Source organism: Microtus oregoni, unplaced genomic scaffold, assembly GCF_018167655.1.
Source record: "Microtus oregoni isolate MIOR12 unplaced genomic scaffold, Mior012 000015F_ref0000493, whole genome shotgun sequence".
NCBI classification, from domain to species: Eukaryota; Metazoa; Chordata; class Mammalia; order Rodentia; family Cricetidae; genus Microtus; species Microtus oregoni.
Genome location: NW_024543074.1, coordinates 14,077,513 through 14,567,275, shown reverse-complemented (window position 1 = coordinate 14,567,275; position 489,763 = coordinate 14,077,513). Strand labels below are relative to the sequence as shown.

General features: G+C 41.1%; 5 protein-coding genes across 13 annotated transcripts; 1 reads left to right on the top strand and 4 right to left on the bottom strand.

The window, feature by feature from the left end:
• Positions 1 to 13,143: 13,143 nt before the first annotated feature.
• On the bottom strand, positions 13,144 to 62,490 carry Tada2a (transcriptional adaptor 2A). Of its 4 annotated transcripts, none has more exons than XM_041664332.1 (16): positions 62,393 to 62,490; positions 60,226 to 60,336; positions 54,885 to 54,991; positions 53,183 to 53,242; positions 43,918 to 44,009; positions 40,352 to 40,509; positions 37,733 to 37,821; positions 36,153 to 36,225; positions 27,161 to 27,224; positions 26,205 to 26,248; positions 24,751 to 24,861; positions 22,806 to 22,877; positions 20,890 to 21,022; positions 19,532 to 19,575; positions 16,257 to 16,330; positions 13,144 to 13,978 (listed from the first exon to the last, which is right to left on the bottom strand). In XM_041664332.1, the coding sequence occupies exons 2-16, from the start codon at positions 60,248 to 60,250 to the stop codon at positions 13,793 to 13,795; spliced, it is 1,332 nt and encodes a 443-aa protein (XP_041520266.1). In that variant the 5' UTR covers positions 60,251 to 60,336; positions 62,393 to 62,490; the 3' UTR covers positions 13,144 to 13,792. The 4 variants fall into 4 exon arrangements, with proteins under 4 accessions (XP_041520266.1, XP_041520267.1, XP_041520268.1 ...); XM_041664333.1 differs by having other exon boundaries at positions 62,410 to 62,472; XM_041664334.1 differs by lacking the exon at positions 62,393 to 62,490 and adding an exon at positions 62,106 to 62,334.
• A 72-nt stretch (positions 62,491 to 62,562) lies between these two features.
• Positions 62,563 to 336,049, top strand: Acaca (acetyl-CoA carboxylase alpha). 4 transcript variants are annotated; one of them, XM_041664328.1, is made up of 56 exons: positions 62,563 to 62,990; positions 129,130 to 129,176; positions 133,034 to 133,286; positions 147,337 to 147,469; positions 148,252 to 148,390; positions 152,820 to 152,929; positions 154,537 to 154,618; positions 155,414 to 155,512; positions 156,784 to 156,890; positions 159,435 to 159,545; positions 167,071 to 167,280; positions 171,124 to 171,294; positions 173,341 to 173,502; positions 173,812 to 173,975; positions 177,689 to 177,839; positions 178,908 to 179,011; positions 182,749 to 182,830; positions 183,223 to 183,368; positions 185,051 to 185,201; positions 186,476 to 186,610; positions 187,410 to 187,556; positions 188,351 to 188,539; positions 189,229 to 189,329; positions 190,020 to 190,108; positions 196,834 to 196,958; positions 202,522 to 202,635; positions 203,805 to 203,918; positions 204,830 to 204,919; positions 206,292 to 206,410; positions 216,327 to 216,350; positions 218,937 to 219,080; positions 219,850 to 219,946; positions 220,834 to 220,941; positions 226,439 to 226,495; positions 226,868 to 226,912; positions 238,039 to 238,080; positions 239,591 to 239,806; positions 240,883 to 241,038; positions 244,363 to 244,566; positions 249,254 to 249,409; positions 250,999 to 251,145; positions 267,411 to 267,680; positions 271,702 to 271,799; positions 275,453 to 275,573; positions 276,213 to 276,323; positions 293,553 to 293,696; positions 294,217 to 294,337; positions 299,277 to 299,373; positions 302,130 to 302,226; positions 303,337 to 303,472; positions 311,764 to 311,941; positions 314,048 to 314,160; positions 324,061 to 324,215; positions 325,002 to 325,172; positions 331,839 to 331,975; positions 333,983 to 336,049. In XM_041664328.1, the coding sequence occupies exons 1-56, from the start codon at positions 62,950 to 62,952 to the stop codon at positions 334,104 to 334,106; spliced, it is 7,155 nt and encodes a 2,384-aa protein (XP_041520262.1). In that variant the 5' UTR covers positions 62,563 to 62,949; the 3' UTR covers positions 334,107 to 336,049. The 4 variants fall into 4 exon arrangements, with proteins under 4 accessions (XP_041520262.1, XP_041520263.1, XP_041520265.1 ...); XM_041664331.1 differs by lacking the exon at positions 62,563 to 62,990 and adding an exon at positions 116,027 to 116,258; XM_041664329.1 differs by lacking the exon at positions 216,327 to 216,350.
• On the bottom strand, positions 84,160 to 103,604 carry CUNH17orf78 (chromosome unknown C17orf78 homolog). Of its 2 annotated transcripts, none has more exons than XM_041664337.1 (7): positions 103,444 to 103,604; positions 101,648 to 101,734; positions 100,522 to 100,770; positions 91,035 to 91,190; positions 89,533 to 89,657; positions 88,826 to 88,989; positions 84,160 to 86,498 (listed from the first exon to the last, which is right to left on the bottom strand). In XM_041664337.1, the coding sequence occupies exons 1-7, from the start codon at positions 103,499 to 103,501 to the stop codon at positions 86,441 to 86,443; spliced, it is 897 nt and encodes a 298-aa protein (XP_041520271.1). In that variant the 5' UTR covers positions 103,502 to 103,604; the 3' UTR covers positions 84,160 to 86,440. The 2 variants fall into 2 exon arrangements, with proteins under 2 accessions (XP_041520271.1, XP_041520272.1); XM_041664338.1 differs by having other exon boundaries at positions 88,873 to 88,989.
• Positions 336,050 to 357,106: 21,057 nt separating the features above from the next.
• Positions 357,107 to 462,688, bottom strand: Aatf (apoptosis antagonizing transcription factor). The gene is made up of 12 exons (XM_041664873.1): positions 462,451 to 462,688; positions 461,217 to 461,402; positions 457,090 to 457,512; positions 456,535 to 456,672; positions 416,384 to 416,498; positions 414,641 to 414,845; positions 413,655 to 413,819; positions 409,631 to 409,714; positions 392,911 to 392,978; positions 389,486 to 389,566; positions 383,832 to 383,903; positions 357,107 to 357,538 (listed from the first exon to the last, which is right to left on the bottom strand). Exons 1-12 carry the CDS (start codon positions 462,539 to 462,541, stop codon positions 357,475 to 357,477), a joined length of 1,692 nt encoding a protein of 563 aa, XP_041520807.1. The 5' UTR covers positions 462,542 to 462,688; the 3' UTR covers positions 357,107 to 357,474.
• Positions 462,689 to 467,422: 4,734 nt separating this feature from the next.
• On the bottom strand, positions 467,423 to 474,811 carry Lhx1 (LIM homeobox 1). Of its 2 annotated transcripts, XM_041665258.1 has the most exons (6): positions 474,332 to 474,811; positions 473,350 to 474,029; positions 471,455 to 471,681; positions 471,090 to 471,367; positions 469,662 to 469,827; positions 467,423 to 469,327 (listed from the first exon to the last, which is right to left on the bottom strand). In XM_041665258.1, the coding sequence occupies exons 2-6, from the start codon at positions 473,517 to 473,519 to the stop codon at positions 468,948 to 468,950; spliced, it is 1,221 nt and encodes a 406-aa protein (XP_041521192.1). In that variant the 5' UTR covers positions 473,520 to 474,029; positions 474,332 to 474,811; the 3' UTR covers positions 467,423 to 468,947. The 2 variants fall into 2 exon arrangements, with proteins under 2 accessions (XP_041521192.1, XP_041521191.1); XM_041665257.1 differs by having other exon boundaries at positions 473,350 to 474,811.
• Between the last annotated feature and the right edge of the window lie 14,952 nt (positions 474,812 to 489,763).

Here is a 489,763-nt window from a genome sequence, read left to right as displayed (position 1 = left end):
CCCCAACTAACTCTTCTGGGTGAATTTTGACGGTCAGGTGCCGGCAGTTTCCAGTAACCGGGAAACTCCAAAGTAGGTAAAGCCTCCCAAACCGCTGACACCACACTGACACACTGACAGTGCCCAACCATGCTCCTATGTACTACCAGGGCTGATACGTGGATCCCTTGAGGTTTATTTGCTCTTATTCTGGAGGGTCTTTTCTCTCTCTCTTAGGTCTTCCCACCTGTAATGAGTAGATGCAAACTGATATTTTGTTTGTTTGTTTGAGGCAGGGTTTCTCCGTTGCTTAGGAGCCTGTTCTGGAACTAGCTCTTCTAGACCAGGCTGACCTTGAACTCACAGAGGTCGGTCTGCCTGTGCCACGGAAGTACTGGGATTAAAGTCGTGTGCCACCACCGCCGGGGGGCAAATTGACTTTCTTTAGAACCACCCTGCTCCCCTCTCGCCAGCAAAACTTGAGGCAGAGTGGGTGGGACAGGGGAGGTAGGAAAGACTTCCTCCAGCCTCCTGCAGTGAGTCAGACTCCAGAAGTCCTGACTTGGTGCCGGTCTGTGCTTACCAGAGCCTTGTCCTCACTGTAACAAATAGTTGGCTGAAGTCAAACTAGTAGTTATGGATTTGTGGGGGGAGGGGACAGAGGTGGAGCACCTGCACGTGGGAGTTTCAGCTTCTGACGTCACTTAAGCAAAAGCTTGGACTTTTTGTTTTGGTTTGGTTTTTTTTAATTTCTCTTTTTTAATGAGATACCAATCAGCAATGGCCAACTGGATTCAGAGTCATTTTGTGGGTGCTGGAATATGTGTAAGTTTTGTCTGCTTCCCAGCAAAAATGTAACACCAAAGGCATTTTAGTGATAATCCAGGGAGAGCTAGAACAGCCTAGACTGAAGAGATTTGATGCCATAAAAAGCATCAGCGCTATAAAATTAGGCAAAATTAAATTTTTAATGTAAGAACTAAAGTAGAGTAAGATTAGGCTAAAGCACTGAGTTCAAACTATGCCTGGAAAGACATCTTTGTGGCACTATATTCCAGCAATCCGCCAGTGACTTGTTTTTTTACGTGTCGGTGTAAAAATAGTCTCTAATAGAAGTGATTGCATGCTGATTTCCTTTCTGCAACTCTACAGTACTGGGTCTCAACCTTCCTCAATCTGCGGGCCCCTTAGTACAGTTCCTCATGCTGTGGTGACCCCAACCATAACATTATTTTCATTGCTACTTCATAGCTGTGATTTTGCTACTGTTATGAATTGTAGGCCCATATTTCTGTATGGCACAATGGCCATAAGCCCAGTCTGAGGCGGTCACGAACTCTGCAGATAAACTGTCTCTGTTTAACAATAGCCAGGATGTGCTGCTCCTAGTTTCTTTTGTTGAAAATGTAGATTACCTGAGAAGAGGTGTTGGCTAAAGCTGATGACTTAAGAGTTAGGTTGATGCTCCTTTCCTTTGTAATTTGGAGGATGTCTTATAGAGATGCTAATTCATGGCCTGACAGTTAGGTGTGTGACTTGAGCCCATGCACCTGGTTGCCTAGGAGACAGCCAAATGTGTTTTCCTGCTCATTTTATGTGATGATATATAAGGTGCTTGGATAATAAAAGAGAGATCTTCGAGAGAGATCTTTCCCTTCCATGATGACTGTGTAAGCTGCGTCTGATTATTCCTCATGACTCCGTTCCAGTCCAGTTAGGGAACCTGTGTTGGATCCACACGGCCCCCAACAATGAATCATAATGTAAATATCTGATATGCAGGATATCTGAAATGAGACCACTGTGAAAGGTCGTTTTGAAAGACCCCCAGTGCTGGGGAGGCTCTCACTCAAGTCTCGGGATAACATGACCCCCCTCCCCCCAGTAACTCACGAGAGACCGTCCTTGCTGCAATCACATGAGGCTTTAATTGATGAGAGGAGACAGGAACCAGTGCACTGGGACCGACCGAGACTCACAACCCACGCAGGGGAAGAGTTCGACCCCCTGAGTGACCTGGAGATTTTTAAGGGAAGAAACCATAGCCCAGTGCAGGGAGTGTATCACAGAAAATTCCAAAAATACCAGTGAAGATTACAAGGGGGCAACTCCCTGCCTCTCAGGACCACTCCCAAGGCTCCCTGTTTCTCAAGATTATTCTCAGGATTACAATCTAACTTTATCTTCAGCTAGTTCCTGAAACAGTCACTAAACTGGCTAATGCTAGATTCCTGATTCTTCTCTTCCTGGCTAGATTTTTGGCTATTTTCTTCCTGCTGGGGAGGTCTGGATTTACCCAGGTCTTTCAGTTTAACACCCCTGTCCCCCAAGGACCAGGAGCCACAGGTCGCTGCTCCCTGTTCTTCAGTCAATTCATGATTCAGCACCAACACATTCCTCTTTAAATTCCAGTCATTTTTGTTTATTGGGTTTGTTTTTGCTTTCATTATTATTTGCATGTGTGCGTAAGCTCTAGGTGGTGACGAGGAGCAGGGCATTTTTTGTGAGCTATGGGATATAAGCCTTCCAGGAAAAGTCATGTCCTAACCCAAGAGGAGGGAGGCAAGCACCTATGTTCTTTTGTTTTGGTTGTTGTTTTTCTTTTGTTTTTGTTTTAGGAGACAGGGTTTCTCTGCGTAACAGCCCTAGCTGCCTTGAAACTCAGAAACTCACTCTGTAGACCAGGCTGGCCTTGAACTCACAGGGATCCATCCGCCTCTGCCTCCTGAGTGCTGGGATTAAAGGCATGCGCCACCATGGCCTGGCACACCTGTGAACAGAGATCCTGCTTTGTGTAGTGTGTGATGTCGCCTAGAGTTAAGTAGAAAGAATCATTGTAATAATTTCTCTGTAGAGCATAGGAACATAAAAAAACATAAAAAATTTATTTATAGTACTAATGATTGCCCTTGTGCGAGGGAGGCAAGCACTGTAGCAACTGAACTGTATCTCCCAGCCTGGTAACTTCACATTTATTTATTTGATCTCTATGGGTGTTTTGCTTACATGTTTGTTTGTGCACCACATGGGTGCCTGGTGCCTGCAGAGGACCTAGACAAGGGCAGTCGATTACCGAGAACTCGAGTTACAGGTGTTTGTGAGACATGGGTGCTGGATGTTGAACCCAGGTTCTCTTGAGAAACAGTGCTCTTTGCTGCTTTCTCTCCAGCCCCAAAAGAACAGGTCCACCTGCCTCTGCCTTCCCAATGCTAGGATTTATGGCCTGTGCCACAAAGCCTGGGTCACTTCAATTGAAATAGTTCCATGTAGCAAATGGACTGGCACTCTCTAGACTATAAATATGTGTTTATTGATGTCAGTTACTACAAGAGTCCAGGTTGTGGGGACCCAGCCAAGGTTTGGGTCCCCCTGGCCACAACCACTTCAGTAGTACTTTGGAGCAGCCCATTGTCTTACTAGTGAGATCCGGCTAGATGGAGCAGAGACTGAAGACTTCTACTCTGATTCCATCCTGATGTCTTTCTTCCCCCAAAACAGTCTTAGTTGCTTGTGTAAAAGTAAAATGTTGCAGCTCCCTGAGCAGCTGCAGTGGCAGCAGGCCAGGAGACCACGCAGCAGGTCTCCGAGTTGGGGCAGACAGCGGCCCCAGAGCAGCAGCAGGGACAGTGTAATTCCCACGAGCAGCAGGAGAGAGCCAGAGATGTGGAGAGGCATGCCAGGCAGGGTGGGGTTGGATATTTATTTACTGGGTTAGGGAAGGGAAGGGGGGGGAGAAGAGGAAAGGGGGGGAGGGGAAGAAGCTGCAGTAAGGTAAAACTAACCTGTCTCAGGAAGATCTAAACACAGCTCATGTTCCCTATTAGTGGGTGAACAATCCAACTCTTGGTGAGTTCTGTTTCACGATAGGAAGAGCTGACATCTAAGGACCAAAAAGCAATGTCACTATGAACGCTTAGCCACCACAAAAGGAAGGAACTCAGGCTGGAAGCTGAAGATCAGCCTGCTTCAGCAGACGGGGGAGAGGAGGAGTGGGCATGGCTTGGCTCAGCAATTAAGAATCTGTTCTTCCAGAAGATCCCAATTTGGTCCTAGCATCTACATTGGATGGCTTACAACTGCCTGAAATTCCAGCTGCATGGGATCCTGAACGGTTCAGGCACCCAAACACCCACGTGCTCGAGGACACACACACTAATTTTTTTTTTTAATTAAAAAGGAATGCTTGCACCTTCTATTTACGTCCCTGCCTCTGGTTGACAAATTGGCACAGCTTTGATGTCATCTGTGAGACAGGAACAGCAGTACTCAGAACTCTCAGTCTACAAAGTCTGACTTGGGGGTGCCATTAGGTCTTGTGCTGTGAATACAGATTATATGGCACTAATTACTATAAAGATGCGAATCCCCCAAGTTTCACAAGTACAGTGATGACCAGGCACATGGGAAAGTAGTCCAATGAGTGTAGAAAAAGAATTACCAGAGCTACAGTCTCAAGACACATGTCACATAGACAGAAGTTTGCCTAAGGCTTGTTACACTATAAGATGTAAGACAGCAACTGTATACCTTTCATAGAGATTAAACAGGTTTTATTATATATAAAAATGCTTTGAGGGGGTGGAGAGATGGCTCAGCGGTTAAGAGCATTGCCTGCTCTTCCAAAGGTCCTGAGTTCAATTCCCAGCAACCACATGGTGGCTGGCAACCATCTGTAATGAGACCTGCAGGAAGAATACTGTATACATAATAAACAAATAAATATTTTTAACAATGCTTTGAAAAATCCATTTTTTCAAAGGTAAAGGAACATTACCTAAGATAAAAAGGGAAATAGGAAAAAATACTACTGTCATTAGCTAATGATACAATGATTAGCATATGAATGTCTTTACTTTCTCCTCCTCCTCTTTTCTGTTTTTTTTTTTTGTTGTTGTTGTTGCTGTTGTTGTTGTTTTGTTTTTGTTTTTCTTGAGACAGGTCTCACTATGTAGCCCTGGCTTGTTGTAAGAAGGTGGACCATTCAGCTAGCCACTTGGAATTCCTACAACACTCACTGTCCTGGAACTCACAGAGGTTCTTCTGCCTCTGCCTCCCAAGGGCTGGATTTAAATGCATGCCTCACTGCACCCAGCAAACTAATGTCTCTATGAATCTGGGACTTGAACCCAGGATCCTCAGCTCCCCAGGTCATTAGGCCACTGGCTCACCAAGCCTTTCCCTACTTGAGATTTTCTGTTGTCTTAGTTACAATCTTTCCAAAACCACAGAGAAACCCTGTCTTGAAAAAAAAAAAAAAGAAAGAAAAGAAAAAAAAACATAAATTTAAAAAATAAACTTAGTTACAATCTTGCCATACAGCACTCTCTACCTTTCAAGCTTCTTGAGGGACATTACAACATACCTAGAATAACGAGGTAATTTAACATCTGTCCCTACTCTCTGGCCTTAATTCTATGCTAGGGCTAAGGTGATAATGCAGGATTCCAAAATAAACAGCATCCTTGAAAAAATTCACATTTGCTTTAGTATCTCTGTATTTCAGGTGTGCCCTGTGTGACCCCGAGTGATTTTAACCTGCTCTGAATTATGCCATACAGCTGGGCGGTGTGGCGCACGCCTTTAATCCCGGCCAAAGGCATGCAGATCTACACAGAGAAACCCTGTATCAAAAAAAAAAAGAATTATACCACATAAGTGTACCTATCCTTGTTCTTGCTTGGCTACAGCTAAAGTATCAAAGGTTCCAAGGGAAGGGAAGTCACTTGTGGTTTTGCATATTTTTTCCCACTTAATCTTTGATAAACCCAGCCACACTTCAGACTCAGAGAGTGGAGAATCTGGGCTAAGGTTATAGTATTAGTAAACAGTGAACAAGGGAACTGGAGATGGATGGTAACAAGGGCTAGCTATCCAGATCAGATCAAACTGGCAGCAAACACGCTCAGGTTTATTGGTGCAGCTCTCTGGAAAGGTTCACCAGTCCCAAGGCTCTGGGCCAGAGAAGTCGGCGTGTTTCCCAAGATGGACAGTTCTTATAGTCTTGGGAAAGAGGACAGACATGTCCTGGTTCAAGTGCTAGTGGGTGTTCGGGAGCAGGGCTGGGTCCACCCAGAACTCAGTTTTGGTGCCATTCGGGTAAGGAGGGCTTTACAAACTGGGCAGGGCTGTACCAAGAGTCTTTTCTGTCCTAAGTGGTCCCAGCCTAAACTAACACCTAGAACTTGAGAGTAGATGAAGAAGAATCGAGTTCAAGGCCAGCTTCAGCACAAGTCTGAGGGCCCAAAGAATGCACCTCTAAAAGAAACAAAAGCAAGCAAAGATTATTGCTCAGTTGATTCTAATACACAGATAAAGAAGAAAACATCTACCAACAGTCAGTAGTGTACAGTACTCCCTGTCCTCCTGTTATTTGCCGTATAAACTCTTCATTTAAACACCAGTGTTAGGGCTGGAGAGGTAGATTAGCAGCTAAGAGCACGTTTTCCTTGCAGAGGACTCCGACTCAGTTCCCAGCACCAGAATAGTGGCTCACAATCATCCATAACTCCATTCCAGATCTGACATCCTCTCCTAACTCCACACAGTGCACACATATATATGCAGGCAAACAAACATACACACAAAATAATATAAGATGAATCTAAAATTTTTAATAATTTTTTAAGGGGGATTGAAAAACTCAGATGACTGCCTCAAAGAACCTACAGTGGTAATATAAGAATACCAGAAATTGGGAGGGCGGTGATGTCTCACACCTTTAATCACAACACTTGGGAGGCAGAAGACAGGTGAATTTATGTGAGTTCGAAGTCAGCTTGGTCTACAGAGCTAGTGTCAGGACAAGCTCCAAATCTACACAGAGAAACCCTGTCTTGAAAAACAAAAACAAACAGAAAAGATTACCAGAAAAGATGAGAGACAGATTTCCTTTTTTGGGGGGTGGTAGTGGCGATGAAGGTGTTATTATGCAGTCCTGGCTGTCCTGGAACTTGTCATGTAGACCAGGCTGCCCTTTTGCCTGCCTCTGCCTCTCTAGTGCTGGGGAGTAAAGGTGTGCACACCCCACCCCACCAGAGACACCCTTTTAAAGACACCTAAGATAATTAATGGCTCTCTACACGATTTCCTAAAACAGCAGACGAGGAAAGACCTGGATTTGCTCAAGAGAAGCAGATGCGCACGTCAGCTCTGGAGACTCCCCTTTGGTTATGAAATACGATCTGTATCATCTTAAACTGCTGAATATGTAAATGAAGGACGTGAGTGGTAGGGTAGCAGAGGTTTGGGGATGATTCCACGGCACCTACTGTGCTGCTCATCTGCTCTTTCCTAAACACTAGCACATTTGTTCCAGGAAGACTCCAGTGCTTCTCAGACAGGCCCTAGGTGCACACTTCCTCGTAAACAGATCCTCGGTGCAAAGCCCGGAGGCCTCGTCTGACAACACACTGGATGCTAATTAGGGGTATCACCTTTCATCACAGGGCCTCTGTACTTCCGGCCTCTTCAGCCACCCCATCTTGTTACAGGCGCTGGAAAGCCAATGCTTCACCCCCACCGGTTTCCATGGAGATGCAACAGTTTACTTTTTTCTTCCCAAGTCTAAGCCATAGTTATTTTTAACCAGAAAACTCTGAGCCAGGTCACAGCTGGGATCTGGATGATGCAATGACGTCTATAGCTACCCTTCTCTCCCACAAACGCCTTCTTTTCTGCAGTTGTTGGGGGCGGAGGCGCTCCTGGGAGACTTTGAAAAGCTGTTTTTGCTTTGGTTCATGAAGTTAAAACCCATACCTTGACTTAAGAGCTGGCAGGCATCCTCAATCTGAAGCTCTGCATGACCAGATCCCGGCAAAGATGTTCTTGTTGGGGGTGGGAAGCAGATGAAGCTGACATTGCTTAACTATCTGTGGCTGAATGGTAGATGAATGACCACTGGGCCTGGCAGCTTGCCTTGGTGAAGATGAGGCTTGTAATGGGGACAAAAGTAGAAAGAGGTGGAGAAGCTAGTGCTTGCCTCCCCAGCACAAGCCTCAGGATAGCTTGCTGCTACCCTATCTTACTGTCAAAGTTCCTTCATTCCCTGGAGCTGGGCTTATCAAGGACTTTCTGAATGTTTCAATCCCTTTTGATAGGTTATTTTGTTTTGTTTTCAGGGTTGGTGCAAACTATTTACCTGGAAACTACTTATTTCACTCTTAGAACTCTCTAAGATTATTACAAAAGACTACAACAGAAACGGAGTTCTGAGCAGGCCTGTCAGTTTGCACACAGGTGAGACTCATTGTACACATTAACTTCTACCGCCCACAACGCATCCTTGCTTTATCTTTTTTAATAAATCTTTTATATTTATTTATTTATTATATATACAGTGTTCTGTCTGTGTGTATGTCTGCAGGCCAGAAATGGGCACCAGACCTTATTACAGACGGTTGTGAGCCACCATGTGGTTGCCGGGAATTGAACTCAGGACCTTTGGAAGAGCAGGCAATGCTCTTAACCACTGAGCCATCTCTCCAGCCCTGCTTTATCTCTTAAAATACTTTCTGATGTTGTTGTTTTAAAGGAATTTCCTAAATGAAGACTGGTAATAGGAAGCAAATCAATAGTTTTCTGTTGTTCAGTGAGAAAACTGATTACTCAGAAATGGGGGAGAATGCACTCAACATAATCCTCCAAGGAGAAACGTTAGACGGGTCATGAGCTGGAACTTGGCTGTCGGCCTGCTGAAGATGGTAGATGGCATTTCAGTGAGGAAAGGGTTGGTTTAAATGTGTGTACATGTTCATGTGTGCACAAGAGCACGCAGAGACCAGTGTCTTCACAGTCTCTCATTGAAGCTGAAGATCACCCATTTGGCTAAATCCATTGGCCAGCAAGTCCTTGTGCCCCCACATCCTCTGCCTTCCCAGCACCAAGATTACAGGCTCATGTGACTACTGATTTATGTGGATGCTGGAGATCCAAACTCAGATCCTCATCCATGCAAGCACTTTACCAAATCAGTCATCTCCCCAATCTTCATGTGTCGGTTTTTTCTTTTCCTTTTTTTTTTTGGGGGGGGGGGGGAGATGGAGTTTTATGTAGCTCAGGCTGGCCTTTAACTGCATGTAAAGCTCAAGATTGACCTTGAAATCACATGTATGCACCACCACTCCAGTTATGCTGGGACCTGAATTCCGCAGATTCACGCAGCCTAGGCAAACAGTCCACCAAGCTGTCTCCAACCCCTACTGCATCTTCTCACACTTCCTAAGATGCTGATTTTGTTCCCTGTTAACTACGGACTAAGGCAAATCAGTAAGTCAAGACCTTTTACCATGGAAGGTCCTGACTAACACAATCAGAAAAGTTTTGCCTGATAAAGGATGCAAGATTAATTCAACCTAACAATGAGTCTGATGCCAAAGAAATCTACCACCTGTACTCTGAAGTAGAAAATCAAGTGCATTAGACTCAATTATTTGGCCCTAAAGGACACAGGACACACGTAGGCTGGCAAACCAGTTTTTAAATACAAGCCCAGTTTAGTGAACTTCAAGGCTTCATCATTGTTTTTTGTTTGTTTGTTTGTTTTGTATCGGGTTTTAAAGCTTTTAGGAATCACTGTATTCTTAGATGTATTTCACTCCTATTCTGAATAGGAAGAGGGGCCTAGAAACATAATACTTGTGTAACAAGAAACTCATCGTGAGGAAGTAATTTTAATGTTTTAATGTCAGATGCAAAGCATTCATCTTTCCTGCAAATATCTATGTCATTGAGTGGAATGCTTAGTCCATAAAAATCAATGGGCAGTTAGTACACTTCCACCGCAGAACATCTAACACTGGAAGCCCAGACAACAAAGAGCTTCCTTGCCATTAGACAGGGAAACTGGCTATGAAAACCAAGTTAGCTTTACAGTTGTACAATCCTGCCCCTGCCTCCTGAGTGCTGGATTACAGCTATCACTGCACTTTTCTCTCTCATCTCCAGCCGCCCTCTCTCTTTCAAGACAGGGTGTTTCTGTGTAGCCCTGGCTAGTCTGGAATTTGCTCTGTAGACCAGGCTGGCCTTGAATCCAGAGATCTGCCTGCCTCTGCCTCCAGAGTGCTGGGATTAAAGGCATGCGCCATCACTGCCTGGCATCTTCACTCTTGTATCTCATTCCCCAACTAATTTCTACGTTCGAATGACTATCAAGGCTGTTCTGATTCTACTTTAGCTAAGATCCTGTTCAATTTCCTTAACATTTCAAAGAGCTGGTGTTCCACTAAAGAACAAAACAAAACAAAACGACAAAAAAAAAAAAAAAAAAACAACCTTTTAGCTAGGTCACAGACATGACAGTGTACTGCTAAACCAAAAATAGTTCTTTTGAAGTGATCTGATAGAGGCTGTCTACCTGTAGCTAAGTACAACAGACAGGAAAACAACATGTACAGATTAGCAATTCGAACATAAAAAGCCATGTCCATCACAAATTGTACAACTGGCTTTCGTTTATTTTGTGTACATAGATGTATCTCGAAGGTATTCCCAAAGGCGTCCTTTAAAACATGCGCAGGTGCAGTGGATCACAACTGTGATCCCAGTCAGTATTTGGGAGGCAGAAGCAGGGGGATTGAAACTTGGGAGAGTAAACTCTTTCTGAACTGATGAGGGATGGGAGAAACCTCTATCAGTGTAGCTGGCTTTCAGCAAACCCTATGTGGATGCAGAGAAGCATGCTGTTAATGAAAAGTCTCTTGCTGGTACTAGGTAGCCTTGTCTAGGTGTTAAGAATATAGATGGTGCCAAGCAGTGGTGGTGCAGGCCTTTAATCCCAGCACTTGGGAGGGAGAGACAGGCAGATTTCAGTGAGTTCAAGGCCAGCCTGGTCTACAAAGTGAGTTCCAGGACAGCCAGGGCTGTTACACAGAGAAACCCCGTCTCAACCAAAAAGAAAGAAAGAAAGAAAAAGAATATAGATGAAAATAAAGACAGCTGTATCAAATTCAGCAAGTGCTTTTCTAAAATGAAAAGGATAATGTAGTGACTCTTCTCAAAGGACTCCCTGGCTGGAATGTAACACTTGCCAGGCAAGAGCATGGCCTGTTCAACTTCCAGTTCTTTGAAGGGGGAAACAGTCACTGGGCATGGGCATGGAGGCACACACCTATAATCCCAGCGCCTGAGAGACTGAGGCAAAAGGATTACAAATTTGAGGCTAGCCTGCGCTACACAGTAAAGACCACATCTCCAAAGGAAAAACAGCAAATACTTCAGCTGGGCGTAGTGGTGCACACCTTTAATCCCAACACTCAACAGACACACAGATCTCTGTGAGTTCAAGGCCAGCCTGGTCACACAGAGTTAGTTCCAGGACAGCCAAAGATATACAGAAAAACTATGTCTGAAAAAAACAAAACCAACCAAACCAACCAACCGACCAAATCCCCCAAATACCTCCCAAAGCAATCAAGCAAACAATTCCTTACTCAAAATATGGCTAGACCTTTGAGAAATTTCAGAACACAAGGCTTGAAATTCGACAGTTGCACTCATTAAAGCAACAGTAACCCTACTTCATAAAGTCTAGTCTGCGAGGATAGTTTTCTCTTCCCATTGCTATTTCCCACCATGTCTACTAATCCCCAAGCACTTATCAGCATGTAGTTGCTTCCCAGGTTTCAGTCTGTCCTACCATCCTCCAGTTCGGGACGGCCACAGCTGCCCCTTGTGTCCTAGCCAGATCTCTTGGCCGTTTTCCTTACTCCCACTGCCACCTACACACCATCCTCCATCCCTCCCTATGTCTACAGCAGTTTCCCACTTCCATCTGTCACTTCCCCACCTCCTTTTGATTTTCATCTCTGCCTCAAAAGCCCTCTTCTCCTAGGAGGCTTTCCTTAATCAAGATTAAAATCCTTCACACAACAGACACAACAGCACTGAAATCTAACGTATGCAGAAATTGCAGACCAATGGTTAACTTTCACGGTGGAATGGAATCTGTGTATAACCAACCAGTGTTGGTGGTGGTGACAAAAATGCATTTTCTAAGAATGCCTACTAAAGAAAGGAAACCATGTCCACAAGTTACCCTTTCTTTTTAATGAAAAATTTTTTCAAATATCTTGTTCATTATTTCTCCTCCTCCAACTACCCCATATCATGCCAACCTCTATACTCACCCAATTTCATGTTCTCTTCTTCCTTTCAAAAAAAAAAGGGGGGGGCTGGTGAGATGGCTCAGTGGTTAAGAGCACTGACTGCTCCTCCAGAGGACCTGGGTTCAATTCCCAGCACCCACATGGCAGCTCGCAGCTGTCTGTAACTCCAGTTCAAGAGAATCTGACATCGTTATACCAATGTGCATGAAATAAAGTTGTTGGTTAAAAAAAAAAAAAGAAAGAAAGAAAAGAAAAGCAAAACAGTAAGACAAAAAGTTGTCCTTTTTAAAGAAAGGAAGTTGTTGGACTACTCTCAGATCTAGTGTTCTTCTCTGTCCAGCAGAAAGTTTAGCCAGTAAAAAGTGCTGGCTGCATCAGCCTGACGACCTGAGTTTGATCCTTAAAGCTCACGGTGGGAGGAAAGAACTGACACAGAAGAGTGGTTGTCTGACCCCACATGCACACGTGTGACACAGCCATGCCGCCTGTCCTGCCCATTATCAATTTTTAAAAACATACTGTTCTCTCATTCTCTAGATACCCATTAGCAAGCTGCAAACACATTTGCATTAGTTACAAGTCTGAGCACGCACTTCCAGCAAAACACTGGATCCTTACTGGTGTCTGAATGTTAAAGGAGAGAGAGACCTGTGCAGACTCTAAAGTTATGCCCCCCTGCAGACATGAGATAACCACGACTGAGTTTGGCTTCTTATTTTGCTGAAGGCTTGAGGACCACGTTTCAGATGTGGTGGAACTACTCATCCTCACAGCTACTGAGTCTCATATGAAGTGGCTTTACTTGTGTTTGAAAAGCAGCTTTTATTGCAGGCTAGCTGTTTGCCACTGAAAGATTAGGGTTCAGGTCTCAACTGAAGCAAAGCTGGGTGAGTTGCATCATCTCTATCCTCATGGGCCTAGTATTTTGGAAACCCAGGGTAACAAGGTGAGACCAGGACACAGGACACACGTGTAAGCAGAGAGAGTGCAGCATGTTGAGGCGGGCATCCAACAACCCAAGTGTGCTTTTAGTTACCAGAATATCTGACACACCCACAAATTAAATAGCAAAACATTTTAATCCATTAATTCTAAAAATAACAGAGACATTTTATATCCGGTGCCACCTCCTCAAGAGTCTACTGCAGATCAGACAGCCAGACTGCAAAGTACAAAGCCAGACATTAAAGTTAAAAATGCAGCCTGAGACAGACCATCATGGGGGAGATTTTCCACCTCTTCAGCTCATAAACTAAGATGTCAGCTTAAAAAAAAAAAATCCTTGAAAGAAAAGGCTTTCCTGTGCTTTAAAAACCCTCCTCTTCATTTAAAATCTGTCTGCAAGATGGGAAGCCAGAGTCAGAGAACTCCACTCTCAAGTGCAAGGATCCGCACTGGACCCCTGGGAGGAAATGCTGTGGCTTGGTTCTACTTTCACCAAAGCCAGGATGTGAGGTACTATAGTGCTAGGAATGCATGCCCACTCTTGTTTAAGAATAACTCGGCAAGCACACACTCTGCATCACTACCCCACAACAGGAGCACTCTACAGCAGGGCAGAGAAGAAAGAAATCGACGCACTTGGAGTCCCTGTGTCTTCCTTCTTTTCACAGTAAGAATCCAACTCAAACACAAGTCTCCAGAATGTGTACACTGTCCTGTGACCCGCCACGTTCCAAACTTCTGGTTTGCATTGTCAAGCAGAGAGAGACTCAGGCTTTAGTGATGTATCCTTCTCGGATGAGGAAGTCATAGATTTTCCGGGTTTTGTTCACGTCTATCTTGATGAGCGCTCGTGCCTGTGCCAGTCTCAAGCCTCCTTGCTTGTTACACTCATTCAACAGAGCAGACTTATACTCTAAATAGGCTCCAGGTACCAGCCTCACCACCTGACAGAGCTGTAAGACACGACAAATTTAATAAACGTTAACATCTGTCATTCTCACAATTTAATCCAGAAGGTATGGCAACCCCAAAAGAAGGAAAATGGGGTGGGGCTGGAGAGATGGTTGGGCAGATAAAGGCATTTGCCACCAAGACTTGACAATTTAAGTTTGATCCCTGGGACCAACATGGTGAAAAGAGAAAACCAACTTCTTTCTTTCTTTATTTTTTTGGTTTTGTTTTTTCGAGACAGGGTTTCTCTGTAGCTTTGGAGCCTCTCCACGAACTAGCTCTTGTAGACCAGATTGACCTCGAACTCACAAAGATCCACCTGCGACTGCCTCCCAAGCTGGGATTAAAGGCTTGCGCCACCACCTCCCGGCAAGAAAAGCAACTTCTTCAAATTGTCTCCTGACCTCCACAACATACTGTGGCACACAGATGCCCCTCCCTTCACTCCACGCACCCAAAATAAAATGTATTTGAAAAAAAGTGACATCAACCTCCAACTATTTATGGGAGCTGTTGAGTGGCTGGGCCACATTCCACTTCCTCTCTTCTCTGGAGACAGACATTCAGGAAGAAAAAGGCAGATGTGACATCAGCCAGGAGAGCCTTCAGCAAGTGAAGGCTGGCTCAAGGATCTAGTTCAGATAGAGAACAAATACATGTCCCTGAGGAGGGTTAAATGCCTGGAGTTGTCACTCAGCATCATATTGATATAGTCAGGGAAATAACCCAGAGTACAGCGGGGCATTGAGGGGTGGTGGGATCTCAGGGGCCTGGATTCCTAAGTGGAAATCACACTGTTGCCACTGGCAGAAGAGAGCAGTCTGGTTTTTACATCTCCTACCACCTGCCATTGTCAGCACCGAGTAGTCTGAGTCCAGCATATGGGTAAGCAGTGAAAAGATGTATGGAATTCCAGATCAACACACAACACTGAGAAACTGGTCTGTAACTTTCTTCAACACACACTTCTTTCTACCCCAAAAGAAATGGCTATTTCTTTCTGATGAATAAAAGGCTAATACAGGTCCCCGCACTGTGACTTCTTAAGTGCCTGACGTGAGCGGATGCTATGAACCAACAGATGGGGGACAGACACTGGGAACTGCAAAGGAATAAGAAGAGCTCCTCTTTTGTGATTTTGGTTTGATTTTTTTTGGTACAGGGTCTCTGGTGGCCTCTGAACGCACTAGATAGCTGAGAGCTGTGGATGTGCCTAACCCCCGATCCTCTGCCTCCACCTCCCAAGTGTTGGGAATACAGGAGAGTACCACCCAAGCAGACTTTCATTCACTGTATGTCCTAGGCCGACCTCACAGTCTCCCCCATCTCAGACTTTCAAGTGCTAAAATTAGAGATCTATAACCATACCTAACTAGATGTGCAGATTTAAATGCTAGAAACAGACAAAAGCAACACAGAGACAGGTCAGTGATTACAATGGCAAAGAAGGTCATGGTACTTTTTAAAATTAATGTGTTGTAGGAGTGTGTGTGTGTGTGTGTGTGTGTGTGTGTGTACGTGCGTGCATACATCTGGGAAGCAGAGGCAAGCAAATCTCTGTTGAGTCTGAGGCAAGCAGCACTACACAGGGATTTAGTTCCAGGCCAGACAGTGTTAGAGAGTGAGACGTCGCCTCAAAAGTAAAAATAATATGCAACTACACAACACTGGATTATTTTCCTTATGCTTATCAACATTCCATGGAAACAATTATAAAAACATTCTAAGTGATGGTTACGTTGCTGGAATAAGTGCAGAACTGCTCAAAACAACCATTCTAATAGAAAAGTCCTATTTTCTTTCTTTTTTTTTTTTTGGTTTTTCGAGACAGGGTTTCTCTGTGGTTTTGGAGCCTGTCCTGGAACTAGCTCTTGTAGACCAGGCTGGTCTCGAACTCACAGAGATCCGCCTGCCTCTGCCTCCCGAGTGCTGAGATTAAAGGCGTGCGCCACCACCGCCCAGCCGAAAAGTCCTATTTTCATGTAAAAGCTACTTTAGGCCTGCAAAAAGTTTCACTTACATAAAGCATCAAGTGGAGCATCTGCCACATAAATGCTCAATAAGTGACAGCTGCTGCTGCTATTTAACTGACACTGGTGTATGCACTTCCCTCAAAAAGGGGAAAGGTAGCTTCGAGACGAAAGAAGTTAGCTCGTTAGCTCCACGACTTCTCAGACAAGTACAGTAAAATAGGTTTGATGTTGTCATGGATTTTAATGATAACTCAATGAATTAATCAGCCCCTCTTTCCTTTCCTCGGGTTCCCCTCCCATTTCTTACCTCCTTTTCTTTTTCATTGAGTTTCTCTGTACCAGGGAGGCCGGTGAGGTTCAAGGGTGGTGCACATCGTCTTCCTATAGACACAAATGCAAAAGAATAAATACTTCACAGAGGTACAACTGTTCAAGTATAAAACAGAAAGCCTAACCCACTCCCTTAGGCTGGTTTAGCTAGCTCCTTGACACTGGTGGTCTGATTGAGAACAGCCTCCACAGGCTGATATTTAGATGATTTAAATGCTTGGTCCCCAATTGGTGGGACTATTTGGGAAGGATTAGGTGGTGTGGCCTTGACAGAGGTGTGGGGGCATTCCCAGAGTGTGCTCTGCTTCCCGACCACAGATTAGGACGACAGCCCTCAGCTGTTCCTGCTGCCATCCCTTTCACACCTTTGCTCTGGATCACAGACTCTAACTCTTTGCAACCATAAACCCAATTAAATGCTTTCACTTAGAAGTTGCCTTGGACAAGGTGTTTTACCAGAGCAATAGAAAAGTAACTAATACAGTCACCCAACATTCCATTTGAAAATAAAAATAACAATCCGTGTGCTCTTTATTCTGTTGATTTACAAATATGGTCATGCACACCTTAATATCAACGATCACTCAGCACAGTGGAGGAACCTGTCTGATAGGAGACTCTAAACTCTGGAGCCCAGATGCTCATACAGTGTAGAAAGTTATATTCTGTGTGTCTGGACAGTTGACGAATAGAAACAGGAATCCTGCAAGAGAGATTCACCACTCTCCAGCAGGACAAGGCAAACATGGTAATTAACCAAGTACTATGTACCTTCAGATCAAAGGTGGAGTCAGGCCAACAAAGCTCTGTTTGTTTACTCTGCTTTGAAAAGAAGTGATGTTTAACTGAAAGATCCACACTAGAATAACAAGCTGAATATCATATTTGCTGTATGGCAAAGCAAGGACCAATGTTAACTTCGTATCTGAGAAGAAACCCATACACAGGAGGCAGTACCAGACTTGCCAGGCCAGCCTATAAAAATGAATGCACAAGAGCTTCTTCCTTTAATGGATGATGATGATCAGTGTGTGTGCTGCACAGGCCACAGATGAGAAGGTCGGACAACAACTGTGTGGTCTCAGTGCCCTCCTTCCGGCCTAGCTTTGCTAGGGTTCCAGAGATTTCCAGCCTTACCACCTTTACCTGCTGGGCCATCTCGCTTGCCCCTAGTTTTATTCTGAACAGATGCTTGGGATGAGTGCTCGGTTGGGGATGGATGGAGTGGGTTAAGTTTTATGGGGACTGCCACTGGAATGGGACAGAAGGAAGAAAGGGCTGCTCAAGTTGTTCTGGGAAACCTGATTCTTGAGGACATCAAAAGGGCTAAAAAATGAAGGCTTAGAAATGGAGATAAGAGGCTGGAAACATAGTTCACTTGTTGAGAGCACTGACTGTTCTTCCAGAGAGCCTGAGTTCAATTTCCAGCACCCACACAGTGGCTCACAACCTCTATAATAGGATCAGTGCCTCTGCTAGCAGGCAGAGCACTCATACATAAACTGTAAAAAATAAAATAAACAAAAACTAAGAAAAAAGAAATGGAGATAAATTCATGTGCTATCTCATAAGTCTCCCAAGGCTAGGCTACAACCTGGAATGCTGAGCTCCCAATCTTTCACTGCCTGAAGAGCAAGTCAGACATAGAGGCTCAGGAGCCAGGAATCTCAACAACACAAAGAGAAAGAAGGAAGGCTATGAGGAAACAGTGAGCTGCACAATTGTTTTAAATAGCCAGTAACAAGTTTTTTAATTTCTGTGCTTAGCAAGGGGGAGGTTTGAAATAATAAGCATGCAAAGGCCGGGCGGTGCTAGCGCACGCCTTTAAATCCAACACTTGGGAAGCAGAGGCAGGTGAATCTTAGTGAGTTCGAGGCCGGCCTGGTCTACAAAGGGAGTTCCAGGACAGCCAGGGCTGTTACACAGAGAAACCCTGTCTTCAAAAACAAAAACAAAACAAAACAAGCTTACAAAATTAAATCTGGAGTCCATTGTTTTGGTGACTCCTTAAAAGGCTCTCTTTCCTTTCAAGTATCAAATAATGACTTGAGGGGCTGGAAACACACTTAGAGGTTAAGAACACTTGCTGCTCTTGCAAAAAAAAAAAAAAAAAAAAAAAAAAAATTCCAAGTTCAGCTTCCAGCACTTAATTAGGCAGCTCACAACTGTCTGCAACTCCAATTCCAGAAGATCCAATGCCCTCTTCAGGCATCTGCATTCATGTGATACACACATATAACTCAGGCACATAGACATAAATCTTTAAACAAAAAAATAATTACTTAAAACAAAGGAAAACAATTATCCACCAAATGCCCATATCTGAGCACTATTAGATCTGGAGTATATGGAGACTTTTGTTCAAGACGAGGTTTCACTATCTAGTCCAGATTAGACCCAACCTTCCCATCCTCCTGACTCAGCCTCCCTAGTACTAGGATTACAGGTGTATGCCATCAGAGGTAGCATACTGAGAGAATTTCAAGGTTTGTTGTTACAACTGCACCATGTTATACCACTGTGCTTCTTCTGGTTGTGGTCTGGATGTTCAGATTAGGAGAAATTCTGTCATATGAGGCGGGGATGAATGGCGATCAGGACAATTGACAAAAACACCACAACTGTGGCTCAGTAACTTCATTATGTTATCTCCCCAAATACTAAGTCAAAAGCAACAGTCACCAAGAATCATCACACTGCATTGGCTTATTTGTCTTGCTCTGACAGTTAATTTCAAAATGGGACAGACTCAAAATAGGTAAAGCTCAGAAGCATAGATTCCTTAAGCCTCTAGTCACAAGAAATCCTTGAGTTTCTGGCAAGTGCCTTGCTGCTCATGTCACATCCATAGCTCTTCATGTAGCACTTCTAAAGCACACTGCAACACTGCCACAGGTCCCAACTGTAAACACCAGTAAAAGAGCATCCTTCTGAGTCCTGCTCGCGAAAAGGGCCATCCCTATCTGACCACGAAGTCTGAAAGCACGCTGGTGTGCACGAGCCATTCCAACAGTTGATTACCATCACTCTACCAAAGAACCATGCTCTACAGGGGAGTAGCTTTGTCACACAACCCTTGAGATGTAAATGCCAGTCCACACTTGCTCTGGGCTGGGGAATAGCTAAGTGCTAGAAGATGCACATGTCCAGTATGTGAGAGGCCCTGGCTTCAATCTCCAGTGCTGGAAAAGAATAGAATAGAAAAGACACACAATCCACAAAACCCCTGGTGATAGCCTGAGAAATCATTACCTGAGTTTGAAGCCATCAGAACAGAAGGACTCAGCCCAGAATCACTAAAACAAAGAAAAGAAATTTAAATTTAGGTCTTATCAAAGGCAATTTCTAAAACCCCTCAAAGGACTGGGAGCATTTATCAGGAAGATCATCCAAGAATAGCTGTGGTGAGATTGCATGACACTTCAGAGTTATCTCACTGTACAGGAAAGAGAAAAACTTCCCTCACCTTTGCTAAGGGCTCTTAGCAGAGGACAGCACCAAAGCAATTTGCAGGAAAGGAAATTTTAACAAAAACCACACCATCTAGGTGGGTACAGACATGGGTGACAGTGGAGTTGAGACAGGGTTTCACTGTGTCTCCTCCACTGGCCTGGACCTCAGCAGGACTCCCTTCCCCTACCCCTCCAGAGCACTGCAATTACAGGTGTGTGCCACCACAACCCGTTTCAGAGACACTTTTTTTAAAAAAAAAAAAAAAAAAAAAGAACAAAATAGGAACAGAGAATTACATAAGACTAGTTACGTTTCTTTTTGGGGGGAATAAGGTAGGGGGTTTTAAGACAGGGTTTCTCTGTATAGCCTTGGCTTTCCTAGAACTCACTTTATAGACCAGGCTGGCCTTGAACTCACAAGTGCCAAGACTGCCCACTCTAGTTTGTTTCTTTCTTTTAAATTTATTTATTTATTTATTTATTTATTTATTTTGTATGCGGTGATCTCTCTGCAAGTATGCCTGCAGGCCAGAAGAAGGCTCAAGATCTCATTACAGATGGTTGTGAGCAACCATGTGGTTGCTGGGAATTGAACTCAGGACCTCTGGGAGGACAGGCAGTGCCATCTCTCCAGCCCCTGACTAGTTTCTTTTTTTTTTTTTTCTTTTTTGAGGCAGGGTTTCTTGGTGGCTTTGGAGCCTGTCCTGGAACTAGCTCTTGTAGACCAGACTGGCCTCGAACTCACAGAGATCCTCCTGCCTCTGCCTCTCAAGTGCTGGGATTAAAGGTGTGCACCACCACCGCCTGGCCCCCCACTAGTTTCTTATGTCTGCCAATTCTATACTGTTTCTAGATGGACTTGTAAAAATCCTTACTATAGCCAGGCGGTGGTGGCGCACGTCTTTAATCCCAGCACTCGAGAGGCAGAGGCAGGGGGATCTCTATGAGTTTGAGGCCACCTTGGCCTACAAGAGCTAGTTCCAGGACAGGCTCCAAAGCTACAGAGAAACCCTCTCTCAAAAAACTAAAACCAAATCCCCCCTCCCCCGATTCCTTACTACTCTAACACCCAGAATACCCACCAAAGTGTCTAAAAATACATGTAAAGCCCGAGAATGCCAGAAGGGGTGCTTCCTTCAGCCTGCCCCAACTACATACATGTCAGCCTGCCGGCGGAGCCACTGCTGACATGCGCTGCTGTCCTGGATGTACTGGAGAACTTCTGAGAGCATGGTACGTTTAAGGCGCTCCTCCTCTCTAGTCTTCTTCAGGTGATCGTATGTCCTGGCACCTGGAGGGGCAGAAGACACCTGACTTCAAGGAAAATACAGCAGAGTCAAAGGGTCTTCTAACTGAGCTTAACCAACATTGCCACTTCAGGTTTCCTTTGCAAAACTGCTCTCATAACTTTTCCCAGGAGTCAATGTATGTCTGAGTCTGAAATATGTCATACTTGGTTCTACTTTTTCCATTTGTGAGTGGATCTGACTCAGGGCTCTGAACATCTTAAGATAGTACTATACCACTAAAGTATACAATCGGCTACTTGAAGACATATATATGGACATATATTCTTCCATCAAACCCAATTCCAATTTTTGTACTACAACTTTCCTCTCTATCACATATGCACAGAAAGCAGAACTAGGCAACCAGACTGAATTATCAGAGTCCACATATGTTTCTTATGCAACAGAAGGGTTATCTATTGTCTTCTATACATCAATAAAGTTATACAGATTTCAGACTACCATACCAGTGGCTCTAACCAATTCTTTTGTTGTTATTTTTCTTTTCTTTTCTTGGTTTGTCCTTCCTTCCTTCCTTCCTTCCTTCCTTCCTTCTTTCCTTCCTTCCTTTTTGGTTTTTCGAGACAGGGTTTCTCTGTGGTTTTGGAGCCTGTCCTGGAACTAGCCCTTGTAGACCAGGCTGGTCTCGAACTCACAGAGATCCGCCTGCCTCTGCCTCCCAAGTGCTGGGATTAAAGAAGTGTGCCATCACCGCCTGGCTTTCTCACCAATTTTCAAGAGATTTAAAGAGCTAGTAAATAGAGGAGTCAGAACCTAACCATAAGCAATCCAGTCTCTTGTATGCTTGTTTGCTAGGTCTGAACACAGGGTCCTGCACATGTGTGGTAAGCATTCTAAACGCTGATAGACACCCCCAGGTCTATGCTGCCTAGTCACAGCCTTTCCTTACAACCTGGCTCTTCTATTAACTAGCTCTTTAATCTCTTTTTTCTTTCTTCCCCCTGAGACATAGTTTCTCTATGTAGCTTTGTAGACCAGGCTATCCTTGAACTCACAGATAACCACCTGCCTCTGCCTCTCGTGTGCTGATTAAAGGCATGAGCTGCCACTGACTGGCTCTTTAATCTCTTTAAGGCTTGATCAATTCATTAAATAGAAGTGATGATATCTCTTAAGCGTGTCATGTTATCCAATGATTTGAAAGTAAAACATATTCCATAGACCTGGTACATGTTAAATGACAGATATTTACCACTATTAAAAACGTGTACCAGCACCTTAAGTAAACTGGATGTAAGCACTTTGGCCTCAGTAAGTCTGGTAAATAAAAAATGATTATATGCATAAATAAAATTTAAAAGACTGAGGTTAAAATCTGGAACGTAAGGACCACACACCACTCTACCTCACTCTCAGGTATGTGTGTGTCTGTAGACAGCCTCACGCTGTAGTCCAGGCTGGCCTAGAATATGCTAAACAGACATGGCTGGCCCCAAACTCAAGTTATCTTCCTGCCTCTGCCTCTCCAGTGCTGGAACTAAAAATGTGAGTTACCATGCCAGGCTAAGATTTTTTTTAAAGAACCACAGTAGACTCCTAATTTTAAAGCACTGTTTCTTTTTGCTGTGTGCCATAACTTTTATTCTGTCCTGATAAGCTAATGATATTTATAGGAACTGAACAGATGAAACTTTACTAGGAAGTCTGTAAACTCAACTGAAAAGTTATTTTTTTTTTTTTTCAGTTTTCAAGACCTCAGAGATTCACTTTGTACCTGCAAGTCACTGGCACTTCCGACAGTGCAGACATCGGGAGCATACTTACTACAAAAATTGGTAATGCCCGCTGTCCTATATTCTTGGAGTCTCTTGATTTCCCTCCGGAGTTCAAATTCCACTGTTTCCCCAGGAGAACAAAGGACAAAAATTGTTAAAACAAATCAATGTCAGAGAGCGGCTGGGTGTGTTTCAGCAGTTCTGCCATATGTAAAAGGTGGGGTCACTTCATCTCAGGATACATTTTACTTTGAACATCTCATCAGAAATACCTCCCACGCCTTTAATCCCAGCACTCCTAAGTGGTGGGAGGCAGAGGCAGGAGGATCTCTGTTAGTCTGAGGCCAGCCTGGTCTACAGAGTGAGTCCCAGGACAGCCAAGACTACACAGAGAAACCATATCTTGAAAAACCAAAATAAATAAATAAATAAGCTAATTAAAAAAAATACAGTTAAAATGCAGCATTCCTGTTCTGCGCTAGCACTTCTACTCAGCCATTCACGCTCTCTGATGCGGTTTGTCTGTGGAGGAGACCCTGCTGCATGGTTAGGACAAAGCTTTGCTCAAGCCCCGGTTTCTTTTTAGCTTTTTCCTATAGGGACTAAAGAGCGCTGCATTTTCTATGAGCCACAAATTGCTGCTGAGCACACAGCTCAGACCGCACTGTTGGGTATTCTGTGACAGAGCAGTCCAAGCTGGGTGCTGAAGGAAAGCCATGCACAGGGTGACACATAAGCCAGGAATGATATAAAGTAGGACAGGAAGCAAAGGATAAGTCACTAGATACCAACCACACAAAGAATGACAACCAAACAAGGTGTTTCCTGAGGACAACCAACCTGGCTCAGGTAAATGCCTATGATTCTTCCTAAGAAATATGTGCACCATGAGAGCAATGGTAAAGTACTTTTCAGAAAATCACAATACAACAAAAAACTTTCCAGAACTAAACTCTCTCATGAGGAGAGTATAGAAATAAAACCCCAGTGCAGGCTGCCTCAAAGTCTTAGGCCTTCCTGCTTAACAACTTCAATTTTTTATAGTGGAAAATCCAATTAGAATTGGGATGAATGCTCTTGGGAATACCAGAGAAAGGCCAGAGGAAGATGGAAATATTGTTTCCATGAGCCAACAACCCTGTTCCCATGACTGAAACTAATTTTAATATTAAAATATTTATAAGCGATACTATGATGTTTGGAATTGGCTTCAAAATAACCAGCTTATGAACAAGAGGGTAGGGGAGTTCCTAGTTCCCTTCAGATGAAGCTGGATGGGTACTATATCGAAATCACCGAAGTTGGCTACACAGACACAGGAATTCACTGTGTTGTTCCCTCTGTAAGAAGCAAAAACTGCTACATATGGTAGCACATATCTGTAAACCAGTTCTTGGAAGACAAAGGCAGAAGGACTTGCAAGTCAGTCTGAGCCTAGGTTGGATTACTCTGAAAGTTCCAGGCCAGCCCAGGCTACATACACAGCAAGACCCTGTATTAAAACAAAGATAAAAACAAATAAAAGACACCAAAAATAAAACTAATAAAAACAGAACACAATAACAATAAAAAAAAATCCCCTAAAACAATAAAAAAAAAAAAAAGCACTGCATTAACTTGTAAGTTACTAAGTTTTCTCCCTCTTCGGCATGTAGGGTTGTGCATATGTGTGGTATATACATAAACTCAGAAATCAGGGGGACATGGGTGTCCTATTCCATCATTTCCCACCTTATTCCTTTGAGATAGTTTCTTACTGAGTCTAGAGCTAGGTGCTGGCCAGCAAACCACAGCAACACCCGTTTCTACCTCCTACTAGACTATTGCGGACAAATACAGCTTTTCATGTAAGTGTTGAGATCTAGATTTAGGTCTTCATGTTTATGCAGCAAGCACTCTTACCCACTGAGCTATTCCCCTGCCCCTCACTAAGCTTCTAATCTCCTTACACACACACACACACACACACACACACACTTCCAAAAAACACCTACATGCATGGCTTTCAATGAACTTGTCATGTTCCACTGGTCCCACAATCCTTGCAAATCGCCTCATTGTTTCATAAAGGTCTTGGACCTCCTTGGGATACCGCCGCTCCATTACTAGAAGAAGTGAAACATAACGTCACAGAGAATGTAAGCACTCCTGAGTTTCTGGTATTATTTTTTAAAACAAGCAGTAAAATGCAAGGACATTTTCCTACCCTCACATGACTAACATGCCCATTACAACATGCAAACAACAGCTGACAATGCAAATCACTAATCGTAATTACAGCATCACAGCACCTCACAAAGGGATGCTGTTATCATGGAGATCATCTCTACTACTAAGTACTATTGATGTCCTTGCTCATGTCTTTTAATCTGCACGAGACAAGGCAGAGGACCAGGCATTGTTGTCACAAGAGAGAAGGGAATTACAGGCAGAATCTATGTTATCAGAGAGAACTCTGGCTAAATTTCTGCTGGATTAATGGAGGAAAACAAGGAAAGCAAAGACATAAGAAACCTTCCAGCTAGTACGGACGCATGAGCCTAAATAATCCCAGAACTTGAGGTAGGCAGAAGACCTTCAGAAGTCTGAGGCCAGCCTTTCTCTAGAATAGAGACTTCCAAGCCAGCCAGAGCAAATAGCAAAATGTTGTCTCAAAAAAGAAAAGAAAAAAAAAAAAAAACTAAAAAAAAACAAAGGTCAATCAACTATGTGCATGTCATCCCGTGCAACAAGCTGATTTATTTAAGGCACTCTTCCAACTGTGAGACACCTCCAACCCCTCTGATCTTTCTACAAAAAAAAAAAAAAAAAGAAAAAAAATGTTTTAAACATGCACGAGTGCTCTGCCTGCATGTATGCATGTGCATCACATGTGTGCCCACTGAAGTAAAAAGAGGTCATCAAATCCCCTGGAACTGGAATAATAAATAGATGGTTGTGAGCCACCACGTGGGTGCTGGGACCCAAATCCTGGCCCTCGGAAAGAGCAGCAAGTGCTCTTAACTGCTGAGCCATCTCAGCAGCCCTACAAAAATGTTTTCATAACCTGAGACCAAGGTTATGTTTAACACATAATTTTGAAACATGACTGTCTAGAAAATGATCCATTAATATTCATGCTGTAATTACTATAACAATTAATTCTTAGGCAACGCTGTTGACTATAAATGAATAGTTTTTTACTGTCACCATGAATCAGAGCTGCCTCGAATGCCTTTGGTTTCATTTTGCTTTGGTTTCTGTACAAGGGATCAACATCACCCCAAACATGCTACACACCCCTCTGCTACTGAAGCTACCCACAAGTCCTGTGTCAGAATTTTCAAATTTTCCTAGGTAATGCTAGCTAGCATGCAATGTAGATTATGAGCACTCCCATAACAACCTGAAAGTACTCAACAGTGTGAGAAAAATTTAGATCAGAAAAAAAAAAACAGTGCATACTCACATCGGAACTTTCTAAGATTGACTAATCCATGATCTCTTATAATCCTAGAATGAAAAACCACAATAATGTATGTATTAAGAGTAAGCTTCAAATTTTGCGTGTTTTATATGTTATAGTTATTACACATCCTAACTATTAAGAGGTGAAACATTAGGGTCCAGAAAGTCAAGTGTCCACATGCTTCTGAATTAGCCTCTAAATGGAGAATGGCACACTGTCCTTCTCGGGGTATAGAGGACACTCACAGATGATTCAGTAACCAGTGACAAATGTTGAAAAATAAGTGCTTGTCAAGATGATTGAGAAGGAAATCTGTCCATATCATGAGACTAATCTACACAATTTATTGAAATGATAATTAACAAGAGTCATTTAAGGGAAACTACTAGCCTTGAAAGGACACACTGATCGCACATTAAGCATTTACAACCATACGTTTACATACTTTGAAGCCACTTGAAATAAATATAGATTAAACATGCTTAAATGGGAGAGAATTATAAAACATAACATTTAACAGCAACTCTTAACAACCGAATTCTGCAAGATCACATGGTAAGCTACAAGTGGAGCTTTTTTTTCTTCTAATTTTTTATTCATTTTACACACCAACCACAGTTTTCCTTCCCTCCTTTCCCCCACCAATCCACTCTTCAGAGAGGGTAAACCCTCCCATAGGGAGTCAACAAAGCCTGGCATATCAAGTTAAGTGGAGTGTTTTTGTTTGTTTGTTTTTTGAGACAGGGTTTCTCTGTGGAACAGTCCTGGCTGTCCTGGAACTCACTCTGTAGACCAGACTGACCTTTAATTTACAGAAATCTGCCCATCCTCTGCCTCCTGAATGCTGGGATTAAAGGCGTACGCCATCACTCCCGGCTATGTGGAGTGTTCTTATAGATAATATGTAACCAACAGCCCAAAGGTCAGAGAAAACAGGATGGCTTTTCTATACTTACTTTTTTCGTCTCTGCCTCTCTTTTAACCTGGAATGATAGATATCCACCACAGCCATCTTCAGAGCTATAAATACAAATACACATATATAAACATAAAAGTAAAAGTCAAGACAAAAGAAAAAAAACCAACCCTGCCAAACAATTATGTTCAAGGGCTGGCTCCCGAGAGCTGGGAAAGTATGTACCACCATGCCTGGCTTACCCAAATCTTAACTATTCCATAAAAAGTATCCTAGCACATAAAATTTCTCTATCAGTAAATAATAATTGTTATCATTATTCTGGTAGCACTGGCAACCAAACCAGACTAGACAAGTTCTATATCACTGAGTTAGACCTCCAGTTCAAAAATGAGTGTTGCTGTAACTGCACAGGATGCAGCTCAAGAGACAATGACAGGACAGCATTGATGGACAGTGTTGGCATGTTCCTAGAGTAACATCTTCAGGTGGGCAGCAGCATCTGTTTACAGCGCTTAGTTCTGCATTCTGTGATGAAAAGATATGTTAAGCAGCTTAACCACAGTAAAAGCCACGCTTTGCTTGCCTGCGCATGCCCCAACCCTTTCTAGTTTTAGTCTCAGGATAAATAAGAAAAGGACAAGCTGGAATCAGTACGACAGTCCTGCTCTTTCTTTCCCATCTTCAAAGTTCCTAAGGTTTCTGTTCTTGTCTCTTTTCACTCCTCACCTCACTCCTACAAGCTCTTTGGCTCCCAGGGTCCCACGTTCCATCAGACTACACTATCTAAAACTCTCACAATTATTTCAAGCAGCACATCCTGTTGGATATCCCTATTTACACAGCTTCCATTGCAAACTTACATATTCTGCTTCTTTCCCATCTTAAAACTCTTAACCACAGTTAACGGCATTATAGTAATCTAGTTGTTTAAGACAGAAACCAACTTGGAACCTCTTTCCCCTCTTCCTACATAGCCAGATAGAGTCTTATCTAAATGTAATATTTCCCAAATGCATCTCTTTCTGTCTAATCCCATCACACAACCCAGGCATCTTGTTGTCCTGATGCCTCCTTATGGAAGAACTTTATCATACTTACTGACTATGGTCCCTGCCTTCTTCAACTCCCTCCCTCCAAATGGAACTAAGAGCATTATTTTACAACAAAATTTAATGGTACAGTTCATCTGCGTCTAATTCTTCAGCTACACCCCCTACTGACAGAGGCTCAAGCTCTACACAGTATGCACGGCCTTCCAATGTCTTGTTTCCGATCCTTCCCTCAAAGGCTCCTCTATACCGTACTCAGAAAACCAGCTCCAGACTCCACAGCTGCTAAGAACAGATCTTAATGCAGGTGGCCTGGGTCCAGAGCTAAGAAAAATAATGAAGCCATGCCTTTAATTCTCTGCATTTGGGAGGCAGAGGCAGGTGGATCTCTGAATTTGAGGCCAGCCTGGTCTACAGAGTGAGTTTCGGAACAGCAAGAGAAACCCTGTCTCAGAAAAACAATGATCCTTCCACGTATTGACTATCTGTTAGTGGCTTTACTTTTTCTGCTGCTCCTATCCTAAATCTGACTTATTAATAAAAAATTTAAAGTTTTTTTTTAACCCACAGGCAGTTTATAATTAGAAGACCTCTAGGGTTACAAAATAAAGACTCATTATTAGCAATGCTAGAAGAAACTACAAGACATAACAGCACTATACTACTTAATAACCACCCTTCTGTTGAGTCTGAAAGCACTTTTAATTTAATGACTTTAGTACGTTCTGGAACTATCTTAAGAACTTGTTACCACCTCCTTAAGCTTCGTGTACTGTAATGTGTGTTCGGGTTTTTTCATTACTGAATATATTCATGGAAGAAAGAACTCCCAGCATTGCAAAGCAACCTGACGCACGACTTTTGAAAAACCAAAGTGCATAATCCAAGTGTCAGGAAATATAATCTTTAAATGAACTGGTGTGGGAGAATGGTCTGTATTCTGTCAATTATATTTTAAATAAACGCTGATTGGCCAGTAGCCAGGCAGGAAGTATAAGAGGGACAACCAGACAGGAAGTTGAGGCGGGTCAAGGAGAACAAGAGAATTCTGGGAAGAGGAAAGCTTGGTCCAGAGTCATTGTGACCCATCCACAGAAGAAGCATGATGTGACTGCCCCGCTGGATAAGGTATTGAGCCATATGGCTAACACGGATAAGAATAATGGGCTAATATAAGTTATAAGAGTTAATAAAAAGCCTGAGCTAATGGGCCAATCAGTTTATAACTAATGTAAAACTCTGTGGAATTTCTTTGGGACTTAATGACTCTGGGAACCATGCAGGACAGAAAACTCAGTCAACAATAAACCAGCTTTTCTAGCAATGAATTTGACTGTGTAAGGGAATATACACTTATCTTACAAAAGTAAGCTTCATTTCAAATTAAGAGCCCAGAGCCCCTGGAATGCTGGTAATTCAAAAGCACCACAATCTCATCTTTACCCCATACAGAGGTCCAAGTTCAAGATTAGCCTAGGACTGCAATGAGTCATGTTCTATTAGTTTTAAACCACCCCCCACCCCCACCCCCCCCAAATCTTATTAGGCACAGTAACTCAGACTTCATCTGGCTGAACCTCATACTCAAGGCCCAGCCACCTTTCCCAGCAGTAGTCCCTGAAGGTTCCTCCACAGAGACAGCTTGAAGCCCACATTTCTACTCAAACCATACTATATGGTAGGGGGAAAAAAAGACTAAAAAGAATCTATTTCTTTTATTGTATGAAGGTAAACAAAAAAGTCTCAAGCAATATACAATCCTGGTAGGCTAGGGGCAAGATAATAAATTTTAGCTGGGAACGGTAGAACATACATACAATCCTAATACTTGGAAGAAGTGTTAGCGTTCCAGTCCAACCTCTATTATATGAAAACCTGTCTTAAAATATATGTTTGTATATGTATATGTGTGTGTGTGTGTGTGTGTGTGTGTGTGTATGGAGATGGGTTTTCAAACACTTTAGGTAACAAACTTGTGGGTTTTTTTTTTTTTCCCTCCTTTCTTTCTGGAGACATTCTCACTATGAAACCCTGGCTGGCCTAAAACTAACTAGGAAGGACCTTGTTGCCCTCGAATTCACAGAGATCTGCCCGTTTCTGCCTCCCCAGTGCTGGGAACATTACAAACTTTTTAAAAAAAATATTTATTTATTTATTTATTATGTATACAATATTCTGTCTGTGTGTATACGTCCGCAGGCCAGAAGAGGGCACCAAACCCCTTTACAGACGGTTGTGAGCCACCATGTGGTTGCTGGGAATTGAACTCAGGACCTTTGGAAGAGCAGGCAATGCTCTTAACCTCTGAGCCATCTCTCCAGCCCCAACATTATAAACTTTTAAGAATAAAATCGTTCTTGATTTGGGGCTTGTTCCATGTAACTGTCCTGCTACTACAGACAATCCACACCCTGCCTCTATTTTAACAGGTGGTGGGCAGGCTGTGGAAGGGATACGAAAAAGGAAGAAAGCAGGTGTCTCTGACATGTATATAATGAAGTTGCTTATGAGAATAGAAGGACTGAGAAGTAACAATTCCAAACGGAAGCGAACAAAAGTAGTAATAGTAGAAACACTTCAAGAACTCACATTTAGGTTCTTTAAATCCTTCACTTCACTTATTTATCCATTTAGATAAATTCTACAGAAAAGAAGTATCTTGGAGATTTATGCAAATTAGGGATACTTTTGATAAGAACATTTCTGTAATTTTGTAAAACACTAACTTTACCATGTTGTTTCCCAAGCCTTGTGTAGGAATGACTAAATTAAAATGAGAAAGTCTTAAGACTGTACTACAAAAATAATCTATAAATAAATACTGTTAACCACTGGCTCTACTGCTTGATCATTTTAGTGCCCCTGGCTCCAGGCAACAAGGGAAGAAAAGAAATCGCAGCAATGGGAGGAGAACTGGAATTCTTTAAGAGAAAAATTAGTATTTGAAACTACCCCCTTTCCTTACAAAGCACACTCAGCCGCAAAGATTGCAAGATCTTTTTTGTTGTTGTTGTTTTTGTTTTTCGAGACAGGGTTTCTCTGTGGCTTTGGAGCCTGTCCTGGAACTAGCTCTGTAGACCAGGCTGGTCTCAAACTCACAGAGACCCGCCTGCCTCTGCCTCCCGAGTGCTGGAATTAAAGGTGTGCGCCACCACAGCCCGGCAGATCGCAAGATCTTAACAACCTGGGAGGCACTGAGCAGGATGGAAATGAGAAGGCAGGCACAGCGAGAATGAGATTCATTAGTTCACAGTCCACTCTGAGCAGTTCAGAGCTCCAGGCACAAGTTGCCACACAAACTAGCCAGAGGCCACTAAAGAGAACCACGCAGAACCTACCCACTGACATGAGGTCCTGAAATTTCAGCTCTGGGGGAAGAATAGCTGCCCTGTGATTACACTGGGGACTGATAGTTTCCAAATGGCTGGCCTTAAAATATTTCAAGAAGTGGGCAGAAGACAGAGGCAGCTCCTTCCCACTGCAATGTATTTCTAACATTGTTCAAAATAGCTAACAACATGTTTCTGTTTTCTTGACAGAAGGCACTTACTGCTTGCTTGGCAAGAAAATCAACTGAGAGGAATGAACTGCAGAGGCCAACCAAAACCCTCACTGCAGGACACAAACACAGACTTGTACCTCAGGTAACCAAAACCCTCACTGCATGGGCACAAACATAGACCTGTACCTCAGGTAACCAAAATCCTCACTGCACAGGCACAAACACAGACCTGTAACTCAAGTAATCCTCAGAAGTAAAGCTTTATAAATTGCACCTGTAATCCCAGAATTTGGGAGGTTGAGGCAGGAGGATTAGGTTCAAGGTCATTCTCCAAGCGAGTCTGAGGCCAACTTGAGCTACTTGAGACTCTGCCACAAAAAAAAAAAGGGTGGGGGGGACTGAAGAGATGGCTCAGAGATCAAGAGCGTTTGTAGAGGATTGTAGCTCAGTTCCTAGCACCCATGTCTGGTAGCTCAAAATGGCTTGTAACTAAACCAGGTGTGGTGTCACTTGCCTTTAATTCCAGCACCTGTGAGTCAAGACCAGCGTGGTCTACAAAGCAAGTTCCAGGACTGCTTCCAGGATATACAAATAAGAGAGACTTGCAATTCAAGCTCCAGGGGGATCTGACATGCCTAGCATCTGTAGGTACCTGCACCCACACGCATATAAGCATGCACACATACAAACAGACATAACATGAAAGAGTAAAAATAAAGTGTTTTTGTGATAGGGTCTCTATGCAGTCCTGGATGCTCTGGAACTCACTACACACACCAGGTTGACCTCAAACTCAGAGATCTTCCTGTCTCTGCATCCTGAGTGCTGGAATTAAAGGAGTGTGTCACCCTACCATGCATCAAATAAAGAGGTGGCTAAGCAGTGTTGCCTTTAATCCCAGAACCTGAATTTCAGGACAGTCAACACTACACAGTGAAACCCTGTCTCAAAAACAAATAAACAAAAAACCCAAATCAAAAACAAAACAAAATGAATGGCTAGGAAGAAGACTCCAAGGGGAAGAATGACTGTTATGAAAGAGTAAGGACGTGAGACAAAATTTACAGAGCTCACGTAAAAGCTGGGCATGGCCGCATGTGTCTGTAAGAGCATACGGATGGGTCCTGGGAGCCTGCTGACTAGCCTAGCGAAAATGTGGAGTTTCAGGTTCCAAAAAGTCAGGTGGAGAGTGACTGAAGAAGACACCTGACATCTTCCTCTGGCCTCCTCATGAACATACATGGGTATATGCACCACACACATACTCTCCCGCCCCCACACCAGTAAGTGCTGTTCCTTCAAAAAATAATACAATTCTAGGGGCTCTCCGATGGCTCAGTGGTTAAGAGCACTGCCTGTTCTTCCAAAGGTCCTGAGTTCAATTCCCAGCAACCACATGGGGGCTCACAACCATCTGTAATGAGGTCTGGCGCCCTCTTCTGGCCTGCAGGCATACAAGCAGACAGAATACTGTATAAATAATAAATAAATATTTAAAAAAAATATTAAAAAAAAAATAATACAATTCTATCAATGGAAGACTATTGACCTAATAGTTAACGTCAGTTAGTAGGAAGTCAGATGCAAATTACTTAACTTTGCATATTTATTTGAATGTAAAAAGAGAACATTATCTATTCCTACCTCTCAGTGTGGAACAGCTACACAAGACTCCAAAGTGAGCCACAGAAAAGAAACAGCAACAAAAATATTAAAGATGTAAAGACTGAATATGGTAGTCGTGACTCTTGCCTATAATCCTAGCTCTTGGAAAGTCAACACAGGAGGATGGCCATAAGCTTAGGCTACAGTATAAAACCCTAACACAAAAACAAATAAAAAATAGGGCTAGAGAGATGGCCCAGAGGTTAGGAGCACTGGCTGCTCTTCCAGAGGTCCTAAGTTCAATTCCCAGCAACCACACAGTGGTTCTAATGAGATGTGGTACCCTTTTCTGGCCTGCAGCATACATGCAGACAGAACACTGTATATATAATAAATAAATCTTAGAAAGAAAGGAAGGAAGGAAGGAAGAAAGGAAAGAAAGAAAGAAAAAGAGAAAGAAATAAAGAAAGGAAGGAAAGAAGGAAGGAAGGAAGGAAGGGAGGGAGGGAGGGAGGAAGGGAGGGAGGGAGGAAGGAAGCAGACAGATACAACAGGATCCCAAGACAGCCTGGTCAACAGAGCAAGTTATAAGCTAGTCAATGGCGAGTTAGACCCTGTCTGGAACAACAAGCCAGAGGGAGAGAAGACAAATTGTATTAAAGTGTAACCCTGAGAAGCATTGCAAACACTGACTCAGCACATAGTGCCTCCAACTTGCCTGGGCTATGGAATAAAAACAAGAAAGTTGACCTATCCATAAGGTTTTAGATGCTGGGACACTTAGGGGAAGGGTTATCTACATATTTAGAGATTTTCACAGATGAATGGAGGTAAGCATCTGCCTGGAAATCAATGTCACAAGACCAGAGTGTTGAGTTAATGACTCTTCTGTGCTTCTTTCTGAATCAGTAATAGCTTAGTTCAACAAAGTAAGAGACAGCACCACTTACAAGATTGCAGAACTTCCTTATTTTCTTCAGAAATTTGATTCACAGGACAGGCCTTTCCTGAGCCCATGCTGGGAACTTTCTGGCATACTTGGAATGCAATTAACTATCCCTCTTATTGTATCCCATGCCTCAGTAATGGACCACAAAGCCAACTTGATTGGACAAATTCCATGAATCAATGTGAATCTTAAGGTGACACAAAGAAAGAGCTTATTGGCATAAGACCACATTCCTTCCAGCAGTTATGAGTGAGGGAGCCTAAAAGGAATGTTGCTAATGCCCAGTCACATTGAGAGTACAATGGAATGGCATAACACCACCAATCCGCATTGCACACCATCATTCATCGTAAACATGTCCACCCTGACTCCCTGACTAATCAGTGTCACTAACTCTTTACCGATATGGAACACAGAACAGCAGGCAGAACTTCAAGGGCTTGCCTAAGATTCCACAATGACTCAGAAGCAAGCCCAAGCTTGAATCAATGTCCTGATTCTCACCAATCTGTGCTGTTGTAATCTGCTGGCCTGTCACCTGGGTACACTGTCCCTTTAAGAGACAAGCTGCACCCACTCCCAACCTTGGCTCCTCTTTAGCCAAGGAAAATAGGATCTCCCACCTCCTCTCCAGTTCTCTCTCTCTCCTCCCCACTTCCCCACTTTCTCCCCTTTCCCTCCATAACCCACTAAATAAACTCTATACCCAAACTGTCTTGGCATGGTATGGCTTATCTATCTGTCTCCAGCCAAGGACTCAAGTGACCCTAGTGGAACCAGTCCCCACCCCACCTCTTTATAAATGATAACATGTGCCCCCCTACCCCGCTATGTGCTAGGTATGCTTAAAAGCTCCTTCTTGTTCCTTCATGAGCTCCTGGAACCCCTCACTTGGTGCTCTAGGAGATGGCTGGGAATAACACGTACCAGCCGTAATCTTGCTGCCAGAGAAGATACTGTAAGAGTTCAGAGTCATAAAGGAGGCACCTTTATGGTGCTGCCAGGAAGGCACCTCTGTGGATCTCCAGGGCTTCTGAAATAGTCTCTTTTAAAAAGCACCTATTTGTATATTGTTGGAAGGCCTTGCTGTTCAGAAATCACAGCCTATCATGGCCTGGTAACTTTTTCTAAAGCTTGAAGACATGGGAACTCTCTCCCCATCAGACTTTCTGCTCTCTACCTGCTCGTATCTGGAAAGTGTCCCTAGGAATGGAGGACTAACCTTATCTGAAAGCTGTCTCTAAGCCTGGATGCCTGATTTATCTTTAACACGACCCTTGGCATGTTGTTCCCTGCTAGAAGCTTCCCCACTACACATATGGTAACTAAGACTTGTGCAAGGAGCTTTCTACAAGACCCTGCTGTCACGTATGAAGAATTATGATACGACTGTGCCACATAATGCAAATTATGGTTTGTTCCCAGGGTCCCCAATCCTATATATTTCCTATATTCTGGAATAAAGTTGAGCTGATTCACCGAAGTCATCCTCCAGAGGGCTTTCTCGGTCAGACCTACAGTCGTCGGAACCCAGTTCCCCAATTCTGCTCTCTCTACCTTCATGAATCAATGCACCAACAATCTCAAGGAAGAGGATCAACCACAGTGTATCATACAGTTCACAGCACTCAATCTCCAGTTTGGGGAAAAGGTTATGCACGCCAGTCATTGCAATACTCAGGAGTTCAAGAGGGTAAGTTCAGCAACTTAGCCACAAGATTTTGTTTTGTTTTTTGTAGTGTCTGAATCTAATCCAGGGTCTAGGGTACAGTCTACCACTGAGCCATGTCACCAGCCCAACCACTAAGCTCTGAATTCTCTAAGGGCAGAGGACATGCCTTATTAGTCCTTATACCCCAGCATTCAGCACAACAGTGTCATCAGTACTTGTACTGAATAAGCATCTGAAAAAAATAAACATTACCGTGTAAGATGTCTGAGTCGTCTTCAACAAAATCAATGTCTCTTAAGTCCCATTCTGCATAATTGTCAAATTCCTGTTAAAGGGGAAAAAACCATCCAAACCCATCAGTTTTTTTGTTTTGTTTTTTCGAGATAGGGTTTCCCTGTATAACAGTTCTAGCTGTCCTGGAACTAGCTCTTGTAGACCAGGCTGGCCTTGAACTCACAGGAATTCACCCGCACCTGCCTCCGGAGTGCTGGGATTAAAGGCGTGCACCTCTACAGCCTGGCATAAACCAAGTAATATCTTTACAATAGCCATGCTGCAGAGGCAAAGAGAAAAGTCTTGAGCCAGTATTTGCTAAGCACTAAATTGGATAAAAGACAAAGACGCTGCTCTAAGGGAAAAACTACAGGAAAAATCTAAGAGACTTTCAGACAGTAATCAAAATAAAGAGCTAGGATAGCACAATATTAGGAACAAAGCCAAGTCTATTATTTAAAAATGTTTAATAGTCTGTTCATTCCAAAGAGAATCATTGATTTAGGCTTCCAAGTTTTCTGGTAATAAAGTTGCCTGCATTAATTCATTTTCTTTTTAATCACCTTTTGAGGAAACTGTTTAGTCCTAATATCGCTTATACACTACAATAAGATCAGTTCGGGGAAGAAGGTGACTATGGGGTAGCTCTGCACTACCTACCACCTGTCATAAACAAAAGGCCCAACTGGGTATGACAAGCTGGGCTTTAATTTAACACCCCATCTCCAAGGGTACTGCAGATGATATCAGATAGCAAATTATTTTTTTTTTCTTTCTGGTTTTGTTTGAGACAAAGTTGCTTATATATAGCCCTGGCTATCCTGGAACTCACTCCGTAGACCAGGCTGGTCTTGAATTCAGAGATCTGCCTGCATCTGCCTCCTGAGTGCTGGGATTAAAGGTATGCGCCACTACCACCTGACTGCAAATTAAATTCTTATGACTACTTCCACATTTGTTTTAATTCTATGGCTAAATGAGGAAAATAGTTTTAATGAAATTGTTTTAATGGACACGTGTATACATACAATGCAGGACTCAGCAACCACTACTCAGTCCACTGCCTACTTGAAAAATAAACTTTTATTGGAACACAGACATACCCGTTTGTTTATATATTATCTACTTTCCTTTTCTTTCTTTTCTTTTCTTAGACAGGCTCTCACTACACAACCCAGGCTTATCTAAAACTCAAATGCTTCTATGCTATTTTTGGACAATTACAGCAAAGTTTGGTTGCAACAAAAAATTAGTTATTTAAAAATCTTAAAATGTAACCTGGCCCTGATACAGCAAAACCTTGAAAACCCCTCTGTGCTGTGAAATGACAACTGCAGAAATTTCACACCTACAAGGTTAGTGGGAGCAATACTATGCATCCTGGAAGGCCGGTTCCCCCTTAAAATTGCCACTGTTCCACAGGTGCTCACAAGGAAAGGAAGGAGCAAAATGTTGACTCCCCAGGCTTTGAAAAGTATCCCTCTAGTAAGAGATAATAACTTCATCAGAAACAAAAGTAAGTTTTTCCTTATTGTATGCTAAAAACAAGTTTTTGTTACCTCAATGAAATCTGCCCGAGCTGGCATGTATCCTGCCATGTCCCGAGACAGCAAAGAGTCAAAGGCGGGCCGGGGAGGGTCATCTGCAGCTGGAAGAAACAACAGGATTTTCTTAATAGATAAAACACTGACACAGGGCTGGAGAGATGGCTCAGAGGTTAAGAGCATTGCCTGCTCTTCCAAAGGTCCTGAGTTCAATTCCCAGCAACCACATGGTGGCTCAGAACCATCTGTAATGGGGTCTGGTGCCCTCTTCTGGCCTGCAGACATACACACAGACAGAATATTGTATACATAATAAATCAATAAATATTAAAAAAAAAAAAAACAAAACACTGACACAAAAACATCAAACGAATGTCTTTATGTATAGTCTGGATTTAAAAAAAAAAAAAACTGTTGCCCAATATTTGTTTATACTGTGAAGATGTGTCTTTGTCAAGGTGCCTTCTGAATGGTTTAATCAAGAGCTGAATAACCGAGCTGGAAAGATGGCTCAGCGGTTAAGAGCACTGCCTGCTCTTCCAAAGGTCCCAAGTTAAATTCCCAGCAACCACATGGTGGCTCACAACCATCTGTAATGAGGTCTGGTGCCCTCTTCTGTGAAGAAAGGCAGAGTCCCCAGCCAGATAGATACTGGGAAGAAACAAGAGGTGCAAAATGGAAGAGCGGTAACGCCACGTGGCAGAACATAGATTAATATAAAGTTATAAGAGCTAGTTGAGACAAGCCTAAGCTAAAGGCCAAGCTTTCATAATTAATAACAAGTTTCTGTGTCATTATTTGTGAGCTGGGGACCAGTGAAAAAGCTTGCTACACCAACAAGCCCCCACCCTACACTCACAAAAAACAAACAACAAAAGCAAAACAGTTTCTCAGGGTATGATGGCATATGCCTGCAATCCTAGTACCTGAGAGGCAGAAGCAAAAGATCAGATGAAGGTTACATTCAGCTACACAATGAGTTCAAGGTCAAAATATATGAAAGTAGGTATCACTATGTAGCTGAGAGTGGCCTCAAACTCTTATAATTCATTTGCCTCAGCCTGCTGAGTATGGGGTTACAGGTGTGTGGTACCACATCCCACTCTGAAACAGATTTCTTTGAGAAAAAGGATCTAAGAGAATAAATTAAAAAGTTTTATAAAGAGCAAAAAGGTAATCATTAAAAAAAAACTAATTTTTTCTGCTTTTTTTTTTTTTTTTTGAGATAGGGTCTTCTCTCTATGTAACCCAGACTGTTATGGAACTCTTTATGTGGACCAGGCTGGCTTTGAACTCAGATCCACCTGCCTCTGCCTCAAATGCTGGTGGTGGTGTTCTTATTTTGTGTAGAGACAGAGATTTCAAACTCATTATATATTCTACACTACTCCCAAACTCACAATCTTCTGCCTCTGTCAGCTTCCCAAGTGGCAATTGTGGGGGATATAGTCACATGCCACCATGCCTGTCAAACTCCAGGCTGATTTCCTGATGAAAGAAATTAAGTCTGAAGGAATCCTCCCAAAACATCCTCTGATTTGCATGCACTTGTACAGGCAGGCATGTGCAATGGCATGCATGTGGAGTCAGAGGACAAGCTGCAGAAGTCAGTTCTCTCCTACTATATGGGTCCCAAGGATTGAATTTAGGCCATACTTGGTAGCAGATGCCTTTGCCTGTTGAGCCATCCTATAGCCTTGCCCTCTGGTTTTTGCTTTCCCAAAATGAAAGGAAATGAAAGAAACATTTTCCTTCAGTGTTGTTAGAGAACTCCAGTATCCTGTCAGTGTCTGCTCCTTTGATCCTTAGGACCACTATCAACTACAGATCTTACCCAACTGAGAAGCAAAACTCCTGGATTTCTATGTTAATCAAACTGAGAACTAACGTCAGCCTCCAACAGTTCTATGACTTCACACAAATTTTTCAACCTTTTAAAAATCTCAGGGTTTTTTTGTGTGTAACGCAAAAGCATCTGTTCTACTTATTTCGCTGGGCTGCTGTTAGGAACAGACAGGCCTAATGGACGTGAGGAAAGTGCTAACATCCGAAGAGCCATTCAAACAGCAGGTATGGGCAACCTCTGAGGCTGTAAGCTACAGAGCTGTTTCCAAGCAGTGAGGAGAGGGAGGCCAGTGGGGAAGCATCCATACATCACTGTTATTCATCAGGCTCTGGTTATACTGTATCAAAAGACCCACTGATGCCCTCCGGCATATAAGATGTAAGACTGCCTTCACTGGCATAACCAAGTGAATAAAAAGAACTACTTACTTCTTGGACTTAACACTAAGGCAATACTGGATCCTGATAAGCAACTCCTACCTGATTATAAACGCTGCAACAAATGACAGCATAGATAGACTGGCCCCTTTTTGGACATACCACTTTACAGAAGCAATCATTAATGTTAATTGGTATATTCCAAGTGATCCAGAGTGGAAAGCTACAACTCTGACCTCTGGGATGTGTTGCCTCCTTGCCATATCTCGGCCCTGACTCAACATACCAAAACTCCTCTTACCTTCCAGAAGTTCTTTATCTGTCCAAATCACCACATCACTGTTTATCTGCTATGGAAACAGAGCCCAAAGACGGGCTAAGGACCTTTTACCCAAATAGGCGGGCACTTACAGTGAAACGGAATGGCTGTGTCAGCAGTTCTGGCTGCCTCAGCTTGCTTCAGGTTCAGCAGGGTGGATGCAAACAGAGGGTTATTGATGAAATGCTTCATGTAGTGCTTCTCACATTCCTCCTTGGTTTTGGTGCACATCTGATTAGCTACATCCTGCCTAGAAAATTGTGGAAGAAGAATGAAGAGAGTAGTTTTCTTACTAGTATAGAACATTTGTTAGTTCCATATTTGCAGACAAATCAATATAAAATCAATAATCTGATACCTCCAAGTAGATACCAGCAAAACAGTGAGACAGATACACCACTGATATGTGTGCCACTGATGGTCCAAATCCTGTTACTCCAAGAAAGAGAAACAATAAAGGGACCTTTCCTTTCCACTGGAAGGAAGATGACTATTTTCCAACCCAGAAATTTCCAGGCTGGGTATGTAGCTCAGTTGGTCACTAGCTTTCACTAGAATGCACAAAGTCCATACACGGTAGTACATGCCTGTAACCCCAATATGAAGGAAGCAGTGATAGAAGGGACAGGAAGTCAAGGTCATCTTTGGCTACATACTGTGTTCAAAGGCTAGTCAGAGACAGATACCTGAAACCTTGTTCCAAATGTCATCATCACATCACCATCATCTATAAATTTCCCTGAGGTAGGCCAGGGAAAGAACTGTTATCAATTAGAAGTCACCTTGGAGTCAGGCACGGACGGAGGCAATGCCTATAATATCAACACTGGGAAGGTAGAGGCAGGCACTTTGTGAGCTTCAAGTCTAGACCAGCCAGGGCTGTGAAGTGAGAGAATACTTCAAAATAAAAAGAGGCCAACTATGGTAGCTTATGCCTTTAATCTTAGAGCTTGGGAGATAGAGGCTGAAGGATCTCTGTGAATTCAAGGCCACCCTGATCTATATACTGGGTTCCAGGTCAGCCAGAATCACACAAAGAGAACCTTGTCTGGGGAAAAAAAAAAAAAAAAAAAAAACCCAAAACTACAAAACAGCTCCTGTCTCCAAAAGGTGGAAGGAGAGAAACAATTCTTGCCAGTTGTCATTTGACCTTCACAAGTATGTCCCCATACACCATAATAAAAGTGACCTAAAAAGTGTTTACAAGGGGCTGGAAAACTGGCTCAGCAGTTAAAGTATTTACTTCAGTGGTTAACAAGTGCCTGTAACTCCACTCCCTTTTCTGGCCTCCTCAGCATGTGAACATTAGTGACAAACATTCACATAGACACACATAGGCACGCACATACAAATATTTTAAATAAATAAATAAATAGCCCTTAAAAAACTTAAAAGATCATCAATAATAATAGAAATCATCTTGGAACATGCAAAATGTTTAAAACACAAGATGGCACAGGCCTTAAATCCAAGAACTTGAAGAGACAGGTGGATTTCTATAAGTTAGAGGCTAGCTTGGTTTATATAGAATTCCAGGCCTGCCAAGGCTACCTGGTGAGACCCTGTCTAAAAAAGTACCTAGTTTTACTTTTATATGTTTTATAGCATCAAATAGACATTTCTTCACTAGAATTCCTATGGATATGCAAGGCATTGAGCTACAAACACCTAGACATAATTTAAGATCACTTTAGTATTGGCCTTGTATTGCTACTCCCATTTCATGGAATAAAAAATATATGATATCCAAACAAATAATATACTTGCTAAAGAAGACAAATCCAAAATTTATACTGAGACCCTGACTCCTACCTCAGATGATGCAGCGGTAGAGGTGAAATCTTAGCCTCCCCCTCAAGCTCACTCTTAGAGAACCCCTTCCCCTAGGGCATCACTACGCTGCATGTGCTTCAGTCAACTGTAGACAGTCTGATTCCCTTACTAGGTATAGAGCCTCAAGGAGGGCAGGAACCTAAACTCGTGTACTCTTACCACCAAGCACAGTCCCTTACCCACACTGGATACAGAAGCAACTAGATGCTTGTGGGTGGTGATGGGGACTGAACTCAAGCACATCATATGTGCTGAGCAAAAGCTCTAACACTGAGCTATCTCCTCCATACAGTAACAGACCTATTCCTAGTCTTTGCTAAGAGGGAACGAAGATGAGGAGGACTGGCCCACTTTTGACGAAAAGTAATGCCTTAGGCAGAGATGACTAGTAAGCTGCTCACAAGCGATCCATTTTTCCCATCTTTGGGATTCTCCACAACACACAGTACTCATGATGCACAGGTGCTAAATGAACAAATGGAAACAAAATGTGAGCTGAGCTCTGGTCTCCCTCTTGACATAGGGAAGGCGGCACACCTGATAGCAATCAGGGAAGATCCAGAAGAAGGTTCCTTCACTATTAAATTATGAAAAATGAGAAAGAGTTTAACTCCCTAAACTTCAGATGCTTCATGAACAAAATATGTTTAATAATATATCTGCTACCTAGTTCACAAAACAAAATCATCAGCATAGTTTTCCTAAAATGTAAACTCTGGGAGCTGGTTCAGTGGTCAAAGCGCTCTCGTGCAGGCACAAAGTCCTGAGTTCCCATCCTCTGCACCCAGGTAAAAAGCTGGGCATGTGGCCTGCATCTGTAACTCCAGCACTTCGGAGGCAGAGAAAGGCAGATCCTAGGAGCTTATTAGCTAGCTCAAATCAGCTGAAACCACAACCTCCAGATTACGGGAGAGACTGTCTCAAAGAATAAAATGGAAAGCAAAAGAGAGCAAGACATTTGATAACAATCTCCAGCCACCACACACACACACACACACACACACACACACACACACACACACACACGGGGGGGGGGGGCAGCGCACAGATGGGCATGGGGACACGACGACAAGCAAACTCCCACTCCCAACACCCCCATTTACATACATATTTTAAAAATTGCATGGTGTGCCGGGCGGTGGTGGCACACGCCTTTAATCCCAGCACTCGGGAGGGAGGCAGAGGCAGGCGGATCCCTGTGAGTTTGAGGCTAGCCTGGTCTAGAAGAGCTAATTCCAGGACAGGAACCAAAAAGCTACGGAGAAACCCTGTTTTGAAAATTAAAAAAAAAAAAAAAAATTGCATGGTGTGCCCAGAAACCTATAAAACCAGAAGTGAGAAATAATTAGTAACCTAGGGGCTGGAGAGATGGCTCAGTGGTTAAGAGCATTGCCTGCTCTTCCAAAGGTCCTGAGTTCAATTCACAGCAACCACATGGTGGCTCACAACCATCTGTAATGAGGTCTGGTGCCTTCTTCTGGCCTGCAGGCATACACACAGACAGAACATTGTATACATAATGAAGAAATATTAAAAAAAAATTAGTAACCTATACTTCTCCACAACTCTGGAAGAACAATCTTAGAGTTGCTGTATCCAAAGCAACCTCTGAGAACTGCTCAGTCATGAACCACTAAGCACCCTGCATTCCAAAGGTATTTCAGGCCCAGAAGATGTGTACATAGACGAGAAACTACCTTTGACACCCTGGCCATCAGGAAAGCATCACAGCTTTTCTCTTTCTGAGGCTCTCTGCTTTTATGTTTCAAGAGTGGCTTCTGTTTTGAGCCCATGAAGACAGGACCACTCAATATTAAATTCTTACCAATTTCCAAAGCCACAGTCCATTACAGCTTCTAAAAGGGCCATTTCTTCTTGAGCAGTCCAGCTGGGATCAAGAACAGGAAAGTCTGAGGTCTAAGGAGAAAAAAGATTTGGTAAAGAACAGGGCTAGGAATGACATGCAGGACCCCTGGTTGTGTTCATGTGGCAGTGTACACTTGTAATCCCAATGAGAGGCAACCAAGGACTTCAGGTTCAGTGAGAGACACTGTCTCAAAAAATAAGGTGGAGGGCTGGAGAGATGGCTCAGAGGTTAGGAGCGCTGACTACTCTTCCAGAGGTCCTGAGTTCAATTCCCAGCAACCACATGGTGGCTCACAGCCATCTATAATGAGATCTGGTGCCCTCTTCTGGCATGCAAGCATACATGGAAGAAATGTTGTATACATGATAAATAAATAAATCTTTAAAAAAAAAAAAAAGAAGGTGGAAAATCTTGCAGGAAGACACCTGATGTCAAGGTCTGGCCTCCATACACAGGTGTACACACATCCCACATACAAATACCATCATTATCAGCTTCGTCATTATTTTCCCTAGGTTATGTTATTATTTTCTACATCTTCCATTCTTACCTCTATTACATAACAATATTTTCCAGTAAAACACAACAATATTTAATTTTTTAAAAAAAATATTTATTTATTATGTATACAATATTCTGTTTGTTTGTATGCTTGCAGGCCAGAAGAGAGCACCAGACCCCATTACAGATGGTTGTGAGCCACCATGTGGTTGCTGGGAATTGAACTCAGAACCTTTGGAAGAGCAGGCAATGCTCTTAACCACTGAGCCATCTCTCCAGCCCCAATATTTAATTTTTTAAAAGAATAAATTTTTTTTGGATGTGTCACATAGTGATTATGGTAATATTTATTGGTTCAGCAGTCAGAAGTGCATACTGCTCTCTCAGAGGACCAGAGTTTGATTACTAGCACCTATGTCAAGTGGCTAAGAACCATCTGTAATTCCAGCTCTACGAGATCTAATGCCTCTGGCTTCCACAGGCACCTGAACTCATGTGTATGCGTATGTGCAGGCACAGGTGTGTGCACACACACACTTAAAAATACATCTTAAATGCCAGGCGGTGGTGGCACACGCCTTTAATCCCAGCACTCGGGAGGCAGAGGCAGGCGGATCTCTGGGAGTTCGAAGTCAGCCTGGTCTACAAGAGCTAGTTCCAGGACAGGCACCAAAGCTACAGAGAAACCCTGTCTTGAAAAACAAAACAAAACAAAACAAAACAGAAACCATCTTAAAAATAATTAAAAAGGAAATCAATCTAAAAAGAAAAGAATCAGGCATGGTGGTATATACTTTAATCCTAGCACTTGAGAGGCAGAGGCAGGTGTGGATCTCTTTAAGTTCTAGGCCAGTCTGATCTATATACTGAGTTCCAGGATATCCAGGGCTATAATATAGACTCTGTCTCAAAAAAACAAAACAAGGGAAAAAAAAGAACCCACATAGAGCCAGGTGGTGGTACTACACACCTTTAACCCAGCACTCAGGAGGAAGAGGCAGGCTCTGTAAGTTGGAGGCCAGCCTGGTCTACAGAGTGAGTTCTAAGACAGCCAAGGCTAAACCCTGTCTTGAAAAACAAAAACAAACAAAACAAAACAAGATTTTGTACTGCCTTTACAGAGAACCTGAGTTCAATTCTGATAATCCATATTGAGCTCACAAACACTGTAATTCCAAATCTAGGGACTCTGACATCTCTAGCCTCTGTGGAAGACATGTACATCTCCCCACATATACAAAATTTAAGATAAAAAAATAAATAAATAAAAGGTGGTATATTGCATGCATATTATCTTAGCACTTGGAGACAGATGCAAGAGGATCATTGTGAGCTTGAGGTCAGTCTGGATTACATAGTGAGACTGTGTCAATGGTAACAAACAAAACACTATGCTATACACATCAAAACATACGATGACAATGCCAAATGTTAGCAAGTATATAAAATAATCATAACAATCAAGGGCTGGAGAGATGGCTCAGAGGTTAAAAGCACTGACTGCTCTTCCAGAGGTACTGAGTTCAATTCCCAGCAACCACATGGTGGCTCACAACCATCTGTAATGAGATCTGGCGCCCTCTTCTGGTGTGCTGGCATACATGCAGGCAGAACACTATACATAATAAATAAATCTTTAAAAAAATAATAATAATAATCACAACAATCAGACACTGACAGGTATAAACACAAACAAACATTTGGGAAGACATTCTGGTCATTTCTTTGAAAGTTAAACAGTACATTATACTCATTCTACCCAAGGAAACATGAAAATATATGAACACAGAAAGCCTTACCCAAGAATGCTCACAACAGCTGTATTTATAACAGCTCCCTATCTAGGCAAGGTGCAAGGGGTCCATCAAAAGGAAATGGGTAAATAGTCTATGCAGTAATCAAAGAACCTGCAAAGTTACTGGAAGAATATGCTGAGGACCAACTGCTCTGGGCCTCATCTGAATTCTGAGCCACAGCAACTGCGGGAGGTAGGTAATAAAGCAATCTCTACTTCAACCCACAACTTAGCTATGTATGACACAGAGCTAAACATTATTTGCTTTCATGGATGTCTGAAATTTTCTATGATGAAAGTAAAAAAGAAAATAACACAAGTCTTTCCAATCCCACAGGCATTTACAGCTTGTTATAGCTTTTTGTTGGTGACAAAAAAAAAAAATCTGTCCTCTTAGTAAAATCACAGAGATAACAGGCAACCCATTTTGAACTAAGCCTACCAAATGAGCTGAGAATGAAATTTCAGGGTCCATGCATATATTAAACCCATACCAAACACATTCAACCCGACAAGCACCATAAAGATATGCAAATATGAAGTCACACAGTGGTTGGCAGGTGTGGTGGCTTGAAAGAAAATGCCTCCCCAGAGGAGTGGCACTATTAGGAAGTATGTCCTTGTTGGGGGAAGTATGTCACTGTGGGGGTCGGCTTTGAGGTCTCTTTTGCTCAACTTTCCCTCAGTGCAACAGTCAGTCAACTTCCTGTTGTTTTCTGGTCAAGATGTAGCCAGTACCACGTCTGCCTACATAACACCATGCTCCCTGTCATGATGATAATGGACTGAACCTCTGAAACTATAAGTTACCACCCCAATTAAATGTTTTCTTTATCAGAGTTACTGTGGGCATGGTGTCTCTTCATAGCAATAAAAACCTAAACTAAGACAACAGGTCTGTTGTTTCTAAAACTTTCAGAATACTGATTACTCTTAACAATTTATAATGAAAACTTTATACACTATAGAAGAACAAAAAGCTTTATGAAATAACACTGAACTTCAAGAAGAGAAAAAAAAGACCCTCCCTTTCTTCTTGAAGTTCAATGTTATTCAATTCTTGACCCAAACTTGGGTCAGAATCTCTAACTGTAGATTTGGAAATCACAGTTCTAAGAAACTCCAGGTAATAAAGTCTAAGAATTACTGTCATAAAGGGTGTGGTAGAGGAGCTGCCTTCTCCTGCTCCAGGTCTTAAGAATTACAAGACAAAAATAACTACAGAATTCAGAAATCTCTATTAATGCACCACCCACCACAGCATGAGTAACTCCCCAAAATACAGCACTGTGAGATGAGAAAGTACTGAAACCATTTCAAGTTATCAGATGCTTCGTGCTGCAAAGAATCAAGATTTTAGAGGCCTGGGGTGTAGAAAGCCAAAAGCTGGTCATCACTGCTATAGAAGGAAAGATTTGTTGGAATAGGTGAGGTTCGCTAATAAAAGGTAGAGAGTATAGTAGCCCCTAGAAGCTCCCTTGAGTTCAGATCCCTGAAAGGTGTTTGCATGGGTGGGGAACATGTGAGAAAGGATGATGTAATAAGAATTAAGTGGACCTGGCTGAAGTGAGACAGTGTTTTTAACATTATGTGGACGGAAGGCAGGGTGCTCAGAATAGCTACAGAGAGCTCACAGTCAGCTTTCCAACAGTGGCTGGGCATGACTACCAACTACCCAAGCTACATAATTATCTCGTAAGGATTATTTTACCACTTCAAATGAATAAATTTGGATACTGGGGATGTACTTCCGTAGCAGCATGTGATCCAAACCCTTGCACCATAAAAATAATTAAAACAAATAACAAAATCTGAGTCTAGACATTCTTAGGAGCATTTGGAAAAAGTGAATCCATTTTTTGAAGATATAGTAACTCTGGTGAAATGAACCCCAAACCAAAGCTGCTCTCCAAACCCTACTCTCCAAACCTTCATTCAACAGGCAAAAGGGGAAACGTTTTGGTTATTGTTCAAATTAGTGAATTGAGTATGAGACTTAAAATGTGGTAATCACTGGGAGGTGGGGGCAGGAATATCTAGGATTCAAGGGCATCCTTGGCTACATAGCAAACTTGAGGACAGACAGCCTGAGATACATGAGACTGTCTTAAAAAACTCAAAAACAAAAACAAAAAACAAAAAACCTTCAAATTAAAAAAGAGACTGCACGCTGGAGAAATAACTCAGTGACTAAAGAGCTCTTCTAGAAGACCTGAGTTTGGTTACCAGAACCCATGTTAAGGGCCCAACAAGCCGGGCAGTGGTGGCGCACGCCTTTAATCCCAGCACTCGGGAGGCAGAGGCAGGCGGATCTCTGTGAGTTCAAGACCAGCCTGGTCTACAAGAGCTAGTTCCAGGACAGGCTCCAAAGCCACAGAGAAACCCTGTCTTGAAAAACCAAAAAAAGGCTGGAGAGATGGCTCAGTGGTTAAGAGCATTGCCTGCTCTTCTAAAGGTCCTGAGTTCAGTTCCCAGCAACCACATGGTGACTTACAACCATCTGTAATGAGATCTGGTGCCCTCTTCTGACCTGCTGACATACACACAGACAGAATATTGTATCTATAATGAATAAATAAATATTAAAAAAAAAAGAAAAAAGGGCCCACAACTGTCTGTACATCCAGCTCTGAATGATCAAATGCTTCTGGCCTCTGCTGATACCTGAACTCACATGCACACACCCACATGCAAGTACATACATCTATACATAACTGAAAACAAAAGCTAAGCAGTGGTGGCGCACACCTTTAATTCCAGCTTCGGGGAGGCAGAGACAGACAGATTTCTGTGAGTTTGAGGCCAGCCTGGTCTACAGAGAGTGTTCCAGGGTAGCCAAGGAGAAACCCTGTCTCAAAACAACAACAAAAATAATAATATTTTTAAAAGGAGAGACTGGAAACTGTAAGGAAAGGCAGATAGTTATTCTCCCAAAATTCATTTTAGTCTAGAACATGACTCCCAGTATTATAGGTGCAGGAACACTAACAGGAACCAACAAATGATCAAATTCATGTTAAGTCACTCTTTCTGAATGATTTTGTTTTATTTTGTTTTTGAAACAAGGTTTTATGTATCCCTGGGTAGCCTCCAACTGATCACGTAGAAAATGAGAAAGACCTTTGCTGGCTTCATTTCCCAAGTATTCCCAGGTACTTACTGTGTGTCACTATGCCTGGTTTTATGTGGTATTGGGAGCAGAATGCAGGGCTCTGCATATGGTAGGTAAGCCTCTACCAGCTGAGTTGCATCCCTACCTTCCTTTTTAGCTTTGTTCTTTTTTGGGTGTGTGTGTGTACAGGGTCTCACTATATAGCCTTATCTGTGTTAGAGCTCAATATGTAGATAAGATTGCCTCAAACTCACAGAGATCTACCTGCCTCGATTTCCTGAGTGCTGGGATTGAAGGCATGTATCACCATGCCCAATTTCTTTCTGATCTTTTATGAAACACACATAAAGTGCTGTGAATTACATAATTGGCAGAATTCTAAACACATTCCAGATTTCTCCCAGGTTTCTGTCTACTATTCCATCAAGCACTAGTACTGCAGGTAAAATTAAAATTAAATACTCTGCAGAATTAGAATTAAAATTACTAACAACTAGCAAAGTTGGGAAACGGCCTGATTTATCTAGGTGGGTCCAACGAAATCATACAAATCTTTAAAAGTACTAGAGGGGAGCTAGAGAGATGGTTCCATAGATAAGCGCACTGGATTTCTTCCAGAGGACCTGGGGTCAAATCCCAGAATCTATGGTGTCTCACAACAGTCCAGGGGATTTGACACCCTCTTCCGGGAGCACCTGGTACCATGTGGTGCAAAAACATACATGCAGCCGGGCGGTGGTGGCGCACGGCCTTTAATCCCAGCACTCGGGAGGCAGAGGCAGGCGGATCTCTGTGAGTCGAGGCCAGCCTGGTCTAGAAGAGCTAGTTCCAGGACAGGCACCAAAAAAGCTATGGAGAAACCCTGTCTTGAAAAAAAAAAAACAACAACAACAACAACAAAAAACATACATGTAGCCAAAACATACATAATAAAAATAAAAACCTAAAAATCAAAAAATAGATTCTCTTTTAAGTATTAGAGGAAGGCAGAAGAATGAAAGAAAATGCTTAAGCAGGATAAAGCAGGTCAGAGGTTCAAGTACTTCATCAACTTCATGGTTTCCCAGTATCACTCATTGGCTTTGGATATGGCAAAAGGAGGCCAAAGGCCAGAGAAGCCTCTAGAAGCAAAGAACAAACTCTAGCCAACAACCAGCCAGGAAACAGAGGCACCAATCCTTCAATCTCAAGGCAGTCAATTCTGCCAACAAACTGAATGAACTCAGAAACAGATTCTCCCCCAGGGTATCAAGATAAAAGCTCAGGCTGGCCAAACACCTCCATTACAGCCTCTCAAGACCTGCCTCAAACCAGCAAGCCCACTTCTGACCTACTAAATTCTGCAATAATAAATCAGTGTTTTCTTAAGACACTTAAGTTTTCATAATTTATAACAGCAACTGTAGAAAACTAACACAGTGCCAAAAGATTAATCTACAATGTTGAATTATTACTGTAAGAAAACTGTACCAGGGGCTAAGTGTTGAAAAACTTGCTTTAGATACTCTGAAAACAGACAAACCTTCCCCCTGAAACACAAGGGATCAAATTCAAAGCATGGTGCACACTAGGGGAGGCCTTTACCACGAAGCTAGAACTGCAGTCTCCAGACAAAACTATTTTAACAAGATACATAGACCTGTCAAGAGACCTGATTATTTACATTGGCATATTAAACTCCTGGCCCAAGTGGGAAGAGTGGCACACTTTTTATTTAAAGGTGGCTACTCAAAATCAGAGTCAAATCTTACCTAGCCTATCAGCCAGTTTGTCTCTTCTAATTTTTTTTTATTGTATGTTGTTTAGTACTTTATTTTTTTTTTATTTTTTTTTTTATTTTTTTTTTTCGAGACAGGGTTTCTCCATAGCTTTTGGTTCCTGTCCTGGAACTAGCTCTTGTAGACCAGGCTGGCCTCGAACTCACAGAGATCCACCTACCTCTGCCTCCCGAGTGCTGGGATTAAAGGCGTGCGCCACCACCGCCCGGCAGTACTTTATTTTTTTAAATATGTATTTTATTTTTAATTATGGTATGTGTGTGTGTGTCTGTGCATATATGAGTGAGGTATGTTGTGGGATATATGTATACTATTTGAAAATGTGTGGCTCTGATTGGTGTAATAAGCAATTGGTGTAATGGCCAATAGCTAGGCAGGTGGTATAGGTAGGACTTCTGGGCAGAGAGAGAGAACTCTGGAAAGAAGGAGTGGAGTTGCCAGCCAGGTGGAGAGGAAGCAGGAGATGCATGATGAAAGAAAGGTAAAAAGCCACAAGGCAAAATACTGTTTAATATAAATGGATTAATTTAAGTTATAAGAGCTAATGGGAAGAGCCTAAGCTAAGGCCTAGCTTTCATAATTAATAAGTCTCCATGTCATTATTTGGGATTGGTGGCAGAAAAGTCCATCTACAGAGATATGTATGGATTCCAGAAGAGGGCACCAGTTATAGGGAGTTATGCATTGTCCAATATCAGTGCCAAGAACTGAATTCCAGTCCTCTGCAAGAACGGTTGGCACTCTAAGATGATAGGCCATCCTTCCAGCCCTATTATCTGTGTTTTGAAACACGGTGTGGTTGAATGGAAATAGACCCCATAAGCCTCAGATATCTGAATACTTGGTCCCCATCTGGTGACTGTTTGGAAAGAATTAGGAGGTGTGGCCTTTGTTGGGAGAGGTGTGTCACTGGGGACAGGATAAGGTTTCAAAAGTCTCCTGTCACCCCCATCTCTGTTCCCAGTTTGAGGATAAGGATCTGAGGTCTCAGCTGCTACTTGTGTGCCATGCCGGCCTGCCTGCCTACAGCTATGCCCCCTACCATGATGGATGGACTCCTATCCCTCTGGACTGTAAGTCCCAAATAAACCCTTCCTTGTGTAAGTTGATTTGGTCATAGCATTTCATCACAGCAATAGAAAAGTAAAGTTACTTCCCAACAGCTACCACATGGGGATAAAGTATTCAAATGACTGAAACTTGGGGCCATTCTCACAAAAAAACCACCACACAGGGTCTCACACTACATCCCTGACTAGCCTAAACTCATGGCAACCCTGTCTGATTACAGGCACAAGCCACCACACTGCAGTCAGTCATTTTTACATTCTATGTTGTTGTCTTTTTTTTTTTTTTTTTGGTTTTTTGAGTCAGGGTTTCTCTATGTAACAGTCCTGGCTGTCCTGGAACTCACTCCGTGGACCAGGTAGCCCAGGCTGGCTTTGATCTCAGAGACCTGCCTGTCTCTGCCTTCTGAGTGCTGGCTGGGATTAAAGACGTGGGCCACCCCGCCTAGCTTAGTTAGGTTTTCTATTGTTGTGAAGAGACATAATGACGACAGCGACTCTTATAAAGGAAACATTTAATTGGGGGGTAGCTCACTTACAGTTTCAGAGGTTCCGTCCATTATCATCATGATGAGGAGCATAGCGTGCAGGCAGAAATGGTTCCAGAGCTGAGAATGCTACATCTTGCAGGTAACAAGAAGTCAACTGAGACACTCAGCATTTTCCTGAGCACAGGAAACCTCAAAGCCCACTCCCACAGTGACAAGACCGTATTCACTCCAACAAATCTCCTAATGATGCCGTTCCCTATGAGATTATACTAAATATATTCAAACTACAACATATGTATATACTTGTTAAGCTATTTTTATATTTAAATATCTTTATGTTACAAAGAACTAAAAAACCTATTAGATAATTATCAAATTCAGAAGAGAAAAAGGACAGAGATACGTGGAGCTAAAGAAAATGAGTTCTCAATCTCAATACTTGAAAAGTGAATAAAAGTTTCCAGTAATGTCATCATTACCATGATTTCGTAAGTATGATCACTCTGATGTTTCTTGTGCTCAAATCCTCGAGTGAAACACTGTGAAGAAAAAAAGTTAAATTACCAAAAGCCACATAAAAAATACTTCCTTAGGGCTAGGGATGAGGCTCAGGGGGTACAAGGCTTGTTACAAATATACAAAACACTGGATTCAACCCCAGCATTTGGGAGGTGGAACTGGGACGATCAAGAGTTCAAAGTCATCCTCACTCAGCTACATAGTCAATTCAAGGCAAGCTAGGCTACATGAGACCACATCTTTAACAAAATAAAAGCCAGGCTTGGTGGTGCACATCTTTAATCTCAGCACTCGGCAGGCAGAGGCAGCGGAATCTCTGCAAGTTCGAGGCAAGATTGGTCTACATAGTATGAGAAGGGTCAAGGCTATGTAGAGTGACCCTGTCTCAAAACACTAAAAATAATAAATAAAACTTAAAAAAAAAAAAGAAAAAAGATGGCTTGAAAGTGCTCTACTTTTTCTTTGTTTTATTTGAGGCAGTGTCTCATGTAGTTCACGTTATTCTTAATCTCCCTATGTAGTCTAGGCCAGCCTCAAACTCCTTATCTTCCTGCCTCTCCACTTCCAAAGTTCTAAAATTATAGGCATTCACTGCCACTACCAGCCTAAGGTAATCTAGTCATACAAGCTATAGTTTTGGGGGGTCTTCTCTTGTTTTTGGTATACCAAAAAGAATTTTGCGATGTAGCCCAGGCTGACTTCATCTTCCTTCCTGCTATTCATCCTCCCCAGATGGCACCCTATGTCCAGTGTATAATCTTATAACCCAAGGTAGATCACAACTTTTATCAGCCACTTTTTACATTTTAACCCGTCTAAAACTGGAATGCTGTGTGTGCACATGTGTTTGTAGGTACACTTGCCTATGCATGACCTTGTGGAGGCCATCACTCGGAGTCTTCCTCTACTGCACTCCCCTTTATTTTCTGAGAGAAAGTCTTTCACTGAACTTAGAGCTTGTCATTTCAGCTCGTCTGGCTGGTTAACAGACCCTCAGGTTCCCCCTATCTCCACTCCCTCCCCAGTATGGGGTTACAGAAAATGCTATCATGCCCAGGTTGCTGGGGATTCAAACTCAGGTCCTCAGGCTTGTGCAGCAAATACTTTATCCGCTGAGCCGCCTCTGCCATCCCTGGAATACTTCCTATAAATAAGTATCTCTCATATTCCCAACAAGCAAATCATCTAGGCTTTCTTTAGTTGAGTTTCACTTGTAAAATTGAGATATTTTATTTATTCACTTACAGCACTGTAGTGATGATTTAGGGGGTGATTCAAGTGAAGTACTCAAAATAGTACCTGGTACACTTATAATCAGTCTTACTCCTAATATAATCGACAAAACAGCTTGTTCCCTTGTCATCTATACAAAGACCACTCTAAGAAGCTAACAAACAGTGAGATCAAAAGGAACAACCTGTTAGTTCTGATTCCTGTAATCTAAATAACTTTACTTGGGGAAAGTGGTAAGCATTAAGTTGAGACGCTCTATGGAACAGCTGACTGTCTCATCCATCTGCTGTTTCCGAGCTTCCTGGTAAAGTATCACAGGGAAGACACTTGCAGGAGGAGAGCTCATGCAGTGTGGTCCTAAGCCACCTCAAGTTACTGCATCCATAAAACAGACCAGGAAAGACACCTTCTCCTCAGGGAGTTAGTTACCTGCAAACACAGGAAGAAAGGAGGAGGTCCACATTCAGCACACTTAATGTAAGGTTCCATGAGGTAGGAGGAGCAGCCTCTGCAAGGGGGCTTATCAGATGGATCATCTAGAACACAGAAAACAACGGAAGTTCAAAACTCTTCGTGAACACCACTAAGTGCAAAAGGCGAAGCTCTGCAAATGGCTGGAGACAGTGACTGCCTTGACAAACACGTGCAGGTGGGACAAGCTTATTCCACACCTAATAAACAAGAGCCACTCCCCTTTCTATTACATGGCAACATGTTCCTTCCTCCAGTGGACCTACAGCTTCAAATAAGGAGGCAGAGAGGGTGCCTAAAGAGAAGCTTGACTTTTGTAAAACTTTTAAAGTTTTATAAAGCCTCCTTTACCACAAGGAAAAGAAAAATGGGCATGTTCCCTACACAGAATGCATATACAAAGCAAACCAGACAAAATGCTAACAATTGCTCCATCTAGGCAGAAGTGCACAACCAGTCACTTTCTTTCAACTTCTCCACAAATCGGAATTTTTTTTTTAAGTTGGGAGAATTCCAATTTGGGGTTTAAGCTGTGTGTCTAGGCTGAGACTGCTACCCAGGAAAACACGAAACATTGCAGAACTCTCTTGTTCTGGTAAAAACAGCGCGTCTCTGGATTATGAAGGCAAAGGTACACTATAAACCCTCCAAAGCTCTAAAACTGCAGGTATGTATGTTCCAGGTTGCCCCAAATCCTGTCTCTCTGAAGTCAGGGCAACAGACTCTTCCCTGTGATTACCCACGGGAATGTGGAACAAAGGCCTTGAAAGGGAGATGGAGGGACTTATTTTGTTTAGTCTGAGGCAGGAGCTCATATTATGTTGTATTTTTCTCTCTAAAGCAAAAAAAATACCCTTCAAGGCACCATTCCTTCCTCTGAAGACACAGAAGAAAAGGACAGGATAAAGAAATCTACTCCACCGCCAGGCAGTGGTGGCACACCTTTAATCTCAGCACTTGGGAGGCAAAGGCAGGCAGATCATGAGCTCAAAAGGAAAAAGACGCCAGAACCTTACCGTAGGTAAACCACAACCTCATGGTGATTCACAGATTAATAGAAATGAGTTAATTTAAGATGTAAGAGTCAACTAAAAATATGCATAAGCTAATAGGCCAAGCAGTGTTTTAATTAATATAGTTTCTGTGTGATTATTTCGGGTCTGGGCATGGGAAACAAATGAGCAGTCTCCGCCTACAAAAATGAGTTCTATGACAGCCAGGACTAAGAGAAACCCTGTTCAAAAAACCAAAGAGCAAACAAAAAAAGTATTCCCAAACACTTTCTCCTTTTCTTCTGTTTTTGAAACAAGGTCTCATGTAGCCCAAGCTGGTCTCCAACTATGATGACCTTCAACTCCTGATCTTCCTGCTTCTGCCTTCAAAGTTGAGGGATACAGGCATTTGTCATCCACCACTTCTGGTGAAAAAACAAAATACAGTGCTAGATGTCATTTAAAAAAATATGTGTATTTGTATGTGTGATATGTGCATATGAGTGCAGGTGCCCATGGAGGTCCCAGAGTTGGAGTTACAGGCAGTTGTGGGTCACCTGAAGTGCTTGCTGGAAACTAAACCCCAGGCCCCTGCAAGAGCAGAACACCTTAAGTGACAAGCCATCTCTCCAGCCTAGATGCCTGTCTTTACCAAATCACCATCTCCCGAACTCTGGCTTTCTATTTACTTATTTATTTGAGACAGGGTTTCACTGTTTAACAGCCCTCACTGTCCTGGAACTAGCACTGTAGACCAGGCTGGCCTTGAACTCAGAGACAGGCTCTATGTGGTCAAGGTTGGCCCTGAATTCCTAGGCCCAAGTCATTCCCCTAGATCATCTCTAACTTTTTTGTTTTATATTTTATTATTTATGTATGTGTCTGTGTGTGTGCATGCATGTGCAACAGCATATGGAGGTCAGAAGAAACTTTTGGGGGGACAGGTCTCTTCTTCCACCATGTGCTAACCAGGGACTGAACTCAGGTCCTCAGGTTTGAGCCATCTTGCTGATCCTTTCCTATCCTTTTTAACAGTTCACTGCATCAATTGATTAACCTAACGGTTCACCACCCCCTAGGAAAGACATTTTGAAAATCCAAAAAAAGGTCTTTGCTGCTACAATGACTAGGATGTGCTAATAGCATTTTGCAGATAGGACAGGGATTCTAGATGCTCTGAAGTACTCAAGATACTTGTTCAAACAAAAACAAAACATGTGAACAAAAAGCCCACCGACTTAAGTCTTTAGCAAATTTCCATTATCTCATTAAAAATTCAACTGGAGGGCTGGAGAGATGGCTCAGAGGTTAAGAGTATTGCCTGCTCTTCCAAAGGGCCTGAGTTCAATTCCCAGCAACCATATGGTGGCTCACAACCATCTGTAATGGGGTCTGGTGCCCTCTTCTGGCCTGCAGGCATATACACAGACAGAATATTGTATACATAATAAATAAATATTAAAAAAAAATTTCAACTGGAGCCGGGCAGTAGTGGCACATACCTTTAATCCCAGCACTTGGGAGGCAGAAGGCAGGTGAAACTCCCTGAATTCAAAGCCAGCCTCCTCTACAAAGTGAGTTGCAGGGCAGTCAGGGCTACATAGAGAAACTCTTTGTCTTGAAAAGCAAACACAAAACAAATCAACTACACAGAAAACTAAACATCCCAATTACATGACCTAGAACCCATTTCTACATCACATGTAAAAAATATTTGTCTTTGGTAGTGTCAGGAGATCTGACACAGGATCTTGTACATGTGTCAAGCAGGTGTGCAACATTACCACTGAGCTATAGCCCTAGCCCCAACTAAAACATTTTTGACAGCTAGGTGTCGGCACATGCCTTTAAGCCTAGAATTCAGGAGACAAGCAGACAGATCTTTATGAAATCCACACCAGCTAGAGAGCTACTGAGACCCTGTCTCAAGAAAGAATTTTGACAGTTTAAATATATCTGAATACTCTAGTATAACAAGTATACACAATTCAAGAGGAGGCTGTACTGTTTGCCCAGGGATTACGAAAACTTGTAGCATTTCTTAATCACTAACAGCCTGAATTATCCTGCATTTCTCACAGTAAGATGCAGTCTAAGCAGCGGACTGCGTAAGTCATCATGTCTCTTACTGCCTTTATTTCGTGCTCCTATCCTTCCTCGTCCTTTTTTTGAGACGAGGTTTTACTTTGTAACTCAGGCTCTTCCCTGAACTGGAGACAATTCTGCCTCAGCATCTAAGTGCTGGGATTATAAACATGTGCCTGTAATCAAGTTTTTAAAACATATTGACATACTTGTTATTTTACTAAAAATAATATTTCATTACGGGTTACTCTTTTTACTATGGAAATGTTTTTATTTTTGAATAAAATAAAATACGCATTCCATTTTCAATCAATAAAAGACTTGAAAAATACAAAAAGAAATAATTGGGTCTAAAAGGTTGAGAACTAATCTGACCAGTTTCTAAATAGTGGCCATGTATGTATTTCTGACATTTACAGTTTTTTCTTCATCAGCATCTTTGATATGTGTAACATTTCACATTTATCCCTCTCCATGCATTTTCCTGAAACTAAAATTACTGAGTGCACAGAAGACAGATCCAGGATTTTGAAGGTTTATTTATCTTGATTACATTTATCCACCTTGTATGTATGTGTGGGGGCAAGAATGAATTATATAACATGTTACATAATTCACAACCACCTGTAATTCTACCTGCAGGGGCTCTGATACCTCGGCCAGGTCTCCACGGGTACCTGCCCTCATGTGTATATACCAATACACACATAATTAAAAACAAGAAAAATAAATAAAAAAAAACTCTAAGGAAATAGTTTTAAGAATCTGAAATATGACTCAGTGTTTAAGAGTGTTTATTGGTCTTGCAGAAGCCTGAGGGTCTGTACTCAGTCAGTATCCACACATCTGTTACTCCAGTTCCAGGTGATCCCAAACCTTTTCCTGGCCTTCATGGGCTCCTATAAACACGTAGTGCACATAAACTCACAGATGTGAACACACATACACAAAAATAAATCTTTATAAAACAAAAAGTATAAGCAAGTTGAAAAAGCAAGTAAACTGGAAGTATTCACAAACTTTTAAGAGGAAAAGTCTGAAATTATTTTTTTTAAATCTTTATTTTTATTCTATATGTATGAATGTTTTAGTGCATGAATGTGTACACATCATGTATACGCAGAGCTTGTGGAGGCCAGAAGGTCAGATTCCCTGGGGCTGGAGTTACAAACAGTTGTGAACCCTCACGTGGTTGCTGGTGGTCAAGCTCAGGTCCTCCAGAAGACCATTGAGCCAGCTCTCCAGCACCTCAAACTTTTTTTGTGGGGGGAGGGAGCAGCTTTTTGAGACAGGTTTTCTCTGTGTATAGCCCTTGCTATACACACCCTAACAATTGTGTTTTAAAATTGTGTTGTGATGACACACACCTTTAATCCTAGCACTCTCAGAGGCATAGGCAGGAGGATCTCTGTGAGTTCCAGGACAGCCAGCACTGTTACAGAGAAACTCAGTCTTGAAAAACCAAAAAAACAAACAAAACACAGTAGGCGGGAGTAGGTTTAGTTTACATTTGCAGTGTTGCTAAACTGAAAATATAGAACTTGATGTGTCCAAAGATTCTATTTTTCTTTTCTTTTTCGAGACAGGGTTTCTCTGTAGCTTTGGAGCCTGTCCTGGAACTCGATCTGTAGACCAGGCTGTCCTGGAACTCACGGAGATCTGCCTGCCTCTGTTTTTCTAAATAAATGTAGGGAAAATGCAGAATGCCATTTAGAAAATGACAAACAAAATCTTTTCTTACTGGAACACTAATGAACATCTACTTTGTGACTGTACTTGTGTGTATGTGTCTGTGCATGTACAAGTGTGTATCACCTAATATTGTGATTTCTATTTCTTCAAAATCCAATGATGGTACATGTCTGAAATCTTAGCACTTGGGAAAATAAGTACTCCAAGGTCTTCCTTAGCTACAAAGCCAGTTCCAGATCAGTCTAAGCTACATGAGAAGAACCTGGGCTCAAAAATAAAAATGTTCAATTACACATCAATCACATGGTGGCTGGTCCACTCAGCTTGGTTTTATTCTAAGACTTGGAGTGATAAATACATTTGTGACATGTTCAGTAGGCAACCAATAGGTAATGGTTGATTTTATTTTAACATTACATTCATAATTCCTTCAGGCATTAGCATTCAACTTCAAAGGCGCTGCTTCCACGATCGACTTCTACTTTAGTTTGCTATTGGTCTTCACTTGAGACTTGTCCCACTGTACTTACTGCTAAAGGAACCCAAACGGTCCATTCTCTAAATGACAGTGACTGCTGTTGGCTCTTCCTTGATATGGAGCTTCTTCAAGATTTCAGAAGTAGCCCAAAATGGACGATTGCCTATGGACAAAGAGAAGAGCCACATGGATCAGAAAACCATTCAAAGGTCTACTACAAGCAGCACCTTCAACCCTGTCACAGCAGGGGACCTGCTCTTCCTCTATGCATCTATCCTCTGTAAAAGGGGTGTGATGCAACAGGTTCAACCTCAGAATTGTGAGCATTAAATGTACCCTCAACTATCCATACCGTATAGCCTGGCACATGGGTGCTACATATCTCTGCTTTGGTTTTTGCTTTTGAAGCAAGCGTCTGTCTCACTATGGTAGTCCAGACTGGCATCCAACTGGAGATCCTAAAGCCTTGGCTCCCCACGTCAGGGATCACAGGTGTGCTCCGCCATAACCAGCAAATGCTAAGAATTTCTAATAAACATTTGGCTTTTTCTGCCACGTATCCATTCTCTTTGGCCGGATTTACTTTGGTAAACTGACATGGCAATGGTGGGGTAGCCAATCACGACGCTCAGACCTCCATGTTCACAGACTTGAAAGTACGTCCTTAAAAAAAAAATCTACAACTTGGGGGCGGGAGAGATGGCTCAGCGGTTAAGAGCATTGCCTGCTCTTCCAAAGGTCCTGAGTTCCATTCCCAGCAACCACGTGGTGGCTCACAACCATCTGTAATGAGGTCTGGTGCCCTCCTCTGGCTTGCAGGCACACATACATAATCAATCAATATCAATCAATCAATCTACAATTTGCTGGTACAGTGGTAGACATCTTTAATCCCAAAACCCAGGAGGGAGAAGAAAATAGGTCTCTATGAGTTCAACTTTAAGACCAGCCTGGTCCACACTGAGTTCTATGACAGCGAGGGCAACACAGTGAGACCCTGCCTCAAAAATTAAATTTTAATCTGAGTTTTATTACTGGAGACCAAGAAATCCTACCTAAACCAGGCGGTGGGGTTGCAGGCCTTTAATCCCAGCACTTGGGAGGCAGAGGCAGGCAGATCTCTTGAGTTCGAGCCCAGCCTGATCTACAAAGAGAGTTCTAGGGCAGCCAGGGCTGTTATGCAGAGAACCCCTGTTTCCAGAAATAAATAAATCTATCCTGTCTAGACCAAGTTGGCCTCAAACTCATAGATCCGCTTGCCTCTGCCTCCCGAGTACTGGGGCTTTTACTGGGATTAAAATGAATTTATTTTATTTTATTTTTTTGTTTTTTTTTCGAGACAGGGTTTCTCTGTGGTTTTGGAGCCTGTCCTGGAACTAGCTCTGTAGACCAGGCTGGTCTCGAACTCCCAGAGATCCGCCTGCCTCTGCCTCCCGAGTGCTGGGATTAAAGGCGTGCGCCACCACCGCCCGGCTTGGGATTAAAATGAATTTAACAAAGGAATAGTATATACCCAGGAATAAAAGAAATAAGTTAACATCCATATGCTAGGAACTGAATGGTACATCAGTGTATGTGGAATTATCTCTTGGAATCCTAACACTCTCCTGGAACAGGCTGTTTTGTCCAAGGAAAGGAAGTGCTAAAGACTGGGGTATTCACACATGTTTTTACAAGTTGGTGAACAGGAAGGCTACCACCATACAATAGAAGCTTCCACCGTAAAGAAAGCTAGAATACGCTCTGACAAACACTTCACGTCAAAAAGCACAGCGCTGCAGAAAGCAAAAATCTTTCTTCCCATCCTTTCTTAAAAGCCCGCACAGTGACAACATCGTGAGAAGCAGGCTACATTCAAATGATTACTAGGAAGGAACTGAGAAGCAAATCCCGGAGTTGCAGGCTTAGCAGCTGTACAGCCCTCATCCTGACTGCTGTGTGGCCTTGGGCGAGTCACTGTCCCCGAGCTCGCAAACGCAGCCGAAGACTGGCTCGCGGAGACCCACGTGGAGACTCGGCGGGTCAGGTGGGCCGGGGCCGCGCTCCACCTCCCAGCCGGGAACACTGAGGTGCCGCGCCGTCAGTCGCCCTGGAGCTGGGGGAGGGGCTGGGGACCGGTCCGGCCGCACCCGCCACCCGCGCCGGCGTGGCCCCGCCGCGACAGCCCACACCTCGTGACCCCGCGTGCCCTCGTCCCCGCCACCCAGCCCGCTCCTCACCTCGCCAGGTCTCGCACCTCCGCGCCGAAGAGCCTCGCGTCGCGCGTGAGGGCTAGGCTCCCTTACGTGCGCGCCCCCGGTCTGCGTGCACGGCCCCGAATCACGTGCGCGGCTCCGGACCATGCAGTCGCGAGCACGTCTGCCCCGCCTCCACTCCGGCCGCGGGCGGGTCCCGGGAGGTGCTGTCCCGAGAGGGGGAGAGTAGTACCCAGCTGCTACCCCGCCGGCACAGGAGTCTGACCTGCTGTCACTTTTCCAGTGACGCGGGCATCCCGGTGCCGTGCTCTAAGGCAGCCCAGGCTGGTTCAGTCTGGATTTTCTCATAACATTCCCACTCCAGTCCTGTCGCAAGCAAGGAAACTGAGGCTGCCCGAGGTACTGGGCCGGAGGACGGCGAGCCTGGACCGCACCATGGCACTCATGGATTGTTCAGACTGAATACCTTGCGGGGTGAAGAGGGTCCTTTTCATTCTGATGCTTCTGGGACGTCGCCATTGCCTTCTCTGGAAAGAGCCATCCCCTCTCTGGGCTTCAGATGCCCACATGGAAGTGCAGTGATGATGTGGTGGTCCACTCTGATGTCAATCTTGAGGGCTAGGTATGTCCCAACATCTCTTATTACTACTAGTAGAGACTGTTGTGAGAGCTTACATTTATGGAGTCCTTTCTTACTGCATGCCAGGCATTGTACAAAGCGGATTACATTTACGGGATCGCCTAAAACAACTTTCTGAGGGAGGCACTATTCCTGTTCCCATGTTCCACCTGAGGAAATATAGGCACTGGAATAAATATAACTTAGGATCACATTGCTGCCAAGTGCTGGGGAACGGATTCCAACCCTGGTTGATCTGAACTATTGTGCTGTATATCTACTTAAAAATCTGCCTCATAGATTTACCCAGCTTCTGTTGGAATTCATTTATACACTGTCTGTGTGGTGTCTTTATTCTTTTTTTGGTACACAAGTAATGTAAGTCCATCGTTAAAACAAACAAACGGAAATCTCAGCTGGGTGTAGTTAGTGGCATACATCTGAGATCACAACTTGACTTGGGAGACTGCAGGACAATTGCCATGAGTTTGACGTCATTCTGTGCTGCAAACTGAGAGATCTATCTAAAATAATAATAATAATAATAGAAAAATCACCCCACCATGTTGAACAGTTAATGTTTTGTGTATATTCCCATCCACACACTTTCCTCTTATTTATTGTATCAATGATATGGAGTACTTTACATTTACTGAATCCTCAAATCTATACATTCGTTTGGCAAATGCACAATGAGCAGTCACTGTTCTAGGTGCTGAGAATTTGGTAGTGAGCAAAACATAGTCTCCTGCTTATAAGGCTTGTGTATTATATATATACACATGTATATTAAAAGATAAGTATACTATATATAATAAATATTAAAAGATGCCTCATAATATGGTTTTATGGGAAGTGAATGGGGATCAAGGGAAGACAGTGATCCAGAGATTTTCTTTTAGTCAGGATAGGGAAGAAAGGCCTCTTAGCAGACACAGCACACAAGTGGAAATCCGATTATTTAGTGAGAAACGGAAGGTAAGTGGATTTCCAGAAAGAGCTGTAGATGAGGAACAAGTACAGTGGCCATGGCACATGGCTTTGATTGCCACGGAAAGGAAGTAGAGAGGCTAGAATGAACTGAACAGAGCTGATTAAAGAGATATGATGGAAAACACCGCCAGGACCCAGGTCGTGTATCATTTGGTGAACTTTGGTTAGATTTTGGGTTTCACTGGGATGTGATAGATTCCCATAAAGAATTGAGATCAGTGTTCTTAAGAAAAGCATAGTAGCTCATGCCTATAATCCCAGCACACAGGAGGCCAACCTTGGCAACGTATAAAATTCCAGTCCAATCTGGTGTATAAGACCCTAACTCAAAAAAAAAGAATAAATTAAAATGCCCAAGGGGGATGAAAATTAAATTATAAATTAAAATATATTCAAGAGGATACAACAAAGTATGATAACATGTATATGTGAAAATGACATAATGAAACCCGTTATGGATAGGCTAACTTAAAAATTAATGCAACAAGAATTAAAATGTTCAGGGATTGGTGGGATTGCTTAGTCCATGAAGTGTTTGAATTTGATCCTCAGTACCCATATAAATGCCTAGGTGAGCTGTTGCATGGCTGTAGCCCCAGCCCCGGGAAAGGAAGGAGACAGGAGGATCCTCTAGGGTTTCTTGATCAGATGACTAAATCAATGAACTTCAGGTTCATTGAGTGATACTCCCAACAAAGAGAATGAAAGGGCTGGGAAGATGGCTCAGTCAATGAAGTCCCTGCTGCACATGTGGACCTGAGTTCAGATTGTCAGCACTAGTATTCCACTCACTAGTAATCCCAGCACTGGGGAGAGTTGAGAGAGGCACATTCCTGGAGCTCATTGGCAGGCCAGCCTAGCCAAACTGATGAGTTTCAGGACAGACCCTGCCTCAAAAAGTAAGGTGGAGAGCAACTGAAGAACACCCAACCTCAAGATCTGGCCTTCATATGTAGAGGCACATATCACACACAAACGCACATGCATGCACACTATTCCAAAGTATAAAAAAATAAAATTTCCAATGAAAGGAAGGGTAACACTGTTAGAAGCAGTGCTTTCCTTGATTTCTTCCTTAAGCAGTGTGGTGCTAGTGGCATTGCTAGACCATCAGAAGAAAAGTGGGGGAGCCTAACTGGAGGAAGACCCACTTGGAGGAGAAACCGAGTTTTGTTTTAGATCTATGTTTTGCATGCTAACTGGAAAATGACAGTAGAAGTTTACTGCTCAGTCGAGAGCTCAGGACTCAAATTGTGTAACGAGGAGAATTGTTTCTTTGTCTGTGTTCTGCTCAGCTTGAGAACAGACTGTCTTTTGTCTTTGGCACCTCAGCAGCCAGAAAGGTAGGGCCAGCAGATACGGGTGAAATAAATAAAGCCAAAGGTATGGCCAGATCCAGTGGCACAGGCCTTGAATCCAGGCGCTCAGGATCAGTGAGAGGAGGGTTCGTTGAGGCCAGCTTGGTCCTATACCACAGCTTCCAGCCAACCAAGGGTTACATAGGAGTTCCTGTCTCAAAAAACAGAAACAAAAAAGGCAAAGGGCACAGATAAAGCTACTCAGATAAAATGCGTGAGATTTAAGAAGACCTGACACTGGAGAGGTGACTCAATGGTTAAGAAGACTGGCTGCTTTTTACAGAGGACCTATGTTCAATTCCCAGGGCCTACATGGTAGCTCACGACCACCTGTAACTCCAGTCTTGACAGATCCAATGCCTTTGGCCTCCATGGGCACCAGGCATGCAAGTGATACAAATACATGCAGGCAAAACACACAAAAAAATAAATCTAAAAATGTTTTTTAAAAATAAAATATGTACTCTCTACATTTACTGGACTTTGAAACAGCTGAATATGACTTACAAGTAGAGAGACCATAATTCCTGAATTGGTCAGGCTGCTCCTGGTTTATTCCTGTTGTTACCTAATTATTAATATTGCCTTGATTTCTAAGATGTATCTTGCTTTGTACAGTAAATCTATACATCATTCTTTATAGAAGGCCCTTCCAAATCTATCTTGTTTTCACTCTTTTTTTTGTGTGTGTGTGTTGGGGGTGTTATGTTTTGGTGCCAGGGATCGAAACCGAGGCAAGCACTCTGCCACTGAGCTAGGCGTAACCTGTGACTAGCTCCTTTGTTCGTCCTCTTGTCGTCAGTTCCCCAGCGCCATGGAAAGGCCTCCTGTTCTCATACGTGCTCTTACCTCCTGGCTCCCTTTGCCAAGGGAGGGCTTTACTTCAGCTTGGCTGTCACTTCCCCAGAACCCCTCTTCTGACCCTTCAAAACTCTGAGTTCCCAGCATGCCTTGAACTTAACTTCAGGTCAAAGCTGTGCCTTGTGTCCCTCTCACCATCGCTGTAGAGACATCTGGAAATACAATGGACACACAATAATTTTACACATTTGCTGGCCACTGTTTTTATTTTATTTTTTATTTTTTTTGGTTTTTTTCGAGACAGGGTTTCTCTGTAGTTTTGGAGCCTGTCCTGGAACTAGCTCTGTAGACCAGGCTGGCCTTGAACTCACAGAGATCCGTCTGTCTCTGCCTCCCAAGTGCTGGGATTAAAGGCGTGCGCCACCACTGCCCGGCTGGCCACTGTTTTTAAACCTTGACCTTCAGGACAGGCCTAGCACATACTCTAAGGCCTTCATTCTTGACTAAGTAAAGAGTCGACTTTTGAACTAGAAGTCTAACAAAGAAAATTGTTTCCTGATGCCAGGCTCTGGAATGTGACTGCATTGGTTGAGAACAATATCCTCAGTTCCTCCTCATCTGTGGAGCTCTGTGGTTAGAGTCAAAAGTGCATGTTGTGGCCTCCTTCCTGTGAAAATAATACCCTGTCATGTGTCTGCTTAATTTTCCTTTTTTTCTAGTGAGACAGACAGTCTTGTTATGTGGCCTGGAACTGACTGTGTAGTTTAAGCTAGCCTCGATTTGGTGATCTTTCTGAACTTGCAGCCACATGTCACCCTATCTGTCTCTCTTACTTACTTACTTTTTTTTTTAAATTTATTTATTATGCATACAATATTCTGTCTGTGTGTATGTTTGCAGGCCACAAGAGGGCACCAGACCTCATTACAGATGGTTGTGAGCCACCATGTGTTTGCCAGGGATTGAATTCAGGACCTTTGGAAGAGCAGGCAATGCTCTTAACTGCTGAGCCATCTCTCCAGCCCTCTTACTTACTTTCTATATCCTAATGTTGAATGACTCTGTAAACTTGCTCTCCTCTGACTTTCCATCTGTTCCACCTGACTGTGATGGCTGTTGGTAATGGGCATGCAAGTATGTTTTTATTTTTTATTTATTTTTTTTTTTTTTTGGTTTCTCAAGACAGGGTTTTTCCGTAGCTTTGGTGCCTGTCCTGGACCTACCTCTTGTAGACTAGGCTGGTCTCGAACTCCCAGAGATCCACCTGCCTCTGCCTCCCGAGGCAAGTATGTTTTTAAAAAAACAAGACTTGGGGCTGGGGATATGGCTCAGTGGTTAACAGTACTAACTGCTCTGTCAAAGGACCCAGATTCAATTCCCAGCACTGACATAGCAGCTCACAACTGTCTGTAACTCCAGTTCCAAGGAATCCCTCAAACAGACGTACATGCAGGCAAAACACCAATGCACATAAAATAAATAAGTTTTTTTAAAAGCAAATCCCAAAGTCCACCTGTGCCTTCTTCCCTTCTATTCTGTGGGAAGCACCCCATCAGTAGAGATAAGCAGGGGATTTAGGTCTGCATTAACCACTGTTCTACTCACTGGGATGGTGATTAGAGATGTCTACATTAGAGTGTTTTTGTTTGTTTGTTTGTTTGTTTGTCTTTCGAGACAGGGTTTCTCTGTGGTTTTGGAGCCTGTCCTGGAACTAGCTCTTGTAGACCAGGCTGGTCTCGAACCTACAGAGATCCACCTGCCTCTGCCTCCCAAATACTGGGATTAAAGGCGTGCGCCACCACCGCCCGGCTAAATATTTATTTATTTATTTAGTTATTTATTTATTTATTTATTATGTATACAATATTCTGTCTGTGTGTATGCCTGCAGGCCAGGAGAGGGCACCAGACCCCATTACAGATGGTTGTGAGCCACCATGTGGTTGCTGGGAATTGAACTCAGGACCTTTGGAAGAGCAAGCAATGCTCTTAACCTCTGAGCCATCTCTCCAGCCCTAGAGCGTTTTTCACAGAAGTCCTGGCCTCAGGATCCCCTGACCTCTTAGACTCAGAACATTGTCTTCCTCCCTCTCCCTGTCCTTGTGGTCTCCTCTCTGGGGCTACCTTCATGCAAAGGGTTAGAGAACTGGAACAGGTATCTACGCTATCATCCAGAGATGGTCCATCCCATCCTCAAATCCTGTGCCTGATGCATTGCTTTTAATGGGGTGCCTCTCTTTTTGGGGGGAGCTGGGTTTGAGACAGGGTTTCTCTGTGTAACAGCTCTGGGTGTCCTGGAACATGCTTTGTAGACCACAACTGCCCAGTGGGATGCCTCTCTTAACTGACCAAATGCTGCTCTGTTTGGACCCTAAGTCAATAACTAATGTAAATTGAAGAAGAGTTAGGAAATGAACCCTTTTCCTCACAGAAGGTTCTTAGACATTTTTTTTGCTTGTTTGTTTGTTTGGTTTTGGTTTTCGAGATGAGGTTTCTCTGTAGCTTTGGTGCCTGTCCTGGAACTAACTCTGTAGACCAGGCTGCCCTTGAACTCACAGAGATCTGCCTGCCCCTGCCTCCTGAGTGCTGGGATTAAAGGCGTGGACCACAACACGTGGTATTCCTAGGCGTCTTATAGTCTGTGTCCACCCCTCCTGCCCAGCCTGCAGAGAAGGGTTGAAGCACCCGTGTATATCCATTGTCTCTGCTTTGTAGGGAAGGTGAGTCCCAAGGTGAAAAGATAAAGAAAGGAAAAGAAAGTGCCCTTAAAGGTTCTTGCCATATCCCACTTTACAGTAAAGGAAAACAAGGTTTACTTGTTCCCAAGTCATTCCTGTCACACAGCCCGAAGTAAAACTGGATTTGTAATCAGACATGGTGTCATGGACCTGAATTTTCAACACTTGGACACAGAAGTAGGAAGATTGTGAGTTGAGGGTATCCTGGGCTACATGAGACCCCTATCTCAAGCAACAACAATAATAACAATAAAAAAAATCACTAAAATTTTAGGGACAGGACTGTAGCTCAGTTGGCAGAGTGTTTATCTATTATGAACAAACTCCTGGGTTCTGTCCCCAGCATTACCTAAAACTGGACGTAATAGCACACACACCTGCCATCCCAGCATTGGAGGATCAGGCGTTTGAGGTGATCCTCAGCTACATAGCAAGTTTGAGGCCAACCTGGGCTACATGAAACCTTATCTATAAATAAGAGAATAAAATGTAAAACAATATACCACAAATAAAAGGATATTTTGGAGTGCTATTCACAAGAAATAAAGCAAAAGAAACTAGTTTTGTTAAGATGTATGTAGTCACAGCCTCGGGTATTAAGATTTCATGGCATGGTGATTACAGAATGCTCTGGCCTATCCAAGCTGGCGTTACCCTTAACTTTTGCCTCTTTCCCCTGACTGACTTCTTTCTCTTCCTCACAAAGTACAGGATAGTTGCCTCATGACTCAAACAGGTTTTGCCTAGAATCTAAAAAGTTGGGTCAAGTGGGGATGTTCTAGATCCTGGCATTCAGAAAAATTAAACATGCCTGTTTAGCAGCTTGCCTGCATAGCTTTCATCCTGATACACAGGGCCTCCACCTGTTGACTGTCAGACAGGCCCTAAAATGTTTGTCATCTGACGGCAAACAGTCTTTGCTCCTGCGCCCAGTGAATGAATGCACAGTGAGTGTTTGAAGTATCTATAAGGGTGTTGGCCCAGCTTAATGTATTTCTGAGAGAATGGACTTTGATAGGAGTCCTGAATTTGAATCCTGTCTCTCTACCCTTACCTCTACTAAGAACTGGGCCGAGTCCAGAAGAGCTGATGGGATCGCTCCAGGGTAAAGCACTTGGCATGCAAGTCTCAATCTGAATTTGATCTCCAAACCCCATGCTAGAAAAAGAGAATCTGCCCCTAAAAGTTGTCTTCTGATCTCTACTATGGCACATATATGCCCACATACACAACAACAATAAAAAGAAGTCAGGCTGCCAAGATGGTTCAGCAGACAAAAGTGCTTGCGGCTTTAGAACTCACAGGGTGGAAGAAGAACTGGTCCCTGCAGGCTGTCCTGACCTCCACATGCGTTGTCTGGCCTGTGGACACATACACCTACTACACATGCCCACATGTAACTGGAGGTTTCTCTCCTGCCCGCCAGTTCCCGAATTACCACTCTGAGGCTTAATATTAATTCCAAACTGTTTGGCTGATGGCTCAGGCTTCTTACTGACTAGCTTTACATATTTAAGTTAACCCATTTCTAATAATCTATATAGTGTCACGTGCCCCATGGCTTACCAGTAATGTTCTGGCACCTTACTCCTCCAGCAACTGCTGGTGCCTCCCTCCAGCAACTTCTTTCTCCCTGTATTTAGTTTGGCTTTCCTGCCTAGCTATATTCTGCCCTGCCATAGGCCAAAACAGCTTCTCTATTAACCAGTGGTAATAAAACATATTCACAGTATACAGACAGACATCCCACATCACACACATATACACAATAATAAATAAATGTGAAATTTAAAATAAGTTAAAAATAATTCTAGCCAAGTTAAAGCTGGGCATGGTGGCTGGCAGTGACAATCCCAGCCCATAGAAGCTGACGAGCAGGAGGCATGCTTCTAGTTCTAAGTGTGCCTAGGCAATAGAGTGAGAACCTGTCTCAAAACAACAACTAAAAGAATTTCACTAAGTCATTACCTTTCTCTGACCTTTTTCTTATGTATAAAGTGAAAATAATACCCAATTCAACAGTCTTAAGGTGGGAACGTAGCTCAGTCAGTAGAGTATTTACCTAGTGTATACAAAGCTTTTAATTCTATCCCAGCATCGCATGGGACCAGGAGACTGCGGCTGGAGAGATAACTCAGTGGTTAAGAACACTGCCTACTCTTCCAGAATCCTTCGAGTTGGTTCATAGCATCTACCTGGCTGCACAAAACCCCTGTCCCATTCCAGGGGGATCCTATGCCCTCTTCTGGTCTCTATGGGCACTGCTTTCACACGTAGTCCATAAGTGCATATGCTCACACACATAGACACTCATACACATAATTTAAAATATTAAAAAATAAACTTTTTCTACAAGTGGTGGTGGTATATGCCTTTAATCCCAGCATTCGGGAGGCAGAGTCAGATGGATCTCTGTGAGTCAAGGCCAGCCTGTTCTATAGAATGTGTTCCAGAACAGCCAGACATACACACAGAGAAACTCTGTCTAGACAAACAGAAGTTGTTCAAGGTTCTGTTATTTAGTCTTGGGCACTATGTCATTTCTATTATTTGATTCAGTGACTCCTATTTCCTGAAACCTATAGTGTTCTAGAACAAGGGGCAGGTAAACAGTTTCTTTGTCACACTTTACACGAAGTGGAGCGAAGTGGAGTGTTGGGTATGTCAAGGTCATGGGCAAATGTATGAGAACAGTAGGCTCAAGTGGAGATGAGCTGGAGTCTGTCCCATCTCATGGCTGTGATAGTGAACAGACTTGTGTATTGGGAGTGATTAGCTGAAGACTGTTCTTTGGGGGCAGTGTGCACTTTCCTACTGCAACCAAATGGAAGGAACCCAGAAAAGGTTAATCCGATGCATATTTAATGATATGTGTAATTGTTAAAGTGCTACATGATAATTAGGCCTTAAATGTTAAGTGGATTATATAAATGACTCTAATTGAGTGTTTTTGCACAGACAACACATATTTTCAGTGTGTCTCTGCTCATTGTATTAATTTTCTAGAATCTATAATCACAGCAAGAACATTTTTCTCTGCAACTCTCTACTATTTAATCAAGTCCTCACAAACGCACTTTTCAAAATGACAGAGCAAAGCACCAACATAGCTGTGTTTAAGACTCTCTGTTTGTGCTTTTCATTTCAGTCCTAGGAAACCCCTTCAAGGAGGGGGTGTTACTCCCGTGTCAGTGACGCGGAGGCTGACCACCCATGGAGAACGTAGACCAGCAGCATAGGGAGAGGCAAGCTTCTTGGCAGTTGCTGACCATTGCTTTCTCAGTAAGCAGAGGTGGTAAAAATTAGTTTAGGACGTAGAATGGCTCTGAGAATCCAGAGCATATTTAGAGCATATCCAAAGAGAAATTTTTGGCAGAAGTTGGGGGGAGGGGAGTTCCTTTGTGTAGTTCTGGCTGTCCCAGCACGTGGGAGAGAGAGGTAGGCACATTTGTGAGCCTCAACTCTAGCTAACCTGGTCTATATAATGAGTTGCAGGAATCCAGGGCTACATAAGAGATCCTGTCTCAAACTGACCCCCACCAAAGGAAGAAGCAATTATTAGCCTAGCATGGTGGCACACACATTTAATCCTAGCACTTGGGAGGTAGAGGCAGGTAAATCTCTGTGAGGTTGAGGCCAGCCTTATCTATAAAGTAAGTTCCAGGGCAGCCAGGGATATACACAGAAAAACCTTGTCTCAAAGTGTGTGTGTGGTGGTGGGGGGGAGGGTGGTACACACCATTAATTCCAACAAAACAGTAATAACAATAACAAACATGAATAATAGGAAAACCTGGTGAGGTTTAGGTCATTATTTTAGACCTTCTCACATGGTCCAGGCTGCACTTGAACTTCCAAGAGCTGGACACCAAATGTCTGCCGCCTCCCCTGACTGATTTCTATTGGAGGTAACTGTTGAGCCCGTGTGTGATCAGTCACTGAGTAGTTTTCTGCTGCAAAGCCACGCTGTAGTTTGCACTTTGAAAAGCTCACTGTGTTTGTGACGTCGAGGACTTCGTGAAAGATGACAGAAGGTCGTGGGCAACAGATGAGAGGCTGCTTCAGTTTTCCTCATTACCTCAGAGGAAGGCAGAGCCCTCGTTCTTAAGTAGTAGCATCAAGTGCTAATAATTAATTGCAGAGATAAAAGGTTAAAGTTAACCCAGCAGGAAGAAGGGAGGCGCTGGAGTGAAAGGATTTCACTGAAGCATAGATAAAAATCAGATTCCTTCTTCTGTAGATGGGAGAGTTCTGCTGGGGATGAAAGTGATAGCCAGCAAGGAGAGGGTCCAGCAGACTCCTCTCCTGTGCCATTTGCCCAGGTTCATCCTCAGTATACTCAGACAAAACGGTTGAGCAAAGGTGCTTTATGGCGTGCCCTGGTGTGCTTGGTGTTTTTGTTGTTTTGAGACAGGATCTCATTGTGTGTTCCCTGGTGGCCTGGAACTTTGGGTCCAAGTGATCATCATGTCTTTGTCTACTAAGTAGCTTGAATTATAAAGACTTGTGCCCCTTTGCTTTGAAAATGAACTTTATCCCTGAGGTGTAGATATTGCTGGATTTTGCGTATTTTTCATTTTCTTTTTCCTTTTTTCACCCCTGAGACAGGATTTCTCTGTGTAACCTTCAGTGTCTTGAACCTCATTCTGTAGACCAGGATAGCCTAGAACTCACAGAGATCAGCTTGTCTCTGTTTTCTGAGTGCTAACAGCTCCTAGAAATTGACAATTGGGTTTGTTTTTTTCTTTACTCTCATTTTAATATAAAGAACGAATAGGGCCAAACAGATTGCTCAGTGGGTTATTCTTATAGTCGGGCCTGATAATCTGAATTTGATTTCCTAAGACCCACATGGTATAAGGAGACCACTGAGTTCTCTGACGTGTTCTCTGACCTCAATGCATGCCATGGCACACACAGGTATTTGAACACATGGTTAAATAAATAAATAAATGATTTTTTAAAAAAAATTCTATAGAGATTTTTTTTTAAATATTTATTTATTTATTATGTATACAACATTCCTTCCATGTATGCCTGCAGGCCAGAAGAGGGCACCAGACCCCATTACAGATGGTTGTGAGCCACCAGGTGGTTGCTGGGAATTGAACTCAGGACCTCTGGAAGAGCAGTCAGTGCTCTTAACCTCTGAGCCATCTCTCCAGCCCCTATAAATGATTTTTTTTAATTTATTTATTTATTAAGGATTTCTGCCTCGTCCCCACAACCGCTTCCCATTTCCCTCCCCCTCCCCCGATCAAGTCCCCCCCCTCATCTGCTCGAAGAGCAATCAGGGTTCCCTGACCTGTGGGAAGCCCAAGGACTGCCCACCTCTATCCAGGTCTCGTAAGGTGAGCATTCAAACTGCCTAGGCTCCCACAAAGCCAGTACGTGCTATAAATGATTTTTTTTAAAAAGAATTTAACAGGTTCAAATGTGGTGGTGCACAACTGCAATTCTAGCACTTAGGAAGTAAAACTAGAATAGGATTTTAAGGCCAGACTTAGCTACATAGTGGATTTGAGGTTGTCCTGGGCTACATGGAACCCTTTCTCAAAAAAGAAAAAAATGCAAAAGTAAAACAACACAACAACAACAGCAACAACAAAAACAAAACCCATCAACACATAAAAATTACCCAAGCAAAGCAAAAGAGAATAGGGTTAGAATACGCTGACAGCCCAACCACCTGCTTATCATACATTAGAGGAGAGTCCTTCAGAATCCTTCCACTGATGAGTGGCCGCTGAAAACATAGCTCGGAGAAATGGAGACCAGAACTGAGGCTACAGAGCCTGGGAGTGTCGGGAGGAGGAAGGACGGAAACAGGGTGGTGTGGAGGATGGAGACCTTGTTGGGAAGAAGTTCTAGTTTTCTGTAGCACTTGTGACTGAGACGAAGAGTTTAGTAAACATTTCAAAATAGCTAGAAGAGGGTTTTGAAGGTTCCCAATATGAGGCATAAAGTAATAAAAATAATTACCCCATTTGATCATTATACATTGTATTTATGTGTTGAAATATTACATTAAAGCCCATAAATATGTGCAGTTACTGTATGTCCATTAAGTATAAAAGCACACGAAGTAGTGGCCTTTAATCCCAGCACTTGGGAGGCAGAGGCAGATGGATCTCTGAGTTCCAGGCCAGCCTGACCGACATAGAGAGTTCCAGGACAGCCAGAACAAAACAGAGAGACTCTTTCTCAAAGTAAGTAAATAAGTAAATAAATAAATAAAGCACACAACTTTAATCTCAGCATTTTGGAGACAGAGGCAAGTGGATCTCTGTGAGGCCAGCCAAGGATATATAGTAAGACCTTGTCTCAAAAATAAATGTTTTAAAAAGTTGGGAGAGCTGGAAGTTTTCCTAAAAATATGTTTAGTTTTATAGAACTTTTTAGGCTAAGCTTTAAGAGGATTTAAAATCCAGCCACGAAATGAAAAATGAAGAAAAATGCTTAAGCGCAATGGGATTCCTAGAACCTCAAATCCTGATTGTTTATTTATTAAAATATATGTGTATAGGGCTGGAGAGATGGCTCAGTGGTTAAGAGCATTGCTTGCTCTTCCAAAGATCATGAGTTCAATTCCCAGCAACCACATGGTGGCTCACAACCATCTGCTGCCCTCTTCTGGTCTGCAGACATACACACAGACAGAATATTGTATACTGTATACATAATAAATAAATAAATATTAAAAAAATATATGTGTATATATATATAAAGGACAACATTTTTTCTTTTGAAACAGAGTCTCACATAGCCCAGACTGGTCTCCAACTCCTAGGTACTGAGGATGACCTTGAACTTCTACTCAGGTATGGTATAGGATGTCCTTTTATGTGTTGCTTGTATTGGTTAATGAATAAAGAAACTGCCTTGACCAGATAGGGCAGAACTTAGGTAGGCAGAGAAGACAGAACTGAATTCTGGGAGGAAGAAAGCAGAGTCAAGCTGCTTTTTTGTCCCAGCCCCCAAGAACCGAAATAATCACACAGAAACTATATTAATTAAAACACTACTTGGCTCATTAGCTCTAATTTCTTATTGGCTAACTCTTACATCTTAGTTTAACCCATTTCTATTAATCTGTGTATTGCCACGTGGCAGTGGCTTACTGGCTAAGCTTTGGCAGCATGTCTTACTCTGGTGGCAGATCCATGGCATCTCTCTGACTCTGCTCTCTTCCTCACAGAATTCAGTTTCGTCTTCTCTGCCTACCTAAGTTCTGTCCTATCAGGCAAAGGCAGTTTCTTTATTCATTAACCAATACAAGCAACACCTAGAAAGAAGGACCTCCTACACCGTTTTCCCTTTTCTGTTTAAACAAAAAGGAAGGCTTTAACATAGTAAAATTTTAGCAAGAATTACAGTTACAATATTTATATCTACTTTATCTTTTATCATAACAAAGGAAAACTATAACTATAAATTCTTCAACTCCATCAAAGACTCCAGAAGGATATAATATTAGCTAAGTAAACAGGAAGCGCATTATAAACAACTTCCAAAACTCTAGAATTGACAGAGACATCTTGCTGCCTGGACAGTCACCCAAAGTTCTTCTGTACCATTGGGATATCCATCTTCAGCCTACAAGCCCATAGTATCCAGCAGACTTTTCCATGAAGCAGAAATTTCAAAGACAGTTCAGTCACTTTCTTCTGTATCCTGCAGAATGTCTTGCAGACTCTTTCATGAAGCAGGAACCCCGAAGGATCGTCTCACATTTAGGCAAGTTCAGCAGTCAATGCTCTATGGGTCCTGCATGTCCAGTTTATGCAACAATTCAGGCAAGAGCAGTTTCTTGCCCAAATGGCTATCAAACTCCATAAGGAGCCTCTTTGATGCCCATCTTCCTCTCAAAGCAATTGGTGCTGCCAGGAGCAGAGTGTCTCATTGTCATGAAAAGTCCTAAGTTATTAAAACATTAAATGCCATATTCTGTAGTCTTTGAAAGATACGAAGAATGCCTATCCATCTGAAATATATCTATGCACATCTAGAAAATCTAACATGACTATAAACTTGACTATTATAGATGATTATCTATTAACCTATATTTCTTAATTATATATTACATCCTTAAAAATGAACTACACAATCACAATACCTTAATCAAGATCAGAAATACATATGCATATAACAAAATTGACCTTAAATTTGTATCAGTAAACCAAGATCCATACCAATGCAAATTTTTCATATCTATATCACAGGAAGTGAGGCAGGATGATGAGGAATTCTAGACCATCCTTGTCTGTAGCTATTTGGAGACTAGCATGGGCTAAATGTGACCTTGTCTTAAACAGACAAAAACAAAAATAAAATGCATATAAGACGATAACACAGTAACTGGAGAGTGGCTAGGAGTGCTTACTGCTTTTACAGAGGATCTGGGTTCTGTTCCAGCACCCACTTGATGGCTCACAACCATCTTTAACTCCAGTTACAGGGGATCTGATGCCCTCTTCTGGCCTCCAGGGGCTCCTGCATATACATAGTACATGCAAACTCATGCAGGCAAACACATATGCACATAAGTTAAAAATTTAACCTTGCTGGGCGGTGCTGGCACATGCCTTTAATCCCAGCACTTGGGAGGCACAGACAGGCAGATCTCTGTGAGTTCAAGGCCAGCCTGGTCTACAAGAGCTAGTTCCAGAACAGGCTCTAAAGCTACAGAGAAACCCTGTCTCGAAAAAACAAAACAAAAAAAATTAACCTTTTAAAAATCAAATTTTTTTATTTTGTGGAGGGGTGGGGAGCATGTCATGTGCGTGTGGAGTTCAGAAGACAACTGACAACAGATATTGCAAGTTTCTACCATGTAAGTCCCAGAGAAGGATGGAGCTCAGGTTCTTGGGCTTGGTGGCAGGCACCTTTAAATCCTGAGCCATCTCACAGGCAAAGTAATAAATAAATATATCTTAAAAAAAAAAGAAGAAGGAGGGAGAGGAGGTCTGGGCATGGTAACACATACTTTTTAATTCTAGAACTCAGGAAGTAGACGCAGGCAGATCTCTGAGTTAAGGCCAGCCTGTCAACATAGTCAGGCTCTGGTTTTTTCAAGTCAGGGCCTCACTATGGAGCCCTAGATGTCCTGGAACTCACTTTGTAGACCAAGTTGGCCTCATACTCAGAGATCTACCTGCCTCTGCTTCCCAAATCCTGGGATTAAAGATGTGCACTACAGCCGCCCGGCCTGGGCAAAGTTGAATCTATAAATCTCAAAACTTACGAATCTTTCTTTTTTTAAAAAATATTTATTTATTTATTATGTATACAATATTCTGTCTGTGTGTATGTCTGCAGGCCAGAAGAGGGCACCAAACCTCATTACAGATGGTTGTGAGCCACTATGTGGTTGCTGGGAATTGAACTCAGGACCTTTGGAAGAGCAGGCAATGCTCTTAACCTCTGAGCCATCTCTCCAGCCCCTTATGAATTTTTCTTGACACAGTCATAGACACAAGCACGCTTGAGCATAGTCAGCCGATGAGAAACTAATATTCCTGTACACCTGGCTCAAAGCCTTCCATTTCAACTTCTTCTCAGCAGGGTGTTCGATTCTTCTAGAGGTTAATAAGGACCCTCTGTCCTGCACTGCTTATCCTTCATTTCCAGCACATTGCGGGGAGGGAGGGTGGCTTGAGTAAGATCCCGGAAAAGTTTTCAGGGCACCATCTAATCCTGCAGAGCCCATGGCTGCAAACTTCTGAATATACCTCCCCCATTTTATTAAATCTTCTAGAAAATGAGACTTAAAGCAGAACATTCTCAGGCGGTTAGGATTGTTTACCCCTGGGCAGTAATATGGACCTCGCCTTTATCGTGACTTAAACTTTGTTGCCTTTGACTCATGAATGCCCTGTGCTTTTCAGGATGCAGTTATTAGTTCTCGCCACTAGGTGGCACAAATTCACAGGCGTCCAGTGAAAGTCCCTGAACTACAGCCCAGAGAGCAAAATAGGGTTTCTGTTTGCTGAGTGGCACCGAAGAAAGGAACGCTGGGGGGAGAACAGGTTTATTCTGCCTGAAATTCCTAAAATTCCGGTCAGATTATTGGATAAGGAAAAGAGAAAGAAATAAAAATGTGTTGGAAATCAAGCTCCATGCCAGCCTGAGCTACAGCTACACAGTGGGACTCTGTTACACATGAACAAACATACTGTCTTAAACACACACACACATACACACACACACACACACACACACACACACACACACACACACGGGGGGGGGGGGCTGAGGGGTGGGGAAGAGAGCCTAGAAAGACAGTTTAGCAGTTAAGAATGCTTGCTGCTTTTCCAGAGGACCTGAATTAAGATTCCGACACCACCTTTTGACTTTTCGAGGTGTGCATGCACACGCACACCTAAATAAAAAGTGATGCAAATAAATCTTTTAAAAAAATACATATTGGGGCTGGAGAGATGGCTCAGTGGTTAAGAGCATTGCCTGCTCTTCCAAAGGTCCTGAGTTCAATTCCCGGCAACCACATGGTGGCTCACAACCATCTGAAACGAAGTCTGCTGCCCTCTTCTGGCCTGCAAATACACACAGACAGAATATTGTATACATAATAAATAAATAAATAAATAAATATTTAAAAAAAATACATATTGAGCCGGGTGGTGGTGGTGCACACCTTTAATCCCAGTACTTGGGGGGCAGAGGCAGGCAGATCTCTGTGAGTTCGAGGTCAGCCTGGTCTACAAGAGCGAGTTCCAGAACAGGCTCCAAAGCTGCAGAGAAACCCTGTCTCTGCTTGTGATTGGTGGGAGAGCAGGCACTGAGGTCATAAGAGCAGGAGAGCTGTCCCTGTCCCTCACTAGCTGCAGTACTCAGGAGAGTGGCTCCTGCACCTCACCTGGGCAACCCAGTGGAGCTACTGGCCCTGATGGTGTAGGTGTGGGTGAACCGATCCTGAAGGCGTGAACACAGGGCCTCTGGCTGGTCCTGCCCCGTGCTCAGTGCTGCAAAGGGTGAACTAGTCAGGGCAATGCTGGAGAGCTCACCCTGGTGCTGAGGACTGGAGCAAGCTGGCAGGCTGACCAACTCTGCAGCTACCCAGGTTCAGAACCATGGCTAGGAGTTGGCCCATCCCATCTGTGATCTACTGGAGCATATGAAGGAGCTGGTTCTGCAGATCCAGAGCTGCAAGATCTCCATGACACAGGACAACAGGATATCCAAGAGGAATCCCAGTGAAGGCCCAGTGTATTAGTGTAGTAGAAACCAGAGGCCTCAAAACAGGCCAATGACTGATTGTTTGTTTGTTTGTTTATTGAGACAGAGTTTCATCTGTATCTTTAGAGCCTGTCCTGGAATTAACTCTTGTAGACCAGCCTGGCCTCAAACTCACAGAGATCCGCCTGCATCTGCCTCCCGAGTGCTGGGATTAAAGGCGTGCGCCACCACCGCCACCTGGTCCAGACTAATGACTCTTTGAAATGAACACTTGCAAGTAAAGGTGTATGGGAAAAAAAGGGTTTACTGCGTGACTTACTATGTCACACTACAGCTTCCAGCCTCCATGAGATTTTTCCTTTTTCTTTTTTCTCTTAAATTTTATTTTATTCTTTGTTTGGAGGGAGACTGCAAGGGCAGATACAAAGATATGGGGAAGGAGCTGGAGTTCAATTCCCAGCAACCTCATGGTGGATGACCATCTGTAGTGAGATCTAGTGTCCTCTACTGGCCTACAGGCATATATGCAGGTAGACTATTATATACATAATAAATCTTTTTAAAAATTAGTAACAACAAATAATATGAACTGAGAGATGAATTTGCTGGATGTGGTCGCACATGCATGTAATCTCAGAAGCTAGGAGACAAAGATAAATGGATCTATATGAACTTGAGGCCAGCCTGGTCTACATAATGATAGCAAGTTCCAGGCCACCTATAGCTACACAGTGAGACCCTGTCTCAGAGTCTAAAAGTCGTAGTAGTAATATAATAAACAAAGAGATGAATTCAAGCCCCACTAACAATTACAGTATGGGCCCTCTTTGATCTATCTTGTCTAAAAAAAACCAGTAGCAGCTTGGGCTAGAGAGGGCTCAGCTGTTAAGGGGATACTCCTGTTGTAGAAAACTTGAGTTTGGTTCCCAGCATCCATGTCAGGCAAGTTACAACCTTCTGGAGCCCAGCTTCAGGAGCCCCGGATACCCCTGTCATCTGTGACACTATACCCACATAGGCTCACACATAATTAAAGTAAATAATTCTTACATAGAAAAGAAATAGCAACTTTTAGAAGGTTACCTGATTCTCTTGTACAAAGGAGTCATGCAGCCAGGCTTGGTGCCACAGGTTTATAATCTCAGCTACTCAGGTGCAACAGGCAGGAAGATCACAAGTTCAAAGTCAGTTTGGATAAGTTAGTCTGTGTCTCAAAAAGTAAAAACGAAAAAGGGCTGGAGATGTAGAACACCTCTGTGGACCATACAAGGCCCTGGGGACCATCTTCGTCATTGGGAAGAAACAAAAACACAAGCTGAGACTTGCCTCCCTCAACCATCCGTTCAGTGATGGGCCATCAACACACAATTTGTGTGTTTACTACAGATATGATGCTTTACTAATATAAAGCAATATAAACATACACAGTGGTGAATCTCAACACTCAGGAGGCAGAGGCAGGCAGATCTCTGGGAGTTTGAGGCTAGCCTGGTCAAAAGTTCCAAGACAGCCAGGGCTACACACAGAGAAACCCTGTCTCGAAAAACTATTTTTAAAAATACACAAATTCATACAGGGTTAACAGACTTCAAGGACAAGAACCAGGAAGTACACTTGATAGAAGAAATAGCAAGTCCTCAAGACAACATGAGGGCTATTGTGTGAACTCAGGAATGAAATTCTGAGAGTGGGAGGGGAGGGAGAGCGTAGTCTCTTAACCTGGCTAGGCAAATTGCGTCCATTTGGAAAGGGTTTGTGGCTCCTTGTCATAAGTAACTCTTCTTGGAAAATAGCTGAATCTAAACGCTGGGGAAACACTTCAGGTCAGAATCCCTTGGGTAGTGTTTAAAGAGTGTCCAGAATCAGAAGTGGGGGTAGAGAGTGGTTAGGGCTGCTGCTGCTCCTATGCCCACCTTCGCATAGCTTCAGGGTGCAGGAAAGGAAGAATGTTAATGCTTGCTTAGCACTTCCAGATATCCAGAGTCCCGTGTCAGCTTCATTTTTCTTTTCTATGTAGAACAGGCTATTCTTGAGCTCATTATGTAGCCCAGGTTGGCTTCAGTTGCCCGAGTAGGGGGATCACAAACGTGTGCCACCACAGTTTGGTCAGTTTTGATTTGGTCACAGTTGTAGAGATGCTCAGCAGCAAAGAGCACTTGTTGCTCTTGAGAGTTCAGTTCCTGGCAACCCCATGTCAACTCACCACTCCAGGTACCAGACATACATGTGGTGCATATACATACCTGAAGACAAAACACATGTGAACACTAAATAAATCTAAAAATGGAAACATGGCAAATGCAATTTATATATATGCATAGTTTAAGTGTTAATATTTTTTAGATTTTTTTAAAATTTATGTCTATATGGGGGGGTCTGTGTGAGTAAATGCCACGTGTATGTGCCTGTGGAAGCCAGAAGAGGGCATTAAGGCCCTTGGAACTAGAGTTCCAAATGGTTATGAGCTGCCTGGTGTGGGTCCTAGGACCCACACTCAGTTCAGTGGAAGAGTAGCAATCTTCCCTAACCCTTTATACTTTTATATTTATATTATTTAACAAAATAATCTATTTTTAGGGGGAAAAACCTTTCTAGTAGCCATTCTTATTTTCTGTTGTTTTGCTCAGCATACAGAATAAATGGGTTTCATTATGAGAGTTTCATATGTAAGTATCATACTTGAATCTTGTACTTTTACCCCACTGGCCTCTTTCTTCTTCAAATTAGTCCCCACTTCTGCTTTCAGTTATTTACATTCTATTACTCTCTCTTAAAGTTGTTTTTTTTTTTTTTTTATTTTGAGACAGGGTCTCAGTCTGTAGCCAAGGTTTACAGAGAACTCACTATGTAGTCCACACTGACCTGGAGGAAATCACAGCAGTCTTCCTGCCTTAGCTGTCTGAGTGTTAGGATTATAGGATTGACCCACTGTGCCTGGCTTCAGAGTAACCCTTTTAACACCCCACACATACAGCTGTTTACTCAGTCATTAAGCAATAGCCTCAAAAGTTCAAAGTGGAATTTTTTTGTGAACTTGTCTTGTTTGCACCAAGCAACTATCTGCCCTCATCTCTGTACCTATCCAAAAGTACTGGAAAGCTGAGCAGGTGGTTCAGGATGTAATCTCAGCCCTTGGGAAGCTGAGGCAAGAAGATCGTGACAGTCTATCTCACATTAAGATCAGACCAGCCTGGGCTACAGTGAGGAGGGGGGAGTGCTGTATTGGAATATTAGCAGGTAGGGTGGTGTACACTTACAGTCCTAGTCCTGGGAGCTAGAGAGAGAAAAATCAGAAGTTCAAGATCATCCTTAGCTACATTGTGAACTCAGAGCTAGCGGTGCTATATGAGACCTTGTCTAGCAAAACAAAAGGGTCATCATACAGATCCTTCAGAAAGAAAGCATTCTAGCTGCCTTTAAAACTGAAAATAAAGCCGGGCGGTGGTGGCGCATGCCTTTAATCCCAACACTCAGGAAGCAGAGGCAGGCAGATCTCTATGAGTTCGAGGCCAGCCTGATCTACAAGAGCTAGTTCCAGGACAGGCACCAAAGCTACAGAAAAACCCTGTCTTGAAAAAAACAAAAACAAAAACAAAAAAACCAAAAACACAAAACACTGAAAATAAACACAAGGAAATTAATGGGCAATTGGAAATACAACAGTAATGTATTAGTGGGGGAAAGAGGGCGTTATGTTGAAAGTAGCATGGAGAGTATTATGCTATGTAATATATGTCTCTTATATGCACATACACTTATTATGCCTATAAAAGAAGTATCAGTGTTATTGGTTACCTGTGGGAGAGTAAATATAACTTTTAATCTTATATTACTTTACATTTTATATTGTTTGATATAAATTTTGTTTTTGTTTTTTTTTTTTTTTGGTTTTTTCAAGACAGGGTTTCTCTGTAGCTTTGGAGCCTGTCCTGGAACTAGCTCTTGTAGACCAGGCTGGTCTCGAACTCACAGAGATCCACCTGCCTCTGCCTCCCGAGTGCTGGGATTAAAGGCGTGCACCACCACCGCCCGGCTTTGATATAAATTTTGATAATGAAAATGCACTTTAGTAGTCAGAAAAACAGAATATATTTTAATGAGAAAGAGTTTGCAACAGAGACTTGGCACTTGGCAGAAGACTCATTGGCAGTTGCACTGAAGTGTTTTCTAAGAGTGTCACCCAGAGTGATGACCCGAGCATTTGTGTCTGACTCTGGAGCAATCTTCAGACTGAAGTCCACATCCCAAAGTCCACACACGAGTGCCCCCCTTTTCTCTGCTCTCATCTCTCATCTCCTAGTTTCCAAAATCCTCCCTCCACTGCGGAAGGAATTCGAAGCTGTTGACTGATGAGGGAGTGAGGAAATCCTTAGAAGATTCTTTTGACAGGGAAAACATAATTTTGATTGTGTCAGTTTCTGTGAAGAAAATCAGTACAGATGTTACCCAATTTCACCCTTGCCGAAGAGCAGAACTGATGAGCACCGGCTTAGCCATGGTTTTCATCTTCTAGGAAATCTCATGATACTTTCGGGTTGTGGGACATTCTGTTGTGGATGAGGGCAGGGGTGAGATGGATGCTGGCATTAATCCTAAGAACAAATAGAATCTTTTTAATAACTTTCCCTACCAGACCTGGGGAAAAAACCAGTTTTTTGTTTGTTTGTTTGCTCAAATATATGGCTAAGAAAAGTAGCAGGTGTCTGGATAAACTCGAGGCAATGTTTTGTCACTAATAGGGTGCAAATGGTCCACTCACACATCCAACACCACACGTAGTCTTTTGTCCCTGTCTGCTGTGTGCTGAAAGTGTGTTCTGTGGAATCTGAGAGGTTCTCCAGCTCTTCCGGGAAACTTTGAATCACCATTGTTTTGTGTCTGTCCCTTCCTCCTGGCTCAGCTTGTTCCCTGCTTAGTTAGTACACTTTCAAGAATTCTGTTGGGAACAGTACTTGACGTGAAAGGAACGGTTTATTCTAGAGAACTAAGAAAACAGAGTCACTTGCCAGGCGTGGTGACACATACTGTAATTTCAGTGCATGAAAAGTGGGAGACAGGAGGATCATGAGCTGAAGGTTATCCTGGGATATGTACGTAGTTCAACACTAGCCTGGGCTACATGTAATATATATGTATATGTGGAATAGTGTGTACATGGAGGAGGGGAACATCAGCAGTTGGAACGGTTTCACACTCTTGGGAAAGAAGCAGAACAACACAGAACAGCACCATTCACTGCATCAGCTGCTCCAGTTCCCAGTTCTGGTTTCTCACTGAAATCTTGTCTAAGCAGGTCAGATTCTACTCAGAGCTGTGTCCCTGTGAGTGGGATCATTTTGTTTCAGGTCCTTAATTAAAACCACATACAGCTTATTGGTAAAATAGTGCCTAACAGGAAGTAGAGGCAGGAAAGTTGGGAGTTCAAGGTGATCCTCAGCTACACAGCAAGTTGGAGGCCAGCCTGGGCTACACACATAAAATCCAGTCTCAAAAAAATTAAAAATTAAATAAGACATAGCCAGGCCTGGTGGTTCACACTTGTATTGCCAGTTCCTCTGGGAGGCTGAAGTAAGATAGTTGAAAGTTCTTGGTCTACTAAGAGAGTTCCCGTTCTGGGTAACTGGTGAGAACCTACCTTTCAAAATAAAAGTTACCTTTACAAAAGGGCTTAGTTACATCCCAGTGGCATAGCACTTGCAATGTGAGGAGGTTGGTCCAAAATCACAGTATCAGGAAAGAAAAGGCTTAATATCAGACCTCCTTTAGGAATCCTGAATTTTCCAATCTCATTTCAATGCTATATTCTGCTGTCCTGAAACCCTTCAGGAATGACTTATTAGAAGGGCTTATGGGACGCTTAATGCTGGGTTCTCTTTATCAGGTATACTGACAGAGGCTAAGTCATTAAATCATAAGCCTGGGAGAGCAGATGCCCCGTGTAAGCTCGCTGACAGCCAGTGAGCATGAAGAAAGCTGGGAGGGCAGCAGAGGAGCTGGAACGTGGATGCTGTCGGCTCCGGCTCTTTGGAGACTGTGTCTCGGCTTTCATTGAAGACAAGGTCATTCACAACACTCGGAGGCAGGGACTTTGCCTTCATTTGCTGCGATGGACAGATAACCCATTTTATGGATGTACAAAGTGAATCACAGAGGCTTATGTCTGTGTCAGGCGCAGGGCATGAGGGTAGCTCTGTCGACCCAGGGTCTTCCTTCACTGTCCTGGCATATATTTGATTATAAAGTCCCCGTGAAGATACGAGTGTGAGGGCTTCAGCCTGTAATGATTTGCAGTAAGGAGACGGTGGTGCAGAAGACAGCACTGGCGTTCAGAGTGAGGCAAAGCCGAGCTCAGAAGTATGTCTGGTGGGTTATAGTGACGCCTGTAGTTTTCTTTGGGACTGAAGAGTTAGGAGCATCTTGTCCAACCTAGAGATGGAAAGGACACACGAAAGGTAAGTAAGTGTGCAGATGAACCGAATCAGCAAGGGATCGCTGAGGAGAAAACCCATTTCAGTCCAGTACACCTGGGTTTCCCTCTTTACCTGCCTGATGGTTGTTCTGAGAAAACATGACCACTTGCTCATGAATCAAGAACCTATAAGCCACTAGCAGAGGGCCCATCGCCCATGTCTTGACCAGGTTTTCTGGAATGGAAACAGCCCCGAGTGTGCGGCTACACTGGATCCCATAGCACAGGAATTCCACTTCCTTCCTTGAATCAAACCCAAAGGATCTCATTATGTTTAAAGAGGATTTGGAAAGAGATTTTAGGATCTGAATATTTATTTTTGAAACAAGGTCTCTTGTATATCAAGCTGCCTCACTACATAGTGGAGAACGCCTTGAACTCTTGCTCGTCTTACCTCCATCACCCAAGTGCAAGGAATATAGGTGTGTGCACCACACCTGTGGGGAGTGGATGAGTCCTGAGTGAATGTGTATTGCTAACATGGGCACAGCCATGCCAACGACCCCAATGCCTCAGACCCATAGGAGTGGGACGCCTTCCCCAGTGAGGGTCAGAGAAATGACAAAGCCTTCTTCTGGTCCAAGTGCCAGTGTTTACAAATAATTGTCCAGTGTGTGCAAAAACTAGAAACCACAGCTTCTCCTCCTGGATGACTGCAGCCTGGGACTGCTCCCCCCGAGACCTCCTACTGAGATGAGCTAGACCTGCCTCCTTGTTCAGCTGTAGACCATGAGCCCCCTTCTTTACTTGGCTGTGTACTATAAGCCTGCGTCCTCATTCAGCTCTATAAAATAAATGAGCTGAAGTTCTGGGCAGCAGTCGGTGCTGGCCATCAGAATGAGCGTAGCCCAGCTGATCCCCGTCTTTCTGTATATGTGTCCCTGTGTCTGTCCTTCTCTCATTCCCTCATCACCCAGTTAGGCCAGTTCTTGAAGCCATGCAGAGTGTGGCATACACCTGGTTTAAATATTTTAAATAATCCAGTTCCACCCTTACTGTGTTTGAGTTTATGAACTATCAGATTTTGTATGCATTTTCTAAATGCCCAACTATTATGAACGTTATACAGTTTTGTTTATAGGTATTCTGCCTACATGTATGTATGTGTGCCATGTGTGTGTCTGATGCCTAAAGAGATCAGAAGAAGGTGTTGGAACCCTTGGAACTGGAGTTACAGTTGTGGGCAACCATGTGGGTGCTAAGAATCAAATCCAGGTCCTTTGGAAGAGCAACAAGTACTCTTAACCACTGAGCATCTCTTTGGCACCTGCACAACTTTTAGATGTGTAGGTGGCTGCTTGCTTGTGGTACACCATATGTGTACCCACGGAGGCCAGAAGAGGGCATTGTAACCCATGGAATTGGAGTTAAAATGTAGTTGTGAGCCACCCTGTTTTGGTGCTAAGAACTGGTCTTAACTTCTGAGCCACCTCTCCAACCCCGTTAGGGAGCTTATTAAAAATTTAAGAATAAGATGAGCATGGGAGTAGAATAAGCTTCTTGGAAAGCTGAGATAGGAGGATGACTTGACGTAAAAAAATTAAGATTAGTCTAGGCAACATAGTGAGAACACATCTGAATAACAGTAATGATAATAAAGACCCCTGGTCCCAACTCTAGACATTACACATTTTGACTCAGTTTATCTAGGTCCCAGACATATATATTTCTCTCTAATCAACTTCTTTCCCCACCCCCACATGTCTCTGTCTCTCTTAGTATTATTATTTTCTTTATTTTGTTTTTGTTTAGATGGTATCTCCTGTAGCCCAGGGTGGCCTCAGACTTCCTTATATAGCTGAAGCTGAGGCTGGCTTTCAATTGTTGATTCTTTCTCTGCCTGATCATGCTAGTATTATAGATGCATTCTGCCAAACTCAGCCAAATAACAATGTGTTTTTGCTTTGTTTGTTTGTTTGTTTGTTTGGCTATCCTGGAACTCACTCTGTAGACCTGGGTGGCCTGAACTCACAGAAGTCCACCTGCCTCTGCCTCCTCAGTGTCGGGATTAAAGGAGTGCACCACCACATCTGCATCTGTCCGGTTTTGTTTTGGTTTTTGTTTTCTGAGACAGGGTTTCTCTGTGTAGCTCTGGAGCCTGTCTTAGCACTTGCTCTGTAGACCAGGCTGGCCTCGAACTCACAGAGCTCTACCTGCCTCTGCCTCCTGAGTGCTGGGATTAAAGGCAGGTGCCCCACTTCCTGGCCTGGCCAGTTTTTTGACACAGAATAATTCATCACATTTGCTTTATAACTGAAGCATTTGACTACATCTCATCACTTACATTGTTTTGTCTAGACGCATGGCACAAACTATACAGAGAATACTTCCCTTCTCAGGCAGCGAGTCCCACTGGGACTCAGTTGTCCCAGGTTGCTGGTCTTCCTTTCTTTCCCTTCTCCATAGCCATTGCCATTGGCACAGCCTTCTGGCTCTGAGGCATGGACTCTGAAGAGAGAACGGCTGGTTATCATTTCAGTGGCTGATACACACTGGATTATCTTCCAACCTTCCTGTCAAGTCATTTAAAAGAAACAATGCTCTGTTTTCTTACACTCCCCCTTCCCCCCTTCTTTCTGTCATGTAACCTGGCTGGCCTCAATTTTGCAAGGCTAGCCTGGAATTCCCGGTCTGCTCCCTACCTTCCAAGTACTAGGATTCTAGAAAAAAATGCTCCTCTCTAAGGAAGACACTAACTAGAACCACACTTCCTAGAGAGTGGGGGAAAGGAGCTCACGTTAAGAGAGCACCTTTGATGTACTAGGTGCCTCTCAAACAGGATCCTGGTTAGCTGCCACAGCCACAAGCAAGGCGACATCAGGAGTCCTGTTTCACAGAGAAGGCAGCTGTAGAATGGAGAAGTCAAGCAACTTCCCACAAGCCACTCAGCTGGTGCTTGCTTTCCTTACGCTATGCTGCCTTTCCAACAGAAAGCAGCGTCTATTGGTGGAGCCAGGGACTCAGTTCCTCTGTGGACATCAGCAGACTCACTGGGCATGGGACTTTGAAGATGACAAACACTATAATGATGACTCCCCCAAGCAGCAGAGCAGCAGCAATCAGAGCTTTGATGACAATACTCCATTTCTGCCTCTTCTTTAAGGACACATCTGTGTCTGAAAGGAAAGAGGGATGGAGAGAAAGAGAATATGAGCAAGGCTCAGCAGGACTGCGAGTCCTCCTCAGACTAATCAGGCACTCCTGACTCAGAGGCAGAGACTGGATTTTCACCTGGGGCTCAGAATCAGGTGCGGCGGCAGCATGGGCCCCTCACTAGCTTCTTTTATGAATGAGCCACCTTCCCTAGAATCTGGGATTCTCCAGAGTCATGCATGCTGATTCTTGTACTGTTCTTGGGAAGAAAAACCTGGGGTGCACAAGGAGCGCTTCACCCATTGTTCCCAGTCAGTCCTCTTGAAGTTCCCAGTCTTAAAAACAAAAATCATATCTCCTCCCATCTCTGTCACTGAAAAAAGAAAAAGCAATACAAATATACAGACAGCATCTTCATTTCAGGCCTGGTGGCACGTACCTTTCATCCTGGCACTCAAGAGGCAGAAGCAGGCAGGTCTCTAAGCCCAAGGCCAGCCTCATTTATTTAATGAGCTCCAGACTAGTCAGGGCTACATTGAGACCCGTCTCAAAAAGAAACAAAAACAAACAAAAATTACCGCTCCAGTCTTGGTTCCCGGAGGGTACAGGAAGAACAACGGTGAATTGTCACTGCTTGTGAATCATAAGCCAAGTCCAGGCCAGAAGGCTCTCATCTATTATGTTATTACTGATCTCATTATACTTTTCCACTGGGATGAACCTGGGATGCAACCCAAACTTGAATCTTAGAGAATTTGAGTCTTGGCCAATTTAGGAAGGGCTCTTTTTAAAAACCAGTGAAGATGAAGACATGTTGATTGGTGTCATCTCTGTTAGTAATTGCTTACTATTAAATATACATCTATCCATGCAAGTGGCTGGTATGTACCAGTTGAATTTAGTCTGTTTCCAAATCTGAGGTCATATTCATGAAATAAGGAATTAACATTTTCAATAAAAGATTTATTATATATAGTCGTGTGTGTATATATATATATGTGTGTGTGCACGCATGCGCACACACGTGCGTGGTGTCTGTGTGACTTTATGTGCACTGGTGCATGCATGTATCCTCAGGGACCAGAGCACATCAGATCCTTTGGAACTAGAATTACAGGTGGTTGTGTGAGATACCTGAAGTTGGAGCTTAACATCAGGTGAAGATGGCTCTTAACCACCGAGCCATCTCTCCACCCTCAAGGAAAGGATTATCGACTGTGTTGAACTACAAGTGTTTCTGGGAACTTCCTTATGGAGAACCTTTTTTTTTCTCTTATTAAAACATGGAATAATTTTTTAATATAAAGTAGCTTCAAGTCCTAGGGGACCTAGAGTAATATTGGGGCTAAAATGTCTCTTCCTCTTCCTTCTCTTGCTTTGCCGCTCTGCTTCATTTGTACCTTGTGATAAAGGGCTGGGGAAACCCCCAGTGCTTGTAGTTTTCTCTTCTTTACTTCTAGGAGTTGTGGAGGTGGTAGTATTGGGCACCGTCTCTGATGAAGCAGATCTACTCTTTGCTGGGTAGACCTTGCAGTGAGAGATCCCTGGTAAGAAAGCTATAAAACAAAAAAGAAGCAACAGATGGACAACTGTATCACAGCAAGCATCATCCTACTTTGGTTTTCTGTGACAAAACCCTAGGTCTCCTCACTTCATACTGCATTTCTGACTGTGGCCCCGTTGACCTGTATGTTCATAGGTTTTAGGTGTAGGCACAGAATGATGCCAAGAATAAACGAGGCCAGAGATGCCAAGAAGAGATATGGATTAAATCTCCAGGAATCCTTTGACTATAATCAGAGGGAAGGAGTGAGCCATATCTGGCTTGCCTACCATTCTTGAGGTTATAATAGTAAGAATAAAGATAGAGGATGTGACCTTACTGAGCATTTCCTTCACTAATAGAGGTGGTTCCAAAGTCCAGGGAAGAACTTGAGATGCATTTGCCCACTGCAGGCCTGTGTAGTGGAGCCCCATCAACTACTCTGAGAAGGCAGTGGTACAAGTAAGAGGAACTAGGAGATGGAAAGGCACCCAGCTTCATGGTCTCCTCAGTTTCATCATTTAATATTTAAAAACCAGTGTCTATTATGTGCCAGGCACTGCTTCAAATCTTCTATCAGTTGGATTCATAATAACAGGAAAACAAACAAAAAGGTCTGGGGTCAGGGCAGAGGAAGCAGAGACAACAATGACTTTATATATTTTATGACTGGGTGTAGTGTCACCTGCCTATAGTCCCAGCACTCAGGAGACCAAGGCAGGAAGATAACCTTGAGTTCAAGGCCCACTTAGGCTACATAGTGAGTACCAAGCCAGCCACAGCTGAGTAGAAGGACCCTACCTCAAAAAACAAAACTAAACAAAAACATTATTCTATATTAGAGTAAGTACTACTTAAAAACTAAAACTAGAGATGGGCATAGTGGCACATGCCTTTGATCCCAGCACTCAGGAGGCCAAGGTCAGCCTGGTCTACATAGTGACCAGGACAGCCAGGGCCACAAGGAGAGATTCTCTCTCAAAAGCACTAATCAATCAATCAAGAACAAGAAGCCACTTATGGTAGCTCATCCTGTAATCCCAGCACTGGTAAGGCTGAGTTGGAGGATTACCAAGAGTTCAAAGCCATCCTGGGTTAACTAATGAGTTTCTAGCTAGTCGGAGATACATAGTGTAAGACTATGTCTTACAAGCCAAAATCAGGCATGAGAGAGATGGCTTGGTAGTTAAGAGCACTTGCTGATTTTTTAGGACCTGGGTTTGGTTCCTAGCATCACATCAGGCTGCTCATAAGTGCCTATAACTTCAGTTCCAGGAAATGCAGTGCCCTCTTCTAGCTGCTGTTGGCATCCATGTACCTGCGATACACATACATACATGCAGGCAGACATACCCATAAATAAAAAAAATAAATCTTTAAAAACCAAAACCATGTGAAAACAAAATAAAAACCAAAACCAGTTAGCTAGCCAGTGGTGGTGCATGCCTTTAATCCAGCAAAGTTGGGTGGATCTCTGAGTTCGAGGCCAGCCTGCTCTATAGAGCAAGTTCCAGGACAGCCAGGGCTACACAGAGAAACCCTGTCTTAAAGAACAATCAGTCAGGGCTGGAGAGATGGCTCAGTGGTTAAGAGCATTGCCTGCTCTTCCAAAGGTCCTGAGTTCAATTCCCAGCAATCACATGGTGGCTCACAACCATCTTTAAAGAGGTCTGGTGCCCTCTTCTGGCCTGCAGACATGCACACAGACAGAATATTGTATACACAATAAATAAATATTAAAAAAAAGAACAATCAGTCAATTAAACAAACAAATAAAGAGCAAAAAAAAAACTTGCAAGACAAAGTAGTCGGAGGAATAGTCATAAGTAAGAGTTGGGCAACCTGCAGTATAGGCCAAGCCTCTCTGAGGTTAGAATTGAGCCAAGACTTGAGGGAAATAACCTAGGTGGAGGGGACAATGGGAATAAAGTCCCCAAGGCAGAGCGTGTCTGAAGGTTACAGTTATAGGGAAGCAGTAGGCAGCCAGTAGCCAGCATGGAGGAGCAAGGGAAGGAATGAGGATTGAGAGGATGCAGAAATCCAGGCTCTGTGTGCCAAGTTCAGGGCTTTGGAAATAAGGATCTGTTGCAAGGTTTTGATCAAGAATGACCTTTTTGTGGGGAGGGTGTTATTACTTTTTTTTTTTTTTGTTTGTTTGTTTGAGACAGGGTCTAACTCTGCAGCCTAGCCAGGCCTCCAACTCACAGTAGTCCTGCTTCAGATTCATAAGTGCTAGGATTACAGGTGCAAGCCACCATGCCCAGCTAAGATTCATTTTAATTGACCATTCACTGGACTGCTGTGTTAGAAAGGGACCGTTATGGGATAAGGGTAGAGGAAGCATCACCTGGTGGTGGCAACAGATTTTGGAGACAGCAGGTGAGGGGTGACAGGATTCAGCCAGGGATAAAAATGAGGAGGAACAGATGAATTCCGGCTGTAGTCTGCACCCAACTCCACCTGCTTATAGAATGGACCTAATCCAATTCAGACAGTGGTGACTCTTCCTCTCCACACCCTCACCCCTTGTACTTAAAAGACAGGGTGTGCCTATGTAGCCCATATTAGCCTAGCATCAAATGCACTATGGCCAGACTGCGCTCAAACATGAAGTGAGGTTATAAGTGTGCCACCAAAACTAGTCTTTTACTCCATTTGAAACTGTATTATTTCCTGGGGAGTGGTGCATGCCAAGGTGTCCATGTGGAGGTCAGAGGATAACTTTGTGAAGGTGGTTCTCTATGTTTATTTGGGTGCTAGGGTTCAAACTCAAGTATTCAGGTTTGGATCATTGGGCAGCAAGCACCTTCCCCTTTGGAACCATCTTGTGAGCCTTTATTCCATTTTGCATGGTTTCTTATCATAACTTTTCTTTAGCTTTTCTAAATTGCTCTTTTTTGTTTTAATTTTTTGAGACAGGGTTTCTCTGTCCAGGCAGTCCTGGAATGCACCCTGTGAACCAGGCTGGCCTTGACTCACAGAGATACCTCTGCCTCTGCCTTCTGAGCACTGAGACTATAAGTGTGCACCACCACCATCTGCCTCTAAATTACTGTCACACGTCTTTATATCCTTTAAAATTATCATTTGTTGTTGTTAATCGGCAGAGATGTTGAACAACTTGACAAGTAAAACATCAGAGTGACAGTTTTAACAGTTGTGTAGAGGGAGCAATCGGACTCGGGCAGCTTTCAATACCAGTCATCATGCAACAAATGACAGGCTAAATAGTGGTCCCTGATCGGAGTTGAACTGGAGACAGTGTTGGCCACCGTGCCCGGCTCCAGTCACTTCTCTTAAGTGGTAACATACATGTTTGAAGATAAGCAGAACTCACTTTGGACAAGTTACATAATTCTGAGTTTTGGTTTCCCTGTTTGCAATATTGTTGTAATAAAACATACTCACTGTATCTATTTCTCAGAGGTGTTGTAAACATCAGAAACAAATAACAAGAAAGCAGGTATGAAAACACTTTGCAAGCTGAGTGAACTGGGATTGAAAAATAAGGGAAAGCCTAGAGACTGTCTCTCTAAGCAGAAGAACTCCGTCTGGTAGCCAGAGGGATAATGACATAGAGACATATGTCCCGTATTCCCATGAGAATGTGACTTCAGAGCCTACTGGGTAGGCTTCATCTGTCAGTGTACTTTCAGTCCTCTGAATTAATGTCCACGTTGGCAGCCCATCTCTTTCAGGTCCTATCTCTGAAGTATCTGAACATCAAGGTAGAACAGGTTTGAAATATATTTTATTTCCTCCAGGTGGTGGTGGCACACCCCTTTAATCCCAGCACTGGGAAGAAGCAGAGGCAGGCGATTTCTGACTGAGATCAAAGTCATACAGAGTGAGTTCTAAGACAGCCTGGGCTATATAGAGAACAATCCTGTCTCAGAAAAAAAAACAAACCCACTTTATTCCATTGATGATGGGATTGCAAAATTAGTTTTTCTTTGGCTGAAGGTATTTGAACTGAATGCCCCAATTTAAGGTGACCATGATGGCACATGCCTCTAGCCCCAGGACCTGGAAGGCAAGAGGCAGGAAAGTCAATGCAAGTTGAGATCGGCCTGATTTATTTGAAAGTTTCATGCCACTTAGGGTTACAGAATGAGACACTGCCTCAAAAACAATCCACAAGAACATCCCAGCTTGCTGGGCATGGTGATACTCACCTTTAATCCCAGTGTTCTAGAGCAGAGTCATGAGTTCAAGGCCAGTCAAGCCTATGTACAGAATTCTAGGCAAGCAAGGACTGCATAGTAAGACTTCGGTGTTTTTTTTTTTTTTTTTTTTTTTTTTGCATAGAAAGACCCCAATTTAAGGAGTTTGTTTTTAAAAATCCAACTTTATGAAATTTTTAAATACAATAATAATCCATAGTTTTAAAAGATTCTTTGTTGGGCTGGAGAGATGGCTCAGTGGCTAAGAGCACTGGCTGCTTTTCCAGAAGACCTGAGTTCAGTTCCGAGCAACCACATAGTGGCTCACAACCATCTGTAATGAGATCTGGTGCCCTCCTCTGGCATGCAGTCATACATGGAGGCAGAATGTTGTATACATAATAAATAAATCTTTTAAAAAAAGATTCTTTGTTTAAAACATAATTTTAAAATAAAGCACATTGAATATATTTAATCCATTTTCATATAAATTTAATATAACTTTTTGTTTGGCTGGATTTTGAGATAGGATCTAGTTATGTAGCCCAAGTTAAACTTGAACTAGCTATGTATTGTTACTATTTTTTCTGAGACTGTGTTTCACTATGTAGCTAGTCTGCCTTCAAACTTCCTGTCCTCCTGCCTTTGCTTCCCAAGTGCTGGGACTGCAGACATATACCACCACGTCTGGATAAATACATTATATTTAAATAGAGGTGTCATTTTCTGGTCAATCTCTTGTGAGTTTGAGGGCAGCCTAGTCTACATAAGGAACTCAAGGATAACCAAGGCTATGTAGTGAGACCCTGTCTGAAACAAACAAAAATAATAAATAGAGGTGTCTCTTAGAGATTATTCTGTAATAATACTCACAGGCTGAAGGGCCATTTGGGAGTCTTTACATTTGTTGTTAGGCTTGCACGCTAATGTTTAATCCTCTGTACCTCTGAAAACTAGATCATCTTGTCAGCCCTCCCAGTTGTAACTGTAGAAACTGAGCACTGGGAAAATGCCTAACTTGCCAAAGGCAATTGTTAACATCATAATAAATACTAGTTCGATTTATAACATTTATAACTTCCATAACCCACAGTTTCATATGAAGTAACCAGATCTTAGATGTCAGTTCACACTGGTCAAATTATAAAGATCCTAATCCGTCTACTAAAATGACATTTGAAAAATGCTCACACAGCCCATGGGTGGTGGTGTACGCCTTTAATCGCAGCATTCTGGGAGGCAGAGGCAGGAGGATCTCTGAGTTTGAGGCTAGTCTGGTCTACAGAGTGAGTTCCAGGACAGCCAGGAACAGGGAAACTGCCTCAAAAAAACAAAAGAAGAAAGAAAGAAAAAAAAGTCACACAAGAAGAAAATATTTGCCAGATGTGGTTGGACAGACCTTGGTCCTAGCATTTGAAGGCAGAGAATCTTTGTGAGTTTGAGGCCAGCTTGGTATACAAAGTGAGTTCCAGGCCAGCCAAGGTGAGATTGTTTCAAAAAGCAAAGTAGAAAATATTTATCAACTGGATGAAACAGCTGTGTGTGGTGGTGCACACTTGTGATCTCAGCACTCAGGAAGCGGAGGCAGGAGAGTCAGTAGTTCAGGCTTATTGTCAAATACGTAGTGAGGGGTACCTGAGAACCAGTCTTGAAAAGATAAAAATAAGACAAAAATCAGATAGGGTATTTTTATCTTTCTCGTGTCCTGTTAAAAACAGATAGGTCTCTATGAAACCTGATGGGTAACTGGAAAGCTTCTAAAAATAAAATCTGAGCAGTAGGAACAGGAACTGTATTGTAACTGATTGCCCCAGTTCCCTGTATGTTGCTGTGAGAAAAGAAACTTGGGCATGCGCTCTACCAACTGAGCTACACCTCAGCCACTGTCTTGTGTTTCCCTTCTCCATTTTATGTTTGGTCCATGTCTTGTTAAGACCAACTGTGCTGTGGAAAGTTCTTGTCCTTACAATTCCACATTCTTACTTGACTTAGAGGAGCTTTCCATTAATGCCACTTGATTATATTTTAGACACCTCCCTCTGCAGACTGACGTCAGCCTGTGTGCAAGTCTCTTGGGACCATCTAAGTCGGACTGTTTTCCTAGATTTTATTTCTAACCTATTTGAGGTCTGTTGCATCTTTGTGATTTAATGTGGTTTAAATTCAGAACAGGCATCTTCGGACTTTGAAAGAAAGTTCCTTTCAAAAGTCCATTCATAATGTGGCTGTGTGGATTTGTCATGGTGGCTTTGTAAACACATGTGGCGAATGGTGATTAGGACCCAAACTAACCAAATATCCGTTAGGTCTCTTTACACGACTCAAATCCTATAGGGTGCTGCCTCAGAGTCGGGATTTCAGAACCTTTGCTTTGAGCAAGCATCCGTGAGAAGGAGGAAGACTCCTTTTCTCACAGCAACATACAGGGAACTGGGGCAATCAGTTTGAGCTCTTGGAAAGAGCTCAAAGCCTGGAGTCACCCCAAGGCAAACATTTTCAATAGGGCAGGTTGATCTTTGGTAACTTTCGTTTCCCTTAACCCCCCAGGTTTCCTGGTTCAGAATTTCTGACAGCTAATGTCCTTAATTACCTCAGGTCCCACAGTGTATAGCATGGTACCACTCAGAGAACTGCAGACTGGAAGATGACTTAAAGCCAGTACTGCGGTCAGGTCAACAGGGTGTCACACAGTAAGAGGAAAAGGCCCAATAAATTGATACTGAGTGATTCTTGGGTTTTAAGAGCCCTCCCAGTGGTAGAGTTTAATTAACTACTTAATCCTTTTCTTTCTTTCTTTTCTTTCTTTCTTTCTTTCTTTCTTTCTTTCAACAGGACTTCATATAGCCTAAGCTGTCTTCAAAATCAGTATGTTGTATATTGGGACTTCATATAGCTCAAACTGTCTTAAAAATCAGTATGTTGTATGTTGGGATTATAGGTGTACCCCACTAGTCCTAGCCTTTAGTGGTAGAATTTTTCTTAATTATAATAAAGTGACTGAAACATTCAAATCAAGTAAGAATAACTAATTTACCATTCTTGGGCTTTATCCCAAGAAAATGTCCTCCCCTTATTTTTCAATCTTTACTGTACGTTTTAAAAGTTTCTTTGTGAGTTCAAGACCAGTCTGGTCTACAGATTGAGTTCCGGGACAGCCAGGGATACACACAGAAACCCTGTCTTGAAAAACAAACAAGCCAAGAAGCCAAGTTTATTTCTACATCATTTTGCTTGTGATCCCTCTACTTCCCAGTGTCTCTAAGCACCAAGTGTTATTTTCCAACACTATAGCAGCAGAGCCTAAAACGACGGCCTCGTGCGAAGTGAGAGCTGTGCACTAATCTATTGTTCAGGAACTACTCGGCAGAGGAATGTGTGAAAGAAGGAAAAGATGGCAGAAGTTGAAATCAAGAACTGCTGCTGTTGGGGAATAAGCAGCTTCACACAGGGCAGATAGCAATGGAAACTGGAACCGTCTCTGTGGGGCCTAAATGAACACCAGTTATCAGCTGTCGATGTGGCAGATCTGCTTCTTGGAGTTCTTTTCCTTGATAAATAGTAGATACACAAGAGAACTGTATAATGTCATTGTTTGTATTAGTAAAAAACATGGAAATAACCAAAATTGTCACCAATGGAGAACTAGGGAAATAGATTGCAACTTAGTAGAATACCATGAAGAAGAATGAGGTAAGGCTAGTGACATAATATGCTAAGAAACAGACATGTGCTTAGCATGTTCAAAGCCTTGGATTCAATATTCTACAACCCAACCACCCATAGTCAAATTTATTTATGACTATGGACATAGGATAAACCCGTGCACGTGGAAAACCAGGGTGCAGAGCAGGGTGGATGGTGTGGTACTGCCCCATGCTTTCCACATTTGCAAATGATCTGGGCATGGGGTCTCATGCCTGTATTTCTAGCACTTGGGAGGTAGAGGGAGGAGTTTCAGGAGTTCAAGGCTAGCCTGAGGTACACAGCAAGCTGGAGGCCATCCTGGGCAATATGAGACCTTGTCTGAAGGGGGGGATGTATGCACACCTATTCATGCATGGAAGGAAATACAGTAGGTAATAGTGGTTCCTTCTATCCTCGGGGACAGAGAACTGGAGGATGGAGAGACAAGAGTAGGAGGGAGGATTACTTTTCACTATAATAACTATGTGCTGTTTGTAGATTTCACTGTGCACTAAAAAAAAAAAACCAAAATTCACAAAATATTGGTGTTTTAAAAGACCTTTGTTTAGCTATTTGCAGATGAATGCAAATGTAAATTGCCTATAGATAGCTGTCCTGGGAATCACAATGTAGAGCCAGCTGGTCTCAAACTCACAGACATCCTCCTGCCTCTGCCTCCTGAGTGCTCCACACCTGGCCCACAACTATTGTTAAAAGAAGACACACCCACCAGGTGGTGGTGCATGCCTTTAGTCCCAGCACTTGAGAGTTCGAGGCCAGCTTGGTCTACAAAGCTAGTTCCAGCCAGGACAGCCAGGGCTACACAGAGAAATTTTGTCTTGGGGAAAAAAAAAAAAACAAGAGAAGGAAAAAAAAAGAAGACAAAGAAGACCCACCCATCAGAAATGAAGACCAGCTAGGCGTAGTGGTGAATGCATTTAATTCTGGTAGTCAGGAGGCAGAAGCAAATAGATTGATGTAAGTTTGAGGCTAGCCTAGTAGACATAAGCAGTCTAGGCCAGCCAGGGATATACAGTAAGAACTTGTCTCAAAAAATATTTTGTATCTTATGAATATCACAGGACACTAGGGCCAGAAGGAGTCTTAGAAACTAGAAATATGGGACCTGGGGTCAGTGAAGTGGACCAGTGGATAAGGGCATTTGCTACCGAATCTATTTTGTCTGACTCCCAAAGGTGGCTTCAGTTGTCCTCTAACCTTCATATACATGGCCATACTTACACATATGCATGCTTGCTCCCGCGTGCGTGCGCGCACACATACACACACACACACACTACTAAACACATAAATATAATTTAAAATTATTGTTAAAGAAATTAGAAAACTGGTTCTCAGAAAGGACCCTTATTTTTTCCCAAGGGGAGAATAGTTTGTTTCACTGTGGCTTTGGCTGCTAACAAATACTGGCCACCAAGGATGTCAACTGTAAATTTCTGTCAACCTACCTCTAGCAGCTCTTTGGTCTCACTTTACCTGTTAGCAGGGATCCATTCTGAAACTGGGAAGTGGGCCTGAGGTGACAGCTTGGGGAGGCCGTGCTGTTTCTATGGAGATCAGCAAAGACTCCTAGGTTCTTCAGCGTATACTTGACCTTTGGCCTTCTCTCTGAATATGCAAGATGGACTGTCACTCTCCTCCCAGAGCCACGGCACTGCAGGGTAGTTATAGTCTGATTTTCATTGAACGGAGCCTCTTTGATGTCTGTGTTAATTTCTGGAAGAACTAAACGGAAAAACAAAGCGGGTTCTTAATCTGCATTGTGCAGATAACTCACTTTCATTCATGACTCCTGTTGAACTCCACGGCTGCACTTTGCCCTGTTTTGGTTCACCTCCTCTTCCGTCCATGTTTATGGTACTGACTGTGCAAGTTCTGCTCTCCTTCCTGCAAGGGGCCATTGAAGACAAGCGATTGCAGTAAATCCAGCACAGAGCAATGCTCATAGATTGTTTTCCTAAATGCAGAGAGGACTGAGTGCTATTTCCTTCTCTTCTTCATCCCCATCTGATTTATACAGTCATACGTTAGGCAACAAGTTAATATAAAAATTCATTTCCAGACATTCTCCTGAGGAGATATTTGTCTTTAAAATAGCACATTTGAGATCTGGACTAAGAAGTGTGGCATTTAAAAAAATTTATCATGGGTGTTTTGCCTGCATGTATATGCATAGCCACTGGAGCTGGAGTTACAGACAGTTGTGAGCTGCCATGTGGGTGCTGGGTATTGACCCCAAAGTCCTCTAGAGGAGCAGCCAATACTCTTAACAGCTGAATCATCGTTCCAGTCCCCAAAATGCATTTTTTAAAGGTTAAAAAGAAAATCCTGGGCTGGGTGGTGGTGGCACACACCTTTAATCACAGCACTAGGGAGGGAGGCAAAGGCAGGTGCATCTCTGTGAGTTCAAGGCCAGCCTGGTCTACAATGTGAGTTGTAGGACAACCAAGGCTACACTGAGAAACCCTGTCTTGAAAAGTCAGAGAAAGAAAGAAAGAAAGAAAGAAAGGGAAGGAAGGAAGGAAGGAAGAAAAGATGGAAAGAGGGAAAAGAAAATCCTGGGATGGCAAAGAGATTTTCCAGAAAGGTCTCTATTCCCTACCTCTTATTACCAAATCCTTGTGGCTTCTCACATCCTTTGGGAAGAAGCTGGGCAGCTGTTCCACTTGGCAGCTGCTCTCTCTGGGGTCTAGGAAGGAAAAAAATGGGTCAGGATGTACTGGGTCCTCTCCCTTTAGAATTCTGAGGCAGGGGAAGAGACGAAGTTTCTGCTCATAAAACTTAGAACTGGAGAGATCAAATACTCCCTAAAAAGAGATTTTAAAACACATGGCCAAATACATTTAAGTAGGAATTGTTCCATTATAAAGAACTGAATACCAATGTATTCTTTCTGGGAGAAAGAAAAGTGAGAGATGTCATTACTAAGTTAATGAAAGAATAACCCATCTATTCTCTTTAAACAGTTTATTTTCTCGCTCACTCCTGTTCTATCTGCCTGGTGTATTTTTTTTTTTAAACAGGGTTTCTTTGTGTAGTCTGGAACTCGTTCTGTAGAACAGGCTAATTGTGAACTTAGAGATCCACCTGCCACCACTGCTCAGCTTCTGCATGCTGTATTAAGGAGAGAACCTTGAAGGTTTAATGTGCATTCCCTTGGATATAGGCCCTCTATAGTTTTCCACAGAGCTATAGACCATACTTATTTATGTTTTGTGGTATGTGGTTTACAGGGTGTGGGAATTTTCTTTCTCAGCTTTTCTTATTTTCTTTTTGAGATAAGGTCTCACTATGTAGCTCTAGCTGGCCTAGAACCTAGCTGTGTGGACCAGGCTGGTCTTGAATTCAGAGAGCTCGCTGCCTCTGCCTTCCAAGTGCTGAGAATCAAAGCATGCTGTAGTGGCTAAAGGATTGGCTCAGTGGGTAAAGGCACTGGCTGCTCTGGTAGAGGACCTGAGTTCAATTCCCAGCTCTTCCTACCTCCACTTCCAGGGGATCTCATGCACTTTCCCTCCCTCCAATGGCACCAAGCACACATGTGGTACACAGACATACATGCAGGCCAAACATTCATATATAAAGTAAAATGAATAAATCTAATAAAAAAATTTAAAAAGCATTCTCTACCACATCTAACTTCAGCTGGTTTTTAAGAAAAAGAAGAAGACTGTAATCTCTCTGTAGCCCAGGCTGGCTCTGTTCTGATGGCAATCCTCCTACCTCCATCTCTCAAGTGCTTGGGTCACAAGCGTGAATTTTTTTAATTTGCATAAACATGCTACTGCTGCCCCTCATACTATGTTGCTTTAACCTCCAGCTAGCTAATTTTAGAGAAGGAATGTTTAGGAAACTCTGGAAAAAAAATCGTATTTTAAATAAACATTTACTACCAGGGCAAAGGCAGAGCTAAGTGGCCGAACACTTGCCCAGCTTCCTAAGGCTGGCTGTCAAGCCTCAGCAAAAAACAAACAAAAACTCCAAGTCAATCAACGCTTACTAAAGAGTAGCAAACAGTGCCGCTCCACCCCCATATCACCTTTCCCTCAGCTCGCCCCATTAACATCTCCATTTAAATCATTTGAGTGTACCACCTTAAAAACTAAGGCAACATCTTATGAGGGATTAATTTACAAAACTGTGGTACCGTCTCACAATGAGAGCTGTCTGACCAGGTTTTTATTGTTATCATTGCAAGCAAGAAAAAAGAAGGCACCACACTCCCGGAAGACTTATGAAACAGATAGATATCTCCTTGGGTTTAATGATCAGATATATGGGCTGATTTCTGCAAAGTACAACTTGGGTATTGGTAACATCCCTATCTGATAGAAGAGGCTCCAAATTCTTTCTAGGCTTCCTTTTGGATGTTCTAGCATATTATGTTAGAGAAGTACTTACCGTTCTTGTTGGAATCAAAGGATGCAATGATTAGACTGAAGACTAAGATGGTGTCCATGCCAACCTGACCTCATGAGCACTTCTTGCCTACAGCCCACTGTTACTCCGTCCCAGCCCCTTACAGGCTTTGCCTCTTGTTGCTTCTACTGTTCTGAAACCAAGTTTCACTCTGACTGTCTGCTTCTACCCTGACTATTTTGCCTTGTTTCCTGAAGACCCAGGAATATACTGATTGGAGGAAGAACAAAAACTGCTTATTAATGATTGACTTTGATAGTCTGCCCTGACTTCACTGCTGATGCCAACTCTAAGAACCGTCATTATCTAGAGGTTTCCCTCACAGAAAGTGCATAAACACCCAAAGATATGCTTTATAAATACTTGCAGATAGACATGTAGTCACTCACAAGTGTGCTCTCTGATGGAGGCACATAGGTATACACACCAACATTAAGAGATATGGATATGCCTATTAAGAGGTACAATTTCTAGGACAGGAGAAGAAACTAGGACTGAATGAGTCAGTGCCTTCCACTGGGGAGAACATTGGACTTTAGCAATCACTATAAGTGAGTTCTAGTTCAAGCCTTTTTGGACACCTTGGAGAAATTACGTGGCTATTCAGACTCAGTTTTTCACTTGTATAAATAGAGTCTCAACCAAAAGATCTCTGGAATTCATTTACAGTTATAACCATAAGTTCACATGAGCATAGGCATACCTGTGGAATTGTGTATATTTTCACATTCATGAATAATGGAATGAGTATATTCAAAACAACTTTATTATGACTACTGGGTCAAGAGGTATGAGAAAGAGCTACCTACAGTGCATGAGTACTACTGTCTGCAGTTGACACTAGTTGCTATTGAATATATATAATTAGTATTATGCTATAAAGACTTATTTTAAAAAGGGGTCTTCCCATATGGCCCAGACTTTCTTGAAACTCATGCTGTATTCCAGGCTAGCCTTGAACTCATGATCTTCTTGCTTCTGCCTCCCAAGAAGAGAGATTACAGGTGTGTATCACTATGCCCAACTCTGAAGACTTCTTGATAGATCGCTAGGTGAGGTCATAAAGAAGAAAACGTCTAGTTAGATATTTGTCAATGTCCAGAGCCTTCACAGCCTTCCTGCCCGCTGTAAATTGCTTCATTGAAGCCAACATGGGCTTAGCTATGCATGAGAAGGTTCTGGAGGCTGAAACTTTTGATTGATAGTCACATAAAGAGTTGGTTCAAAGAACTTTCCATAAGGGCTTTGTGATATTTTAATCAAATTACAATAAGTAGCACCCTGTATCCTGACACATCAATACAGCTTGAAATTTGGCCAAACTAAGCATCAAAATCTTGGTGGGAAACATTAATGGAAGGGAGATCCTTGAAGGACAATCTGTTGGCTCAAATAGAGAAGGGATAAAGGAAGCACCAGGCGTCCAGCCCAGCAGCAAATCCGTGTGGGCCTCTTCCTCTCCTGCAGTTGCTTTCCTGGGTTCTGTGGTTTTTGTTGACAGTTAGTTCCCTTATTGTGTTCAAATGATTCTCTACTCCCTTGTGGTGTTGACACATTCTCTGCTGTTCTGTTTAAAAACTGCTGTAGCTGCCGCATGACAGTGCTGCCACCTCGCAGCAAGGGTAGGAATGACTCTGAAGTCTCATTTCTCACCCTGCGTGATAAAAGAGGAAAATCTCATTTTTCCCAAGAGCAATCTCATGCATGGCTAGAGATGAAATTGCAATTTTCTTTTATAAATTCTTGGAGATGTTTTCTTTTCGTGTGTGTGTGTGTGTGTGTGTGTGTGTGTGTGTACACGTACTAGGGACTGAACCTACTCATATATGCCCTGAAGTCAAATTGAATGTTGAAGCATGCCACACTGTGGAGCAGAGACACAAAACTAAAATTAAGACAAAATATCTAGTGGTAGAGATGATGTGTCCTGTTGTGACCTCTGAAAGAGAGTAGGAAATAAGGCAAGAATAGTCAAAGTGGGTCTGGAAGAGAAACCCTTGACGAGAAGTTTCGTTTTTCGAGACAGGGTTTCTCTGTAGCTTTGGGGCCTGTCCTGGGACTTGCTCTGTAAGCCAGGCTGGCCTCTATCTCACAGAGATCTGCTTCCCTCTGCCTCCAGAGTGCTGGAGTTAAAGGCGTGCGCCACCATTGCTCAGTGCCTACCATGTGGATTTTGGGAAATGAACTGAGGTTGCCAGGCTCCACAGTAAGCACTTGGCCATCTCACTGCTGGGCCAGAAATTAATTTATTTCTTCAGACAGGGTCAAACTCGAACTTGTGACAATCTTGCCTTAGTCTCCCCAATGCTAGGATTATGGGGATAAACTACCATCTCCAGTTTAGGAATTATCTAATCCTTTTTTTTTAATATTTATTTATTATGTATACAGTGTTAGTTTCCATGTCTGCCTACAGGCCAGAAAAGGACACCGGATCTCATTATAGACGGCTGTGAGCCACCATGTGGTTGCCGAGAATTGAACTCACGACCTCTGGAAGAACAGCCAGTGTTCTCAACCTCTGAGCCATCTCTCCAGCCCCCCTCCCCTTTTTTTGGTAACATTTTATTTATTCATTTATTTATTTATTACAGTGTTCTGTCTGCACATGTGCTTGCAGGCCAGTAGAGGGCACCAGACCTCATTACAGATGGTTGTGAGCCACCAGGTGGTTGCTGGGAATTGAACTCAGGGCCTCTGGAAAAGCAGCCAGTGTACTCTTAACTGCTGAGCCATCTTTCCAGCCCCTATTATCTAGTTCTTATGACCACAAATGAGTTTTGCCTTTGCCTTTTTTTTTCTTTTTTCTTTTTTTTTCTTTTTTGTCTGGTTGGTTTTTCTTTTTCTTTTTCTTTTTTTTTTTTTAAGAAAGAGCTACTCTTTTTTTAAAAATATTTATTTATTTATTATATATACAATATTCTTTCTGCGTGTATGTCTGAAGGCCAGAAGAGGGCACTAGACCTCATTACAGATGGTTGTGAGCCACCATGTGGTTGCTGGGAATTGAACTCAGGACCTTTGAAGAGCAGGCAATGCTCTTAACCTCTGAGCCATCTCTCCAGCCCCGGTTTTGCTTTTTCGAGACAAGGTTTCTCTGTGTAGCCCTGGCTGTCCTGGAACTCACTCTGTAGTCCAAGCTGGCCTCAAATTCACAGAACTCTGCCTGTCTTTGCCTCCCAAATGCTGGGATTAAAGGCATGTGCCACTACTACCTGGTGAGTTTTGCCTGTTTACATAAAAATTTCTTGTTAAAAAATTTAGGTTAATCAGGAAGTTTAACAAACTATACCCTTTTGCCCAAACATTTTTCTTACAAATGTTCACTGCAATGATTATTGGTCTGGTTCAAGGCCTCTGGCTTCTGCTACCTCATCACTACGGGATATTCACTGAGACTCCTCGTGCTGCTCTGAGTCATGGAGATCCTTTGGCTTTACTTCCACAGGCCTAACTCTTCACGTGATCCAGCAACTCAGATGTTTAAAAAAATTTTTTTTTGAGGGAGGGGAGGAGGCTACAAGCGTGGAGGGCAGATATGGAAGGACTTGGAAATGAGTGGGAGGGGGTGCATAATGTGAAATTCTCTAAGAATCTATAAATAGTTTAAAAAATTTTAGGCTTGAATAAAAAGCAATGGGGAACCTTTGTGGTAACCTTTATATATATGAATCATTACACTTTGTTGTCATTCATTCAGATTTTTGTCTCTTATTTAATATTTCTTTTAATTTTTTTTTATTGAGAAAAGGTCTTAGTATGTAGTCCTGACTGGCTTGCAACTTGGTAGACAGATGAGGCTCACAGAGGTCTGCCTGCTTCTGCATCCTGGAATTAAAGGGATATGTCACCACTCCTAGCCTCGTCTCTTTTTTTTTCTGAGACAGGGTTTCTCTGTGTAGCCCTGGCTATCTTGCATCTCATTATGTAGACCAGGCTGGCCTCAAACTCAGAGATCCATGTGCCTCTGCCTCCCAAATGCTGGGATTAAAGGTATGCTCCACTGCTGCCCCATGCCTTGTCTATTTTTTAAATTAGAAACTTATGTATGTATGTATGTATGTATGTATGTATTTATTTATTTAATGTCTCTTTACACAGCTGACTGTCCTGAAATTCACTTTGTAGACCAGACTGTCCTGGAACTCACAGAGATCCACTTCCTCCTGAGTGCTGGGATTAAATTCACACATCACTACGCCCAGCTCTGGCTTTTATTTTTTGTTCAGTACTAATTTTAAAATTGATTCATAATGTTTCATATAGCAAACTTTTTTGTAATTACCTTTATAATATCCCATTTTATGAATATAGCACAATTTAAATACTCTATTGTTGTTAATATTTTGGATCATATTTGAAGGTTTCCCAGAATATAAATACAAAGGTTGAAGCTGGATTAGAGGGTATGTAAGTTAGGCTCAGCTTGACTATTTATAGTAAATTATTTTCTAAGAAGTTGTTTTCAATAGCAATTCCATTTGTAACATATACCTGTTCTATATTCTTTAAAAAATTTTTTATTAGACTTACTCATTTTGTGTGTAAGCATTTAGCCTGCATGTATGTATATATAGCATGTGCATGCTTGGTGCCCTCAGAGGTTGGAAGAGAGCATCAGATCCCCTGGAACTGGAGTTATGGGTCATGGTGAGCCACCGTGTGAGTGGTAGGAATCAAACCTGGGTCCTCTGCAAGAGCAACAAGTACCCCAAACCACTGAGCCATCTCCTCAGATCCTTGTTCCATGATCTTGACAGAGGGGCCAAAGAACTGTCCCAGTATGACATAAAAGGAGCCTGAGCAGACCCAGGTATAGCCCTGTGGTTGGTCTCAAAACCTTAGCTCATGGACATTTGCTCCCTCTCTGCAAGCACATGCTCTGCTATCCTGAATTAATAACATAGAATTCAATGCCACAGAACTCCTGAAGCGAGTGGGCATCCATTGGAATGTTTTCTAAGTACTCATAGAAAATGTGTGAAGGGGGAATAGGGAGGAAAAAACAAGTAATATTTTCTATGTGCTCCCTATGTTTCAGACTCTACTAGAGGTACTTTACATTTTGATTATATTTCATCTAAAAGATCACCCTGTATAGCTGGTTGTATAGTCAAGGAAACAGAGACACAGAAAAGGAGTTACTTGTTTACAGTCTAATTAGTGACAAAGCTAATTAGTGAAAGGCTTAGGATTTTAGGCTGGTCTTTCTAATTAAACAGCTCAAGATGGGTGTCTTTCTGTGTTTGTTTGCTTTGCTTTTTAAATAATGTATAGCACAAAAGAAGCTTCCCTTATCTGTGGCTTAGATTACCAAGAATCAATTCTTCTAAATTTGTATGGACCCCTATTCAAAAGATTATGGGCGTTTCATCCATTGATGTAAGTCACATTTCCTTTTGATTATCATCCTCCTGTTTCCATTAAGCAAATCAGTTGCATGGGAACAGGAGAGCCACTGGATTTGTGCAATAGCCTTCTATCTGTATGTCTGGGTTATTTATCAGAAGTGCTTTTCTCTCTAAAGACAGAAGCCGTGAAATCTGGTTTAATATCTAATAAAGGAAGATGAGCGTGCTTTTGTCGCAAGCTTGTATTCCCTCTGGAGATAGAGACAGGAGAATGAAGAATTTGGGCTAGCTCAGGCTGTGAAAATAGAATGAAAAGGATAAAAAGTTGACTAATGGATCAGTGTTCCTTGATAGTAAAGTCTGCAAATATTATGTTATTTTTATTATTTATTGTGCTTCATACAAAACAACAATGGGGAAGTTGAGGGTATTTGAGGAAGACAAATGCCTAAACCGCAGCGGGAAAAGCTCAAGTCTGATCTGACGTAATGGAGATACTGAAAAAACTTAAACAGAGGGTAATGACAGGGGAAGGAAATAATTAGCCAGGAAGTCTTTCATGGCTGTAGGAGAATGACGTGTGTAGGTTATAAAGCAGAGAAGCACAGGGTCAGAATCCCAGGACTAAGCAACAGGTAAATAAATCATCCTGTTTTTCTACCTTTAAGTAAAAAGCTCTTTAACATTCTCCAGGTGTTTAGTATATGTATACACACTACAACACACACACACACCCCTGTGTGTAGGTGTCATGGAAGAAGAAACTGAGGTGTGGAACTGTCTAAAATTCAGCTCGGGACTGGAAGTGTTTGGGATTAGATAAAATGGGGGGGAAGGGGAGCTGAAATGTCCTGTGAAAACCCAAGTACACTCTGAAAACCCTAGTGTCCATGTGAAAGTATCGTGGGCAGTCTCCAGTATAAACACTGTTCTTCATTATGCAATGTAATCTTGCCTTTCGACACCAGGCCTCTGTGAGGAGATTTTCTGACCTTATGGTGTGAGGTTCCCCAAGGCTCTTAACTCTGGACAAACCTGAATGGTGTTCAGATAAGGTCTTTGTTCCTTTTATTTTACAACTGGAGCCACAGCTTTTTGGCAAGGGGCTGGCTTTCTTGAATTCTGATCATCAATAGAGCTGCTAAGTAACTTACTGGAGGCTTCACCTCCCAAAGGCAAAGTGGAGACTGATAAGCAGAGCTCAGGATCACAGTGGCCTCTCAGGTACAGTGCTAGTCTTTCTTTTCTCCTTCTCCTTCTCCTTCATATATATAGGCTTGGCTGTCCTGGAACTCACTCTGTAGACCAGGCTGGCCTTGAACTCACAGATCAACCTACCACCTTTGCCTCCTGAGTGCTGGGATTAAAGGCACGGGCCACCACTGAACAGTGCTAATCTTTATTTCAGTCAGTGAAACACTAATTAATATCTATACCTGGCCTTATGCTCAGAGTTATAAAGAGGGGTGCTAAACTGGAGGGTGCTGTCTTTAATATGCGCACAAAGCTACAGCAGAATTAAAACGCTGTACCTTGTGCTGGTAACCATACTGCTGCTAGAATGTACAGGAAAGAGATGAATGGAGGCTGGAGAAGAGCTAGTGTCTAAGAGAAAATGAGACTTTCAAGGACTAAAACGATTCAGAAAAAACAGGAGGAATGATAAGTCTGACAGCATAAGGAAAGATATAAAAACAATTATGGAGGGGCTGGAGAGATGGCTCAGTGGTTAAGAGCATTGAACTGCTCTTCCAGAGGTCCTGGGTTCAATTCCCAGCACCCACATGGAAGCTCACGACTGTCTGTAATTACAGTTCCAGGGGACCCCACAACCATGGCAAAACACCTATATACATAAAAATAAAAATTAAGAAAAATTATGGCAAATTCTAGAAGCCAGGTCAGACTATGAATATTGAGGGTCACTGGGAAAAGGCATCTTGATTTTATTTTATTCAGGGTTTCACTATGTAACCCTGGCTAACCTAGAACCCTTTACGCATTCTAGTCTGCCTTCAGACTAGTGGCAATCCTCCTGCTACTGCCTCCCAAGTGCTGGGATTACTGGTTTGTGTCACCACGCCCAGCTAACATCTGAGTATTTTACCAGCAGGTTCAATTTCTATTAAGATACTTTCTTTCCTTCCCCTCCCTTTTCATCGGGATTGAAACTAGAGCTGCAGGCATGCTAGGCAGATGCTCCACCACTGAGCTCCAGCTCCAAAACGATAAAGATACACTTTCCTTCTTTCATTTAACTCAAGCCTGACCTGAAGATTGCTATCTTAGAAATAAAGCTGTTGGAGACATTGCTATTCAGCAAGATACTCTGGCAGCAAACAGGGGAACAGTAATGCTAAATACTAAACTTGTGTTGTCAAAGTTCATTGTGAACAATGATCAGGTTTTCTTTTTAAAAGGGTCTTCATTTTTCCTTTAAAAATAACATGTAAATACATACATACATACATGTGTATGTGTGTGTGTGTGTGTGTGTAAATTGGGAGGCAATTAGTGGGAATCTGTTCTATTTCCACCTTGTAGGTTCTGGGATTGAACTCAGGTCATCAGGCTTAGTGGCAAATGTCTTAGCCATTGAGTCATCTTTTTTTTTTTTTTTTTTGATTTTTTGAGACAGGGTTTCTCCATAGCTTTTGGTTCCTGTCCTGGAACTAGGTCTTGTAGACCAGGCTGACTCACAGAGATCCTCCTGCCTCTGCCTCCCGAGTGCTGGGATTAAAGGCGTGCGCCACCACCGCCAGGCCATTGAGTCATCTTGCCTGCCCTTTTCCCTCTTCATTTAAAATTTTTATTGTACATATTGACTGCGACTATTCATATATACAAGTATAAGAGAATCTACAACCTTGTGTGTGTGTATGTGGGTTGAGCATGACTTGGTGCTGATGTGGAGGTCTGATAACTTGTGGGAGGCTGTTCTAGTTTCTAACATGTGGGATCTGGGGATCAAACTTAGGTCATCATGATTAGTGCCAAGTCCCTTCACAGGTTGAGCCGTCTTGCAGCCTCAACAATCTACATTTTAAACAAGCACTCCAGTGTTCCTATTACAGGTGGTCAGTGGAACATCTCTTGAGAAATGCTGCTCTTATCTAAAGCAGAAATGACTGCCAAATGGAACTACCTGGAAAATGCTAATATGCTATTTAGATATATATGGGCTTATCTACTTCTGAGACTTTATCATCTCTCATCTGTGCCCTTTACAAATTTTCATGACTATCATCTATGGAATGAGATATAGGTAATATTTAAGAGTGCCAGTTTTGTCTTCCCAAATAGATTGTAATCACGTTACAGACAAGGATCTCTCAGAATTCTCCTGTAAAAGAGAAAGACATCAATGAAGGGAGCTGGGATGCTTAGAATCAATTCCCGTTACCTCTATACAACTTCATTTGTGTATGTGTTGAGACAGGGTTTCTCTGTGTAGTCCTGGCTATCCTGGAACTTGCTTTGTAGGCCAGCCTGGCCTCAAACTCAGAGATGCGTCTGCCTCTGCTTCTTGAGTACTGGTATTAAAAGCACGCACCATCCTGCCCAGCCCGCCACCCCCTTTCTTTTAAACTTGATTTATTTATGCTGAATGTATTCCTGTGCCATAAGCTTTGGTTTCTTCATTTTCTTCTGGAGCATCTTTTTCTTCTGTGAATCCTCCTCTTCTGGCTTTGGAACAGTTTGTTCATTTCAGAGAGGATCACCTCGATGTGGCAGGGGGAGCACATGTTTGGGCTAATTTGGCTATGAGCTCTGTACGCCAGCACACCTTAGGTGCTTTGTTCACCTGGATATGTTCAATGACTAGAGAACCTACATCTAAACCCTTCAGTTCATACTCTGCATTTTTAAGCATGCAGCAAAAATGCAGCACTCTTTTTGAGCCACAGACCCACTCTTTGGCTTGGACAACCTGACTCCACTGTTATACCGTTAGAAAGGGACACGTTGCTCCTTTAAGATGCTATATTTTAGGACTGTAGAGATGGCTCTCTTCCTGCCTGCTCTTCCAAAGGTCCTGAGTTCAATTCCCAACAACCACCTGGTGGCTCACAACCATCTGTAATGAGGTCTGGTGCCCTTTTCTGGCCTATAGGCACACATGTAGACAGAATATTGTATACATAATAAGTAAATGAATAAATATCTTTTAAAAAATGCTATGTTTTAGACACTTGGTGGCTTTTTGAATATGCATATCCTTGGTGACCTGGGCAGTTTCACTTTCTTAAAGTGAACATGAGGATTTGAACCTCTTGATTTGCATGATTTTATAGTGTTTTCTGGGTCAAGGAAGTAGTGAACAATTTTTATAGGTCACTTTCAGGCCACATACAGGAAGAGCTGACTTCCTCCTTACACAATCTATTTTTTTCTTAAAAATATTTTTTTTTATAATTGAGTGTTTTTTCCAGACACTTGCTGTGTACTACATGTGTGCCTGGGGCCTGAAGAAGCCAGAAGAGGGTGTCAGATTCCCCTGGAACTGTAATTATAGACTGTGAGCCACCCACCTGGGTACTAGAAATTGAATCCAGGCCTTCTGGAAGAGTGGTCAGTACTGCTGAACTAGCTCTCCAGACACTACACGACTTTTGAAAAATCTGGGGACTTTGTGTTATGTCTTTTACGGTAGTTATAACAAAATACCACATCATAGAAACAATATAGAACTCTATATTTTTGAAGGCGAAAGGTCTGTGATTAAAGTGTTGGCAGTGGAAATGGCTTGTCAACCATTGTCTTCTCCCTGTCTTCAAAGGATCTTCTCCGCTTATCTGTATCTTAATATTCATTTGTTTATTTTACTAGGGTGTACCCTAAATGATATTGTTTTAACTTATTAATATCCTTAAATACCCTATCTCCAAGCCCCTCCCCCGCATCTTGAGGTACTATAAATTAGGACTTCAGCATTGGATTTTGGGGATATAATTCAGCCCAGAAAAGACCCATGGTTTCAGCTTCTAGCGTGTGTACTCACTTCCTTCTCCTCCACCTGTCAGTCTTGTATAGTATGTTTTCTCTACTCTTCGGCTTTCTTCCTCCACCTCTTACAGACATATGGCTTGTCTGGCAAGGATTCATGGAGATCAGCTCTAAAAAGCCTATGGTAGGATGGGCAGGTCTTGGCCTGCCCTAAATAGCACAACACTTAGGAGTGGTTCCTGTTCCAGGCCTTTGCCAGTCCTCTGCTCATCTGTGTCTCAGTGTTTGATACAGATTCTTTGGAACTGTCTTGGGCTATCATCTGTCTTGGTTTTCTTTCCTGTAGCTTTTTGTTGTTTTGTGTCTTTCTTTAGTCTCCTAAGGCCAGGTTACAGACACACTTGAAGGCCCAGTTCTCCTGCCTCTGTCTCGTAAGTGCACGCACTCTTTCTGTTAGGTCTTTCATTAGGCCTTTCCTTGAGTAGTTCATTTTTTTTTTACATGTGCGTGTGTGTGTGTGTGTGTGTGTGTACATGTGCATGCCCCAGTGTACTTGTGAACCTTGTTCAGTTTTCTCCTTCAACCATGTGGGGTCTAAGGACAATGGCAATACTTAGGTCCTCAGGCTTGGTGGCAAACACCTCTACCTGCTGAGCCATCTCACTCGCCCGTCCTGAGCGCTGGACTATTTGAATACCTCGCTCAAGGATGGAGTCTCGCACACATCCCACAGTCCTGAAGTTTAGAGGATAAATCCATTATTGTGGCATCCCTAAAGCTGACGAATGGCAACACCATTAAGAGTCCTAGAGAAAGAGACTGTACCATTTAAAAGGTAAAAGAACAGGAGGCAACTTCAACGGTTTAAAATTCTTTCCTTGGTCACTTCTTCATGCCAGCTTCAGAGAGTACTACCATGAAGAGGCAAAACTTTCCAGATCATTCTTAGTCAGTCAAACAGCTTGTTAAACCAGAAAGTCTTGCTCAATTCTCTCTCTCTCTCTCTCTCTCTCTCTAAGCTCGGAGTTTCCTTTGTTCAGCTGACATTTATCCCAATGACACAGTTACTGTTAAAATATAGGTCACTGTTTTGTAAAATTCGCTAATTCTCCAATTTGTTTCCAACCCTTATTACTTCAAGTGAGTGGGCAAATTCTTGGAGAAGCTGCCCCCTAATGGTAATGAGGGGGTCCCATTGTTCCTGTTGACCAATCTTAGAGTCGTCTTGACTTAGCTTCCATCCACGAATGTGTTTCCCGGGGTGGGGCCTTCTACCCTTTTCACTTTTTGCCCTCTGGCATTGAAATCCTCTTCTGGTAATAATGTTCTCTGCATCTTCCCTGGCCTTCATCGTGGGCTTGTATAAGGACTGGGAAAAGAACTCCGGGTCCTCTGAATTCTTGCACTAGGTTAGAATTCACCCTGTTCTTGTCAAATGGGTCTCCTGTCATCGCCACTGCACCTATGCCCAAGGTTATATTGTGTTGGGAATTCTTCCAGTCGCCACTAATCAACAATGCGCACTGCCATGAAAGTCTTGCTGTGAAGTGGCAGACCTGGAGAAATCTTGTTGGCTTCACCTCAAAAGGCTTGGGGCAACCCCAGGAAAGGTTGGAAGGAAATCACAGAAGTCAGGACTCACTGGTGCTTAACTGTTGAAGACAGCATGAGACTGCTGTCCTTTGTACCCGGCCTTGTCCACCAAACTTTCTTTACTAACATTTCTCTTCAACAGCTCCTTTCAGGTAGGCTGGGGAGCTAAGCAAAGGGCTGGGGAGGGATTAATTGCCTTGGTTAGCCTGCACTAACCTGAAGGCAGTGGATGGGCTTGATATCCACCTCATTAGCGTCAGGATTAGCAATGCTACAGCCCATCAAGGCAGGGCCCGTACATCGCCTCCTGCACCACTTAGTCCCATTGGGTTCTGGGTTCCCTTCCCGCGCTACTGGCCGCAGGTCCTTGCAGGGAGGTTGGAGCGGAACCATTGCATCCACTCTGCTCTCTGCCGGGAGGTGGAGCCGTCGGGCCGGCCCCAAAGCCTCCCTGGCAGAAGGGGTAACCGCCACGTCCCGGACCCGCCCGCCCTCGCACCGCTCGGCCCGGAATGGCAGAGCGGCGCTCGGACCATCGGCATCGCCTCACGTCGCTCCGCCCCGCGCCGCGCTCCCATTGGCTGACGCCGGCCGGAGCCCGCGCCTCTCCCCCTCCCCCTGGCGCCGGGATCGCGCGGCTGCCCGGAGCGGGGTCGGAGGTGAACGGCCTGGAGTAACCCCGGACGCGCGCCTACCTCATGGGGCTGGGCGGCTGAGGTGGGCGGCTGGGCGGGGGCGGGCCGGGGGCGGGGCAGGCCGTCGTAGCCCCTCCCTCCTCGGCCCGGGTGCCCCGCCGGCCTGCCGAGCGCCTGTCAGCCATCGCGGAGCTGCCGGCGTCGCCTCCCGCCCAGCACGCTTCGGCACAGGGCTCGGCGACCCTCGGTCGGTGCGTGCCGCCAGCCTGAGGTGAGGGAAGGGCCGCAGCGCCACCCGGAGCGGCCCGAGTCGGGCCGGGGAAGGGCAGCCGACAGGGGGCGGCCTCACAGCCTCCGCCCGCCCGCACGCGGTGGGGCTCCATCCCATGCAGACCCCGGGCTGGGCAGCCGGGTCCTCCCCTCAGCTCCGCAGCCTCCAGGCCCCCTCCCCCGGGCTCCGTTTGGAGGGCTCTGGGGTCCAGGGCTGGCGGGCCGAGACCCCGGAACCCGGGAGGAGTGCCGCCCGGGGCCCTACGGGAGGACCCGGGGTGTCCGCCCGCTGCTGGCTGCCACTCGCCGGGTTGAGTCTTGGCTTCCGACCCTGGGCTCCGAGAGGGACAAGAGCACGTGGGAGGCGGGTGCTGAGGGCCGGGTCTGGTGGCTTGGAAAGTCTTGTTCCTCTCTTGCAGAGAGAGGTGTGGGGCGCCGAGGCGCGGGCTGCTGTGCCTCTCACTGTGCCTTTGTATCAGGCCGGGCGCGCTGTCCCCTTGCCAGTTCCTGCTCGCAGGATTTGAGGGTTTCTATGAGGGACGGAAGTAGGAAAAACTACGCGCCAGCTCTTAACGCTCCCCTTGGCGTTCTTCTTGCTAGTTTGGGGCAGCTGTTGGAGATAGGACATAAGAAGGTGATGGGAAGCTAAAGATTGCAGAGGAAAATGAGCGTGGAGATTCGGCCCACGTCTGGGACGGTATTATTTGGAACTGAGTATCCGGCAAGTGGACACTTGGAATCAGCTTTAAAGCTCAGGGGTTCATGTAGCCCTTGTGGGTTTTTCTAAAAGCATACAGGAGTATATCTGCTCAGGGGAAATAATTTTAGATGGATGTGTTGGGAGATTTAAGACAAATCAGGAGACTTCAGGATTTCCTGATTCCATGTCTGCATAAAGTGTTTCAGAAACTTTCCAATGTGCGGAATAAATCTCATGACCTGGCCTTCGCTCTCAGAAGTTGATCTCACTTTACTTTTCTATTTCATTTTTTCCCCCTCTTGTCCTACAGTTCAGGCTTGGAAATATTCTTTCCTTCGTTACATAGTTTCCACTCTTAGGGGATAGGAACATTCTAATTTGTTGCTTCATGAATGGGGATGCCCTTGACATCTGTCTTGGGGATTTCTGTGCCGGTTTGACAAACACTCCTTGGGAAAGCATCGCTGTCTAGAGTTGGGTCGCTTTTAGTAGTGCAGGTAGTAGGTGCCTGCTTGCTGCAAAGTAGCAAGTCTTCTCCCACTTCTTTGGCTTCTGTTTTATTTCTAAATACGACTTGAGCTTTAACAGGAGTGTTGGTGTGACCCCAATAATAATTATCAAAACCTGTGGGTCAGTGAAAGATGTCAACGGTAAAATACTAATTTCTGAAGCTGCCTGTGTTTATTATTAGTGTTGTAGAAGCTTTGCTTACGTTTTACCAAAGTAAGAATAGAAATACATCAAAGGTAAGATTAATTTGTTTTTAAAATGAGAGGAAAAGGTGGGAAATAGCCTTTCACTTAATGAATTTATACCTCAGACCACAGCTAGGTAATGTCAAAGACCTGTCATTGTGAAAGCTAGTCTTGGAGAACTCTAAAGCGCTGTGAGCTCAGGTGGAGAGCACTTTTCAGCTAATGAGTAGGAAAACTTTCCTGTCACACAGACTGGTTTAACTGCTCTGAAGCTAGCGTTTGGTTTTTATTTGGAGGGTCTCCATATGTTCACCCTGAACTTGGAATCCTCCTGCCTCAGTGTCTCAAGTACGAGGCATGTGCCACCATTCTTTGCTCTGTTTTCTTATTCTCTCTCTGCCCCCTCTTCTGTTCCCCCCTCCCCTTGCTCTCTTCTCTCTCTCCTCTTTTCCCCTCCCTCTCTCCCCTTAGGTAGGATTTCTTTGTGGATCCTTGGCTGTCCTGGAACTTTGTAGACCAGTCTGGCCTCAAACTCGGAGATCTGCCTGCCTCTGCCTCTCAAGGCACACTTGGTTTTTCCTTTATTCTCTTTTCTTCTTTGTTTTACATTTATTTGTTTTTGCTGTGTTTGTGTGTGTGTGGTAATGAGGGGCTGAGGGGCACGTGTGGAGGTCAGAGGACGACCTTAGGGAGTGGTAGGGAGTGGGTCTTCAGGTTTGATCTCAGGTCTCAGAACGACCTTAGGGAGTGTTAGGGAGTGGGTCTTCAGGTTTGATCTCAGGTTTCAGGCCCCACAAGTGTTTTTACTCCACAGTCATCTTCACTGCTCTTAAAAAAAAACAAAACCAAAAACTTGTATCGATTTAATTTTGCGGGGAGCATAAGCATGACATGTGGAGATCAGAAGACAGCCTGAAGTGTTTTCTTCTTCTATGTCATGTGAGCCCTGGGGATTGAACTCAGATCCTCAACTCAACAGCAATCCCCTTTGCCAGCTGAGCTGCCTCCTGGGATTACAGGTGCACATCACCATACTCGTTTTCTTTTTTACATTTATTCGTGTGTGTGTCGTGCACATGTGTGCTTGTGTGTGCACACGAGTGCATGCACATGATATCAGAAGACAATATCCGAGAGTTGGTTCCCTTCTACCTGGTTTCCTGCCAAGTTCCTTTATGTGCTGCGCTGTCTTCTAGGCCTTCTCACCTTTTTTTATGCAGGGCTGGGGACTGAACTCGGGGCTCTGTGGGTTCTAAGCAGGCAGCCAACATCTAACCAGCTCAATATCCTCACTCCACTGCACCTTTCTTTAAAATTAAGGCATTTCCAGCCTACAGCCCCCAGGCCACATGAACCCCAAAGTATCTATGAATAGGACCAAGGCGTTAGTAGATGACACCGTTTTGGAATGTCAAAAAGTTAAGTATTCCTTTTTTGTTTGTTTTTGTTTTTGTCATTTTTAGCTGACATTATTGGATGAGGAAACAAACAAAATGTGTAATAATATACTTAAATTTAATGTTTGTACTTGGGAGAAAAAGGGTATTCTTTTCAACAATTCAGAAAAGAGTTATTTTATCATTATCTAACTATTAAAATTATATGTGCGTATGGCGCAGGGGGGGAGTGAGCTCAGGTCAGAAGACAGTTTTGGGGAGTTAGTTCTCTCATTCCCTTGTCGTCACCAAAGATTGAACTCGAGTGGCCAGGCTTGCTCTTGAAGCTTGTTTACTAGTTGAGCCATATCTCTACCCTTAGCATGTTCTTAAAGATGAATAATTGAACCTGGATGGAGGTGGGCGGTCCTTGGACTTCCCACAGGTCAGGGAACCCTGATTGCTCTTTGAGCTGATGAGGGAGGGGGACTTGATCGGGGGGAGGGGGAGGGAAATGGGAAGCGGTGGCGGGGAGGAGGCAGAAATCCTTAATAAATAAATAAATTAAAAAAAAAAGATGAATAATTGTAGAAGTCACAGACCAAGCATCTTTCCATACATTTAACTCAATAGGCTTATGAAGAAGTGAATAAACACTGAAGCCTCATTGGCTGAAAAGAAGTCTTAATCGCTGTTGAGGGGACTACCATTTGAAGGTCGTCCTCACTGATCATCCAGTTTAACAGGTTCCTATTTAAGTTATTTATGTCGGTTTTTTAATTTCTAAAACTTCAGTGAGAATTCTCAGCTTGAATGTAATGGTTCATTTGACGTGATATAAATAAAAAACTCGACAGTATATTACAAGGATGTTTCACTTGCATGAAGAGTGCACCTGATCTGGCGTAAGCTCTTGCAGGTTCAGCCAGTTAATCTTCGTCCAGTGTGTTCTAATGATTGAGTTCTCTTACTAATTTGTTACTTTTTCAAGTTGCCGTTATGCCATTTGGTTTTGGGATGTTGAGAAGTATTTTCACAATAAGGGATTTTCTTGGGTGTGGTAGCCCTTGTGTATAATCTCAGAACTCAGGAAGCAGAAACAGGACTTCCATGAGTTTGAGGCCAGTGTGGTGTACATACATAGCAGGTTCCAAGTGAGCCAAGGACTGCATGAGAAGAAACCTTTTTCAGAAAAAGTAAAAAGTGAAACCAAAAAGGGATGCTAATCACTATACCTGTAGGTTGGTGGCTTCAACTGCTGCCAGTTGCTAGTGTTTTTCTTTGAGACAGTTTCATTACATTCTTACAGCATTTTGTTCTGACTTCATTATATGAGGAACTGCAAAAATAATCACTATTCTATAACACTGGGGATTGAAGTCATATGGCCATATATGTAAGTTTTGAAGAGGTCTTCTTTTTTTTTTCTTTTTTCTTGTTTTTGGTTTTTTGAGACAGTTTTTCTCTGTAGCTTTGGAGCATGTCCTGGAGCTTGCTCTTTAGACCAGGCTGGCCTCAAACTCAAAGAGATCCACCTGCCTCTGCCTCCCAAGTGCTGGGATTAAAGGTGTGCGCCACCACCTCCCAGCCAGAGAGGTCATCTTACAATCAGCCAGTATAAATAATTTTATTTGATATGATAACAAAAGTTTGAAATTTTTGAATGAACTTGTTAAATTTGAAAAATAGACCTATCTGGGCAATGATGGCACATGCCTTTAATCCCAGCACTTGGGAGGCAGAGATGGAGGATCAGAGTTCGGGGCCAGCCTGATCTACAGAGCAACTAACAACAACAACAAAAGTCATTTACACAGTAAAACATACAGTGCTAATGTGTGAATAATATTTTTGTTGTCTGAATTAAATGCTCAAGATAAAGGGTCATAGTATTTTGGATTAATGGGAAGGCTGACTAAGTTTATTTTAAAATCTTAAGTTAATGATACATATACAAGTTAATTTCAAAATTTAAGTACAAAAAGATGAAAGCAGTGTTTACCCTCCCATCTTTGTTTTATAACCACCTTGTTACCTACACCAGTAGCAAACAGTGTTTTTAATTTCTTTTTTTTTCTTAAAGTAACTATGAAACTTGTAGCAGGCTTTCTTTTTTTCTTATTTATTTATTTATTATTTATACAATATTCTGTCTGCATGTATGTATGCAGGCCAGAAGAGGGCACCAGACCTCATTACAGATGGTTGTGAGCCACCATGTGGTTGCTGGGAATTGAACTCAGGACCTCTGGAAGAACAGTACTCTTAACCACTTAGCAATCTCCAGCCCTTATTTTGTTTTTTGAGACAGGTTTCTCTGCGTATTCCCGGCTGTCCTGGAGCTAACTCTGTAGATCAGGCTGGTCTTGAACACACAAAGATCTGCCTGCCTCTGGCTCTCGAGTGCTGGGATTAAAGGTGTGCAACCCACCCCTCCTTTAATTTCTTATTAGTTATGGAATATTTTTTTTTTATTTGTTCTTTGTGACATTTTACAAGCTGGCTTAATACTCACTTTATAGGTCAGGCTGACCTTGAATTCAGCAATCCTCTTGCCGCTTTTGCGATGGGATTAGAGGCTCCTGGTACTTCATCCAGGTTGTTTACTTGTTTTTTTAAAAAATATTTATTTATTTATTATGTATACAATATTCTGTCTGTGTGTATGTCTGCAAGCCAGAAGAGGGTGCCAGATCTCATTACAGATGGTTGTGAGCCACCATGTGGTTGCTGGGAATTGAACTCAGAACCTTTGGAAGAGCAGGCAATGCTCTTAACCGCTGAGCCATCTCTTCAGCCCCCATTTACTTATTTTTAGGCATGATTTTACCCAGTTTACTGATGGGTTCCAACTTATATTGTAGCCGTAATAGCCAGGCTGACTGTGACGTCTGTTCCTTCTGTCCCTTCCTCAAGTAGTGAGGTTACACGTTTGCACCTCCATGCCTAGTTAGATAATTTGCATTTAATGTTATAATTTTTTTTGTTTGCTTTAGATAAAGTTTCTTTATGTAGCCTTGGCTGGCCTAGAACTCAGAGTTCCACCTGCTTCTGCCTTCCAAGTGATGGAATTAAAAGTGTGCAAATGTGAGCCGGGCGGTGGTGGCACACACCTTTAATCCCAGCACTTTGGAGGCAGAGGCAGGAGGATCTACAAGATCTAGGTCTACAAGAGCTAGTTCCACGACAGGCTCCAAAACCACAGAGAAACCCTGTCTCGAAAAAGAAAAAAAAAAAAGTGTGCAAATGTTATAAATCTTTTAATGTCCAGAAATTTTCCTTGGAGTCTGGGGTCATCAAGTCCTGGAATTAAAGGTATGGGCCATACCTTACCTGATAAGTTCTTATCTCCATCCCTCCCTTATTGAATCCAGGCCATCATATACCCTAGACCAGCACATTACCATATCCCTAACCCCTTGCCTATAGTTTAAAAAGTTACATGGTCCACAAAATTTATTAAAATCCTAAGCATTCCTACTTTGGTTTCTCTTGTTAGATACATTTGTGATATATATTTTTGTGTGTGAATAACATACTTATCTTGCTGCATCTTGAGTTTTCACAACTTTTAAACATTGCCTATTGATATCTTACAATAGATATTGAAGATTTGGCTCTCAGTCTACTCCTTATCCTCATTATTCATCTTTATCTTTTTAAAATTTTTTTATTAAATATTTATTTATTTATTAGGTATACATTATTCTGTTTGCTTGTATGCCTGCAGGCCAGAAGAGGGCACCAGACCTCATTACAAATGGTTGTGAGCCACCAGGTGGTTGCTGGGAATTGAACTCAGGACCTTTGGAAGAGCAGGCAATGCTCTTAACCACTGAGCCATCTCTCCAGCCCATCTTTATCTTTCTTATATCCACCAACTGACCACCTAGATGGGTTACTTTATAGCCTTATTTTTAATTAGGAAGTTTATATTATGAGTGTGTAAATGCTGTATAGGATTTAGTTGTATGCTATGATTTCTTTCCTGTACAATTCTTTCTTTGGAGATAATGGTCTTTATTTCTGTTGTTAGCTTTCTGTCAGTTTACCATATATAAACTATTCACCAGTTTTCTAAGTCTCTCAGGACACTGATATGAGCCAGATAGTCCATTAATTTTCATCTATAAAATTTTTCTCAAACTTTTCTGGCTGGCTCCAGGCTAAATTGTTTGCCTATTGCATCTTACACTTAATGGTCATCCTGGACTCCCTCACCATCACCTTAGGGATTCTCTTTACCATCTTTTCTGCTGCTGGAGAATTCATATTCCATCTTCCACAATCTTGCTTTGTTCTCTCATTTGGGTGGAGAATATCCTTTAGTGGCATCCTGAGAAAAAAATACATGGGAGGTAAATAATTTTTGACTTTTTACTTAAAAAATTTCAGCTTACAAATAATAGTGCAATAGACACTAATGTTCCCTTCACCCAGAGTCATCAATTTTTAACCTTTTGCCACATTTGCTTTACTACTCTCTTTTGTGTGTGTTTTTATGAGTCATTTCAAACTAAGGTGAAAAACCTATAGATACTTCTGCTTATTCTAAGAATTAGAACATTTTTCTGCTTTAATTACTTATTATGCCCCATCCTCCATTTAACATAGGTGTAAAAATATGTAATTCATATTCCCATTTAAGATTTCTTACTCATTTCAGTGCCTTTTTGTTTTGTTTTGTTTTGTTTTTGAGGTGGTCTCACGGTGAAGCTCTGGCTGTTCTGAAACTCATTATGTAGACCAAGTTGGCCTCAAACTCACAGGGTCACTTGCCTGCCTCTGCCTCCTTGAGTGCTGGCATTTAAGGTGTGCATCATGCCTGGGCTTTTTTTTTTTTTTTTATTCTTATTCTCTCATATCCTGACTGCAGTTTCCCCTCCTTCTCCTCTCCCTAGCCCTCCACCCTCACCTCCCATCCCCCCTCAGAAAGGAGCAGAGGCCTCCCAGGGACATCAACCAAACACTGCTTAATTAGACCAGGCACATACTGTCACATCAAACCTGGAGAAAGCAACCCAGAAGGAGGAAAAGGGTCCCACCAGCAGGCAAGAGTCAGCCCCACTCCCCCTTTTAGGCATCCCACATAACACCAAGCTTCTAGCCAGAACGTAATATACAGAAGAACCTAGGTCATCACTTACAAGCTTCCTGATTTCTGTGAGGCCCCATAAGTCCCTGTCAGTTGATTCTGTGGTGCTGTGTTCTTGTGGTGTCTCTGACCCCTCTATATTTGGGCTTTTAAAAAAAGTATGATAGGATCCAACTATACTCAGGCTTTGAATTCACTGTAGTCCAGGGACTGTCTTAAATTTAAAATTGTCTTGCCTCATCTTCTTGGGTAGCAGAGATTAATAGCTTGCCCAGCAAGATCCTTTTTTTTTTTTTTTTTTTTTTTTTTTTTTTTTTTTTTTTTTTTGGAGACAGAATTTCTGTGTAGTCTTGGCTGCTCTGGAACTTTGTAGACCAGGCTGACTTTGAACTCATAGAGATCTGCCTGCCTTTGCCTCCTGAGTGCCCACCACGTCCATTTATGATTCTTGATTATTTGTATGAAGGCACAATTTTCCATTTCTAAAAGCTTATTGAAGCTTCCTCTTCCTCCCACTTCTTTAACAACCTCCCCCCACCCCCCCGGTTTTTTCAAGAGAGAGTTTCTCTGTGTTACCCTGGCTGTTCTTTTTTTTTTTTTGGTTTTTCGAGACAGGGTTTCTCTGTAGCTTTGGTGCCAGTCCTGGAACTAGCTCTTGTAGACCAGGCTGGCCTCGAACTCCCAGAGATCCACCTGCCTCTGCCTCCCAAGTGCTGGGATTAAAGGTGTGTGCCACCACCGCCCGGCACCCTGGCTGTTCTTGAACTTGCTCTAAGGCTGGCCTTTGACTTCCAAGTGCTGGGATTAAAGACCACTATTGCCTGGTTTACCATGTCTTCTCTTGCGTTCATTTTCTTTGTGATCTGTTTTTCTTTTTTGTGATAGGCATTTTGTGGACCCTTTTTTCCATTTGGGGATTGAACCCAGGACTTCATGGAAGCTAGGCTAGGGCTCCCCCATGAAGCTACACGTACAGCTCATTAATGGACATTCTTAATCCGACAGTCATGCCCTCTCATACTGGGAAATGTTAATTGGATTATTACATTAATTTATGTATATTTTGCCCTTGATTTTGTTCTTTTAGGAGCTGTTTTTCTTATTTGGCCCTTTTTAGTAGGCGCTTTAACTTTTGTTTCTTATTGTTTATCTCTTTAACTTTTACTGACTTAAAACACATTGTATCATTTCATAATAAGCTTTTAAAAAATTTCTGTGATATGTTTTTAACTTTAAATTTAAAAATATTTATATATTTTGTCAGGAGTGATATGTATGATCCACAAACCCATTTTTAAGTTTTAAGAATTATTTCTAGGCCAGGTGGATAAGGGCACCTGCTGGCCAAGCTGCAGAACCTTAGTTTCAACTCCAGAACCCAAGTGGTGGAAGGAGAAACTGACTCCCACAGGTTGTCCTTCTACTTCCACAGACACTTGTGCATGGGCACACACAAATAAACAAATGTAATAAATAATAAAATAATTATATCTTAGTGTAAACGGAAGTAGAAGTATCACTTACTTGAGCCCACAAAGTTGAGACCAGCCTGGGTAACAGTGAGATATTGTGTAAAAAACAATAAAAGGAATTACTTCCAGTTTTTTTTTTTCTTTGTGTTTTTCTGAGATAGAGTCTTCATGTGTAGCCCTGCCTGGCCTGAAACTCAGTAAGTAGACCAGGCTGGCCTGGAATTTGATGCAATCCTCTTGATATCACAAGCATGTACCACCGTGCCCTGTATATTTTTTGTTTTTTAAAATATTTCTTTTCTTTTTTTTTTTTTAAAAAAAGGCCGGGCGGTGGTAGTGCACACCTTTAATCCCAGCACTTGGGAGGCAGAGGTAGGTGGATCTCTGTGAAATTGAGGCCAGCCTGGTCCACAGAGTGAGTTCCAGGACTGCCAGGGCAACACACACACACACACACACACACACACACACACACACAAAACAAAATAGAAAAGAAAAGAAAAGAAAAAAAATATACACACACACACCATTGTGTTTTGCATATGTAATAGTTCCCTTAGATCTTTTAGGATAACAATGATAGTTCTTTAGACTTGAGACTTTTTAAGGTAGTAATTGAAATATTTGTACGAAAATATTCTATAGAGAGCTCCTGCACACCTTTGACTAAGTTTTACTCAGAATGAACAGCTCTAAGAAGCTAACATTGGATATGGGGTGTACTCACTGGCAGGACATTTGCCCAGCATTTGGGGGCCCTAGGCTATTTAGTCCCAACACACACAGAAAAGAAAAAAAGAACAAAAGAAATTATCATTCTTAGAGTATTGTTTGCTGCAGACATTTTTCAGAGTTTACCCCTCCCAGCCCCATATTGTTTTCCTGTGGGGTAGCTAGACCATGATTTTGCATTGCATTTGGTGGTTGTGTTCTTTACCTTCTGATCTGTGAACGTTTTTAGCCTTTCCAAATGACTTTCAAGTTCAGAAGACTGGTCAGTATTTATATTATAGACTCTTCCTCAATTCAAATTTGTCTAGTATTTTCTCAGGCTTAGACTAGGTTAGACTAGGTGACTAGGGGTGGGAGTGGGGGATAACCACAGAAATGAAACTGAGCCCTTCTACCTTTTTCTTCCTTCCCCATAGTTATATTTTGTTTTTCATAATCTTTGGTTATATGTTTTGTTTTTACAAGTAGTTACTTATTCTTGCTTCTTTCATCTGGATACTTTCTTAGACATCTGGTAATACTTAATTGCCTACTTATATTTAGAAGGGTGAATTGAAGAGGTCATTAGAGCTTCTGACAATGTGAGTGGGCCTTACTGACTGTTAGCTGCATCGCAGGATGCTCTGGGTCGGAAACTAGGTACCTCAGTGTTACTAGCTTAAGGCCCCTGCTAGTAATTGTCTAACACCCCCTCCTACCCCAGTGCTTTGCCTCTTCATATTCTGCAAAACATCTTGTGAGATCTTAATATATGTATTAATTTATCCAACTTCATCATGGTAAGAGTACCTTTTACTCTTCTTGGTATCCCCCAGCCTAGAAACTGTTTGACCCTTTCTGGAAAATTAGCCTTTTATCAGGCTGGTAACTGGCTTCACTAGTTGCAGAGAAATCATATAATCTGAAGCTTCAGAAACAGAATCTCAACCAGTCCTTCTTTCTTTTTTTAGTTCTTTCGTGTGCACAGGTGAAATGTTTTGAGATTATGTAAGGATTTTGGTTTAGTGGATTTATCTAGTTACTTAGTACTTCCCTGCTTTTCAAGAAAATATCTGGGTGTCTGTAACTACTTTACCAACAACTAAATTCTGTAATTTCTTTATGTGTGTGTGTGTGTGTGTGTGCCAGCATATGTGGAAATCAACTTTCAGTAGTCCTTGTAATACGTGGGTCCCAAGGATAAAACTCAGGTCTTCAGACTTGGTGGCAAGTACATTTTACTGAGCTATCTAGTTAGCTTCCTACCAACAAATAAATCTTATTTTTTCTCCCCCCCCCCTTTTTTTTTTAAAAAAAAAGAATGTTATTTATTGGCATGATGTGTGTTTGCAAGCCATAGCATGCCTGTAGAGGTCAGAGAACTTGTTATATGAATACTGAGGTTGCCAGACTTGGTACAAGTACTTTTACATGCTGAACCATCCCTTTTATGTTTTAGAAAAGGTCTCCTGCAGCTCCGGCTGATCTAGAAATGACCATTCTTCTACCTCAGCCTTCCAGACACTAGTATTATCAACTGAATTTAAAATTAAGATATCTGGGGTAGGGTGAAGATTATCAAAGCCTGAGCACTGCTGCTCTTCCAGAGGTCCTGAGTTCAATTCCCAGCAACCACATGGTGACTCACAACCATCTATAATGAGATCTGATGCCCTCTTCTGGCATGCAACTATACATGCAGGCAAATACTATATACATAATACATAAATCTAAAAACAAAAACAAAAAACTGGTGTTAGAGAAATGACTCAGTGGTTAAGAGCACAACTGCTCTTTCAGAGGACCCTGGTTCTATTTCTATCACCCACGCGATGGCTCATAACAGTCTTGTAACTCCAGTTGCAGGGAATCCAATGCCCTCTTCTGGCTTCCATGGGTACCAGGCATGCAAGCAGTATACATCTGTATGTATAGGAAAAACAACCATACATGTAAAGTAAAAATAAAGGTAATTCAGGTACTTTTATCCCCTCCAACTGTAGATCTGATTTAAGAGATTTGGAGTGGAATTAACACATGGGTACTTTAGAAGTTTTTTTATTATTATTATTTTATTCTTTTTATTTATTTATTTTCAAGACGAGGTTTTATGTTACTCAGATGGGTCTGGATCTTTCTGTGTTGCAAAGGGTTGCTGAATTTCTGATCCTTCTTCCACTGCCTTTCAAATGCTAGGATTGCAGGCATAGGGCAGAGGTTATGACCGCACATGGGTAGTTTTGCAAAGCTCCTAGGTATGTTTTATACATAATCAAAATGTAGAATTTCTTCCCTGATATTTTTAAGTTGTTAACTTAGAAGTATTTCAATTATTTGGGAAATAGAGACTTTTTTAGACCTTTAGAACTTTGGGATTTAGTATAATGGGAATGTTGTCCTCGCCTTGGTTTCTAGTCTTTGACCATTTGGAAACATTCTCAACCTGAATTTTAGAGAATCAAGATATTTTCTCTCTAGTGCCTCGTTTTAAATAAAATATTAGAAATAATAAGTGTAATGCATTTATTTTTAATATAGGGTGTTTTTTTTCAGAAAAACTATTTTATGAAATAGTAAGCTTGAACTGTTGTTTAATATATTTAGAAATAATACAAGTTTCTAAATAAGAAATGCTTTTGTTTTACGTAACTAATAAATTACTGAATTTTATGCTTCAAGTTAAGTAATATTTACAAGAAAACATGATATTTTGAATTTTACTATTTTTGTACTATGCTGAATTAAACTGGAATTAACAAAAATTTGGGATTAAAAAAGCAAACAGAAAAAGCAACCTCAAATCTCCCTTTTCTCTTTGTTTAGTTCCTTTTGGAGGTGGATATCTGCTGAGACAATAAGAATTATAAGAGGTCAGTTTCAAATAATACTTTTATGTTTACAATGTAGTAAAACTTTTCATGTGCTAAGATGTTCAACTGTGGGGTTTTGTTGTCTTTCGTGTAGAATATTGGCAAGTGAACAAGGAGTCTGACCATGGTGATGACCCACTACTTTCTCTAATTTAGGACTAGAATCAATGGAAATGGGACAGGCAATGGTAGCTTCTAGAGTGTCTGGACGGCTACTCAGTGATTTTCCAGGCATGACCTCCCTTTTGGTGGTGTGCATGCTTGTGCTGGGAGCAGTGTTCCGTACAGGTGCTTGTGCAGGCAGGCAGCAGACTGTTAAACGCTGAACTGCTTCCAGTCTATGCAGCCCTCAGAAAAGGCCGTCTGGTACAGGCAGCTAGGAGAGGATAGCTTGAAGATGGCTGTGTTGAGCCTCTTGTTCATCAGCCCAGGGGCCCTATTTTATTAACAATGGCCTTCTTCCATAATTTCAAAGAATCGTTACTTGTTCATGAATTCTATTTTTGTGACCATCAAATTTCAATCAAATGATACATTAGAGTGTACCTATGTGTGCCTTAGTTCCCTTGTGAAGGCAGGTGTGGTGGTGTACACCTGTACTCCCAGCTGTTGGGAGGAAGAGGCAAGGCAAAGCAATCTTGGCTATAGAAGTTTGGGGTTAGCCTAGCTATGAGATGCTGTCTCTCCCTTGCCTTTTCTCAAAAAATTTTATTTTCCATTGCTGTATCTTAATATTCTTTAAAGTGGTCAGTATATTTGAATTCCCCTTTTTATTTTCCTGTTACTCCCTACCTCCCTTTTTTCTTCTAATGATTTGGTTTTCTTTTAGATTGAACTCCATACAATTTGGAGACTTAAAAAAAAGGAGAAATATAATATAATATAATATTGCAATGTAAATGTATAGTAAACTTAGGCAAGTTTTTTCCATTGCTGGGGCTTGAAACTGGGCCTTCTGTGTGTTAGGCAAGTACTTTACCACTGAGTTACTCCTCTAACCTAGAACTTTTATGTTTGATTTTTGTTTTGTTATTTTAATGTACAAATAATGGGTTTTCTTTTAACATTTATCATACATACATGTATGTCATTTTATATTGCTCATGCTCACTCTTGCACTGCCCTTTCCATCTCTTGAACTGCTCTTTCCAGTCCCACTTTCCATCTTTATTGTCCCCCTTTCCCACCTCAAATACTCATTCTCTATTTACATGTCATATATGCATGTATATACACACACAGATATGTTTAAGCCAGGATTCTATATAGCAGAAAAAGTGATATTTTGTCTTATTTCCCTCATGTTATCCTGTCTTGTTCTTCTCTACCCCTTCCCTTTCTACTTCTTCTTCCCTCCTCATTGCCTCACTTCTTATATTTATTTATTTATTGCAAGTTTCAAAAATAAAAGTTAGTTTAAAGTATTTTTCAGCTCTCTTCTAAAATGTTCACAGATTTTGTTTGTTTGTTTGTTCTTATTTCCCTCTGTATATTTTGTATTCCTGGCAATTTGTTATTGTTGTTTTCCTCATGTAGCACAGTGGTTTTTAAGGTTTAGGTTGTGTTAAAATACGTTATTATACCTCAGCTTAGAGCTTCTGAAACAATTGGTCTAGGATAGGCACAGGCTTCTCACTCTTACAAGTTCCCTAAAAAGCAGCTTCAGGGCCAGGACTCACAGTCTGAGAATCTTACTATCCTAGCATTTGAAAATACTATTTTGTCTCTGAACAGATTAACTCTGACTTACAGATCACACCAAAAGAATGGCGAATGTGTAATTTTAACATACTCATTGGTTTTTCCAAACATTTAAAAAAACTTTTGGTGGCAGAGGCATATAATCCTAGTGATTCAGGAGGCTGAGTCAGTAGGTTCACTTTTCAAAGCCTGCCTGCTTCAAAGAGCAAATTCAAGGTCAGCCCGAGCAACTTGGTGGGACTCTACCTCAAAACAAACAAACAAACAAACAAAGTTAGAAGAGGGCACAGTCATAGAGCACTCGTCTTAGAGGTGAAGGCCTGGGTTTAATCCTCAGAACCATTACCACCCCCTACCAAAACATTGACATTCTTGTCTGATATAACCAAACACTGTGCTTCACACACTTTTTTTTTTAAAGATTTATTCGTTTATTATGTACACAACATTCTGCCTCGATGTATGCCCGCACACCAGAAGAGGGCGCCAGATCTCAGTACAGATGGTTGTAAGTCACCATGTGGTTGCTGGGAATTGAACTCAGGACCTCTGGAAGAGCAGTCAGTGCTCTTAACCTCTGAGCCATCTCTCCAGCCCCTTCACACACTTTTGTACCTGACAGTGGCTTATAGCATATAAAATTTATCAATAAATGCATTGTTTTCTAATAGTACCATATCTTGGAACACCTTAAAATTAGGATTGGCAATCATTTTCTGAATTAAAGTGATTGCTAAACCACAAATTTTTAGTACAAAGTTGATGTATAGATTTACAGCCAGTCGTGGTTCTCTTGGAACTTGCTTTGTAGACCAGGCTGTCCTCAAACTCACAGAAATCCATCCTCCTGCCTCTGCCTCCTGAGTGCTGCAATTAAAGGCATATGCCACCATTCTTGACTGATTTAATCAATATGTATATAATATATATTATATATAATCAACACACACACACACACACATATATATATATATGATTTATTTATTATGTATACAGTGTTCTGTCTGCATGTATCCCTGCAGGCCAGAAGAGGTCACCAGATCTCATTACAGATGGTTGTGAGCCACCATGTGGATTTTGGAATTGAACTCAGGACCTCTGGGAGACCAGCTAGTGCTCTTAACTACTGAGCCATCTCTCCAGCCCTTAAATAAATATTTGAAGGGAAAGAATACTTTTTAACTTAGTTTTGTGGACTTTTTTTTTGTTATGGGACTTTGAACTGGTAATTATATTTTGGTTATGTCTGCTAGCAATTGACAGTAGGTAATCTTGACTAGTAAGGTCCAGTATCTAGAAAAACGGTGTTTGTGATGATGTATCAACTACCTTGAATATAGATTTAAAATTTGTTGGTAGATTCACTTTCTCTACCAATTCTGTGTACAGAATTGAACAACAAACATAATATTTGGGATAGATTTTTGTTTTGTTTTGTTTTTAGAGACAGGGTTTCTCTGTGGCTTTGGAGCCTGTCCTGGAACTTGCTCTGTAGATCAGGCTGGTCTCGAACTCACAGAGATCTGCCTGCCTCTGCCTCCTGAGTGCTGGAATTAAAGGCGTGTGCTACCAATACCCGGCTTTGGAGGCAGATTTTTAAAATACACAGTTAAAAAAAATGAAGCCCATGAAAACACAGGTTTTTCTGTTTATTGTTTTACTTTAAATGTGTGTACTTAATATAATTCATAATGTTTCATTATATGATGTTTGGAATCAGGTGATAATTATGTAGTTTGAACCCTGAGTTTCAACAAGTGCCATTCACCTAAACTCTTAGCCCCCACTACTCACAGTGCTACAAATGAGTTGTAGTCTCACCACAGCTTTTGCTTACACTGCAGGGTTCCCATCCATCATAGCTGTCCCTTCAGTATCACTGAATTAGTGAAAAGATGGAGAATGGTTTATAGTGTGTGAGAAATGTTTCTCTGAGGAAAAGAAAACCTTCAGTTTATAGATAGAGTTACCATGATCTTTCTCTTCCTCCCTTGGAGGAAGCAAAAGTGCTGGAATAGAGTAGCTAAGGAAGCCAGTTCTCAGACTCAGTCAGTCTTGTTTCTGAGGGCCACTTGTGGTTTATGACTTATTCTCTTGAGTGTCCTCACCTATATGTTGTTGCCTATAGCTTGCTTTTCTCTTCATTTTCCCCGCAGCTGTGAGAGCTTATTTTCAAAGAATAATGGATGAACCATCTCCGTTGACCAAAGCTCTAGACCTGAACCAGCATTCCCGTTTCATAATTGGGTCTGTGTCTGAAGACAACTCGGAAGATGAGATCAGTAACCTGGTAAAGCTGGACCTACTAGAGGAGAAGGAAGGCTCTCTGTCACCAGCTTCTGTCAGCTCAGATACGCTTTCCGACTTGGGAATCTCTGCTTTACAGGATGGTTTGGCCTTTCACATGAGGTGAGAAGAGCATCATGGGTAATGTGTTTGCTATCTTGTTGTTTTCACTCTCATGTTCTGAAAAAATAACTTCACCTGCATTCAGCGGGCCCATTTCCCATGAATAGGAAATTCTGCACTTTGGGGAGTATCTTTTCCTACATGTTCCTCTTAGCTTTTTTTCCCCATCCTTTCTGCATACTAGCTCCTTCAGTATGACCTAGTGAATGAAAGTTAGGTGGAGGAATTCCTGTAGTACTTTAACAATGTTGTAACTTTCGTTGATTGATAGAAATTTTGCAGATTTGGCCAAATTTGTAGTCATTTTCCCTTCTTTGCCTCCCCCCCCCCCCCCCATCAGTGCTAGAGATTTAGCCCAGGGCCTTACATATGTTAGGTAAACACTCTACCACTGATCTACATTCTTAGCCTTTGTGGGTTTTGTTGCTTATGTTTTGAGATGGGGTTCTGTTACTCCTGGTTGGACTGGAACTTCTTATATAGAGCAGGCTGGCCTGGAGCCTGTTGAGACCTTCCTGCTTTTGCTTCCTGAGTGCTGGGATTGTACACAGTGCCTGTGGACACTTTGTCTTTTTTATTTGCTTTTTGAAACAGGGTCTATTATTTTTCTTTTTTTTTTTTTTTTTTTTTTGAGACAGGGTTTCTTTGTGTATCAGTCTTGGCTGTACTGGAACTTGCTTTTTAGACCAGGGGAGCCGCAAACTCATGAGATCCACCTGCCTCTGCCTCTCAAGGGCCGAGATTCAAGGGGTGCACCACTACCACCCTGCTTGAAACAGGGTCTAATGTAGCTCCAAATTCTCTTGAATTCTTGATCCTCATGACTCCACTTTCTAAGTACAAGTTTTACATGTATGTGGCAGCTTACTCATGTTAAAGTAACTGTTTTTTGTTTTGTTCTGGGACAGGGTCTTAGATGTAACTCAGGCTGGCCTCAAGCTCATTATGTAGCCCAGGCTGACCTTAAGTTTCTAATTTTCCTGCCTTGGTCTTTGGAGTGCTAGAGTTACTGGAGTGCTGGGGTACTGGTATGAGCAACCATGCCCTTTGATTGATGGTTGATTAGATAACTAGTTTAGTCATTTGCTTTTTCAGTTCTTAGGTTTAAAGAGTTTGAGAAATTACACACACACACACACACACACATAGAGTAAAACAAATAAAATGCTATCCAGGTGATTCTAATGTATACTGAGGGTAAATATTATAGTTTTAACTAAGATTAAACAAACACAGGGTAGGCACTGCTACTGTTATTACCTTAATATTAATGGGTCATAAAATAATTAGGCTCCTTTTTGTATATCAAGATATTGATTCTAGCCGGGCGGTGGTGGCACATGCCTTTAATCCCAACACTTGGGAGGCAGAGGCAGGCAGATCTCTGTGAGTTTGAGGCCAGCTTGGTCTACAAGATCTAGTTTCAGGATAGGCTATGCAGAGAAACACTGTCTTTAAAATCCTCCACAACCCCCGCCAAAAAAACTCCTGATTCTATAGTAAAGTTTCATACTGGTAACTTTACTATGGTTCTGGTAATTCTTTATTGTTACCCATGGGGCTCAGAATCCTAGCTTCTGTAAGATGAAGCGGTTAGTGTATATTAATAATCACTCCCATTTAAGCTATAAGGAGGTCAGAGGAGTAAAGCAACTTAGATATACTTTACTTCATGATTCCTGGGACTTGCAGTGAAACAGATAACTTAACCTAAAGTTTTAGTGCTTTTTAAAATATATTTGTCAAGACAGAATCTCTTATTTCCTAGGCTGACTTGGGCTTGTTCTGACTTAGCCTCCTGATTGCTCTGATTACAGGCACAGACTACCTTGCCTGACTAGCTGAATGCTTTTGTTGTAGGATGAGGGGAAATAGCTTGGAAGGTTGAGAATTCAAACTCAAATATTCTAGTTGCATTTTTGTAATTGTTTTACTCTGTTCACCGGACCTTACAACCTTTTTCTTTTTTGTAAGTATTTCTGATAGTTTTGTATATATTTCTGTTAAAGTTATTTTTCTTGAGTTAGTGAACCAAGTATTATACCTAACTTTAGATCAAAAAGAAGAATAGCATCAGGGACTAGAAACTAGGACTTTACTCAAACATGTTTTGCTACTTTATGATTTACTTAGGTTGACCCTTAGGTTAGTACTGGTTTGGAAGTGTGTGGGAGTTGTCATGCTGAGACTACTCACATTTGGAGGACAGAGGACTGGTGGTACTAAAACTTTAGCAATAGGACTGGAGGAGGTGGTACACGCCTTTAATCCCAGTGCTTAGGAGTCAGAGCAGGCAATTCTCTGTGAATTTGAGGCTATTCTGGCCTATAGAGTGAGTTCTAGAACATCCAAGGCTACATAGAAACACTCTGTCTCAACACCACCATCATCACTACTTTTATAATGTAGTATATCTTCCCATACAAGCAAGAATTAGTCTCAAAATGTCATAATCCCCTACTGAGACTTTAGGTTAGTGCTAAAAAATCTTTGAAGTCACACTGATCTTTGAGAAGTTTTGACTAATTTAATTTTATGTGAAACATGAGTTATTGAATTAGGACTTTGAGTTTGGCAATGGTGCAATCAATGCTATTACAGGAAACTCAGCTGATGATATCCTGAGGCATTATGTAGGTGCCAAGCCATTCCCAAGGCCCTGGCTGTCAGGCAGAGGCAGTGTGGTCAGGGGCATGACTGCAATGTCTTGGGTGCCTCAATTGTTGCCAGAACTCTCATGGTTGTTGCTCATGGCAGGAGTGTGATCAGCAGATGGAAGAGGAGGGTTGCCAGTTTCCACTGACTACTCAGCTAATGTTCCAAATAAAACAAGATCTCTTCCTTGATCCATTTCACCCGTGGATACGACAGTATCTTTGGGAATAATTTAAATTGTTTCGTTTGATAGGAAGACTTCTATGATATCTGTAGCTAATTAAATTGTATGTGACCATTGGCAATCCATAATTTTTTCTTGAACTCATTTACTCTCTAAAAAATGAAGATGATGATTCAGTCACTGCTTTCACTCTGAATACTAAATATAAACCTGTTGAGTTTATTAGCAGCTCCTAGAATGAGTAGCCTGATCTTTCACACATGATAGTGGTTACGGGAACAGGCTCATTCCTCACAAGTGTTAAGTAGGGCCATCTGAAACAAAGTGAAATAATTGCTGTGATTTTTATTTTGGGTGCTAATTAGTGGTCTGATGGGTAAGCAGGACTAGAAAAATAGACTTTTCTAGGGATGGAGAAGACATGCATCATATTTTTCCAGAGTCACTGAAAGATTGGATAAATCACTTTCTAAGCTTTATCACCCACATATTTGAAAATAAGGGCTTAAGAAATAGTTACAGCTTGTTGGGAACAGGCAAATCTCACTGAAGAACTGCTTAGACTTTTTACCTTTAGATAAGATCTACAGGGGCTTATCAGCTAGAGTTAGGATCTGTCTCTGAAAGTCATTAATTGAACATTTTAGAAGACTGTTAAAAGACTTAATGTGTACATCTTAATTTTGGCAACTTGTATGTGATTTGGTGACATCTAATAGAATTGTCTTATTTGTTTTAGTTTTGGTAGTTTCTCTGATGCCACGTAGGGTCAGATGGTCCTGCATACTTAAAATGCACAAAATGATGTTAGCCCGTGCTGTTAGTCAAACAAGATTGTAAACAGTTCTGCCAACTAGTATACTGAATTCTTGGCTAAAGTCCAAGTAGAAGCAAACTATTTCCCATATTTTGGTCTTTAACCTCTTAGGGTACTGTGATTTTTTTTTTTTTTTTTTTTTTTTTGAGACAGGGTTTCTCTGTATCTTTGGAACCTGTCTCAAAAACTAGCTTTTGTAGACCGGAATGACCTCGAAGTCACAGAGATCCACCTGCCTCTGCCTCTGCCTCTGCCTCTGCCTCCGCCTCCTGAGTGCTGGAATTAAAGGTGTGTGCCACCACCGCCCAGCTTGATACTATGATTCTTAAACCTACTTCATGCTTATATTTAAAACTTCATCTCATTTTTCTCATAAACACCTTACAATAATGTGGTCAAAGTACTGAATGGTTAGCTTAAGGACTTTGTTATCATCTGAGTGCACATGAATTGAATGTAAAATATACCTTATCCTGGGTTCAAGGACAAAGTGGACTCTGTGAAAGAGAATTATATTCCTGCCTCTCATCTTCTGAAAACTGAAAATTAAGTAATATATGTTTGCCTGTAAGATGTTTGACTCTTCAGAAGAATCTAGAGAATGTTAAAGCTCTCTCTCTCTCTCCTTTTTTAATTTGTTCGTTTGTTTTTTCAAGACAGGGTTTCTCTATGTAGCAGCTCTAACTGTCTTGGAACTTGCTTTATAGACCAGGCTGGCCTTAAACTCACAGAGATCTCCTGCCTCTGCCTCCTGAGTGCTAGGAATTAAGACATGACCCACCACTGTCCGACAAAGCTCTTTTGTAGTTAGAAATTACCTGTAGTTTCTCCTGTGACACCAGACAGACAGTGTATGAGTAAGTTTGGAATTGATTCTCAGATAACTTTTTTCACTGTTGTTAACTTAAAAAAAAAAAAAAACAAACCCATATGGAGTTCTGTGCATGTGTTGTCTCTAGGATATAATGATGTTAAGGAAAGGTTCATAGAGAATCTTGTATTGGCATTGAGTGATGGGGCCTGTTTTTTTGCTGGTATAGCTGTTTTGTTTTTCATGTTACCTTTTTTATGTATTAGTGCTTGGGATTGAACCCAGGGCCTCATGTTTATTTAGTTCTGTTATTGAGCTGGACTGCCTGTCCCTTAATAACATTCAGTCATGTTTTCTAGGTGACTGATTAGAAAAATAATGGTAATAATAGATAGCATTTATAAAGTGCTTTAGTGTATGCCAGACACTGCTCTGTTTTGTGTAGGGGGTCACACTTAATCTTTAGCACAACCTGTGAGGCAGGTGTTGTATTATCATTCCCACAATATACATGTGGGGAACTAGGATATAATATGTGTAAGATTGCTTGACTGAATATGGAAACTAGTGCGAGTCCTGTCAGCTATTCTATCAGACTTATGATTTCTTTGAGCAGGTCTTTAATCAGTCAGCTTTACTTCAAAAGGATAGAAAATATATTTGAAAAGTAATGCTTTATTTAAGAAACAGTACAGAAAATTGATAAAGGCTTACATATCCATCAACCTGAGATTACTCTGCTAATACTCTCCTTAGTCTTCTGAATTCTTCTAAAAGGTATGTGTATGCTCTATAAGTGTAGTGGCCTCAGAGATCCAAAGAGGGCATTAGATCCTATGGAACTGTAGGTATAGGTGGTTATGAATTTCCTGACCACTGTGGGTGCTGGGAACCATACTCAAGTCCTTGCTCTTAACCACTGAACCATTTCTCCAGCTTCTCTGAATCCTTTCTATGCATATACCCATATTAGACATTTAAGTTTCTTTCCTCTCCTTTTTCCTTCTTTCCTTTTGAGACAGAGTCTTATGTATCCCTCATTGTCCTGGAGCTCTCCTCTACCCTCCTGCTTCTTCCTCCCAAGTGTTTCACCATCATGACATGCTACACACACATTTCTTATTTTAATTTTTAAAAAAGTTTTTATATTTTATATTCTGGGCATTTTTCTTGCATGTATGCCTGTGTACCACTACAGAGGCCAGAATAGGTTGTCAGATGCCTTGGAACTTGAGTTATAGACTGCTTTTGGCAGTTGTGTGAATGTTGAGATTGGAGTCTGGTTCTTCTGGAAGAGCAGCTAGTGCTCTTAACCACTAAGCTACCTCTCCAGCCCCTTATACATTTCTTTATACTGAAATGAGGTGATACTGTGCACACTTTTATAAACTGCCTTTTTTGGGTGGTGTGGTTATCCTAGATTCTAGAAACCTTGGGCCTGGCATGTTATGTAAGCAATGGATTTACAGACCTAATCTATCAAAACCCTCTATCTTTCTATTTCAAAATTTTCATGTTAGTCTTGAAAGCTGGCTCAGTGGTTAAGGGCGCACATATACCTTCCTGCCTCCAATAGCTAAAAATGATGAACATAAGCCAGGGCGGTGGTGGCACATGTCTTTATTCCCAGCACTCAGGAGGCAGAGGCAGGAGGATCTCTGTGAATTTGAGGGCAGCCTGGTTTACAGAGTTCCAGGACAGCCAAGGCTACACAGAGAAACCCTGTCTCAAAACAACAACAAAATAATAATAAAGATAAACCTTAAATTTTTGCATTGCATTTAATATATACCCAAATTCTAATTCAGTCAAACAAATATGCAACACCACACATTATATTTTATGTCTCTTGAAGAAAATTTTTTTATATATATATTTTTTTTATATGGAAGTAGGCAGAGGTGTTCCTCTGTGTATACAGAGGTCAGAGGACAACAACTTCTCTCCTTTTACAATGTGGGCTCTGTGATCAGATCCAGGTCCGGCTTCGTAGTAAGTTGTTTTACCTGCTGAGCCATCTCACTGCCCCTTCGCTTACACTTCCTTTATTTATTTTTTTGCTCTATATGGCCTGGAAAACACTATTTAGACCCAGTTGGCCTCAAACTCACAGAGATACTCCTTCCTCTCCCTCCTGAGTGCTGGAATTAAAGGCGTGTACCACTACATCTGGTCCTCTTAAATATTAATTATATTACCACCCATTCCTTTGTGATGGTGACCAGAGACTTGTTTAAGAGGAAGTTAATAATTTGTGGAAATACGTGTACGATTGCTAGTGATTATTTAGTGCAAGGACAAAGAAAGGCAGATTTAACCATATGTACTCTATAGTTGAGTAGTGACAGCACCATCTTGGCACTTTCTTAACACTAGTAATGTCAGTTTCATAGTCATGATGAGGATGGCCATTTTTGTTAAAATCTATGAAGAGTAGAATTTTTTGTTATAGCTAAACTATTTTTGTTTGGCATAGAAAGAAATGGGAATTTTTAAATTTAGCCTCACTTAAACTCCTTGAGTTTTATGACTTTAATGACTTCATTAAAGTTTGGTGATGGAGATAAAATTAAATAATAACTGTGTAAGCTTTCAAGAATATAAAATGTGCCACACCCAATATACTGTGGTTTAAATGTTAGCTTATAAATTTCTTTGAGACATGGCCTTGTTATGTAGTCCATTCTGGTCTTGAACTCAAAAGTCTCCTGCCTTAGCCTCCAACTGTTGGAATGATTATCTTGTACCCCTTAATTTTTTTCTTTTTCTTCTTTCTTTTCTTTCCTTTCTTTCCCTTCCTTCCTTCCTTCCTTCCTTCCTCCTTCCTTCCTTCCTTCCTTTCTTTTGAGACAGGGTTTCTCTGTAGCTTTGGAGCCTGTCCTGGAACTTGCTCTGTAGACCAGACTGGCCTCGAACTCACAGAGATCCTCCTGCCTCTGCCTCCTAAGTGCTGGGATTAAAGGTGTGTGCCATCACCGCCTGACATAATTTTCTTGTTTTGATTTTGAATCAGGGTCTTACCATGAAGCTCAGGCTAGCCATGAAGTTACTTTGTAGACCCAGCTGACTTTGAGCACTTGATCATACTGCCTTTCTTTCCTGAATGCTAGATTTACAGTTTGGTGCCTCTGTGCCTGGCTTGATAAAATGTTTTGACTGGGGAATTTCAGTCTTTTGCATAAAATTTGGATATTTAGTGTTGAAAACTTGGTTACAGAAAACATGTACTGTCATTGTTTAACAGTTCTTACACTGAGAATAACCTTTATTAAAATGGCATGCCTTTTCCCTCTCTTGGCTTGTTTGTGTCAAGTTTTAACATGGTAAGTAGGGAACTGGCTCTAGTTGCAGTTTTCATCTTGGTTTTGCTTATAGATAGGCCTGTGAGGGTGCTTTATGTTTCTCTTTTGGCTTGCCTAAGTTTTCCTCCTCCCACCAGCAGCTTTCCAGATTTTCTTTCAGTGCTCTTTCCTTAATATTCCGAGGTTCCCAGTTGCCATGGCACTGTAGTAGTGAGTAGACAGAGAAGGTCATTATGAGATCTGCAACTTGGTGCTCTTGCTGGGGGCAATAGTCTGCTTTCTGTGTTGCTTGCCCTTCCTTCCTTTCCATTCTGAATACAGGAGCTGTCTGTGACCATGTATGTAAATCAGTCTCAGGAGTTCATTCTATAAAGTTACATAATTATTGCAAGTAGAGCTCTGTTCCATGATGTTATACCTCTCCTGTATTTCATGAGTTTCTCCCTTACTTTCTTTCTATTGGCATAAATTCACAAGTGAAGTTTGCATTTATTGTTTTATTAATAATTGATCTTTATTTTATGTTCATTGGTGGTTTGCCTGTGTGAGGGTGTCAGATCTCCTGGAATTGGAGTTAACAGACAGTTGTTAGCTGCCATATGGGGGCTGGGAATTGAACCTGGGTCCTGTGGAAGAACAGTCAGTGTTCTTAACCTCTGAGCCATCTCACCAGCCCTGACTTTTTATTTTTTATTATTAAAAACAATATGTTCATTGTAGAAAAGTTAGAATTCTGCCAAATCTAAAAATATAAAGTAGTTTCATCCAGTGATAACTCAATTTAATATTTTCTTTCCTTTTGGGCGGGGGGCTTTTCAAATAGGGTTTTTCTGTATCTTTGACTGTGGTCCTCTGCAAGAGCAGTATGTGTCTTTCTCCAGCCATCTTTCTAGCCCAGTTTTTCTTTTTTTGTTGTTCTCTGTGTCTCTGTCTCTTTCTCTGCATGTGTATCTTTGTACACACTTGTGTGCATCAAAGCTTTTTATTGTCAAAGGACAAAGTTACACAATTTAAAGATTTTACTTGGCTTTATTTTCATTTCAAGAATAGAGTAACCACTTCTTCCACAAAAAGGAAGTATTCCAATGTGATGAGCAGAAGATAGCATGATACAGTGTTTCTTTAGTTAAAAATTGAATAGCTGGATGTGGTGGTACATGCTTTTAATCTGAATGCTTGGGAGGCAGAGATAGGCTGATCTTCATTAGTTTAAGGCCAGCCTGGTCTACATAGCAAGAGTTTATCACAAAAACGGGAAAACTAAGAAGCTGAATGGTCTTTCAAAGCTACTTTCTTTGTAAGGCAGGAACAGAGAGACAAAATAGTAAAGTAATTATAGGCAACTTCAGTTTATTTCAGGTTGCCTTTGTGCATGTGTATGTACTAAGGTAAAGGGAATAGTATTGTATTTAATTAAATTGTCATAATAGGAGGATGCCTATCATGTCTGTAATCCCAATTTCTCCAGAAGTTCATATAAAGAGCTCAGCTTCTGTTTGCTTAGGTGCCCCCCTTGTAGCTTGATCTGTCTGGTGTGCAAGAGCAAGAATAATAATCTTTCATAATTTTTAGCACTATATATAAATACAACAGCTAATCGCCCTCCACTTTAAAAATTTTAAGTCTTTACCATTTCTTGAACAATTTATTCTCTTGTTTTGTTTTTAAAATCTATTTAGTCTGTATATTGTGTTCTGTCTCCATGTACATCTGCACACCAGAAGAGGCATCAGATCTTATTACCGTTGGTTGTGGCCATTGTATGGTTGCTGAGAATTGAATTCAGGACCTCTGGAAGAGCAGTCAATGCTCTCAACCTCTGAGCCATCTCTCCAGCTCCCTATCCTCTAGTTTTAACTGTCATCTTGGGATTCTTCCATGTGACATTCTCTGTTGCCTTGTCGTTTTGTTTTTGTTTTACCTAGATTTTTATTCTCTAATGGCTTGCTGGGAAAGATAGGTGGGAAGTCGTTTATTTTCATGCTTGATAGATCCATTTGTTTTTACCTGGTACCTTACTTTTGCTGTTCTCTGAGCCTGGGCCTACTACTGTTTCTCTTGTGCTGCTATTTATATTCGTTGCTTACCCTGACTTGGGCCTCTGTAGTTCTACCACTTCAGAGAGTAAACTCCAGTAAAATTTAATTGTTGGTGTGAAAAGGATAATTATTAAACTGTAGGAAAAGATGGAACGGTTCCAAATGTCTGAGAGCATCCTCTTGTTCTCATACACTCCCTCATCAAAGTGGGTACCAAAACACACTTGCTCTCATGGAGGTTAAATTAAGGTCTTGGGAGCAGACAAATAGCTTTCTGTTTCAGCTTCATCCTGCCTCTGTTTGCCTCTCAAAGTTCTAGTTATTTACAAATTTAAATTATAGTCACAAAACAGGGTTTTATCTGTTTACATAGCATTATGCAGCTAAGGACTTGGCATTCACTGTCTCCTTCTCTTTAAAGTTACCTATTTAGTTATTGGGTAGATAATAAACTGTCTTTTAATTGATTAGTTTTTATTTTATATACATGTTTGTGTGCCTGAAAGTATGCCATAAAGGCCAGAAGAGGGCTTTGATGCCCTGGAACTAGAGTCATAGATAGTTGTGATTGCTGTGACCTGAACCCAGGTACTCTGGAAGAGCAACAAGTGCATTTAACCATTGAGTCATCTCACTAGCCTGAGGTTTTTAATTTTGTTTTGGCTTTGGTTTTGGTTTTTTGAGACAGGATTTTTCTGTGTAATAGCCTTGGCTGTCCTGGAACTCGCTTTGTAGATCAGCTTGGCTTTTAACTCACAGAGGTCTGCTTGCCTCTGCCTTCCAGAGTGCTGGAATTAAAGGTGTGCACTACCACACCCAGCTTTAGTTTCAGTTTTTCTGAAGTCAGTTTTGTAGAGATACAATTTACCTGTAGTAAAATTTACCCTTTAAAAATTACAGTACTTGTGGTTTGATACATGTAGGTACTTGTGTAATGGTCATCTCAGTCAAGATCAGCATACAGAATATCTACATCCTCCCTACATGCCTTTACAGGCATTTCCCCACCAACACACTCCTGGGCTTTTTGTATTGCAACTTGGTGATCCTTGTGTCAGAGTTTATGTGGAGTTACTGTGCAGTTTTGTCAAGTTTCCCTTGAGACTGATGCTTGTGAAATTCATCCACATTAATGATCAGTGTGATGCACTGGTAAGTGTCATGGACGTGGAAGCTGAAAGAAATTAATATGTAGCCAGGACAACTGCAGACAAAAAAAGAAGGAAAGGCTTTTGTTCTCAAAAAACAGTGTGCCTGGTGTTTCCTGACTGTGTTTCCATAGATGTTTCATGATATAATTGGAAAAACATTAAAGGAGGCCTAGGAAACTATATTAATTTGTGTTTTAAACTTCCTTTGAAAACTTGGACAAGTCATTCTATTTTGAGGGCTTGTTTCTTTCCCTCTTTAAAGTTCCAATCTGAGTATGGGGAAGAGGATGAAGTTCTGTTGTGTGTCTTTTTCTCTCTCTCCCTTTGTCCCTCCCTTCGTCCTTACCCCCGCCCCCTTCCTCTCTTTCTCTCTCCCTCCCTCTCTTCCTCCTTACCTTCTTTCCTTCCTTAATACTTTTTTGGGTATACTGGAAGAGCGAAGCACTAGGGTGCCTTTTTTGTTGTTGTTGTTAAAGAATGAAGAAAGTTTAGCAAATTGAGTAGTTTGAAATGTTACCTCAGAGAGTGCTTTGGCATGTTAGCATACACTGAGGGTCAGCAGTGGTATATATGGCCTTTTTTTGTGGCTGTATCATTAGATCTAGTAAAGTAGCCACTAACTAGTTTCTGAATGTCCCTTGTTGCTGTCCTCCTGTGGATAATAGCTCTATACGTTAAGAAAAGCCACCTTAGCCAAGCCTGGTGGTGCATGCCTGTAATACCAGCACAAGAGACGTTGAGGCTGGAGACTTGAGGCTACAGAGTGAAATACAGGCTAGCCTCACCTACATAGTAAGGCCTTGTTTCAAGCAAAGAAATGAACTCAGAGCCATTTTAAGTCATTAGAAAGGATGAGGAGAGAACTTACCCAATGACTTTTATAGACACACCAAGAGAAGAATGATTGCTTTTCTTTTTTCAAATCAGTAAAATTATGTAGGTACATAGGAAGTCACATATTAGATAGAAAAAACAGTATCATAAGATTTTGATATCACTCCTCTAGAAGACATGCAGTTTCAAGGGATGAAGAAAGAAACTTTTATATTCAAAATTTGAACCAAGAATGGAAAATACTATTTTAAAATTTGAAACAAGGCAACCAACGAATATAGCTTTTGATTATTTTATTTTATTTTGAGTCCGGGTCTCACTGTGTAGCTCTGATTTGACCTGCAGCTTGATCTGTAGACCAAGATAGGCTTGACCTCAGAGATCATGCTGCTTCTGCCTCCTAAGTGCTGGGATTAAAAGCTGATTACTACTACCACATTTGACCTCTCAATCTTTTTATTTTTATTTTATTTTATTTTAATTTTTTTTAAAGATTTATTTATTTATTAAATATACAGGTCAGAAGAGGGCACCAGATCTCATTACAGATGGTTGTGAGCCACCATGTGGTTGCTGGGAATTGAACTCAGGACCTTTGGAAGAGCAGGCAGTGCTCTTAACCACTGAGCCATCTCTCCAGCCCTCAATCCTTTTATTGTCATGTTGTTTCTCTCTTTCTTTTCCCAAGCCTTGCTATCCCACATTCTTTCCCTAGATAACAGGATACTAGAATACTCGTGTCTGTCTGTTTGCTTCAGATACATAGAATTTCAGATAGATAGATACTTCAGGTATATGGAATTTTTTTTTTTTTTTTGCTTGTTTGTTTTTGTCTGAGACAGAGTTTTTATGTATAGCCCTGGCTATTCTGGAACTCACTCTGTAGACCAGACTGGCCTCCAACTCAGAGATTCTTCTACCTCTGCCTCCTGAATGCTGGGATTAAAGGCATGTCACACCATGCCTGGCAAGAATTATTTAATCATATAATCCCCTTTTTGTGACACACTGGTCTACATATAGCCTAGTTTTTATTTATTTTAAAAACAATCTTGTTTTTAAAATATATTTTTATTTACTGTTGTATGCATGATATGTGTTTGAATGTTTATGCCACAGTGCACAGTGGAGGTCAGAGGACAACTTCTGGAATTGATTCTTCCCTTCCACCTTATGTGGGTCCTATAGATTGAACTCAGGTTTGCAGGGCAAATACTTCAACCCATTGAGCCATCTTGCTAGGTTAAAAATAATCTAAAAAGAATTTAAAAAAACCTGTGCACACAAAATAAAGATAGGTCCTTAGCAGTAACCTATGTTTAACCGTATGGCCTCTTAACTCTTTCTTCTGTCCTCCACCTACATAACTACTCTGCTTAATTGTCCCTTGGTCTGGAGAATACAGGTATTCATGACCTGTCTGACATGGGTACTATGAACTGAACTGTGGTCCTCTGCAAGAGCAGTATGTGTCTTTCTCCAGCCATCTTTCTAGCCCAGTTTGTTGTTGCCTTTTTTTTTTTTTTTTTTTTTTTGAGACAGGGTTTCTCTGTAGCTTTGGAGCCTGTCCTGGAACTAGCTCTTGTAGACCAGGCTGGTCTCGAACTCACAGAGATCCACCTGCCTCTGCCTCCCGAGTGCTGGGATTAAAGGTGTGTGCCACCACTGCCTGGTCAGTTTTCTTTTTTAATGGAGTATCTCCTACCCCTTTTCATGCTTAGTTAGTGATTGAATCCAGGGCATTGTGCTTGCTAGACAGGTATTTCGCCTATAGCTGGACTAAATCTCCAACATCTCTGCCCCTTCCTTAGATTTATTTTGTGTGTATGAGTGTTTTGAATGAATATATGTTTGTGTACCACATGTGTGTCTGGTGTCTGTGGAGGTCAGAAGAAGGTGTCTAATTCCCTGGAATTGCTTTAGCCACCATGTGGGTGCTAGGATGGGAACTGAAATCAGGTCTTCTGTCAGAGCAGTAAGTATTCTTACCTACTCAGTCACCCCTCCCGCCCCTTGTTTTTATGTTTGTGACAAGAGTCTCACTCTTTAGCCCTTATTGGCTCAAAGCTGGGATGACAGGCTTTATCCTTTTATCACTTCCACTGAGGGCTGTTTCCTTTCCTGTGATCTACAACGTGTAGACTCCACAACGGTCCTTGGGAAGTACTGTTGTATGATAGAAGAAAGGTTTTCAGAAGACACTAGTGTTGTGAACAAATTCTCTATAAAGCTTCTCATGGCTTCTCTGTTTCTATAGATCCAGCATGTCTGGCTTGCACCTAGTAAAACAAGGTCGAGACAGAAAGAAAATAGACTCTCAGCGAGATTTCACTGTGGCTTCTCCAGCAGAATTTGTTACTCGTTTTGGGGGAAATAAAGTGATTGAGAAGGTAAGTTTCAGCTTACTAAACAATTTTGCTTAAAGTATGTGAGACTTAATGCCTAGATTTGTTGTTTTGGTTTGTTCAAAATGGTATTTAGGTTTTTAGGGACTTTGCCTTTTTATGTATGTGTGTCCTTTTTTCCCTAACATGCTACTAATACACATAATTTCACTGTTTACTTATTATATATCTCATACATATATTAATATACATATTAATGCTGGTAATTTGGTTATAGTTGATAAGGGGTTGAAACTCTGCTTGTAATGTTCTTTTGAAAGATCTTGTGAAAATTGTATTAATTAAATCACTGCTTGGCCCATTAGTTCTAGCCTCTTATTGACTAACTCTCACATGTTGATTTAACCCATTTCGATTAATCTGTATATCTCCATGTGGCAGTGGCTTACCAGGAAAGATTCAGCATGTCTGTCTTTGGCGGCTCCATGGCATTCCTCTCCTACTCCGCCTTTCTTCCTCCCAGCATTTAATTCTGTCTTCCCCGCCTACTAGGCCAAGGCAGTTTCTTTATTCATTAACCAATGAAAGCAATACATGGACAGGAGGACCTCCTACACCAAGCACATGCCGAAATACTTGCATAGCAAACATTTAGAAATATTACTTGATCTTGTAAGAGTTGTTTCTCAGCAGTTTAGACTATCTACAGTTTTAGCTTGAAATTCTTTTTCAGACAAAGTGAGATGTGTAAAAATCTTTGTTTTTCTATCATTGCCTTTCTTTGCTATATTTTCCTTCATTTTCCATATGATATCCTTTCCTCCTAGGTTCTTATTGCCAATAATGGTATTGCAGCAGTGAAATGCATGAGATCTATTCGTCGGTGGTCTTATGAAATGTTTCGAAATGAACGTGCAATTCGATTTGTTGTCATGGTTACACCTGAAGACCTTAAAGCCAATGCAGGTGAGTTTCTAGCTTTATGTCACTTTAGATATAAAACATTGAATAGATCTGCCTGTAAGTAGGAGAATGTTACCTTAGGGAGTTTCCCAAGCCCAAGATTGCCAGTGAAATCCTTTGCAAAGGTTTTTCTTTTAAAAAGGTGTCAGTTAAAAAAAGAAAAACCAAGTAATAAAATATATCAATACTAGATGCACAAAAGTGACTACCACAAAGGTCCCTGTGATCTGAGGTAAGTAGTGAGAAATTTAAGAACAAGTATTTGGACTAAAAGGTGTATGACTTTTTCAGTATGAAGTATTTGTTAGGCCATGTATGTTAGTATGTCTAATTGAAAATGTTTGGATGGAAATATATGGAATTAGAGAACATTTTACCTTTTTTTTTTGAGACAGGGTTTTTTTGTGTATCTTTGACTATCCTAGAACTCACAGAGATCCGTCTGCCTCTGCCTCCTGAGTGCTGGGATTAAAGGTGTGTGCTGCCATGCCTGACCTAGAGAGCATTTTAGAATAAAGATTCCCATTTTTCCTCTGACCACTGAGGGAGAGACAACTTGGAACCCAAATGGGTTTTCGATACAATTTTTTTTTTGAGACAGATTCTCAGCATGTAGCCCTGGCTGGTCTCGAACTCACTATGTAAACCACAGAGACCTGCCTGCCTCTGCCTTTGAACTTCTGTGATTAAAGGTGTGTATCCCAGCCCACCCCCTTTAAAAATTTGTTTTTATTTTATGCACGTGAGTATTTTGCCTACATGTATGTTTGTACCTTGTGTGTGCAGGGCCTGTAGAGGCCAGGAAAGGGCATCATATTTTCTGGAACTGTTATAGTTGCTAGCCTTCTTGTGGATGCTAGGAACAGAACTTGGCTCCTCTTCAAGAGCAAGAAGTGCTCTTAACCTCTAAGCCATCTCTCCAGTACCTTTTATATACTTTTTAATCACTATTTTAAGGCAGGGGGCCCACAGATGAGAAAATGAGCTATCCTCTTAATGCCTGTTTTGGTTTGTAAATGTGGTCTACATGTTGACAGTGTTATTAAGACAATTTCTAAGAAGTAGAAGTTACCATGCCATCTTATTTTAAAACAGAGATGTCACAAATTGCTGAAAAGCAAATGTTGGTATCTGAAATCATTTAGCTGCATCCTTTAATATCTCTCTACATTACAATTTGTGTATCTGAAAAAGGAAGTTCATAGAGATGAGATTTTATATACTAAATATAAACTACTTTTTTGGATTTCTTTTTCATAAGTCCATTTGTACCTGGTGTACGTACAAGTCATTTGTTTAATCACTCCACAAACATGGAGATAAATAGGAATAAGATGTGATCTTGCTCTAGGAAACCAATGTTTAATATAATGAGATAAAGGCTGTGATAGCAACATATAAGAGGGTTCTGTGAGAACACAAAAATGAGACATCTAGTATTTGGGAAGATGGTTAAGAAGACACTTTTTATAAGAACTGCCTGACCAAGAATAGGTAAGAGCTGTGACAGGGGACAGCGAAGAGTATACCAGGCAGAAAGAAGAGCAGATGATGGCATGATACAAGTATAGGAGGCATTTCCTATCCCACCAGCTACCTCCCAAATAACCACATAGAGACTTAGTCAATTATAAATGCTCGGCCGATAGTTTAGGCTTGTTACTAACTAGCTATTACAACTGAAATTAACCCATATTTTTTATCTGCATTCTACCACATGTCTCAGTACCTTTTTTCAAGACTGAGTGTTCGTCTTTCTTCTTCCCAGTCTCCTAGCGACTCCACCATACTTCATCCCAGTGAGCGAACTCCTTGTCTGCAAGTCCTATTTAACTTCTTCCTGCTCTAGCTATTGGCCATATAGTTCTTTATTAAATCAATAATAGCTACATGTCTTCACAGTGTACAAAAATATTATTTTACAACATTTTCCTTTTGCCTAATTAAAAAGGAAGATTTTAATTTTAACATTCTAAAACAAACTAAAACAGTTATCAAGTAAGAATTACGGTTACAATATGCAGTCCATTTGTATTTGACAAATTTAGAGAAAATACTCTATTATCTATCTTGTGAGTCTAAAGTTTTATAGCTAATTGCCTTTCTAACTAAGGAAAACTGTAAGTCTAACTAACAAACAACACTTTTTTTTGGCTTCTGAGGACATGGCATACAAATGTTGTACAGACATAAATACAAGCGAAGCATCCACACACAACAAAATCTCAAAAAATTTTAATTGCTATTTTGTGGCCAAAATACAGATATGTTTAAGACAGACAATAATATGGGGAAAACACTGGCAGCAGTTTCTACTTGTAATATAAGAGGAAAACATGCGTCCATATAAAATATGTGGAGATTATGAATAAGTATTCCATAAAAGAAGATTTAATGCAAGTGAGGTGGCATAGGCTGTAGTCCCAGGTACTCAAGGCTGAAGCAAGAAGTGTGCTTGATCCTAGGAACTCAAATCCAGTCTGTGTAGCATAGAAAAACTTCCATCTCATATAGCAATCAATAAAATAAAATAAATTCAAAAGAAAAATGGAAAAGATACAAAAAGAGTAATAAACATATAGAAAGAGATTCTGTGTCATTGATAACCAGAGAAATACAAATCCAAACTGTGGTAGATAGTGTCACAATTGGAAAAGATATATAGTACAGATGGAAGTGTAAACATTCAGTTTTATCCTACATTTATTTATTCTCTCTCTCTCTCTCTCTCTCTCTCTCTCTCTCTCTCTGTGTGTGTGTGTAGATAGGTAGGTCAGAGAACAACTTGTGGGATTCAGTTCTCTTCTGTCATGTGAGTACTAGGGATCTAACTCAAGATGTAAGGTTTCACAGCAAGAGCTTGTATCCAACGAGCCGTCTTGCTGGCCTGATTTGTCATTCATATTGCTAATAAAAATATAAAAATGTGAATATCTGCAGGCTGCAGAGGTGACTCAGTGATTAAGAGCACTTGCTATTCTTGTAGAGGACCCAAATTCAATTCCCAGCACCCACATGGTGGTTCACAACCATCTGTAACTACACTTCCAGGGTACCTATTGCCCTCTTCTGGACTCCATGGGCACCAGGCAAACATATGCTGTACATATACTTGCTTAGGTATACACATAATATAAACAAATTTTTAAAGGAGGTGAGTGATAGGGCTTTAGTTCAGTGATAGAGGCCTTGCCTAGTCAGCGCAAGGCCCTGGGTTCAGTCCTCAGCTCTGGGAAAAAAAATGTGAATATTGTTTGACTTAATGGTTTTACTTGTAGGACACATCTCAAAGATAAATTGTACATTGCTATAAGGATATATAATACTTACTATTTTAAGATTTATTTTACTTTATGTGTGTGAGTGTTTTGCTCACATGCATGTAAGTATACCTGGTGCCCATGGAGACCAGAAGAGAGCATTGGATTCCCAGGAACTGGAGTTGCAGATGGTTATGAGCTGCTGTGTATGTGGTGGAATTTGAATTTGGGTCCTCTGCAGGAAAAAAATGCTCTTAACTGTTGAGCCATTTTTCCAGGCCCCAGGATGTATATTATTTTAATAATTTTCAAATTTCAAGTATTCTTATGCTTCCATCAATATAATAAATGGATTATGGACTACTGAAATATTAAGTATTCATTCCAAAATTATATTACATAAAATTACATCTTGTCAGAACATAGAGGATACCCACAATGTGTTGTTAAACTGACTACAGTTTATTGCAGCAGTTCTCAACCTGTGGGTCGTGACACCTTTGGGGGTCACATATCAGATACCTACATTATGATTCATAGCAGTAACAAATTCATTATAATTAGCATTAAAATTCATTACAGTTAGGAAGTAGCAATGCAATAATTCTAAGGTTGGGGGTCACCACAACATGAAGAACTGTATTAAAGTGTCACAGCATGAGGAAGGTTGAGGACCACCAGTTTATGGGTTATATGGTTATATAAGTTACAGAAGTGCTAGAGCATGCTCTAGTTATCTCTGAGATGGACAATTGATGATATCCACCTGTTTTAAACATTTGTGGCCCAGGCTGATGGCAAACTTAGCATTTTCTTTCCGGCACTTTCTGGAGGCAGGAGTTGCAGCTGTGTCACCATTCCCTGAACTTGACGTTGTAAAAATAGCGTTATTACTTCCTGAGCGTGTTGTCTGACTCTTTTGTAATTACCTTGCTTCCGTCCTCGAGGAAACGAGCAAAACCAGCCTTACAGTGAAATGTTTAACAGCCGCTGATTCCTAAATGTGTGGTTTAAAATCAGAACCTCCAATGAAATGATATGGAAATTATCACCTCAATGCCATGTGTTCTGTGGCTACTGAGGGTAGTCTCTATCTTTACCATAGTCTTGATATGTCATAATAATTTGGAAGAAAAATTATGTTTTCCTCATAAATTTATTTATGTTTTCAGAATACATTAAAATGGCAGATCACTATGTTCCTGTGCCTGGAGGACCAAACAACAACAATTATGCAAATGTGGAATTAATTCTTGACATTGCTAAAAGGATCCCTGTACAAGTAAGAGCCTTTGAGGAGCCAGTTCCTCCCTTTGCACTTAGTCAGAGTGAAGACCTCTTGTTCAAAGAATTTAATGTGAAGTCTTTTTTTCAAAATTTTTGATGATGTATTTTTATTTTCTGTTTGTTGTTTTTGTCTGCCTGTGTCTCCTGGAACTGAAGCTGTCATGTGGGTGCTGGGAATTGAACCCAGGTCTTCTAGAAGAGCAGCCAGTGCTCTTTAACTGCTGAGTCTTCTCTCCAGCCCTGGAAAATTCTTAAATGTCTTTATATGAAATAATTAAAGCAGACAAGGAGAGAAGAAATGGAAGGGAAGGCATAGTTAAAAATAAACATAGTAAACAAAGAATGTTTGGAAAGATCTTTCAGAGATTTTTTTTTCCTATTCTGTGCATCTCACCTTCAAGCCATCCCAAATAAGAACTTGACTATTTCCTGAAGAATATCTTAACTACAGTATGGTGCTGTTTTGGAAGATTCTTGTTTTCATATTGTGTTTGGAAATTTATAGTAAATATCTTAAAGTCCAATGAGGGGGGAAAATATCCTCTAGACCAGTGGCCCTCAACCTTCCTAATGCTGTGATCCTTTAATACAGCCCCTCATGTTGTGGTGATTCCCAACCATAAAATTATTTTTGTTACAACCCCATAACTCTAGTTTTGCTACTGTTATGAATTGTAATGAATCTGTGTTTTCAGATGGTTGTAGGTGATTCCTGTGGAAAGATCTTATGATCCAAAATGGGTTATGACTCACAGGTTGGGAACCAGTGCTAAACTTGCTAGACCATGTCACTACTAGATACAAAGGCAGAGTTGGGTGGCCAGAATGTGAAGATTGTCACAATTTATTTCCTTCCTTCCTTCCCTCCTTCCTCCCTCCCTTCCTTCCTTTCTTTGCTTTCTTTCCTCCCTTCCTTCCTCCATCCTTTCTTCATTTCTTTTTTACTTTTTAAAAATCAAAATACAGGGCTGGAGAGATGGCTCAGAGGTTAAGAGCATTGCCTGCTCTTCCAAAGGTCCTGAGTTCAATTACCAGCAACCACATGGTGGCTCACAACCATCTGTAATGGGTCTGGTGCCCTCTTCTGGCCTGCAGGCATGCATACATACAGAATATTGTATACATAATAAATAAATAAATATAATAAAAAAAATCAAAATATAAAAACAACAGGGTTTCTCTGTATAGCCCTGGTTGTCCTGGAACTCTGTAGACCAGGATGTTCTCAAACTCAGAGATCCACCTGCCTTTGTCTCCTGAGTGCTGGGATTAAAGACTTACACCACCACACCCAGCTTTCAGGCTTTCTTTAGAAAGCTCTAAGATTGTGAGTTGCATTTCCTAAAGAGCAAGACTTGAGTTCATCTTTCTGATTCCACTTGTTTTTTTTGTTCTCTTGAGGGCTTTTGTCATAAACAACTGCTTATTGTTATTCTGTGGAAGGTTTGCTAGTTTTAGATCACAGAAGTTGAATTAAACCCTGGGCTGCTGTGGAGCTGTTATACTACATCTAATAGGGCCAGCTTGGATACAGCAAAGCAATTTGAAGTCTTCTTAGTATTACCTTTAAGAATGATTCATATTGTTATTCTGTTTTTGTAGGCAGTGTGGGCTGGCTGGGGTCATGCCTCTGAGAACCCCAAGCTTCCAGAGCTTCTCTTAAAAAATGGCATCGCTTTCATGGGTAAGCCTTTTGAGTTACACTGTGCCTGTAGTTCTTATGTCAGTTTTGTCCATATTCTGTTGTCTTACTTTTGTTTTTAGAAGTTCTTTCATTTAACTTCAACTTACGTTGAAGTTCTTTCATTTCATCTTGAAGATTTTTTTGTTCCTGAGTTGTTTAATCTGAGTTATGAAAAAGACTGATTTTTAAACATGGACTGTTTAAAAATCTTTGCCATTAGCATTAAGAAAACATGTAGAAGGAGGACCTGGTTTTTGATAGCAAAACTAACTGGTTACTTAGGGTACCCTAATAGTGTCCTTAAATATGAATTAGCACCTTTGTATTTGAAGTATATAATTTATTTTCTACCAGTGAGAGCTATTTCTTCCTGCTTTTCTACTCTCATCATAGCTGAAGGAAAAGTGGGGGTTCTAGGGCTCCTCTGCAATGCTAACAATGCTTTGTAAGCATTATTAAGGGGGAAAAATATCTTTGTTATGTTCCCCAAGATCAAGTAGTGTATATTTCATACGTAAATCCTAAAATTTTACCAGCTTTACTTTAGGATTTAGAGAAATGACTTTGTTACTTGGTTAATGTGGATTTTGACTCATAAAATTGGATTTTTTTCAGAAATTTAATAATAGAATTTCTGTATGTTGAGCTGTTCTTGTATGCAACCAGTTTATTGCATTGGATTCTAGAAACAATGCAAAGATGAGTCAAAGCGTGGTGGTCACTATTTGTCATGAGTGGGACAAGAAAGGAGGCAGAGATACTGCTGTTAAGGTTCCTCTCTTGTTTTGTTTTCAGGCCCTCCAAGCCAGGCTATGTGGGCTTTGGGAGATAAGATTGCATCGTCTATTGTGGCTCAAACTGCAGGCATCCCAACTCTTCCCTGGAGTGGCAGTGGTAAGAAATTATTTCTTGTTTTTTGGTTTGTTAATTCTTATATGTGTGTATGATATGGGTATATGTGTGGGTGTTTCCCTAGGTATAAATGGTCATATGTGTGAGTACAGAGTGGAGACCCAAATATCAAAGGCCTTCCTTTTCCATTCTCTATTTACTCTTGTGGTTTTTATCATATTTTAGGAATATAATTTGAGTACTAGATACAAACACTAAACTGAGATCTGGAATGATACAGGGACTTGATTTGGAGAAACTCTAGGATACATACTTTGGCAGGGGTAGGGTAGACTGGAAGCATCCTCAAAGACAGGCTTGCAGAGATATGGTTAGTAGTCACCTTTCTCCCAAACATGCAGAAGGATAAAAATTGAGAAATGATTTATCCTTGCCAATTCTTTAGATTGTCATGTGAATTTTTAAGCAATTATGCACTCACACACAGGGAATAAACACATTAAAACCTTTTAAAAATAGGAATGACTATTATCTTGAGACTGAACAGATTTGAACCCCTTTTCTTCTGACTCTCCAGAGCATTGCCATATCTTTTCCAGACCTGCTGGGTCAAATAGTTTAAAAGGCTGAATTTGTTCTTGTTTGAATGGAGAGGCTGTAGTGTTCCCCTTGGAGCTGAATAGAGAGACATTTAGGGACCATGGAATCATGACTCTGCTGAGACCAATAAAACCACCATTTTTGTTTCCAGAGGCTCATAAAGATTAAATTATTTCTCAGACCTCTGGCCCCAGAGCAGGCCTGAAAACATTGAAGGTACTTTGCCTGTGTGTTGCTGTGAGAAATCTGCCATATTTCTTTCTCTCCTTTTCTCTCTCCTTTTTCCTTTTCCTCTACTCCCCACCCCCATCCTTGTATCTTTATATCTAGATCTCTGCCCACTGTCCTTGATATTTCTAATTTAAGAACCCAAAATGCTTGCCCATGCTATAGCTGAATACTGTTGTCTCCGTGGACTGATCAAGGTTTTATATTATTCTTCTGCCCCCCACCAATCTGCCTTCAATCTTTGGTAAATACAATAGCTTTAAAAGAAGGTATCATGAGCCAAGTGTGTGGAACATGTCTGTAATCCCTGCACTGAGGATGCAAAGGCTGGAGGATTGCAAGTTCAAGACCAGTCTCCACTACTGGTCTTGTACCAGTATGTCAAGTATCAGGCCAGTGTAGACTACATGTCCTTTTTTGAGAGTGGGCAAAAAAATTGACACGAGCTCTCATAGGTGATCTCAGGTCATTATTGTCTATTGTAGGTCTTCGTGTGGATTGGCAAGAAAATGATTTTTCGAAGCGCATCTTAAATGTTCCACAGGATCTGTATGAGAAAGGCTATGTGAAGGATGTGGATGATGGACTGAGGGTAAGTACTGACTCTAGGGGTCGTCAATTCTAGATACAAATATGGGGACTTGGGGTCCGATTCATGACATACACCCTTGCTAGGTGTAGGGTTGTAAGGCCAGGACAAGTATACCTTAAGTGTGGAGTGAGGAAGTGACTTTAACCTTAAATAGTTTAGTCTTGAAGGGGACTGGTCACCCGCAGAGGATTTCTTGGGTGTTAATTCAGTGTTTTAAGGAGGTACTGATTCTTCCTCTCTGCCAGCTGTTAGTGTGTGAGGGACGCTAGAAGCACCATCCCTTTCCCCTTGTGGATCAAGACAGAGAGGCCAGGCAGGTAGTTGTCAGCTTTATTGTTATAGAGATATTTGTGAACATGGCTTATGTGTATAACAGCAGTGAAATTTATGGGGAATTAGCTAGGCTCCTCCTCACTCTCTTAACTGGCAGTGCTCAATAACCAGACTTCCCTCCATAGACAGCTTTTATTCTTCAACTTACCATATGACTGAGAACTCAGAAAGATCATGTGTTCAGTGCTGTGAGCTGGTTTCAGAGGAAGAGGCTGAGCAAGCATGCCCGATTTCTTTCCAAATTGGCCAGTTAAATAACCTTTTCTTTTGAGGAGTAAAGGAGTCAAGCAAGAGAGGCCCTGTGACAGTATTATCACTCAGAATTATTATCCATTAGAAATGTGCCCCCACCATCACCCTTTATTGTCTTATGGTTCCCTCCAGTGTTTCTCTTCCACTTAGTTGTGCACTTTTTTCTTATATAATTATATAATTCAAGTTAATCATCCTATGATTTACCCAAGGCTCTACTGTAACCAGTGTAACGAGAACTTTAGTATCATCCCTAGATGATTAATGCTGAGAATATGAAGAGACATTGGGACCACATGCTGAAAATTGGTTTTCTGACAGGTTTTAATAATATTTTGAGATTTTATTGCTTTTATGTTTTATAAAACGTAGGATCAGGGGCCTGGAGAGTTGGCTCAGTGGTTAAGAGCACTTGCTGCAAAGGACCTAGGTTCAATTCTCAGCACCCACATGAAAGACTCACTGCCTCCTCTGGCCCAGGCTTTCATGTGATTCACAGAGGTACAAGTAGGAAAAATACTCAATACACATAAAATAATAAAAACTTAAAAAAAAAGGAAGGAAGAAGAAAAAAAGGATGTTTGGAAGTTCTGAATTAACAAGTCTTGGTTATGTGGGGCTTGAAACTATGCCAAAACTGTTGCCTTGTATGATATATACAATATATATCATATAATATTATATAATACTTCATATTACTAGTTATAGTGAGCATTGGTGGCACACACCTTTAATCCCAGCACTCAAGAGTTCGAGGCCACCCAGAGAGAGTTCTAGGACAAGCCGGCACTATGTAGAGAGACTGTCTAGAAAAACAAAACAGAACAAAAATTTATTGGAGCTGTCAAGACTTTAAATGGCATGTACACTTAACAACCTGGTCCCAGAGTCCTCAGAACCCATGTAAAAGCCTGACACAGTAGTGTATTTGCATTTTTCTGTGGTTGCAGCACACTTCTACAGGAAGATACAGAGACAGGTGTACTGTCAGAAGCTTGAGGGTGAGCCAGCTTGGCATATGAAGCTGTGGAGAAATAAGTAAAATCTATTATTTTATTACTTTAAAATAAAGTGGTGACAAGTTCTGCCACTGCTAAAGGTCCCAGTGATACATGGAGACAATGCCTCTTGGTAGATGATACAAAAGGCATCTTAGGAAGATACACTGTTTTAGTCTGACTTGAATACTATTAATTCAGGAGGGTCTGGAATGTCATTTGAGTTCACTATTGTTTGTAGTTCAAGTTAATCATCCTATGATTTACCCTTTCCTTTTAGTTACATGAACATGTGTGCAGGTTCTTTGGAGGCCAGCAGAGGGTGTCAGATCTTCTGGAGTTGGAGTTGCAGTAATTGTAAGCTGCCTAGTTTGGGTGCAAGAAACTGAAGTTAGGTTTTCTGGAAAGTTGCACACTCTAACCACTGAGCCATCTCCCTAATCTTTGAAGACTGTATTCTTTTTTTAAAATATTATTATTATTATTATTATTATTATTATTATTATTATTTTGAGACAGAGTCTCTCTACATAGCCATAGTTGTCCTGGAACTCACTTTGTAGACCATGTTGACTTGCTTCTGCCTTCTAAGAGTTGGGATCCGAAGCATCTGCCACCATGCCCAACTAGTGACTATATTTTTATTTCCCTCCCTCTCTCTGTTCTTACCTCCCTCTCTCTCTCTCTCTCTCTCTCTCTCTCTCTCTCTCTCTCTCTCTCTCTCTCCTGTTTTATTTTGAGACAATGTCTCTGTATGTAGCCCTGCCTGTTCTAGATTTATCTAGACTAGGGTAGCCTTGAACTCACAGAGATCCGCCTGCCTCTGCCTGTTGAGTGCTGGGATTAAAGGCATGTGCCACTACACCTATCTCTTTAATGATTTTATTCCTAAATGAAGAAAATACCAATTCTCTTTCTTTACTAACATATCTCTTCCATTTTTTTCTCTTTTTTCTTGAAGGCAGCTGAGGAAGTTGGTTATCCAGTGATGATCAAGGCCTCAGAAGGAGGAGGAGGAAAGGGAATCAGAAAAGTTAACAATGCAGATGACTTCCCTAACCTCTTCAGACAGGTAGAGTACACGTTGATTTGCTTGTTTGAGTTACCATGTATATCAGAGATAAGTGATTTAACTTATTAGTGTATTTAGATAAACAGAAAATGTTGTTTGTATTTTTATGTGTATGTAGTCTAAGCTTTGTTTTTAGCCTTTATCTGATTATTCATAGGAGTGGAGTGAATTAATGAACTATCCGATTCAGTGTAAATTCATTCGGTTATGTAATTCAAGCACTATATAGAGATAACTTTTTTCTCCATGGTGTGTGCCTCACACACCGTGTTGGTAAGAAGAGACAATGTCATTCTACATTCTTGTGCTCTTTTTTTGATGTTGTCGGTAAGGGTATGATATGGTGGGATACACTCATCTGCTTAGCCTTATGTTGGCTTGATGCCAAGCTCTCAGACAGGCTTTTCCTTACTTCTTGTGAAGTTGGCTGGAGGCCCTTGAGTTTCTTCCATGTTCTGTATCCTGTTGGTCAGTAACCCATACCCTCGCCTATGCTCTATGGCAATCCCGCCCTAGCACAGGAGCCTCATGATAGATTCTCAGTGTGTGCGGACTGGGTGCCTCAGAAAGTTTATCCTCTCGTTTCTCTTGGTTTTACCTTTGCTTTCTGTGGCAATACTACAGGTAAGTTGAAAAAGGGAGACCAAATTCTTTCCTGTTCTACCCTACAAGTCACCTTCACAAGCTTGTTTCCTTTTCTTTTCTTTTACCACCAAAACTTAAGATGTGACAGAAAAAAGAAAACTGAGAGACATGTTTTACCTTGTCGTGTTGCTAGCACTTTTTTTATATACCTCCTTCTACCATCCTTTTTTGTGTATGCTCTTTGTTCACACCATTTTCATTCAGTGGCCAATTTCTTGCTTATTTCTCAAGAGGTAAGAGGAAAAGCTATGATTTGATAAAGAAAATTATAAAAGTATTGCTCTACTACATTTCTTTTGAATGTCAAGTTGATTATCACCTGTTCTTTTCATTATATTTCTTTTGTAAAGTTTAATTTTGTAGGTAAATTGTGTTAGAGGGAGACTGCAAGATTGTTTCATGCAGTTCAGAAAAAAAGGTTTACTCTCATAATGTAAAAGTATTTTTAATGATAACAGATATTTCATAACTACCTCTTAGCTTGGAATTAAGTATATGAAGACTCTGGAACACTAAGAATTCGTTTAAAATAAAAGTCCTTAATTTCTAATTAATGTCTAGCTAAATCAATCTTCCTATTCAAAAGCACCTAAAAATGCACAGTCATGGTATTGATTTCGTAGTTTAGTTAGTAGAATGTTAGTTTTTTGTGCAGGGTGCCTTTAGTTTTAAGCCCTGGTGTCATGAACCGTTTATGGTGGTGCATGCCTGTCTTCTCAAATACAATCAGGTTTATGTACGTATGTATACACAAAAATAGATATTAACAGATGGGATTAGACATGTTCAGTGGTATGGCCATAGAGAGCAGGGGGATCAGAAATTAAGGTCGTTCTTGATTTTAGCTATATTGTAGGGGACAAGAAAGGAAAACTGAATTAGATTTTTCTTTCTTTAAAGCCTGTTAAGAGATTGGAAACTTTTCAAGATGGTAAAGAATTATGAGAGACTGGGAGGTGGTAATGCATGTTTTTAATCCTGGCACTCCGGAGGCAGAGGCAGATAGATGGATCTCTGATTTTGAAGCCAGCCTGGGCTACAGAGGGAGTTCTAGGACAGCCAGAGCTACACAGAGAAACCCTCTTTTCAAAAAACCAAAAAATGGAAAAAAAAATTAGAAGAAACAAAAACTTAGAGATAAGCCTGGGAGTTGAAGACATTATTATTTTTTTTCTTTCACAGAGCTATCTTCTAGTTTAAGGTAAAATAGCTAACTGGGCATGGCAGCTCACACCCCTAACATCAGGACTCAGGAGTAGGAAGCATGCTAAGCTTAAGGGCAGCCTTGTCTACATAGTAAGACCCAGCTTCAAAAAGCAAACAAATAACAGCTCCTTCCTCAGGAGAAAGAAGGAAAATTATGAAACTGGTTCAGAATTTTCTTTTTTTCTTTTTCTTTCTTTCTTTTTTTGGGGTTGTTTGCTTTCTTTTTTTTTTTTATTGAGAAAAGGAAAAAAAAACAAGTTTTTGCCTCCTCCCAGACTCCCATTTCCCTCCCCCTCCTCCCACCCTTCTCCCCCTCCTCCCACCCTTCTCCCCCTCCCCCTACTCCTCTCCCCCTCCCTCTCCAGTCCAAAGAGCAGTCAGGGTTCCCTGCCCTGTGGTAAGTCCTAGGTCCTCCCCCCTCTGTCCATATCTAGGAAGGTGAACATCCAAACTGGCTAGGCTCCCACAAAGCCAGCACATTAAGTAGGATCAAAACCCCGTGCCATTGTCCTTGGCTTCTCATCAGTCCTCATTGTTCGCCATGTTCAGAGAGTCCGGCCCTATCCCATGCTTTTTCAGTCACAGTCCAGCTGGCCTTGGTGAGCTCCCAATAGATCAGCTCCACTGTCTCAGTGGGTGGGTGCACCCCTCACGGTCCTGACTTCTCTGCTCATGTTCTCCCTCCTTCTGCTCCTCATTTTGACCTTGGGAACTCAGTCCAGTGCTCCAGTGTGGTCTCTGTCTCTATCTCCATCCATCACCAGATGAAGGTTCTATGGTGATATGCAAGATATTCGTCAGTATTGCTATAGGATAGGGTCATTTCAGGTTCCCTATCCTCAGCTGCCCAAGGAACTAACTGGGGACATCGCCTTGGACTCCTGGGAGCCACTCTAGGTTCAAGTCTCTTGCCAACCCCAGGGTAGCTTCCTTAACTAAGAATTGTGCTTCCGTGCTCCCCTATCCAACCTTCCTTTATCCCAATCATCCTTTTTCCCCAAGTTCCCCCCATCCTCCCCTTCTCCCTTTTCTCTCCCCATCTCCCCTTACCCCCATCCCACCCCACCCCCAAGATCCCAATTTTCTCCCTGGCAATTTTGTCTACTTCCCATAGCCAAGAGGATAACTATATGTTTTTCCTTGGGTTCTTATAAGACTAAGAAGACAAAATTTAGACTTTAGAGATGGTTGAACAGTAATTTTAGAGGTCCCAAGGACTCTATGTTTTATATTGACATCCTGAAGGACTATACCAAAGCAGAAAGAATGAACCAGAAATAGACCAACTTTCATAGGAACTAAATTTTAGATTCAAAACACTTAACTTGATTCAGGTATTATGTTTACAATTGCCAATGCTCCTACCCATCTGCATGCATAAGGCCAATGTCCGTCCTCTCCAGAGAAGATTTTATATATAGTACTTCAAATTACTACTACTAATTTTTTTCATGTAGCATATTAAACAACCAATTTAAAGTAAGTAGTTATATAAATTACATGATTCAAAACCAAGAATTTAGATAATGGAGCTATCAGACAAGGATTTTAGAATAATTATGCTTAATACATTTAAGGAAATTAAAGGCAAGGCTGAGAATTTGGATAGAGAACTAGAAATCATAAAACATTCTAGAACTGGAACTACAATAACTAAAATTAAGACATCAATTAAATATCATGTTACAATTGAAGGAAGAATAAATCATTGAAATATAGAAGAAAATTTAGACTCAAGCAGGAGACCAAAAAATACAGAAAATAGCAATACATAAGTTGCAAAGATGATCACGAAAATGCTTTTCTCTTCACATTTTTACTTACGGTGTAAAATCGTGTCTCTTAACATCAAATAGAGCAATCCTCTTTTTCACTCCTGGATTCCAGCTAGTCTTTTGATTTATTTTTACCAATAGAAGGTGGCAGAAATGGTATAAAAATTCTGAAGCTTAGGTAGTTTATACCTTTCCTTATTGGAATGATCCCTCGACTGCCTCATGAAGAACCCATTCTATACTATTAGAGAAAGAGAGACCATATGAAGCAAAGCAGAGGAGAGCCTTCCAGCTAAGGCCTCTCAGTCCTACCAGATGACTGGTAGCACCACATTTGAACATGTCAGTGAGACTTTGTTAGACTATCAAGCCCTAGTTGAGCTGTTAGACGGCAACAGTGCACAAGTGACAAGTTACCAGGTAAGTCTAGGCCAAAATAGTGTCCCAAGTCATTAGTTGTTTTCTTTTCTTTTTGTTAACTTTTAAGTTTGTTAGCTAGAGCTGTAGGTCAGTAATAGAATGCTTGTCTAGCCTACCTTCCACCCTAGATTTGATCCCTAGTACTGCCAAGCAAACAAACACACAATAAAGGAAATTATTTTCAAAGCATAATTGACAGAGAAATTGATAGCAAAAGGCATGCTACCATCATGAAAAACATGTGACACTATCTTTAGAATTAACTTGTGGACTAAATAAGCTGAGAAGGATATTAATGACGTTATAGAAATAGTGAGCAAATGTTACTGAAGCTAGAAAGAGTAAAGTATTAGTGGAATCTGGAAAAAAGATTACCCGTGTTCTATAATAGTGGAACAAATGACAGAAAACTATTATCTGAGATAACTTAAAAGATAATGTAATTCAGGGCTGGATATATGACTTAGATGTTCAGTTCCTAGCACTATTAGGTGCCTCACAACTGCCTGTAATTCTAGCTCAAGGACATCTGATGCCTTCACCTGACGTCTAAGGGCACTTGGACTCGTGCATATATCCTCACACAGACATACATAGAAATATATATAATTAAATAATGATAATTGAAAAAACTTAAAAAAGATAATGTAATTCATGAAGTCATGAATCTGATTATGAAGATCTCAAAGCAAAATACTGAAAGTATATATTAATGCTGAGTAACTGTAAAAGATGAGGAGTTGGGAGTGTACTTCAATTGGTAACATGCTTGTTTTACCATGCTTGAGGCCTTGGGTTTGATTTCCTTCACCACATAACCTGAGCATGGTTGTATGTGCCTGTAATCTCAGCACTAAAGGGAGTGAAGGAGGATCAGAATTTCAAGGTCATCTTCAAATACTTATTGAGCTTAAGTCATCCTGGTAACATGAGACACTGTCTCAAAAGCAAAAGGGGCTGGAGAATGGCTCAGTGGTGGTTAAGAACACTAACTGCTTTTTCAGAAGATCCACGTTTGATTCCCAACACTCACATGGTGGCTCACAATAGTCTCAGGGAATCTGATACCCTCGTCTGGCCTTTTTGGGCACCAGGCACACTTGTAGTTCATAGACATAAATGCAAGGAAAACATCTATACACATAAAATGAAATCTCCAAAAATGAATAAATAGATAAATAAATTTCTGTTCTTTGAGTAAGGAAAACCAATACATACCCATTTAGATTTCAAGACTGCTGTGAAACCAGTGACTGCTGAGTATCTTCAGTCCTTTCCATTTGAGGAAGAATATCCTTTGTAGTTCTTTCTCCAGTCTCATCATTAAGTGTTGGGGTTTGGGGCAGATAACTTGTCTTTTTAGTTCTCAGGTCTTTGGATGAAAGACAATGTAACCAAGGAGCCAAACAAAGGGGATTCTTTTGTTTCTGGACATGAGTCATGAAAGCAGTGGAAGTCAAGCCTGATGACATGATTGGATGAGACTTTGGGGGTCTTGGGAGGGGGTGAGTCTACCTAGCATGTGGGAAGTCTGTGAATTATTGTGGACCATAGTACATTGTTTGCAGAGATGGCCACAATAACTCCTCCTGTTCCTGTATATACCCTTTGCAATATGACTTTGCCGTTCTTCCCATGAAGAGGTGGTATATCTTTCCTGACTCCTTGAATTGTAGCCAGTTTTGTGGCTTGCTTAGACCAATATTAGGTAGCCAGAGTTACACACATATATTAGAGCCTAGACTTCAAGAGGACATGCAGCTTCTGCCCTCACCCTCTAAGAACATTGTATTGAAGAAGCTTGGTCTTTGCTGTATACCATACTGAAAAGAACATTGGAGGGCTGGAGAGATGGCTCAGTGGTTAAGAGCACCGACTGCTCTTCCACAGGACCCGGGTTCAAATCCCAGCAACCACATGGCAACTCACAACTGTCTGAAGATCCAGTTCCAGGGGATCTGACCCTTCACACCAATGCACATAAAATAAAAGTTTAAAAAAAAAAAAAGAACATTGGAGGACGAGAGACTGCATATAACAGAAATGAGCACATTTCAGTTGAGGCCTTTTATACTTCCTAGCCAACAGTCAGCACAGGTCACCACACTTGTGAAAGAGGCCACTTGTGCCACCAGATGATATTCACACAATTGCAAGACACAGAAGAACTGTGCAGCTGAGCATCATGAGCAAGAAAATGGCTGACATTTTCAGTAGGCCACTGAGTTTTGAAGTAACTTATGTAGCTAGCAAACTAAAGCAGAAAAACTGAAGTATAAAGAAATGGACTATAGTGATACTCTCTAACATTATGAACTTTAAGACTCAGCTGTGAGAAAGAGAATGAAGCAAAACAATAGTTGAAGAAATCATGGAACAGAGAGCTGCTGAAAGCAGAGAAAAATATGTCCAAGAATTTTCTTAAAACTAATAAAAGCTGCCATGCAAAAATAACAAAACCCTGAGTCTCAAGCATGGTGAATACAAGAAAAACCACATATAAGCTTATGAGTAAATCTGCCACCTGCTTCCCTCAAAAAGAAAAAATAAATGGAAGGAAAGAAAGACAGACACATATACTTACAACCTGAAAGCTGTTGGACAAAAGGATTACTTGAAAAAGGCTAAGAAGATTGACAGTTGAGTCAGGCATGGTGGCACACAGCTTTAATCCCTACAGTGGGGACACAGAAGCAGATGGGTCTTGGAGTTCTAGGCCAGCCAGGGCTACAGAGTGAGATTCTGGGGGGAAAAAAGAAGAAGGATGGATCAACAGTTGAATTCTCAGTATTCATACTAGAAACAGAAAGAAAGAAAGAAGCCGGGCGTTGGTGGCGCACGCCTTTAATCCCAGCACTCGGGAGGCAGAGGCAGGTGGATCTCTGTGAGTTCGAGACCAGCCTGGTCTACAGAGCTAGTTCCAGGACAGGCTCCAAAGCTACAGAGAAACCCTGTCTCGAAAAACCAAAAAAAAAAAAAAAAAAAAAAAAAAAGGAAGGAAGGAAAGAAAGATTGGTATATATTTGAAGTGCTAACAAAAATTGTTAATTTAAGTTTTTTCTACCCACTGACAGTGTTTTTCAAAACTCGAGATGGAAGACTTTTGACTTTAGCCTCGTAGTGATATAATGTAAATTAGAAAATCATCTAGTTAGGAGCAATCTACATGTGACTGTCTTTTGAATAGATGGTAATATTTTTGCCCTGTTGTGGGATTTGTGTATGTGTGTGATTTCAAATATTTTGTTTGCCATTTTAACGTACTGAATGTTTCATGTTTTCATATTCCTTAATTAATACTGCTGATAAAACTAAGAATGTTGTACATTAACGATAGACAAAGGCATGGGAATACTCTGTATTCCCACTGTTAATGTAGTCTTGAAAACTTTTAGGCACTGCTTATTGAAAACAAACCAACTTTTCAATTTAGAAAAAATCCTTACTAGTTAAGATTCTTGCTTCCTTTTCCAACACAGGTTCAAGCTGAAGTACCTGGATCACCTATATTTGTAATGAGACTAGCAAAACAATCTCGTCATCTGGAGGTCCAGATTCTAGCAGATCAGTATGGCAATGCCATTTCTTTGTTTGGCCGTGACTGCTCTGTACAGCGCAGACATCAGAAGATCATTGAAGAAGCTCCTGCTGCTATTGCTACCCCAGCAGTATTTGAACATATGGAACAGGTGTGTCTATTAAATGCTTTAATTGCTGTTTTCCTACACAGAGACAGATCTCACTCAACTCATACACTATTATGGGAATGGAAGAAATTTAAGCAGTGATTCTCGATAATGGATAATATTTTTTTTTCCTTTTCCTGGAGGAACATATTCTGATGTTGTTCTTTTAGGAAAATTGTCAAGAAACTTACCGAAGTCTAAAAATAGTTAATCCTAAAAAACAAATCAAAACCAACAACAATAACAACAACAAAAAGCCAATGCACTATTTTGAATAAAGTAGATAAGAAACAAGTTGGGATTTTTAACAAGTTCATGAAGAGCAAGTATAGTTTGCTGGGTTGACTAACATCAAGTCTTCTTCCAGGTATGGTGATTGTACTTAGGATTTCAGCCGTTGGGAGGCTGAATTGGAAGATGGAGAAGTCTAGGCTTTCCTGTGCTGTATACTGAGACCTTGTCTAAAAAGAAAGTATCTTCAGCTGATTTCATTTAAATTCATTATCTTATCATATAAAGTCTTCTAGGTATCTGTGAGCTTACATTATTTAATACTTTTATATAAAGAAGGATGTCCTCCTCATGAGTGTGCCTTGAAAATAGTTGTAGCTTAGGGACATAAACATGATCTTTTTTGTTTTTCCTCTCGTGGGAGAATAACCCACTCTTTATGTTATTAATGATTCATTTTCCTTCATTCTGAGTTCAAAACAAATTGAGCTATATTCTGTCTCAGCTTATTTTCTATTTATTTTGACTCATCTGCTGTAATAGGGATGCCTCAAACATTTTTTAAAAATTTTAATGAGGTCTAACTTCCTAATGATCTCTGTCATCCTCGTTTTTGTATATAGGCTTCTACTTGAGACTGAGGTTTATTGTTCTACCCTTCCATAAGATGGGGCTTGACAAACTATAGCTTAGCTCACAGACCAAATCCAGTCTGCCATTTTCTTTTGTAAATAAAATTTTAGTTTTTATACTCAATTTTTTATGCTTTAATTTATATATTATATTTGATTGTTTATTGCTAAAGTGAGAGAACTGAGTAGCTGTGATAGAGACTATGGCTCACCAAATTGAAAATTATTACTATCTCATCCTTTACCAAAAAGTTTTACCAACCTTTGCTGTTATATGGTGTCAGAATTTTGATAATAAACAAAACAGGAACTGCTCTTTCTTTTCCTGACCACCCATACTTAAAAAAATCACACAGAAACTATATTAATTACAGCACTGTTTGGCCAACGGCTCAGGCATATTCTTAGATAGCTCTTCTATCTTAAATGAACCCATTTCTATTAATCTGCGTATCTCCAAGAGGCTGTGATTTACCAGTAACGTTCTGGCTGAGGTCTTTCTCCTTTGGCAACTACATAGTGTCTCCCTGACTCCACCTACTCTCTGTGTATCTCTGTTTGGGTTTCCTGCTTGACTGTACTCTCCTAAGCCTTTGGCCAAAACAGCTTTATTCATCAACCAATAAAAGTAACACATATCCCACATCAGATAATAAAGCAAACACCATCATTATGTTCCTGTTGTAGCCAGGATGCAGGGGCCCTTAGAGGGCAAGCAAATAATAACACGATAAATAAGTCATATGTGACACTTCTTATGTTCCTCTGCACAAAATTTCATCATAACCCAGCATAAGAATTGTTAGGAGTTATAGTCACTAGCTGGATGACCATGTGCTAGCTGAAATTTGAGAAAACCTTTCCTAAAAAGATGAAGAAAAGTTGTTGGAGACCTGGAGTAACCTGTGCTTTAGCTTATTTTTGCTACCCATTTCCTGTTTGTTAGTTCAGGCTGAGAACACATGTGTTTCTCCAAGGAAAACAGACTGAAGTCACCACAGTCACTTAGCTGTAAGATAGGCATATCAGATCAAGTGTGTTTAGGTTACTGAGAGTTCTAGGTGAGCTACTTTCCTTTCTGTTCATGGGCCAGTGATCTAAAAAAAAGTTTTGTCTTTTCCCCCTGTATACCTATTATGCAATGGTAGAATGGAAGCTATAGAATTGCTATTTGGAAACGTGCATGATACACATCAATCATTGGCCCACAGAAGCTAACAAATCTTTCTGTGCAGGAGTTGTGCTGTCCCTGTTACATAGTGGAGTACTTCCTCAGTTAGACCTGGCTGCCCTTGGTTCTGCTCGTAGGAAGTAAGCTCCTTTGCCATTGTCTTCTAAGACACCTGAATTGACTCTTAATTAGTTTCTGTAAACATGGATTTTACAGGCTCTACCTCCTTGGGGACAATTTCATAGCCTGATTCTCACTGGTGCAGGATTAGAAGTACAAATACGATTTTACTCATTAGTCACTATATTTTGAAGGCCAGGCTTATGGGCTGTTCAGAAATATAATTCCCTCAAATATTTAGTAACGTTCTAAGCTGATTACTTATGTTCAGCTTCAAGTTGGAATAATCAGATGTAGTAATTTCTTTTAGATGTAAAAACTTCTTTTATTTGGTTTTGTTATTTGGTTTTGTTCCGTGAACTATGTACTTGACTATTTTGAAGCCAGCAGAAACTAAAACAACTCCCTTAATCTGTTTGACACTGAGTTGCTTTGGTTAAAGAATTTAATTTCTTGCCGTTGGGCTGTAAAAGCAGTTTCCTTTTTCAACTTTTTAAATATTTTTTGTTTGTTTGAAAGTGTCACCATTTACTGGCCTGGAACTCATCTAGTAAAAGTAGGCTGGCCTTTGCTTTTGGAGTTTTTGGGATTATGAGCATGCATTTGAATCTTAAACTTTGTGTCTCTTTCTGTCTCTGTCTTTCTTGGGGGCAGTGTAGAGTTTTGTGTATCTCAGTCTGAACTCAAACTCTGAGGATAATTTTGAGCTTCAAATCTTCCTCCCTTCATCCCTCTCAAGATATGTGTCTCCACACCTGGTTTATGTGGTGCTAGATCCTTGTGCATGCTAGGCAAGCACCCTATCCACTAAACTACAGCCCCAGTCCTTACCTTTTTTCTTCAGATTTAGATGATATGTAGCAAGCATTCTATTTTGTAGGAATTAATGTATTAAGTGTGTCATTCTGTAACAAGGAGCTCACCTTCCAGCCTTCCAGTCTGTAGTGTGTTTTCTTGTTAATTTCTACCTTAGTACATCATCACATATTTTAATTTTTAAAATAGCAGCAATCCATCTGCACTCCCTAGAGACCATTTTGGTAGGATACAAGTTGCTATAATAAAAATAACCAAAAATTTGACCCTATGGAGATAAAAGTTTCTTTATCATCATAGTTTGAGGTAAATTTTACAGGGCTGATGGGTTAGTTAAATTTCATGAGATCATCTTGAGATTTAAGTCTTTTATATTTGCTATTCTTAACTGCATTCTCTTCTGCATGGTTGAAATCTCATATGTTTGTTTATGCATCTCACCAATGCTTTAATCCCGCTGGTGAAAACATAGTCCCTATAAGAGATTTGTTGGTATCTACATGAGAGATTAGAAAACCCAGTCTTTAGCCAAATAGCAATGATTCAAAGAAGATGATATATTGGGAATACCGGAAATTAGAAAACAATGAAGAGTTTGCTACCATCTGTGTTTTTCCACTATGCCCTTTTGTCTGATGGGAGGTTGCTTGCAATCTAATCTGCAAACACTCCTTTCTCCCACTTTTCACTGATTTTTGTCATCCATGTCCCAGGATATTGCATAATAATCAGACGGGTGTGTGATTTTCTTAAATGTGGTTCAGTGTCTTTGGTGGCTTATACAAGCACTGGGTAGTTGACAGCTGTATGTAGTTACAGTGATGCAATGATTGGACAAAGTGAGAAACTTAAACAAGTTTCTTATCTTCCTTTAAGTGTGCGGTAAAACTTGCCAAAATGGTTGGTTATGTGAGTGCTGGTACTGTGGAATACTTATACAGCCAGGATGGAAGCTTCTACTTTTTGGAACTGAACCCACGGCTGCAGGTTGAACATCCTTGTACAGAGATGGTGGCTGATGTCAATCTTCCTGCAGCACAGCTTCAGGTGAGTCATCCTGACCTGGACTCAAGTTAGAGATTAGAAAATCTTGGAAACTCAGAGATACCTGAAAGACTGATGAGAGGAAAGAGCGTATAAGCATAGCCTCACCTATTGTCATTCTCAGTAATGTGAATTGTGTGGGTGTGGTTTAGTTTTCTGATTTGTTCAAACATAAAAAAATACTACTGTATCTTCTAGCTAGAAACAGCCAATAAACTGTTTTGAGAAGAAAGATTGCGTTTAAAGATTGACTTTCTTTAAAGTCAATCTCCTTTGGGTCTGGAGAGATGACTCTGGTTAAAGAACTGGCTATTCTTCCAGAGGACACAGATTTGATTCCCAATACCCATTTGGTGGTGCACAATAGTCTCTAATTCCTGTTTCAGGGGACCTATGCCCTCTTCTGGCTTCTACAGTCACTGCATGTGGTGCCCAGATAAAACATCCATATACATACTGTAAAATTTTTTAAAACAATCTGCTTTGTTTAATTATTTAATTATAGTAAACTTTATAATGTTGGTTTTAATCCCCATATCTGTTTCTAGTCTTATTTATTGAAGCAACTCTGTATGGAGGTAATGGTCAATATTTTCCAAGAAAGACTGTAGTATTACTTATGTATAAATAATGTATAAAGTAGTAGCTATTAATTCTGTGGTCTTATTTCAGCCTGGGAAACAAATACTATGGTAAATAGCAGTAGTAAATGATGAGATTAGATACTATTTTTAACCTGCTTCATTTTCAGACTGGGCTGGTTCACCCCATTAGGCAGCCTGGTAGTCTCTGCTCCCTGGAGAGACCGCATTGATGCTGAACTTAGTGTGGATACCAATGAGCGTCTAATCTCTAGCAGTCCTCTTACCCCAGCCTCTCAAGTCGCTTGGACTATAAGTATATGACAGAGTGCCTAGCTGATAATCTTGTATGACCTAGTTTTGAGTCTTAATGAGAACATCTTGCGTGGTCCTCTTAAAAATTCAAGGGTTTTTGCGGGTTTCTTTATATATTTTTTTTAACATTTATTTGTGTGTATGGGTGTGCATCTTCCACAGTATATGTTTGGAAGATATATAACAACTGTTGGGAATTGGTTCTCTCCTTCTACCATGGGTTCTGGAGTTTTAAATTCAGATAATCAGCCTTTGCTGTGAGGACTTTACTTGCTGAACCATCTCATTGGCTCTTATTAGGGATATTAATTTATAAATAACATTTTTTTGGGTGTGGTGGTACATTCCTATAATCCTAGCATTGCAGGCAGAATTCTGTGAGTTCGAGGTCAGCCTAGTCTATATAACAAATTTTTTGTTTTGTTTTTTCTTTTGTTTTTAGAGACTGGATTTCTCGGTGTAACAGCCCTAGCTGTCTTAGAACTTGCTCTGTAGACCAGGGTGTCCTCGAACTCACAGAGATCTGCTTGCCTCTGCCTCCTGAGTGCTGGGATTAAATGTGTGAGCTGCCACTCCCTGGCGTTACATAGCAATTTCTAGGACAGCTAGGGCTACATAGTAAGACCCTGTCTCAACAAACACACAGACAAGGTTTCATTATGATATTTTCAAACATTTTTGTTTTGTACTTTCATCATATCCTTCCCCAGTTACTTTTTCTTGTCCTCTCTTTGTAGGAACGGCCACTGGCCCTTCCCAAGTAAAGGTCTAAAGGCTCATTTACTTTTTTCAGTAGTTTGCATGCTTAGAGACAACTATAATGTTAAGACTTTTTAGCTATCTGAACTTCTTGACTGACTGTTGTCTTGGATAATTTTATTGTTATCCATCCATGGAGAAATGATTGTAGAAGAAAATCTCTGTTGCATTAGGAATTTGGGAATATTGTAGGAAAGGGGGATGATCCTAGAAAGTAACCCTTAGCACTGCATTCTATTTTGTGTATTTTAGATAAGTGTAGAACACAGAATACAAAAGTAGAGTGTTTTTGTAGTAACTTCAAAAAATGCAAAGACTGTTATGTATTTTGATAGCTTCCATCTGTTAACAAAAGGGGGCTGTGGAAAATTACATGTGTTTTATTACTTTTCAGATTGCCATGGGGATCCCTCTATTTAGGATCAAAGATATTCGTATGATGTATGGAGTATCTCCTTGGGGTGATGCTCCCATTGATTTTGAAAATTCTGCTCATGTTCCTTGCCCAAGGGGCCATGTAATTGCTGCTCGGATCACCAGTGAAAACCCAGATGAGGTAACCCTTCACTTAAACGGTTCAATATTAAGACAAGTGTCTGAGACCATGCTTTTTAAAAGCCTTGGAACTTCATTTTGAGAGGGAAATTTATAAAAGATTCTGAGAACAGATGTTTGATGGTTGTTGCACTGACCATTTAATTTCACTTTAGTGACTCAGGAAGCATCTGTGAGACTATAGCACTGGGCCTTGGCTTGCATGGGTTTTGGGTCAGCTGTGCTTGATCTCAGAGCCTGAATCCTGAATACCAGTGTTCTTTTCCTTGGAAGTATGATGTAGTCTCTCATATTCTTCACTTTCTAACAGGGGTTTAAGCCCAGCTCGGGAACAGTTCAGGAACTTAATTTTCGAAGCAATAAGAACGTTTGGGGTTATTTCAGTGTTGCTGCTGCTGGGGGACTTCATGAGTTTGCTGACTCCCAGTTCGGTCACTGCTTTTCCTGGGGAGAAAATAGAGAAGAAGCAATTTCGTGAGTATACTAGCATTTGATTGTGGTTTGCTTAATAAAATTGGGCTAATCCTTAGTGAAGGTATGACCATCCTTCATCTGCTGTGGAAAGCTTACTTGAAGAAATTTATCTTAGTTTGTACTTGACAGATCTTGTATTTCATTCTGTAGTTCTTGGCAGATGTTTCTCTGCTTCTCATGAGTCTTTTTTTTTTAAACACATGAAATCATTTACTATGTTTTTGTTTTTATAGTAATGGTAGTATTATTGGGGAGAGGTAGATTTTTTAAAACTATGAATTAGGTATCAGATAATTTATATATAAAGGTCTGTATCTGTCAGAATAAAATAAAGTGCTTCTTGGGTACCATGATTTCACTTACAGCCTCACAGTGTAGCTGTGAACAACTTATAGTCATTAAATTTTCTAATTTGACAGGTAAAATGTTTACGTGTATGTGTGTGTATAAATGTGTTTGTGTGTGTGTGTGTGTGTGTGTGTGTGTGTATGTATACATTGGTATGCCACATACTGCTTTGATTTTTGCATGCCTTGTGGAATCAAGCTCCCCAATATTTGCATCATCTCACATTCTTACCATTTTGTAATTCTGGTGATAATCCTTTAAAGTATGCAACCCTAGCATTTTCAAATATGCAGTATTATTAGCCACAATCACCTTGATATCTTGACATTTAAAATATTAAAATCTTGCTTGTTTTTTATGAAAAGGGGATAAAATAATTGTAAAAATTTCTTGTAAAAGGGCTGGAGGGATGGCTCATTGGTTAAGAGCATTGCCTGCTCTTCCGAAGGTCCTGAGTTCAATTCCCGGCAACCACATAGTCGCTCACAACCATCTATAATGAGGTCTGGTGCCCTCTTCTGGCAGGCATGCACACAGACAGAATATTGTATACATAATAAATAAATATTAAAAAAATTGCATGTAAAAGACTTTATTGTATTATAAGTATGCCACAGTTTACACAAATATAAATGGTATATTAAATATTAATATTTTGTTAATAATAAATATCAAATTATCAGCAGTTTTGTTTGACTAAAAAATGAGACTTTAGGAAATAATTTTGATGTATTTAATATATGTTTTAAAATATCTATCCCAGATTAAAAATTAGTTCATCTGCCTCTTTCTGTCTTCCATCCCTGCTTTCTCTTTCTCTACCCCTCTCTCTTGCCAGTTCTCTCTCTCCCAGCCTCCCTCCTTTCCTTCTTTTCTTTGTGGTACTAGAGATTGAACCCAGGACCTTATAAACTACTTATAAACTTCTCTTTCTGTTTTAATTTAAGCTTTAACAATGTGTTGCCTATGCTAGAGATTTAATAGTATTCCCTTCACCTTTGAACTGTTCACAGAGTGGGTATTCCCTTAGGATTTGTTAATAGTCTTAAGGGTATTCCCTTAGTATTTTTTAATAGTCTTATTTGTTATTATTGTTGCTGTTAGATTTTTTTTTAAATTTCAAGTGTATGAGTGTTTCCCTGTATGTATGTATGTATGTATGTATGTATGTGAACCACATGCATGGTGGTGCCTACAGAGGTCAGAACAGGGGTCAGATTTCCTGGAACTGGAGTTACAGATTATTGTGAGTCACCATGCAGGTGCTAACAAATGAACCTTGGTCCTCTTTAAGAGGAGCTAGAGCTCATCTTTCCAGTCTGATTCTTAAGTTTTTAATAATGTTCAAGACTGAGGAAGTCTCACTGTTTCTGTTTCTCTCTTTTGTACTTTACACTTCTTTACATTTATTCAAGACCATATTTGAAAATTTTCAAAATTATAGCAGTGCTACCAGAAAAAAAATGTATAGAGTTGCATTTCACTGTTTTATACTGCTTTAGTAAGTTGATGGTATGTGTGTGTGTGTGAGAGAGAGACAGAGAGAGACAGAGACAGAGAGAGAGAGACACAGAGAGAGAGAGAGAGGATAAAGGAAGAGGAGAAATCTAGGGGAGGACTCCTGGAAATTTAACTTTGGTAATCAAGCTTGGTGGCAGGTTAAGCCAGCTTGCTAGCTGTAGTCCATTTTGTGTGACTGCTTTTTATAACTGGGGCATAAGTTGAGTATTTTAGACAGTCACTTTTCCTCAGTATGTTCTCAGACAGGCCTCTGTTGGCATTTTTGTTTCAGTCTTGATTAAGCAGACCACTCTATTTATTCTGCAAGCTATGTCTGATGGCTTGCTCAGAAGTCCGACTTCTGCTCCGCTCTGTGTATTTATTTCTCTACAGAAGAAAGCAAATTAGGTCACCTTTTAGCGTATTGCAATAGTCTCTGCAATATGTTTGCTTACGACTGTGTCAAAAGTTCTTTTTTCAGCCCAGAACTTCCTTAGTTACATTCTTTGTTACAGCTAATCTGTACTATTTGCTTCGCCTTTAGATGTTTTTCTCTATAATAGTCTTAGCCCACACATTTAATATCATTTCTTATAATGTAAATACAAAGAAAACAGAAACATATGTGCTGTTACTGCTATATCCCTTGAACTATAGTTCATATATTTCTTTGTATCAGCATTCAGAAAATAATTGCTGAATGGTAGATTTGCCTCTGTCGGTATCTTCAAGCTGTCTGTTTCAGTCACACTGTTTCCTGAACACAGCACCTATTTTTTCTTGCTCTTGTTTGTTTTGTTTTATCTTCTTTTTAATCATTCATAAATTCACTATACTCAAGAGATAACATCGTGTTGGTCCTGACAGTACAGTAAAGACTAAATAGAGTCTGTGCCCTCATGACACTCTGTCATCCAGAGGAAGAAAGACAAGCAATTAAAATAGTGAGCAAGTATGATGACATCAGGATTGTAGAAGGACATTACAGAAATGTGTAGCTGTCAGACAATTCCAGTCTGTTGTTTTTAGCTTTGCTTTGCTTCGCCTCCCTTCCCTTCCCTTCCCTTCCCTTCCCTTCCCTTCCCTCCCCTCCCCTCCCCTCCCCTCCCCTCCCCTCCCCTCCTTTCTTCCCTTCCCTCCCTTCCCTTCCCTTCCCTGCCCTTCCCTCCCCTCCCCTCCCCTCCCCTCCCCTCCCCTCCCCTCCTTTCTTCCCTTCCCTTCCCTCCCTTCCCTTCCCTTCCCTCCCCTCCCCTCCCCTCCCCTCCCCTCCTTTCTTCCCTTCCCTTCCCTCCCTTCCCTTCCCTTCCCTTCCCTTCCCTTCCCTCCCCTCCCCTCCCCTCCCCTTCCCTTCCCTCCCCTCCCCTCCTTTCTTCCCTTCCCTTCCCTTCTCTCTCTCTTTCTTTCTTTTTTTGTAGGGAAATCTTATCAAAGTTTCCTAAGCTATTGCCTTTAAGTTTATTTTGTTGCATGGAAGTAATATATAAAGTAAGGATAATATAAAAATTAAGATGTAAGGATGTGGAAAATTAGTGCCCTAGTTTTAAATAGTCAGCAGTAAATGACTAGAGTGATAAAAATCTAGAAGTGAAAGCTGAGATTGGTTCTGTCTGTATTCTTTGTGAGGAAATGGTTTCTATTGCTCATGCTTTTTGGTAATATCTGTCAATACTTCTTTATACTGACTTCTTGGAAGCTTTCCTATTTAGAGTACATGAAAATGAGCCAGCTTACAGCTACATCTTCATGTTCTTGAAACTCTCTGTCTTCCTGCTAAGCCTCCAAATGAATGGAACAATTCTTTCAAATGATTGGTAAACACTAAAATATTTGTTGCTGTAATAACTTTTTTCTTTTGCTTCCCCTAGAAATATGGTGGTGGCATTGAAGGAGCTGTCTATTCGGGGTGACTTTCGAACTACAGTTGAGTACCTGATTAAACTACTGGAGACAGAAAGCTTTCAGTTGAATAGAATTGACACTGGCTGGCTGGACAGACTGATTGCAGAAAAAGTGCAGGTGTGTATTCTCCTCTTGAACACATAGCTTTGGGGATTGTTTGTCTGTTTTTGAGTTATTCTTTCATTTGTTCAGTGAAAATTTCATAGAGAGTAGAAGGAAAATTATTTTTTAAAATTTTTTGAAATTCTAAAGGTAAATGTAGGGATTTTTTTGTTTTTCTTTTTAAAAAAATTTATAAATTTTATCATAAAAAACTTGCAATTTAAAGTTACCCACAAATGATAGTTAACCAGACTCAAAGTCTATACATCTCAATGAACTTCTATGCAGTTGGAATAGCCATTCGAAAGTTGTGAGATTTCACATTGGGTTTTATTCTATAACTATCGATATATTTTTTATGCATTTATTCACTACTAAAATCAAAGGAAAGAAAACAAAGGGAAATGGATAACAGAGTTGGAATTAGAACAGCAACTGGCTTTATGTTGGCTGTTATCTGAATAGCTTTACATCTGCATCAGTCCTTCCTTATTTTTTCTCAAGGTCTCGCCTGCTCTCCCAAGAACCTAATTCAGATCTTAGTATCCACATGGTGGCTCATAGCCAGCCACCTGTAATTCTAGTTCCAGGGGACCTGATGCTGTCCTCTTACCTCAAGAGGGCCCAGGCACATGTATGGTGCACTTAACGTATACACAGGCAAACAACATACATAAAATAAAAATAAATTAAAAACAAAAAGCAGTTCTTTTGTAGTCTTAGCTGGCTTAAATCTCACTGTGTAGTCAAGGATGGTCTTTGACCTTCTGATTCTCCTTGCCTCTACTTCCCAGGTTCTGGGATTGCATCATTCTTGGGCCAAAAATCATAAAACATTTTATTTATTTAAATTTTTTTTTATTGTTTGGTTTTTTGAGACAGGATTTCTCTGTAGCTTTGGAGCCTGTCCTGGAACTAGCTCTGTAGACCAGGCTGGCCTTGAACTCACCGAGATCCACCTGCCTCTGCCTCGTGGATGCTGGGATTAAAAGCGTGTGCCACCACCACCTGGCGATTTTGACTTTATTTGACTTGCTTTGGTGTCACATGACCATGCTTTTGATCTGTCCTCTGTTCTTTTAGGCAGAACGTCCTGATACCATGTTGGGAGTTGTATGTGGGGCTCTCCATGTGGCAGATGTGAGCCTGAGGAATAGTGTCTCTAACTTCCTTCATTCCTTAGAAAGGTAGGCTTTGCTTTTGCGTCCGTACCAGCCAACCAGTGGTTGGGAGTGCAGGACTACAGCTCAAAGACCCATTTGTTTTTCTGCAACTTCTGGCACTGTATGAGTGCTAGTTGTTATTCATAAACTGATGGCAAAGGAGAAGGGGGATGGCTGGAAGTTAGTTTATGCCACCGTAGAACAGGTCACTATTTTTTAAAGTGTGTATGTGTTATGTACGTGTTCATGTGGGTATGTACATGTGTACCTCCATGTGATTGGAAGCCAAAGATTAACATTAGGTGTCTTTTTTATTGCACTTTTATTTTTATGGGTTTTTGTTTTGTTTATTTGGTTCCCCTGTTTTTGCTTTTAATTTTTTGAGATAAGGTCTCTCCAGGTTCCTGGCTGTACTTGAACTAGCTGTATAGACTACACTGGCTTCAAACTCAACCGAAATCCACCTTCCTCTGCCTCCTGAGTGCTGGGATTAAAAGCATGTGCCACTATGTCTGGCCTCACTTTATTTTTAGAAGTAAGAGTCTTTCAGTGAACCTGGAGCTCACTATTTCAACTAGGTTTGCTGGCCAGTGAACTCCCAGAATATGCCTATCTTCACCACTCCAGCTGCCCCACTACCATCACCACAGTGCTGGGGTTACAGACACGTGTCATTGTGCTCTGCTTTTCCAAGCCACTGGGAATCTGAACTCATATCCTCATGCTTTTATGGCAGGAACATTGCTCACTGAGCCATCTCCCCAGCTCCAAGGTTAATTAATTTTTTTAAACACTGAAATCCAACTGCAGCAAACATAGTTTCCTGAGAAAAGCTCCTTAAACCGTAGGGATGAAGTCCAGCATTTCTCCCTAACATCAAACCCTAAATATTTCTTGTATTACCTGCAGCACATTTCTGGAATTAATAACTGAGGCTGATATTCGGGATGACCTCAAAGTCTTTGAAGTGGAGGGTCAGGCATGTATGAAGCTGACCTAATTTTGTACATTGATTCCAGAGACTAAGCTCTGCCCAAGTCCCAAGGGGAATGGTCCAAAGGACTAATCACATCCAAGCACTTTAACTGCAGGCACTTTATTTCCTTCTGTGTTGTTAGACTTATATTGGCCCCCTTTCAAAGTATCTGAAAGGAAGAAAAGAAGCAAATTTTTTGAAAATTGAACTGAGGTTTCAAGCCCTGTGATAAATATCTCACTGTGTTATTTTCATACACTAAAACCTTCAGCAGCTTGCTTTTCCTTTCTGACTCAGATCTAAATCCCTCGGTGTTAATTTCAACTCCCTGAACACTTTGGCCCCCTCACCAGTCCACTCTTTCTCATTTCTATTCCTCAACCTGCATCTCTAACCTATAAATGGACTCTCTACACATGTAAGAGTTCATTAATAAATCCTTTAGTTTTCTTTTAGTTTGTTGTGTTTTGTTGAGATAGTTTTATTGTATGTTTATAACATTGTATGTTTATCCATAAGTAGTCCAGGCTGGCTTCTAATTCACAGTCCACTTGCTTTAGTCTCCAGAGTTCTGGCATTATAGATGTATCAACATTTTGAGCCTACTGTTCTTTAAACGAAACAAAACAAAATTTGTGTGGCACATATGTGTGAATGCCTGCAAACCACAGAAGCTGGTGCTGGAGTTAAAAGGCAGCTGTAAACTACTCCATGTAAGATGGGAACTAAACTCAGAAATTCTGGAAGAGCAGATATTAAGCCATCTCAGACAGGCGGTGGTTGCGCACGCCTTCAATCCCAGCACTTGGGAGGCAGAGACAGGCAGATCTCTGTTAGTTCAGGGCCGGCCTAGTCTACAAAAGCTAGTTCCAGGACAGGCTCCATAGCTACAGAGAAACCGGTCTCAGAGGGGGAAAAAAAAGGAACAAAAAAATTAAATCATCTCTGCAGCCCCAACATTTTATTTTTAATTAATTTCAAAAACTTGAACTTTGAAATAATCTTTTGGGGAAAGCATAATGTTTGTCCAGGCTGACCTCAAACACACTATGTAGCTAGCTGTTGCTAGCCTTGAACTCATAATTCTCCTACCTGTACCTCCCAAGTGCTTTAATTACAGGCATATGCTATAACACATGGCATAATTCTGTTTAAATTTTTTTGTCTTTTGAGATAGGGTCTCTTTGTAAAGCCCTAGTTGACTTAGAACTCATTTTGGAGACCAGCCTGGAGCTCACAGGGCTCTGCCTTTTTCTGCCTCCAGAGCACTGGGAGTAAAGTTGTATGCCTCCATACCCCGCCTCATAGTTTGCCTTTTATTAGTTACTATCTGTAACCAGTATAGATAACGTACATACTCTTCACTCATATTTACTGGCTATCAGGAAATCAGCTACCCTTCTTTATTTTTTTTTATATTTATTATTTATACAATATTCTGTCTGTGTGTATGTCTGCAGGCCAGAAGAGGGCACCAGACCCCATTACAGATGGTTGTGAGCCACCATGTGGTTGCTGGGAATTGAACTCAGGACTTTTGGAAGAGCAGGCAGTGCTCTTAACCTCTGAGCCATCTCTCCAGCCCCAGCTACCCTTCTTTAGTGCTCCCCGTTTTTATTAGTTTTTCAAATTCTGACTTATTTTGTTTGTGACAACAATGCATCCTACTTCAGCTCTTTTTTTTTTTTTTTTTTTTTTTGAGACAGGGTTTCTCTGTCTCTGTGTAGCCCTGGCCATCTTGTAACTGGTTCTGTAGACCTGGCTGTTTTTCATTATGCATCCTTTTGAAATATAGAATATCTATTAATTGTTCTTTAAAATGAAATTACTAGGCTTAGTGGTTCATTCGCACCTACAATCTTTGCACTTAAGAAGCTAAAGTAAGCTGGGCGATGGTGGAACAAGCCTTTTGAGAGGTAGAGTCAGGTAGATCTCTGAGTTCAAGGCCAGTGTGGTCTACAGAGCTTGTTTCAGGATAACCAGGGCTACACAGAAAAACCCTATCTTGAAAAATTAAAACCAAACCGAACAAAACAAAACAAAAAAAGTAGGGGACTGGGCAGTGGTGGCACACACTCCTTTATTCCCAGCATTTGGGAGGTAGCCGGATACATGGTTAGAGAAATAGCTGGAGTTGGGTGGACTGAGCTCTCTCATGATAAAATCACAGCACCCAGGAAGTTAAATACAGTTGAACAGAGAAGTGGGTTATTGCATACAGCTGAACCAGGAGGCAGGGTATTACGATAACCAGGGGAGCAGGATTTATGTGTGGAGCTGGATCAAAGAAAGATACAGGCATAGGTAATTGTGTTAAGGCACAATATCTCTAAGGAACAGTCTTTATTTAAATATCAGGGCAAAGAGTGCTATGGTGGAAGTTTTTACATATACTGTCAACTAGAAGAGAAGGCTTTGCAGTTTCTCTGAACCTTTTCCTGGGAAGGCTTTGCCATTTTCCTTGAGTCTGAGGCTCTGAGGTCTTGGCATACCTGTGTCCCTGTCAGCAGCACATATTCACTCAGAACATCACTCACTTGGTCCTTCTTCCATTCCCTGTAGATAGTAAGTTTTATGTTTTGTATATAATACCACAATTAAATGTAAAAAATAAATTTCACTCTTTTTTCATAATATATATGATCACTTTTTTATAGGCAGTCATTTAGTTTTTTTTCTCTTATTACTATTTCAGGAAATATCACAATCAATAATCTTTGAGATTTCTTTATAACCTATTAGAACTTTATAGAAGTAAGTATGTCATATATTGTCATTCTTTCAGGGGTCAAGTCCTTCCTGCTCACACACTTCTGAACACAGTAGATGTTGAACTTATCTATGAAGGAATCAAATATGTACTTAAGGTATGCAATCCCCACCAAAGTCTACACTTTAGTTTCTATCTTCTCTTCTGTTCTTAAAGCTAGTTTTCTTAGGCTGAGAGACAGAGAAAGTTTGCTTTTGTTTACGAATTGGAATATTCCAGTCATTATTTGTGTCAGTGTCAGGAATCAGTATTTGGCAGTTCTGTGGAAATATAGTTATTTCTTACCTTGACATACTTCCAAGAGATAATGAAGAGGCAGGGAACAGCTGGAAGAGAGAAAAACAGCTGACGTTACCCCGGTTTGCAGGTAACAGGTATAAGCAGCACTAGTGTCACCACTCTCTTCTTGACAACTTCTTAACCTTTATTTTTGAAATACTACATTGTGTCTCAGGCTGTGCTTGTCTTTCCGGCCCTTGTTTACTGCAGGTGACTCGACAGTCTCCCAACTCTTATGTGGTGATCATGAACGGCTCATGTGTAGAAGTTGACGTGCATCGGCTGAGTGATGGTGGACTGCTCTTATCTTATGATGGCAGCAGTTATACCACTTACATGAAGGAGGAAGTGGATAGGTGAGTGACTGTTTAAGGTCTAGTTGCTTGCCATTGTATTAACTTTTCCACTTACTGTTAGGATTATTCCAAGAGTACAAAAGTGTTTATAATTGTAAACATGTCTATGATTGTAAACATGTCTTTAGCTGGGTGTCATGTTCTGTGTTTGTGGTTTCAGTTACTCAGGAGGCTGAGTTCTTTCTTCCTTGAGGGAAGGAGTTTAAGGCCAGCATATGCAACTTAATGTGATCTTGTCACTTAAGGAAAGAAAACATGTTTCCCTACCCCTCCAATGCAGTAGACAGAAAAAGTAATTTATCCTTGAAACAAACTATAATAATTGATAGTTTTTGTATATTGATTAGAATTTATATAATCATATAAAAATTATTCATTGGTGCATACTGTTTTTTTCTTTAAATATACCCACAAATTATTATCTATTAAATACTATTTGCACTTTTCTTTTTTTAAATATTTATTTTATGTCATTTACATGTACCTGAGTATAAAAATTTATCATTTATCTCCAGTCCTTTGCAAGAACAGCAAATGTTCTTATCTTCCACCCCCCACTTCCAGTCTCATAGCTCAGGTCTTGTTGTGTACATAATGATCTTGAACTTCTTTATGATCTTCTTGCTTCTACCTCCTGCATGCTGAAGTTATCAATATACATCACCACACCTGATTTATGTGGTCCTCAGGGCTGAACCCAGAGCTTCATGCATGCTAGGCAAGCACCATACCAACTGTACTACATTCTCAGATCTCTGCATCTCTCTCTCTCTTTTTAGTAGTATATCACACCAGCCATATTGCTGTGAGAATTAAAAGGTTTGATCTATTTGGAATGCATAAAGTATTGCTACAATATAGTTATTGTTCCACAAATATTATAGTTGAGCTTGCTATTTCATGCCTCTAACTCTAGCATTGAAGAAGCTGAAGAGGCCAGACTCGGTTACGTAGTGAAGTTCTTTCGGAGAAAGAAATAAAGAGAAAGGAGAGAGGGAGAAAAATGAAGGAAGGGGTTATTAGTTATTATAGTATCATTATCTTTGTATTTTATATAAGTATTCTTTTTTTAAAGTTTATGTTGTATTCCTGTATATGAATATATCATAATTTATTTCATCTAACTCTTAACTCAAGATTGTTACTAAAATTCTAAATAAGGACCAGCAAGATAGCTAGACAGATAAAGGCACTTGCTGCCAAGCTTGACACCTAAGTTTAATCCCTCACACCCACATGGCAGAAGAGAGAACCAACTCCTGCAAGTTGTCCTCTGACCTCCATAAATGCACATACCCACACATGGTACAATTGCATGTAAACTAAATAAATAGATATATAAGATACACAATTTAAAAATTATAAACAAAGATAAAGTGAATACCTTGTTTGTGTGTGTGCATTGTATATGCGATAACATTTTCTTTGGGTTGTTTGTTTGTTTGTTTTTTGGTTTTTCAAGACAAGGTTTCTCAGTAGCTTTGGAGCCTGTCCTGGAACTTGCTCTGTAGATCAGGCTGGCCTGAATTCACAGAGATCCACCTGTCTCTGCTTCTTGAGTGCTGGGATTAAAAGCGTGCACCACCACATGGCTTACTTATTGTTTTTAAGACTGACATTTCTCTCATTTTGCTTTATAACCAGAGTGCTTTATTGGCTTGCCTGTTCTACTTATCTCTTAGATACCGAATCACAATCGGCAATAAAACCTGTGTGTTTGAGAAAGAAAATGACCCATCTGTAATGCGCTCACCTTCTGCTGGGAAGTTAATCCAGTATATCGTGGAAGATGGAGGCCATGTGTTTGCTGGCCAGTGCTATGCTGAGATTGAGGTCAGGGTGGGGAATAGGCTACTGGGTCATGGGAGGGAACATAGGTTGGTGGTAATAGGCTAGAATTGGAACTAACAGAAAGGAAGAACATCAGTTAATTTAGTGTAGATTGTGAACCTTAAGATTTAAAAACAAAAGCTCACTATTTTCCTTTGACAGGTGAAGACACCTGAGCTTTAAAAAAATATAGTAGCAAGAGTACTAAGTGACAGTTGCTATGCTAACTGTTGACTACTACAGGATATGCTGGTAGAGTTGGGCACAAAGCAAATAAGTAATGAAGTATGATGAATTCTAAGAACAAGAGGGTCACCTAACCCTAACTGAGATAGGGTGTGAGGTAAGGAAAGGCATCCTAAAAGAAGAGACACTTGCTTAGTCTTCCTTTTGAAAATATAGATAGTTGGTGAAGATGGGCAGGAGACAATGCTTGACATTGAGGCACAGAAACAAGACAGTGCGTTGCAGTAGAATTTATTGAGCATAGATTAGAATTTGATGTGGAATGACAGGTAAAAACTCCATAGAAGGAAATTGAGATCATGATGGAGCATATGATTGTCCTGAAGCCTGCAGGGAATCATTGAAGGATTTTAAGTGGGAATATGGTATGATGGGATTTAGGCTCTAGAGTGAAGGTTTAGGTGGACCTTATTGGAGGTAAATGCTACAAAGGGACTACATCTCATAATAGATTTTTAAAAGTACTCCAGGGGATCTGACACTCTTACACAGACAATGTCCACACAAAATAAATAAATAAAAAGAAAAAAGTATTCTAGGCCTGAAATGAAATGACCTAGCACAGAGACACTGCAGCAAAGATGCTAGTGATAGATTTAGAAGTTGTACTTACTGGTGACTGGTGTTCAGTAAGGAGAAAGGTGTGAAAAATGCTGGCATGATGACAAGTAAATTCACAAACAGTAGCAAAATATATTTAGTTTACAAAAGTGTTGTAATCCCAGCACTTGATATGCCAGAGGGCCAGGAGTTCAAGGTCATAATCAGCTACATAGCAAACTGATTTAGTGACATAGACAGCTTTTGGTTCAGCAAACCATGAAAACAGTCAAAAATCCAAAAGTAAAACAGGAATCATTAGTGTCTGTTTTTAATCCTCAGATATGCTCTGAGAAATTTACCAGTTGCCTGCCTTAATGCTTCACTGGAGATTTTGATAGATTCTCATTTTTGGAGGGTTAAACTAAGTGTATTCCAGCTTAGATGTTAAGAGGAAAACTGTCCTTTTAACTATTCTGTATTCATTACAGGTAATGAAGATGGTGATGACTTTAACAGCCGTAGAATCTGGGTGCATCCATTATGTCAAGCGATCTGGAGCAGCTCTTGACCCTGGCTGTGTGATAGCCAAAATGCAGCTGGACAACCCCAGTAAAGTCCAACAGGTAAGGAAGGCATTAGGATATCACTCCAAGAGCGAGTAACACAGGAACTTGGAGGAACTTGAATGACAACTCGTCTCCTCTCCAATCTTTTCCTCCTTTCCTTCTTCACCTCCTTCCTCCCATTTTGCATGTATGTATGTCAGAGTATGTATGTGCTATTCATGTGTTTGTGTGTCAGAGGAGGGCATTAGGTGACCTACTTTATCACTCTCCACCTCATTCCCTGGAGATGGTTTTCACTGAACCTGAGCTAGGCTGGCAGCCAGCAAGCGCCAGCAGTTCTGCTTCTGTCCCCTAACAGTGCCGGTGTGGTCCAGCCCAGATTTTTTTGTATAGGTCCTAAGGATCTGAACTCAGGTTCTAATGCTTGTGCAGTGAGTGCTCTTACCCCGTCCTTTCTTTCTTTTCATCTTGAACTCCTCTTCTTGCCTCTATCTCCCAAGTTTTTTGGTTTTTTTTTTTTTGGTTTTTTTCGAGACAGGGTTTCTCTGTGACTTTGGAGCCTGTCCTGGAAGTATGTGCCACCACAGTTAACTTCTTGTCATTTTTTTTCATAATTATTTTTTTTCCTGCTGGTTTTGTCCTTTGTATTTGTGCCTGTAGTACTGTGGAACTGGAGTTTGCATTAGCCAGTATAAAGCTGAGATTCTGTCATTTTCTCGTAGTGTTTCATTCACTGACTTCACTCCAAATAGGTCTGTACCATGAAAGGATATCTCAGTTTTGATGGTGACTGAATTGTGATAGTGTTTATGTCCAGAGCAGATGGTAATGAATGATGATTTTTTATGATCCACAGGCTGAACTTCACACAGGTAGCCTGCCACAGATCCAGAGCACAGCTCTCAGAGGCGAGAAGCTCCATCGAGTGTTCCACTATGTCCTAGATAACCTAGTTAATGTGATGAGTGGATACTGCCTTCCAGATCCTTTCTTCAGCTGCAGGGTATGAGTTGCTTTCCTGGGAAGGGGTGTACAGATGTATTGATTCTCTAGAGTAACTTCACATCTCAGGAGGAACTTTTAAGATTGATTCCCCCACCTTACCTCCTTTTTGGTGCTTGGGATTGAACCCAGGGCCTTAAGCACTGTACCACTGAGTTACATCTTGAGCTCATAAAGAATGTTTTTAGTGGGAAAGGTTGTTTGACCTGCTATGTTCCCACATTTTGTTGTTGGACTTGAAGCTATTTATTTATTTACTTATTTACTTACTTGCTTACTTATTGGAAACAGGGTTTCTCTATGTAGCTCTGGCTATCCTAGAACTCAAGACTGTGGAGACCAGGCTGACCTCAAATTCAAACTCACAGAGGTCTGTCTGCCTCTGCTTCTGCCTCCCAAATGCTAGGATTAAAAGCATATAACACCATGCTTGAATTGACTTGACATTTTGAGTCCTTCTTAGTTTTGTCATTTGCTTGGGATTATTTCTTTTTGAACTATAGGCTGGGGCAGTGTTTGATGTTTATGCTGCACTTTTAAAGTAAGCGCTGGGGACTGGAGAGAAGGCTCAGTGTTAACAGTACTTGTTCTTGATGAACATGTGTTCCCAGCATTTACATGGTGGTTCAGAATCGTCTGTAACTCCCAAGCACTCATGTGATGCACTTCCATGCACATAAAAGAAATAAATCTAAAGTAAGCATGAACATTGAAGTAGAGTAGATTCAGTTTTCTCATTATATTTTGGGAATTGTATTGACCTTGTATCCTATTTGATTACTTTTTTCTCCTCAGGTAAAAGACTGGGTAGAACGATTGATGAAGACTCTCAGAGATCCCTCCCTGCCTCTTCTAGAGTTGCAGGATATCATGACCAGTGTTTCTGGCCGTATCCCCCTCAATGTGGAGAAGTCTATTAAGAAGGAAATGGCTCAGTATGCTAGCAACATCACATCAGTTCTCTGTCAGTTTCCCAGCCAGCAGGTATTTATGGAGTAACACTGTCATTATATTCTGTTGACTGCCACTGGAATTCATGCTCTAGGAGCCCTCTCTGTTTGGCTCCTTCCTACTGTGTGATTTTCCCACTGTAAGCATTGAATCCTTTACAAAACTGCCTCAGGATATGAGCCCAATAAGGCAGCACTATATGTACATGTAGAATATCTTATACTCTGTGAGGAAAAGTGAGCTTTGGCTTTGTATTCCTTATCACTTTGCTTTCGGGAAGAGTCCCTGATTAGAGTTGTTTTTGTAAGAGTGACATGAAGGATATTGGTAATCTGTTTGCCTGACCCTCTCCGACTACCTCAGCAGTCCTTATCCTTTGCTATAATGCAGGGTTATATAGGGAGTAAAGCTGGGGAAGTAAGGAGTAAGGTGTGGATTTTGACCTTAGACCAACTTTTGCCCATCACAGTTTCTAGTTAATGTAGTTCTGTGATGGAATTATTAGTGTATCTGGGAAAGGGTGGAAAGAGTTAGAAATTCTTTGTTTATTTAGCAAGCTTCTAAATTTCTAGTAACTTTTTACTGCCAACAACATGTCAAAGATAGGAGTTATCTTATTATATAACCAAGAAGATTTCTTTGGTAGTGGTGGTGATGTAGAGAATGTGCATTGGGTCCCTTTGACAGGAAGGGCTTCATTTTTCTTACTTCTTTTGCCTTAGATTGCCAACATCTTAGATAGTCATGCAGCTACACTGAACCGGAAATCTGAGCGGGAAGTCTTCTTCATGAACACCCAGAGCATTGTCCAGCTGGTGCAGAGGTAGTCACATGGGTCTCCAGAGTCTCATGCCTTCTTTGCTTTCAATTGGGCATGTAAACATTTACTTCAAATCTAACTTTAAGAGAGACGAAAGAACTTTATCTTTCAGAAAGTGCCTTGTGTCTTTTTGCTATCTTATCATTATGACCTAACTCATTCAGTATTTCTGCTGTTTTCATAATATTCTGTCAGTTATTATGGCCTCTAAATCCTATTGTTTTCTTTTTATTGCTGTTTTGATGAAGATCCTAATTTTTCTTTTAACGTAGACTCCAATGTGTTTATTGTTTGTATTTTATTTGTCCAGGTATTAGAAATAAAGAGCTATCCAGAGCATTTTTAATTTCAAGATACTTAAATTTTTCAAAAGTTCCTTAGCCATTTGAAGCTAGATGATGACTCAGCAGTATAAGCTAATTCCACAGTGTCATTAGATAAAGATACAAAGTCTGGGGAATGAAGAGTAGGGGTGCTTTTTATTTTCCTTTTCTGCTTTTCCTTTATAAAAGATTTATGCACTGAAGTTACTTTTCAGCTTAGAATTTAAGTTAATATGTTTGAATTTTCAACCTGAAAATACAAGCTACAAGCCTGTCTGATATTCAGAGGGAAGGCAGTTCAGGGGAAAGTCTAGAAAGTAATTTTGCCCATTGAGCTTATTTAATAGCATTGGCCTATCCTGCTTCATAGGTACCGAAGTGGCATCCGTGGCCACATGAAGGCTGTGGTGATGGATCTGCTCCGACAGTACCTGCGTGTAGAGACACAGTTTCAGAATGGTAAGCTTTGTCCTAAGGACTCTCTAAGGAAGTCTGTAACTCTGATTACTGTGTAAGAGCTAAGCCAGTTCATCCTGACACTAACACTTTCTTCCCATTAACAAACTTTCTTTCTCACTTCCCTGAAAAACTAAAACCTCTATACCTCACCAGTATGAAAAAGAACACTAACATAACATAGCTTGGTGAAACTGGAACTCCCGTGTGCTTCTGAGGAAGGGTTGAAATGTTCTTGTAGAGATTATTATTCCCTGTTGACATCTTCTTGACCTTGTGTAGTGAGAGTTGGTTGAGCCATGATCAGCTTGAAATTGAAATTCCCTGTCTGAAGAGCTTGCCTCTCAGCAACTAATCCAAGGGTTGAACCACAGGCATATGGGAAGGGCTTAAAATCTTCACTACTTTTTAGTGTGTCATTTGGTTGGAATTTATCCCTGACTTTCTCTGAAGAGCTTCACTAAATGATGGATAGTCTTTAAGAGAGAAATAAATACCTTGGTTAAGATTTTAAAGCTACATACTGTTGTTTATGGCATCCTGCCACAAGATGGCAGTGTAACACCAAGTTCTCTCTTCCCATGCTCTGCTCACTTTTGCAGCATTTAAGAGATGTCTCTACCCTTTATGACCAGTTAAATCGCCGAAGCAGATATTAGCAAGTTAAATAACGTTGGCTTTATGCCAATTAAAGCAAGGTTGATAAATTCAGGGGCAGTCAATCTATCATGTACTAATATAGTAAGAAAGAATAAACAGAGTCATTATCTCAAGATATTAGGGATAAAAATATTGGACAAAGATCAGTATGGAATGAAATGATATTTTTGCTAGTTGGCGTGTTCCCACCTCTACTCCTATGCTGGGGATAAATCAATAAGTTACATCTTTACTCCTGAAATGGAATATTTAAACTTGTTAAGATGACCCACAAACATTTCTCATGATTAAGTCATACATAATGGCAACTTGTTCAAAATTCTACTTTTAAGATGAAAGCAGTGGCCTCACTGTGTCCATTCAGCGTCATGCTGGGTGTCCTTGCTATTGCAGTAAGATAAGAAAAGGATTTAGGAAATCTTAGAGCATGAAGACATTCCCTTCAAATCCCAGAGCTTGGGAGATGATGACAGAAGAGTATCAGAAGTTCAAGGCCACTCTTGGCTACATGAGACCTTGTCTCAAAAAATATAAAGGTTTGAGAACTTGTGGTAATTAAGATTGGCCACCAAGAAATTCAGTGCCTACTTGGAAGGCTCAAAGAACCCCCAAGTTTATTACTAAATTATTTAAAACCAAACAAAAATTTCTAAGTATGAAAGTCAAACCTGCAAGGCTTAGTGGTGAGCACCTTTATTTGGGAGAAAGAGGCAGGATCTCAAGCAAACAAACAAATCAAACATAAAATTCAGTTGCAGCCGGGCATAGTGTCATTGGCCTTTAATCCCAGTACTCAAGAGGCAGAGGTATGGGGATCTCTGTGAGTTTGAGGCCAGCCTGGTTTACAAAGCAAGTTCCAGGACAGCTCTGTCTTGAAAAACTAAAAGAGTAAAAAAAGTTAAAAAAAATAAAAATTCAGTTGTAGCTGGGGTGTAACTCCAGACTAGAGCACTTGGCTATCATGCATGAGGTCCTGGGTTCAGTCCTCAACACTTCGGAAAATATTTCTTTTTAACTACTTACTTTTGAGAATGAGAATTTTTCTCATTCTTTAGCTGTGGCCTGCCTCCCACTTGCTTTGTAGATCAGGCTTGCCTTGAATTCATAGAGATCTCCCCCCTGCCTCCCAAGTGCCATTTGAGATTCAGGTATGTGCCATCAGGTACAGCCTGAAAAGACCTCTTTATAACAATTGTTTAGAAAAACAGTTTTGAAAAATATACTATTTAAAATTGCAGTTAGAACCCATAAAATATAAAGGTACAAATACAATTAAAAGCATGCACTTCTCTTCTGGTGGGAATTCTAATGAGTGAACAGTAGTGTAATATCAAGAACAAGACACTGTTACAAAGGTATCAGTTATTGCTAAATTCACTTTGTCAACCTGTTAGCATTCTAATAAGCACACCTCTAGGTATCTTTGTGAGACTTATCAAGCTGATTCTAAGATTTACACAGAATTCTGACAATAGACAAGATATTTCCAAAGTAGCTGTAGCTGTAATCCCGGCACTCAGAAGACAGGCAGAAGGATTGGTGTATATTCAAGACCAGCCTGGTCTCCACAGCAAGTGCTAGGGCTACCCAGTGAGATTCTGTTTGAAACAACAAGACGAATTCTAAAGCAATAGAAAATAAAAAATACTTGTTGCATGAGATACCAAGATTTGCATATAAAGCCATCTTAATTAAACAGCTGTGACATCTAAGAAAGGACAGAGTTATAGATAAAAGAAACATAATTACCCAGAAGTAGATCCATATGCATATGATTCATTTCTTGATAGAGCAGGCATTGTGATCAAGAGGAAAAGGAGAAGCATAGTTAAACAATACCAAGATCAGGAGCGAGGCATCCACACTTCATTCCGTACACTCAGGACCAATTTCAAGTAAAGTAAAGATTTAAACATCTATCAAATAGGCTAAATTATGAAATTTTAGGATATCCTTATGACCTCAGGATAAAGAAGAGGTTATCATACTACTGACAAGAAGTGCATTCTGTAATGGAAACAACTGATTCATCTGTCTGCTCAGGAACTTCTCTTCATCCCATGTACTGTTAAGAAATCGAGAACATAGGCTACAAAGTGAAAGGAGCTATTTATAAAATTTATACCTATGATAGGATTAGTACTAGTATGTAAAATGCAATGGAACATAAAAATGGGCAAGAGAGAGAAAAAGATATTTCACAGAAGAGGAAGCACAAATAATCCATAAACTTCAAGAAAATACTCACTCCCATTACCAATTACAGAAATAGGAACCCAAATCACAGATTTTACAATTACATTATACTGCACTTGGGAATGGCAGTGCAAATGGCATGATTGCTTCAGAAAACAGCATGTCCATATCTAGTAAGTCTTTGATAAAGTTGTTTTTATTTTTGCTCTTTAGTGTAGTAATCTTATTCTAAGATATAAGTACCATTTTTGTGTTACTACTATTCATAATAGCAAAAAAAATAAAGAGGAAGCCCTCTAAATATTTACAAATAGAATGACTTTTTGATTTCTAGGATATTCCTACAGTGGAATATTGTATAGCACTAAAAATAGATGATTCCTTAGGAACACATATAAACAAGTGAATCAGTACATAGTGTGCTTCTGTTTTATCAAGGTCAAAACCAGGAAGAAAGAAGTTAGATATATTGTTGACAGATGTAAAGAAAGCAAAAAATTCAGCTCAGTAATTGTTTTGAAGAACATATAGTAGATAGGGGTATTAAGAGGCACTAAATGTATTTTTAAATTTAGAAGCTTTGAAGGTGAATATTTTGGTTCATTCTTCTAGCATGTGGGAATCTGAGGCAAAAAGATTGCCAAATTTAAGGCCAGCATTGTACCGTATACCGAGAACTAGGGAGGGGGTCTAGGAGATTATAACTGGAGAGATGGTTCATCAGTAAGAGGACTTACTGCACAGCTGCCAAGGCTTCCACACCTCTTCCGTCCTTGCTGAGCTCCTGTGTACATGTGGAATACACATAAAATAACAGTAATACTCTTTCTTGTTTTTTAAAGATGTGTTTATATGTATATGTATATGTATGAACACACACACACACACACACACACACATATATATATTTATTTATTTAAAGAAAAAAATTTCAGAGTCAGAAAGTGATGGCTCACATTCCTTATCCCAACACTTAGGAGGCAGAGGCAGTCAGATCTCTGAGTTTGTGGCCAGCCTGGTATAGAGCAAGTTTCAAGACAGCCAGGACTACACAGAGAAGTCTGTCTTCAAACAAAATGAAAAAAAAAAATTGAAATAGCACATAGGCATTTATTCATTTGAAATAGTACAATGTTATTGATTCATTTCAACTTTTAGTTTATATTTTATGTATTTAAGGGTTTTGTTTTGTTTTGTGTTTTAAAAGAAGAATTCAATGTAGACAGTCTGCTCAGCAGCTGTATGGCCACCCTCCTCTGGCCTCTAATGACACATCGCATGCATGTAGTGTACAAGCACTTACAGTCAGAACACCCATACACATAAAATAATTTTTAAAAGAGCTTTATTTTTATTTTGTGTGTTTCGGTATTTTGGTTCAATGTATGTCTGTGCATCATATCCTGTTCCCCCTGGAACTGGAGCTACACATGGTTGCAACCTGCTATGTTGGTGCTGGAACTCAAATCCAAGCCTTCTGGAAGAGCAGCCAGTGTGCTCCTATATTCTTTTTTTTTTTTTTGGATTAAATTTTATTGATTCTTTGGGGATTTGTGGATTTCATATCATGTATCTCAATCCCATTCATCTTCCTGTCCCCCCTTTGTATCCACCCTTCTTCCCCTGCAACTTCTCTCCCAAAATAAAATTTAAAAGAGCAAGAGAAAAAAAATCTCATCGTGGAGGCCGTAGTGTGACACAGTGAGTTACACATTATACTCTTTAGTCTGTACAACTTTACTTGCAGGTGTTCATTGAAGTGAGTCCTTGGTCTGTGTCCAGACCTCTGGCTTCTGCACTCACTGGGACTCGTCTTCCTCTTCCTCCTCCTCCTCCTCCCTCCTCCCTCCTCCTCCTCCTCCCCCTCCCTCCTCCTCCTCCTCTTCCTCCTCCACCACCTCCTCCTCTTCTTCTCCTTTTTTTTTTTGCACTCATTTTTAATTATATGTATATGTGTGAGGGGAGGTTGTACACATAAGTAGTGCCCTGTGGGAGCCACAAGAGGGTATTAGATTACCTGGAGTTGGAATTATGGATCATTGTTAGCCATCAGATGTGAGTCCTGGGAACTGAACCGGGGTCTTCTGCAAGAGCATTAAGTGCTTTTAACCACTGAACCATCTTCCCACATCCTCTTTTGTCCATCACAACAGAAGTTTTGTTTTTTTTTTAAGAGTGACTACTTGTTATTATTTGCTCCTGTGTCTCCTCACCTCAGTTGAATATGTTCTTTTTATTTCCCTTGCTCCTAATAATGACTGCTGCCCAGAGTATTTCTTTTGTCACTACAAAGCTGTGTTTCTGTAGAGGGAGTACAGGACAACCACTTTATTTAAGGCCATGCTGGAGATCGGACATGGTAGACAAGTGCTCTACCATTCAGCTACATCTTTAGCTTAAGGGCAACTAATTTTTAAACATTCCCCCATTTTATCAAAATTGGATCTTTTATTTGATTGGCTGCTTTCTAGCTAGTATAGTCTAGTGTTTTTCAAATATACTAATTTCATTTTGAAATATACTATTTTTGTTAATTTCTGATATTTAAAACATAAGTTAGGAAATGTTATTCTAGGAAAACACAGTGACACATTTTAAACATCACTGTAGTTAAACACGGAATCTGAATGGTGTGATAATCCTTTCATATTGTGATTTCATAAAATTCTTGCCCACAAATATATAAACCCTAATTTTCCTTTCTTGGAAATTTAATTTAGAGTCATGTATCACTTATGCTCCTTCATAGATACATACGTACATATGTCAGAGATTTGTTTATGTAGCAGAACTCAGCTTTCCTGCCCAGCATTACCCTGCCTCTGGTGTCTTACAGAAGGCCGGCAAAGCATGCAGAACTATACACCCTATAGCCTTTGGTGTATGTGAGGCTCCACATCATGTACACTGTGGTTTGGATGTAGAAATTTAGAAATCTGGACATTGCTTTTCCTTGTCTTACAATGGAAATATTGATCCCCAATATATTGCAGTTTTATTTTTTGAGCTAAAACAGTTCTTAGTAGTTAGGGTGAAGCATTCTCAATGAGTTAGATGTGTCAAGCTGGAGTAGACCGGAAAGATGACAGGATTAATGATTTCAATGTTTATTTTGTTAATATATATTTATGTTTGCCTACATGTATTCATGTTCCTATGTGTGAGTGTATGTACCTGTATAGGTGTGAAAGACAACTGTTGGTCAGAAATGCCATTCTTTCTTTTGATACAAGGTCTCTGTTTGGCCTAAGGTTCACTAATTAAATTGGTTGTTCAACAAGTCCCAGAGATTTTTCTGTTGTCTGCCTCTAACTCTAGGGTTATAAACATGTGACACAATGTTGGACATTTTTATATGGGTCTTAGGATCATACTCAGGAGCTGGTGCTTGTGAGGCAAGCATTGTACCTGCTGAGCATCTTCCCAGTCCTTGACATTTATTTTTAAGCATGAAACTTTCTCTTTTAAGGAAATTATTCCAAGAGAACAAATAAGATCATGAAGAGAAAAAAGTAGAATTGGAGTCATACTCTTCCCACCTTTATTTTAGAGGCATATCCCTAAAAGGCATATCCCTTTTCTAAGTAAAATCAAGACTCAAAGAGGTCAAGTAATTGACATAGTGAATTGATAATAGAGCCAGACCTTGGTTCCAGGTTTTGGGATCCCATGGAGTCTCATGACTCCTGGTCTAGTGTTTCTTTTATGGCCCACATGCTCGTTCTGTCTAATTCCATGAAAAAAAAAATCCTTAAGGTTTTTCTTCTCACTGCTTATCAAGTATGTTACAGGCATTAAGAAACAGCCAATAGCATGTAAGGCTGAGGCTTCATGGTTACATGGTGAGGAACAATTTTCTTTACCACTTGCAGGCCACTACGACAAATGTGTGTTTGCCCTTCGAGAAGAGAACAAAAGTGACATGAACACTGTACTGAACTACATCTTCTCCCACGCTCAGGTCACCAAAAAGAATCTTCTGGTCACAATGCTTATTGTGAGTATCAGGTTTGTTGTTTTTGCTGTTTCCAGAACTTGTAAGGTTGGTTGATGTTATGCAAAATGGTGTGTCTGTCTGTCTGTCTGTTTCTGTCTGTCTCAGAACAAAAGCTGCTGTCTTATAATTATGGTAAGTGGAGCCTGGGCTGCGGATAAGTAGTTGCTGTATCTAAAGCAGTGCCCGACAGTTAGGAAGGCTGTGTACAGAAACTTAGCTGTCTTTGCCCCACTTGTAAATGCCTGGCCATTTCTGTTAGCTTGACGACAGCTTTCTTATGCAGTTTCCTCTAAGCAGTGTGCTGCTGCACATTAACTCTTGTGTACATCCAGCAGTGCAAGTACTGGTTCTCGTGTCAGAAAAGTAATAAAATATGAGAAATTTAGTACTTACCCTCCCCCTCCAAGAAGGCAATTAAATGTATACAGCATCTTCTTTGGCCTTTTCTTCTTTGATTTACATGAAAATCTATGCTCAGGGTATTATATTTCAGTGCATCAGTTCTTTTGTCCCTGTTTCTGACTAATACAAAAATTAGTAGAAAATAGGAGGGGGAATAAAACTGACAACTGAGTTGAAATCAGATACATTTGCCTCTGCTAGAAGTTTGCAGAGTTGAGGGTTTTCATGTTGATTTCAAGTTCTCCACTCCCAGTTCTTCCTGGCTGAGCTAGTATGCAGTGTTTGAGAACAATAGGGCTGCTTTTAGAGGACAGGACCTGCTGCTGCACTTTTGCCTTGCCAGAGACTGAAGTGCAGTTCACTCCCTGAACTCCCTTTACCAGTGTTTTGTGGAATGAACATTCCTTATACTTTTAATTCCATCATTTCTTTATGGAAGGGAAAACCCCTTATAAATCTTCATTGCCATTTTTTATGTAATCCCTCAGAATGAAAGGAAACAGTTTTCCTTGTGTCTCTCATTGACAGCATTGCCACTCACTCAGCCATCTGCCACGCTGGTTGGCTGTATCAGATATAGCATTTTTTAGGTAGCCGCTTTAAAAAAACACGTCATAGGGAGAGTTCATTACCTTTTGCTACCCTAGAATGGCTTTTTGAAGAAACCAGGCCTTTGAGATGGGCGGAAATGTTGGCACAAAGAACTGTTTTAACTTTCCCATGAGATAGTTTTCTGCAAAGAATTTATAATTTATAGCAACTTACTGTTTATTTTCCCTTAGAAATACTACTTTCTTTTTCAAATTTTAATGCAAGGATTACACTTGGAGAAAGTCAAGACTTTCTGACAGAAAATGGTAATGATTAGAAAGTCGAAGGATCCGTCAGTGTGGACCAAAATGGGGCCGAAATTTGCCTTTAGAGGAAGCTAATTATGGCAAATTTTTCATCTTATTATGATTACCTTTTTAAGAACTTAACAGTTTTCTGCACTAAAAATAGACCAAAGCCCAGAATCCTTGGAGCAGCAGAAGAGTAATGATCGTCCAGGACTGTCGCTGGGTTTCTTAAATTCTAATTTGTAAGATATAGGGGCTCGGCTCGCTCCTTTTGCGGAGTGATTGTAAGTAACGCTTGCCTTAAGAATCTCATTATTGGAACACGGAGCCATATTTCCTCTGAGAATTCTGGAGTAGCTTTGAGCCGGGGCTGTTCATTTCTCAAGTAATCACGCTGGTGTGATGGAGAGAGAAAATGGCAGCTGTTCGGAGCTCAGGCCTTCAATTTTCTTCAGAGTCCAGTCACTCAAGTGTGTAATTACACGGGGGTGCTGCAGAGGCGTTGGGCTCTGTCAGAGAACCAGTTTGAGGCTTTGCTTGCTGCCTTTGCCAGTCAGGACAGCCAGAAGCCAATGGGACCCTGACTTGCTGCTGTTTTTCCCCCACCTTGTCATCCTGATTATTTCTTACCTGCATGGATAGTGCCCAACTTTCTTCATAGCAGGCTGAGCTCTGGCAGCTGGATTTACCCGTTTCTCTATTTTAACATCTTCTTTTTTCCTTCTAAAAGCAAGACTTAGTAAGCATAATAGTATCTATAGTCTTGCATATCACTAACTTCTTTTCAAATATTATTTTCACCTTATTGTAAAAATTTTGATATCAAATTAATTGTTATGATTGAGCACAGAGCCAGCTATCAGTGACTTATAGATAAGGGAAAGTCTCAGATGGTGCCCCTTTCCAACCTATTTTTGTATTTCTGAATGTCAGGCATATTTTCCTTTTTGACAGTGTCCTCCCCAACATTTGCAGTAATGGTAGTAGCTTGTAAGAGGCATTTAGTTGTTTGGATTCCTTTTTGTCTAGATCTTACTGTCTTTTACAGATGTCACTGGGACATGGTAGCATTTCAATTCCCCCAGCTTGTGTTCTCTTTTGGTCACCTTTCTTTGCTTACTTTGGTCTCCTGATTGATGTTTATGTGCCCGGCATTCCAATCTCTGCTTTCTAGAAGTAAGAATGTTGATGTGTACTTTGCTGAGCCAGATGATGACTTCTGGGCCTTTGAACCTAAAGGAGGGAATCAAGAAAATCAAATTGCACCAATGGAGAGGTGCTGTGTTCCTTTGCAGTTGTTAACATATGTTGCATAGTGTAACTTGCCCCAAGGACTGCTAAGCAAATTTCTATTGAGTAGACTTCTCCAGTGCTTTTGTTCACAAGAACTTGCTTTCGTGAAACATGCTGTGTGTAGAAGCCTCTGATTTGATTCACACAGAGCATGTAAAATGCAGACCAGTTTCTTTCCTTCTTTCTTTTATCATAACTACATGTAATTTATCCAGTGTATAGGTAAAAAGCAAAATCTTTTTCGGAAATCTCATATTTAATTAATGTTCAGTTTTATTTCTGTTTGCCCATAAAATACCTGCATACAAAGCAATTTAGGGTAAAAGAAGTTTATTTTAGCTTTCAAGGCCAGGTTAAATTTTATTATTGTGGAGAGAAGTCAAGGCAGGAACTTAAATAGGTAGTCACATCACATCTACAGTCAAGAGCAGAGAGAAAGAAATACATGCATGCTCACTTGTTTGCCTGTGCTCAGCTTGATTTCTCCACTTTTGCACAGTTCAGAGTACCCTGTCTAGGGAATTGTGCTACCCATCATGGGTTTGGTCTTACCACATTAATTAAGACAACTCCCCACAGATATGCCCATAGGCAAACCCACATTGAGAAACTCTTCCCAGGTGCTTCTAGATTTTGTCAAGTTGACACTTAAAGCTAACGAATCACACTGAATAAAAGCAACTGATTGATAAATTTATAACATCTTTCTCAGGAGGAAACCTTACTCAGCTAAATGGTAAGTAGTTAAGGTTTTGAGGGTATTATATCTAAGGCCTTATTCCTTCTGTTTTGAATTGCCTCTTTTGGGGCACCTAATATGTACGATGTTAAAATTATATTTAGTTCTGTTGGGCTTTTCTATTTACTAGTTGTGTAAATTTGGCCCTGGATTGCTACTTTAAGTATATTACTTTATTTCTGAAAATCTAAAATATTTCTTAGCAAACATCTAGGAGGAGAATAAAAGCTAGAAATAACTGTGTTGTAATGTCCTGACCAGAGGTGGTCAATAGTTTCAGCAAATGACTTAAAGTTAGCCGATAGATTATTTAAATGAACATTTTTGTTGTTGGTTTTAGGGAATTTTAGGTGTGCTGTTTTGTTTTGGAAACACATCTGTCAACATGGTTGCCCTCTGATGGCATTTTAATGAAATTTAACAGAATGGATCGGCAATCTTGGTCTGTCCGGTTGTCCAAAGGAAGCTTAGACAGAGTGCGTCTGGGGCTGTTAGTACCCTGCTGAATGTTGGCACTTAGCATGAGTGATTCTGAAGAACACTGATTGTTCCTTCAGGCTCTTAACACTGTGTCTGGATCAAGGCCAAAAGAATGTTGAAGAGTTACTCCACATATTATTTATTATTGCTAATCTTTTTCGATTTTCAACGACAGTGGAGAAAATAATACTTGAGGATTGAAGAGGCTCAGTTGTTAAGAGCAATTGCTTATTCTTGTACAGGACCAAGTTCAGTTCCCAGTACTCACTTGTCAACTCACAACCGTCTATAATTTCAAATATTTGAATGGAAAACTTCTAAGTTAAGAAAAACTAATACAAATGGAGTTCCCTCCAAACTATATTTGATTTTGGCCTCTGTAAAGCTCTGGTTTTTATGCTGTGTCATGGGGAGCCCAGGAAGATTGTCACCCTGTACTTGGGAATAAATAATTACTTCATGTTTTGTTTTTTCACTGAATTTTCATATTTTCTCCCACCCCCATCCCACCCCCCCTTTTTTTAAGCAGATGCTGTTTTCCCCCTACCTTCTTTCTCATTTCCTCTCTCTCATGAAAAGAAACATGACTTTATATATTTCATTTGGTTTTGTTTTTCAAGTTAGAATAGGATCTGTAGTTAAACAAGAGGATAACTTAATTTTTCCTCAACCTAAGTTGCTTTCAAAGGGCTTGTTCCCTATCCAAAAAATGCTGGAGGTTGGAGAAGTGAATGGCTTTATTTCATTGATTTTTGCAGCTGTTAGCCCTTAGCCTAGTTATTTGCAATGTTTGCAAATTATTTGACCTAGAATGCTTGCATGTTTTAAGAAGTTTTAGGGGACTGTTCTCATGATTGATGTAAATAACTCAGACAGCAATGTGTTTATACATTATAGGGGTGCTAGGAAAGGAAGGGTTAGGATAGAGGAACTTATCTTGGTCTCTCTACCTGCTCTTACTATGTTTTTGCTTTTTATCTTCTTATGGTCTTGTCTTGCTGATGTACATATCTGCTAAGGTTCTGTTTTGCTTATTGTTTATCCGCAAAAGATGAAATTGAGTTTTAGTTTCCCTTTTTTGTTTATGCCTAGGAGGGGTGGGAAATAAACCACTGGGTATTGATTGTATAGTGAAAATCTAGGGTTAGACATAATTTTCTCACATAATTTGAGCCAGAAGGTCTGTTGGGGAGAAGGTTTGAGATGCCTTCTTCCTAGCATAATGGTATTGAATATTCCAAAAGTATTTTTGCCTTGTGACCTGGAAAGTATTGCTGGTTTTGGTAAACGTGTTTTGGGAAATGCATGTCTCTCTCAGAGGCCAAATGTCCTATGCCTTTTTTAAAAAACGATATTTTAGATTTATTTTTATTGGCTATGACTCTTTTTGTCTACATGCATACCTGGTATTCTCTTAGTCCAGAAGAGGGTGTCAGATCCCTAGGAATTACTTGGAGTTAAAAATGGTTTAGAGCCACTATGTGGGTCCTAGAAATCAAACCTGGTCCTTGTGCACTTGCAAGAGCAGCAAGTGCTCTTAGGTGTGGAACCATGTTCCAGTCCCATGCTCTCACTTGTACTTCTGTGATAAAGGTCTATACAGGGATAAAGAATATCCCTATATGAGGGAAGGTAAGTATGGTACAGAAATTCCTCCAGCAATGGCTGATGATCAAGAGGAGAAGGAAGGAGAACAGTGCTTAAGATGCAGCTCAGCAGTAGAGGTGTTTCCTTTCCCTGTTTTAGGTTCTGTCCACCAGAGTTGTTTTATAATATAAGTTTATGTGTTCCTTTCCACATAAACACTTAGGATCAGTTGTGTGGACGGGACCCTACACTTACAGATGAGCTGCTAAATATCCTCACAGACCTAACTCAACTCAGCAAGACCACCAATGCTAAAGTGGCGCTGCGGGCTCGTCAGGTAAGAACATTTGCTAGTTATCTTGAAAGAGTGATATTTCTCATTTCTCATCATTTGTACAGTTTTGGGCACAATGCACTTTCACAACGATAATGCAATGTTTTCATCTGATAAAGTATTTTTTTAAAGACAAAGTACATGGTTATTGTTGGGTTTCTCACTTTATAAAATACTGGTATTGTTCTCTATCTTCTCTGCCAGCCCTCACTGTAGTAACAAACCAGGGTCAGGTGTAGGAAAGGAAACTGAGGGAAGGAAACGAACTCAGTATTTTTTACTTCCCAAAGGGAGCTTAGAGACAGATGAAAAGTTGTAAGTATATAGAAAATAATCAAGTGTGGAAAGCAGAAAGATAATGTCATGAATCTTCAGCACTAGCAATCAGAACAACCCCAGAGAAGTCCAGTTAGCTTCACCCTGTAGTCCTCATTTCCATTCCAAAAGGTTTCTGCGGGGAAGCTGAGAGTTCGCACTCCCTTTGTGTTTTCATTGCATGGGCATTGACAAGGACACAGCATTTGAAGCTGCTCAGTGACCTTCTGCTTTTTCTACAATTGTATCCATGTCACTGAACTCCTCAAAGTTATTGAACCTCTCAGTGACCTGCTGAGGATATTCAGGTCCTACTGACTCCCTGTTTGTTTGTGACACTGCTTTTACGTTCTGCCCCTCACATGTGTCAGTGTTAGCTCCTGATGCCTTTTTTTTGGCGCTGAGTACCTGGGGCTGTCAAAGCAGCTTTTCTTCTCTTTCTACTACAAAGTTGCAAAAGACTAGCTATACTGCATCCACCTTCCCCACAGTTGCTCCTTGCCAGACCTGATTCCCAATTAACAGCTAGTCATGCAGTCCCCAAGACTAGCAGCTTTGCAAAGGTAAATCACATGCACTAATGGAACTTGATTGAAGTTGTTTGCTCTCCCTCCCACCTACCTCTATGGGATATTGTCCACAGCACAAATCATGGTGAGAAGCAACTGAGATTCAGTATTTGGAAGCATTGACATTATACTACAGGACCTAGACGTTGTTTTATTTGTTCTCTGTTTTATCTTGGATGTCTGCATTTATAGATTTATATTTATTGCTTTTGTATCAGGCGACCTAATATGAGCCTAGAATAATCACTCCCTCAGGAACTTATACCTCTTGTGTTGCCTTCACTCTAGGTTCTTATTGCTTCCCATTTGCCATCATATGAGCTCCGCCATAACCAAGTAGAGTCTATCTTCTTATCAGCCATTGACATGTATGGACACCAGTTTTGCATTGAGAATCTGCAGGTATTTATAGTGGCCCCACCTACCACTTCACACTCCTGTTCCTTTTATTCCATAAGCATATTTCAGTTAAAGATTTAATAAATTAATTTGACTTCTGTGTAATGAAATTTTATTCCTTGAATTTTAAAAATGATGTTTGTTTTTTTTATAAAAATATTGCATGATTATAGCTCAGCTTTAAAAATCAAATGGGCCTTTTTTGATAGAAGTGTCCTATTGAAGTTTCTATCTTTTGAAAGCATTCTACACCAGAATTAATTGGCAACGGTATTTGATTTCTGATGCTTGAATTAGATGCATACATAGATGACTGTTCCTCTTCTGGAGACAAAACTATTTAAATATCATCTAATTTTAATTTTATTTTAATGCTTACATTACATTTTATAAAGAGCCGGTTTTATAAAATTATTGGATAATTTTGCTACAAATGAAGGACTTCAACTATTTTTTAAATAACATCATTTTCTCAGGGGTGCCTTTGTGTTCTCCTCCTTGGAAACCAGGGTACCATTGTTAATTGGCCAAAGGAATCTCCATACTTCCTGTAGGCTTTCCTCCTAGGGAATCTAGAAGCGGAAAGAGGTAGATTTTTATTCTGTGGTTCATAGTGTAAATCTAGGGTTTCTATTAGCTTTCAAACCCGGAATTTCTGATAGTGGAGTATTTGAAAAAATACAAATAGAGGTCTGAAATGATAATGTTCATAAGCACTTATATTGGCATATTATTGATACATTTTGATAAACATTCTAAGAATTTTGTATGTCTTAACCCATCTAATCCTTAAGGCAAACCTGTGGGACAAGGTATTATTATGTTCTCCAAAACCATTATGTTCATATACAGCATATATGAACCAGTAGAATTTTTAGGTCGCACTGAGTATTTCGATATCCTTTGCCTTTCAGAAACTCATCCTTTCGGAAACATCTATTTTCGATGTCCTACCAAACTTTTTTTACCACAGCAACCAGGTGGTGAGGATGGCAGCTCTGGAGGTGAGTATTCTGGTTTGTGGTACAATCCTCTCCATGGGTTTGCTGGAGTTTTCTGTCTGATCCATGTCATGCCCCTTCTTTTCTCTTCGTCTTTTCTTCTGGAACACTAAATGCTTACTTGGCTACTTTTCCTGCTGTTTTATCTGCATTAATCACCAGCTCCTAGGTCTAATAACAGGGAAATAACTGCCAAATTTTTAAATAGTCTGTTTTCCAGATATTTGAATTTTCCTATTTCATAATAAATAAGACTCAAGCATAAATCTACCTATTATATCTTACCATTTTGTGATTTGAGCAAATGTTAGTTCTATAGTGTCTAATGAACTGTGGTTTAGGTGCATTACTTTTCCATCTAATCCTGTAGTTCTATAACATTAAAAAAAAGCGAGACTTTGAGGTGAGGTGACTTGCCCAGAAAATACAGATTTATTTGAACTTGGGACAGTCTGACTCCAAAGACTGTTCTGTTGCACCACAGCATACCACCTCATTAAACACAAAAATTGCAAACCCTGAATGCTTCCTTAACATAGCCAAGTAGATATATTTTGAAAATGAGAGGGAGAAGTTTTTTCAGTGATTTCATGTAATAGAACATCACATAGTCTGTTGTTAGCTTTCTTGAGTTATTTTTTATTTGTACTCTGTGGGTAAAGTGTAAAGTATCCTACTCAGTAAATATCAAATATTTGAAATATCTTGGTGTTTTTCCAGGCTTTCATGTCATTTAATGAAATGCCTCCTCATATGCCTCACCTGCTGATAGAACCTCATGTAGCATGTTATGTGCATGGCAAATTGAATACGAAGTCTGGGAGTGTGAACTGCTGGTCTTTGCTGAGATATACTCTGTTGCTGTTTCTTTAACTATTGGATAGAGTTAGTGGATTTGAGATATTACATGTCACATTATTCCTCACTGCTTTTTCAGGTAGTTGAGGATGGAAATCCTTCAGAACTGATTTGGGGCAGTAAGATTGGAGGTGGTGGTGGTGGTACAAGATAGATAAAAAAAAGTAGCCTGGAATAAGCACCTCTTGCTTTTCTAACTGCTTGATTTCTCTTCTGTTACGCTAATGAATTAGTAGTCATGATTTTGTATGTTCTCTTGCTAAAGGGGAAACCTCCAGCGTGTAGGTTAGTGTGAAAGGTTTATCATATACCTAGCAGCCTCATTTTATTTCATTGTATTACAATCATGGGTGAAGCACTGAAACTCCAGCTTTAACAATTAAAACAAGGTGTTATGTTCAGGGCCTTGGGCCTCTCAGGGCAAACTGCCATCTCTTTTCAAGACATTTCCTTGTTCCAGCCATCCTCTTCATTTCTGTTTCTGAAGTATATTTACTAGGGATTATTTTTTAACCAGGTATATGTTCGAAGGGCTTATATTGCCTATGAACTTAACAGCGTACAACACCGCCAGCTTAAGGACAACACCTGCGTGGTGGAATTTCAGTTCATGCTGCCCACATCTCATCCAAACAGGTGAGCTTGAGCTGGTACATACACCTGAACTAGCCAGTGGCCTAAGACATAGTCAAGGGGAGTGCTAAATGACAATTTCTTGATATTTGCAACAAGAAATATAAATAAACAAATGGACAGATTTGAACTGAGAGAGAAGAGCTTCTTGATGCCTGTGTCTTCTGGGGAGAAGCAGCGTGTTTCTAGGTGGTTAGGGTTATTCTGTTCATTCTTGTTTGTATATGTAATTAAAGACCACCCTCTCACCTCCCTCCATTTTTTCTCTCTTCCTTTCTTTTGATTCCTTCTTTCCTTTCTCACATGAACATTTGACTTGACAGACCACCCCCAACACATACTCTAATTTAAGACATCAGTTGAAACAGACAAGAATGCTGTGTACAAGTTCTGCTTTGTCATGTGCTAACTAGGGTTAATCTACCTGAGCCAGTCTCCTTCTGCCTTAACATTAACACCCGAATTTAACAGTGGTAAACCAGTCAGGCTTTTCTTTTTCTTTTTCTTTTTCTTTTCTTTTCTATTTACACTTGAAAGCCAAACTTCTTAAATATAGATCAGTTGCTTAATTGGCCATCTAGTTCCATTATTTTTCTCTTCCCACGTCCTTTAAAATGTGCATATGTAAATTTGGTTTTACTTTGGGTCTAAAATGAAATTATTTTTATACCCATTTAAAAACATTCTGTGACAGTGAAATTCTAAGATTTCCAAGATACACATGTTCATTCCCTCCTGTATTTTTATTCTTTTTAGTAATACCACAGGAAATATAAATACCACAGCCAATCATACTCTGCTTCTCTCCATTTCTTCTTTATTGCCTTTGGTTCTTCGCATGGTATTACAAACCACTATGTCTTTGGGGATCCTTAGTTATAGACATCAGAAATGGTTTTGTTCTGAATTGCCACTTCACCCAAAGCAATAGAGTCTTTCTGGAGACAAAGAAGTCTGTGCTGAGACTTTTGGCCACTGGATGCCACTGTTGATCCAGCAGAGGTCGACTGATAACAGAGGCATCTTCAGGAAAAGTATGTCTCTTCTTTGTCTCAGAAGATCCTTTCACTTTTCCACCTCAAAAAATATCTTGTGGCTGGCAGAGAAAAGCATATATCCTTGATTTAGCAAGCATCTCAGTGCGTTTTTGCCTCCATGGATTTCAGAATCTCATTTTCTAGAAACGAATGGTTGTCCTTCATCTAGCATCGAAGTACTTGTGGCACATATGGGCTTGACACTAGGTCTTTCTTTTCCAGCATTCCTTGAATAATTGTAGAGAACTACATGCTATACTTAATTCTCTGTAATTCTCAAGACAACCTCTCTTTCTTTCTGCTTTCTCCTGCCTCTTTCTTGTGGGCAGTGATTTGTAGTCAGCCTGCAGGGCTCATTCTGATGACTTCCTTCCACATTGCTCCCCTTGTCTTTGTGAATTGCTCTCACCCTATCTTACTTTTTTCTTTTTACATTTGTGTGTGTGTATGTGTTGTCTGTGTATATACATGTGAAGATATCTTGCAGGAGTTGTCTCTCTGGCACTGTCTTTTAAATTTTGAGGCTATTTGTCTAGTTTGATGAAAAAAAAAGATGACTAGAAATTGAAAGTAATGCTTAACTGTTTTGTTTAGAAGCCTTATTCACCTTTATACATGAAGAAAGTAAGTCTTGGTTAGTGCTGATATGGCTTCAAAATGTTTTTGTCTCTCCCAACAGACATAATGTATATACTCCCATGAATAAAGGCCAGGTTTGAAAAGAAATATAATCTATAGGTTCTAAAGTTTCCATTGATTATGTATGTAATTGTAAAGTTGCTGGAATGTTATTATTATTAGTAGAAATAGTGTTTATATGGATGTGCAAGTGAAGACAAATGCAAAATAAAGTTAAATAATCTTTGTGAAAATTTTAAATATCTGCTGAAGAGATGCTTAGTCAGTAAAACACTTATCACACAAAGATGAGGACCTAAGTTTAGATCCCCAGCACCCATGTGAAAGCCAGGTACAAGGAATACATTTGTAACCCCATACTGGAGTGGGAGAGACAGGCAAGAATGTGTGTATGTTCACACCTGAGCATGCATTTGCACACACACACACAAATCTATAAATGTGTAAATTAATTTAAGCTCTAAAGCCTTTTTTTTAAATATAAGTTTAGGATCTGATGATTACATTTGACCTCAGAATAATATATTCAGTTTCAGAGAATAGCTTATTCAGAAAGTTATAGATTTGCAATTTGATTTTATATTTGATAAGATTTTATATTTGCTTACAAATATATTTGGAATTATAACCTTATTCTGATTCCAATTGATGGATTACAATTAAATTTTGATTCTACCCATATCAGATTTGACCAGATACTATCAAGCAAGCACATGGCCTTCCGTGGAACATCCCTAGGCCTCCCATATTTCTGATCAATGTACTGCAAAGGTGGTGGTGGTGGTCTCTACAGTTTCCTAAGTTTAATAATTTTGCAGAACCTAAGCACCACAGTTTTATTTTGCAGCTCTGTCAAAGCTCTTATGTCATTCAGGCTGCCCCCTCAATTCACAGCCCCTCTACCTCAGTTTCCTGAGGGCTAGGTGTATGGTTGTACCTCATTGTGCTTTGCCCTAGTTTTATTATAAAGACTAAAGATCAGGACTAGGCAAATGAAACCTATGGAGGAAGTCTGGGAGAACTTCAAATCCAGTGTCATTGTTCTTCCTCTGTAGAATCAAGGCACACCACCTTTTCCTTCTCAGCACATCCGTGCATTCACCAGTCAGGAAACTCCTAACAATCTTGTGTTGGGTTCTTATCAGGATTTTATTTCATAGGCATGATGGCACAAATTATAAGCCATGTGAATGTACTCGATCTTTCCTCCCCAGAGGTCAGGCTAGGACAAAGCACTAACCCTTTGACCACATAGTTGGTATTTGTAGTGACGGACCAGTTTCTGTCTGGAGTCATGTCATCTCTTAGCATAAGCTTAGATGAGATGCGTGGGAGGCATAAATAGCAAAATGTGCTCCCACTGCTTGGGAAACTCCAAGGATTTAGAGTCTTTCTGCTGGCAACTGAGAAAATGGCTGGACTCACAATAAACCTGTTCCCCCCTTCTTAGCTAATTTTTATAACTCCACTATTTTTCTTTCATTGTGTTCTAAGGATTATCAAAATTATTTAAATAGTATCTTTAAAAAAAACACACACATATATTGGTATTCTGGTATCCTATCCCTGATTTATTTTGGATTAGAGTCCTTTCAGTGACTGTTTGTAAAGTTCCTCTAATAGTTCAACACAGTGTAGTAGAATCTAATGTAAGCCACATATGTAATTTTAAATTTCCCACTTGCTACTTTTGAAAGTATAAAAAGAAACTATTGTAATAACATGTCATTAAAATCAATAAAATGAAATATCTTTTTAATATATAATAAAATATTAATGTAATATTTGTTTTCTTATTCATATTTAGTCCTTGAAATTCAGTTAATTTTACATATATAACATACTTCAATATAGACTAGCTACCTGTCTATCACTCCATGACCATACATAGGTAGTTACTGCCATACTGTTCAGCTCAAATCTAGGCCAAAATTTAATTAGGACAATTATATTGAGTCCTTTTATTTTATATTCGTGGTCTTGTTCTTAGGAGAGAGGGGGTAAAACACATCTTAGGTTGCTATTCTTAGTAGTTATAGGAAGTACCACACCAGATACAGAATTATAACACTTTACACATACTTCAATAATTGCTCTGTTAAAATAGAGGATGTAGAATCACATACCAATGCAAAACAGATTAAACCTTTTCTCCCAACTGGAGTTAACAAATAAAAAATTTTTGGGGAGCCGGGTGGTGGTGGCGCACGCCTTTAATCCCAGCACTTGGGAGGCAGAGGCAGGTGGATCTCTGTGAGTTCGAGACCAGCCTGGTCTACAAGAGCTAGTTCCAGGACAGGCTCCAAAACCACAGAGAAACCCTGTCTCAAAAAAAAAAAAAAAAAATTGGGGAAGAAAATACTTTTTTGAGTGGCAGGTATCTTTTTGAGACAAGGCCTTAAAATACAGCCAAGGCTGGTCTCGAACTTAATATGTATCTAAGAATGACTTTGAATTCTAGATCCTCCTGTCTTTACTTCCTAAATGGAAGGATTACAGACATGCTGGCTTAAAAACAACATTGTATTTAACCAGTTACTTTTGCATTTCCTAGTCCTTGACTAAAATTGTTCAGCATGGTGTTAGGAATGTCTTTGTAAGTTGTCATAGCTATAAAAACTGCTAGAATTCCCACTATTGATTTGATCCCCATACGTTGGAATAGAACATGGTTCTTTGTCTGTAACCTGACAGCAGCAGTGGGTTTTGTTGTTTGTTCAGGAAAATGCTTCAGATACCTTTTGTATTGAAGGCCTATGTTTTATTAGATTTATATTTGTTATACTTGCTTAGATTGTTGAAACATAGGCAAAAGCACATTTGCAAGTGAGTAGGGCAGCTCTAAACAAGGGAAGACTCCTTTTTAGTACACTTGGTTAATTAATTTATAAAGTTTTCACAAGGCTTTTCTTCAGTATTCTATTTATTTTTATGTACATGTTTTGCCTGAATATATGTCTGCATCATGTCCCATGTCCATGCCCAGTGTCCTCAGAGGCCAGGAGAGGGCATTGGGTCTCCAGAAACTGGAGTTATAAATGGTTGTGAGGCACCATGTGGGTGCTGGGGAATTAAGCTGCATTTCTCTGGAACAGCCTCCGAGTCATCTCTAGTTCCCTCGATGATTTTCTTTGTTTTAAATAGGATGCTAGTTCTTTGCTAATCCCTGTGATTTCCTCCCTCATCCTTACTAGGCATCCTTTATTTGGTGTGTTATTTTCTTCTTGAACTTAAAATTGCCCGGTTTTCTCTGGGGACTGTAGTTTCAGCTTACTTGGCTTCCTTTGTGTTGCTCATCAGAGCACCCTGTTTATTCAGACGTCCCTGGTCTAGAGTCACCTTTTTCTTCTTATTCCCTTCGCTTGACTAGTAGCTAAAAGGTAATTAGGGACCCGTGACACGTCTATTTTCGTATATTTCCTTTTAAAAAAAGAAAATCTTAGAATTTAGATTTTATTTGCTATTATGTATAATTTTCATTTTCCAAGAATCAGTTTTAAACTGTGAATTGTAGCCAGTTAGCAGTTATCCTTGAGGAGATGTATGTAGGGTTCCTCAGTTATTTTCTTATGTAAGTGTAGTTGGGACAGCTTCTCTGCTTCAGGAAACTAATTCTTAGTTTTCAGAGTCCATGAGCCCAGCTCTTTGAGTTCAACTAGTTTTTGACTTGGATTGATCCTAGAGCTCAGGCTTTATCATTTGCCATTTTTCTCATTAAGGCTTAAGGTCTGTTGTATTTGTATTCCCTCCACCTCACCCCACTCCCGTCCCCACCCCTTTCCACTTCTGAAACAATAGTATCATTCACTAGTGCTAAAAATGCCAAAACCTTGTTATGCTGAACCATTATCCTAATGCCTTTATTTTTGAAGGTTTGTTAGATGATTTGATATTAGGGATTTCACCTAATCTTGAACATATTAAATGTCTCAGAATAATGTAGAAAACAAGTTTTTCAGTTACTCTGTGTAGTGAAAATTCTAAAATATATTTACATTATACAAATCTGTCTAAAGCACATTATGATGTAAGTTCTGTGACTGCATTTGGCTCTATATTGTTGACAGTCTGGGAGTACAAAACTTAAAACTGAAAATAAATTTTGTATGTAACACACAGTAGTTAACTTAGGCAGTTTTTAAAACTTATTTCATGATTCACTTAAGTATGAAAGATGATGCTAGTGATGAAGGTGTATATGTACTTGCTGTATATTTCCATGCATATTTCATAATGGGTAAGGACCTTTAGTGTTTCTACCTATTTCTTAGATAAAAATCCATGCTTTAGTTAAGTTGGGTTGCATTGCACCTTCTGTGGTGTTTGTTCCCTGTAAATCTGGCCCTCTGTGTTTGAGCGCCTTAGCTCAGGTACTTTGCTTTCCTCATGCCTTACATTCAGAAGAGGTTGGCTGTGTTCTTCCCTGATAACATGTTTTGTTTTTGTTCATAGCTGGGTTTAGTGGTTTGGCACCTTAGGTTTTTAGTTGTTGGTCAGTAGTCTTTAGACCTTCTTTTTATTTGTGAAGAAAGTTAGAAATGAGAAATCTTTAATGTGACTGACTAATCAGCAGCCTGCCTTCATTCTTGAGAATGTTGATAATCTTTGACATCCAGAGATTAGAACCCTCTTTTGGATAGTACTGAGACACTCAAGTCATCCAACTTGTAGCATTTTTAGCAATGGGAACACTTGATTGTAGTTAGCAGGGTAGAATGAGCTATAAATAAATATAATCCTACAGTGCTTGCTTTCTTCATTCAGGGTAGTCTGTTGATAAAATGCAAGCATCCGGCAGAAGAGAAGATTCTCAGCAGGTTTAAGTGCTTACCAAAGTGCTTTCCTGTGTCCATGGCTCAGCTTCTAGCCTCTGCTGTATTATTTTGGCACTCAGGACTTGTAAGATTGGAGAGTTGAGTTTAAAACTCTCAATATAATATTAGTGTAGCCCAAGGTCTTCTTGTCAGGGAAGACTAGCTGGTTCTAGGGGGAAGGAAAAGCAGAATCGAGGGCATCTGTAAATCCCTGTGGTTTTGTGCTGTGGATTGGTAGCTAATTATACAGCAGGCAGCAGTAATGTATTGTAACCCTGTTGGCATTCCTGTTTCAGGAAGAGCACAATCTTCCGTCAGAGCAAAGAAGGGGCTTTGAAGAGGCTGCAAATGAATGAGGCAATGATCATTTTATTGTAAACTGAAGCTTTGCTATGGAATCAGGGCATCTGAACTGTGAGGAGATTGGGGAGGGACACCAAGGGAAATTTGTTGTTCAGACATATTTTACAGTTCTTGATTTGGATTCTTCTGCTGAAATACAGTCACATGAGGAGACCACCACTGGTCACAGCCAGTCAAATTGCTCTTTCTCCTGTGGTACTATTGTTACTGGCTGCCAGTAGGTTACTCAGCCGACCTCTTCTGTTTCTGCTTTGTTACTTAATTTCAAAAGATTTGCCCTGTACTAACTCTCAGCCACAGCTTGATATAACCACTGCTGATTTGCATGCATCCCTATCATTTTTATAGGGTTCTTTTTTCTTTTTCTTTCAGTTAGAAGACAAAATAACCAGGAACATTTTTATATGATATTAGATCTATTAGGGGCTATCTAAAACCAAGCAAAATGAAATTCGGCTGTAAGGGGTTATATAAGGCTCAAAGAACTTGAAACGGTCAGAGAAGTCAGTGTTATATTAAAGAGGACTCAGCTAGAACTCTAACTTTGCATTCATACAGGCTCCGTAGCCATTCTAGGCTGGTGGTTCAATAAAATGAGAAGTAACTTAATGTCAAGAATTTCAGAACTCAGAAAACTTCTATTGTCCTTTAAAGTCTATATTGATGTTGATCAAATTCTTAACTGATCTGATAACAGCTCCTGTACAAATAATCTTTAATGATATGACTAAGCATTGGCCTGTTAAAAGATAGTTTGTCTTTTCCTCTCATTCAACTTTTTTATGACCCCTAAATTCTTACTCTACCAATGAGGATGATTGATTTGATTTGGAACCATTCTTTTAATTAAATGACAATATTGGGAGGTTTTGCCCCCCACCCCTTTTGCCCCACTGTGTAAAAAGTATTTCCTATGACAAAGCAACAGGGGCTCCCTATGAGAACTTGAAAATTTCTGGTGGAGACTAGCTTTTGGTTGATGTGCTTTTAAATTTAGACCTTGTTCTTCTGAAAACTCAGCCTTCATCTGTGAAGATGCCCTGAGGGAACTAGGGTAGCTACAGAAATAATGAGTCCATTTTATTAGTTTAAAAATTTGGTTAACAGTTGACTTGTTCTGGTTCTGAAACTCTGCAAACCTAGATGAATGGAGTCAGAGATTGCTTTGGTTATAGGTTTCTTCTCTCTGAACTGGGTTCCTAGTAAGAGAACCACTGTGCTAGTGACTTCATTGTTTAGAGTAAAACAAAAGAGTTAAAGCACTTCAGTGTTTTTTTTTTTTTGACTATCTGTCCTAAATTTTCTGTTTAGCTACCTCCAGCTTTGCTGTAGAATCTGTGTATTTCCTGTATTCATGAGGTTCCATTTTCCTAAGTGAGAGCTCATGGAATCCAGACAGTAAAGAGTTTTGCACTTCAAGTAGCTCTTGTTGTCTTATGAGCTCGCCCTGACACAGGTTTAGTACAAAGAGCATCACTGCTCACAAATCACACAAGGTGTATAGTTTGTGTGCAGTGATATGTCACAACCTTTTATTTATATGGCCAGTTCAGTCTACCTTGCTCCTTTCACTGCCTTGGAAAATGCATAATTTTCTTTCTCTAATCCTCCTTCCCACACATCAGCAGTACTCCCCAGTATGTTCTGCCCATTAAGACTTCTGTGTGCCAGAAAACCCTAATAATGATTCTGTGCTGTTAAAAGAATGTAAGAGGGTTAAGAAAGCAACCAGTCAACCCTCTTTACAGTGCCCCTAAATTGTGGCCGATATTCCTTTGCTACTTTAACTTTGAAAGTAAGAGTTTTTGTTTAATTCATTTTTCTGTTTGCAAACATCTGACATCAAAATTCTGAGAAATACTTTCAAATACCAAAGAGAATTCAAGAGTCTTGCCTTATTTCCTCTGTGTAATTCAGTCTGTTTGCTTGCTTGCTTGTTTGTTTATTTCAAGACAGGCTTTCTCTGTGTGTCCCTGGCTTATCCTATAACTCACTCTGTAGACCAGGCTGCTTGCACTAGAGATCCGCCTACCTCTGCTTCCCTAATTCTGGGATTAAAGGTGTGCATCACCACCACCACCACCACCTGTCTCAATCTTTCTTTCATGAATTTGGCACATCCTTTATAAAGAAGTTAAAACTAGTCAAACTTAGGTACAGTTTTATTTATGAAATGCCTAGAGTTTTCAAACTAATAACAATTAAAAATAGTTATCCTAAACTCATTTAATTAAAGAGTATTAATTGTAGCAAGTTTTATCACACTAGTAGTATAACTTAGGTTCCTCAGAATTTTCAGTACTCATAAACTCCTTTGCCTTAAGAATCCTGGTGCCTTTCAGAAAGGAAGAGGTGGCTGAATTTCAGGGTGTCTGCATCAATAGATTAATTTCCTTAGAGGAGATTGTAGATCCATTACATATTCCAGAAAAGCAATAAGGCAGTAGGAGCTATGGAACCATCATCTTATTGTGCCTTTATAATAGGAGCAAGGAATAATTTAGAAATTTTGTCAGGGATCATATTTCATGTTTTAATGTATGATATGATATAGCTTGACTATTTACCAATCCATGTTTTACCTCTACACAACATTATTTTTTTGTAATGAGAGTTATTTAGAGAAAAAAAATCTGGGACTGGAGAGATGGCTTAGTGCTTTAAGAGCACTACCTGTTCTTCCAGAAGTCCTGAGTTCAATTCCCAGCAACCAGATGGTAGCTCATAACCATCTGTAATGAGATCTGGTGCCCTCTTCTGGCCTTCAGAAATACGTGCAGAAAGAACACTATATACATAATAAATAAATCTTTTTTTTTTAAAAAAAAATCCATGGTAAATACATCTGGACCCTTTCCTCAACAGCTGCTGTGGTGAGGTAGGTCAGGAGGATGCCTCTTTGGAGGCACCATGGGGATTGAAGGGTAATGAGCACTTAATTACATTTGCTGATACCAGAGCTGCTAAACTGGAGCTCCTGGTGACTGGTCTGTATCTACTCTGTCAATTCTTTTATTATGGCTTTCACTAACCTATCAGTAACTAACTGTGGTTGTTTAATTACAGAGGGAACATCCCCACGCTAAACAGGTACCGTATATTTAGTTTCTTTTCCAACTAAAAGCACCCTCCCCCAGTAACGTAAAATAGTGAAACAAGGTAAAAGACAATACTATAGTCAATAAGCTAATGTGTTATCTTCTGCTAGGGAATCCTCAGGTTCCCCTTGGGCATACTGAGTTGCTCTTTCTGTTTGGAAAACATGTCTTCAGCTGTTCCAAAAGTACTTGAAAAGTGTCAGTGTGGCAAAGACCACTTTGAGCTCTGCGTGAGAGGGAGTATGTCAGCTGATGTTCAGCATTGCTGGCAACATCTTGCTGAGTTCTCATTAGAGCTGGGGCTTTCAGAGGAGAAACCCTTAAGGTTACTCTTCTTAGCCTGGCAAATTTTTCATAGTATTTTCAATTTTTAGTTTCTCTAATTTGCTTCTCTTTTTAGAATAAAAAGGAATAAAAGTCCAGAAATAGCTGATCTCATGTTTCGTTTGTTAACTGTTTTTCTAAAGTATTATGATTTAAAAGTCATTTTATTTTATACTTGTAAGAGTATCACTGGAAAAATATATTAAGTCTTGTTACATTGAGCCATGAGAGAAGTTTCCAAGTCTATATATGCAACTGATACTTTAATATGTGTTTTGCATTTCTCTGCTTCCTCAGCCAAGCAAGGTCACATGCAAGTTTGAGAGGATAGCAATTCTGACTGGACTAAATCCACAAAATGCTAAAGCAGTGACAAGTTGATGGCAAAATCTTTGTAGATGCTGCATGTGAAAATGTTTATAATCTTACATTTTTTCTCTCCCTTTAAAATACTATGTAACTAAAACAAATTACAGCCTTATAGCTCTATTTAAATGTGGGTGGCAGGGAGTATGCTTTTCTAAGCCCTTGGTCTTCCCTTAGAATGTAAGCTTGGTTCAGTTCTGCCAACCTTAACTGTTCGGGCCCGTGAGCACAGTGGTAGAGGGAAACTGAATCATGTATATATTTCCCATGGGGTTCCATCAAGTGAAAAAGATGTTTAACCCTATGTTTGCCACAAACCCAGCCTGTTAGCTTATTTAGAGGGGGTTCTGTTTAAATGTTTTCTGGAACCCTTTGTCTCTTTCCTGTGTAGTGATAGGCAAATAGAAAAGGTGCCTCACAAACTTGCTCCTTTGATAAGTGTACTTGGTGATCCTAGAAATCAGGATAATAGCATTTCTGAGTTAATACAGCTCAGAATCCCAGTTTCTAGTGAGCACCATATATAAGACTTGCTTGATGTGTGCTTCATTTGTTTGTTTCACTCATGGTATCAATGGTTTCCTCTTTCAATCTGCCTTCTTTTTCCCAATACTGTTGAAAAATGAAGTTCCTTTCCTATTGCCATCGCTTACCAAAAGAATAAAAACCATGAGTGTGAGTCTCTTTAGTCTGTGTGAGCAACATTCCCATCCTACAAAGCACCTCATTGCCTTTTATAAATATGATTTTTCAGAGGGCCCAGACCTCAAGCTCACGTTCATTGTTCTCTCTTCCTCCTGCAACATTGCAGGTGGTGTTCTTCAGGGAGATTTTTAAAATAGTTTTCCAAAGTGCAGGTGTCATCATCTCACTCTGAACTTACTTCAGATCGATGTGCCAGTAATGTGTCTTACGAATCCTGGTGGCATCCTTTTACTTGGTCCTTTCTAACAGGCTGTCCCGATTGGTCAATCATTAATACCTTATGATATTATTTATAAGTACATTCTGCTGAGATGCATCAAAGAATATTCATATTCATTATGGATTTAGATTGGACAAATCAATGCAGCTCTCTTTAAGCATCTCCATTTAGCAACTGCTTGTCATGCTTACACATACTTTGAGACCAATGCTCTGCTTTTGTAGCTTGCTAAAAGTTAATAAGGCTTTCAGTAGAGATATTTTTGCTCTAGTACAAAAGTGTTTAAATTTAAAAAGGAACTTTTGCAATATGGGCTTAAACTCTTTCAGAAAAGGAAAACTCTAATCAGTAAATCTCTCAGTCTACCAATAGAAAGGATAAATACCTCAATAAAGTTCCTTTAGAGGACTTCTGTTCCATAAATAACTTGCTAGAATTATTTACTAAACTACTTCATTCTTCTTAATTAGAATTACTATTTGATATTTATAAAACTGTGTCTGGGAATGTTTAACCTATTACAATTCCTAAGGAAAAATGTCTTAAATGTTGAATAATGGTTACTCACTTGGCTTGTCTACTTTTTTTTTTTTTTTTTTTTTTGGAGAAAAGGAGATGGGGAAGATGCAGGATGGTTTTTAACCCCTATGTACTGCTTGTTCACCCAATATATCAAACCATTGTGTTAAAAACTACCATAACATCTCTGGTAGTCCTTAGATGTCTATCTGAAGAACTTTTGGAGTGACAAAAATATAGTTCTGAAAAATTCAAACAAAGTACGAATCTTGCTACAACCTTATCTGTAGTGGGGAAAAAACCAAAACTGAAAATGAACAATAGCAACAAAAACCATATCTGCTCTGTAACCTGACCCTACATGAAAGTTTTCTCCACACTCCTTTTCTCTTGTTAATCTCCCAATCCTTGCTCCTTGTCTAATGAACTTGATTTACTGTTTAGAATGTCCTTTGCCTCCAACCTCAACCACTATGGCATGACTCATGTAGCTAGTGTCAGCGATGTTCTGCTGGACAACTCGTTCACTCCACCTTGTCAGCGAATGGGCGGAATGGTCTCTTTCCGGACCTTTGAGGATTTTGTCAGGTAAGGCATTAGGACTGTGTCTGTACAAGGGAAGCCATGGACTTCTAGTTTTGGGGAATATCACCTTACTGAAAAATAAAGCTTCCCCTGAAGAGTCATGAGCCAGCCAAAGAGATACAGCCTTCATTGTATATACCCTCAGAGAGATAGATATCTTCTGATTTCTACTCCTTGTTGAGACTCTTAGCTTCTCCTTGCAGTATAAAGCCTGGACAGGAAAAAAAAGAAAAAAGAAACAATCATCTTTTCCTCAGGAACTAACAGAAGAAGCTGTCTGCTCTGTGATGAGTGAAATGTCAGGAGAAATTAAACACAACACTAGAGTGAGCCCCACTAGAGACGATACATCTTTTGATTAAATGCATTCAGCATCTATCTCTTGATGTATACTGATGCATTACCCTAGGGGGAGGGGTAATTACATTGGCCTGTCGCTGCTCCAGTCCCAGGCTCCTTCTGTTACTTTAAGAGCGATGATGACAGCACTGCACATATCTTACATATGAAAACAAAACAAAATCAAAAAAGCTTTATATCATTTTTTTAAAAGAAAAAATATATAGGTTTATTAAAGTTTAAACAATCCATCCTCCTAATTTCTGCCACTTGGTGATATTTTGCATGTCATTTCTAGCTATTGGTATTTCTATTCTGCTGACTGTTGAGCACACTATAGGATAGATTATTCTTTTAGACTGATCTACCTTGGCAACATTAGTTTCCTGCCACTTGAGTTTTTATTGTGGATGTTTCTCTGGTGATTTTTTAGGATCTTTGATGAAATAATGGGCTGCTTCTGTGACTCCCCACCCCAAAGTCCCACATTCCCAGAGTCTGGTCATACATCGCTCTATGATGAGGACAAGGTATGGTACTCCCTTTGGAAGACTACTTTTCTCTCTCAGACATAGTACTTATTTTTTTGTTTTGTTGTTTTGGTTTTTAAAGACAGTTTCTCTGTGTAGTCCTGCTTTCCTGGCTCTCACTCTGTAGACCAGGCTGGCCTCTAGCTTACAGAGATCAACTTGCCTCTGCCTCCCAAGTGCTGTGATTAAAGACATGCACCACCACAACCAGCTCCAGACATGGACTTGTACTATACTATATCTTTCTGACTTTGGAATGGTACTTTTATAGTGTGCTATATTACTTGATTTTGTATGTCTCTTCAAAATACTTGTAAAAAATAATAAATGGAGCCAGGTGGTGGTGGTGCATGCCACCAATTACACAGAAAAACCCTGTCTTGAAATATTAAAAAAAAAAATAAATGGATATAAACTCTAAAGGTGGAATTTGATATTTTGTTTTTAAAGGTGTCCTTTTATTAAATGAAATCCCTTCTTCTGATTTCTCAGTAAATGAATGTTCTGTTCTTTCCCTCCCTTGTTTTCCCATGTTTTGATAAGTCCATCATTTGATACCATGTGAGGAACTATATATAGTAAATGGGACTATGTTACACAGCTTTCTTTCCCTCCTGCAGATTGTTTAACTCCCATTTTGCTGGAGACACCGTGACTTTCAAGTTTGTTTCAAGAATTGAAGCTACCTTAAACTGCTGCTCTTGATGTTTTATGTGCTTTATTTAGCTCTGCTATGACAGTTGGGCAGTAGCTTGAGTGTGCTTTTTACTACTGAGTAGCAAACCAAAATATCCTATTGTTACTGTTCTACTAGGTACTGTGACTTATTCCAGTTTTTGTAGCAGCCAGCTTCATAATCTTCTTTGGTTTGTATTCTTGGTTTACAGGTCCCCAGGGACGAACCAATACACATTCTGAATGTGGCTATCAAGACTGATGGTGATATTGAAGATGACAAGCTTGCAGCTATGTTCAGAGAGTTCACCCAGCAAAATGTGAGTCTTTGACTAGGTTAAAGGTGTTGGTGGCTTTTTCTACTTGTGAGGTTGGTTTTTTTTTTTTTTTTTTTTTTTTTTTTGACAGGATTTCCCTGTATAACTGCCCTGGCTGTCCTGGAACTTGCTTTGTACAGCAGCAGGCTGACTTTGAACTCACAGAGACCCACCTGCCTCTGCCTTCTGAGTGCTGGAATTAACCATGCCTGGCTTACTTGGAAGGTTTTTCATTGATTGTCTTTTATCATAACTCTCAAGACTATGGCTAGTTTTGCCTACTGGAAGAAAATTCCAAAGTAATTTAATTATCTATAATGAATATCTTTTTTATGATCAGACCTCAGATACTCATTTTTTTTAAAGTATGTTTTCTAATCTCTCCTAGAGTTTTAGTTTTGAACATTCATTGTTTAATCTTGAATTCACTGCTGAATATTTCCATTTTGTGGCAAGCTCCATATGTACCCAACTCCATGCAGGTTCTTTCTATGCTGTCTTCTGCCTCCCCCCACAATTAAAATATTTGCAATACTTCCAGCTACCTTTTCAGGTTTTTGATATTGTTGTTGTTGTCACTTGAGTGTATATCATATTGTTATTAAACTCCATACTCAACACTTAGATTCTTGTCATTTTTATTGCTTCTCCTGAGATGTGTTCCTGTCTCTCGTGTGCCCTTCCCCCTCCCTCAGTTCTGAAGGAATTATATCAAATTTTATCAAATAGCTAACCTAACTTCATCTTTTAAATGATTACTACTTGATCAGCATAGATACATACAAGAGAGGGTATATATGTGTGTGTGTGTGTGCTCACATACAGCTTTTTTTTTTTTTTTGCTTTTTGTTGTGGGGGATTTTGTTGTTGTTGTTCTGAGACAAGATGTCACTGTGACCTGGAATTCACTATGTATACCAGGTTAGCCTCAAACTCAAAGAGATATACCTTCCTCTACTTCCCAAGTATTTGAGATAAGTGGCAGCTTACATCTTTAAACAGTAATGTATATTTATAAAGAAAATCTATCTCAATTTTTTTGCACTTTTCTACAATCTCACAAGTTTTACATGAGTCAGGAGTTATTCTGGTGTACACATGGAAAAGCTCATGTTCTGAGAGGTTAATTAATACTGTTTTATAACCAAGTGGAAGATAATAGAGCAAAGCCTTTCATGTCAGATCTATAATATTTAGAAAATGATACATTTTTATCCTCATCAATTCTAGTGAGGGCAACTGAATAGTCATGTTTAAGACAGTAATGAACAGTGGTGATGATCTGGGAATAGAAATCCCTGGCCTCCTCCATACCAGACAACTGCTCTGCTACTGAACTATACTCATGATATGTGATAGATGTCAGAGTCTGCTCTTAAAACTGCCTGTAATAGTCATACCCATGTGTTACATTTGAAGGAATAGCACTGACTGCTTATTATAAAGAACTTAGTAGATATTTTAAAACTTAATTTAGCACTCTAAAAAGTTAAGTGTCCTTGGCATTCATAACAGATAAAAATACCTAGGGAGAATATAATGTAGTAATTAATACAAGTAGCATTTACTCTGACACTCTCAGAACAGGTGAACTGATGTTGGAATTGCAGTGGCCAACACAAGGAGATTGTTCTTCTAGAGAAGTATGTGGTTACTACATAAAATTAACCTTTGGTCAGTAACCAAGGTTATCTCAGTGAAGGAGTCCTGATATACATGGCAGTCAATGAAAGTTTCTGTCTAGATTTTTTTTTAGATACAAATAGCCTGTATTTGATTGTGTTTTCACAATTTTAGGCTTTTTGTTTTTCTAAGACCTAAGATTGCATACCCTTATGCAGTGATCTAAAGAGTTTCCTTCATTTTCATACATTGAGGCAAAGGGAAATCTGGTGTCTTTGCTTAAGGCATTAGGAAGGGTCAAGACAGAATGCTAACACTAGGAGCCTAAAGAAAGCATCAGTTAAGATGCTTACCTTGGAAGATTTGCTATGTTCATCTACATATTTTTAAAATAGATGTGAGAAGAGGAGAGAAAAGCAATTTTGGAAAAAAATACTAGAGTAATAATTTATTTTGTTTTTCACTTCATAATCATACTTCTAGCAGTTTAGAAAAAGTTTTTTTTTTAAAGCACACATTAAACTATCAAATAGGTTGATCCAAATAGTCCAAATAATCTTCTAGTCCCAGCATGTCTTTTTTTCTCTCCTAGAAATTAGGATCATATATTTGTAAATGACTTGTAGAGGAGATTGAAGCAGTCAGTGTAAATGGAGTTTCTCCAGGTGATGATGCCTAATCGCTGGGTAATAGCTGTGGACTTGCTGTGAGACCTGCATTATTACAATGTAATCAGAATCCTGTTGCTCTGCTGTTATTGTCAGCCACTTGTGGAATTTTAAAAGCAATAACAATTTTGATTTTAAATCATGGCATTATTAAAGTTATTTTCTTCCCTTGCCAGAACATAGCTATTGATGCTTGTCTTTGAAGGCTTCGGCTGTAGTGGAATTCTTTGTTGGTGTCCGAAGTGTTTCTGTTGCTCAGCATACTGAGAACATCTCCACATCGCCTTTCTTTTAGCACATTTTATTTTTATTGTAATGTCAGTATTTGTTTACTTATACTGAAGAGTATGATGACAGTATGGCTAATTTTTAAATGTGTTAGACTAATGTTTACTTTTATTTGACCTAGGAATTTATCATGAAAGTTTGCCTATAGAAAATAGATTTTTCCTATTAGGTTTTGCTTATAGTATCAATAATAACAATGTTTTTTACTCAGTAATATCATAGCAGAAATCTAGAAATGGGCGGGGAAAGGTCTAGACACTTGCTTCTTTATAAGAAAAAAATTTGGAATTGAAAAAACAAAAACTTGACAAGCATAATGGTGCACACCTTTAATCTCAGCACTCAGGAGCCAGAGGCAGGCAGATCTATGAGTTTGAGGTCAGCCTGGTCTACAAAGTGAGTTCCAGGACAGCCAAGGCTATGCAAAAAAACCCTGTCCTGGAAAAACAAAAAATAAAACATAAAAAACAAAATACTTAGATATCATCCCCACCCTACCCAAGACAGGGTTTCTCTATGTAACAGCTCTAGCTGTCTTGGAACTCGCTTTGTAGACCAGGCTTGCTTCTAATTCATAGAGGTCTGCTACTACCACCTGGCCTATATATTATCTTGAATGTTAAGATTTGGAGACCAGCAAGATGTCTCAGACACCTGCTACCAAGCCTGATGACCTGCTCTCAATCCCCAGGACTCACACCCATATAGACATAAACAAATGAGTAGATAAATGTAATCTTTAATTTTATTTGGTGTGTGTGAGTGTTTTGCCTACATGTATGTTTGTGTGCTATATTTATATATATGGAAGCAAGAAGAGAATGTTGGATACCCTAGTGCTGGAGTTGTGGCTGGTTATGATCTGCTATATGGGTGCTGGGGATCAAATCTGTGTCCCCTGAAAGAACTGCCAGTGGTTTTAACCACTGACCCATCTCTCTAGCCTCAAAAAATGTAATTTGAATGATTAAAAAAATAATTTGTCTATAAACTGTTAGTTCATGTTATATAGCTAGGAATGTAATCCAACTGCAGTCTTACTGAGGGCTGTAAAAGTCTACATATCTTTTTCTTTCTATTATTCATGAATTCTCCCAAATAATTCAGTTTGTGAGATTGCTTTCCTGCTTATTACCATGTAGCTCCTTTGTGAGGACATTTAAAACCTACTGTTTGTTTGTGTTTTGAAGCAAACAAACAGTACAGAATTGAGGAAAGCTTAGTTTGGGAGTTCAAGACTCATTAAGGCTATCTTGAAACCACTGTCCTCTGTTGACTTATAACATCTTGTTTACCTATACCAAGTAGAGCGTTGTTTTTGAAGTCATGATCCTTCTCCTGCATCCTCCTGGGTGTTGGGATTACAGACTGTACCACCAATCCTGGTGGCTTTTTATTTATTTACAATTTAAAATATATATATGTGTGTGTGTGTATGTATATATATATAAACATATTTATATATATATTATTGCATGCATGTGGGTTTTTTTCTGTTTATGGAGATGTGCACATAAGTGAAGGTGCCCACAGAAGGTACTTTTGACTTTACAGATAGTTGTGAGCTTCCTGAATTGCGTCCTTGGGAATTGAATTCTAGTCCTCTAGAAGAGAAATATGTCTTAACTGGGTGCCTTCTCTCCATAATATTTTTATTAATTCCTCAACTATTTTAGACAATCTGTTTTGATCATATTCATCCACATCCAGACTCATCTCATTTCCACCTTACGTCACTTCCCACCCAACTCTGAGTTTTCTTTTTTTTTTTTTTTCCAATAAGTCCAACTTGTGTTGCCCTACAACTCTCATTGGAATGAGGCCTGTCCTGAAGTTATTCAAGCTACTAGGGCTCACATCATTAAAACTGACTCACAAGAGATAGGTCTTCCCACTTCAGTTAACGCAATCAAGATTACCCTCAAACGGGCTGGAGAGATGACTCATCAGTTAAGAACACTGGCTCTTCCAGAGCATTTGGGTTGAATTCCCAGGACAGCTCACAACCTTCTTTAAACTTCAGTTCCAGGAGAGTTGATGGCGTTTTCTGACTTTCTTGGGCACTGAATATATGTGATTCACAGAGATACACTTAGGCAAAACACCCATAACACAGAAAATAATAATAAAATAAACTTTTTTTAAAAAAAATACCCCATATAGACATGCTCACAAGGGCAGTGGTGGCACCCACCTTTAATCCCAACACTCAGAAGACAGAGGCAGGTGGATCTCTTGAGTTTGAGATTAGCCTGGTCTACAGAATGAATTCTGGGATAGCCAGGGCTGTTACACAGAGAAACCTTCTCTTGAAAAACCTGAACCAAAACAAAACAAAATTAAAAAAACAAGACCAAGCAAACAAACAGACATGCCAACAGACCATCCTGCTCTAAATAATCCCTCATTGAGACTCTCTTCCTATATGATTCTAGATTGTCATGTAGACAGTTAACAGTAAGCATTCCAGTATGTTTTACCTGGAGGTCAACTACCTCTAAGAGTTCATATAACTCTTGCTTCTCTGCAGAGTTCTCTTTCCCTTTCCTCCTGATTAGTAGAACCTCTATTCCTTCACATTTAATTCCAGGAGCAATGAAGATTCTGAGATTAGGGTTGGAGAGATGACTCAGAGGTTAAGAGCACTGGCTGCTCTTCCAGAGGTCCTGAGTTCAATTCCCAGCAACCACATGGTGGCTCACAACCATCTTTAAAGAGGTTTGGTGCCCTCTTCTGGCCTGCAGGCATACATGGAGGCTGAATACTGTGTACATAATAAATAAATAAACCTTTTTAAAAAAAAAGATTCTGAGATTAGATCTTTATCCCAGAAAGGGTGCTTATTCCAGTTAGAATCTTGTAAAGACTAAGTAAGGTAAAATTTGGTTGTCATCTATTTTACGTTTTATGTTTGTTCACAGAAAGCTATTCTGGTTGAGCATGGGATCCGACGACTTACGTTCCTGGTTGCACAAAAGGTATTGACGTTTGAATTATATCTGTCTAGTGTTTATGTTGCCATCACATATTTTGGCTTTCACTTTTTTGCTACAGGATTTCTCTGTTTAGCAAACAGCTCTAGCTGTTCTGGAACTCTATAGACCATGCTGGTTTCGAACTCATGGAGATCCAGATATCTCTGCCTCGCCACCATCCGACTGCCATCACACTTTTAAAGATAAGAAATAGAGTTACAATAGTATGTTATTTATAGATTCTATGTAAAAAAATAACTATTTCTCTATAAATTTAATTTTTAAAAGACTTGATAATTGGTATTCTGGGAAGGACTTTCTAAACTCATCATTCTGCTAATTTATTCTTCTCTTTCCTTTTTTTTAATGTGAAAGGATTTCAGAAAACAAGTCAACTATGAGGTGGATCAGAGATTTCATGTAAGTAAAGGTATCAACTATCAGAGGTTTTGTCTTTGCCACTGATTACTTAAGCAGAATACAGCTGCGTTATATGAAAGGATTATACTTGAGTATCATCCCTATAAAGTATGGGAATGACTTTTTAATTCTACCTAATATTTCAGCATAAGTTTCTTCTTCTTTTAAACACTACATTGGAAATCTCAGTGTAACTCTGAGTTGTCGATAAAGATGAGAGTGTACATTGCCTTTGTTGAATAAGAAGGAACTCACCAAACCTTTTCCCTGTGCACACAATAAGTAAGAAAGCAGTACCAGTTACTCTTGAGGTCTTAGTTTCTACTAAAAACGGATCCAAGTTCTGATACCAAGAAACCTCAGTTCTGAAGACCAGTAATTTATTGCTTAAAATGCTTTTGTAGAGGTCAAGTTGCAATTTTGTATGTTAATTCCAAGAGCAGGAATAAATAAATATTAAGGTTTTAATAAATAAATATAAGGTTTTATTGGAAGGAAAGTTAAGCTAATAGTAACTGTGTGAACTTTAGTTTACACTGAGATCATAGCCAGTATGAAGATAGTGATTAAGACCAGAAACCTAGCCTATATTCATAATATCAATCAAAATGACTGATTGTAGTCAAAATGTTTCATTATAAATTGCTTCTTTGTAGCCTAGTAAGATTCCAAGGATATTAGGAAATCTTGGTTTTCCTGAAGAAATTTTTACTGTTCTTGTTTTTCCTATTTTTTTATTGTAGCAATTAAAACAATTAAGCTGTTATTCAAGTACTGTTCATTTTTAATAATATAATAAAATAATATTTTTTAATAATAATAGTGAGCATTGTTAAAAATGAGCAGGAGTCATTTTGAGTTCTGGAAGGGACTTTCTTTTAAATATTTATTTATTTATTTATTTATTTATTTATTTATTTTGTAGACAATATTCTGTCTGTGTGCATGTCTGCAGGCCAGAAGAGGGCACCAGACCTCTTTACAGATGGTTGTGAGCCACCATGTGGTTGCTGGGAATTGAACTCAGGACCTTTGGAAGAACAGGCAATGCTCTTAACCACTGAGCCATCTCTCCAGCCCCTGGAAGGGACTTTCTAAACTAAAGGCATTTGGTATTTTGTTTTCCCTCATTCAGTCATCTTGCTGATCTATTTAGTCTATAGAGAAGCCTCCCCTGCAAGCTAATAGCTAAGATTTTTCTGAAATTCTTTAGGAAATGTAGTGGACTACACAACTCCCTTGTGTTATTGATGTCAGGAAATCCAGCAGAGTTCAGGTATATATCAATCAATAACTTCAGACAGGAAACTGGAGTCAGTGGAGAAGTATGAGGAGCTTAGAGAGAACCCTGGGGTTTTAGGAAGAAAAATCAGAAGCCTAGGGAATAAAATTGATACTTGGGGATAGACTATGAGTGTCCATGAATAAACACTGTGGCTGGTAGATGCTCTCAGAATTAAAGTACGCATACCACAGAGTGAGGCCCTGGACATGTGTCAGAATTGGGCTAGGCTCCTACACATTTGGTAAGCTCACTTTTTATTACCAATATTGGATTAATAGCATATTATTAAATAGACTAACATGAATTTATAATTTTTTTTACTTTTTGCTAAAAGTGCATATAGTATCATAATGTGTATGGTACAATGACTGCTTTTCTATTATCATTCCATGGTCAAATAAAAATGTCCCCTAAAATTTTCAGAAAGCCAAAATTCTTTGATATCACTAACATATTTATTACTATATATATGAAACTCATACTAAATATAACAACAATAAAACCACAAAAGCAATAGCAAAAAAATTTCTTATTTTCAAATCTGTATCGTGTCCTAGAGTCTAACTGCTTTAATTTTTTAATCTTCCTGCTGTCCTTATACTTCTGAATTTAGGTTGCTTAGGGATGTGCACAGACCAAATCTACTAGTTGATGAGGCTAACAGGGTGGTCTTCCAGCTGTTATTGTCCAGTTTTCGTTTATAGTAGCATCAGGTAGGAAATCAGGAAATTATAAATGCCTTCATTTTTCATTAGTGTATTAAAGCCTGCTTTGGAGTCAAGTGAACATTTACAATTTAGTCGTAGGCTGAATTTGCTTTAAGGAATGAGACGCTTTCAATCATTATTTCTTAGAAATGATGATTGTGTTTGTAGGGACAATGGCAACTATTACTGAACCTCTAGGGAACCTTGGCAGAACTGTACAAGTTCAGGACTATAGTCCTGGTGCTGCTTTGAGTTTTTCTGATGGTGGTAGCTTGCCATTCATGAAGAATGCTTAGCTTCTGTCATGTTGTCTGATACATGCTTGGCCCATAGTTAGTGTAATGTGAAAAAGAGGAAGCCTTCCAGCAGTGTTAGAGATGAATCCCTTGATCTCGCTGGCTGCTTGGTAATCCATGGTGATGTAATGCAGTTCCTTCTGTTCTATACTGTGTTACTGAATAGAACTGAGGCTGTGTCCATGTGCAGCAAGGAGAAGAGAAAAGTTACCAAGTTTTGTTAAGAACAACATTGGTTCATGTGGAGTGAAACAAACTGCTCTTCAAAGTCATGGATGTTTTGTACTGCCCTAGAACCATTAGACAAATAAGGGCCAGACAAAAGGAGGGATTCGTGGAGTGCCGGTATACTGTGAGGTGTTTATTCTGATGCCAGTGAAGTCCATAAGCATCTCAGTACTGTATTGTGTGATCATGATTGTCTCAAGAAAGCTGGCCACTGATATGTCTGCTGCTGCCTTGATTGCTTGACTTTATACACAGACTCTTACTCTGAAACAGCTATTATGCCAGCAATAAAAACACTGGGTTTGGAATCTGTTTTCAGCCATGTAATTAAGTCAAGTCTCCTTAATGTGAAGCAAAGAACAGTTTGAAATTAATGCTATAATAGGAAGTTGGAGGAAAAACAAGTCTGTCCTTTTAAATATATATGTTGCATTTTTTAAAAAAGAAAAGAACCCTGACCCTGAAAAGAAATGAGATTTCTTAAATTGTTTTTTGTTTGCTTGTGGTTTTTTTTATTGTTGTTGTTTCTTTCTTTTTCTTTGTGTGTTTTGTGTGTGTGTGTGTGTGTGTGTGTGTGTGTGTGTGTGTGTGTTGGGGAGAAGAAGAGACAACAGGATCTTACTCTGTAACCTCAATCCCTCAAGTACTGCAACTATAGACATATGCCACCCTGTATAACCTTACAGTTTGGCTTTTGAATTTCTCTGTTAAGTTGCAGTTAGTTACACTAATAGTTTAGGTCTTAAATTCCAAAATGTATAGCAGAAAGAGCTAATTGGTATATTTATATTTTAAAAAATTTGATTCCTCTTTATTTTCTTTTTTTAGCAGAGATATTTTCAAGGATATTAAAATGTGTGTTTTTACTATTTCTTCCTCTCTTTTAAAACAAAAACTTAAGGTCCAAATACTGTGACAGGATTGTAAATCACACTTATAGTTTGTGTTTTAATTGTTTTCTTTTTGTGGGGGGGGGCTTTAAGTGCTTGTGGGATTTTAAAAATTGCCACAAATCTCTCAAGAGCTAGTTGTCCTTTCACGATTGCTTACATGTGAGTGACTCTCATGTAAGGTGAAGTATTTTAGATTGTTTAGGCCTTGAGGGAGGAGATTCCTATCCTAAACAGTTATCATGGCTCATAGTTAGTAGTTTGCACTTCTTTTCTTTTTGCAATGTAGTTAGTTGTTTACTAGTAGACTGACTAGCTAGGTTTGGTTAGGGTTTTGTTTTAATTACAGTCTATATAATTTGTTCTCAGCATGTTGAGGTAAAAGAGAATTGCACCAGCAAGCTCCCAATTTCTTCATCTCATTAGGTTTTTAACACGATTATTAGTATCATAATCAGCTATGATGCTTTCTCTTTCAGGTTTTTACATTCTCTGATTTGCAGGGTGTCTTGATTGGCTAATTTAGGCAAATTATTTTGATTGTCTTGATGATGGTTGGCTGATTAGAACACAGCAGGGGTATAATTTCTTCCTGAGAAATGTTGCATTCTTTTGTTTTGTTTTGTTTTTTTTTTTTTGGTACCATAACACTAAGAGGGCTTTCTTTTTGTACATTCAATTATGATATTTGCCCATAACACTAGAGCATGCCTGGAAAGCAATTACATTAGTGATGGAATAAGCAGGAATGCTGTTAGTGGGAAAATTGGCAGCATGGAAATGAGGTGAAATGCTGAAGTTACTAAAACCATACGATCAGAATTTTTTTTTTGTTGTTTTATTTTGTTTTGTTTTTGCTTATGATTTTTCGAGACAGGGTTTCACTGTGTAACCGCCATGGCTGTTCTGGAACTCGTAATGTAGACCAGGCTGTCCTCAAACTCATAGAAGTTCTCCTGTCTCTGCCTCCCAAGTGCTGGGATTAAAGGCCTATGTCTCCATTCCTGGCTTTGTTTTTTTCCTGATGTTTTGGAGTAATTTGCCTTTTGAGTGCCAACAGTTGACTTTTTTTTTTAATTTATTTATTTATTAAAGATTTCTGTCTCTTCCCCGCCACTGCCTCCCATTTCCTTCCCCCTCCCCCAATTAAGTCCACCCCACCTCCTCAGCCCGAAAAGCAATCAGGGTTCCCTGTCCTGTGGGAAGTCCAAGGAACCCCCACCTCCATCCAGGTCTAGTAAGTTGAGCATCCAAACTGCTTAGTCTCCCGCAAAGCCAGTGCGTGCAGTAGGATCAGAAACCCATTGCCATTGTTCTTGAGTTCTCAGTAGTCCTCATTGTCCGCTATGTTCAGAGAGTCCGGTTTTATCCCAGGCTTTTTATGAAACCCTTCAGACTTCTGGTCTCCCAAATAATGTATTAATATTCCTACTTTCCTTTTTTTGCAGACATTTCATGCCAACCCTATTGTAAATGTTCTGAATTTCAGTGTATCAAAAATCTCCTCAGAACTTGGAGGAGGTTTACTTCCATCACCTCAGATAACTTCTCAGCTCTCCGTGACAAAAGTGGGCATTTGTTGTTTGTTTTTGAGGGGCTATTTCTTGGTTGTTGTTTTAGTTTTAGTTTTTTTGAGACAGGGTCTCACTACATAGCCACTGGAACTCACAGAAATCCATCAACCTGCATCTGATTCCTTAGTCCTAGGAATAAAGGTGCACAACCACACAGAATGAATTTTTTTTTTAAATTGATAGTTTAACTCTTTCTTGTCACCTTACAGATATTTCACACTTTGCCAAAATGGAGCTCTTTTATTATATGCAGTGAAGGTATTTCCATTCAAACTGTTTGATTTTCATGTCTACAATTTTGATTAATTGATTTGGCAGAAAAGAGCACTTCTATTAAATTTTTTTTGTTTTTACTGTTTTGTTTTTTAATAAAAATGGGGAAAATGTATGCCAAAATGACATATTAGTACCTCCTCATTTCAGCAGATAGAAAAGTATGTTAAATGTTATCTTACAATTTTACTAACTTCTTTCAAGAAAAACCCATGGAATGATTTGTTTCTCTTTCTTTTCATTATGTTTTACTTTTAGGTGGTAGTCTGGAAGCTAGATCTCTCTAGAATAAAACTAGAACTAGACTATGTGAAGTTCAGAGTATATAATCTACTGTCCGCTTTATATTCCTCTGTTGTGCTGCAATTAAAGACATGCATCACTACTACCCAGCCTCTATGGCTAACTAGTGTAATTGCTGGGGTTTAAGGTATGTGCTACCACTGCCTGGTCTGTATGGCTTGTAATATGCTTTATATTATAATAAACAAAAAACTCTTTCATATTCTTAAAGACATATGCTGGAGCATTGTCTGTCTTTATTTGTACAAGTATATTCATGATGCCTATAACTTCTAGCAAATGTGTGATTATTGAACCACCCTTTTCCAAACTCAAAGCAGTTTCCTATTGAAAACCTGAATAGGTATCAATGGTAATGTACATATTTTAGTCTTCCAAATTCTACAAAATGGAACACATCCATTTGCCAGATTTCATTCCTTTGAGTCCCCTTTGGGTTATTTTCTGGAGGTAATGGTGTTTAGTTGTATAAAAAATAAGTAGGACAATTTCTTATAATTTCCTTGGCTTGTTGTCATGTGATGGAAAAGTCTATTTATAAACCTTTGCTATTGGCATGATGTTTTTTGTGTAATTCTGAGACCTTCAACACCTTTCCAATCAATAATTGATTGATTTCTGCATTACCTTGTGTTAGAGGACGTGGCAGACCCATATGGGATCTATGTGTGTTATGTTTATGGGATGATTACTATTCCTGATTGTATCTTGTATTTGAGTAAATAATAATGTCAATTCTGTGACATCTGGTATAAATTCAGTGGTTTCAATATGCAAAACCACTCTTTCTGCATATTGAGAATCAGTACCTTACATTGAGAGGGTCTCTAAAATCCCTTAGTACCATGAGAATAGCATACAGTTCTGACTCTTGAACAGAATCATGATAGCTTTGCTCCACTTTACTTAAATTTTCTGATTTGTAACCTCCCTTTCCTGACTTAATTTCCATCAGTATAGATTGTAGGGGCTCTAGTTATTGGTGTGTCCTGTAAAATTCAAGGAAGGACCCAGCTAGTTTTCTTTATATGTTGAATTCTCTTGCTTTTGAGATAGTTGTTGCTAATCTCTCCCAAAATATTACTGCATGCTCTTTGCCAGGGTTTACTTTCTTCCCATAGTTTGACAATTTTACCATTATTAAAAGGTATTACTATTACTGCTGGGGCTAGTCCTGCTAATTGATGAAGTCCAAATTTTCCTTTTAGAATTAACTCCACTTAAGTTTTTAGTGTTTTACTAAGTTCATGTGATAAAAAGATCTGTTCTAAGGTAATATGTTCCCTCTGCATTAAAATTCATGTAGGGGAATGTTGGGAGGGTAATATGACCAGAATGCCATTAAGATTTGTTTCCACTTGATCAACATGTGCCTTCTGTAATTTCTCTTCAATCAAAGCCAATTCTTTCTCAGCTTCAGCTGATAGTTTCCTGGGCCTATTTAAGTCCTTGTCACCATCTAAGGTTTAAGCAATGGCCTTTAAGAACAGAGAAACTGCTGTTCTAAATACAGGTTTGTCTGTCAACCATTTTAAAGGTAGGGCTGTTGGTGCCTCTAAAATATCAGCAGCTGTTGTGCCCTGTTTTTGTTCATTCTGAATGGTTGGTGACTGTTCTTTATAAAACCTTCTAATATTTTTCTGTTAATTTATGGTTTGTTTATAAGATTGCAAAAATATTAATCTGAGTATTCCATTGCTAAAACAAATCATGTCCCCACAAACTCATTGCTATGTTAACTACATATGCTTTTAATATTCCTCTCTGTCTTTCTGGCCCTATACATTCGAACTGCCTCACATTCTATTTTACCTGAGATAAAATTCCAGTCCCTAAAAACTGAACATTTACAATTGAATTTACAACTGAAGAGGCCAATTTGTATGCCCAGATTCTGATGAAATTATTTTTACACCCGCACCTGTGTCTTCCAGACCTTCAATGACAACATCGCTTATTTGTATTTTTAATTTTGGTCTTTGTTCATTTATAGTTTACCAAAATACTCTTATGGTTTTCCTGAACTTTTTGTTCTCTCTTCTATAGGTGTTCTATTATTCAGAGTAGTATGCTTTCTTACAGTAGTCATTAGGTTCTTTCATTGCTCTGAGATGGAGTTTCCTCTATGATGGTAGGAAACAACTGAACCATATTTGGCATAGAGGCCTGCCAGAGGCCCATCACATAGTTTCCTGATGGCAAAGGATTAACATGAATATCCCTCATTAACCTGTATTCATTTGACCAATGCCTGACTTTGCCACATCTTCCACATAATCCAGAAGAGAGGCGTGTTCTGACTAGACTATTCTTAGAAAAAACATCGTTTCTAGGAATGCCCCATGTACAATCCCTTTTAAGGTGACCTTGTTTGCCACAATTATAACATTGGACATTTCGATTTTTCCTCAAACCTCTGGAAATTACCTCTCCTATCCATGCATCATCAGGGTCATGAGATTCAATATTAATTATATCTCGAATCCAGTCCTCCATAGGTGCTGAACTTGCCTTTGACAGCCTCATTATCCATCTGCATAGAGAATTGACATTTTCAAAAGCCAGGGATTCAATTATTACTTGTCTAGCTTCTGAATTTGGTATCATTCTATTTACTACCGAAGTCATTCTTTGAAAGAAATCTGTAAAGGCTTCCCTTGAGCCCTGTATAACTTTAGCTAATGACTCAGTTTTCTTTTCTATTTCTCCAATTCTGTCCCAGGCATTCAGAGCTGTTGCATAGCATAAATCCAGGGTGGGATCATCATATTCAGCCTCCTTTCTATAGCAGCATAATCTCCTTTTCTAAGAATTTGATCTTAGGAGAATTCCCTACGTTTAGTTTTACTTTGCTGTTCAATAATCTTATCCTCTTCTCTGAACCAGGTACTCCATTGTAGTTGTGGACCAGACTCTAAAACACCATTCATTAACCAGTTCTACCCAGTCTTTAGGGATAATTCTATTACAAATTGACCATGATTCTAACATATGCTTCACAAAAGGTGAATGCATGCCATATGAGACTGTTGCTTTCTTGAATCTCCTTAAATCTAACATTGGCACAGGAGTCCGCTTAGCCTTTAACAGAGCCTCTGCCATTTGATAATTCCTGTATGGTTACTGGATATATTAAAGTTGGTTGTCTGAAAACCTTAGGCTGTTCCTCTCTATTCTTATATTGCTATGCTGAAATTAGTTCTCCATTAAATTCCTCTGTCTAGTTTTGAATATCTTTATGATCTGTTTTATTAGATTTTTCTAAGACCTATATCTTATCATTCAGATTAGCCAACTTTTTTAGTGATAAAACAATTATTTTAATGCTGATAATGTTTACAATTGATACTACATAAATCCCATCTAAATTAGTTATCCTCTCATTTAACCTTTCTGTTTTCAAACTGTCCAGCATATTATCATACAGAGACATAAATCCCTCCATTGTAATGGTTTTTCCCAGATTTTAATGTGGAAAAAAAAAAAAAAACCTCTTTTAACTAATTCCTCCCTTTGGCTTTGTGGGAGCCTAGCCAGTTTGGATGTTCACCTTCCTAGATATGGACGGAGGGGGGAGGACCTAGGACTTACCACAGGCAGGGAACCCGGACGGCTCTGTGAACTGGAGAGGGAGGGGGAGAGGAGTGGGGGGAGGGGAGAAGGGTGGGAGGAGGGAGAGAAGGGTGGGAGGAGGGGGAGGGAAATGGGAGGCTGGGAGGAGGTGGAAACTTGTTTTTTTGTTTATGTTTTTTTTTCTTCTTTTCTCAATTAAAAAAAAAAGTCTTAAAAAAAAAAGAATTACCAATTGTCTTACCAAATCTGCTGCCAATGTTGATGAAGATGTGAGGCTTATTGCTGCTGCATAGAACAATAAATGTCTGATTGGATTTCAAGGCAGCTACCTAATTTGACAGCAGCCTGAGAAGGGGGTTCAGGAAGAGCCCACCAGAAGAAAAAAAAGAAAGAAAGAAAAATCTAGCCAGTAGAGCAGTGAACCTCTCCACTTTAGCTCTGGCCTATGCCGGTATCTGGCATATCTGGATAGGCAGATAGCTTTTTTGTGAATTTGTACTTCAAACGTTTGGTGCCAAATGTAGCACAATTAATAAAAACCCAGAGAAAGATATTGGGGTTCAACCTGAAGATCAAAAAAGCAAAGAAGCCACCCACTGGCTCTTACCTCTACCTCAAACCGAAATTTGGCAATCCTGCCTCCGTGTGAATCCTCAGATTGAGACTGAGACCTGTCTCCTCCCATTTTATATTTCTCTCTAGTGCTGGGATCAAAGGTGTGCACCACCACTGCCCAGCCTTTATGGCTAACTGGTGTGGCTGCTGGAATTAAAGGTGTGTGCCACCACTGTCTGGCCTATATGGCTGACTAGTGTGGCTGCTGGCATTAAAGGTGTGTGCCATTACTAATCTGTCTTAATTTCCGTGTTGTTTGTTTGTTTGTTTGTTTTTGGTCTCACCAATGAAAAACATATTTAAATGAGCAATTTTGATTATAACAAGAATAAAAAGATAATGCTCTATGCTTGGGAGGCCAAAGGCACGGTTTCTGTCATGAGAGACTTTGTTTGATTTTCCCCTTGAGCTAAGCCTTGCTTATCTGTAAAACAGGGACTGTGATCATTCCCTTAAAAGACACAGGAGAGTGCCCTCTACCTAGTAGATTTTGAGTCCATTTTTTCTTCAAGGGTCCTGAAGAATGTGTAGCTAGCTGGTCCTGATCTCTCTGCTTTATGCCAACTTTCCCTTGATTATATTGCACTCATAATGAAGAAGGTACCTAATGGAACCTCCTAGAGAGGAAATAGTAATGACTCATTGCAGCACTGCCAGGAGAGCTTCCCATCCGAGAAACAGGAGTATTTGGTGTTAATAAGTTAAATTTCAGAAACTAATGAACTCTGCTAATTGAATTCATCTTTGTTAATTAATAGGGTTCTAGTAAATTGGTTGCTTTCTTGTGTAATGCTGTGCAGAAAGGCCTAATGATTTCAAGTTCACTGGTCTCACTCCTCTCTTTCCTAGGCAGAGCACTGGTGACCAAAGTAGAATCCACTGCTTCCTTTGTCTTGAAATGTTATTATTAAATCCTTGAAATCATCAGTTTCAGATTGAATGTTGGAGTAGGGGTAGAGACAAAACACCATAGACTTAAAATTTACTTGACTAGTTTACAATTGAAGAGTTTTCTTAAAGAGAAGCTTGGGAAATCAGTCTAGTAAGACTCATTGCAGTGGTTCTAGTATAGGGCATATTGTTTTTATTTGCCAGGTTGTGCCAAGAGTAACACACAGGAAGACTCTTTTTTTCTACTTGAGAGATAAAAATGAACTCTTTCTTCAGAGATGATAGATACTAAAGGTAGATTAATAATTTAGTAATTCCCAAGTGGGGTCAAAGTGATGATTATCCAGAGGGTACCTGGAGTAAGCTCAGATAAAGAGCATGTTTTTTAGGAACTGTCTTCTAGATATTTGACAGAGGTCATACAATGTGTTATATCCCCAAAGAGCCATTCCCTGAAGAACTAACACATTTTGCCTTCTTCTTTATCTCAGAGAGAATTTCCCAAATTTTTCACATTCCGAGCAAGGGATAAGGTAAGGATGATTTACTTCATTGCCTCTCTTTATTTCCCTCTCTCCTCCCTGCCTCCTCCTCCTTCCTCTGTTTGTCCTCCATTCCATCCTTTTCTCTTTCCCTTACCTTTTTGTACTATGAATAGGCCATTGCTGCCATTCTTTTTTTTCTAAAGCATACTTCCTTAAGAAAGAGTTAAAGAAATAATCAAATGTCTTGACCCAAAGAAGGCTTCAAAAACATCCCTTTCCTTTAGAACAATTTTGATGTATTATTAAGGAATGCTTTATTTCGTAAAGTTATTCTATTTTTTGTTCCTTTTTAGTAGGATTATTGTTTTTGGGTTTTCGAGACATGGTTTCTCTGTAGCTTTGGAGCCTGTTCTGGAACTAACTCTGTAGACCAGGCTGACCTCGAATTCACAGTGATTGGCCTGCCTCTCTCCTGAGTGATGAGATTAATGGTGTGCACCAATACCGCCCAGTTTAGTAGAATTATTCTTGTAACCTACAAGACAGTTGATTTATATCGAGCTCTTCTTTTTATCCATATGTTTTTTTTTTAGTTTTAAAGTATAAAATTTCATACAGAGTTGATTTCTCCCTCTTACTAGCTTATATTTTAGGTGTCTTTCCCAATGACTTAATTGACATGCTTTCTAGCAGAATAATTTATATTCAGCAATGTAGGAAATGTATTTATAAACTTTTTATATATAAGTGATGATGTAACTATTGGGATTTTCCCCAAAGCCAAATACCATCTTAATATATGATGTTTATTTCTTACTACGTGATAAGATATGAGTCTCACCATTAAGCATCATTCTACTTGGGTGAGCCCGTAACACTATCTTGTGAAGTAGATACTAATTAATGTGAAGCAATCTGCATAGTTGGTTGTTTTTTTTTTTAACAGTATTAAATGCTTCAGAAGTTCTGAGGGAATTGAAGATTTTAGTTCATGTTGTTTTTACTTAGTATTTTTTGGAATGACAGAATCTTACAGTGTAGCACTGGCTGGCCTGGAACTCTATTTAGACCTGACCTAAAACTAAAAGAGATGCACCTGCCTATGTCTTTGGTTTTTTGTTTGGTGCTAGAGCACCTGTTATTATGTAAGCTATTCAGTAGTTTTGTATGTGTCTCATTAGTATATTACAACTTATGTTTCTATTTTTGAGACCCCTTCCACTCCTTATTATAGATAGAGTTTTACCCTGTAACCTAAGCGATCCTCTAACTCACTATGTAAACCTATAGCCTTGTTTTATTTTGTATTTTATTTTAGTTATTTATTGTGGTGCTAGGGATTGAACCCACATGTTCACACGTTAGGCAAGTACTCTACCTCTGATCCACATCCTCAATCCCCATGATAGCCTCAAAATTTGGATGATCTTCCTGCCTCAGCCTCACAGATGTCAGTTACTGGGTTCAATCTTTAAGAATCTGTTTTATCAACACAATCATAAAGTAATTTTGCAACTGCCTCATGTGATCTGTTTTTCCCTCTGATTCTTGTGCTCAGTTTGAGGAGGACCGCATTTATCGTCACCTTGAGCCTGCTCTGGCTTTCCAATTGGAGCTGAACCGGATGAGAAATTTTGACCTCACTGCCATTCCATGTGCTAATCACAAGATGCACTTGTATCTTGGGGCAGCTAAGGTGGAAGTGGGCACAGAAGTAACTGACTACAGGTTCTTTGTCCGTGCAATCATCAGGCATTCTGATCTGGTCACAAAGGTGAGTCCTTTACTTTAATGGGAAGTTATCCATTAGGGAAAGGACAGAGAATTAGTCATGGCTCAAAATCAGAGTTTTACTATTTGAATCAAAGCTTTTGTCTTTGTCATTCTCCAATCTTCCAAATAATAAAGGCTCATTTTTCTTTAATTTGATTTTTCTTGATAATAGAAGCATGAGAGCACTTACTTGAAGAAAGAAAACAATGCTTAACAGACAAAAACCACAAAGACTTGGGTAATGGTAACGAATAACGAGAAAGTTACAGTAACCGTTACATAAACCTGTCTTCATGTGTGGGCTTCCTCCTATGCTATATGCTAACTATTGCATCCCATTGCCATTGCCATAAACTTCCTTTAGCATTTTGTGCTAAACAGGTCTTTTTTCTAAAGTGTTCTGTTTGGCATATGTGAAACATAATCATATTGGGGTTTTAGCTCTGGCAATGCCTAGCATCTCTACTTCTTAGTGGAAATTATATTGTTAAAGGCTGGAGAAAGGGCTGGCAGAGACTCTATTTAACCCTCGCCAGCCTTTGCCTCCTACAGTCAATAGACTTACAACCAAGAGAAAGTTAAACAATGTATAAGCAGATAGATACCTTACTGTGTTCTCATATTGCTTCTTAAATTATTGCTTTGGGGGTAGAGGTGGGATGCATGTACACCTCCCCATTCAAGCACATGTGGCCAGAAGTTGACATGAAGATATCTTCCTCTGTTACTAACCATTTAATTTTTATTACTGTTTGTTTGTTTAAGCACATATGCACCTCTATCATTCTCTACTTTGTTTTTTGTTTGAGAACAGTAGCTCTCATTGAACCTGGAACTTATAGTTTCAGCTAGACTGGCTGGTCAGTGAACCTTCTGATTCACCTGTCTCCATTCCCCACCTTCCCTTGGTGCTAGGGTTTCCGATGTAGGGCACCGCTCCAGCTTTTTCTTGAGCACTGGAAATCTAAACTTAAGTCTGTGTTTTCCCAGCCAACACTTTACCCATTGAACCATTTCCCCATCCCTTCTTTATTGCTTTTAAAGCACATTAATGGTGGTAATTTTCTTCTTATATAGGAAGCTTCTTTTGAGTATCTACAAAATGAAGGGGAGCGGCTGCTCCTGGAAGCCATGGATGAATTGGAAGTTGCTTTTAATAATACAAATGTCCGCACTGACTGTAACCACATCTTCCTCAACTTTGTGCCCACAGTCATCATGGACCCATCAAAGGTACATTTCCCACAATTTCTCTGTCTGTCCCCAAAAAGTGACTCATTTGTGTGTGACTCACTTAGATTTGGAAACAGATATTCATGTCCTCAGGTTGTCTTTTTAATTTTTTAAAGTCACAGGTTGAGTTTCATAGGATAATTCCAAAATTGTTTTACTTAGCCATTAGAAATAGTTCTCAAAATGGAAGGTGCTGTGTCACTTATTTGCTGTAATAAGAACTTCTTTAGGGCTGGAGAGATGGCTCAGAGGTTAAGAGCACTGGATGTTCTTCCAGAGGTCCTGAGTTCAGTTCCCAGCAACCACATGGTGGCTTACAACTATCTGTAATGAGATCTGGTGCCCTCTCTGGCCTGCCAGGATACATGCAGATAGAACACTGTACACAAAATAATTAAATAAATAGTTTCTCCATTGATACTGGTTTTGTAATATTTGCCATGTGGTGTCCTATTTTATATGATATCCCAGGATTCCTTATCTAAACTGATTAATTTTGCTATATTGGACATTTTGGCTAAATTATTGCCTTTATGCATTAAATACTACTAATGAGTGGCCTTGCTTAGGTGCAACACTGTCTGAAAATGTCTACCCTATTCTCCACAGTGAGATAATTTGATTGTAAGAAAGTTCACATGATATATCTGTTTTTGTCCCTGAGTCTGTTTTCTGAACTGTGTTCTGTACAATTTAAGGGAAGAAAAGAAGATGATTCTGTACTTAGCTTTTATCTTAGTTGAAATAAGGGCAAGTGCCTCTGTTCCTGGTATTTCTGTCTTTCTCCTGGGTTGCTGTACATTTGGTTAGGACTGTCAATCAATATCTACCTTTCTCTACATCACTTGTCTTCTTTTTTAAAATGTACATGTCACATGTACACCAAACTAGCCTCAAACTTGTAGCAAAGAATGATCTTGAGTTTCTGATCCTTCTCCCTCAACCTTCCAAGTGCTGGGTTATACAGTGCTGGATTATATAGTACTGGGTAATGCAGTACTGAGTTATTCACTGCTGGGCTATAATGCAGTATATCATACAGTGCTGGGGATCAAATCCAGGGCTTTTTACATGCTACCCAATCACTCTGCCATCTGAACTGTATCCTCAGTTCCGATTTTACCCATTGAACTTAATGCCCAAGACCTGAGAAATTTTCCTATTTTTTTTTCTCTTCTAAACCCCAAGCTAATGATGGGATAATTCTGTCTGTTTGTAAACTTGTTCTTTGAGTCTCAATTTGCATGATCTGACAGCAAAATTTCACTTCAGCACCAAAAAATTAGAAGTCTTACAGTATGGCCAGGACACTGTGTATTTTTAGTTGGCTTTTTCTCTATGAGTAATTTTATTTTTAAAACATCAGCCTTTATGTACCCCCTACTCTGAGTACTCAGACTCTGCTTTGCTAGTCACAGATCACTGTTGTTTCCCATACACACAGATCGTTAGCTTTTATCCTCTCAAGAAAGGAATGGATAAACGTATCTTCATTAGTAAGCATAATGTAGGAACGGGGAAGTTATCTACTTGAAACCTATTCTAGGGCTGGAGAGATGGCTCAGAGGTTAAAAGAACTGACTGCTGTTCCGATTTGGTCCTGAGTTCAATTCCCAGCAATCACATGATGGCTCATATCATAATCTATAATGAGATCTGGTGCCCAGAACACTATATACATAATAAATAAATTAAAAAATAGAGACCTATTCTTTTTTTTTTTTTTTGTGGTTTTTCGAGACAGGGTTTCTCTGTGGTTTTGGAGCCTGTCCTGGAACTAGCTCTTGTAGACCAGGCTGGTCTCGAACTCACAGAGATCCGCCTGCCTCTGCCTCCCGAGTGCTGGGATTAAAGGCATGCGCCACCACCGCCCGGCCTATTCTAAGTTAAAGTTCTGTGGTACAGAAATGAAATACATGCAGGGTGATACATTCTACAGGAAAACCATGATCAGGACATGTAAGGTAATCTTAAGGCATTCTAAGTGCTGAGACAGCACTGTAGAAAGACCCTTCAGAATGCTCTGGTACTTCAAGCCCTATTGGGAACAGTTATTGATTTAGCATGTTGGTAGCAAAACCATTTATACATTTATTTACTTGATGAGACTTGGTTCTTCCCTTGCACCATGTGGGTTCCAAGGATCTTTAAGTTCTCAGGCTTGGTGACAAGTGCCTTCATCCACTAAGACATCTTGCCAACCTATAAAGTCACATCTAGGGATATCCAGTAAAAATAAGTTTTCTAACTCTGAAAACCAAGAATACCAAGCTGTCTCAATACAAAGCTTCTGGGAAATGAGGGAATATCTCATCTCCGTAAATCCCAGTTGGACTTGGCAGTGACCAAAGTTGAGATCGCTAGTGTTTAGAGGGAACATGCTGGCACAGCCTACAAATTGCCTTTCTTTAATTTGTGCAATTTACTAAGAGACATACATTATCAAGTTTAATAAAATTTTGTAGAAAAAAGCTCATGGTGGTAATTGCTGTGTTGATTTAAGGTCCTGTAAGTGCAATGAAACATAGTTACCATGCATAGAAATGCTACTTAATAGCTATTTAACCAGGGATTTTATTCTTATTTGGGGCTTTCTCTTAAATCCCCTGGCTTTTAATTTTAGATATTGCAGATCTTTGATATAGAGTATGAATATAATTGGGAAAGGGAAAGGAGTTGTACAGATTTCGGGGTTGTGAGTCAAAAGAAAACCACTCAAATACCAAACCAGCATGAAATTGCTTCTAACTTGTTCCAAATAATAGTAGGTTGGGTAGTGTCCTAGTTTCTTTCTGCTGCTATGATAAACAAACAAACAAACAAAACACCTACAACCAAAAGCAATGCAAGGAAGGAAAGGATTTATTTCAGGTTCTACTTCCAGATCACAGTTCATAATTGAAGAAAGTCAGTACAGGAACTCAAGGTAGGAACCTAGAGTAGACACCGTAGAGGAAGACTGCTTATTGGCTTCCCTACTAGCTCATACTCAATTAGCTTTCTTTTTATACAGCTCGACCCACCTACCTAGGAATAGTGCTGCCTACAATGTCCTGACCCTTCTTAATCTAACAAGACAGTCCAGCCAAGGCAATCCTTCCATTGAGGTCCTTCTTTTCAGGTGACTCTGGATTGTGTCAGATTGACTATAAAAACTAAGAAGGAAGGGGAGAATAAACCACATGAGTTCTCTTTGTAAGTGTGGTACCTATCTCCATAAACCGGCATCTTTTTCCAATATTCTTTAGCAAAGATGTGCAAACTTAGAACAAATTTTAGTTGCAAAGTATTTTGGTTTTACACTTGGTATTGTAACTGTGTCAGATTGAAGAATCTGTGCGGAGCATGGTAATGCGCTATGGAAGTCGGCTGTGGAAATTGCGCGTCCTCCAGGCAGAACTGAAAATCAACATTCGCCTGACAACAACTGGAAAAGCAATTCCCATCCGCCTCTTCCTGACAAATGAGTCTGGCTATTACTTGGACATCAGCCTGTATAAGGAAGTGACTGACTCCAGGACAGCACAGGTACAGTAGTCAAGCAGACTCCTCCAAGGTTTTATTTGATCCAACACATAATAACCCCCAAACCCCATTGGTTTGTCCTTTACCTTTGAAAACGACTTTGTGCCTCTTGATCACGCATGCTATAAAACCATAACCTTTTGTCAAATATTGACATGCTTTAACAGGCCAGGTGAACCAACTCCACAGATAATTATGCAGTTCAGATGTTTATGGTTTCCGGGGGCACTTTTGCTAAGTAATCTAGATTTCCTGATCTGATTTGTTTTCCTGTTCCTAGTGCAGCCTTTCACTGGCAGATGAGGAAAGGGGACAGTCTGGAATTTATCAACTTCTGTCTTTCAAAAGAGGAAATTTCACCATAGAATCATATCAGGAACAGAGCCAAGCAGTGTCTTCTTCATACTTGTACATTTCATTCACTCATGCTCACTTTCTTTCACTGAGTTTAGAGTGCTGTATGCCTATACATGAGCAAAGTAAGAAGCCATAACCCATTTTCCAGGGAAAAATTTTGGGAATGCAAAAATGAAAAATGAATAAGCATGTTTATTCTATGATAATAGAGCATCCTATTATAATTGGCTTGCCACCTTAGTTTCTAAACATTTGGGCCATTTTCTGTGGTATGCACACATCTTCAGAGGTGTAATATGTTATTTTAGGGCTTCAGTGTATACTTGAAGAATGTACTCCTAATAAAGGGTGTACTTGTACCAGAATACAAGGGTTTTAGACTGTTCAATGCATTTGGTTCTGGGAAGCAATTATGTGGCTCTTGTTTTTATCTAGGAATGGAGGCAGGAAAAGACATTTTTGTCTCTGCTTTGGAGATGAATTTTTTAAAATCCTAGTTTAGGCAGTTTTCTTAGTGACCTTTCATTTTGTTTTTTGATTCTCAGTTAGATCACCAAAGAAGTCTATCCTTTAAGAAGAAAGCAGTTAGAACAGCATGCACAGAGCACAGGGAAAGAGTGCTCAATAATTTTGCTGCATGTGATGTTTTTCAGGACAACCTTAAGGACATTTTCAGTCAGGACTTTCCATGGTTAGGGATGCTTTTAATTAACTTCTACAATGGCTTCAAGGCAGGCCTATTCTTCTGTAAAATAAGAAGGCCACTTGAGATTTTAATGTTTCTGATAAATGTTTTTTCTTCACAGGTTTCTTCTTCTTTTTTCCCATTTCTCTTTATTAGAAAGCTCTTAGATTTCCCCGATGCTAGATGGTGGTGACACAGGCGCATGAAAGGCACAGGTGCCTTCAGCAGAGATTTAGTATTGTGCCTGGCACAAAATAAACACTTAATAGGCATCTGTAAGAGTGAATAAGCTGCCCTCGACCTGAAGGGTGCCAGCATATTTAAAAGCCCTGGAGGTTGCCGAGCCTTCCTGTGGCATGGAAGCTAGGTTGAAAGCAGTGACAGAGGCAGGAACTGACCACAGCAGCCTCTAGCCAGTTCCTGTGCACCAGTGCCTACTTGGTGCTTATTACTGAACTTCATTTCCTCTTTCTTTAGAAATCGATATAATATGGAACCATGTTTATCATTTGTTCATTTACTTATTTAATATTTACTGACTACGTATAGTGTGTCAGAAACTATGGCTACAAAGCAGTTCCTCATTAAGAAATGTATATTATAATGGGAAAAGATAGATGAGTAATTGATGCTTCCATGATATGATAAGAGACATTATAAAATAAAAACATTCAGGGCTCTAAGGGTGCCCACTGTGTAGGTCAGTGATGGTTCTCTATGAGAAGCCCTGCTGCAGCCTTCAATGGGAGATATAAATAAAACCTGTATATGTTTTCAAACTGGTAAAACATGACCTCTACCAACTTTTAATTACTATGTTTATCATAGGAGAAAATGGAGCTAATGTAAAAGGTCATTTGGGGCTTCATTTAGGGTCCATTACTACCAAACTCTTGCCCTAGCACATTGTTTATTGCCAATGAGAAGAAAAGTTAACTTGCTTGAGTTTCATGTTTCTTGTATGGTTTTGTCCTATAGGCTGAAATGAACAATTTCAGGCAGTCCTAAGTAGGAAGAAAAGGTTTGGGTAGTTTGTTACTTAAATAAATTGACTTCCAGTGAGGAAAGTAAAGTGAACAGTTTAAAGTCACCTTTATTGAGTTTACATTTTTGTATAGTTTACATGTACCAAAATGGTTTCTTTTGCTCCATTTGCTTTAAGTCTGACAGTTGTACATGATATATGTCATCAGAGTCATTATAGAGAATTTCTTGTCACCCCACAAAGTTTCTCTTCTTTTCAGTGAAAGACAGAACACCAATTGCAGCCTTAGGCAACCACTGAGATCTGCTTTCTGTTGCTGTATATAGTTTTGCGTGTCCTTTAGTTGCATGTAAATTACATCAGACAATTCATTCTATTCTTTATCCTACTTGTTTTGTTTAACATAATGTTTTGGTGGTTCATCTATGTTGCAAGGACTATGAGTATGCTCTTTTTCATTATTGAGTAGTATTCCATTTTTAGATTTACCAAAATGTTTATATCCATTCAATTACTGAAGTTTTATTTCCAAATTTGAGTTGTTAAGAATAAATCTGTAATGTGCATTCATTTGTAAATCTTTGTCTTTTGGTTTTGTTTTATTTGAGACATAGTCTTACTATGTCCTTCTGGCTGTCCTGGAACTTAATATGTAGACCAGACTGGCCTTAAAGTTTAAAGAGATCCTCCTATCTCTGCTGAGGTTAAAGGCATGTGCCACTATGCCCAGCTACTATTTGTTAATCTTTATGTAGGTAAATTTTTATTTTTCCTGATTAAATGCATAGGAGTCTATAATTGCTAGTTTGTAGTAACTATTTTTTACTATTATAAGAGACTTACAAGCCACTAAATGGTTACCATTTTAAATTCCAGCAACAATGTATAAACGCATGCAGCTTTCTTCAGTCCTTTTCCTTACTGCATAGTTATATTGCTTTAAATGGCTATTCTAACTTCATCCCAGAGCTTGCAGAATTGAGTTTTAAACCCTGTACTTACAGCTTTGCCTCTCTTAACAGGAAATATAGTAGTTCAAAACTACTGATGTTACTGATGTTTTTAATTTTACCAGGTGTGTGGTGTGTGTGTGAGAGAGAGAGAGAGAGAGAGAGAGAGAGAGAGAGAGAGAGAGAGAGAGGGGAGAGAGAGATCAGAACAGCTTACAGGAATCAGGTTCAGTTCTAGGCATAGCATTAAACTCAGGTTGTCAGGCTTGGTGGCAGGTAGTTTACTGGCTGAGTTGTCTCACAGTCTTGAACCTGCTGCTTTTATTTCTTTTTCTTACTTTGATTCAGTCTTTGTCCCAAATCCAGTTTTCTCATATTGTACTCTTGCCAAAACACCTGAAATCTGTTTTTTTTTTTAAAAATATGACTAGTTCTTTTAACTCCCAAGGTGTTACTGCTGCTGCTGTCTCCCACCTGGTAACTTTCCCCCTTGGTCTTTTAGAAGAGAACTGGAGGTTCCACTCTGGGGACTTTAAACAGCCTAGGATATGTTTGCCCAGAATAAGACCTAATTGACAAGTCACCAGAGCACTCTTATTCCTCTGAGCTCAGATGCTAAGGAGTCACTTAGATGGATGACCTTCAGGTTTAGGTTAGTATTTAATTCCATTCTATGCATATATATCAAATCCATGGATCTTTTCATTAATGGTACACTTGTGCTTATATTTTAGGTCCAAACAGATGGGAATATATATATACCTTTTCATTCCAATCTCCATTTGTATTCAGTGTGTTGGGAATCTATATTTTATGTGTTCATACATAAAGTGCCTAGTTTAGTGTTATACAACCTCTGAGCACTCAATAAATATTAATTGAATTGAAATAATGGCATCCCTTATAAATATTCATGAGCAAATAAAACTATCTAAATATATGGAGTATGAAGTACTCTTCTAGAAATATTTGAGTTAAAAAATGATTAAAAACTGGTGTGGTGGTTTCATTATGTGATAATCCAGCAATTGCAGGAATTCACTAGTTAGAGGCAGTATACTAGAGAGAAATACATACATACATACATACATACATGTGTGTGTTTATATGTAATTTAATAAAATATAGTGATTTTATCATAGGCTGTGTCTTATGAGCTAACAAGAATTAATTAGGTGAGTGAATGAAATATACTTACTCTGACAAAAGTATTTGGATCCTTTATGTGGCTAATAATACTACAAAGAACCTTCTAATGCATGATCAAGTGGTAGAACCTTGATCTGGCCCAAGAACAAGAATTTTCTCTAGTATATAGCTGCTCCTCGACTTAAATACTAGAACTGTTTTGTTTAGTTAGCTGGCATGCTTCATTTTTTAGTATCCAAGATTCAAGTCAGTTTAGAAGGCAAGTGCTATCACTCTGTCTCTGAGATGTGAAATTTACACTGGACGTTTTTGTTGATGTCACCTAATCCCAAACTAAGAACAGTCTAGTATAAATAGCACATCACTATTTTAGAGTTGGTTAAGTGGCAGAGAAGGGACAATACCAAATACCCAGTGACATGAGGCAAGTCTCCGCCATTAAGCACTTCTCCCCACCCCCATCTGTTTTTTAAGAAATAACATTGTGGAAAACAATGCTATAGGCAACTATTTTATTTTCTATTTATCTCTTAACTGTCTGTGCATTCTGTTTTTTCCCCACAGATCATGTTTCAGGCATATGGAGACAAACAGGGACCACTGCACGGAATGTTAATCAATACTCCATATGTGACCAAAGACCTTCTTCAGTCAAAGAGATTTCAGGCGCAGTCCTTAGGAACAACATATATATATGATATCCCAGAAATGTTTCGACAGGTAAAAGTGGCTAACAGACGAGAGTTTGAGGCTTCTTTAAGTTTCCATCATGTGTAACTTTTCCTAGAGAAGGGCACTCACAGGCTGGAAGTATCTTGACGCTATTCTAATTTCGTCTCATTAATGACTTAGTGTCTTCTAACTCAGGTGCTTCATGAGGAATGATGAGAAGAGACGTCTCAAGTAAACCCTTGCCACATTATGTCTACAAGGACCTATGTGAGGAGTTACACATGTATTAAGTCTGTGTTCGAATTAGAAATATTAAAGAGAGGAGTGGAATGAGGTTTCATTTACTTACTTTCCAGGATAATCTCTTAACCTAAGCCAAGATGAGAGTCATTATAGGTAGCACAGACAAGAAGATAGCACCACTGTATATAGTTGTAGGTATAACTTCTTCTGTAGATTTGCTATTATTAAATAAAAACCTAGCATGAAAAAAGTGACATTATGAAACTCTTCCTCTATATGAAAAATTCCTTGACTTTTATGATGGTGAACCCTCTCTATACTGCAGATTTCCCATCAAAAGTAGGGGGGTATATATCACAAGCAGAGAATACAACAGATAAAGAATAGAGCATCAGAGGATAAGGGATTTCTTTTAAAAATATCTTTGTCGTAGGTCTTCTCAAGTCTCTATCAATATCAGTACTTTCAATATTATTATATTTGAATCTTAATGTAATATTTATCTGTGGACTTATTTAGTAGTCTGTGATTCCTGTAGTATTCACAAAAGCAAGTTACTTTTAGGTAACCATTTACTTAAACCATCCTATCTCAGAGCACAGACCTTCACTCATTACCTCAATTTTATGATGTCATGACCCTGACAACTGTATGTGATTCTGATTCTCAGTGTCAGTACTTGTAATTGACAAGGGACACAGCTAGGACACATAAATGTGTCCGAGTCATTTGGGCTTTAGGTGTTTAAGACAAGCATGGACAGAACTTCATAAAGAAGTTAATTTATATACATAAGAAATAGGAAACGGTAATCATGAATGTTTTTGTAAATGCATGGGTATGTCTGTATTCTCAAATTTGAAATTTAATTTAGCTATACTTATAAATAGTCATCCACATCTTAACTAATTCTCATATGTGGATCTATTGCTGTGAAAAGTAGTTAAGGGATCTTCCCTTAACCTGCAGTAGAAACTTAAGTCTGGCTTTCTTGGATTTGTTTTAGAGATGAACCTGCCTCAGCCTACAAGTATTGAGACAGAGATTAGAGACATGAGCACCAAACCTGGCTGATGCCTTTTATTTGAGTTTTTTTATTTTATTCTTTCTGGGTTGGTGTTAGGGCTATTGTATGTGTTAATGCTCCAGTGCTATTTCAAGGTCCTTCAGTAGTTTGACTGTGTTGGGAAGTACCTGACTTTTGACATACTGAAAATGGTGTAAAATTGGCCACAAGTGTGTTTGCTGAGCATCAATGTTGAAGCATTTGGTCTAAGGCTCATACTTTCCCTAGAGCTCTTGGAAAAGAAAGCAGAGTCAGAGTGACTGAGTTTGACTGTGATTTTTATTCTGTTGAAATGCCACTGATAAGTCAATCTTCTTTCTTCCATTAGTCGCTCATCAAACTCTGGGAATCTATGTCCACTCAAGCATTCCTTCCCTCACCCCCTCTACCTTCTGACATGCTGACATACACTGAGCTGGTGTTGGATGATCAAGGCCAGTTGGTCCATATGAACAGGCTTCCAGGAGGAAATGAGGCAAGTAGTTATACCCTTCTCCCTTTCTATCTCTCTGTCCACTAGTACCAGCCGCTCATGAGAGCTATTACTACACAGTAGGAGCTACTCGAGTGGCAGAGTCAGGAAAGCATTCTTGGTCAGTTTCCTCAGAGAGAGAATGGACCAAACCAAGAAATTACTGTGAATTTTTTAGGTATAATAATGGTATTACAATTTTGCTTTTTGAAAAGGAGTGTTATTTTCTGGGGGGCATGCATGCTAATACAATGTCTTTACAAAATCAAAGGTCTAAGATTTGCTTCAAAATAGAAATGAAGGTCAGATTTTAAGTGGAGCAAGATTAGTGAGTTCATAATTGAAGATACATGAGAATAGATTATTATCTTTTATTAATTTGGAATTTTGAGATTTTTAGGTATCTTTTTTTTACACTTGATTCATTGGATTTAGTGATATTGTGAGTGTGATAAAGAAATTCTTCCTAAAGGACTTGGTGAGAGCCAACAGTTTTAAAAGAAACACAAAACTCATGTATTTATTCATTTGTTTGTTTGTTTGTTTGTTTTGAACTCTCACTCACTACATAAGCCTGGGTGGCCTGGAACTCACTATCTATACCAGACTGGTTGTAAACTCACAAAGACCCTCCTGCGTCTGCCTTGAGAGTGCTGAGATTAGAGAAGTATGCCACCAGACCTGCCTGATTTGAATAGTCATTAAAAATTTTGGATGGGGATGGATCAGGAAAGGATCTAGAAAGACTTAGGGGAGGGGATATAATCAAAATATATTTAAAAATGTTTTAAATGAAAACTATAATAAATTATTAGTCTTAAAATAATAAAAATTTAAAAAATAAACACATTTTCTAGTCATGTGTTATGTTGCATACCAGCATTTGGAAGCTGATGCAGGAAAGCTAGAAGTTCAAGGTTAACCTGGGCTGTATGTGTTCCTGTCTTGAAACAAAGAAACATAAAAATCAGAAAGCATTTTCTAGGATTAATAACTTTTCTCATGTAGTACCATATTAATAATGACATAAAGATATATTCTCCTGTTTCCCCTCATATTCTTCTCCATACAGTAAGATCCTTAAGATTTTGATTATGCTGAGATACAATGATAGAAATATTAGCATACCTAAAAATTCAGGTGTTTTTATTAACCCCTAACTAAACTCATTCCTTAAATAACCTTTATCTGAGCCAGGCTTCAGTGGCATATGCCTTCAATCCCAGCACTTGGGAGACAGAGACAGATGGATCTCTGAGTTTAAGACCAGTCTGGTCTACAGAGCAAGTTCCAGAATAGACAGGGTTACACAGAGAAACCTTGTCTTGAAAAACCAAAAATCAATAATTTTTTTGTTTGTTTTTTGTTTTTGTTTGTTTGGTTGGTTCTTCGTTTGAAATAGGATCTCTATTTCCTGCTCTGGCTGTCTTAGAACTCACTATGTTCTATGGCTTTGAACTCTGTTGTCTCTGCTGTAATTAAAAGCATGTGCCACCAAGCCCAGATCCAGTATTCTTTTCAAAAATATTTGTTCTAGCCAGGCAGTGGTGGCACATGCCTTTAATCCCAGCACTCAGGGAGGCAGAGGCAGGTGAATATCTGTGAGTTTGAGGCCAGCCTGGTCTACAGTGTGAGTTTCAGGAGGACCACAAGAGATACACAGAGAAACCTTGTCTCTAAAACAAACAAACAAACAAAAACAAACAACAACAAATATATATATTTGTTTTGTGTACAAGGTATATAACTGTTGTGTACCACAACATAGTCTGCGGGAGTAGATGATGAAGCATTAGGATGGAGACAAGCACTGAACCGTATGCAGAGGCTTAGAGTTGTAGGAGTTGGTCCAACCTGGTGCCTCAACAAATGGCACAATGATGGGGTGGAGGTGGCAGGTGTTGCCAAGAGAATACACATATTCATCAACACATAAAGTTGAAGCAGCACTTTGTACCTACTGTATGGCTTCTGCTTGCAATCCCCTCAGCAGAAAAAAAAAAAAAGCTTTGTAGTGCTAGTCTGTAATTTTGATTCATTTAATAGCTGTTGAGGAATAGAAAGCGGCCTTGTGAACATGAGGCTGAGAGTAAAATAGTTTTAACTAATGTAATTAAAACATAAGACGAGGGTTTTTGTTTTGTTTTGTTTTGTTTTGTTGTTTGGCCATGTGAAAGCTAGCTGCAATGCTGTGTGAAACCTCTTGCCATTATCTTTCTTCTGCTTTCTTTCTGTTCTCATTCTATGTTTGAGTGAATGGAGACTGGGGGAATAGTGAAGTCCCAGAGGGACAGAGCTCTGTTCTTGCTGAAATTACAAGCACAGAGCTGCCTGGGCATGAACATGTAGTGTTTACTCTGCCAGTATGAATACAAATAGTCTTATTATACGGAACTCTGTACCCAAAGACCACACACACACAGAGACACGGACACACACACAGGAACAAAAATATTAAAGGTTTTATTTTTAACCCCTTTAAGACCTAACAAACCTCAGTATAAAAGGAATAGCTACTGCAGTGAGTGGCAGTCTACAGTAGTTACTACGAGTTTTCGTTTGCCCAATGCCTTAATAGTTGTGAAACCAGAAAGCTAACAGCATTTGTGAAAATGACTGTTGCTTTTTATCACTTTTCACATTACTCTTTCTTTCCCTTTCTACGTTATGTGTTTTCTTTTCCCTTTCTTCAGATGATTGAGTAGGATTGAGCCTGCATGTTAGCTTACTGTTTCTGAGCCTAAGAGTTCAGGAAGAGTGAGCCTGATGTTCTTTTGTGAGCAGTCAATAACTGATGCCCAGGATGACTGGTGAGGTCAGTGATCTTAGCTAGATTATAGGATACTGCAAGACAGGAATGAGGTTAAGGTATTAGAATCAAGCTCTGTTTCCAATAGCTTGGACATACAGTGGAATGTGTACATTGAGAGACTTGCCAGTCTAAGGATCGAGTTTCAGCTTTCAACTCTGAGGGACAGCTGTCAGTAGGATATGTTTCACTGCACTGAACCCAGTTTTGTCAGGGCACATTGGCTTTATACTACTGCAGTTTAATTTTCTTTTTCGAAAGCGAGAAGTTTGTCATGAGCCCGGTACTCTACATATTACCTGAAGAATGGTATGAGAAGAAACAAGTGAGCTCTTGCTGATAGGATTTGGAGCAAATCTGTCCTTTGCCAAAGAGAATGGGCATCAGAACAGAGCCTTGAGATATGGCTTTATTTAGAAAAGAATAAAATTTGACCTGTTAATGTTCTGAGAGCCAAGGCTCAATGTAAATGCCTTGATACTACATAGACACTAAATCATCATAATGTGGTGCTCTCCAGAGTGACAGCGCTACCAGGTCATCATTGTAGGTGATACTGAATTACCTTGAAGTATTGGAGTTTCTGGCTTTAAAAGCTAGCACACGGATATTAGGAATGGGGATAAGACATGAGATTCTTATGTAGTTTTTCCATGAATTGAGGTGCTTCTCCTTACAGCCAGAGGCAGAAAATGTGCACCTATCAGACCACTGGTTACCTTGTTGCCTTCTTCCCTTACTTTTTTTTACTAGGATGGCAAATGGGTAAAATGGTGATAGCACCAGGACTTGGGCTGATTCAGTTCCATTTAGTTTTAGGTAACCTGTTTGCCATTTGAGGAAGATATTGGCTATTTCAGCAGAGAAGTGACCTGCATTCTCAACATTGTACCTGTGCTTAAACCATGAGAGAGCTTTTCTGGCTCTGTGTTAGCTTACTTTCTTCTTCCTGTAGTGTCTCTTCCCCATCAAAAAAGATGTAAGTGAGGAAATGCTACCTAATTCCTGGTGAGAAGTATAGGACACTTTTTTCATTGTCAGGTTTGAATGGTATTGCATTTAATATGAATTTAGAGTGGGAATAAGAATGATGTGGACCAAATCTGAGAACTACATTACTTGCAAATAGCTCCAAAGATGAGTTGCCTGGGATTTTCTTAATAGTTTCAAGTAAAGATGAAAATTGAGGGAAATGTGATTGCAACAGAGACTAAACTGATTTCCTTTCTAGCTGCTCTGGTGCTGCAGTGATGAGCACTATATGTAAATACATAGCTAGATGAATGTGCGCTTCAGAGCTACAGAAGAAACGCAACTATCCATCCAGTCTGCTTTACTACTTCTCTGTTTTGGAGGAATTGTTTTCATTTTTCTGCCAATTTGCTAACCTATTTTGATCATTTGGTGGAAGTTATAATTGCAGGTGGGAACATTTTGAGTAACACTTTGCAATCCAGCACAGCTTCTTTTTGTACTAAACCTAGTTATTAAAAAGCTCAGGCTAAGAACAAGCCAAAGGCTATAATAGATTCAACAGAGAACAACTTAACTTTGCCTGCTAGAACAAAGGAAAAACTGGGCTTTTATGTGGTTATATTCTTACTTGTTCTGAAATAAGTCCATTAGCATTTTATTATTTTTTTAATAGTTATTGAACTTGATCAGGAATCTATAATGGTGACAATGTGATAAAGAAGCTACTCTTACAGAAATTTTATTGCAGATGGAGATCAAGTTCCTAGAACATGGGCTTTTATAATTCCTTCCCATCACCCTTGTCATCGTGGACCACTGAGATGAGGAAACACTGTTTAGGATAGTTACAATAGCAAGGTGCCCCAATCAGGGGTGATAACGATAGACTCCCATCCTAGCATGGCATAAGAATTTCTTTCTTTCTTTCTCTCTCTCTCTCTCTCTCTCTCTCTCTCTCTCTCTCCTCTCTCCTCTCTCTCTCCCTCTCCCTCTCCCTCTCCTCTTCCTCTCCCTCTCCCTCTCCCCTCTCTCTCTCTCTTTTTTTGTTCCTGGGAGGAAAGTATGTTCCACATTTAATGCATTTTAATAGTCACCTCTGCATGAGCTGCCATGTGAAGGAGTGACTCCGAGGCTTTGCTTTTCCAGCTGGGCACTAGGTGTCAGGGTTTTTCCTTCTCAGCAGTTTTAACATTCAGAGAAGCTTTGTGAATTCCCCTGTTTAGTGAGACAAACCCACTGTTTCCTTCATTTCTTTTTATTCTTTATTTTGTTACCGTAGTAGGTTTTCTCTAATGTTCCTGTAATATTCAGTTGGCATTTTACATTTTAACTCTCATTGAAAATGTGTTGAATCCACATCATGACCTGGCACATTTTTTTTTAAAGAAGAAAATGCTTAAATAGGAAATAAAGTAATATAAATTAAAATTTAAAGACTGGCTGCCATCATGACTGTTAACTTTACTTCATTTCTGCTTTTTATTCTCAGGAATAAAATAGTGGGGATAGTGGATATTAGGAATTTAGCTTTGAAACTACTTAACATACCTATATCTGTATTTAATTATCATTTAACTGGTCTTTTTTTCAGAGAAAGTGGGTATTTATTTAGTGGGTTATGGAGGGGAGAGGGAAAGGAGGGAAGGAAGGAAGGGGAAAGAGGAGAGCAGGGGAGAGGAGAGGAGCCAAGGCAGAAGCTACCTCTTCAGGAGAGAGATGGAAAGGCCGGTTAACTATTTACAGTGTGCTATTGTCCTTTTCTATTTAGCGTGTGTGTGTGTGTGTGTGTGTGTGTGTGAGAGAGAGAGAGAGAGAGAGAGAGAGAGAGAGAGAGAGTGAGTGATGGCACACAGGTGGATGGATCTCAGATAACAACTCGTGTATGTCCCAAGTCTCAAACTCAGGTTAGCACTCTTTGTAATAAGTGTTTTTACCTACTGAGCTTCTTGACCAGTCTTTTTGATTTTAATTTAAAAATTCTTTAAACAATATAGAAAAAAATATGAAGAAACATCAACTACCAGCCACTAAGATTCTACAATTGTGACTGTGATTCTTGATTTGAGGCTGCATTTCTTTGAAAGTTTTGTTGTTATTATTGTTGTTCTGTTTTTTTGTTTATTTGTTTTTGAGACATGGTTTCTTTGTGTAACTGTCCTGGCTGTCCTGGAACTCACTTTGTAGGCCTTAAACTCACAGAGATCCACCTACCTCTGCCTCCTGGGATTAAAGTCATGTGCCTCCAACCACCCAACTTCTTTGAAAGTTTAATTTGAGCATTAAATAATATTTCCCAGCACTTGGGAGGCAGAGGCAGGAGGATCTTGTGAATTTGAGGCCATTCTGGTCTACATAGTACATTCTAGGACAGCCAGAACTAGGTGGAGAAACTATCTCAACAGGGAAAGGAAGGAAGGGAAGAAGGAAGAGAGGTGGAGGGAAGAAGATGATGATAAGAGGCCTGACCCTTTCTATACTTAGTGAAGAATTGGTTGATATGATGTTTAATCTTCATTGTCAACCTAACTAGTGCTAGAATCACCTAGGAGATGCATTTCTGTCTAATATTCACACGTCTGAGGTATTTCCAGAGAGATTTATCTCCAGAGGAATGTGTTGACCCATTTTCCATGGAATGTGGACTTCCATTGATGCTATCTGGCTCCTAACTGCAGATAGTGTTACCCTCTTTTACCCCACCCCCAAGACAAGGAGGTTTCTCTCATAGAGATCTGACTGCCACTGTGCCTGTCTAGTCTATCTGATGAGAAAAGTAACTGATAGAACTTGACTTATCACAAATTCAAATTCTCGCGGATTCCATTATTGCCTAAAACTGCCTGGAGAGTGTTTGTGGACTTGAGTAAAAAAAAATTACTTTTTATTTCTCCTGAACACTCAGGACCCAAGTATATTTCTGGTTTGGCACTATGTTTTTATATATTGTTTTTTGACTCAACCTCAAAATAGCTTCAAGAATGTGAAGTCAGTCTAGATAAATTGTATTGCTTAATTCTTTGAAATTAGTTTGCCTTTTTAAATGCTGAATATTAAAATTAAGTCAGTATTGTCTTGTGAGGTATGTGTTAGAAGAGCAGTTTGTTAGAATTGTGCTGAGGTGTGTGATCTAAGAACGAGCCCTTAGAGAAGCAGACCAGGGCTGGAGAGATGGCTCAGCCATTACAGGCAGGCTCAGAACAAAAATATAAAGAGAGCACAAGACCTCTGAAATTGTTGAGGAATCCCAGCCACCAATCTATGCCTGAAGACAGGAGAAAGTATTTAAGTACCTGAAATCTTCAGGAGAAGGGAGACATAACCAACTACTAGGTGCACACAAATACTCCTAATTTGTATTGAGTACAGAGCCATACTTTCTATGAAGGCCTTTAAAGGAAGAAGAAAACACTGACTCCTTCCAAAGGCAGCAGATGAAGCTCAGTGATAAAGTGCCTGTCTGACATGACAAGACTCTGGGTTCAATTCCAGCCTCAGGGCTTAGCAAGATAGAAAAATCTAGACATAGAGAAACATTTTATGGGATTTGTGGTAAGACAGGTTTTTTTTTTAAAAAAAAAAAACAATAACATACTTTTCTCCCTAGTCAAAGTAAGTATATTTGCTCTATGTTTTTGTCTAAAATGTTCTTCCATCCCTACATTAGAAAATGTTTGAGGCTGATTTTGAAAAATAAGTCTGCCCAAATGGAGTTACTTCTATCGAATTTCTAATACTGTTCTTTTGAGTGCATATGTTTTTCTTAGAATTCATTCCAAATGGCTTTTGCTGGCATTGGAGATTTCTCATCAGGTTGGTTAGTTAGTTTTGACTGATTGTTAACAAGCCGAAGTTCAGTGAGCTTAATTAACTGAAAAAATTCTAAAGTTCCTGTTTTGCACTAACGCAGGACTTTCAGGTTTTCCTTTGACATCTGTCCAGATGTCAGTCCTAGAGATGGCCCTTAGAAGAATACTCTTGCCAGAGGTTTTTATATATTCTAAGTTTAAATGACTCCCAAGAATGAGGCATGGTGTACCAGAGATCAACATCTATCCTTGCGATTAACAGCCAATGCTTTTAGAACTGCAGTGGCTTACTTAGTTAGCTTCTGTACCAGTCAATCCTGTGCTCTGTTTCTCAAGTACTACTGGTATGTGTGTACTCCATGGCATGTTCAACAAAATTAAAATACTGAGTTTTGATATATAAAATTACTGTGGTTTGATGTATGTAAATATCCCGAGGATAAATTATTCCCTAATACATGATTATTATTTCCATCTTTAGTTATATTTCCATATAGGTGAATTTTTTTTCTAATAACAATGATACTTACCCACATGTCAACTTTTAATTAGAGGGATTGAGGTAACTTTACATTAAGTAAGGCATAAAAAACTAATTTTTTCAGATGTCATGAAAATTGTCTTGAACTCATGTGATTACATGGCATTAGACAATGAAACATGCTGTATCAGGCAGATACATGGAAGGCATTAACTATTTTCAGCATAGTTTTCACAAAGAGAAATTAAGTCCAATACCACATTATGTTGTGACTTAAAATACATCTTTTAAAGGCTTCTAATATTTTCTGTATTTTGTTATTTTTTAAAGCATTATTGATAGTTTCTAATTAAAAGTATAGCTTCGATTTGCTATATCTATATTTAAAAGGACAAAAGGTAAATTTTGATATAAGTACCCCCCACAAAAGCTCAGATTCAAGTTCATTCTTTCCAGGTCTTGTTTTTCTCATTTTTGTGATGCAGTGTCACCACCCATCTCAGCTGTGACAGTCTAGGGTTCTTGTGTTCCCACTCCAGAGCCCTGCAAGTAGAACTAGAACAATAGCTATTGTAGACTTTAACAGGGAAAATGATAAAATATACCTGATTCAGCTACAGCCAGCCTGTACCTAAATCTATGAAGGAAAGCATTTCTATAGCTGATCTTAAAGTATGGAGAGAAGAAAGTCAACCATGGCAAAGATTTCCTTTCTGCTCCCACAATCTAGCACCCTCAAAAGCAAAACCCTGTCATGTTTTCCCCCTTAGCTTTTCCTTTACATTTTTCTGTTGAACTTAATGTTGCAATTTTATGACAACAGCTTTGGGAAATGCTTGTGTCCATTTGTATATTCTAGTCACACTGATAGTACAATTAGTGTTGATGCCAATTTTGGTGTTAATTTTGGGTCATGATTAGTGTTGACACTGTATGTCAGACTAATGGCGTTTATGGGTACCAGCAGAATAAATGTTAACATTATTGTGGGTTTTTTTTTTTTGTATCTGTTATAGTAACATTAAACCAGGGTCCTCCCAGGAGAAAAAATACATATATGGATAGATAGATAATGCCTTTTTCTATTGCTGGTGTTACTCAGTGAGAAAATGACATCTCAGGGTAGAATCCTAATCACTGTTTGGAGCATCAGAAATAATGATCACCTCTGATCGGAGGTTGTGAATAATTCATTTGGTTTGATTTTCACGTCCTGTCCAGTGATACTTTTCAAACCAAATGTGTTTCTACAGGAAAATAATGGTCCCACTTCTTATGGAAATACCATGGCACAAATCATTTTACCCACATAAAAACAGTTAAATAAGACTGTTCTCTTCTGCTTGCTTTCCCCTCCCTATCCCCTCCTCCCTCATTTGAGCATGTTTATTCCCGATCAGAATGTGGCCAGAGAATTATTTACTTCCTTAGGTCTTCCATAGGGAAAATAAACACTTATTTCTGCTGCTATTTAGCGTATTCACTGTAGCTCTTGTGGTCTGCCTCCCCTTTTTACCTTAAAATAATTAGCTTGAATTGATAACCCTACTCCTAAGAAGCCTGCCCACTGAAAGTTCTGTTTTGAAAATACATATATACCTGAAATTTAGTATTTTAAAACTTACTTGTGGCTGTCTACATCAATGAAAACATAATTTTAAGTGATAAGTACATAGGACTGCTTGGTTAGTAAATTCTGTAGACAGGATTTGGCCAGGGAATAGGATGCTTGTGCTGCCAGCACCTAGAAGCCACTTGGAAACTCATTAGACACGAAGCTGCCCACGTAGACAAATAGGCCACAGGTTGCTCTTTGGTTGCTTCTGCAGTCTTTCCGTCCTCTTCAGGCTTCGGTCCTGGAGTTTCATTTTTACCAGATTTTTCCTACATAAAATACGAGAGGGGGAAAAAGTATTGGAGAAAAAAAAGACTCAGTGATGAAATTTCCCTTGGTGGTTTTTCTGTTCATATACAAGGCTGGTTGGGCTTAGGCAAAGTTCATGTGAGCTGCCTTGCTAGTCACATTGTCCTCTGCATATATTCTGCCAGAACTGCAGTTACCGATATGAGATCGTCGTTGTGTATATAATATAGACCCACATATATAAACTAACTGGGCTGAAAAATTTATGGTGTCCTAATTAAATGGGGAGGGGAGGATATAACTGTCTTTTGATGTAATGCTGAATCCTCTGAGACAAAGCTATTCTTAGAAAATGTTGAGTCTTTTCTCCTGACTGTTGTAACCCTGCCCCTCACCCTCCTCTTTAAATCAAGGGCAAGAGGAAGCGTTTTCAACCTAGTGTTCAATCATCAGACGAAGTGTTTTGCATTCAGAAACCATTTTCAGTATCAAATTCAATTTTGTCAAGTGATTAGTTGAGTTTGGTAGAGAATAATTTAAAAACACAAAGCTGGAAATGGCCATGGTGCTTCTGCACCAGAGGAAAGCAGTTGCTGTTTTCCAGCTGCTGTCCTTAGTGCCTGTGTGTTACAACTGGATTACTATGTTAATGTCTTTGCAGCTGTTACAGGCCTGTGTCTGTTGACACTCTGTGTATTCCTAGCTAGGACTGCTAAGAGACATAGGGAAGTGGGGAACTGACACCTTGCCTGCCTATCAGTACTAACGCCCTTTTATGTACATATGTTTGTAAGCTCTTTAGTCCCCTTCAAGATGAAAGGATCTGTATAAATATAGGCTTTCGATTTTAGTACATGTTTGTAATACATGTGGTACAGTCCTAAATATGTATTTAGCTGATAGGCACTGTTCTTGCCTATTATACAAATATTGACTTTAAAAATATAAATATGTATTTAACCATCAGACCAGAAATACAATGAGAAGCAGTTTCTTCTCAGGTAGAGATATTAATATTGTATAAACCTGTGTATACATATGCTTACATTCTACCACAGCACCACAGAGCACTTTTTCTTTTAAAAACAAAATGCTACTTCCAACAGCCTAAGGTAGTTCTTTCTGTTGGTTTTGATTTAGGCTGTTGTTTTATAATCCTTATTGGCCTGGAATTTAAAACCATCCTCCTAAAGGCTGGTTTTATAGAGGTATCTTGTAGTGCCTTCTTGCCTCCCAAGTACTGAGATTACAAGCTTGTGCCAACACACTCAATTTCTAGGAATCTGACTTCTGAATCTATATCCTTAATGACCATACTGTTTTGCCTGTTACAATTATGCATGTATTTTAAGCTCTTTTTTAGTTGTGTGCTACATCATAGTTTTCAAGCTATTCATAATGTTCAAAGCCATCACTTTGTTTTTGAGGCTGAAATAAAGAAACAATCAAAAATTCTTTTTTTAAAATATTTATTTATTAAAGATTTCTGCCTCCTCCCCGCCACCGCCTCCCATTTCCCTCCCCCTCCCCCAATCAAGTCCCCCTCCCTCATCAGCTTAAATTGACTAAACATTTCTTCCTTGCCAAAGACCAAAACTCTGCACTTTTCTCCTCTTTGACATACCCATAACTTTTATCCACATGAAATTCCAGTAGCATGTCCTTTTTTATACTTTGTCTCCATTCTCTTCTTGCTCCATCTGTCAACATCTTAAATGTTTTGACTGTCAGGATCATGCACTTAGCAGTTTCATGATTGTAATGCTATTCAGAGTAATGCTGTCCAGGATACTAACAATTGACCCAAATATCCAATTTGCTTTGCTTTTTTAAAAAGGTGTGTGTAAGAAAACAGTTATTCCATAAGTACAGAGAAAGAAATAGACATAATAAGAGCCCAGGCTAGTCTGGAACTACAAGTTTGTAATCCCCCTGCTTTTGCCTTCAGAATGCTTGAATTACAGGTTTGCACTATTTTAAAGTAATTGTAGATTCAGAGGAGTCACAGAAACAAAATAGAGAGTTCTTTTTTCATGCAGCTTCCCTACACACTTGCATGCATGTGTGTGTGTGCTGTAGTGTACACTCTACCACTGAACTATACTCTTTATATCCCCTTGTATTAACATCTTATAATCATAATAGAATTTTCAAAATGAAGAAATTATCATTGCTGCAGTTCTATAAAATAAATGCTGTAGTGTACACTCTACCACTGAACTTTATTCTTTATATCCCCTTGTATTAACATCATATAATCATAGTAGAATTTTCAAAATGAAGAAATTATGCTTGCTGAAGTTCTATAAAATAAACAAACTTGTTGTGAACTTCACTAGTTTTTTTTCTAATAATATCCTTTTTCTATTCCAGGATCCAATCCATGAAACCACATTGTAGTTAGGGGTCAGTGACATTTATGTTTGTGCTATAATTAATATTCATAATCCATATTGTATTTAGCTAAAGACACTAATAATATTCCGAAATATACTTCTATCATTTCTCTAGCAAAGAAAGAGCGTTTCTTTTTCTGTTGTCCTTAGCTTGAAAAATAAGTAATTCACACTAGCTATAAAAACAAGGTATTGGGCTGAGTATATAGCTCAGTGTTAGAGTGTGTACCTAGTATGTGTGGAGCCATGGGTTGATTTCCCAGGAAACCCCCCCTCTCAAAAGTTACTTTCTGCCCCAGTTTCCAGTAACAGCCACCTTTGTATTATGATAACAACTACATTGAGAGTATTTGTGTATGAAATTCTGTACTACTTTGCCGTGCTCTTCCCAATAATACCTTAAGAAAAGTTCCATTTTATCGTTAGGGAAATTGAGACTGTCAAAGGTTGTTGTGTACAAGGTTTTACAACTAGTATGAAGTTGATATTTGATCCAAGACAACTTGACTTACTTAATCTCTTAATCATTGTCCGTGTTTGTCAACTTCTAGTGCAATGTAGCATGTGGTAGGTATTCATTTGACAACAGGTGTTGTTCTTAATTTATAGATTCACTTAAAGGCACTTAGTATTCTTAATCTGTAGTCTTTTGATGTTGCTCATGACCAGTGTTTTAATCCATAGTGCTGACTATTCTCCAGGTATTTCCAAGCTAGTATTGTTTTAGTGAAGTGACTATTCTGTGCATGATTAGACATGCACGCAATCTCAGCATTCAAGAGACTGAGATGGGAGGGTTGCCATGAGTTTGAGGACAATCCAGTGCTACATAGTGAGTTCTGCACCAACCTGAGCTACAAAGTAAAAAGTTGTCTCAAAAAAAAAAAAAAGAGTTAATGACTTCTACATGGTATCTTATCTATTATCATATAGATTCTCTGCATGAAGAACTTAATAAGAGATCAGAGAATACAGGAGTCAATTTAGGATGGAGAAACTTTAATAAGGAAATAGAGTTTGAGTGAAACTTTAAAAGAGGAAAGAAAAGGGCAAGCTTTGTATGTTGTATTTCATACAGAGTCCTGCTTCTAGTAATTCATCAAACTCATGGGTGTTCTTTGGTTGTTCATATAGGGACGTTGAAGTTCAATAAAGTTAAATATATATCAAGGTGGGGCTGGAGAGATGGCTCAGCTGTTAAGAGCATTATCTGCTCTTCCAAAGGTCCTGAGTTCAATTTCCGGCAACCACATGGTGGCTCACAACCGTCTGTAATGAGGTCTGGTGCCCTGTTCTGGCCTGCAGACATACACACAGACAGAATATTGTATACATATTAAATAAATAAATATATTTAAAAAATCTTTATATATATATACACACACACACACACACCAAGGTCACTAAGCTAATAAATGATAGATCCTTGATTTAGTTCTAAATTTGGTTGACTCCAAAGCCTCTGTTTACCCTTATATGCCCTACTGTTTGATTAGCAATGAAATCCAAATTTTAATGTTAATTGAACCACAGATGTTTCTTCATGTGTTCATTGTGTTAACTCAAACTGAATATTTTCTTGTAAGGACCCTTACTGTACTGAGACTAGCCTAACACTCTCAATTCTGTTGTTGTATGTTTAATGTAGGTGGTAGGGAGCAGGGGCTGATTGATGAAAGATAATTGATAAAAGAATGAATAATGTGTAAAGCCAGGTGCGGTGTTGTGTGTTAGTAATCCCAACACAGGAGGCTGAAGCAGGATTGTGAGTTCAGGCCATCTTGGACTACTTAACAAGTTCCAGGTCATCCAAAGCTAACTAACACGATCTGCCTTAAAAAACTGAAGAGGGGAAGAAAATTGTTCTTGGTGCTGCTATGTTGACACCTAATTAGAAGTCAATTTTGCAAGCATAATGACCTGACCGTTGCTGAACTAACTGCCCAAGTGGCACAGGAGTCCCTAGATAATAAGGAAAGATAAGAGTATTATCTGTCTGCCCAGGGCCACACAGTCACAGTGTTTACATTAACACACAAATGCTGAAGTAGATTCTTCAGGGCTTGTATATAAAGTAGCCTAGGTTGCTAAGGTTAATATAGCATAAAATTTGGTGTAAAACCCAGTCTTCCTAACTACAAATACATTTAAAAGAAAGTAGACAGTGGATAGCTTTTCTTTTCTGACAAACAAATGAGTGGTTTAGTGAGGACAGCACTTGAAAATGTAGAAAAAAATATTTTCTCTCACACAGGCAATATATTAAAGCCTTCTTGTTGTTTTGATCTTTTTTTTTCTTTAAAAGAAATCCAAGATTATACTGATATTTGGGGTTTCTCTGTGCCGCATTCTGATGGTAGGCTTCTTTTCCCTTATTTGTCTTTAATTAGCAGATAGAGTGATACCTTATCTCAGAAAGTGATTGGAATTTTCCCCTATATTACATTCATTTTGTGTTTGGCCAATGGTATGATATATTAAAAAAAAAGCTTATATTTATCACTGGGTGTTTCATACCTATTTCTTAATGCAGAGGATCACAAATAACTGTGTAGAAAGCCTCAACCAGCCTGATTAGAGTGGATGTGCAATTGGATTGAGGAATGTGTACTCAGAGCTTATGATCACTGGCCGGGTTGAGTCTGGGTGATGCATATGGTTTTCCAGGAATGCTGCTATTTACATCTGTTAATGGCCCTTCCTGATGGCCAGTTCCCCAATGAGGTGATGTGCAGCAGCCTGGGGATGAGGGACCAGTGCTGTAGATGTGGCTGGACTCATCTGGTAGGCTTTGTGTTTGGGCATTTGTGTGGGGGTAGAGAGAGAAGCAGGAGACAGGAAAACAAAGAGGAGAAAAGAATAGAAAGCATTAGTTATCCAGGTATATGGGAAACAGACAGGCAGACATGAAAAACTGCAGCTGTAAGTGAGGTGTAAGTGAATAGGAAAGAAATGGGACTAGCAAATAAACAAGTAGGATTGAGTAGCTCTCATGTAGAAGGGGATTAAAAAGGAGAGGGCTGTGAGAGTTTGAAAAGAGACATGGCACCACTGTCAAGTCTATATCATTTGTTTGTGTGGCTGGTCAGATGCCACTGAACAGAGAGCAGAGATTTACATACATCATAGTGCATCAAGAGATTAGCTGTGTGCATCCTTTGGTTTTCTGGAGCTGAAGAAAGCAGCAAGAGTTGCTCTCATAGATACAGTGCTGAGTGATAGAAAATCCTTGCAGAAATGGAAAACACCTGGACCAAGCCAGTGAAGAATCTCTGTCTTTCATAGAGTAGAGAGCACAAGGGCCTCGGATCACAAAAGTTGGGCAGTCTGTGAGAAGTGATGTTCTTTCTATCCCTTACGTGCTAAATATTTATTGAAACAAATCTCACTAAAAAGCTGAATATAGGGCTGGAGAGATGGCTCAGTGGTTAAGAGCATTGCCTGCTCTTCCAAAGGACCCGAGTTCGATTCCCAGCAACCACATGGTGGCTCACAACCATCTGTAAAGAGGTCTGGCGCCCTCTTCTGACCTTCAGGCATACACACAGACAGAAAATTGTATACATAATAAATAAATAAATATTTTTTAAAAAAAAGCTGAATATAGTGTCTTAATGTACAGTTTGGTAAAATGGACATTCTAGACTTACCTCCACTGCCATAACATTCTTCAACATGTAATCTTGAGTGCATTTAGATGTGGAGTTTTTTCATTTTCTTTAAGTAATTGCACTGAAGAATTGAGACAACTTTGGGATATACTGTAATAATATGAAGCAGTGTTCTAGAATATTGTTCTACTTTCCAAGAAGTAATTTTGTTCTTTCACAATGCCTATCTTCTGAAGGATGTGTCTAAATCTAGTGTCTTATTCTCGAAGAACTTGAAAAATAAATGCATGTATGACGCTCTATTTATTTGTTTCTGTCTTTTTTAGATTGGCATGGTAGCTTGGAAAATGAGCCTTAAAAGCCCTGAATATCCAGATGGCCGAGATATCATCGTCATTGGCAATGACATTACATATCGAATTGGGTCCTTTGGGCCTCAAGAGGATTTGCTGTTTCTCAGAGCTTCTGAACTTGCCAGGGCAGAAGGTATCCCACGCATCTATGTGGCAGCCAACAGTGGAGCTAGAATTGGACTGGCAGAAGAAATCCGTCATATGTTCCATGTGGCCTGGGTAGATCCAGAGGATCCCTACAAGGTACAGCCTACAAGGAGATAGCACTTCATGACTCTGTTTGTTTATGCATGGGGATATGTTCGTGTATGTGAGAGGAAGAAAGGAAAAGGTTTAAGTTTAAAAGACAGCATTTACAAAATTACTTAAGAAAATTCCTTAGGGCCCAGTAAGGTGGCTGAAAGTATGGTGGATGCTGCCAGCCCTGAAGACCCGAGTCCAATCCCCAGGATCACTTGGTAGAAGGAAAGAGTCATTTATCATAAGTTCTCTGACCACTACATGCACACCTATTCCCCTTCATATAATACATAAAATAATTGTAATTTAAAGCAAAACAAGAAAACCACCTTCCTTAAGAGCTGGAGTGTAGCCCATTGATAGTGCACTTGCTTCGAATGCTCAAGGCTTCAGTCTTCACACTGAGAGACAGACAGCATCCAAACTAAAGACTGCATGTTAGAGACAGGCTTTCAGCATGTTCATCTGGTCTTTTTCTCCAGCTTTTTACAGGTGACTGTTTTTGTGGCTGAACCTTAGATGAACTAATAACAATGCATTTAGTATGACACATGGTAAACCCAAAATATCTATCTTTAAAATATTCCACTGTGGTTTCTGGGAGCAGTTACCAATCATCAACAAAATCTCTTACATCATCAGTTTTTCAAAAACCTGCTTTTCTACTTGGAAACTGACTCTAGAGACACTAATTCCTTGTTTAATTCTTAAGTAGCAGCTGTTTTCTTCTTCCCTTGTGTTATTTACCTGGAGGGGGAACACTATTTTTTAATTCTCATTGCCACTTTCAGACCCTTTTCCCTGGGAGGTGGAGGGAATCCCATCTTATAGTCTCATGTTTTCACGCTACTTCTTCTTATTCCCTACCCTTTGATCATGGCCTCTTTTTCTTTACATCTTTTAAAAAGCATGATTTATTTAATTTTTTTATTGTGTATGGGGGGGTGGATTATGCATCTATGCAGGTACCATCGAAGGCCAGAAGAGGGTATCAGAACCCCTGGAGTTGGAGCTGGAGTTACAGGCTGTTGTGCGCTGCCCAACATAGATTTGGGAATTGAAATCTGGTCTTCTCCAGTCCCCAAATTTATTTATTTTATACAAATAAAATGTGTGTGCATTTGGTATATCTGTATGTATACAGTGTGTACCTGTGCCTGTGGACAACAAAAGAGGGTGTTGGAGCCTCTGGAAGTGACGTCACAGCCACTGCACGCTGCCATATAGACAGTAGGGATTGGACCTGGGCTCTGCGAGAGCAGTAGCAGTAAGCAGTTTTTCTGTTGTTGTTTTGGCTTTTTTGTTGGTTGGTTGGTTGGTTGGTTTGAGACAAGATTTCTCTATGAAACAGCCCTGGCTGTCCTGGAACTCACTTTATAGACCAAGCTGGCCCCAAACTCACAAACTCAAACCTGTCTCTGATCCCAAGTTCTGGGATTAAAGGCATGTGCCACAACCTCCCAGCTTGCAATAAGCACTTTTAACCCCTGAGCCGCCTCTTCTACTTTGCATCTTTTAATTCTAAGTATAGTGTTACTTTCTCCAATGTTGCTTAGTCCTGTATTAATTTTTGGGAATTGCTATACTCACATAGATAATCCTTCCCATAACTGGGAAAGATTCTCTCCTCTAATGGTCCCATCCTTGCTCAGTTTCTCTAGAATATATTTCAAGCATCTCTCTTTGCTACCCTTCCATCCTATTGTCCTCAAAGCTTCTGAACTCACCAGAGCAAAAGGAATCCCACACACTTATGTAGCAGCTAACAGTGGAACAAGAATTGGACTCGCAAAAAAATCATCATATGTGTTCCATGTACCCAGTTTTCCTATATACTCAAAATCTAACAGTCCTTTAAGCCTACAAATACTGCAATTCTACTACTTTTTTGTTCTTTCCATTTCCCACTCTTTCATTCAACTTGTTTGGTCGGTTTTTATTGTTTTGTTGTTGTTTTGTTTTGAGACAGATTTCTTTATGGAACTTTAGCTTGTCTGGGATGCCCCATATTGACCCTGTTGTCCTTGAATTTACAGAGGTCTACCTGCCTCTGCTGGGATTAAGACCTGTACCTGGCTCATTCAACTTCTTTAAATTCCAAGGTTCATCATAACATTATAATTGTCACCTTTTTCTGTTTCTGTTCATTCTGTTTACTCTATCCTTTTAGAAGTAAGACCTTTTTTAAAACTAACTTTGTCTACTTCCTCCACATGTGCACTTGTGCAACTGAACATAAATGGAGTAAAATGTTCTCTGACTCATCCTACTTTTTAAATCTTAGCCTTTTAAACTCTTGGATGATGGTTTCACATCTCCTCTTTCCTAAGGCCCTCCCAACCCTCTTCCCTTACCTTCATTCCTACTCAGTATTAGTCCTTGCCTCCCAAGGTACTTCCATGCCAGGTTTGTCCCCAGTACTACAAGACAAGAAAAGCAAGCCAAAAAACTCTGCCTTGTTGTACAGATGAGCACTTCCTGTGTCTGCCTCCACTCCTCTCTACCTTACTCCTGAGCTTTAATTAATTGCACAATCCCCACCCCTTCCTAAAACCATCTCTCCATTTATACCCTTGATCTTCTCAGTTCTGGCTCATCATCACCTTTTCCCTCTCTCCTGGAACTCCCCTTGACATACAGACACGTTTCCCTCCAGTAACTCACTCCCATCCTTCTTTCCTTTAGAGCAAAACTTCTTCAAAGAGTTGTCCGCTCTATCTCCAGGCTCTCTTCTCATTTTCTTGAGCCCCCTTCTGTGAAGCTCACACCTGAACCATTATAATTGAGTTACTTTTATCAAGGTCACCAAAAATTGTGTGTTTTAAATTTGACATTGAATTCTCAGTCCTTATCTTAGTATTTATTTGGTGATCAGGCAGCATTTGACTCCATTGTTCTGCTTTATCTTTTAAAATGCTTCTTCTCTTGGTTTTCTATATACCTTCATGGCTCCTTTTTCTCGGTTTCTTTTCCTACCTACTTTTCATATATTTAAGACTATTTCAAAGTATAATAAAAATTTTCCTTATTTTTATTGTGGTGGTGCTTACATAAGTATACACATTTATCAAAACTCATCAGATTATAATAACTAAATCCAGGTATGGTTGCTGAAATCTGTGATCTAAGTCCTCTAGATGCTAAGGCCAGCCTGGGAAGCACAGTCAAACAATGCCTCAAAAATGAAAGTTTATAACAAAGTAAATTTTAGTAAATGTAATTTTGGATTACAGTGGATTTTAGTAAATGTAAATTATAGTTCATTAAATTTCACCTATAAAGTATATGGAAATCCGTAGTGATCATTAGCAAGTTTGGGTTTCTTTTGGGTAATGAAAGAACTCAGAATTAGTCATGATGGTTGTGCCACATCTTAGTGTACAGAAAAATGCTAATTTATAAATACATATAGCATGTTAAACATATATCACATGGTTCTCTGCCTTAACTATAAGTTTGTATGTGTATGCATGCAAATAAACCACTAAGTATTAATACAGTTTTTGAATATAAATAGAGTTTATTTATTGAAAAATGCAAAAGTATGAATTTTGTGCTCAGACTGTTTGTACTGCTTAGACTTCTGGTTTCAATGTTAGTCTCTCAGATTTGTGATCCTTTCATTCATTCTTTACCCCTCTCTATTTTGACAATGATATGAATTTGAGTGAAGAGCAATAATTTACAGTTTCTGAATTCCATGTTGATATATCTAATAGAAGTGTCACTAAAGACCTGAAAATGACCCTTTAACCCTATTGAAGAGTGAAATGAATGGAACATACCTGAAATTGTAACTATAGGGTATCTTGTTTCATGGGTAGACAGTCAGTGACTAAAATATAGGAACTTCATTTTCCAAACTGCCTATGCTAGTGTTCTGTTAGACAATAACTCAAATGATTTATCATTTTAAAGCAGGCTATTTTTTTTATCATTTTGGAACAAGCTTCATTATATTTTTGACTGTTTTGGTTATGTGAAAATGACAGACAATGAGTTAAAAACTGTTTTTGCTTTATAGGGTTACAAGTATTTATATCTGACACCCCAGGATTATAAAAGAGTCAGTGCTCTGAATTCTGTCCACTGTGAACATGTAGAGGATGAAGGCGAATCCAGGTGGGTATTTATATTTCAGATGAATTTGGCCATGAGTCTCAAAGAAAAGAGAATATTTCCTTACTTTGTGTTCCTACATCTTTGAATAACTCTTGTACAATCTAAACATGTTAAGATTTGTGCCTTAGCTTTACTACTTATTATCTGGAGAGCTCTGCAATTGATGGAGGCTTTTAGGTAATATTTATATTATTTACTCATTTGAGAAACTATGAAATGTGTAAATCTGAACAAAAAGTAAAACACCAGCCACAAGCCTACCCTGAAGCCACAATTATGAATTTATATTATTCTTACTGTCATTTCTATATTTGTTATCTTTTCTTTCTATGTAATTGGGACTATAGCAGATAAGAATTTCTTTTCAATTTATCCTTTGAACTAAAAATTATTTTAGGGGAATTTCTTATATTTAGATTAGGGTTACATTACAAATAAACCTAATCTTCCTTCTGAAATAAACATGAAGTTTAGTAGTTGCATAACATTTCATCATAATAAATATATTATCTTTGAAAATCAGGCCATTTCCAGCTTTTCACTATTGCATCTTTCAGCTGAGTATTCCTTTACATACGCTTTTAGGACTGTTCCTAATTAGGTTCTCAAGCTTTCTTTGTTCATGGTACCCTCACTATGCCAATTTTCTTCCCACTATATTCATAAGCTAGAATATACACTAATGTTTCTGTGTAAGTAGTTGAATGCAACAGCATCAAGTGTTTGAATATAAATTGCAAGAATGGGAGGGGAGGGGATGTTAAACACAGGGTGCTGTATAACCCTTTGGATTAATTTCTAGATATTCACAGATCAAAAGTTGATATTAAAAGGTCTTTAAAATTTTTCAAATTGCCCTCCCAAGATCTGCATTCTCGGTCATTGAGTATGTGATAGGACTTCTTTCCTCTGTTCTAACTGTGCTGTCATCACTATGTTTTAGTTATTGTTAATAAAACAATAATTACTATATTACAATAATGAATATTTTAAGAACAGCAACTTTATCTTGCAATTTTGATTACCAGCGAGGCTTGAACGTTTTGATAACCTCTCTGAAAGTATTTTCTACAGTGTTAACTGCTGCACTATTTATTGACTAATTCTTATATTCTTGGGTCATTCCACACTATTTAACTATTGTTATTAGATGTATTTCTCACTTTTTTTTCAAGTTGTAATTAGCTGATATGGTTTTTTAATTTTGTAATACTGGAAAACAAACCCATGGCCTAGCACATGTTTTGATCACCAAAAACTTTCCATAGTGACTTTAATTTGGATTGTATTGGTTTTATATATCATTTATAAGGATCTGACATCTTTCTGTTTAATTTCCCAAAAAGAAGCATGTCATGTTTTTCTATTTATTGAAGTGTATTTTTTTTCATGTTTTATAGTTTCTTCATATAGGCTATGCCATAGGTTTTCAGACTTCCTTAGTTCATGGCATATTTTGGGTTTTTTTGTTTGTTGTTTGCTTGGTTTTTTTTTTTTTTCAAGACAGGGTTTTTCTGTATAGCCTTGGCTGTTCTGGAATTTGCTCTGTAGACCATTCTGGCCTCGAGCTCATAGAGATCCACCTGCCCCTGCCTCCAGAGTGCTGGGATTAAAGGTGTGCGCCACCACTACCAGGCTCATGGCACCTTCAGTATCATAAAATATTTTTAGAGCACTTCTAAACTAAACAGAGAACTAATTTTTTTAAATTAAGTAGTTAAATGCAAACAGCATCCTAATATGTTTCTATCCTATGATGTTAATGATCATTTGAATAAAGTAATGCATGTGAATTGGGGGAAATATCTCATTTTTGCTTTTCTGGGTAGGGACTTGGAGAGTGTTGAAATAGGTTTCTGTACCTCAGGCTAGCCTTGAAGCCACTATGCAGCTAAGGATGGTCTTGAAATTTCATATCCCTCATACCTCTATTTTTAACGTCTTAGACTAGTACCTAACTAATTAATTCTTAAATAATTACAATAACTTATTAATAGTGTGTTAACTGTGTTTACAGACTATTCAGACCTTGAAGTCACCTTGCATATAACCACCCTCACCTCTTGTACTTCCTTGGTTTTTGTGAAAGCTTGCATTTGTTCCACAGAAACTGAAAGCCTGGCTTTGTAAAGATAGCGCTGCATTTCTTTTGACAATATTCTATCTTATGGTGATCTCTGAGCTTCCTAAAGGGTCTAACAGATAGCACATGCCATAGTACTTTTCTAAAAATATACTCCAGTGTCCCTAGGGGTTCACTGTGGTGCCTTGGGTATAGTGAGTAGAGTTTTGCCAGCTTCTTCATGTCTCTTTCTAAAGGAAGATTAGCTTTATTTATGACATAACTCTAGAATCTGAAGTCTAGATATATAGGGGAGAAAAAAACGGAATATCTTGGTATTGGGAAAGGCTAAAAATAGAAAGCTTAGAGCAATCTGAGAAGCAGAGATCCAGTCACAGACTACAGCGAAGACAAAACAAGGGAACCAGTGGAGGGATCGACAGAAAGAAGCAGAAAAATACAAGGATGGGGAGTTTAAGAGCCATTATGGAGTCGTAATTTTATTATTTCAGCTTATGAAAGTTAAAATAAAACATAATTCTTGCCCTGTGCCAAGAATAATAAATCATTAATGCCTATCTCTGCCTCCAGCCTTGTACTTTACGTGTATGTGTGTGCATGTATATTTGTGCATGTGTATGTATGGTGCTGTGGATCCTTCCTTTTATTAACTCTGTTCCCTATCTCCCATTTACCATTGTCAGCTATCCCTCCTAACCCCTGCTGGGAAGACAGATGAGTGGCTCCCACTAGACCCACTGTCTGCTTTCTCGGCACCTTGTCAGCATTTCACTTGTGCATACATCACAACAGTCCCTTCAAAGAACCATCGCCAGGACCCCTTGCCAGTATACTAGCTATGTGTAGGGGGACACATCGTTTTGACCTTCCTCTTTATTATAATCTTTGGAAAGGAGAGGGATGAGAATTCCCACTTCCTCTTTATTTGTACTTTTTATTCCTATTTAAAATTGTCAAAGATTATTTAGTGTTTATGGCATATATTGGCTTGCCTGCCTTCCTTCCTTCCTTCTTTCCTTCCTTCCTTCCTTCCTTCCTTTCTTTCTTTCATTTTTTGAGACACGGTTTCTCTGTCCTGGAACTAACTCTTGTAGATCAGGCTGGGCTTGAACTCACAGAGATCTGCTTGCCTCTGCCTCACGAGTGCTGGGATTAAAGACATGTGCCACCACTGCCCTGTGGCCCTGGTATTTTAAATGTTTCCAAATATGTAAGAAAGGGCTTTTAAAATCTGAGATGTGTCATGCCATTTTGTTGCTTTAACTGTCATGTTTCCCATATCTTAGATATTATAATCCCCACTTACAGAAAGTTTTATCCCCAGAGCCATAACACTGTTTGTACCAATGAACTTTAACATAGCTGCTAAATTCCATGTTTTGTTGTTTCTGACACAGAATATCACTCTCAAGTAAGTAGTATCCAAGCTAAGATGGAGAGGCTTAGGCAGGAAGAACATACATAGAATTAAAGCACTTGTATTAAATAGTATTATAATGATTGTTGTTCTGTTTATGAGTTACTATTACTGTATTTAACCTTTGTGATTTGTCATGGTTGTATCCCATAGGTATAAGATAACTGATATTATTGGGAAAGAAGAAGGACTTGGAGCAGAGAACCTTCGGGGTTCTGGAATGATTGCTGGAGAATCCTCATTGGCTTATGATGAGATCATCACCATCAGCCTGGTAAATATTCCTAGAATGATGATTCATTTCAGTGCTAGGGAACTCACATAAACTAGGCAAGAGCTCTCTACTATTAAGCTATATCCCCCATTCTCCACAAGGTATTAAATTTATTGAACAGCTGGGTGTGTGGCTGGGTTTATTTCTACCCTTTCTCACTGCCATTCAGTCCTAAATGGCATTATTTCCTGAAAATGATACGTCTACAAATTTATCATAATCATACACAAGAAACAGCAACATGGGATGATATAAGTTACTGGATTTCCTAAACAAACCTAGGCTTATTTCAGCATTTAGTTTCATTCTTATTTCTCTAACTATTCTACCAGGTTTTTAACAGTTTGAATTTCTTCTTAGTACTTAACTTACTTCTGCATGTTATGGGGATGACAGGCATCTGTAAAACAGACAAATAAATGGACCATGACTCCTGGAGCATTTAATACTTAAATTATTCAATGAATTTTGTCCCTATTTGACCTGGAATTTGGGTGGGTTTTATATTATTATTAGACTTCATAAAAAAACAATGGTTTTTGATCATGTGAATTTTGTACATTTAATCTGTACTTTTGTTTTTAAAGCATGGGAGAAGACATAAGTAAATGACATACACAATTTATTCTTTTCTTAAAGGTTACATGCCGGGCCATTGGTATCGGGGCTTACCTTGTCCGACTGGGACAAAGAACAATCCAGGTTGAGAATTCTCACTTAATTCTGACAGGAGCTGGTGCCCTCAACAAAGTAAGTTGCCAGGGTTTGGAACAAGTATATGAAATTGTTTAATGATTAAAAAGAATGACTTTTTAATTCAAGGTGCTGACTAGACGGCAGCCTCTAGTGTGGCTCCTCCTGTAGTGTTTACTCATTGACTTGCTTACCCATTCATTCATTCATTCATTCATTTTATTCAGTTAAATATTTTGAGTACCTCTTTGTGTACCAGGCATGATTCCTAGTCTTGAGTGTGTATGTGTGTATATTATATATCCATAATATCATATAATATAAAAATGTAAGTATGTATTATATGTGTGTGATATATGATATTTATGGTATATATTATAATATATGTATATTAGAGAAAAAACTATATAACTGTAGTGAGAGCTGTGGGCTGCTTCCCACTGCTCAGCTCCCGGCTACCTTTACACCAGAAATAACAACACACAAATTGTATTCATTTAAACACTGCCTGGCCCATTTGCTCTAGCTTCTTACTGGCTAATTCTTACATCTTGATTTCCCATTTCTATTTATGTGTGTAGCACCCCAAGGTGCGCTTACAGGGAAGATTCTAGCCTACGTCCATCCTGGGTTGGAGCTTCATCGCGTCTGCCCTGGAGAGGAGAGTGGCATGGCGTCTGAGCTCACTTCCTCTTCCTCCCAGCATTCTGTTCTGTTTACTCCACCTACCTAATTTTCTGTCCTATCAGGGCCAAGGCAGTTTCTTTATTTAACCAGTGACCTTCCTCCATCACCTCTGTTCTGAACAGGCCATATTCTAGTCTCTGTCTAGAAAAACTAAGAATTGAGTACTTCTGTTTTGTCCCAGCCTTTGATATGTGAAGAGATATGGTCTCGCATAGGAAGCCATCATGTCCTAAGTGTACTAGCTTTTGTTTTTTTTGTTTTTTTGTTTTTTAACTCTACAGTATGAATTTAACACTGGCCAAAGTATTGGGGATGTGCAGTTTTAATGTTTTGAGAAATTTATAAATACACCTCTGAAAAAGAACATTTGCGTAGTGGAAGTGCTCAGTAAATAATGAGTGGTAAAATGATTGGGGGTGCATAGATGAATTGCTGAGGAAGGAAAAACCAAGACGTGTACCTTCAGAATGTAGTGATCCATATACGCTTGTAAGGCTCTTCTAAAAGGGGTAAAAGAGAGTGAAACTAACAAGACAGTGAAACCTCTTCCCTCAGTATCTCTGTCTCTCACATACACTTTTGGCATCTGGACTTTATTTTCTCTCTAGCAGGAAATATATGTATGGAATTTGTTTGGAATAGTTTGAGATTACTTGGATTACATTGTATAAGTGTATAACCTTCAGCTCTACATCTTTCTTGTCTGCAGAAGAGGGGTGTTATTTTGCACCTTTATTTTGTGAAGCTAAAGAAAACATACAAGTACTTGACACAAAGTGTAGGTTTTCATGGATCTCCCTTATGTGACTTGGTGACTGCTTTTGTAGAGTTATACACATGCCATGATGTACTGGAAACTGTGTTCATGTCCCTTGGCTTTGCAGTATAGGTTAAATACTGATCGGGGGGTTAAGGATGTACAATTTTGCTATTTTGAGAAATCTCTGAAAAAGAACACTTGTATAGTAGAAGTGCTTTTTAATATTTTTCTTAAGGCTTGGTTTTTAATGAAATAATAGGGACTAGGTGGAAATCCTATCCTTCACACTTAAAAAAAATGGTAGATAATTTCATTGTCTAATTAGCTTGAGGGAATATCAGAAATTAGGGGGATTGTTTGATGTGGGAGCTTGTTCTCTGCCTTCCTATGAACTATGTCCTTTGGATTTGCTTTTCTTTCTAAGGAAAGACAAAGCAGTACCAGACTGGAAATGAAAGTAAAGAACTGCCACCATTGAAGATTATTGCACTGAGAAAAATTGCTGAGAATCTTAATTTTTTAAGTTGCTCTTTAGATATTATCTAAGGATGAGATTTTGGTGAACATTGAAGAGAGTTTTAGACACCATGTTCTATGAGGATAGAATTTTAAAATGACACATGCCCCTTTATTTCTGTGATGTTTTCTTATGTGGACAGAGATTGTGTCTCTGAAGTGCACATGGTTACATTAGTGTGTGCGCGTGCGCACACACACACACACACACACCCAGTATGTTACATACACAGATTGTTGTAACAGCAATCCGTTTTGAGGGACTCGCATGCATCTTGTTAGTTAATTTCATTTGTGACAAGAAGAAAACACTAGAGGTTTCTTTCTTAAAATCTGTTTTGATCAAATTCAGTATTCTTTTCCCTAGCCTATAAGGCTGCTTGTTAGAGAAAGGCCTAGTTACTGAGGGGAGGCTCTGTTGTAGCTTGTTTCCAGAAGAATGTGATCATTTTAGTTGAAGGGAGTGTTCTTTGTAGAGGTTACTTAATCCTGCTCCACCTGCTTTTCTATCTTCATGTCTGCACCTCTTAAGTACAAAGTCTTGCTGCTAGAAAAACAACCAATTTCATGCAAGTTCATTAGGAATGTCCTTTTGGCCCCCTTGCTTCTCAGAATGAAAAGGAAAGCTATCAGAGAGCTCCCTGTCTCAGATTGCTTCCTCAGACTCACTCCCAAATACTGTCTTCTAATATCCTTACTCTTTCTAGTCTCTGCTCACTGTTCTCTGTGTACATTTCTTTCTATCTCACTTACTCCAGAGTTGTGCTAGTCACTCTTAGTGTATGTCTTTCATGTGAGTTGTTTCTATGTCTCGCTTGTAGATTCCCACTCTTTTTTTTCTGAATGTGCTTCTCTCAGAGTGTTCATGTGTGAGAAAGCCTTTGTGTGTTTGAAGTACTGTGCGGCTTCATTTTAAACCTTGACCATTTGCTCACTGTATTTGTGTACCTGTGTACAGCGTGGAAATGTAGGTGGTACATGCAGGCTTATATATAGTATCAGCCTGTAAACATCTGATACTCACCTTTTGGAGTCTTTATCCTTTATGTTAAACATTAGGGTGAAGAATAAGAAAGGGGTGTACAGAGGTTATAGGGAAAAAAAGATTTTGTGTGTGCAAGTGCTGATCCCGTTGACCCCTTTGAAAATTGAAATAATGATAATGCGAATCTCCTGACTGCATCAAAGTATCAGCACATCAAAAGCCAGGAGGCATGAAATGCAAATGATAAAGTGAAAGCAGATGGATTGTGCATGATCGCCTGATGCCCAATGAATTTTAAAAGGTGCTGGTTTGCAAGGGTGGGGGTGGGGTGGGAGTGAGGGGACTGAAATAAACACGTTATCCCTGCAATTTTTTTTGTTCTTGACGCTCACTCCTGACAATATTTTTTCACACTTGAGTGAACACCCACTCCATCTCTCTCACCCTCTCTCTGTCTCTCTCTCCTTTCCATCCCTCCCCCCATCCCACCTCTTACACGTCTCAGGTCATGTCGCTGCAGCTCCGGTGGAAATAATAAGATATAAACCACGAGGTTGTTATTTGCATAGAAATAGCATGGAGCCCCAGGCAGCAAGAGAGAAGGACACAGGGATCATTTGTCTAAAATTTTAATGAAAACTTTTGCTGAGACAGAGATTTTTTAAAAACTTTCTTTCTCCTGGATTTTTTCCAAACCCTTCCCACCCTCTCAAGCCCCATCACTGATTTAACTTATCATGGGAGATTGGGAGAAGAAGTGTTGACATGCCACATATCTTCCTCATGTAATGCAGCAACGTGCAAACTGTTTGTGCATTTAAAAGATAAGAAGCTTCAGCACATACAATTTCCAACTTATTACATTGCCTGTGTGCATTGGCTTTTATGGCTGCGTTCCATTTCTGTGTATGTGATGATGCTGACCTGTTTCTAGTGTACACCTTCCTACTTTTCACTTCCAAATAGTTTTAAGAGATTTCTTCTTCCCTCTTTTCCTACTATAGTAACCTGCATAATAAATAAAAGTATTGCTGCTGTAATTCTTCTTCTCCTTCTTCCTTTTTTGTTGAGTTTTCTGTACATTTTATTCTCCAGCACTGTTCTCTAATGCTGTATATTTTGTTTCAAAACTATAGGGTATCTTCCACATTTGTATTTTTATTCTTTTCCCCTGGTGATCAGAGTATTTATGTTCCTTCCACACCTGCCTTGTTTTGTTACCTGCAGTTAATTGTGAAGTATTCAGAATATTGCCAAGTCAAGGAGAGAGAGGGTTTCTGGATTTGGCTGTTGTGATATAGAATTGACACTTAAACCAAAGGCAGTGAGCTGGTGATTGGGGGTAACCCAAATGATGTTTAGAACTCAAAAATCAAGAGCTTCTTTCCAATTTCTTGTTGTTTGGGGATTTGACTAGTGGTATCCTGGCCCAGACAAAACTGAAACAAGTGGAAGATTGGATGAGTTAGAACTTAAGTTTCATCAAAAAGGGCCCAGGTCTCTGCTTAGTGTCCAAGAGTGTTGAGAGTGATGGCATAAGTAGAAGTTCATAGGATTTGCTTCTTTGTGTCTCTCAAGGTTACAGTAGGCAGAACTTCAGAAACTCTAAGCTGCAGGTAGCTAGGATGATGGGGCCAACCTGAAGGGTCTGACTGACTACCTGGTCTAAAGGGACTCATGCTGGTATGACAGAAGCAGCAGTTGTATACTTGAAGTTTCAAGTTGGCAGCATAGACCCTTGGGGAGCTGAGATGATTGTAGTTATAAACTCCTAAGCTAGGGTGCCTTTTGGACATTTGTGGTAACATAAATATTTCCCTTCCTTGAGCACCTCTCAGTTTCTATTTCTCATGTTTAACATAATGCCCCGTAGCAGCCAGGCTAGAGGAACCTCTGTTGTAAGGGAGCACTGATATAGGCCAGAGCCTGCTATCTCTCAGCCCCAGACTTGATGAAATCCCATCATTGGACAGCAATCAGAATTTGTGGTTTATGGGTGTGCTCTGGACAGCAGTTGCCTGTGGAGCTAAGGACTCTACTAATGGCTGTGATGTGTGGGGGATAGATAACTCTGAAGGTTATATGTGACTTCCTTGTGGCAAACATTTTTTTAAAGCTCTTTCTCTTTTAGGAAGAAAAGAAATCCCATAATCTCTTTCCCTTTGGTAAAGTTAGACCCCTTTTTCCACTGAATCTATCAAGAAAAAAAGTACACATGATTGAGAGCTCTAAGTCCTCTAAGGGCTAAGTTTGCTAATCTTGCTATTCTTTAAGATTCATTTTTATTTTTTAATTATGTGTATGTGTGGTGAGAGTGTACACGTAATTGTAGGTGCTTGTTCTGACCAGAGGCATTGGGTTCCCTTATAGCTGGAGTCAAAGGGAGGTATAAGCTGCCTGATGTGGACACTGGGAATTGAACTGAGGCTCTCTGGAAGAACAGTATGTGCTCTCATCCACTGAGCCATCTCTTTAACCCTAATCTTGCTTTTGAGATTTGGTCCAAAAAAATTGCACCATGCAGCATGAAATGTGTGTTGTGACATCTGACTCTCGAACATAGGACTAGGGTTTATATGAAGGAGACTTATTTGTGGGAACAGGGACTTATACAGTACAATTCATGCTCACTCATGATGCTGTCATATACAGTGTGAGAGAGTTAAGAAGGAGATATTTCTCAGCTATCACTGTGGAAGAGATGGCATTGTCTCTTTGACAGAAAGAGGTTACATAGACTAGGAACATAAGACTCAAGCCAAGCTCCTCAGGTTTAATTTTTGTTTCTACCACATACAGAGTATCACCTTGAGCAATTTCCCCACCCCCTAACGTGTATTTAAGTTTTACTAATTTTTAAATGGGAGCCCGTTATAATACTTATGTACCACAGCTTTTGTGGGGATTAGATGAACTAATACAGGAAACTACTGGTGCTGTTGTAGTTTCTCTAAAGTACATTCCAGGTCTGTACTGACCACAGTTTATTATCCAGACCCTGGAAAAGAAATATAAACACAGTATTCTTTAAACTTTCTGGCTCTCTTAAGGCAAAGATTCTGAGAGAGAGAGAGAAGTTAGATGTCTTTTTTTTACTGTAGTAGTACATTCACATATTGGTGTTCCCAGTAGATGTTATCTAAAGACCATTAACACACTTTGGAACACCATTAATAGGAGAGGCACCATGTTTGGTTATGATACGGTAGTATATGTGTCAGTCATCTGTTTCCAAAGGTCCCCAAGGATTTGTTGATACAATAGCCCTAATCACTCAAAGCATTATTCCATCAATTAGCATTTTTAAAGTCCCTCACTACCTATTTTTGCAATAGAAAGTCCCTATGTTTCTATAGCTCCAAATGGAATCTCTCCTTTGTGAAGAGGCTGTTTAGCATATTGTCTAGGTAAGCTTTGCATTGACAGTTTGAATGAGTTCTTAGAGAATATTGTAGTGGCCAGATCTTCTTAATTGTCAAGTTCATCTTCTATACATTGACAAAATGTTGGTAAATCTGGTCCCAGCTGTTTTGGTTTTCCTTTGATGCTCCTCAGATTTGTGGAAAACCATACTAAGTATTCCTGACTCTGTTACCAAGTCTTAGTGACCTATAACCAGCCTCGTCCTGAGTACTGGCTTGGAGATACTACACAGTGGGATTACCATTCAGATTTCTGTGTGTGTGTGAGTGTGTGTGTATGAATATGAGTTTTTTAAAGTTTTGTTTATTATGTATAGAGTGTTCTGTCTGCATGTATACTTGCAGGCCAGAAGAGGGCACCAGATCTCATCATAGATGGCTGTAAGCCATCATGTGGTTGCCAGGAATTGAACTCAGGACCTCTGTAAGAGCAGTCAATGCTTTTAACCTCTGAGCCATCTCTCCATCCCGTCATTCAGATTTCTATTACAAAAGTTACCTCTGACTACCTAAGAGTGCCCCATGTGACTATAATGGCCCCAATACTAACAACTTGGGAAAACAAGTTCAAGTACAGAGCTTCTAGATAGAAGGAAAAGCCTGCGTCTCTGCTCTGGGACCCTGAATACAGATGTAGGAATGCTCACATTGACAAAAATAGCAGAAATGTGCTAAAAGTTTTTGGAGTTCTAGAATGTTCTCATTTGATTTTTGTTTCTGTGGGAAACGCCATGGCCAAAGCTACTTAGGGAGAAGAGGGTTTATTTGACTTACACATTCTGATCACAGTTTATCTTTGAAGAAAGTCAGGTAGGAACTCAAGCAGAAGCAGTGGCAGAACACTGGACGGAAAACTGCTAACTGGCTTGTTCCCTATAGGTTGTTCAGTCTGCTCTCTTGTACAGTGTAGTCCAATGTACAACTACCTGTCCAATGGTGGCACTGCCACAGTTTGCTGGGCCCTCACACATCAATCATTAATCAACAAAATTCCCCCCCTATACATCCCCACGTGCCAATTTGATGGAGGCAGTTCTTCTTCAACTGAGATTTCCTCTTCCCAGGAGAATCTAGTTTCTGTCAAGTTGTCAAAAACTAACCAACACACCTTTAACCAAACCTTTAACCAAAAAAAAAAAAAAAAAAAGGCTTTTGGGCAGTCCCCGTTGTACAAGCAACTTTGGACTTTAATCCTTTGTGTAAAATGGGAAGCATAAACTGGCAGTGATGGCGCACACCTCTAATTCTAGTACTCGGGAGACAGAAGCAGGCGGATCTTTGAGTATGAGAGCAGCCTGGTCTACAAAGTGAGTTCCAGGACAGCCAGGGCTACACAGAGAAACCCTGTTGTGAAAACAAACAAGCAACAACAATAAAAATGGGAATCATACAATATATTGTTTACCTTAAAATGGAAGTCCAGAAAAGCTCTTCAATTCCTTTTAATTGATAATAGTCTAATGTTATGAAGATGTGTATTGGTCTGGAAGTATGGAACTATGTTAGACTAGAACAGAAAGAATGGGTTATAAGAGTGGAATTTTTTTAAAAAATTACATATTATGGTATATAATAGTAAAATTACATAATTAAAATTTATCTTGAAGGGCATAGTGGTTCATGTCTTTAATCCCAGCAGAGGCAGCTGGATCTTTTTGAATTTGAGGTCATCTTGGTAAGTAGTGAATTCCAGAACAGCCAGAGCTGTGTGGTGAGACCCTGGAGAGAAAGAAAACACTCAAAAGTTAATTGTGTCACAGAGACTCCGGGATCTCCTGCAGTGTCATGCAGAAGTTTTGGGGCCCAGTTTCCTTCTGTTTTGTTATCAGCTGCATTGTCAAAAATCATACTTTGGGCTAGGGGATAGTCCTTTAGGAATAATAGCTAAAATTCTTTGAGTACAGTGTTTAGTAGAATTAGTAAAAGTGTCATAGTTTGAAGGCACAGAAAGCCTTGAGAGTACACAAACAAAAACTAACCTGCCAGAATTTATGCCCTCACTTCAGTATGCAGTCTCTAAATCACCTTATATATGTGGACCTCTGATGTATCTCTACCCCATCCCCAGAATAACCATTTTACCTTCCAAGATTCTGGGGTGTCTTTTGAGTATGAAATGAAGAAGAGTCTCTACTTCATACATTCTGTGGTTCAAAAGGGTCTCTTCATTTCCTGCTGCTAGTACAGCATTTCCCCTGAACTCAAGCTAAGTGCCCACTTATGTTTGTGAACGTGGTCCTCTTAGGCAGAACCTTGTCCTCAGCTTCTTATTTCTCTAATCATCCTTTCATTACACCATTGTTTGGTATGTTTTCTTCACTTTTCTCTTTCTATACATGTTCATAGCTCTATTTCAGATTATTCTTCACTTGAAGCTTACTACCCTGTTAGTCCTCTCATCTCTCTTCAACCTTTCTTCTTTCCCAACCCCAGCCTGGAAATCAAGTAAATTAGCTTCTCACCCTCACCTCTCAGTTAAAAATCCTGTATTCCTCCAATAGTGTCTCCTCTTGGATTTGCAGTCCTCAGCCATCTCCAATAACCATCAGGCTGTCAGCTTTGCAGCTCCCTGCTACCTCCCACCTCCCCCATCACTCACCAGAGAAAAAAGAGAGCTGGAGCCAGAGCTTGAAATATATCATGCAATAGTGTATCATGAATTTGTTGTGAATCACAGCAGTGAAGCAGGTTTATTTATTTCTGAGACCTTAAATCAATACAAAGTAGGTCTCTTAGTTCTGAAGCTGGAATGGAGTGTGAAAAAATGAGCCCATTGTACTCTTAAAACTTTGGGGAAAGGAGATGACAGCTATATAATTCCATTTACCAGGCACTAGGGGCTTTAATGTGAAGGTGACAGGGAGCTCTTTGTGCATTTAGAGCACCATATCTTCTAAATAAAAGATCTGTACACCTGATAGTGGAACACAGCTCCAAGTTTAATAATCTCCAAGCATTAGACCAAGCCAATATGTTCCCAAGTCAGAGGGGCCCCCCCAATGTCCATAAATTAAAAGTGCAAGAACTGCACATGTTGGTAGATTAGAAATGCAGGGACTCCAGTCTTTTCTGAGAAAGATAGACCTAAGCCCTTGCTGTGCACAGACTGCTGTGTGAATATGATAAAGACTTGGGACTCGAGACTGTTTAGAAATCTGACTCCTGGCTGTTCATCATTCTAGGAGATGTTCCCTGTGCATGGATCCAAATCTATGTCCCCTCTCCTTCAGAGTGGCCATCACCACACAATCTTATCAGCTAATGTACACAGGCAGGAGAGTTGAATCATGAGAGAAGCTTAAAGAGCTTTTTAGATTGAACTCCAGATTGCTATGCCTGGGCTTATTGTTCTTGTGCTTGAGTCTTGACCAATTCCTAATTTTAATGATGTCTTGGTGCCTAGGATTTAAATTCTTTAAAATAGCATGCATATCTGAAAAAGTGAAAGACCAGTGTTATCAAGGGGAAGAATTCACCCCAGTTTAGTCAATAACGTAAGATGCAAATATGATAGGCCATCTTAACAGGTAATCAACTTTTGGATACCTTCATTTTCTACCTGACTCATTGATAAGATATCTTTTCTCAATAAAGCAAGTTTATACAACTTAGAGCAGCCCTGATAATATATGACTAGAGTTACTGATTTAATACTAGCCCATGTAGAGATGTTTTTGAAGAAGTCTAGAGGGATGGCTCAACTGGTAAGGGCACTTGATGCCAAGTCTAAGGAACTGATTTCCATCCCAATCCCACATGATGAAAGGAGAGCACCGACTCCAACAGATTGTCTTTTCACATGCACACACACACACAAACAATAAATGTTAAAGGACAAGGTAGGAACCAGAAACAGTTCACAAACATCACCAAGCACCTGCACCAAGGAGAGCAAAAAGGAACAAATCACTTGTTTCCCTTTTATACTACACATAGCATAAGACTTCTGTTCCTAGTAGCGCAACTTGCTCAAATATGTCAGTGTTGAGTTTCTGTGTGGTCCTTGGAATTGATTGCATTTCTGTTTTCTGTAAGGTTGCTCTTATGCTGTAGAGATACCATGATTCCTGATTTCATGGTATTTAAAATAAACTTCTCATTTACAGGAATATCTGTGGAAAACATATTTGATAAGAGACATAATCCAGAATACACAAAGAATTCTCAGAACTCAATAAGAAAACAACCCAATAGTTAAATACATGGGCAAAGACATTTGAGTAGACTCTCTGTGAGGATGGAAAATAAGTACATGAAATTATGTTTGTCACCACACATTAGGGAAATTAAAACCAAGTTTCACAGCATTACGTTTTTTTTTCCATAAATGATAGCAGCTTTTTGTTGTTTGTTTATGGTGATAGAAACCAAACCCTAAACTTGAAAGATCCTCAGTAAGTGCTCTACCACGGAACTACATCCCACCAAAAAGCATTTTTTTTTTAAATGTTTAACTGACAAATTCCAAATACTGATGAGGATTAGGATAGCTAGAACTCTGTACACTATTGAAAGAAATGCAAAATAGTATTGCTACTTTGAAATTGTGTTTTTGGTTTTTGTTTCTTTTATTAACTTAGCTATACACTTACCATCCAATCCAAAAGTTAACTGTCTCCAAACGTTTGTAACAGCTTTCTTTATAATCTCTTCTCAAACTGACAGCAACCTATATGCCTACCAAACTGACAAATAAATGACTGAGTTGTGGTGCCCAGCTGTGCAAAGGAGCTGCCTACATTTGGACTGTATGAATGAATGCAATGCATTCATTATGATACCCATAAGAACCTAGGTTCCGAATGCTGCACACTCGCAATCTGTTTATGTGCCATCTTACAAAAGGCAAAGCACACAGAGCAGAAATGAAGTCGGTGGTTGTTAGGAGTAGGCAGAGGGCACTAGGGAGCATGATGATAGACATGATCCTATGTCATTGTGGTACTGGTTTTGACTAAATATTTATGTTTGCCAATTGTTGTGTGAATTCTAATTGGTCTTAATAATAAAATCCCAAGTCAATTATAGGGATAAATGCTGAAAGATCATAGAAGCCACTAGTTCTTACCTCTACCAGTGCTCAGACCAAATGGGCAATCCTGTCTCTAGAAATCCTCAGATTAAATTTTGTCTGTACGAAACCCCAGACTGAATGCTGAGCTCGTGTCTCCACCTCCCTAGTGTTGGGATTAAAGGTGTGCGCCACCACTGCCTGGTCTCTATGGCTAGCTAGTGTGACTAGCTCCACATTCTGATCTTCAGGCAAGCTTTATTTGTTAAAACACAAACAAAATATCACCACAGTCAATGTCATAGAATTTTACACCATAAATGGACACGTTTGTTACATGTGAATTAAACCTCAATAATTCCCCACCCCCTTGGTTTTCTTTTGAAACAGGGCCTTGTGTAGTTGAAACTGGCCACAACTCCTGATTTTCCTACCTCCAGTTCCCAAGAGCTGGGATCACAGGCATGAGTCACCTCACCTGGCTCTAAACCAGACTTATTTAAAATGCTAAGTATTTCCATATTTAGAATTGATTTATTGTCAGTACTTTCAGGTCTCTAGCTAAATGAGTACTTAGTTGATGGATCCCTGGGATGAGTGATTTCTTTTGGCAATCAGCTTTCTATCCGGAAGCCTATGCATTTTCTCTCACATTTGACAGGCCAACTGTCTATGGATCTTCTCTATCCCTTTGCATTATAATTCAGTCTCTGTCTCTTACCCACACCACCATCAAATCCTCATTGTCCTGCTGGTGAGTTTGTGCTTGTGTTCTCAATAAGCAGAGGTCTCGCAGTACTTTTTCTGGTCTGTATCTCAGTGTCCTTGTAGCTGAATACTTTACCGTTAGAGAATGATGGCATACACCTACCTTAAGAAAGCCAGGACAAGATGCTCAGTTTGAGGCCAGCATGGGATACATAGCAAGACATTTGTTTTAAAGTACATTTGAAACAAAATCAAATTATTTTCTTGCCACTGGTAACAAGTCTCTTTGCCCAAGTTCGCTCTTCAGCAAACTCAATCACAACAGAATTTGTTTCTTATTGAAAGAGTTTTGAGGCTTGCAAGGGGATTATCTTGACTCAAACTATGGTTCAAATCAGCCCCACTACCCAACAATGTGTGTCTTTGGGCTTCCTCTCTACCCCCAAGCCTAACCCACCAGCTGCCAGCTGGCTCTCCAGTTTGCCAGCGCTAGCAGTGACAACAAAGGTACAGAAAGAAGCATAACCCTTTAGCTGTGTATTTTGTAACATCCAAATAGTTTTGGTAACAGAGGTATTGTCTCTTGCTACCAGGAAATTTAATTCTATTCATCCATGGATATATTTCTGGAGAAACATTTACACAATAATATGTGCAGCACCACTTAGAATTGTTAATTGGAGATTGAATTACTTGTCAGCTTTTAAAAATGTTGTTCTCTCAGGTCAAGGAGGATGCTAGCAGCACTGAATAGATGTACTGTTACCATTTTTCCCCTTCCCCCTTTCTCTCCTTTGCCCCTTCTATTTCATCCTCTCTCTCTTTTGTCCCTGTTAACCACTTTTCCACTATTCCTATCTGCTTTTGCTCATATCTTTCTGCCCTCCCAATCCTTTATCAATAGCATCCCAGAGTAAATTTAATACCTAGAATCATGCATGACATCCAGTGATGATGATTGCTCAGTAAATTTACCTTCTGGAGAATGGAAATACTATGAGAAGATTGCATCAAGGACTCCACTTGTGTAGCCTGATTCTCAGGTTGGGAGGAATTTTGTGCTCCCTGTTAAAATAGTAAATGCCCTGACTCTCCAAAGATTATTAAAAAGGGAAGAAACATGCAAATTTCCTTTTTTATTATTAATTGATATGCACCATCATTATTTTCCATATTATCACATGATGTTTGCATATAACTCTAAAGGTCCCTAAAATAATATGATAAAAGCAATATTTTAAAAATCGAGACAAGTTGCATCAGTGAAACTTGAAAATCTCAATACCTCTACTGACACATATCCTGACAAGTAAATACTAATACACATTCAGTATTACATAGTGATTTCATTTGCACAGACCCTCACAGTGCTCTGCCACTTCAGTCAAACGTCTGGAGCACTGGGGAAAGGAAGAATGTGTTTATCTTGATCTCCAAAAAGGGATTTAAGGGTGAGAGCAGGCGGTATATTAGACTGTTTTCATTGCCTGTCAGCTGTGGTAAACCTGAGCTGTCTGCAGTGTCTCTGGATAAGCAGCAGCAGCAGCAACAGCGGCCTTTGAATGTATGACTGCATTTATTTATAGCTCTTAGGCATCTCAGCATTTCTGCAGGCTCTATAGCACCGTTGGTGAAACCTTTAACAATTGCATCTCTACTAATCACTGGCTTTCATGAGATACTTTAATTCTTAGGTCTGCCAGCTACAATAAGTGGAGCATTCAATGAAGCTTAAGTATATAGCAAGACTGCATAAAGATCCTCTTTGCTCTCAGATTTAACCTTTTGGTTCTGTGGCCTGGGCACTCCTAAGCAAAGGACCCTGGAATGGTGCTTTTCTTATTCCATAGAACTGCTTTGGCCACTTAGAACTAGAGGACAAAGGTGGTCTCAGGAATGCCCTTTTGAATGTCTCTTGTGTTTAATGGTGGTAGATGCTTGTTAGACAAATAAATTAGAAGATTGTCTCATGTAGTAGAAAATGTAAGGGGAGTGATTCAAGAACCACAAACATTGCAAGGAATTTGACTAATACAGATATGCCTCTGTCAAAGTTTAAATAAGTGACAAATGAAGCTACCTGCTTGATGAAAATTCGATGACAGAGCACTGTTGACCCACAGCTTTTTCTCAAGGGTTGTAGGCCTACATATTGAGAAAAACAGTGATTTCTTGTGGGTGCTTTTTATTTTTTAGTTGCCAGTAGGACTTTTGTGGCTATCCCTGCATAATCGTTTCAGAGTTAGGCAGAATAGAATCTGTCCTAGCCCAGATTTTGCTTCCTTGGTTGGAGCTTTCATTGTAAGTATTCTGAAATCATTAAAACCACTTGAGTCAGCAATGACCCCTACAAATCAGTAGCTATTATGAGAGCTCTCATCTCACTGGTGCATACTCCAAACCTACAGGCAGCTGAAGATAACCAGGGGTGTGCTTTTCTCTTGATTGTTGAGTAACTGTGATTGTTGCTGTTTGTTTGTAGTTAAGGAAGGGCTTCATTTCTGTGTTTCCATATCTACCCCACCCCCATTTCCCAAAGCTAACACTGATCAGAAAGGGTTCTTTGGATGCTCGGTTAGTCTGTCCTATTATTTCTCTTTTATTAATAAATTAAATGAATTTTCTCAGATAGTAAGCATTTGTTAGTACAGTTGTTGTGAGCTCTAGGGTTTCTTTGGAACCCAGAGGAAAAGAAATGTAGAAATGCTGCTTTTCTGAACATTTCTAAAGCATCAGAGCTTGAGTGAGAAGATGTACTAAGTTACTGAGTCTTGTTCCTACTTTGAAAATGTAGAATTAGGGTTCAAAGAATTGTGTGCTGGGTTAAAAATAGCAATTAGTATAGAATTAAAAATTAACAATTAGTATAGTAAGTGGCTGGGAGTTGCCTGGTTCTGGATGTCCTCTTCAACTCATTGAAAAGAGGGTAAAGACATTTAAGATGATGCACTTCACGCAGCTGTTCTTATTTGGCTTAGGTTCCTTTGTCTGAGCTTGGTCCTTCATTAGCTCATTGCTAGTTTCTTAACTGCCCAGTGTTCTTATAATTAGACATCATTAAGTATTAGAAGTTGGACTAAAAATAATGTTTCTAAACAGAAAATACCTCTTTCCTATGCAACAGGGAATATCTGGCTCCTGACATAAATTGTGAATATCAGATATTCAGGGTCAGCACAGTGTCTCCTTTTTATTTCATTTCTCCTTTCCAATTTTATTTTAATAATTAAAAATACTGCTGATCACACTGAATGACTTCTAGCAGAGAAGCAGTCTGTCCCAGAAGGACCAGTTGTGGGCCATCGGGTTTATGACAGCCATAAAATCAGAGTCAGATCAGAGCGTGGCCTCCCTGAATGACGGGCCTTCTGCCTCCACCAGAGTCCCCTATCAACTGACTGCTTTAGAAATTTGTAGTGGTCTGATTTTTTGTTCTGTTTTGTTTCCTGGTGAATGTGCAAGAATACGTGTGTACACACGCTTAAAGATATAAATGAAACAGGTATGTAATGCCCTCTGCCTGTTAGAAAGACTAAAGCCATAAAAATAACAAACGGCATGTATTTGCTAGAATGTCAAAGTTATGAGTTTATTTTGTAATGATGTGCTCTTGCCTTCATGAGGTAAACTGGCCGTGGCGGAGGTGTTATTAGTAATATGGACTCAGTGGAGCAGAAAGCCAAGTGACCGAGAGATCAGTGTATCAGTCAGAGAGAGGGCAAATGGAAAGAGACAGCAGGAGAATGAGAAAAGAGCTGCAGTGCCTGGGCTAAGATTAAAGACAGACTGAGAGGAGGATGGCAGCCCACTGGTCAGATATGGTCTCCCCTGTTCACCGGCTCCTTCAAAGGAGCTGCCAGCATGTTACTTGGCTTAGGGCTGCCTGGAAAGGCTTGTTCCCTGTGCTTTCTTATCAAGGAAAGCAGTAATCGGAGAGCAATTTTGCTCTCCATATTCTTTTCAGAAAACTCGCTATGCCTTTCATAGCTGAAGTTAAATGGTACTAAAGCCAGCAGGATCACAGTGAGGTTATTATTTTGGTCACCAACTTGCTCAGTCTTTGGAAGGTCTTGATGTAGGGGGCTGACCCAACATGCAGAGGAACCCTTCCAAGCCGCTAATAAGAAAGGGCCAATTGAAAATATATAGGCAGAGTTTGTTGGCCCTTAATTTGTTTAGGTTCTCCCAAGAGGCTAAAATGAATAAAAGTTAGTAAAAAGAAATTTATGTTGTTTTTTAAAAGAGAAGAGAGTGAACAGAAAAGAGAACATACAGTGAGCACTCCACAACTGTTTAGCGCTCTCCAGGGCTACCCTAGATGACTGGCAATTACTACACACTCAGCAGTTTGCAATAGTCAGTGATCAGGCCGCCTGACTTCCATCTGCTGGGTCAGAAAACCTCCCTCCCTGGAAGAAATTATTAACCAATCTTCAGGAAGAAACGAAACCCTACAATTTCCAAGTCCAAGAATATTTTTTTCTTTCTTTTTTCTTCTTTAAAGGAAACTTTGTAGTTTCCGTTTGCAAGTGCCCCCAACCTGACAAGGGTAAAGTCCTCCAGAGACACTGGGGTGAGGCCTCAGAGGGAAACAGGCTTGGGAAATAAATCACAGCCTCACACCCAGCACACAAAGAGACTGGAGTCTTAGGGGGTTTGTTGTGTGTCATGAACTGCTTCAGGATTTTGTCTGGTTTAGTGATGGGGGACGGAGATAGTATGCCAACTTTAAAAATCAGATATAAGGAAAAAGCTAATCCTTTAGAAAAATGAGGTACCAACCCCATAGCATTTCTTCAATATACGCTCTGTGTGTGTGTGTGTGTGTGTGTGTGTGTGTACACGTATAACTCTACCAGACCTGTATATAAAGATGTAGCCAGTGCCCCAGGGTTTACCCAGCCTACCTACCATAATTTCAGCCCAGAGTTAAAGTCCACTGCACATGCCTGTGGTGGCTTCTAGAAAGGGAGAGCTTGATGGTTTTAAAACTGCAACAGTGTATGTAATTGTTAAAGATCTTTTTGTGTTTTAAGAAAGGAAATCCTGGAAGTTCCTCTGAACAGGGCACAGAAAATGGGGTTATTTTTGTCTGGTGGAGGAAAGAAAAAAAAAACCATTTTAGTGAGAATTAAGAAAGAATATCCATTGTTATATCTGTAGAAACAAATATCTTTTTACTTGCTGGTTTGTCTAGGTCCTTGGTCGGGAAGTGTATACCTCCAACAATCAGCTTGGGGGTATCCAGATCATGCACAACAACGGGGTCACCCACTCTACTGTTTGTGATGACTTTGAGGGGGTTTTCACAGTCCTACAATGGCTGTCGTACATGCCCAAGGTGAGCCCTTCCCTCCATTTCTGCCACAGCTTAATGTGTTTGATATATCCTATTGAATAATTTTTAATGAAGTATTTCTCTGAAACCTGTATATTTCTTTTTCTTGAAGCTGCCTTTTACCTTCTACCTTTAGAATACCTTTGGATCTCACTAAGCCCTGCTGTTTTCTAGCAACAGATATGTTCATGGCATATATATGTTCACATGCCCAAATACTAAGACTTCCTCATCCCTATGAGTTTCCTTCCTGTAGTAGCCATTTTTGCTCCAGGAGCTTGCTTCTCAAAGAGCAAGGGCACAGTGGTCACAATGTACCACTGTGTGTCAGGCTTTTAAATGAGAATTGGGAACTGTGCATGTTCCTTGACACATAATGTATGCTTCAGCTTCGATGATCAGGACCGATGGCTGTAGTTCTGTAGTGGGCCTTGCTGCCTCTGTCTGGAGCTGTTGCATTGAGTTGAGGTATAAGACTGACATTGCTGATGGGTGTGATCTTTCTCTCCTGGTCTTTCTTTAGAGCGTGCATAGTTCAGTTCCTCTCCTGAATTCCAAGGATCCTATAGATAGAATCATCGAGTTCGTTCCCACAAAGGCCCCATATGATCCTCGGTGGATGCTGGCAGGCCGTCCTCACCCAAGTACGTATATGTTTAAGGACCTCATGGTATTCTGGTCATCAAGCTCTAGCTAGGCACTGTCCAACCCCAGCACAAAAGCATATTACTAAGAAATTGCTGCTAAATACCTAGAAATATAGAAAATGTATGAAGAAAATGTAAAAAAAAAAAAAAACAAACCCAGAATCTTTGTGAGCAAACAGGAAAAAAAGTGAACTTTATTATTCACTCATTTAGTCATAGCTGGTGTAGCCACCAATACATACCTTCTTTTACTAAGGAACTTAGTGAGTTAAAAGGCTTAATTCGGTATAAGCGATAAAATCACTGTCTTTAAAGGACTAGGAATTCTTTTTGTTAGGGTGGACATGGGGATTCTGAGGAATCAAACCCAGAGCCTCATTTGTGCTAGATAAGCACTTTATCACTGAGCTACATCTATGACTAAGGACCAGACTCTGGCCAACTAGTGTCTAAAAAGAGCATTGAGTCAGCTATAAGTGTTCATGCCTACAGTCTTAGCACTTGGGAGGCTGAGGCACAAGGATCACCAGCAGTATAAAGCCAGCTTGGGCTACATAGTGATTCAGATAGCCTTAGATGCATAGTTAAACCATGTTTCCAAAACAAAAGGTGGGAGAAAACAGATTAATGGAGTAACCTTGAGAAAATGTCTCTATACCTTAAATGTAGAATTCAGCTGTACTCTTCTGAGCAAACTTTTGCTGACTACCACCCTCATATTCTTCTTATGATACTGGTTACAACAGTATTGATAGTAAAATGCCTTTTTTAAAAAAATATTTATTTATTTATTATGTATACAATATTCTGTTTGCGTGTATGTCTCCAGGCCAGAAGAGGGCACCAGACTTCATTACAGATGGTTGTGAGCCACCATGTGGTTGCTGGGTTGCTCTTAACCACTGAGCCATCTCTCCAGCCCCCACTAAAATGCTTTTTTAAATCTGGAGTTCTATCATTTGAACTTCAAAATTTTCAAAAGCTGGGCATGGTAGCATATGCTTGTAGTCTCGGCGTGGGGCAGGGGTTGGGAGTGGGAGTGGGGCGGAGGTGACTTGGACAACACAGATGGATCAGTGGATCCTTAGGGCTTGCTGGCCATCCCACTTAGTGTACTATAGTTCCAGGCCAGTAGATGGCACCTGAGTGATGATGACATCTAAGGTGTCCTCTTTTCCTCACATGCCACAAAACACTACATACCTACACATACACACTGCAGAAAAAATGAATATCTCTATATATCTAAATTTATTTTTATTTTTTTTATTGAGAAAAGGAAGAAAAAAGAAAAAAAAGTTTCCCCCTCCACCCAGCCTCCCATTTCCCTCCCCCTCCTCCCACCCTTCTCCCCCTCCCCCCACTCCTCTCCCCCTCCCTCTCCAGTCCAAAGAGCAGTCAGGGTTCCCTACCCTGTGGAAAGTCCAAGGTCCTCCCCCCTCCATCCATGTCTAGGAAGGTGAACATCCAAACTGGCTAGGCTCCCACAAAGCCAGAACATGTAGTTGGATCAAAACCCCGTGCCATTGTCCTTGGCCTCATTGTTCGCCATGTTCAGAGAGTCCGGTTTTATCCCATGCTTTTTCAGTCACAGTCCTGCTGGCCTTGGTGAGCTCCCAATAGATCAGCCCCACTGTCTCAGTGGGTGGGTGCACCCCTCGTGGTCTTGACTTCCTTGCTCATCTTCTCCCTCCTTCCACTCCTCATTGCGACCTTGGGAGCTCAGTCCAGTGCTCCAGTGTGGGTCTTTGTCTCTATCTCCATCCATCACCACTTGGCAGTTGTAGAAAATCTCCTTTTGTAAAACCCCAAGTGGACTGTTTTACTTTTTTTTGTTGTTGTTGTTGAGATAAGGTTTCAGTTTGTAGCCCCAGTTGGCCTGGAACTTGCTATGTAACCCAAGTTGGCTTTTATTCAAATTTTTTGCTTGAGTCTGCCAACTCCTAAGATTTCAGGCATGAACCACCCCCATACCTGACCCCTATTTTGACCAAATGGTGTTAGGAAGTGTTTGTCCTTTGTCATGTGTTTATTGTTACTATTTATTTTTAAAATACTATACATAAAAGAATGGGTTGCAGGGGCTGGAGAGATTGTTCAGCAGTTAAGATCACCAGCTGCTTTTCCAGACATGGGTTCAATTCCCAGAAACCACGTGGCGGCCCACAACCATCTGTAACTCCCATTGCAGGGGAATCGGCATGCTTTTCTGGCCTCCCTGGGCACCAGATACACACCTGGCATACAGACACACATGTGGGCAAAATACTGTACATATTAAAATAAAAAATGAATTGTAGGGGGTTGGAGAGATGGTTTAGCAGTTAAGAGCACTGGCTCTTCTTCCAGAGGTTCAATCTCCAGCACCCACATGGTGGTTCAAACCTCCTGTAACTCCAGATCCAAGGGAATCAGACACCCTGTTCTGTCCTCCTTTGGGTACCAAGCATGCACTGGTGCACAGACATACACTCAGGTAAAACACCCATACATCTAAAGTTAAAAAAAAATTAAAAACTGTTTAAAAGTTTGTTAAATTTAAGGATAATTGTGATTCTGCTGAAATAAGTCTTCCTTATTTATAAAGAAGATATAGTAGAGACCACTCAAGGTAGAGTCTGATGTAAAAGCACTTCCATATATACATCTTATTTTTGCAAGATCCCACTGGTACTATTTTAATGCTGGGGCTTCATCCTGATGTCTAATTGTAGATATTCTAGAAAAATTAAGAGAATTCTGTTAGTTTTAATTTATAACCACACTTTAATTTATAGCCATAACTCTTTTTTCTATGTCTTCTCTTATTAACCTTATTAAAATTGCTTTTTCTTACATAGAAAAATCACCAAAGTCATCTTTTCTCATTTTTATACATGATGTTGGTGAGAACCGTAAGTCTGACATAGTGATTGGCCTTAAAAACCCAGGACTTTTCTGGGAATTAAGTGGGTCTTATCTAAATTCAGAGCAAAGCTCAGTGGGTATTCTCCTGGGAAATATAGGGGAGCACCTCAGTAACATCTAGGTATACCCTGAGCTAGAGTGAGTGACATTCCTTGTGGGACCATCAAGTCCAGCTAGCATAACCAACGGTCCCTTTCCTCCTTAATCACCATGTAAGACAGGGCAGTTTTGCTGTGGGGGTACTGGAGACTGAACCCGGAGTCTTAGGCATACCAGGCAAGAATTGTAACACTTAGCTATCCTTCTAACCTGCAACTCAGGGTTTTGAAACAAGTAAATGTTCTGATTTTGAAATTAATTCTGTAGTTCCAAATCATTATCATCAAAGTAAATATCATAAAATGACCCAGGCATATAAAGTTAAAATTTCAGTCTCTTGATGAAACTAGAACCAGTCTGATTTAGAACCTTCACCAGAATTTGGGCCTTTTGCAAAGCATAATGGTATATTCATTTAATTCAGCACTTAAGAGGACGAAGCAGGAGGATTGCAAGTTCAAGTCTAGCCTGTATATGATTGTCTCAAAAAGCAAAACACCTTTGTTTCATAAGGTAAACAGAAGTACATGTGGAGATGGGCATTATCTGGGTCATTATTAATAAGACCCACAGAATAAAATGAAATTTGTGATAAGCTAAGTTTTCTAGTGTTTTGGATAATATATTTTCATTGACTCTCTAGTAATTCATCCTGCTGTCTAGGTGCAGCTAACACTCGCTCCCAAATCGAGTGACTGCAGATTTTAATTTAGTGGAAGCGTTAAAGAAAGCAGATGATTCCCTATGATAAGTTAAAGCAGATATCTTCTAGGTGAAAAGTTAAAGTCATTTATTAGAGGAGATAGTGCCGTGATATTCTTCAAACTGACGCCCAACACGAGACCAGAATCTAAACGATCGGCTTTGGGCTCACGATAGGGAGATAATTTTGAAATGGATGATCACATTTTACACTGGGGCCATAGAGGCAAGGAATGTAGAACACAGTAATTACAAGTTTAGTCTTGATAAAACACTCTCCGTCCTGTTTAAGTCAGCAGAGGTTAGCTTGCTCAGATCTCCACTTTTAATTGGTTTTGGACTTGAGGTTTTGGGGGTGGAGGGCCATGTTCAAATTAGAAGAATCACTGAGAAACTGTGAGCTGAGAGGGCAAATGAGAAAACAGTTATTTGCAGAGGCCTTTATAGGCTCTTGGTCAAACATACATGAGCCTGTGAGACAAAAGTTTTATCTTAAACTAAGGTAGTGAAAGTTACATGCCTTCCCAGTATATGGAGCTGGATGAAGAAGGGAAGTGATGTTATTAAGTGTGTGTATCTTTTTTTTAAGTGTACATATCTTAACCATTATGTTTCTGTTCTGTCACGGGCATGTAGTCATGGCCCTTCATGTAGAAAGATTATACTTTGTCAACCATAAATAAAGTGAGTCTGTATTGTTGCATTTCTGGCAGAGACTGAATCTCTTATTTATTTTCAAGTCTGAATCTTCATCTGATCATTAATACTTATGTTTTCATCTTCCCATTAAAAGAAAATCAGTGGAATCAAACAAAATTGTCAGGCAAGTTCTAAAATAGAAATAAGCATTTTAAAAGCATCTTTAATGACTTGGCTGCCTCTTGACAGATGTTTGTGGTGTCTTGAAAAAAGCCAAGCTATTTATTTAAAAGCACACAAACTCTCTGCTAGCTGAACCCCATCGTTTAACAATAAATGATGCTTTTGCTGATAAATGACATGCAGACTAGCAAATGAAATAGAGAATGATTTCTGAAGGCAGATGGACGCTCAGTTGTTTAATGCTTCCCTCTCTTATAATATGGTTAGAAACAACAAACTCCTCAAAATAAGTTCCTAAATCCCACCTTAAACTCATCGTCCCAGTGCGATGTCAACAGGTAGACTATCTTCATGCTCTTTGTTTCCTTCCCACCCCACCCCTTTTCCTTTTCCTTTTCCTTCACAGCCCAGAAAGGCCAATGGTTGAGTGGATTTTTTGACTATGGATCTTTCTCAGAGATTATGCAACCTTGGGCACAGACTGTGGTGGTTGGTAGAGCCAGGTAAGACCTCTTTTGTTCTGAAAACTTTTTCTTCCCAAGTAAAATTAGGGAAGGAATGGTCATAGCGTTTACCAGTGAGACGTTGTCTGGGTTTTCTAAGTATTACATGGTAGACATAGCCAAGGTAGTCTACTGGTCCCTGTAGCTGTTCAGTGTGTCATTCTAATGATGTACTTAATCTGAAGGCTGATTTTGACAGTATTTCCTTTTTATACTTCTGCAAGAGAAACTCTTTGGGACCCACAAAGCTACACTACAATAGCCATCACCAATCAAGCCCCCCCTCACAAGACCGCTTTCTCTCAGAAGCAGACACCACATGATTTTTCCTGTACCCCGAGAGGAGTCTCTTTCTGACATCATGACTACTGAAGTGACTTATAATATTGCATTGTATTAGACTAGAATCAGATTTGAGTTGAAAAAAAAATTTTTAATCTGAAACAGGAGTGAGTAAAATAAGCTGGCATAGGTTGCTTGGATACCCATATTTTTCAAGTGGGAAATTGAAGTTTTTATTAAATTTTAATACCCACTCTAAGAAGTGCTTCACTCAACAGCAAGCTCGGTACAAAATAATCTGTCGTGCTTGCTATAACGAGCACCTGCCAAGGCTGATCTTAATCTAGGTCTGTGCTGCAGACACACTGCCTGAGAGACCTGCATCAGGAGCTCACCTTCCTCCAGGGGGCAATCAGTTTTTCTTATCTTGGTGAAAAGAGGCACCTGCTCAAGATTCTCCAACATGCCACATTGGCTTGAGATTTAGATGCTAGCCTTGAAAATAATTCTAGGCTTTGTGGTTCTCTCAGTACATCAGGTCAGCATGCTTCATGCAGCCAGTGACAAGGAGCCATCAGATGGCAAATCCCACAGACAGGGCCTTCCATTGTGACACTGAATAGGAGTCATCTGAGACAGGAACTGGGAAACTAGCTGCTCATTTTCTTTCAAGTGTCAGGTCCTTTCTCTCACCCTTAGCTATAGCATCCCTATGAGAATTACTTTGTGTTGGTAAAATTCCTGCTGAGGAAGTGGAAGTGGGACATACAGCTAGTTACAGGGTCTCATGTTATATGAAAATCAATGTTTTTGTTTATTCTGTTTCATTTTTCCTGTATATAAAATACATGATAGTCTTTAAGCTTTCCAAAGTCAAACTTTTTGCTAGAGTCGTTAAGATCTTCCTGTGGGATATGAGAGAACAATGTTTTACCCTTAAGATTAGAATAGGGATTACTCTGCAACCAAGACTAGTCAAGCTTGACTTTGGTTAGCTCAGGTATTGTTTATTACAACACTCACTCTGACTTTTTCCTTTCTTTCCATCTGATGAGTTCTGGGCTTCTTACTCCAAACACATACACATGCTCAGAAGTATATAAAACAAATGGAGCTAGCTTCTTTCAAAGGCAGTGGCATTTCAAGAAATAAATATAAATGTATTCTTCTGGGATTGTTACTGTAAGTGCTGCCAAAACTCATCTTTGGTATGTATGTTTGGAATATGTGTGCTATTGGCTGTAAATTGTCTTTTATTATTCCATGGCACCTTGTCCAGGGACACACTATAAAACAAGATGTAGCATCTTCATGTGCTAGCCTGATAAAATTTATATGAAGTATAATAGAAAACAGAAGTTGTTCTGAGCTGTTTTCAACTTCAATAAATAACTGTAATACTCGGATAAAGATGTTCTTTATTAGGTCACATGGGCCCTAATATATAAGTTATAAGTTACCGATTTAGGGTGGCTTTTGCAATTACAAGTTTCTTGTTGGAGTGTTAATCATTGTGAACAGAAATATTTCTGAACCCTCCTGTGTACCTCCTGCTCATTGTCTGGTTGTCTAGAGAGCTTTTGATTCTGATTCAGTGCAGGCAAGTGACAAGAGGGTGGTGGGTGGTCTCCACTCAGCTCCAGTTAGATCTCTTGTGATGGAAAGAATCCATTTCCAGTAGTTGATGTAATAGCTAAAGACCATCCTTCATGGAAAAGTTTGTTACAGACACATTGTAGGGAATGAGAGTATAACTCAGCCCAGCCCCAGCCCAGAGGAAAGCAACTGGCAGAATGAAGATGGAGTCACATTTTCCAGAGTAAAGGATTCACCTTACACTTGGCATCGCCCTCTTGGTTTCTCTTCCTTCTTCCCTTCATCTCTGATTAGTTCTAGGAAATCTTAATGAGGACCAATATGGGAGATTATTACTGAATATATAGACAGAAGCTTCAAACTTCTGAATCTTAACATAGCTTTCAAATTATCTGATTCTGATATAGAATTCACCAAGATTATTACTAAATATTTCTGTCTCTGTTTTTTTTCCACTGAAGGAAGGGCAGTGGTTTGTTTAACTACCATAACTCTATTCCATAAGACCAGCAGTTTCAGGCTTTGTCCCACCATCAAAGTGCTGATTAACAGCAAACTGGGAAGTTTGATTTCATAACCACAGAAGTAGACATTGCACTAGGCTGTTGAGGCTCCGCTAATACAGCATTCAGTTTGAATTTGTCCTGTTGGGCATTTTAGAATATGAGTGAGTGTGAAGGGACTTTTCCTTCATATTTGTGAAATAAATACCAACCGTCAGAAGTCTCACATTTAACCCCTAGAAGCATCAAACTCACCCCTACTGTCTGCTTCCAGTTTTCCCTCAATGTTTGTGTATGAATAAAAATAAATGCCTAATTATAATAGTAACATGCATTATGTTCCGGTGTGGCTTGTTTCTCCCCCCTCACCCCCAGGTTAGGGGGAATACCTGTGGGAGTAGTTGCTGTAGAAACCCGAACCGTGGAACTCAGTATTCCAGCTGATCCTGCAAACCTGGATTCTGAAGCCAAGGTTGGTCACCTCAAATACATCTTGTGCTGTGCTTGGAGTACCTTTGTACTACAGTGCCCACAGATATATTGACAGTATTGCAAGCCACCAGATTTTAGAGGGAAGGGTGGCAGCTAGCTTAAATTATTGCAGAACACTGTGATCACTTTCAAGATGCCTCTGGATCACTGCAAGCAGAAGTTTTATGTGAAAAGGCCTCTGTAGTGGTCTTAGTGATGCTAGAAAGCAGTCTGCTTTTGTTGGGGCACTAGTGTAGCAGAGGCAGTGAGCACTGATGCTCATCTGGTCCAGCTTCTGAACTACACCTAGGAGTGATAGCACAGTCTCCAGAAGGCCAGATGTGGAAGCAACAGCCCCATCTTTTATTTTTCTTAAAGAAGGATTCCAGTTGGGTGGTGGTGGTGCATGCCTTTAAGCCCAGCTCTAGGAAGGCAGAGGCAGGTGGGTCTCTGTGAGTTCGAGGCCAGCCTGGTCTACAGAGCTAATTCCAGGACAGGTTCCAAAGCTACATAGAAAAACCCTGTCTCTGAAAAACAAAACAAAACAAAAACAGATTATATGTGATGGCACATGCCTGTAATCCCAACACTGGGGAGGCAAAGACAGGGGAATTCCTGGGGCTTACTGACCAACCAGCCTCAGCTACTTAAGTAAATTTAAGTCAGTGAGTGACCCTGTCTCAAAAAATCAAAGTAGATGGGACCTGAGAATGACATCCATTGTTGATTCCTAGCCTTCGCGTACATGCACACATAGGTATGCACATGTTCACCCGCATGTACAAACATACATAAAAGAATAGAAAGAAAAAGATAGTAATATAATTGAGTTGCCTCTGAAAAGGGTTCCTATTACTGATTGGGAGAAGCAGTTCAACTCCTCCTTTTGTCTAAGGACTAATGTATAGTCAGGCTCCCAAGAGAAGAGTGTTGAACAGGGTTAGGGAGCCAGGATCCTTTCTTTTCACTTCAAGGATCATCCTCATGATGAACAACAGTCTTGGTTTGATCTTGAGTTTACTATTTTTAATAAACGTCATATTGATTAGCTGGGGGAGGTTCTCCTTCAAACTGTTGTTAATTGGCTCTTTTTTGACTTTCTCCTTAACAGATAATTCAGCAGGCTGGCCAGGTTTGGTTCCCAGACTCTGCATTTAAGACCTATCAGGCTATCAAGGACTTCAACCGTGAAGGGCTACCTCTAATGGTCTTTGCCAACTGGAGAGGCTTCTCTGGTGGGATGAAAGGTGACTAATGGGCTGGGAAGAAAGTGGCTGGTCTGCCCTAGGCTCCAAGGGGTATCAGTGATCACTAGGCAGAAACTAGGAGGGTGTTGGAAGAGGTTGTTGACAGAGTAAAAGTAATAGAGATCCTTTGGGTGTGCTAACAACTTGTCACCTGTGACCTGACATACTTTGAGATACTGGAACAATATGTCATCTAAGCTGAGCTTGGTGAATTCGAGACCATCCTGATCTACAGATCAAGTTCTAGGACAGTCTGAACTATACAGAGAAAACCTGTCTCAAACATCCCCCTTTCCTCCACCTGCCAAAAACAGATAATGTCTTCTAATCTTACAAAAAAAACCCAGAATAATCTAGTATTGTATAGATAGGCTACTGTTGAAGATTTGGCTTTCATAGGTAGATGTTAGACTGCTCTGGTGGTCCTGGGAAATAGTGTTTCACTGGTTCCCACCCTCTTCTCTGCACATGTTCTTCATTCACATCACTCTCTGACAGGCTCCAATGACCAAGATGTGTTCAGAAATTAGCAGTAACTGGAAAAAAATGAAGAAAGTCTGTACCAGAGACTGGCCGTTCTTTGTGGCAATTTTTAGTATGTTTTATTATTATCCACCAACAGCCCTAGGCCTGTGGCTCCAGCAGATTAGACCATTAGTATGAAGGCTCTAGTCCATGCCATGGGAATTTCTTAGTGATTAGGCAGCCAGTGTCATCATTAAATAAGAACCCTCCATGAACAGCGACACTGTGGACAGTCCAAAGAGAGACAAGAAGGATTGCTTCTTATAAGGACAGACACCCACAGCTATGCAAAGGCCAGCATCTGCACCCACAGGCTGCAAGAATATGTGGGTGGGTGCATTCTTCATTCACCTCAGGATTCTAAAGGAATAGATGGGATGGGGAAATGGAAGGAGCTGACATGCTGGAGTGATTGAGATTGCTGAGAGCGAAGAAGTGTGAAGTAATGAGCTCTCCATAGAGAGCCTGCACAAAGCTGTGAGCAGGAGCGCCTCAACTTTCTGAGAGAGGAATAGCCTGAGAGAGCTCTCCCTTGTAGAGATAGTCATAATTTTTTTTTTGGTTGTTTTTTTTTTTTTTGGTTTTTCGAGACAGGGTTTCTCTGTGGCTTTGGAGCCTGTCCTGGAACTAGCTCTGTAGACCAGGCTGGTCTCATACTCACAGAGATCCGCATGCCTCTGCCTCCCGAGTGCTGGGATTAAAGGCGTGCGCCACCATCGCCCGGCTCATAATTTTTACCTGTGACATACGCTTGCCAGGCCTCATTGAGAAAATGAAAAGCTGTTATTACTGTTTTTTGCATTCATCAAAAAACCCATATTTACTCTCCTTTACCTGGAGAAGGCTTTGACTATACATACAGTTTAATGCTTATGCTTTTTTAAAGGATTTTTTAATGTGTCTAGGTGTTTTGCCTATTTTATACTTATGTACACCACACGTATGCCTGGTACCTGTGGAGGCCAGAAAAGGATGTCAGATCACCTCAAACTGTAGTTAGAAATGTGTGTGAGCCAAGATGTGGGTTCTGGGAACTAAACCTAGGTTCAATGCAAGAGAAATAAATGCTCTGACCATTGAGCAATCCCACCAGCCCCACTGATGTACTTTAATTTTGTTATTATATTTGGTTGTAGAGAGGGTGGATCAGAGGACAACTTGTGGGAATTGGTTCTCTTCTCTCATCATACAGGTCCTAGAATTCCAGCTCAAGTTGTTAAGATGTGATAGCAAGCCCCTTTACTTACTGAATCAAGTAAAGTACCAGCCTCTTGTGTACTTTTTTTTTAAATATAAATGTGAATCATCTATGAAAATACCATGAGAGCTGGGCGGTGGTGGCGCACGCCTTTAATCCCAGCACTCGGGAGGCAGAGGCAGGCGGATCTCTGTGAGTTCGAGGCCAGCCTGGTCTACAGAGCTAGTTCCAGAACAGGCTCCAAAGCCACAGAGAAACCCTGTCTCGAAAAAACCAAAAAAAAAAAAAAAAAAAAAGAAAATACCATGAGAAAAGGAATGTATGGTTTAATCAGGTCAACCCTACACACTTTTACTGAATTCCTATGTGTAACTTTATTAGCTGTCTCTGAAGCAAGGAAGAAACTCAGAAACAGTTATTGCTTCAATGAGTCAAGAAAAACATTTCTTTGGGTAGCATGATAAAGCTGTAATATACAAGCAAAATACCAGGGTATTCAAGAGAGGATACCATGTGAATGCTGGGATGGGGGGTGTTAACACTCTTTCCATTCATACATGTGAGATCCAGTTAGCATTCAGTTTCACTTGGTCCCACTTCCTTTGCAGTATATTTTATGCTGAGACCTGAAAATTCAGTGATTTTGTTCCTTAGTGACTTCACTGCAAAGCTCTAAGAATACACTCTCGTTGACACACTGACAGGGAGTCACTTGTCTGTCCTACCTTATCTAGAGGTCAGAGTTGTCACTTCTACTAAAAGCTTCAACTCTGCTGCCTGTTTTGGCATCAGTTCCTTACTGGTGGCTAAGCCCTGAAACATTAATAACAAAATTAAGATTCATTGAAGGCATTTGGGAGGCTGAGGCAGGAGGATTGGCATGAGTTTGAGGCCATTCTGGGTTACATAGCAAGTTCTCAGTATGGTGTGGAAGGGTTAATGAATCTTGCACTGGAAGCTATATTAACTGCTTTCATGTTGCTTCCTGTAATCATAACACACACCACCTCTAAGAGACATGTCAAACTGTTGTCTGCAGTTTACATGAGTTGAGGCTTGGGGTAAGTAAATCTCTTTAAGTGACTAGCTTAAAAAATGACAGAGTTGATAGAAAAATGTAGATCCATCTCTCTTTTTAAGTGTGTGTGTATAAAATGCATATACATATAAGCACACACGAAGCCAATTCTGTCCTTTCCATGAGTTCAGGATCCAACTCTGTTGGCCAGATTTGCTCCCTGAGTGCCTTTACCCACTGAACCATCCTGCCTGCCAATCTCTCTCTCTCTCTCTCTCTCTCTCTCTCTCTCTCTCTCCCTCTCCCTCTCCCTCTCCCCCTCCCTCCCTCCCTCCCTCTCTCTCTCTCTCTCTCTCTCTCTCTCTCCCTCTCTCTCTCGACCAGAGTCCAGGAACAAAATGAATCACCTTGGAACATCCCTGGTATCTTGAGAAAGTTATCATTTGTCTATTTTCCCCTCCTTTGGAAATGTCTGTAGTTATTGCAGGAAGAAATAGCTAGAGTTCAGAAATGATTTTTGGTTTTTGTTTGTTCTGTCAACGTTACAGCAAATTCAAAATTAGTTTCCTCTGTATAGTAACTTCTTGTCTCAAAAAAGTTATTTTTAATTGTGGTGAAATACACATAATCCTCATCTTAATGATTTCTGAGTGTACAGGTATTGGTAGTGCTGTTTAACAATTAGTGTTACTTCTGTCCCAAACTTAACATCTTCACCTTAAAACCTACTCATTATCTAAGTAAACAGAAAGTGCATTGTAAGACAATATTATATCTTTCTGAGATCTTCAAAGAGTTGAAGATTGATAGTTATAGTTTTCCTTAGTTAAAATAAGAGATAAATTAAATATAAAACTTTAGAATTACAAAGATAGGATAGATATTTTCCTTAATTTGCCAATTGTAAATGGACTAAATATTATAAATAAAATTCTTGCTTGAAAAAAAAACCCCTACTCATTAAATAATAACTGCCATCCCCTCCTTCCTGTCCCTGGTTGGAAATTAGTTATTGGCCTAATATAGTCCAGAGCAAGGTTATTTCTTCTTAATTTTGGTGTGATGCATGCATTTACACATCATATAAGACAGATAGACTTTAGGGGAGATCGAGATCTGTGTGAAATCAAGAAGGGAAAGAACAACCTCTCCTGTGTACATACAGGTCTGGCTGTTTCCCACATATTATCTCATGTAAAGGGACCTAAACTAAGAGCCTCTTGTCATTCTTCACATCCCTTGGGGAGATGTTTGCAGTTTTGGTTTCAATACTGGCTGGGGATTATGCAGGGAGGGAAAATAAACAATTATGCCATCCCTCAGTGCACACAAACACACAGCCAGGAGCCGACTGCACTGTGGGTAAAATGACTCCAAAATTGTGTGTAATGAGTAGGAAAAGATTAGAGACAGCTCTTGCTATGCTGAAAATTGACATTAGTGGAGAGGGGGAAAAAAAACTCTTTACTAGTCGGCCTAGGAGGTCTAATTCGAGCAGTAAAATATATAAATAAATAAATAAAAGCTTGTCAAGATGGTATTGGTGCTTTTTTTCCAATGAGTTCTATCTGGCCGGAAGGCTATTCAGCATAATGCAAAATTAAATTATAAAAGCTGGCTGAATATTTAGATGGAAGAACCATTTGGAAGCAGTTTATTTAGACGAACCGGCAATGACCCACAACAGGGAGACATCAAGCGTGAAATTTACTAGAAATTAGCACCAGGGTCCCAGCCTCAGTGTGAATAGCTTGATAGGATGCAAATCCCAGTGATATTAAGCCGCCTCACTGCTGGTGCTACAGGGTTGGCTTTTTGTGTTATACTTACTATTTTTTCCTAGGACAGGTTATAAATAACAATAAAAAACCATATTTATTGAAAACTTTAACTGGAATGAAAGTCTATTTTAAAGTCTCTCATTACTTGGATGTTGAAATACAATGTCCGCCAGCCATAATGAACTCATGAGAGACATTACATGTATGCAGCTTGTGTATGCCTAATGTTTACCTCACTGCCTAATATAATCTTGCCTAAGCCAATAAGATCTGTTCCAGTTTGCGAGTATGGGGCACTATGAAAATACTTCCATACCCCTTCCCTTGTTTGGTGCCTGTGACTGCCACAATTTATCCATGTTGTGTAACACTGAAGGCCCCAGGCAGAGATGATACCTGGGTGCTGGGTGTGATCACCATTCATGCAGATGTACTTTTCCAGGATGCTAGAAAGCTCCTTCCTCTCCAATCAAGATTGGATCAATATTTCCATTTCCAGTCCAGTTGCATTTTTCAGGCACCAGAAATGGCAAGCACATACATGACTTTAAATTTCTCTGAACTGACTCCAGTCAGCATAAACCCTTGGAGATCCCCCCTCCCCGATATTCTTTTTTTTAATTTATTTATTTATTAAGGATTTCTGCCTCCTCCCCGCCACCGCCTCCCATTTCCCTCCCCCTCCCCCGATCAAGTCCCCCTCCCTCATCAGCTCGAAGAGCAATCAGGGTTCCCTGACCTGTGGGAAGTCCAAGGACTGCCCACCTCCATCCAGGTCTAGTAAGGTGAGCATCCAAACTTCCTAGGCTCCCCCAAAGCCAGTACGTGCAGTAGCATCAAAAACCCATTGCCATTGTTCTTGAGTTCTCAGTAGTCCTCATTGTCCGCTATGTTCTAGCTAAGTTTTTACTCTGGTTTTTAAATATGAAGGCATTTCAGACATTTGTATGTCAGATCATTGTTTGAAAATACCTGGTTTGTAGAACTTGCTTTGTGTTTATATTGAATAGCCTGTTTGAAGACGCTGTGGCAATTGCATTATGGGTCTGTTGGTGTTCCAGGGGAGATGGTATTTAGAGGACATGAAAGTGTTATTTTAGCTCTAAGCATGGCAGCTTTAAAGAAGCCTAAAGTCCCTTTTCTACATCAGTTTTAGTACCTAAAGGTATTTGTTTGGCAGCCAGATCCTTCACATAACTTCTAGTTCCATCAGTACAGTTCCTGACATCTCTGAACATAAAGGAAATCCAGGCCAGAGTTAGATAGGTTCAATCACTCAAGTGTCTTCTGGTTTAGTGAAGTCAGCCATTAGATGTTACAGATTCCTCTCAAGCCTCACCCTCTCTCCTAGCAGTAAGAATGAGTAAAGTGAGGCAGTAGAATGGTAATTTAAAGTTGTAAGATGTACGTTTGAAGCTGGACATGGAAATGCATACTTGCAGTCTCAGCAATCAGGAGGCAAAGACAGGAGAATCGTAAGGTCAAGGCCAGCCTAGCTACATGGTGAAACCCTATCTCAAAAGGAAAACTGCATTTGAATGTCATCTCTGCCATTTAGTCTTACTTAACTAAACTTCCTTTTACTAGCTATAACATAGATATAGAAAAAAGATAATATTCTGATTATTAATGTTGTTTATTTATACCTGGACACATGAGTATGTATGTGTACAGTCATGATTCCTGGTATACAGTAATCTACCCAGATGATAAGGAAAAACCAAAATCCTTTTCACAAAAAAAAAAAAATGGAAAATCTGCACTTAGCTTTATCTTAATTCTGTATAGTGTGAAGTCAGGTGGTGTCTTTTTAGTATTAAATGAATGCTCTTTGGAGAGTAGCTCTGTTAACCAGATAGATTTTCATATAAATTCACTTTTAACAAAAATGAGGAAAGTGGCTGGAGACTGTCTTCATTTACCTGTAATATCATTTTCAAGTCAAATGACTTATTTTCTATCTTGTGTTTATTTTCATCTTTTATCTACATTTTCCTTTTCTCTTCAGTGCATATACCAAGAGGGCCGCTCCTTTCTGCTACTTGTTCTGAAACTGTTCTCTTGGCAATACTGAAAAATGTACTGCTAATTACACAATTATTTTATTATGTAGCATTGGTTGAAATATCCACTAAAGAATTAATTTAGTTAAAATAATTTGAGCTGAGCAATTATTTTCATAAGTACAGAATTAGCGTAAAGTGCTTAAAGTCCTTTATTCCTGCTCTTCATACAGCAGTTGTGCAATTAGCAGTAAATTTTTTGGTCTTTGCTTTCCACCCAACGAAATAAATGTCTTCACTCTGACCATATATACAGAGTATATGACCATACATGCTCCACACAGACTAGGAGAAACTTGGAATTCCTGAAGTCCTTACAGATAAGCCAGGCTAGAGCAATGGCCAAAGGCCTATGCCTCAAACTAAGCTGTGCTCACTGGTGTTCTGAATACAGAGCCATTTTTACTCTGGAGAAAGTAGCAATTTAATTTGCTCGTAACTACAATGGAAGTTTCTATTTGGTTTGCTCTTAACTTCCTGAAAAATGCTTCTTTGCCTTGGTTTTCAGAATTGATTTATTCCGAATTGAAGTCCTGTCTGGATAGGAAACGTGGAGCCTGGTTGAATCTGTCTTTATTGTTTGGGAAGGATCCTTTGTGGCTCCACTGAAGTACTCATTAAATGTCTGGGATCAGAGCCTTAACACTAGCAATGTTTAAACTTTAGGGAGCTGGGAAATGGGAAGCAGCCCATAAAACACCGGGAAATAAAGGATTGATCCCAAGGACTCGCTCATTTATGCACCAGGGGTCTTTGTAAGCTGGTCCTGGCCTTTGGGGGACTACTGAGTATTCTCGAACAGAATGGAAAGGTTGGCTCTTCATGTGGCCATGTGAGATTTCATATGTGAGTGTGCATATGTAATTTCCTACTCATTATTCTATAAAAATACAATTACTAAATAATTTTTATGTTCTTTCAAAAGTATGTGTGCTCATTCACTCATTCAGTACTGACTTTAAGCACTGAGTATGTTTCAGTACTGGGCAGGTCTTTTGTGTATACAGGGATGAAAAGTCCAGTTTTTATCTTATTTTTGAAGCAAGGTTTCACTAAGTTGCTCAGACTGAACTGGAACTTATCCTGTGGTCCAGGCTGGCCTTACAACTCACAATTCTCCTCCCTCGGCCTCCCAAGAACAGGGATTATAGGTGTACCCTAACACCCCTGGCTCCAGCTTTTAAGAATGAATTTTTTTCAGGACCCATTGCCATTAGCTGCATATTTAAAAAAAAATTTAGCTGCATATTTTAAGAACTCATTGTACTCTAAGAATCGTGAAAGGAATTGAAAAAAGCTAGAATAGTTCCTTCCTTCAGAAAACTTAATGTAGTGAGAGATATCACATATTGACATGAAAAATATGTAACGTTTGTAGAGCAAGTATGAATTAATGTGGTGAAACCTGAATACTGAAATGCAAGGAGGGTATAAAATGGATATTTAATCGTGGGCTTTGCATACTGTATCTTATGAATGACTGAATTTCTGTCTTGTGCTTTTTGAAGCTCCTCTGAAGTCTTGAGTGGGGTACAGGCAGATGCACCAATCTCTGTTGCCTTTGGGATTATCATATGACTCCTGGTAGCTGGAACTCTCAGTCCTGTCACTTCTCCCATGGAGATACAATGTGCCATCATAGTCTGTTTTCTATATATGCTTTGAAGAGAAGTTTGATTATTTCTAATTTGTCTTGTTCTCCATAGATATGTATGACCAAGTGCTCAAGTTTGGCGCTTACATTGTGGATGGTTTGCGAGAATGTTCCCAGCCTGTTATGGTTTACATTCCTCCCCAAGCTGAGCTGCGGGGTGGTTCTTGGGTTGTGATTGACCCTACCATCAACCCTCGGCACATGGAGATGTATGCTGACCGAGAAAGCAGGTATTATGCCTTCTTTATTGCATTCACTGCCTCTGGGGATCCTCTAGCTTTTGGTCTCCCTACCCCTAGGGAAAATTATAGCCAAGACAATTTCATTTGAATCTTTCCATTCCCAAAGGACTCTAAGGTGAGAAAAAAACAGGCTATCTAAATAGTGTCTGCTTGCATGAGAAGAAAACCAGGCTGGAGTCAGGTTTTCTTATCCCAGTCTCCATCCCACATCATTTTATAACAAAGTTCTCTTTCTCAGGCCCTTCCAAACTCAGATTCTCCCTTCCTGTTTGGATATGACTCTTAACCATCTCTTTTTGGAGCAAAGGAAGATTAAAGGAATGAAAAACTCAAATGTAATCAGGACTTCTAGGGGTTGTTTTTGTTAGTGTGTGTGTGTGTATAAGATTTGTTTTTATTTACGCATATGTGCAAGTGTCTGTGTGAATGTATGTCAGGTGTTGGGTCTGTCTATACAGGTCAGAAGAGGGTGTCAGATCCCTGGAGCTGGACTTAGACAGTTGTAAAAGCCATCATGAGTGCTAAGAATCAAATACAGGTCCTCAGGAAGAATAGCAAGCACTTTTAACCACTGAACTATCTCTCTAGCCAAGTTCTAGGTTTTATTCCACTAATTGTAGGTAAATTTGGAGTGGCCTTTGCTCTTCTGGAACTGTGTCTCCTGTTAATGAGCTCAGTAGTTATTGATATACACCACATAACCCACGTACTGACTCCAAATCAAAGCTGCTCCCTTCTCTTGGAGCCCAAGGCTTTACTCTGGTATTCTAAGATGGCTAAAGAACTCTGTTTACAAACCCTCAAAAAACTACAGAGAAGCCCACATCTGTAAGAAGGAAGTTCTTGAAACTAAATAAGACACATCAAGCCCAGCACCCTCTCATAATGTGTTCATGATCCTTTCCAACAAACATCAGCATCATTGTCTGTATACTTTAACTGCATGTCATCATTTTATTGGAACACCTACTTCTTTCTTTCTCCTCAAATCTTAGCCTTCTACTTCAAAGGCTGCTTGGGAATATGCAATAGTTTCACCATTGAATCCCTAAGCTGATATTCTATACCTACAAGTTTATTATTATTATTTTTTTTAATATTTATTTATTTATTATGTGTACAATATTCTGTCTGCATGTATGCCTGCAGGCCAGAAGAGGGCACCAGACCTCATTACAGATGGTTGTGAGCCACCATGTGGTTGCTGGGAATTGAACTCAGGACCTTTGGAAGAGCAGGCAATGCTCTTAACCTCTGAGCCATCTCTCCAGCCCAAGTTTATTATTTTTAAGTCCTAAACTATTCCCTGATACTAGATCAGAGAAGTAGATAAAGCATCCTGTCTGGTGCTATGGAAGTTAGCAAAGTGAAGGCCTCAAAGTTTCTTACAGTGAATATTAATGATACTCTAATACCAGAAACCCTGCCCTAAACAATTTTTTTAAGTCCAGTAAGAAATTTTTATCTAGCTGGGCGGTGGTGGCATACACCTTTAATCCTAGCATTTGGGAGGCAGAGGCAGGCAGATCTCAGTGAGTTCAAGGACAGCCTGGTCTACAAAGAGAGTTCCACAACAGCCAGGACTGTTATACAAAGAAACTAAAAAACAACAGAAAGAGAGAGAAAGATCTATTGCCTCTCAGCAGCCTGGCCTAGTGTGTCTGGTTTCAGGAGCAGATTAACAGCTGTGGTACAGGACAGTCATCAACAGTACCCCCACCCACACACAAGTACAGCCCAAGAACTGGAGGTAGTTCCTCTGCTAGGGGCCTACCTTTTGGGATTTTTGTTTTGTTTGCTTTTCTGAAAAACAAAAATGTGATGCCTGTCACCTTCATCAGCTGTCAGTGGTGGAGTCTGTATTCTCTCCTTGAGATGGAGATCTATGGTGGGATAATGAGAATTGTTTACATTGCTTTATGTTAGACCTTTCTCATACCTTGCTTAGATACATCTTAGGTGTCTGCCTTTTTTCCCAGGGGTAACTTCTGAGAACCATGGGTGGCTAAAACAGTAATGAAGCTATTTCCTGGTCCACAAATTATAACTGATTTCATTCTGTGTCCTCTGCTTTATTTTCTTTTTTGCATCCAGGGGATCTGTTCTGGAACCAGAAGGGACAGTAGAAATCAAATTCCGCAAAAAGGATTTGGTGAAAACCATGCGTCGGGTAGATCCAGTCTACATCCACTTGGCTGAGCGATTGGGTACGTCTGCTTGTTCTCCTGGCAAATCAATGAGCCATTCAGCTGATTTGTAATGAGTGCATTCATAGGTCAGGGGAGGAGGCACTGAAGCATTTGATCAAATTCATGATGATCTTTATTTACTATCCTCTATGTGGTAAGAACCCTGGTAGAATGAAATAGTGTGATAGGAGGGAAGGTAGATTACTGAAAAAGAAAAGTCACATGATTTTTCTTCTGATATTTCCTTAAAGTGCAAATAACCCACTTAATGGGATGTTCTTGTAGAGTATCATTAACTAGAGGTTGCTTTGGGAGACAGGCTAATCAGGTGAAGAATATCTGCAACTTAAATATTTCTTATTTCTGTAGTCTCTGGACAGCCTGTCTCATTTCTGGGGGTTATGAGTCTAGAAAAGCTAGTTTCTCCCCAGACAGTGTTCTGGGGTCAGCCTGAGCTACAGAAAATGGAAGTAAAGATTGTGCACTATATGCCTCGATACAGTGACTGCAGCAGTCGTGCCCTTGGAGCATGTGCACATCGTGCATCTAGCCAGTTCTCTGTTGCTTGTGTGTTTTCAGAGCTCTTGGAAGAAGACTAAACTGTAGGAGCCCTATAATGACTTTTGGATACTTTTAAAACACTGGTTTTCTTCCATTGAGCCACTTGCTATGTCAGTAAAGATTGCTTAGGATAATTTGTTTTGTTTTATTGTGTTTTTGTTTTTCTAAAGGAATAGAAAGGTTATGTTTAAGAAGTAGTACAACCTAGTGAATGGGAGGAGCAGAAAGACGCCAGCTCATTTATGGTCCAGGGAACAGTTTAATGTAATACTATTTGGACATTCTATTATCTTTACCATGTAGGATCAGACACCCTCCTGAGTGCCTTTAGTGTTGAGGCTGCATGTCTAAGCAATGGAACCTGGCCAAAAGTGGTGACTTGAGTTTCAATAATCAGTTTGTGCCCCCATTGTTTGCTGTCAGGTTACAGCAACCAAAAACTAACCCAGCCGCAGCCTGACCCTTCCTAGGGAAAGCACATGTACAGAGGGAAACTGGCAGAAGTTGTTCTGAAATCTATTGCCGCCAGATTTGTTGAGGTATTTTCCCCCCTTTCTTTTCCAAACAGGATAATTACTTCTGACCAACCCCATACACTTTAATTAAAGTGACTGCAACCCAAGAGTGAGTTACTTACAACTGTACACAGCGAAGCTCTAAAAGCTTCACCCACTGATAAGCATCTCACTTAGGTGGCTCATAATTGCTCCCGGCATCCAGTGATCGTCGCTGCTGTTTTACCAATAATTCTGTACAAAGGCAGCAATGCCACAATTGTAGGACACAAAGAATTGCCTAATTTTCTTTCATTTATTTTTGTTCCTTTTTTTTTCCCCTGGTTTTCTTTCTGGCCAATTTAAAATTTGTCAAAGTCGGTCTTCTTCTGGATCACTGCCCTTTGATATTTCGCGCACTCCATTTGCCACAAACAAGCCGCGGGGCCGCAGTTCATGCTGACTCTAGCAGAAGCAGAGAGAGCCCCATTTATCTTGCACTGCCTGCTGAATTCCTACTCATTAACTGGGGGTTCACTGCCTCTTTTTAACCCCCCAATGGCTGTTATCATCCCTTTGAGTAACGGGGTAGTAGTAAGAGGATCCTCTCCACATCTGTGTGCACAAGAACTGGGTGGTGAGGGGTGTGGGGCCAGAGCTTCCTTCTCACAGAAGCACCTTTAACTATAGAAGCATGTGTAGGGAAGAGGGAGGAGACTCCCAAATGATGGCCATTTAATCATTTGTTAGGAATCATCTCATTATCAATTTCCTATCTATGCTGAAGAAAATCATATTTAGTTAACCTTGACCAAACAATGACATTCAAAAAAGGATCTGTGCCCAGCATTTGGGAGTCAGAGGAAGGTGGATCCCCGAATTCAAGGGCAGCCTGGTCTCCAGAGAGAATTTCAGGATAGCAGGGCTACTCAGAGAAACCCTGTCTCAAAAAAAAAAAGAAGACGACGAATGAATGAATGAATGAATTTATAGTCTGCTAAATATGAAGCAAGCTCTGACCCAAGGTATCTTGACATAAATTAGAAATAGTTGTCTAAGCACTGATATGTTACTTACAGGTATTTGCAGCCTTTCGGAGACTACTCAAGTAGTTGTGATGTAGCAAATTGGCTTGGATGCACTACAACATAATAGAAACCCAATGTGGGGAGAGTTTACACTGTATTCTGACTTCTTTCACAATCCCTTACCAAAAGACTACCAAAATACCTTTTACAAAGTAGGTGAAAAATGACCTTATTTTTCAGATTGGGAAATTGAAGCAAAAAAAGCAAGATTAAACGAGTCTTCCACAATATACAATAAATGTTCGTGAGGGCACAGAATAGAATTCTCAATCCCTAAGCTGAATACTGAGCCTGGTCTAAATCAAACAGGGATTCTATCCCTTTGTGAGCTAAAACCAACTGCACAGAGGAAATCTGATTTAGGAGAAAGCCTATGGGAGTGGTTGTTATCTTGTGTTTCTGATCTCCTTCCAAGTCAGCCTCTGTACTGGGGAGCATTCACAGAGCACCTAGACTAACCGGTGGAGACTGCACAAAATTACAGTTCATTCTCTAAGGATATGAATAATAATTTCTGAACAGTTAACTTCATCTCTTCCAAACTCTTTATTTGATAGATACATGACATAAGAGAGCTAAGGATTGAAATCAGGAGTTTACTTTTTAACCATTTTCTGTGGCTGGTTTGGGTAAGAAGTTTGCAGATCTACAGTAACAACAGCAAAATAATTGCCCTTAAAAGTAAGTGAACTAAGTTCAGATAGCAGAATGTCTCATTGCTGAGCCAGTTCTGACCCTGTGTTCTCAGTGCATGCCTTGCTAAAGTCATCGAAGGGAGGATTACATCTGATCATTTTGGACTTAAGGAAATCAAATTCCTTCCCTGGAAACAGAGTCCCAGTCTTCCAGTGTCAACCCCTGTGCTGCCTCTCAGAACCAGAGCAGAGGAATGGCTGGGGAGCAGAAGTGCTGTGCTAGCCTGGCCTTTGCTGAACTGTGAGCCGGGTTCTCCCCTAGATCTTTATTGAGCCTCCTCTTTACATGCAGAGTGAAATGACGTATCAATTTAGATGGAGACAGAACTATGCAGCCCAAATGCAAAGCAGTTATTAGCTTCCTGATGTCCCTTTCCCTCAGTACAGCAAGCACCCAGGCAAAGGAGTCAGGTAGGGAGACCCTTGTTCTCTGTCATGGCCCTGTTCCCAAACAGCTGGGCACCCTGCCATGTAGCTCCATAGTTCTTCCCATATGAAACCTCCCTGATGGCTGACACGTTCAGCGCCTTCCTGGCCCTCGCTTGATCCTTCAGGCCTAACTAGCACCTAACTAACCACCACCTAATGACCTGAGGTACCTGGTGCAGTTGAAGATTTGTGCAGTTGCAGATATGCATGTAGAAACTTCCAGAATGCCTTTCTCCAGAGCTACCTCTTTATCAACAAAAATGACCTGGAAAGGATTATCTTGGGTGGTGGAGATTCAGGGTTACTGTCAAATCATGCATTTTCCTACCCCTTCAAGCTGTTATCAACTAAAAAGACCCAGTATTGCTTTTCTGAGGCAGAAAGAGGATCTGCCTCGGAAGTTGAGACTAAGAAATAAAGATGTCCCAGTTTATATGCCTTGAAAGTGGTGTCTCCCCTGTAGTGCTTGGAGTGTCCTGTGTGGTGAGGAAGCTGAGGAAAGTATTTTTTTTTTTTGTCATGAAAGTAAATGAGATCTTACCTTAAGTTGGTAGTAGCTAAAAACCTACCCTCACTTTAATTCAAAGCCTGTTTGGCTTGATGAAATTTCGTGAGACTGTGACATTTATGGGGGAGCTGTTTTAGTTTGATCCCAATCCAATTCAATTAATTACACTTCAGAAGCACCTGTGTGCCCCCTCCCCTATTCCCACTCCCACCTTCCACCCCACTCCCACCAGAAAGGTCTGATTCACAGTTAGGACTTGGCAGGGATTTTGTTCATTAAATCCAGGCCTCTCTCTACCTAAAGACCATTGTCAGAATATGTCCAAGGCCCTCTTCCCTACTTGTTCTCAATTGGCCCAGATTCCTGTCAGATTTAGGGAGAACAGATTAGGGAGAGAAAATAACAAAGGCTGTAGAGAGATCTCTATACCAGAATTCAGAAAATTCTCTGTTGTTTCCTCACTTTCTCATGTGGCCATGTCTGTATGAGGTAAGGGGGCAGAATTGAAGGGAGAATTATTTGATTTTTATTCTTATTTGGAAGTCTGAGTTAATATAATGGTTATTTAAATATGAACAAGCAATTACTAACACTACTGCAAGGAACTTCAGGATCAGACATCCCCTGAGAAGATCGCACTTAGAATCAAAATGCAATGATATGCAGTTGTATTTAGGTAGGTGTGCCCCCTTTTGAAAAAACAAAAAAGCAGACATGAAAATAGGACTGTGGGTCAGGAGAAACCTAGATACATTGAGAAAAATTATTCCCATTACAGAAGGATTATTTGCTTTACCAAAGGACTCACTGCAAAGTTCATTCTAAATAGCTCCCTTGGGGCACTTAAAACAAGGTCTGACTTACAGTTTCTCAAGAATGGTTTTTGTGGGTTTTGGCTTTTGGTTTTTTGCTTTTTAAAGCACTCCTGTTATGGATATGGAAATATGGAGATACTTTAGATGATTTTTTTTTACTATCTTCATAGAGGAGTTTTTTCCCAACAAAGAAAACATGAGTGCATAGTTCTTCTAACTGCTACTTGTATTGATGTCTTTGATCCTGAAGAAGAATTCAGTTATTGTGGCTTTTCAGTATCAAGACCTAATATCTGTGGTGTTCAGGAGCCCTGCAGGGAGGGTAATCCAGCTCTTATCTCTTGTATATCTCATATTTAACCAATCAAAGCAAACTTCTCTTTTAAGATAACGAAGAAGAGTCTATAAAAGTTAAAATTAAGCTTAGGTTTAAAATAAAAATTAAAAGTTAAAAGTTAGGTTAAATTTTTATAGCCCCTTTATAAGGAAAGTTAAGAATGTTTTTTTTTATTTTATTTTTTTTTAAATTTATTTATTTATTAAGGATTTCTGCCTCGTCCCCACAACTGCTTCCCATTTCCCTCCCCCTCCCCCGATCAAGTCCCCCCCCTCATCTGCTCGAAGAGCAATCAGGGTTCCCTGACCTGTGGGAAGCCCAAGGACTGCCCACCTCTATCCAGGTCTCGTAAGGTGAGCATTCAAACTGCCTAGGCTCCCACAAAGCCAGTACGTGCAGTAGGATCAAAAACCCACTGCAATTGTTCTTGAATTCTCAGTATTCCTCATTGTCCGCTATGTTCAGCTAGTCCGGATTTATCCCATGCTTTTTCAGACCTAGGCCAGCTGGCCTTGGTGAGATCCCAATAGAACATCCCCATTGTCTTAGTGTGTGGGTGCACCCCTCGTGGTCCTGAGTTCCTTGCTCGTGCTCCGTCTCCTTCTGCTCCTGATTTGGACCTTGAGATTTCTGTCCGGTGCTCCCGTGTGGGCCTCTGTCTCTGTCTCCTTTCATCGCCTGATGAAGGTTAATATTCCTGAGGATGCCTATGTGTTTGTCTTTGGATTCACCTTATTTAGCTTCTCTAGGAACATGAATTATAGGCTCAATGTCCTTTATTTATGGCTAGAAACCAAATATGAGTGAGTACATCCCATGTTCCTCTTTTTGGGTCTGGCTTACCTCACTCAGGATAGTGTTTTCTATTTCCATCCATTTGTTTTGTTTTTAAAAACTTTAATATTGGGCTGGAGAGATGGCTCAGCAGTTAAGAGCACTGACTGCTCTTCCAGAGGTCCTGAGTTCATTTTCCAGCAACCTTGTGTTATTTCACCACCATCTATAATAGAATTTGATGCCCTTTTCTGCCATACAGGTATACATGTAGAACCCTCATACATAAAATATAAATAAATTAAATTTTTAAAAATTTTATCTTTAATATTTTTTTAAATAAAACTTTATCCCCATTTCTCAGATTAGGGTTGTAAACGAGAAGCTGCACTTAGACTGAGGGGTGTGCTGAGGGTCATTATTCTTGGTTTTAAAACTCCTCCCTGTGTCTGCTAGGACCTAGGGTAGGGCTGACCCTCACCTGCCACCTTCTGTGTTAAACAGCTGCTGCAGAAGCCAGTAGCTCCTCTGGTGGTACTGCTTGTCCTGGCTTCAGGTATGGCTGCTGGCTGCTGGCTTCGGATACATGTAGATCAGTTTAAGCTGTTTTAAAGTCCCAGAATTATAGCTGAAGAAATAGTACAGTAGTTAGATCACTTGTTACTCTTCCAGAGGACCAGACCACGCACACACATGGTAGCTCACAGTACTTGTAACTCCAGTTCTAGAGGATCTGATGTAGACGCTGATCTGACCTGTGTAGGTGCCAGGTCCACATGTGGTGCACACACACATAAAAATGAAGCACTAATACAGATAAAACAAATGAATCTAAAAGAATACATAGAGATCCAGGACTATGGCTAGACTCTGTAGGCCACAACACCTAGCTCTGGTTTCCTGGCTCTGTAGCATTGAGCAAGTTACTTGTCTCTTAGTCTCCTCATCTTTGAGGTCATGACCTTTCAGGTCTAATGTGTTAGAGTAAATGGAAGCATCATACGTAGCTTCTCAGTGATATTAGCTCTTCACACTTGATTAGGCTAGCAATGCCTCATCTGTGTTTAACTCTTGTATGTTGGTTCTATAATCATATGTTGGTGTTTTAGGATTTAATGGGAACTTGGATTTTGTGAAGGGACAGGAGCAGGACTCCAGAAGAGAATGGCTGTAGAGCATATTCTTAAACACACACACACACACACACACTCTCTCACACACACACACTCACACTTGCTTTCCTAAAAACCCTGAGGCCCTGCAATCTGGCTAGAAAAGAAAGAAAACCATTCCAAGATATTTAATTGTACAGGGAGCTTACAGGATTGATCGTGAGCTTAGCTTTTTACAATAGTCCAGTGAATAAGAAATGCTCCTGACAAACGATCAATGATAGGATAATCACTCTTCATCCCCTCCTCATTCTTACCTTCTTTCTTCCAGGAGAACAGGGTTCAGAAGTCAAAAATCTTTATAGACGCCGCTTTTAAATTAAGCAGAAAATAGACATTGACATATTTGTTAATCTCCCCTAAATCATTACCGGGGCTGGCTGCTGTGCTACAGCAGGCCCTCCGTGTACAGCACAAGGGTAGCACCCACCTGAGAGCAGCCTTCTGCTTCTAGGACATAAAAGATTAGAGACACTTTTCCTCAAAACAAAATACACAGACTCTGGACCTTCTTACATGTTTAAGTCTTCTCAACACCTCTCCTTGCCCTGTTTCTTTTCTGAGGTGGCCTTTGGGAAACACTGCCTCATTTTCTAACTCCTGAGAAAACAAGAGCACCATAGTATTTATTTCATTATTCCTTTGAAACTCTAGCACAATTGGCCTGCGCTCCCCCACTCCTCCTAAAGGCTCTCTTCAGCCTGTAGTTCCTCCTCCTGCATCCAAGTGTTGAGGCTGCTCTTAATTCTGCAAACACAAGGAACCAACAGTCCAGCTACTGTCAGGAGATCTGCTTGGCCACTTTTGGTACCATTAAGGAGGACAAACACAGGCATTGGGGGTGGCCAGACCCAGGTGTAAATTCTGACTGTGTTACTTACCAGCTAGGTACCACTTTCCATTTCAGAGTCTCTTCTTATTCTGGCTTGTAAAATGGATAGTTTGTCTATAAGGAAGGTATAAGGATCAGAGATAATGTATGTGAAGCGACCTGGAAAATACTTGGCAGCACTGAAGGATTCAGCTTAGCAGCAGGGTTAACAGCTGTCCAGCCTAGGTCTGAATCATGTGTGTGTTGACTTATGAGGTCTATGATCCTGAAAGCTTCATGTGCAGGCCTGACGCACAATAAGTGGCATGTTATATATGGCCCATGTAGATGCATACGTGCGTTCAAGTACAATGTCAGCTGCTTACCTAGAAGAAGAATCTTGAAGGGTTTGGAGTTCCCTGCTGAACTTTCTTCATGAAAGTCCTGCCGTTCCTGAGGGCCCAGCATTTTTACATCTTCAACCTCATAGTAAAGGAGAAGCTCCTTTAAATCTTGGTGCTGCTGAGAACATGGCAGACGTTCTTTTGTCTTTGCTACACAATAGGACTAAGGTGACTTCCACATGACTTAGCCTGAATTGGAAGGGTCCACTACTACAGAAGTAGTAGTCCTCTGCAAGTAAGAAAGGCAGTGTGTCACTGTCCAACAGCTTCAGGGCAGTGCTGCCCTGAGTCCTGGCTGTCACTTTCTTCATCTGTGGCCTTGATGACTCACACAAGTTCTTGGTATCTGTATGTTTACTTGTAAGATGCTAAGAAGAATACATCCTCAGGAGTTGGTAAGACTAAATGGGGTCTGAGACAGCAGGTCAGTGACTGCTTCTCACAGGTTTTTTTTTGTTGTTGTTGTTGTTTGTTTGTTTTGATTTTCGAGACAGGGTTTCTCCGTAGCTTTTTTGGTTCCTGTCCTGGAACTAGCTCTTCTAGACCAGACTGGCCTCGAACTCACAGAGATCTGCCTGCCTCTGCCTCCTGAGTGCTGGGATTAAAGGTGTGCGCCACCACCGCCCAGCTTTTCTCACAGTTTTAAAATGGAGAGGTGGAGCTAGGCATCCAAAAAGTCACATAAAATAAAACTAAATGCTAGAGTCCCATCCTTGCTTAGTTAGCATTTGCTTATGTGTGATACTTCCGGCTCACACAGCAGCCCAAAGCTATTCATAGCATATGATTCATAGTGGCATAAAAAACAAGAGATGTTCCCACACAGGCATATGCTTGAAACAGGCCTTTCTCTGCTGCAGCACATCACCTGTGCTTGTGTATTTGTCAGCGTTAGTGACAAAACATATCAGATAACTCCTGCACCAGAGATGTCACCTATTGTTCCTTCAGTTAGATGTACTCAGCTTTGCTGGGCGGGCAGATAAATTTTCATTATTGATTGCAGACCCCACTCTGAAAGTAATTAGGGAGGGAAGCACAACATAGCAAGAACCTCTACCAAAACCCAGTAGATGGAGATGGTCTTCCTTGTAACAAGAGCATCATCTCTGATGAGGTGATGGTACTGTGTGTTCCATGCTTAGCAGTCCACACAGGATCTGCTCTTCTCTTTCTCTGTTTCCTCTCTTTTAGCCTAAGACCTAGAGTTTTGTCACCTGGTCAGAGATTGGGTCAGGACTGATCTGAGTTACATGAATCTGGTTCTACTTGGTTGAATTGTACTACTTTGAGTTTAAGAATATTCAAATCTGACATTAGAAGCTAAGGAATACAGCAGCTTACGACTTAGGGGTGATCTTAGTGCTTAGCAGTTTCACAGGCACCTATTGAGGACTGGCTAAAACCAGAGCTGCTGGCCTATACTCTTGTCCCAGGGGAAGCTCACCTACAAAATTCTATATTTGGACTAGTCCAACTACTCTAATGGTGGGCATGGTATCTTGACTGTGGGGATAGAGGAGCCTTGCTGTTGGACAGTGGACCGATGAGAGAGGTACAGACCTTCAGGTGGTCACTTTTCCTGTTTAAGAGAGACCTGGAGAGCAGGATTGATTGCCACCACTACTTTCATACTCATGACCTGTAGGGAAAAGAAGACACATGGGCTCTCTGTGACAAAGCAAGGACAGGAGTACTATCTCACAGAGTCTGTTATGTAGCAAAGAGTGATGCAATGGAAAGCCAGGTCCTAGCAGGAAGGACTGTGACTACATCTGTGCCAAGATTCCTGATCCCTGCAATGTGACAGGCAGGTTTATATAATTGCAGGCACCCCAGAGCTAAGCCCCACTGAGCGAAAGGAACTGGAGAACAAGTTGAAGGAACGGGAGGAGTTCCTAATTCCCATTTACCATCAGGTAGCTGTGCAGTTTGCTGACTTGCACGACACACCAGGCCGGATGCAGGAGAAGGGTGTTATTAATGTAAGTACCACCAGTTGCCATTTCTGACTTATCAGAGCCCTGCAAGTGACATAGGCCCACAAGTAGGGAGCTGCTAGAGCCATATCAACACAGCTTATGCAGATCAAACCATTTCAGATATTTTTTAAATATTTATTATTTATTATGTATACAATATTCTTTCTCTGTGTGTGCTTGCAGGCCAGAAGAGGGCACCAGACCTCATTACAGATGGTTGTGAGCCACCATGTGGTTGCTGGGAATTGAACTCAGGACCTTTGGAAGAACAGGCAATGCTCTTAACCTCTGAGCCATCTCTCCAGCCCCCCATTTCAGATTTTTTAAGAGATATTTCCCCCTTTCTGTATCCACTGCCATCTAAAACAAAATGATTTAGGTTTCCATGGAATCCTCAGGCAAGCTCTTCATTGGTGAACAGCAAAATAGGTGATCCTCAGACTGAATTATTACAATGTCAAAGTTATGGTGATAGCTAATTCACCATTGATCTGCATGAAAGTTGAGTTGTCTGCTCAGAACATATTTTTCCCTTTCTAGTTCTCTGGGAATTTAGCCTCTTCCTCAGAACTACAATCATGTGTAGGATAGCATTTGCCAGAATACTGGCTGTGCACAGTGTTCTGTGATTTTAGGGATGTACTGGGGGTGTAGGGAGTTTAAGCCATCTTTGGGGTCTCTAAAGGGCTTTTCTGGAGAGTGGCTTTTTATGGCTGTGGGGTTTCTTCAGATTGAGTGCTAGTGCCAGAATGTCTACACTAATTCCTCTGTGCTCTTCTGGGAGTCTAGGACATCTTAGATTGGAAAACATCCCGTACTTTCTTCTACTGGCGGCTGAGGCGTCTCCTGCTAGAGGACTTGGTCAAGAAGAAAATCCACAATGCCAACCCTGAATTGACTGACGGCCAGATCCAGGCCATGTTGAGACGCTGGTTTGTAGAAGTGGAAGGCACAGTAAAGGTAGGTGAAGCACCTACAAACCTAGATGCTGACAGCCAACCATGAGAGTTACAAAGGTTGTCAGCTAAGAATCTTCAGGCCTTTAGGGGTAGGGAGTACAAGGAACCTAAAACCCAGATCCTCTACCATTCCAAATTACAGCCAAATAATATGCTATGATATGTTAGAAAAGCTAGAAGAGCCCATCTGCAGCCCATATAGTCATTCAGCAAACCGTTTTTGAACACTTAAAACATGCCAGACACTGAACTAGACCCTGGGGACTTAACAGTGAGAAGCAGTATGCCTGCCCACAGAGAGCTTGTGTTGTCCTACCCAGCAGCAAGGCTGGTATTAAACCCAACAAAGAGCATAGTCATATTGCACAGAGTAGATACCCAATTTTGAAGTTGGAAGAGCAAGATTTCTGGAGGAAGGGATGTCTCAACAGAGACCTAATAAACCAGAAGAAAAGTTGTGTTGGTGGAGCAGGGATAGAAACAATGCTCCAAGCTGAAGCAATTGTGTGTTCAAGGTATGCTAGCAAAGTCAGCATGTATCTGGCAGGATGACTCAGAGAATAGTTGACTAGGTAGAAACCCAACTGCCTAAGCTGCAGAGGTGTCTGCACTGTCTGGAAGAAGATTGTAAGCAGCCGAATTACACTCCTCAGGAAGCCTAATAGATGTGATGATCTCACACACACATGCACACAAACGATGCTAAGACTATAGTTTTGGTTTTACATCTGAGCTGGAAGAACATGCCTGCCCTGCCAGTAGGAATGCATCTGGCATCTTAGGGTGATCTCATAGAAGGGCCTCTTAACAAGACAGTGTACCCAGTGTTCTTGCATTAGAATTACAGACAGGACAAGCCTGAAGTCAACATTCATCCCTGGGTTTCACAAAACAGTCCACAAGAAATAGGGAAGGGAAAGCTAAACCTTTATGTCTACATTTTTACTAAGTAAAATTAAGGGCAAATGTGGGTGGCTAAGGGAAAGAGCTCTTGCTTGTATGATGTGTGCACTCCTGAATTAGAGTCCCAAGGAAAAGATTAACCTTTTTTAGTGTTACTATATACATTTTAAAAAACATTTATTTTGTGTGTCAGTCTGGGCATGCCACAGTTTACATGGAGAAGTCATAAGATGACTTGAAGGAATTGGTTCTCTTCTTCTACTATGTTGGTTCATGGGATCAAAGTCAGGACTTCAGGCTGGACAGCAAGTGCTTTTCACCACTGAGCTATCTTGCCGGTCCTGTTTTATCAGGCTACACTAAACAGATATATTTTGTAATATATTACCTATGTGATCAAAATCTTTGGCGATTGTCGGATATTGATGGAGAGTGATTAGTTGGTGGTGGCATGAAGTGCCTTGTCTTACAGAGGGTCACTCCAGTCTCCTCATGCTACCTGGAGTCTTTGCTAACAACTTTTCTTATCAAGGAACTGTAAGACTCGCCGTCAGTTTTAAAGCCAGTCATGTGGAGTGTTCTAAGAGTCACCTTTGTGTTAAGTCTGCCTGTTTCTTTATGATTGGAAAGCTTCTTGGATAAATATTTCAGATTTGCAGCAGGGGAGTGGGACATTCTCTGACATTTGGTTGAGGTTAAGGTCAGTCTGTGGCATCATAATTGAGTGAGACAATTTTGTCAGTGGCTACTCGCAGCTTCTAGTGGAAGTTGGCATTGAAAGTCATGCAAGTGTAAAATAAGAGGTTGTTCTCCAGTTAAGAGTGGTCGGCTAGGTAAATGGAGTGTGTGTGTGTGGCCCATACGCCTCCCTACCACATTAGTCACTAATGGACATGCACAGCCTTGGTGGGCACAAGGATGAGGAGAAGGAATAGCCTCCCTCCAAGCATGAAGTGAATAGATAGGTCCCCTCACTTACTCTTAGTGGCATCCTCCCAGGGGGCAGTGTGTCTAAAGAAACAGGCCATTGCTATCTCTCATGAATGGGGAGCTGTGTGTGCACAGGCTCCTTGCTGGATTGAGTGCAAGAAGACACTGCAGGCTCACAGCTCAGGAAGAGGCTTTCTTCACACTGAGTACCAGTTGATACTATTTCCCTTGCTTGTGTTTACAGAAGATTGCCTTTCCCGTGAGCTCTCATCCTAGGAGACAGGGGAAAGAGAAAGGAAGGACAAGTGATCCTGTGAAGTCAGGACATATGGCTTTGAAACCTCCTGCCACATTCTGCAGGCTCAGCAGGCCCTGAGTGTGGGATAGGTGATAAAATCTGCAGCGCCCTTGAGAGAAGAAAGTGCTGCAGTGTTCAAGTTGTAGAGTTGCCTCTGAAGGGCTACTGTATAAGCTGCCTGATATTAAGAAGTGGCTGAGAGCACTCTGTATGGTGGCAGGGTCTTCAAATAATGACAGATTTCATGTCTGTTTCCCTCAAATGCAAAGACTGGTAGAGTCCTCTTGGGTACCAAGACCTTTGCTGCTGTTACTGGTAAAGAAGGCATGTAGTGACAGGCATTTATTAGCCATGTTTTGTATTGTTTTCCCCCAGAGATTTTGTTTTCTTGATCCTGGCAAAATATTTTAGAATGGAAAATTGAGCGATATGAATCTTTTGTTCCCCTTAGAGACCTCCATCCCATGAGCTCTAGGAAGTAGTTGGGTTTATAGTTCATGGTCTCACCGTGGGTAAAAGCAACAGCATCGCTACAACTCCCTAAGGAAAAGGTTCCAAGAGCTGTGGATTGAATTTGGTTGTACAAACATGGCACTTGCTTGCTTCATGGGGATGGTTTCTCTCTTGATTTCTAGCTCCACAATTTGAAGTATGCAGTTTTCCCAATAGGCTAATTGGTTCTCTGCCTGAAGACTCTGACAGGAGAAATCACAATTAAAACATTGCATGGAGCCAGGCAGTGATTGTGCATGCTTGTAATCCCAACACTTGAGACCAGCCTGGTCTATAGAGTTTCAGGACAACTGGGGCTACACAGAGAAACAAAGACTGCTTGGAACATTGGGGAACAAATGTAAATTTTTGGGATCTCACAAACTCACTTAAAAAGAAGTTCCTAGCTTCTATTTGATTGGACACATAATTTGAGCCTCCATTCCCTCATGTATGAATTGGGGATAATGTTTATGGTGTCACAGGACTCAGTGGGTTTAAATGTCAAAAGTAAAGCATGTTATACATTAAATAGCAGCCAGACATGATAGAGCATACCTTTAATCCCAGAGCTCAAGGATGTGATCTTCTATGAGTTCGGGTTAGCCAGGAATATATGGTGAGAGCCTGGGGGGTGGGGGAGAGGATGAGAGAGAAAGAGAGCACATAAGCAAAGTCAAAGCATGAGACTAGGTGAACTGACTCATTCTGGAAGGACTACCAGACTCACACTAGTATCCCCAGGGCTTATGCCCTAATTCATTCTAATTGTCCAGTTACCCACTTCCTCTTATTCTGGAGTTCCAATGGAATGGGGATCAGAGAGAGCACTGTTGATAAGGTCTCTACTGTCTCATGCACCCACAGATGGCCTGGTGTATCAGCGAGGGATGAGGTAAGGGGAAAATAGGCAAGAATTGCCTGGCCCAGCCATAAAATCTAGCAAGCCACTGTTCACATGGTCTTTTGGGGTTGTGCCACAGAGACTCTGAAAGAAATCACATTGCATCTTGGGCTTTAGAAGGTCATAACCTTAGAAACATAGATACATTAAAAGCAACTTCCTTTCTAGGATGTATGTCTACACCAGGTATTTCTTCAGCTGGTAGCATCTCTAAGTAACTCACATGGTGAAGTCATTTGTAGGCGTGATAGTCGAGGCTCACAGCCACCAGTCACTCCCTGGACCTGTACAACTATTGCTTAGGGAGAGCTTAACAGCTGTCCAGTGCATTAGAAATGAACCTTTTCAAACAGGTCATTTAGATTTTGTAAGCTAGACTAATTATTACATATAATTAGTGAGGCTGAGTGGTGCCTGAGATACTTACTTATCCATTGATGCAGAAAGAGAGAGTTGTCTGGTGAACGTGTAAGGCAAGCCAGTGTTGTGATGTTTAATTGTTGATATTTTATTGATATTAAGATGCTCTGGCTGGGATGTCAGGCGGGCGATACGGGCCCAAGGCTGTCGTGGGGCTAGCAGCCCAGCATTTCACACTTGTTTAAGATCTACTCTGGAATCGTAGGAAGGCAAATAGCTACATTTTTTATAATTCTAAGGAAGAAAGTGATAATGGCTTTCCCCCTTGGAACTGCCCTTCCTCATGACTGGATTAGTGAGTCTTATGGCTGTCCCAGAAGGCAACTTGCTTTTCCTGAGTGCAAGAGAATAGCTTAGAGCATGGTAAGCCCCCCAGACAGATTGAGGGAAAACATAGCCCTGTGTGTACAAAAGTTTTTCTTTTTGCTAAAATTTAATTGGTCAGAACTCAGAGTCCTCTGTCTTCATGTACTGTGGGCTTCAGACTTGGTGGTGTCATCCAGTTGTGTCCGGAATAAACAGCATGTTTTATATGCAGGGTCCATATTTTTAGAATCTAAAAACTTGGAATGTGTTGCTGTCTGTTATTCTGCCTGGGGACTGTTTTAAATGTTTAAACACCTACTGTAGTTTGTGCCTGCAGGAGGGGAAGGCAGGAGTATTTACTCTAGAGGGTAGCTGCCTTTCTCCAGTGTAGTGTGTGAGCATCGTTAGAAGCCAGCATCTCGTTAGCTAATACATTACACCAATCAAGGAGAGTTATCTTAAGCCACAATTAATCTGCTCCCTGGCATATGTTGATAGCAAAGCATCATGCTGTTTCTTAATTAAAAGCAAACGGATTAAAAATGATTAATAAGAGTATTAAATATTCTCCTAAACTAAAGGCTTTGGAACTCCTGAGTGAATCTAGTTGGGTTTTGTTTGGTTTCCTTCTGAAGCTCAAGAAGCCGCCATTGTTTTATTTTTTGCTCCTCTCTCCAACAAATCCTTCTAAGTTGGGGAAGCTGTGAAGTCCTCTAGCCACAGGGAACTCTTAATCACCAACAGTGGAAACGGCCAAGTTTATAAAGGTGCCAGTGGCTGGAGTCCAGGTATAAAGGAGACCACATGAGCAAGGCTCATTGTCAGCAGGGCTAGCTACAGCTTTCCTGTGGAGCAAAAGTATTTCCCTATTGCAGACCCTCAGAGAGGAGTACTCCCAAGTAAAACATGGAGGTGGGTAGTTCCCAGCTTGTTCTGTGAGGGGGAGCTGATCTCTGTCAGAGATGCCCAAGGTGGGCAAATCCAGAGCCAGGAAAGAGACAAGACTGCTGGAAAAGGCTCACATTAATCCTGGGAACCTGTGATTCAGCATAGTGAACAGTCGGGCACAGCCAGCCCACCGACTAAGTCAGGGAAGGAAGTGAGTCTGAAAGGAAACCATAGTTTGGTTGCATAGTTTGGTTGTTTGCTTTTGTGAGACAGGGTCTCACTCTGTACCCTTGGCTAATCATAACTTAGTGTATCCCAGGCTGGCCTTGGACTCCCTATCCACCTGCCTCAGCCTGATAGGTGCTAGGATAAAAGGTGTGAGCCATCACACCTAGCAATAAAAGGTATTTTTAAAAGCATGCAGTAGGTGAGAAGACAGCCCAGTTTCCTGATGCTGGATGCTTCGTTTGTGAATGTTTACTCCGCACTATGCAGGGCCTGAGGTTACAGCTGTGGCTTTTGTGCCATTGCTTGTGTCTATCTGGATTTTCTGAAGCCACAACACAAGCCTCAGAGTCCCTACAGTGCCCACCTATTAAATTACTGCGCCAAACTCATTGTCATTCTGACTTTGACTTCGTTAGTGATAACAGAAAAGGATAGCACACCTTTAAATGACGAGCTTTGTGTTTAATTACCCAAACAAAATGACATAAATATGAATGAGCCCTAATGGTGGTACTTGGTTTTCCGGAAACCATTAACAAAACGATTCTAAATGATTTGTAAAGAAATGAGAGAAGAGAGTAAGGAGAAGGCTATTAGGCTTCTAACATACTCCTGAATTATTATGTAGTCAGCTGCCTCAGAAATACTTCGCTAAATGATCTTGAAAGAAAGGAGGCGAGAGGTGGGCTGTTGAGACTCTCAGGGCTATAGACTTCTTGACCCTCTGCAGTGCTCTCATAGCTAATAAAGTGGGGTGGGTTTCTGGCTTGGTAGTAACACTGTAGCAACAAGAAATTCCTCCATATCAGTATCCATGTTGTATTGTGTGTTGTCCTCTACGTCTTGCTCCCATGTGTCCTTTAAAGAAGTGGTCCAGCCACAGAAGGCTTTCCCAGCTAGAGAACTAAGGCACAAACAGAGCCTCGTCTGCCACATCTTGCTGGAACTGGAATTGCACTTCAGGGTCAGTGTCTCCGTTCTTCCAAAAAGAGACAGCCACATACATCTTTCCCTCCCAGTCACACTCTTAAGTACCCTGCTCCTCGCAGACCTACTGTTGTGGGACAGTAGAGAACAGAGCCTCATAGGACAGACTCCCATGTGAGTGCCTGAAAATCAAAGGAAGGAAGAGAGAGGAAGGCAGCTCCCCGCTGGGAACCTGCCCCCTCCTCCCCAGACCTGAACAGTAAAGGAGAATTGTGAACAATGTTTTTATGCCAAGAAAGTTTTTGAGATCCTGGGCAATCAGGTTTCCAGGACTAGTCCATGGCATTTGACCAGGACTTGATTGTTTGCAGGCTTACGTTTGGGACAATAATAAGGACCTGGTGGAGTGGCTGGAGAAGCAACTGACAGAGGAAGATGGTGTCCGCTCAGTGATAGAGGAGAACATCAAATACATCAGCAGGGACTACGTCCTCAAGCAGATCCGCAGGTGAGGCCACCAGCAGGGTCCTTGAAAAGTTTTATAATAAACTATGAGATAATGCTGTTCTGATCCCTGTGGTTCCCCTGTCTGGAACTGCTATAGTTGACCAATAGATGCAGAAATATCCCTGAGACACAGCTCTCTCTCTCTGCTGATTTTTACACATGCATTCACTCTAGGTACAGATACTCAAACCAAGTGGATGATTTTGAAAGGCAGGAAGGCTGACATCTCCTTGGGAGATGTCCATAAAACTACTTGGAAATATATTACTGAGGGAAAAGCTGCAAAGTAGAAGCTAGCACTAGTAATTCGCCTGTCATTTAAATGTTTACCTTATCAAAATTGTGTGCAACTCTCTAAGGACAGAAATTCTCCTATGTGGCTACAGTAAAACCATCAAGTTTGGTAAGTTACTGACTAAATGCTTTTATGGAGAGTTTTCCCTATGAGCGTGGGCTCAATGCTAGAGCACATTGGTATCCCCAGCACTGCCTTGCCCCAGTCCTCCATTTGTAGAACATCATCACTTATTTTTAGGCTATCTAATGTTTCTCTGTGGTTTGAGTTCTGTATTGTATCTGTATCACATGTGTGATATTCTGTCCATCACAGAGTAGCCCCACTGAAAGTCACCCAAAGTTCATATGCCCCTGGTGTTAATTTCTATCACCTAGCCAAGCTGTTTCTGGATTTCACCACTGTATAATTACTGACCATCACCCCCTCTGCCTTGCTACTCACTAACTAACCTGTGGGAAGACACTTGCAGGCCAGAGAAGCTATCGTGCCTGAAGAATCTTTACTGTGAACTGTACTCTGCTTCCCCAATTATGCCCTCACTTAAACTCTGTAAGCAGCAGTTCCTGTCTTCCCTGATACATTTCTACATTATTGATGTAGACTAGGAAATTCCTACTTCCTTTATTTTAGGGTTTACTTCTGGGATATATGGCACCAAAATAATGCATATTTGTCTAGAAAGGGCCCTTCATTCAGGCACCTTTGTCAGTGTGTCCCTGTGGACTGAGGTTTCTGTCCTGCCCAGTTCCCACAGTTGTTAAGTCCCAAAGAAATCACACAGAGGTCTACATTAATTATAAACTGATTGGCCTAGTATCTCAGGTTTCTTATTAACTCTTTTAACTTATATTAGCCCACAATTCTTATCTGTGCTAGCCACATGACTCGGTACCTTTTTCGGCAAGGCAGTCACATCTTGGTTCCTCTCTGTCTGGATGACAACTGTAGAATGACTTTTCCTCATCCAAAAATTCTCCTGTTCTCATTGCTCCACCTATACTTCCTGCCTGGCTACTGGCCAATCAGCATTTTGTTAAAAATAATACAAGTTACAGAATAAAAGACCATTTTCCCATGACATGTCCCCACTGTTTTTGTTTTGGGGTTTATTTATGTTTTTCTTTTTATTTTTTGGTTTTTCGAGACAGGGTTTCTCTGTGGTTTTGGAGCCTGTCCTGGAACTATCTCTTGTAGACCAAGCTGGTCTCGAACTCACAGAGATCCGCCTGCCTCTGCCTCCCGAGTGCTGGGATTAAGGTTTTTTCAAGACAGGGTTTTCCTGTGTTGCCCTGGCTGTCCTGGAACTCAGAGGAGTTGCCTGTCTCTGCCTCCCGAGTGCTGGGGTTAAAAGCGCCACCACCACCACCCAGCTTATTTAGATTTTTTAAGACAGGGTTTGTCTGTGTAGACCAGGCTGGCCTCAAATACTCAAGATATCTCCCCATCTCTACTGCCCAAGTGCTAGGATTAAAGGCCTGGCTGGGGTTTATTTTTTAATTGCTCCTTATTTTTTAACATCGCAAAATGTTTTCTAGTGCCTTTTATACAGTCCTTAGCTGCTAGGGATGTTTGAACAAAGGAGAACTCATGAGGTGGTGGGCTCACTGTGCACAGCTGCCCTTGTCAGCATGTCTGTCAGGCAATTCTTAAGTGCCCCAGTCTAGACACTGCTTTTTATCTTTTCTTCACCTTCTCCAATCTTCTCTCCAGCTTGGTACAGGCCAATCCAGAAGTTGCCATGGATTCCATCGTCCATATGACCCAGCACATCTCACCCACTCAGCGAGCAGAAGTTGTAAGGATCCTCTCCACCATGGATTCCCCTTCCACGTAGGAGATGCTTCTCACCCATTCCTGCCCTGTCTCTGGAGAAGAGAGCTAGGGCTGCCTCTTACATCTGAAACCACTGTAATGAGAAGGCACCGGACGCCCGGTACTGGAGTCAGAGTGGCATTTGCTTCCCCTTGAATGTGTCAGGTTCTGCATGACATCCTGGGCTGTAGATCACAAAGCCCAGTCACACATACCCGGTTCAGTATTTGTTAGCCCAGCTCTGCTGACAGTCCTCTTTCCATGCACAGGACTAGAAGGCAATGAAGGGTACATGCCTGTACCATGAGGTCTTACTAGACTAAAAGCAGGACCGCCTCCTGTCCTGCCCACCCCAGCACAGGGCTGTGGGGACAGTGTCCAAGCGTCTGCAGCCCCTGCCCAATGAGCCACAGCTGCAGCTGCAGGCAGCAGGGGAGGGCTGGGGCTGAGGATGGAGGAGACTCAAGTCCATCCATCACTGCCCCATGTGCAGCCTGGCACACACCAGGCACTGGAGAGGAACAGTCCCCATTTAACTATACCAAGATACCTATTTATGAGAGACGAGGGCAAAACCATGATTTAAGAGGCAGGCTGAAAAGCAGATCAAGTCATTTTTGCAATTAAAACACTCTCAACCTTGAGTGGCTTCTCAGTACACCTGGGGAGATGGCCAACCTGCCACCACCTTGCTTATATACCCAGGAGCTAAAGGCCAATGCCATAACCTCTGTGTGGGTGTTTGGAGGCAGGCAATGCAGAGCCTGAGGTGGTGAGCTAAAAGGAGACTATCTTTCCTATCAGAGAGTAGTCCAAGACAGAAGTCTCTTCTGAGGACTGGAAAGATTGTCACTGTGGGGCCATGCCTACAAAGTTACTCATCCCTATTCCTGGCAGAAAGTATGGCAGGTCCACCTTGATGACAGCTGGGCTTTCAGCACCAGACACTGGCCTTCCTGGTGTGAGAAAGCATCCAGGGAACAAGAATTCACCTACCCCTAAGATTCCTTACAGTTCAGTCATGGTGCTGGTATTTCCAGACTTTCTGGGTTCTCCAAGGCCCGCAACAGGGCCTCCTCAGAGGTGAGCTGCAGAGCTTAACAACCCATTTATCCAAGAAAGGAGCCTCGGTGTTCCCACTACAAGAGTGGAGATGGTCAGTGCTGTAGCCTCCAGTGCCTGCAGTATGACTAATGTTTCTCACTGGAGACCCAGGAGGAAATCACTAAGATGCCCCAGAAACCATTGGCATGAATACTTCAGTCTGAGCCTTAACCCTGGATTCTACAGAAAGAGCTGGCCTCCTCTTCAGGAACATCTCGTTCTGGTATTCCAGAGGACTTCTCATCAGCTCCACATCACAAGTATTGCAAGTGGACATCTGGGGGACTGGATGCAAACTGTTCTGCTCCCACGAGCCCTGGTGGAAGGAACAGGCAGGCAGGAGCAGGTGGAGAGCATCCTTAGTCCAGAAGGAAGCTTCCCTGGCCCCTGGTTCTCTGCTTACCTGCTGGGTAAGGATGGGATTTGTCTCCAGCCTCCGCATCACTCCAGCACATCCAGTCCCACACATCGCTGGTGGTATGAAAGTTTTACCCTCCTGGAAGCCTGTCCTGGCATTTCTTCAGAGGTGAGATGGGCTGTGTTTCTAACTCCCCTTTCCCTGCTGCCCCATCCCCAGGACAGGGGCTTTTCATATGGAGAAGTCAGAACCACAACACATAAGCAATCTGATGGTCCCACAGCCCATTACACATGCAAGGTTACTGAGGGAGGAGGATGAATGATATATTGACCTAGACTTGCTTGAACTGAGATTGCCATATTATCTGTTCACTTCGTTCACAAAGCAGCCTTCACTCGTGTCAGTGAGAATTCGATGGACACACACGCCAACGAGCAAGGGGCTTCAGTCCAATGCACTCTTTTCACATTTTGTTGAAATAAACCTCCACATTTGTAGAAGAGCCACCGTTTGTCATTTCAATCCATTGCCAGCCACCCATTTTCTTGTCCCACGTTCATTGGGGACTGAGAGAAGGGAGAGCCCCTCCTTGACTGTACAGTACCAACCAACGAGGTTTTGTCTCCTAAAATTGCTGAGAATGAATGGGGTATCTGTCCAAAGCTGGCCTTGGCCCCCTTGTCATAGGGCACTACCAGTACTCCAGATCCCTCCAGATAATTACGAGTTCTTTAATAATGTTTCCGTAGAGTGTTCTACAGCGTGCTCACTGCTGAGATCTGAGTGGGAGTTCCCAAGAGAGAAATGGTTTAGAGCAGGGACAGGAAAGACATCAGAAAGAAGGGATTTAGCCTGTTTATGGATACTGGCTCCAGAGAAAAACTGCCTGCATGCAGGATTTCCAGTGTCCTCAGCACCATGAGCTCTGGGACCACCCCACCCTTGAAGATTTTGGGGGCAGTGTTTAGGTCTCCTGGGTTTTGAAGTCTGAGCATGTATGGTACTAGGATCAGGAAAGACATGATTGTGTGCCCTTGACACCCCACCAGTTCCTCAGGACCAGCTCTGTGTCTCTGGGGAATTGAGGCAGCATCTGAAAGAACTGCAAGCAAAGAAAGCGATAAGGAACTCTTGGCTGATTATTAAACTTGATTCTGGTTTAGGGGTTGTGTTTTGTTTGTAAAGCAGAGGGTGATTTTTTTTTTTTATAAAATGATATGTCAAGATATAATACTAACTTGAACTACCCTAAGTCAGTGTTCTAGAAAGAGGGGCAGGAAGGGAGGCTTGAGATCTAGGCCACCCTGATCTATATATGAGACTGCCTCAAAACAAGAAGTAGGAGGCGGATACAGAATCCAGTGAGAACTGCTTCTTTGCCTGCAGCTGCACCCTGTGAGCAGGGAATCCTGAGTCAGCACAGAATCCGGGCCAGCGGCTGAGAGCCAGCCAGGGCCAGGGTATGGGCTCAGCTAGCACTGGCAGTTGCTTCTGGGATAGCATCATACTGCCCTTGATCCACCCAGGGAGACAAAGAGCTCTGAGGCACGATGTGAGTACACAGACAATGAGGGTCAAAGCCTCTTGTCAGGAAAGAGGAGGAATGTGGTGTCTGCAGTTATTCAGAACTACTGGGGTGCTGGATGAAAGCAAAGTAGTTTTTTGGGGGGTGATGGACAAAGCAAACAGGTGTCAGAAATGAAGTCAGTGTCCCTGCTCTTAGATGCCTCTGATACCTGAGTGTGGGTCAGTATGTGGAAGGGTTAGACCAGGGCGCCTGGTTCACTGTCCTGGGTGCCATGAACTCTGGATCCAAGCTCACCTCTCTTGTGTATGTATTGTCCACGAGTTGGCAGGGTCACCCGGACAAGAAGTACAGAAAATAATGGGAGACTAACAGCTGTTCTCTTTATTCTGAAAGTGCATGCACCTCAGACATGAGTTGTCTTTGTGTCTACTGGAGTTTCTCTAGTCCTGGACATAACTGGATGCCTCGCGGTGGCTGAAAATCCTGGTGGGCAGTTATAAAGTAATGGTACTAGGACAGCTTCAGTGAGCAGCGTCACCCAAAGAAGGGTGTCCTGCAGCTGTCGATCAAGTAGGATAATGGCACCTCTACCCAAGAGGACATGAAACCAGAGTGGTCTAGACCATCATGACTCTCTCATTCTATCGTAAGCAGGAAGGTGGCTAGAGCTGAGAGATTGAAACCACACTAAAAGCTCACACTTGGCTATAGGAAAGGCTAACGGCATTCTGCCTGTCCTACCAGGGCCCTTCGATAGCCACACCACAGAGTGCAGATAAAGCTGGGCGTGGTGGTGCACACCTGTAATCCCAGCACTCTGGAGGCAGGAACAAGAGAATCACAGCAAGTTCCAGGCCAGGTCATAACAAGACCCTGCCTCAAAACTGGACTCGATGAACCTGAGCAGAGCTCTTTTTCCCACCCTTGGGAAGGCTCCCGCCAAGAAGTCCCATCAGTCATCACGACTCTACTGCTGGGTGTCACTAGCACGTTCTCAAGGCACAAGTGTGCCATAGTGCACATGTGGAGGTCAGAGGACAGCATGGGTTCAGGAGACCAAGCACAGTTTATTAAGCTGTGTGGCAAGGACTTACCCACTGAGCCATTTTACCAGCCCTACCTGTCCATTCCTTAGAAGACTAAGGACCCATCATCACCCATAGGACTTTGTCAGGGAATTATCCATTATCCCTTTTGGTCCAGGGATCATCTAGACATTGAGTAGACATGAATGCCAAGCAGAAGTGAACAATGAGGAACAATGCAGCCATCAGAAGACTGGCCGCTGAGCCTGGCTACCTTCACCAAAAGGCTCAAAGGCCTTCTGGAGTAACACTTGCTTTCCCTGGGATGCAAAGAAAGGAGTGAGGAGATCCCATGATTGCATCAGGCTCTAAAAACATTCTAATCTGGAGTCTTGGATAAAGCTGATGTCCAAGTATCACCCCATGCCCACTGGCAGTAGTAACTGGTGAATATGTGGGGAAGACCAGTGCCCACCTAGCCTGGCATGATCCTGACATCAGACCAGCAGCCTACCCAGGTTGTCAGAGTGGGAAGTGAGACAGCCATGGAGGTCTTGCTAGAATACCTGAATAGGGAAAAAGTGCAAGCTAGGGCTGACTTTCAAACTGAGTGTGCACCCTCAGATAAACACAAATAGACAACAAAGGAGGAATATCTGCCCAAACCATTGACCATAGGCACAGGGTGGCTTACGAAGCTGGGAGAGGATGGGAACATTGCCTCTTGTGCCGTATGGGAAACCAAATCCACAGATTAAGCAGAGGTGTTAAGAAAAAGCTTGGGAGGGAGGAGCAGGAAGGTCAGCAGTTCAAAGCTGCCTTCGTTGTATAGCAAGTTCAGGACCAGCCTGAGCTATATATAAGAGCTAGCCTTAACCAAAAATAATGATAATAAATAAGAACCTCCTTAACAAAGGGAAAGTTGAGAGCCTCTAATTACTAAAATTGATACCCTTTTTTTCTCAACCAGAACTGATACATTCAAATAAAAACTCATCCCCACGGGAAAAAGTCAGATCTTCTGTGTGTGTACAGATGTTGAATTTAGAGACCTCAAATCATCTATTACAAATATGATAAGGGGCTGGACGGTGGTGGCGCACGCCTCTAATCCCAGCACTCGGGAGGCAGAGGAAGGTGGATCTCTGTGAGTTCGAGGCCAGCCTGGTCTACAAGAGCTAGTTCCAGGACAGGCTCCAAAGCTACAGAGAAACCCTGTCTCGAAACACAACAAAATGATCAGGGTCAGGAATGTGGCTCAGTGACAGCATGTGCTTAACATACACAAGGCCCTGCTGCATTCAATTCAACAGAACCAATGAAAGGAAACAGAGTGTGCAACAGTGAATTAGCCAATGGAGAATCTCAATAAAGAAACATATTTTTAAAGACATCCTAATGAGTGGATGCATGCCTGCAATCCTAACATCCAGGAGGCAAAGGCAGGAGGATCACAGAGACCCTGTCAAACAAAAATGACTAAAATGTGCTAGAATGTGGACAGACTCTGGAAAGCGGCCATGTAAACTGAAGATAGCAGTAGAAGCATCTGATGTAAAAAAAAAAAAAAAAAAAAAAAAAAAAAAAAAAAAAAACTGGGAAAACAAGAACAAAAGAATAAATAGCCTTAAATTCTAACGCAGCAACCCTGAACATGCCAGTAGAGCCAGAGGCAGAGAAGGAGCAGAAAGGTAACTGGAGAAAACTGCCCAATCAGATAACCAAGAAGCTCCATCAACACCAAGAGAAGGAAACACAATCAAATGACTAAAAGATGAGAGCCTGAGCAAATTGTACAGGGGATAGCAAGACACGCCCCACGCCATCACTAGGAGGCAATGAACTGATACTGTGTGAGAAAAAAAAAAAAGGCAACCAAGAATCCTGAGGATAGAGACTGGAGAGATGGCTCAGCAGTGAGCACTTGCCGCTCTTTCAGAGGGCCTGAGTTCAGTTTCCAGCACCCTTACTGGGCAGATCACAGCTGTCTACGATTCAAGCTCCTGGGGGTCTAATACCCTATTCTGTTCTCCACAGGCATCTGGTACACACATGTAAAATTTTAAATAATAAAAATAATTTTTAAAAAGGAAAAGCCAGGTCGTGGTAGCACATATGTTTAATCCCAGGAGTCAGAGGCAGGTGGATCTCTGAGTTACAGGACACTCAGGACTACACACAAGAAACCCTGTCTCGGGGCGGGGGGGGGGGGGATAAAGAAAAGGAGCCATTAGGATAGAAAAACTATCTCTAAAATAAGTAAAGGTAAAATAAAGACATTCCCATAAAAGGTAATAGATACAGGGCAGCAGTCATTCAATTAAAAAGATGATTTCAAGTAGCAATTCAAATCTACAAAGAGATAAGGCTCCAGGAAAGAGAAATACCATGGATAATACAAAAATCCTATATTTTCTGTAGCCACCAATAGATACACAGTTATGCCCAGTGTAGCTGTACCTGCCTGGCCAGAAAGATTCCAAGTTCAACGCAACCTGAACTGTATAACGAGACCTTGTCTTAAAAATTCAGTTAAAGAGTGGACCAGCAAGATGGCCCCGGTGGTAAAGACTTATAAGCAAGTTTGACAACCCAAGTTCAATCCCCAGAACCCACATGGTGGACGGAAGGCACCAACTCCAGAGAGTTGTCTCCTGACTGCCACATGTATACACTGGCACATGCCACCTCCCATAAATGGAAATGCAAGTTTAAAAAAAATGTATATTTTATAATATACCATGCATGACAATTGCACAGAAGAGGAAGAAGAAAGACCGCTGCATTAGAACCATGCTTCTAGACATTGCCAGAATTGTACTGATTTCTAGCCTGCTGGATATCCTTAGGACAACCACAAGTATGACAACATCAGTCATATGTGCATATCTTATGACGATAAGGGGTTGATATCTAAAATATATAAAGAGCTCATCTCTGCAGAAGCAAAGCCCATGTAAGTGAAGTACTTACATATCTCTCTGCAGGGGACACATGAGTGACCGGAAACATTGTTGATAGCATCACTGATAGAGAATGACAGAGCACAGCAAGGTGTCACCTCGAGTATGTTAGGATGACTGATGTTAAAGTGAGTGTCGCTAAGAACGTGGAGATAGATACAAAAACGGCTAGGAAAATAGTTCCACCAAAACCTTTTCATTGTTTATTTGTGTGTTGGTCACATGTATACCATATTATGCAGGTGCCTGTGGAGGCCAAAAAAGAACATGGGATCCTCTGGAAGAGCAGTAAACACTGAGTCATCTCTTCACCTCCCCCGTCCCTCACCAAAACCTTTTAAACAGCACTCCATATGATCCAGAGATCCATTCTAGATACATCTCCCCAACAACTGAAGGAGTGAGATAGTGCCAAGCTCACGGGCAATCTTCACAATAGGCGGGAAGTGGAGTCAGCCCAGGTAACTGTTGACATAAAGTTACATACACATGTGCACACACGAGAGAGAGAGAGAGAGAGAGAGAGAGAGAGAGAGAGAGAGAGAATAAAGTAGCCAAGGCTGGGGTGGGATGAAAAGGTTTGGAAATCTGGTACAGAGAAGCATAAATATGCTTAGCATTTTTAAATGCATGCTTCAGGGTATCACATTTATTTAACCACTATATGGGATCTACACATATATGCTACAAAAATGGCATGCTATTCAACATATAAGATATTCAATGAGGGACAAATCAGAAGTTCTATCAAACCTGAGACCTTATCACAGGGTCTAGCAGAAGAGCCAGCTGTGCAAAGAACAGTCCCATCAGCTTTGTTAGGACGCACGTGGAGCGCAAGGAAGGCGGAGATGAGCTAAGGGGACTCTGGCAATCAGTGGGATGACAATATTGGCCAGATTGCCTCCTGTCCACAAACATTATTTTGAATTTCAAGGGAATTAACACTATAATCAAAAGATAGAGACTAGCAGAAAAAAATAATCCACCAATTACAAAAATAGTGTGTACCAGAAACACTATATTCAAAATCAGGTTCGAAGTAAATGTGCAGAAAACCTGGGTGTGCAAACAAGTCTTAAGGGTTTTATAGCTTTGTTAATGCTGGGGAATGTATCCATTGAAGATATGATTAGATAGGCCATGCTTAATGACACATGGCTTTAATTCCAGCAACTCTGTTCAGTGCTAGCCTGGTCTAGTTCCAGGACAGCCAGGGCTATGTAGAGAGACCCCATCTCAAAAAAAAAAAATTATCTCTAGAGACAAGCAGACATTTATAATAAACACACCCATCTGTCGTGGAGCTATAGTAATCACTCCTAGCAACCAGTCCCAAAATACAAAAGGCAAAATTAACAGTGGAAAAGAGACACAAGTGGTGCAGAAATATACATGGTAGCAGATGCCTATAATCCCAGCATGTGGGAGGTGGAGGGAGAAGGATGGAGAGAATTGGAGGCCAGCCATGGCTACAAAGTGAGATGCTGTCTCAAGGAAAAGTAAAAAAGGAAATGGCAGCCTGGAGAGATGGCTCAGCAACTAAGAGTGCTGCTCTTGCAGGGAACCAGGGTTTGATTCCCAGTGCCCACAAGGCAGCTCACAACAGCCTGTAACTCCAGTTCCAGCACATCTGATGCTGTGCCCTCTTCTGGCTCCTGTGGGCACTGGGCACACACGGTGCACAGACAAACATGCAGTCAAAACAACCATACACAGAAAAAGTAATTTTTTTAAGGAGGAGGGAAGGGAAAGTCATTTAACAGTAGCAGATCTGGACCTGGAGCGATAGTCTAACTGTTGCTCAAGACCAACATCCAATCCTGGACAGAGAGCAGAAAGCCCAAAGCAAATGGAATGCAGGAGAAAGGTAAACGTGAATGAAAGAAAATGGTGAAGATGGAGAAAAACCTGCAAAGCCAAAATCAGCTTTTTTTTATATTTACTTTTATGTGCATTGGTATTTTGCCTACATGTATGTCCATATGAGGGTATTGGATCCCCTGCACTGGAATTACAGACAGGTGCTCTTAACCAATGAGCCATTGCTCCAGCCCCAAAAGTTAGCTTTTTAAAAAGGCCACACCAGACAAACTTCCCAAATTAGGAATGAAGGACTGGAGAGGTGGCTCGGCAGTTATGAACATTGACCACATCAGGTGGTGGCGCACTCCTTTAATCCTAGCACTTGGGAGGCAGAAGCAGGAGAATCTCTGTGAGTTCGAGGCCAGCCTGGTCTATAGAGTGAGTTCCAGGGCAGCCAAGGCTGTTACACAGAGAAACCCTGCTTCAATAAATAAGTAAACAAATAAGCAAATAAATAAATAAAAACACTGAACCCTGACTGTTCTTCCAGAGGACCTGGGTTCAATTTCCAGTACGCACATGGCAGCTCACAGCCATCTGTAACTGTAGTCCCGCGGGGGCAGATACCCTCCTCTGATGTGCAGACATGCAAACAAAATATCCATTTATATAAAATATAGAAAGAAAGTGAGAGAGGAAAGGGCACCAGGGTGCACAGGGCCAGGATTGTAAGAGCCTCCTAGGAGCACATGCTCAGATCTAAAGAGAAGCTTCTGCCTCCTGTGATGGAGAAGAGGGCACACCTGGTTCATTCCATTAGGCCAGTGCCTTGATACGAAAGCCACAGGAAGCACCTGTTCATCATGAACACTGATGCCAAAAACATTGGCAGGTCCAGGCATGGTGGTGCAATTCTTTAATCCTAGCACTCAGAAGGCAGAGGCAGGCAAATCTCCTTTTTTTTTTTTTGGTTTTTCAAGACAGGGTTTCTCTGTGGTTTTGGAGCCTGTCCTGGAACTAGCTCTTGTAGATCAGGCTGGTCTTGAACTCACAGAGATCCGCCTGCCTCTGCCTCCCAAGTGCTGGGATTAAAGGCGTGCGCCACCACCGTCCGGTGGCAAATCTCTTGTGAGTCTGAGCACAGCTCAGGCCAGTCAGGGCCACATGGTGAGACCCTGTCTCAAATAGCACAAAAATCTTAACAAATATGAGCAAGCAGTTCAGTAATGTTAATTTTTTAAAGGTATGCCCCATAGCCAGTTGCCATTCATCCCAGGAGTACAAGATTAGTTTAAAATCCAAAATCAATGTAACACACATCAATAAAGGGCAGAATGAACCCTCTGGCCATAGAGTAGTGTCAGCAAATGCATTTGGACGTCCAGCACCAATCCACACCACAATCCTCACAAACTGAGAACAACCTTGTCCTGAGAAAGCAAGTCACGAGGGCCTGATGATGCTCACTGAGATGAAATAAGGCCGCACACCTACGCTAGCCACTCAACAGGGGGCTGTACGCTAAAGAAAATTACAGGCTGAGAGATCATGAAAAACACTTAGAAACCTGGGTTGTACCAGGCATGGTGGCTCACCCTTACAGGCTGAAGCTCGAGGACTGTCATGAGTTCAGGACCAGCCTGCGCTACCTAGTTCCAGGCCAGCCTGGGCTGCATAGTGAGACCTTGTTTCAAACAAACAAACAAACAAAAAATCACAAAACAAATAAGATTCTTATCTCTGTATGCTAGCAAGGAGAAACCAATGAATGGAAATGAGTTCCATTAACAGCACCAAAAACAGATATTTAGTAATCTCACAGAAGGACTGTGATTTGTCCACGAGAAGTTATAACACTGCTGAGAGAAACTAGACAGGAGCAAAGGAAAAGTGGATCCCACACTTGTGAGTCAGAGTCTTGGGGTTCAGATGGCAGTTCTCCCAGACTGACCTGCAAAGTTTTATTTGGTTTTCATGGTATTTTTTAATGCAGGGCCTCAAACAGTCCTATGCCTCAGCCTCCCAAGAAAAGGTGTGTGTACCCATGCCCAACTCAGCAGGCTTCCTTATAGAAATCAACAGTGTGGAGCCTGGGGTGGAGCTCTGTGGGAGAAGGGCTTGCTTAGCACGCACGCACGAAGCCCTGGGTTTGATCCCCAGCATAACCCGGGAGTGCTGGGAGTTTGAGGTCAGCCTGGGCTATCTCAAAAAAAGAATTAACAAATTTACCCTAAAATGTTATGGAAAGGCAAGAGATCAGACAGCCAAAACAATTCTGAGAAATATCTACGGTATTTAAGATGACTGATTTCAAAACCAGACGCAGTATAAAGCAGGCAGAGTCTATGAATCTTACATTTATGGTCAGATGATTTTGGACTAAAGTCTCAGGAAAATCTGTCAGCAGATGGTCTGTGAAGACTATCTGTACATAAAACTGTATTCTCAGACTTCCACCCAGACCAAAGGCAGGCAGATAGCAGACACATGTGTAAGAACTGGCCGGGTGAGCCTGGACTCAGGAGACTTGGGCAGGAGGATCCTGGGCTCATGGCAAGCGCCTGTCTCACAAACCAAGCAGACAAAAACTGGGAGAGCTCTGACTTGAGAGAAGCTGTCGGCACGTGTGTGACTTTGGGAGACAAAGCCTTCTTATAAGTGACACTAACACCATAACAGAAAAAAGAAGTCAGATTTTTTTTTAAACTATGTAGCCCTGGCTGCCTGGAACTATATAGACCAGGCTGACTTCAAACCCAGATATCCACCTGCCTCTGCCTCCTGAGGTCTGGGGTCAAAGGAGTGCACCACACACCTAGCTCAAGTTTTGCCAAAATTAAATGTTTTGTATTTCAAAATGCGTCTGTTATTAAGAAAAGGAAGACAAGCCAACCATTTATCTAATAAAGGTCTCACATTCAAAATGTACACGGAATCAACACACTAAGATGAGTCCATTAAAAATAAACAAATGGCTAACAAAGGTCTGAGCACTCTTCCCACATCGGGTGCAGGGATGAGCGCTTGGAAGCCTTGCTGAGGGTCCTCACTAAGATGGTCGCAGACAGAAGGCTGCCAGGAAGCATCGGCTGACTGTGGAGAAACAGGGCTGTGGAAAAACTCTGTCAAGTTCATAAAAAGTGAACCATGAAGTCACCCCTAACTTACACAGCCAGGAATGCCCTGCTTCCCCAAGAGAAATGAGAGTGTGGCCCACAAAGCCGTGCGTTCATCATCAGTCGTGTGCACCCTCTCTCCAGAGCTGAGCAGGCACACAAAATGTGGCATTAGCCGTATGGTGGATGAGCTGCCTGAGAGATGGGCTTCGTGCCTGACAGAAGCTACTTGTCTGAGCTTTTTATAGAAAACATCTAGGAATGGTGCTTGCAGCTTCGGGAAGTAAGTTATTCCTGGGCCCGGGGCAGGGATGCACTGACTATCAGAATGGAGGAGCCCGGTGAGGGGTGGTGATGAAAATACCCTAAAACTGGACCGTTCCTGTCATTACAACTCTACAGACTTATTGAGAACCACGGAACTAGAGGTTTACGGTGGGTGGATTGGGGGGCTGAAGAGATGGCTCAGCAGTTAAGAGCACTGGCTGCTCTTCCACAGGACCAGGGTTTGATTCCCAGTGTTCACATAATGACACACAGCCGGCTGTAACTCTAGTTCCAAGGGACGTAATGCCCTCTTCTGCCTCTGCACGCTCCAGGCATGCGTGCAGTACAGACACACACACAAAAGATAAAATCTTATGCCCCAAAGGAGTGGATTTTGAGCCGCATAAATAGTAAAAGCTACAAAGTGTGCCCGAAGGGACAAGAGTGACAAGGGGCACCGTGCACCAGCGCCCAGACTCTCCTGGCGCACCTGCCCCAGATGCCCTCTCTGACTGCTGGGTTTTTGTTTGTTTTCTCTCGTGGCTTCCCCTTCTCGGCACCAGGATGCACCCTCAGCTGCTGTCTCTGGGTCCTCTAGTAAACCTTGTTAAAGGAGGTGCCCAGCCGCAGCTTTGTCACTGTCTCCCCTGAAGAGGAGTGTCAGCCCCAGGCTCTTTTATAAGCAAACTGGACTAAAAACTGAACCCTTTTAGGATCAAATCATACAACTGCCCTTCTGACCCATTTTTACTGTTGGCTTTTCTCAAACTCTTCTAGGGCTCTGCTTAGCAGTGTGAGGCTCCAGGTGAGCAGTAGGAGCTGTGTGAGCAGCCCGTGTGGGGCTAGGACCCTGGTCACCAAGCCCTGGGCTCCAAGCTCATGAACCAAAGGTCCTTTCCCTCCGTGCAGGCACCGGGCTCCACCCTGGACATCAGCCAGTGGAGTCCCCCCTCCCAGAGATGACCGAGTACTCCACTGCAGGTATCCCTTCCAAGGTTTACACAGTTCCCAAGACGGCTCCCCGGGTCACTTGTAGGTCCAGAGGCAATGGGGAGGAGACTACTCAGCCCTGCAGAATGCTCCAGCGTCCAACCGTATACTAAACTTACCCAGGGCCAGTTCTGCCTTCAAAGGGAGAAGATCAAAATGCTGTCGTCTTTTGATTTAACCCTTTTGTTGCATCCGTGGTCTTAAGAGGGATGAGAGAGCGCCGAATAAAAATGGAAACAAACTATATCTTGTGGCTGTTATGTTTTAGTCTTTTTTTTTCTCAATTTGGGCCATAAAATAGGTCAGCTCCATTACTGATCAGCCTTCCCACAAATATTTAAAACAAATTGAATTGCACACCCAATACCCATCACAATTACACCAGGCACAATAACTAAATTAGCAATTCAACAAAATAATTGGAAATGCGATTCTCTCTATTCCACCAGGCTCCCTCGAGGGTTTAGCCGATCTGTGGGGGAAAACTCGGCTTTCCTAATTCTGCAGCTAATTAGAGGCACACTTGTAAATGAAGTTGTTTGTCTTGAAGTTGAAATTCTCTTCTGGGGATGGGGGAGAGGAAGGGGAGACGAAAAGTCCTAGCTCTGGAAGGAGCTTCTGAACACAGGTTCGCAGAATGCACACCCGCCCTATCTGTAGCTACTAAGACACACGTTTTCACCATCGCTTAAAGATGAGCTCAGAAGAGCCGGCCTGGGGGTGGGGTGGGGATCTTGTTGTAAATAAGGAGGCCCACAGGTTTACGGTACTCACAGCAGCCAGGGGCCACAGGGGCCACCAGTGACAGAGCCACAGTTGCTGCTAGCTCCCCTTGAGCTCCCACTTGGGACAGAAAACCCCCAAAGGAAGCTAGGGATGCTCCTCTCTGAAAGGGCCCTCCTAACCTGCTGGCCAGAGACGAAATCTCCCTTGGCCTGCTTGCCCGGGCCACTGTGAGCCGCAATCTCTAGGCTTTGCTTAGGTTGTCCTTGGCCTCTTTTTTGCACCTCCAGGAGGACTCCCGTCTAATTATATACCGGGAACTAGGGCTTCCATCCATCCCCTCTCACCCTCCTCCAGAGTTGAGACGTGACCTTAAAACGGTCCCCTCAGGGCTCCAGGGGCTAGAGGGGCCTGCTGCAGGGCAGCCCACTCCACAGGAGACGCGCATACACACCTAGGCAGCAGCCCACCCCACAGGAAACACTCATACACACCTAGGCCTGGTCCCCTGGGAGCAAAGCTTTGTACCCTATAGGAGAGCCTCCGATTCAGGATCCTGGGAGAACATTGCAGCCTCTTGGGGGGTGGGTGCAGAAGGCCCCTGTGCCTGCTAGGGTGCCAATAAGTGGATTCAGAAGCCCCTCTGCCCATTTCTGCCTATCTTCTCAAACAATAGAGTTATCACACTCAAAAGCGTTCCCTGTTCGGCTTCCATCTGGCCCGTAAAGCCAAGAGCAGCGTGCTAAGACTTGAGAGGACACAGGAGTCAAACTGGAAAATAATTGTATGGCCTCGGGGAGTCTGTCCCCAGCAGATTCTCTCAGGAGGCGCTCACCCTCCCGCCACTGCGCTGGGCGCTAGATGCCAAACCACCCACTTCTCCGCTTTCACTCACCGCAGATCCCAGGACAGAGAGTTCTGGAGCTACCACACTCCCACCGTCTTCCAGGGCCTGCGAGCTCTGCCTGCTGAGCCGGCACAGGTGTGGGAAGTAAGGCCGGGACGGCATCTATTAACCAGTTATCCAACTTTCAATTTGCGGTTTCTTGACTCACAAAAGTTTGGGGACTAGTTATTCAGGGGTGAACTGTCTACCTCAGGCAGCCCCTCTGCAAGGGTGCGAAAGCTTACACCTGGCTGACAGGGCCGAATCAACATCACCCTAGAAAGGGCCATCAGAGGTAACTATGGTCTAGATGCCCCAAGCCCCTCCTAGAGTCAGAAGCACTTCTTAGGCTCCACAGACATCACCACGGGACAGAGGGGGGACCCATGCCTGGCCATCACCACAGGATTGGGGGGGCTCATACCTGGCCATCACCACAAACAGAGGGGGGCCTACACTTGCCCTAGCTTGGCCAGCAGCCGCCCTGGATGCTCTCTGTGGAAAGGAACTGCAGAGCTCTGCTAATTTTTTTGCTCTGAGCTCCTTTCCCATCACCTGATGCTAATGCATAGGTCCTCCTGATGCAATGGACTCTGAGCCAGGCCGGAAGGCCCAGGAAGGCCCAGGAGGAAGCGTTCAGAACATCACAGCCGAATCCTTGGGCAAATGACCCACACCTGAGAGTGGGTTCAGACTCAGGCTTCCAGGAATAGGAGCAGCAACTCCAGTGGATGCTCGTGTGTACGGGGCCACCTGTGAAAACAGACCCCTCTAGGCCCCAGCTGGAGCCCGTCTCACAGTAGTGAGGTAGAGAGCTGAGTAGAGCCAGGAGCAACGTCCTAAATCCTGAGGCAGCCACTGCCCATCGCAGACCCTAAAAACTGGGCTCGACTGACCCATCATTGGCAAAGACCCTAGTCTTGTTCACGTCTCTATCTTTAAAAAGCTATATCTGATTTTAAATTTTGCTTATTTATTTATGAATATAGGTGTTTGGCCTGCATCTATATCTGTGTATCACATGTGTGCATGGTGACAATGGAGGCCATCCGATCCCCTGGGACTAGAGTTACAGATGGCTGTGAGTCACCACATGGACGTTGGGAACTGAACCCAGGGTTTCTGGAAGAGCAGCCAGTGCTTTTAAGCACTAAGCTATCTCCAGCTCCAAGACTGATTTTTTTTTTTTTTTTTGAGGATAGAGTGAGTGTAGGAAGCTGTACCTGTGAGAGTGTGTCTTTGATGTCCAGAAGAGGGGTTCAGAGCGCCTGGAGCTGGGGTGACAGGCAGCTGTGAGCCAACCTGACCTAGGTGCTGGAACCCCAGTCGACTAAAAGGGCCCTGCATGCCCTTAACCTCTGAGCTGTCGTCCTCCACCCAGAGGATCGCAGAAGCCCGCGCTATCCCTCACCATCTCTTTACTGGCAGGGACCCTGAGCTGATTTCCTCCCCTGTCTTCCACCACAGCTCTGTGCTAGCGTCCCCAAGCCCCGTGTGCCTAAAGCCCTGTTTACCGTGGCCCCTGCGCTGGATGTCAACACAAAGAACACGTGTGCAGGCTGCGGCACGGGGAGGGGAGGAGAACCGCCATAGCGCCTACCACTACCAAGGCGACTAAGGTGTTCTCTGTGCCGCTCTAAGGAGCCAGAAGCAGGGTGGGCAGGGGCCTTGTGACAGTCAGGCTGTCTCCTTTTACCCTGTGAGTGATGGCGGCACATTGGCTTTTCTTCCCTCTCCATATTCTGTTAAATTTCCTTTCTTGAGAATTCAGCGTCCTTGACCTCAACAAATGAACTCTGAGAACCCCGGACCAGGGGAAATAAAGCCCTGAACTCCTCAGGAATGTAAATGCTGCTAAAATGACCCTTCCAGACACCCACAGGGCAGTGGGAAATCTATAGCCAGACTTGGGAACAGCCGTCAGATAAGGCAGCAGGCTGCTTACTCCAGCCTCCCTGCACAAAAACGTGCAGGTAATGAGGACTTCGTCAATAGAGCTGTCCGACAAATTGAATATACACAAATCGCAGGCTGATATGGATCCCTTGGACTGAAGAGAATTAGTTAATGAACTTACCAAATGACAGTCAGGCTTGTTTTTTTTTTTTTTTTTTTTTTTTTTTTTGTTATGAAGGAGAAAGGAAGAAAAGAGAAAATGTGGTCGCTACACTTCAAAACCAAAAGGTCCTGTTCACAGAGACAAGCGCCACTCAGGACCCAGCCCGTCCCCAAAGCACAAGCCCAGGGGTCCACCTGAACAGCAAGAGACTGGGTGAGGTCAATGAGGTTCCAGACGGAAAATTAGCAAGCAGCAGAAAAGGCAGTGGAGGGACCCTGTCCCGTGTCCCAGTGTCGTGAGCCCGCAGCCCCAGGCTCCTCCCTGCCCCAGGCTCCTCCCTGCCCCAGGCCCCTCCCTGCCCCCAGGCCCCTCCCTCCCCCAGGCCCCTCCCTGCCCCCAGGCTCCTCCCTGCCCCAGGCTCCTCCCTGCCCCCAGGCTCCTCCCTGCCCCAGGTCCCTCCCTGCCCCCAGGCTCCTCCCTGCCCCAGGCCCCTCCCTGCTCCTGGTCTCCTCTCACGTCGCAGTCCGACCCAGGGGAGAACCCGTCTCGGTCCACACGGACTAACTAATTCATCTAAAAGGAAATGGCTGGCTGGCTTGTTCTCTCTCTCTCTCTCTCTCTCTCTCTCTCTCTCTCTCTCTCTCTCTCCCTCCCCGCTTTCCTCCCCCTCTCCTGTTATCTCCTGCTCCCTCTTCCTCTCTTTCCCTCCATCCTTTTCTTCTTTTCCTCCTTCCTTCCATACTTCCAACAATTGTGATTAATTGGTCTTTTAAAAAATAAACACTTGGCCAGGCAGTAGTGGCACACGCTTTTAAACCCAGCACTCAGGAGGCAAAGGCAGGAGGATCATAGTTTGAAGCCAGCCTGGTCTACAACAGCCAGGGCTACACACACACACACACACACACAGAGAGAGAGAGAGAAGAGAGAGAGAGAGAGAGAGAGAGAGAGAAAAGAAAACTGCACACAGGCGGTACCATGTTGCTATATGTATCTACTGTAGTGCCTCACCAGGCGGGGTGAGGGGTGGGACGAGGTGTATGTGTGTGTGTGTGTGCGCAACAACAACAAACACCCAGCCTGGCTTTGTGCTGAGAACACTCAGTCCTCTTTTTGCTTCTTTAAAATACACTGTAGAGCACCAGAATACACTGTCTCCTTTCTAAGTGCCGGAACCCTCCCCTCATCCCTGCCCCCCAGCTCTGTAACCCCTGCTCTGAACTTTGGTAAGATCAGCATCCTTACTAGACTTGGCGGGAGTGAGAGCGTGTGGCCTCGCTCCAGTGTCAGAGACACAGGACTTGTCCTTCACAGTGGGGACTATTCCACTGCGCATACGGACTACATTTTGCTCAGCAGTTAAGGAACACTTTGAGTCTTTTTTTTTTCCTTTTTTTTTGGGTGTGTGTGTGTGTGGGGGGGGGTCTTGCTATGCAGCCCTGGATTTAAATGTGTGGCTTCTGCCTCCCAAGCCCAGGGATTATGGGCACACACTATCACATCTGTCTTAGCAATTGTGAACAGCATTACAGTAACGTAGACGGGCAGATGCCTTTCCCACTGATGAGCTCACCTTTGGATAAGCCTTCTCCACGATGGCCGAACTCCTCAGCCCTGGCTGCCCCGGAACTCATCTGTAGACCAGGCTGGCCTCTGACTCACAGAGATCCACCTGCCTCTGCCTCCCGAGTGCTGGGATTATTGGTGTGCACCACTACACCTAGCTCTTTGTTTTGCTGTTTGTCTTTTGAGGCAGGGCCTCCTGCAGCTCAGGCTGGCCTTGAACTCCCAGTCCTCCTGCCTCTCAAAGTGCACACCACTTAGCTGCATCGTCTTGGGTGTTTTATCTCTGGCTGCCTAGCCCGTTCAGATTCCTAGTAGGAGGAAAGTTAGTCTTTCCTCAGCTGGCAACATACAGTCAGCAGGCGGGCCCAGTGGCTCCTCCTGATACTTGGTTTGCACATGGTGTTGAGGAAGGGGTCTTGGAGGACACCTTGTAAAGAAAACACCTACCAAGACCAAGTGCAGAGCAGGCTGAGGAGCCCCATGAGGTGAGAACCTACCTGACTCTCAGGCTGACGGTGCTAGAGGCGGGTGCAGGGGAAGTCAGAAGCAATCACAGGCATCTGGAGGCACAGGCGCTGCGGAGGCGGAGGACAGCTATCTTCCTGACTACCCACCTTCTTGCCAGTCAGGTACCTTACAGGCAGCCACTTGATCCCCACGGGAGGACTACGGCAAGGATTCCCTGGGAACAAGACATAAACCTACGACATCGCTGCAGCATAGACACACGCAGTGCAGAGAAGTGTCCAAGGAGGAGCTGGCGACACATCTGACGCCCCCTCTAAATGAGCGGGTCCAGCTTGGCGTGTGTACCAAGAGGGACGCTAGCCTTTCCAGGGCCTGGAGAACACGTGCCTGCTGCTTCTCATTGGGGGGCCTGTGTGTTTTGTGGAGTAGTGTAGGGGTACATATGGCTACGTAGGTGCTCTGGTTTTATGGGTTTTTATTGCTAGTGATTGAGTCTCACTCATGCCGAGCACACCCTACCGATGAGCTGCACCCCACCCCAAGTATTTGGGTTTTATTGTCTTTAAAAGTGAAAATGAAAAATTTCAAATCCCAAAGAAAAATCAAGACCTGGACACGAAGGAGCAGCTCAGTGGTGGATGAGTGCCCAGCAAATTCAGTCCTGGGCCGGCATCTATCTCAGCGGGGGAAAGGGGTAGGGGGTCCAAGTCTTGTGCCTACCGTCACTCTCACTGAGGGTATGGCTGTTGGAGAAGAGTGCATCCACCCATGCAAAGGTCAGGGGATCACTTCATTTATATAACAGAGTAATTATTACCTAGTTAAAATAACATATAGTCATTATCATGGGGTCTATGTAGACCAGACTAGCCTCGAACTTGCAATTCTTCTGCCTCAGGCCTGTGCCATTCTAAGCGGCCAGCACTGTTACTTCTGGGTGACGGGATGACAGGTGCAGCTTATTAATTTTTTTAACCTAAAAATAAAGCAAGAAGCTGGCCTTACCACCTTGTCCATCCTCAGAGCCAACCTGCACTGGCAGATGCTGCAGCCACCTCTCTGGACCGTGAGGGATAATAGCTTCTGAGTGTGATGTGTGAGGCCAGTAGGCTGGGCAAAAATCAGTCACCACTGCAGTGGGCTCGGGTGGAAACTCTCAATGACTTACCAACTCATTTGGAAATCGGCATTAGCTACCAAATGTAAAGTATTAGTTTTATTAAAATGCAAATCTATCAACTAATCTGCCTTTCTAGTAACAGTTGAATTGCAGGATCCATGTCAACTAAAATAGTTTCCAATTTATTCCTGGCTGGCAGGAGGGCGGTCTTCTGCATTTTAAAATGCACACCTCCCCTTCAGTGAGAATTCTCTTCCTTCCTTCTTCATCTCGCCTGTCTATACCTCATTTTAATTGAACTTGCTGGGCTCCAGATATTTTGATCTATTTCAGCCTTCTTCCTCATCAGGAGCGACTTGTGTCCTTCTGGGTCCCATCAGCCTCCCAGATGCTCGCCCCCCCCCCTCCTCCCTGTTCTTTGAGCAGTGTCTGTGTTGCCTGTGCGTGGGACCCACTGACTTTGGCTGACTTACCTTTTGAATGACTGGAGACAGCCTAAATTTATGCATTTCCTCAACAGTCAAGCCTAAGGTTCCTTGGGATCAATATGGAGAAGCACAATGAAGAAGAGATGGAAAGCCATGGCCTCCACAGAATAACTGTGGTACACATTCCCCCAACACTCCTTGCTTGGAGCTTGGCCCTTTGGTAGTGAAACATACATGGGATTCCTGTGCAAGAAACTTTGTCACTGGGCTACACTATCCAAACCTGACTTTATAGATGCTGGTTATTAACTGAATCTGCACCCAGGTCTGGAGCCATTATCTGTGCTCTTACTCAGTTGCTCTAAATAAAAAATTGGGGCAAAGGAGTAGTGTGTGCCAGCCTGAGATGACCACACTCCACATGGCAGATATTGATACAGCAGGCCAATATATCCTCCTCTTGGGGATTTAATCTCCAGCTTTTGACCTGTGGATGAAAAACAAGTGGCCCACTGCCTCCTGCTGGATTATCCCAGTGACATAGGAATGGGGAGAGAAGAGCCTGAGGAATTCTTCCTTCTCCTTGTATCTCTAAAAAGCCCTGGCTGTCCTAGAACTCACTCTGTAGACCAGGCTGGCCTTGAAGTCAAATCTGTCTGCCTCTTCCTGCCGCCAGAGCTGGGATGAAGAGGCAGCATGAGAGAAGTTAGTGTGGGCTTCCGGCTCCCTAGCTGTAAACTGTCAAGTAGGAATTCTCAGGGCCCAGAAGTGGGTTTATGGACCCGTACTCTCAGAGTCTAGCCAAGCCAGTGCTCATCTACCCAAAGCAGCACAGGTGTTTCTTTCATGGATTTAGTAATTAGTATTTTGCTTTCAGTGCTAGAGATGGAACTGAGGGCCTCTGCATGCCGGGCAAGTGCTCCACCAATGGGCTACACCCTCTGGCCCAAACTGTTATTTTTTCTTTTCTTTCTTTAAGCTTTCTTTAGTAGGTATACAGTATTCTTCCTGCATGCATGCCTGCAGGCCAGAAGAGGGCGCCAGACCTCATTACAGATGGTTGTGAGCCACCATGTGGTTGCTGGGAATTGAACTCAGGTCTTCTGGAGGAGCAGCCAGTGCTCTTAACCCCTGAGCCATCTTTCCAGCCCCAACTGTTATTTTTTCATTGAAAAATCCTAAGCATATATATCCATGGTCTTAAGCATGACATTCTGATGCACACAGCATGAAGTGGCTGAACTGAGTCTTTACCAGATCCAGGGCCACACTGATCACATTTTTGTGGTGAGACATGTGGAATTTATTCCCATTACTCTGGACCTCAAAGCTGACTCCTCCATCCCCTCCTAGCTGAAACCTAACAACCATCCTCCTCTGCATGTGGGAATTAACTGCTTTATACTTGGCTTACAGCTGAGATCTTTGTCTCTGTTCCTGGCTTATTTCATTTAACAGTGTCCTCTAGGATTGTCTAAGTCATCACCAAAGAAAGAATCCTTTATTGGTTAAAGGCTGAATAGAATTTCTCTGTGCACTTATACCACATTTTCTCCACCCATCCATACTTAGAACAAACATCCACATTGAGAATAGACTTCTCAAAAGAAGATACACAAATGGCCAAGAGGTTCATTAGAGAAAGCTAGACATAGCTGATTGTTTGCGAGGGGCAAATGAAAGCATGCCGAGGCATCACTTGGTAAAATGGCTTTTACCAAAGATAAGTCATGACAAATGCTGGCAGAGCAGCAAGGTGAGCCTTTGGACACTATTTGGGCTGAAAGCTGGAGCGGCCATTGTGAAGCACAGCATGGACGCTCCTCCAAACCTGAAGAGGGGCTGGGAAGCAGAACACATGCTCAGAGCATGTGAAGTCCTGGGTTCCCAGCACTGCATGAGCACACAAACATGCACACGGACACACAAAACAGAACCACCATCTGCCCCAGCAGTCCCGGTTCAGTGTAAGCACCAAAGGAACGGAAGTCAGTGACGGTCAGACGAGCCAACAGTTACCGCAGTGCCATTCACAACAGTCGAGATGTGGGAACAACCCGACAACCTGAACGTCTGTTCAGGGATGAATGGACAAGAAATGGAGGTGTTGGGGCTGGAGAGATGGCTCAGCGGTTAAGAGCATTGCCTGCTCTTCCAAAGGTCCTGAGTTCAATTCCCAGCAACCACATGGTGGCTCACAACCATCTGTAATGAGGTCTGGTGCCCTCTTCTGGCCTGCAGGCATACACACAGACAGAATATTGTATACATAATAAATAAGTAAATAAAAAAAAAAAAAGAAATGGAGATGTTTGTTTTTTTTTTTTTTTTTTTTTCCCAAGACAGGGTTTCTGTGTAGCCCTGGCTCTTCTGGAACTAGCTTTGTAGACCAGGCTAGCCTCAAACCCACAGAGATCAGCCTGATTAAAGCATGCACCACCACCCAGCAGGAAATGGAGTTTTGTACAAGTAGACGATTTAAGCAGAAAACCACAAATCCTTCCAGCAGGTGTCATTGTCAATTTACTCTAAACTATCTCCTCTAGCTCAGTAACTCACACTGATGACCACAGATTTCTTTAAAAAGATTTATTTAAGTTTTAATTTCGTCTGTGTGGGAGTGAGTACACACCTGAGTGCTGGTGATTTACAGAGGCCACGTGATGGCACCGAATCCCCATCCCCTGGAACTGGAGTTAGAGGCTGTTCTGAGACACTGGGTGTAGGTGCTAGGAACTGAACTTGGGTCCTCTGCAAGAGCAGTAAGTGCTCTTAACCCCTGAGCCATGGCTCTAGCCCTGACAATATCTATGAATGTTAAAAGACTCAGAGGCTGAGCTTTCCTGGATGTAAGGTACACGCTCCCAGAAGAGCACGGTCCCAGGGATCCCCAGTGCTGCACCCTGAAGTCATCTGTCCTTGAAGCACCAGGTGGGTCCTGGGGTGGGGGTCGGGAGTTTGGAGTGAGAGGACAGTGAGTTCAATCCCCATGGTCCATGTCAGGAGGGTTGAGCTGGCCGAAAAGAGATCGATACAACTCGGTCCTAGGAAATAAAACAAACTGGTTAACATGCTGCTTAACTTTTCAAGGTTAAAAAGAAACCAAGAAGCTGGAAAACACCTTCATCTGTTTCTTCAATAGAAAACATAGCCGTATAATTAGGAACCACATCTCGGCGTGCTTATTCACAAATACAAGGGAGGAAGAAACGCAGAAGCAGCCAATCACACAGTGAAACATGTAAATAGCCCAGTGTGGCTGGACACCCTGTCTCCAGGGAATGAGTTTTCTGTAAGTTTGCCCTTTACAGACAGGCTCTTCAAGTAAGAAAACAAGATTGAATATTTTAATAGGATATATGAGACTGGCACGCACCGAGAGGATTCAATCAGACATGGGATGTAGGGGATATAATTTAGTTTTCATACATTTTCTAGGACTTGGCAGTACTTGAAAAACAATGAAAATGACCCGGCAACAAGATTCCAATTATGATCATATGTGCAGAGGTTCAGAACAGAACCAGGCTCTTCCCCTCCCCCACACCCCTTTCTCTAATCTCAGTCTAAGAAATAATTTAATTGTCTAATTTATTTTTAAAGTTGGATTTTAAAAATTAACATTATTGGACCGAGGAGGCAGCTCACTAAGTAAAATGCTTGCTGTATGTATAAGCCTGAGTTCAGACCTCCAGTGCCCATGTGAAGAACTACATGTAACCATGCACTCAGTGACCTCAGAGTTGGGGGTGGGAGGTGAGAGGGGAAACAGGAGGGTCATTGGGGCTTGTGGGTCAGCTAAGCTAGCTGGAAAAAGTGCACTCTAGGTTCAGCCAAGAGGAAGATGGCTGGCTCCTCCCTGTGACCTTTGTAGGGACCTGAATACATAACATGTATACAAGAATATAATACACACCATACACCAACAAAATAAAACTAGCTACCCATGTATGCTGGGACTTTCTTTAGGAGCCGACCACCTGTGTGCTGAGATGGCTTCTCTGGCCTATGGCTGGAAGAGCAATAAGCTCTAGGGATCCTCCTGTCTCTGCCTCCCCAGTACTGGGGTTGTAAGTGTGCACCACCCTTTCCTGGCCTTTTATGTGGGTGCTGAGATCAAACACAGGTCCTCATTTGTACAGCAACTGCTTTATCAACTGGGTCATCCCCATAACCCATTATAGTTTTGAGATAGGTAGGGTCTTACTACTTTTGACACCAGCTTCATATTCTGGATCCTACTGCCTCTGTCCTTCAAGTGCTGGGATTACAGGTATATACCAATGCCTAACTCTAAAGCTCAATTTGGACATTAAAAGTATGGTGATAAGGGGCTGGAGAGGTGGCTTGGAGGTTAAGAGAACTTGCTGCTCTTCAAAACACCAGTTTGTTTCCCCGTGCCCACGCCAGGCAGCTAACAGTTACCTGTAATTCCAGCTCCAGGCAACTTGATGCCCTCTTCAGACATGTACAAACTCACACACACGGAAGAATAAACCTTTAAAATAGAGTGAGTGACCACTACAACTTCTATTGCTGTTGTACGCAATGCACGTGGATCAGTGAGGGAAATGGCAGAGAATGTAGTTTGGGGTGTGGGAGTGAAGAAGCCTTGCTAGGGGAACCAGGTTCTGGGCATTTCCTCTGTGGATGGAGCAGAGTTACCCCACAGGAAGAGGCTCAAAGCTCCAACAGCCCAGACCCATGGGATATGAATCCCTGAGACCCAGTAAACAACCCTAGGGCCACATCTAACTGAGGCAAGGGTCCATATCTGCTTCTGTCCATAGGAACAGTGACTGCCTAGAATCAGAACAGCCACAGGACTCTTGATGAAACAGGAGTCTGCATCCCAGGGGAAAGTCACTCCAGACTGACACCTTCAGATCTGGCTCTCAACAGTCTGCCATCATATTAAGAAAATAGTTTCTGAAGGTGTTCCTGCTGCCTGAGAACTTCCAGCAGCCACCCTGATGCAACAAAAGCCATCTTTGCAAGTAGTCTTAATTTGTCCTGTCTAATAGGGTCCGGTCTGACTCTAACTTGTAGCCTGTCTCCTCTGCCACCAATGCTAAGATTACAGGATTGTGCCATGATGCTGGCTCAGCTTTTCAGCATTCATCCTGCTGTAGCTATAGAGTAAGAGATGGAACCCCAGCAGAAAGGACATCAAAGCAGAGGGAGGCAAGGAGGGAGGAAATGAAGGAGGAAGGGAGATGGAAAACCCTGAATGGCAGAAGTCAGATGTAGATCAGCTCTGTCCTGAAGGGGTCACTGTGCAGGCAGAGAAACTGTGGACAGAAAATGACAGAGGATCTTCAGTTTTATTACAGGCATTTTATAGTCACATGAATTTGCTGGAAGCCTCATCCTAAAGTGCCAACCAGCCCTGAACCCCAAACATTACTGTTGTTCCCCAGCTCTAGGCATCTGTCCAGTCCTACAAAGGAGGAAGACCTCACCCCAAATGCAAATGAACACCCACGTGCTGCCCTGCAGATCCCAGCAGCCCTGCCCAGCCTTCATTCCTTGCGCTGTGGCCTGACAATCTGCCAACACACACAAGCCTCTCTAGCCATTTCAACCAAAAAAACGAAACATGAAGGAGATAGCTGCTTGACAAAAAGGACAGCATGACTTCAAGGTGACTCCGGCTGAGGGGAGAAACAGGCACAGGGCTATTATTCTTTTATTCCCTCCCAGACTCACCCTGCCGGCTTATATTGAGAGCTATCATTGTCCCTAAGCAAATGATTCCACTTGCCTCTGCAATGGCAGCATAGTGCATTGGACAAAGACAGCAGTTACTGTCCACTGAGGGGTCACGTGTCAGGAGCAGGTTCATCAGGTTCTGCACAGTGAACCTGGTAAGCTTCTGTTTCAAGAACAGAATCCTGCTCCTCATCACACTGGGAGCAAAGCTAAGAATCTCTGATCTGAAACGCCGCCCTGCTTTATCTCTTGTATCCTTGCTCTCACTGGCCAGTGGCAATGTCCACTGTAGCCCAGGTATGAACGCTAGAATTACACAGGAGAACAGGCAACAGAGTAATTACTGGGATTTGGACCCAGGGTGGAAGGGTCGATGGCAGGGGCTCTTCCTTGAATTAAAATTTAACTCACCCTTTATTACAACCTACAAAAGCAAGTAATGAGCATGAGCATTTTTATTTCTTTTAAACTGTCATTTAGGCTGCAGAGGGGATAATTACCTATCTCTAGTGTAGTAAGGTTTTATAACCCTTAGTGAGGCATTTTCTAATTTAATATTTTTACTATATTACAATAAAACTTGTTTCTGGAAAAAAATGATCATGCAGTAGCAGCCATCTTCCATAAAGACAGAGTGTGTGCACGTGTGAACAAGGATGTGGTTTACTGTGTCTTCTGAAGGAAGGGAGAGTGGTGCGTCTGGCTTCAGCTGAGAAATGCAAGCAGCACTCTGGTGGGTGAAGATTTGCACATTCCTTAGTAAAATAAGTGTGTGTGCACAACACAGCCCTCAGCTTTATGTGTGCACTTCTCACAGAACTGCAATACAGATAATTGTCTTTCATGATGCTATTTGGGCAAACAGTGTATTAAACCTGCAAATGGCCTATGCAGGGCTTTTAATTTGCTAGGTCAGTAGCTTGCAGCATCCAGCTCTGAACTCTATCTGCTTTCTCGAAGACCATGCTCCTCCTACTGTGGCCTGAACTCCCCAAACTCCAAGACAACCCCAGTCCCTGCTGCTTTTGTGGGTACCACAAAGAAAGCAGCTGACCCATTGTTCCCCAGAAAAACCTGTCCACCCTTTAAAACTAGATCATGGTCTCCAAGTGAGTCACACGTCTTCCAAACGCACCCTGCAACACAGTAACCTGCCCTTCTGATTAAGGGTATAATTTGAACCAGGCCTGTGGTTTCAGCACTTGGGAGGCTGAGGCAAATTGATCTCAAGTTAAAAGCCAGCCTGGGCTATATACCAAGAACCTGCCTAAAATTGGAAGAGAAGAAAGGAGAAAAAAAGAGAAAGATAGCTTCAAACCTATATACATGTCTTTGATTAATCTGAAAATATTCATCTGTTGGCTCTCGGGGCCAGGCAACCCTAAATACCCACAGCATACTTAGAAAGCACCCGGACCACCTCTGCTTTCTGCTCTCTACCTCGCCTGCACACTACAAACCCCACACTAAGCACTACAGGGTGGCAGCCTGAACATGGCCTTCTACATACATTCGAGACGCAGGGACAGTGATAGCATACACAGGCAGGAGACTAACAATTCTAATTCCACCAGTGTCATGCTGAACAAGGTCCAGATCAAGATTAAAACCTTGCAAGAAGGCTCCAAGTAGACAAGGTGAAGGCTTCTTATATAGATAAGTCCACTGGTGCCTACAGTACCCTGACCAAAAGTGTCACTAACACCTTTTCCTATTTGTGTTTTGACAACAATTTACAAAAAAAGAGGGCAGGAATTGGATGGGATAATAGGTAGGTTTTATACACACACTAATAATAATAGTGAGCAATAGAGTGAATATTTGTGAGCTATTATTTATAGACAATTTACATTAGTAAAGACTCTTATAGAATGATACAAATTCAAATTATATTAGTTATATTTAATAAGTTCCTATTTCTGTTTACAATATTTGTAAGTATATATGCAAAGTTATTCTGTCATATTGTATGCATGCATATTTCTACCTCTGCTTGCGACATTTTATATATTGATACAATTTTAGGATATATCTATTATTTTGCACTATACATTTCTACCTCTGATCAAGATACTTATACACTGTTTACATTTTAAAGCCATTGTCCTCATTTGCTGCACAGTTGTTTAAAGATTGTTTAATATTCTAATATCAGGCCTTACTCTTTAACTTATATAGGTATTAAGAATTACAGGTCAATGGTCATCCATGCTTGCCATTCTTATAGTTAAGACTGATCAGGGTCTTTAGATAGGTAATATTCCACCACCTCAAAGAACTGTAGAATATGGCATTTAAATAACTGAGGGTTATTTAAACTGTTGAAACTGGCAGCACTGATCTATTCCCAAGAATATGTTGGGCACTGAAGACACTCCACTTGGAGCTTGTTTTCTTCTTGGCAAAACTGGCCTTTGGGCAAAGAACTGCCCATGCCTCTACCATTGACAAAATGCATGGTGACCGGACAGGACAAGCAGGATACAAGAAAAAAGACTGCCAAGACAGGGTGAGATGGTTTTGAAAATTTTCCTGCCTCTGAAAATGGGCTGTCAGTTACTTTAGGCCGTAGCCAAAGTTGGTTGCTTCAACACTGCAAGTGAGACTCTAGGTAGCCCAGGTAGCCAGTTGTCTCTGTCATTTATTGCACATTTTGGAAGTTGCTTGATTGTACTCAAGTAATGTTATTTTCTTTCTCAGGTCTTTGATGGAGTTGAAGACTAGATAATCGTAGTTACTTTCCTCTCATGTCTTAGTCAAGTCATTTCTAATACAAGACTTAGACTCCTTAGGATAGGATAATTATTGAAACATTTAGCATGTTTCTTGTTTGATATTGTTTATTCTAAATTTTATACTTGATATTTGTTCTTACTGTATATAGTTTTATATTGGGTTTGGGACTCTCTTATTTAAAGGGGGAGGTGCTGTGGGAACTCCTTCAGCCAATAGACTTTAAAAGATACCAGCCCACTTGGGTGTGGTCTCTTGTACTATAAATGCAGTGTAAAGCTTGCAGAGTCCTCTCTCTCTCTCTCTGGGCTGCTGGATATGGTTCCTGTTCCCAATCATGCAGAGGACTGTTGATCTGTGAGTCTACCCCTAAATAAAGAACCCTTTACTAAACTCAATTCTGAGCTAGTGTAGGACCACTTTATCACATTCATCTACATCCAACCGTTTATAATTAATGTAGATCTCTGTGTTTCTTTGGGATTGAACAGCTGTAGGACTGGGCAGGACAGAAACCTCTGCCAACAAATGGCGCCCAATGTAAACAAGTACATCCACATAAAACCTGAGAGAGCTTAGGAAGTAATTTTAGACACAAAACAACAGAGTTAAGCAGGGCTTCTTGGTAGCAGCATTTTCTCAGGTGGGCTCTGTTTGCTAGAGGCAAGAATGTCTCACAAAAGAGAGGCTTCCTGACTAATTTTTAGTTGCAAAAACCTTGCGGCTCTTTTAAAAGGTCCTGCCACCAAACACTTAAATGATGTTTCTGAACACCTGACAGCATGCTTCTTGGTGGTGACAGGAATCTTAAAACTCCATAGAGTTGTGGCAATAAACATGGTTCCTGCCAGTATCTCTGCCATGAAGCTAGACTCTCAGAAAGCTGGAATGTGTGGATCCAACTGTCAAAGCCATGGTTTTAATCCTAGCCATATCGCTTAGCAAATTAAAAACTCGTGTGGTCAGGAAAAGAGAAATATACAGTAAAGACAGATTCAGAACAACAACAACAAAAAACAACACACACAAAAACAAACAGAAAACCAAACCTCCAAATGGTTTACAGTATGTACCAAGCATGTGGCTTACACAGACAAAAATTATGGGTTAATTTAAGATGAAAGAGTTAGTTAATAAGAAGCCTGAACTATGAGGCCAACCAGTTTATAGTTAATGTAGGCCTCTGCATGTTTCTTTGGGACTGAACGGTTGTGGGACTGGGTAGAACAGAAACTTCTATCAACAAACCTAAACTTCACTAACTATTGTGCAAGATTACAAAGACAAAACAGGTGGCTGGAGAAAAGCCTCAGCTTTTAAGAGTGCATCCTTGCAGAAGATCCAATTTTGGTTCCTAGCACCCACTTTGGGTGGCTCACAACTGCCTATCAATCCAGTATTTAGGGGATCTGATATGTTCTTCTGGCCTCTGCATGCACCTGCACTAATATGCAGATTCACATAGATACATACACATTTTTTTAAAATCTAAAAACAAAAACAAACCCACAAAACAAAACAAAAAAATCAAATAACAATAAAAACCCAAAAGAAAAATATAGCAAAAAAGACAAAGAACAACAGACATCAGATTAGATAGGTGGCCATTTTCAAACACCCGCCCAGACAACACTAACCCACTGGCCCTCACCCCCAGAGCCAGGACAGAAGCAAGGTGGATGGCTGTGCCCTACAGCATGCTGCTCAGCTTCAGACCCTCAGCTCTTTCCATTGCTGCTGGAAATCTTCCTGGCAGACTGTCTGAATTCCGGAAGCCTTCAATTTGCCTTTCTAGGTAAGGCCCTCAGACCCTCTGTGCCAATCCTAGCACTGCATCAACTGTAGCGTTGCTGGTGGAGTCCAGACAGGTCTGTGGGCACAGAGGCGTCTATCAGCACATGTCTTTGAGTGTGCGCATGTGCTAGGAGCATATCCAGGGCCTTCCACGTCTCAGACACGTACCGTAACACCGAGCTAGATCCTGGCTAGCCTCCTACATTTTGAACACATACATCCCCTGCCTTCAGAATTCTACTCTCTTCAACCAGTAGGCTCAGGCATTCTAAATACCTACTGGAAGGTGCCTTTCAATTATCACTTGGCAAGTGCCAATAGCACCTAAATAAAGAACCCTCTTCCAGTAAGATGCCTGCATTCTAACTGCTGGAAAGAGTGTGCTAGAGGCCATGGCTGTGCATTGTTTCTTTTTCTTTCTAAGGAGATAAATAAGACCAAGGAGTAACTGCTCACTGTCTTAAATATCCAAGCAGGAAAAGTGAGCATAGCAGTAGCCTACAGCACAGTAATAATGGTGTACAAGGCTGCAACCTGCTGTCATAGGTGGTTCCCACCTTGGCTTGAGTAAACTGCAGCTTCTTGATCAGTAAGACTATGGCATCTGCCATAAAATGCTGTCTCTGGAGCACAAAGCAGTGTCTCTGTCACACATGTATGAGGAGCGACTGGCTGCCTTGACACCTCACAGTTGGCTGCCAATAACACAATGAAATCATGGGGCAGAAAGCCTATGATTCCTGTGTATAGCTAAGGAGGTCAATGTAGGCTCCCTTTATTCTCCTACCACCACCAAAAGTGGCTGACACATATCCCAACCCAAACCAGGAATGAAGCCACATCCACTCATCCTCCCATCACAAGCATGCACGTACGTACACACACACACACACTCCATACAAAGGGAGTAGTAGAAAAAGAAAAGTAGCAACTTCGCATAGAAGACCTACTTCTTTGTCTTTTTCTAAAAAAAAAAAAAAAGTCTTCCTGGGAACTATTTGATATGAATGAGTCTAGCAAAATAGTAAAATAGTAAATGACCCAGAGAATCTCTCCAGTGTCATTCATCACCAGAGTCTGGGTGCAAAGTAATCTCAATCTGTCCCCGTTTTCCAGATAGCAAATTGCAGATGTACCAATCCACCACAAGGTGGCAGTACACAACTCATTTCAAAGGGGACTAGGAGGCAGCTTGGAGCCCATAAATTACCCAGGCTGCCTGCTCTCATCACTATCTTCCCAGAGCTTGAAGGAGACCTGAGAAGGGCTATTCCAATGCACTCTTTCGGTCAGGTCAGAACTAGGTCTTTCAAACCCCTGCAGATGCTTTTAGTTCTACAGCTCTAAATTACAGTTGGTGACATGTGGCTCTGGCCTGTCTCCTAAAGATCAGACAGACTCAAGATTTATAAATGTTTAAAGAAGCAGGTCCAGGCCCCAAACAAAGGACCTGAAAAGATGGGGAGACTGAAGGAGAAAGAGGGGCAACAGTGGGAACTGGTGAAGGCTTTCTCCTCAGTGTTGGTTATAAATTCACCACACATTAACAAAGATGGGAAATACTGCAAACTCCTACCAGTTCTCCCAGCACCGTCAAGTCTTTCACACTCTTTTAGAGAAAAATAACTTACCTTATTGAGCTTGTTGGGGGTGGGAGTTTAGACAAAAGGAGCCCTGCTCCTGTGCATCAATATTCTACATTCCTGGGATGATTTCTACGTTCACAGTGACTGTTTTATAACAGATTTGATGTGAGAGAAGACAAATGGCCTCACAAAGGAAAGACGACAAATCACCTTACTGCTTTTTTTTTTAAAAAAAACAAAACAAAACAAAACAGGTTTTCTCTTATTTTTATTTATTTTAATTCTGAAGCTGGGCACAGGGCACTCTGCCTTACCGGAGATGTTTAATATTAACATCAGGCCACCACGATGCTAGCAATAGAGTTGGCCACTGTTTTGTTTACAGTTTCAAGACTGCTGGCTTCAGGAAGATGAAGCTCTCTTTTCAAAGAGCAGTCCCTCCAATGGCTCCTGTTAAAAGCCATGGGATGGTTCGCTGCTTAGATGTGAATCACTTGCTTAGCGGCAGAGAAGGTAAAGCTGGTGTCTAGGCACACTGGCGTTCACACCAGGGCTGTGGCCTAAGGAACACAAGGGCCTGGGGCTGCATAGGATTCAGTTATCACTCCACAGAACCTCAGCTTCTAAGGAGTGGGAACTGTAAAAAACCAGGCAGGGAGTTCATGTCAGCAGAGACTGGGCCAGGTGCACGCACCGCTCTTCCCTTTGGCAGGGCCAGCATGCTGGCCTGTTATCATGAAGCCAAGGACCACTTGGTCAGGCTCCATGAGCTCCTTGTTCTGCCTTTCAGTTCCTCTTCTACCCTCCTTCCTCTTGCATCTGGACAACTTACTTGCTCCCTATCTCATGTCTCTTCTGTGTGACGGACTCACAGTCTCTCCAGAGCTGCTCACCTGCATAGAATCCCCCTTGCCCTGCAAAGCCATTCTGTCACTTGAACCCATCATTCTGTTTATAGTAGCAAAAATTGTTATTCATCCTAAACTGTTGATTGGCATAAGCTGTAACTGAATTCCAGATATCAATGCTGTCTTTTAAAATGATAATAAGACTCTAACTTCAGATAGGGCCATCACTGTAAAGTCCAAGCTGGCCTTGAATTTATAGTGATCTTCCTGCCTCAGCCTCTAAAGTATGGAGATTATGAGCTGACATGCCCAGCTTTATGATTAGCTGTATGATAATTGAAAAGATAAAAATTACTGCCTCCATCTTTTTATTTCCTAACAGTATCCTTCAAAGAACTTCTCCATAAACTAGGAAAGAGTTCTGAACAGAGTCTGTGCTAGGTATACCTCCTGTCACTACACTCCCTAAGAACCCTCAGGCACTACAGCACTGCACTGGTCCATTCCAGCTGGACCAACTAGCTCCCGCAGTCATTGTGATGGCCTTAGCCAGTGTTATGGTTGGCTTTAGAGAGCTTGACTGCTAAGTGCAGAATGAGGAGTTTTCATGCCTTTTCCTGGAAGCTGGTGTATCCTGCTGGCTTAGATAGCCATGCCTCCCCCTGCAGGATTGAGCTGCGGGAGAGGTGGAGGGCTGCCATGTGTGTGTATGAGAAAATGTGTATTGATTTCTTCTTTCTTATAAAGGAGCACAAAGCATTGAAGAACAATTGCTCGTCTTTGCAGCATTTCACACTCCACACAAAGGCCCAGCCCCCACTGCCCCAAGGAGGAGAAAGGAGATTTGTCCAGGACAACACCACAGCCCCATTTTGACCCCACCTAGCCAGCCTCTGCTCAAGTCATTTTCCTCTTTGGCTGGTTTTCCTCATCTGTTTTGAAGAAGAAAAAGCCTTCAGCCTTATTTACCTTTTAAGTAGAAGTGCCCAGAGAGTAAATGAGTTAATGCTTATAAAGTGCACTGCTTCCCAGGGGGAGCCGTGGATAAATACAAGGTGTGGCTGCTCCTCCAAGGCCTCATCCCAGGAGTGTAATGACCCCACCCTGGACACAGATGCCCCCTTTTTAGGCTTTCTTTTCATAACAAAATCAAATAATAAAAGAAGTAACCAGGTTTATGATCCCTTACTGATGTACAAACAGAATCTGTTCTACTACTATTTTCTTCTTAAATGGGACAATTCTAAAAGCAGCCTATAGCTTCCACTAGTCACCCAGAGTCCTGTTGGAGCTCACCATGTTTTTACAATAACCAGTAATTTGTAGGAGGTCACCAGAAATCCAACCTGGTATAAAAATCATCATGATGGTCAAGAGAAAAACCAAAAGTAGAATACAAAATTCAAGAACTGATGGAAAACGTGTGTTTTTAGAGGATTTTTCTCCTAGGATAATCCAAGTAAAAATGACCTCAAACACACTCTAAACAAGGGCTGGGTGTCAGAGATCCCTAATATTTGACTCCTCATCTCAAGAGATTTTTCCAACATGGCTGTAAACCATGAATAATGTAACCAGGTGGTGGCCAGCAGTGCAGTGCTCAAGAATGAAGACATAATTACAAGGTGACATGGTGGTGATGAATCTGAAATACTTGTAGATGATGCAGGAGGACAGCACCCTGAAGGAGTCAGACAGTTTGGAGAGGCATCTGCAATGGAGTCCATCTTACAGTGCTATTCTCAAAATGATCTTACGGGTCCTTGTGCACAGAACTGTAAGAGCAGCCTTCACAGGCACTCTGGGAAGGAAGCCTGTACTACTTCTGAGCTGGTGCAGAAATGGAAATGTTGCTGCGCCTAGGCAAAGCAACAAGGGTACATGCAGATGTGTGGAAACACAAACTTTATTTATTTAAATATTATTCATAAAGAATGCATTTAAAATAGTCTTCTCTACTAACAAACATGAAAAAAAGGGCATTTCATTCTTTGAAGAAAAAAAAAAGATGACCGGGAAGGGTTAAGTGTTTTCACTTTATAAAGAAAGACACTAAGACACACAGAGAAGGTATTTTGGGCCATACCGCACATGAGCACTATAGTGGACATACTCACCTCCAGTCAGTCCTCTGGCTTTGAGTGCTGACAGTGACTTAGAAGGCCTTAAATAAATTGTCTTGAAAACAATACCTGTGCTACAAAAATGTTTTTAAATAGGCAGAATACAGTTAGGGTTAAAAGATACTCTTCTGGGCTAATATCTTGACAACAGCCACTCTCTTGTACTTATGACTTAATGTTCTTAGCAAGAAAAACCCTCTAGTAAGTGTTTTCGTAAACTACAATAAATATCATAAGAGAGGAGCCAACAAGACAGGGAAGGGTTCAGACAGAAAGAGTCACCCCCTCAGAAGGAATGAGGAAAGGCAAGTGCCTGGATCTCAGATGACTGGACATTTCCACAGGGAAGGGCAGTGAGTGCATAGTGTGAGTGTGTTCTGGGATATAGCCCAGATTGGATGACTGTGTGGAATAATCTTTTTGTACACTGAAGATTTATCACTCAGACTGGTTTAATGAAAAGCTCAATAGCCAATCATCTAGGTAGGGTTTTCAGGACAGAGAGAATGTTGAGAAGAAGGCAGAGTTGCCAACCAAACGGAGAATAAGTAAAACATGCTAGAGGAGAGGTAACATTCATGAGGAACATGGCAGTACACAGATTAATAGACATGGGTTAATTTAAGTTATAAGAGTTAGTTAGAAACAAGCCTAAGTTATCAGCCTAGCTTTCATAATAATAATAAGTCTTGGTGTGGTTATTTGGGAACTGCCTGTGAGACAGAGAAAGACTCACAAAAGGATGGTATAAAAGCACGTTATTTTAACACGTGACAAGGACACAGGAATGGAGACGAGGCAGACTAAATAAGTTCATTCTACAGGTAAAGAAAAGCATACTCCTTCCAGGGAATCAAGGAAGGTGAAGGTGGAGCACATGGAGAGCTGATGCAATCACTGTGACAGTCACATGGTCACAAGATGGACACCTGAACTCAAAAAAGTCAGGGAGCCAAGAACTGGAGAGAGCACAGCACAACATTCTGTATTAAACAAAACTCGAGTACAGGAACAGAAGTCAGAGAGAACTAGAGGACGTGGGGACAGCTCCTGGTATGGAGGGAGGACTGCCAAGCACAAACACAGTACGGACATTTATAGATATGTAAAAGTAGCTGTAATGCCCCACAACAAAAAAGGTCTTGTAATGAATTTTGTTACTGTGTGTTTAAAAAAAAAACAAAAAACAAGTGCACCAAAATGCTTACAATACAAAGCAACTGAAATAAAAATATAGAGACATGTATGTACTTGTCTGAATAAAATACACATACAATAATTCTTTGTAAAAGATAAAAGCAGGGTTGCTAAGATGGTTCAGCTGGTAAAGGCCAGGCTCCAGACATGGTTCCTGGAATCCACATGATGGAATGAAAGAACCAATTCCCTCAAGTTGTTTCCTGACCTCCATATGTGCCAGAGCAGGTACATGAATACACACAAAACAAACAAACACACATTAAAAAAAAGTGCAGGGTGCTAGAAGAACTTTGTGCTTTCCATATTTTCCAAATTTTCTTCCAAACACATGTATTATTTTCACTATAGAAGAAAAGGTACTCCAAGGATGAGGTGACAGGTCTGGAATAGTGGAACTAGGTCTATGGGAGCAAATGGACACGATACTCAGGACTGGATGTAGGGCAAAGCTTATCACAAAGTCTAGGCCTTCTGCGCCAGACAGAATAACCACAGGGCAGGCTTGGGGAATTCGTGATTTGTACCAAAATGTAAACAGCCTGCAAGCAAAGCTTTCCTTATATAAATAATGTCCCTTTACAAAAGAATTTACTCTAGGCAAGTTAAAATTTTGTCTTTGGTTGAGAGACAAACTCCGCAGCAGCAGCAGAGGTTAGCAGGCTGTACTCTGTGACACTCTAGTTCACAACTTGCTTTTAACTTAAGCAAGTTATTTAATTACTCCATGTCTTAATGTTTTAATCACAAAACATAGACCATGTCGGCCATTTCGCTGCTGCCTTCTGATAAGGGCTGAATGGAACGTGGAAGGAGGGCAGGTTTGGGATTCGAGGTATGACACAGTAGTGCTCAGGGAGTAACACGCCCCTCACTGTCTTTCACAGTCATTCACTGCTGATCAGAACTGGGTAGTCAACTCAGGGTAGAAAAAACAGAGCAACTAAGGCATTACGAAGAAACAAAAATGGTCTACACACCTTAGCAATCTGATGTCAGCTGGGATCACTGTAGGAAACATTAATAATATGTGTGAAATGGCCAATCAAGAGAAAGGTGGAAAGCTGAGCTACATACTTGGAAGCCACTTTGGCTATGGTTAAAGCAGTATCTGTAAGATGCTACATTTAGAATCTCATAATAAATTTAAAACAAATCCTTAAGAAAAACATCTAGAACCACTTTAAAGAATATGCAATACCCTTAGAAGGGAAAAGAATTTCAAATCACGAGGAAATGCTGAAAGTGTGGCTACAGAAATGAACACTGCAGCACAAAGCCCCACGCTGAAGGGCTTATCTGCTTGTGTCCACAGTGTGATTAAGAAGATGCGCTTTTATCACTCTCTATCCTGCTTGGAACCAAACTTCAATCTGACAGCTCAAATTCTCTAGAGTGAGAGGCCGAACAGCAGCAAACCGGAGAAGCAAAGACACAACAGTACTATTTTCTTTTCAGGACAGTTTTGAGAGTCTGGACCAAGTCTCAGGCTTGAATTTGAGAGTGTTCCTTTTGTCCTTTTTGCTGTTACTGGAGGAAAGGCTGGATCTCCTGTCTGTACTGAGTGCCATCTTTAATGATGATATATGGGGGTCCTTTCCCTTCAGCACTGCTGGGGGAGGTCAGGCACGTGCCAACACCCGCCTGAGTATCAACAAGTGAATTATAAACTATGTCAATCCAGTTAATGCAAAGCCGTAATCCTCTTTAACAGAGATCAAATCACTACCGTGAGTTATGTTTGCTCTGCAATCTGATAAGGAAGAGAGGGAGCAGCTAATAAAAGAGTAATGGGCGCCTTTAATGACACTGGTAAAAGGTAATACCAGTTAGAGTGGGGCTCTTGTTCTGCTGATTAGATCAATGTTGCATATCTGCCCAGACTTGCTTCACCTGTCAGAATAACCTGTGTCTTCTTAGGAGATAAGCAGCCTCAGAGAAAACATCTGTATTTTAACCATTCTTGCCTGAAGTTCTTACCCAACAGATGTTTCCTGGGATCATGAGCAGATGAGCTCTCAATGTCATGCAAGCTACAGCACAAGAGCTCATCAAGGCCAATGCCTGCTTCTATGCAATAAAAACAGCACAATAGGCAGGGGAGCTTTAAGAAAGCAGGGGTTATGGGCTGGGGACAGGACAGGAGAGTGGTGAACATGCCTGCATGTAGATTGCAGATCCATACACAAAAATGGCAAGCCAAAGACAAAATGCCTGTAGGAATTCTATGATATCAAGGCACCTCAGGAGCAACATGGCTGTGATGTTGACAAAGTACTTTACAAGATGGGCTTACATTTGTACATTTCTTTTGTTTTTTTTAAATATTTATTTATTTATTATGAATATAAATTCTGTTTGTGTGTATGCTAGCAGACGAGGAGAGGGCACCAGGCCCCATTACAGATGGTTGTGAGCCACCATGTGGTTGCTGGGAATTGAACTCAGGACCATTGGAAGAGCAAGCAATGCTCTTAACCTCTGAGCCATCTCTCCAGCCCCCTATTTGTACATTTCTTAAACTTGGATGTAAAACAATAATGTGTTCAGTACACAATACTTACCATTAAAGGGTCCTTCTCCTTGTGATGTTTTATTAAGGGAGAGAGGATAAGGCTGCTGTTTATTACTAAGAGAATTTGGTGTTTTTGTTTGTTTTGTTGCAAAGGAACCAAACAATTCTAAATGCTAATGTTGCCATTATGTTTATAATAAGAGTTACAAGAAATAAGCTACCCAGAAAAATGCCATAACCTGCATTTAAAAGGGCCAGTGCCAAGCCAGGCGGTGGTGGCGCACGCCTTAATCCCAGCACTCGGGAGGCAGAGGCAGGCGGATCTCTGTGAGTTCGAGACCAGCCTGGTCTACAAGAGCTAGTTCCAGGACAGGCTCCAAAACCACAGAGAAACCCTGTCTCGAAAAAACAACAACAACAACCAAAACAACAACAACAACAAAAAAAGGCCAGTGCCAGAATCAATCTGGTGGGGGAACCCTCTCAGAAGTGGTAGCAAACGCAGCCACATCACTTTTCTCTGGTCTGTACCCAGCTGATTGTCACTGCTTAGACGCCCTGTCCCTGCCAAGAGCAGAAGCCAGTGTCAGTGCGGTTTAACCACAGACACCTTCTCAGCAAGTCTTAGGGTCTTGGCAAGGGCACGTGTTTGACATCTACCTGCACCACCCGTGACAAAACCTCACATCTTCAAAGTCAGTCTCCAAGTGCCTAGCATAGACAGCAAAAGGCAGCTAATCTCCCCATCTCCCAGTGCTTTGCCATCAGCAGAGCAGAGAAAGGTCATGAAGTTTACTGACCACAGTAAACTCTGGGGTCAGTACTCACACCAGGTAAGGGGAGCTCGGCTTCTCAAAATCCTTAACTATCTTAAAAAGACCTCTGTCCATAAGCCAGAGGGAAAGTGAGAACCTGTGCAGAGTGGCAGTTCATGCCTGTTCTCCAGAGTCCATTGCTAGCGGTCTCTAAAGACCCACAGGACATTCTGCCTTGGACAGGTAAACCAGTGTTGCTCAGTGCAGAGTGTGGTGAAGCTGGGCTTGTTTTAAGGCTCATGGTAACCCTTGTGCCAACACATTAAAATTCTTTCAATTCTGAAAATGTGTGCCAGACACATGTGCCGTCTCCCTCAGAATTGGAGTGCATCCCTACTGGACATAGGACACATCAGGATCACACAAGATTCTCACTAACGAAAGTGCCCGAGGGAAGAGATGACACAAGAGCTCAGCTGGGCCACTTTGCATTTAAAAAGGCTTTTTTTTTTTAACAGATCACTTAAGACAAAAATTCCTAGTGTGAGGAAAGAATTTTTATCAGCAAGAATTAACTAACTAGAGAATACTCCACAGGGGACAAGGTGGGGATGCCACACTGCCCTTCCACAGACCACAAGGATATTTAACTTCCTGTGTTACAGAGGTCCTCTTTCTCTTAATGAGTGCATTCCCATTTCAGTCCAATCCATCCAATCGGAATGTACTGAGCTCAAACTGGACAGGGATATGGGAGAGTCAAGGATGAGCACTCAAGAGCCCCTAGACCCACTGGGTATAAATCCAATTCAGGCTTATTTGCAAACAATAGCCTGGAGCCAAGGAACACCTGCAGAGATGAAGGCAACCCCCAGACCTGGATCAACTCAGAACTGTGGGGGAGCTGCTTCTGGGAAGAAAACTTCAAGAGTGCAGGGAGTGCTGTGTTGCCTACCTACATGATACCACAGTTGGGGAAGGGAGCATGAAAAGAAGTAGCTAGGTGCCACAGTCAGCTTAGGGTATGAACCACCGGGGGAGAGGCCATCTTTCACTTTACATACTCCAACAGAGGAATATCAGAACCTTCCCGCTGCCTCCATGGTTCATATATGTAATTCCAGAAACTGAAAATAGCTTTCTGTTGATGTTGATACAAAGCAATACAAACTTATTGTAGAAAGTTCAAATACTACAGACACACAATAGAGTAAGAGTATCATTTACTTACCCTCTCCTCAGCCCCCAGCAATAAACATCAAAGGCTTCTCACTTCTTAATAAGAGACAGCATGAGTTCTCTCATAGAGTAGGTTAGGGGTAGCCTGGAGGCAGGAGAACCACAGCACTGCTTGTCTCTTGACTCCTTGTCATCCAGTCCCTTCCCCACTGGTAATTACTGAGGATACACACTCTAATACAGACACAGGAGGATACCATATGCCTGCTTAGTGTTTTTTAACTTTTACATTTTAATTTATTCATTTTGTTTTATGTGTGTTTTGCCTGTATGTATGTACACTGGTGAAAGTTCACATTGCTTGCCTGGAGTGTGGAGTTCAGAAGGGGCACTGGATACTATGGAAATGGAGTGCTGCTTTATAAATGTTGGGTACCATCCATATGAAAATCTTAAACTTGTGCTTTGTTCTGTTTTTGCAGCGCTGTGAACTGACCTTCAGGGAAGCTGGGCAAGGGCTGTTCCATTAAGATGCATGCTAGCCCCTAAAATCTGAAATTTTGAGTACCAACATGCTGCTCAAATAGCTGAAAAGTGTGGCACCTGTTTTATTTCAGATTTTCTTATTCTGGAGGCAATTGGTGAAGTCTATGCAAATATTCCCAAACCTGGGAAACTCCTAAATCTTCTGTTCTGATCATCTGAACAATGGAGACTCAACTTGTTTATCTTGTTAACTCAGAAATAGAATTATAATATAAGTGTTTTTTTTTTTTTTTTGGTTTTTCGAGACAGGGTTTCTCTGTAGCTTTTGGTGCCTGTCCCGGAACTAGCTCTTGTAGACCACCAGGCTGGCCTCAAACTCCCAGAGATCCACCTGCCTCTGCCTCCCGAGAGCTGGGATTAAAGGTGTGCGCCACCACCGCCCGGCTATGATAAGTGTTTTGCAGGCTACCTTTTCTACTGAGTGTTATACAAAACTACTTCTTTCTCAATAATTGCTTATAATTTCATAAAAAGTTTTATTCAACCAGTTCCCCACAGAACTGGTTATTTGAATTATTTATTTTTCAACATTATAAACAATATTGCAAAACAGATCCTAGAAAAGCTCCTTACACACACACACACACACACACACACACACACACACACACACGGCGACAGTACATGAAAGTTCACTCCCCACACCATCACTGCAGATTACTAGTCCTTTTAATGTTTTTCAGCAAAAGAGAAAAAAACAGTATCTCATTATCTTAATTTGCATTTCTTTACATTTTTACTGTATAATTTTCCAGCCTTCATGCTGACACATGCTCCCTACAACTGCTGCAATATGAGGAAGCTGCAGATACTCTACTTACAGCAGAGCACTGCCTAACTTGTTCTAGTTTGTCATTTCCCTACGAACTTTGGTTCTGATGTCTTTCACAGTGAGACCTATGTGGTATCTGGTCCCTGCATTATGCTTATAAAGTCCTTCTCTAACTCAAAATCAGAAGAAAAACAATCAAATATTCTCATTGTTTAAATTTCTGTTCTCGCATATCCATTGCAAGAATGATTTATCTGTAAGTTAGCAAACCCCAAACTGTTCACTTGAGGAAGGCAGTCTGAGGAGACAGTGACATTCAAACAACCGTGAACATTTTCCATCATGACATAAAAATGAAACACAAAGCAGAATACTACTGGATGAATACCACAATACAGTGGTCCCTTAAAACACATGGCAGACTGGCTTCAGGACACCTCCCTTCCCCTAAGACACTAGAACCCACCACTGCAATGACAACTATCTCCCTTTGCATTCATGGGGAACATACCATACCAACATCTGCAGAGGCTTTAGTTTTATATAAAACAGTATAGCACTTGCGTAAACTTCTGCCAACTACTAGATAAGCATCGCGACTTACTATTGAATTCAGTATGTATTATATGAGCTATGTAATCATCGTTTACTGTAATGTTTAGTATAATGCCATGGAAAGGCATGTTCTATACATACATAACTTACTGTGGGACAATGGTCTTGTACCCTGAAAGGATTTGTCACTTGTATTGGTTTAATAAAATGCTGATTGGCCAGTAGTCAGGCAAGAAGTATAGGCGGGGAGACCAGAATATGAGAATTCTGGGAAGAGAAAAGGTTCAGTCTGCAGTTGTCACCCAGATGCTGAGGAAGCAAGATGAGAATGCCTCACTGATAAAAGGTACCAAGCCATATGGCTAACACAGACAAGAATTATGAGTTAATTTAAGATGTAAGAGTTAGCTAAAAATAGGCATAAGCTATTAAACAAGCAGTGTTGTAATTAATATAGTTTCTGTGAGATTACTTTGGGTCTGAGCAGCCGGGAAATGAACAAGCAGCCTCAGTCAACAATAACTGCCCTCCCTCTCTCACCGCTCCCTTCCATCCCATTTTAGTGGATCTGGGATCATATCCACAACCTTAGGCACACTAGGCAAGTGTCCTACAGCTAAGCTATATCTCCAAGCCCATATATAATTTTTCTTTCTTTAAATATTTTATTATGTATGTGCATGTATGTGTATGTGTGAGCACAAAACTCATGACTGTGAGTGCAGGCACATGTATGCCGTGGTATCTACGTGGAGGTCAGGACAACCTTGGGTGTCAGTCTTTGTCTTCCACCTTGTTTTATTTTTATTTTTTATACTTATTTACTGTATTATATGTGGGTATATCTGTGAGGAGGTCAGAGGAAGACTTTTGGAAGTCAATTCTTTCCCTCTACCATGTGGGTTCCAGGAATCGAACTCATATCTATCTTGTTGGCAAGAGCCTTTATCCAATAAGCCATCTTGCTAGCCCTGTCTACCTTATACTAGACAAGGTCTCTTGTTCACTGCTGTGTACTCCAGGCTAGCTGGCCCATTAAATTGTAGGGATGCTCTTGCACCTATTTCCCATCTCACTGTAAGTGAACTGGACTACAGATGCACACTATTGCACCAGAATTTACTTGGGTTCTGGGGATTCCAACGGAAGTCCTCATGCTTTATCTCCCAGGACCTAAATTTTTTCAGTAGAATCTAGATACAAAATCTATGGTTACAGTGTCCTGACTGTACCACATTACTTTCAATTTAGTTTTCCTACTGAAGAAAAACAAAACAAGGGCCAATCATGGTGGCATACATACACCTGCAATCCAAGCATTCAAGAAGCTGATGGACGAAGTTTATGAGTTCAAGTCCAGCATGGGATGCACAGCAAGACACTCTCAAATGAACAAAAACAAAACTCACAAAAGAGGTCATGCTACTGCTCTCTCCTTTTTTACTTAAGGTAAACTAATGACTACCAGTCCCAGAAGCTTTGATTCTAGAAGGAGAAATGCTAATCTTCAGTTACAGTACTCATAGTTCATTTAGAGGCCAAAGCCAGAGCAGATGACGAACACTTCACCCTCAGGAAACACAATATGAATGAGTGCCCTGTGAGAAAACACATGCTCAGTGCAGGGTGCGGTGGTGAACACCTTTGATCCCAGCACTCAGGAGGTAAAAGCAGGCAGATCTGAGTTCGAGACCAGTCTGGTCTACATAGTGAGCACAATAGCCTTTCCAGGACAGGCTGGGCTACAAACAGACCCTGTTTCAAAACTAACAAAACAACAGCAAAACACAAATGTTCAGTTCTAAAGTCACAAGACCACTGTCAACTTCTTTATCATGGAGCTAATCGACAAAAGAAAGATGCTGGTAACTATTATACAACAACAACAACAATCCTTTAACTACAGAGTGTTATAGGTCTGCTGACCAAATGATGCAAACCTAACCCCTTCTTTACTGTTCTATCTGAGGTGGCAATGCATCACAGACCTGGTCAAAGGAATTAAAAAAAGGGGGGGGGGCTGCTGCAAGGAATTCTGGGAAAGCTTTTACGCAAAACAAGAGCCCACAGATATGGCCGGCACCATTCTTTCCTCCTCTTCCTGTCTCAAGTAGATGTTTGGTGACTAAAGCTGGCATCTACCTTAGGACCACAGGGTCAGGAGAGACAAGAGATGTAAGCAGCTCTAGCCCTATGCTTCTTAAGTGTCCAGTATCAAATGATTCTAACTGTTGCACTCGTTCTCGAATACTTTTTTTGTTTTGTTTTTGGTTTGAGATGAGGGTCCCATTGTATGAGACAGATTGGTCTTGAATTCTTGATCTTCCTGGCTCAGCTTCTCAAGTGCTCAGATTATGGGTGAGTACCACCATGACTGGCTTTTCAATAATTTGCAAGTGTAGCATGTAATACAGCATTAAAAAGGATAAGTATAGATAACATTCTGAGAAACAAAGAACCTTTGGGGTACCAAGTAATATAAGAAAAATGCAGGGTTAGAGATTCAGGTCAGTTGGTATGGTACTTGCCTAGCATGCTTGAAACCCTTTCAATCTCCAGCACTGAACAACAACAACAACAACAACAACGACAACAAAAAAATGCATGGTAATGCACAGCTGTAATCCCAGCACTTAGGAGGTAAAGGCAGGAGGATCTGAAGTTTAAGGTCATCCTCTGCCATATAGCAAGTTTGAGGTCAGTGTATGATGCATAAGAGCCTGGAAAGAAAGAAAGGAGAGTGGGGGAGGAAGGAAGGAGGAAGAGAGGAAGGAAGGGAGGAAGGGACAGAGGGAAAGAAAAGAGAGCTTCCAACTAAGAAATGGAAAACTGGACTCTATAAATGGTTCCATAGTAATGTACTCAAAAGAACTTACTACTATTCATTTACTGTCTGAGCTAATAATATAACCTCAAACTGGTATAGTGGTACATCCTTGTAATTCCAGTATTCAAGAGGTAGAGGAAGGATAATTTTAAGTTCAAGGCCAATCTGAGCTACTCAGAGAAAGCCTGATTCCAAAATAACACCTAGCTTTCTTATTAATACATTTTCCCTTGTTTTTCAGACAGGACAACAAAGACACACTTAATTTACTTTACAACTTTTGAGACACGGTCTCACGTAACTCGGCTAGCTTTCCAACTTACTATGTAGTTAACGAATAGCCTTATGTTTGTTTTCTTAGATTTGTTTTTTACTTTTTTAAGTGTGTGTATGTCTGTATGTGTATAGATATATGCACCTGACTGCAGACACCCTTAGAACCCAGAGGCATCAGAACTACTGGAGCTAAAGTTAGCATTACAGGCGGTTGTGAGACAGCTGATGTAGGTGCTGGGAACTGAACTTGGGTTCTCTCCAAGAGTAGTGTGTGCTCTTAACTGTTAAGACATCTCTCCAGCCCTCTCCTTTATTATTTTTTTTTAATTTACTTTAGTTTTATTTGTGCGGGTATGCACATTTATGCAAACAGATGCCCATGGAGACCAGAAGAGGACATGAACTCCCTTGAAGCTAAAATTACAGGCAGTTGGCAAGCCATTAAACCTGGGTGCTAGGAACCAAACTGAGGTTCTCTGAAAGAAGAATAAGCACTTTAACTACTAAGTCTTCTCTCCAGACTTCTCATCATGAATTTTTAAAGATATTTTATTTTAATTTTATGTGTACAAGTGTTTTGCCTGCATGTATGTATGAGTACCATATGTGCCTGTGTCCATAGAAGCAACAAGAGGGTGTCAAATCTCCTGGAAATGGAGTAACAAATAGCTGTAAGCCACCATGTGGGTGCTGGGAATCTAACCAGGTCCTTGAAAGCACTGAGTCATCTCTCTAGTCTCCACGATCTTTTTTTTTTTTTTTAAAGATTTACTTTCAATTTAAAAAATTTTGTGTGTGTTTTGTGTGTAGGTATGGGCATGTAAATGCAGGAGCTTGAAGAGGCTGAAAGAGTTGGATCCCCTTCAAGCAGGAATTGTAGTCAATTGCTAGCCATCTGATGTGGTTGGTAGGAACTGAACTCAGGTCTTCTGGAAGAGCAGTACATGCTTCTAACCACTAAGTCATCTCTTCACTGGATTCTCCCACCCCCTGAACTCTTGATACTTTCACCACCACCTCTCAAGTGCAGGGATTACAGATGTGAATAACAGCACTCAGCTTTTACTTTGGAACTTTCAAATGATTAGATCCAAAGCTACTAAAAAGGCAACCATACCTAGGCATCCACTTCTAAAGCACTTGAGAAAAATGTGGTCACAAAACAGATACAAGGGTATGTAGGATTATCCACAAGCTACTTTATAGTCAAACAAGTCAAATTGAAAAACAGCCAACTGTGCTTGCCTATACCCATAGATCTACTATTTTCACAGGCAAGAGGCAAAGTGATCTGATGAGGTTTGGTAGCAAGTTGAAAGGTTACCTGTGACACCTGGCAAAACCACGCCAACCTACAACCACTTGGCAAATGTTTACACTAAAATACCGCCACAGCATTATTTGTGATAAAATAATGTCTACCAGTCAGCGAATGGCTAAACGATATAAAAATATTATAGTCGGGGGCCAGAGAGATGACTCAGCGGTTAAGAACACTGACTGCTCTTCCAGAGAATCCAGGTTCAATTCCCAGCACCTACATGGCAGCTAACAACTGTCTGTAATTCCAAGATCTGACACTCTCACATAGACATAAAAAAAAAAACAAACAACAAAAAAGCAAACACCAATGCACATAAAGTAAGAATAAATTGTGAGCTGTCAAGTGGTCGCTGGGAATCGAACTCAGGTCCTCTGGAAGAGCAGCCAGTGCTCTTAACTGCTGAGCCATCTCTCTAGCTCCAAAATAAGAATAAATTGTTTAAAAATATAGTAATTTTACTTATTTATTTATTGTTCCTTTTTGGTCTTTCGAGACAGGATTTCTCTGTGAAAGTCCTGGCTGTCCTGAAACTCACTATATAGACCAAGTCATTTGAATCTTAAAAATTATTATTTTTTTAAAAGATTTATTTATTTACTGTGTATACATTATTCTGTCTGCATACCAGGAGAGGGCAACAGATCCTCTTTACAGACAGTTGTGAGCCACCATGTGGTTGCTGTGAATTGAACTCAGGACCTCTGGAAAAACAGCCAGTGCTCTTAACCTCTGAGCCAACTTTCCAGCCCCTTAATAATTATTTAATTTAATTTAATTTAATTAATTAATTTATTTGTTTGTTTGTTTTTCGAGACAGGGTTTCTCTGTGGCTTTGGAGCCTGTCCTGGAACAAGCTCTATAGACCAGGTTGGTCTCGAACTCACAGAGATCCGCCTGCCTCTGACTCCCGAGTGCTGGGATTAAAGTTAAAAATTATTTTAATGACATAAAAATGCTCACAGGCCAGGTAGTGCTGGTGTATGCCTTTAGTCCCAGCACTCGGGAGGCAGAGGCAGGGAGAACTTTGTTAGTTTGAGGCCAGCCTGTTCTACACAGGGAGTTCCAGGATAGCCAGGGATACACAGAGAAATCCTGTCTCGGAATTGAAAAACAACTACAGCAACAAAACAATAAAAACAAAAACCAAACAAACAAAGAGTAATTCCAGAACAAGCACAAGAAAGGTATTAGATAGCTATGATAAGCCCAGTATGGTGGAGGCCAGCCTGGTCTATAAAAGAGTTCCAGGCCAGCTAGGGCTATGTAGTGAAACCCTGTCTAAGAACAAACTACCAAACAAAACAGATAAACTTTAAGTATCATGTGCCAAACAACAAGGAAACAAAGAATGTCGGGTGTCATACCAAATGGATACTAACCAGCTTGAAGGGGCTTCCACCAATCTATACATTTTAATATCAAAATAATTCATTGAGTAAGACAGGAAAGCAGGAGCCCATGTTGCTATAAATGGATCACTCGATGGTAAATAAATACAAGAAAGGGGATTCTCTTCATTAGAGTAGAATGCAAATTAATAAATAGAAAAGAGATAATTCGTCCTCCTCTTCCTCCCCCTTCTTCAACAGAAACTCACTATGCAACCCTTGGCTGGTCTAGAACTTGCTATGTAGACCAGGCTAGCCTTGAACTCACAGAAATACACTTGTCCCATGCTCCCAAATGCAAGCACAAGAAATTATTCTTTTAATTAATTAATTTTTTTTTGGTTTTTCGAGACAGGGTTTAATTAATTAATTTTTTAAAATTAGCTGTGTGAGATGGCAAGTGAAGGATTACAGGTGTTCGCCATCTCACACAGCTAATTAATTAATTTTTTAAAATTAGCTGTGTGAGATGGCGAACATCTGTAATCCTTCACTTGGGAGAATAAGACAGAAGGATGAGTGTCAAGCCAGTCTAGACTATAAAGAGTTCTAGTCTTGCCTGAGCTAAGAATTTTAAGAAATAAAAATAAATTAACAACTAACTAACTAAATAAATAAATAAAGTAAGTCAATATAGCACATGTCTTTAATCTCAGCACTTGGGAAACAGAAGCAGGCAGAACTCTGAGTTCTAGGCCAGTCTGGGTTACATAATAAGACTCTGCCTTAAAATAAATAACAATAAAGTGCTATCTCTGAATAGTAATGAATAGCAACACTTCCCCTGGATATATCCTATCATTTCAGCTTCATGAACACATACTTCTTTTATAAAATAATAAAGTCTGTAATCCCCAACAGCAGCTTTAACAAAGACAACAGAAGCTACACTTCCACTCCTGAGTGTTGCATAGAGAGCATATGCACACAGCACAACACACAGAGCACTGACTTTGCCATGGACAGGGGCTCTGATGGCCCAGGTCAGTGGACTAATGCTGAGACAAAACAAAACCACTATGTGGCAGTGTTGAGATTTATGGAAATTTTGATTTGGCTTTATAGTAATCATGGGAGTAAACACATGACAAGGACCCTGTTTCAATGCCAATAACTGATAAGAAACAGGAGGGCAATAGGCTGTAGAACTGGTCAATACCAGGCTCTCATGAAGCCACTTGAGATATAAAAGTAATCTATTGCTCACCTGGCATCATCATTCATTGAAGTGTGGTCAATAGGTGCCATGAAACTCAGGAGCTTGCTAAGGACATGAAACCTAAATAAAGCAAGAAAACAGACACCAACATTAGCAATCATTAACTCAGCAAAGAAAACATATTCTACCAATTGAACCCCATGAGTGATCCCATGGACTTGGGTTCCAGAGTGGAGAGGGGAAAGATCACAGGCATTTGTAACTGTATTCTCTTTTCCCCTTAATGCAATAGGAAACAGTCTGCTAACAGAATAGTGAAAATCACAGTTAAACATAGACACATCTAAATCATAGCTAAATAGGAGGGGAAACAATACATTTGTGTCTTTGTGCATACATAAACCTTTAAATATTATTCCAGATAAAAATCAATGCGGGCCCAACTACATTAGCTTCCTCCTCTGTGTGCATCTTAGTTTTCAGTGCCATTAAAGTCACATACTAGCAAGAGGACTGGCAAGAGAACAGGCAGTGCCAACAATGCCATTCACTGATACTGGTTTCCCAGCCAGGAAAGACTCCTACAACTATCATCTCCACAGGAACGTGCTGGTTCTTTCACAATCCCACCTTTACCTGAAGGAGCACAATGAAGTTCTGAACAACTCTGCGGTCATTTTTTAGTTTGAGATGTCATGAAATTTAATCTACTGCACCTGTACTTCCTGGCAATATATAAAATGTATTTTTGTATACAGTCTTTGAAATTTCCAGATAAAGTGAATTAAACACATCACTTAATACAAATCAGATTATACCAGAGAATTCCACAATGTACCCCTTTTAATCTTCCTATTAGAAAAAGCTTGGATGACTGCCCCACAACCAAAAACATAGATAAATACCTAAAACTACTTTTAGAGCAAAACATTTAAAAACAAAAATCCAATAAATATCCTCATGCATAATTATTACAGTTTTAGAAACATTTTACAGATATCAAATAAGTCCCTATTCAATCACACATATCTAAACCTCCCAAACTTCATTCTTTTTTCAACAAACGAATTTTACAAAATAACAGCATGAATTTTTTTCAACTCAAGAGTAACAGAAAAAAATATATACCCACATGCACAAACACAGTTTAAAAACAAAACTGCAATGCAGTTATCCCCCACATATAATATTTTGGTTAGTGATGGCTACAGAGTCTTTGTGTCATAGGCTACAATAACTAGCTTTCTGTAAATGTGTAAGTAGGTCACCTAACAGGTCCTCCTCTTGGTAAGCAACAAATGACTGTGCTTAATAGTTTGCACTGTCTTCACACCTTTAGAGTGCTCTTGTGTCTATAGAATTTATTTAATGTTGTTATACCACATATAAAAAGACATCTATATAGTTTCTTTTCTTTTCTTTAATATTTGTTATGTATACAATATTCTGTCTGTATGTCTGCAGGCCAGAAGAGGGCACCAGACCTCATTACAGATGGTTGTGAGCCACCATGTGGTTGCCGGAAATTGAACTCAGGACCTTTGGAAGAGCAGGTGATGCTCTTAACCACTGAGCCATCTCTCCAGCCCCCTAGTTTCTTTTCTTTACAAACATTTTACACAAAGTAAAAATTAAAAGATTTTGTTTGTGACAGAGCTCATATTACAATTCAGGCTGGTCATAAAACTGAAACAATCCTCTTGTCCTGGTTTCCAGGGTGCTGAGATTATAAGTGTGAATCACCACACCTGACTCAAAAAGGATTTTTTTTCTGTGTTTTCAGTGATACTGGGACTGAGTACAGGGCCTTGTGTATACTAACAATAATTTGAGACCATGAGGATATTTGTTTCCCCTCAAACTTTTTCTTTTCTTTTTGGACAGGGTCTCATTATGTAGTTCTAACTGGCCTGGAACTCACTTATGCCAGGCATACAGAGTGAGTTCTAGGACAGCCAGGGCTACAGTGGAGAAATCCTGTCCTTGATAAAAAAACAAACAAAAAAAGACCTTTCAAGGTTGTATGAAATTTAACATATTCTAAACAGAATCCACTCTTTCTCTCAACAACAACAAAAAACAAAACAGATTTTCTCCTTGTAGCATATGCTGGTGACCATTCTAGCCTACTCACAATCTTCATGAAGTCACTATGAAATACTAAGTCTTCACCTGAATTCATGGTTCAGCGTATCAGCTCTTTCATCAAGCCCTTGCTCTCAAAAATTTCTAGTCCTAGTTCACAAAACGCTAGAATCGTCTTTCTAAAACACTAGAGTGATGACAATACTTCTCTGCATGGAATCTCTAAATGCTTCATGGTGGTCAACAGAACAAAGCCCAAACTGCAAGAGGGGCTGTGATCTAGCACTCACCTGCACACCAAGCCTCACTGCCTGCCATTCCTCTACCTTCACTTTAAGCCTGAAATTCCCAAGATGGCCCCACTGTCTCAAACAGGCAAATGTTTATACAAATAATACTCTTTTTGCTTCCACCTGGTCTAATCAGTCTCTCATGGTTCAGTGGGGACGCGGCACCTTGCAGTCTTCCTGTGCAGGCTGCACACCTTAATGTAGCACCCACCAACAGCAAGGAATCACCCTCTGCAAGGTCTGCCTGCTTTTCCAGACTTGATCTACCGACTACAGTCCCTCTTATTTTTAACCTTAAGTCTTGTTTTGCTTAAGCATGTCTCTTGAATAGATGTTGCCAGAATAAGATTTTAATGTCTCTGAATATTTGGGCAGGTAGGGATTGCAACCACTACCAAGTTACATAATTGCAGTGACACATACGTCTAATTAGCAGTTTAATGAAATTAACTTCATAAATTAAGATAATAAAAGCAAGTTTCATTAAAATAAAATCCTGATCAGTGGAAATGGTTTGCCAAAGAAGCATAACCACCAGAGTTTGGCTACTCACCACCCATGCAAACGCTAAGCAGGTATAGCTGATTACTGCCTATAATTCTGTGTTAAAAAGGAAGCAACCCCATCCCCCACCCCAGCAAACTGCCTAGACTAGCTTTGGGTTCAAGTGAGAAAGCCTAGGTCAATATAAATGATAGAGAGCAGCTGAGGAAGACACCCAGTGTCAACCTCGGGCCTCCCATACACATGTGCATACACACATACACCCCCACACACAATACTGTTTTCTTTCAACCTGATAAATAAAAATCCTGACCAACGTCTTTCGATCTGAGCAGTAGTCCCATGCTCTCAATCAGTTACCATAACAGAAGAGTACCTGCTTTCCAATACCAACCTTGACTTTTCTTTTTCCTCTAAGGATTGAAAGCAGAGCCTCATGCATTCTCGGCAGGCACACTGCTGGTGTGCACCACTTCCAGACCCAGGTTTTTAAATCTATGCTTTGCTTACAGTCACAGCCAATCATTGTAGTATTATCATCATTTTTATCCAAGGCACTTTCTGACTGACTACTAGCTACAAGGCACTGCAGTTGGTAGTGAGGTTGAGCTATCTGAAAGGTAAAGTAATACTATTCTTGAGCACAAAGGGTACATACAGCTCTTGGTTCTAACAATTTAAAAATTCACAGTAACAAAAATGTAGAATATTTTCTTGTTTCCTCCCTCTCCTTTTTTACTTTATAGGAAGCCGGGTCTCTATGTAGCCAAAGTAGGCCTCAAGCTTTTGATCTTCCTGCGTTAGTCTCCTCAGTGCTAAGATTACAGATTATACCATCACAGCTGGCCTCTCTCAATTCTTTGGAAGATATAATTTATTCCCAAGAGAAACACCATTATAGAAACATAAGAGAATGTTTACTGTGTACTAGATATCTACACATTAGTTCACTTAATACCCATAACAAATCTATCAAGAAGGGATTATCTCCTTTAATTAATAAATGAGAACAGTGAGGAATAGAGAATAAAGATCCAAAATAGCATGACCAGACAGAGTCAAGACTTGAACCCATGTCTTCCAATTGTTCCTCTGGAGAGACCCCAGTAAGCTAGTCTTATACACAGTCCTGGAGTGTAACCTGAACTAACAATAAAGACTATAGTTGCCATTTATAACATACTGTTAGTAACATTTTTTAAATCCCCATGGGGAAAAAGAGACAGACTGGTACAGAAAAAGGAATGGAACCGTGGAAGGAAACAAGCACGAGGGTGGCCGACTGACCCAGCAGTCTTAGAAGAATGACAGCAACAGTAACAGCTACAATGGCGGTCAATACTGCTACACTACAACGCTTACCAGGAACCTAGCACTATTCTGAGAGCTCCATATACTTCTTCATTTAATCTCACCACCACAACCTGGTTCTGAGTGTTTATCATGCCCATTTTACAAATGAAGAAACCAGCATAAAGAGTTTAAGGTCTCCCAAAGCATGCACTAGTCACTGTCTGAACTGGAACCCAAACTTAGGCAGTGTGGCTAGAGTCACCCTCTTAATCACACAGTAAAAATGCCCAGAGAAGCACAAGAGCTGCACATTTCAACACAGGAGAAAACTGGAAAGATTCTAACAGTTTCGGCTGAACGGTGAGAAAAGTGGTAGCTCCTGTGCACTTCTGCAGAGCTGAATCAGCATTTCCTGGTGAGTTTTGTTAAATCCCGAACAAGGTAAAGTGATTATGAAATCTGTTTTTGTGAAGTTTGTTTTCTCCCTCTAGTAGTTCAGGCTGGCTTCCAACTTACAATACTCCTGACTGCACCTCCTGAGTGCTAAGGTTACAGGCATGTATCGTCTGAAGACATTCAAAAGTAAAACAGATCCATATCTGTCTAAAGGAAATCTAATAAAAGAAAGGCTCTCTAGTGATGTAAGATTAGCTATCTATCTAAAAGCATACATATAAAGATGGTTTTTGGCATGCACCTGAACTATCAGCAGATTCTTTGACACTGAGCTTTTGTCAGATGATATTACCCCACTCTAGCCTCAGGACATAAATCTAAAAATATAGAAATGTCAGTTCCTACTCTCTTGCTCTGTCTTTTGTCTGTATCTTTCTTTCTAAAAAATGTATTTTCTACTATTATCTATTTATGTATACATGTGTACATCCATGAGGTCAGAAGGGCATCAGATCCCCTGGAGCTGCCTGATAAGGCTGCTGGGAATCAAACTTATCTTGTGTAAGAACAGTGTGTGCTCTTAACCACTGTACCATCTCTCCAGCCCTGTCTGTACTTTCCTTAGACTCATTATTAGTGCAGAGTGGAGTATCTTCATACATCAAAAATACTTCTATTTTCCCATAAAAATTATATTCCTCATCCCATGTAAGTATACTGTTAACATTTTCAAAGTCTTTCACTTTGTCTTTTTAAAGCTAAAATAATCATCTTTCCTTTGTTTTCTAATTATTTCTTTCAGGGAAACACTACTATATTTTATACATCCATTGACAACAATAGAACATTCAATAAACTGTATTTCCCTTTTAGAGTAAAAAAAATGTTCATAAAAACATTTAAACATCAATTTGTTATTTTTATCATCCATAAAAACAGAATTGTGAGCAGTGGGTGTGTGTGGAAGAATATGCCAGAATATTAACACTCAAGAGGCTCAGGCAGGAGACTTTTAGTTCAAGGTCAACCTGTCTCAAAAAACAAAATCGAGGCTAAAATGGTCAAGAGAAAGAAAGACAGGACAATCAAAATGAAAGAGAAGCAACAAAGTACATTGGCTTCCCACAAACTTACCGAAGTTTCCTTCCTTTGCTGGCTTTTCTATCTACTTTCTTTCGGATCTTGCTTCGTAGTTTCTGGATTGCAAGCCACTGCCTGGGAAATTCACAAGCCATGTTATGCAACATCATCCAAAGAAACAGCTATGAATATTGAAAAGTTGTTTTTTCTCACTAATAACCCTGCAGACAAAACAACAACAACAAAACAAAACAAACAAACAAACAAAAAAAACCACACCACCAACCAAATTCCTCAGGGCCAAAGTGTCTTGGAGAGGATTTGTGCAATGGTAAAAAAACAAATAGCAGGTGGGAAATTCTACAGCAAATCTGGTTAACAATGCTCCCCAGTATCTGGAGTTGCTGTCACAAGCACTCAATCTGTCAGTTTGCAGAAAAGTCCATAGAGTACAAGCCACTTGAGTTTCCGCTGTTTTGGCTTGTGCACAGTCTCTAGATGCTGCAAGTGCTGGTTTGTCTGAAAGCATCAATTCATTTTTAATTACATTCTCATCACCCTCCTCTCTCTTTTAGTTTCCTGAGACAAAGTTTCTCTATGCAGCCCTGGCTCTCCTCGAATCTGCCTCTGTCTCCCAAGTGTTGAGGTTAAGGACACCACCATGTTAGCTCAATTCTCTAACTTTTATTTTCCCTTGCTAATACTCAGTATTTTTTATTTTCCTTTCTAATTAAAAATTTACACTTATTTATTTATCTAGATGTGTGTGCACTCACTTGTCCATGCCTACACATACTACAGCACATGTACAGAGGTCAGAGGACAACTCAGGGAGTCTCCTTCCACTTTGTGAATTTTGGGAACCAAACCTGGGTCATCTGCTCTTAATTATTCATTAATCTTATACTTGTTTATATTTTCTACATATAATAATTATATTCTATCTATAATATTTAAGTGTGTCTTAATAAAAGGTAAAGACTCTTTTTCCTCCTCCCTCAATATAATCTCTTTTATTTTTACTTTTTAAGACAGGCAGACTTGGTAGAATTTTTGGGATCGCTTATGTAAACTATCAGATCATCAGCAAACAGTGAAAGTTTGACACTGAACCTTATAGAAGAGAAAGTGGGAAGTACACTTGAATGCATTGGCACAGGTGACCACTTCTTAAATATAACCCCAGCAGCACAGGCACTGAGAGAAACAATTAATATATGGGACCTCCTGAAACTGAAAAGCTTCTGTAAAGCAAAGGACACAGTTAACAAGACAAAACGACAGCCTGCAGAACGGGAAAAGATCTTCACTAACCCCACATCAGACAGAGGTCAGATCTCCAAGATATACAAAGAACTCAAGAAATTGGTCACCAAAAGAACACACCCAATAAAAAAAAAATGGAGTACAGACCTAAACAGAGAACTCTCAACAGAGGAATCTAAAATGGCTGAAAGACACTTAAGGAAATGTTCAACCTCCTTAGTCACCAGAGAAATGCAAATCAAAACAACTCTGAGATTCCATCTTTCACCTGTAAGAATGGCCAAGATCAAAAACACTGATGAAAACTTATGCTGGAGAGGTTGTGGGGGAAAAGGGAACACTTCCGCATTGCTGGTGGGAATGCAAACTGGTACAGCCCCTTTGGATGTCAATGTGGCGATTTCTCAGAAAATTAGGAAACCTTCCTCAAGACCCAGTAATATTACTTTTGGGTATATATCCAAAGAATGCTCAATTGTACCACAAGGACGTGTGCTCAGCTATGTTCATAGCAGCTTTGTTTGTCATAGCCAGAACCTAAAAACAACCTAAATGCCCCACGACTAAAGAATGGATAAAGAAAATGTGTTACATTTACACAATGGAGTACTACACAGCAGAAAAAAAATGACATCTTGAATTTTGCAGGAAAATGAATGGAGCTAGAAAAACATTATTTTGAGTGAGGTAACCCAGACACAGAAAGACAATTATCACATGTACTCACTCATAGGTGGTTTTTAAACATAAAGCAAAGAAAACCAATCTACAAACCACAATCCCAGAGAACTTAGACAACAATAATGACGCTAAGAGAGACTTCATAGATACAATCTACATGGGAAGTAGAAAAAGGCAAGATCTCCTAAGTAAATTGGGAGCATGGGGACCTTGGGGGAAGGTTAAAGAAGGGAGGGGTGAGGCAGGGAAGGGAGCAAAGAAAAATGTAGAGCTCAATAAAAATCAATAAAAAAAAAAAGCTTTAAAAATAAAAGGCAGACTAAGCTGACCTCAAAGTCATAAAGGTCCACCTGTCTCTGTATCTTGGGTACTGGGATTTAAAAAGGTGTGTGCCACAACCTGAACTGATTGTAATTTTATTACTATTACCTTTTTTTTAAAAAAAAAAAAGATTTATTTATTTATTTATTTATTATGTATACAACATTCTGCCTCAATGTATGCCTGCACGCCAGAGGAGGGTGCCAGATCTCATTACAGATGGTTGTGAGCCACCATGTGGTTGGTGGGAATTGAACTCAGGACCTCTGGAAGAGCAGCCAGTGCTCTTAACCTCTGAGCCATCTCTCCAGCACCCCCCCCCCCATTATTACCTTTAAAAAAAAATCAAAAAAATACAAGAAACCTTATACAATAAATAATATTACTCAATATTCATCAGTCTCAAGCTCCCTAAATGATTAACTCTTTTTTCACAGCTGGTTTATATAGATCAGGGTCCACATAGGATTTATGTATCTGGGAACTTATTTTTTAAATAAGGGATTTGAAACCAAGCTAGAAAGATCTCCACAAACTGCACCTGTGAACAAATGCTAACGGGAAATTACAGTAGCAGCTAGTCATTTTACCTGACTTACACAAGGAAAGCTCAACATGGGGGGGGGGGATCTAGGGAAATCCAATTACTGTAATCTTAATATAATCTTAATTACCATAATCTATTTTATTGTAAAGTCAGATAAATGTACAATATAATCACCACTTAAATGCAATTTGCTCTATCACATTAACTATACAGAAAACACTCCTACAACATTCCAAAGATACAGGAAATATCAACAATATCCTATCCCAAAATTCAAATATGAAAATTCAAATACAAAATTCAAATTACTCCATCAACTAATTTTTCATTGCCTATTCAAAATGCTGCTCTGTCCAAAATCTCTTTTTGATATCTGCAGTTTTTGTTTCTTTTCATGCTCATGGTTATTTAAATGCACACCACTCACTAGGTAGCACTCTAAATGCCCTTTGTATTTTCAAAGCACAAGATGATGCATGGGAACAAGAGCCTTAGTAAAGATTGCTATGGATATAAACACAACCCCCACTAAGGGTGAAGAGCATAAGAGAGACTGGTAATTATCGGACCAGTCACTGCCTTGGAGGCTAAATTGAGAGTACCCAATGGGAGAAACTACTACATAGGCAGCATGAATGAACAGAAAACCATATATCTAACTTACCTTCCCATAGCTACCTGATCGTTTGGATCCAAGGAGCTGGTCTTTCGCTCTATGAGTTCTCGAAGGAGCTAAGGAAAAAGGATAGCAACTGAGTTATTATCATCTCCTAGCAACAACTGGCTTAAAAGAACACAGAAGGAATTCTGAAAGGCATAATGACCACTCTTAAGCTACAGTCAATAAGGGAGAATTTCCATTAGTCCTTCTATATTTATATAGTTTTCAAAGGTAGCTATCACAATAGCTGAGAAGAGACATCCATTTGGATGACTTACGGTACTACAGTTTGTTTCAAATGAATCAATGAGCAAGCAACATTCCTCTTACTGCTTTTACAACCAGTTTTGCTTGTCTCATCAACAATGGATAATTTTTAAAAGGTCAGGTAGGAAGGGCTGTGGATGGAAAGGGAAATGCATCAGCTTCCAACCAGTGGGATAATGGTGTAGAGTTAACTTCAGAACTATAACCCCAGGATTCAAAAAGTCTTCCCTGAGTGGAAGTCTTGACTGTCAATAATGAAGAGTGTGGACTTCACCCTCTTGCTTTATACAATTGTATTCTGCTATGCCAATGATACCAACTGACCTAACCAGACAGGACACAAACACATACACATAGTCACCAAAGTCCAGAGGAACTAAGAAGTCATTTGTGTCTCCATCCTTCTGGGTTAATTTCCATGGGGGTTCTAACGTTATTCACCCATTCTCCTCTTAATCCTGGTACTCCACTGCATCCAATAACAATCTCAATCTATACCTTCCACACACTTAGGAACCTGCATAGGACCTTAGAGCCCTCAGTGTAAAGGTGTCAAAACATTAAAAGACAAGAATTTTAAGCTGCAACAATAAATTTGGTGTCATCTCTACTATAAGTGCTACAAGGAAAGAAATGAAAACAGAAATTAGGTTTCCAGACATCTCAGAGAAATCTAAAATAAACTAGTTCCTGCTAAACATCTATCAATAATACAGGTTTGTCTTTAAAATTTGTTTCTTCACAAAAACAAGCAATTATTTTATAGTAAGTCATAGGTAGTAATACAGATATTTCACCAAACTAAATAGCTGAAGCCTGTGCTAGGATGGAGAAGAAATAAATTCCTATGAAAGTAGTTTACTTTCTAATTCTCATCTGTGAACGTAAGCAGGCACTGAAGTGAAGAAGTAAAATCTATAAAAATATCCACCTCCATAAGACACAGCTTTACTGCACAAAGGAAAGGATATCTCAATCGCAATTAAAAATCCTCCTGTGAAGTTTTCTCATTTGCTTATTTTGGGCATTATTACCACAGCAATTACGTTTAAAAATGCAGGGACCAGAGGCCACCAGTTTATTATCACTAGAAAACAGCACGCTATTTCTCTACCCTGTTTATCTGATTGATTCCCAACATCTTTCTGGCAGCCAATCTATCAGTTTATCTCTCCTACTTCATCACAGTCACTTCTGGCAGCTAAATACAAGATCCAAATCCAGTGCTACACAGACACACGACATGGTAAACCTGTGTAACGCGGTTGCTGAGTAAACAGCTCTGCCCTAGGGCTCAGTGCAAATGGGCTCTGCTTCCTAGTCAATGTTCTGTGAGAACCAAGGCTGGCGAATAGGTGAGGGGCGAGGTTAATAATAATAATAATTTTTTAATGAACAGAAAAGAATGAAATGACTGCATTTTACTGCCCTACCTTGTTCCAGCCACATAAGAGATTACAACCACTATTTCTGGTTTTCTTAATCACCCCTAATCCCTTGCGCCTGGACAGTCCTGGCCACTGGGGAGCAAGTGCTCAGGGAAGGCTGCTCCAGCACAACAGAACTGCCTCATCTGGAGGAGAGCACCACACTCCTGCAAAGGCTAGAAACCAGAGTCGCACAACTGCAGAGGATCAGCAGCAGCAGCCACTCAAGCACCAAGTTGGTACTGTGTTTGCTCACAAGTACTCTGTGTTCTACACACATCCTGGTATGCATCCTTATGACTTAAGAACTTCATACAACTCTTCTTAATCACTCTCAATGGAGAAGATGCAACTGATCTATCTGTCTGTCTAGCTGATTGGGTTTAAAATTTCAGAAGAAATAAAATGTCATCAGCATATTACCCATGGACAGTTATTAAGTAAGGTAATGCAGCACTAGTTTCTTTCCAGACATCCTAAGAGTAAGAAGTCATATCTTATTGTTGTCTGGATATGCATGTCCCTGATGACAAGCCATGTGGGACGTCTTCCTGTATTTACTGATTACTCATGTATCTCCATGGAGAAATGTCTATTCGGATTCTTTATCCATTTTAAAGTTGATGGGGACTGGAGAGATGGTTTGGTGGTCAAGAGCACTGGCTCCTCTTCAGGAGGACCCAGGTCTAGTCCCCAGGACCCACTGTAGCTCACAACCATCTGTAACTCCAGTCTCAGAAGGATCCAATACCTTCTTCTGGCCTCTAAGGATACTACATACACACAATGTACAGACATAACTGTAGGCAAAACACTCACTCACACACACAAAATCTTAAAACAAATGAAGCTGGGTTGTGTTGTTATCAAGGTGTACCATAAGTCCTTATAAGGGGAAGATCTTTCCCCTTATCTTGATAGTATCATTTACATAAGTAAGTTAAGTTGTTAATTTTGATATAATCTATTTTTCCTCTGCTATTTGTACTTTTAATGTTATATATAGGAAATCATCATGTAGCTCAAAGTCAGGAAGATTTACTCCTATAAGTTAATTTAAGAGTTTTCCAGTTTATAAGATCCATTCTGAGTTAACTCTGTGTGTGGTATATGATAGAAAGGCAGAGAGAGGTCCACCCTTACTCTTTCATTTAATGGATGTCCTCTTGTTGAAAAGACTTCTCCAGTGATCTTTCTTAGCACGCTGTTAAAAGGCCAAGTCATTTTTTAAAGAATTTGGGTTTAAGACCACATACTCCCAGGCTTTCTACATTTGTGATCTGAGTTACTCCCACTTCTCAGGCTTCCAAAGTCCATAGACACAGACCCTGAAGAAGGAAAATGCTAAAAAACTCTACCGGAGGGGAAGGATTCCTAACACCTTTCTCCCTGGTACACAGACATAGCCCAATTTCTGTGTGTTCAGACCCTCACCCAATGAGGTACAAAAGCAGAATAAAGGCCTGTAATTCCAGCAGAGGTAAAAACTGGAGAATAAAGAGATTTGGGTACCCTCCCTTACAGCAAATTCAAGGCAACGCTGAGCTGCACAGACTCTGTCTCAAAATAAATAAATAAATAAATAAATACCCACATACAAAAAAAAAAGAAAAAAAACAACAACAACAAAAAACCATTTACTCTTTCTTCTGTTCACTTTCCCAAAAGAATTTTTCCTTGATCTGGCTCCTACTTTACTACCTCATTTTTACTTTGAGCTCCCTAGTCTTTCAAATTAACCCTAAAATTAGGTGTGATAATAGTGTATGCCTTTAATTCTGGCATTTGGAATTATTTGGAAGATAAAAGCAGGTGGATCTCTCTTGAGTTCAGGTTTACATAGGGAGTTACAGGACAGCTAAGGCTACAAAGTGAGGCCCTGTTTCAAAAAACATACATACATACATCTAATTAACTGTAAAAGAAGTCACTTGTGATAATTTTTTAATAATATTTCTATTGCTTATTTTGGAATTTCACAAAATGCACCTCAATTGCACTTGCTTTTCATTCCTGCCAGGTCCACATCTTGAGGCTCATAAAAAATACATTTGCATATACTATAATTTTAAATATTTGGGAAGGAATTTCTGTGTGCACCTATAGTGTAAGTTCAACATAAAATGATTCATTCCCCACAGGGTTTATGTTTCTCTAACTTCTTTCCACAGGATTCACTTACTCCTCAACTCTACTGCCTAAAATTTCTTCTTCCACTAACCCGATCAAACGAAAATTAGCTCCTTCCTAGGGCCTTTAGAACCATTAGTGATCTCTCCTTCTTCTGTATTCTTTAATAGGCCCTCACAGTAAGTGTTTCTGTTGTTTACAACATCTGCTATACTTAGCTACCGGCTTCTTGAGGGCAGGGAACATAGTATTTTTACATATATCCCTGCAAGAATGCCACTCATACATTATCATTCAATGCATTTTCCTGAGTCAAGTAGTAAGAAGTCACCTTAGAAACAGTACAAAAACTATTCAGCTTTTATAGAAAAACTACATTAGGAGAAAATAAAGACTAGAACAGAAGGAAATCAGAATGAGTGGATAAATTCCAAGAAACATCTTAATTCTGAAGTTAAGAATGATTTACCTTTGGTTACTAGGGCAGAGAATATACAGTCGAAAGCAGGGGTAAGTCTGTCTAAGTCTCTCCCTGCCTAGGTCTTTTTTTTTTTCTGCCTAGGTCTTTAAGGACTCAGTTATCTTTTTTACTTTGACTCAGTTGTGCTGTACCTGGACTAAAATTTGGAAGGATGACAAGTTTAGAAGCCAAATGAAGTGGTACTGTTTTCAAAGGCCATAATATTTCACCATGCTTGGCCACTTGGCTTAAAATTTATTAGAACAGAAAATCTTCGTATCAGAACCCATAAATTTCTTTAGACATAATATAGAGAGTTTTAATGTCTAATAATTTACCAGAAGTGTAAGAAAATCACAACCAGCATCAGACTCTGATGTATGAACATAGCAATTTGAATGCTAGGGAACTTTTTGGCAATTTGCTTTTCATTCCTTCTTACTACATTAAAAACAATTTAATAGCATCAATCTACTCTTTCAAATCTTTACTAAAAGTAACAAAGAGTGAAGGTGCTGTTGGTTAAGTTTTACAACAGTCCCCCTTGCAAACATTCTGGCCTCTTGGTCCCCAGATATATATTTTGTTAAGTATTTTTTAATCTGTTATAAAGGTGAGGGGTGTCCTTTGGGCTATAACTCAATTTCTGGACACTTTAGAAATATTTCTTTTAATAGTATCATATAATCTATCATTTGTGTTGAAAGAATTGAGCAATCTCACCAAGCTGGAGGATTCACAGATAAGAAACTAGATGGAGAACTAATTTGTGTTCTGTAATTACGTTTCGTTAAGGACTAAAAGCCTAGCAGAAACAAACTCTCTTTTCACAGCCTAGCTTTCAGATGCCAATAATTCTTCAGCTCCACTAGAATCAATACTCTATTGACTCTGCCATCTTTTCAGTATCCCTCATCCTCTTCTCCAGTGCTCAACCTTCCTTATCAGGTAAATAATGATCCCATGGTTACTCAGGACAACTTCTCCTGGTATACATATATCCTCTACTCTCCTATACGCTGTCCCTTTGTTATACAGATCCACAACCCCTTACTAGGGATAGAATCTTAAAGTTCAAAAGTTTTAGAATTTTAGGAAGGAAACAAAACAAAGTGCATATAGCATAAATGCCTCAGCAAGCTGGGCAGCACCCCAAAGTCAAACACACATGTGTTCCTGGGTCTGAGTTACCTCACTCAATCTAATTCCTAATTCCACTTACTTGAAATTTTCATGATTTCATTTTTCTTTAGATCCGAATAGTATTCCATAGTGTACATGTACCACATTTTCATTATCCATTCATCAGTTGAAGGGCATTTATGTTGTTTCTGTTTCTTAGGCTATTGTGAAGAGAGCAGCAATGAACATGGATAGGATGCCACAGAGTGTGGTATAGCTGGGTCACATGATAGATTCCCACTCCCAGCTTCCCCACACACCACAGTCATAATAGGATTCCTCTGTGTAACAGTCCTGGCTATCCTGGAATTCATTTTGTAGATCAGGCTGGTCTCAAACTCACAGAGATCTGCCTGCTTCTGCCTCCTGAGTGCACCACTGTTGCGGGAGCTCCTTCCTCTCCTTCAGCCAACAGCAGCTGGGTGTGGTCTCTCTCCCTTTAAAAAAAAGTGGCCACTTCCCTCTCCTCTCTCTCTCTCTCTGGCTTCTGGCTCCGCTTTTGGCGATTAGGCTCCTTTCCTGATTGTGCAGAGGCTGTTGTCTGGGACGGTGATCTGTAAGTTTTCCCCTTTAAATAAATAACCATTCTATTAATCATAATTCCAAACTGGTGTGGGATTGTTTGTGACTTACGCCTTCACACCACCACCACCCAGTAATGTAGATTTACTTTTAATTTTTTGAAGGTTATCCACACTGATTTCGAGGGTGACTGTACCAATTTGCAATCACCAACAGTAATGAAAGAGTGGGATAAGTAAGATTATGGATTCAGAACCATTTCGACAAGGTGCTGCACCATAGCAAGCTTGCCACATAAACACAGTTACCATTGGGAACTTTTTCATCCCAGAATTTCAGAAGGGATCCTGTGTCTGTATTTCCTTGGCAAAACATCAACTACATTAAATCTCAGTGTCTGAACTCAACCAGTGCCACATGGCTACTGGAGAAACAGGCCTTTGTGCCTGTGCTCATTTACTAACTCGCTGACTCCTAACTCTAGGATCTTTTGAGACTGTTTTCCTAGTACCTCCCAACCTTGCAGATAAGACAGAACACTCAGATGAGAACTTAAATGTATGCTGATTGTTTTCTCATGAAAAGATGTTAAATACTATTTATGCAACTATCAAAATAATTGTTTTGTTAACTTATGTTATTGACAGAATGTATTATATTACTTTGTTTAATATTTTGTATTAAATTGGCCTTGGATAAATACCACTTGGTCATTGTATATAATCTTTCTAATATACTGATGGATTGAATTTTTGGACTTTTGGTTTTACAGAACAAAGGATCAATTCCAGGGTCTTGCACACGGTAGGCAAGCTCTATCACTGAACCACACACTCATCCCTAAGCTTGCTGACTTTTATATCAATATGCGTAAGAAATACTGGTCTGTTTTCTTTCTTTGTAATGTTCTACTTGCTAATGGTATTAAAATGACATTGGACTTCTAATGACTCTTTAATGTCACTTGCATCAATGCTGGCTATTTTAATTTATCTACTGTGTGTAGGTATGCACATATATGTGGGGTGTGGGGGGGAAGATAACATGCATGCCATAATACACTTGTGCAGGACAGAGGAAAACATGCAGGAACTGGTTCTCTTCTTCTGCCATGTGGGTGCCAGGTTTTAAGACTTGGCAACAAGCACCTTTACCTGTGGAGACATCTTACTGGCTCTAAATTTGTGCACATGTGCACTCATACACACATACCATAACACACGTTAGGTCAGAGGACAATGTGAAGTCAGTTCTCTCCTTCCACCTTTATATGGTATTCTCACATTTGTTCTGCTGCTGTGATTAACACTGATCAAAATCAAGTGTTAGCCTCAAACTCACAATCTTCCCACTGTACGCTTTAGAGTGCTGAAATTAGAAGCACATGCTACTATTCACAACACATAGGGTTTTCTCCTTTTTTTTTTAATTACAGAAAACTCCAAACAGCCAAAAGGTAGACAACACCATCATCAATCTGAAGATTCCTCTTAAAATCTGGTTTCCAACAATGACTGCATTCTTGAAAATAAAGAATTAATTAATTATTAATTAAATACAGAGTCTTGCTATTTAGCCCTGACTAGCTTGAAAGTTTGCTATGTAGACCAGACTGGTCTTAAGCTCATAAATCTGCCTGACTCTACCTCCTGAGTAGTGAGAATAAAGGCATACCTGGTATTTAGGTCAAAAAAAATTTTTTTTTGAGACACTTCGTGTGTTCCCTAGGCTGCCCTTCAACTACTAGAGATTCACCTGCTTCTAATATCAAGTATTAAATTATGGATTAAATGTATGCACCAACTCACCTAGCTCAAGTCATATTTTGAAAGAGGAGTTACGCAACTACACAAAATTAGAGAGAACCTCCCTCTTGTTAGGAATCCTTGGGGTGGGGGGGAATTCAGCAGATTAGCCTCTATAAATCCATCATCTGGCACAATAAATGTTAATAGAATGGCCAAAGCTGCATTAAAATGATACATGTGAACCATCCAGTGTTCTCAAGTAGATTTTCAAATTTGTCCAATCAAAAGGTAGCATAATGTACTACAAAGAAAATCAAGCCAGGCCGGGTGGTGGTGCTGTACGCCTTTAATCCCAGCACTCAGGAGGCAGAAGCAGGTGGATCTCTGTGAATTTGAGGCCAGCCTGGTCTACAGAGTGAGTTCCAGGTCAGGCTCTAAAGCAACAGAGAAACCCTGTCTTGAAAAATCAAGCTGGAATTAAGAACACTTGCATTTTAATGTTCTGATTCTATGTGAGGACTGATCTCCCCAGTCACTCCTTGGGGCTAATTATGTTCAAATTTAGATCTACAACGCACACACATTTTGGAAGATATTATTAACTTACCCTCTTCTTTGTTAGAGCATTCTCCCTTTGAGTTACTTTGAAAGAAAAATACATTAAACAGAACTTAGTACCAAGTCAATATGCCTATCTAAGTGAGGAGGTAATTTCTTATTTCTTGAGAAGTACTAAATTCTTCACCTGCACCTACAAAAATACTGCTAGGATCCTATATTTAATTTATATGCAGCCAGTATATATTAGCCTTATAACTACAAGTGGCAGTTCTGACCACACATTTGACTAATAAACTTTCATGGTACCATTTATATTTAAGAAAGTTTCTCCCACAGAGACAGAGACCCACATTGGAGCACCGGACAGAAATCTCAAGGTCCAAATCAGGAGCAGAAGGAGAGGGAGCACGAGCAAGGAACTCAGGACCGCGAGGGGTACACCCACACACTGAGACAATGGGGATGTTTTATCAGGAACTCACCAAGGCCAGCTGGCCTGGGTCTGAAAAAGCATGGGATAAAACAGGACTAGCTGAACATAGCGGACAATGAGAACTACTGAGAACACAAGAACAATGGCAGTGGGTTTTTGATCCTACTGCACGTACTGGCTTTGGGGGAGCCTAGGCAGTTTGGATGCTCACCTTACTAGACCTGGATGGAGGTGGGCGGTCCTTGGGCTTCCCACAGGTCAGGGAACCCTGATTGCTCTTCGAGCTGATGAGGGAGGGGGACTTGATCGGGAGAGGGGGAGGAAAATGGGAGGCGGTGGCGGGGAGGAGGCAGAAATCCTTAATAAATAAATAAATTTAAAAAAAAAGGAACATCAAACATAAAAAAAAAAATAAAAAAAGTTTCTCCCAACAGTTCGAAGCTAATCCTCCTTCTTTCCTGCCTAGTCTAATAAATTTTATTGCTTAAATTTTGTTCTATAGTTTTGCCATTAATGAAGGAAGCAGTGGTATGTAAGTCATACATCTAATACTTTTTAAAACAAAGAACCGAAATAAATAAAGGTGCTAGGTATGGTGATGTTACTCCTTTAATCCCAGCACTTGGGAGGCTGAGGTAGAAGGATCTCTGTGAACTCAAGGCCAGCTTGGTCTCCATAAAGAATTTCAGGCATTCCAAGGCGAAGTAGTGAAGCCCTGATCCAGTCATATACTTTCCCTTCATGCTGCAGTTTGGTGAGACTTCTTCTGGACCTGGCATTTAATATTTGGCTTCGCTGAGTGTGGTGCCACAGGCCTGTAGTCATTGTACTTGGAAGGTAAAGGCAGCAGGACTGAGTGTTCAAAGCCAGCCTGGGCTACACGAGACTCCGAATCAAGAAAACAAAATTAAGTCAGTAAAAAGTACCTTTTGTCCTTCTGTTCTCCATGATAATGCAAGCTAGTGACCAAAGGCTGGTGCTGATGCCATACTTGGCTCTCAATAATGACAATAATAATGACAGCATTATTAATGCTAAGTGTCTAAAGAGACAGTATACAAGTTATCATGTATTGCAAATAAAATTCTTACACACAGGACATAAAATAACCTTGTGATCGTTAGAATTTAATTAGACATTGCTAATTAGTGTTTTTAAAAAACATTATTACTATGTCCCCCAAAAACAAAATGGCAAGCTCTTTGTTTTATCTTCAGCATGTCAATTTTCAGATTTATTTTCATGTTCTGTGTGCAATAAATTTCATTAGCCTTTTAAGAGACACTATCCAGATCCCAAATACAAACATTTAAAAATAAAATTAAAAACAAAAGACTGCTCTTGTAAAAGGCATCTATTCTCCACTAATGTATTGGCAAGAGCAAGAAGAGATTCATATCAGATTTCCTAACATGTTAATAACCATTAGTTGGGCCACTGGGAAGTTGCATGCCAACAGCAAGAGGACTGCACTACCATTAACTTCAACGATGGCCTGAGATGCCACTTATTTTCATTTCCATTTAAATGCATACAATTAAAGCAACCACAGCAACTGTCCATATTAATCACTCACTAAGTTAAAGAAAAACCATCTTGTCAGACAACTTATCACTTCTCTACTTCTCAACCTGATCAACTTTTAATAGTTCATCAAATCAGTAATTACTTGTTTATGGAATTATCAAATATCTTGGATAGAGACGTCTAGCATGTAGCAAGGTCATTTTCTAGTCATGTCCTAATGGTAAATAAAAGGAAAACTCCAACCCACCAAAATGATCACCAAAAAAGCAAAGCCTGTTATGCCTTTCTCTAGATATCCCTGGCAAGATTCAAATTAACAAGACAAACCAGATCAAAACTAAAAAGAGCTGGAAGCAACATACAAAATCCTAATGAACCCTTAAGAATATGGATATTGATCTGGCAACATCTAAGTTCAACTAGGGCTTTCTGAACAAAATAACTCACGAGGTGACAAGAAACTAGTCTGAGGTCTAGGATATGAAAAGTCCAGTCACTTTATATAGCTATTGTTAAGGGCAATCACATTACAACACCAAATCTTACAAGGATCAAATAAAGATGTCTGTCAACCACACATCTACACCAGGAAGCTGAGATATAAACAGTGCTCAGAGAATACTTGTGCCCAAATCATTTAAAATTCAGGCTTACCCAGAATAGCTGGGCAGTGTTGGCACATGCCTTTAATCACAGTATTCGAGAGGCAGGGCCAGGTGGATCTCTGTGAGTTCGCAGCCAGCCTGGTCTACAAGAGCTAGTTCCAGGACAGGCTCCAAAAGCTGCAGAGAAACCCTGTCTCAAAAAACAAAACAAACAAATAAAGAAACAAAAATCCCCCCCCCCCCAAAAGAATTCGGGTTCATCAAGAAAAAGCTACCCAGGATTTAAAAAAGCAAACAAAAGAAAAACTGTAAGTGGTGGTGATGTAGGTAGCACATTAAAAAAAAAAAAAAACGTCATAAAGTAGCAGACAGAATCATGAAAATGAAAAAAAGGTACTGAAAACATTTCTAAATGACCATCTTTCATGTTCATATGATGTTTTGTGAAGCTGTCTTTAAGGATGAGCTCTGACAAGAGACAGACCAAATGCAAACTGGTTCCATTCCAAAGGATATGCACTGCTTTCCTGCAGAAGGGACTCAGCCTTTCACAAAGCCTTCACGCCAACTACACCACACCTTCCACATCCAGCTTCCATACAAACCAGTATCAAAACTATAAAACTAATTTTTTCATTAGAATTATTAAGTAACAGGAGTTCAATAAATCATTCGCCTTCTAAAGAAAAAAATTACTTTCTAACAACATAATATTTCTTCCAGGTCTAAAAAAACAAAACGTATTTATTTACAAACTGAAAACCGTAAAGCTGTAATTTTTTTTATGGCTCAAGAATGAAATATTTAAGAAATAAAAGTACACCTAAAGAACAAAATTTAGTCTAGGCAGCCTAGAGATTGAGGCTAATATTGCCATTTGCTCTGTGTGTGTGTGTGTGTGTGTGTGTGTGTGTGTTTGTTTTTCGGAGGTTACTTAACTTTTAAAACTCTTCTTCTAAGTCTTTCAGCTCTAAAACTTCTAAGACGAGGAGCTCGCAAGATGGCTGAGGGCTGAAAGTGCTTGCTACCAAGTCCAACAATCTGAGCTCACACGTGCAAAGCTGTACTGCAGCCACCTATGTGTGTGCACACTCACTCACACATACAAATAGATAAATGAATTATATAATAAAAGAATCTTTCAAATGGTATGATTAGGCCAGCAAGATGGCTCAGGAAGTAAAGGTGTGTGCCACCAAGCCAAGTCTAATGATCTGAATTTGACCCCTGGGATCCATACGGCAGGAGGAAAGATCTGACTCGGGTGAGTTGTCCTCTGGCCTCCACATATGGACCATGCATATACTTGCATAATACCCACATACAGACACAAAATAAATAAACTGCAATAAAATTGTAAACCACTGGTGAGGCTGAGATAGGAGGACTGAGAGTTCTAGGCCGTCCAGACACAGTGAGGCTGTCTCAAAAGTAGAAAATTCAAGTCAGTGAAATGGCTCAGTACTAGGTAAAGACACTTGTCAAATGTGACTACCTGAGTTCTATCCCTAAGATGCACAAGGTGGAGAGAATTGACTCCTGCAAGTTGTCCACATACGTGCTGTAGTGCACAAGTGCGCGCGCATGCACACACACACACATAAATAGGCTTGGACATTTAAGCACTTGATTTGGTGAGGTTTTAGGAGGTGTCGTATTGTTAGAGGAAGTACACCACTACCGTAGGTCTTTGAAAGTATACAGCCTTGCTGTGTTTACAGTTTGCTCTACTCCATGCTTGATATTAAGGATGTGAGAGCTCTTAGCTCCATGCTCCAACTGCCTGCCTGCTGACATGCCTTCCTTAAGGAACCAGAAACCCAAATAAACACTCTCTTCCATAAGCTGCTTTCAGTCAGAGTGTTCTGTCATGACAATACAGAAAAATAATTAACACAAATATAACAATTAAAGTAATTTAAAAAAGGAAAATAAATAAAATTAAGTTGGCATGGTGACACTTGCCTTCAATCCTAAAACTCAGGAGGCCGAGGAAAATGGATCTCTGTGAGTTTCAGATCAGCCTGGCCTACATAGTGAGCTCAAGAGACCCTGCCTCAGTCAGACAGACAGAAAGAAAGAAAAAATTTATAATGCCACTTTTAGCCCCCATTTTTTGTGTATAAATATGCATGAGTGTATAAGTATGTGTGTGTGCATGTTAATACCTGTACCATTATTATTAAATAAAGTAGGCATGCTTTTAAAGATCAAGGGCCATTAAGAAACAAAGAGTGGAAATGAAAGTGGATGTGTGAGCAGGTGTGGGGGGGAGCTGACCCTAGACATCATTCTCAGTAGTTAGGGTATTCACACAGCCTCATAATACCTGAATTACCCAAGTAAGCCTTTAAAACCTTACAATGGAACATTAAAATTCAATGTGGCTATAATCTCTTCCTTACAAAACATGGTCCCAAAGAGTTTTGCCTCAAGTATGTTAAAAAGGGGTATGTGTGTGAGAAATGTATTATATTTACCATCTACTTCAACCACATGACCATATTTTAAAAAGACAAAAGAGTAAAAAAGAAAAGAAAGAAACTCACAAGCCTATTGTAACACATTGTACCTCTTCTGAATGTGACTCTTAGCTCAGGCTCACTACCCTGACAAATAAGGAAAGCACTTTATGAAGCCAATTTAATTGGGAGGTGACAGAAAACATACAGCCATTTTCTTTAGCCTTATCATTGAATTGGCTTCAGTTCCAATCTCTGGCAAATCCCACTCAACAGAAGAAATTAACCAGGTCAGCAGAACAGGTGCTACGCTGTGTCTGTCAAGGGCCTGGCATCACCACAATTACTTGCACACAATGAAGCAGTAATCTTTACAGATCATCTCTTCCACGCAGCATACTGGCGGGGGAGGGGGGGGGACTGAAGGGAAGAGACTGGGGGAGTAAAGGGGCAGTGAGTAGGAGAGGAATAAGAAGAAATGAGAAAAGGCAAGAAAAGAAAATGAATGTGCAGCTGCCTTGCAGCTCAGCAGATGTCAGGATGTGATGTACGAGGCTAGGATAAGCTGTCGTAGCCTGCTGCCAAAGAGTGGTAAGTGATTAAAGCTTGCACAGTTCTAAGCAGCATATTTAGAATCTGTGGGGTTTCAAGACTTGCACCCGTGCCTCACTGTGCCGCCAGATGTTGGCAACTGGTCCAGTTCCTACCGAGTGTGCAAGGATGGCAGCAGTTGGTACAGAAGCAAAGCAATCTGGAATGCTTCCGGAGACGCTGTACATTAACAAGTGTCACCCATCATTCACCTTTACAGAAGGCTGAAACAACTCCAATTTGCTGCCACTTCCCTCTTGGGAAACAGCCAAGATAAAGTTGTGCCTGGCAGCCCCATTTGTTTCACTCAGGTGTTTCAGCTGCCTTACTGACCTCTATTAGTTTAAGTTTTAATTTAGATTAACCTCAGCACCCCAATTAACCAGAAAGGGGAAAAGCTAAGATGTGACTAGTCATAACTCTGAAATCAGAATTTATTGAAGTTAAAATTATTAATTAGGATGAAGAACCAATCAAGTAATGCTATTCCTTAAACAGATCTTCAGAATTTAAATAAATAGATAAATAAATAAAAATAAGGGAAAACAAAGAAATAAGGGGGAAATAATCTTCAAGACCCCCCGATCTTGCCAGTGGAACTGATTTCTTCCCAGCAATTTCAGTTTACCTTCTTTAGACTATTTAACTCACAATGCACTTTTATTCCAGCAATGTACACTTCAATTAATGAGGACTAGAACATTTTTTGATTCTTTCCCCTGATCTCACACAATTAGTTAGCATTCATATCCTATATCAAGCACATCTTTAGACTCTCCAGAATGTAACCTGTCCTTCTGACAAATGTGTTTGAGAACAGGAGAAAAGAAAAAGAATCAAGACCCCTGACTGAGGCAGTTGAGGCCAATACTCTCTCCTCAATATACTTTTCACATTCACTTATGGCAATAATTTTAATCAAATATTAAAAATGATGGGGCTGAGCTGGGTGGTGGCGGTGCATGCCTTTAATCCTAGTACTCAGGAGGCAGAGGCAGGTGGATCTTTGTGAGTTTAAGGTAAGGCTGGTCTACAGAGCAAGTTCCAGGAAAACCAAGGCTGTTACAAAGAGAAACCCTGACTTGGGGGGAGGGAGGGTGAATGGGGCTAGAGAGAGGGCTCAGGAAGGCAAGAGTACTTGCTGCTTTTGTAGCAAACTGGGGTTTGATTCCTAACACCCACATCAGATAGTTCAAAACCACCTGTAACTCTAGCTCCATGGAATTGGGGTCCAACACCCTTTTCTGGACACAGGTACTACATGTACACTGAATGCACACAAATATACAAATAACAAGTCTCTCTTTACATGGCAAGTGAGAGGCATTCCCAATATAGATTACCTGTTTTTGTTTTACTTATAATTTTCCTAAGAGGTTTCTTACTTCATATTCATATGAGAAGTAAATATATCAACAAATTGCTGCAAATTCTCTGGGAAAAACTAACTAAACATTTAAGAGAGTAAAATCTTATCTTGGTAAGCAATGGCTCAACAAAAACCAGGCATCACTGGTGAGGAGTATCCTCAACTTTCCACTGGGCAAGGAAGCATATTTCATTAATAATATAGCTTATCAAGAGACTCAGGAATATAGAAAGTTACTGTAGACCTTTAGAGTATCTCAAACATTTAGTTCATCTAAACAAGCACCAGTATTACTAAAAAAGAGTATCTGGAAAGCAAATAATTTCAGAAAAATTGGAGAAACTCTCCTGAAGAGACACGCAGTAGGTTGAGAGAATAGGTGGCATACTCTGTATCTCACTCGGCACACGGGAGGTAGAAGCAGAAAAACTGCAAGTTCAAGGCTAACACAGTGAGAAGCTGTCTCAAAAAAGCCCGAACAAATAAACAAGAAGAAAATAAAAACTTGACAACTGGACCATATGTCAATTTTTACTGATTATCTCTTTTAAAATATTAGGTAGACAAATGGAAAAATTATCAGTAGATTACATTTTAATATTCATTAAGCTTATTTAAATATACACAAAAATTACAATAAAGGGGCTGTTTGAAGTGGCTCAATGATTAATAGTATTTACTGCTCTGGGAAAGGACCTGGGGATAAATTCCCAGCACCCACATGGACCGTCTATGTGGGTTCCAAGTTCAGTTCCATGAGATCTGATACTCGCTCTTCTGGCCTCCTTCGGCACAAAACACATTCATAGTAAACAGACATACAAACAAGAAAATAAAATATGTTTTTAACACAACAAAAGACTGAATTAGGTCATAGAACCAGAAATGTAACTCAAAAGCCTAGGATCCCAGTTCTTGCTAGCTAGCATGTGCAAGCCTGAGTTTGTCTAGCATGCACAAGGTTTTGGGTTTGATGGCTAGTACCCAGAGTCGGAGAAGAGAGGTTTGACTCAACAGCCAGGGTCACAGGTACACACATGTAATCCCAGCACTCAGGAGACTTAAGCAGTGCTACCAGTTTGAGGTTGCCTTGGCCTGGTACACAGTGAGACTGTCTCAAAAACAAAAATAAACAAAAAGCACCCAGTGGAAGACAAAGAATAAATAATCGACTAAAAGAAACTTAAATTGTTTTACAGATAACTTAGACCAGAGCAGTGTTCACAAAATAGCTGCAGCTATTTTCATCTCAAAAGAAAAACACAAAACCAAAGAAAACAATCCAGAATGACACCATTTAAGACAATCCCAAATATAGGAGTTCTAACTCCTTGTTTATTCAAAATAAATCACCTTTCATTCAGAGAATGCTACCAGTGGATTTAAAATGCAAAAATATGGCTTGTTTTTAACAAAAGAAGAATATACAAAATTCATACCTGGTGGTAAAAGTCATCATCATCAAATATTTCTTCATCCAAATCCTTCAGGTGAGCATTGGCAGGGACTTGAGGAAGGATCTCCTACATCAGCAGGGAGTAAAAGGGTGTGAATATCAGGAAGTCTGTCATGCTACTCAAAGTACTATTGTCTAAAGGGGAAAAGCACATTTTCCTTAAGATATAAGAAATATCTATCTATCTATCTATCTATCTATCTATCTATCTATCTATCTATCGTTTTTCAAGGCAGTTTCACAGTGTAGCCCTGTCTATCCTGAAACTCCTTCTGTTGACCAGGCTGATCCTGAATGCAGAGAATGCTGTAATTAAAGGTATGGGCCACCAAGCCCAGCTAAAAACTCATAAATAAATAAATAAATAAATAAATAAATAAATAAATAAATGTTGTTTTATATTTTAAAAAATCAAGAAAACCCTGGTCTCAAAAAAAGGGGTGGAAAAGATTAACAGGCAGTTGACAGAATAAAGAAGCATAAAAATAATCATAGTAATGTTTAAGCTCATTCTAACAAAATCCACACAAATTCAAATAAGAAAATACTATTTTTCACCTTTCAGACTGGCAACATCCAGGACTTGGAAAACAGATAGAGGGACTGGAATTAATAGGACTCTTTTGGGAGGCAATTTGGTAACATCTATCACGATTTATTTTATTTTCTTTAACATTTTTACTTCTAAAACTTCATCCATATGCTGGGCAGTGGTGATGTATGCCTTTAATCCCAGTACTTGGGAGGCAGAAGCAGGAGGGTCTCTGAGACCACCCTGGTCTACAGAGTGAGTTCCAGGACAGGCTCCAAAGTGATATAGAGAAACCCTGTCTCAAACAAACAAAAACAAAACAACAAAATCATCTAAACAAGCCGGGCGGTGGTGGCGCACACCTTTAATCCCAGCACTTGGGAGGCAGAGGCAGGCGGATCTCTGTGAGTTCGAGACCAGCCTGGTCTACAAGAGCTAGTTCCAGGACAGGCTCCAAAACCACAGAGAAACGCTGTCTCGAAAAAGCAAAAAAAAAAAAAAAAAAAAAAAAAAGATCATTTAAACATTCATGCAAATAAACAGAAATATTTAGAAATGTTTCCTATAGTTTGCTTCTAAAACTGGAGACAACAGAAACATCAAGTTTGACTAAGTTATAGCTTACAGTCAGTTATACAACAAAATTATTTTTTTTTTCAAGACAGAGTTTCTCCGTGTACCCCTGCTGTCCTCAAACAACTTCTATAGACCAGACTAAAGGTATAAGACACTACCTCCCTGCATAGCATACAATGGAATTCTTTACAGAAAGAAAAACATAAGGTAGATTTTCTTTTCTTTTTTTTATTAAAAATGTCCACCTCCTCCCCTCCTCCCATTCATAAGGTAGATTTTCATGCTATGATAAAGTATCTAGAATATATTTTTAAATTATAATGTTTAAATATAGTGACATTTCAGATTATTTTTTTAAATGCGCATATACCATTTGACTTAATTTTACAAAAGGACCCCTGAGGTGCTGTGATAGGCAGTTAATGGCTGTTCAGGGGACGAGAGCCATATTTTTCAGTGCTAAGTTGCCCTTACTCAAGTAAATAATCTTTCACCCAATGGTGTAGGCACGCCTAATTAAAAGGAGTGGGCCACAAACACACAGAAAATGAAAGTAGGAGGAAATTGCCTAGAAGAAGGAAGAGTTTAGTGGGAGGGGGGGAGGGAAAAAAAGAGGATAATGGGAGAGAAGATGCTTAAAGTACACACCATCTGGGGTGTGTGTGTGTGTGTGTAATGAAACTATGGGGAAAAAAACCAACTTTTTTTGATAATTTTTAAGGGGTACTAGAGAGATGGCTTGGTGGCTAAGTGCATGCATGTACTGTTCTTCCAGAGGACGAAAGTTCAATTCCCAACACATACATCAACAGGCTCACAACCACTTATAAGTCCAGTTCCAGAGGATCCAGTACCTCTGACCTGTGGGTATATGAACATACCCACATAAACACACATACATATTCTAAAAATGAAATAAATATTTAAAAAGAAAAAGAATCACATTTATATGTTACATATGTCATATACATAAAGTTTATAGAAACAATGATTGGAATTTTCAGAAAAGGAAAAAATTTAAATTTCATATGAAATTAAAAAGTATTGAGTATATTTTTTTTTTGGAAATTAAAAAATAAAAATGTGTAACATGAAAGGGGAAAAATTTCAGAGTCTTACCCACACACAAAAGACTACAAGAAAAGGGAGAATTAGCCTCTCTAGTAATGAGATCCCTTACTGGTTATCCAATATGAATGAAGAGGACATCCCTGAAATCATACAACCATACATACACAAACAAAAAAAAAAGACTCAACAGGTATTTTATATCTTTGTGTATACATATACATATGTATGAATGTGTATATGTATATATATGTATGTATGTAAATATATATGTAAAAATAATAACCAAAAAAGGAGGCTGCCAATTTGAGAGTAGGAGGGGTATGGAAGGGGTTGGAAGGAGGAAAAGGAAGAGGAAAGTAATGTAATTCTACTATTTTTTATCTTATTTTATTTATTTTTATTTCATGTGTGTTCATGTTTTACCTGCATGCAAATCTGCGTGACATTGTCAGATCACCTGAAACTGGAGTTACAGACAGTTATAAGCTGCCATGTGGACACTGGGAATTGAAGTGGGTCCTCTAGAAGAACAGCCAGTGCTCTTAACTGCTAAGCCAACTCTCCAGCCTCTCCTAACAATTTTTTAAGAGATCTATAAACATATAAACATAAAAAACATAAACTACGGGCTGGAGAGATGGCTCAGAGGTTAAGGATGCTGACTGTTCTTCCAGAGGTCCTGAGTTCAATTCCCAGCAACCACATGGTGGCTCACAACCATCTACAATGAGATCTGGTGCCCTCTCTGGCGTGCAGGCATACATGGAGGCAGCACACTGTATTGTATACATAATAAATAAAATCTTAAAAAAAAAACATAAACTATAAAATTAAAATGTGGTGGCCTTAAGAGATTGCTCAGTGGTTGAGAGCACTTGCTATTCTTACAGAGGACCCAGATTCAGTTCCCAGCACCCATATGATGGCTAACAGCTATACATTAACTCCAGTTCCAGAGGATCCAATATCTTCTTCTTGCCTCCACAGACACTGGATGCTCACAGTGTGTGCACAGCCATACATGGAGGTAAAACACTCATACACAAATGAACAAAAACAAACCAGGGGTTATGTTACAGGCCTTTAATCCCAGCACTTAGGAAGTAGAAGCAGGTAGATTTCTTTGAGTTCAAGGCCAGCCTGGTCTACAGAGTGAGTTCCAAGGGAATCAAAACTATGTAGAGAGATTCTGTCTCAAAATATCCCCCTCAGCTGAGCGATGGCATGCACCTTTAATCCCAGCACTAGGGAGGCAGAGGCAAGAGGATTTCTGTAAATTTGAGGCCATCCTGATCTACAGAGCGAGTTCCAAGACAGCCAGAGCTGGTACACAGAGAAACACTGTCTCAAAAAAATAAACAAACAAAACACAACAAAAAATTCCCTCAAATAAATAATGTTTCCTTTTGAACAAAGGAATTTTAATATTCCACTTTCAGATCATGCTCTAGAGTACCAAAGACAACATTAAACAAATGTTCATGTTGCCATTTCTACACAATAACTTTGAAACTTAATCTTAAGGTCTAGAATATAGAACAGTAGTAGAGGATTTGCACAGCATGTGAACCCCTGGGTTTGATCACCAGATCACAGAAACAACCACAACCAACAAAATCCCCTAAATCTTAAAAAGTGGATTTTAAACAATTATTCTGCCAAACTCCTAAATCAAATGCAAAATCAAGAGATTTATAAGGCCTCATGCTAACAATCCAGCAGAACAGTGCTGTTTCTTTTCTCACTAACTTCTCACAAGAGTTGATTCCACATTTAACTAGCCACCAGAAACTGGTTCTTAAAAGCTCATGTGTCCCAGAGTTCTTACCGGTTCTCCTGGCAAACTCTCTGCTACAGGCGCAGGGGCCGGTTCAGGTTTGCCAAGAACTTGGTAGACTGAGCGCTTGGTTTGTGTCCTTCGAAGCAATCTTTCTTTGTCCATCAGAATGTGATCAATCTGAGTCAATATGGATCGTTCAAAGGCACCGAAACCCTGCAATAAAATTAACCAGTGTCAGGTAATGTAGGTCGGTGCTAGAGGCAGCGATGCTGGCTTCTTTTTCTGTGTCTGGAGGATTTTCTGTTAAAGGCTGAGTATGTCAGTAGCTATATCTATTCTCAGAAAAATCTTCAAACAGTCATCATTTTCTTCTGCTCCCTCAATAATGTTTTCAAATCTGCTTATTTAAAGTATTTCATACTTTCATCACCTGAACCAGGCTTCCTTTCCAGGATAAAACATTCTAATAAAGCTAAAATCAAATGGTACAACCTATAGTACTAGAAGCAGTTCAAAGAATCTGAGAACAGAAATAATTGCTTATTATTACATCACATAAATAAACTGCATTTCCTATTGCTCACAAATGCTTCAGTTGTCACACACACACACACACAGAGAGAGAGAGAGAGAGAGAGAGAGGTGGTTTGAATAGGTATGGCCCCCACAGAATCATGTGTTTGAATGCTTGGCTCATAAGTAGTGGCACTATTGGGAGGTGTGGCCTTGTTAGAATGGGCGTGGCCTTGCTGGAGGAAGTGTGTCACTGTAGGGGTGGGCTTTGAGGTCTCATATGCTCAAACTATGCCCACTGTGAGCCACAGTTGCTTCTGGTACCTGCAGATCAAGATGTAGAACTCTCAGCTCGTCTCCAGTTCCATTGTCTGCCTGCACACTACCATGCTTCTCACAATGATGATAATGGACTAAGCCTCTGAACTGAAGCCAGCCCTAATTAAATGTTTTCCTTTGTAAGAGTTGCTGTGGTCATGGTGTCTCTTCACAGCAATAGAAACCCTAAGACACACACATACCTTGCCGAGTTTTCCAGAAGCAAGCTTGGTTTTATCATGCCACTTCTGCAGTGTACGGTTCCTGTAGACTGTAAAGTCAGCAAAGCGCTTTGCCATGAAGCTGGGATAGTTCTCCATTTCTAGCTTCCTCTTTGGTGGGCCCTTTCTTTGCTTCTTCTTCTTCTTCTCTTCTACTAGCTCATCATCTTCACTAGAAATCTCCTCACTAAAAAATCAGTAAGAACATTAAGTCCAATGTAAACACTACTTAAGTAACAGACCAGGTTCATGTCAAGTATTTAGACCCTACCCATTATAACTATACTATATCAGCAAGATGAGAATAATTTTTTTTTGTATGTTTGAGAAGACGGCTCAGTAGTTAAGAGCACTGGTTGCCCTTCCAGAGAAACTGAGTTTGATCCACAGCACCACATGATGGCTTACAACTGTCTAATTTCAGTTCCAGGGGAATATGACACCCTCTTCTGGCCCCCAAAGGCACTGCTTATACATGGCGCACAAACATACATGCAGGCAAAACACCTAAACACATACAATAAAAATAAAGATTAAATTTTTTTAAAGTTCATAAGGACAATCAAAGACTCACAGAAATTTTCAAATAAAATCAAAAGCACTTGAGTTTCAATTTTTTTTAATGTAAGCACATCATAAAAAGAAATGAGGTTGTAAAAACATTACTTGAAATGTATAGGAAGCAGGCACTACAGGAGAAACATTAAAACTTTAAAAATTAAACACATACATTTCTGTGACCTTAAATCCCCAAATCAATAAGAGAAACATATTTCCATAACCAACTGCTAAGAAGAAGTGAATAATAATTGAACCAAGTGAAGAGAAGCTACATGTGAAAAAAAATTAGCACTAACTTGAAATACAGATCAAAAACAGCAGAGGAAGTTCACATTCCAAACATGGGCAGGGTTTCACTCTTATCATTACTTCCTAAGCAACTATCTACCTAGTATTTACGCTTTGTAATTGATATTAAAAACAATTCAGGGATGATAAAGTTCATAGAAGGAGGTACACAGAACTCAACATCCATGAGTATCCATGAAGGGTTTCAGAACCATTCCCCCTTGAATACAGAGGGACAACTGCACACGTGATGAAAACCACTATGAAAATATACTTTAGCCTCCATCTACTTAGCCAACTGCACTCACTGTACTACTGGTTCCAACACATAGACAGTGCTCAAGGACATGGTTATACCTGAGTTCATGGCATAGGCACAAAATATTTCAGAACATTAATTAAGCATAAATATTCAAAATATGATTTTAATCTACTAATTATTATAGAAAAGAGAAGGCAAGTGTTTTGCCTAAGGCTACAAAGATAAGCAGGTACAACAAAGTTAGAAAAAGCAGTCTAATCTCTATCTTCCTGTTCTTACCACCAGTTAAATACAAAAGTGGCTGTAAGCCGGGCAATGGTGGCACATGCCTTTAATCCCAGCACTCGGGAGGAAGAGGCAGGTGGATCTCTGTGAGTTCGAGGCCAGCCTGGTCTACAGAGTGAGTTCCGGGACAGGCACCAAAGCTACAGAGAAACCCTATCTCGAAAAACCAAAAAAAAAAAAAAAAACCCCGAAAGTGGCTCTACTTCAATTGTTATCAAACTTCCTATCTACCTGTATGGGAAGGACACGACTTTGTTTTTCATAGAGGATAGGAATCTGTCCAAACAAAAATACAAATAAGTAAACCTATGGTTCTGCTTCCTCCTTACCTCTCCGTCTGGGGTTTCATCCCATTTACTAGATATCTAGTGTCTGGGTACTGGAAAAGCAACTCTTCCTGAAGATCCACCAATGACCTTAACAATGCTTTAAGTGCTTTGTGACCTGGGATAGAAATAAAGCACAGAGAGGGGATAATTAGTCATTTACAACTCTCTACAATGGCAGATGACTGTCATTCACTGTCTCCTTAGTAGTTCTGGCTGGGAAGAATGCAGAGACAGAGGCAGGAGACAGTCAGTACTCTCCATGGAAATCATCACAGTGCCTGTCTCACATGGTAGTAAGGAACAAGCAAGATAGCATGTGGGGGTGCTTCTGCAGATAGAAAGATTTCAGTGGCCAGGTCTTTTTTAAAATTTATTTATTTTAAATTTATTTTATGTGCACTGGTGTGAAGGTGTCAGATTTCCTGGACTGGAGTTACAGACAGTTGTGAGCTACCATGTGGATGCTGGAAATTGAACACAAATCCTCTTAACAACTGAGCCATTTCTCCAGCCCAGTGGTCAGTTCTTAAAGTCATTAAGTTTCATAAATTCCTTGCCTGTTATCATAACTAATACAATTTCCCCTTAATACTAAGTTCCTTGGGTATATCCTACAGGCTACCCACAGATCTCTTTGGGTGATGCCTTTGTCAGCAATTCCTTCAAAAAGTCATTGTCTGAAGAATACAATTCAATTCTCTCTCTCCCTGACCAGATCTCATCTGCCTCTGATCTGAGCTACAAATCCGTCTCTCAATCTCCAAACATATCTTACAGAAAGTGTTCATATGCAAAACCCAAGTTAGGGGGCTAGAGACATGGCTCAGTGGGTAAAGCATTTGCTGTGTAAGTATGAGGACCAGGGTTCAGATTTTCAAACTTAGGTAAATGCCAGCCAGGCAAGCATGGTGGCCCACTAGGAATCCTAGCTCTTGAAAAGCTGAGATGGCAACCCCAGAACAAGCTGGCTAACTAGATTAGTCAAAAGAGCAAGCTCAAGTCTTAAAGGAGAGTCTGTGACTCTAGTGAATAATGTGGAGAACAACTAAATGTACCCATACATGAGACATGTATACACATATGAATGCATACCATACAAAAACAAAAAACAAAGCAAAGTCAACCAAAAAAAAAACCCAAATTAATAATTTCCAACTTTCAGTACTGAAATGTATATTAATTTATACATGGACAGAATTTGGGAGACTCAGGCACCAGACCATTTGGGGTTACCCAGGAAAGATTGTGCAGGAGTAATGGGTTTACTCATAGAGACAATATTCTCACTTGGCTCTTACATCCATCAGAATGCATCTGTAATAGTACAGTTAGTCAGGATTAGGCATACAATTTATAATTAAGAACTCAAAAAATAATTGGGGACTGTGACTCAGTTGGCAGACTGACTGCCTAGCATTCATAAATGCCCTGAGTTTGATATTAAGTACCATCATAAACTAGGCATGGGGGTCCATCTATAATCTCAGTACTCAGGAGGTGGAGCAACTTGGATCAGGAGATCTAAGTCATTCTCTGTACTACAAAGGGAAGTGAGCCTGGGCTAAAAACCTTTTCTCAAACAAACCAAAAACATTAAAAACTCGATCTCTAGTTTCATGGTTTCAGATACCTTTATTCTCAGTATTAGGGAGGCAGAGGTAGGTGAGTCTCTGTGAATGTGAGGCCAACATGATCTACACAGTGAATCCCAGGATAGTCAGGGCTACAACCCTAGACCCCTGAAATCCTGCCTTCTGTATTAGAATAACCCTACTAAAGAGTTCGCCAAGTATTGATAATCAATGTTTATTTGTTGAGAGCACCCAGATTTATCTCTGATAATCAAATTCCCCACATCTTCAGTAACTGCCAGGCAATCTCTGCCTTAATACCCTACCACAATTCAAACCTGCCATCTCAGAAATAGAATTTTCTTCCACCTAATATTTTCCCCTTCACTGTATTTTTTTCTGCACTGTTTCCACAGACCACTGACATTTGGATGCCTGTAACTCAATACACGTAATTGGCTATGAATTCCCCAACTTCCCATTCATATTATCACTGATAATTGCTCATCTTTGGCCATAGTTCAATCACTTCTTTTCTCTTTTCCAAGCTATAATTGCACAAGCATCTCTATTTTCATTCAACAACCTCTGCATTTACTCCACACTAACTTCAACATACACAAACTTTTACTAAGTGATTTAAAAAAAAAAAAAGTCTTATTCTATGATTCTTTCTGGTCTCCCTCTCCCCACCCAGCATGGGCAGCCTCTTTAAATTTTCTATGCTAGCCAATTCATCAATGGGGTACCACCAACACATGTTAAACAATAGTTCCATCCATGATGTCATTCTATTTTAGCATAAGGCTAAAAGGCTAAGTAACCTGAAAAAGCCTTCCCAGACTAGCCAGAAGGAACTCCATGACCCAAAACAACTTTACATGTCTTTAAAGTATCTGCATATAAAACTATATAAATACAATTTCCTTATTTAAATGATATTCCTGATCATATCTCATGAATTCTGTAACACTTAACACATTCATAATCAGCGTATGTCCATGCCACTTGAAAGGACTTACAGATTATTACGTACTTCCTAAAAAAACAAAAAACAAAAAACAACCCAAATGCCTGTGTCCTAGAACAAGATTATCAACTGTTTATGTTCTATCTCTAGAAACAAAATAAAACAAAAGTTTTCCACCATAAAGATGAAGAACAAAAAATAAAACAGAGCCAGAAATGGTAGCTCATAAACTCAGACCACCCAGGAGGATGAGGCAGGAGGATCACAAGTCAAGACTGACCTGCAAGCATAGCAAGCTAGTTCATAAAAAGAAGCAGATGGACTCTTGTACAAAGCCATTTTTCTGTAAGTCAGCTTTTGGGAAATGGGAAGAGACAAAATGAATAAAATAAAGCAAATTCTACTACAAATGAATAGTGGAATAAAGAAGGATAAAGATATAATAATTTTAAAGGCAAAAATACTTTACTAGGAAAACACTCAAAAAGGAGCCCATGAAAACACAGAGGGGTAGGGAAAATATATCCCATTTTGTCACTGTTTTACCCTATTTCCTAGAAACAAGTATAGGTTTGGTTTTATTGTTTTTCTAGGATAATGCACATGTGTGAATGCTCATGCAATCATGGAAGTGTGTTAGTTTGACTTTTCCTCTGTCTAGGGCTTCACATGCTGCTAGGCAAGTGAGCTGCATCCTTAACTCAGTTAATTTGTAAAAGAGAAATCCTATTTTCTAAAGTGAAACTACAAATCCATTGTTTCTGAAAAACTGATTCAGTTGAAATCATTAATTTTGCAGGTAAATGGGTAGAACTAGAAAAGATCATATTGATTGAGGTACCCCACACCCAGAAGAGAATTGTTGCATGTTCTCACTCATCAGGGGCTCTTAGCTCCAAATCTTTAGATGTGAGTATACATCCTGGAATAACTGCAAAAGATCAAGAAAGTAAAAAGGGAACATTGCCAGGATTGGGGGGGGGGTGATAGAAAGGAAAGTGCCAGGGTACAAATCAGAGGAATGGGAACAAAGTGGGGCTCAAGTGAAAGAAGGGAGGAGATAAATACAGAAGGAAGGAAGGAAGAAGGAGGGCAAAATCATAGTAAGGATGCCTGATAAAGTCATAAGAAATCATACTATTTACTATCTATCTAAAAAAAAATTTAATACCTGTAAGTCCAAATATAAATATGCATATGCAGTTTGAATTCAGTTTTCTCATGTCGGCTCATAATTGCCCCTCCAAGAACCAAAGAACACCTAACAAAAACCATAATGAAAAGCCTTCCTTTGAGTTGTTGCTCAGGATTGTCCAAGAGACATCAAAACACAAAGCACACAGGCTATTGCTACTGCCCTTGGTTGCCTGCCGAGGTGGAAGATTACCTGTTGCTGAAGACATCACATGTACTTCAGACCTAGGATCCAGAGGCCCCAGAGATGGAACTGACCTGAATGCCTGCTTCCTGGGGACTAGCTTTCATGGTACCAATAGGTGCTACACAAGCTTCCAGAGAAGGAAAGCAACCACCCAGCTATACCTAGGAACTGCAACAACAACCAGCATGGTTCAATAACCATAGGGTACAGTAGTAGCATGCATAGCTCAGCAGTAACCAACAGTTCTCTAAGCAGACTTAAGACCCATTTAACAAGAAGGAAAACATGCCTGGCACTGGAAACCTACCAAACTACCCATGACCATTGAAGTCATGAATCTTGGAGAACCTACAACTACCAATTTACAAACCAACTTAATCCCTAACTACACTTTAAATATTTATCTCTAGTCCTCGCCCTTCATCAAGAAAATTTCTCTTTACAACAGACAGAAAATCACAATCAATCAAAACGCAGAGCTGTGGAGCCCAATCCCAAAGGATGCATTTACAAAACAATTCCTAAATCTAAGGCTTAGGGAACAAACATGGAAGAGAGAGCAGAAAGATTATAAGAGCCAGACTAACAGAGTTTGCTGTGAGATTATGTCGCCTAGTAATGTCAGAAACTATACCCATAAAGTCTCACCAACATGACTGCCTGAACATGAGATAAACAAGTTCAATGATAGACATGTCAAAGAGGGCCAAGGTAAGCCTATGAGGCCTCATTCCTACACAAAAAACTACAGGCAAATAAGGAATGCTGAGAGCAGAAGAAAGTCTTCTCCAGGGAACAGTATACCAACTGGTTATTCATTATCAAATGATCAACTCTGAAAACATACATACACACGCATACATATATACATACAAGTAACACTATACGGACTGAGAAACTAATATTTAATTATATACAAACACACACATACACATGTAACAACAATTAAAGAAAAAAGAGGGCATGGATTTGAAAGTGAGCAAGAAACCTGGTCTACAAGAGCTAGTTCCAGGACAGGCTCCAAAGCTACAGAGAAACCTGTCTCAAAAAAAAAAAAAAAAATCAAAAAACAAAAAACAAAACAAAACAAAAAAAACCCCAAACAAACAAAAAAAGGCGAGCAAGGAGAGGTAGGTATATGAGAAGATTTGTAAGGAAAAAAAAGGAATGGAGAAACAATGTAATTATAATGTAAGCTGGTAGTTGTAGGTTCTTAAAGAAAAAAAAAATTCTTGGGCCAACTCAGCACTGAGAAAATAAAAATAAAGAAACAAGCCAGGTTGGTAGTGCCTGCCTGTAATCGCAGTATTTCTGAGGCTGAAGCAGGAGGATCACAGTTTAAGAACAGACTGGGCTACACAGCAAAACCCGGTCTCATGAAGACAGATGGACAGATCACTACACTAAATTTTGAAAATATTAGGTTAGATAGAATTCGCTAAATGTATAAAAGAAACATAACTCTACTAACATGAGGTAACTAAAAGACTACAATTCATAGAGAAGAGAGGAAATGGAGAATTAATGCTTAATAGAACAATTTGGGGTAAGAACATGTTCTGGAGACAGTGGTAGGTAATGGTTTGTACAACGATGCAAATGTACCTAATGACACTGAATTGTACACTTAAAATGGTTCAATAAAGGTAGATTTATGTCAAAAATAGTTCACCACAATAAAAACATCAATAAAAACACGGATATAATTCAGTATGAGAGCAGTTACCTAGCATAAAAAAGGTCTTTGGTTCAAACCAGCACTACTATCTGAAACAACCAACCAACGAACAAAACAAAAACTGAAAAAAAAAAACCCAATAATTTAAAGCCGAAGATCACAGTATTATGGACTTTAAAAGGAAGAGAAGTATGGCAGGTGTTTTAACACACATGACTTTTGATGATCCCTAAGTAAATCAGCCAATCAGAAATAAACAAAAAGTATGATCCACTTAAATTAAAATCAGGGATAAACCAGGCAGTGTGGTGCATACCTTTAATTCCAGCACTTGGGAGGCAGAGGCAGGTGGATCTCTGTGTTTGAGGTCAGCCTGAACTACAGATTGAGTTCCAGGACAGTCAGGGGTACACAGAGATACCCAGTCTCAAAAACCAAAAACAAAAGAAAAAAGAAAAGGAAAAAAAAAAAAGACCTAGCAATTTAGAGGCAGAGAAAGGTGGATCTCTGTGAGCTTGAGGTCAGTCTGGTCTACAAGGTAAGATCCAAGGTATCCAGTGCTATGCAGAAAAATCCTGTCTCACTCCTTCCCCAAATAAAATCAGTGATGGAGAAGAGAATGGCTATTGCAGGAGTTTCAGGAGAAGAAAGAAATGAAGACTTATTTAGTGGGCACAGATGAAAAAGTTCTAGATACTGGTTGCACAAAGGCATGGTTTATTTATTCACAGTTTTGCATTAAGACAGTATATTACTATGTAACCCAGACTGGCCCCAAACTTGTGATCCTCCCACATCTGCCTCCCAAATGCTAGGATTATTAGCATGGGCCACCACAATCACAATTCTAGTGAACGATATCAAACGCTAGTAAACGATACATTAAAATTTTTTTTTTAAAAGAGTGTGTGTGTGTAATGTAGCTCTGTTGATAGCATGCTTGCCTACCATACATGAGGCCCCATGTTTGATAACCAGTAACCACATAGACTGGGCATGGACACGCCTGCAGTCCCACACTTAGGAGGTAGCAGCAGGAGGATCAGAAGGTCAAGGCCATTCTCAGATATATAAGGGATTTAAGGCCAGCCAGGGATAGAAACCTTGTCTCTAGGGGAGAATGGTAAACTTGCTGCTATGCTGCATGTTCTTTAACATAATGGAAGGTGAAAAAGAAGAAAGAAGCACCTCTTTTCCACTAAAACACCAGTGATAGAAGAAACTACGGGGGCTGGAGAGACGGCCCACCAGTTAAGAGCACTTGTAACCTAAGTGGAGTTCAGTTCCCAACACACACACATGATGGCTCACAACAATCAGTAATTCCAGTTCCAGGAGATCCAATGCCTTTTTCTGATCTCAAGAGATACCAGGCACATAAGTGGTGCACATGCATGCATGCAGGCAAAACACTCATACACATATTTTAAAAAAATTAGTTAATATAAAAGTGCTTTTAAAAGAAAGAAGCTACAAAACAGTGTGTGCCATAGCTGCTTGCCAATTGGCAAGTAACAGTTCAACTCCAAAATGTGGCATAACCAAGAGAACCATGAAGGGATCTAATGAAAGACAACTTTTTTCTTTTCTTTTTATGGTTTTTCGAGACAGAGTTTCTCTGCTTAGCCCTGGCTGTCCTAGAACTGTCTGTAGAACAAGGCTGGCCTCAAACTCAGAGCCACCTCCTTTTGCCTCCGAAATACTGGGATTAAAGGGGTGCACTGCTACTGCCCACTGAAAGACTACAACCTTTCTTTTTTTTTTTTTTTTTGGCTTTTCTCTGTAACTCTGGAACCTGTAACTTACTCTGTAGACTAGGCTGGCCTTGAACTCACCAAGATCCACCTGCCTATGCTGGGATTAAAGGCATGCACCACAACCGCCTGGGTTAAGTTGGTAACTTTTAATGGCTACTCCCAAGCATTCTTTTTTTAATTATTTATTTTTATATGCATCAGTGTCTTGCCTGCATGTATGTCTGTGTGAGGGTATTGGATCCTAGAGTTACAGACAGCTGTGAGTTGCCATGTGGGTGCTTGGAATTGAACCTAGGTCTTCAGGAAGAGCAGTCAGTGCTCTTAACCGCTGAGCCATCTCTCCAGCCCTCTCAAGCACTTTTTTTTTTTTTAAGATTTTTTTATTTATTATGTATACAACATTCTGCCTCGATGTATGCCCGCACGCCAGAGGAGGGCGCCAGATCTCAGTACAGATGGTTGTGAGCCACCATGTGGTTGCTGGGAATTGAACTCAGGACCTCCGGAAGAGCAGTCAGTGCTCTTAACCTCTGAGCCATCTCTCCAGCCCTCAAGCACTTTTTATTTTATTCCAGTTGGTATTTTTTTTAATCTACTGTAGATCCATTCAACAGCTTTATCAATCTAACAAGACAACAGAGAGCTGGCATTCAGTAAATCCAAGTGCCTTCTGATAATACTCTCGCATGTTCTCGTTTCTTGCACCCACTCAGAAAGTAGCTCTTAAGTATAAGCTTCATTCAAAGTGTCAAGAGACTGGCCAGAAATGAACTCTATAATTACGTTTTTAAGCACCCCCTACTGCCCTCACACACAGTTAATCAAAGCAATTATCACAGTGGCCACTACACAGATAACTTCCCATAAACAGATTTAGAAGACAGAACTCAGTTTTCACTTCTTTACCAATATGAAGGCCACACTTCTGTCTGGCATGCAAAAGCTGGGTTTGTAAGACGGCTCATCCAGTAAAGTGCTTACTACTAAGCCTAATGACCTAAATTTTGATCCCTGGGATCCACATGGTTGAAGGAGAGAACTGACTCCCATAAGACGTCCTCTGACCTCCAAACACATGACATAAATAAAGAGATGGTGTGTAAAATGTATAGACATAGTGGAGCAATCCTCTACTGAAGGTGAGAGGCTTCCTCAAAGCCACAGATGACAAGAGTAAAGAATCTGGAAACTCAAATCCAACAGTGAATTCTTTAAATTCTTCCCCAGCAAAGCAAATAAATACCCTCTTTATTATTCATATAGGACTGAATTCTATTTGTCCAAAACTATGAATAATAGATAGACTGAAATCAACAGTTTCTAATTCATCTCTGATTTTTCTGCCAATGATTACAGAGTTAAAAAGTTAAGAGAAGCAGTGAAGACTCAATACTCAAATCCTCTTGGCATAAGGCCACAAAACAAATGGAGACTGTCATGGATATTTGTGTTTAGTTTGCCCCACATGGTCCATTTCCAAAAGCTTTTCCTTTAAGAGGAGATTAAGAAAGACACTGCTTCCCAACACCAGCAAAACTCAATATAAGCATGTGACTACCAGCGCTGGGTAGGAATAATTCTGAGTAGAGAACAAGGGAAAGAGCACTTTACTGAGAGTTCAGAGCCTAAATTCTGTTACTAATTAATCATGCTCTGCTGAGTGGACCAATTTAATCTCTTTGAGCATCAATTTTCTTACTTATAAAATGTAGGCAATTCTTTCTTTGTTGATCTTATTTTTAAAAATGAGGTAAAAACAAAAGCTGTATTATTGTCTGGCATATTTTAGATATTTCTCTAAAAGCTTTAGAAACAAAAAGGTCTGCTACTATGAAACCATCATCTCCCACATGCTCAAAATCTTTTCATTTACAGAGTTGCATGTGTTGAGCTACAGCACTAAGGTTGGACTGGACTGGACTGGTATTCACGGATCCCAACATTCATTTATATGCTACTCATTTGCAAGCATTTCTAAATGTAAAATGTCATCAGTCTAATACCCTCTTCACCCAACAAGCTTACTTTTCCCAATTCATCTAGATTGCCCAACACTAACACAACTGTAGACGTAGAATCAGTTCGGATGTGTATTAATTAGATTATAAACTAGTAAATGCATTTTTTTGGCAGTGGAAGGAGGGGAAATGAGAAGAGTATGAATGTATAAAGTAAAATAAAGCTTGCTTTGCCACTTTTTAGATGTCTATACAGTTATTGTAAATAAATATGCAAACAAACAATTATTTACACCCAAATACACAAAAGCTCTCCCTCATCACTCCAGACAGATGCACTGGACTAGAATTTGCAGATTATAAGAGTGTCTTTCCTCTTCCCCCGCCCCACCCCATAAAAAGTAACTCCAGAACTAGAGCTAAAGTACAGGTCAAAAATGACACAGGAAAGACTGGCCGAGAACAATACTTTTCATTCAAATCCACACAAGCCTGCCACTTGCACTAGTCATCCCCAGCAATTAATCCCCCAAGAAAGACGTTTGATTAAATCTTTTCAAGCAAATCCTTTGCTTTGCTTTTGTTAGTTCACTTCTTGTCAACATCTATTAAAATATGCCTTTAATTCTCCCACAATCTTAAAAAACACCGATTCCACTGTCTTCAACTTTAATCAACTGTATGGCCAGCATTTTTCATTTCATAATAATGTGCTGCTTGGAATTCAAGAGGCAGGCTCAGCATCAATCATCTGGTAAGAATTTTTCCACTGCAATAAATATGCAAATGAGGAGAGCCAGTCAGTCGTATTTCAGGCCCGACTTGCTAGTGTTTTAAAAAAGACACAAATTTATTAATTGCCGGTGGCCAGAGGAATCCTATTACTTTGGGCATTGATTACAAAGCTGTGTGAGTGATTATTGTGCAACTCGCAGGCTACCCAGGCATGAGGAAAAATTATTAAAGCAAGGCAGAGATTATCAACTCAGAATAACAATAAGCCTTAACATTTAGGCCCTAACTTCTTCAACAAAGAATTACGTGAAGGCTCCACTGTATCATAATTCTGAATTCTGTCAGTATTACTGTTTGGGCTTGTTCTATATTCCCCAAGCAGAATGGCATTACTAGTAAGAAAGAGGACGGCAGGTTACAATTCCTCAACAAGCACCATTTGGATGAATGGCTATCATCTCCAGTGTATGTCCAACTAGGATTTGTATATTTCCATGTAAGGATGCAGATATTCAGGTGTGTGCGTTCGTATATGCACAGATTTAGACAGACTGCTTGCTAGGGCAGGGGCTGGACAGTATGGGGAGAAGGGTACTTCTGTGCTAGTATTTCTGTGGATCAAAAGAACAATTTTCTTAATGGTATAAAAATAACAACAAGAATAACTTTTCCAAGCAGAGTACAGGGACTTATATTCTAAAATCATGACGGCTAAGCCATAAGCAGACTTGGGTTTTCACATCTCAGAGGGCATGGCTGTACAATGCAGTCTATGGAGAAAACAGCTTGATGGACTAATTCAAAATGCAAAGTGTTTTTGTGAGAAACATTCAACTCAAGATATATTAAATAAAATAAGAAAGAGGACTCAGTGGACAAAACTTATTTTTTTTTTCTGTTTAAGAGAATGATGTAGGGAATTGGGGAAGTGAGTAGAAGTTGGAATGAGGGAGAGATGAAGAGACATATGGTGAAATATATGCTGGGTGGGCTGCCTGTGCAGAAAGAAACAAAAAGAAAAAAATCCTCAACATTTTACATTACTGCCACACTAAATAACATGATAAATAGAGTGCATTTGAGTTGTGTGGAGGGACATCCCACTCAAGCTGTAATTTCTGACCAGGCATGAATTTATAAGGAAGAGAAGGGAACAGTAGAATTTCTTAGGTTTCCCTGAATACTCTCTCAAATACCTTGATGAAGTGTCAATAAATCCTTAAAAAGCCCTATAGGACACAGCAATCTAACTGATCAATGTACTTCCAGAAATCTGCAACAGTTACCTTCCTGCACAGATCCTGGACAACCTACACTGCTCTTGAGTACTTTCCCAAAAAGAAAATTTCATTTCTGCCCCCTTTAAACAAAAAGAAATAAATGTTCAGAATACAAGGTACTTAAAATCCGAGTTTATTTACAAGTGTATTTAAACTGCCTAGCAGCAGTTATCCAGGAAGAGTGGGGATACTATCATTTGTACTGCATATACTTTTGAACTGCTTGAATATTTTATAAGTATATATTACTTTCATAATTTAAAATTTTATTAAAATTTAAAGTAAACTGTGAAGTAAGGAAAGTTATTAAAAATAAAATTAGAAGCCAGCCTCTCTCAGTTCGTGTAAGACAGTGAGGAGTCCACCAGCCTCAATGACACTGGGGCTTCTACTAAAAAAGGGATGGTTCTTCCCTACTGTAAAGCTGAGTCTAACTTCTCTTAACTGCTGAGCCCTCTCTCCAGGCCCCTGATTAACTTTTCAAAATCCTATGGATATACAATAAATCCAATGAAAAGGGGGACTTGGTAAGTACCCCTTTGAAATATCAAGATTTCATATAGAATTAATTACTCTTCTCTCAGGGTCATTTCTATCATTGATAAAATCACATTGCACTAAAACTTGGATTTTAAGTATCCTGGATTCTGAATATACTTTGTATGTAAAGAGAGAGAAATGAATTTTCCTTTTTGGGAAATTACTTTTTCTTTTCCCTCACTGCTCCAGTTTTTCAAGACATGGTTTTTCTGTGTAGCCTTGGCTATCCTAGGAACTCACTCTGTAGGTCAGGCTGTTCTTGAACTAAGAGATCTGCCTGCCTCTGCCTCCCTAGGGCTGAAATAAAAGATGTGCACCAACACAACAGGCTTATAAATCTGATTTCAATACGTTCAAGCTGCTTCAGGTCAGAGACATAACTCAGCCTGTCACTCCAGCACCTAATATATTGACCAGAATGAATTCCTATGAATGTTTTCATTTTGGAAAGTCAATGGCAAAATATCTGACCACACTATTATGTCTAATTCTAAATGCAAACACAGGATGAATTCCCGAGGATGACCATGAACTTCTAATCCTCATGCTTCAACCTCCAGAGTACTGCAATTACAGGTCTGCAGTAGCATACCTAAGTTGTGTTGGGGACTGGCCTAGGGCTTTTGGCATGTTAGGCAAACACTGTACCAACTGAGCCAATCCCAGCTCCAGGCTTAGGAATTTAAAAATCGTACAATAAGCACATTCTCATGAAGACTTAGTCATTGTTAGTGCTTACTAAACTGAGCCTTAAAAATGCAAAGAATGTCTCAATTTTTACTACTAGTAAGACCAAGGGTTGTTTATTCACCAACTCCAATGAATCACTTTGAGAGGCTGTATTCATATAAAACTATATAAATACTGTTTCCTGCATTCAAAGCAGTTTACTAAAACCCACTTTTTCCTATGAGTACTTCGAAATCAAGGGCTGTACTCCTTCGCTATGCTTAGGATGGGTAAATGGTGGAGTCTGTGTTGTTGAATACATTCAAATAGAGGTGAATCTATTCTATATTGTTGAATATATAGATAGAGATATATTTAAGTGACATTCTAATCTATTTTTGTTTTATGTGTACTTTATTTTGTTTTTTATTTTCAGGCATAGGGTTTCATGTAGCCCCGGCTGGCCTCAAATTCAGGAAGTAGCCAGGATGATCTTAAACTCCAGATCCTTCTAACTAGTGCTGGGATCTTGGAGAGGCACCACAAGGCCCAGCTTCCTAATCTTCTTGACACATAATCTCTATGTTAATTTCAAGAACTTCAAACACCTTTACATATAGTCTAATATTTATTCACATAGTCTTTTCAAGAAGAAACAAATACCGTGGCCAGAGGCCTATATACCCTAAGAAAATATTCCACTAACTCATTTAAATCTTTCCAGCAATCCTTTAGAGTAAGTGCTGTTGTTATTTCCATTTTGTAAAAGAAGAAAACATTATTATAAGCTTTTTTTAAAAAAAAACCTGAAGTTTTCGTTTTCTGCATTAATGCATCTTTGTGGATTACGTAGCAAAACTACATGGGGAACCAAGTGCAATCAAATTTTCAGTTACTAATATTGCTGAGGGCATGGCTCCGCTGTACAGCACTTGCCTAGTATGCACAAGGCCCCAAGTTTAATCTCTAGAACAGATTAAACAAATAAATACATAATTATCTTAATTATTTTCTGAGGTTGTGTGACTTCACTTAATATTATACATTCTAAGTCCATCCATTTTCCTGCAAATTCTTCTTTAAAGCTGAGTAGTATTTTTTTTTTTTTTTTTTTTTTTATATTTATTTATTTATTATGCATACAATATTCTGTCTGTGTGTATGCCTGCAGGCCAGAGAGGGCACCAGACCTCATTACAGATGGTTGTGAGCCACCATGTGGTTGCCGGGAATTGAACTCAGGACCTTTGGAAGAGCAGGCAATGCTCTTAACCACTGAGCCATCTCTCCAGCCCAAAAAGTTTTTTTTGTTTTGTTTTGTTTTTTTGAGACAGGGTTTCTCCGTAGCTTTGGAGCCTGTCCTGGAACTAGCTCTTGTAGACCAGGATGGCCTCGAACTCAGAGATCCGCTTGGCTCTGCCTCCCAAGTGCTGGGATTAAAGGCGTGCGCCACCACTGCCCGGCTTGAGTAGTATTTTATTCTATATAAAAATATAAAATCCAACGTGAAGCTCCACAGCTTCCATTCTGAAAAGTCACCGAAACTACAAAGAAGTTCACTGAATTGTAAAGTCTTTGGTCTGATTAATTTCAGTGTGTGATTTCTTTTCGGCAACAATTTTATAATAAATTTTAAAATAATAATTTCAAAATACTTTAAGATTGATTTAAATATGTGTATGTGGGGGAAATGCACATGAGTGTGGGTACCCTCTGGGGCCAAAAAGGGCATCAGAGACCCCTGAGCTAGAGTTACAGGCAACTGTAAGCCAGCACTGGAGCTGTGACCCAACTTGGGTCCTCTGGAAAAACAGCATTCTTAAACACTGAGTCACCTTCCCAACTCCCAAAACCTTTCTTCAATTACTAAAAAAATGGTAATAATCTCCCTTTACAATACTACTACTCAATAAAAAAATTACATACAAATTTGGTTCCCACAATTGAAAAAACAATGTGGGAAAATTAAAGGAAGCCCAAATGTTAATAAAAATCAGGTCCCACTAGGAGGAGATAAACACATGTATTCTAAAAGACAGTGTTAAGTAATGGATTAATGAGTCTCAGAAATTCAAATGACCAAACACAGATGCTTAAATTTACTCTAAAAACAACAACAAATAATTACAAGACATAAAAAATTTAAAGCTATGTGATAAATGATATCTAACATCATATTTTCTTTAACCAATTTCTTGGCCTGGGAATGAAGCTCAGAGGTATAGTATCTCCCTAGAATGTGCAAGACCCTGGGTTAAATCCCCAATACTGAAAAAATACACATATATTAATAAAATACAATATTTTTTGATAATTCTTGATGGTGTCAAGAATTTAAGGAAAAGATTCCATTCATAACAAATAAGAAAGAGTTTAATTAGCTCTACACATCCAGAAAGCAGTCAGGCAAAAATGTATCAGCATTATACACATGCATGTTTCCTTCCACAGCTAGAAATTAATCATAAAAAAACAGATTTCAAAGTAAAGAGATAGGCAAAAAAAAAAGTATTTTTAGCATTGTTTATAACAGGTTTTGTAAAAACACTACAAATATCTTTGTTGTTCATTTGTAAGAAACTGTTTATTTTATTTTAATCAGAAAAGTTCTTGGGCAACTCTTTAAAAAGGTATATACAAATGGAGCTTGGCATAAATAAACCAAACCATTAAAAAAAATGAAGCAATCCAAATATGGAATAGGCATGTTACAAAATTACTGAAACTATTACTTGCTTAAGAGAGATGATGATTGCATAAGAAGCGCCCTCATTTTTAGTCATGTATTTAAATATTTACAGGCAACATGACTGTTATTAACAAACTATTTCAAAAAGAGCCCTAGCTGTCCTGGAACTCACCCTGTAGACCAGGCTGGCCTTAAACTCAAGAGTTCTGAGTTCTGCCTGCTCTGACTCCAGAGTGCTGGGATTAAAGGCATGCACCACCACCGCCCAGTTGCCTCTGACTTTTTAAAAGGGCAATTAAGATCAAATGAAGAAAAATTTGGCAGGTAGGGCATGCCTGTAATCCAAGAACTCAAGAAGCTAAGGCAGTCACAAATTTGAGGCTAACATGAGCCGTATAATATGTACCAAGTTAGTAAAACTCAAAACAAACAAATATCTCTAAGAATATGAAGAGATAGGGTTGGTAGTACTCAATGATCAAGAGCACTAGCTGTTCTTCCAGAAGATCTAACAATTCCCAACACCCACATAGTCTGTGACTTCAGTTCTAGGGGATCTGACACTCTCTTCTGGCCTCTGTGGGCACCAGGCACACATGTGATGCACAGATATACATGGAGGCAAAACACTCAAACACATAAAATAAGATTAAATTAAAATAGAAAATAGGGGGCTGGAGAGATGGCTCAGAGGTTAAGAGCACTGGCTGCTCTTCCAGAGGTCCTGAGTTCAATTCCCACCAACCACATGGTGGCTCACAACCATCTGTACTGAGATCTGGCGCCCACCTCTGGCGTGCGGGCATACATCGAGGCAGAATGTTGTATACATAATAAATAAATAAAATTTAAATTAAAATAAAATAGAAAATAGGCCAGATGTGGTAGTACAACCTTTAATCCCAGCACTTGGGAAACAGGGGTAGGTGGAGCGCTATAAATTCGAGGCTAGCCTGGTCTACATAGTAAGTTCACAGCCAGAACAACAAAGAGAAACCCTGTCTCAAAAAAAGTCTGTCTGTCTGTAAGTCTCTCTCTCTGTGTCTTTCATCTATCTATCTATCTATCTATCTAGGAGGGAGTCTTCTTCTAAGGTAAATTTACTTCTCCGTATCAATAAAAAAAAAAATCTAGCAAAAAGAAGAAACAGGTTAAAATCAAATGCCAAACTAGGAAATTGTGTGATAGTATACAGATTAGTTTTACTATGGGCTAATGTGGGAGGATCCTGAGTTCAAAGTCAACCTGGGCCTTAGAGTAAGGGGCTATCTCTGGAAGGGAGGAGAGAGGAGAAGAAGGGAGGAGAGGAGAGGGAAGAAAAGAATAACTAGGAGGAATACGAGGTAGTTTTCTCCTTGACTAACAAGGAGAGCATCCATTCCTAGAACCAGTTTAAATTTCTTCCTATTTGATTCACAAAAGAAATAACAAGGGTCAATAATTGTAATGTAGAAAATACTTGCCCTCATTAAATACTGTGAAACATAAATTAAAAGAAATGTAAATTAGAATAAGCACATCATTTCCCACCTATCAAAGCAGCAAAGATGAAACAAAATTACAATACCCAGGATTGACAAGGATAAGAAACTGACATTCATATAAACAAGGCAAGAATGTAAGCTGACAAAACTTTTCTGGAGGGCAGTTTGGTGATAGGGATCAAAAGCCTTCAAGTTTCAACTATTCTGGGAAATGCACAGATTCCACATCTAGACACATTTTCTGTAACCAGGTAACCCTGGATATAAGATTCAGTAACAAAGATGTAATTGTTTATCATTTAGAAAAATGAAGACCTTGAAACAATCCAATATCCAACAATAAAGAATTGGTTAAACTACCCATATGATGAAATTCTATGTTATCATTAGAAATAATGCTGTAGAACCTTTAATGACATGGAAAAACAGTCATGATCTCTGTTACACAGAAAAAGTCAGAATACAGAACAATTTTGAATAGGTCCTATTTTCTAACTATATACACAAAAAAGAAACATCTTGTAGCACAAATAATAATAAAAAAAACCCCAGAGACAAATATTGAGGTTCAACCTGAAGATCAGAAAAAAAAAAAAAAAAAAAAAAAACCCAAGCAGCCAAGCCACTAGAGAGCTCTTGCCTCTAAGAAATCCTCAGACTGAAAGAACAAGATCCTCTCTCATCCTGGTTTATACTCCTCTCTAGTGCTGCGATTAAAGGCGCGAGCCACCACCGCCTAGATGTGTTTCTGCATTGATCTTGTGTAGCCTAGGGTGGCCTTAAACTTACAGAGATCCATCTGCCTGTCTCCCAAATCCTGGAATTAAAGGTGTGTGACACTATTGCCTGGCCTCTAGTGGCTTAGCTTTACCTTCTGGTCTTCATCCAAGCTTTATTTATTAAAACATAAATAAAATATCACTATTAACATCTAGAAGAAATAAAACCACATACCAAAATATTGAAAACACTTAACTGCATGCACACACGCACGTGCGCGCGCGCTCACACACACACACACACACACACACACACACACACTCCTGCCTTTAACTTTCGAGGGCTAGAATTACATGTCTGAGATACCAAGACTAGCTTTAAAGCACATGGCTCTTAATTGCTAGAATCAGGAGACCATTGCCTAATTTTGCTTAGCTTTTTCCAAATTTCATATAATGGATATATACTGTATTTAAAAGAAAAGATGGGGCTGGAGAGATGCCTCAGCAGTTTAGAGGATTTGTTGCTCTTGCAGAGGACCTCTCACAACCATCCTCCAGGTCAAGAGGATTCAACTCTCTCCTCTGGCCTCCATGGGTACCCACACATAGCATACATACATGCAGGCAGGCAAAACACTCATACAAATAAAATAATAATAAAAAGACATACATGCAGACAAAAACACATACACATAATATAAAGGTAAGTGTGGTTGGCTCAAGGATAGCAAACATATATACAGTGTGTAGAAAGCACTGGGCTCTATCCCTAGCACTAAAAACAAAACAAAAGAAATAGCAAAACAAAGAAATTACTTAATGACAAATTTTAAAGTGAGGAGGGCTGGTGAGATAGCTGAGGAGTGCTTGTTTGCAACTCAGTTACCCATGTAAAGTGCCTGGATCTTAAGAGCTGAATCCAAAAGTTGTTCGCTAAATTTTGTTTTTCTCTTTTATGCTCTCCTGTACTATTTCGTATATACATCTATAATATTTCATTTGTCTTTCTCATGTGTGTGTCATATATGTGGAGGCACACATGCCTGTAGAGGCTAGAGGAGATTGCTGGATGTCCTCATCTATCCTGCATCACATTATTCCTTTGACGCAGGGTACCTCTGAACCTGGAGTTTGATAGTTTTTCAGCTAGGCTGGTGGCTAGCAAGCCCCAGAGATCTTCTTGTCTCTGACTGCTACTAGCACTAAGGTTATAGGCACAAGCAGCTAAGTCCTATGTTTTATGGTCTGCTGAGAATCCCAACTCAGGTTCTCATGCTTATTCAGCAAGTGTTCTTACCCACAAGTCATCTCCCCTGACCCTTCTTAAAAGCTTTTGAGACTTGGTACCAAGAAGCTTTGACTGACCTTGAATTTCTATTTTTTAAATAGAGAGATAAAAATATTTTATGTGCATGGATGTCTTCCTTGTATGTCTATCTACATACCTTGTGCATGGCTAGTATCCATGGAGACCAGAAGAGAGTATTAGACCCCCTAGAATTATAATTATAGGCAGCTATTGGGTGCTATGAATTGAATTTAAGCCACTGCTCTTAACTGCTAAACCATCTCTCTAGGCCCCTGATTGGCCTTGAACTGGCTATATCCGAGAGAATGACCATAACTCTTCATTCTTATACCTCCACCTCCCAAGTCTTGGGATCATAGGCATGTGCAACCACCTCTGGCTCTATTTACATTTTTAAGATAAATTATAGTGTTATATATATTTTTAACATAAGGGAAGAACAGCCAGGATGGGTGCTCTGACCTATAAAGTAGCACTCAAGGGGCTGAGACGAGGATTACCACAGATGTAAAGCCAGTCTGAGCTAAATAATGAATTCCAGGTGTGACTGAGATACCTGCCTCAAGAAAGGCAGGGAGAAAGAACATAAGTACAAATTGAACTAAGAATTAAGCCCCATTAAAAAACCGGGGGGGGGGGGCAAGGGATTTCAGGCATGGTGGCACATTCCAACATTTGGGAGGCCAAAGCAGGAGGATCGTGCATTCAAGGCTAGTCTAGGCTACATAGCAAGCCCATCTCAAATAAATACCTGCATTCTTTTGGGAAATGTGTGGTAGTTTCCTATGGTATTGAGAAAAATGGGGCAGCTAGTATCAGGAAACTATGGTGTGAGTCGGTAAATATGAGCTATGTCAAACAGGAAGAAGTGGCTGAGATGGTGGTCTTATTTCATGCTTCCCATCAATATACCTCTCACACATCAAGATGGAAACAACCACTGGCTTAGAACAAGAATTCCAGAGAAACCACAAGAAAACCCATTGTTTTGTTTTGTTTTGTTTTATAAGATAAAGTTTCTCTGTGTAGCCCTGGCTATCCAGGAACTCACTCTGTAGACCAGGCTATCCTTGAACTCACAGAGATCAAACTGCCTCTACCTCCCATCCCAACTGCTGGAATTAAAGTTATGTGTCATCAGTATCAGGCTCAAAGTGATGAAAAAGCCCTCTTCACATAGCGTATTTCTGTGTTTGCCTACATTTTTAAGATTACTTGAATTATAAAAAGTAACTTCATCATTTGTAGTTGGGCGGCGGTGATGCACGCCATTAATACTAGCATAGCAGTCCGGAGACAGAAGCAGGTGGATCTCTGTAAGTTTGAGACCAGTCTGGTCTACAGAATGAGTTCCAGGACAGCCAAGACTACAAAGAGAAACCCTGTCTTGAAAAACAACAAAAAAAGTACTTCATTTGTAAGTAGAGTTATAACTATAGGGGAGGAGCAATCTGAGAGGAAACAGAATTACCACTCAACTCTAGTACATTTCCTACATTTATGCCAAGAGAGAGAACCACAAAACCAAACACATAAATTCTACATACTTTTTCAGGGTTTGTGTTTCCCTTTAAATAAAAGATTTCCTTTTTACTCTTCTTCCACAGACCTCTCATTTGAATCATTTGTTCCTATTTTGGTACAATGTATCCCTAAGGGGTTTCAATGAGTTGTGAAACAACTGTTATTCACAAGCAAAAAGAAAAGAAAGAAGAGAGCAAGAAGGCAAGACTAACTGCAACTGCAGAACAGCTAAGGAGCTCGCTTCTCACATTTTCACCATGTAAATAATGCACAGATCCTGCGGGAACATGCCAAACACCAGGATTCTTAATTAATGGAGCTCTTTAATGTACAAATCAGGAACAAATTGCAAGTTCTGACTTGCATTGATTATGAAAACATTAATTGAATGAGCAAGATCTATGAAAGACAGAATCCCAAGTCTTCCAAGAGACCAAAAGAATATGGAGCTCTGGAAACCAGACAAGTCTGACTGCCGTCTGAAGTGCAAACCTGCACCTGAGTGCTCTCCAGAACACACCAAATTAAAAACCAAGCTCAATCAGAAAGCAATCACTATAAAAAGCCTCTATTCCACTACCATAACACATTAGACAGAAAAGTGAGCATCTGCTCCTGAATCTTACATAGACAATTTTAAGGAAAAACAAAAATAAAACACGTCACCACCAAAACATTATATATATACATTTATATACATATATAAACTGCAAGTTATATATATATATGTATAACAAAACAATGCTGTCTCTTTAAAAAGAAATTCATTCTATATAAATTATAGCCATAAACTTTTCCTGCAGTGCAGCCTAATTAATTCTTGTTCTATATACAAAGGGAAATGCTGGGTGACAAATGGGTGTGAAGCCAGAAAGCTGCCAGGTCTGCAAAACATTTTCTACTTCAATTTATAAGCAATTTTGCAGTAAATCATCAACCAGAACCTGGAATCTCAGGAATCTCTGAGTGTCCAAACCACATTATATCACTTATCAAAGATAGAAGGAAAAATAGTTTAAAGACATCTCATTTTTCAGTTCTAACCCACATCAAAATCCAGAAGCTTTATATAATCTATTATTCTCTTCTGGGTACGGTTTTAGTGCCAAAAATATATATTTCAAGCAAAAGTGACACTATAGGTTGATGTAGATCATCCCTCTATCCCTAGAAGCACTGTATCATGTATCCATTACCATAAGAAATATTCCTGAGATATCTGGGAATAAGCTCACAACTATTTACACTCCCCCCTCCTTCAATACAAGCAAAACGCTCACAATCAAGGCAAACTGAAGGGTTCACCAGTAAGAGAGTGGAAAACAGGTGGGAAACACTCCAAGAAAACGAGGCTACTGGAGAGGAAAATGAAAACTCATACAAGACAAAGAAAAAAGCTGGGCTGCCTCTTTGTAGTCAAACCCTTCCCTCACCCTTAGCCCACTGGCTGCCACTGAGTTGTTCTCTTCCCCATAGTTCCAACACTCCCCCAGAAAATCACATAAATGGAGTTTTAAAGTGAATAACCTTTTGAGGTTTTCAGTTAGCATAACACCACTGAGACTGATTCCTTTTTATTGCTGAGTAATATACCACAATTTGTTTATGCATTTGTTCAATTTGTTTGAAAGACATTTGGGCTGTTTCCAGGATTGCTGATTATGAATAATGCTGTTGTAAACGTCTATGTGCCAGTCTTTGTGTGAACATGTTTTCATTTTTCTAGTGAGATCTAACAGTGGGATCACTGCATCTTGATCATGTGGTAAATACATGCTTATGTTTATTTTTAGAAACAAAACTTTTTTCTAAGCTGTTTTTACAAAATGGCTGTACTGTTCTGCATTCCTACCAGAAACCTAGGAAAACCCCAAGTTGGTGTCAGTCTTTCATACTCTAATGAGAATACAGAGGAATCTCCAGTAATGACTGCATGAATATGATTGGGTGAGATGTCTTTCCATCTACTTATATGCCATCACACATTTCTTTGGTAAGAGTTCTGTCCAATCTTTATGTTTATTTTTATTTATTTTACATTTATTTCTTTGTGTATGCATGCGCATGTAAGCATGCACACAGCATGATGCATGTGTAAAGGTTATAGGACAACTTTCAGGATTGGGTCATCTCTTTCCACCATTGGGTACCAGGGAACTGAACCTGTCTTCAGCATTAGTGACAAGCATCTACCAGCTGAGCCATATTACTGGCCCTTGTCCATGTTTTTAAATAAGTAATTTTTCTGTTGCATTTTGAGAATCTTTACATATTCTAGATGTACTTTTTCTTTTCTTTTTTGGGTCTGGAATATGACTTGCAAGTGTTTCTTCTTATAGCTTGTCTTTTCATTCTGTTAACACTGAACAAAAGGTTCTAATTCAGACAGCACAATTATTAATTTCTTCTTTTATGGACTGCATGTGTCTGTGCACCACATGAATGCAAATGCCAACAAAGGCCAGAAAGGGGCACCAGATCTCCTGGGACTGGTTACAAAGGGGTATGCCTATGTGCGGATAGTGGGACTTGAACCTAAGTCTTCTGGAAGAGCATTCAGTGCTCTTAACAACTGAGCCCTCTCTCTAGTCCCATGGATACGGTGTCCAAGAAATCTCTACCTAACCCAAGATCATAAAGACTGTACTCCCCTGTGGTCTAGAAAACACATTAGTTTTATGTTTTACTGTAAGTTGTTATAAACTAGTTTGGATTGATTTTAATATAAAGCATTGGTTGAGGTTCATCTGTTGTTTAATACTATTCTCTTGGGTTTTTTTTTTGATTTATTTATTTTTATTTTATGTGTATTAGTGTTTTGCTTACAGGTAGATAATGTGAGTAACTGGTACCCTCAAAGACCAGAAGAGGGCATTGGGTCCCCTGAACTGTAGTTACAGATGATGGTGAGCCACCATGTCGGTGCTGGGATTCAAACCTGGGTCTTCTGGAAGAGTAACTAATGCTTTTAACCACTTACCCATCTCCCCAGCCCCCGAAGACTACTCTTTTGCCACTGTAAAAACTTCCATCTTTGTAAAAAAGTCACTTCTGAACTATTAATTTTTTAAAGTAACTCACAAAGGAAGGACAAAGACAGAATATATATAGCAATTCAATTCTACAACGTAAAAAGACAATGAAATACATAATTATTAGAATGTCTAAAATTTTATACAGTGGCCAAATCAAGTGTTTCTGGAAGATAGACCCACTTCTGGGTTCAAAAGGCTGTGACCACTTTGGTAAACAGCTGGGTTGTTTAAAAACACATTTAACATGGGATCTAGCCATTCTATTTTCAATTACCCAGAGAAATGAAAATCTGAGACTATACAATTATACATATATGTTTGTCGCAGATCTGTAACAATCCCAAATTAGAAACAAATTTTGGCATGAGCATTCAAGTGAATGGTGTTTAATATTAAGGGGCAATGAACACATATCTGGTGAAAAATAAGGGTTGTGATGGTGCAGACAGATTAGTGGGAGCTTGCTACACAAGGCTGGTAACCTGAGTTCAATGTCACACAGAAAGGAAGGAGTGAACTGACTTCCTAGTGTTGATCCCTATAGGTGCTCTGTGGCACATGGAGCCCCACTGCACCCCTATACATATATCATGTACATATATACACATGAATGAATAAATATTTTAAAAGAAAAGTATGCATCAAGCTCAAAAGAATTATGTGGAATGAAAACATGACAAAAGAATATAAACTTCCAGGCTAGGATGTAGTCCAAAAGACTGCTTAATTAGCACTTGGGAAACAGAAGTGGATCTCAAGTTCAAAGCAAGCCTAGTCTACAGAACAAGTTCAAGAACAGCCAGGGCTACACAAAGAAACCCTGCCTCAAAAAAAAAAAAAATCACACATACACATAAACACCACCACAAACAACAAAAAACAAACACAACAAAACAATAAAAACCACAAACCAAAGTTGCATTCAAAATGCAAGGCTTTTAATCAGTTTTTTTGGTATCTTACTCTTAAAACTTAAGTGAAAAGGGTCACTGAAAAAAACGATACTAACACGTTGTAGTGGAGTTAAAGCAAAAGGAAATAACTTCAAGAAGAGTAGGAATGCACTTCAGGAAACATGAACCATGCACATCTTCCAAGAAATAAGACAAAAATACAACCAAAGTCATTAAAAAATTTTAAAAAAAGGGTATGAAAATTCAGGAAATGTCTTAGAAAATGAGAGAGGGTAAAAAAAAAAAGATGAGATGAAAGAAAAAAACTATAGAGCAGTCTAAAGCCAAATAAAAACTCTCCCAGAAGGAGCAGAAAACAGAAGGGATAAAGAAAATGAAATAATTTCAAGATGATTTTCTAGAATTAAAAACTGAGTTTCTAGACATAAAGTCCTCTAACTACCCTGTGTAATAGATGAAACAGACTTATACTAAGGTAGCAAAGACACACTAAATGATTTTCCTAAACTGGACTCTGATCTTCATAGTGAAAGGACTCAGTAAGGCTCAACACTGCTGTTCACACAGAACACCAAGACTATCTCAGGGCAATGAGATAAAGCAGCAACCACCTTCTTATTGAAAACCTGTGGGTGGGAGAAGATAGTAGGGTATACTTGGAATACTAAAGTTGGCTGACTAACCATTCCTAAGCTTGTCAGAATCTCCAAATATTACTATCTTACATGGTGAGAAGGACTCTGCAGATATGTGAAAGACGTGAGATGAAAAATTGATCTTAGATTAACCTGAGATCCTAAGGTGACAAGTAGTCCTTATAAGAGGGAGGAATGGAGACAATAATATAATTGGACTATGTAAGTCAAAAAAGAAGTTGGAGGTATGGACCTGATAGTTCTGATAACAAAAGAAAAATGTGACCCCATGCACAGAGGCAGCCAATGAAAGCTCAAACATCACTGTGCCAACACCTTTATTGACCTCCAGAGCAGTAAGACAAGAAGTCTGTTCTGTTAAGTTGCCATACTTTTGATAACTTGTTACAATAGCAAAAGAAAATAGATAAAAGGCCAATACTTTCATGCCTAGAATGTAATTTCAACCTAGAAATATGTCCATAATCAATAAAAAATATATCATTGTGGGCTTCCATCATTTAACTCCCAGCACCTACATCAGGCATCTTACAACCACTATAACCGCAGTAACAGGGATCAGGTACCCTCTTCTGGTCTCACAGGTACCAGGCACACATGGTGCACAAACACACATGCAAGCACTCACACATAAAATTAACAAATCTTTGCTGTGGGACAATGGTATGTATCCTGTCAATTGTATTTTAATAAAATGTTGATTGGCCAGTAGCCAGGCAGGAAGTAGAGGCGGGGCAACCAAGGAGGAAGTAGAGGTGGGGCAATGAGAACAGGAGAATTCTGGGAGAGGAAATAGTCAGTCTGCAGTTGTGACCCAGACAGAGAGGAAGCCAGACACAGAGCAAGCAAGATGTGACTACCTCACCGAAAAAGGTACCAACCCACATGGCTAACACAGACAAGAATTAAGGGCCAATGGAAGTTATAAGAGTTAATAAGAAGCCTGAGCTACTAGGCTAATCAATCTGTAATTAATGCGTAGACCTCTGTGTGTATTTCTTTGGGACTGAATGACTGCAGGACCAGGTGGGACAGAAACTTCCTGTCAACAAATCTTTTAAAAAGAGGTTGGAGAAAAAGCTGGTAAAGACTCTGGTTGCTCTTCCAGAAGACCTAAATTAAATTCTCTGCACCCACATAGTGGCTTACATCCAGAGGATCTAACACCCTCTTCTGACCTCTACAGGTACCAGGCATGCATGTAGTACAAAGACAAACTCACAGGCAAAACACTAATATACATAAATATTTTTTTAAAAATTAATTTCAATAAAATGAAGGGGCTGGGGAAATAACTTGGTGGGTAAAGTGTTTGTACAACAAGCATGAGAACAAACCCAGATGCCCAGGACCATAGCACACATTTGAAACCAAGCACTGGGAGGCAGAGAAAAGTGAATTCTGGAAGCTCAACATGCAGTCTAGTTGAAAAAACAGAAAAGCAACTGAGGAAGACATCCTCCTGACATTAACCTGGCCCCTACACATTCAAGGATAAACACATACAAAGAAAAATTATTTTCTAATTCTTCCCTGTCTTGATATTGTTAATGTGATGATAATGACACTAGAATGTAGTCTGCTCATTTTCAACTCTTACAGTTAACATATGCATAAAGCACTGAGGTCCTGGTTACATGAACAGAGGAGAAAGCAAAATTTTAGTGGGACAGCTATTTAATATCATCAGAGATTTTTCTACTATCTCCTCATATTCCACATTCACAATCGGTGACCTTGCTGTCTCTATTAAAAAAAAAAAGTGAATGACCAAGATAGTTTTTATAGGCTCCTTTCCACTTACGTCTATCACTCTGCTCGCGTCCCACTTAATCTGTACATACATCTTTCTAAGGCCACTTATGCACAACCTCAACTCTGTTTACTACTTGAGCAAAATGCTATACAGATTTCCTCTTCTACATGCCCAATTCCCATCCACTGAGTCATTATCAATATGGAAACATTGCTCCCACCTTCAAAACCTCTCTTCTCTTGGCTACATCCTCTCTCTTATGTCTCATTTCTCTGTCCTTTTAAATCAGCATCCGTTAAAAGTTTTCTATGCTGCCTCAAAATTCTTTTCCCCTATTCTCTCTTGGATTCATTCCAGTCAAGTGTATAATCCTATCACTCTACTGAATCTGTTTATCAAGGTCACAGATGACCACCATGCTCTTAAAATTAAGAGTCAATTCTCAATCCCAATCTTAGTTAACCTGTCAGTAATATTCTCGTCCTTCACATCAGAGAGTAAATAAGTAAAAAAGTATAAAATGGCTCAGCAGTAGAGTACTTTGGCTAGCATGCCCTAAATTTGGGGGTGGGGGTGGGGACGGAGGTAATCAGGGAGAGAAGCACAAAGCAGACATGTATACAAACAAATGAAAAATTAAACAAACAGAGAGTGAGGGAGCTTAAGATTGGCACAGTGGTAGGGTATTTGCCCAACACGCTCTACCATGAGCACAGAATAAGAATGTAAGCAAAGGAATACTGTTTTCCTGAGTCCTTCTGCACTATTTATCATATTCATGCATGACTTTAATAATGCAGTTTAAGAATAAGCTTTAAGTCATAAAAACAACTATAATAAAGTAGAGCAGCATCCGAGACAACAGTGAGGTCTTAAAGTCTAACCATAATGCAAACCAAAGCTCTGACAAAACGACTCAGAAATTCCTGAACACCAATGAATACATCAGTGTGTTGCCTCTCAGAAAGTACAATATAGTCTGTTTTTTACCCCGAGAACATTTAGGGATGATGTTATACCAAAAAAAAAAAAAAAAAAAAAAAAAACAAAAACAACAAAAAAAAAACCTTGTTGTTACTTTACACATTAAATCCAGATTATGAGAAGCTTACTGGAATCTGTCTGCCTGTCTCTGTCTCTCCTCCACACGCATGCCTCCAGGCATATACAGTCAATCGAGCTAGCTAAATATACATATATAGTTAAATATACTTATCACGAGGCTCCAACATACAATGGTCTATACTTCACTATTAATACTGTGAAGGAGTAACCCCACTGTGAAACACTAGCAACATATCAGGACTGCTTCCTACCCCATGCCTCACTATTTCTATTTTATTTTTATTTAATAGTGCTAGAGATTGAAATCATAGCTTTGTGTATACTACACGAGTACTCTACCACTGACTTTTCTCCCCAGTCTTGCAGATAAAATGTTACTAAACTAGGTGTGGTGGCACAGACACATACTCCCAGCAGTCAAGAAGGCTAAAACAGGATTACAAATTCAAGGTCACCCCTAATTTCACAAGGAGCTCAAGGCCAGCCTGGGCTACTTAGCAAGACCCTGTTTCTTACAAGGCTTTAATCACTCAGAGGCAGAGGTTAAGTTCCTGGCTAGCCAGGGCTAGATATTAACCCTCTTTCCAATGAAAAATTCCTTCTGCCATGGAAATGAATTGTCTGACCAGCTTGGTTTTAGCACTTTTTAAGCTGCTGTTAGTTTTTATTGCTTTGTGATTATACTGAAGCTCATCTTTTAAGGACACATAGAGTCAAGGAATAAGAAACTAACACCACCACATTGGGGACAGGGGCTATACTCACTAACATGTGCCAGTCCCTAAGGTTTGATCCCAAGAAACAGAAACACACACACGCATACACATGAGAAGCAGGGGACAGAGTTCCACCACATCCTTATATTGGAAAGTTCTTGCTCTGTGACCCACCTTAGTTTCTATATAACATAAATACCCGGTGAACCAGGTTGGACAAAGTAAGTAGGCATTTATAGGGACCAATATTCCTACACAGAAACCCTTCTCAAAGAACAAACCAAACAGAGCTTACACTGCAAAACCAAGTCAACAGGTATTATATAAATATCAAATGAAAAGTTATTCAGAAATGATTGCTTTCATTTCCCACCCACAGTTGAGGAAATATAAAAGATCAATAATGCCCTGTGGTGGCAAGAGTGCAGGAAAAGGAATGTTACAGACAAGAATTTAAATTGTTATAATTCCTCTAAGGAACAGCATGGCAATATAACCCAAAAAGCTAAAAAAAGAAAACAAAGTACAATTCCTTTGTCTCAGCAATTACATTTCCAGAGAGACCTTGAACAAACCAAAAGGCATCTCTAGCTACTTGTGACTTTTTTGTTGTTCTGTGGTGCTAAAGATTGAACACAGGCTTTGAGCATGTTAAGCATGTAATTTACCAACCTAAAGATCCACCTGTCTGCCTGCCAAGTGCCAAGATTTAAAGTAAGTACCATCATGCCTGGTGAAAATACAGCATTTTTACATTCTTTTTTCATATTATGCTTATTTGAAACACATGTAGCTACCAACCCTAAATTGTAAGAAGGCATCAAATCCTCTGAAACTAGAGCTACAGATGGTTTGTGAGCCACAATGTAGGTGCTAGGAACTGAATCCAGGTCCTCTGCAAGAGCAGCAAGTGCCATCTCTTCAGCCTCTAACATTAAAAACAAAACAAAACAAAAAACAAAAACAGGTTTGTTTTTTGAGGGCAAAACTACACGGACAGTGGCCCCAGCATGGAGGAACCACCATCCATAGCTATGCACTCAGCAGGTGCCTCGGGCTTGCCACCACTGCAGCCCAAGAAGCAGTTCAGAAGCAGGCCATCAACTTCACAATGGTACGCTGTATTAGCAGTAGAGACAGCTCACCTACTGACTAGCGACAGAGCTCCACGGTCCTTGACAACCCTTCTGCCAATTTTTTGGCAAATGCAAATCTCATAAATCCGGATTTATGATACAGCTAGACAGGAAGATTACAAACAATTACAGTCCCAATTTTCTTGTCCCTTGTGAATCTTGCATCATTTGAAAATAATCTAGGTAGGCTGGGCATGGTGGTACATGCCTTTAATCCCAGAACTCAGGAGGCAGAGGCAGGTGAACTTCTGAGTTTGAGGCTAGATGATCTACAGAGCAAGGTCCAAGACAGCCAAGGCTAGAGAGAAAATCTGTCTCAGAAAAGGGAAAATGAGAAGAAAAGAAAAAAAAGAAAAGAAAGAGAAAATGTCCATGCAAAGTATCCAGAAGTGCCAGAACCACTTTCCCAACAGTTCTATTACTAGAATTGAAGCTTGGACCTAGAGCGAGAAAGACACAAGAAACTCAAGAAGAACCTGACTCCTGTCACCTAATCTAACCAGGTTTGGAGAAGATGATAAGTGCTGTAAAATATCTGGAGCATTCTACTCTCGCACTGCAAAGCCTCAAAAGTGTTTGATCAAGCCATCTACATAGTTACCGTCCATCTCCCAGTAAGAGAGCTGGAGCTAGGCAACGATGGCACATGCCTTTAATTCCAGCACTTTGGAGGCAGAGGCAGGTGGGTTTCAGGACAGCAGCCTGGTTTACAGAGTGAGTTCCAGGAGAGCCAGGACTACACAGAGAAAGCCTATCTCAAACAAACAAAAAATAAAAAACAGCAAGAGAGCTGGAGGGGCTAGAAAGATGGATCAGAGGTTAAGAGCACTGGCTGGATTTCCAGAGGTTCTGAGTTTTCTTCCCAGTAACCATATGGTGGCTCACTGTAGTCCCATTGGATATGATGCCATCTTCTGTGTGCAGACATTCATGGAGACAAAACATCCACATATACAAAATACATAAATAAACCTTTGAAAGAGGAAGAAGAGGAGGAGACCTGGAAATGTAGTCAGTGGTAGAGGGCTTGCCATACACACACAATGTGAAGGGTTTGAAGCCCATCACCAGACAGGAATAAAAGGAAAAGTATCTGCTATTGTAAATGTCCTAGTCCCTAATCCTTGGTCTTCTCCCTTAGAATCTTTATACACTTAACTGACTGGTAGAGCCAAAGCTGGGCATGGTGGTACACACTGGTGATCCCAGCATTCTGGACACAGAAGCTACAGGATCACCAGCCTGGTCTATATAGTAAGTTCCAAACCAGTGAGAACAAGACTCTGGTCTAAAGGAAAACTTTACTCAGTGGCTAAAGCGCAGTAAAAGCAAAAGGACTTGAGTTTGGATCCCTAACACCTATGTAAAGACCAGGAACAGCAACCAACACACAGACACACAACACTAGTGCCATGGGTGAGACACAGAGACACAGGTGCATTCTGCAGGCTCACTAGCTAATCTAGTTAGAAACAGAAAGTTCAGGTTCAGTGAGAGACAGTCTCAAAAACAAGGTAGACAAGTAATTGAGAAAGACATCCCAGCTACATGTTCATTCATTCATATGAGCATGTAACATGTACACATACACACAAAAGAGAGAGAAGGATGGAGAAAAGGAAGGAGGGAGGAAGGAAGGAAAGAAATATATAAATAGTGGAGCCAATTGGACTTTAGTCCTTAGCATTTCGTTTTATTATTTTTATTGTTATAGAGATAGCCCTGGCTGTCTTGGAACTCAATCTGTACACCAGGCTAGCCTGGAATTCAGAGATATGCATGTCTCTCTGCCTCCTGAGCACTGGGATTAAAGTCGTGAGCCACATGCCATCTTTCCTTAAGCATTTTTTGTTTCTGTTTTTTGTTTTTTGAGACACAGTTTCTCTGTGTAACAGCCCTAGCTGTCCTGGAACTAGCTATGTAGAGTAGGCTGGCCTCAAACTCACAGAGATCTGCCTGCCTCTGTCTCCTAAGTGTATGCCACCAACACCAGGCAAGTTTTGTTTATTTTGAAGTAGACAATGAATTCATATAGTTCAAAAGATGCTAAGAAGCTGGGCAGTGGTAAAGCACACCTTTCGGGAGGTAGAAGCAGGTGGATCTCTGAGTTCTAGGCCAGCCTGGTCTATGGACAGCCTGGTATTCCAGGCTATCAGGACTACACAGAGAAACCCTGTTTCAAAAAACCAAAATTAAGTCTCCAAAAGTAAAATAAAAATATTGCTTAATACAATTTCATGACTACCCAAGGTTTTTAAAATTTGAAATTTTCATTTATTTTAGTTAAAAAATTTTAACACTTATTTATTGGTGGAGTGATGCATGTATACCACAGCATGCATGAAGAAGCCAGAAGACAATTTAAGGGAATCAGTTCTCTCCCATAGCCTACAGGGACTGAACTCTGGTTGGTAGGCCAGATGCCAAGTACCTCCACCTGCAGAGCCATCTGCTCAGCCCCAAGAAGATGCCATTCTCCAAGTGCTATGGCCAAATTATTATTAGATATGTTAGTCTATGAGGCTACAGCCATGGTTCATCCATTAAGAACACTTGTTGCTCTTTCAGAGGGCCAGGGTTCAGTTGCCAGCACTTCCATGGTGGCTCACAACCATCTGTAACTCCAGTTCCAAGGGATCCAACATCCTCTTCTGACCTCTGTGGGCATTACACACACAGGGTACACCTGCATACTCAGGCATAAAAGAAGTATATGTAATAAGAATAAAACTTCAACCAGGAGGTGGTGGCACATGGCCTTTAATCCCAGCACTTTGGAGGCAGAGGCAAATGGATCTCTGTAAGTTCGAGGCCAGCCTAGTCTACAGAGCTAGTTCCAGGAAAGCCAGAGCTACACAGAGAAACTCTGTCTCGAAAAACAAAAATAAATAAAATTTCAAAGGGGCATTTAAATTAAAAACAATAACAACAAAACAGTCTATTCAGCAGGACATTTTGGTGCTTGCCTTTAATCCTAGCACTCAGGAGGCAGAAGCAGGCATATCTTTTTGAGTTTAAGGCCAAACCAGTCTGCATAGCCAGTTGCAAGACAGCAAGGGCTACTAGTAAGAGCCCATATCAAAAAGCAAAATGAAACAAAGAAAAATCTATTCAAGTCAAAATTATTGCGGGTCTTGGAAAAGGGGCCACAAAACGATAAAGAGGGGAATAAGAAAATATACTTTACTAATAGTAGAATTTGTTTTTAAATTCTTAAGCAAGTCAAAATTTTAACAGTTCCTCTACATTTACATTATGTTATATGTATTTCTGGTGTTTTGCTTATGGGAAATATCAAAATGTCAACCATTGTTTCTATTAAAGGTCTTTAATGATATTGCATTTTAGACCTGTAATGAAACATGGTGCTTGCTGCAGTTTGTAATGCATCTCATTAAACACATTAATAACATCCATTTAACTAAAAGGTCAGCTTACTTTGGTTAAAGTTTAGCTTTCCTATAATCACTTCATTTAAAGCAGTATAGCAAACTCTGGGAAGACAACAGAGTACCTGTTATAAAAATGCTCTCAATTCTCCCATCTGTCCAAGTCAGTCATTCTTGTTAAAAATTAAATGCCCAGCTATGGTAAAGCTCAGTGGCAGAACATTTGTTAGCATGCACAAGGCCCTGGGTTCATTTCCTAGCACGGTTAACAAACTTGTTAATATTTTTAAGTGGAATAATGGTTACAATATTGGTTTTCTGAGACAGTATCTCACTATATAGGCCTGACTGCCTTGGAACTTGCTATGTAGACCAGACTGACCTGCAACTCAGAGATCCACTGGCATTAAAGGTGGGGGCCACATGCAACTAGTAATAAGATTTTAGGGCTGGAGGGGGCTGGAGAGATGGCTCAGTGGTTAAGAGCATTGCCTGCTCTTCCAAAGGTCCTGAGTTCAATTCCCAGCAACCACATGGTGGCTCACACCATCTGTAAAGTGGTCTGGCGCCCTCTTCTGGCCTTCAGGCATACAGACAGAATATTGTATACATAATAAATAAATTAAAAAAAAAAGATTTTAGGGCTGGAGAGACAGTTCAGTGGTTAAGTGCATATGATACTTTTGCAGATGGCCTATGTTTGATTCCCAGCACCCACATGGTGGCTCACAACCTAATTCAACTCCAGTTCCAATAGATCCAATGCCTTCTTCCTGCCTCAAAGGCAACAAGTATGCATGAGGTACATATAAATAAATGCAGACAAAACACTCACACATAAAATGAATAAATCTTTTTTTAAAAAAAAATTAAATCCTTTATCTTTTATGAATACACACTAAAAGATGTATTAAAAAAATGAAAGGACACACATCATTTACTTCACAGTAGTCCAGAAGAAATAAGTTGTCAATATAAAGATAGATGTAGTAAGACTGGCATGAATTCCAGGCAGTGGTGGTGCACACCTTTAATCCCAGCTCCCACTGTGCTCACCTTCCTACTTTAACATAGGCTATGTACATAACGTAGTTTGTAAATTCATCTGGCATGTTCTTAAATAATCTGCCTTCTTCCTTGCAGATCGTTATCACCAACATAAAAGGCCTAATTCCTGATGTTGTAAAACTTGTTAAATCAAAGTCAGAGGGAGAAAGCTAACTATCTTTGGAGAAGTAGCTTTCTTTATGGTTTTTCGAGACAGGGTTTCTCTGTGGCGCTTTGGAGCCTGTCCTGGAACTAGCTCTGTAGACCTCGCTGGTCTCGAACTCACAGAGATCCGCCTGCCTCTGCCTCCCGAGTGCTGGGATTAAAGGCGTGCGCCACCATCGCCCGGCAGAAGTAGCTTTCTGTAAATAAATAAATAAATCCCTTAATTTTGTTAAGGTTATTCTATGCTTAATCTTAATCTACACAGACATTAGGAAGTCACTTCATGGTTCAAGAGATATAATTGCCAACATGCAAGAGCAAAACACTTGGAGACTAAGTGCAGGTACTAGAAAAGTCAAGGAAATACTACATTTCTGAAAGGTAGATTTTAAAGTGCAGAACATACAAAGACTTGGTTCTCAGGGGTCTACAGTGCTAGAATATAGTTACAAGTCTATTGTTTTAAAAGTTATGGGGGAGGAGGGCTGGAGAGATCAGAAGTTAAGAGCACAGACTGTTTTTCCAGAGGTCCTGAGTTGGATTCCCAGCAACCATCTATAATGAGATCTGGTGCCCTCTTCTTGCCTGCAGTCATATGAAGGCAGAACACTGTATACATAATAAATAAATAAATCCTTAAAAAAAGCTATCAGAGCCGGGCGGTGGTAGCGCACGCCTTTAATCCCAGCACACAGGAGGCAGAGGCAGGCTGATCTCTGTGAGTTCGAGACCAGCCTGGTCTACAGAGCTAGTTCCAGGACAGGCTCCAAAGCCACAGAGAAACCCTGTCTCGAAAAACCAAAAAATAAAAAAATTTAAAAAAAAAGCTATCAGAAAGAGAGTAAACCATGGTACAAGAACACATACTGAGTATTCACAACCCACAACCTAAGGACAGAATCCTGTATTCATTGTTTACATTGGTAGAAAGAGCTGGAGAGATGTCTCAAAGGTAAAGAGTGCTTATCACTCCTGCAGGACTGGACTTCAGTTCCCAGAATCCAAGTAAAGTGGATCACAACTGCTTCTAACTACAGCCAGGAGATCTGATGCCCTCCTCTTCTGGTCTCTAGAGGTACCTGCACTCATGTGCACAAATGCACACACATAATTTTAAAAATTAGAAATCATATATATAAAGAGCTTGTGAAGAGATCAGAAAGGTAGGCAGTGTATTTGGTGTTACCAAAGCCCAAAGCCCAAGAAAAATACTACAAAATTGGACCAGTGAGATGGCTTAGCAGGTAAAAAGTACTTGTATTGCAAGTCTCATAACCTGAAGTCACATAAGTACAGAAGGAGACAAGTTACTGAACAAAGTTCTCTGACCTCCACATAAGGGCTATGGAATGTGTGCACTTGTGATTGCTTGCTCGATCTTTCATGTTCTCATTCTCTGTGCTGTGAAGAAATATCATGACCATGTACCACTCTTATATAAAAGAAAACATTCATTGAGGTGGCAACTTACAGATTCAGGTTCACTCCATTATCATCACAGCAGAGAGCATGTCAGCATTAAGGTAGATGTGGTGCTGAAGGAATCGCTGAGAGTTCTACAACTTGCAGGCAACGAGAAGTCTACAGAAAGTCATACTGAGGGAAACTTAAGCCGCCCCTACAGTGAGACACACTTCCTCCAGCAATACCACACCTCCTAATAGTGCCACCCTCTTTGGGGACCATTTTCTTTTGAACACCACAGCATCACATATTTAATTTCTTTAGTCACTTGAATATTACTTTAATTCTGCTTTATAACACTTCTGATCGTTCTAATCTTTTACATTTAACCAATTACCTCCTCCTGGTGAACTTCAGTCATTCTGACAGATGTTTGTCTGTCTGACAATGTAGTTTGTGGTAGAAGAGGGAGAAGGAAGGATATTTAGTATTACATTCTGAGAGGATAGGGATCTAATAACCAGAATTTCTACACATCTGAAGGGAGACAGGTTTTGTTTGCTTCCATCTTCTTATGACAGTATGACTTAATGTGTTATATACACACCATCTGGATAGTTTTCATAATAATTTTTCTAGTATATTATTCTGAATAACCAGTTTTATAGCTCTATTATGACTGACATGAAACAGGCCAAATTTATAACTAATTCCAGATCAAACAGTAGATATACTCTCTTTAATGCTTATTCACTTTGCTTTTGCATTTATTTTTATTTTATTTTATTTATTTATTTATTTTAAACTGAAACTAAGTCTCACTGAATAACCCTTGCTGGCCTGGTTTACTATGTAGATCAGACTGGTTTCAAACTTAGATCTACCTGCCTATTCATCTTGAGGTCTAGACTTAAAGGCATGAACTATCATGCCTGGTCTGCTTAGTTTTATAGACTAGTTAAAGTTAGACTGCTTAGGTTTGTTTGTTTAATTTTAAACAGGTCTCATGTATCCTAGCCTGGCTTTGAACTAGCTTTGTAGTGGAAGATAACCTTGAACTAATTCTTCTGCCTCTACCTCTCTTTTTTTAATCCAAAAAAAATTAAAGGTAATCTTTTTTAGCATTTTTTTTTTTTTGAGACAGTGTCTCATGTAGCCAGGCTGAACTCCAGCTTGCTTTGCAGTTAAGGATAGCCTTGAACTTCTGATCCTCCTACCTCCATTTCCCTAGTACTAGGAGTACAAGCTCGTATGCTAAACCAAGTACTCTAAAGACTCTGCCTAAGACCATCTCAGCAGTTGATTAGCTCTGTGGTCTTGGCCAGGTTACTTTATAGTAAGATAGGGATAATATGGTTGTGAGGATTAAAGGACATAATCAATGTAAAAAGCATCTTAATTGTACAATGTCTGACACACATCCCACCATAACAGGTACTGGAGTTATCTTTTTCTATTGAAAGATATTGGGCAATGTTCAGCTATACGAATGGTTCTCATTGGTATAACTACCATCCCCACTGTCTGCAGTATTTTTATAATCTTCTTACAAGTATTCAGAATCCCTATATAGCTTAAATTAAGTAGTGTCTAGTGTAATACTTATAAACCTTGTCCTTTTAGACTGCTATGGAAAGGTAGGTTTCTAGTGATTTCCTCATTGCCTTTCAGAAGCATTCAATGAAAATTTCTTTTAAATATGTATTATTTGTATGAGTGTGTGTATGTGTATGAGAGAATGAGCAACAGAAACCCTAACAAAGACAGATGCTAACCCAGAAATATCTCTATTTTAAAATGAGTGTTTATAAAGACTCAGATAAGAAGATCAGTGAGTAATAAAATGAAAAAGACCTTAAATCTAAAATGTTTAAAACAGCTGGATAGCTGGGCAGTGGTGGCTCACACCTTTAATCCCGGCACTTGGGAGGCAGAGGCAAGCAGATCTCTGTGAATTTGAGGCCAGCCTTGTCTACAAGAGCTAGTTCCAGGACAGGCTCCAAAACTACAGAGAAACCCTGTCTTGAAAAAGCTAAAAATAAATAAATAAAATAAAACAGCTGGATAGTGGTAGCACATGCTTTTAATCCCAGCACTCAGAAGGCAAAGGCAGGTGGACCTCTGTGAGTTCAAGACCAACCAGGTCTACAGAGTGAGTTCTAGAACAGCTAGAGATATTACACAGAGAAACTGTCTCAAAAAGCCAAAAAAAAAAAAAAATTTAAGACATCCCAGTTAGGTCTCATCTAAAGGCATCCTCAGAAATGAGAATACTAGGGCACTAAAAATAGCAAAGACATGCCCCAAAAATCTAAAAAAAAAAAAAAAAAAAAAAATGTATCATGTATTTAGGGAAAAGAAGGGAAGTCAGGAGAAGAGGTCAGATGGTTTCCTTTCTTCTTTTGAAGACCTCACAACACATACAATTCTCAAGAGAATTTTTAAAAGGTTACCCAGATTTCATAGAAAACAAACTTTGAGTATGGCAGACCACAAAACAAAAAAACTGTCTATAGGAAATCATTCTAACCACATATTCTCCTACAAAAGAAATGCTTTTGCCAGGAATGGAGGTACATGTCTTTAATCCTGGCACTGGAGAAGTAGAAGATAGATTTCTGTGAGGCCAGCCAGGTCTACATAGTAAGACCCAGTCTAAAAAAAGAAAAGAAGTTCTCGAAGTTGCACATACACATCTTGAATTGTTTTCAAGTGATCCTATTTAGAGGCAGTACCAAACTAGATGTCCTCAGTTTTCTTCCAAATCTAAGTCCATACTATAAAGGGTTACTATGGTAGTTTGAATGTAATTGATCCCCATAATCTCATAGGGAATGGCACTATTAGGAGGTGTGGCTTTGTTGAAGTGGGTATGGCCTTGTTGGAGAAAGAGTGTCACTGTGGGGATGGACTTTTTGAGGTTTCCTATGCTCAGGATACCACCCAGTGTGTCAGAAGACTTCCTGATACCTGCAAGATGTAGGACTTTCTCTCAGCTATTATTTCAGCACATCTGCCTGCAAGCTGCCATGCTCCCCACCATGATATGACAGAACCTTTGAAACTGTAAGCAAACCCCCTCAATTAAATGTTTTCCATATAACAGTTGCAGTGGTCACAGTGCCTCTTCACAGCAATAGAAACCTTAATCAAAACAGTTACATTTGGTTTTCATAATTTTTTTGTTTTTGTTTCGTTTGACAAGTTGATTACTCAGCATGCCCTTAAATCCCTAGGCACAAGGGATACTCCTGCCTCTGCCTCCAAAGTAACCAGGACCGCAGGTAGTGCACTAGCTTTTAAGTTTGAAAATGCAAACGGAAACAACATCTCAGTGTACAAGTTAGGAATAACCATGGCAACCAGGGCACATGTTTTCCTGTGCCCTGGCACTTTGGTGTCACTGGACACATAGGAGGCAATATTATTTGACAGACTCCTAGTTTAAGAGGAAGAAAAGCTGGAGTTTTACATTTGCTATTCATGAGCAAACTTTTTTTTTTTATTTATTTATTATGTATACAATATTCTGTCTGTGTGTATGCCTGCAGGCCGGAAGATGGCACCAGACCCCTTTACAGATGGTTGTGAGCCACCATGTGGTTGCTGGGAATTGAACTCAGGACCTCTGGAAGAGCAGGCAATGCTCTTAACCACTGAGCCATCTCTCCAGCCCCATGAGCAAACTTTTTTGGGTGAACTGCTGTCTCTAGTTTTCTCATCTGTAGAGTGAAGGAATTAGAAACCAAGCAACTTTTAAATTCTTTTTCACTCTACAATTCTTTGTGCTTAGTGAAATGATTCTCTCCCCAGAAGTCAGTTTTTTCCCTCACTCTTTGTTACTCAAAGGAAAGATAGGAATAATACCATTTAACTTGTTCTAAAGTCCGCCCTAACAAAGGAAGACATCCTATAAGCTACCAGGACTGAGTTCAATTACTCATTCTTTCCCTGTTGTTTTATACCTATAGATTTTTAAATAGTTTTCCCTAAGAATTTAAGAAGTAACTCAGCTAGGAGTAGTTGCACATGCCCATAATCCCAGCACTTGGGAGGCAGAGGCAGGCAGATCTCTGAGATCAAGGCCAGTATGGTCTACAGAGCAAGTTCCAGGACACCCAGCATTACATAGAAAAGCCCTGTCTCAAAAGAAAAAAAAAACTAAAAAATTTTAAGAAGTAACTCAAAAAGCCAAAGAAGAATGTCAAGTAATATTGGAAAACAGACATGGCTCAAGCACCTGATCTACTTCAAAGTTGCCTTCATTTGATAACGCTGCTGCAGATTATTTAGCCTTTTGAATAAGATCAAGTGTAAATAAAGAATTGAAACTAGCCAGGCGATGGTGGCACACACCTTTAATCCCAGCACTAGGGAGGCAGAGGCAGGTAACTCTGTGAGTTCAAGGCCAGCCTGATCTAGTGAGTTCTAGGACAGGCTCTAAAACTACAGCGAAATCCTGTCTCGAAAAACCAAAAAAAAAAAAAAAAAAAAAAGAAAAATTGAAACTAATATTCTACATTATAGTATTACTAAATGAAAACATTTTTTTTTTTTACATCCAACTCAGTATACCCCCAAAATGATATGAGTATTCTTACTATTTTTTAGAGCAATGGCAAATTCTGGGCCACCTTTGTCCTTGAAGACTGGAAAGACATTTGGTTGAGGCAACTGATTGGTAGTCAACAGAGCTTTCTGTAGTTTGATCCTTCCTTCCAAGAGCTGGTCCCACAACGCTGAAGAAAAAAGTGAAAGAGAAGCCATCTCTTAGTCAGGAATTCTTTCTGGGGACTAAGGAGGAAGAGGAAGAAGCATCAATCTCTAAGCAGCATGCGTTATGATGTTCATGCCATAGAAGCATTCTCCATTCTAGAAAATAAACTCTCCCTCTCTTGATGGAAATACTTGCTGGGAGAGAGGAAACCCTAATACATGACAAAAGGAGAGAACATGCTCCTCTTCAATCTTCCCCAAAGTTAGAGCAGAGCCTGCTAAGCAGTAAAACAAGAACTAGGGTGCAGGCTTCTGGGTAAAGTGAGGTATGTCACAGACTAATCAGAAGGGGTACTGGAGAAACAGAACAACCAAAATCAAAAAGCAGATTAACATAGAAACTCTAAAAAAAAACAAGCAAGTAGCAAAAGCATACGCACCTATCTGATTCTTCACAGCTCTTCCTTTCTCCACTTCCTCAGAAACTTTGACACTGGAGAAAGTCATCACCACACCGTCATCTTCACTGTTCCTGTCTTCTTCCCTCTCATCTTCTAAGTTTTCCTCCACATCTCCTTCTTCCATGCCACTCTCTTCTTCTTCCTCCTCCTCACTGCTCCCAAGGTCATCCATTCCTTCCGTAAATTTCTCAAAATCACTAATGCCCTGGAAACTGAAGCCTGGCATTTCTGCAGAATGCCCTCTGTCCTTCTTCTGAGTCAGACTGATCTTCAAATCATTGTCAGCATCCTCTTCCTCAGTAGCACTTAGCTCCTCCGCCTCCTCTTCCTCCTCAGATTCTTCCAGGCCCAGGCCCACTGAATCCCCATCTTCAGATTCTTCTTCATCAGATATTTCTTCGTCTAAATCATAAAGAAAAAAAAAGGGGGAATGGGGTTTACCTATAGAAAAATACTAGGGCCACATCTTTCATTTCAATTAATGAACTGTAGTATCTACTATGAAAGTAAACATGTTATTTGCTCTATTCAACTGAACAAACATTTACTATATATGTACTATTTCTAAAATGCTAAGGGGAAATAAAGACAAACAGAACATGAGTTCAATCTAAAAAAATATAGTGAAGACAGACACAAAAAATATAATTACAGGAAAAAATAAAAAGTGCTTTGAAAAAACTTCATGCCAGCCATGGTGGCTCATGACTATAATCTCAGTACCCAGGAAGTTGAGGCAGGAGGACTGCTTGAGTTCAAGTCTAACTTGGTTTATATAATGAGCACTAGACAAGCCAGGGCTACACAGTAAACCTTGTCTCAGAAAAACAAATAAATAAAACATTTCAGCTGGTGTTTGGGAGTTAGACCAGTCTTCCCACAGCTATATCTGAAAAAATAATTATCATTAGCTATTCCAAATGCATACAAATAATCAAACACCTATCATGTGTTAGCTATCAAGACTAAAAGAGGGCTTTAATAGCTGCTGTGCTGGTAAGTATGTAACTTGTTTATTTTATTATAGAAGACCAGAGTTAAGATACTTTGGACTTTTAAAGATTTTGAAGGTTTTTTTGAAGTTGGATTATATTTTATAGTATTAATATGAGACTTTGGGGACAACACGTAGAAAGTTATGGCTTAAAGTGATGTGTCTATACGTTAAATTGACAAGGGATAGATTGTACTGGTTAGTTTTAACTGTCAATTTGATACAATTTGACACAACCTAAGCTCACCTGAGAAGAAAGTCTTTTTTGGTAAGGGGTATAGCATCTCACTATTTATTTCTGGTAGACAAGCCGACCTCAAACTCAGATACTCATTTGCCTCTGTTTCCTGAGTGCAGGTATTAAAGAAGCATGCACCATCATGTCCAGCTCTGGGAAGAAAGTCTTTAATGACGAATTATGTAGACCAGGTTGATCTGTAGACATGTCTAAAGAGATTATTTTGATTGTTAATTAATGTAGAAAGACCTAATCCATTGTAGGCAGCACCTATGCAGAGGGTTCTAACAGTGTAAGACAGGAAAAACAGAAAACTAGCTGACAGCAGGCAAGTAAAGATGCATTCGTCCTCTTTGCTCTTGATCTGGACATGATATGACCAGCTACTTCCAGCTCCTGTCACTGAGATGTTCCTGCTACGATGAACTAAAATCCAGAAATGTAAACTGAAATAAACTCAATTCTTCCCTACATTGTTTTCTGCCAAAGTATTTTTATCATAGCAAAAGAAATGAAACTAGGATACCTGTGGAGAGAAGCTGTCTTATGGGAGTGTTAGAAAGGCATGCCAATAATACATTCCAACATCATCAGTAGATAGTATATAGAAAAGGTACCAAACTAACACACACCTGTAATCCTGGTATTTGGAAGCCAGGCAGGAGAGTCAAAGCAAGTTCAAGGCCAGCTTTGGCTACATACTGCGTCATACTACAATAATAAGTTCCTTTCTCATCCTCCCCACACTCCAATCCCCATCTTCCCTAAAAGAAAGAACCACCTGACCTTCCAAAAAAGATTAGAGATTAGAGATGATTTATGTGGAGATATTATAAATTTACTTATGAAGCATAAGAAAGAGCTCATCAAACTGAGAGGAGGTAAGGAAAAGAACTAGAGACTGAACAAAAGGAAGTAGCAAAGTGGAGGTACATGAACCTAAAGGATTACCAGAAAATCAGGACCAGTCCTGTTGTCTATGGGAAAGAGTTGAAACTTTAACCAAGTAAAATAAAGAGTTTATGAAAACATTAAGTCTTTGGTACTTCTTTCAAGAAATAAGCCTTAACTTGCTGAATATGGTAGTACAGTATATACGATGTTCAAGACTAACCAGAGGAACATAGTAAGCCTCTGTCCTAATTTTTTTTTTAAGATTTTATGTATTTATTATGTATGCAGTGTTCTACCTGCATGTATGCCAGGACACCAGATCTCATTATAGATGGTTGTGAACCACCATGTGGTTTCTGGAAATTGAACTCAGGACCTCTGTTACAACAACCAGTGCTATTAATTTCTGAGTCATCTCTCCAGCCCCTCTGTCCCAATTTTCTTGTTTGCTTGTTTTTGATTTTTGGAGACAGGGTCTTACTGTGGCTGGAACTTGCTAGGAAGACCAGACTGGTCTTGAACTCAGAGATTCATGTGCCTCTGCCTCCCAAGTACTGAAATAAAAAGCATGTAACCCCAGACCATTCAAGACACTGCCTCAAGGGAAAATAAATACAACACACAAATTTAAAAAGCCTCAGATAGGCTGTCAAAATTAAAAATACAGAAGTTAAGTGAAAAACCAGTAGAACCCTTTAAGTTTAATCACTTCTCAAATTAAGAAATTTCCATACAACACAGCAGAGATATTAGAATCAGCCTGCTTTCATGTAAATTCTGGCTCTTCTACTTAGCAGCTGTATCACTTTTACTTAACCAATTAGCCCTTTACTTTCTTATTTGTAAAATGAGAATAAATAATTATCAACTTCTCGGGCTACTGTAAAGAGTCAAATGATAATGATGTACTATTTTTACTTTTTAAAGATTTACTTACGTCTAAGCATTTTGCCTCCATGTTCATCTCTAGTGCCTACAGAGGAACTGGAGTCATGGATGGTTCTGAGTCTCCATGTGGGTGCTGGGAATCTAACCTGGGTCCCCAAAGAACAAGTGCTCTTAATCACTGGACTATCTCTCCAGACTTTATGGTAATATTTTGGTGGCTCTTTGTCCCAGGCTCTCAGAACTTAAAGAGCTAACTACAGCGGCTGACACACAGTGAAAACTCAATCTCAACATGAACTCCCTAAAAGAAAACATATGGCATCTTCTCAATATCCATATCTGGAGACTTATTCCATCTTGAGAAACTTACTACTGCTTAAAACTATAAACTCACATCCTAATTCTTTCTCAGGAAAGACAGAAGCATTGTTACTTTTTACAATGATAAAAGGTCAGTTTCATAACTAATACACAGAGTCTCAATGTAAGACTTAAAAACAAAAAGGGTCAAGATATAAAAGCAACACATACATCCAACTTTTTCTTTTTGGTTTTCAAGACAGGGTTTCTCTGTAGCTTTGGAGCCTGTCCTGGAACTTCCTCTGTAGACCTGGCTGGTCTCAAACTCACAAAGATCGGCCTGTCTCTGCCTCCTGAGTGCTGGGATTAAAGGTGTGCGCCACCACCTGCCTTTTAACACACAGCCCTGCCAATCCCTAGGATGTCTTGCCCATTTTTTTCACTCATATTAGGGTGAGCCATTAATCTGACCTTGGTAACTCTTCTGAGTTTTAGGTTTCGTTTTTTTTTTTTTTGTTCTTCTGAGACTAGGTCTCAGGTGTAGCATATGCTAGTACAGAACTATGTAGCCAGTCTTGAACTCTGATCCTCCTGCTTCAGTCTCCCCTAGTTCTGAAATAACAGGAGCATGCCTCACTGGGCTTTAGGATTCTCTTAAAGTGAAGTGGTGACCTCGAAGGCCCTTCCTAATACCAAATCAATGGTCTCTCCTAAAATGAGCAGAGACACACTGACTTCCAGAAGGCATCCATAAATGAAACAGCAAGAAGAGTTTCGTGTTTGTCTACTCACCAGAGGACCCTGGCAGAGTCTGCTCCCAGTGGTCTTCTTTCCAAGCTTTCCTAGAAGTGGTCTTGCCAGAATACCTCTTGTCTGTGTCCAAGAGGGAGGATGCCAGTTTTCTAATGCTGCTCACTGCCAGATCACCTTCCTCCTCTTCCCCTTCATCAAACCTGTCAATCACTCTGGCTCTAGTGGCTGTGGGGAAGGAGGAAAATAGAATCTTAGGTTAAAAAAAAAATCTTTAATAGGAACTCAATTAAACAATTTCAACTCCACACGCCACCTTTCTGTGCTAGGTGAGTACTCTTACCAACTGGGTTATATGCCCTGCCTTCAATTCATTAAGTGTCCTCTATACAATTTCCACTAACTTACAGGAATAGGGAATTTATTTCTGCTCTCTAGGGAGATGACTATCATATTGATGTCTGTTTCTGAATAGAAAGCTACCTCCCTTCATCTACTAGTAGATTGTTCCTACGCCTTGACTCTATAAATCTAGCCTGATTCCTCCTTTTCCATAGTGTTTTTGTTTTTTTTTTTCTTTAAAGGTTTTGAAAATTAAATTCAGGGCCCCAACTATGTCAGCCACATGCCCACGGAACTTAATTCTTCCTCAGCCAACAAGTTTATAGTCACTCAGTCCCACCCCTCCAGTTGTCCTCACTGACCCTGGCTTAAACAAACCCATTTCCTCACCTGCTATTCCTACACCACGACTCCTAATCTCTTTTATTATACCTTCCTCACAACTCTGACTCAAGCCTAAAGCACAATTACTCCCAGCTAGTCTCAGAACAGGCTTAAGGAGACTCAATGTGTCATCAGAACGTGGGCAAATGTCTTAAGACCTACCATTACTTAAACAGCACCAGAGAATCCTACTTTTTTCCTTTTCGAAGCAAGTTTTTAGAGGCGGTCAACTTTAAACACACAAAAACCTGAAACTCATCAGACTTCCTTCTCCTTTCTAAGGTAATACCAGAGAAGGGCATCCTAAGTAACTGCCAGTGGGCTGCCAGTAGCTCCCTGCAGCTACTCCCAGCCAGAGTCCGTGTGCTCGCCCCGCCTCCCCCAAGTCTGGTCTGCACGTTCACAGCAGGTGTCACCCTCCACCCCTCCAGGGGTCAACCCTCCCGAGACACAATTTTCCTCAGCGCAAAGGGAAGAAGGGCAGACTCGAGGGCCAGCGGCCCGCCCCGGCCCACAGCTCCGCACGTGGTCGGCCCCAGTCAGGCCTCACCCTCCTCCGGGTCGGCCTCAGGATCCGCCTCACGCGGTCTCGGATTCAACAACTGTTCCAGCTGCAGAGCCAAGGGCTGCGACCCCGCCATGGTCACCAGGTCACAGTCGTCGCTGCGCTGGTGAACGTGCAGCCCCGAGCCCCAGCCCGACGTTTCTGCCCGGGCGCTCCCGCCGGACACTACTCCACACGACAAGCAGAAACCTTCGGGGCCGGCGCTCAGCTCCCGGATAGGCAACTTCCGGGAGGCGCGCGCCGGAGGGGCGGGGCTTCGCGTCACCACAGGCGTTGCTAGGTTGGAGACGCAGGCCCGCGAAACCTGGGCGGGAGCGCAGCCGGCCTAACGCGCGTGCGCCGGAGACCAGGCCCGCGCGGCGCGAGGCGCGGGAGCGCGCAGGGGCACGTGACCGCCTCTGGCGAGGGCCGTTGGTTGCGTTTCAAGCTTCCAGGGACCCCTAAGCACAAAATAATGCCTCGAGCTTTGTGCGAGGTTGGTTTAGGAAGGAAGCGCGTAAAGTACTCGTGGCTCCTGATGGCTGGCTGATTTGTGAAAGGAGTAAAGGATAAGCCTCTCAAACCTCAGGTACTCGAGCAAGCACAGACAGGGATTCCAAACAGGGTTTTCCACAATGTGGAGGAGCCAGGCACACATCTTCCAACTCTGAGCAGCCAGGATCTGAGAGGCCTGCCTGTGTAAATGTGCGGCCAAGTGCGATCTTTATCTTTATTTAGGTATAATTAGGGATCGCTATGGTTGTACCACAAATCAAGACCGTACCCCCTTTCCTGGGCAGGCAAAAGGGGGCAAGCGGTTAGAATTCCTCTACTACACGTTCCTCAATATTAATAGCTTTACTGTTCTAAGATGGAGTGACTCAGACCCGGAAACTGAAGAACAAATGCAGACGAGAGACCCTTCACTCGGTTCTAACATTAAATGCTTAGACTCAAAACATACAGACCTTAATGATATAAATTTAATTGCACCCAGACCCATGAAGATACGCAATCACTTTACATTCTCTTCCCTTCATAGACCGTTCCTTGACTGCCCACTGCGTGGCAGGCCCTGCTAGATGAAATACAGGATGAGTCTCCACACAGTGACCAGCCTTCTGGGCAGGACACAAGAACTGCAATGAGGAATGACAAATTTGAGCATAAAGCGTCCTATGCTGATATGTTGGAGGTCTTCCGTGAAGACTTAAGATCTTCTGTAAACAGAAAAGCTGCCATTCAATAAAAAAGACATGAGTAAAGCCGGGCGGTGGTGGCGCACGCCTTTAATCCCAGCACTCGGGAGGCAGAGGCAGGCGGATCTCTGTGAGTTCGAGGCCAGCCTGGTCTACAAGAGCTAGTTCCAGGACAGGAACCAAAAGCTACGGAGAAACCCTGTCTTGAAAAATCCAAAAAAAAAAAAAAAAAAAAAAAAGACATGAGTAGGCCTGGTGGTAGTGAGGCTTTTAATCCCAGCAGTGGGAAGTGGAGGCAGGCAGCTCTCTTGAGTTTGAGGCCAACCTGATCTACAGAGCAAGTTCCAGGACAGCCAAGACTACACAGAGAAACCCTGTCTCAAAAAAAAAAACCAAACAAACAAAAAAAAACATGAGTAATACACAGTAGTACACTGTGACTGTACCTCGTTCCTGTTTGTCCATGGATACAGAGTCTCTAGCCCAAGCTGGCTTCCAACTGGCTAAGTAGCTGAAGATGACCTTGAATACCTTAATCAAGGGAGATTATAGGCCTGTGCCACTACACCCTGTTTATTCAGTGCTAGGGACTGAACCCAGAGTTTTGTGCATGCTAAGTAGGAACTCTTCCATTTCTAGATCCCTAGCTCAGTACCATTTTGTAAGTATGCTCCAGGCCAATTGGATCCCAAAGCAGATCAATATAGGTATGTATCTGGTAGCTCCCCAGTGGAAGCCACAGGAAGACAGTCCCTGACTCAGAGTCTGCAGAGACCCTCAGATTCCGGCTAGAAGAGACTACTCCTTTAGTGTAGCTCCCCTCCCATGCCTCCTTCCTAAGTGGCTCTTGAGTGAAGAAGACCAGGGCTACAAAAGAGAAACAGAGACTGTCTTAAAGTCTTTCAGACATGGAGGGCAAAGAATGTCAGACCAGACAAAGACCCAGGCAAAGAAAATCTTTGTATTACTGAGTAGTTAGAGGGCTTGCTTGTTTTTAAGTGTGCCCTCTGTGATTTCTGGCATGTGCCTATGTCAGAGCCTCCATAGCAAAAGTGTGCCCCTCTGTCCTCTACAAGTTGCCATTGCCTTGGGCATAAGGAACAGAAGTGTTCTCCCACCCCACGTTTAGTAAATTACACCCCCCATCCTCTTCCCTTGCTATTTCAGGCACTAAGAACCTGCCCTTAAAGGTAAGGAGGGAAGAGCTAGGTGGAAAGGGAAGCAGGACAGAGACCATCTTGAAACTGTTCCGCATACAGGACACTCTGCTGGCCTATTTGTGGCCAGTTGAACTGAGCAAACAGGATCATAAGGTGCCATAGGCCTTTTACCAGCCCTCCCTCTCCTGTCTTGGCTGTCCCTAACCGGGGACATTTTTAGGAAGGAGTCAAGAGCTCTTTACTCTTGCCAGACATACCCTAAGCTCCACAAAACTGCTTCCCCTGCTTTTCTGCCCCAGGAATCTTCTTCCTGGAGAGGAGTGAAGGAGAAAGAACGGTGGAGTTTACGGTGCAACTGAGTGAAGTTGAGGCACAGGGCAAGGGAGAGACCACCCAAATGTTCTGGGGCCCCTACCCTGGTTGCATTCTGGTTTCTTGAGAAGTGGCTGAAAGGCTTCAGACTAGGGTAGAGTGGGATTGGAGATGGAGGGTGGGTTGTGGGAGGGGCCAGTAAAGGGCAGTACAGCTTCCTCAAGAAATGTCAACCAATGGAGAGCAGATGGGCTGAGCTGAGAGGAGCATAAAGGTGAGCAATCTGTCCTCTGGAAAAAAGACAGAAAGGGTTTAGGATTCACCTCCCTCTGGCTGGGCTGCAAAGTGGCAGGAATAGCCACCCATAGGCAGAGGTAACTAAATTAGCCATCGCTCCGATGGTCAAAACCCGCCAGTTTCAAGTTTCCAGAAACCAGATTCTGACCTATCTGTCTTCCTAAACAACATCAGCCTTGGGTTCCAGACCCCTGAAAGGGCCTGTCCCGGTTCTCCACTGCCTTCTTGCCTGCCCTTACACCAGGAGAAGTTGAGTAGGGGAGCTTTAAGTCCCTCCTCAGCTTAGATGGCAGCCCCCTCAGACTGGAACCCTAATTACAGATCCCTGGAAGCACAGTAGTGGGGGCTTTAAGCTGGCTTGAGGAAGAAAAGGGCTTGCCAAATTTAGCTGTGAGGAGGCTTCGCTCTCAGATAGGAAGGGGTGATAGGGGACCAAAGGGCATTTCCCTCCTTCCTGGCAGTCTCTCCAGGAATGGTTCCCTGTGCCCTTGGGCCAGAGGTGGGCAGCATTTGTGAATGCAACCCAGCCACTACCTGTTCTCTTCCTCCCCAAGCCCTCTCAGTTCCAGATTAGACCACTGAGCATCACCACTTGTTCCCGTCTTCGCTGGGTTTCACAAAGACCCGCCAAGGGAAAAGACCACTGGCACGGAGTCACAAGAATTGAATCTATGCCGCCTGCTCAACTCTTAAAGCATTTCTTATCAAATACTCCGATAGCGCAGTAAAGCTGCTAAATAATTTAGTACCCTTGATAGGAAAATGCCACTTCCTGATGAGCATACGTTCAGTTAAATGAATGGTTTTAAGGGGGAGGGTTCCAGGGTGGTGGCTATAATGAATGTTAGCTGTGGTTTAATGCATATAAATGCTAAACGGGGAAAACACGCAGACCCAGTGATTGCATATGAAGAAAATGTGCTGTATGCAGCGGCTAGGAGTTTCCAAAGTCTCCCTTGTATTTCATAAATTTTTATTTCTGAAAGAAGACAGCCAGATTCCTCCCTGATAGTTATTAGTTAGATAAGCCATCGAAGGGGTGCAATGAAATATTGCTTACTCTAAAGCCTTCTCTGCAGGAAAGATAAACTTGGCTCTGTCTTACAAAATAAGGAAATGGTACTGGAAATTGCATATAATTTAATGTAAAAATGATTTAAAAAAATAAGATATGATCCAGACTGAAATCTAGGCAATATGATAAAGAAACCCTGGGACCCTGATAATAAAACTCTCATACACCTACACATTAGTATTTCATAGGAGAAACATTCACATTTCTTCCATTTCTATTGGAGGTTTGGATGGGATTGAACTATTCTCAAGACCCTATATCTATTGGCAACTTAACTCTCAGTTGCAATTTGATTTCTATATTAGTTATTTTTGTTCATCTTCTGCAGAAACTTAATACGTATCCTATGCCAGACAAAATAGTTTTCCTTTTGGAAAACTTCAAATGTAGTAAATACCATCCAATAACAATTCCGTATCAGTTCTGTGAAAGGGATTAAAGTATTTCATTGCTAGTTATACTTTATATTCACGTTAGGTTATCTTTCAACTCACCAAATTAGAAAGCAGGATTATCTATGGAAAATGAATTGAAGCTGAAAAAGACCAGGTCTAACTATCTATTTACAGGTATGTGACATTCCCAAGCCTGGCTTTGCAAGTGCAGGGAGGAGAAGGGGGTGCAGGCTCTCTCACCTAATCTCAGACCCGCATCATTCGCTCTCTTTTAGCTGTGGATTTGATTTCCATTTCCAATTCTATATTAACTTATCAGCAAATCACTTTATCAGTTAAACCCACAGAATGCAAATCTGTATTTAATAACAGCGAGAGGCAAAGAAGAGAGCTTGGTGAAGGGTTTCAGCCAGAGCCAAGGTGAAAGCATCACCCCAGTCTTGTCTCCCTCCCTACTGACTTCTGAGGGTCTGCTCAGCGCGCCCTTGGGACTTCCCTCCAATCGCTGAAAACATGGGATGCCACACCAGTTATCTAAACATCAGGTTTTCTATTTTTATTAAAAACTCACAAATTTATTCAACATGTTTTCTTTCATACAGTGAATGGTCTAATATGCACTGGAGGTCACACAAGCTTAGGTTTATAGAACAATAAAAGACATATGAGAAATTTAATATATAAAGGAACAAGTAGCAGCTGCTGACTGCATATTTGACCATAAAATTTAAATATTTTGGACTTTTATTTTAAAGACACAAAAATAAAACCTGTGTGGGTCTATATAAGTCATATTAACAATTTCATGAATGTTCAACAGGACTAAAAATTAGCAAAGATGTTTTTTTAAACCTTGTAACACTTTTTTTTAACACTTTCTCAAGTTGCTGGTGCCAGGCACCATTACAGTATTTGTGCTATAATTTATTCTATTTGGCAACTGTCTGGAATATCATGTTTTTCCTTTGCCTCGTGTAAACAACACCTTTTTACATACTAGCACAGTGAGCCGCAAGCCCTGCAAATCTGTCAGAACATCTACAGGAAAAGAAAAAGAACAATTTTGGTTGATTGTTCAAAACATTTTGTTTTTGAACAAGAGGTTTCAAAACAGGATATATTAGTAAAACACTGAACTCCTGAATTTAACATTATACGTAAACAGTTGACTGTTTTTTAGTTCAATAGTCTCTCTTTTTTTTTTTAAACTTTCATGTGAAGGTAGAGTACTTTTTTTGTAGAGGTGATGTTCAAGTCATTTTACTGAGAGGTGTGGCTGGAGACCATTCTGTGGAGAGACGGGTGTGTGTGTGTGTTTTGTGTGTGTGTGTGTGTGTGTTGTGTGTGGAGAGAGAGAGAGAGAGAGAGAGAGAGAGAGAGAGAGAGAGAGAGAGAGATTTGTGAAGGTAGAAGAATTGAGAGCTTTACATTAAAATTTTGAAATTTTGGCAAAAACAAAAATCAAAAACCCAGATAGACAAAAAATATATATAGTCCCACCTGATGCACAGCAGGTCGGTGTTTCTGAAGCTATTAAGAGTTTGTTGTCGTCGCTGAACTCTGAGACAACACTAAGATCTCCCAGAACTAGGACCCTCTTGACTGGAAAGACCCGACAGCTTTTCCTCCCTCACCCGGCTGAGCGGGCCTCTAGGTTTCCCTCCCCAGGCTCCCGGCATTGCCCAGGACTGTTCAAGGCTGCAGCTGTCAAAGTCGTCTTCCAGCTAGCCAGAGGAGCCGCTGCCGGTGGAGTCTGTCCACGGATCCAGACTCAGGTTGAAGGTTGAGGATAGCTGAGAATTCCCCTTCAGGAGCCCCAGTTCTGCGTTTTGCCAGCCAGTGTGTGGATATCCCAGCTCTACCGTGAGGCGGATTTGGATCCTATTTTGGACCCCCTTTGCCGTCCAGTCTCCCCCATAGTGAGAATGGTCCCCGAGGCTGGAGGAAGAGGAGCAGGAGGCTTGCTTTTTATATGTTTTTTTTTCCTATTTTTTTTTCTTAAATAAAAGTTCGTCTCTGTAGTCTCTGTACAACCACGAGATCCCGTGGCCCATACGAGGCCCCGCTACCACACGGCTGCCTCGTTCATTTCAGGAGGATGGGACAGGTGGTTCCCGTAGCTGGCCCCGCCATTGACGGACAGAGATGAGAAGGGTGGACTGGGTCCGAAGACCTCCGCTGACATGGAGTGGAGAGGCCCGGGCAGGCTGGGCTCAGGACTGGGCGAGTCCCCTGGGGGATGTGCCAAGATGTCGGTGAATCGCTGTGCCTCGCTGGAAGGGTGGTGGCCAGGCAGCGGGTGGTCCAGACCTCCCAGCGGCGTCCCCGAAGGCCCAGATGATGGCACAAAGGGTAGGTCCACTGGCGTCTGGGCCTGCGAGGACGGCGGTCCTTGCGGGAAGAAGTCGTAGTTGCCCCCGGGACCATAGTACTCGCTCTGGTAATCTGCCGACCAGAAAGGAGGTGTCAAAGCACAACCCTGGGTCTTGTGAGACCACAGGGCAGGAAAGACCTGGCTGCGGGCATCTCAGGGCAGCTCGGGGGAACTGGCTGTTCGAGAGGCACCAGAGCAGGAGAGGAGACTTGGCATAAAACTCAGAGCTTCTCCCTTCCTGGGACCCTTTTCTCACCGGAGCTGGGACTTCAGCCACCTCCCCTAACTTGCTCCGGGTCTTTGCCCCTACCCCTCAACAGAAGGCAAGCGGTACTTCCCGCGCTGCCACCCGCTTCCAGCGAAGCCGGCTCAGCCTAGGCCCGCTTGCCGCTCGGCCACACTCACCTCCGTAAAAGGAGAAGGGGCCGTTGGGGATGAGTTCGCCGGGCTCCAGGCGGTCCACCAGTGGCCGCATCCGGCGGGGACTGCGGAAAAAGGCGTGGCGCCGCGCGCCCAGCGCGCTCAGCTGTTTCATCCTCCGCTCCTTGGAACGTCGATTCTGGAACCAGACCTGAAGTACACAGGCACAGGATGAGACCCCGGAGACCCCACTGGCCAGCCGGGTGTGCAACGGGGGCCCAGTCACTCATTCCTCCACTGCCACTAGGTGTGTGTGAATGTGTGTGTGTGTGTGTGTGGTGGCGGTCTCTGAATGAATAGTACCAGGCCAAGGGTAGGTGTGCAGGATTCCCAAGAAGGGAGCTGAGCAGATTACTGCCTTGTCTGATTTTGTAGTCCCACTATATCCAGCAATCACACGCTTAGCATTATATTATCTTAGGGATCATAGACACTGGACCTCTTCAAAATAGTGTCATATACACAGCTTCCCTTTCAGGGTCTCTTGTTAGTCCCTACCCCCATATCATGTAGTGACAGAGATACAGAAAGCTTTCTGCTGATTGTTTCCCAAGGGTAGTGACACCAAAACCCACAATCTTCTTTTCACACCCACACAAAATCTCGATGTGCCAAACATACTTAGACATAGCCTCTCTCCAATAGTGACAGGCACACAAACCCATATTCATGAGCACAGGTTCACACAACCTCCCAGAGGCTGCCCTTCTAACACTTGGACAGGCGCATCCACCCACACCCTCACCTGGCCTCTAGGCACTTCGGATTAGACACACAGTACAGGCAGGGCCAGACTCCTGGTATCCCAGACACACTCTAGTTTAGCATCTTCCCAATGCAGTGGCCCAGCTATCTGCAGAAGGCTTAGCCTCCCCATCCTACATCAGGCTGCATCTAGGCGGAACCGGCTTCCCACCAAACTATCTCTCCTTCAATCCTGGGCACCCCACCTCCTTGGGGAGGACAAGCCTCTGCTCTGGCGGTTTTCTAACTGGGGCTCAAAACGCACAAATTTGGGGTTGGGGAAATAGAGGGAGAGCTTATTGTACAGAACCGAGAGGAACTGAATGACTCTGGACCCCAGAGCCACCTCTCTGCTCCTTAACAAGGGCAAGAAAGGGATAAGCTGTGTACAGAAAGATGGACTTTAGCTGTTGCCACTGTGCTGTTGGACATTGTGTTTTCCTCCAGCTGTATGGCGCACTCTCGAGTCACTCCCGTCCCATTTGTCCCATTAGCCACTGTCACCTCTGTGGGGCTTTTTTCTCATATTCCAATGTATCAGGTCAGCCTTTTCCTAGTCCCATTCACTTCTCCTACCCCCAAAACTCTGGGCTCTCCCAGGCTCAGCCTAGGTTCCCTTAGTGGCCATGTGAGCCTTTGGGGAACAGAGTGGCCAACCAGGGTTCTGACCTGGATGACCCGCATGTTGAGGCCAGTCTCCTGGGCCAGTTGCTCACGGATATGGCGTGTAGGCTTGGGTGTAGCTGCAAAGGCTGCCTTCAACGTCTCCAACTGCTTGGCTTTGATGGTGGTTCGGGGTCCTCTGCGCTTGGCACCTAGGTTCTGGTCATCATTTTCATTGCTCCCACCTTCCTTGTCTGACACGTTGGCACTTTCCGAGTCCTTGGCATCGTCCTGCGATGGGTCTTGGGAATCTGGAGATAAACTAGGGTCACTACCTGTGGTGGCTGGGAAGAGAAAAAGGAGTGATGAGCAGGGTCCTTTCTTTCCTCCCCGATACCCACCCTCTAGCCAGTTAGGAATCCTGGTCTCACCAGAGTGGAGGCTGTTCTCTTTGGCGACACTGCTGTTACTCAGGTAATCCTCTTTACAAACGAACTTGTTCTCGTCGATGATGTAGAGCTCCTCGCCGGTGGAAAGCTGCTTGTTACACATCATGCACGTGAAGCAGTTGAGGTGAAAGACTTTGCTTCGCGCTCTCCGCACCAGATCGCTTGGAGATATGCCCTGCGCACACCCCGCACATTTGGTACCGAAACATCTGCGTAGGGTGTGCGGAGATGAGAGAGAAGTACAGCAGACAGGGTGAAATAAAAGCCGCCAGAGGAAGAAGGAGAGAGAATGAATATAAAAATTTATTAAACATAAGAGGAGGCAGGAGAGATCGCGGGACATCAGGGAAAAGGGAGGGAAAACATTCGGTCAGTGTTAACGGCCCAAACTGCCCCTAACCTCTAACCTCATGCCCCAGGGGAAAAAAGTGTCCTGAGAAAAGGTTTCCAAGTGGCTACAAGGGCAGAAGGGAAACCGAGCACACATTTTCCGATTAGATTCAGAGAAGTCAAATTCGAGCTAAGAGCTCCGCAGAAAGGTCCCGCTCTATACTGCTAGCTTTGCCTTGCTTTCACCACAAAAAGACCTGAGCACAGGCGCGGGTTGGCAAAGTCCGATCCCGCTCCGAGTAAACAAACACTGACTCTGAGAGAGCCTTGGTGGCTGTAGCTGGGCATTTGCCACGTTCGTGCGCAAAAGCCTGGCAGATTGGCGCTAGCGGGAGTCGCGGCCAGGTTGAGCGGGCTTCAGGAGTCCCGCTGAGCTTAGCCGCTAGTCAGGCTCTGAGAGCCCCGCAAGCCGGTGGGGCTAGCGCTTCTCCGGCACGGATCTAGCCCTTGTAGAGTAAAAACCCGAGCAGTCTGCCGAAGCCCCAAAGCTCAGCCTTTCCACAAAAGCAGCTCGCACCTCCCTTAGCTTCACAGGTCCTCTACAAACAGGAGCCGCACGTCCCGAATCGTCACTGGGGACTGCGCTTCCTGGTCCTTCGGGCTAAGGAGGCCCGGTGGCTTCAAACTCTTTCCCAGATTTGATCAGTCCTCACAAAACAAACCAAAATAGCGGAATAAAGTGTGGGATTTCAAACCAGTGGAAAATACAATATACATTTGAGGTCATTCTTCCCAGTTCAGCTTTGATTGTGGCAAATAATCAGTTTTAAAAAATATAAGCAAAATGGTAAACAGAGGAGAATTTTTCCCGGCTCTAATGAGCCGCGTGTTCGCCAGAAGGTGGCCTTCCTGATGGGGAATCGGCTGGAAAGGCCGCGAAGAGGAGCCGGCGCTGGGCACTGGGCCAAGGCCAGCACGGTACCGTTCTCCCAGGTCTACGCTTATAGGCCAATCAATGTTTAGGGAGACCCCAGGCATACAGAATTGGCCTCAAGGGCGGGCTCTTTATTGCGGCTTTTTTCCACCCCGACCACCGAGACTCTAGTTTGGAAAAGACCTCTCGGAGAAGGAAAAGTCAGTGGCTGGAATAAAGCCGGAGCTTCTGAGCTCAACTTGAAGGAGCAGCTATCTGGGAGGCCCGGAAAAGGCGGTTGGTTGCAGGAGAGCTTCGGTTCGGGAAAGGCGAGCTGGAGCTGCAACCCCGAGGCTGCTGTACCTCTCCAATGATGTGGAGGGGCTTCTGAGCTGAAGTCGGCTCAGACCCTTTCTTTTCTAGGCACCTGCAGCCAAACACGGACCACACTTTCCAGTACCAAGTAGGACAGATATCTCGGCATCCCAACTTCCTAAGAGGTAGAAGCCAGAGGGACTTGGCTGCCCGAGAGAAAAGGCAGCTCCTAATGCGGCCACGCTGACCTCTGATCCGAAGCCGGCCAGGAAGGGCCCGTGGGGAGGGAGCAGCAGAGGCGCGGGAGGAAAGTACTCACCGGAAGAAGTCGTTTTTACAGTAGAGCTTGCCTTCCCGGGAGAAGCACTTCTCGGTCAGGTTGCATTTACATTCACAGCACTGGACGCACTTGACGTGCCAGGCCCTGTCCAGCACGTTCAAGAGGAAACGGTCCAGGATGGGCCTTTTGCAGCCCGCACAGTGCACCATGGTCTTTGGTTTGGTCCGGTGAGGCTCCGATCGATGGGGCAAATAGAATCGAGGAGATGACTCCTGAAGACAACCAGCCTGAGCTTCCCAGCGCCTCCAAAAAGAAAAAACCCGCTCAAGTCGGGCAAGCAAAAAAAACCGCACCAGCAAATCAAAAGGGGAGAGACCAGGCTGGTAGGGGGCAGCCCGGGAATCCCAGGGCCGCGGGGCTGGAGCAGCGCCACCTCAGCTCACCGGGCGAGGAAAATCAGTCTCCAGCGGACAAGAAAGCGGCTCTTCTGCCCAAAGCCGGAGAAGGAGTGAAGGTCACCGAGAAAGGGGGCGGGACGGAAATAAATAAAATTGAAACCGGTTAAAAGAAAGACAGCAAGAGCTCGGGATTCAAGAAAGCGACGCTGGGTTCTCTCCGGCTTGAGGTAGAGCTGTCAGAAGTCAAAGTGCATCTGCTTTTCTCGAAGTATGAAGGCAGGTTGTGTGTGCGTGCCAGACCGCCCACCACCGGGTTTTTCCCTTAAAAAAAAAAAACACGGAAAGAAAAGAACACAGGAGTAGAACGCTTTGGATCCTACGTTGTCGGCTTCTTGCAGAGAGTCGGGACAGTCTGGGCGACCGCGCTGGGCCTGGGAAGGGGTCGAGGGCAGACCAAGGGATGGGAGAGAGGGCAGGTTGGGTAGATTTGTTGATTGTAGTTGATGCTTAGGTCCCCACCCCCCTTTGGAGAGTGTTTTTGCCAGTCAAAAATGAAAAGGGACAACTTCGGGCGGACGCAGCCGGGCGCACTCGCTCGCTCCCCACCGCCCCAGCCCTGTCACCTCGGCCGTTGGCCTGCCAGGCGGCCTTCCGTGTCCTCGCAGCGGCCCTCCCCGCGCCTGGACTCTTTCGGGAAGGCAATGTGATCTGGCTCTTCACCGTGCCTGGCCGCGCATCCTGGCTTCAGTCACAACTCGCGGCCGCTTGGGCGCGCAGCCCCGCATCGCTCGGCCCACGCTCCCGCGGCTTGCGTTTCAACCCCACAGTCTCTCGATTTTTTTCCCTCCCCCCTTTTGTTGTGGTGGCAAATCTGGCTTTCCTTTCTAGTATCCTTCCTTTCTTTTTTCCTCTCTTTTTCTTTTTCTGGTTCAAAGGGAGGAGCCAAGGGGAGGGGGCGCCTTGGAGAGCTTTAGAGTAATGTCCTGGTGCAGCGGCTACGGAAGGCCAGCAGCTGGAACAGTTCGGTGCGGCTCGCCGGTATCGCTGTCCGGTCCGCGGGTTTCTTGTTGGCTCTCTCCCAGCGCGCGTCCCTAGGTCTCTGGTCTTCTGGCTCAGTCTTCGGCGCGTCTCTCCCAGCTCCAGCGGCTCGGTCACTGTTCCTGGCTGTTGGCTGAGCCCTGGAAGCCCCCTCGCCTTAATGCAGCGCCCGCCGACGTCACGGCGAACTGCGACCAATCAGCGCCTCGCGGTCCCTCTGTAAACCATTCTGCATTTTCCCCCCCGGCCGGGGAGAGTGCGGGGAGACCGCGTTTAGAGGATCAGTGGCGGTAGCCCCGCGCGGTACCGGCGATGGCAGCGAGATGTCCTGGCCCCTTCCAGGTTTGGTAAGGCGTCGGTTTCAGTGTCAGGGAATGAAAGAAGGTGCGGAGGAGGCCAGAGTTCCGTGGGAGGGTGGGGGTGGGGCAGAGAAAGCCTGGTTGGGATTAGAGTGTAACTGGGTCTTGTAGCTTGGGAGGTCCAGGTACACTGGCTCTGCAATTCAGTAGGTGTCAACAGCCCTCCTCTTCTTGCTCCTTTGGCCTGGAAATTGCCCCCGGCACAGTTCGAGTCTTTGGAGAGGTAGGGGGCGCTTGGCAGCTTAATCTACCCCCCCCCCCCCCGTCTCTTGGTGCCTCCTCCCCCAGTCCAACCAAAGTCCACCCGGCAGGGTGTCTGGGAGACACGAGTGTCGATCTCCCGCTGTGCTCTCTTGGAAAGTTGATTCGGGCGGTTTCCTGATGGGGGCGGGGAAACCGGAGGCGCGGCGCCAGGACGCGAGAAGGAGTGGGTGGGGAAGAGCTTCGGGTGAGGAGTTGCAACTCTGGCGAGAAGTTGTGAGAAAATTGTGATCCGGAGACACCTTTTACAAACAAAAACAAATGACTAGGTGGGAAACCGCGGGACTCTCGCGGCTGGGGGAGGTGGTTGCAGCGGGGGACAGCACCTCGGCTGCAGGGGAGGGAGGCGTGCAGCGCACTGGCAGTGTAGCCTGGCTCCCAGACCTTCCTTTTTCCAGGCTTGAGCTAGTTCGTTTCTTCAGACATCAGCGAACCATACCTACCAGAGTACACTCCTTAGGGTTAATACACTTTCCTAATTTTGTCTGCGTTATAAACTCCTGGTCACCGTCTACCGAGGGGAGGGGCGGATCTGCCTAGTTGTGGGAGTCAGATGCTGGCCCTTTTAATGATTCTAGTTTCCAGTAACACTCAAGTTAACTGTAGCGACTGATTTATTTTTTCTAAGCTTAACCCAAATTTGTCTCAAAGAGGTGTTACTTTTGCCCCCTGTTTGGGGGAGATGCTAGGAAGGTGCATTACTCTAATTTCGAGGGAAGTAAGGGTGTCCCTGCAGCCATATCTAGATGATATTTCAGAATCTGCCTTTTGAGTTACTTCATCTATGCACCTGGCAGATCTTCCACAGGTCTAAATTAGGAGAAAAGTGCGCCGAAACGCAGTTGGACTGGCAGTGAATTCGGGTCCACAAACAGAATACCCTCTTCCAGCGAAAAGAGAAGCTGCCCCGAACCTGGCTTATGTTGGATGGCATTGTTAGTTTTTAGAGCTGTGCCAACGCCCCCTTTCTGCTTTCTCTTGCACCTCCCGGCAACCCTGAAGCTCTTCAGTTCTTCAGTAGCTCTGCCTTCCCGCCGGCATGATAGTTGCTTTGTAGAACCAACCACCAAGGCCTGCCTCACAGGATTCCTCTGCGACCCCCCCTCCCCCGCCGCGCCCCGAGTGTCAGACTTCCAAAGCATTCTCGCTACCCTTGTCCACTTCCACACTCGCGTGGAGCAGCTGTGGACTCAAGTAGCGCAGCCAAGCTCTCACGCAACAGCCCCTCTCCTGTTTTTTTTTCTAGGCTTAGACTCAGGACTGAGTGGGGGTTAGAAGGCGGCTCTCCCACCTATTGGGAGGGCTCTTCGGGTTCGGGTTCTGACTGGGCGTCTTCCTGCGGACCCGACACTTCGTAGAACAAGTATCAAGAATTTTGGTACCCCCAGACGTTCCAAGTGCGGCGAAGCGCCGGATCCTCTATTATTACCCCGACTCCCAAGCGGCTTTCCAAAGGAAGGGGCCATCGGTCCCCAGGCTCTCTCCACCCTCAGCTGTTTCAGAGCTAGCTGCTATCGCCCTGGACTCAACCGCCCCTCTCAGGAGCCTGTAGTCGCCCGGGTCCCTGGTGGCTCACTCTCGGCGCAGCTGGGCTATTTCAGTGCAAAGCAGAGGGGCCCGGGAGGGGCAACTGAGAAATTGCTGTCTCGGGTAACTGTAGGGTGCCACTGGACTCCGTTGCCCGCCTTTTCCGACTTGCATCTTCCTTCTGTAGTCGGGGAGAGGTTTTTACTGATTTGGGGGTGTAATGACTTTGAGACCAAGAAATGGGAGAGAAGGCCCCTTTAGAAGATGGGAGTTGGGCGAAGACAGGACACTGGTTCTAGGGTGTTGTGTTCTGCATGTCTCCGGGTTCAGATGGTGAAGAAAACCGGTCGCCGAGCCAATCCCGGCTTCTGGGATGTGTGTATGTCAACGAGCGAGCGGGAGCAAGGCAAGGCAAGGCATGTATCTTGGTTCCTTGATTCTGTCTAAAATCCATGTTTAACACTTCGGCGGTGACAGCACACAAGACTAATGTTTTTTTTTTCCCCCTCCACCGTTTCCATTGAGCTCTTATTTTGAAATGTAATCAGTAGTGGAGACAAGGAGAGAAAACGGACCCAGCTTTCTAAACCCGCCGTCTCTGAATCCATCGAATTCAGCTCTGTGTAGGTATAAATGACCGCTGAAGATCCCCAACCTTCCACCCTCACCTACACCACCGCACTGTCCACGATTTCAAATACACCCATTTTACTACTCTCCATACCTCAAATTCACATAGACACTCAGTCACTTATATCCCGGCGAGTGTCCTGAGATTCAATTTGGACACCTGGCCATCATTCTCCTCCACCCTACTCCCAAGGCACCGTCGGGAAAGGTCCCAGAGGGCCCAGACGGCCTTCCATAGTCGAGATTTGTCTTCTTAGAAGCTTCTCAAAAGCAGTTCGAATGGAGGGAGAGACCCTGTCTCAGAACTGGGACTAACCAGCCTTCCCGGCTCATACACCCGATCTCCCTTGCCTCTTGGGTCCAGAGTCCTTGAACCCATATCCTCCACACCCCCTAGTCCAGCCCGGAGTGTTTCCCACCAACCAGGGACAGTTCTTTCTTATCACTGTGGGTTGCTATTTAATTCCTAAAGCGGCCACTTCCTTCCTCTAGTCCAGACCAGGTCCCCAGAAGAGGGAGAGGAAGCCATGCCACAGTAGTCTCCTAGGGCTGCCAGCCACAAAAACCCCGAATATTCAGCAGCATAGGTCTAGTAGGGAGGAAGGAAGGAGCCAGCTAGATGCACCCTGGACCCCGGCCACCTGGAAGCCACACAAACTCCGCACAGACCTGTGAAGATCCAGCTTATGCAACACGGAAAACTGCTCTGCTAGAGTCTCTCTGATCCAGTACCCTCTTCTTTCCCTTCCCCTCTCTCAAGGTTTGGGCTCTTAATATGAAGTTCTTTCTAGTTTATATCGTTGTCTCCCCTGAACAGCATAGTAAGTGAGTTATTCTCTACACTTTCCCAGACGGGAACCCCAATCCAAGCAAGGGTACCTGCCCCTATCACTGCATTACTGAAGGTGAGAAGTTGGGAAAGGTGGGCCTTGCAACCATGTTCCAGAGTGCTCTTTGCCCCCGGAGGCATTTTCCAAACCGAGCTTGGGCAGTAGTAGGGAAGGGACAGTGAAGCCAAGAAAGGGCAGTATCCTGCCGAATATTATGACATGCACCTGGCCTAGATAAACAATCCAGACTTCGCATGAGGGTTGGGGGGACTCTGAGCATGGGGAGGATGGTTAGAGCAGCAGCGAGGTGGAGCATGCTGATGATCCCAGTCAGTCCAGCTGAGCAATGGTAGTCACCATGGAAGAGAGAGGTTGCGTTGAAGGAGACAGAAGTGAATAGAAAAGGCGTGAAGAAGAGACCCAAAAGCAAGAGGCTGTAAAGGGAGGGAAGATGTGTCCAGAGAAACACATGGAAGAACGAAGCAAAGAAAGGGGAAAAAAATACCCTTTGTCGTGGTTCGCTGCTGTAATCCCAGTACTTGAGTTCAAGGTTGCTACTCAGAGATGTCCAGGCAAGCCTGAGCTACAGAATAATACAGTGTGGGGGAAAAAAAAAGCTAGTGGAGAGAAACTAGAAGCTGAAGAGTCCTGAAGCTTCCAACCAGGGTCTTCCACTGGGACCTAAGTGGGCTGTGCATGTGACAGGCACATTCCTGGGCCGGAGGAAAGGAGGTTGGAGTCTGGTGGGAGACTTAACGCCTATGGAAAGCCTGTGAGCAGCACTGGGCAGGAATCCAACAAATAAATAAAACATCTAAGACAGCGTGACAACAATGTGTATTTGGGTGCGTGCCCGTGTGCCTCTGTGTGAGCACACACTCACACCCGTAAGGAAGACAAACGGGGCGCCTGCCTCAGAGTAATTAATCCTCTCACTAATTGGCTCTCTCCCCTTTACCTAATGGTGGTGGTCACTGCTGATATCTGGAGAGATATCAAGTGGGAAAGGAGGGAGGGAGAAAGACCCCCAAAACTAGCAGCCTTTGGAACTGAGAATGAGTTTGTTCTGAAGTTGGCAGCTCTAATCCCTTATCCTCAGCACCTCCCTCATTGTTGGGCAGAGTTTAACAGATGTGACTGACTGCCTTGCCTGTCCAGGTTTGGGGCAGTGTTAACAAAGATCATCTAGACTTAGAGTGACTAGATCATGCACACCGAGGACCTTCGGTAGATGTGCACCTGGGACTTAAGTGTCTCCGCTGAAAATCACTCACTACTCTGCTAGACATGGCCCACACAACAGTCTGTGACTCTGACTTTCTTGTCCTCCCCCAAGGGAGCTACCTGCAGTCACTGTCTGTTCTTCCAGGACCTCGGAGAGATGCATGCTGTAGTCCCTGACAGAGCTGGAGAGGTTTTTAGGATGGCTGGGGAAACAGCTTGAGAAGAATGAAGAGAACGCAGTAGAAGGGATGAGGCTAGGCCATGGATGAGGAAAAACTTGTAGAGTTACAGAAATCCATTCAGACATGGAAGTCCACAGAGTGGCTGTCATCTGGCAAAGCTGTGGTCTCTGGGGACGAAGGAGGAATGAAGTGGCTGCTGCTGGGTGGGGAAGAATGTTTAATGGGTGGGAAGGCAGGCAGGTAGCCATGCCTCTCTGCCTGTGTGACAGCTCTATGTGGGCAGGGAGAAGGCTCCACATACTCACCCCACTCCATGTTCAAGCCTCAACTCTAGGGAACAGAAGCAGGGGACTGATCTGTCTATTGGTAGCTGAGTTGGCTGAAGGGACCCAAGGTCCACTATGTGTCTGTTGTTGGAGTGTCCAGGCTTTGGGAGGTGAAGGTCAACTGTCAAACCTCTGAGGTAGCAGTGTCTTCTGTTGGCCTCCTTAGAGGCTAAGTAAATAGAGTCAGAGACCCGAGTGGAGGGCACATAGTTTCCTAGAGAAACAAAATAACTCGCAGCCTCACTAAACACAATTCTTAATTGCCCCTTGGGGGCCTTTGTACATTTGACCAAAGCAAGTCCCCAAGCAGTAACAGCAGTATTACTACTAGGGACTAGAGGTCCAGAGAGAGCTGGGGGTGATGGGCAGACCAAGAGAGGTGGCTGGTATGTCAGAAGAGGTGAGACGCTTGGCTTCTTCTCAACATCACTGTCATGTTTTAAGAGGGAAAAAAAAAAGAAGAAAGAAGGAAGAGAAAAACAAGTAAAAGGAATACAATTTCAGGGAAGAGAAAGAAAAGGGCATATAAAAGGCAAATAGAAACCAGAAAGGGAAGAAAGTGAAGAAGAAAGAAAAAGGCAGGGAGGTGGAGAGAGACTATAATAAAAGAGGGTGAAGGCGGCCCCAGGAGGCTGGGCCTCGTCCCAAACCATCCGTCTTCATTGTCTCCGTGTGTGCAAAGGCAACTCCGGCATAAGGAAAAGCCACTATTGGAGCCGCGGCTTTATTTTATATCCTATACATCAGGAGGGAGGCAAAGCTTTATTTTCGCCAAGAGACAGATATTTTATTTCTCTCTTACGGTTTTATGTGTGAGAGATGTCAGGTTGCCACAATGGATGGCTAATGCATAGGCAAGAGGAAGCCGTGTTGGCATGCTGTGTGTCATAGGGTCTTGGGGGGGTGAGCGGGCCTGGGATTTAGGGCTGATGGGACACTCTGGGGGATTTCTGCTAAAACATCTCTCTTCATAAATCCACAAGCATGGTCAGCTCAACAGGGAGAAGAAGGAGTTTTAGAGGGAAAAGAGTTGGGCTTAGTAATAAATGAACACACAAAGGAACCGCTTACCGTCCAACCGGCATGGGCAATGGGGGCAGACAGAAGTTCCACTGACAGGCAAAGGGAGACTTGTTTTCAGAAGGCAGATGAAGGGTGAGAAGTGATGAATTTAAAACCTAGAACCCAGAAATGGTGTCTTGCACATTTATAAATACATCTGCAAATAGAGCAGGCATCTGAGGACCAAAGCAGTTTTATCTTTTAAATTAAGAGCCACAGGAAGCAGAGGAAGGCTGGACACATGTGCCCTTCACAAGGAGATATGTTCCTGGCAGAACTGTGTCTATGTGGCTTCTTTTGCCCTATTTATATTTCTGGTTTCTGTCTTTTAGCCACATATCCCTTTCTTCAGAAAGCTTTTTTTTTTTTTTAACCTTCTCAGAGCCTTGGAGGGAAAGAGCCATTAATTTGCAAATTATCCGATGTGTACAAGGATCAAGATGGGTGTTTTTCACTGCTACATCTAATGTTTTGCGTGGACACACACATGCACACACAAACCTATTATACTGTGAGCCCTCCAGTGGAGGTGCCAGATTAGAATTCAAGAAAAGCTCCTTCCTGCCAACGTGCTCCACATTAAGCCCCAAACCTCAAAGTGTCTAACGTTCTCATTTTTAAACCCCAGGAGATGGGAATGAGCATAGAGAGACAGTGGCGTTGTGTGTGTGTGTGTGTGTGGGGGTGTCTTTGCATTAACCTGTCCATCTGAACTCGGACTCACTCTCTCCCCTCCTTGTCAGTCTCCCCTCTTCCCCCTACAGAGACCACTGCTTATAGGAGTAGCCTTCATTCATTTCATGTCTTGTTAATTGTTTGACTTGTTGGCTTGTATTTGTGATGTAGTAAAAAAAAAAAAAAGCCAATTATATTCCTTGCCTCATTTCAGAGGATCTTGGGCAGCACAAGATTCTAGACAATAAACAAGGCTACCTGGCCACGCTATCGCCAGCCCTTGAAGAAGCTATTTAACCTTTCTGGGCCTCAGTTTCCCCTTCTATATGCAGGAGATTGGGCTAAATGATTGCCGAGGTCCCTTCCAGCTCCGACTTCCTCTGACCGAATGAGATAATGTGTGAAAACACTTTGTAACCGCTAAAGCCGGACGAATGCCAGGGATTATTATTATGATTCTAATCAATCCTCTTTTCTCCACATGGATCTTGGCTGTTTAGCGCCAGCAAGCAGGCTAAAGAGGGCCCAAACGGGAAAGCTTAGCAGAGATGGAAAGGCTCTGCTGGGGATAGAAAACCCCTGCATCTCTGTCTTTGGGCTCTCGGAAGCCAGGTGGGCTGGGGTGGGCAGGGGTGGGCAGGGGGAAGCAGCAGGATGCACCAGGACCCATTTTAGTCTGGGCTGTCACAGAGGGTGTGTTTCTTCAAAAGCATTGTTTGTTTCCAAGTGACTGACATAGGAAGGCGATTTGCATTTTTTTGTTTTTCCAGGGAGAAAGGAAAGAACAAGGTGTAGCTGATTAGCAAGTTAATTATTTCAATACCCCAAGGGTTCATGCGTGGTGCTAAGTTGTCCAGCCCTGGTGTAATTTCACAGTCTGTGCATTTCTTGGTGAGCACCTGGGGTGCCTGAGTCTGTCTCTTTCTCCATCCACCTGCCTTGTGTCTTCCTGACACACCTGGGGAAAGGGGGCAGGACCTGGGGTAGGAGTTGGTACCATATCGGTTGAGGGGAGACAGAACTTCTGAGATGCCCTCTCCCTCCTCTGAGTGCTTAGTTACTTATCTCATTCTTCACTAATGTAATTTTTTAAAATTAATATTAATGAGGATGGTTATCAGTAAGTGGGGTGGCTGTGAGGTGACATCCAAGTTTGGTCTGGAGATAAACTGTGGTGGGGGTAGGGGTGGTCCTTGCTTCTCACCTCCTTCTGCCAGGTCAGCTCTCCAAGCTCTGTTTGGTTTCTCACCTCTGGCCACCACTTGTTCTGCCGCAGCCTCCTCCAGCCTGACCTCCCCTTAGGTTGTGTGGTCAAAGGGATGGATACTTTCCCCCAGAGAGATGAGTTGGAGATGCAAGCATGAGCTGCAGAATTAACAGCTTCGGCCTCTGCCACTAGGTTGGCTTCCTGCTCCCACGATAGGAGGGCCAGCCCCCTGCCTCTCCTTTTGAGCCGGGCAAAGGGGCGGGGGTGGGGGGGCTCTCCAGTTTACTTAAGAGTGGTCCCATCTGCTCAGACTGGCCTCTTATAAGGGGAGGGATTTATTCAGTGTCCTTGTGCTTAGACCTGGGATTTGGCTGAAAACCTTGGGCCTCTGAGAATATTACCTAATGCTGCAATGCTCAGTCATGGAGATGATTCATGATTTTTGTCTTTGTGGAGAGCGTGCGTGCGTGCATGCGTGTGTGTGTGTGTGTGTGTGTGTGTGTGTTACTGTCTACTGTTCGCATTTTGAATCCAAACATCAGGAGACTTCTTTACTTTCCTTTTCTTCTTTTCTATATTGTCTCAGGAGACGGCCTTGGAGGGCCAGCTTCTCAACTTCAGCAGTGTGAGGATGGTGTGGTACTTACTGATGCTGCCATCCAGCTGTCCCCACTCAGGCTGGCTGATGGAGAGTCTGGAGGTTCGCTGAGAAGGCAGTGCTGGTGACTACTTAGCTGGTAATGACAGTATTTGTAGAGTGGGGTAAGTCCAGTTGCTACTCAGATTAGGTTTAGCTTCCCTGGCCTCATCGTGCTGGGATGTTTGGGTAGGACAGAAAGCAGTGAGAGGAACTTCAAGGACAGAGAGATGGGCAGAGGGAGGAGCTCCGTGGATAGGAGCCACAAAACGTCAAGGAGAACAAGGTTCCATGTGGAGTCCTGGGCAAATCCGGAAGAATCTGCAAGGTCATTTATTTATCTTCTTTGCGATAAAGTGTGACTTCTTTTAAGTGTCAGCAGCCGGTAAGGTCTTCTTCCAGCACCTTCTTACTCACATCGGAGTTTGGCCTTACAGATGGAGACCCTGCTTTCCCAGTCAGCTAGTTTCTCTTTGCCTCGGGTCGTTCATAATAGAAATGGAGCCGGCATTCAAGTCCCCCTACCAGCCTTCATTCTTTTTGTTTTGTTTTGTTTTCCTGTGTGGCCCTAGCTGTTACAGAGTTTACTTTGTAGGCCTGCCTCTGCCTCCTCAAGTGCTGGGATTAAAGGTGTCTCCCACCACAGCTGGCTAAACCTTCGGTCTTTTTTTGTTGTTGTTTGCTTTGTTTTGAAACTGGTTCTCACTACATAGCCCTGGCTGTACTGGCACTCACTAGATAAACCAGGCTGGCCTTGAACTCACAAAGATCCACCTGCCTCTGCCTCCCAAGTGCTGGAATTAAAGGCATGCGCCACCACTGCCCAGCAAGGATATAGTTTCTTCTTAAAGAAAAGAAGCAGAGACCCGATTTGATGGCTCTTTTCAGGAAGGATTTGCCAGTAATTTGATAAATGTGATGTTTTCCCTCTTCTGGATGAGTGACTTCGTCAGTCAGGCTGAGGGCCTGCAGGAGTGTAAAGGTGCTTGCCTTGGTCTTCCTGTTTTACTCACGCTAGGGTTTGGGCTTGCTTCTGATGCACTAGGAGGAGCAGACACATTCCAGATCCAGAGCCTGGAGTGTTATCTCTCCCCAAACCCTAAATCCTTACCCCCCTTTCTTTATTTCCCTTCACCACAGATGCAGAGGCCTCCTAGCAAAATGTGGAGGGATGGCCCTCAACTAGGCTGGAAGAAAGCAAGCAAAGAGGGGAGCCCAAGGAAAGGTGGGGACAGATGGGATTTTTAGATAACACTCGTCTGCTATATTTCTAATGTGTTGTACGTTATAATCTCCAAATTTCACATTTGCTGTAGTGATCTGTAGTGTGTAGGCACCAGTCAAATGCTGCTTGGCCAAAACAGTGTTAAATAAAACTGTAAGAAATGCTACCAGGGTTTTGCATGGATTATTTAATTCTATCAATGACAAACAACACTAATATGCAGCATCTCGCCCAGCACAGTATCATGTTTCATTTATGTATGCCGAGACATATTTAAGCATGAAAGATACTGTTTCCCGACACATGCATTTCCCAGTGATTACTTAGACGCGTGATAGAAACGGCAGAAACCTCTCTCACACATAAACCGGCACCGTCATACACACAGACTGCCTGTCACACACAGCCACACAGCTGGCCTGCCACATACATATCTGCTTCATCCTTGTGCTTCCACAGGAAAATGTAGATGTGAATTGTGCTTATGCACTTGCCTACTATCCCAGGTCCTTGTACCAGTGCATACCTAAGGCACAATGTCGGAGTCTCTAATGCATTTACACACATTTTTTTCATACACATACTTAGACTGCCACAGAAACATCCACATGGGTGTCAAACCACACATGGATCTTTACCATCCATATGTAAATATTCTCACTGCAGTGTTCTGATTGCAGACTGTGTGCCCCATACAGGAGGGCCTCTGCACAGGTACCTAAACATCTTTATGTGTCTGTTGATCTGTGCTAGTCATCACTGCCCTCCGCAGCCCCCCCCCCTTCCCTCGCCCGCGTGCCGTGCTGACAGTGATGGCCCTGTGTCATCTAGCCAAGGAGCAAGAATTTCCCTGGGACCCTTGGCAGCTGATGACAGATTTAGAGAGGGAAAAATTTCCATGTTTTTTTTTCCTACAGTAATCCAGAGATTTTTAAGATGGAAAACTTAGAGGAACAGGGTCGAAGTATCAGACATCTTGGGCGCTGACAAAAACGTGAAGTGCAGGGTTGGGAGATGGAACTGGGAGGCTGGTTTGTGTAGACAGAGGCACTCACAAAAAGTCTCAGGCTCCCCTCCCACGCCCTCTTCCGAAGTAGACCAGGCTGGCCTAGATTTTATGCTAAAACTTCCCCAGTGCAGAGATTACAGGCCTGTGGCACCATGCCCACCTTTGTCGTTCATTTCCCAAGCATCCCAGAGAGACATAGAAGGGCTGGGATAGTGGATCCACTCCTCTACTCTCCCTTCTGCTATGGGTCAGCTGTGTGGCTATTTGGAAAGTCTATTTGTAAAGTGAAATATTGGCCTACATGGATGGATTGCGTCCCTGGCTGCAACAGCACCATCATCAAGGAAAAAAAACAAAAACCCAGATACCTAGACTCCAAACCAATCCAATCAACATCTTTAGAGAGCGGTCCATAGCATCTTATTTAAAAACCAAGGAACACTCCTAGGGGATTCCATGTTCAGCCAAGGTTAAGAACCATTGGTCCAGATGCTCTCTGAGGTTCTTCTACCCCTAAAATATTATGTCCTGGAGGACACACACACACACACACACACACACACACACCTGCTGGCTATTCTAAATTCACTTGGAGATCATAAAAAGTTCTGATTTTGTTTTTTTTTTTTTTTTTGAGACAGGGTTTCTCTGTGTAGCCCTGGCTATCGTAGACCTATCTCTGTAGACCAGGCTAGCCTCGAACTCACAGAGATCCACCTGCCTCTGCTTCAGGAGTGCTGGGATCAAAGGCATGCACCGCCAGATAAAAGTAAGTATTCTTTCAATTTAGAAAGAGAATCACTTTGTAAAAAATATAATTGCCTTGCAACAAAACAAAACAAAAACCACATACCTGCATCTCCGGCTCTTGCAGACCTCCTAGTTCTGATTCACTCATCCAGCTTTGATGATATGACACCTATGCAGATGATGTAAGCCACTAACTAATCAATGGGATAGATACCTCTGGTCAGACACAAATTTCCTGTCTGATTCCTCACCTAACCTGTTTTGGTAACATGCTATATTTAGCAGGAAAAATGAGAAGACATGGATGGAGTGTGCTTTCCCTCCCCCAGCTGGGATTCAGAGAAGAGCAGCCCCCAGGCCCATGGCCCAGTTCTGATGCTGAAGGAAGCATTATGCTGTGTGTCCTGGAAAGCTGCTCTCAGACCCGGGCCTTTGGGAATCCCACGTTAATATTTTCTAACAACAGTTCTTGTCCCCCTTGAAAGCAAACCCACTGGAGGAGGCTGAGCCAGGCTGAGGCTTGGAGACAAACCCTACCAGCTGTCCCTGCAGCCCTCCCTCTCCATTGGAGGGTGTTTAGAGGAAGGGGTGGGAAGAGTTCATTGTGGTGGAGGGAGGGTGCCCATTGCTCTTTCAGGGTTAGCAATTTCAGGATTGATTTTCAGGTTCTAAGAGACTAGTTCTCTTTCCTACTGTCTCCTTTCTCCCATCAGTCAGCCTGTCTGTACATTCTAAAATAGTGTTTAAATTTCTTTTCTTTTCTCCTCCCTTTCTTCTTTCTCCCCACCTCTCTTTCCTTCTTTCTAATTGGGGATGGAAACCAGGGCCTTGCACATTCTAGGCAAGCATTCGACCACTGAGCTACACACCTGGCCTGGACCACTTTTCTTTAGGAACATTGTACCAGCACGACTCCTCTGTGCATGTGAGCACTGGGGTTGACGGTCAGGCCTGAGGGAGGCCCTGTTAGGACTGGGCTGGGATGCTTTGGCATGTGCTGTTTACATCTGTCCATTCTGTTTCCCTTTTAATTTTTTTCTTCCTTCTCTTTCATTTTATCTCCTCCCCTGATGACATTCCAAGTCAGGCTTTGGCCACAGGAACATTTCAACCCCAATAGGACACAGTCCTTCTTTCCCTTTCTGGCCTGTCTCCCGCTTCAGAAGAGGGAGCCCAGATATGGTGCAGGAATCTTGGATCCTCCATCCTGATCCAGAGAGCCCTTTCCCAGCCTGCTCCCCCTGGGCCTGGGGAGCATCACACCCCAGGATGCCCCAGAACATGATGGATTCCCCAGGTACCTTCAAAGGGCTCAGCATTTGTTTGCAATGTGGACCTTGAATCTTGCTCTGGTCATAAATGTTGTTTATTTTGACGAGGACCTACTGAAAGGGGACTGTGGGGCAGGGAGGGCACAGAGAAATCAATGGGGGAAGATCATAAAGCCATTAGCAGGGTAGGGCTTGTAGGGGTCATAGGATCACAGAAATTTTCTGACTAGAGGGAGCACAGGCCATCAGAAAGGTCAGAGATGGTCATTATGTCATCAAGAGGCCTCTAGGGGCCACATGGGGCTAGGGTGGGGTCCTGAGGCCTCTTATGTGGTGAATCTTCCTAGAAAATGGATGCAGGGTGTGGAGCATGACCCCCCAGTAACCTTCGACCAGGTGGGGGAGGCCAGGGGCTGCTACACATGATGGATATGCCCTCCCGGGGAAAAGAGCCAACCGTCAGATTACATAGCAGATCTCCGGCTCTGGAGAATGGGCACAGCTCCTGGGTAAGGAATTTTACCTCTACTGTTATTTACTGAACAAGGAATATATATCAGGTACTGTACTTGGAGTTTTCCAGCCTGTCTTACTCAGTCTTCAATAAAATTTTGAAAATATGTTAAAATGTTTTTACTATTCATTTTGCAGCTAAGAGAGGGGAGATGGCTTGTTCAAGGTCACACAGAAAGTCAGCGGTAAAACCGAGGTTAGACCTTACATTTAGATTACTTTCTTCTTCTCTCTCTCTGTCTCTTTGTCTCTGTGTTCCTCTGGTCCTGACTCTATCTGTCTGTCTCTGTCTTTCTGTCTCTCTGTCTCTCTGTCTCTCTGTCTCTGTCTCTCTGTCTCTCTGTCTCTCTCTCTCTCTCTCTCTCTCTGTGTGTGTGTGTGTGTGTGTGTGTGTGTGTGTGTGTGTGAGTCAGGGTCTGGTAATCTAATTATATGCTCTACTACTAAGCTCCCAAATTTAGGATTCTTCAAACCTCATCTCCACGCCTCCGCCTCCTGCCATCCACTGTGGTTCCCTTTAGCTTTAGAGACCAAATGGGAGCAGGGACCCTTTCGCTGCAAAGCGCACGCTGATTAACAGGAAGCCCAGGGACTAACTTGTAAGGCAGGACAGCAGCGCTTCTAACATTTTCTGGACTCTGGAACGGACATGGCTCATCCTGCAGAGATTTTGCTCCCACAAGCCCGCACAGTCAGGAAAACATCCTGCTTGTCTCGCCCTACTGTGTGACTCAGATCAAGTCACCTCGCCACTCCGAGGCTCTCTTTCAGCTCCAACTCCAGACCTTTGTGGAAGGCGAGGATTGGGAGCTGATTTCTTTTGTACCCACCCCTATTTTGTGTCAAAGCTGCAGGACAGGGTGGGAAATGAGACTTAGTTTTGCCTCTCAACCTGATTTGGATCACAAAAAACAAACAAACAAACAAAAGCCCAAACCTCAAAAGGCAGCAAGGAAAACCTTGTTCAGATCCCCGCTGAGAAGTGAGAGGCTGAGAGCCCCGGCAGAGGCTGGGCCGTGAAGCAGCAGCTTAAGCAGCTAGTTCTTCCCTGATCCCCTGACTGTGTAATCCAGTTGCTCACAGAATGGAAAATCCCCTTCTCCTCCCCCACAAAGGCCTCCTAAGAGGTCTGCTGGCTCTGGGGCTCTAATCTGCCCAGACACCACTCGGTGAGCAGGTTGCCAGGGTCCTCATCCCAGCTGCCCCTCGGTGGGAGATGAGGGCGGCTGAAGTTGTGGTCCAGGAGCTGAGGGACCTCCTGTGCTTTGGTTTGTCCAGAAGATCAGAAAAGCAAATGGGCCTTGCTGGTGAAGAGAGAGCTTCTGGGAT

Bases quoted from the DNA above. Each gene is read 5' to 3' on its own strand.
- Tada2a (XM_041664332.1), bottom strand. From the start codon at position 60,250: ATGGACCGTTTGGGTTCCTTTAGCA. The intron at 22,878-24,750 runs GTAGGTGTTTTT...CTGGGGAAACAG, and splicing joins GTTCATTGAAAGCCATGCAT to TGGAATTTGAACTCCGGAGG. The intron at 19,576-20,889 runs GTATGTAGTTGG...TCTTTGTTTTAG, and splicing joins CTCCGCCGGCAGGCTGACAT to TGATTCTGGGCTGAGTCCTT.
- Acaca (XM_041664328.1), top strand. From the start codon at position 62,950: ATGATGTGGTGGTCCACTCTGATGTCAATCTTGAGGGCTAG. The intron at 62,991-129,129 runs GTATGTCCCAAC...CTCTTTGTTTAG, and splicing joins ATGTCAATCTTGAGGGCTAG to TTCCTTTTGGAGGTGGATAT. The intron at 226,496-226,867 runs GTATTGACGTTT...TTAATGTGAAAG, and splicing joins CGTTCCTGGTTGCACAAAAG to GATTTCAGAAAACAAGTCAA.
- CUNH17orf78 (XM_041664337.1), bottom strand. From the start codon at position 103,501: ATGGACACCATCTTAGTCTTCAGTCTAATCATTGCATCCTTTGATTCC. The intron at 100,771-101,647 runs GTAGGGAATAGA...TTTTCCGTTTAG, and splicing joins CAAGGATTTGGTAATAAGAG to TTCTTCCAGAAATTAACACA. The intron at 91,191-100,521 runs GTAAAGTGAGAC...TTTGTTTTATAG, and splicing joins GAATGGATCCCTGCTAACAG to CTTTCTTACCAGGGATCTCT.
- Aatf (XM_041664873.1), bottom strand. From the start codon at position 462,541: ATGGCGGGGTCGCAGCCCTTGGCTCTGCAGCTGGAACAGTTGTTGAAT. The intron at 414,846-416,383 runs GTAAGGAGGAAG...CTGATTTTTTAG, and splicing joins ATGAAACCCCAGACGGAGAG to TGAGGAGATTTCTAGTGAAG. The intron at 357,539-383,831 runs GTGAGCAATAGA...TTTATTTCCTAG, and splicing joins TCAATGAATGATGATGCCAG to GACCGAGTTGTATCGATCTC.
- Lhx1 (XM_041665257.1), bottom strand. From the start codon at position 473,519: ATGGTGCACTGTGCGGGCTGCAAAAGGCCCATCCTGGACCGTTTCCTC. The intron at 469,828-471,089 runs GTCAGAACCCTG...TGTGTACTTCAG, and splicing joins TCAACATGCGGGTCATCCAG to GTCTGGTTCCAGAATCGACG. The intron at 469,328-469,661 runs GTGAGTGTGGCC...TCTGGTCGGCAG, and splicing joins CCCCTTCTCCTTTTACGGAG to ATTACCAGAGCGAGTACTAT.